We start from the raw sequence: 493,636 nt of genomic DNA, 5'->3' as shown, positions 1-493,636 counted from the left end.
ATTTGGTAATTACTGAAAAGCAGAGGAAAGTAATTTTTTGTTCCCTATTCTTGGGAAAAGAACAAATAGAAGAATGTCACTGCTTTCTCCCAGGGTCTCATAGTTTTGAGAGAGGTTTGACCACTGTTATAACAGAGCCACATATTTTTCATGTAAAGATGGGGCAGACTTCAACTAGAGTTTCTCTTGACAAGTTATCTTTTAATTAGGTTCTTGATTGCCAAGCCCCACTGGATGGTTATTGTGGCTGTGAGGGCCTTTCTCACTAAGGGACCCCTGTGCTGGCATGGATGCATGGCACCTGTTGGCATCTTCAGCAGAACTCTGGGTGCTGTGCAGGAGGCAAACTTGGGGGACAGTTTAAATCCCTCTCAATTGTACAGCTGTTCGGCCCGACTGAACTGCAGTGGTGGCTGATGGAAGCAAGGAGACTGGGCTAGAATGGAAGGAACCAAAGAGATCTCATTGGAACAGCTTTCAAATCTTCATCTTACATTCACTTTTGGGAACATTACCCCCCTTCTTGCCAAGGATTGACAACTCTTTCTCACTTAACCACACAACATCCTTCCTGGAATTATTGGGGTGCGTATGATGGCATGGCATAGTTTGGTTAGAGATGCTGTATCCAGTTAGCCTTATGATAGAATGACTACACTAGAACTTTTTTCAAGAAATAAAAACATAAAAATATTCATACATCATGGCCGGGCATGGTGGCTCACATCTGTAATCCCAGCACTTTGGGAGGCCAAGGTGGGCAGATCACCTGAGGTCAGGAGTTCGAGACCAGCCTGGCCAAAATGCTAAAATCCTATCTCTACTAAAAATACAAAAAAATTAGCTGGGTGTGGTGGCACGTGCTTGTAATCCCAGCTACTGGGGAGGCTGAGGCAGGAGAATCGCTTGAACCTGGGAGGCAGAGGTTGCAGTGAGCCAAGATTACACCACTGTTTTCCAGCCTGGGTGATAGGGCGAGACTCTGTCTCAAAAAAAAAAAAAAAAAAAAGTTAATATATCAAAAGATCAGGCAAAGAATCAGGTTGCCTAAGGAAACTTATTGGCTTAACTCAGCTAAGCAGAAGATGGATTCATTCTGTCACCTGGAGGAAGACCAAATCTTGAATCTGCACCACTCCAGAAAGATAGGATGCACGGCATATATTCTTCAGTTTAAAAAAATCTTCTATTAAATTACGTTTCCAAAATTGGAGAATTCACAGATGTTCTTTATCACTAGTAAAATAATATGAAGAAAGAAGTAAAAAAATTAAGCATTGTTCTCATCATTTCAGCAATTCTCAGCTCACTGCAAGCTCTGTGCCCCGGGTTCACGCCATTCTCCTGCCCCAGCCTCCCAAGTAGCTGGGACTACGGGTGCCTGCCATCACGCCCGGCTAATTTTTTGTAGTTTTAGTAGAGACGGGGTTTCAGTGTGTTAGCCAGGTTGGTCTCAATCTCCTGACCTCATGATCCACCCACCTCGGCCTCCCAAAGTGCTGGGATTACAGGCGTGAGCCACCGCGCCCGGCCTCATTTCAGCAATTCTACCCCTGGTTCCCTAAGGTAACCAATGACAATGACCTATTCTGCATCTTTTCATGACTTTTCCCAAGCTAATAAAAATATATAAATTTACTTCGAAAAATTAGGATCAAAGTGTATTTAGTTCTATGTGACTTGTTTTTCTCATATAACATTTTGCTATGGATCTCTCTCCAGATCAAAATAGCTAAATCATTCTTTTTAATAGCTTTAGAGTTATCTGAAGGGTATGGGTGTTCCCAAATTTATTTAATCTTCATTTAATGGATTTTAAGAAGTTTCTAGTTTTTACCTCTAGATGTAATGCTGCAGTAAATATTCTTGTAAATATATCATTCAAAATGAGTGCTTACTAGGCAATAAAACCAAAAAATAAATAAATAGGATTATATCAAACTGCTAAGCCTCTGCACAGCAACAGAAACAATCAACAGAGTGAAAAGACAGCCTACAGAATAGGACAAAATTTTTGCAAAGTACTCATCCAATGGGGGACTAATATCCAGAATATACAAGGAGCTCAAACTTCTCAACAGCAGAAGAGCACACAATTCAGTTGAAAAATGGGTAAATGGCCTAAACAGATATTTCTCAAAAGAAGACATACAAATGCCAACAAATATACGAAAAAATGCTCAACATCGCTAATCATCAGGGAAGTGCAAATCAAAACCACAATAAGGTATCGTCGCATCTCACTTAGGATGGCTACTATCAAAAAGACAAAAAAATAACATGCTGGTGAGGATGCAGAGAAAAGGGAACTCCTATCCACAGTTGGTAGGAATGTAAACTGGCATAGTTACTTTGGAAAACAGTATGGAGGTTCCTCAAAGAACTACAAATAGAACTGCCGTATGATCCAGCAATCCCACTGCTGGGCATTTATCCAAAGGAAGGGAAATCATTATATTGAAGAGACATCTGCAGCCCCATATTTATTGCAGCACTATTCACAATAGCCAATATATAGAATCAACCTAGATGAATGGATAAAGAAAATGTGGTATATATACATAATGGAATACTATTCAGCCATTGAAATGAATGAAATCCTGTCATTCATGGTAACATGGGTGGCACTGGAGGACATGATGTTAAGTGAAATATACCAGGAACAGAGTTAAACACTGCATTTCTCAGTCTTACATGAAAGCTAAAATAAATGGATCTTGTAGAAGTAAAAAGTAGAACAGAGAATGCTAGAGGCTGGGAAGGCTAAGGGGAAGGGGAGGATATGGAGAGATTTGTTACAAAATTACAGCTAAATAGAGGGATTAAGTTTTAGTGTTCTACACCACTGTAACATGACTGTAGTTAATATATAGTTTCAAATAGGAGGAGGATATTAATGTTCCCAGCCCAAAGAAGTGATAAATATTTGAGATGATGGATTTGCTAATTACCCTGATCTGATCACTATACATTATGTATATCAAGACATCACTACGAACCCCATGAATAGGTACAATTATTATTTGTCAATTAGATAAACACTAAACAAGGAAAGTCTGAGAAACTGTCACAGTGTAGAAGAGCCTTAGAACAGGGGCCCCTGGCTGGGCATGGTGACCCACACCTGTAATCCCAGGACTTTGTGTGGCCCAGGTGAGTGGATTGCTTGAGCCCAGGAAGCTGAGGCTGTAGTGAGCTGTGAATGCACCACTGCACTCCATCCAGCCTGGGTCACAGAGTGAGACCCTGTCTCAAAAAAAAAAAAAAAAAAGAAAGAAAAGAAAAAAAGGTCAGGGTTCCCCAACCCCCAAGCGGTGGACTGGTACTGGTCTGTGGCCTATTAGGAACCCGGCCGCACAGCAGGAGGTGTGAGGTGGGCCAGAGCATTAGCACCCGAGCTCTGCCTCCTGCCAGATCAGTGGCGGCACTAGATTCTCATAGGAGGCAAGCTCTAACGTGAACTATGGTTATGGATACGAGGGATCTAGGTTGTGGGCTCCTTATGAGAATCTAACTAATGCCTGATGATCTGAGGTGGAATGATTTCATCTGGAAACCATCTCATTCCTCTGCCTGCCCCTCATGTCTGTGGAAAAACTGTCTTCCAAGAAACTGGTTCCTGGTGCCAGAAACGTTGGGGACTGCTGCCTTAGAAGGCAGGATGATCAAATACTATGTGGTACCTTGGATGGGATCCTGAAATAGTAAAAGGATGTAGGTGAAAACTAAGGACATCTGTACAAAATATGGACTTTAGTTAATAATATATCAATATTGGTTCATTAGTTGTGACAAATATACCATACTAATGTAAGATGTTTGTAGGAAAAACTGGGTGTAGGGTGTATGCAAATTCCCTGTACTATTTTTATAAGTTGTCTGTAAATTTAAAACTATTCTAAAACTAAAAATTCACTTACAAATATATAGCACTTTCATTTCCATAGCATAGAGTCCTAGAGGTGGGGTTGCTGGGTTAAAGGCTATGTGTTTTTCAATTTTTAGTAGCTGTTACCATCCGGATTTCCAAAAAAGGATGTAGCGATTCCCATTCCATTAGCAGTGTGTGAGAGTGGTTGCTTCTTCTCATGCTTGCTAGCACAGAATGCTATAGGTTTTTAATTTAAACAATGTTTTCTTGCCAACCTGAGGAGTGAAAAAAAAATGGCATCTCTTTGTTGCTTTAATTCAGATGAGCAACTTTTCATACATTTATTGGCCCTGTGTATTCCTTCTTGAGTGAGTTGCCTGTTCTATTGTATTGAGTTGGATATTGGTTATTTTGTGTTGTATGTATTTATCCCAGCTATCATTTGTATTTTGATTTTGTTTACCCTTTTTTCAAATGATATTTTAAAACATTTTGCATTAGGCTTATTTCTTTTAAATGTTTAGAAATTACCCAAGTAATAATAGTTTTTATGGAAAATTATAAAATATAATAAACCAAGAGAAGAAAATAAAAATCACCCGTTATCCTACCACTCATAGATAACCACCCACAGGTAATATTTGTATTTTGGGGATATCCCTCCTGACTATCTTCTACACACACTTCATTCCTTATTTTAAAATATCACCTCTGATGCTAAGAGAGTAGATGTTAGGTGTTCTCACCACAAAAGTAATGACTATGTAAGGAATATGAGGAGATGCTTTTTTTTTTTTTTTCTTTAGGGAGGGGGGTCTCACTCTGTTGCCCAGGCTGGAGTATGCAGTGGTGCTATCATGGCTCACTGCAGCCTTGATCTCCTGGGCTCAAGCAATCCTCCCACCTCAGCCTCCTGAGTAGCTGGGACTACAGGTGCATGCCACCATGCTCAGCTAATTTTCAAAATTTTTTGTAGAGATGAGTTCTCACTATGTTGCCAAGGCTGGTCTCAAACTCCTGGCCTCAAGCAAATTCCTGTCTCAGCCTCTCAAAGTGCTGGGATTATAGGCATAAGCCACCATGCTTAGCTTGAAATACATGTACATCAGACTATCATGTACATGATAAATAACATACAACTTTATCTGTCAATTAAAAAAATCTAGTATCACCACTGAAGGAGAGAACTCTGAATAGACATAATGATGAGAAGAGAAAGGAAAATGCAAATGTGGGGTCCTTTCTATAGATACATAAGACATTTAGAAATACACAAGTAACAGAAGAGTCATAGATAGTACTGATCGGGAGGAAAATTTTTTGTTCATATTGTGATGATCCTAAAGTGCACATTTTGGGCTCATATTAACCTCTGAAATTGGGAAGTCTCTTACCAGCAGCGGTGTCTCACAAACATTGTGGGCCAGGCAGCAGTCAGACGTAGTCATTGTTTACTTATGTGTGAGCTTCTTCAAAGATTGGCACAATGTCTGCACTTCACTTGGGTTATGTTCATTGTCAGAAGTACAAATGTTGAATTTAAGTGGGATCAGAAATGTCTTCAGAAAGATTACATTATGACACTGCACTGTTGCATTTGAAACGCTGCAACCTAAGGCAGGAGAAATAAGCAAATCTCAGATTTCTAGGTAACGAGAGGACAGTGTGAGTCATTCATGTGTTGCACATTACTATCCTTAATACATTAGTTATATGTAGTGGTCCTAAAATAATGGTGCATCTTATAATTGATAGTGTCTTGAATATGATGAAATACGGCACAAAATTACTTGATTAAGTGATATGTATGGAAAATGCATTTTTTCCAGAGGTTTCAAGGTGTGTGCGGCACTCTCTTAGGTCTCTTGCTTTGCCTTCAGACTTCTGTCTAGTAGTCCCATGCACTAGTGAAGGCCTATGGAGAAGAGGTGGGTAGGTGCCGACTTGCTCTGAGGCTGGAGCTGCTTGGTGTTCTATTAATAGTAGGTCATGGTCTAAGATAGAAGCATTCTAGGAAAAAGTTTCTAATAAACTTGCTTTTTTTTGAGAGAAGTTCTGGCTCTGTGAACCAGGCTGGAGTGCAGTGGTGTAATCTTAGCTCACCGCAGCCTCAACCTCCCGGACTCAAGCAATCTTCCCACCTGAGCCTCCTGAGTAGCTGAGACTACAGGTGCCTGCCACCACGCCCGGGTAACTTTTGTATTTTTAGTAGAGATGGAGTTTCACCATGTTGCCCAGGCTGGTCTTGAATTCCTGAGCTCGAGCGATCTGCCCACCTTGGCCTCCCAAGTTGCTGGAATTACAAGTGTGAGCCACCGTGCCCAGCTTCACGCTTGCAATAATTAACTTTTATTAAAAGTTTGGCTGGTTTCTCCTTATCTCTGTCTCTGGCTGATTTCTCCTCTTTACTCTGTCAGGGATGAAAGCAGCCATAGGTCTCTCCTCTCCTAGAAAGTGCTTATCACTTTCTGGAATTTACTTTGTTTTCATTTCTTTGTGTCCTCAGCTCTTTGTGATGAGTTTTAGAACATGATTAGTAGCTTATTTAGCTTGTTCTTAATGTAAGGGGAGAACCATGGTCTCCTGTGACTTTCTACATTCTAAGCAGAAACATAATGCCTGGGAATATTTGAAAATACGGAGCTACTACAACCTGCCTCTTCTTAGTACTTTGACCATTTCTAAGTTTTTTGTAATAGAAGTTTGATTTTAACAAGAACTGGCAAATGACTGACATTAAATCAGGAAATGGCACATGGGAGCTGAAATTCCAGTCTTTGGGAAGCCTGTCACCCCTACCTGTGAAGGTGGAGTCTTCTAGACTTGCCTTTCCCCGGCCTCAGGCGTGCTCCGCCATTTGGTGTTCCTGCCACTCACCTCCATGTGAGCGTCTCTGCAGGTTCCCTAGGGTCCATGGATTGTCCTACTCTATCTGAGGGCTGTGCTTTTGACCCATTAAGCAATTTTGAAATTAGCCATTAAATCTCAAAAATGTAATGAAGGGAGAAGAAAAATAGTATATCCTCTTTTGCAAAATAATACCTATGCCTTCCTCTTGTATGGTGGCATCACCTCCCTTTTCTCTTCGTATTTTTTTCTTTTTTTTTTTTTTACTGGGAAGAGAGTCAGCTCTTGGAAGCTCTTTTCAGTTAGAGCTGCAGACACCCTCTCTGATGCCAGACCCTAAGCTTGCCACCCTCATCCTTGGCAGGGTAGGCGACACTGGGAAAGTTATCAGCTTGCAGGTTCGTGTTTAATTACACCATGTGCTGCTTCAGTTACAAAACTACTTGAATAAGGTTGAAGACATAGCAATAGACTATCAGGATTAGTTTTGGCTGTGACAACAGCAACAACAACAAAAACAACAACAAAAACCCAGGGTAACAATGGTTTGAACATGATAGCAGTTTATTTCTTTTTCAGACCAAAAAAAAAAGTATTGTAGACAGACACTCCTTGATTTGTGTGTGACTTTGGGCTCATAGTCTCAGATGCTGGCATTTGAGGGAAAAGAATGGAAGAAATATAGAGCAGCTGTGCCAAGAGTGCAGGTGTGCCATCTCTTAGGGAAGGTTCTCAAAGTCTGCTCATTCCATTCCTAACTCATTCCATTAACAAAAACTTTTTCACAGGGCCACACTAAGCTACAAGACAGGTTGGGAAACACTGCCTTTACTGTAGACAGCTACATGTCCAGCTAAAAATTAGGGGTTGTATTGCCATAGAGGAAGGGGAGAATGTATTTTAGCGGACAACTAGCAGTCTTGGTCACCAGTCACTCCTCTATCTGTTCCTTGTGTCTTTCTAAATGCCTTATGTAACTGTAGAAGGTGACTTGGTCACCAATCAGTTTGTGGCAAAGAGCATTACAGGGTTCTGGTTTAGTCCCAGACTTTGGAACCATTTTTGGGGGAGATCGCTTAATATGTCAATAACCTTCCATTCCAGAAACTGCTCCCCTTCCATGTTAGCCGTGTGGGTTTATAGAACCAGAGCAGTGATGTCTTCCGAGAAGGGCATCCAAGGTAATGAAGGAACTGAAAAATCACACCACATGTGGGACAGCTGAGGATATTTAGCCTAGAGGAGAAGCTGAAGAAACAGGATATTTAGCCTAGAGGAGAGAAGAGTGGAGGATGACATGTTTCATATATTTGAAGGGCTGTCTTGTGAAAGATCTAGATGGACAAGAAGGGCAGAATCCACTCAGTACATAGAAGTTATAGGGAAAGTAATATAAGTTCAATACACAGAGAGAAATTGTAATATTAAGAGCTATCTCAGAAGATATGAGCATAGATTTACTGCTCTGTTCCCATTGCTGGTAGACATTCAGGACAAAATAGTCAGCAGAGAAGGTTTGCTTCTTGCCCTGATGGCAGCTGCAGTCTAGTGAGGAAGACAGAAATGGCTCAGATCATCACACATTCATAAATGTATATGGTAAAGCATGACAATTAGGCCTTAGACCATTGACTGTGGAGAAGCAAGGGATAGTTGACCATTTGTAGACCTCGTATAGACAGGATTTGTGCTCATGTAGGGTCTAAATTAAATGACTTATGACCTCTCCCAGTTCATTTCTAGAAATGGACTTTAAGTAGTGCTACAGTGGGAAGAACAGAAAAGATTTACCTTGGAGGGCAAAGTGAATTTCAAATTTGTGGGACTTCTACAGTGGACTTTTGAAAGTTCCACAATAGGTCACCATTACTAAACCCGGTTGTGCTATTATCTTGATAAGTAGAGGACGCTGGTTGAACACATTAGAGTTCAATGACTTGAGAACCTGATGACTTAGTCATTTTGGGAAAAGTAAAAATCCTCTAAAATCTGTAAATTTTCTCAAAATTCTGAAAAGTTTTTCCACTGAGGACTTTTTTTTTTTAAAAACCTCCCTTTTGCCCGAGAAAATAACCAGGAAAGAAATCATAAAAATGCTTTTTTCAGATCTCCCAATGTCTAAATATATCAATATACAAAACATGGTAATTTTATGAGTGAAACAAGTTATACATAATGCATTTTTTTGTTCCTAAACGAACAGCATGACTTTATATCTGTAAAGGGCACTAAAAATAAGTTTTGCATGTATTTCAATCCCCTGCCCCTAAATTTTCTTTGAAGAATTTTTTTTTGTTCTTCCATGGCTTAAAATTTCTGAAAAATAAATGTATCTAGTCTGTTCCTTTGTTCTTGCTGCCTGGTAGCTTGTGTTCTATTCCTGTGAAGTTTAGGGGTATGAAATAAACTGTTCTTTTAGCTTAACTGATACAGAAGGCTTAACTCTCTCAAACGCCTCACATTTACCTGCGGTTGTCTAGAGAGCAAAAGATGGGGGATGAGTGTTCTGTCAATGGTTTTAACCAAGTTGAGCTCCTTCATTTCTTTCCAGCTTAGTTTCCATGAGGGCCTGCCAGGTACAATAACATACAGCAAGGACTAAAGAACCATACAGCTAGACAGTAATTTGTCTTCATGACATCACTGAGAGACATTCAGGCAAAAAGGCTGTTACTAGTGTGGGGGCATTGGCAAGAGGATCAGCTTTTGAAGTCTGGACAGTGTGGTTGGGGGCCAACAGTCTTGGGCTCTGCCACCAATTCTGTGGGGCCATGGGCAGGTTGCTCATCCTCTCTGAGGCCTCCATCTATTCACTGAAGGATAAAGATATTGACACAATCTCCATGGTCCTCCTAGGCTTTAACATGCCATGCATCTATTTATCTTGGGAAGATACATTATGAAGTCAGAAGGTCAGAGGATGGATAGAAGGTTATATGTATGGTAGAGTTGGAATTTCTTGTTTCTGAATGGCACTGTGGTCTTTTGGGTAAGCATGTTCTTTGCTGGGCGGTCTTGATTTTCTATGGGGAGGATTGAAAATCCAAGGGAAAGGAAAAGAGGGTTGACAGAAGAGAATGACTTCTTCCGGTGCCAAAAAAGCTCTGTTCCATAGCAGTAATAATTTCAACAACTGCTGTATCCTGTGTGACCTTGGTATCTCTTGGGGGGTAGAGTTGGAGAAGGAATGGTTCCTCAGTTTCTGATGCTGTTTTGTTGGCTTATTTCCTTCAAAAGCCTTCCCTTGAAAGCCTGGCTTAGTTTACAGTCAGCCAGCCTGACACTGGCTCTGAGCTAGTCCTGACCCATTCTGATAATGCCTAGGCCCCTCCCCACTGCCATGGTGATGGAGATGGGCTGAGGAGCTGGGTGGCATTTCTATCCTAGTGATACAAGAGTCCGTAGGGTTCTTTTGCCCTTCCAGAAATGACGCCAAGGGCAGGATTCCCAGGCGGCCACCAGGGAGCCAGATCTTGTTTTGTCTCCAGCTTGGTTGGCAGACTTAAGAGGCTGAGATGAGCATCTGAAGTTCGGAGTGCTTCAGGCTGATTCAAAACTTAAGCTGGGTTCTTTAAAATTTTGAGTGAATTGTCACCAACGTGCAAAATGTACATACGTGCTCTTTCAAAAATGACTAATCTCCACCCAACCACACTATTTCCTTTCTTGCTGCCCACATTTTAACACCACAAGGGTGGTTCTATTTATTGTCAATAAGGCACTGCTTAGATTTCTTAGATCTGAAAATGAAAATAAATGCCTCAGTTTGTATATGAAGTGACGTGAGTTATTATGCATGCAGAAAGTAATTGTGAAAAACTGGAAATAACCTAAACTTCCATCAATGGGGTGTTGGTTAAGTAATTTATGGTAATTTATAAATGAAATATAAGGCAGAATTTAAAATGATGATATAGACATATCTTTGTTGATGAGGAAAATTGTTCTAATGTGAAAAGTGGTATGTAATAGATGACCCCATTTTTGCAAAAATAAATAAATAAATAAATTGCATATACTGTAAATTTGAAAAAAATCTGTAAGCGAGAACTCACCTAGGCATTTGTAGTTGAGAGATGAGAACAAGAATTTCTGGTGTTCAAATGGCCTTAACATTTTCTCAGAGCCTTAAAATTTTCACGACACTGTTTAGGTAGCAGCACCTTGATTTCCAATGCCCAAAGTAGTCCATGTATAAAGGATTTGAATGGCAGCTAATTAGGGGTGATGGGGTTTTAGATGGTTGTGTTTTCTACTCACTAGATTGATTCCCCCCACACACAATAAGCATGTATTGCCTTTGAAATATAATAGTAAACATAAGATAATCAGGAGAACATCCTTTGCTTGTTATGTTTTGGTTGAAATTAATTTAAACCTCGTATAGTTCAAACTGCTACATCTCCTTCCTCCCCTCACTCCCCTTTTGTCTCTAAGTTCTTTATACTCAGTTATTTTGCATAATCGTGTCCCCTTCCAATTAATGGTGATGTCTTGACACATCGCAGGTTGGGAGGAACTTTCCAAAAAGAAAACTTGTTCTTTCTCTATTTAGCCTTATAATGCTGACTTCTTGGCATTCTGGCTCACCTGCAGGGGTTGTGCATGTGGTCTGGGAAGCCAAAGGAGAAAATCAGAAGTAGTCAGAAGAGGAACTGGTCAAGATTTAACCAGTGGAGATTTAACCATCACAGTGGATAATAGAATTGCTATTCTCAATTCATCACAGCACTTAAAGAGAATTATTCATCAACACCCTTGCTGTGACCTCATGGTGGGAGGAGTGTCCTTCTTGCCCCTTAACTTTGGGTTTGGCCAAAAAGAATACTTGTTAGATGTGATGGCAGAGGCTTGAAAAGAGCTTGCGCATTAAAGCTTGATCTTTTTGTATCTCAGTGACCATGATGGGAAGAACTTTCCCCAGGCAGCTGTTATCCACTCAGCTTAGGCCCAGAATGAACACGCTTGCCTACAGCTCAACCTATAGGCTGGAGCTAAGGACAGGTTGGCGTTAAGCACAGCCGAACTGTAGCCTTGCTCAGCCTAGAGCCGCTGAACCACAGTCAGTCTTGCAGACCTGTAGACGTGAGACTAAATTCTTGTGTTGTTGTTGTTGTTGTTTTTGAGACAGAGTTTCGCTCTTGTTGCCCAGGCTGGAGTGCAATGGCGTGATCTTGGCACACTGCAATGTCTGCCTCCCAGGTTCAAGTGATTCTCCTGCCTCAGCTCCCGAGTAGCTGGTACTACAGCCATGCACCACCATGCCCAGCTAATTTGTATTTTCAGTAGAGATGGAGTTTCTCCATGTTGGTCAGGCTGGTCTTGAACTACTGACCTCAGGTGATCTGCCCACCTTGACCTCCCAAAGTGCTGGGATTACAGGCATGAGCCACCATACCCAGCGAAATCCTTGTTGTTTTAAGCCATTGGATTTTTAGGTGGTTTCTTATACAGTATTAATGAGGATAGATTATTGGGATAAATCTGCTAAACAGAACCTTGTGGGTCCCTGCTGGCTAGAAAGGGATTTCTGGCCACTTGTGCATATGGGTATATAAAATTATACAGAGATGTTATGACAATAACCTGGGAAATAAAAGAATATGGTTAACCATATTCCCATCCTTGGTAACCAACTGACACTAATTTTTGATCCAGGGCAAGTGTTTCTTTACCTGATTAATGCCTCCCAGAATTATTTGAGCTCTTCAAATTAAAGATAACATTGCCAATATTGTAGCTCTAGGTCCACAGTCATTCAGCTTGTTGTCAATGCCTGACTATTGAGTGAGTCATTATGAATAGTTTACAAGCTGGGGAGTCTAGACTGTCCTATTGACTCTGGGTTTTCTGTCAATCTAATTTTTTTTTCATATGCCCTCTTTCCTCCCATTTTAGCTTTGCTCGTGTGAAATCCAGCAGGCTGCTAGACAGATCAGAGGTCATGGTGGAGAATGGTGGCAGAAAACTCACAGAGATGGTGGCAGAAATATTAGATATATTTTGCTTTCTGTCCAAGAATTTTGCAATCTGGGGGTTTCCTTGAAGCTGAAATTGTGTTTAGCTTCCCAAGTGCAAGCATTATCCAGGTTCACCTTCTCCCATGCTTGGCAGGAAATGTAGAATCCTTTCTTGGATGCTTGCCTCATGTGCATCAACTGTTAATGCACATTAGACGGCTGCAGCCCAGCCCTGGGATGGCACTCTTGAGGAACATGGGCTCAGGATCATTAGTGCATACAGGTAGCCTGCCATTTCCCTGTAACAATGAGGAATGAGGTCCAGTCAAGGCCTTGACACAAAGCACACCCAGAAGGCAGCATGGATGGAGCTAGAAGCCAGAGCTGCAAGACTCCGGATCCCCCACTGCCTGCCTTTCTTGCCTTCTTCCTTCCTTCCTTCCTTCCTTCCTCTCTCTCTCCCTCCCTCCCCCCCCCTCTGTCTCTCTTTCTTTCTTTCTTTCTTTCTTTCTTTCTTTCTTTCTTTCTTTCTTTCTTTCTTTCTTTCTTTTCTTTCTTTCTTTCTGATGGAGCCTTGCTCTGTCGCCCACTGGCTCACTGCAATCTTTGTTTCATGGGTTCAAGTGATTCTCCTGCCTCAACCTTCCAAGTAGCTGGGATTACAGGCACACACCATCACACCTGGCTAATTTTTGTATTTTTAGTATAGACGGGGTTTCGCCATGTTGGCCAGGCTGGTCTTGAACTCCTGACCCCAGGTGATCCGCCCACCTTGGCCTCCCAAAGTGCTTGGATTACAGGCTTGAGACACTGCGCCTGGCCCCCTGACCATGTTTCAATTGCACCTGTGGATTTCCACCTTCCACCTTTTCTATGCAGGATAGTCTCTGAAAGCAAATTTACTTATGGGCTAATTTATAAAATCAAAGATTTTTAAAAACTATGAAAGTAGTAAGTTGTCAGTATAGGCAGATTGGAATATAGAGAAAAGTGCAAATAAGTAAACAAAATCACTCATGATCCCACAACCCAGACTTAATCACTGCTGGTGTTTTTGTTTTTGTTTTTTTTTTTTTTTTTTGAGATGGAGTCTCACTCTGTCGCCCAGGCTGGAGTGCAGTGGCGCGATCTCGGCTCACTGCAAGCTCCACCTCCTGAGTTCATGCCATTCTCCTGCCTCAGCCTCCTGAGTAGCTGGGACTACAGGCGCCCGCCACCACGCCCGGCTAATTTTTTGTATTTTTAGTAGAGATGGGGTTTCACCGTGTTAGCCAGGATACTCTCGATGTCCTGACCTTGTGATCTGCCCGCCTCGGCCTCCCAAAGTGCTGGGATTACAGGAGTGAGCCACCGCGCTCGGCCTACACTGCTGGTGTGTTTTTATATTACCCGAGCTCACAAAGAATTTGGTGTTTGACATACAAGCCATTTCTTTTGAGAATTTGTGAATTTTTTTTTTTCTTTTCAGCTTGTGTCACCCAGGCTGGAGTGCTGCGGCTCGATTGTAGCTCACTGCAGCCTCGACCTCCCAAGCTCAAGCGATCCTCCCAGTAGCCTCCGAAGTAGCTGGGACTACAGGTGTGCACCATCACACCTGGACAATTTTTAATTTTTATTTTTAGTAGAGATGAGGTCTCACTACATTGCTTAGGCTGAAAATCTTTTTTTTCATATTCTTTGAAACCACTTATCTTTAATCACTGAAAAATAACTCACCAGGATCTATTTTACTTTTCCAATATTGATGGCTATTTATTTTTCCTTCAATTTTTGCTATCTTAAATCATGCTGCAGTGAGAATTCTTTCCTTAGGATTCCTTCTGGAAGGGGAACAGGAGTCCTCATGTTTGATAGTGAATGGGCGTATCACCTACTGCTGTTAATGTATAAGTTAGTATTAGGTTGGTGCAAAAGTAATTGCCATACTGGCAAAAACCGTAATAACTTTTGCACCAACTTAATAAAACATTTTTGATTAGCACTATGAAGACCACTAGTTTCACACCTTTTAGTATAAAATTATTTATATGTTAAGAAATAATTGAATCTGATAAGACAAATCTGTGCTCGAAAGTTTCTTTTTTCTTTTTTCTTTTTTTTCGAGACAGAATCTTGCTCTGTCACACAGGCTGGAGTGCAGTGGGATGATCTTGGCTCACTGTAACCTCTGCCTCCCAGGCTGAAGGGATCCTTTCACCTTAGCCTCCCAAGTAGCTGGGACCACAGGTGTGCACCACCACGCCCGACTATTTTTTTCTATTTTTAGTAGAGACAGGGTCTCGCTGTGTTGCCCAGGCTGGTCTCAAATGCATGAGCTCAAGCGATCTGCCAGCCTCCCAAAGTGCAGAGATTACAGGCATGTGTCACCATGCCTGGCCTCTATGCTCAAAATTTGCTTTGCAACATTTAAAAAAAAGTGAAAGATTGAAAAGATAAAAGCCCTGGCTTAGGAAAATTCTTAAATAAATTATGGTTTATTCTTCTGATTGAAAGTAATATTTATGAGAGTTTGAAATGATAATGAAAAATGTTGATTTTAAGTGTAAAATATAGATACAAAAGTGTATGTATTGCATGAGCTTGAATATATGGAACAATGTGCTGAGGAGGGACCTCTGACAAATATTAGTACTTATCTTTGCATGGCAAGATTAAATGATTCCTGCCCGCGCCATTCTCTGCATTTTTATACTATCTTAAATATGTTATTTTTATAATTGGGGGAAGAGTTGTGTTATTCACGTATCACAGATGGGGTCACTTCCAGGGAAGGAGATGTGGCTGGTCTGTGTGGGTTCCTTTTCCTTCCTATCAGGAAGCATTCTAAGCATGGTCAAAGTCATATGCTAGTGCTCTGTCCTCTTTAAACAAGATAGTGCCTTATTATTTTGTTCAGCTTAACACAATCTACACTCCAGCTTGGTTTTCCTGAGTATATTTTCCCTTAATTCCATTTTTCTAGCTTTCAGACACTTTGACGCTTTCTCCCAAGTGAATGAAAGCCCAAATGTTGGGTCTAACTCCCAACGTTTTCTCTTAATTTTGCTTCTGTTTCAAATCTCGGGGAATGTTATTTTTTCAGTTGTGCATATATGCATACACACATCTATCAACATTGATGAGTTGTAATTCACATACCATACAATTCACCCACTTAAAATGTACAACGCAATTGTTTTTAGTATTTTCCCAGAGCCATATAGCCGTCATGGCAATCATTTTTAGGACATTTTCATCACCCCCCGAAGACATCCTGCACCCATTAGCAGTGACTCCCTGTTTCTTCCCACCCCACCCTACGCAAGCCAACTCGCTAATCTACTTTCTTGTCTCTATAATTTGCCTACTCTGATATCATAGAAATTGAGTCATACAATATGCAGCTTTTGTGACTGGCGTCTTTGACTTAGCAAAGTGTTTTCTAGGTTCATCTTTGTTGTAGCTTGTATCAGTATTTCATTCCTTTTTATGGCCAAATCATATTCTACTGTATAGATTTACCATTTTGTCTGTTCATCAGTTGACAGACATTTGGATTGCTTTTGGTCTTTGGCTGTTATGAATAATGCTGCTATAAACATTGTATAGAAGTTTTTGTGTGGATATATGTTTTCATTTCTCCTGAGTATATACCCAGGAATAGAATTGCTGGTTCATATGATAACTTTAGGTTTAACCTTTTAAGAAATTGCCAGACTGTTTTCCAAAGTGGCTGTACTATTTCATATTCCGCCAGCGGCATATTGAAGATTTGAATTTCTCCACATTTTTACCAACATTTGTTATTATCTTTCTTTCTGATTATAGTTGTCTAGTGGGTATGAAGTGATATCTCATTGTGGTTTTGAGTTACATTTTTCTGATAGTTAATAATGATGAACACCTCTTCACGTGTTTACTGGCCATTTTTATATGTTTTTTGGAGAAAGGTCTATTCAGATTCTTTGCCTATGTTTTAATTCTTTGTCTCTATTATTGAGTTGTAGGAGTTCTTTGTATATTCCAGATACAAGTCCCTTATCGGGTATATGATTTGCAAATATTCTTTCTCATTGTACGAGGTGTCTTTTCACTTTCTTGATGGTGTCCATTAAAGCACAATAGTTTTTAATTAGAAGTCTGATTTATCTATCTTTTTTCCTTTTCTCATTTGTATTTTTGGTATCTTTTCTAAGAAGGCCTTTTCTAACCCAAGGTGGTGAAGATTTACTCCTATATTTTCTTCTGAAAAGTGTTACAGTTTTTGCTCTCACAGTTAGGTCTCTGATCTATTTTGACTTAGTTTTTGTGTGTAGTGTGAGGATGGGACTGCTATGGACTTAATTGTATCTCCCCCAAATTCACATGTTGAAGTCCTAACAACTCCCAGTGTGACTGTATCAGGAGATAGGGTCTTTAGGAGGTAATTATGGCTAGATGAGCTCCCAAGGGTGGAGCCTATTCAGATAGGACTGTGGCTTTGTATGAAGGGGAAGATCTTTCTCTCTCTGCCTCTCTCTCTCCCTCCCTCTCTGCCATGTGCGCACATAGTGAGAAGGCGGCCATCTGCAAGCCAGGAACCCTACAATGCTGGCCCCCTGATTTTGGACTTCCAGCCTCCAGAACTGTTAGACAATAAAGTCTATGCTTTAAGCCCCAGAGTCTATGGTATTTTGTGATGGCAGCCCAAGCTGACTGACACAGGGACCCAACTCCATTCTCTTGCATGTGGCTATCCAGTTGTTCCAGCATCATTTGCTGAAAAAAACAGTTCTTTCCTATTGAGCTGTTTTGGCTCCAGTTACAGTTAAACTAGTCCAGAACTGAGAACAGACTCTGTTGAAATCACCTGTGAGCAGAGGAGAAACAGGGAAAAAATAGTGCCACTCCTTTCCCCAATTTGTAAGTAGATTAGGACATTGTAGAATTTTGATCTGAAATTTTGTTCATGGTAAGCATGAACTTTTCAATCTCCCTTTCTTTGCCAGTATTTGAGATAGTACCTCAGGACCTTGCATCTGTTTTCCTGGCAAGATAATCAAGCAATGTCAGGCACAAATAGTTTAGCCCCTTATTAAAGTTGTCCTAGTGTTCTGGAGTGTAGCTGGCGCTACTGTGAGGAGGAAAGGAGCAGGGTGAAGGGGTGTTTGAAAGAGGACATGTGTATCAGTAGGTACATATTTAGTAACAATTTCACTTATAAACCTATGGATTTTTACAGAAATCTGAATCCCAACCAAAGAAAGAAAGAGTTGTCTATCCAGTTCTTTTCCCTCTTAGCCCATGGCCAAGTTTAATTTCTGCTCCAAACCAACATCGAAAGAGAGAAAAAAAGCAACAACAACAAAACACCCTTTTGCTCCCTGAAGCACACAATGGACTCGTTGATCTGAGAACAAGTTAGTTCAATTGCTTGCTTTACCTTGCTGCTGGGAAAAAAAGCAAAAAGCTCCTATGAAAACACGGCTTGTGGGAAAAGTTGCGATTACTCTAAAAAGCTTTTCTTTGTTTCTGCAGACACGCTACTCCACAGAGCTTGAGTTGTATAGTGAGCAGGACACAGAGCTAAAAGTCAGGCCTCACAGATTGTTCCTGGCTAAGCTACTGAGCCAACCTGTGGCCTGGGAATGCCCAGCAGTCTTCTCGAGGTACCCATAGGAAAAACGGAGGTGAACACAGTGATTCCTCTGTGTGGTCGTATTCTTGGATTTCTGCCCTTCAGCTTCGAAGGATACCACCGTGAACCCCCTGAAGACACAGAGAAGAGCATCTTCCTTCTCTACCTTTTGGATTGGGTGAAAGACTGAGAACTGCAACCAGCGAGGCTGATGTTTCTGTGCACACCTTAGTTAGCTGTGCAGCCAGGTTTTCCCATATAGAAGGGGCAATACTAGGATAGACTTCCTGTTCACATGTTCAAAGCTGAGCTAAAACTTGTACAGAGCTTTTTTTCCAGGGTATGAGTGCCATAAACCTGAATCAGACTTTCAGATGCCACATCCATTGGCATCTTGAAGAAGAAATTCAAGAAAATGGGCTGAGGCAGACCTGGTGGCATCTGTCCCCTCTTTATGGTGAGGGAAATTCTGGCTAAGGCTGCACTTGCTCAGCTACTTTCCTGCAGGGTCAACATTGCATTTCTGGAATCTGCTGTAGCTTTGGGTCATGCACTGAGACAGGAATCATCTTCTTTTCAGGATTTAGTAGACCAGGAGGGTTTTTTCCCCTTCTTCTTTATTAAATCATACATAATTAGATATTAAATTCAATTCACTCTTCCTGTTGTTTCGGAGATGGGCAGAATCCTTTTTTTTTTTTAATTATACTTTAAGTTTTAGGGTACATGTGCACAACGTGCAGGTTAGTTACATATGTATACATGTGCCATGTTGGTGTGCTGCACCCATTAACTCATCATTTACATTAGGTATATCTCCTAATGCTATCCCTCCCCCCTCCCCCCACCCCACAACAGGCCCCGGTATGTGATGTTCCCTTCCCGTGTCCATGTGTTCTCATTGTTCAATTCCCACCTATGAGGGAGAACATGCGGTGTTTTGTTTTTTGTCCTTGCGATAGTTTGCTGAGAATGATGGTTTCCAGCTTCATGTCCCTACAAAGGACATGAACTCATCATTTTTTATGGCTGCATAGTATTCCATGGTGTATATGTGCCACATTTTCTTAGTCCAGTCTATCATTGTTGGACATTTGGGTTGGTTCCAAGTCTTTGCTATTGTGAATAGTGCCGCTATAAACATACGTGTGTATGTGTCTTTATAGCAGCATGATTTATAATCCTTTGGGTATATACCCAGTAATGGGATGGCTGGGTCAAATGGTATTTCTAGTTCTAGATCCCTGAGGGATCGCCACACTGACTTCCACAATGGTTGAACTAGTTTACATTCCCACCAACAGTGTACAAGTGTTCCTATTTCTCCACATACTCTCCAGCACCTGTTGTTTCCTGACTTTTTATTGATCGCCATTCTAACTGGTGTGAGATGGTGTCTCATTGTGGTTTTGATTTGCATTTCTCTGACGGCCAGTGATGATGAGCATTTTTTCATGTGTCTTTTGGCTGCATAAATGTCTTCTTTGAGAAGTGTCTGTTCATATCCTTCACCCACTTGTTGATGGGGTTGTTTGTTTTTTTCTTGTAAATTTGTTTGAGTTCATTGTAGATTCTGGATATTAGCCCTTTGTCAGATGAGTAGATTGCAAAAATTTTCTCCCACTCTGTAGGTTGCCTGTTCACTCTGATGGTAGTTTCTTTTGCTGTGCAGAAGCTCTTTAGTTTAATGAGATCCCATTTGTCAATTTTGGCTTTTGTTGCCATTGCTTTTGGTGCTTTAGACATGAAGTCCTTGCCCAAGCCTATGTCCTGAATGGTATTGCCTAGGTTTTCTTCTAGGGTTTTTATGGTTTAAGTCTAACATTTAAGTCTTTAATCCATCGTGAACTAATTTTTGTATAAGGTGTAAGGAAGGGATCCAGTTTCAGCTTTCTACATATGGCTAGCCAATTTTCCCAGCACCATTTATTAAATGGGGAATCATTTCCCCATTTCTTGTTTTTGTCAGGTTTGTCAAAGATCAGATGGTTGTAGATATGCGGCATTATTTCTGAGGGCTCTGTTCTGTTCCATTGGTCTATATCTCTGTTTTGGTACCAGTACCATGCTGTTTTGGTTACTGTAGCCTTGTAGTATAGTTTGAAGTCAGGTAGCGTGATGCCTCCAGCTTTGTTCTTTCAGCTTAGGATTGACTTGGCAATGCAGCCTCTTTTTTGGTTCTGTGAAGAAAGTCATTGGTAGCTTGATGGGGATGGCACTGAATCTATAAATTACCTTGGGCAGTATGGCCATTTTCACGATACTGATTCTTCCTACCCAGGAGCAGGGAATGTTCTTCCATTTGTTTGTATCCTCTTTTATTTCGTTGAGCAGTGCTTTGTAGTTCTCCTTGAAGAGGTCCTTCACGTGATGGGCAGAATCCTTAAACTCAGAAAATATTACAATAGGTATTAACTGACACCACATTATAAAGAATATGAAGAGGAACTGTTATTCATGACATGCTAAGAAATGATAAAACCAGGCCTGCTAAGACTAATAGTCACCCACCTCCAACCTTTAAAGAGAGTTGAGACTGGGCGTGGCCACTCATGCCTGTAATCCCAGCAGTTTGGGAGGCTAAGGTGGGAGGATCACCTGCACCTAGGAGTTCAAGACTAGCCAGGGTAACACAGTGGGACACTTGTCTGCATAAATAAAAAATTAGTCCCAGCTATTTGGGAGGCTTTGGTGGGAGGATTGCTTGAGCCCAGGAGGTTGAGGCTGCAGTGAGCTATGATTGTGCCACTGCACTCTAGCCTGGGAAACAGAACAAGAGACACTGTCTCAAAAAAAACAAAAACAAAAACAAAAAACAGCCAAGAGTGCAGATTCCTTTGGAGGCACGTGTTAGAAGGCTCGTAGAGCAGAGGAGTGAGGGACACTTCCCCTCACTGTAAGCCAAGTGAGAGGGGCTTTAGGGGGCTTCCGTATACTACTGGGAGTGGGAGGAATATGAAGACTGAGAAGTGACAGTAAGATAGGCCTGAGAAGGAAGAACTGCAAAAAGAGAGGGAGGGAGAGTGAGTTGCAGTAGGTGTGAGCTGCAGTTTCCTAGACAATGGTGAGGAAAGGCATCCATTATCCATGGATATAGATTGAGCCATGCGGGAGGCAGACAGCCCGGAGCCTTCCTGAAGGGACTCTGTCCATAGACCCCCCTGGACAGATGCGGTGACCAGTGTGAGGAGATCTCTGGGGGGAAGCTGAACTTTGTGCCTCCAGAGAAGCCTCATCTGTTTTAAGTAGGATGCTCTATAACTTATCACCTAACTGGAGATACTTTTGAGAAAGAATCCTTTCTCAAATAGCTGCCTACTAACAGATAGCTGAGGCAACAGAATTCCACTGGAACTGTCCCTGCAAAGTGGACATACGGTCACGTTTGTGTTATGTTAACTGAGTTGGAGGTTCCCAGGACAACCTGCAGTGTCTTTCACAAAAGGGTCAGCTTTGCATATCTGCCAGGCTCAGCGGGCACCAGCACCAGGTTCTGAGCGTCCCCATCATGTAAGACTGCTGCTCTTTTCCTCTAATACCCACTGCCCTGAGTCTGATCCTGAATGGCTCAGAAGCGGCAGCTGGGGAGTGTGCGAGGAGGGTCAGTGGGGGAGATGGGGAGGACATTGGCCACACAGCCCTGCCTGGCTACTGGCAAACAATCACCATCTGCAGTCTTGCCCTACTGTAAGAGGGGAGACTCTCCAATATAAATAAAAGCTCAGGGTTTGTATTATTACCATAGCCTGGCTACTTAAAATACTCAAATGAGGTGGTGCCTGCGACTGAAAATGACCCTTGTGTCCGGGAATGACTCAGAAAGCCACCTGCCTTGTCTGAAATCTCAACTAGGGGCAGAGAAAGAACCTCTTAAAGAGAAGGTTTGAAGGGACAACAGAAGAAAGAAAGTTGTTTTATGATTGTAAACTATAGAATATATTTCATTTATTAAAATATGACTAAGAGGAAATATGAGCACCTCACCTGAATTGTGCACAACTACTACACAAATTGAGTTGAAGTTTTGAGAACTTCCCCAAGAGGCTGACTCTCAGCATTCCTCATGCCCTGAAACGAAGCAGGAGTGTAAAATCGATCTAATCTGGTTGAATTCAATTCAGGAGATTTATGTCTAGGGCCTAGCACATACTTAGCCCTTGATAAACATCAATGAATATGAGCTAGTGTAATGATTTACTGAGCATCTACTATGTGCCAGAGACGCATATTATCTCATTACTTATAATCACCTTATGAGGTTCAAGGTCCCAGCTCCCCTTCTTCAATCATAGAGTTAGGATTCCAACCCAGTTTTCTTTCTGCTATCCTCTTTTACCATCCCAAGAGTTGCCAAACTTCTTAAAGAACAGAGCGAAGAAGATACACTTGAGTTAGTCTGTTTTTGCATTGCTATAAAGGAATATCTGAGATTGGGGGATTTATAAAGAAAAGAGGTTTTATTTTGGCTCACAGTTCTGCAGTTCGTACGCGAAGCATAGTGCTGGGATCTGCTGCTGGTGAGGCCTCAGGAAGCTTTCGATTATGGAGGAAGGTGAAGAGGGAGCCAGTACCTCCTATGATGAGAGAGGGCTAGGAAGGTGCCACACTCTTTGAAACAACCAGATTGCCTGTGACCGCAGAGCAAGAACTCATTACCACGAGGAGGGCACCAGGCCATTCATGGGAGGTCTGTCCTTACCACCGGGCCCCACCTCCACCACCATGGGAGGTCACATTTCAGCATGAGATTTGGAGGAAACAAAGCATCCAAACCATATCACACTTCGTTAATTTTAGAGACTGCTTTGCAGTCAGGTATGGTGGTTAAGAGGAGTGACGTTAGTACCAGATGGCCTGCGTTCAAATCCTGCTTTTGAGCCTTACAAACTGTGTGACCTTGAACAAGGTGCTTAACCTTTCTGTGCTCCTATAAAGGGAAGTGATAATATTGGTTATGTATTTCATAGGGTTGTTGTGAGGTTTAAATTAGTTAATATGTGCAAAGGGCTCAAGAAGATTTTAATATGTGTTTAAAAATACTGACCGTTTTTTAAAAAAGTTGACTGGTATTATTTATATGCTTTGATTATCTCATTTCCCAGATGCTTAGAGCACAGAATTCTCCATGGCCCATGAGATTATAAACACTGCATCCTGATACTAAAGGACTCTAACCTGCCCTGGAAAGCCTTATTTCGTCCTGTTCTCTGGTCAGCCAGGGCCCTCGCTGCCCCTGTGGGAGGTCAGCCTCGTCTTGTCTGTTGTTTCTGCTCATGTCACCCCCCCACCGCCTGCCACTCTCACCTCCCAGGGTTCTAGGTTCTTCCAGTTTATATTATGGCAGAGATTAGATCTGCATCTGTGATGACCAATCTTTCATCTTGTTGCTTTTCTCCCCTTTCATGTTATTTGCTTTTCTCAACAAAGGAAACTTGCAACTTCAGGTCAAATTTCCTTTAGTAAAACTTTCCCCCAAGATAAAGTCCTTCCCAGAAGGCTGCTTGGAACAGGAATCTGAGAGCTTCCTTTTTCCTTTGCTGGCAGAGTTTCCTGTTTGCCTTTATGGTTGAGCCAGCCTGTGCCCCAATCACTGTGGATGGAAGGGACCCTCCAGGAGGCCGCTGCAAGACTCTTGTTGGAGATGCCTTACTATGAACTCACGAGCCAAGTCTGAGAAGCTGCCTTCGCTCTTCACCTTGCCTTCCCCACTTTTGCATTTTTCAGTTTATATCACCAGACTGAGTATTGGTTCCACCACCAGGCAATGAAATAGCCTCCTCCCTGATTCCGATCTATCTTCTCAGTACACGCTGATCTGTGGTAGACAGAGTCTATATTAAGGGCGCTAAATGTGAGGGCAGGCTTCAAGAAGGCTGGCTTCGAAGCGGGCCAAGAGCTCCTTGTTAGGCAGCCAAACCACAGGCGACAATGTTTGAAGTTGTACCAAGTGTCTGGTCAAAGCAGAGATGGTAAGATTAAAAAAAAAAAAAAACCTGCCTTAGAAATTGGGAATTGGAAAAAGATAGAATTTATTCCATGCTGAGCAGCACATAGAGGAGATGAAGCTGGTCTAAAGGAAGGAAAAGTGTCTGGGAGGTGAGAGCCCAGCTAGTAGGAAACAGCTCCAGAGGGAAATGGCCAGGTGCGGGGGGATGGAAGAAAGCTGGGCAGAGGTGTCCTAGAGGATTAACGAGAGGAAGACACTGGATTCACATGGCTGCAAAGAGGACTCTCAAGCTGGAACACAGAAAGTTGGCCTGGAGTGCACCAAGAGAGAAGACTTGTTTGACAAAGGCCCGTAACAGGCAATAGGGCATACTGGATAAGACCATGGGGTTCTTGAGACAAACTGAGTTTAAGTCTCATCTCAGTAATTTATTAGCTAGTGAAGTTAGGCAAATAATCTGTGCCTCAGTTTTCTTGTTTTTGAAATGGGCTAATAATCATGTCTACCTCTTGGGTTGTTGTAAGGATTAATTGAGATAACATGTCTCAAACGGCCTAGCAGAGGACCTGACACAGTACTTGATCAATAATTGTCGACTGGCGGCAGTAGTCAAGTGGTATCTCGAGGGCAGGTGTCTCAATGAGCTGCTGGTCTGGAAGAGGGTAGGGGTGTCCTGAACAAATAGCCAAGTTATGATTTCCCTCTTCATAGACGGTGTCCTGGAATTCCTTACAGGGTGGGAAAGGAGATTTCTACTCAAAACAGTTGGCTGATTGGTGTGATAATGAACCTGGGGTGGCCGCCTGAAAGGGGGTCAAATTTAGAGTCTGGAGTGAAGAGTCACCTTTAACTCCCTGGGAGCATCTGCAGGGAGAAGTGAAAATCAACTTTATTTCTGGATGATTCCCTCATGGTGAGTTTTGCCTTTGGAGAGCAGGAAGTTGGAGACGCAGCATGGCGTGGAGATGAAGGGAACGTGCTGGAACAGTGGTTCTTGGTTGGGAGTGTCCAGTAGAATCACCTTGAGGCTTGCCAGGACACAGATGGCTCCACCTGACCCCCCAAATTTCTGACTCATTAGGTCTCTGATGAGTTCCCAGGAGGTGCTGATACAGCTGGTCCAGGGACCAGACAGTGAGAACCATGGCTACAGAGTCAGACAGACTTGGTTTTAAATTTTCATCATTAAGTAGTTTTATGACCTTAGGCAAGTTATACAACCTCTCTGATCTTCAGTTTTTTCATCTGTAAATAGGACAATAATTAAAGACAAGTTAAAAAATATATACAAAGTATCTAGTACTCAAAAAACAGGAACTATGATGAGTAGAGGGTAGAGACTGAGCAGGAATGGGAGACTTCAGGATCTGGAAAAAACTGTAATTCAAAAAGTCACTGGCCTGGAGTGGTGGCTCACGCCTGTAATCCCAGCACTTTGAGAGGCCGAGGCGGGCGGATCACTTGAGGTGAGGAGTTCAAGACCAGCCTGGCCAACATGGTGAAACCCCGTCTCTCCTAAAAATACAAAAATTAGCCAGGCGTGGTGGTGCGTGCCTGTAATCCCAGCTACTTGGGAGGCTCAGGCATGAGAATCACTTGAACCCGGGAGGTAGAAGTTGCAGTGAGTTGAGATCACACCACTGTACTCCAGCCTGGGTGACGGAGTGAGGCTCTGTCTCAAAAACACAAAACAAAAGAGCACAGAGAGGCCAGGCAGAGAAGCCAAGCTGCTGCTTCCCATTCTGCTCCCCTCTGCCCACATCATCAGTCACCAAGGTGGGCGGTGCTGGGAGTTTGTGTGGGGCAGAGGCACCCAAGGCAGCTTCCGAGAACCTGGCATAAGGGAGGACTGGGCTATTTTGAGCAAAATAGGTATTTCTGGCTTGTTTTTTCAGCTTAGTAACTCAAGGCAAAAAATCACATCCCAGAACTATTTTAAAGGCAGAGGAAACCTCCACTGAGCCGTAGCCCCCTCCTACACAGGGCTCTCAGGGCTGGATTTGGACTCCCAGAAGAACACAGTGTATCTGGGCCTCTGTGCTGGGCTCAGAATATTCTCCTGCGGCCCCATCTGTGGAAATGGAATCATGCTTCGAGGTTCTTTGCCTCAGTGAAGCTAGTGGCCCCTCACCGGCTGGTTTAATTTTTAACTCATCATCCGTTTTTTTTTTCCCCCTAAGGTTGTAAGCACTGCAAAATCATGATCTAGAACATATCTTTATATGCATTCTGTGATCTTTGGCAAAGGGCTGACCGGCTCAATAAATGGTAAACAATAGAGGGAGAAAGTGAGGAAGGAAGGAATAAAAGATGGAAGAAAGGAAAAAAGAAAGGGAGGAAAGGAGGAAGGGTGGGAGAGAAGGAAAGATAGAAGAAGAATGGAAGGAAGAAAAGATAAAGAAAGAAGGGACGGAGGCTGGGTGTGGTGGCTCATGCCTGTAATCCCAGCACTTTGGGAGGCCGAGGCAGGAGGATCACTTGGGGCCAGGAATGCAAGACCAGCCTGGGCAACATGGCAAAACCCCATCTCTACTAAAAATACAAAGATTAGTCAGGCATGGTGGCGCACACTTGTAATCCCAGCTACTTGGGAGGCTAAGGTGGGAGGATCCCTTGCGCTCAGAAGTTCAAGACCAGCCTGGGTAACAAAGTGAGACCTTGTGTCTGTACAATATTTTATTTTAAAATTAGCTAGGTGTGGTGGCACATGCCTATAGTCCTAGCTACTTGCGAGGCTGAGGTTGGAGGATTCTTTGAGCCTGGGAGGTCAAGGCTGCAGTTAGCCATGATGGTGCCACTGTTTTCCAGCCCTGGTGACAGAGCAAGACCCTGTCTCAAAAAAAAAAAAAAAAAAAAAAAAAAAAAAGATGGAGGGAAGGAAGAGAGGGAGGAAGGATGGGAGGAAGGAAGGAAGAACACGTTTCCTCAGCTTTCCTTTGGTAAGGCTTTCATTTCTCACATTCGGAAGAGCTGACTAGAGGGCATTTCCTGCTTCTGCAGAGGTTACTCCCGGGGAACAAGCTCAAGGCCTGTGAGATTGCACAGGACACAGAGGAGCATCCTAGTCACCAAGCTCTGGAACAGGAGGATGAAGGAGAATCAGAGGGAGTTTGACAGAGGTGGTTTGAGCTTTCTTGTTGCGTAACCTGAGACCTGCCTGATCCCTTTCTCTACCCGACGCCTGCTCCCAGAAGGAAGTGATATCTTTCTCCTCTGAACCCAAAAACCACTCCCTTTCTATGGACATGGTGTAAGGGCGGGTTGTGGGTGCTCTTGGGTGGCCCATGTGGGCAGAGCAGCTGACCACCACTCTGAGCATCTTCTCCTTTTTCCCATCAGTAAAATCCACAGGTCAAATGAGATTCCCAAGTGCTTCCACCCAGTCTCCAAGCCTCAGCTCATTTTGGTTTATGTGGCGTCAAAGGCCTCAGCAGGTCCACAAGCGGCAGGAGGCCCGACTGAATACATTCACCCGTTACCCGTGTTCCGGGCCCTTCGGCTCTGTGGGTTTGGGCCCAGATGATCTCTCTGAAATTTCATCCCCCCTGTCAACACAGTGCTGATGGGTGCCCCTCTTTGTTTCTGGCCCCCAACCCCTGCTCAGGAGCACCCACCTGTTTTCCATTTTCAGCTGTGTGCTTAGAAACACCTTGACTCTTCTCACACCTGCCAGGTAAATGGGTTCTCTCCTGCTCCATCTTGCTGTTAGCCCCTTTGGTCTTCTGTTGAGCTCCCTAACCTTTGCAGGGCGGCTAGTGCCTCTGGAGATAAGGGATAGTCTCTAAATTCTCAGCGGGTATTATTAGTATTTGCATTCTAAAATAGAAGTTTCTAAAGGCACGATCAATATTACCTTTTATTTTATTAATAGCTTCCACACTTAGTTCAGCCCCCTGAATACGTCCAGTAAAGGACTTTACAAATGGCGTCCAGTAAATACTTTACAAATGTTCCTGCCTTCAATGAGGATTTACACATCTGAATTCATGTAAATAATTTAAAGAATACTGGTACTTAACAACTTCCAACTTCATTTACTTTTTCCATTTTCTTCCATGCAGATTTATTTCTTTACTGTTTCCTCTGTTCAAGGCTTTATTTCATTTCTTTCTTTTCCAAGAATAAGATAATATATTGAACTCATAGCTAGAGGTAAATAAGTAACTTCCTGTTTAAATTTAGTTTTAGCCTACATTCTTATCTGTTATAATTACAGCATTGAATTATTTTAAGAATCTACCTACAATGGGGAACTCTTCTCTCCCCATGTTCTGCTTCAACCCATAAAGGAAGAAACTTCCACTAACATTGCCACTTTTTTGAGGAACTGCTATGCTATGTGTTTGAGTTGGTTTGGGCTGTTGTAACAAAATAGCACACTGGGTGGCTTAAACAACAGAAATGCATTTTCTCACAGTTCTGGAGGCTGGAAGTCCAGGGTCACGGTGTGGGCAGGGCTGGTTTCTCCTGTGGCTTGCAGATGATCACCTTCTGACGGTTTCCTCGCTTGGTCCTTTCTTCTGCGGCAGGTGGGAAGCGAGCTCTGGTGTCTTTTCCTCTTCTTACAAGGGCTCAAGTGATCTGCCCTGGTTCTATCACATTAGGGTCCCATCATCATGGCTTCATTTAACCTTAAGTCCCTCCATAAAGTCCCTATCTTCGAACACAGTCACACTGGAATTTAGGACTTCAACATACTAACTTTTTTTTTTTGAGATGGAGTTTGGCTCCTGTTGCCCAGGCTGGAGTCAATGGCGTGATCTCGGCTCACTGCAACCTCTGCGTCCTGGGTTCAAGCGATTCTCCTACCTCAGCCTCCCGAGTAGCTGGGATTACAGACATGCGCCACCACGACCAGCTAATTTTGTATTTTTGGTAGAGATGGGGTTTCTCCATGTTGGTCAGGATGGTCTCGAACTCCCGACCTCAGGTGATCCACCCACCTTGGCCTCCCAAAGTGCTGGGATTACAGGCATGAGCCACAGTGCCTGGCCCAACATATGAACTTCTGAGGGACACAGTTCAGTTCCTAACACTTGGTTGCTGCTTTTTTTTTTTTTTTTTTTTTTTGAGACAAGGTCTCCCTCTGTCGCCCAGGCTGGAGTGCAGTGGCATGATCTTGGCTCACTGCAACCTCCGCCTCCTGGGTTCAAGTGATTCTCCTGCCTCAGCCTCCCAAGTACCTGGGGTTACAGATATGTGTCACCACGCCTGGCTAATTTTTGTATTTTTAGTAGAGACAGGGTTTCGCTATGTAGGTCAGGCTGATCTCAAACTCCTGGGCTCAAGTGATCTTCCTGCCTTAGCCTCCCAAAATGCTGGGATTACAGGCATGAGCCATCATGCCGGGCCTTGGTTGCTCTTCTCTATAAGAGAAGGAGGAATTAATTGGATGGATGAGAGCTTGATACATGCATTGGGCCATATTTTTAGGGGTTGGAGCATGATGTAAAGACAGGGTCTCCTGGTGCCCCACCTCCTGCTTCCTGGCCCTCTCTGTGGAGGCCACAGGATGATGCTGTGCTTCTGGCCACCCAGTGAGCAGACTTGGGCTGCCCTCGCCAAGCCCCTCCTCGGGTCTTCCTGCTTTTCAGCCTGGGTGGCCAGTGCTGCACGGCAGATCTGTCTGCCTGCAACTCTGAGAAGGAGTGGAGTGCCCCATTTTGGTCCAGGCCAGGGTCTCCAATCAAACTTCATAAGAAAGCCCAGTTCTTTGAATGTGAGCTACTCGACTCCTGTATTTTAAACTGCACCCGCCCCCTGCATTCTAGCCTTTTCCATCCCTTTCCTCTGCTCCCTTTGTTTTCTCCGTGGCACTTTTTGTCTTCTGACATTTCTCCAGTTCATTCCTAAGAATTTTTAACATGCTTTCAAACAGCTTTCTGAAAAACATACACTGAAAGGTTTCGAGGTTAATTCTATCAAGGAAGGTGGGGGCATATTTAACTTAGGAACAAAAGCTTTTTAGGTGCAGCCAGGGGAGAGTATATTAACTGTTTTCAAATATGTAAAGCATGGTGTTGCAGAAGCATTACAAACAGGCTCTAGAATTTTAGCTTATGGAAGCTGTGGAAGGGAATGGTGATGATAGGGAACATTTATTGAATCCTTCAACATGCCAGGCAGAATGCTAAGGGCTTTTTGTCCATTTTTTGTTCCTCGTGATATAGCTAACACCATTCACCCCATTTTACAGCATTTTCCTGCCTCAGCCTCCCGAGTAGCTGGGATTACAGGTGCCTGCCTCCAAGCCCGGTTAATTTTTGTATTTTTAGTAGAGACGGCGTTTCGCCATGTTGGCCAGGCTGGTCTCGAACTACCGACCTCAGATGATCCGCCTGCCTTGGCCTCCCAAAGTGCTGGGATTACAGGAAACTGAGCCCCGGTGAGGTGAAGCGGCTGGTTCAAGAGTCCACCTCAGGTCTGCCACATTCCAGGGCCCCTGTGCATGGCGCTAGGCTTAAGAAAAGAACATTCTAACAATCAGAGCTGGCCAGCGATGCAATGGCAATGATTACCATGTGGTCTCTTCTCCGCTCTGAGCCTGATCCAGCGGAGGCTGGGTGACCATCTGTTAGGATTGCTGCAGAAGGGAGATCGATTTAGACAACTTCTAAGTCTCTTTCCAACTGTAAGATCTTAGGAAAACTTGATGGGCAGCCCCATGGGAAAGGAATTACATTTGTTCTTTGTAGCTCTGTTCAACAGAGTAGCATTTCTCAGCCTTCTCCATCTAGAAATCCTCAGTGTCAGAGGCAAGTGAATAGATACTCACTCCTTGGAGGTCTGGATAGAGCTGGCAATGGTTGCCCGAAGCAAACTTTTTTGTGCCAAATCTGAAAAAGAAATGATTTGAATTTTATATTATATACTAAAATATGCTTGTTTGTTTTAATAAAAAATATCTTAAATTGAAATGTAATTTTTTTTTTTTTTGAGACAGAGTCTCGCTCTGTTGCCTGGGCTGGAGTGCAGTGGCGTGATCTTGGCTCACTGCAACCTCCACCTCCTGGGTTCAAGCGATTCACCTGCCTCAGCCTCCCCAGTAGCTGGGATTACTGGCGCCCACCACCAAGCCCGGCTCATTTTTGTATTTTTTAGTAGAGACGGGGTTTCGCCATGTTGGCCAGACTGGCCTCGAACTCCTGACCTCAGGTGATCTGCCCGCCTCGGCCTCCCAGTGCTGGGATTACAGGCGTGAGCCACCATGCCCAGCCTGAAACATATTTTAAAAAGCATAACCATTCAATGCAAAGCTTAAATTCTGTTTCCCTAAGAAATCTTCATTTTAATTTGATTCATAAGGAAAACATGCCTTATTTATTTTATGGGTTTACTGATCCCCAATACATCACCTAGAGTCTCTGGGGGAGCATTTCTCCAAGTATGGGAAGCAAAGCAGTAGTGTTAAGACCAGTGGGGAGAAATTATAGAGAGGGAGATCAGATTTTATCCCAATTCAAGAGGGATCTTTCTAAGAGCTGCCATTGTGCAACAGTGGAATGAGTTCTCCTTAAAAGTAGCCAGTACTACTACTAAAAAATTTCCAAGCAGAGATGGGTCATGGGTGGGGGGAAGCTGCCAGTAAATTCTACTTTGGGAACAATGGTGCCGGAGCAAATTCACAGCCATGATTAAAGGAACAGGCAAAACCCGTGCTAACCACCACTTGAAGAAGACTCTGCACTTATAGGGAAGCCATCATTGGAGTATTAAGAGCTGACGTGGTCCTCACGATGTGCCAACCCCTTTAACCAAAGCTTTGATGTGCCATTTAGTTGTTGGAGGGACGCATATTGTCATCAATCCCATTTTCCAGGTGAAGAAATAGAGGCTCAAGGACATTAAATGCACCAAAGTCTCACAGCTGCCAGGAGTGGAGCTGGGCTTTGACCCTAGGCTGTTGGAGTTGGGTTGGGATTGCCTCTCCCTCCCAGTGCCTTCCCTGACCCTTCTGTCCTCACCCCCTCCCCATGATGCCGCTGCCTTTATTCTCAGCGCTGGCCTAGAAGGGATCTTGTATGAGGGAGGAGGACAGGCGGTGGTGGGTGGTCAGGACACCTGGACTCTGGTTCACACCCTGCCACTACCCAGGTGACCTTGGGAGGGCCGCTTACCTTCCTGTTTGTTTAGGTGCTGATTCATTGTTTCTGAATCTGCCACATGGGCCGTTTCTTCCTAAAACTCAAGGAAACTGTGCCACATCATGAAGGAGTCCCACTCCGCCACCAGTAGGACAGAACTGTAGTAAAAACAAAGTAGAACAAAGTAAACAACCAAGAAAAGAAAACAACCAAAAAGCAAAGCACCTACTGGGAAATGCCTCTCTCTCCTGGGGATTTACTTTCCTGGAAGGTCTCCCAGGCGCGGGACTCAGTACAAAGTATGTCTTTCACTGGACCAGGGAATGTCTATTAAGGGGTGCTCTCTTTGTGGTGCCCACCACCAACATTATAATAGGTTTTATTGGACTCTTCCTACTCACTGTGTATTTACACCTTCACAAAAATACAGATAATCATGCCCAGATGGCTGTTTGGTTTCCAGTTGAAACAACCATGTGATGTGATGTGTCGATGTGGGCCAGAGGTTTCAGCTGTGAATCATTTCTGGGTTTCCTGCTGTTATGGTGAGGTGGTGAGGCATCCTCGGGTTTCCCAGGGAGTCTCTGTGCTAACACTTCCCCCTCCAGAAACAATGAGGATAAAAGAAGTCTCCCTACCAGGGAGCCACGTTTACCACCGAGAGCTTTACCTTATAGCTCAGGGTGGGCGAGGCGAGTGTCAAGGATTTCTTTCCAAGATGCTTCTAAATCACAAGAGGATCTTAGGGGAGTTGAACCACTGTAAGAGTCTCACCCTTCATCTCTGTTTCATTTTTAGAAGAGACTCCTCCACGTGAGAGGCAAATGCACTAAGGCTTGGTATTGTCACATATGCTGGAAAACTTGCCTGAGTGTCCTGAGGGTCTCACAGGCTTTTCAATTTGTAGATTGCAAGAGAAGGCATTCTTTCAATTGGCTTAGCCAGACTGCAAACAGCTCAGAAGAAATGATCTGTTCCCTTATTCATTCCACAAGCATGCCTTGAGCATCTGCTAGGTGGGGCTATACAGATAAAGACACAGTTCCTTCAAGGAGCTCACAAGATGGCTAGGAAGTGTCTTCCATAAACCTGTCAATATGCAGACACAAGTGCAATATCAGAGGCGAATTCAAGGAGCGATAGAGGGAGAAACTGATTGTCTTGGGTAGGATGACAAGAGAAGGACATTCCAGGAAAAGAGCACAAAGAAAGGAAGGATAGAGAGATCCAAAGAGCTGCCACCTGGGAGGAGTTCATTGTGGCCAATGCAGAAAGCGAATTTATAGGTCAGGAGAGTATTGGGGGCTGGAAAACTAGATTGGGCGGATTATGAAGGGGTTTGCCAACCTGACTCAAAGAAGTGCGAATGAAGGCAGTAAAGAGGCAGGAGGCTGAAGGCAGGTCCAGTGGATTGAGGGGCCCAGAAGGGTTAAGATGGGAGAAAATGAATATTAATAAATTTATGAAGGAAATATTAATATTAATAGCAGTAAACATTATTGAATACTTTCTATGTGCATAGTAATGTGGCTAGGTGCTGCATTCACATTTAATACAGTTACTCAAAGAGATGGGTCCTGTAATTTTTTTTTTTTTTTTTTTTTTTGAGACGGAGTCTCACTCTATCTCTAGGCTGGTGTGCAGTGGTGCGATCTTGGCTCACTGCAGTCTCCGCCTCCCAGGTTCAAGCAATCAAGCAATTCTCTGCCTCAGCCTGCTGAGTAGCTGGGATTATAGGCACACACCACCATGCCCAGCTAATTTTTGTATTTTTAGTAGAGACGGGGTTTCACCATGTTGGCCAGGATGGTCTCGATCTCTTGATCTTGTGAACCGCCTGCCTCAGCCTCCCAAAGTGCTGGGATTACAGGCATGAGCCACCATGCCCAGCCAATTATGTGTGTTTTTTTTTTTTTGTTTTTTTGTTTTTTTTTTTTTTTTTTGAGATGGAGTCTCACTGTCACCCAGGCTGGAGTGCAGTGGCGCAGTCTCGGCTCACTGCAAGCTCCGCCTTCCGGGTTCACGCCATTCTCCTGCCTCAGCCTCCAATTATCTTTTATTTAACAGATGAAGAGACTGAGGCTTATGGAGGTAACAGAAATAAACTTCTCAAAGTCCCATAGATAGGAAGAAGACAGCAGCTGGCTCAAACCTTGGTTGTCTTATGCAAGGGAGAAATAAGAAATGTAAAAAAAGGAAAAGAAAGTCAATTTACTTGCCTTCAGTTATTTCTCTGACCATTTAATTATACACCACTCATTTAAAAATATTTTATTTATCCTGGCCAACGCTTTTTCCTCCAAAATCTTTGGTAGAAAGTTTAGTCTTTGCTTTTATCCTTTATTATTTCCCTCTTTTTGCAATCTTTACTACATGTACACAGTTCATTGTGAAAATCTTTTTAGGATGCACTCGTATGAAAAGCATAATGCAAAATGAAAATTCATCTATAAACAAACAGGGCAAACAGCATCTATTTGCGGTTTTCTTTGCACAGGTAGTTTGTTTCTCAGTGCTGAGCTTTGGAGAGGATATTCAGAGTGTCTGTTTTTCCATATTTTCTGAGCAGTACACTGAAGTTTTTAGAATGTGTGCATATCCACTGATATTTTGGCATCAACTGAGATGCAAAGTAATTGAATAGGACAAAAAAATAAAAATAAAAGGAGAGAAATGGTTTACAAAACCACCGTAAGCCTGACTTGTGTATTCATGGGATTTATAAATAGAGTTAGCTATAGTTAGGCTTTTCGTATGAGTGGGGCAGGGAGCAAGGCTGGGATCAGCATATGGATGAACAATAAAGGTATCCTCTCGCAGGTGATGAGCTCTGAGAACCACGTATCCTTGATCCCTGAGCCCTGATCTCTTTCCCTAATGGGGATCTAAACATTCATTCACAGACCCTTACAGTAACTCCAACAGAGGTGTGTTTTTAGGGGCGGAGCGGATGGAGTGAAAAGCTCTTCTTGGCCACACTGTGGATCTCTGTCAGCCTAGCAGCTGGTGAGATGAGTGGATGCTGAGAGTGATCCACAGGTGGGGAGACCTGGATAGTGGCTCTTCCCCTTCTCCCACATGATGGTGTTCGCAAGGGAAGGAAAGGCTCAATGTGATGTTCATGCATGTCCTTAGGACTTGTCAGAAAGGACTTCTAGACGGGGCATCTGTGTATGTACAGTATTCTTCAGAGTCTCGTGGTGGCAGAGGCAGCAGAATTGCCAGCAGCTTCCAAGGTGGGCCAGTTCACCAGGTGCTTGGTCCCATGTGCTAACGTGGAGGACAGACAAACTGAGGAAGGTGCTGTCAAGCTACCAGGGCACACAGAAACCACCACCGGGAACTGAGACATGACGCTTCTCTTGGCCACTCATGAAGCAAAGTCCTAATTCTAGGCTGGAAGGATTTTTAGCTACGATACCCAAGTTTCTTGCTAGTGAAGTCTAACTGGAGTGAGTTGAGAGAGTTTGGGAGAAAACTAGGAGATCGGGAGTGTGGACAACACTTGCAGGGAGTTGTATTGCAAGAAAGGTGAAGAGTACAACAGAGAGGGGGGCAGTACATGGTTGGCAAAGTTCATGGAAGGTTTTTGTTTTTAAGATGGGAGAAATACTAGCCATTGGGATGTATGAGTTAGGCAGCATGGGTCATTATGGCTCTATCGAAAAGGAGGATGTCAAGTGAAAAGAGCAAGTGCAGATTAGAACATACAATATGATAGAATTTATGTAGAAAGAAAAATTCCATTTCTTTATGCGTACATATGTAGTGAGTATCTTTTAAAGATCTTCATGGCATGGTTACCATTAGCCTCAGGCCAGTGGCTGCCTGCTGGAGTGGAGGGAAGTGACTGGGATCAGGGAGGGATGCTCCAACAGAAGTACATGCATCTCAATGCTTTTTGTTTTTTGTTTGTTTGTTTGTTTTTTTACAAAAAAATTGGAACAAAATATGGTAAATTATTGTGTTAGCTAGATTGTGGCTACATAGATATTTATTATTGCCTACGCTTCTCTCTTTACGTTGAAATACTTATAATGTAAAACAAACAACACACAAAAATGTCACCATCATCATCATCAACATCAACCATAAAAAAATTCTCTACTGCTTTGGAGATTTCAAATATAGATCTACCAGAACGTATGAGGCATTGGCTATGATTTTTCAAGGTCTTTTTTTTCCAGCCCGATGCTGTGAAAACAAAATTGCTTCAAGGCAAGCGTGTTGAGTGAAAGGACGTGTTAATTAGTTAATGCCCTGCTTTTTGCCACCTCTCTTCCCACCACCAGGGAGTGTTCTGGCAGGTGGGGGTGACTGTGAGAGGAAGATAGGTAAGTTTTGGATGATGGTTCATGTCAGTAGTGTATACTTGCACCTTGTATTTGGAGCAATGTTGACACATTGGCTCAGATACTTTTGGAGAGAAGTTAAGGTTGTGGGCAATGCCTGGATGGAGACACATGACTGGAAATTAGCAAAATGTGAAGTTTATCATTGTAGGTTTTATTTTCCCTTAATAATCACTGAGAAGCAGGCATAACTGTCTTTTTCTTGATGTGCACAGCCACTTATGTTGGTCTTTGCCGGGTGTTCTCTGCTATCTGTTTATGTTGAAAACTGCAATGACTAGAAGGTCTTATGCTGTAAGGAAGGACAGAGGAGTGGGGCAGGAAAAGGGGCAACTGGAGAAAGCCATTTATAATTTGTCAAGATATGAGTCTAAATGTCTTACTTTAAAAAGTGTCACAAAACAAGCTAAAGGACCTCTCAGAGAGGAAGGTCTAGAAGAGATAGAGCAGACACCCGTTCCTTTTATTTTGGCTGCCCATATTTTTTGAAGATAGAATGCAAGTGCATTATAGCTGATGGATCAATGGAAGGAAGTGCTAAAGAAGCTGGTTTCATTTCAGTATAAGGCAGTTTTTTTTTTTTCCCAAATAATTGAGTGTGTGTCAGAGCCAGGGGCAGCCTCATGCAGCCAACTCTAAGGACGTTTGTACAGATCAAGCTGGGTGGCTTCCTGTCCATGAGGCCATGGGTGGTTTCAGGTTTGCATCAGGAAGGGAGGTTGCATGAGGTCTAATTTCAAGGGTAGACTGATTCTTTGAATGGCAGGGGCTCTTCCTACTGTTTTCATAGCATTATCTCCTCTCCCTGCCATTCTATAGGCACCAAGATAGGAGAGCCTTCTCCCTGAGGGTACAGACTACGAATATCCCAGTCTCCCCACCATGATACTTAGGGATATTGTGCAGATGCAGACGGATCGGCTACAAATGTACTTGAATTTTAGGATAACACTGCAGATTCAGGGAGATGTTACTGGGTGTTCGTTCCTGGATATTGTGGGAAAATTCCCTGCAGTTCTCCTCTAAACAACTTGAGAAAACTGAGAAAGAAGGAAAAAGTCTCGGTGAGGATAATGACACAGCATCTGAAATTGACCTTTCAGGGTTTGGCTTGATTCTTTCTGATAGGCACAAGAGTTTAGAGCTGGGCAAATAAATCCGATTGCTTACCTGTTACGTCTGATCTGGTTGTTTGAAGAACTGAGATAAAAGCCCAACTCTTCATGACCCGTGTCATCTGGAGCTCAGCAGCTGCCACCGACAGTCAAGCACATAGTCTTGGCCTGAGTTCACCACAGGAGGTTCGAGTGTTTGCTTGAGGACTGCTCAGGATGGAGACCTTTGGAAAGACACCAGCCAGATGTCCAGGCGTGCTCAGAGGGGTGGACAGCTGCTGCCTTGTTATCCTGTGATGTGAAGTGGCATTCCAGACCCTTGGAGCTCAGTAGTCAGGGCACAGTCATTCAGATATGGTGTTCAGCCAGCAGAGACGGGGCAGGGTCACAGAGAGGACCTGGGGTAGCAGCACCTGGGGTAGCTCCAGTGTAGCTAAACACTTGAGGATTTCTAGCAAAGGGTTTAGAAATTCTTCCTTTCCTCCCTGGCTCTTTGTTAATGTGCTATATAAATCCATGCCCAAGAAGGAATGGAAAGAAGGAGCTGGTATGGAAAGATGCCTGGCAGCCATTCTCCTCTGTGGCCCTTCACCTTCTGTAACTCCACTCAGCACTCAAGGCAGGAGCATGTGAGAGAATTACTCCTTCCTGCAAAGGAGTAGTTTGGAATATTCAAATACAGTATATAATGGAGCCTCTCACAGATTGCTGTAGAAAACTATCCTGGGTTTGATTAGCAGAAACATAGGGATAATAAAAGCTAACTGTTACTTAGCATCCTTTTCAAAGCATTTTTGGACAATCTCTCACCTGCACCTCTCTGCTCAACAGTATTCTTATTTACAAACGATGAAACTGACTGAGCAGGCGAGGGTCTTACAGAGGTCGTGGGCCTAGTGATGGTGAGACCAGGACTGGACCCAGGTTCCTGCCTTCAAGTCCCATCTGTCCATTTCCATGCCAGCCTGCCTGCTGTTCACTTGTTTTTGGACACTCCAGTCTGGGAGGGGCTGCTTGGGTGGTAGCAGCATCTCTGGACATCCCGAGAGGTCGTGATTGGCCCTGCAAGGCCTCCAGCGCTGGGCACCACACACGTGATGCTCACCTCATAGTCACTCCCAGGAACGCGGCTTCATCTCTCATTTACACCTGGTTTCTCCATACCTTGAACAAATGCACTCAACAAATACTTGCTGAATTAATTTGTTGTGCTATTATTTCTCCTAGTAGATTGTAAGGCAAATGGACTGCACTGTGGTCAATGCTGCACCTGCCATATGAACTATGGAGGGATTTTTGTTTTGTTTCGTTTTTTGAGACAGAGTCTCACTCTGTTGTTTAGGCTGGAGTGCAGTGGCATGATCTCGGCTCACTGCAACCTCTGCCTCCCAGGTTCAAGTGATTCTCCTGCCTCAGCCTCCCAAGTAGCTGGGATTACAGGTGCCCACCACCACACCCAGTTAATTTTGTATTTTTAGTAGAGGCAGGTTTTCACCATGTTAGCCAGGCTGGTCTCAAACTCCTGACCCCAGGTGATCCGTCCACCTTGGCCTCCCAAAGTGCTGGGATTACAGGCATGAGCCACCGCGTCTGGCCTGGAAGGAATTATTATAGTGAATTTGATTGTTCTTAAGAGATAAATAAGCTTCAGATCCTGGCTCTATGCATTAGAAGTCTTGGGACCTTGAGCTAGTTACTTAAATCCCTCTGAACCTCAGTTTCTCTTTTCTTTCTTTTTTTTTTTTTTTTTGAGACGGGGTTTTGCTCTGTCACTGAGGCTGGATTGCAGTGGCCTTGACCTCCTGGGCTCAATGATCCTCCTGCCTCAGTCTCCCGAGTAGCAGGGACTACAGGTGCACAACACCACGCCTGGCTAATTTTGAAATATTTTTAGAGATGGATTCATGCTATGTTACCCAGGCTAGCCTTGAACTCCTGGCCTTAAGTGATCCTCCCACCTAGGTCTTCCAAAAACACTGAGATTATAAATATGAGCCACCGTGCCTGGCCTGAACCTTATTTTTATTCTGTGTAAAATGAGGAACACAGGAGTGTTGTATGGATTAAAAAAGATTATGTACCTTGAGTGCTTAGCTCAAGGTACTTTAATATTATTAACTTTTAATAATAATATTAAAGGTTAAATTTAAATAACAACAATTTAAAGTGAATCACTATGAAATAGAAATATGGTATCAGTTGTTCAAAATAAAGGCAGTAAAAAGGAGGATGCTAACCCCAATCAATTACAAGGAAGGTAAGATGGAAAAAAGAGAAAAAGCAGGGTTAAGGACAGCAGGAAAAATGGATGGAAGTAACAAATAAAAAATGTTTTACATTGAAGATTTTTGGTTCCCATCATAAACTCGAATCACATGGACTGCATGGCCGATCACTACAGAGGAAGAGCAGGGGAAGAGCAAGCCACAGCCTCCTCCTTATATGTTTGGGGAGCCAGGGCATTCTTGCCATTTATCTCTCGGGTGTGTCCAGGTTCTCTTGCACATGACATGCTCTCAAAAGGTTGGGCATAATAGTCTTTCCTGTGCATGGTCACACCTCACAGTATAATTTCGTGGGTGTATGAATTCCATAGACACTCTCCCATCAAAATAATTATCATTTAGTGGTCCATTTTTTGAGTGGACTGTCTTATTAACACACCCGGGAAGTATCAAATGGTATTTGATAACTAAAGGAATTTGTTTACCTTGCACAATGTATTTAAGTTAGTGAAATTCCACTGTTGATTTCATTTGGTCCAACCCCAACACCACTGATTTTCTTCTCCACTGTTTCTGTATCCTCATTCACTCAACCCGTCCCAACTCTTAAGCTGTTTGAACCCAGTTACCTTTAATTCTGACTTCTGAGTTATAATTACTTGCATTTGCTGTCTGCCTTCATAATTATTAAATATTCTCAACATTATCTTGTTTAATCCTCAGAAGATGAGCCAATGATTAAACAGTATCATCCCCATTTTATAGAGGCAGAAAGGGAAGCTTGTGCAGGTTAAGTGAGTTTGCACAAGATTACAGCCAAAAAGGAGCCAAGCCATTTGACAAGGGTGTTCTCATTTCTGACTTTTTCCATTATGCTCCAGCTGTCCCCTCTTATCTCATCAAAGTCATCCTCATCAGCTACTATATAAGGGCATTTGCCTAGTAAGTCTTCATCTATTTCTCTTTATTTCTGTTCCTCCTGGTTTTCACTCCTAGCTTTCCCTGACTGTTCCAGCCATTTGCACTCCCAAGACCAGCTTTAGCCGATTTACCTTATTACATCCCAAAAAGGAAGAAGCCTTGGTGATTGGGTCTGGTTGTCCACCTATTTTCCCAGCTTTTAACCCAGACATCTTTGCCATGATCATGACTATTATTTCAGAACTTGGAGGACACTCTTCAATTACCTGCATTTCCTCTGGCAGAGCTGACAGACCATCCGTATGGGTAGAGTGCTCTTTGCCTCAATTGTAATAAAAATTTTAATTATTCATCAGTACAGTAGCTGTTAGACAAATGCCCAATTATTATTCATCCATAGCTAAGTAACCTTCTGCTCTTTTTTGGAACAGTGACAAGCGCAGCCCTGCCAGAACTGGCAGAGGGCACAGATCAAAGAGTGCTTTGTGCCTTGCTTTTACCAGGAAAGAGAAGGAGAGCCAGAGCTTCCTGCTGGTGCCCCGGCCTCCTCCCTCACCTGTCCCCCAATGCAGCTCCCTCCAAGCCCAACAGCCCCGAGTCAGGAAAGCTGGGAGCAGGGGAGACTTGGAGTCCCCGCCAGCAGGCTGCAGCTGTGGGGCACTGGGCACGGCCAGGTCACCTGGCAGAGGCTCTGGGTGGAACAGCTGCAGGGGGCTTGTTGCCAAAGAAGTGACAAAATTGCAAACGAGGGTTTGGAGAGTGGCTTTTGCTTAGACATACACTGTGGCTGATTTTCCTTCACAATAGGTGGCACCTCCCTGCCCTTCCCCTGCAGGCCCAGGTGACCAGGCCAGCAAAGTCGTGAAGGAGGACGTCTCCTCAGGTGGCAGCCCTTCCCTCCCTGCTTCTGGTTTCTCCTTCCAGTGACTCTTCCTTGTGAAGCTCCTCCTCCGGCTCACCAAAGCATCAGAACCTTTAGGCTGACCCAGATCTCAGGGATGGGGGCTTTTCCTGGCTGGACAGCTTTCCTAGTTTCCACTGTGCTACCTTTTCCTCTCAAAACGTAGCAGGAGGCAGCTCTTGGCCAGAGAGACTCATGCCCTCTGCCTACTCTCCAGAAAGCCTTTCTGCACATTCTAAGAGGCACCCAGGCTTTGCCATATCCCCTCTCATCTTCCATCCTGAGACCTTGTGGAACTTGCTGCCGGCGGCTTCCACATGGAACCTCAGCCCTTCCCCAGAATGGGTCTCCCACAGGGCAGCCCCTTCTGGCTGCTGCAGACCCCAGGGGTCTGTGCCTGTGGGACCCTCACACCACTACACTCAGCCTATCCAAACCACTCTGCTGCCACCTCCTTGTCCTTTCTGCAACACACCTTTCTCCCGAGGAGCACCCCCGTGTCACTTTCTCACCTCAGGGTTCCCATCCTCCCTTTCTCGGTCATGTCACCTCCCTCCCCTTTAACCTGCCATGGCTTTCCACCTTCAGCTGTAAAAGCTGAAGTCTTTACAATGCGCCTACGTGGTTGGCCCCCCAGTTACACTCCAACGAATACAAATTCTACTTTCCTCCTCCTCCCTCTCTCTTCGGCAGCTCCACAGGTAAAACCTGATCCTGCCTCAGGGTGTTTGCACTTGCTGCTCTCAGACTTGAAAACTCTTCACACAGATATTCACTGTCTTACTCCTTCATCTTCCATGTTCATTCTATACAGAGTAATGCCCAGCCGCTCCTCACCCCACCAACCTAATCTTTTTATGGCCTTGTTACCTCAATATATCATTTATTTATTTTTTGTTTATTGTCCACCTCCCTCTAGTAGAAGCTAAGTAAGCTTCATGAGAATAGAGACTTTGTTTTTGTTCACAGATAGTGGAGTGCTGTGGACTGAGTTGTGTCCCTCCCCTCCCCAATCATGCATTGAAGCCCACTGAGGAGCTCCTCAGCTGGCACCACCATTTCTGACAATTCCAGAGCTGACTGCCTGGGAAGAAACAGAGGCACCCAGGGCCTCTTGGCCTCTCGGTGTCTCTTCAAAGTCAAAGAATATTTGTGGTGGGAACGAGATGACGGGGAGTCAGAAGGATGGGAGCTGTGGTCACAGCATGAAGCACAGGGGTCCAAGAGTTCTGGGGGGAGGCTCAGGCTGGAGATAACAAGTTGGGTTGCCCAATGTGATGGTGTTTGGAGAGGGGGTCTTTAGGAGGTGATTAGGTTCAGATGAGGTCGTAAGAGTAGGACCCTCATGGTGGGATTAGTGTCCTTATAAGAAGAGACACCAGAGAGCTCATATGTGCTCTCTCTCTCTGCCCCGACCTCAGGCGAGGACACAGTGAGAAGGTGGCCATCACCAGACCCCAGCCATGCTGGCTGACACCCTGATCTCCGACTTCCAGACTCCAGAACTGATATGGTTTGGGTCTGTCTCCCCACCCAAATCTCATGTAGAATTGCAATTCCCAGTGTTGGAGGTGGGCCTGGTGGGAGGTGACTAGATCATAGGGGCGGGTTCTCATGAATGGTTTAACACCACCACCCCCCCCACTTGGTACTCTCTTTGGGATAGTGAGGGAGTTCTCGTCAGATCTGGTTGTTTAAAAGTGTGCAGCACCTCCTCCTCCCTCTCTCTCTTGCTCCTGCTCCCTCCATGTGGGACCTGTCGCTCCTGCTTTGCCTTCCAGCATGGTTGGAAGCTTCCTAAAGCCTCCCCAGAAGCAGAAGCCGCTATGCTTCCTGTACAGCCTGCAGAACTGTGAGCCAATTAAACCTCTTTCCTTTATAAATTACCCAGTCTCAGGTATTCCTTTAAAGCAGTGCGAGAATGGACTCTTACAAGAACTATGAAAAATAAATTCCTATTGTTTAAGCCATGGTATTTCGTTCTGGCAGCCTGAGCCAACTAAGACATGGAGGTTCATTATTGGTTTAAATAAATAAATATTTGCTTAAATGAACAAATTGATGTTCCAGGTAGCAAGGGGCCAGGAGAGGAAAGCTAGACTGTTGTGGTTGTCGCTTGTTTGCTCCCATGGCTACTCTGCCCCTGTGTGAAGTCGTCCGAGGCTATTACCACCTGGCTCTACCTCCTCTCATTGTCACCTACTGTTTCCTTGTGATTCTCTCACTGAGGCTTCATTCTTCATTTTCTTCCACTCAATTTTTAATACCCCTATAGATGATCTGCCTCTCAAACTGCTTCCTCAGTTTCAAGATCTTATCACCACTGCACTCCACCCTCCCACAGGACTTGCTATCCCACGCTGAGGATCCCCCCAGAAGTCTTACACCCCGTGCTTCATGCTGTGACCACAGCACCCATCCTTCTGACTCCCCGTCATCTTGTTCCCACCACACAAGCTGTTTGACTTTGAAGAGACTCCGAGAGGCCGAGAGGCCCTGGTTCCTTCTGTTTCCTCCCAGGCAGTCAGCTCTGGAGTTGTCACAAATGGTGGTGCCAGTTGAGGAGTCAGGGAGGGGCTGAAATCTAAGCTGCACTTTGCTCAGCAAGCTGTGCACTGGGGCAGGGTAATGTCCCCCAAAGAAGGAGCATGTTTCTCTTCGTATAAAGAACAGACCTTGCCAAGTCATGTGCCTGCAGGATTGCATATGCCTAGCAGGATATTTTAACAGAGAAGCAGCACGTACCCAAGCAGCAGCCTTGCTATCCCCCATAGTGCAGTGGGCCCCAACCAGGCACCAGAAACTGGTTTCCTGGAAGATAATTTTTCCATGAACCAATGGCAGGTGGAAGGGGCATGACTTCGGGATGAAACTGTTCCACCTCAGATCATCAGGCATTAGCTTCTCCTAAGGAGCTCACAGCCTAGATCCCTCACATGTGCAGTTCACAATAAGGTTCATGCTCCTATGAGAATCTGATGCCCCCCGCTGATCTGACAGGAGGCAGAGCTCAGGTGGTAATGCTTACTCACCTGCCACTCACCTCCTGCTGTGCAGCCTGGTTCCTAACAGGCCATGGTCTGGTACCAGTCCACAGCCCAGGGATTGGGGACCCGTGCTATAGTGACTGGCTGCCCAAAACCTCCTGAACTCTTTCCACACTTTGATGGTTTTTCATAGTGTAAATACCAACCTCTCAACAGGGGTGCAAGGGGGAAGGGAGATGAAACACACACACACACACACACACACGCAGGTCCCCCTTGCCCCCTTGCTGCCAGGGGCAGATGTGTGATTTAGGTGTCACCAACCATAATGCTTCTACGTCAGGCTTTGACTCAAAACCGAGTTCTCCAGGGAAGGCAGAGCAGAGGCCTCTGTTTTCCAGGAGGATGGTGGTGGCATTGGGGGTTTGGTTCTCTCGCGGGCAGCTGTGGTGGCCGGTCCCCAAGTGAAAGCTTCGTGATGATGGCGGAGGCTCAGCTCCTTTGATGGGCCGGCTCCACCGTGTGTGGTGGGGAGTCATTCCTGGAAGCTCAGCCAAGAGTCTGTTTCTTTGCACCTCTCAGGGATTTTTTTGAGCTATCTATATCACTTTCTGCTAAACTAGCTGGAGCGGATCCTGCTCCCTCTAACGAGAACGCTGGCTAACAGAAGCACCCTCCTCGCCTCCCTCCCTTCCCTTCCCAGTCCAAGTCCTGTGATCATCTGAGCTACTCTCCCCTCAACACCCTTGATATCTTTGCCTCCCCGCACCCATCCTTCCTCTGTACCCACTCAGCAAAACACCTCCCCCTACTCTCCTATCCTTTCACACCTGGTCAGCTGAGCAGTGTTTTGGGGGAAAGGCCATGCACACTGCCACCATTTGTGTCTCAGCCTCAACTGGGTCTTTCGATGCCCAGTACCAGCAACCTTTTATCTTCTTGCTACATCCCTTTCCTATTCTCTTCAACAACTTAGAAACCTTTGCCATTCCCCATACATGGCCTTCTGCACTCTGAGCAGACAGCCCTTTGACTCCCTGCTCTGCTCACCCCATGCCCCTGGAACCCCCTCACCCATTTCCCCTGCCAATCAATATGCATCCTTTGTGCACTTCCTCCAGGGTCAGAGCCCAGAGCGCCCCCTCTCCTACTTAAAGGCAACCTCATCATGCTGCCTCTGGTGCTGTCATCTCCCAACCTGTTTGGATCCTATGTCCGGCATTGCCATTTGCTCATGCATCTTCTGCGATTTTTTCTCTCGTCAAAAAATAACTGAAAAACATCTAGTTAGTTTGCATGTTGGTTAATTATTTTGTATGCAAATTGTTTCCTCATATGTGAGGGAATCAGCTCTGAAGCCTAGTTAAGGATTTATAAAAATAAGTGGAGGTTGAGGAAAAACTGCAGTGTATACACAATAAATCTTATCTATGCTCTCTGGGGGTGGGTAGGGGGTGGCAGGTAAACTGTTTAGTGGCAGCTAGCAAAGACGGCCAGTCTGGGCCTCCTGTCCTTGAGTAGGTTAAAAAAGGATATCAAAGAATGATTTCAGTGGTTTACAGATTTTCAAGAAAACTTTGGGAGTTTGATTGAGGGGCTCATATTCCAGGCTCTCCCTCTAATGTCTACCAATGTTCTTCCATCAGTGCCTTCACTTCCATTAGGATTTCTCAATGTTGAGCCTCTCATCATGCTCAAATAATTACCATCCTCAATAAATTATTCTCGGCCATGTGAGGTGTCATCTGACTGTAATCTCAGCACTTTGGGAGGCCGAGCTCGTTGGATCGCTTGAGCCCAGGAGTTCCAGACTAGCCTGGGAGACATGGCAAAACTCCAGCTCTGCAAAAAATACAAAAATTAGCCAGTCGTAGTAGTGCATACCTGTAGTCCCAGCTACTCGGGAGGCTGAGGTGGGAGGATCAATTGAGCCTGGGGAGATAGAGGCTACAGCGAGTCAGGATTGTGCCACTGCACTCCAGCCTGGGCAACAAAGTGAGACCCTATCTCAAAAAAAAAAAAAAAAAATTATCCCCTGACTCTTCCCTGCCAGCAACCCTCCAATTTCTTATTCAAACATCTCTGAAAACTCTTCTCCTTCCCCTCTGCTTCCTCACCTCCCTTTTGCTCCTTATTCCATGTGGGGCTGTCTTCTGAACCCCATCATTCTACCAAAGCTCTCATGAGAATGTCATTCATGACCTATGTACCAAACCCAGGGGATATTTTTTAGCTCTCTTCTTCCTGGATTTTTCTGCTGCCTTTGACACTTTGGGGCTCCTGAGATACCCCTCAGTCCTAGTTCTTCCTCTTCATGTACATCTGCGATCATTGAAAAGCTACCTCATCCGTGGGCTTCCTTTCTTCACACCACAGCCTTAGATGTTGGCATTCCCCAGGGTTTTTCTTGGCCAGTTCTCTTCTCTCTGGACTCCCAGAATCATCAACTGTCGTTTTTACAGCTAATGACTATGTGCTAGTGATTCCCAAACCTGCCAACTATTGCTAGAAAATTACACAGAAGAAAATTACAGTCAAGTGATGGGGAGAGGATTTGTTTTTTGCTGAGACAGAAATACAAACGCTTCACTGAACCCTTGCCATTTCTTATTCACCTTTTGCTGGGAGTTACCTGGATGTTTATGAGGAGGCGATAAGGTTTGCTAAGGTGACAGTGGAGCACGACTTCGCCCGGATCACTCCTCCTGCACAATGAAGACTGAGAAGTGGCTGTCTTTTGGTTCACTCCATCCATCTGTTCTCCCATGAGCTCCTCTGTCAATATTGACACTAGTTAGGCACATTGCAGGCGGGGGGTAATACACTCTGCCCCAGGAGCACCACCGTTACTCAGATAGGCTGACTGGGCTTGGGAATGAATGCTAGTGGCCTCTTATGTCCGTAATCTACCCCATCCAGCCACCTAGGAGCCATTTTTCTGCTATTTAAGTATAATTAGCATGCCCTGTTGCGTAGCATCAGGTAAAAAGACCTCCTGAGGGGCTGCTGTTGCAGTTTGCAATTTTTGTATCCAGAATTTGTCCTGGGAGCACTGGTAGAATTCCATGGAGGTAGCTAGAGGGATGTGATGCTTTCAGAATGGTGGCCTCTTCCTAAGGCACAACCCCTTCCTGAGAGACATCCCTGCAAACCACGTCCCCTGCAGCATGATTTGCCTCTACCATACATCTGGGCTTTCAATCACCCTTTGGCTTAACATTTTTTTTTTTTTTTGAGACGGAGTCTTGCTCTGTCATCCAGGCTAGAGTGCAGTGGCGCAATCTCGGCTCACTGCACGCTCCGCCTCCTGGGTTCACGCCATTCTTCCTGCCTCAGCCTCCCGAGTAGCTGGGACTACAGGCGCCTGCCACCATGCCCGGCTAATTTTATTTTTTTGTATTTTTAGTAGAGATGAGGTTTCACCGTGTTAGCCGGGATGATCTCGATCTCCTGACCTCGTGATCCACCCGCCTCGGCCTCCCAAAGTGCTGGGATTACAGGCGTGAGCCACCGCACCCAGCCTGGCTCAACATTTTCTTGTCCCCCACCACCGTCTTGCGTACATGACTTGCTCCTTGAAGGCAGAGGCCATGGGGGTTACACATGGCACATATGACGCATTTCTAGTGAGAAAGGAAACAAAGCAAAGAGCCCAGGCCTAGACATAGAAAGAACATCAACTCTGAGTCGGAAAAACCTGTTTATGAGTTGTGCTTAGTTATTTACAGATTGTGTGACTTGGGGTAATTACTTATCTGAAACCTCACTTTGTTAATTTAAAATATGAGATTAATAATTCATTTTATCACATGATGGTTGCAAAACTTCAATGAGAAATCACAGGTAAAGCACTCGGCATTCAGTAAATGCCTCCAAATGGTAGTTGTTAGTAGCATCATTAATAGATGCTTAATAACTATGTTCCTTGCTCCTACTGCTTTCTCATTTCTTTCTAGAGAATTCCGTCAGTCCTGTGATTTGCCTATTGCATTACATGGTGGATAATTTCTCTTCCAAACTCTCTCCTGTCTGTTCAGCACGCTCAGGCATTTATCATTGCAGGTGGGTATTGATGCAATAATTTTTGTGTCTATGGTTTGCGTCTTAAACCCAAGTTAAGGTTTCTGAAGTTGGGATTCTATTTTATAGCTTTTGAATCCCTACTGGCTTACACAGTGTTGCAATCACAGTAGATGCTCAGTAAATATGGAGTGGCACAGATGAATAACATTTCACCTTAGAATATAATCAGGCCTATGCTGGGATGAAAATAATACCCCCTTAATCGTCACTCTATATTCTACTCCCAATCACCACCACCCCTGCACTCCACATCCTTTTTTTTTTTTTTTTTTTTTTTTTAAAGACAGGGTCTGGTTCTGCTGCCCAGAGTGGAATGCAGTGGTGCAATCTCCACTCAGTGCCATCTCCTCCTCCTGGGCTCAAGCAATCCTCTCATCTCAGCCCCTCGAGCAGCTGGGACTACAGGCACATGCCGCCATGGCTGGCTAATTTTTGTATTTTTTGTAGAGACAGGGTTTTGCCATGTTGTCCAGGCTGGTCTTGAACTCCTGAACTCAAGTGATCCACCTGCCTCCACCTCCCAAAGTGCTGGGTTTACAGGCATGAGCTACCATGCCTGGCCTCTCCACATTCCTTTATACAGGGCTGACCCCACCCAAGCTGGGGCCTACTGTGGTAGCCCAAGCTGGAACAGATTGCTGTGCAAATACTTGGCAAAGTAATCATCTATTTGTGGATAAGCAGAAATTGGCTGTATCCCCAGTAGAGTTTTGAATTGTCACTATTAACACCCATGAGTCACTAACATGGTGGGCCGAGTGATTTTTCTGCTAAGCTTATAGGGCATATTATACTAAAAATGCCACTGGCTTAGTCTGTTTTCTGTTGCTATAACAGAATACCACAGAATGGGTAATTTATAAAGAAAAGAAACTTCTTTCTCACAGTTCTGGAAGCTGGGGTGTCCAAGAGCACAGCACTGGCATCTGGTGAGGGTTGTCCCATGGTGGAAGGGCAGAAGGCAGAAGCAATTGCAGGAGATGAAGAGAGGAAATCAGACCACACCTGTGGTTTTTATCAGGACTCAGCTCCTGTGATGACTAACTGCTCCTGGGATAAGGGCATTAATCCATTCATGAGGATGGAGCTCTCATGGCCTAATCACTTCTTAAAGGCCTCACCTCTTCATACTGTAATGATGGCAATTAATTTCAACACATGAACTTTGGGGGACATAGCAGTTTACAGTCTTGTCCATCTGTCAGATCAGTGTCTGCTCCACTGATGTCACAAATATTTAAATGGGCTTCTTTATTTTTGACCAAGCACATAAGGCCTTTAAGTAATTCCTGGATCCCACATGTGGGTTGGGTTGGGGTTTAAATAAGAGGTGTTATTTTTCTCTTCATGGCTTCCAGGACAAGTTATGGTATGATGAGGGAAGTTAAGGGGGGAAATAAGAAAACTAATCCTGTACTTCTATTCCCTAAGCCAGAACTTTGATCTCACTTCCTAGAAATGGAAGCAGTAGGAACTAGATGGAAGAGCAGATGACTGGAATGACCCTTAACTCAGTGGAATTTAAGCCCCAGAAAACGTTACTTCATTGACCATGCTGTTTCATGTCCACCTTCCAGATCGCTCACAAATGCCTAATTTGACCAGCTCTACTCTGGGACATGCAGGGGAGTGAATTTTGGGAGGCATGGTTCCTGCTTAGTTAGACTGACACAGTGTAAAGTTACCACAGATAGCAGCTTAGTTAGCAGCCTAGGAAAAGAAAAGCCTGGAAGAGAGAAAGGAAAATATCAATTATATCTCTCAATTGTAAAAGTAATTTCTCCCTTCGTAGTTAGTATGCAATCCTTGAGTAATAGTTTCAGGTTGTATGAAAATCCTGATGCCCAACAAAGTTACCCAGTGGCTTCAGCATTTTCTCATGATCCTCGCTGAATCAATGTTTATAAATTGCCCGGACTGACCCTTCAAGCCAGGGCCTGTGAACCTTTACCGTGACCCTTGGACTCTGTGTCCTTCTTTATTTTGGAGAGGGAGGGAAGAGATCCCAGGCTCAACTTGCACTCCAGTCCTAGACCTGGAGCCCTTGTTCTTTTTAGTGGAGAATGATGTTTAGAAACCAACATCTGGTTGTTGGATGTGCTCATTGCTATTGGTGTGTCATTACACCTAAGCCCTTTCAATGAAAGTGATAAAAAATATATTTTTACAAATCATGAATTCATACCGATAATTATAATTCAGATTTATTCTTGGCCTTTAAAAAATTTTAAATTTTTATTTTTTCTTTCACAGTGAAAATCTTGGCTCCAATAATATTAATTGTTTTACTTATTTGTTTTATGTTACAATATATATAAAATAGTTTCAGAATATAATACCATTATTACTACTACTAATACACTACTAAGTAAAATTTATATTTATTTGCAGTTTGTCCATAGAATATATGTCCTACTAGTGATATATAGAATATGGTCTTTGAAAATTACTTGGTTTTCCTATGTGGATATGCTATTGAATTCAGATAAAGTTAGGTTAGTTTAAAAAATTAATAAACTTGATTTTTTAGAGAAGTTTTAGATTCACAGCAAAAGTAAATGAAGGGCACAGAAGGTTTCTATATACTTTTTTTCACACACAGTGTACAATTTCCTTCACAATCACCAGCCAGCACCAGAGTGGTACGTTTGTTATAATCCATCAATCTACGTGGACACATCATTATCATCCAAGGTCTAGAGTTTACATAAGGGTTCACTGTTGGTGATGTACATTCTATGAGTTTTGACAAATGTATAATGATACATATTCACTATTATGGGATCATACAGAATAGTTTCACTGCCCTAGAAATCTGTGCTCTGCCTATTTAACCCTAACCCTTGACAACCACTGATGTTTTTATTGTCTCTATAGTTTTGACAACCACTGATCTTTTTATTGGCTCTATAGTTTTGCCTTTCCCAGAATGTCATATAGTTGAAATCATGTAATCTGTAGCTTTTTCCAATTGGTATTTCTTACTTAGTAAAATGCATTTAAGTTTCCTCCATGTCTTTTATTGGCTTGATAGTTCATTTCTTTTTAGGGCTGAATAATATTCTATTGTCTGGATGCATCAGTTTACTTATATATTCATCTAGTGAAGGACATCTTTGTTGCTTCCAAGTTTTGGCAATTATGAATAAAGCAATTTCAAATTTAATTTTAAACTTCATAAGTTTATAGCAATATATATCCATGCGCAGGTTTTTGTGTAGGCATAAGTTTTTAATCTATTTGGATAAATACCAAGGAGCACACTTGCTCGATCATATGGTGAGAGTATGTTTAGTTGTATGTGAAACCATCAAACTATCTTCCAAAGTGGCTATACCACTTTGCAATTTTAGCAGCAATGAATGAGAGTTCCTGTTGCTCTACATCTTTGCCAGCATTTGGTGTTTTCGGTGTTTTGAATTTTGACTCCTTTAATGGGGGTGTAGTGCTATCTTATTGTTGTTTTAATTTGCGATTCCCTAATGATAAATGATGTGGAATATCTCTTCATATTTTTATTTTCCATCTGCATATCTTCTTTGGTGAGGTATCATTTAAGTCTTTTGCCCAGTTTTTAGATATATACATATTTATTTACTTGTGAAGATTTTAATATATTACTCTACTAATACATTATTTATTATATAAAACATGCAGAAATAAAAAATTGAAAAGTTTGGGATGAAGATGAAATTATATTTTAAAACTACATTATTAAATGATAGCAAATACTTTTTGCTCTCACAAAAATGTTATTAATAATTTAGAGGGTACAATATGGTGAAAACTGTCTCATTAATTTTTTCTTCTATTGATAAATAATGTTTTTACATATCGATGGGGTACCTGTGAATGTTTTTTACATGCACAGAATGTGGAATGATCAAGTCAAGGTGTTTCGAGTATCCATCGTCTTGGGTGTTTATCATTTCTGTGTGTTGGGAACATTTCAAGTCCTCTCTTCTACATAGCAGCAATTTAACATATCTTTGCTAACTACAGTCGCCCCAGTGTGCTGTCAAACATTAGAACTTATTTTTTGTTTGTATCCTCTTTTATTTCCTTGAGCAGTGGTTTGTAGTTCTCCTTGAAGAGGTCCTTCACATCCCTTGTAAGTTGGATTCCTAGGTATTTTATTCTCTTTGAAGCAATTGTGAATGGGAATTCACTCATGATTTGGCTCTCTGTTTGTCTGTTATTGGTGTATAAGAATGCTTGTGATTTTTGTACATTGATTTTGTATCCTGAGACTTTGCTGAAGTTGCTTATCAGCTTAAGGAGATTTTGGGCTGAGACAATGGGGTTTTCTAGATATACAATCATGTCGTCTGCAAACAGGGACAATTTGACTTCCTCTTTTCCTAATTGAATACCCTTTATTTCCTTCTCCTGCCTAATTGCCCTGGCCAGAACTTCCAACACTATGTTGAATAGGAGTGGTGAGAGAGGGCATCCCTGTCTTGTGCCAGTTTTCAAAGGGAATGCTTCCAGTTTTTGCCCATTCAGTATGATATTGGCTGTGGGTTTGTCATAGATAGCGCTTATTATTTTGAAATACATCCCATCAATACCTAATTTATTGAGAGTTTTTAGCATGAAGGGTTGTTGAATTTTGTCAAAGGCTTTTTCTGCATCTATTGAGATAATCATGTGGTTTTTGTCTTTGGCTCTGTTTATATGCTGGATTACATTTATTGATTTGCGTATATTGAACCAGCCTTGCATCCCAGGGATGAAGCCCACTTGATCATGGTGGATAAGCTTTTTGATGTGCTGCTGGATTCGTTTTGCCAGTATTTTATTGAGGATTTTTGCATCAATGTTCATCAAGGATATTGGTCTAAAATTCTCTTTTTTGGTTGTGTCTCTGCCTGGCTTTGGTATCAGAATGATGCTGGCCTCATAAAATGAGTTAGGGAGGATTCCCTCTTTTTCTATTGATTGGAATAGTTTCAGAAGGAATGGTACCAGTTCCTCCTTGTACCTCTGGTAGAATTCGGCTGTGAATCCATCTGGTCCTGGACTCTTTTTTGTTGGTAAATTATTGATTATTGCCACAATTTCAGCTCCTGTTATTGGTCTATTCAGAGATTCAACTTCTTCCTGGTTTAGTCTTGGGAGAGTGTATGTGTCGAGGAATTTATCCATTTCTTCTAGATTTTCTAGTTTATTTGCGTAGAGGTGTTTGTAGTATTCTCTGATGGTAGTTTGTATTTCTGTGGGATCGGTGGTGATATCCTCTTTATCATTTTTTATTGTGTCTATTTGATTCTTCTCTCTTTTTTTCTTTATTAGTCTTGCTAGCGGTCTATCAATTTTGTTGATCCTTTCAAAAAAAAACATTCCATGCTCATGGGTAGGAAGAATCAATATCGTGAAAATGGCCATACTGCCCAAGGTAATTTACAGATTCAATGCCATCCCCATAAAGCTACCAATGACTTTCTTCACAGAATTGGAAAAAACTACTTTAAAGTTCATATGGAACCAAAAAAGAGCCCGCATCGCCAAGGCAATCCTAAGCCAAAAGAACAAAGCTGGAGGCATCATGCTACCTGACTTCTAACTATACTACAAGGCTACAGTAACCAAAACAGCATGGTACTGGTGCCAAAACAGAGATATAGATCAATGGAACAGAACAGAGCCCTCAGAAATAACGCCGCATATCTACAACTATCTGATCTTTGACAAACCTGAGAAAAACAAGCAATGGGGAAAGGATTCCCTATTTAATAAATGGTGCTGGGAAAACTGGCTAGCCATATGTAGAAAGCTGAAACTGGTTCCCTTCCTTACACCTTATACAAAAATCAATTCAAGATGGATTAAAGACTTAAACGTTAGACCTAAAACCATAAAAACCCTAGAAGAAAACCTAGGCAATACCATTCAGGACATAGGCATGGGCAAGGACTTCATGTCAAAAACACCAAAAGCAATGGCAACAAAAGCCAAAATTGACAAATGGGATCTAATTAAACTCAAGAGCTTCTGCACAGCAAAAGAAACTACCATCAGAGTGAACAGGCAACCTACAAAATGGGAGAAAATTTTTGCAACCTACTCATCTGACAAAGGGCTAATATCCAGAATCTACAATGAACTCAAACAAATTTACAAGAAAAAAACAACCCCATCAACAAGTGGACGAAGGACATGAACAGACACTTCTCAAAAGAAGACATTTATGCAGCCAAAAACACATGAAAAAATGCTCATCATCACTGGCCATCAGAGAAATGCAAATCAAAACCACAATGAGATACCATCTCACACCAGTTAGAATGGCAATCATTAAAAAGTCAGGAAACAACAGGTGCTGGAGAGGATGTGGAGAAATAGGAACACTTGTACACTGTTGGTGGGACTGTAAACTAGTTCAACCATTGTGGAAGTCAGTGTGGCGATTCCTCAGGGATCTAGAACTAGAAATACCATTTGACCTAGCAATCCCATTACTGGGTATATACCCAAAGGACTATAAATCATGTTGCTATAAAGACACATGCACACGTATGTTTATTGCGGCATTATTCACAATAGCAAAGACTTGGAACCAACCCAAATGTCCAACAATGATAGACTGGATTAAGAAAATGTGGCACATATACACCATGGAATACTATGCAGCCATAAAAAATGATGAGTTCATGTCCTTTGTAGGGACATGGATGAAATTGGAAATCATCATTCTCAGTAAACTATCGCAAGAACAAAAAACCAAACACGGCATATTCTCACTCATAGGTGGGAATTGAACAATGAGATCACATGGACACAGGAAGGGGAATATCACACTCTGGGGACTGTGGTGGGGTGGGGGGAGGAGGGAGGGATAGCATTGGGAGGTATACCTAATGCTAGATGACGAGGTAGTGGGTGCAGTGCACCAGCATGGCACATGTATACATATGTAACTAACCTGCACAATGTGCACATGTACCCTAAATCTTAAAGTATAATAAAAAAAAAGAACTTATTTTTTGATCTAACTGTAAATTTCTACCCAATCACCCACCTCTCTTCATTTCCCCCTTCCACTTTGCCCATTTTAAAAATCATGTTGTTGAATTTTAAGAGGTTTTTCGGTGTATTTAGATAACAGTCCTTTATCAGACGTCTCCTTTGCAAATATATTCTCTGAGTCTATAGCTTGTCTTCTGATTGTCTTGACATTGTCCTTCACAGAGCAGAAAAGTCCAGCTTATTGATGAATTCTCTCATGGATTGTGCATTGGGTGACGTGTATAAAAAGGTGTTGACATACTCAAGGTTATTTAGGTTTTCTCCTACGTTATCTTCCAAGAATTTTATAGTTTTGTGTTTTACATTTTGGTCCATGATCCATTTTGAGTTAATTTTTGCAAAGGGTACAGAGTCTGTGTCTAGATTTTTTTTTTTTTTTTGGCATGTGGATATTCAGTTGTCCCAGCACCATTTGTTGAAAAGACTATCTTTGCTGTATCATATTATCATTGCTCCTTTGTAAAAAATGTCTCTCTATATGTCTGTTTCTGGGGTCTCTATTCTGTTCTATTCATCCACTTGTGTATTCTTTCACAATACCACACTGTCTTGATTCCTGTAGCTTCAGAGTAAGTCTCAAAGTCAGACAGCGGCAGGCCTCTGGCTTTGTTTTCCTCCTTCAGTATTGTATTATTGATTATTCTGGGATTTTTGCCTCTCTATGTAAACTTTAGAATCAGTTTGTCAATCCCTACAAAATAACTTACTGGGATTTTGTTTGGGATAGCACTGACTTCGTAGGTCAAATTTGGAAGAACTGATACCTTTACAATATTGAGTGTTCCTGTTCATCAACATGAAATATCTATCCTTTTATTTAGTTCTTCTTTTATATTTTTCCTGCATTTTGTAGTTTTCCTCATATAGATCTTTACATATTTTGTTAGATTTATACCTGTTTCACATTTTTGGATGCTAATGTAAATGTAAATGGTAATGTGTTTTTAATTTCTAATTTCACTTGTTTATTGTTGGTGTGTAGGAAAGCTATTGACATTTGTATATTACCCTTGTTTTGTGCAAACGTGCTATAATTGCTTATTAGTTCCAGGAGTTTTTGTTGTTGTTATTATTGCTCTTTCAGATTTTCTGCATAGATGATCATGTCATCTGGGAACCAAGACAGTTTCATTTCTTCCCTCTCAATCTATACATTTTACTTACTTTTTTTGTCTTATTTCATTAGCTAGGACTTTCGGTACAATGTTGAAAGCAGTGATGAGAGAGGGGACATGCTTACCTTATCTCTAAGTTCAATTAACTTTTTATATTTGTGTTCAACATTAGGCTTTGCTTAAAAAACTATATCCCCATTGCTCTTATCCTTATCCCTTCTGTCTCATTTTCACCCATCCTTTCTTGGTAACAATTTTTCACTTATTTCTGAAATGTATTTCCTGTGTTTCTTTTCTTTTTTTAAAAAAATAAGCAAATATGTGTGGTCACATTTTTAATTTCCTTTTCATTCCTAAACAAAAGTTGGTATATTCTATATTATCTTCTGCATCTTGCTTTATTCATTCAATAGTATATCCTGGAAATCATTTAATATTAATTTATAGAGATTTTTCACATTCTTTTTCATAGCTGCATAATATTCTATTGTGTGACTCTACCATCATCTATTCAATCAGACTCCTTTGAATAGGCATTTGGCAGTATTTCCATTATTTTGTTAATACAAATAATGCTGCAGTTGGATAATCTTATACATACATTGTTTGGTATTTGTAGAAGTATCTTCAGGGTAAATTCCTAAAAATCTGATAGTTAGATCAAAGGGTATGGGCATACATTGTTTCACAGGAAATTGCCAAATTCTCCTCTGTATGAGTTCTACTATTTTTTTTTTTTTTTTTTTTTGAGACAGAGTCTCGCTTTGTTGCCCAGGCTGGAGTGGAGTGATGTGACCTCAGCTCACTGCAACTTCCACCTCCTGAGTTCAAGTGATTCTCGTGCCTCAGCCTCCCAAGTAGCTGGGATTACAGGGGCCTGCCACCACGCCCAGATAATTTTTGTATTTTTAGTAGAGACGGGGTTTCACCATGTTGGTCAGGCTGGTCTCAAACTCCTGACCTCAAACAATCCACCCACCTCAGCCTCCCAAAGTGCTGAGATTACAGGCGTGAGCCACTGCGCCCAGCCCATATGAGTTGTACTATTTTGTACTCCAACCAGCAATATATAAGAAAGCCTGTTATCTAAATCCTCACCAACTGCATGTGTTCTCAAGAATTTGAATTTTTACTATCTTGATAGGTGAGAAATTGTATCTCAGTGTGGATTTAGCTTGAATTTCTCTCATTATACTGAAGTTGAACATCTTTTTATATGCTAAGGCGCACCCTCATTTCTTGGCTGGATTATTAATAGTAGCCTCGTGACTGGTTTCCTTGACTTTATCCCTTCCTAATTTTCGGCAATTCTACTAGAGAATTCTTTTTTAACAAAAGAAATCTGATCATGAAGTACACTTAGTAAAAGTCATTCAATTATGTCCATTGTTTACAGGAAAAAAATCTAAGGTTTCAGCAAGGCGTACAGTACACTTTAAATCAGTTCCTTGTCTGCCTTGATACCAGGGCAGACAGGGAAACTCAGCCTTGGTCCTCTCACTCCAAATATGTCTTTAAGCCTTTATGTATGCCATTCCTTCTTCTTGCAATCCCTTCTCCTAAATTACCAGGAAACTCCTATCCATACTTCAAAGTTCAACTCAAATGTCATCTCTTTGATAAAGTTTTTCTTTATTCTCTCAGTAGAGCTACTTACCTTTCTGGATTCCTACAGAACTTTGCAGTACTGACTCTCACAACAGCATTCATGAGACTGTGCATAATTATTTATTTTGAAGGCCATCTCCACTACTCTTTGAGCCCAGGGCCTTATTTTACATATCTGCCTCCAGTTTCAAGCACTGTGCCAGTTACATAGTGAGTGCTAAAAGAATATTTGCTTAATGAGCAAATAATGAGTGTGATTTCATCCTCCTGGTGTTTGCTGATATAAAATTTTATATTTTCTCTTTCTCTCTTCTGGGCTTTTCTTTTTGTAGGATGCTCATGTATAGCTTTGACTGCTTAGCAGGTATGATGAGGCTTATGACATTTCCACAGTTTACTACCATCCAATCTCCTAGGCTAAGTTCCTTCAGGAAATGATGGATCATCCAGTTATTGAATCTTACAGCTGGAAAGGATGTTGAGGAATCATTTGGTTCCTCCTTCTCCTCAAGGAAGGACTTGGGTTTCTGTTCCATTATAAGTGGGAGGGAAGAGAGGACTGTATGATTTCCGATCTCAACATCATCTCAGTGGACACCTTTCCTTTCAAATGTGTGTCCAATAGTCCTTAAGATAAGTCATCATGATTTTGGACAAGATGGGTTATAGAAGTGACAGGGATGGCTGGGCATGGTGGCTTATGCCTGTAATCCCAGCACTTTGGGAGGCCGATGCGGGTGGATCATCTGAGGTCAGGAGTTTGAGACCAGCCTGACCTATATGATGAAATCCCGTCTCTACTAAAAATATAAAAATTAGCCGGGCCTGGTGGCATGCATCTGTGATCCCAGCTACTTGGGAGGCTGAGATAGGAGAATTGCTTGAACCCGGGAGGCAGAGGTTGCAGTGAGCCTAGATTGTGCCATTGCACTCCAGCCTGGGCAACAAGAGCGAAACTACGTCTCAAAAAAAAAAAAGAAAGAAAGAAGAAGTGACAGGGATTAAAGTTTAAGGTAACAAAATAGATAGTTCTTTTCAGGTCAAAGAAAGTGCAAATGCCCCATCACCAGCATTACTCTAACATCCTGCAGATCTTTTTAATGATTATGGTGTAGCTATGACTAAAATGTCTGAAGAACACAGTGAGGTATTTAGCTGCCTATCCCTTTTCATCGTCTGGTTCCCTGCTCTCTTGCATTATTACCATTTTAATAGTCATCATAATGATGAAATGCTAGGCTGTTACGGCACCCATACTGCTGTGATTCAAGTAGAAATTGGCATTTGACCCTATCTCCCCAAAGCCTGTCAAGATAGGGGTTCCTCCCTACTATCTAAGGAAGATGTATTGATCACTTTTTAAAAACAGCATTCTTCCCCACCCCCGAATCAATTTGTCTGTGTACTTTTCCTATTCTCTACTCCCTCCAATATAAATAGATAAACTGTTGCATGAGCCCCACAAGGGAGACGTCTTAGCAGTTTGGAGAGTGGCTGATGCTGTGTCACACACTAAGAAGCAACTGTTGTCAGACATCTTTAATCCTTAAGCAAGTTTGTTGTGCTTATTCCGAAGAATAGTACAACCTGGAAAACTGCCTGGAGAGATGCAAATGATATTTGCATTCACTGTAGAAAGTAATTTATTCAAACAGGTGCTGTGCCAGATACTAGAGATAGGGCATGGTCCTTGCCTTTATGGTGCTAATTTTCTGCTGGAGGAGCAGAAAAATAAAGCAAATGAATAGATAATACAATGAAAAATGATATGAAGGAAGCAAGTAAGATGAAATAGGCGATCACAGGAGTGACTTACTTTTGATAGGTTGGTGGAGACGGTCTCCCTGGGGAGGTGATGTTTCTGTTGAGACTCGGATGGGATGGGACCTGTTGGATGAGGAGAAAGGCAACCACATCTCCATGCATGTAGATGACATAGGTAAAGGCCCGAAGCAGCAAAGATCTTGGCTTTTTTTTTTTTTTTTGGAATTGGAGGAAAGCAAAATAATGAGGCTGGAGCTTAATGAGCAAGGAAGAGAGTGGAGCAAATCAAGCTGGGATTGAACAGGTAGGTGGGGGTCAGATCCAGCAGGACCTTAGGGGTAACTATTGGAGTTTATGTTGCAGTTTGAGGGTGATAGACATTTTAGGGTTTTACATGATCTCATTTACCTTTCTTCTTCTTCTGTTTTAGAGGTGGGGTCTCACTAGGTTGCCCAGGCTGCTCTCAAACTCCTGGGCTCAAGTGATCCTCCCACTTCAGCTTCCCCAAATGTTGGATTATGGGAATGAGCCACTGTGCCCAGCCTGATTTACCTTTTATGCTGATCAGTTTTATTGCCTTGAGAAGAATAAGTGTATTACCTTGAGAAGGGGTAAGGTTGGAAGGAAAGAGACCAATACGGGGCTGTGTATAACCAGGAAGAGGTGCTGGTGGCATATTTGAGGACGGTGGTGGCAAAGACGGAAAGAAGTGGATGAATCAAGAAATATTTTGGATGTTAAATGGGTGAATCTTAGTGATAGACTAGTTTTGTAGGATGGGAAAAAAAGGAAGAATCAGAGAGAATTTCCAGATTTCTCCATTCTTGAGCAGATAGGTTGTTGGCGGTACTCATATTTTCTTTTTTTAAAATTATATTTACCTGGCCAGGTCCAGTGGCTCTTGCTTGTAATCCCAGCATTTTGGGAGGCTGAGATAGGAAGATCTCTTAAAGCCAGGAGTTAGCAACATAGTGAGACTGAAACTCTACAAATTTTTTTAAAAAAATTAGCCAGGTATGGTGGTACGTGCCTGTAGTCTCAGCTACTTGAGAGGCTGAGGTGGGATAATCGCTTGAGCCCAGGAGTTTGAGGTTACAGTGAGCTACAATAGCACTATTGCACTCCAACTTGGGTGACAGAGCAAGACCCTGTCTCTTAAAAAATTATTTTTACCTATATATGTGTATATATATACACAAACATATTTAAAAATCAAACAGCACTAAAAAATGCACAATTGAACATATTAGTTCTTTCCCATTCAACAACTTTGCTGCCCAGAGGCAAATATCTTCAACTCCTTTAGCTCTGCTCTTGGTATTTATTTCTCAGTTTCTAAATAATCTGCTTACCTTGCTGTTTTCCTTAAATGCCTGTTGATCCTTGGCTGTTTATTTACAGGTAAGAGTGAGGCCCTACTGCATGACTCAAAGCTTTGTAGGCATGGCTCGGCCTTGCCACTGGTTACCAGGAGGCTTCTCAAGAGGAAAAGTGGCCACACAGCCATGTCTGAAGGTCACTTTTGCGGACACCCTCAGTTTCTCCAGTGACGAAACTGCCTGGGGGTTCTTGCCTGGGGACTGGTCCTATTTTTCTGGTAGCAGTGCTGGATATGCTTCCTACCATAGAGTGTACAGACTTTCTATGAATTACCCTCTTTTCAGCTCTGAGTCTCCCTCTCATCCTTCTCTATGTGTGGTGTCTGGAGCTGGAGCAGCAAGCTTTAATTTCCCTGAAGATCAAACCTCTAGTCTCCTGTCAGACTTACAGAAAGGTTCTGATGACATTTATTCTGCAAGTGGATGGGTGGGAAAAATCAAGATTTCTGGGTTTGACCATGTGATGAGATAGTCGTAAGTGGTGCAATGAAATACCTGGTTGGGTGTGAGGTTTGGGACTCTGAGAAGTTGTCTTTGGAGAGAGAAGCCTGGCATCACCAGCCCTGGAGGGTACCAAAGGCCATAGAAATAGATGCCATTAATCAGGAAGAGGGTGGACAAAGGTCGGGGGAGGGTGGCTGGCCCCAATTCTGAGGAGCTCCCGCAGTGGAGAGCGGACCTGCCTGTGGGCTGGGATGAAGGAGCAGGGGGAGGGAACCCCTTCTTTGAGGTGAGGGAAGGGAAAAAGCCCATGTCACCTTGTTTGAGAAAAAATGGTACCTGAGAACCCAAGTATCCATTGACAGAAGAGTAAATAAACAAAATGTGGTACATCCATACAATAGATAAATAATAAAGTTTAGCCCTAAAAAGGAAGAAAATTCTGACACATGTTAGCACATGGATGGGCTTGAAGGATATTATTTTAGTGAAAGAAGCCAGTCACAAAAGGACAAATATCATGAGATTCCACTTATACGAGGTACCTAATGTAGCCAAATTTATGGACACAGAAAGTAGAATGGTGGCTGCCATGGGGTGGGTGTGTGGAGAGTGAGGGGCTGGTTATGTATTGGGCACAGAGCTTCTGTTTTGGAAGATGAAGAGTTCTGGAGACGGGTGGTGGTGATGTACAATGTGAATGTACTTAGTGCCCTGAACTGTGCAAATGTTTTGAACTTCAAAATGGTTAAAATGATTTATTTCATGCTGTGTATATTTTATTACAAGAAAAAAGAAGGAAATGAGACAGATAAAATGAAACAGATTGAGATGGAAAAACCAACCAACCAAAACTGGTAGCTGAGAAAAGGCAACAGAGCCATGTAAACCTGCTTTGTTAATTTCATCCAGTCCTTCCCTCACCTGTTTTTGTATCGTGCTTAGGGAGGTGGTATGATTGTTGCAGGGAGTAAATGAAAGGAGAGAGTACAGAGAGCTAGAGAGAAAATTGGGGAAAGAGGAAAAATGTAGAGAGGGTAAAGGGGGTGAGCAGAGAGCAAAGAATAAAAGTAGAAGGAGGAGAAAAGAGACAGAGAAAGAGAAGCTTCCAGTAAAGGCAGGACAGCCAGGCTCAAGGACAAAGACAGGCCGGCCACTCGTTCTCTTGGGCTTGCACTACCCTCATGTGACAAGGACAAGGACGCAGGGTGTGGGTCCCACAGAGCTCTGTGCACCGCTGGAGAAGGCCCAAGTGAAGAAAATGGAAGCAGTGCTTCTGGGCCTGCAAGACCCTGATTCTGCAGATAAATGAGATGTCCTTTCACTCATGCAGTCACAGGTAATCTTGATGCCTCTTAGGTCATGCATCGCTGTGTAGAAAGAGTTTATGGAAAATATACAGTGTATTTCTGAACTCTGTCGCTGTATCGAACTCACAAGGAAAATGCATGAGAAACATAGATTTGCTGTGTTGCACGGAAGAGAATCTTAAGCAAGATCTATGATTTTTCCAAAACACTTATAACACAGTTTGTACTTGCTCGTTTAGAGAAATTAGGCAATAAATGTAGGCCAATGGGGAAAATGAAAATCTCCCCAGATTCCACTCTGTAGGGATAACAACTGTTAGCAAGTTGATGACCTTCAATTTCTATGTCCCTGCTTCCTGAATCTGGGCAGGCTGGTGACTGCTTCAACCAACGGAGCAGGCTGGAAGGGAGGCTCTGTGACTTCTGAGGCTAGCCATAAAAGGCAGATGCTGATCTGCCCTTCTCGTTGGAACCCTTGCTCTCAGAGCCCACCACGGAAGGGGTCTGACTGCTCTGAGGCTGCCATGCTGTGAGGATGCCCCTGCTCCGTGTCGAGGTCGCATGTAGGCACGTTGGTTAAAAACGCCAGCTGAGTTATCGCAGCCCGAGCCCAGACGTGCGAGTGAGGAAACCTTCAGATTTTTCCAGCCGCAAGCCATTGGAGTCACACACTGCCAATCACTTCCTCTCAGCTGGAGCTCCAGACATCAATGGGCAGAGATAAGCCATCCCTGCTGCGTCTTGTCCAAATTCCTGACCCACAGAATCTGTGAGCATGAGAAAATGTATGTGGTTTTATGCCACTAAGCTTCAGGGTGGTTCATTATAGTTACAGATAATGGGAACACCAGCACTTCAGTTCTCCTTCTCAGAGACAGCCACCCTTACCAGCTTCTTGTGTGTTCTATTAAGGAAGTTTATAAATGTACAATAACATATTTTCCCTTTACATATATATATATATATATATATATATATATATATATATATTTTTTTTTTTTTTTTTTTTTTTTTTTTTTTGAGACGGAGCCTTGCTCTGCCGCCCAGGCTGGAGTGCAGTGGCGCAATCTCCGCTCACTCCCTTTTAATATATTTTTAGAAGAATTGGCTGCATGACAAACACATTCTGGACTTTGACTTTTGTTTTATTTAACAATGTATCTTGAAGATTGTTCTTCATCTATACGTATAGAACCTCTTCATTTTTTATAGCTGCATAATTATTATTATAATTTAAGTAACAAGCCCTATATTCACAGAAACTTAGATTATTGTCAGCCCTTTAATTGTATACACAGGTTGTGATTGCTGGGGTGGCATCTGTAATTTTGGTGACATTGACAAGTTGCTCTCCATGGAAGTTATTTCGGTTTTCTCTTCTAACAAAAATGCCTGAGAGTATCCGTTTCTCCACAAATACAGTATTTTGTTTTAAATCTCTATCAGACAAATTTATAGGAATGCTATATTCCTATAGTTTTAATTATTTTGTTATTATTTTATTATTTATTTTGAGTGAGGTTGAAAATCTTTTCATGTGATGAACAGCCATCTGCATTTCTTTTTTGATGAACACATAAGTTTAAATAGTTAATCCATCTTGAGTTAATTTTTTGCATATGATGAAAGGTAAGGGTCCAGTTTCATTCTTCTGCATATGGCTAGCCAGCTATCCCAGCACCATTTATTGAACAGGGAGCCCTTTCCCCATTGCTTATTTTTTGTTGACTTTCTCAAAAATCAGATGGCTACAGGTGTGCAGCTTTATTTCTGGATCCTTTATTCTTTTTTATTGGCCTATATGTCTATTTTTGTACCAGTACTATGCTGTTTTGGTTACTGTAGCCTTATAGTATAGTTTGAAGTTTAGTAAAGTGATTGCCTCCAGCTTTGTTCTTTTTTCTTAGGATTGCTTTGTCTACTCAGGCTCTTTATTTGTTCCATATGAATTTTAGAATAGTTTTTCTAATTCTGTGAAAAATGACATTGGTATGCTCGCTTCGGCAGCACATATACAAAAAAATGACATGGTAGTTTGGGAATGACATTGAACCTGAAGACTGCTTTGGGAAGTATAACTATTTTAATGATACTGATTCTTCCAATCCATGAGCATGTATTGTTCCATTTGTTTGTGTCATCTATGATTTCTTTCAGCAGTGTTTTGTAGTTCTCATTGTAGAGATCTTTCACCTTCTTGGTTAAATGTATCCCTAGGTATTTTATTTTTTTGAGTGTGTGGCTATTGTAAATGGGATTGCATTCTTGATTTGGCTCTCAGCGAAAATGTTTTTAGTGTATAAAAATGCTACTGATTTTCATGCATTGATTTTGTATCCTGAAACTTTACGGAAGTCGTTTATCAGTTCCAGGAGTCTTTTGGCAGAGTCTTTAGAATTTTCTAGGTATAGAGTTATATCATCAGCAAAGAGAGATAAATTGACTTCTTCTTTTCCTATTTGGATGCCTTTTATATCTTTCTGTTACCTGATTGCTCTGTTAGGACTTCCTGATGAACACTGTTTCTATCCCTTGCCCATTTTCCTGCTGGACTGTGGTCTTTTACTTTATATTTGGTGAGCTCTTTATATAGTAAAAATATTAGCTCTGGACTATAATGTAAATGAAAAAGATCTTATATTAGTTTTTTTTTTCTTTTTGGAATCCTTTTTATTTTCAAAGAATTAAAAAATTTTTCATGTTGTCAAATTGCTCAATCTTTTCCTTTAGGGTTTCTGAATTTTATGGCATTCATGGTGTGTCAGGTAGGATTCCAAGAATCACACAACTGCAAGAAACTAAAACTCTAAACACAGTGGCTTAAGTAAATAGGATTTTATTTTTAAAATTTCATAGTGAGAATTCCAGGAATAGGTGGTTGATAGCACTGGTTCAGCTGTTCAACAATGTCAGGGCTAATATCTTTTATTCTACTCTCTTGGCCTCTCTTATCTGATCCCTAGGTGATTTCTACAGAACTAACCTTTCAAAGGAGATGGGACACCAGCATGTCTATCCATCTTTATTGAGAAAGCAAGGATTTTCCCATCAGATTTCCAGTTATGTCTTATTGACCCAAACCAAGCCACACAGACACTGTAGCTGCAAGGGAGTGTGGGAAAGTGGAGAACATGACAGCCAGTATGACCCATCCTTTGGGGTTAGGCTTATTCTCACCCTGAACAGAATTGGGGTTCTGTTTCTCTGGAAAGAAGAGGAAAGTGGACAACTGGTATAATGAACAGACCACTCACAGTGTCTGGGACACTAGAAAGGGTTTTCCCCACTACAAGATTCATAAAAACAATTTTCCATGTTTTCTTCTAATATTTTTATGGTTAATTTTTCACATTTAAATCTTTGATGCACTTGGATTTTATTTTATTATTTAAGAATACAAATCCAACTTTTTCCTGAGATGAAGACCCAGTTGTCTAACACTGTTTATTGAGTGATCCATCTTGTCTGCACTGATTTAAAATTCCACCTTTATCTTAAAAAAACTCCTGTATGAATTAAGAAATTTTCTTGATTTTCTAGTCTATTCTGTTGACATCTTTATGAATGAGTGCCACACTGTTTTAATTAGCTAAATTTTAGTAGAATAGACTTCTTTCACTATCTTCCCCCCAGAATTCTCCTGGCAATTCTTGCATATTTATTTTTCAAATGAATTTTAGGATAATTTTGTGTAGTTCCAAATAATATTTAATATTTTATGAGGATGACATACATTTTAGATTAATTTAGGAACTATTAATGTCTTTATGATGTTGATCCTTCCTATCTGGGAACACATACTATTTTTCATATGCTAAAGATATTTTTTTTTTTTGGAGGGGTGGACCTTTAGTAGCATTTTACAATTCTCTTGTATGTATTTTTTCAGTTACTGTTAGGTGCTTTATCTTTTGTTACTATTGTAATTGGGATCTTTCCTTTCATTATAAATTCTAAGCAGATGTTATTTGTATACACAAATACTTGATTTTTGAATATTAATTTTGTACCTAGGCACCTTCAATTTCTTATTATTTATACATTTTCTAATGAATTTTTAGTATCACCAAGGGTTATACTTCTAATTTTTTCTTCCTATCTACTTGATTAGAATAATGCTTCCAAAATCATATTAAACAGAGTTAGAAATAGTGATAGTTGATGGCCTTGTTTTATTTAAGAATTTAACAGAGAAAATATATATGTTTTTGTTTTATATACAGGCAATATTGTTTCTACGTATATTCATATGTAACATTGTCAAGAAAGTATTCATCTATTCCTATGATGTTAAGAGGTTTTGACCTTTTTGAGCTTTTGAGCTTTTTTTTTTTTTTTTTTGAGGCGGAGTCCTGCTCTGTTGCCCAGGCTGGAGTGCAGTGGCGCAATCTCGGCTTACTGCAATCTCCGCCTCTCAGGTTCAAGCGATTGTCCTGCCCCAGCCTCCCAAGTAGCTGGGATTACAGGCCTGCGCCACCACGCCTGGCTAGTTTTTGTGTTTTTAGTAGAGATGGGGTTTCACCATGATGGTCAGGCTGGTTTTGAACTCCTGACCTCAAGTAATCCGCCCACCTCGGCCTCCCAAAGTGCTGGCATTACAGGCATGAGCGAAGTCTTATTTTGAAAAATGAAATTAAGATATAAGTCCCTGCATTTTAGACTCATTGGCCAGATGGGAGAGAATCCAAGCAGTACAGAGGAGAGGTGAGTGAGAAAAAGAAATCTTATGTAGAGAATGGTATGATTATTAAGTTGGTAAAAGGGGGAACGTTTTCAGAATGGAGCATATTGCAGTGAAACACATTTTTGTTTGCTTGTAAATGGGATCCATTTCCGTATTGCCCAGGTAATTATCAAACAGAATTGCTGCTCATAATTGGGAGTGAAGCTCAACATGATATATTTTGAAATGACCTCCTATTCTGCCACATGCCTGTACTGCTCAGCTCTTCCTGGAAGGAAATACATTTTTAAAAAGTAGTGTTTCCATTCATGTTTGCTTTCTTGTCAGCATCTTTCAAATCTGCAGATCCTTTTGTAAACCCTCCTTTCTGATTTGAAAAATAATGAAACTCTCGATTTGGAGTTAATGAAGAAGAATGTAGAAAACAGAGAGGAAAAAGTAGTGTTTTTGCTTGTGGGGAAGGTTAATGTGGGCACAATAATGCTGACTGAAGACCAAGGCATCTTTTGATGGTTTTAATTACAGAATCCGTTTGTACTATGATTACTTTAGTATTTGGAAAGAGGTTGACTTCATGCTAACTAACCACCCCCCATCCCTGGGTCAGGTGTGCTTTGGAGCTCAGGAGGCTGACACTGGTTTCTATGTTAGTTTCTGCTTCCTGGAATGAGCTTCTAATGGACTTGAAACAAACAGCAGCAGCAAAGAATGAATGACTGAACAAGGTTGAATGACTCTGCACAGGTGAAATTGATGGCAGAGGAAGACCCCAGAGAATTAGAGTTGATAAGGATCCCACATGCTTTACTGTAGCACAAGCTCTCCAGGGAGTTCAAAGGATGTTACAGTATGATCTGATTACCTCTCCCAGTGACTCTGGACTCTGGGTAATAAGTAGAAAGGAAGCTCTCATCTTTGGTAGTTAAGTGCTGGAAGTGAAACAATAAGAGCCCTGTTCTTCTAGCATTCCCCAGACACTGCACAATGGAAACCCCAGTCTTCTCTGGATCCTCTCTCCAGGTGAGGTGACACTGGCCAGGACTCCTTTTGCCCTCCTTTTAGTTGAGTCAGCTTCGGTTTCCCCCTTGTGTAGGAGAAAGTGAATCCCACACTCTTTTTAATCACAGTCAACAATACTGGCTTTGTGGATTCCGTTGTCCCTCCAGTGCCTGCTCTTGATGAAAGGTGAAAAGTGATAACATAGAAACTGGACTCATTGAAGTGGGCTTGGCTACAAATCAATGACCCAGGCAAATAAGTCTTATCAACTTTCATTAGATCAATTCTAAGCCCTCAACTGTGTAATTTTTCCCAAGCTACAGTCCTTCCCAGATTTCGAGATGCAAAGATGCATTGAAAAGTAACCTGCAGGTGTCTGGGTGGGGGATTTGAGGGGGAATGTGTCACTGATAGATGCAGGTTTGGGTGATGGTTAAGAGTGACATGTATTAAATAGTTTTAGAAGTTCAGAGGGAGCTCAAGTTGCTTATTTTTTTAAAAGTGAACTGGGGGGAAAACTGAAAGGAAGGGGAAAATTTCCCAGAAGCTGAATTTTTGAAGAGTGATGCATTTAATATTTAGCTGCTAATTACTGTTGACATTATTATAGTTGTATCAGAATAGTGCCTCACAACTTGACGTAAGGCTCTTGGGTATCATGGCTGCCTGGATTATGCCTCTGAATCTAGAACTTTTGAGGATAATTCATTCCACAGAAGAGACAAAAAATTCTCCTCAGGAACTCTTAGATCAGCTATCTTAAACTTAACTGTAAAATAAGGTTCCCCTGGAAACCTAGACTGATTCCCACTTAATTACATGGTATGAAGGAGAGAGGCTTGGAGGAACTGAAGGGGTGAGAACAAAAGGAATAGGTTATAGAAATAGTAAAACCACTAAAAGATAATACAATCTGGGGTCATTTTATGTGATGGCAAAGAATAATACACATTTCTCAGTCATTAAAAATTAAGATACATAAATATATGTTTCATAAGCCAAGGAATTATACCAGTGGCAAAGTTTCTATCCAAAAATGTTTTAATTAATTTTAAAAAGTCATTCAGCCAAGACAATATTGAAGGAAAAGAACAAAGTTAGAGGTCTGACACTGTCCAACCTCAAGACTTAATATAAAGCTATAGTAATCAAGACAGTGTGGTATCAGTGAAAGAACAGACAAATAGATCAGTGGAATAGACTAGAGAGCCCCAAAATAGACCTACACAGAAATACACAACTGATCTTTGACAAAACAACACAGGCAATACAGTAGAAAAAGAATAGTCTTTTCAGCAATTGACACCAGAACAACTGGAATCCACATGCAAAAAGTTGAACTTTGACATAGACCTTATACCCTCATCAAAAACTAATCAAAATGGATCACAGACCTCAGTGTAAAATTCAAAGATATAAAACTCTCAGAATATAACATAGGAGAATGTCTAGATGACTTTGGGTTAGTTGATGACATTATTATTTAAAAAATTTTAAAAGATTCTTTTTTGAGGGACCCGGGCACTAGCACGCAGCAGCACTGTCTGGAAGCACAACACCCCTCAGTGATGACTTTTTAGATAAAACGCTAAAGGCACTATTCATGAAAAAAATGGATAAGCTAAACTTCATTAAAATTAAAACCTTCTGCTTGGTAAAAGATAATGTTAAGAGAATCTGACAAGCCACAGACTGGGAGAAATGTGTGTAAAATACACATCTGATAAAGAACAGTTACCCAAAACATGCGAAGAACTCTTAAAACTCAACAATAAGAAAACAAACACCACAATTTAAAAATGGGCAAAAACTTGGACACCTCACCAAAGAAGATGCATAGTTGGCATAAAAGCATACAAAAAGATAGTCCACATCATATGTCACGAGGGAAATGCAAATCAAAGCAACGAGATACCACTACATACTTATTAGAATGACCAAAATCCAGAACACTGACAACACCAAATACTGGTGAGGATGTGGAGCATCAGGAATTCTCGTTCACTGCCGGTGGGAATGCAAAATGGTTCAGCCACTTTGGAAGATAGTTTGGTGGTTTCACACAAAAGTAAACATACTCTTACCATAAGATCCAGCAATTGCACTCCTTGGAATGTACTCAAAAGAGCTGAAAACTTATGTCTACACAAAAACCTGTGCACAGATGTTTATAGCAACTTTATTCAGAATTGCAAAAACTTGAAAGCAGCCAAGATGACCTCCAGTTAGTGAATGGATAAACTGGTACATCCAGGCAAGGGAATATTATGAAATGAGCTATCAAACCATGAAAAGACATGAAGGAAACTGAAATGCTTATTACTAACTGAAAGAAGCCAATATTAAAAGGCTACTTGTTGTATGATTCCAGCTGTATGCCATTCTGGAAAAGGTAAACTATAGAGGCAGTAAAAAGATCAGTGGTTGCCAGGGATTAGGGGGAAGGAGGCATGAATAGGTGGAGCGCAAGATTGTTAGGCCAGTGAAACTATTCTATATGATACTACATTGGCTGATGCATGCCATTATACATTTGTCAGAACTCACAGAGTGTACAATACCAAGAGTGAACCCTAATGTAAATGATAGACTTTAGGTGATAATGATGTATCAATATAGGTTCATTAATTGTAACAAGCACCACTCTGGTAGGGAGAGCTGACAGTAGGGGAGGCTGTGCGTGTGTGGGGTCAGGGGAGTATGTTGGAAGTCTCTGTACCTTCTTCCCAATTATTCTGTGAATCTAAATTGCTGTAAAAATAATTCTATTAACCTCCCTGTTAACTGATAATTTCAGTTTTCTGAATTTTATGTACATTTCATGTCATCAATGTACATGACAAATGAATTATTTCTTTATAAAACACAATTTTACATTCTAAAAATATTGAGTTCTGAAAATATTGAAAATAGGATACATTTGGGGATTTTGCTAAACATTCTAGTTTGGGTTTCACTAAGGCTACAGAAGTCCACTAAGAGAACCTTATGAATATAAGTTAGGAAAGAGCAAGTATTTTCTCCTGGATTTATTTTTTTAATTTGATCTGGGGAATATGTGTCTTCCTTTTTAGAAGAAAGAAGCACATTTTCGGACCCTCTGCTTCCTGGATTCTCACCCTGGTACAGATTTATATTAGGTAAAGGTGAGAATGGGCTGGCTGCCCAGAGAGCTAAGCATTTTTTTTTTTTTGAGACAGAGTCTCACTCTGTCGCCCAGGCTGGAGTGCAGTGTCACAGTCTCGGCTCACTGCAACCTCTGATTCGTGAGTTCAAGCAATTCTCCTACCTCAGCCACCCGAGTAGCTGGGATTACAGGCATGTGCCACCACGCCTGGCTAATTTTCTTTTTTTTTTTTTTTTTTTTTTTTTTTTGAGATAGAGTCTCGCTCTGTCGCCCAGGCTGGAGTGCAGTGGCACGATCTCGGCTCAGTGCAAGCTCTGCCTCCCGGGTTCACGCCATTCTCCTGCCTCAGCCTCCCGAGTAGCTGGGACTGCAGGTGCCCGCCACCACGCCTGGCTAATTTTTTGTATTTTTAGTAGAGACGGGATTTCACCATGTTGTCCAGCTTGTCTTTAACTCCTGACCTCATGATCCGCCCGCCTCGGCCTCCCAAAGTGCTAGGATTACAGGTGTGAGCCACCGCGCCCAGCTGAGAGCTTTTTATTAGCGATTGGTGTGAAGGATCAAAGCCCTCTCATGAGTATTGCAACATGAAGATGTTACTGAAATGAACGTCCTAGGGGCTGCATTTAGGTACAGTGCATTCTACCTTTTATATTTCCTGGGGAATGTCACGCTTAAGGACTTGGGTAGAATCTGAGCTGAGTCTACGTGTAGTTGGGGCTAAGAACGTTGGCTCATTGGCAAGAGTTGAGCTTGGCAGAGGCTGGAGGTCACCTCAGAGGAAGACTGTGGTCATAAGGACTCATACTCTGGAAGCCAGTAGAGGAGCAAGGTAGAATCTGAAGGAAGATTCCAGTAGGTGACATAATTAAAGCTGTAGGTGGGTTTCAGAACTAGAGACTGGTCCTAGTATGCACAGGTGTTGCCTTTACAAAACTGGACAGATCACTACCACTTGAGCTGGATTTCATCATAACATTTGCATCTGGTACTCTATCTCTGTTTCTAAGGGGAGGAAAAGGAGATATTTTATAACAGGGAGGAGTAAGGATGGCTGTGAGGATATAGGGTCTACTTAGGTAGCAGGGCTGATGAACAATTTTAGTCATTGCTGAACTAGTTTATCTAATGAGTGGCTGGACAACTGGACTGGATGGGGTACAACCAAGAAGAGGTCAAAATTATTTAGAATGCATTGTCAACTCTTTCTTTTTCTCAGTGAATCTTGCCAGTGGAAAGATCGACTTACATGGATCAAGGAAGGACAAAAGTGCCCTTTAAAAGCAATATGTTTACATTTGATCTATTCAGCCTGTTGAATATGAATTAAATCATTAACAGAAAGTCTTGGGTCTAACAGGATCTCTTTATCTGGGGGGTCTGATTTTGGTTTTTCATGTCCTCAAGTTATTGGCTGTTCTCTTCCTCCAACCAGACAGACCTGCCTTAGAAATAGGACCACAGAAGTCATCTGCGGTGATGTGGAAGAGCCCAAATCGTTAAGAACTCTACCCCCTACTTAATTAAGTCCCCCAGGCCACCAGGTGTGACTCTTGGCTGTTGATTTATGCATAGCTCAGATCCCAGGTTGCCATTCCCCGTCTAGACTTGGTGATTCAGATGATCAGATTAGCCTTACATCCTGGGTTCATTTCTCCAGAGCTCCCACAGGGACAGTTAAGTCTTGATCCTCTTCCCTGAGGGTCTTTCCCAGTGGCAAGGACAGTAAAGCATGGATGTCCTGAGTCAATCACAGTCCTGCCTTCCTGGAGCTTAAGATATTTGTTTTGGGATAGGAAGCAGGCAAGGAGTACGTTAATAATTAGGCATCATATCAGAATCCAAATAACTGTCATGGAGAACCAGTATCCATAGAAATAAGCAGTCAGTCATCCAGTCAAGCACTTGTTATCAGAGCTAATTTTGGGCTAGTTGTGGTTTGAAATTTAGTATCTAGGAATGTTAAAAAAAAAAAAAAAAAAAGGGATGGGTGCAGTGGCTCACACCTGTAATCCTAGCATTTTGGGAGACAAGGGTGGGAGGAGCACTTGAGCCCAGGAGTTTGAGACCAGTCTGCACAACATAGGGAGATCTTGTCTCTACAAATAATAGAAAAAAATAGCCAGGCATGGTGGCATGTGACTGTAGTCCCAGCTGCTCAGGAGGCTGAGGTGGGATCATTGCCTGAGCATGGGAGATTGAGACTGCAGTGAACCGTGATTGTGATCATTCCACTGCACTCCAGCCTGGGTGACAGAGTGACACCCTGTCTTAAAAAAAAAGAAGAAGATAGTCTTCCCTCTTTATGGCTGGAGTGCCCCACAGTGGAAAGAGCTATAGGAAAAAAACTGAGCAAAAGCTTCCTGTGATGTGATATACATCCTACCCAGTGATGGATCTATGATGAATGTCTTAGCCATGTCATATACTCCAAATCACTCTGTTACTTCCCCCTCTACTACAGAATTGAAAGTGGGAAACTAGGCATTGGGAGTTCACAAAGGCATCAATATGCTTTATTTAGTTGTGAAATAGACAAACAGAACTCTTTTTTTTTGAGATGGAGTCTCACTCTGTTGCCCAGGCTGGAGTGCAGTGGCGTGATCTCCACTCACTGCAAGCTCCACCTTCTGGGTTCATGCCATTCTCCTGCCTCAGCCTCCCGAGTGGCTGGGACTACAGGCACCCACCACCACGCCTGGCTAATTTTTTTGTATTTTTTTGGTAGAGATGGGGTTTCACTGTGTTAGCCAGGATGGTCTCGATCTCCTGACCTCGTGATCCGCCCTCCTCGGCCTCCCAAAATGCTGGGATTACAGGCGTGAGCCACCACACCGGGCCAGAACTCCTCTTTTTGAGTATGGAAATCTGGTTCTGCTTTTGCAGGCCACCTTTCTGACTGAATTATGCACTCCTATGATATCAAGTGTTAGATGGCTTGGGTATGGATTTAATGATACTCACTTGGATGGACCAAGGAATGACCTTGAAGATATGTTTTTTAAAAGTAATATGTTTACATTTAATAGGTTCAATGAATGAATATTTGTTGAGTCATCAAAGAGGGCTGAGGTTTAATGAGATGCTTTTATTTTGTTGGATATAAGCAGCTGAGACTTGTAAAAGAAAGAGATGGTTTTTATGATAGAAAAAGGACTGTCAAAGGCAATTCGAACTATCTGGGAACAAATAAAATTAAGCCTTTAACAGATACTTGCCCCTCAAAGTATGTTTTGGAATCTGGTTGATGGATTACTCTGTATGTAAGTCATTAAAATTTTATATTGAAGGCATTATTTTCTATCATACCTCTCTGCTCCTGAAAGGCCAGCAATCCCAGAACATAGAGCAACATCTTTCATTCTACAAACAGAAAAAAAATGACTTAGATCCTGCTACTTCCCAAGTGCTGTACTACACATCTACCATGTATTATTTTATTTTGTCATTATATAACAGCTGAAGGAATTATATATTGCCACTGTTTTAAGAGAGATTACACAGCTAGTAAATGGCCAACCCTGACCCCAAAGCCTTTCCCCAGAGGGAAAGGTAATAGGACCATTTAAGGTGAAGTTGTGGGCAGAGGGTAGGGAGAGGAGCAGACTAGGTTCTAAAGGCAAAATTTACCTATCCACGAATTTGCATAGGGCCAGTTCTCTTCTGCAATATACAATCTGAAATCTAGTGTTTCCAGGACCTAAGTGCAATCTATTAAAAGCTTGTTTGCATCTCAGTCAGGTACACATTTTCCAGTGAAAAACATTATGAAAGCATATTCCAGTATGAAAAGCGACAATGAATTGTTACACCAGTTTTCCAAGGTGCTTTGGGCTATTTCATAATAATTCCCAGGGCCTATGTAAATATTACTATTTGTTGGATTTGGAATTTTTATATCTATTTGATGAGCGAGATTGTCTCATAATTTTCCATTTCTTTTTGTATTATCCTCATGTGGTTTTGGCAACAAGGTTAGCCTTGTAAATGAGTAAGGAAAGTGTTACTTCTTTTTCTACTATATGGACATTTTTTAAAATTTTATTATTATTATACTTTAAGTTTTAGGGTACATGTGCACAACGTGCAGGTTTGTTACATATGTATACATGTGCCATGTTGGTGTGCTGCACCCATTAACTCGTCATTTACATTAAGTATATCTCCTAATGCTATCCCTCCCCTCTCCCCCTACCCCACAACAGTCCCCAGTGTGTGATGTTCCCCTTCCTGTGTCCATGTGTTCTCACTGTTCAATTCCCACCTATGAGTGAGAACATGCGGTGTTTGCTGTTTTGTCCTTGCAATAGTTTGCTGAGAATGATGGTTTCCAGTTTCATCCATGTCCCTATAGAGGACATGAATTCATCATTTTTTATGGCTTCATAGTATTCCATGGTGTATATGTGCCACATTTTCTTAATCCAGTCTATCGTTGTTGGACATTTGGGTTGGTTCCAAGTCTTTGCTGTTGTGAATAGTGCTGCTATAAACATACGTGTGTATGTGTCTTTATAGCAGCATGATTTATAATCCTTTGGGTATATACCCAGTGATGGGATGGCTGGGTCAAATGGTATTTCTAGTTCTAGATCCCTGAGGAATCTCCACACTGACTTCCACAGTGGTTGAACTAGTTTACAGTCCCACCAACAGTGTAAAAGTATTCCTATTTCTCCACATCCTCTCCAGCACCTGTTGTTTCCTGACTTTTTAATGATCACCATTCTAACTGGTGTGAGATGGTATCTCATTGTGGTTTTGATTTTTCATTTCTCTGATGGCCAGTGATGATGAGCATTTTTTCATGTGTTTTTTGGCTGCATAAATGTTTTCTTTTGAGAAGTGTCTGTTCATATCCTTCGCCCACTTGTTGATGGGGTTGTTTGTTTTTTTCTTGTAAATTTGTTTGAGTTCATTGTAGATTCTGGATATTAGCCCTTTGTCAGATGAGTAGATTGCAAAAATTTTCTCCCACTCTGTAGGTTGCCTGTTCACTCTGATGGTAGTTTCTTTTGCTGTGCAGAAGCTCTTGAGTTTAATTAGATCCCATTTGTCAATTTTGGCTTTTGTTGCCATTGCTTTTGGTGTTTTAGACATGAAGTCCTTGCCCATGCCTATGTCCTGAATGGTAATGCCTAGGTTTTCTTCTAGGGTTTTTATGGTTTTAGGTCTAACATTTAAGTCTTTAATGCATCTTGAATTAATTTTTGTATAAGGTGTAAGGAAGGGATCCAGTTTCAGCCTTCTACATATGGCTAGCCAGTTTTCCCAGCACCATTTATTAAATAGGGAATCCTTTCCCCATTGCTTGTTTTTCTCAGGTTTTTCAAAGATCAGATAGTTGTAGATAAGCGGCATTATTTCTGAAGGCTCTGTTCTGTTCCATTGGTCTATATCTCTGTTTTGGTACCAGTACCATGCTGTTTTGGTTACTGTAGCCTTGTAGTATAGTTTGAAGTCAGGTAGCGTGATGCCTCCAGCTTTGTTCTTTTGGCTTAGGATTGACTTGGCAATGTGGGCTCTTTTTTGGTTCCATATGAACTTTAAAGTAGTATTTTCCAATTCTGTGAAGAAAGTCATTGGTAGCTTGATAGGGATGGCATTGAATCTATAAATTACCTTGGGCAGTATGGCCATTTTCATGATATTGATTCTTCCTACTCATGAGCATGGAATGTTCTTCCATTTGTTTGTATCCTCTTCTATTTCATTGAGCAGTGGTTTGTAGTTCTCTTTGAAGAGGTCCTTCACATCCCTTGTAAGTTGGATTCCTAGGTATTTTATTCTCTTTGAAGCAATTGTGAATGGGAGTTCACTCATGATTTGGCTCTCTGTTTGTCTGTTATTGGTGTATAAGAATGCTTGTGATTTTTGTACATTGATTTTGTATCCTGAGACTTTGCTGAAGTTGTTTATCAGCTTGAGGAGATTTTGGGCTGAGATGATGGGGTTTTCTAGATATACAATCATGTCATCTGCAAACAGGGACAATTTGACTTCCTCTTTTCCTAATTGAATACCCTTTATTTCCTTCTCCTGCCTGATTACCCTGGCCAGAACTTCCAACACTATGTTGAATAGGAGTGGTGAGAGAGGGCATCCCTGTCTTGTGCCAGTTGTCAAAGGGAATGCTTCCAGTTTTTGCCCATTCAGTATGATATTGGCTGTGGGTTTGTCATAGATAGCTCCTATGATTTTGAGATACGTCCCATCAATACCTAATTTATTGAGAGTTTTTAGCATGAAGGTTGTTGAATTTTGTCAAAGGCCTTTTCTGCATCTATTGAGATAATCATGTGGTTTTTGTCTTTGGTTCTGTTTATATGTTGGATTACATTTATTGATTTGTATATGTTGAACCAGCCTTGCATCCCAGGGATGAAGCCCACTTGATTGTGGTGGATAGGCTTTTCAATGTGCTGCTGGATTCGGTTTGCCAGTATTTTATTGAGGATTTTTGCATCGATGTTCATCAAGAATATAGGTCTAAAATTCTCTTTTTTGGTTGTGTCTCTGCCTGGCTCTGGTATCAGGATGATGCTGGCCTCATAAAATGAGTTAGGGAGGATTCCCTCTTTTTCTATTGATTGGAATAGTTTCAGAAGGAATGGTACCAGCTCCTCTTTGTACCTCTGGTAGAATTCGGCTGTGAATCCATCTGGTGCTGGACTTTTTTTGGTTGGTAAGCTATTGATTATTGCCTCAATTTTGGAGCCTGTTCTTGGTCTATTCAGAGATTCAACTTCTTCCTGGTTTAGTCTTGGAAGGATGTATGTGTTGAGGAATTTATCCATTTCTTCTAGATTTTCTAGTTTATTTGCATAGAGGTGTTTATAGTATTCTCTGATGGTAGTTTGTATTTCTGTGGGATCGGTGGTGATATCCCCTTTATCATTTTTTATTGCATCTATTTGATTCTTCTCTCTTTTCTTCTTTATTAGTCTTGGTAGCGCTCTATCAATTTTGTTGATCTTTTCGAAAAAACCAGCTCCCGGATTGATTAATTCTTTGAAGGGTTTTTTATGTCTCTATGTCCTTCAGTTCTGCTCTGATCTTAGTTATTTCTTGCCTTCTGCTAGCTTTTGAATGTGTTTGCTCTTGCTTTTCTAGTTCTTTTAATTGTGATGTTAGGGTGTCAATTTTAGATCTTTCCTGCTTTCTCTTGTGGGCATTTAGTGCTATAAATTTCCCTCTACACACTGCTTTGAATGTGTCCTAGAGATTCTGGTATGTTGTGTCTTTGTTCTCATTGTTTCAAAGAACAGCTTTATTTCTGCCTTCATTTCATTATTTACCCAGTAGTCATTTAGGAGCAGGTTGTTCAGTTTCCATGTAGTTGAGTGGTTTTGAGTGAGTTTCTTAATCCTGAGTTCTAGTTTGATTGCACTGTGGTCTGAGAGATAGTTTGTTATAATTTCTATTCTTTTACATTTGCTGAGGAGTGCTTTACTTCCAACTGTGTGGTCAGTTTTGGAGTAGGTGTGGTGTGGTGCTGAAAGCAATGTATATTCTGTTGATTTGGGGTGGAGAGTTCTGTAGATGTCTGTTAGGTCCACTTGGTGCAGAGCTGAGTTCAATTCCTGGGTATCCTTTTTAACTTTGTGTCTCGTTGATCTGTCTAATGTTGACAGTGGGGTGTTAAAGTCTCCCATTATTATTGTGTGGGAGTCTAAGTCTCTTTGTAGGTCACTAAGGACTTTCTTTATGAATCTGGGTGCTCCTGTATTGGGTGCATATATATTTAGGATAGTTAGCTCTTCTTGTTGAATTGATCCCTTTACCATTATGTAATGGCCTTCTTTGTCTCTTTTGATCTTTGTTGGTTTAAAGTCTGTTTTATCAGAGACTAGGATTGCAAACCCTGCCTTTTTTTGTTTTCCATTTGCTTGGTAGATCTTCCTCCATCCCTTTATTTTGAGCCTATGTGTGTCTCTGCATGTGAGATGGGTTTCCTGAATACAGCACACTGATGGGTCTTGACTCTTTATCCAATTCGCCAGTCTGTATCTTTTAATTGGAGCATTTAGCCCATTTACATTTAAAGTTAATATTGTTATGTGTGAATTTGATCCTGTCATTATGATGTTAGCTGGTTATTTTGCTCGTTAGTTGATGCAGTTTCTTCTTAGCCTTGACGGTCTTTACAATTTGGCATGTTTTTGCAGTGGCTGGTACTGGTTGTTCCTTTCCATGTTTAGTGCTTCCTTCAGGAGCTCTTTTAGGGCAGGCCTGGTGTGACAAAATCTCTCAGCATTTGCTTGTCTGTAAAGGATTTTATTTCTCCTTCACTTATGAAGCTTAGTTTGGCTGGATATGAGATTCTGGGTTGAAAATTCTTTTCTTTAAGGATGTTGAATATTGGTCCCCACTCTCTTCTGGCTTGTAGAGTTTCTGCCGAGAGATCAGCTGTTAGTCTGATCGGCTTCCCTTTGTGGGTAACCCGACCTTTCTCTCTGGCTGCCCTTAACATTTTTTCCTTCATTTCAACTTTGGTGAATCTGACAATTATGTGTCTTGGAGTTGCTCTTCTCGAGGAGTATCTTTGTGGCGTTCTCTGTATTTCCTGAATATGAATGTTGGCCTGCCTTGCTATATTGGGGAAGTTCTCCTGGATAAAATCCTGCAGACTGTCCCTTCCAACTTGGTTCCATTCTCCCCGTCACTTTCAGGTACACCAATCAGATGTAGATTTGGTCTTTTCACATAGTCCCATATTTCTTGGAGGCTTTGTTCATTTCTTTTTATTCTTTTTTTCTCTAAACTTCTTTTCTCTCTTCATTTCATTCATTTCATCTTCCATCACTGATACCCTTTCTTCCAGTTGATTGCATTGGCTACTGAGGCTTCTGCAGTCGTCACGTAGCTCTCGTGCCTTGGTTTTCAGCTCCATCAGGTCCTTTAAGGACTTCTCTGCATTGATCATTCTAGTTATCCATTCGTCTAATTTTTTTTTCAAAGCTTTTAACTTCTTTTCCATTGGTTCGAATTTCCTCCTGTAGCTCGGAGTAGTTTGATCGTCTGAAGCCTTCTTCTCTCAACTCGTCAAAGTCATTCTCCGTCCAGCTTTGTTCCGTTGCTGGTGAGGAGCTGCGTTCCTTTGGAGGAGGAGAGGTGCTCTGATTTTAAGAGTTTCCAGTTTTTCTGCTCTGTTTTTTTCCCATCTTTGTGGTTTTATCTACCTTTGGTCTTTGATGCTGGTGACATACAGATAGGTTTTTGGTGTGGATGTCCTTTCTGTTTGTTAGTTTTCCTTCTAACAGACAGGAGCCTCAGCTGCAGGTCTGTTGGAGTTTGCTAGAGGTCCACTCCAGACCCTGTTTGCCTGTGTATCAGCCTGTGTTTGCCTGTGTATGCAGAGCAGCGGATATTGGTGAACTGCAGATGCTGCTGCCTGATCGTTCCTCTGAAAGTTTTGTCTCAGAGGAGTACCTGGCTGTGTGAGGTGTCAGTCCGCCCCTACTCGGGGGTGCCTCCCAGTTAGGCTACTCGGGAGACAGGGACCCACTTGAGGAGGCAGTCTGCCCGTTCTCAGATCTCAAGCTGCGTGCTGGGAGAACCACTACTCTCTTCAAAGCTGTCAGAGATGGACATTTAAGTCTGCAGAGGTTACTGCTGTCTTTTTGTTTGTCCATGCCCTGCCCCCAGAGGTGGAGCCTACAGAGGCAGGCAGGCCTCCTTGAGCTGTGGTGGGCTCCACCCAGTTTGAGCTTCCCGGCCGCTTTGTTTACCTAATCAAACAACTAACTCGGAAATGACGGGCACCCCTCCCTGAGCCTCGCTGCCACATTGAAGTTTGATCTTGGACTGCTGTGCTAGCAATGAGGGAGACTCCGTGGGCGTAGGACCCTCCGAGCCATGTGCGGGATATAATCTCCTGGTGTGTTCTATTTTTTAAGCCTGTTGGAAAAGTGCAGTATTAGGGTGGGAGTGACCTGATTTTCCAGGTGCCATCTGTCAGCTTTCTTTGACTAGGAAAGGGAATTCCCTGACCCCTTTCGCTTCCCAGGTGAGGCGATGCCTCGCCCTGCTTCGGCTCGCACATGGTGTGCTGCACCCACTGTCCTGCACCTACTGTCTGGCACTCCCCAGTGAGATGAACCTGGTACTTCAGTTGGAAATGCAGAAATCACCCGTCTTCTGCATTGCTCATGCTGGGAACTGTAGACCGGAGCTATTTCTATTCAGCCATCTTGTCTCCTCCCCTGGACAATTTTATATAAGGTTGGATTTTATGTCCCTTGGAGGTTTGGTAGAGCTCACCCACAAGATTTGGTCCTTGTTTGCCTTACTCTGAGCTCCAGCTATTCTGGCCATATGTCAGTTCCTTAGAAACTCCTTAGCTCTTTCCTCCCTGAATGCCTTTGTACACACTGTTCCCCTGACCTCACCCCTGTCTCTGTTTGCAGCCTCTTCCTAAATGTTACCTCCTCTGATCCCCTTCTCTGATCATGCTATCCTAGGCAGGTTTCCTTTTTCATTTGGTATTCTCTATCTCAGCATCATGAGTATTTTCTTGATAATATTTATCACCATTTGCAGCTGTAAAAAAGAAGGAAATCATGCCCTTTGCAGCATCATGGATGGAGCTGAAGGTCATTATGCTAAGTGAATTAACTCAGAAACAGAAAAGCAAATACTGCATGTTCTCACTTCTAAATGGGAGCTAAACAGTGGGTACACGTGTACATAAAGATGGAAATAATAGACACTGAGGACTCCAAAAGAGGGGAGGTTGGGAGGGGGTTGAGGGTTAAAAAATTACCCATCAGGTACAGTGTTCACTATTTAGGTAACAGGTACCCTAGGAGCCCAGTTCCCACTAGTATGGAATACACCCATGTAGCAAACCTGCACATGTACCCTTAGAATCAAAGGAAAACAAAATTTTAAGAAAAAGTAATTATCACTGTTTATAGCTGGTATAGTGACTTGTTGGCTTTTTTGTTTTATCAATATGAGGGAAGGGGCTAGGTGTGAATTGTTCACCAAATGCTTAACCCAGTGCCTAGCACATGATGAGAACTTAATAAATAATTGTTAAACAAATAGTTGGTCATCCCCGTTCATGTCAATTATACATAAAGCTGGAGAGTCCACACAGCTCAGTGTTTCCAGGTTTCCCTTCTTGTTGAAGAGCCTATTCTTCAAAAATTTTCCTTTTATCTTTCCTAGTGAGAACTCAGGAAGTTAAGTATGATTGAACCAAGTTGTCTTAAATTATTTTCAAAATAAACTACAGGGAATTTGGGAAAATTGCTGTACGTACTACATTTCCCCCCAGCCGCACTTTGGCTTTCTTTGATTATTTAGGTTCTGTAGTTAGAAAACTAATGCTTAATTCCAGAGGCTCCCATTTTGTTTATCTCCACTAATACTTTTTTTTTTGCCCTGAAGTCTACTTTATCCAACATTAATATAGCCACTTCAGTCTTCTTATGCTTACTGTTTGTATGGTATATTTTTTTTCTATTCCTATTTTTAACCTATCTGTGTCCCTATATTAAAACTGTGTCTTTTATAGGCAGCATATACTTGGGTCTTACTTCTTTACCCATTCTGACAATCTCTGTCTTTTATTTGGAATGTTTAGTCCTTTTACATTTAATGTAATTATTGATTTGATTGCATTTAGGTCTATATTTTTTCTTTGTTTTCTATTTGTCTCATCTGTTATTGTTCTCTGTACTGCTTTCCTGGCTCTTTTTGGGTTAATTTAATATTTTAAAAAATTTATCTGTTAGTCTTTTTGCATTTTAAGTGATTGCTTAGACATTATAATATATATTCCTAACTTTTTAGAGTCATAGAGTTAATATTTTATCACTTCATGTAAAATGTAGGAACCTGATAGTCTTACAGTTCAGTTTATCACCTACCCCTCTGTCATTTATATCTATTTGATATAGATGTCAAATTAGTTAGTTGTCATGTGCATTACATCTCTGTGTATTACAACGTTACAACTTTTGCTTTAATCTCATTTTGTTTAAAGTTTTGCAATTTTAGGTATTAGCACATGATGAGAACTTAATAAATACTTGTTAAACACGTATTTCATTTCTAACCATTTCTGGGGCAAGAGTGAAAACCAAGGACTAGTTTATAGCTCTAGTAGATACTTTGTTTCTGAAACTGTCCACGTGTATTTATAAATCACTGAGAAACCTACTGAAAGCTTCTTTTTTGGAGCACCCAACTGCAGGCTTTCACCTAACAAACTAGGCTTATTCATCTTCTTTTTTGATTTAAATTTCAGTGACCACCCAAACCTCCTTCCTCTCACACAAACCAGTTCCCTGTATTTCTTCACACAAAATCAAATATTTATGGCATGCACTTTATTATCACACTCTGGCATCAAGCTGTCCATAAAATTAATCTTTTTTGTTTTTTGCATTTCTTTCTGAGACAGTATTTTATGCCTTTTCTGCTTTGAGTGTCTGTTTTTCCTAAGACTAAATTGTCTTTTTGTGTGGTACTTTTCGTAACTGAACTTGTGCGTTCTGGAACATTTTCCTCTCTTCTTTCTGTCTTCTTGTTTGTGCTGTTGGTTGGTGGCTTTTGAAGAGTGTTTTTAATTCTTTTCCTCTGATTCCTTGCTGAAGTATTTTTCTGACTCTGTGTGCCAAAGACGATGAACTGTACAGAGGCATGCTAGCAATGCCACTGAGTAGCTGTGTGACTTTAGGCCAGTCACTCAATTCCTGAGAGTTCTAATTTATGTGAAATTATCTAAGGTTCCTTCTAGTTCTAACATTCTATGTTCCCATCACTTGAATGGTACCTTTAGTGACATACAAACACTCTTCAACAGGAAGTGGGGTTGAAGCTGCTGTGGTAATATTGTCATCTGTTCACACACACAAGTACACGTACACAAGTATACACAAACAGCCTCCTCCTCTCTTGTTATCCTCTGACACTTCTGATTTTGATTGTCCTCACTCTTAAATGCTGTTTCTGTTAATCTTTCGATTCTCACCCTGTATTTAGCTGCACACTCCTTCCTCTTCAAATACCCTCAGGGTTTATGTTCTTGAAATCTGGGGGCTGTACCCACTTCAGCTACCTGGTAGCCCTCTGCTCCTCCCCTAGCATTGTGCTAACCTGTGCCTACTCGGTCACCAGAGAGTTTTTTTCCTCCTTAATCCCTTCACCAGACTCTCTCTTTCCAGACGGCCTCACCTGGAACCATGGGCTTCCATTCTGCTGTGTCCCCAGCCATTTCCAGTCTATGAACAAAGTGGGCTACATTCTTGTGGGTGACAGGATTCCTGAGAAAAGGACATGAAAAGGTTGGAAAGGTTTAAGAAGTCAATATAGTAGAGAGATGGGACTGGCCTAAGGTGAAATTATAACTTTGGGAAAGTGTATTTTCCATACTCTTCCATATCTCTTTCAGATATGTTTCCTTTCTTTGGTACACCACATTTCATGACATGAGTGCTCTCATACTACCTCTTCCCTTCTTAGGAAACACCACTGGCACCCCTACCTACTTCTCAGGACTCCAAATTCCAGATCACTGCCATGTCTGACTCTTTCCTCCAATCAGACTTACTTGTCCTATGAACACTCTTTAAGAGCTCTGTTCTCTGCTAACCAATTCAAGAAACATCTGTATCAAAGGCTGACAATGGTTCAAAGAGTTTCCTTTCCTGAATAATATAACAGAACATGTAAAAAGGAATCAGAGGATCTTGATTTGAAACCAAGCTTTCCTGCTTTCTATCTATGTGAATTTGACCAAGTAATTTACCCTGTCCTGAGTATCAGTTTCTTTTTTCTTAAAATGAGAGAGAAAACATTTTTAATGGGGTTGTTATGAGGTTATAGATACAGTGTAAGCAAGCACTCTTTGTAAGTACTGTGCAAGGATAAAGGATTTTGAGGCCAGTTCATTTGGAAAAAGAGACATCTAGAATGATCACTGTGCTAAAGTTGCTTCTTTTTAAACTTTTTTTTCTGGTTTTTTTTTTTTTTTTTTTTTTTTTTTTAGGAGACAGGGTCTCACTCTGTCGCCCAGGCTGGAGTGCAGTGGTGTGATCATAGCTCACTGCAGCCTCCACCTCCTGGGCTCAAGCAATCCTCCTGCCTCAGCCTCCTGAGTAGCAGGGACCACAGGCATGGGCCATCACATCCAGCTATTTTATTTTTTATTTTTGTAGATACAGGGTTTCACTATATTGCCCCGGCTGGCCTCAGACTCCTAGGATCAAGCAACCCTCTTGCTTTGGTCTCCCAAAGTGCTGGGATTACAGGTGTGAGCCACTGTGCCCCGCCAATTTTTTTTCCTTGAATGATGAAGGGGAAAGAGAAGAAAATGTGAAGAGAGTAACTGGTAAGATTTGATGAGTGGGAAATAAGATTTTTGGATACAAGTTCCCCTATCCGGCTATCCATCCACTTTCCGGAGAAAGAACCCACCCAGATGAATATAATGAGTCCTGTTTATTGAATGTGTATTGTGTGCCAGGCAACTTACATACAGTGTCTCTGCTTTTCAAAGAAACCCTTCCAAATCCTAGAGAAGGAAATGGCTACTCAAGAATCATGGGCACTTTTTCCAAGATGGCATTGCTGTAGGTGGTAGAGCCAGGTTCCAAACTCAGCTTTGTCTGATTCCAAAGCTGGTGCTCTTTTTCCCATACCACCCTGATCTTACTTCCCTGAGAAAGCTTAATGATGTACCTTAGGAGCCTCACTCCACCCCGGGCATCTGGATCTCCTTCAAAATGTGCTCAAAAAACAAAGAGCAAGCATGTTCCAAAGTAATCTGAAGTTGACTAGCCTGAAGGCCTTTGGGCTAGACCTGTTAGAACTGCAATGAGGGCTGAGTGGTCTCCCAGTAACTGGGTCCTCTGTGGGGCACACAGAGGGAAAGGGAATGTGCCTTGGCAAGCTTGAGCTCATCCAATGGTTGGCACCGAAAATTATAAAGTGGGGGAGACTAAAGGAGCAGCTACATCATGACACTGCATGATTATTTTATATTGGCATAATTCCTGCTTGACTGTTGCGTAAGCCACATCACATGTCTGAAGTGGAAGAAGCCCTTATAGCTACGTGTAGAGGTGAACTAGGTATTCCTCATGGCAAATTTCTCAGCCAGGTGGCCTGGCCCAGAAGTCCCTAAGTGGCCACCTCTTCCCCTACTCATGTTGTATTTGAGTCCAAGTTTATACCCTTCACAGGGAAGGTCCTTAAGGTGACTTTCCTTCACACCTGGCCAGGTGCCATGTCGTCATCGGCACCGAGGTGATGTTTGAAGATAACTATGGTGATGAATCCTGGGAGCAGGGGCAGAGAATGAAGTATCTACTAGCAAGGGAGATTTATTTGATTGTTTAAAACCCTGATGACACTGAAACAGACCAAACCAGACCCCACATTTCCTTTAAATGGAAAATCTTTGGTCTGGGAATACAGCCATCTCCATGCCCTCCTAGGTTTTCCTCAGGTAGGGAACAAGTATTGGGGGCTGTTAAGGAAAGGAAACGAAAGAGATCCAAACTGAATTGCTCAAAGCAGATTTCAAATTTCTTGGAGAATTTGCGTTCATCTCCTGATTTGACTAACCAGCTACAAGCCGATGCAAACGGCACACACAGACTTTTACTAGGAGGAAGAGGTGGAGTGGGAAAAGAGCGTGTGGATTTCTAGTCTTGGGGGAGGCTCCTCTTTGCGGAGACTGGCGGAGGAAGGATGCTCTGACTTCCCAGGTTGTGTCAAAAGGTAATTACCTTATTTTGGCCAAGGTCTTGACTAAGGGCTATACATCGCTTGAAGAGGTGAAGTGGCAATTCAGTTGATTAGAAACAAAAGGTCTAAGATACCTCGGCAATTGTCATTGGGTGATTTTCCCATTCATAATTTTACAGAATTAGAAGACAGAAAATTAGTGCTGGAAGGGCAGTATGGATGTGTGTTGCAGGGAGGATTTAGCAGGCAGGAAAGAGGGAAGGGAACTATCATGTATGGGTTAGGATTGTTACCCATTTTCATCATTGAATTATTTCCATGGTGCTTTGAGGAAAATAATTCTACAAGAAACCGAGGCTCCAACCTTAGGTGATTTGCCTGAGATAGTGGTTAGATGGGACACAGTGTGGCTGCTGTTCTTCCTGTTGCAAAAGAGGATATTCTCAACCTGGTCATGTGCACCTTTTCCTTTTCTAGCAAAAGGCTGGGCGCAGTGGCTCATATCTGTAATTCTAGAACTTTGGGAGGCTGAGGTGGGCTGATCTCCTGAGTTCAGGAGTTTGAGACCAGCCAGGTTAACATGATGAAACCCCGTCTGTACTAAAAATATAAAAATTAGCCGGACGTGGTGGCGGGTGCCTGTAATCCCAGCTACTTGGGCGGCTGAGGCAGGAGAATCGCTTGAAACTGGGAGGCGGAGGTTGCAGTGAGCCAAGACTGTGCCATTGCACTCCAGCCTGGGCAACAAGAGTGAAACTCCGTCTCAAAAAAAAAAAAAAAAAGCAAGAGTCCAGCAGGGAGCAAGATGGTTGGGAGATTCTCACAGCTTGATCCCCTGGTTCCTCAAACGGCAAGACTTCTAGGGCCTAGTGATGTGGCTTCTCCACATTCAGGGCTCCTTTTTGAAGTGGTGTTCAAATTTCCTAGCCCCAAAACTGAACCCAAATAATATAGTTTTGTGCATAGGGTAGCTGAGTCAGGACTTTCTTAAAAAGAAAGAGAAAACAAAATCAAAGAGTTTGGCGTACTGATTTTAAATAGAACGAAACCTACACATTTCCTAAAGCTATTGAACTGGAACAAAACCAGATCAAAATATTCTCCGTAAACCTGAGTCAAGCCAATATTTCCCTTGGGTTGAGTCCATTGGCACAAATAAATATCACTGGGCACTCAGGTGCTCTTCGAGACTGAGAATGTGGCCCCATGAAGGGAGGTGAAGTGAGAATGCCAGGCGGGGGCCCAGGCTCAGACAACCCCAGGGTGTGGGAGGACTCGGGGTAGCCCCTCATCCCGCTGGGCCTCTGACCCTTCATTTGTAAAGTGAGGGGGTTGTAATCCTTCCATGATGTTCAAACTGAAACAAAACAAAACAAAAACCATGGAAACTTTTTTATGAGAAGGTGTCTTTTGGTGGAATCCCAATGTGTAGAAATGATAAAAGCAGAGCTGCTCTGAGTGAAGCAGTGGTTGGTGGCTCAGTAGATCCAGACTTAATTATAGAAGTCATAGCAGTTAATATGGAATGTGCTGTGCACTTTCCTAAGCACTTTCTCTGTAATACCTCCTTTAATCCCCACAACCTTCCTTCTGAGGTGGGCACTATCATTATCATCATCCCGATTTTGCATTTGAGGAAACTGAGGCACAGCGTGGTTAAGTTCATGGCCTGAGGTCACATAGCTAGTGACAGCAGGTGTGGGACTTGGATCCGGGCACTCTGACTGCAGACTGCACCTGTGTAAGTGTCCTGTGCTGTTGCTCTCAGGCCAGCCAGCCAGCTGTGTTGGGCACCAGCCTATGTCAGGCACACTAAATCAGAAGGGCATAAAGCAGAAACTTGGTACCAATGAACTTCTAGTCTCTGTCTAGAATTCCTGATGTGACTGGCAAAATGAAATTTGGACATTGACGTTCAGACATTGTCCATCAGACAGAATTCTCGGGTGGACAAAACCAACATCCTTTCTAGTACTGCCCTATCTCTGATGACAGCTTTGCTCCCCACATAGCAAAGCACGTGCTGAGATTGCAGGCTGTTCCCCTGGTCCTGAGACCATGGCCTCAAAAAGTTTTCCCTACAGTAGCAATAGGCTAAAGTTCTGAGACAAAATGATTGACTGTGTAATGCTATTTATCAGGAATGAGTGATTTATTTTATTATCTAATTTTAGAAGTCTTTCATACACTTCCCAAGAGGCTGCCTAGTTCAGATATTCATAAAAGGAAAGAGAAGAGGGAATATGAACTACAGAACAGTGAAAAACGTTTTACCAACATGACAGACAGAGGAAATCATTTTAAAACACATTTTGAAGATGTTTTGCATTATAGTAGACATGGAATATATCTCCATCTTTTATACATGACTGTTATGAATGGAAAGATACTATCTTTTGAGATAGTTTTAGATAAAGTAAAAATGTAATGATATTTTCAGTGCATATAATGCATTTCTTATTTTGTACATAAAAGTCTCATCATTTTTTGTTGTTGTGGTTGAGACAAGGTCTTGCTCTGTCACCCAGGCTGAAGTGCAGTGATGCAATCTCGGCTCACTGCAACCTCCGCCTCCCAGGTTCAAGCCATTCTCGTGCCTCAGCCTCCCAAATAGCTGGGACTACAGGCACGCACCACCATGTCCAGCTAATTTTTGTATTTTTAGGACAGATGGGGTTTCTCCATGTTGGCCAGGCTGGTCTCAAACTCCTAACTTGTGATCCACCTGCCTTGGCCTTCCAATGGGCTGGGATTACAGGCATGAGCCACCACACCTGGCTAAAAGTCTCATCATTTTTGTGAGTAAAAAATAATTTGCTCTTCACCCCAACTAAATAGATGTTAATTTCATAGTTGAAGAATAATAGCCCACAGGTGTGTTAAACCATCTCCCTGCTTGGTGTTCCCATCGTCTGATTTCAGTTGGGTCCTTCTCAGGCTCCCAGATTCATTCCTGAGGCATTTCTCCCCCATTGCTCCTTATCCCCTTTGGGAAGCCCTGGGGCCACACATAACACAAACAAACACCTACTGATTCAGATGGCCTTTATGTTGCTGTGTAGCTTTAAGAATCTATGACTTGGAGTCTCAGCATCAAATGGTCTTCCAATATCCTAGGCTACCAGTTCAAATTAGGGCCGCTGTCTATACAACTGCCTGGAGCCACCTGATGCTGGCAGGGGGTGGCCATCAAGGGCTGTGTGTTTCTGGGGTTCCTTCTGGGGTGTCCATAGTTTAAAGTATTTCTGAGAGAGCCGTGGTTTACTCAGACTTCCTGGACTGTTGAGAGGCCTAGCCCTGGGGAGGTTGGTTGATGAACAGAATGTAATTGATTTCTTGCTGTCATAATTTCTCTTAATGTTTCATTTTTATTAGTATATTACATTATTAGTATATTTTTCTATAATTCCTTTATTTGAGTCCTATGTGCAGCTCCTGAAGACAGTCCCACTTACCATACAACCAGCGTGAATTGATTTATGTAGATTGTTTTCTTTTCCTTTTTTTTTGTATTAACAGCTTTTTTGAAGTAAAATTATGTACCTTAAAACACATTCTTTATAAGGGTACAGTTCAATAAGTTCTAGTAAATGTATAGATTTATGCAACCATCATGACTATCCAATTTTAGAACATTTCCATTATCTCCAAAAGTTCCCTCTTGCTTGTTTCCATTCAATCCCCACTCCCACCTCCATCCCCAGGTAAACACTCATCTCCTCCTGTCTTTATAGATTTGCCTTTACTGGAAATTTTATATAACTGAATATGTTTTTGAGTTTCATTCATGTTATTGCATGTATCAATGGTTTGTTTCCTTTTTGTTGCTAAATAGTATTCCATTGCCTGGATCTACTACATTTTATTTATCTATTCACCAGTCAATGGATGTGTGGATTGTTTCTGGTTTTTGTCTTTTTTTTTTTTGAGACAGAGTCTTGCTCTGTGGCCCAGGCTGGAGTGCAGTGGCGTGATCTCGGCTCACTGCAACTTCCATTTCCCTGTTCAAGCGATTCTCCTGCCTCAGCCTCCCGAGTTGCTGGGATTACAGGTGTGAGCCACTGCGCCCAGCCTTTTTTTTTTTTTTTTTCCTGAGACAGGGTCTTCCTCTGTCACCCGGGCTGGAGTGTAGTGGTGTGACCACTTCTCACTGGAGCCTCAATCTCCTGGGCTCAAGAGATCCTCCCACCTCAGCTTCCCAAGTAGCTGGGACCACAGGTGTTTGCCAACACACCCTGCTAATTTTTAAATTTTTTTGTAGAGATGGGGTTTCACCATTTTGCCCACACTGAACTCCTAAGCTTAAATGATCATCCCACCTCAGCCTCTCGAAGTGATAGGATTACAGAAGCGATCTATTATGAATAATGCTGCTGGGCCGGGTGCAGTGGCGCATACCTGTAATCCCAGCACTTTGGGAAGCTGAGGCAGGTGGATCGCTTGAGCCCAGGAGTTCAAGACCAGCCTAGGCAACATAGCGAGACCCTGTTTCTACAAAAAATAAAAAAAAGTTGGCCAGCGCATGGCACACACCTGTAGTCCCAGCTACTCAGGGGGCTGAGATGGGAGGATCACTTGAGCCCAGAAGTTTCAGGCTGCAGTGAGGTGTGATTGCATCAGTGCATTCCAGCCTGGGCAACAGAGTGAGACCCCATCTCAAAATAAAGTAAAATAATGCTGCTCTAAATATTTGTGTATACGTCTTTGTGTGGACGTGTTTTCATTTCTTTGAGAAGATACTTCAGAGTGAAATTTTTTGGATATGACAAATTTATGCTTAACTTTTTAAGAAGCTGCCAAACTGTTGTCCAAAGTGGCTGTGCCATTTTACATCCCCACCAGCAATGTATGAGGGTTCCAGTTTTTCCACCTCCTAGCCAACACTTGGTATTGACAGTCTTTATTATAGCCTTTTGTGGATGAGTTGTTATCTCACTGTGGTTTTAATTTACCTTTCCTTAGTGACTAATAATGTTGAGCATCTTTTTGTGTGCTTAACAACCATTTCTATAAATTCTTTGGTGAAATGTCTGTTTAAATCTTTTGACCATTTTAAAATCGGGTTATTCATCTTATTGAGTTGTGGAAGTTTATCCTGGATACAAGTTCTTTATCAAATGACTTGCAAATATTTTCTCCCAGTCTGTAACTTATCTTTTCATTTTCTGAATATGGTGTGTTTTGAGGAGCAAGTTTTAATTTTGATGAAGTCCAATTTATCCATTTTTTTCTTTTATGGATTTTTTGGTGTCATATTCAAGAAATCTTTGCCTAAATTAAGGTCACAAAGAGTTTCTCTGACTTCACTCCCATTTAAAACACTTATTAACATATACCTTGTGCCAGCCCCATGCAAGGGGCTGGTAGTAAAAATGTGCATAAAATACTCTACCTTTAGAGAGCTTTAGTAGGGGACAGAGGCACATGAGCAATTCACTGCATGGAGGCATTTAGTTGCTTTTATAGAAGTGCTTGCAGCTGGGGCACCGAGATAGCACTTAGCTCTCCCAGAGGCACTGGAGGAAGCAAAGGTCAACTCAGGTGGATGGTCTGATATGGGATCTCATGACCAAAATTCTGGTTGAGGGAAAAGGCATGAACATCTCAGAGGACTCCAGAAGGCCACTGCTGAGAGGGTTTGGAGAGAGGAAATAGTCTTCTATTGTCTCAGAAGAGATTAAGCAGACGTTCCTCAGTGGTTTTTACTAACAGAAATCTATCATCTTAATCTGGCAGAGACTGAAGGCCTTAATTAAAAAAAATAAGAAAACAGTGAATCTGTTAAGTACTAACAAACAGGATTATCTGATTTTAATGTCAGCATCTTGGACTGTTTGCATGGAAGATCTGCTCATCCATCCTATCTATGCCATTTAGAACATCAAGAATGGCATTGTTAGTGTTCTGTCTGCTTTCAGTGACCAAGACTGGTCTTTCTAGAGGCTGAGAGGCAGTGATGCTTGGAATTCTCATTGCTTCCCATAAGAATGATGACCATGAGGCATCTGGTTATGAATGTCTGTATGAAGGTCCAGTACATGAATAGCTGTTCCTTCACTTGGTGAAGAGGCTTTTGATCATGTTGTTTACTCTTGATGCTGCCCTGAAAGGGAACAAGCAAACTTCTCACAGAGCAGGACTGGGCCCAGGGACCATTCTAGGGAGGAATTAGCAGAGGAAAACAACAAAGGGAGGGGTTCGGTCAGTTTTGCATCACAGTTAGCATTTCAGGGTCTGAAGGGAGACTGTCTTCTCACTACTCAGTGTGGTCCCTGGACCAGCACCATCAGCACTACCTGGAGCTTTTTAGACGTGCAGAACCTCAGCCAGGTGCGGTGGCTCACGCCTGTAATCTCAACACTTTGGGAGGCTGAGGCGGGCAGATCACGAGGCCAGGAGATCGAGACCATCCTGGCTAATACGGTGAAACCCCGTCTCTACTAAAAATAGAAAAAATTAGCCAGGCGTAGTGGCAGGCATCTGTAATCCCAGCTTCTTGGGAGGCTGAGGCAGAGAATTGCTTGAACCCGGGAGGCGGAGCTTGCAGTGAGCCGAGATCGTGCCACTGCACTCCAGCCTGCGCGATAGAGTGAGACTCTGTCTCAAAAAAAAAAAAAAAAAAAAAAAAAAAAAAAAAGTGCAGCACCTCAAGCCCCACCCAGAGAGTAGGGTAGAAGAACAGATCTTCTGTCCAGACTTCCCAAGATACTACTGAAGCAAAATCTGCTTTTTTCCCTGAGATCTGATGATTCATAAGCACTTTCAGGTTTGAGAAGCACTGGTCTAGTCCAGTGGTTCTAGAGTCCTCTGCAAATGCCCTGGCTAAATGCTCATCCAGGCTCTGTTTAATAATTCCGGGGACAGACAGCCAAGGTCAGTTAGCAGATGAGAATAATCCTTTTATTTTTCTTTTTAGATCAGGCTGGTTAGGCAGATAAGTGGGCATAAGTGGATAAATTGCTGTGCTCTAATTTGCAAGGGCAGGTCAGCTGTTAAGAGTTACCCTTTAAAACAGCTCATCTTTACAGCAAACTGATTGCTTAAAAGGTTTGGAGAAAACAAGACGATGACTTTGGTATGTGATTCTGTGTCCACTTAGCCTCATTCCACAGTATATCTACCATTAGGAAAATGCAGCGTTATTGTGTGTGAGTACTATTGATGCAAATTAGTTGTCATCAATTATTTTGAGTTTATTGTTTAAATTGCTACAAGCTCTCTTTCATACTAAGATGAAGAAATTGGTAGCAGTGACTCTCAGACTTTTGTGTGCATCAGAATCACCCAGAGTGCTTGTTAAAACATACTGCTGGGTCCCAGCTCCAAAGTTTCTGATTCAGTTTATGGGGTGGGAACTGATAATTTGCATTTCTAGCAAGTTCTCTAATGCTGCATTATAGAAATAGTAGCTTCGAATGCATTTTTAGCACCACAAAAAAAATATCTAGACCCTTATTTGATACTGTGCTCTGATCATACAGAATATAGGGCCAAATTTCAGCAATCATTCTCAGGGGATACAGAGTAACTGGGTTAACCTAAAGACAAAAGTAAACTAAGAACATTTTCTGAGACTGCTGATTTCTTAGACATTTTGAACCTCCGCCCAATTTGCTCAACAGCAATGCATTTGCTTCCTCTTCCATTCTTCCCCTTGTTTCCACCCACTTCTGATGGCAGATAGTTCTGGTCAAGTGCAGAATGTTTGATCTTGAACTCCCAAGTGCCCACTGGTTGGTGGGTGGCTCTGTTGGTCAGGTTGGCTGGGACATTCTGAGCATGTGGGCTGGCTCTGAGCTGTGTGATGACCTTCTAGGTCATTACAGTCCTGTATTTAGTCATAGGATCTATCCCAGCCCTTACGCCTTCATCACCTGGTAGGCTTAGACCTCTGATCTCAGCAGATTTAAGGGGCAATTCTATTGTGTGAGGACCTGGCATTGCTAAGTTCTCAGTGAGCTAATAAACCTTCACCACAGCATGGGACCCAAGCATCTCTGATCACGGTTCCTCTTGGTAATTCTTCCACCTGTGGCAGCTGCTCAGCTTGGAATGGTTCACTCTGACCTTTCCGGTACCACTTGTCTAAAGATCGCCTGCAGACTGCCCTGCAGCGGAGACTTGCTGCCAGAGAAAAACCATGATTGCCCTTTATACCATAATTGAGTGGAGACAGGATTTACCTCATCGGAGCACCTTGTCTGACTCCATTTCATATTATTAAAAACAGAGACTCTGGACTTCATGGTTTTTTTTTTTTTATAAAAAATTTATTGAGATGATGTAATTATAGGCTTTTCTTTAAAAATTATTTGCAACTCACTGGCCCTGAGAAAAGGCATTTTTTTTTGTTTTTTTTTTCTTTTTTGTTACATTCATTTGATTCAGTCCCTTATAAACCCCACACCTCATAAACAAGAGATTAGAAACTAAACAAAAAGGGGGGCGGGGAAGGAAATTCTAGAGTCGTTCTGGTTTGCAGGTGGTTGCGGTCACAAAGAGAAATCATCAAGAATGTTCACTTGGCATGTGTGAAAGATTCAGGGGGTCTGCAGCTGTTTAGTGTTGATGCAGTTGGGTCAAAAGAGTATCAGGTTAGTCTTCTGTGGGTTTTAGGGAGGGATTATGGTGCCTCCCTCCCACCCCACTGGCTTCCTTGTGTCACAGCCTTTATTTCTACTCCGAAGAGGAGCAGGAGAGAGTGAACAGCCTCTAACTAGCACCAAATGCTTGGGCAAAGAAAACTGCCCCTTTTTCTTGGTGTGTTTTCCCAAATCTTTTATCTTCAGTTTCCTGGGTGGGAATGAGCCACACAGGGTGAGCCCAGGCTGGATCCTGAGCCTAATTCCATTCTTGGCATGCTGTCTGCTCCTAGGGCAAGTCACTTCACCTCCCTGACACCCAGGTTTCTTTTTTGCAAAAGGGAGTTCCTATTTCAAAAATGTATTCAGACTTGGAGCCTAGGCAGTGAAAGGTGGGAATGGTGGTTACTTCATCATTTCGGTAAATTGTCACAGCCATTTGAATTTCAGCTAAAGCGACATTCTCATTTGGACAAGAGATCAGTATCAAAAGACATTGGATCAGAGGGTTCCAAACATACTGGTGAAAGGAGAAAATCCATTGGTCTATTATTCCTCTTTTTCTGTGGGGATACCCTCATCTCCCTAAAGGATTTGGAACATTGGTGATGCCACCTTAAGCAAAACCAAGTCGCCCTGGGTCAAGATCTTAGAGTTCATGTTACCTTCAACATAGCCAGTCTAGCCAATTACCAGTGCTTTCTTCTGATAGAGAGGAGACTGCCTGGCTAGCTTGAGATGTAGGAATGAGAACTTCAAGACCCAAGTGAGAATGCACATCCATCACACGGCAGGGCTCCTTTGCATTTTCCTCTCCTGACTTCAGATTTGTCTCCTGACAACACCCCTAGTACTTAGTGTTGAAATGAGTCACGCCGGGTGGATTAGGCAGGTACAATATAAACTCTGAAAGCAGGGATTATGGCTGATTGAGCTTTGGGTCCCTCAGTGTCCAGCAGGTGCTTCATCAAGGTTTGCTAACTGAATCTGAAATCTTTAGGGTCTGCAGGGTGTAAATACTGTATCCAGGTGCTGGCACTACCCGGGTTTTCTCATAAAGAACAAATGAAGAGGACATTTGCAGTTAGGGGAATTACGAAATCCTTATTGGTAGTACAGATTGATATCCCTTATCTGAAATGCTTGGGACCAGAAGTGTTCTGGGTCTCGGATTTTTAAATGTTTTTTTTTGTATCCTGGAATATTTGTGTATGTGTGTGTGTGTGTATATATATATATATATATATATATATATATATATATATATATATATAAAATGAGAGATCTTGGGGATGGACACAAAGTCTAAACACAAAATTCATTTATGGCTCATATATACTTTATACACATAGCCTGAAGGTAATTTTATGATATTTGAAATCATTTTCTATATAAAACAGTTTGTGTACATTGAACCATAAGAAAGCAAATGTGTTTGTTAGGTGTGGAATTTTCCACTCATGGTGTCATAGCGTTCAGGAAGGTTTGGATTTTGGGGCATTTGGGGGTTTTAACTGTTCAGATTAGGGATGCTCAACCTGTATCTGAATGGGAAATAAAGACTATATTGGAATGAGCGCCTTCTATTTCTTCTTCAAGTGGCTGAAGGTATCATCCTAAGTCTAACATATTCTCCTGGGATATTGCTTTAAATATAGAAATGCTTGGGGCAAAAGGGAATTTCCCTCCATAATTCAACTGTTAAGATTCTTTGAACAGTAAGAGACTGAGTTCTTGCACTTGGGTGAAGAGGCCAGACTGAGAGGCTCTAATCCTAGCAACATCATGCCCTGGTCTCTGATTTCATATTCATACAGAGGGATGCAGTAAAAAATCCCTTTCTCTCCATTCTTAAAATCAGTGGCTTTCACAATACATCAGGTATTTGGCTTAATCTCTGCATTTCAGATAGAATACCAGTCATCTTAGAGGCTGAAATAGGGATCACCATGTCCTACTGAATGCTCTCAAAAGACACCTGCAGCGTGCTGAGATCCAGCAGAATCTCATCACCATTCAAGCAGACTGAGACCCACTCGCCTCATATAGAAGGTCCCTGACCTCCCGGAAGGTTGAATGGTGGGGCGCCTGTGACAGTAGGAGTGGGCTGGCTATGCCCGTGTGTCTACCTGTGCTCTGATAAGAGGCAGGGACAGAGCAAGGCTGAAGAGAGCCTTGATCAGCTCCTCAATTCCAGTGTCCTTGAACCATAGTCCATCTGTTTGCACCCTAGGTTGGTGTCCTTGTCAGTAAGGCCGAGGGAAAATTCCTCTTGCCTGTGTGACCCAAACTCTACATGTCTGACTCAACTCAGAAAAAGCTGGGGAGAAGCCCAGGGGTCTGGTAACTTCACCTGGGAGCTGCTGCTGAGGGCACATATGTATCCCGGAGGAGCTGTGAGTTTCTCCCCCAACTGAGTAGAGGAAACAGAGGGGAACAAGGAGGGGGTGCTTTGTAAGGCAGGTGTAATCTGGATTAAAAGAAATTGTACTCCAAATATTGGATTTCTGAGACCTATATTGGAAGAGTCAATTTAGATGGCTAGAAAAGGAAAAAAAAAAAAAATCTAAAACAGCTTTCAAAAATACTAAGAAGTGGCACTACCCTCATTTTACAAGATACCATCGATCTTATTTTGAGGTGAAAAAGAGCCACAAATGGGTCCTTTCTGAGACACAGCTATGAAAGAAAGAAAAAATAATGTATCCGAGGAATTTCCTGTCTGCCCAGGCTGGGCACACACTGATTGCAACTGAGACTGCCCTCTGGGATCCTCCGTCTCCAAAGCTCTGTGTCCAGTGGAGACCAGGAAACTTTAAAAAAGGTTAGGAATTGAAAAAAAAAAAAAAAAAAAAAAATCAGGTGAGGGCATGAAACTGACCACAAGATGGCCTTTGGAATGGAGCAGAGAGGAGCTTTTCTTTCTCACTAGCCTCTGTTACCTGCTTTGGAAAAATAAATCCCCACTGCAGAATATTTTTGCCCAGTTTCTGGACTGCTGGGCCTGTGTGGTCTTTTCATATTTTCCACTTTGCAGCGCTGCGCTCCCAAGCTAATCCCAAGCTGCCGAGGCCTTCCAAATAACTTGGACAGCCTTCCATCCTTATCTTACGCCTTAGACACATGGTTCTCACAGCCATCTCAGGGGCGGCTCTCTGGACTAGCATGTATCTGTCTGCAGCACAGCAGCATCTGTGATGATTTTGGCCTCCCTCAGATGGGTGGCCCAATGCTGGGATGCGGGTTTGATTCTGTGCTGCTGGCCACAAAGCACCCGGGTCACTGATTCTGTTTAGGTGCCAACAATCCCCAAGACTCTCCAAGAGGCTGAACTCTGTCAGAAGGCATCTGAATCTCAACTGCAGGCAGGGCGGGAGGACAGAGGGGACCAAGGGAAGAACAGAGCAAGAGAGAGAAAAAGAGAGCTCTCCTTTTCATTTTATCTTTTTTAAAAGCATTTTTTTTTTTCAGCCAAGACCCAACAGTAACAGGAACAGACCTGATCCACGTGGCAGGAAAAAGAGGAACCTGAACCCCTCTGCAAGTATTCTCTTTCCTGACCAGCTGGGCTTGCCGCACTTTGTGAGATTTGCAAAAAATATATATATAATAGATATATATTTCCATAGGAAAACAACATCAGATGTCTTCCCCTAGATGAACGATGAAGAGTCAAACTGCAGGTTCTTAAAACAAAAACAAAAACAAAAACACCATGATACTAACAACGGTGGAAGGGTGAGGGTGAGGAATTACAGATGGAGAGATTCCAAATCAGAAGGAAACGTGACATGGAGTCCCAGGCTCATGCCCTCCGCCAGAATTCCAGCCCCGCCTGTGCTGGGTAGTTTGTCTAAGGTGCTCCAGGGTCCCTCTTGGTCTGCAAGAGAAGTGTCCCTGCCATTTCTGGGTCGCTTCCTTTTCCACTCTCCTCAGCCCGCCTGCTCCGTCACACTTCCAGCAATCCTGGTGGGCAGGGGTTCCCTGGGCTGCTGGCCCGCTGAGGTGGACTGTTGGTTCCTTCAGCATTCATCTTCTTGGTATATTTGTTCATCCAGCTCCTGGGACTCTAGGTGCTCCAGACGGTCTGTTCGGCCACTCATGATTTCATCTGGGGTTTTCATAAACCTTTGGAAGAAGAAGTGGAGGAGGTAAGAGATTCCATTTTCCTAAAGCTGTCTTCACTCTGAACTCTAGCCTGTATATAAAGAAAGACTCCATCATCTTATACAGCTGGAGAGCTACTGAACCCCGAGATTAATGTTAACTTAGTGCAAATTAGGAAAAGGTACTCCTTTCTCTGACTGTCTAAAAAGTGGTAAAATGCTTATTTAAAAAGACTAGGGCCAGGCATGGTAGCTCATGCATATAATCCTAGTGCTTTGGGAGGCCAAGTTGGGAAGATAACTTGAACCTAGGAGTTTGAGACCAGCTTGGGCAACATAGCGAGACCCCACCTCTACCAAAAAAAAAAAAATCTGGGTACGGTGGTGTGCACCTGTAGTCCTAGCTACTTGGGAGGCTGAGGTGGGAGAATCCCTTAAGCTCAGGAGGTTAAGGCTGCAGTCAGCTATGATCATGCTACTGCACTCTAACTTGGGTGACAAAGTGAAATCCTAATTATTGGAAAAAAAAAAAAAAGTCTAGGCTGTCTGTGACGTAGTGAGCACCCTTTGGGATCACGTGGTGCATTAATGCATGACCACACGAGAAAGCCTTGGTCCAGACCATGTATATATGTTCTTTCTTTTACAGAATTAGATTTTACAGACTCATGAGAGCTGTATATCCACTTCCATTCCAGACTGTGAGCCCAGGAAATGGTATTCAAAACTTACTTAAATTTCAAAGGATATAGTTAAATGTTAAGTGAAAAATGCTGACAATAGGACAACTTAGTGGAGCTTCTGGAAAATTGGAAGGGCAAAAAAAAAAAAAAAAAAATCTTTTACAATGTTATCACTGATTCACCCAAAATGCCAGCAATGAACCCTCTTTAGTCTGTCTACCTTTGCAACTGGGGTGTACAGCAAGCCTCATCTTCCTGTTCAATGGGTTAAACTGGAAGTGACATCAGTGACATGTTTTGACCATAATTTACATGGCTCAGGAAGGCAGCCTGGTTGCAGATGTTCCACCTACACTGTAGGAGCACCCGTTCCAGTCCCCTTCTGTGCCTGCACACCTTTCTCTCCCCATATACTCTGCCCTGCGCCACTATCTTAGAGCTTACATTTTCTCTCATTCCTCCACATGCAAAAGCCTAAAATGACCACTCATCAAGTCAAAGGTGCATCCTTTGCTCTGCTCATCGGGTCTTTCTGCCATCTTTACCTAGGAAGCTCTTATTTTCCACTGTTCATCAGTATGAACCCAATGCAGTCTAGCGGTCTTGGCTCTTGTATAAATCATGGCGCATGCTCTCCCATGTATCTTTAGCTTTTCCCTTATCTGGAGCCCTCCTGACTCTTCTCACGAGTTGAGTCCTACTCATTCTTTGTGTTCTGTCTCCTCATCAAAGAGCTGCTTAATGGCACTAGTCCATGATTTCAACACTTAAACCTCCATCTTCTTCAACACTCAAACATCTTGTAAAGAGTATCTACAATTCAACACCTCACTTGATTACATACTAGGTCTTATACCAAGAAACCTTCATTTTGTGGCAAGTCTGGCTTCTAACATTCATTTCCTCAAAATGGACTAATCTCTCCCTCACTAATAGCACTATTCCTTTCTCTTACTGAAAATCTTTTATTGGAAGCCTATCAATCTTCTGGCTACTACTGCTTTTCCTGCTCATTACTGGCAAACTTCTCCAGCAGTATGATCTGTAGCATCTGCAGTTTTTCTCCTCTTTTATCCCCTAACTAAAATTTCTCCCTCCACATCCGAAGTCAATAAAGAGCCCCTCTAAGCCAACTCCACAGATGTCCTATGCTTGGCCCCCCAAACCACCCCTTTCTTCTTTTGACGACTTTCCCATATTAAGCTTCTGATATTCCACACCAGGCTGTCAATAAGCATTAACTGAAAGGTTTAATATAGAATGATAAAAAATAGAATCCTCTACCTTCTAGGAGCTTATAATCTAGTTGTCGGGGAGAAGGACTTGACACATAAAACTACAGGCTGAGCATCCCTAATCCAAACACTGGAAACACTTCTGGTCCCAAGCATTCCAGATGAGGGATACTCAACCTGTATTCAAAATATAAATCCTGTAGTCGCTCTAGCTACTCCGGAGGCTGAGGCAGGAGGATGGCTTGAGCCCAGAGTTTGAGGCTTCAGTGAGCTATGACCACACCACTGCACTCTAGCCTGGGCAACAGAGTGAGACCCTGTCTCTAGAAAAACAAACAAGTTGGCCAGGCACAGTGGCTCACATCTGTAATTCAAGCACTTTGGGAGGCCAAGGTGGGCAGATCACTTGAAGCCAGGAGTTTGAGACAAGAGTGGCCAACATGGCGAAACCCTGTCTCCACTAAAAATACAAAAATTAGTCAGGTGTGGTGGCAGGCACCTGTAATTCCAGCTACTATTAGCTACGGCATGATAATTATGAGAATTGCTTAAATTCAGGAGGTGGAGGTTCCAGTGAGTCGAGATTGTGCCACTGCACTGTAGCCTGGGTGACAGAACAAGGCTCTGTCTAAAAAAAAAAAAAAAAGAAAAGAAAAGAAAAGAAAAAGCAAATTGTAGTGTAGTTAAGGGCTCCAGGAAACCCAGGTGATGATGGAAGACGACAGCTATGTGTGTTGGAGCAGCTGAAGAAGGCCTCATTCAGGGCAACAGACTTGAGGTTGAGCCTTGAGGGTGTAGGTATTAAAAAGGCAAAAGTTAGTCATATACATTTCTGGCATAGGGAACTGTATTAGTGTTGTAGGGCAGCTGGCAGTTTGTATTATGGTTTCAGGAGGCAGCAGAGTGGACTAGAGACAGAAAGACGTTGTTGAGTGAATCCCGATGTGAATCATGAAGTCCAGACATCAGCTTCCACTGCCAGGGAAGCCTTTACTTTTTTCTAGTCTCCCAGATCTCATGAAACTGCTTGTCACTGAAAGACTCCAACCTGGGAACTTCTGGCAACAGTCCCTTCTGGGAAATGTAGTTCCCAGGCTTCTAGCCCCTGCAACACAGAATAGAGTGGGAATGGTGCTGAAGAGCCAATGGTCCATCTAGCACAATGACTGGGATACAGGAGGAGTCAAAGGGAACTGTAGTTTCAAAGTTGGCTGCTTCAAACAGCAGTGATGCCCCTGATGAGTAAAGAATTCAATAATTCTGGGTGGAATTTCTTTTCTTTTTTTTTTTTTTTTCTTGAGATGGAGTCTCGCTCTGTCACCAGGCTGGAGTGCAGTGGCGCGATCTCAGCTCACTGCAACCTCTGCCTCCCGGGTTCAAGTGATTCTCCTGCCTCAGCCTCCCGAGTAGCTGGGACTACAGGTGCATGCCACTACGCTCAGCTAATTTTTGTACTTTTAGTAGAGATGGGGTTTCACCATGTTGGCCAGGATGGTCTCGATCTCTTGACCTCGTGATCTGCCCACCTCAGCCTCCCAAAGTGCTGGGATTACAGGTGTGAGCCATCATGCCCGGCCTCTGGGTGGAATTTCTAATCCGAGACAAGTGTCTGTTTTGAAGATGTCATGTCTGAAATACTTAAATGTGATATTTAAGGGGACACAGCCTACAGGAAACTCTTGGACATTCAAATTTGGAATTTCAGGGAGATTTTAGAGCTGGATATAGAGATTTAAGAGCCTAACCACTGAGGTGATAAATGAAGTTGTGTGTCGGGATCAGTTCATCCACGAAAAAGGTATAGAGTGGGAAGAAAGGGAGCCAAGGACTGCGTTTAGGTTGAAGGATGAAGAAAAGCCATACGGTAGAGCCAGAGAATGGAGGGTTCTTTTTTTATTCCTTCTATTCTGTTTCCCTTTCCTGAAGAGCCTTTCCCGTTTCTTTTGAAGATCTTAATTGCTTTTACTATTCCTAAGTTACCATTCCTTCCCAATGCTAAAGACCAGATTCTCTGCTCTTTCCAATAAATTAATCATATCAGTGAGCTCATCTGTTCATACATGGTATCACTTCCTACCTGTATATAGATAATTCACAATCTACATCTCTAGCCCCATCTGCCACTCTCTTCTGGCCCACCTGCCAAAACTCATCACCCAAGGTTGTGTTTGTTGATCTCACTTCTACCAACCTGCAGTTGGCCCCGCTAATGACTACCACCAGCACCAGAGGTCTACTTCTACATCTCCTGATTGGTCCTTCAGATCCCTCCTTCTTCTTCCAGTTCTTTCTCCTCTCTTGCATAGTACTTGGAATTACAATCTATGTGGTGGCAGGCTAACTTGGTTGGAACTCATTATCTATGAGGAATTCTGGAAAGAAAAATTCTAGTGCAGCAGCTTGTAGACTTATTCTGACTACGATGCATTATAAGAAATACATTTTACATCATGACTCATCACGTACATACACACCTGGAACAACATTTTCATGAATCAACTGTCATTCTTGCTACATGTCATGCAGTCTGGCATTTTCAACTCTATCCTATCCTATCCTTATTTCATTAAAAAAAAAAAGCTCTGATGGACCCATTCAATCTATTTCATGACTCACTGTGGGTCATTACCTGCATTTTGACAAATACTGGTTCAGAAAGTTGCCTTACAGCGATGGTAACCTGGAAGTCTAGGTTTAATTCCTTGTTTTGCCATTGACTTTGTGCTTTTAACTACACCGGACTTTAATGCCACATAATATTATTTGGTCACTGCGTTATTTTAAAGGTGAGTCAGATTCTGTTCATTTAGTTTTGGCTTTATTACAGGACAGACATAAGTTAAAAAAATATTTTCCTTAAATCCTAACAAACCAGTACCTGGTATCCAGTTTGTAGCAATGATTGGCTTTGGGTATCCGATAGGCAGGTAGAGATCTTAACAGTCTCCCCCCACTCCCCGTTATTTAAAGAAAACAGCATCCTCCCAAAAGAAGGAAAGGAGAAAAAGGAAGTGCTACCTGAACAAAAGCCTTTGTCCTGGCTCCTTCCTGATAATGTTTAGTTTGTAGTAGTGGCGCAGGGCTCTGGACATTTTCTCATAGGTCATGTTTGTTCTGTTCTGTTTGTTCAAAGGAGGAAGGGAGAAAAAAAGCACAAAGACACAATGAAATGAACCTCAGAAAAGGCACTGCGGGAGCTATTAAAATAAAAGCTCTTCAGCTGCTGCCTGTGGCCCTGCCAGTTTGGGAAGCTACCTGCTAATCGGCTGCCTTCCAGGCACATCTGTCCCCACCCTTTAGCTTTTTATATTCACTGTCACCAAGGTTTACTCCTAAGGTGAATCACCCTTTGTCCGAAGTCCTGGAGCCCTAGCTAATAAAGCAGATCCCATAGCAGCCTCGCTTATTTCCTTTTCCCAAGACCGCTCTCTGCTCCGCCTGAGGAATTTCCTGCAGGTTCCCCCTATCTCTGGGTCACCCTTCACCTTCTGACCCACACAGCATTTCTTTTTTTTTGTTGCAATGACCTTTTCTCAAACTTGTGTTTCTGGTCTGTCATTTTAAGGAAGACAATTCTTTTGTTTAAATTCCTGTTGTGGAAGCAAGAATACAGTGGTTCTGGGCCCGAGGCAATGGTACAGTGGGAGTAGCAGAGGGATTTTTCTCAGTGACTCACACATGGAAGTGTCTGTCAGTGGGGCCTTGCCATATTTGGTCATGGTCTGCATTACCCACTGCCTTCTTAGAAGGCTGCAGGTCTGGGCACACCTGGCTGGGCCTCCCTGCCTTTTCACTCACTCAGCGGATTGGGGTTGTGCCACCATGCCAACATCAGGCTTTGCTTCAGGTCCACCTATCGACTGGCCTGGATCACGGTTACCCGCTTTTTACAACTGCGCACTTGAGCAGTCTTCCTTACTGCAAAAGACTTTATTCAATTCCATTCCCTCCTCCCAGTTTGGGAAATTGTGGGGCAAACTTCTTGCATCGCTTGCTTATAAAGGGGATGTTTTACAGTCAGAATCTAAGTATTTTCTATAAAGAAATGGGCTTTGGGGAACATGGGAGTTTCTAACTGAGCAGAAAAGTAGTGGCACTTCCCAAAGGTCCCCTGTGAGTCAGAGAGTCTTGCTGTACTTCCCTTTTACCCAGTTCCTAACAACAGTGGAGGTGGCGGGATCAGGTCAAGGGGAGTGGAAACAAGAGTCACTCATGATGCAGCCCAGCAAACCAGGATATGTGAGTTAATGGGCACCTGGTCTCAGGAACAAATGGCAAGATGCATCTTTAATTATTTCCTTCCCTTTGCAACTGCCTAATTGCTTGCCCAGCAAGGAATAAACTAAATAAGTATGGGCAGACGTAAAAAGCAGAAGACAGACGATTATCCTCCAATCCAGGGATAAGGACTTCATTTTGGCACTAGTTTATGGAGCAGATATCTGCTGCCCTTTTACCTTATGGTTTCCCCACAGTCGAGCCAGTCCGTTGGGATCCACTATCCGGAATATTTTGGATTCTTTGTCCTCCCATCGGATGAAGTTTTCGTACCGGCTGTCAGAAAGCAACTGATAGACGTAATCCCAAAGCAGTCTACAGTCTACAGAGGAAAAGGGCAAGAAAACACTGTTGAAAATGTTTCTTGTTGAGGCACTAACCAGAAGAATCAAAAAAGAATCCAGCAACTGCTTCTGCCTAGCTTGGGTTGACTGATTGTCTAACTAACTTCCTTGTTTTACCGGGAAGAAACGGAGGCCCAGAAAGATGGAGGGAGGTCCTGTTGTGTGACCTTTGACCCACCGGAGGCCTCAGAGATGATCCAGGCGACAGCCTCCCTCCACAGATGATGATACAGTGACCCAGAAGTCCACGGTCGTGACCCAAACTTAAACCTGGGCAGAACCCATGTGAAAGACGGGAGGCAAGTTCTAACTGAATCAATGGGCTCTGAATGTGTGTTAAATGCAGGCTGGAAGGAAAAAAGGGTGGAAAGAGGGTCCTGATGGTTACAGAGAGAGCTGTGTGGTAAAAAATAGTGGAGTGAAAAGGTTATCCTGGTGTTGGTGGGAGATGGATGGATAAAGATGAGAAGGCTGGGGTAGGCTAAAACACAGCAAAAAGGAGTGAGGAGTGAAAAATGGTGGGAAAAGAAAAACTATGTGGCTTGGTGACTCTGACTGTGGGAACTGTGGCTAGCATGGTTTCAAAAAGAGATACAGATATTCTCATTCTATCACATTTTGGAGGTCTTTAAAAAATGTTTTGATATAGTGGATCATGGCAGAAAGGAACCCAGTGCAAAAGTCACTTTCTCCACTTGCAGAACTGATGTTTGAACATTTAGTCAGGCAATGGATATTTTATTAAGTGTTAGGTGATTTAATATGGACTAGGCATGGTGTTGGGCCTTGGTTTTTGGCTGTGGGCTAGTAAATTAAAAGAGAAGACATGGCCGGGCGTGGTGGCTCACGCCTGTAATCCCAGCACTTTGGGAAGCTGAGGCAGGTGGATCACTTGAGGCCAGGAGTTTGAGACCAGCCTGACCAACGTGGCGAAACCCCGTCTCTACTAAAAATACAAAAACTTAGCCAGGCATGGTGGCGTGTGCCTGTAATCCCAGCTACTCAGGACACTGAGGCAGGAGAATCGCCTGAACCCAGGAGGTGGAAGTTGCAGTAAGTCGAGATCGCACCACTGCCCTCCAGCCTCGGTGACAAAGTGAGACTCAGTCTCAAAAAAAAAAAAAAAAAAAAAAAAAAAAAAAAAAAGAAGAAGACATGATGTACACCTTCCCCTTGTTCTATGACTTTCTGGATGTGTGCTGTGAAGGTGTGTGGTTGCCCTCCAGCAGAACCTGGAGAGGCAGCTGGGGACAGATGTGTGCCTTCTAGGTTGAGTTAAAGGTTAACTGGCCTCCAGATGAGGAGCAGCACCAATTTCCAGGTGTTCACTGCATGGTTCTGGAAATGCCCACTTTTTATAGGCACTTGTCAGAATGGCTGGTGATGGAAGATCAACTACTGAATTACAAGTATGAACTCGGCACTTTACCTGTATTATTTCTGATCCTCAGAGAGGTTGAAATAACTTGCCTGAGGTCACAAGGATTTGCACTCTGGACTCCTGCACTACAATGTTCTTTCTTTTTTACTTTGGGCAAGGCCTAGGCCTGGCACATTTGAAAGGGGAGTGTCCAGTTGAGACTTGGAATATATTACAGCCAACACATCCGCATTGCAGAGAAACATACACCCTTCTCTGGGGGTATATTTACAAGGGGAATTCAGTTGGGCCACCCTGGACACGCTTCTTAATCTTCCTGAGGTTCTGTTGCCTCACTTATGAAGTGGGAATAACAGCACTTACTTTACAGGATTATTATATTAGTGATAATGGGAGGGAAGAGAAAGTAATAAAAATAACAACGGTATTTAGTGGGTGCTATTTGTAGGTACTGTGCTGTGGCTTCGACAAGCCTGGTTACATCTGACCCTTACGCCGCCTTATGAGGCAGGTGCTGTTGCTATTCCTATTTTATAGATCAGGAAGCTGGGGCTGAGAGGGTTTGATGATTTACTCAGGAGGACACAGCTTATGAATGACACACAGGATTCTTGGCTGTGCATGACCCCAAAACCCATGCTATGACACACTTCCCAATGCAATTTCTAGTCTCAGAGAAACTCGTTAATGGGTGTATGTTTATAAAATCTTAGGACTTTCCAGAACAAAGTACACCTGCTCAGTGTATCTTTTCTGAACTCCAGCGTTCTCTTTGAATAGCAGAAGACACTGGCAGAAAACTGTGGCATTTTCCAGAAGCTTAATCTTTCAAGGAACTACCATTAAATGTACAGCAGCCCTAAATCTTTAGTATCCCTTATGGAATCCTTTCTTCTGTATTATCTGTGTTTAAACATTAATGTGGTGTGTCACTCATTGTGTTTTGGAAAAGGACAAGTGGCCTCCTTCTTAAAACAACAACACCATAGTCCTGGACTTTGAACCCCATTCTAACAACAGAAGCTGTCCAGCCACTTCTATTGCCCACCCCGTCTTGCCATGGCTGCATTCTGTATTGCCAGGGGATGGGCTGAGGTGGGGGTGTGGAGAAGATGAGCAACCCAAGCATCTTAAGTACCTTGAGAAATCAGTGTCCTACTGCAGACTGAGAATAATCTAGCTCGTTTTACAGGCATTTGAAGGAGGATGATTCTAGTTTCTAAGCAAAGCAGTAAAAAGTGGCAAAGTGTCTTTTTCCCTTGTAAGCATCTCCTTGTCTTGAATTACTTTCTCTATAAAGGGAAAATAGAGATCTGCTGTGGTCTGAATCTTCATGTCCTCCCCAAATTCATCTGTTGAAATCCTAACTAACTACCAAGGTACCTTTGGGAGGTGATTAGGTCTTGGGGGCCCCACCCCTGTGAGTGGGATTAGTGCCCTTTTAAAAGAGGCCTGAGAGAGACCCCTCACCCTTCCACCAAGTGAAGACACAGCAAGAAGGTGCTGTCTATGAACCAGAAAGTGGGCCCTCACCAGATGCCTCATCTGCCAGGGCCTTGATCTCCCCAGCCCCCAGAACTGTGGAGCAATCCGTATCTATTGCGTACCAACTACCCAGTCTACGGCAGTTTGTCAGAGCAGCCCCAAAAGGACTAAGGCCAGAACTCAGCTGTGGCTTAATATTTCAGTATTTGTCCTACTATCAAATGGCAGACACATTTTAATTTTCCATAATCTCTTCCAACTGGAAAACATCTGACAAAATCACATATTATCACATACAGTGCCTGTAAATTAGGGTTGGGTGTGGTGGCTTATAATTATAATCCCAATGTTTGTTTTGGGAGGCAGGGGCAGTAGACTTGCTTGAAAGTCCGGGAGTTCAAGACCAGCCCAGGCAACATAACGAGACCTCATCTCTACAAAAAATTTAAAAATTATCCAGGCGTGGTGGTGCATGCCTGTAATCCCAGCTAGTTGGGAGGCTGAGGTGGGAGAATTGCTTGAGCCCAGGGGTTTGGGGCTGCAGTGAGCCATGATCAACCCACTGCACTCAGCCTGGGCGATAGAGTGACAGAGTGAGACTGTATCTCTAGGGGGAAAAGAAGCCAGTAAATCAGGACGAACGAAAGTAGTTTGTGTGCAGCCCCTCCTATGTCTCCCTATAGGTTTACAATCATTTCCATTGCAAATAGGCTGACGACGCCATTGGATTCCTCTGGATTGGGAATGTGATTTTCTAGTGTGTTCATTTTAATAAATTTCAGCAATTAAGAAACGACCTGGTTGTCTTTTACAGTTTCATATAAAGACATTTTGCCCATATGAAGGTGGGTGACATCATGGCAGCCCTCTTGACTCTAGGCGGAAGGCACTCCACTCAGAAGCCTACTGTAGAGCAAAAAGAAAGCGGACAGTTCTCTAACCACAAGCATGGGCGTTTTCACTGCATGTTTCTGTTGCTTCTCTTTTACTGTAATGGTACATTCTACTTCTCATAAAACAGTGAAACGTGAACCAGACCATTTCTCCAATGTAAGGGCTTAACCTGCACTGGGCTGCCATGTTGGTTTTTCGGAGGCATCAAACTAGGACCTAGAATGTTATCTACTTATCAGATGGCAAAAGGAAGGGCAGGGCTTACCAGAGAACACCGTTTCCCTATCAGCTTCAAGAACATTTGTATCCGGCAAACTTTTCCTTTCATAAATGTGAAAACAACCCCAAACAAGCTGCCAATTGATCATTTTAAATGACATTTAATCCAGCAAAGCCAACTTTAGCTGAGTAATAAAAATACGTTGACATTCAGGACATATTGAATTAGTCACTAACGGAGACAGCAATAGGAATTTTGTGGCATAAAGCAGTTGTTTCAAGCTCAGAGTATAAGTGGCTTTTATAACATTATTGATTGTTTTGTTTCTTTGGTAAAAATTATGCCTAGATGATAAAAATAACTGCCTGACCACACAATAGATTTTTTTTCCTTTTTTTTTTTTTTTTTTTAAACAATTGACATTCAAGCCATGTCAGTTATTTTTGTTTCTAAGATTTCTATTAAATAAAAGGCAGATCCTCTTTAGGTTCCTAGATCCTTTAGAGGTTGTTGCCACGGCTCACCTGGAATTTTTCAGCCTTTTCGGAACCCATGCCTGCACAGATACAATGTTCTTTGATCATCAATGTAAATGCATAATACTATATAATAAAGCGCAACACACTCTATAAATAGAAGTTCACTCCACTTCAAAACACCTGAACGTATATGTATAAAATGTTTTTGGATCACAAGGTATTCATTAATTTTAAGTGCATTTTTCTTAAACGAAAGGGCTTTCTTCTATCTCAAGGCACATGGATATTTTAAAGAAATTTCCACTATTTGGATTTTCTTTTCCATGAGAAGTAGTTTATGAAAGTGTTTAGCCCAAGTATAGTTCCCTCTCCTTCCTGCTGGGTGAGGTACCCTCGGTATCCGCAGCTAAAGGCATTGTAAAAAATCCCTTCCTGTGGTTAAGGAGAAATATTTTCACTCCCACGTCTGTCTCTTACCAGAGACTCATTGTATAAACTTATTGAGCAGAGATTGTAAAAAGATGGGCAATTCACACATAACCAACATGGTTTCTAAAGAAAAAAACCACGCTAGACAAAACTGATGCCTTAAAAAACTTTGAGTAGGAAAGTCAAATTATTGACATAGGGAATGTTTAATGATTGTGGTTAATTTAAATTTCAGGAAAGCTTCTAAGAAAGTCATTTTATGTTCTTTTAACTGCCCAAGTGGAATTTTAAAGAAGGCCTGCAAATGACAGTGTCATGGGCATAATTACCAGAAGAGAGGCTGAGTGTCCCTGTTACATTTTTTGAAATTTATTACCTAAAAATTAACGTTTATTTCCAGTTCAGCAACAAAACACGCAAAGTAGCATATGAAAAAAAAAGTTGCTACTAAGCTTTACAAATATGGTTCTGAACTGGGGGCATGTGGCAATATCTGGAGGCATTTCTGGTTGTCACACTGGGGTGCAGGGTGCTCCTAGCATCTAGTGGGTAGAGGCCAGGGATGCTGCTGAATCTCTTACAATATAGTAAGCAACCCCACAAATTATTATTTGGCCCAAATATCGAGAGTGTTGAGAAACCCTGCTTAGAGAAACACGGTTTACAACATTCAGGGGGCCATCTGCTGCTTGTTTTTTTTTTTTTTCCCCTCCTCCTCCTCTATTCTAGATCAGCCATTACCTAGAAGCAGAAAGTTGGTCAATCCAGTGCAGCCAGGTGTGTGTTGATACGCAGAGGTGTGTTTACAATGGGCAATTGCTTGTGCTTTGCCGTGGCTTAGGAAAACAGAAAACATATGTGCACGGTGGCACGCTGGGGGAGGGAGAAGTGGAGGCAAATAATACAAAAATCTACGCTTCCTGGCTTCCTGGGGCAGAAGAACCACAGCTGCAAATGAGGCTGGACCTTTTCACCTGTGATTACATAAGGTGTGGAGAAGGCTTGGAAACACCGGTATCCGAAACTCACAGCCTGCAGCTGAGATCCAGCCCGCAGTCAGAACCTAATAAGGCCCAGCCTCCGCTTTGCTCAGGTGTGGGTGCAGCCTGGGAATTCACATCCAGGGACTGCAGGGAGGTAGGACTCTGTATTACAGCACTGTGCGCCCTTACACAAACTGGAATTTCCAGTCTCCTCAAGCCCCTTCTATTATTTTCCACTCAGACACCATGCTGTTGATGTTTTTTTATCTTTTAAAAACATTGTCCTGAAACTTCCTCCTCTTTTAGGGCTCTTTGATTTCTCAGTTGTTCACACTGAAAATCAAATGCAGTGACTCAGCCGCTGGGAATATTCCTGCTGGAGTGATGGCTCCTCCCCTCCCCAGTGCTCATCTTATTCATCCCCTCCAAATATGGACAGCAGGCAAAGCTTCAGGGAGGGGAAGCAGGAGCACAAAAGTAAATCTCCAAGGAAATAAGAAAACGGAGGTGGCCTTGAAGGGCACCCCACACAGGCCTTCCCTGTCAGTGCCCTGCGTGGCTCTGCAGGCAGTTGTGCTGGCTGTACCCACAGCTCCCACACAGTCCCTCTCAGATGGGCAGGATGGCAGCTCAGCAGTGAGGCAGGGGGGGACAGTGACACGTAGCAATTAACTTTCTTGTGCCATGCATTCACATGTTGTCTCATTAACAGTCAAAAGGGCCCAGAAATGGGTATTACTATTCTCAATATTACAGATAAGGAAAGAAGGGCTCAGGGACATTATGCACCTGCTTGGGAGTCAAGAACCGGATTCCAATCATGCTGACTTCGCAGTCCAAGCTTTTGCCACAGGCCCACACTGCTTCCCTAGGACTGTTCGGGGCCATCTGTCTCCAGGAGCTCTTGAGGGTACTGGGCTACAGAGGTCTACAGAAGGGCATCTCCCTGAGATAGTGTGGGAGGAAGCGGCTCTTTCACCTGGTACTAAAACACTGGAATCCCTGTGGCTTCTGGGGACATCCCACAACCCTATCTTTTCTTTCCTGCAAACACAGATATTTATGCACAGATGCATGTGTGCGAAGGTGCACATGTGTCTGCACACCCCACACCTTCCAACAAAGGCCGAGGGCTGAGACTTGCCCCCAGCACTTTCATGCAATCCCTTCACACTTCTCTTTTACGAGGTCTTTTAGCTGTCAAGGCTGCTCCTGAGGCTCATGTACAAAATTAAAAAAAAAAAAAAAAGTCTATAGGCTTCCTTTGAAACAAATTCACAGCAGCATTAAACACTGTGGGAGGAAGTGGAGACAGAAGCAAGATGCCAGAATACAGTGACTTCTCCCAGTCCTTGAAGCCCCTGAGGATAAGCCTCAAACTGCTTTCTCTGGAGTTTCATACTTTTTTCTTCATCTTACTTCAGAGGCTTCCCTAATTGAATCTTTGTATATATATAATTCATCCAGTCAATAAAACCAAATCAAGAAAGTACATTGTTTTAGTTGGGTGACAAATAAGCAATGCAAGAGACTTGATGTCTCGCTGATTAGAATCTTTTTGTTTCTGTTAAGGATGTAACCTTGAGAGATAGTAAAAGTATTTTTTAAAGTCACAAAAGGCTACCTTTAAAGATTCCAAGGATTGCTGCGAAGTGTGTTCTAAGAGGGTTGGGAGTGAAGAGATCTTGAGCTGAGAGGAAATTCTGTGTCTTGCCTGCTGTAGGATTAATGACCCAACTGACCAGCGATAGCCTCACAAATCGAGAAGTTCATGTTCACAAAGATGGAGAGACTTCAGCAAAAGTTGTGAGAGAAACACAAGAAAGGAGATATTCTCTATTTGGGTAGGCCATGGCCTTTGAACACGTAAATCTGTACAGATTTAGGTCCCCACTTTTGGGTAGCAAATGAGGGGTTATGAAATGAATGGATTATAAAACAATTGTCAGTGTACCAACGAATCTTCTTCCTCAGCAGAGTTTTGGATTAAGGCCAAGGAAGAGACAGGCAGACAGGAAATCTGGTGGCTCAGGTTTTAACGGAATTAAAGTACTTTAAGAGAAAACTAAACTGACTGAAAAGTGTTCGTTTAAGATTTAGCTGTCTATAGTTAAAGCAGGAGCTTAGTTTGTGTCATGGCATAAAGCAAGAGGACATTGCCTTCCACCAGCAAGGATACGAAATTTGGCATTTAGAGATGCAGTGCCCTATCATCTAGAACAATGCCTGGCACATGAGCAGACTGGCAATAATTTTTGAATCAATGAATGAAGAACTGTATAATCCAAAGTGCAAATAAATCGTTTCTTTTACGTAGCTAAATACTTAGTATTTTATTTATGTTAATGATATTATCGTAACTATTCTGGTTGGTCTGAAAATATAGCCTGCAGTCCAGAACCTGTCTCCTCTCTTACATAACTTGTTATTGTTCCTTTCACATGTCTCAAACATGCCTTGTCATCTAAAGTGCAAATAATTCCTTGGGAGCAAGGGCACTGTTTTCTAAGTCTGCATCCTACATTGCACCTATGATTCCAAGCACACTGACCACCACGTACACAATGTTGCAAGGCAGAGAGCATCAAACGTTTTCTGTAAAGGGCCAACTAATAAATGTTTTAGGTGTTGCTGGCCATGCAATCTCTGTTGTAACTACTCAACTCTGCCACTGCAGCATGGAAGCAGACATAGGCAATACCAAATAAATGGGTTTGGCTGTTTTCCAGGAAAACTTGATTTAAAAAAAACGCATGGTGGCTGGATTTGGCTCACACTTTGGGCCACAGTTTTCAATCTTTGCTCTAGAGTCCCAGACCAGAAGGAAACAATAATTTTGGGAAAAACACTGAACAGAAGCTCGAGGCTAGACTCTTGATGTGTCTCAATCTCAGTTCCTTCACCTGTAAAAGGCCCTTCTACCTTTGAAATCAAGTCCAAATAAGGAATTTCAATACATACTGAAAACATGACTCACGGATGACTACAGTCACACCTCAGCCACCTACAGGTGCTTGTGGCCAATATACTTTCTGGCTTTGAAACACACTGGTGGGACACAAGCCAGTAAAACTTTTGTAGGTAAAGTTTTAGAAGATTGACAGATGCTTTCTGCTAGGCTCCTTGCTCCTAAATAGCCCATTCTTAAAGATACCAAGTAGAAAACAAGCACAGAAAGAGGCAACTTTTTCACTATTCCATACAGCGTTGGCTGCTGGATTCAAAATAAGACCCCAGCAATCTTGTCTCACTCCGTCTTGTGCTAAACTCTCTCCCATAAACACTAGCCATTCCAACCTGGTAAATTCTTAATAACAGTTCTCCTTATCCTTTGCAAAGTAAGTGACACCTTTAAAAATAAGCTACTTGTTATATTTAAAAAGATGTCATTTGTGATTTGTATTTAAACTGTCAACCACCTACTGAATTTCCTTTCTTGATTATTTTAGTTTTTCCATATGGTAAATACCTAACAGACATAAATTTGCATGTATCTTTTTTTTTTAATTATACTTTAAGTTTTAGGGTACATGTGCACAATGTGCAGGTTTGTTACATATGTATACATGTGCCATGTTGGTGTGCTGCACCCATTAACTCGTCATTTACATTAGGTATATCTCCTAATGCTATCCCTCCCCCCTCCCCCGACCCCATAACAGGACCCGGTGTGTGATGTTCCCCTTCCTGTGTCCATGTGTTCTCATTGTTCAATTCCCACCTATGAGTGAGAACAATTCTGCATGTATCTTAATGGTATGATGGAATTTCAGTGATAATAGATAATGAAAAGAATTTATGAAAAATTTCATATATATATACACATATATATACACATATACATATATACATATATACACACATATACATATATACACACATATATACATATACACACATATGTGTATATACACACACACATACACATATGTGTGTACACACGCACATACACATATATGTGTATACACACATATATGTGTACACACGCACATACACATATATGTGTGTACACACGCACATACACATATATGTGTGTACACACGCACATACACATATGTGTGTACACACGCACATACACGTGTGTGTGTATATATACATACGCATATATATATACATATATGTGTGTGTATATATATACACACATATATATATACACACACATTTTTTTTTTTTTTGAGACAGAGTATCACTCTGTTGCCCAGGCTGGAGTGCAGTGGCATAATCTTGGCTCATTACAACCTCCACCTTCCAGGTTCAAGCGATTCTCCCACCTCAGCCTCCTCGGTAGCTGGGACTACAGGTGTGCACCACCATGCCCGACGAATTTTTGTATTTTTTGATAGAGATGGGGTTTCACCATGTTGGCCAGGCTGGTCTCGAAATCCTGACCTCAGGTGATCTGCCAGCCTTGGCCTTCCAAAGTACTGGGATTACAGGCGTGAGCCACAGTACCCAGCCTGAAAAATGATAGATTTTTAAATGACCTCAATAGATCTCAACTTGTAGATTTACATTTCTACCTGAAATAGAAAAAATACACCGAGCCTTATCTTGCTTTGCTCCTGGTAAGTTTTCTCCATCTGGAATGACCTGTTTTTCTCTAATCTCCACTTGTCCACATTCTAAGCATTCATCCAAGCCCAGCTAAAAGCCAGCCCTCCATGTAGCTTGCCCTGACATCCCTACTCTGACCTCCTGTGGTACTTAACAGGAGCCCTTCTAAGATACATGTCATGTGCTTCGCTTTTATAGTTAACTGTGCTCAGCTCTTTCATGATAAAGACTGTGTCTTATACCTCTCTGAGGCTGTCCCCACCCCATCAAGAATGCAGAACAGTGCCTTATACACAGAAGGTGTCCAAATGCATAAATTCTAGGGCACCTGAACAAATCATATCTGAATAGTAAGAATTTAGCTTCATTTTGTGATCCACATTCATGAGTACTATTTCCATCTATACCCTCCAGCTATAGTACTCATCAGTTTGACATTCAGCAGCACCTTCATTTCTTTTTGTGCTGTGCTCATTTGAAAAGCTTTAAGGAACTAAGTTTTCTCATCTAACAGCTGCTTTACGGAGATTTAAAGGCTTTTTATGGCTATTCAGTTAATGACAGAACTTTTACGTTGTACACAGGAATCACCCAATGAATTTCACCTCCAATAAACAGAATCAATTTTACAAGGATCGAGGAGTCCAGAAAGACATCAGAAGAGTGGAGTACACACAGGGGTATCCTCAAAGAAACAAAGGTGCTTAAAACTCTTGTGTTTTCTTGGGAGGGTTACAGAATCAAGACTGTCAGACTACAGACTGGCAGAGCTGGAAGGAACTTTAGGGATGATTCAGTCCTACCTTCTTCGGAGAAAAACAATGCCTTTCAGTGGAATGAGTTAAATTTGGATTTGGTTGCATTAGTTAAAATATATATTGGGAGATTTAAAAACTTTTGAATATGCCATTATAGCACTGGTAATTAGTTTTAGGACATTGTGTTATACTGAAGGAGTTAACGCATTCCCCCAAAAGATCTAGGCCCCAGGGTTATTTTACATGAATATTCTTGACTTCCTAGAGCCATCAAGAAAAGCACATATTGCCTATTTCTGTGTGCCCTTGAGAGAGCGGGCACCCATAGACACCCAGGCTCATCATTTGGTGGGTGCAGTATTCCACCAAGCTTCCTAACCGATGAGGCCGCATCCATCATCAAACACTGATATTGGGGAATGAGATGAAAAAAATAGTAGTATAGGCTGGGTGCAGTGGTTCATGCCTGTAATCCCAGCAATTTAGGAGGCCAAGGCAGGCAGATCACTTGAGGTCAGGAGTTCAAGACCAGCCTGGCCAACACGGTGAAACCCCGTCTTTACTAAAAATACAAAAAAATTCGCCAGGCATGGTGGCGTGTGCCTGTAATCCCTGCTACTCAGGAGGCTGAGGCACGAGAATCACTTGAACCTAGGACGCAGAGGTTGCAATGAGCCGAGATTGCATCACTGAACTCCAGCCTGGGTGACAGAGACTCTGTCTCAAAAAAAAAAAAAAAAAAAAAGTAATATAATTTTAAGAGACTAATATTTTGAAATTTACAAACCTACTAAATAAGGGAAAAATAACTCCTCAAGTCTAAACCATGTGTCTTTCTTGATTCATGGGCTTATGGTAGATTCCCAAGAAGTGGTGAAGGCAGTGTCACCTGGGAGGTAGACAGGAGAGATCTTGGGAAGCAAGCCAGGCCCACGAGGGCAGCACTATGGACAGCAGCCACGGGCAGCAAGGGTTGTCCTGCACACCTCGGTCATGGGGCCCCTATCTGACCTTGGCAAAGGCCTTTGCCTCTCTGGGGCTCAGTTTCCTCTGTGGTTTCCCCTGTACAAATGACCCTTCCACATAAGATGAATACTGCAGTCATGAGCTACCTTAAAGAGCGGTCCTGAGAATTATAAACAAGCAAAAGGTATCTGCAAAATGTCAAGTACTGCTGCACACACCATGCAAGAAACAAGACGAGAGGGTATACAGACAAGAAGGGTATTGCCTGGAAAGCACGAGATGGGTCATTTATAGAATTCACAGCAATACACTGACCTCATCCTCCTTCTCCAATTATTTGGGGAAATTCACATGTTTTGCCCAAGCTCTTTGCTTCTTTATCTACTATTCTTTTTTTCCCCAGTTTTATTTTTTCATTTTCTGATTAAAACAATCTAATGTACAGGTAAAAGCAGAGAGATCAATAATATTAACCCCCATGCATCTATCACCCAGACATATAGCCACTAGCTGGTGATGGCTAGCCTTGTTTTATGTAGGCCCCACCCACATCTCACCCCCTAACTCTGCAGGATCGTTTTGAATGGAATCCCAAACATATATCATTTCCTTTTTCATAGTTTTTAAAACATATAAGTCATTTTTGTTTGCCATTTTATTTTCTGGATTCAACATCCCTGATGTAAATGATTTATAACAGTGAAACTGAGACAACACTGGTGGTGCACTTGGGGCCAGAGAAAAATCTAGAAATACATGATTTAAATAAAAAAGGGACAGTACCGGCCAGGCGCGGTGGCTCACGCCTGTAATCCTAGCACTTTAGGAGGCCGACGCAGGCGGATCGCGAGGTCAGGAGATCAAGACCATCCTGGCTAACATGGTGAAACCCCGTCTCTACTAAAAATATGAAAAAAATTAGCCGGGCATGGTGGCGGGCGCCTGTAGTCGCAGCTACTCAGGAGGCTGAGGCAGGAGAATGACGTGAACCCGGGAGGCGGAGCTTGCAGTGAGCCGAGATTCCGTCACTGCACTCCAGCCTGGGCAACAGAGTGTGGAAAAAAAAAAAAAAAAAAGGGACAGTACCTCAAGGCAGAAGTAAAGTAGGCTTGTAGGAGCCTGTTCTTCCACTGCCATCAGCATGGCAGCACCTTGATGGTCAGCTAGAGCTCTCACCGGGTCATGGGCTCAGGGAGGAGGGGGCATTTCTCACCCTTCCCTGAACAGGTCCGTTCTCTCCTGCCTCCAGGCCTCCTTCCCACTATCGAAAGCACAGTCACTTCAGTATCAGGCTCTCTCCCCTGCAAAGCCTTGCTTGGTCCCTCCAGTCAAAACACACCTTCCTTCTGCTTTGCTTCTACAGCGCTTTATTACTCTGGCAGACAGTAGGTGCTCAATGAATGCTGGTACATAAAATGAATGGGAAATGGGGCTGACTTCATTCTGCCTTATATCTTAGTGGTTTTCACCTTTGTCTCTCCCACTATATTCTAAATTCCTTGGGGAAAAAGATATTGCATGTTAAACTAGCTCTGTATCCCTACTCCTAATGCATTTATTTGTACACAGCAGGTGCTCAACAAATATCTAATGGAGAAATGCTCTACGAAAAGAGCTAACCTTGTCACATGGTTAGAGGATTAAGCTTCTGAAGAATGAGTTCATGTAAATTATGAGCATCCTAGGAAACAGACAATGTGTAGATATTTTTCCCACTGGTTTCCACTGGTTTCTTCCCTTAAGTAAGCAAATTTGGGCTTCTTATAATAAATGAAAGAGAATCTGGGAGTGGTTTCCTCTGTCCAAATGGCCCAGCAACACCTGCCTCCAATACCATAATCCTGTTTTCCTCTCCTACCCGCTCCTAAGGTGAAGGCTGCATGGCGTTACCGCTCACAGGATGGAATTACAGGCCTGAATCTGAGACAAAGCTTCTTTATGCTGTGTCTGGTCATTAATTAGCTGCTGGAAACTTCAGGACAGGGCCATTAGCATGCTCATAAACCTTTTATTTTAAATGTTTTCGCTTAGCCTTGATTCTGATGTGACTCTCCTTGTAAGCTGGACGTAGGACATTTGTTTCTTAACATTTCTGAGGCTCATTAACTACTCCATCCCAGCGGCTCATTAACCAAGCCATTAGGGATTTAGCCTCATCCAAGCAGAAGCCTCCAATTGCCCTCAGAGAGCCTTGGAGGGCGCCTAATTGGGAATGGTGCGAGGCTGGCTGCAAAGATCACAGGGGAGAGTGGGACTTTGTCAGGTCCCCATGATGCTGGAGCGGCGAGAGGGGAACTCACTCACCTGCTATTCTCCCAATGGGCATGGCGTGCTCTTCAGGCGGGGAGACAGAGACCATGATGTGGTTCATGTAAGCCAGGTCTTCCCGATGAGAGAGGTTGATGGGCTTCCCTTCCCTATGCAGCCCGTCCTCGGAGAGCCTGGACTGTTTGAAATCCACGGAGTGCCGGGGGTTCAGGATCAGAGGGTGCATGATGGGGCTGGGCATCAGCTGGATCACGCGTGTGCTCTCCTGCCGGGGGCTGGATGGCTTCGGGTGGGACTCGGAGGACGCTGGGCAGTGATTATTCTCCATGGGAGACACTGACAGAGGGTAGGACTCCTGGTGGTTGTTCTCCTGGTGCGGCCTGGGTCCCTGAGCTCTCTCAGCCGGGGAGAGGCGGCGGATCATGTTGTCCAGGGGGGACCGGAGGGGCCGCTGCTCGGGGTCAGGAGAAGGCCGGTGATTTGTCGTGATAGGTGACCTGGAGCGGTGCAACAGTTCAATGGTGGGAGGGTTATGGTGCACATTATCCACGGATGGCCTGGGGGTCCTCTGGACACAGTTATCTGTGGAGCAGAGGGAAAGACAATCACAGACCCCAGTGAGTTGGCAGGACAGGAAACTCCCTGCGGCTCTACAGGCGGTAAATGGAGGAGCGTGTAGGTATGTGTAAAGGACCTTTCTCCCCAGAATGCAGTGTCTTTTTCACTGCTTAACAATTTGAAGGGTGCATATTTTTTTTTTTTTTCTGTTTGAGATGGAGTCTCACTCTGTTGCCCAGGCTGGAGTGCAGTGGCACGATCTCGGCTCACTGCAAGCTCTGCCTCCCGGGTTCATGCCATTCTCCGGCCTCAGCCTCCCGAGTAGCTGGGACTACAGGCGCCCACCACCATGCTCGGCTAATTTTTTTTATTTTTAGTAGAGATGGGGTTTCACCGTGTTAGCCAGGATGGTCTGGGTCTCCTGACCTCGTGCTCTGCCTGCCTCAGCCTCCCAAAGTGCTGGGATTACAGGCGTGAGCCACCGCGCCTGGCCTTAAGGTGTGCATATTGAAACTATTTTTCTATTGCCAGACAACCTAAGGATGTCTACAAGCATTCCGTTAATGACCTACCTGTGGCCTGTAGGCACAAGGAAGCCAAACTTCCATGCCCCATCTTTTGGCCATCATTTAACTCTTCTACGTCGCTTTCAGAGGTGGAAGGGTTCTTACAGGTTTCTCTCTAGATGCTTTCATTGACTTACATTTTCACAACTAAAATTTTCATATTCTCTAACTCTAGGAGTTATTAGTATTAGTGATAATGTTAATAATATTAGTAATAATTATTAGTAATAACTATATCTTAGATGCTGGATTTCACTGTTTAAAACTTATAGCACTCCTGGCTGGGTGCGGTGGCTCCCGCCTGTAATCCCAGTTACTCGGGAGGCTGAGACATGAGAATCGCTTGAACCCAGGAGGTGGAGGTTGCAGCGAGCCAAGATCACACCATTGCACTCCAGCCTGGGTGACAGAGCAAAACTTTGTCTCAAAAAAAAAAAAAAAAAGAAGAAAAAAGAAAAAAACCCCCAACCTTATGACACTCATGACACTCCTAACCAAGAGATACCACTAGTACCCCTATTTTACAGATGATAAAACTGAGGCGTAAAGAAGTTAAATAACTTACCCAAGGTCACACAGCCAGTTAGGAGATTATAGAACCAGACTCCAGTCAGATTCTAGAACCTGTGTACTCATGACAACATCTGTCACTGCAATATAGAAACTATGACACAAAGTCACACCAAAACCTGCTCTAAGCATGCACAGTGGCCCCAATTTACAGAATGACAATCTTACTGAACTTGAAAGAACTTTTGGGAGCACTTTGCTCCTGAGTGCTCAGAGACAGGCAGAAGTAAGGAAGAAGCAGGATGGATGGACACCTCTAACTCATCCCACTCAAAGTTGCAAGCTGGTGACATGTGAGCGAGGATAACATCAGAAGTGTACACAGCTCAGCAAGAGAAGTAGCTCTGAGGGCTGGGTCGGGGAATGGACCGGCACACACCTGGCTCCAGAAGTCCCTGCTAAGGTGCAGAAGGACAGAAATCTGCCCATAAAAATGGGGATTTCTACACGGCTCCACACCCAACTCAATGAACTCTCTCTGGCCACATCTGTTCCCAGGGCAGTCTCACCAAAAGGATGTGCATGCTTGCTGTCCTTGTTCTGGTCAAAGAATTGTCCACAGTTCTAAGTAAAGCAAGTCAAACATATCACCTTTGTCCATTAAGATAATATACATATATGAAGAACACATAAAGTGAATTCCGTAATTTGATAGGGTCAGTAAACAGAGACAGACATAGTGGTTTTAAGTTTTACACAGGGTTAAGAAGAAAATGCGGACTTTTTTCTTTTTTGAAAGTTCTACTAGATCTCATCTATCATATGATCACTGAACAAAAATATTGTTCACAATATTAAAAGATCATCTCCTTGAAGGCAAAGGGCTTATTTTGTGACTACTGTATAACCCACTGCCATAAATTCAAGTGCCTCATCATTGGAATAGCTATCAATAGAAGACTGATTTAATAAATTATAGTATATATCTCTAAAAAATGGAGTACTACGTAAAAGTAAAAAGGAATGAGGAGTATCTTGATATTTTGCTAAGGACTAGCATCAGAATCTATGGTTAGATACGAAAAGCAAGATGAAGTATTTATGATCTGCCACCACTTATCTAAACAAGGAAAGGGGCAATTTCAGTTCAACAATAGCAGAGTGGCGTGTACCAAACTAACCTTCTTACGGGTAGAAATGAAAGAAACCATATTAAATACATTGAAAAAACTATTTGAAGGTATCAAGGGCAGACAAAAACCGGAGAGGATTTCACTCTTGAAAGAAGGGAACTGCACAGAGTGAGGTCCATATTTAAACAGCTTTCCCCCTGATTCTGTTGATCTCCTAACTGCCCTATGCTGCATGTTCCTCCCCAGTCCGTGCAGCACAGGGGCAGTTAGAAGATAAACAGAAAGTTGCTTGAGATAGAGTAGGTAGCTGCCAGAATGGCAGAAAATTGAAGAAACAAATCCCATACAGTGGGAGCCACAGAGGGGAGAGTGATTAAATTGGCATGTAAAAGCTTCCTCAAATTCTTGTCTGATTACCGAATAGCCCAAGTGCCAGGGAGACCCTTTGGAGTTCAGTGAAAAGCAACAGTTGTATAATCAAAAGATCTAAGCGGAAACCTCAGCTACTGGCTACTGCAGTGGAGACAGAGTTCAGAGTTTGAGTCTCATCAAGTTCAAAGGCTCTGTAAACACTTCAGGCTGTTTGTTACCCCAGAATGGCCACAATGTAGGAGTAAAAACCCTAGGACAAGGGGATCTGCTAAGGGCAAAAGGCAAAATAGAAACAGATTGGACCTAATGAAACGTAAGACCATGCCTCTACAGATTCAAAGTAACTGGCCAGTAATTTGATTGCCTCCTAGAACAAAAGTCAATACTCTTCAGTGGAATAGAACACAATCCAGTGTCTCAATGTGCTCAGCATCCAGTCACAATTTTCTAGATATGAGAAGAAATACAAACATGTGACTCATAATAAGGAGGAAAGGCCATCAAAAGAAACAGAACCTGAGATAATGCAGATGTTGGAGTTAACACAAACAAACAGAAAAACTTTACAGCAGCTATTATAAATAAGTTCAAGCCCTAAAAGAAAATCATGGTTGTAATAAATGATGACACATACAGGCTGCCAAAAGGGAAATGGAATTAAAAAAAAAGGCAAAATAAAGATTCTATAACTGAAAAGTATAATATCTGAAATGAAAGACCGGACTAGATGGACTTAATAGCAGAACGGAGATGAGAGAAGAAAGGGTTAGAAAATTTGAAGACAGATCAGTAAAAATGAAATCCAAACAAAACAAATCCTCAGTGACCTGTGGAACAATATCACGTGGTCTAACACACATGTAATTGGTGTCCAAGAAGGAGAATATAGAAAAAAACAGAGTAGAATAAATTAAAAAATAATGGCTAGATTGTCCTCAAATTTGGTAACAACATTATCAACAACAGTAAATTCGAAGGTCCAAGAATCTCAAGTAAGATATGTAAAATAAAAACCACACCCAGGTACACCATAGTCAAACTGCTGAAAACCAAAAATAAAGAGAAAATCTTGAAAGCAACCAGAGGAAAAAAAGAAACTATGTACAGGGGGAGATTATACTAATATACTATATATGCATAGTATGATATATAGTATATATATACACACACACCATATATACTATATATGATTATAGTATATATGATATATAGTATATACTAATACTATATAAGTATATACTTACATAGTATATATAAGCCTACGCTAATATATATAATATATTATATATACGAATATACTAATTATGGCTGACTTCTTTAAAAAAACCTGAAGAGAGGGACTGCTCAAACACACACACAAGAAGGTTGCAGATGGGAACCTATAGGTTGAAAAAAACTTAAGAGATACGTTAACCATCTGCAATGTATAGATGTTGTTTGGATTCTGATCCAAACTGTAAAAAACATTTATGAGATGGTTGGCAAAAAGTGAACACTAGCAGATTATTTGATGATACCGAGGAACTACTAGTTTTCAAGTGATATGATGGTTCTATTATGATTTTATAGTCTTTTTTTGAGACCTATGTTGACACTATTTTTTTTTTTTTTTTTTTGAGACGGAGTCTCGCTCTTTCACCCAGGCTGGAGTGCAGTGGCGTGATCTCTGCTCACTGCAAGCTCCACCTCCCGGGTTCACGCCATTCTCCTGCCTCAGCCTCCTGAGTAGCTGGGACTACAGGTGCCCGCCACCATGCCTGGCTAATTTTTTGTAGTTTTAGTAAAGACAGGGTTTCACCATGTTAGCCAGGATGGTCTCGATCTCCTGACCTCATGATCCGCCCACCTCAGCCTCCCAAAGTGCTGGGATTACAGGCATGAGCCACCGCGCCCAGCCTGTTGATACTATTTACAAGGGAAATTATATATCTGAGATTTGCTGTAAAATAATCTGGGATGGTGAAGGAGAGAGGAGGTAGACCACAGAGGAAGACATGATTGGCCTTGAGTTGATCATCAAAACTGGTGATGGGTACATGGTGATTCATTACACAATTCTCTTTACTTTTGTATAGGTTTGATATTTCCTGTTATAAAAAGCTTTTTTTTTTTTAAAGTGCTTAATTAACCTTGCAAGGATATAGGTTGGAAAGACAAGCACTAACTTCCTCACTTTAACCCAAATGCATAGAAATGCTTACTGGGCACCAACTAAAATGATCTGTAATCTTTTGTAGACAAGGCAAACTTTCCTTTTATAGATAATATGGATGTCAATTCTGCTGCCCATAGAAATGTATTTATCTTTTGTCCCTGGTCCACTTTTCATTTGTCACAGAATATGATCACTGTAAACAACTATTGAAGACAGTTCCAGTTTGAACTTTCCTATATTTTCTTCTAAATGCCATTTACAGAATGTCTCTCTTTACTTAAAAGCTTATTAAGGCTTAAAAATACTTAAGGATGATGAAGACCATGTATTGAAAAATCCCATTTCCTGAATCCATTTCCCATCTTATAAATTTCAAAACGGTCACAGGCGTTGGTCAGTAATCTGGTTACCTGCAGGCTTTCTTTGATGTCCTGGGCTTCAAGGCTTAGTGTGTGGGTGTGCACTCAGGGCAGGCCTTAGGAAGTCTGGGAGGACCAGGAGAGGAAGAACTTTCATGCCAAGGGTAAAGGAGGAACTGATGTAATGTCCTGGAGAGATTTCACTCTCCGTTCCTGCCCAGACCTTGGGAACAATGCAGGAGGGTGATAGTGCTTTGGATAATCCAACTCAGATTTTACTTTGGACTCAGGATCCAGGCAGGAACAGGACTTGGAGGAGCTTGATTTATTTATTTCTCCACAGATATCACTCAAAGAGGAAGTACTTGATGAAGCTGATAACATTAACAGTAGAGAACTGGATCCGAGGGTATTTAATTCCAGGCTCCTGGTGGTCTGGGCACAACCACTGTCAAGGCTGAGAGGCCTGCAATGAGACCCTGCAAGCTTTGTTTCAGTCTGCAAAGCAGTGCCCATGTATGGAGTAGGCTATGACATTCTCAGCCTGCTGCCTGCCGCCTCTGTTATTATAAGTTGGCAGCAGGGCATGGAAACTTACGAGACCAGAGCCGGCAGGCAGAGAAGCTCCGGACACAGGAAATGCACTGAGCGGACAGTGGGTGCATTAAATCCCCCAGATGTAGGAGTCTTCTGTCTAAAACAAGAAGATTTTTTTGGTCTGGCCTTGATGTCTGGGTTTGTTCTTGGTGAGCTGCCCAGCTGGAAAACTGGGAAATTATCCACATTGCCCTCATTCTGAAGGTCTTGATATGGAAGGGAAATATACAAGGAAGAGGGAGGGAAAGCCAGACATAATTAGTCCATGTGGGCACAGAAGGAAGGGAGGAAGAAAGACCAAGGACTGGCAGGGAACCGTCATTCTGGTTGGAAGTGTTTTCTGATCCCAAACCTTTTTCCTTGTAGACCTCTGTCAGACACAAATAATCCCTTCTTCTCACTGCCAAACGGCCTAAAATAAACCAGGACTTTAAGTGGGGTAATTTTCTTTACAAAAAGGTCTGATTTCTTATCCTTTCCTCTTATTAGAAAAGTTTCTCTACTTACAATTCATAAAAATTTGACCCAATTTAACCATGCTATAAATAATAAATAACCAGTAAACCTAAACAAACAGACAAAAAACTGCCTTTAGTGAAAGTTTTGACCGATAAGTTTCCAGGGAGAGCAAAGGCTAAGATCAAGTTTGCATCTCACACACCAGGATCACATTTCCACCACCGTGCTTTCCCTAAGCCCACGGATGCTGGTCAGAGAAGAAGGTCACCAGGGAGACGCAAATCAACAGGCCCAGGAGGTAATGCTCACTCAAGCCTCAGTCCACTGGGTTTCACTTTCTCCCTCTCCCAGTCATTTTGTTAAAAATTAGTGGGAAGTATGAATGATACACAGAGCTAGACAGAAGTCATAAGCTCAAGGTCTTGAGGTGGAATTCAAACTATATTTCATATACCACTCCCGGTCTCTTATGCCCATTATGGGTTGACTATCTCTCCCCCAAAATTCATAAGTTGAAGTCCTAACCCCTAGTACCCTCAGGATGTGATCTTATTTGGAAAGACGGTCCTTGCAGATGTAATTAGTTAGGATGAGGTCATTTTAAACATCCAATATGACTGGTGTCTTTATAAAAAGTATACTCTGGACTTCCAGACATACACAGGGGAAGAATGCAGGTGAAGATGAAGGCAGAGACCTCCAAGGCAAGGAATGCCAAAGCTTGCCAGCAAACCACCAGAAACGAGAAGAGAGTCATGGAACAGATCCTACCTCACAGCTCTCTCAGAAGGAACCAACTCTGGCACACGTTGACCTTGGACTTCTAGCCCCCAGAAAAGTGAGATAATAAATATCTGTTGTTTAAGCCACCCCGTTTGGGGTACTTTGTTACAGCGGCCCTAGCTAACTAATACACCCCCTACTCCAGTTACCTGACGTTCAACCTTTGCTTGGTTTGGAGTCTTTCCACTAACTGTGTACCTGGCATTTCAGCCTATTCATCCCCACAATGTGCCAATGTCACCGAACTCCCTTGGAGGGCCTGAGAAGAAAACTGCCCTAGTTTGGAGTGGATGATTCACATATGTTTGAGGTTATCAACAATAAACCCTAGGTAAGCTCCTAGAATTTTATAAGCATTTGATGAAAGGGGCTAAACAAAACAAAATGGGTAACCTGTAGTACTCTGAGGCTTAATCTTCATTACTGCAGGCCTGGGCAGGACTGCTTTCAAACAGGCCACCTTTCCAGGGGATCAGTACAGAGAGTACATGCACATCTGCTGACACAGGAGGCCTCACAGTCCTCACAGTCGGGGCTGCAGACTGTCTTGCTCTTCACAGGCAGTATAGGGGAGTCTCCTTTGTCTCCATAAAGCAGCACAAAAGAAGTGAATTAAAAAATCAAAGGATTGGATTTCCAATAAGTCAATTAGGTCTGTTTGGGTAATCCTCTCAATCATGTATAAGGCCTGGGGTCACAGGTGGCACAGAGATAAGGCAGAGAGGCCCTGGAGTGGGGAAAAGAGCAAGATGACCCCTTAACTGAGGGCTTCCTTCTCTGGAGATGAAATCAAACTGCTCCCAGCCCCTTATCTCAAAGATCAGATGGCATTTCCCTAGGGGTAAAGGAAGTCTCTTGGAGACTTCCTGCCTGTCTTGTGAGAGTCATTCATGCATATTAGGGATCTCTTGCCCCTAAAACTTCTGGCTTAAGAGAGCACGCTAGCCCTAGGGCTAAAAGCAGCCTCCAGTTGGAGGACCCTGGTGCAGGCAGGAAGGGTGAGGGGTCCCTCCTGTAATAGGCCGAGGGCCCAGACAGATGCAAAGAGGGTCTCTGCACAATCCAGTCCCTACACTCCGTCACAAAACACATGCTGCAGCAGGGGCAAGGGTCAGAAGGTAAAAGGTCATGCTGCCCTAGGCCCTGAAATATAGGAAGCAAAGCAGGAACAAAGGTCCTGGAGAGGAAAGCAGGACTTGCAGAAGGCTGGAATGAGGCTGGGTCAGGGGAAAAAGGTGTTAAGTGGTGCTCGTGGGCCCTGCTCCCAGGGAGGGCAGGAAGTCAAGATCTTGACCTGTTTCTGATGGGACCTGTCGTTACCTGCTGCCAGATTCAAGAATCCCAGAACAGAAAGGGCTGCAAAAAGGTTAATCTTGTAGTTCTTAAAGGAGACAGCCAGAAGATTAATACAAAGGTTCCAAAGGGGTCATGGAGGACCCAGCGCTCGCCAGATACTGCAAGGGGACATAAAATGCAAGCAGTGCTTACTTCCAAACAGGCCGTGTTCTGAGAGTAATGAAGACTGGCACTTTAAATGTATTTTCCCACAGAAATCATAGTGCAGATGAATCCTCAAAGGTGTTCTTGGATAACAGTGAGGGAGGCAATGGCCCTTCCCTACGTATAAGGTGCACAAACCTGATGTTTGCACAAAGTGGATGTAGTTGCGATATTGAGAATGGTTAAGAAAAGTGGAAGGAAAAACCAACTGCACAACATTGTGAATAGACTTACCACTACTGAAGTACACCTAAAAATGGTTAAAATTGTAAATGTTGTGTATTTTATCCCAATTAAAAATTTACACAAACAGAGGGGGGGAAACAACCAAATAACAGCCAGAAATATTGAATCATGATAATGAATAACATTTACCGAATGCTTGGCTATTCTAAGGGCATTTTCCGTATTAACTCATTTCTTTCTTCTTTTGTTTTGTTTTTTTTTTTGAGACAGAGTCTCACTCTGTCGCCCAGGCTGGAGACTCATTTCTTTCTTATGTCAACCCTTTGAGATAGGTCCTGTCATTTTCCTTCTTTTACAGGTAGAGACCTGAGACCCAAGGCAGTTGCCTGAAGTCACACAGCCGGTAAACTGGGGAGCTGGGATTAGAACCCAGGTAGTCGGGGGATGTAGAGTGCACGCATATACGTGCCGGCATGCTCTCTGGCTCTGTCATGTATTCCGTGGTTAATATGTGTAACAAAGATGTCAAACCCCAGCCCACAGCCTCCTTGACCCTGCAGTCATCAACACGATTCCAGCAAGACTAGAGAATCGAGTGGGTTTACAACCAGTGACAGGATGTGACTTGAGCAGCTAAAGAATGCGTCTACCTGTTACCTACTAAGCCGCTGTAGAGAGGGGCCAGCTTTCAAGGCGTGACCTGCACTGAGGGGCTGGCTCCTCAGGGGGTAGGTGACAGCCAGTGTGTCTGCTCTCAGAAGCCGGTGCCTGGCTCAGAACCCACAGTTCTCACAGGCTGGGAGATTTTCGTGATGCTAAGACGGCCCATCCCAAGGGAGTTAATGATCTAGAAGGGTGAATTCGGTCCAACTCAGCATGAGTTTTTAATATTATGAACTAGACATACTTTGGAGTCCCAGAAGTCATCTTTGACATTGTTTAGTACAAATTTGGCAGTAATGTAAGCAGGACCTGCCACACACTGTAGCCCCAGTCAGCTGACCTGAAAACTGCTTTGGCGTTCTCATCTCCACTACTGCTACTCGTCTTTCAATCATGTGCTCTATTTTCAGGGCGCCTACACTACAAATATTTATGAAAATGTATTTTGGTCTCCTCATTCTGCGCAGTGGAATGAATGCAGGCACTGGCATCAACCCCACCTGGGTTTAAATCTCAGCGTTGCTACTTGATTTTGGGGCATGTTACTTTATTGCTCTTAATCTTTATTTCTTCATCTATAAAGTGGAGGTAATAATATCACCTTCTTTATAGGGTTGTGGTGAGGATTAAATGATTCAAAGATATAAGAGCTTAGAACAGGGCCGGCACACAACAAGGACCCAATAAATGTTAGCTATTATTTTGTTATTAAGAAGCAGATTCAGGCCGGGTGTGGTGGCTCATGCTTGTAATCCCAGCACTTTGGGAGGCCGAGGCGGGCGGATCACGAGGTCAGGAGATCGAGACCATCCTGGCTAACACGGCGAAACCCTGTCTCTACTAAAAATACAAAAAATTAGCCGGGCATGGTGGCGGATGCCTGTAGTCCCTGCTACTTGGGAGGCTGAGGCAGGAGAATGGAGTGAACCCAGGAGGTGGAGCTTGCAGTGAACCGAGATCGCACCACTGCACTCCAGCCTGGGCGACAGAGCAAGACTCCTTCTCAAAAAAAAAAAAAAAAAAAAAAAAAAAAAAAAAAAAAAAACCAGATTCATATACCTCATCTTCTTTAATTATCTCATTAAAATTGTATACAACTTCCTTCTGCCAAAGCAGTCTTTGGGCACTTGGGTTTGGTGGTGGGGCAGGAGGGGTACGATTCCCCTCAATAAAGCAATCATATAAATAAAACTTCTGTGGGCCATCGCAGAACACATGCCACCCTCTCCATCTTTCACAAAGAAATGACTTCTCTCAATTATTGAGCCATTCCCATGTGCTAGTTGTAAGAAAAATTGAGATCAATTGCACTTCGATGCTTGAAAGTTCTCCTCATCACTTGCGATTTCCATGTTTACCTTGTGATAAAGAGCTGTCCCAGAGCAGAACTGCCACCTTAAAACTGCATCCAGTGCTACAGAAACAATCTCAGCCCTGCATGTGTGAATATCTGCAAATTAAAGTGATTAAGAATCACTGCCCCATAATCTCTTTGATGGGGCAGAGGACAGGATGCAACTAAAGAGCTGAAATTATCAAGCTCCAAGGGGGTGATGGGATGAGAACGTTTGAGAAATCCGGATCTTGCTCCTTCTCCCTACAGACTGCATATCCAGTCCCATGGGGTGATTCTGTGGAGCTGGTCTCATTCAGAGACTTTAGCCCAGAAGGGAGGCTTATTTTATGTTTCCGTTGAGTTTTTGGGGGGCCAATATTCCAGTAGTTCTAACACTAGAGGACAAATGACAATTAAAAAAAAATATATATATATATTTAAGGGGATAAAACCCAAAATAAAAGAACCTAAGGTGTGAAAAGAAGTTATCATCACAACTGCACGTGACAAAATAAATTTATTTTATAGTCATTTACTGCTTTGATATTTCTAAAGATGCTTTGCCTCCTGGTTTTTGTGAAGGAAGTAATATCATTGTTTATTTTACCTCCTTTCTACATAACTACCTACCTGCATTCTAATTCATATTACAAAGATAAAATGAGTCACAACAGTCAAGGAAAAAGAATGTCCTTAAACTGAGCTTTTTATGATGAAATAAGTGAATGACGCTACTCTTGCTGCCACTCTCAGAGGGGCAACATTATCTGAAGTTCTGAATAAGGTGAGACAAATGAGGAAAGAAGAGATTTTCTCCCGCTTCTGAGCAACACCAGGCAGGACACTGCTATGATTTTCTAGATTTTAGATGCTCAAGACCCTGAGGGAAGGGAATATGTCTTATCTTCATATCACCCAGGAAGACTCAGGTTCCTTGGACGTAATGTGGGGATTTGAGAGCTGTAAGAGACTGCAGAAACCATTTAGCCTAACCCCCTTCTTATAACTGGGGAGACAGAGCCAGAGGAATGAGAAACTTAGCCCTTATGATCTGTTCTGGCAGAATGAAGGGTTAGGACCTGGTTTCCCGGTTTCCAGATCTCATCCTTTAAAATATACATACATACTCACACACACTCACCCCAGTTTGTTTGTCGAGGATGGTTCTGGTTCTGGTTTTGCCTGAATATTTGATATGTAGTCCTGGCTTACTTATTGCTGGAGCCCTGTGTCACTGTCATAAGTGTGTTGGTATGGGTGAAAAATTATAAGGTTAACCTAATTATATAAAATCACCCTCCCTTCCCATAACTAATAAGTAAGGAAAAAGAGTGAAAATGCTGGTTTTTCTAGAGGTAAGTGTAATCTGAGGACTGCTTTGCTCAAGCCATGATGTGATTTCAGAATGGAGTACATTATAGAGGTAACAAATGTTCACATATAGAGAGTTTGAATTAGCATGATGATCATCCTCGTCTACTGTCAGGGCATGGAGGTGAACCTCTGAGCTAACACCAACTTCCTAGCTTCTAGCACTGCCACGTGGCTACTAACGAAGGCATGATTTCAATGTAAGTTTCAATGTAAGAAAGTCATAGAGGATACATGTGGGGAACTGGTGCTAGATTGAGCAAGACACATTTGTACTGTGATATAAATGCCCATTGTGAAATTATGAATGTCTGAACTGGTTAAGTTTGTGGCCACGACGAGGTGAAATCACAAGGCGGTTGAATGATGCCTTCTGTTTGCACTTGACCGTGCATGCTTCATTGTGCCAGGCTGCTTAACAGCTGAGTTGGGCCTTGTTCTCTTTCCATTCTGTCATTCCTATCCACCTATCCACCTACTTACCTACCCACCTACCTACTTACCTATGCCAAGTTGGCAGCAACATGTGTCATCTTGGGTTAACATACTTTTATATGGAACTGTATTCCCAGTTATGTAAAATAAATCACTGGGGAAGTAATATTTGATATGTATAATTTCACTTGACAGATTTTTTTTTCAGAACCAGATCTTTCTGTATGTTAACATATGCCCACATCAATCATCTGTTATCCTTCATAATTAAATGGAACAGTATTGATTCTGGAAACAATTTATGTTGAGCTGGATTTTTTTCTTTTCAGTGGAGAAGAAGGGAGAGAGAGAGGAAGTAGCTGGAGGCAGGAAACTTGTACTGATCCATGCACCTCTCTACTTGTTCTCTTTGTCATCAAGGGCACCATATAGCTGAAAGGCAGGAGGATAGGGAGAGGGCCACCTCTTCATATCACTTCTGTGCCTTGGAAAGCTCTTCTCCCTGGATACCACCGGATAAAGACCTACACTTCTCTCCTTGTTGTGTGCACCTGTTCACTGGAGCACATGCGCCCGGACATGCTCTCAGACCTTGCTTCCTGGCCATGAGCTTTAAGGAATGGTCTCTGAAAATGCACTACTTTTAAGAGCTGGGTCTGAAGCAGAGCTAACTGGTCTGCAGGGCAATGACACCCTTGACCTCGGCCTCATTAGCTCCATCCTCTTACCTACTGAGCTCACAACCACCAACATCATAATACTTGAGAGAAAGCTCATTACAGCGTATGCGGTGGCACATCTGTATTTACTTGGTTTGCGAGCAGCTCTCAGAGTAAGCCAGCTTTCTCTATTGCTGAGCTCCTGCAAATGAGAACAACAAACACACCTACTGCTGAGTCAAATCAGGCCAAAGGGAAAAGAGGAAGGATCTGTGAGGAGGAGAGACCATAAGCCTCCAATCACACTCAGGAATAAAATGGGGCTAAATTCCAAATGAGATTAACAAAAAAAATAATGAGAGAAAGACTAAGAGACAGAAAGAAAACCCATCACATACCCTTTGTATCTGAAAGGCAGGCTAGGTAATATATTCCTTGCCTTAATGTCAAGCTTCAGTAAACCCACCTCCTCTTCTCTGGAGTGGCTGGTGGCTATTATGCAAGCCGGAAATGCACATGGCAGGAAGAGCAAAAGAATGAATAACTGAATTGGGGGAGGAGGGCAGCTGCTAAATTTAGCAAGGGTAGAGTGAGGGGAGGAAAGGATGAGAGGAAGGCAGGGAGCGTGCACGAAATGCTGTTCGTTCTCCATCACGGAAGCGAGGGGCCCTGCTGTGAAATGCTTGGCACAAGGAGGTGGTGTCATCGCCTGGAGTCAGGCTCTCTTTTGTGAAGTGTTAATTAGGAAAAACAAGAAACTTCTCATTTTTTGGTTTGCCAACAACAAAACAAAATTGTTAGCCCTGCTCTTGGGGATGAGCAATCATTTTAAGGAAATGCCCCAAGGGACCAGGGTTTGAGGTCCCTAGTAATCTGCACCTAAGGAAAAGTACACATGAAGAAACTGATGCACGTTTGGACGTCTGTGGTCTGACCAATCCGAGCAGGAGGATCATGACCCTCAGAGGCACGATCCATCACTGAGTGCTCAAGCTGTTCAACTGTTTAATGCAATGGTGCTCAAGTAAGGTTTCCTTTCGCTTTGGTTTGGTGTTTTTGAGACAGAGTCTCGCTCTGTCGCCCAGGCTGGAGTGCAGTGGCGCAATCTCAGCTCACTGCAATCTCCACCTCCCGGGTTCACTCCATTATCTTGCCTCAGCCTCCCAAGTAGCTGGGACTACAGGCGCCTGCCACCATGCCCGGCTAATTTTTTTTTTTTTTTTTGTATTTTTAGTAGAGACGGGGTTTCACCATGTTAGCCAGGACGGTCTTGATCTCCTGACCTCGTGATCCGCCCGCCTCGGCCTCTCAAAGTGCTGGGATTACAGGCGTGAGCCACCGCGCCTGGCCTCAAGTAAGGTTTTTATACTCTATTTCTGTGCCCCAACACCTATTCTGGAACTAGGTCCAGGGCCTAAATTAAATTCTGGTCTTTTGCTTTCTACCAATGATTAAGAGGAACAACTGGGACACTTGAAATAAACACCGCCACTGAGTGAACTCTAACCAGCCTCCTTTGGTGCCCTATGCAGAAAGCCCTGGCCCAACACTGAGTTCATAGATTTGGGTTTTTTTTTCTTTCCTTCTTCCAACTTTTATTACCCCTTGCTAAAAAACTCTCCAATGACTTCCCATTTCTTTCCTCCATATTCCAGAAATCAAAGTTCTCCACACTCTGGTTCCAAGCTAAGCTCCTTGGACTAGCTCTGCAATGACAAAATGCTGATCATTGTGAAGGCAAGGGTGATGGCTCAGAAGGGTTTATTTATTTTATTCTATTTGGAGTATGTTTGAAATTTTCTGTAATAAAAGAGTGGGAGAAGATAAGCTTTATAATCCAAGTCATCTAATTGCTCTCTATTTCAAAGCCTTACCCCACCCTTACGTCATTTTCTTTGCCTGGAATGTTCTTCACTTCATCCTTGCTTATCAGAATCCTGCTGGATTTCTAAGGCGGGGTCCCCAACCTCCAGGTCACTGACTGGTACCAGTCCATGGCCTGTTAGGAACTGGGCTGCACAGCAGGAGGTGAGCGGTGGGGGCAAGTGAGTGAAGCTTCATCTGTATCTAGAGCTGCTCCCCACTGCTCGTATTACCGCCTGAGTCCCACGTCCTGTCAGATCAGCAGCGGCATTAGATTCTCATAGAAGCACAAACGCTATCATGAACTGTGCATGCGCGGGATCTAGTTGCACACTCCTTACGGGAATCTAATGGCTGATGATCTGTCACTGTCTCCCATCACCCCCAGATGGGAACGTCTAGTTGCAGGAAAACAAGCTCAGGGCTCCCACTGATTCGACATTATGGTGGATTGTATAATTATTTCATTATGTATGATAATGTAATAATAGAAATGAAGTGCAGAATAAATGTAATGCACTTGAATCATCCCAAACCATCCCTCACCTCCACTGTTGGTGGAAAAACTGTCTTCCACAAAACTGGTCCCTGGTGCCAAAAAGGGTGGGGAGCACTGCTCTAAGGCATACTCCAGAGTTGCTTCCTTTATGAGAAGACCCTGCTTCCTGCACCTGGCTGTCATGGACCCTTCCACCACACCTTTACGGTGCCTACTATATGGTTACGCTTCTGTGCTTCTGTGTACATCCATCTCACTGCTTCGCTTTGATCGTGAGCTTCAGGGAACCAAGAGTGTATTTTGTACATAGTAAGCACTCAATAATTGTCTACTGAATGAAAAGTGAACTTACACGAAGAAGACCAGCTTATCAAGTTAACAATTAAACTTCCTGGATTTGTCTAAACCTCAGGCAAGAAAAGAGAAACCTCTTCCAGTACCTTCTTCATGGTTCTGATGCAGTATGACCTCCGGCTGTGTGTGTATAGAGTTTCCAGGGTGGAAGAATGGTGAAAAAAGAATCCGAGGTTTCCTCTGCTTCAGAATATGCTGAAGGAGTTCATAGAGCACATCACCTGGAAAGAAAAAGGAAAGGGAAATCGAGAAATGGAAAGATGTTTTTCCAACAACGATCTACGGAGCAGCAGCTAAGTGCCTGGCACGGTGCCAAAGATACAATTGGAGCGCACCTGCCACCTCCTACCCTCACCAAGCTCATGGGGCACAGAATGCAGCACTTGAAACTCAAAAGGTCAGAGCGATGTGAAGTTGTAAATCAAACTTTTTTGATTATGAAAATCGTATACTTTTTTTCTGAGACAGGGTTGCGCTCCGTTGCCAGTGCTGAAGTGCAGAGGCACGATCTCGGCTCACTACAACCTCCACCTCCCAGGCTCAAGTGATCCTCCCACCTCAGCCCTCCAAGTAGCTGGGACTACAGGTGCGAACCAACACACCCAGCTGATTTTTGTATTTTCAGTAGAGACAGGGTTTCACCATGCTGTTCAGGTTGGTCTCAAACTCCTGAGCTCAAGTGATCCACTCGCCTAGGCCTCCCAAAGTGCTGGGATTACAGGTGTAAGCTACCGTGCACGGCCCCAAAAATGTTTTAAAAAGGCAGAAAATCAGAAAGAAAACAAAACATGACCTAGAATCCCATCATCACTAAGATACAGAAGCCCTGTTAATACTATCTATAGTTCTATAGTTAGAAGCGGGCTTTTAATAGTTGAGTATCCTCTTTTCCCTCCACATTAGGTTTTGAACATTTTCCCACATTACTGAACTGCTTCAGTAGCTGCCGAACAATGGCAGGGAATTTAAACTATCCCAATTTATTGCTCTTATTTTTTGTGAGGATGTTCTTTTTACATCTATCTTAGCTTGCACTTCAGATTACTCGAAGAATTATGAAGTCATTAAGAACATTTGTAATGCTCCAATGACAACTCATAGATTCTTCACAGAAATTTTCCCTACAGAGAAAAATATGCCTTTTTAACCAATCTCAATCCTAGACGGGAAAAGAATAAACATGAAAAAAATTCACAAGTCCGGTTAGAGGTGGTAACTATTCAAGATACTCTATAAGGAACTGGCATGTTCTGGGATGCTTCCCTCCTTTAAAAATGCACACAGGCATTGCTCCAAGGTTCCACAATCTCTAGAAAATCATCTAGAGATGTCAGGCCATTGCCAGAGGATGGCAGGGGCTGGGTTGAGCAGGTGCCTTTCTGTTCTGATATATTTGGTATTTGAAGTGTCCACGAGTAATTAGCAAAAAATAAACAAACCCCAAAACCTGTCATGGTCTTGTCCCACCCCTTGACTTAGATCCAAGCTGAAAATGCAGGTGGGTGCCTCAAAACCCTTTGGGGGTGGGTGATAAATCTTTACAATATCACAGGCCTGTGACTGTCTCCTCACACCCTTCTCCACACACAGATATGCAGTCAGCAGTAATAACAAACAATGGGTCTTTGTCTCTAATTTTAGCGACTTTTTTTAAACAAACATTTTAATTACCAACTTAAATTCAAGGCATATTTTGGATTGAAGATATTGCTGTATTATTTTTTCTTTCAAGCTCAGCATGGACCTGAGAAACGTTCCATATTAATTTCTTTTTTTCTACAAACTCCTGCTCCTCTATCACTGACACTAAATAAAACTCCACGGATACCCTATTCTAAGGGATTCCTGAGGGAACCTTGTGTTTTTGCCTTGACTTTGTTCCTACCTCTACCTTTGAAATTTGGTTGCTGTTAGTATAACTTTCTGCCACTACTTAGTATCATGACTAAATAAAGCAAAATACCTCAAAGAGCTGCAGACACCATGTCACTTGGGCATTTTATTAAAAGGAGATGGGCAGGAAGATGCAGAGGTGTCCTGGACCAGACTTTTGAAACTGCTATGTATAAGGCAGAACCATGGCACACATGACTGCATTTGAGAGCTGAGAACGGCTTCGGAATTCATTGAATCCAAACCTAGTAGTCATGGTGATGTCTCTGATGAGGCGGGGATAAGAAGCCTGAAATACAGTCCTATTTTAATGATTCATATTTTAATCTCATACAAAAATAAGCCCCTAATCAACACTTTGTTTCTTTTGGTTTCGTGTAATGACTTCCTGAACTTTTGCTAATTTACAGGGCCTCACACTTGCTGGGTTTTATCTGGTTTTTTTGGTAGTATGCGGAATAGAAAAATGAAAACATTGAAAAATGTGTTCCTGATGATTACTATTACTAAAAAAAAAAAGGTCCAGTAATTAGTGTATCCATTTTGGAAGGGGAGGCCAGGAAATATAAATTTAGTGTCTGTGAGGGTGTTCAGCTTGGTTCACTTAACCAGGCGGGCTGGTGTGGTGGTGGGAGGTGCTGACTGCAGAGGTGGGCACGGCTGCCTCGGTGGGAGTCCCAACTCCTGTGCACCAGGTGACCTTGAACAAGTCCCTGAACTTCTCTGTAAAATGCAAATAATAACACCGACCTCCAGCATTTGCTATGAGGGTTAAAGGAGGGAAAGGTCAAGAAGCACCCAGAGTAGGGTTTGGTGCACACACTGCTCCCTGGACCCCTCTTGGTGGCTGCTTCTGGGCTTGGAGAAGCCCCCGGTGGGGTGGCTCAAACAAGGGCTGGAGAGCAGGCAGGTGACTTTTCCTTCTGTGTTTTCATGAGAGAGAAACTGAGGAAAGACAGCAGCATGGTGAAGAGGCCATGCTCTGGAGTCAGACTGGTGCCTCCTCGGGCATGCCCTTTAATGTCACTTGGCCTCAGTTTCCTCATCTATAAAATGGCAGTGTTGATGGCATCTACCTTGTGAGATCGTTGTAACGATTCAATAAGATGGTCTATGTAACAAGCTCATCATGGCGTGAGGCAAACAGGAAAAGCTCAGTAAACACTAGTCATTGATTTTACTACCACCACCACTACCACCACCACCACAAACACTCCCATCATTACTATTCCTGATATTATTATAGTGGCTTGGGACAGGTGTGTAGATCTCTAAGGAGGTCTCACATGGAGAATAGAGGAATATCTGGGTCACGGCCAGCTTTACGTTCCCCTTCCAGAAAGGGTAAAGAAGGTTAACTGAGGCCACTCTCCTAGTCTTGGGTTCTCTGGACGTCTCATCCTGACCTGGTGGGCTAAGCCTCTGGGGGTCTGACACGTGGTCTGCCGCACACCTCCCAGGCTTCTGCATGGGCTTGCTTCAGCCTCCCATACTGACGCTGGCCAAGGGAGCAGGGTCAGAGGGGTTCTTCCCGAGTGTGCAGGAGGAAGCAGGGGGAGGGGCGGGTCAAGTGGACTCGGCCAGTTTCCTACCTAGACCAGAAGCCTATTAGGAGACTAATAAGGTATTGGGAGTTATCTTAAATGCTATCCATGAGGCGGCTACGGGTGGGAACATGGACCCGAGGTCCTGGGTACTGGGTCACGAAAAAACTTAGTTCTAAGACCCAGGAGTGTGGCCTTAGCTGAGTCAGTCCATGCACAGACATGTTTCCTCAGCAACTAGGGGCTCCGTCAGGGAATGCGGCTGGCTCAGCAAAAACACATCACCACCATGCGGACGGGGACCACTTGCTGTGCGTGCACTGTGAGCATATGATTGGCAGCGATAGTGTGTCCCAGTAATAACTTGGAATATTAGATCTAGACAGGATTCTAGAGGTTTCCTAGATTGACTCAAACTTTGCTCACTAAGAGTCTCCCACCTCCCCTTCTCCCAGAAAGAAGTGGCTTTGGCTGGGTACTTCCAGTGATGGGTAGCCAGTCACGGCGCAAGCAAACCATTTTTGGACAGCTCTAGTTGATAGAAAGTTTCTCTGCTGAGGTGGAATCTGGCTTCCCCTGCAATCCCTGTACTTTGGTTCTTAGTTTTGGCTTGTGAAGTAACACAGAATATGTGTCTTGTCTATAGCAGGTTGCTAAGTAAATGAAGACAGCCCTCCATCTTCTTTCATTTCCAGTGTCCCTTCATTCCTCGACACCCAGCCTGCTCTCTTGATGTATTCTTCCAATTTTCATATATGGAGGAGATCACATCTAAAAGGTGTTACTAACAAAAGAATCTGGCTAGGTGCTGTGCGTCACACCTATAATCCCAGCACTTTGGGAGGCAGAGGCAGGAGGATCACTTGAGCCCAGGAGTTTGAGACCAGCCTGGGTAATATAGTGAGATCCCCATCTCTACAAAAAAAACAAAAATTAGTTGGGCGTGGTGATGCGTGCCCATTGTCCCGGCTACTCGGGAGGCTGAGCTGGGAGGATTGCTTGAGCCCAGGAGGTCGAGGCTGCAGTGAGCTGTGATCACATCACTGCACTCCAGCCTGCATGAGAGTGAGACCTTGTTTCAAACAAACAAACAAACAAACAACGCCAAAACAGTCTCTGGGATAAAGAATATATTTAAAAATGTTATATTTATTTGCCTACTGAAAATAAAGAGCATGCGCCACAGCACTGTATATCTAACTTAGCTAATGGCTGAAATTCAAAGGGCATTTTTCAGAAAATTCTTAACCCATTTGATTTTTAATAAATCTTCTCTCTCTTCCCAGAAAAGAAACACAGTGACTGGTACTAACTAGTATTTCTATTGTACTATTCAATGGAACTGAGCCCTACTGGTCAAAGAACCATGGTTTTCGTTGGTTCCTCCATCTATCTTCACGCATACATACACAGTTCATGTAAACACACGCATGTGCAGAGGCTGATGTACCATGAAGCTAGTGAGCTTCGGGGCCCTTCACTTGCGCAGGTCCCTGGGAAGAGTTCTAGAAAGATTCATATTGCCCAAACCGTAAGCCTCAGGCCCATAAAATCTAGATATACTCCTGGGTGCATGCACACGCGCGTGCGCACACACACGCACACACAGAAACAAAACACAGTTTTGCATTGGTGATCTTTACATGAAAAGCCAGGCACGTTCTTTGAGAATCCTAAATTCCATTATTGTATTGTAATGTGTTCCAAATGGACAGGAGAGAGCGAGTGAACAATACTGCTGTGACTTGGCTGATCAATCTTACTAATGTCTGAGGACCAAGAACATGCAAGATGCTGTTGAGGGGGGTTAAATTTATTTAAGTTACTTAATTTTAGAGGAAAGAATTTGGGCTCTGGAGCAAGGGAGTCCCAAGTTTGAATCTTGTTCCTCTCTTTGTCAGCTGTATGCCCTTAGGGAAGCTATTTTTCTTCTCCGAGCCATAGTTCAGGGCTTAGTTCAATATTTTTGTGTGTAAAATGAGAACTATGCCACAGACTTGGCAGGGCTGTTATAAGGATTAAATGAGATGATACGTGCAGAGCACCAGCCCCACGTCTGCCATCATAAACGCTCAATGGATGGTGTCTCTTGCAATTGTCATAAGCGTGAACAGACATGTCTCACAAAATCTGGCAAAAAATGTTCTTTGTTTCAGTACTTTTGTATTTAAAGCACATGCGTAAGTTTTACAAAGTCACATTCATATGGATGGAATTTTTTTCCCCAGTTGACATCATTTCATACAGACATTTCCAGTTTACAGTTAGCTCTTACTGTCCCCATTTGCAGTCGTATTGCCAACTTCTTCTATTGGGTTTCTTCCCTTTAGCTTTTAAGCAGTTTCAAGTTTTTTTCCTGTCCACATGTACATGCCCCTTGTCCCCATCCTCCCTGTTAGGAACTGCTCCTGTTTCTCTCCTCCCTTTATAGCCAAACTTCCCAGGGGAGCTGTCCAACACCATTCTCACCACTTCCTCACCTTCCATTCTGGTTCCCACTCCCACCCTTCTCCAATCTGCTTTTGCTCAGGTCACCTCCCTGTTGTCAAATCCAAAGGGCAATGGTTGGTACTCAGGGAACTGCCTGACTTCTCAACAACATTCTCACCAGCAATCTCTACTTCCCTTCTCTTAGAATACTCCATGGCTTCAGAGATTTCCACTTATCCTGGTTTTCCGCCTACTTCTCTGCTCTTCCTCCTTCTCCAGCCCTTCAGTAGTAAGGTTCCCCAGGTCTCTCACCTGCCCTTCTTCTTGGGCAACCTCATCTACTCCCATGGCTTCAATCGGCTCGTCTATGCTAAATCTACTCCAGCCTGGCACTTCTTCTGAACTCCAGAACCACATTCCGTGATCTCCTAAGTAATTCCTCCTGGAGGTCATATAGGCACCACACATTTGATGTGCCTAACACAAACATCTCTACAGATGAGATGGTGTTTCTTAGGTCAGCAAATGCTCAGATGATCAGACCAGAAACCTGGGAGTAATCGTTAAGGCCTCTCTTCCTTCTCATCTCACATGAAAGTGGTCACCAAGACCTGCAGACTCTGCCTTTTATCTGTTTCTGGAACCACCTCGTCTCTCAGTGGGCCTCACCTTAGTTAATGTCACAACTATTGCTCGTAGACTGCAGCCCAACAGATGCCCCGCCTCCACTTTTCACCGCCGCACCTTGCCATGCCGATCCTCTGCCTGTAGTCCCAGCTACTCGGGAGGCTGAGGCAGGAGAATGGCGTGAACCCGGAAGGTGGACCTTGCAGTGAGCCAAGATCGTGCCACTGCACTCCAGCCTGGGCGACAGAGCGAGACTCCATCTCAAAACAAAACAAAACAAACAAAAACAAACAAACAACAAAAAACAAATGGCTTCTACTTGTCTTCAAACAAACATGTAAAATCCTGAACATGACCTGCAGAGCCCTGCAAAATCTACTGAAAAAATAATCAGTGAGTGAGTGAATGAATGGCTGTGAGGCTACCGTGTATCCCATGATATTTACTCTCCCCAAGTTTGTTTAGCTAGTCCCACAGTGGGGGTGGTTGGGGAATTTCCAGTTTTTAACTACTATAAATAGAATTGTTAAGGGCATCTTTTTTTTTTTGCCCACTCTTGGATGGTTTCCTTCGGCTATTTGCTTAGGAATAGAATTATCAGTGAAAGTGTATGATTAGTTTAAACGTTCTTATTATACGCTACTTGTTCTCAGAAGGCTGGAATCAATGTTTCGCATCATCTGCAATGCTACCTAGAGCCTCTCCCAGGGGGTTTTGCAACTTTTAACTTCTCAAGTTTAGCAGGTTTAAAGTAGAACCCTAACATTGTTAAAATCTGCATTTTTCAGGTGATGATTTGCTATGTACATATCCTTACACGTAGATTATCTAAGTAACACATTCTTTAATTTGCAAACAGCTCTCTCTTCTCTTTGATTTTTATTCAGAGGCTTCAGATTCCCTCTGGCCATTTTTTTTTTTTTAAAGTAAGAGTATGCCTGGTGTGGGAGAGGTACTTTTTAGATATGTCAGAATGTTCTCTCTGTTGGGCCCTTTCTGCCTTTGATGGGTTCAGGATGAAGCCCTAAGCTTCGGTCCCTTAAGTTACATAATAAATTCAACAGTGAAAACACCAGTGCATAACATGCCCATTCCTGTAATGGGACTGCTTGGTTTTCTAACTCTGCTTGGTCCTAGTTTCTTTTTTCTTTTTTTTTTTTTTGAGACGGAGTCTCACTCTGTTGCCCAGGCTGGAGAGCAATGGCGTGATCTCGGCTCACTGCAACCTCCGCCTCCTGGGTTCAAGCGATTCTCCTGCCTCAGCCTCCTGAGTAGCTGGGAATACAGGTGCGTGCCACCACGCCCGGCTGATTTTTTGCATTTTTGGTAGAGATGAGGTTTCACCATATTAGCCAGGATGGTCTTGATCTCCTGACCCCGTGATCTGCCCGCCTTGGCCTCCTTAAGTGCTGGGATTACAGGTGTGAGCCACTGCACCCAGCCTGGTCCTAGTTTCTAAGCATTCCATTCAGTGCATTTTTGCAGGCCAATTGAATTAACCTTTTAATTTAATCTGGAGTGCCTTCTGTGACCACAAAAATAAATTAGTCTTTTACTTAGCAACAAATATTTGAAATTTGGTTTAATATTTATGTCTTATACACAGAGACCCTGAGAAAAAAGGAACAGGTTGTGGGAAAATTTAAGTATCATATTTAAGACAAGAATAAATCTGTTAGAAAACAGATACAGTAAGACAATTACAGCTGGATATGGACTATAAGGTGAGATAAACAAAATAAGCTCTCGAGAAAACAGAACTTTATGAAATAAGTATGTGTTTAAAGGAAGCACTGTGCAGTTGGTTTTCCCTACGTTACCATCACATCAACTTGTATAACCAATGTTTAGCGTCATCTGCAAGGCTACCTAGGTCTCTCCAACTTTTAACTTCTTAAGTTTAGTAAGTTTAAAGTAGAACCTTAACATTGCTAAAACTTGCATTTTTCAAGTATATGACAACAGGGTGGGTGCCCACCTCCATTTCACAAATGGGACAGGCAAAGAGCTAAGAAATAAAATGATGGCCGGGTGCAGTAGCTCACGCCTGTAATCCTAGCACTTTGGGAGGCCAAAGTGGGTAGATCATGAGGTCAAGAGATTGAGATCATCCTGGCCAACACGGTGAAACCTCATCTCTACTAAAATACAAAAATTAGCTGGGTGTTGTGGCGCACGCCTGTAGTCCCAGCTACTCAGGAGGCTGAGGCAGGAGAATTGCTTGAACCCTGGAGGCGGAGGTTGCAGTGAGCCGAGATCACGGCACTGCACTCCAGCCTGGCGACAGAGCGAGAATCCATCTAAAAAAAAAAAAGAAAAGAAATAAAATGACTTTCACGTAAGTGACCTATCGAAGCATTTCTCTGATGTGTGATACACTTTTTTTTTTTTTTTGGCTTGCTCAAAGACACAGTAAAGAAAGAGCCAACTCTGGTGTCTTCAGACAAGGGTCATGCCTGCTACAACTCCCACATTTCATGGCTACAATTTCCCTTCTGTGACCTATATCCTTGGATGCTCTGACTTAATTCTAAAATAGCCAGTTGACACAGCCCTTCAATCTGGCAAACCTACCATTGCTTAATAGAAATTAATAGGCCAATTTTGATTCAAGAAATACTATGTAAAGACCAGTATTTTCAGTTTAACTTTGAAAGAAAATTTTACTATATTTGAAAAATATAAGCAAAGCATATTTCCAAAGACAAAGGTTCTGGTGGGTTGGAAAGGGAAGAAACAATTTGCAAAATCACACTCTAGTATATGAAAAGACTGCAGATTTTAGTCTACTAAAATCCTCAATATATTTAGCAAATCCCCAATACAGTTTTGCTGAATTGAAGGAACTCTGAACATATGTTTCTTTCCCTTTTTTAGCATTGATAGCAAGTGAGTGTAACATGAATTAAATTGATAATAACTTGTGGGTTTCCTTGTTCGGAGAAAATAATGGGTACCTAAATCCATTCCACCTGAATGTCATGCAATGGATAACCCTAAGTAAGGGTTAATATAAATGCCAACCTGTCTGTTCCCTCCTGTCAATGTGTTTTCTCAGAGTCTCAAAGTAGTCAAGTACTCAAATACCTCTCTGAATTTAAATCACTTCAGAACCAGTTAATGTGATAACTATCTAGTAGCCCAAGGTCTTTGTAAAATTATTCTGTCCAGGTGACGTTTTATAAAATTGGGATCCCTTCCATTTATTCTTTAACTTTACAAATGTTATAAACTTGTCATCTGTTATATCCTCCAACTGGGAGACTATTCCAAAGAAAATATTCCATTTGTCTCCAACCTTGAAATCTTCTGGTTAGAGACCATATAATTATTTAAAGCACACTGCAAATGTTCCCTGCTTTATCCTAGGGGTTGAAAATGGAGGATTCTTGTCCTGGAAGTAGATGCGATAAATTTGTTAAGCTGGTCAAAGAATATGGCATTCAGGGAGTCTACTGTATTTGACTTAAGGTATAATCGTATTCCAGGTAATTATAACTCATTGAGTCCAGTGCTCTCCTCTCTACATTGGAGAGGAGTTGTGTTAAAGAATGTTGTTTCCATATATAGAGAGCATAGAAAGCTACATTGTTTGCTAGCAACTTAACACTGTTTCAGTGTTGAAGTTGGGCTGAACTGTTAAGAATGGAAGGGAGCTTAGGATCCATGTGGTGAGAACTGCATTTTGTGGATGAGGAAAATAAGGCCAAGTGAAGTGACGTGATTTGTGAAGGGCCAGGTGTAGAAAGAAGCCAGGCCTGAGGACTTTCACTACACCAAACTGCTAAAGGAGAAAGCCCATGTCAGAAGAAACAGTGGCAAATGTTACATCTGGAAAATAAAAAGGATTTTCAATCTAGATCTTGCCCCTGCCTAAGGAGGATGCCTGTGGCCTTCCCCCTCTTGCTGAGTGACCCCTTCATCAGATGGGTCTTCTCAACTCCAACTTAGTTGTCTTATAAACCCATTCGCAATACTCCTGTGTTCTGTGGTAAGTTTTCCTACAGGCCCTGCTGGCAGGCATCGCCTTGAAATTCTGTCCATGGCTTTCTAGTGGGTGCCTTAATTAAATTACCTTCCGTATAAATTTATCTTTATCCCCAGCTCATAAAATTCTACATAATGGAGACGATGTATGATGCTCACATCTATTATTCCCAGCCCTGGCCTGCCTCTTGTTTTAGATGTCCAACTGCAGATCAGGACAAGTTTTCTTGAATGTCCTGGCATTGCTTGCTTTAAAAATGAACTCTAACCACTACTTCCAAGTCAGCTCCCCATCTTAGCTAGCCACTTTGTGCCTGAGTATTATTTTGATCTCACTGATCCAGTCTGGGCTTCACTGCCTCCCATTAGGATCACAGCAAGGACACTCTAACTAGCTTTCCTGCTTTAAGTAAGCCAATGAATCTACCCTACGCACTGGTGGAAAATGTCTGTTGCAAAAAGAGAGCTCCAATCATATTTCCCTGATCAAAACTTTCCAGTGGTTCCAATTACCTGTAAAATAAAACCCAAACTTCTTAACCTGGGTACTCTCAAACCGGGTCATCATTCAACCTACATTTGTTGAGTGCCACCTGGAAGCCATGCCCTGGTGTTAGGTACTGGAGACTTGGCGACTTAATAGAACACAATCACTGCCCACATTGAACTTTCCACTCTAGGGGAGGGATCCGGAGTAGCAAACAATCAGCAAACAATGTATAACACTGTGTGTGTGTGTGTGTGTGTGTGTGTGTGTGTATCTGTGTCAAGGGCCATGACAGAGGGAAAGAATGCTCTAAGATAAAGGAGAAACAGCACCTAGCCTAGATGGAGGTAGAACAAGATGGGAGAAAGGAAAGTGGAATGGAATTAGGGAAGTAGGGATGGGAGTCAAGAGAAGCCTTCCAGGAGACAGTCCACCAGTTTGAAATGTGAGGAGGCAATCAGACAAGCCGGAGAGGCATGGTGAGTGATGTTCGACCATGTTTCAAAGGGAGTGTCTAGCACGTGCAGTCTTGTCTCTGAATTCCTCTTCCATGTACACCAGCCTACATCTCCTTCTTCTTCTTTTTTTTTTTTTTTTTGAGACGGAGTCTCGCTCTGTCGCCCAGGCTGGAGTGCAGTGGCGGGATCTCGGCTCACTGCAAGCTCCGCCTCCCGGGTTCACGCCATTCTCCTGCCTCAGCCTCCCAAGTAGCTGGGACTACAGGCGCCCGCCACTACGCCCGGCTAATTTTTTGTATTTTTAGGAGAGACGGGGTTTCACCGTTTTAGCCGGGATGGTCTCGATCTCCTGACCTCGTGATCCGCCCGCCTCGGCCTCCCAAAGTGCTGGGATTACAGGCGTGAGCCACCGCGCCCGGCCTACATCTCCTTCTTAACATGCTTCCTCATCTCCTTCTTGTTTGCCTTTCAAAGTTTTCAAAGTCAGGCTCCATTACCTTGTCTATGAGGTTTGTTCGACAAGCCAGCTAGAAATGGCCCCTCTAATCTCTGAACTCCCTTAGCCTGTACCTGTGTACCTCTGGCATAGAGTTGCTTGGTGAATACTCATGGAATGAATTTCTATTGCCACCTCCTAACTGATCTATATAGCACCTCACATCCATTCTAGTGCATCAGGCTTATCAGGGCTTCCTGCCTTTTCTGCCTCTTCTACTCATCAGGTGGGCATTCTCACCATCACCCAAATATACTTGGTGATGCTGTTCCAATTACCCTCTGCCTACTCAATCCCACCCATTCTTCATGGTCCAAACCAACTCCATTCCTTCTCTCCCGACACCAGTGCTACTCTGCTCTCTCCCTCCTCCAGCCTTCTTTGGCCTTTTAGATCAACGCAATCCTGCCTCTAACTGGACAGTAACTTCCTTGAGAGCAGCACCATCTTCCACATGGCCCACCTGACAAAGACTCGACAAAGTGGCAAGGAACTGCGGACAGATTTTCACGTATCTTTGTTCATAGCTCTGAGCAGAGAGAACCCAGTTTCACAAATAATGCTAAGAGGTCACTGTGGAGGAAAATAAACCAGCTATAAAAAAGTGCACCTGAGATAGGATGAAGGGGAAATTTATAGAGACTTGGGAGGAAAGCTTGCCCAAGGTCCAAGTCAAATCAAGTCAAAACCCACCACTGTATTTTCCTTTGCTTGCTTTACATGAATGGTTTCATTGGAACACAAAGAGGTAGGGATTTTTCCTCCAGATATATAACGTTGCCTCTTTGAGTATAATATCTCTGAGTTTCCACTGGAATAGAAAAGGGAAGTATTTTGTAATAAATTCAAAAGAACTATTTAGGATAGTCTGATTTATTTACATGGTTGTTTTATAGTTTTCTTATTGTGAGATTACATACAGAATTGATGATATGAGACAAAATGTTTCAGGTATGTTTGTGTCCCTTCCAAATTACTCAATTTTGAAGATATAAACTTTCAAGTTTCAATAACATCTCTACTTCTGGGGAACTTCTTTAGCATTTCTTCATATAAACGGTCTGTGGCAACTGGGAAGAACAGTGGAGATACGGGTGCTGGGGCTTTATCTCATCTCCTGTAATGAGGGACGTTTCCTCATGACGGTTAGTTTATTAACTTCTGGCAGGTCTCCAGGAGTAAATAAAGGTTGAACGTAGTTAGGGACTATGCCAAGACCTTCTGCAGGATCCTCGCCCTTTGTCAAGTTACATCAGAGTCGAGGTCTGCAGTGGGATTCAGTAAAAGGAGGGCCTTGAGTACTTCAGTAATTAATCCCGCAAGAGGCATAAACCTGAGACCACAGTTCCCCTTTGACATATGTAGTTCCCAGACAGGTACCTTCTAAATATCCACAGGGTTTAGGAAATGAAACTGAGACAAATCTTTGAAGCCTTATCCACATGAGCAATACACTCTGCAGGTAGAGATGCTTGTTACTGAATGGAAATCTTCTAATGCATTATCAGGAGCCCTTAATTAGACAAGCTTTCTGAGTCAGATGAGCCCGAGGAGACCTCTGCTTGTATTTTTTAGGATTTCTACAGGCTACAAGATGCATTACCTCAAACGAGTCCTACTTCTAAGGGAAACCACTTGAAGCCTTTCTAAACTGGCCTTGGCTACTAGGATCTCCCATTTCCCAGTCTTTATCTGCAGTTCCCCCAGTTCTATTTTCTTTTCTAGCCCTTCTACGTCCTTCTCCTTCCTCTCTTTGTTTTCGGTTGAGCAGTTCACAGCCTGCATTCACTCTCAGCTATCTCTTTTAGAGAGTCAAAAGGCCAAAATGGCATTTTTTTCTTTTTCTGAGACAGGTTCTCGCTCTGTCACCTGGGCTGGAGTGCAGTGGTGCAATCTCAGCTCACTGCAGCCTCCACCTCTTTGGCTCAAGCAATCCTCCCACCTCAGCCTCTTGAGTAGCTGGGACTACAGGTGTACACCACCACACTCAGCTAATTTTTAAAATTTCTGTAGAGTTGAGGTTTTGCCACATTGCCCAGGCTGGTCTCAAACTCCTGGGCTCAAGCAATTCACCCTCCTTGGCCTCCCAAAGTGCTGGGATTATAGGAGTGAGCCACCACGGCCAGCCTTCTTTTTCTTCTTAGTGGCACAGTTAGAGCCCTTAAGTTCCAGTGTACGTAGGACTAAACTGGGTTCCTCTCCTAAACTTAAAATTCTCCCCCTTGGTCTGTAAACACTTCCTCTTCTTCCCTCAAACTGGCTCATGCTAGCATAATCTTCCTTCAACTTCCTTCCATCGTCATCCCTTCCTTGTGATGACTCACTGTTGGGATTTCTTGGGCCGGGTGAGGGGTGTTAAAGACCAACCACTAACTAAGAGACTTTCCAAGTTGGGCATATGCCAAGAGTCCAGACTCTCACCTGAATGAGGAGATCGATAGCGAAAGTCCTCTTTGGTCAGCAGCAGGAGAGCTTTGCCATTCATTTCAAACGTGTTGCTGTCAATTGGCCTTAAAGAAAACTCATTTTCAGCCCACTTGAGCCACTGGGCTACGTCATCCCTGCTCCAGTAAATTGGCTGCAAGCCTGTTGGAGAGAGCATGAGGCAGAAAGAAAGAGAGAAAGGTCTTGTCAGTTAGACAGCTGGAATAAAGGGAGAAGGTCTCTGAATAGTTAACAAAATGAGTCTCCACATCTCAAGAGCCCTTATGTTCAACTCTGAGTCCCCTCTCCAGCCCTTGTTTGAGCCGCCCCACTGGGGGCTTCTCGAAGCCCAGAAGCAGCCTCCAAGAGGAGTCCAGGGAGCAGTTTGTACACCAAACCCTACTCTGGGGTGTGCTGTCAGATTAACTTTTTATTTAGAGGCAAAATGAGAAAAAGATCTTTTATGTGTTTAAGGGATGGTAGGTCTTAGAGACCTGCCCTTCCTTGCCCAGTTCCAGGGGCTGTTCCAGGGTGCCCACAGCACCCACAGGGGCTCAGAACTATGACACGTGTCAGTGTGGTTGGAGGGTCCTCAGATTCAGAGCTGATCTGATTGCAGCCCAGCGTCCTTCTGAAGAAAGAATGTTCCAGAGCTGAGCTTGACCTTCCAGAGCTGCCAAATAATGAAATGTTCCCTGAAACTTCTTCCAGGAAGAGCAATTCACTCAGCCTCTGGGAAACCATCAGGCTGGCCTCTGGCAATAAGAGGGCAAAGTAAGGATAAAAGGTCTTCTGCCTTTTTATTCTACTCACTGACATTAGAGCTTCCTGGTGGGGTGGTACTTGAACTCTGAGTAGGAACCAAGTGGGCAGGAGGGGGGTACAGAGCAGGGGCTGAGAGGTTGGCTCAGGTTGGCTCTCTGGGAGCCTGACTGTAAGTCTATAGTTTTATTTTATTTTGCTGTTGTGAGAAATCTTTGATAAGTTAGAACAGTGGTTCTCAAAATGTGATCTTGGGACCCATCAGGGTTCCCGAGACCTTTGTAGGGTGCCTATGAAGTAAAACATCTTGTCATAACAATATTAATTATTTGCCTTTTTCGCTCTCATTCTTTCTTAGGTGGAATGTTCTAGAAGGCATATGATGTGATCTTGCAACAGATTGAATGCAGAAACAGAGATGAGCGTCCAGCCATCTTCCATTAAGCCAGATTTTAAGAGACTTTCAAAAATGTGTAACAATGCTACTCTTCTCACAAATTATTTTTGGTTTGGGAAAATATATTTTAAAATATGTTTGCATTAATATAGAGTTGGCTATTTTACTTGCTAAATTCATAAATATTTTGTAAATACCCAGGTTTAATTTATGTAATAATATGGTAACTACAGATAACTATAACCCATATAAGCAAAAGCTCTTTGGGGTCTCCATTAATTTTTAAGAATCAAAAGGAGACATGAGACCAAATTTAAGAACTGCTGGGTCAGAAGAAGCTGGATGTTCAATGGATCTTCATTCTCTAAAATCACATGGTGTGAATCAATAGCTCAAACAGAGCAATGGCATCAGTGTTGCTAAGAGGAGCTTCCGTCTCTCACTATAAGTTACTTAAACTTGCTACGAAGACTTCACAAGTGTGTTATAAAAGTGTCCCTCAGTTTGATCCTGGAAAAAATTACCTTTCATCCTAAACCAGGCATGCCAAAGAACAATCTGGTTTGCTATATGGGGCTGCTCTTCCTACCTGCTGAAGTGGGGAACAAACGGCTCAAATGCCCTGGAAAATGTCCAGGGCCTCTGGGCATGATTGTCTTCCAAGTGGCTCCTTTGCAAAGTGTAGTTTTGAGGAATGGTAGTTGGCTTCCTCTAAACCTGTGGAAGTCCCCTCAAAACCAAAATTCCTTTTTTGTAGTGCACCAAAAAAAGAACTACTGGGCACTGGAAATCATTAGAGATGAGCATTTAAGAGCTTTTTTCTTGGTGTTTTTAGGATAATTTTTTTTTCACATGGAAACAAATTAGAATTTCAAATAATAATTTATGGTGCATTACTGCTTTATGATCTTTAGAATAAAATACAGCCACTAAAAGTTTTTGTTTTTGACTCCTGACTGGCCAGAAAGTGATGCCTATTAAAAACAGTCCATGGATATGGGAAGTACCAGCTCTCTCCAATGACCTTGAAAACACGTATCTAGAATCACAGGGAGGTGGGAGTGGCAGTGAGGGTTACTCAGCAAAATCTCAGTTTTTGAACTGGTAAAAACCTTAAACCTAACTCCTTACTGTCAATGGTGTCACCTTTGAACAAGAATGGCGCTGCGATTTGTTATTATGGACCTTCCTCTCCTTCACACAGGGAGTTCCCATTAGGGGACACATGTGAAGGTCTGGTTCCTCAGGCCTAGGAAGGTGCCTGGAGGTGAGAGGTCCAGTGAGCAGAAGATGCTCAGGCAGAAACAGGAAAAAGTACAGGGTGGCTTATTGGAAACATGGGCCCCAAAGCAAATACAGAACTGAATCCTGCTTGGGAGGGGAATTGAGAGTAAAATGCTGAAGTTTCTGCAGAGGACACGCTGCAACGGAGGGAGGTGGGTGAGAAGGGGGTGGGGGATGCAAGTAGTAATTTGAGGTTCTTTATATTCTATGGAAGAAAATACTCATGAGTAATCTTTTCCCTAAATACAAGAAGAGTCACACTCCAAACAGCTCTGCCGGTTAAGCACAACAGTTTCTCTTTTCACTTCCCATTAATGTCTCCCACAGCCCAGCCCCTGAAGCAACCAGGGCCACCGTGTGGAAACCCCCTCACCAGGAACCGATGCAAATGCCCTCGGCTTATGTACAAGAGGAACCCAGCAAGTTACAGGGGAGACTGTGGTGATCCCAGCAGTCATACAAAAGTGATCTTGACAGAGCAAGCCACCTGCTCGAGGCCACTCAATACATTTATCAGCGTCGCTGCTCTTCCTTTAGCATAAAGAGTGAAGTAGGTGGACACGTTCACCGAGCTGGAAAGAGGCTGGATAAACTTTGGTGTTCAAAGTCAAGTCCCACTGTTATTTCCTTTGTAATTCAATAGAATAAAAAGGTTGTGGTGTAGAATTGAGGGGGGAAAAAGCCCCTTTTCCTTAAACCTAAAGCCCTTAAGACCTTGTGTGTTAGCGTGTCTAAATGGGATAGAGCCTTGCACCTGGAGGCAATTCTAATCAGGCTGATTTAATTTACTTAATAGTCATTTACTAAGCACTACTATGCACCTAGTACTGCTCTAAGCACTTTATATGAATAGATATTAGCTCATTCAACTGCATGCTCACACAACCCTATGATAGGGATTCAGATTAGGAAACTGAGGCCCAACGCATTTAAGGGACTTGCCCAAGGTCACATAACCCTAGTAATGACAGAAGCGGAGATCTGAACCCAGGCAATCTGGTTCCAGAATCTGTGCTCTTATCCATCACACTGTACTTCGACATGCATGTCCCATCCAGATCCAGAATTGAGACTGGTTTTGAACATCCATTAGGGATTCAAAAAAGACTGAGTGAATTGACTCCTACCCATCCAAGACTTAGATCCTTGGAGACTTTCTCAAATTATCAACAGACTAAAAATATAGCCAAAAAATCTGTAGATCCCTGGAGAAGTAGATTTATAAATGGGAAGAGGAGGGAGGTGTAGGTGGGACTCTGCTTTTAATGCATCCAGGAATAAAGTCCTCCCTTCACAGGCTACTTGCTCCCAGGCACTCATGGGTGCTTGGTCTTGAGAGTCTTACACGGCTCACAGCTGCAAATGGAACAGAAGCTGCATGGGCAGAATGAGGGAGGCACATACATAACTTGCTTTATTTACGGCCATCTCTTGCAACTTTAATTCAACAAAGTCAAAGAATATAGATGTTAATGATCATTAGGAAAAGGAAAAAAAGGAGAGAAGGAGAGAGACCATTACTCTGCACCTATATTATACTATTCCCTGTGCGCATAGCGTGCCTCTTGAGGGCCATTTACTAAGATCAGCATTTTTAATGCCAATTAGTTTCAGAGAATATTTGAAAAGAATTTTGTACAGAGAAAGTGAACTGCTGTGATTAAGAAAGTTACTAAAAATTCTACTGTACTTCTCCCCTCTCCCGAGTAGGTCCAGTATATTGTGTCATATCCTTCAGTGACACACCCAGGCCCTTAAACTTACTTCTAATATTTCTTCAATTCCATGCTTTAATGGGCAGCCACATTCATCAGTACATTTTGACCCTGTTTCAGACTTTCTGAGATGTTCTTAAACTAATGATGACAAACATGTTGGGAGACAGGAGCCTGGATTTTATTCCCAGATCTGCCATGAATTAACATTTGATTCTGGGCAGGCCACTCAGCTTCTCTGTGGCTCAGTGACTTCATCTGTACAATGACGGGCTTAGAGTATGTGATCTCTATTCCCTTCAGGGTTTCATGTAGTCAATATGCTCCTATTTAATTTGAATCCAAAAAACCAAAGAATACCTTACAGCCAGGATCTTTTTCTACAGAATTACTCCATGCCCATGGCCATGACCCTGAGATTTTGTAACTTCCTGAAGGATCTTCTGAATCACAGAAGACAGATTAATGCTTAAGTGTGTTTCATTATATTCTAATTCTTGGAAAAGTTATAATCTAGCTATGGCAATAATCAACATAACTGCTTGCATCGGGGTAGTACTTCAGAGTTGATAAGGTGCTTTCATACATATTACCTCATGTAATTCTCACAAAAGCCCAGTGAAGTCTGTTGCATTCTCTTTTCAGTTTAATAGAAAACAGGGCTTAGTCATCAGGTGATTTTATTGATTTGAGCAACACTCAGTTCAAGCTTTTCTGCTACAGTAGCCATTCAGCAAAACCACTCCTTATCCAAACTTTCTGTATAAACAGGAATTTGCTCTAGGTTCTACGTGCTGGAGACAGAATCATAAAATGTGAAAGATGGAAGCTGAAGCCTGGAAGTTAAGAGACTGACTCAGGATCAACCTGCCCCTGATCCCCTGACTTTTCCCAACATCCCATGTTGTCTCATAACTTGATTCAATGACCCACACCAATTTTGTAACCCTCAACACAGTGAGGACAGTTATCACGTCCTTGCTTAGTCATTTTGCCTCCAGATGAAACGTCCTTAATTGGTCCAAAGATAACTCCTCCACTGCAGTTTGTAGACCCTTACCAACCTGCCTGCCTCCTCCAGAGATCTATGTGGCTTCAATTCCTAAACGCAGCAGTAGGAACAGGACTAGCATTTTTCTTTCTCTGGACAATATACTTCTATTGATAGTAACAGCTAGCAATTACTGAACATTTACACTGAATCTTATCACTGCAATGATTATTATTCTTTTTTTACAGATGAGAAAACTGTAGCACACAGAGATGGAAGTGGTGGTGCCATGACAGAGATCCAGGTGGTCTAGCTCTACAGTGTCAACTCTTAACACCCCACCATAGTGCTTTTTGTGTAGCCTAATAACAGCAATGCACTTACTTGTAAGCAAGTGATTGCTATGTGCCAGGAGTCATTCTAAATGCTTTGCATATGTAACTCATTTAATCCCTGCAGCAATCCTGTAAGACAGGAATGATCCCCATTTATGGAGGAGAAAACTAGAACACAGGGAAGTTAAACGACTTGCCCAAAGTCACTCAGCCAGGAAATGGAAGAGCTGACATTTGAATCCAGGTGACCTGGCTCCGAGCCCACGTTAAAAACTACCTAACTCTCTAAGCTTATTTGGTGTTTTGGCAGGATATCAAATTAAATTTATGACTAAATTTTAAAAAGAAAAAGTTTCACGGTAGTTCAGCATGCAGGCACTGAGCACAAGCATGGAACCTCTATTTCCCAGCTGTGTGACCTTGTACAAGTTACTTAACCTCTCTGTGTCTTGCTGGTGTCAACTGAAAAATGAGGACAACTTTCATCCTGTGAATTAAATATCATTGAATCATAGATAATGTACTTATACAATTTTCAGATGACATAAAACTAGTGTAGAGTAAAATTATACACATGATGATGATATGAAACACACAGGCCAATATCTGGCATAGAGCAATCACTTAAAAAACATTAGCTATTGCTTTTGTACTGTTATTGTTATAATCACCTTTATAATCTCACCCTACCTGAACATATATAGCTAGCACTTGGAACCCAACTGTAAGAATGTATATTAATTGATATTACATTTTATCTTATTATTTTTAACCATCATCCCAGCCTGCTGCAGTCTTCTCCAGATTTCCATCGATTTCTAGCATCTATACTCTGTAATTTCACGTCATCTGTGGCTTTGCTAAGCATCTGTCACCTCCACAGGTTACTGACAAAGTGCAGATCGTATAGGGCTGAGATGGGAGTACCCTGGTGACACACCAGTCACCTCCTTTTGGACGGATACTGATCAAGTTATTGACTCCTTTTGGGAAGAGTTGTTCAATGATCAATCCATCTAAATACTCTGGTTTTTGGACATTTTCCAAGCTCATCCATGAAAGCAACATCAGAAATTCAACGAAACGCCTTCCTGATATCCTGAAATACAGCAACTACAACACTTAGAGCAACCTTATTAAAGAAGATGAGGAGAGAGGATGAGGAGCAGATGGCTGGCTCCAAAGTGATAATGTCTTCCACTCGTAACATGTATGTTTGAAAATCTGTCCTGAATTTTATCTGGAAGTTCCATCAGGTTAGCTGTTTTATTTCGTACCCACATTTTCCCCAGCTTCTCTTCCTAAAATCAGGTTACCAACAGTTCCTATTCTTTTAGTACAGCTTCCATTTCCCACAACCCTGAAGGATCACTGCCAGTGGCTTATCTTTCACCCCTCTGAGTTCTCGACCCTGGGATGTCATTTGTCCGGGCCAAGAGCCTTGCATTTATTCAGAACTTAGTTTGCTTTTACAATCAATTCACCCATCTCAGGCTTCAATTCCCTTCTGTCAATGTTTGCACTACCTGTTTCAGTCTGACAATCATTCTCCTTCATGGGAGAGAGAAAGAAGTTGAACAGTTTTGGTTTCTTTGCCATTTGCTGATGTTACCCCATCCAACCCCATCAGCAGGCTGACATCATGCTTATTCTTATCCTGCTGCCCACATTTATTGTTTTCTTAAGCGTATTCCATGGTTTTCAGCTCACTTACGTTTTAAAATTCTAGAGCTCAGAAACTCTCCTTTATATGTTTCTTTTCATTAAGTTGCTTTTTCATCCATTATATACATCTTTTTAAAAATCGGAGCTCATTAGACTGGTACTCACAAAACAGTGAGAAGATAAATTGGCATCATCTCTCTGGCAAACAACTTAGTGATATTTTAAGAACCCTGTAAATGTTAACTTCTCAGAATCTACCTTAAAGAAATAACTTAGTATGTGGAAGAATCTTTCATGCACAAAGATGTCTATTGCAGTGTTATTTTTAATAATGAAAAACTAGGAACAGCAATAAGGAAATAAGTAATAGTTACTGACAATATCTATGATAGAAAATTAATGCAGCCAGTAACATGATGAAGAGTATGTATTCATATTGAAAAATAGTATGTGTACATATGTAATAATCTCAATGCATAGAAAAATACAATGAAACGTAAAAATATTCAAAGAATTGACACTCAGTAAAATTGTAGGTGATATTCCCTGTCTCCTTTTCCTTTTTTCTTTCTTATTTCTCATTCTCTATTAAGCATGTTTTACTTTTATATTTAAAAAACTATTTAAGGGCTGGGTGTGGTGGCTCACACCTGTAATCCCAGCACTTTGGGAGGCCAAGGCCGGTGGATTGCTTGAGGTCAGGAGTTTGAGACCAGCCTGGCCAACACGGTGAAACACTGTCTCTACTGAAATACAAAAATTAGCTGGGCATGGTGGCAGGCGCCTGTAATCCCAGCTACTTGGGAAGCTGAGGCAAGAGAATTGCTTGAACCCAAGAGGTGGAGTTTGCAGTGAGCCGAGATTGCACCACTGCACTCCAGCCTGGGCAACAGAGTGAGACTCTATTTCAAAACAAACAAACACACACACAGACACACACAGACACAGACACACACACACACAAACTATTTAAAAATTGAGCTAATCAGAGAATATCCCCAATATCGCCTCATCAGTTTCTTTAGTTGTCTCCCTTCCTTCTTATTCCAATAAGGGTCATATGCAGTTGATAAGTCAGGATTTCATTTTCAAGAGCAGCCCAAATGACTCTGAGTTGTGTCTCAGCATTCAGATCATGAGATCATAAATACTTTTCCCTACATTTTAAAAATTTGTCTTAAGTCAAGAAAACACATCTGTTCTTGTCTCTCATTTCCCTTCCCCAATCCTAAAATCATGTTTTTATTCTCACCCTCTGCTATCATTTCTACTTTTCCAGACAATTCCTCATTTGTCAGATTTGAGTGCAAATTAGCAATGCTCCTCAATGCATCTTCCACCTTCTGGGAGATGAAATTGTGAATTGTTAGGTACATGTGTTAAGAGTTAACATGTCCATGCATGTAGCTGAAGGGGATTTTGCAGTGATTTGCACACGGTGCCTGGCACATAACAGTCCCCAGGTTTAATGCCAGACTGTACAGCCAAAGATTTCCATTCCTAGGCAGTCCACATCTGAGCCAGCTCTGCAGTCTGTGATTGGCACCCCTCTCCTCCCCGACACATCTGATCACTTACTCCAGCTCTGGCTTTGATGGTCAGGACACTCAGCTCTGTGCAGTTCAAAACATTACCAGATGCTTCCGCATCCATGTCATGCCATCATCTATTCTGCGAGGGAGCTAAAGCTGGCACAACTGTATTTTCAGAAGAAACTGAAGTTCAGAAATCGAGGGACTTTCCCAAGGTCACAATGAACCTAAGACCAAAACTCCAGCTCCAGGCTTTCTGTATTACCCAGTGAACTTCCCCTGGGTTAAAGGAAATAATGGATGTAAAAGCCCCTTGCACTCTAAAATGCACTGTAAAAATGTTAAGGGAATGAGGAATAATAAACCATAAACTCAACTTCTCATGGCAGGCCTGGTCTAGCTGCAGATCCCGAATACTGCTCGGTGCCCACAGAGCACCTTCTGACCTCTGCTTGCCGAGGGCAGGGTTTACTTAGAGTTCTTCCCTGTGTACTCTGCCCTTCAAAAGAAAACCAAGTGTCCTCAGAGCCCTTCAAGCTGCTTCCCAGAGGCACTTTTCCGGAGACTTTTCTGCCTCCTTTCCCTTCCCCACCGGCCTGCTCTCTGCAAATCTGCTCAAAACCCCCAGGCCAGCCTTGGATGCATTCTGACAAGCTCCACATCTCACTCCTCTGGGTCTGCCTGTAATCTTGAATGTGCTATCTGACCAAAGCTGCTTTCTGCAAACAAATCCTGTCACTAGGGAATTGGAAGTTCCAAAACATTTCCTATTTCTGTCCTCAAGGTTAGCCTGTATCTCAGCACTAAGTTTCCAAGTGGAGGTCGGAAGGTTATACTCATGTCTTTCAGCCCAAAGTCCAAGAACAAGAACACTCTATGTTCATGTTCAGATCCAAAGTCACAGTCAATTCCCTCGAATGATGTTTTTTCTTATAAACTTCATTTTGTGGATTTTTCTGACTTTTATCTAGTTTTAGCTACAAACGGGTTTTTAGCAGAAAACCTGTTGACAGCAAAACTGACCCAGAGCTTGCCGCTCAGCCTCACAAACGTGACTTAGAAGAGTTCTTCTCATTTTTGCTTCTGGGTAGCAAGCCCAATGTGGTGAGAGCCATGTAGCATTTTAGATCAGACCTTGGGTTTCGCAGTCAAATTGTCCTGGGTTAAAACACCGGCTGCACCACTTACTAGCGCTGGGTTAGTTACGCGTCTGAATCTGTTTCTCCAGCGGTAAGATGGAGTCCAGAATAGTACTTACCTCTTAGGGCAAATGTGAGCATGAAATGAGGTGATCCCTATAGAGATGTTGCACAGTGCCTGGTACAGAGCAAGTGCTCAATGCATTTTGGGGGGTTGGGTAGGACAAGGACTGGATAGTAGATGAGTTGTACTTTGTCCCGTGTCTCCAGAAGACCAAAATACTTTCAGCAGCTCCCTGGAGCTGCAGAAGCTGGAGCAAGCATTCTTGGAAGGTGCATGACGGCTCTGGCAGGAGCTATGAGGCCCAGTACAGTGCTTTGAGGAGGGGACTGAATTGTCATCTTGCAGGCTGGGAAAATGGCTCAGGTGGGGTTGCGGAAAACAGCCTGGATCAGGGAGAGGTTGGAGGAAAGAAGGCTGAAGGAGGTGCCCGCTCAGGCCCCAGGCTAGGCTGAGGCAAGTAAGACATTTGCCCCAGGAGCAAAATTTAAGGGGTACCTTTAAAAAGTTTCAGTAATCAAGATTAAGTCATGTAACGCAATATTTTAAAAATCAAAATTAATGCAGAAAATGTATGGTGACGTAAGCATCAACATTTTAATTAAAGTCCATATCAAAAAGAAAAAAGATAATGGGGAGGGGACAGCAAAAAGGGAGTGGGGAAGAGATTAGAGCAAGTACTTCTCAGCGTTAGGAAGAAGGTACAGGATTCTTTGAGAATTCAGCCAGAGTTCATAAACAAACCCCCCTTCAAAATGCACAGGCACATGGACACAAATATTTGCTTGTGATTTCAAAGCTTATAGACTACCTCAAGTTTATCCATGGATCCCTGGAGAATCCGTTTAGTATTTTTTTTAGTCTCGTGTATGCAAATAGTTCTGACAATATGTACCTGTGAGGTAATGCGAAAACCAAATCAGGTTTAAGAGAGATATATGTCTCTCCTGATATTTCAGGGAGAAAAACAGAAAAGAGAGACACGAAGGGTGCCCTCTTCTCACTTAGAAGTGGGGGTACAATGAAATGTTTGAGCTGTCATTTCTTTATTTGAAACGCACAGTCCTGACCTTAAATAGGGAATGTCCCTTCTTCAGTTATTATAGACATCATTGCTAACATATTGAAAGTTTTTCTTCATAGTAGTTAGGGTCAATCACTGCAAATAACCTTAATTTACGTACAATGAGGCAACTTGGCTATGCAAGGAGAGATACTATACAAGGATGAGTTTCTAAAGCAAAGAGGCATTAAGGCAGCATTTCCTATACTGCAGGGCAGAAAGGTCATTTTTATTATCAAACTTACTGATATGTATGCTTACAAAGAAGCCTGAGTTTAAGAAGAAAAAAAAAGTAGGAAAATAGATATTAAGAGTTGAAATGTTCCTCAAACAGATTTATTGAGAAATCGAAACTGCTGGAGGAAAGTTGGTGCAAGAATGTTTGTAATCCTCAGCAGAAATGGATGGGGTACAGAGAACATAAAGATCCTGCAGGATTTGCATGATTCACAGAACATGGATACTCTCCTGAGGGTGCCTGAATAAAGAGGGATGAAAATTCTTTCCCCTCCTGCTCTTTTAAACCGCACACGGACCATCTCTGGTGCCCGGCACAGTCTGCAGAACATTCCTGTGCAAAGTGTAACCAGAGTAAAACTCATTCTCATTCTGAACTGGGACCTGATCTGTCCGTCACTTGCATGGAGGAGGCTTGGCTTTGTGTGGCTCAGCTGTGCCTGTTCCCAGCCCTCTCGGGTGTCTCTATTCTCCTGCGAAATTTTAAAAAGCCTCTTCTCAGGATGGAGACAGTCCTGATAATCACTGAATTCCAGGAGGAGGAGGTGGAGGTGGACAGGAGGTGTGGGGGCAGGGCGCGGGGGCTGGGAGAAGGGAGTGCGAAAGAGGTGTTGAACTTTTACATGAACAGACCTCAGAAAATACACATAGGGACCCAAAGGCAAATCTGACCTACAGCACCTCCAAAGCATGGCTTTTCTAGAACATGCTGTTTTTTAAGGAGAATTCCACTGCACCCCCTTCTTCCTTGTCCTCTTCCCTGGCTCTTTGGAGAGTGCTTCCAAGTGCTTTCAAAGGCCCGGTTGGTTGCCTTTGGGTGTCGAATCTACCCTCCACCGAAAGGCTGTCTGGGCTGCTGCTGATTCAGCATTTCGCGGGGCAGACTGCTGTGACACACAGGCAGGATGAAATCATTTTAACAGCGTTGCTGACGCCTCATGAAACAAACAAACAAAAAAAAACAAACTTGGAGAAGCAACTTCTATTTAAAGATAATTGTGTTGCATTTGTGTGTGTGTGTGTGTGTGTGTGTGTGTGTGTGTGTGTGTGAGACAGACTTCTCTCTATTCTATTCTATCTCATCCCCTTATTCCTCCTTTCTGAGGACATTCATACGGAAATGGCTTTTATAGACCTATCAATAAAAAAGCTGTAATCTTTTTTCTCACCAGTTATTAATATATTCCCTAGTATTAGAGTTGTAAAGGTTACTAATCCCCTGGCTTAAGATGGTCACTTGGAGTCAGGAAAGCTAAACACCACCACAAAGCGAACCCCGTCTCCCCTTCCAGGGCCACAGATATGTAACTGGATGTCTCATGCTTTGTCCCTGGGCTTATCTGAGACTCCAAGGCTCATACTGGGAGGCCCTCCCTTGCTGCAGAACACTTTTCTCCTTGGCTCTGTCACCCCACCTGGGATTTTACATTATTCATTCGTTTGGATGAAAGCATGAAGATCTCTGTACCAGAGGAAGCAGGCAAAAGGAAAATGATAAATCAATACAGGCTGTTCACACTTAGCTTTGGTGGGTAGTCAGATGAATGAGTGGGGAGGAATGAGTCAGGTGACCCTTGAGTTTTAAGGGCAGACTCCCAAGTAGGTGGCAGGGGTCCTGGAGGCAGGATGGTAGGAGTGACAAGAGGTAGGAGCCCTCACTCCCTTCGGCCCGTCATCATTCATGGCTTACGATTCTTCAAAGGTGCTTTTCATTCTGTGCTGGAAAAGGTATGAGTGTTAACAATATAGATGTGAATATTCTGAGTTCTGGAAAGAGGCCGATGTCTGTTTTTTAACTTTGACATGGGAGTCTGGAAAATCTGTGAAGAGCATGAGTGGCTCATCATGGATGGAGCAAGTAATGCTAATCCACCAAGTGCAAAAATGCTCCCCTGAGGTTGGGCAGAGCGTAAGATGGGGTGAGGTCTCTGGGCGGTCTGCAGGCTGGCCTCCTGCTACCCTACTATTTGTAAAAGCATGCTGTTGGCCAGGTCCTGTGGCTCACACTTGTAATCTCAGCACTTTGGGAAGCCAATGTGAGAGGACTGCTTGAGGCCAGGAGTTCGAGACCAGCCTGGGCAACATAGCAAGAGCCCCATCTCCTTGAAAAACAAAATAAATTAGCCAGGTGTGGTAGTGCATGCCTGAAGTCCCAGCTACTCAGAAGGTTGAGGTGGGAGAATTGCTTCAGCCTAGGAGTGGCTGCAGTGAGCTATGATTATACCACTGCACTCCAGCCTGGGTGACAGAATGAGGCTCTGACTTTAAAAAAAAAAAAAAAAAAAAAGGCATGCTTTCTACTGTTGTTGGCAAGAATTGCTAACTTAATGGAAATATTTAAAATCTCTCTTAACCACGTTATAATAAAATGAAACAACGAAATTCAAATCCTGTTTTTGTCACTTACTAGCTCAGTGACTGGAGATGGCTGAATGTTGGCTGCCAAATAGAAATGTCCGTGTCCTAATCCCCAGAACCTGTGAATAAGACCTAATTTGAGAATGGCTCTTTGCAGACGTCATTAAGTTAAGGATCTCAAGATTATGCAGGTGGGCCCCAAATTCAATGACAGGTGTCCTTATATGGAAACAGAGGAGAGACGCAGAGGAGAGGAGATGGCCATGTGAAGACAGGGGCAGAGACAGGAGCGATGCAGGCGAAAGCTTGCTTTGTGGTTTTTTCCCCAGAGACTCCTATTATCCACGTGGTGAAATTTCTTTGCCGTTCTTCAATATTTGTCACTTTTTCTTGAGTTGTTTTTAAAACCTTTCTTGTTTCTTCTTTAAAAAATTTCCTGCTTCCCCCTTGTGTTTCTCTTTTAAAAAATCACCTTTTGTAAAGATTCATCTTGTATTCTCACTAGTTAACTCTTCATTTCTGAAATGATTTTTCTTTTACTTTTAATTCTTTCCAGAGTCTGTCATTTCATTTGGAAGTTTTTCTAATTCTGATTGATGTTGTGTTTGCCCCACGCTTCGTATCTTTTTCTTCTTACCTTTTAGCTCATTTGGAGGTAAGTAGGGTTTTGAATTGTTCTAAAGGCATGTTGTTTTGGCACGCTTTCTTGAGGGATGCTATTCTGCTCCTTCTGTTCCTTTATCTTATAAAAACTTTGTGTGGGATTTGACCTCACTACTTTTCTGTTGCTCATTTTCATCTGAAGACAATGTTCCGAAATTTTTATGAAATGGCATGGTTCCAGCCTTAGCAAACCCTCTCTTCTATTGTTTTCATGTAGCATTCAAATAAATGGCAGCTGGCTTTCTGAAATCTCCTGGTTCTGTTTCCTTTGGGAGACCTTGCATCTAAGTCTCTGCTGCCCCATCCTTTTCTTTTTCTTTTTCTTTTTGAGATGGAGTCTTGCTCTGTCGCTCAGGCTGGAGTGCATTAGCGCGATCTAGGCTCACAGCAACTTCCGCCTCCAGGGTTCAATCCTGCCTCAGTCTCCTGAATAGCTGGGATTACAGGCATGCATCACCACGCCCGGCTAATTTTTGTCTTTTTAGTAGAGACGGGGTTTCACCATGTTGGCCAGGCTGGTCTCGAACTCCTGACCTCAGGTGATCCACCTGCCTCGGCCTCCCAAAGTACTGGGATTATAGGCGTGAGCCACCATGCCTGGCCATCCCTAACCTTTTCAATGTGCCTCTACTCCCAGCAGCTTCTCCACAGCTATCCTGAAAGCTGGCCATCAGCGTGGCTGGTTAGTGGCAGAGTTCACAGGGCCCAGAGAACTCTACACCTTTCAGACCTCCTCGACGCCACTTGCCCTCACTACTATAGGAACGAGCAAAACCACTCCCACTTTCAGGCTTTCTGGTGAATACCTCTTGGCTATTTTTGGGTTTTCCCTGTTCCAAAGGCTACCAAAAGTCCCATTAAGGTGGGACTTGGGGATGTCTCGTCGCTGGGTTTTGGTTTTGCTATTGAGCTGCTCTGCTCTTCCGTGGGGATTCTGAGAGTTACACTGCTGCTGCCTGTGCTGTCCTCCCAGACTCTGTCACTGAAGACTTCATGCTGGGAAACACAGAGCCCCTTTGGTGTCTCATAAAGAAGAGCACCAATCTTCGGGTTCTCCTAGTGAATCGCTGCTGGGTTTTGTGGCAGTAAGTGAAAGAAATGTGATAATTAATCTAAGGGGTCTCTGGCCCCACCAAAGGGGGTTACAGCCCAAAGTGCAGGAACCACTGCACTCTAGAAACAGAGACAACAACCACAGGGGATACACAGGAAGAATCAAATGGCTGAGAGCCTCAAAGGGCACTGGCAGTCAAGGGGGGCTGAATGGCTTCTCCCACCGAAAGAACTAAGGAACGATTCTAGTGAAGATGAAACATCGAAATAGAAGGAATTACTGGCCGGGTGCGGTGGCTCACACCTGTAATCCCGCATTTTGGGAGGCCGAGGCAGGCGGATCACAAGGTCAGGGGTCTGAGACCAGCCTGGCCAACATAGTGAAACCCCGTCTCTACTGAAAATACAAAAAATTAGCCTGGCCTAGTGATGGGAGCCTGTCATCCCAGTTACTTGGAAGGCTGAGGCAAGAGAATCATTTCCACCTGGGAGGCAGAGGTTGCAGTGAGCAGAGATCGTACCACCGCACTCCAGCCTGGGAGACGGTGCCAGACTCCAACTCAAAAAAAAAAAAAAAGAAAAAAAGGACTCTCTAGTGGGGATTAAAACAACAGTAAAGACACAGCCTTTTACTGTCTTTCCATATCTCCTATCACCGAAAGTCAAGATGTCCAGATGTCAGAACTATGAAATTTTTAATAGTTCACAAAAGTATGAGTGACTCAGCCTGTCAGACATCTTAGCAATCCTAGATCGTGGTGGAGACCTCCCCAAGTTAGTCTTTCCCAAGTTCAGTGATGAATTGCATCTTCAAAGAAATACGGAGTTATAGTCACAGATTCCCCCATGCAAGCCCTTAGGAGGAGCGATCCAGCTGCTCATCTCAGAAAGAGCCCCCACAAAACCAATGAGGTGTGTGAACGCCAGAGGCCCTACAGGTGCGGTTGGTCTTGCTGTCAGCTCTAACTTCGCTTTTCCTGCTTGTGGCAGCCTCCTTTCTCACTGGAGTCTTGTCTATTTGGAAGACTCGACTCATCCCTGACATGCCAGTCTCGTCGGAGGATGCTGTCATGTACTGATAATTTTTAAAAATGGCTGTTTTAATGCAGCCCTTGGAAACTTTGCAAGAAATGTATTGATTTGAAATACTCAAGCTGAATTATTGAGCTTTGGCAAAGGGAAATAAATCTTTCCCATTCCTCCATGCCTGTTGCCAAGCCCAGCTTCCAGGAAGCAATGGCTGTCCTTTCTGGAAATGAAGCAAAGCTCAAACATTCTATCACTTTCCCTTTACTTCCCCCACTCCCTCTTCTCTTCACTTGCAATTCACTGACAAAAGCACTTTACATTCATTGCTCATTTGCCTGAATAGGCATCTGAATTAGTAATGCCCAAATTAGTAATGCCTGGCTGAGGCAGCTTCCTAAATAATGAGGCCTGATCATTTTAACAGACCCGGAGGCCCGTGGAAAGCAAGCCCGCAGCAGGACATTAGGTTAAACACTCTTCCGGTTTTATAACCAAAATTTCCCCTACAGACCTGGATGTGAACAGTAAAGGGTATATGTTTACTGATGCTACAGATGAATAAGACCAGGAGCTAGAAATGGGGGAGAAAGGTAGAGAGAGTGTGCGGGAAAGGGGACGTATGCGGGAGAGTTCTAACGCACAAGGCAGGATTAACAAAAACTTCCTGACATCTGCTGTTTCTTTCATTTCAGGCTGAATGATCATCTCACCTGGCCATGTGCCAGGGGAATTCCCATCACTACCATCAAAACACAGTTGGGTCTAACTGCTGAGCACTCATTTTGTCCACCTCTCCGTTCACTCACCCACTCACCCATCCGTCTAACCTAGGAGATGCCCACTATGCCTCGCGTCCCGGATCAGGCGCAGGGCATGTCAAGGTGAATGAGACTGGATTTTGCGGTCTGGAAGGGAAGAAAGGAATGTAAAGAGACATTTACAAGTTAGTGCATTCGTGCACGGCCAGGGAAGACTTTCTCAACTGGATGGGCCAACAGCTTTCCAGTCAGAGGAACAGCGGATGCAAGGCCTGCACACATGAAAAGAGCACAACCGGTTTGGGGAAATGTTGAGTAGTTCAGTAGGATTAGGACGTGAGATATATGTGAGTGTGTGTTCAAATGGGGGTGAGGGTGGGAGGTGACAATGCATCTCCATGTTTGTTTTTAAGAGACAGAATCTCCCTCTGTTGCCCAGACAACAGAGTTGTTGTATGGTGGTGGGATCATGGTTCACTGCAGCCTCGAACTCCTGGCTTCAAGTGATCCCCTTGCCTCAGCCTTCCAAGTGGTTAGGACTACAAGTGAGCCACCATACCCGGCTAATCTAAAACACATTTTTTTTTTAAGAGATGGGGTCTTGCTATGTTGCCCAGGCTGGTCTCAAACTCTAGCCTCAAGCAATCCTCCTGCCTCAGACTCCCAAAGTGCTGGGATTACAGGCATGAGCCACTGTGCCCGGTCAACATCTCCATTTTGATGCTTAATAGGCACGTTAGGCTTAATGAGGCCAACCAACCTCCAGATGTCACTCATCTAAATCTGCTGTTCCCAATCTTTCCCATCACAGAGAAGGCAAACTCCATTCTTTCTGTGGCCAAGGCCCCACACCTTCCAGTCGCCCTTGTTTCTTCTTTCTTTCTTTATTTTTTTGAGACTGAGTCTCACTCTGTTGCCCAGGCTGGAGTGCAGTGGCGCCATCTCGGCTCACTGTAAGCTCCACCTCCCGGGTTCACACCATTTTCCCACCTCAGCCTCCCGAGAAGCTGGGACTACAGGTGCCCACCACCACACCCAGCTAATTTTTTTTTTGTATTTTTAGTAGAGATGGGGTTTTGCCGTGTTAGCCAGGATGGTCTGGATCTCCTGACTTTGTGATCCGCCCACCTCAGCCTCCCAAAGTGCTGGGATTACAGGCGTGAGCCACCGTGCCCAGCCCCTTGTTTCTTCTTTTACACCCCCTTCTGGTCCATTGGTAAGTGTTATTGGCTCTGCCTTCCAAATGTATCCAGCTCTGCCCACTTCCGCCACCTCTGCTGCTACTACATTAGTCCCAGCCACCATCCTCTCTTGCCTGGATCATTGTTACTGGTCCCTGACTGGTCTGCCAGCTTCCACTGTTCCTTCCCTGCATCTATCCTCAACAGACCTGCCAGAGATTGATTCAAATCACATCACTCCTCTGTTTGTAAGTTTCATCATGTCACTCTGCCCAGAATCCCCCAGTGGCTTCCTATCTCTCACTCACAGTTCATGCCAAGGTCTTTACAATGATCTTCTGGGCCCTATATGACCTGACCTGTCTGTACCCAGCTCCCACCATCCTTTCCTGCCATCATCCTTTCCCTCCTTCATTCTGCTCCAGCCACGCTGACCTCTCTGCTGTTCCTCAGACCTACCAGGAACTATTCCCACCTCAGGGCCTTTGGACTTGCTGTTCCTTCAGCTGATATTCTTCTCCTAGACATCCTCACTTCCTTCAAGTCCTCCCTGGACACTCCTTCTAACATCGCATATCTGTTCTCAGACTCCCCCGGTCTTCTTTCTTGCTTATTTTTGTTTTCTCTTAGCATTCATCCCTAATCTACCTAATAATTTTACTAATCATGCTGTTTCTTACTCATTTTCTTCACTAGCATGTGAACGGACCTTTGTTTGGATTCCTGCTATATCCCCAGTGTCTCAAGCAGCTTCTAGCCCATTTTCAGTACTCAATATAATATTTCTGAATGGATGAGAAGCTACGGCACATGATGGAGACAGTGCAGCATGGTGCTAAGGAGTGTGGGCCTGGAGTCAGGTTTCCTGGGTTTGAATCTTGGTTCTCCCACTTCCTAGCTGTGTGACCTTGTGCAAGGTGCCTTACCTTTCTGTGCCTCGATTTCCTCCACTGTAAAACTCGGATAGTAACAGGACCTACGTCAGGAATTATGAGCATTAAGTATGTTGACATATGTGTAAGGACCTTAGAACAGTGTGGGGTATGGATTGCGAACTTCATAAGTGTTAGCTATTATTAGGAAGGCCTTGGAAGGCCTTGTCTGCTGTACTAAGGAGTTCAGGCTTTATCCTAAGGCTACAAGGAGTCACTGAAGAATTTTAAACAAGGGCGTAACATAATCGGATATTGTTTTCAAAGGATCACTCCAGCTGCAGAGTAGAGAATGAATTAGAACAGGGCAAGACTGGTACAAGGCGGCCAGTCAGAGGCTGTTGCAGAAATGGAGATGACAGATATTGTTAGCCTGAACTAAAGCAGAAGGGATGGAGAAAGGATGGGCTGAAGATACCATGGGGTAGAATTGATGGAACTTAAGAGATTAATTCAATGTGGAGGAAGCAGTCAATGACAAAATCCAAGCTCCTGATTCCTGAAACTAGATGAATAGAGGGGCCCGCCCATCTCATCCCACAGAGGATGGATTGGCGGGGGATATATTCAGCTTTGTTGAATGTGAGGTAACTGTACAACATCTAGGTAAAGAGGCCCAGTAGGCAGTTGTACACATGCATCTGTTATTTAAGAGAAAGGCCCAGGCTAGAGATAAAAAATATTTGGAAGTCCCCATCGCACTGATGATCGTTGAAGCCGCTGGAGTAGGTGAGTTTTCCAGAGGAAAACATTTAGGCAGCAGGCAATTTAGAAAAGGTGTATTCTTAAAGGAGGGAACAGCAGGGGACAAGACCGGGGACAAGTCAGAGGACAGTGGTATCTTGCAAGCCAGGAGAGTTTCGGGCAGCAGATGGCAGATGGATTCGGCATCTGGGGACTGCAGCCAGGGCAGAGGGGCAGCAGGCGTAGAAACCAGATCACGGAGGGTTGAGGCGCTAATGGGAGGTGAGGAGGAGGACACCATGTGGAGAACTCTTTCCAGAACTTGGCTGTGAGGAACCAGATTTGTGGTAGTGAAGAGAGATGTGCAATCCAAGTGGGCTTCTTTGAAGATGGAATGGAACTAGGTGCAAATGAGAAAGAGGCTGACTGTGAAGGAGGGGAGAAGCCCACTGGGGAGGCTGAGGCAGAAGAGCTCAGGGGAAGGGACCTCTGTATACAGGAGAGGGACGCCTGTTCCACTGGTAAGATGGTGAATGCATGTGGGTAGGGTAGGCTGAGGGCCAGGAGGGAGGAGCAGGGTGACAGCTGATCCCTCTGCAGGAGGAGGTGAGGCTGCCTGGGAGCCTGCAGAGGAGGGGTGAGACTATAGCTTAGAAAAGGGCTGCAGGGGTAGGAGGGACTCCAGAACCAGGGACACCCCAAGGCTTGAGAAGCAGCATGAGTGCCAAGTGGAGGGAAGAGTACTGAGCAAAGTGAACACTAGCATTTCTACTGTCCTTGGAAAGCACAGATTTTAGGCTCAGAGATACCAAGCCCCATATCGTAACTGGTATAAAACCCAAACCACACCAAATATTCAGTGAGAACATACAGTGTGCCCAGAGAAATCTTCCTTAAGAACCATTCCCATTGCTTTTTTTTTTTTTTTTTTGAGACAGAGTCTCTCTCGCTCTGTCGCCCAGGCTGGGGTGCAGTGGCACAATCCCAGGCCATTGCAACCTCCGCCTCCCAGGTTCAAGCGATTGTTGTGCCTCAACTTCCTGCATAGCTGGGATTACACGCATGCATCACCACGCTCAGCTAATTTTTGTTACTTATGTATTTTTTAGTAGAGATGGGGTTTCGCCATGTTGGCCAGGCTGGTCTCAAACTCCTGGCCTCACGTGATCTGCTCACCTTGGCCTCCCAAAGTGCTGGGATTACAGGTGTGAGTCACTGTGCCCAGCCCCACTGCTCTTTTGAATAAAAACCTTCACAACTCCCCACCAAAGGCACATAAAATAAAACCCCACTCTTCAAAGAGGCATTCAACTTCCTTATCACCTGGCCCCCAAGGCCCTTTCCCAGACCTTTTTTCCCAGCACTTTCCATACCTGCCTTCATCCAGATACACACCTCCCAACACCCCTCCCTGTCACCCCGCAGGCCTTTGCTCACACACTTGCTTCGTCTGTCTGCAACATGCTTTTCCTCCCTCCTTGCATGTGGAAACTCACATCTCCTTTAAGGCCTGAAACTGAAGTCACTCCTTCCAGGAAGCCTCCTTCTAAAAATGTCTTTCCTCCTGTCTTTTTGCTTCCAGAGAACTTTGAAGATGGATATGGAATTTCTAGGACGCCGTGTTAAATTAGAGTTATGAGTGCATATGTCTTTTTTCCCGCTAGGCAGTGAGCTCTGAATGCAAGCCTACTTATGTTTGACTTTGTACTCCCCACAGAACCCATTCCGGTAAGAGTTCATGCTCTTGAGCTGGCATGGGGGCTGGCCAGGCCTCGGGGTGCTGTGTGTGGCCAGGGAAAAAAAGATGACTTTTTGAAAAGCAACAATGATTTGTGCATTAAAATGGAACGTACCCTACAAGTACTGTCTTTCTGGCTAGAAAAGTACATGATTAGTTAAGTAGACACTGAGATCATTAGTGGAAATTACTCCATAGAGTTATAAGTTCAGAGCATAAGACATTTTTTACCCTGATCAACTGATTTATTTTTTGGTTCTTATTTCTTCCTAAATTTTCCCTGTTTGGCATCTTAGAGACATTTTTCTTCCTGCTGTGCCTCATCATTAACTCCTATTTCTTGAGCTTTCATAATACAGTACAGCAGAGGCTGTAGGAACATCACACAAACAGGATCTCTTTTGCTTCTACGAGAATAAGTATTGAAAGAATATTAACTTCTGGCATCTAAGGGCAAAAGCATAAATTGAGATTATACTATATACCTGGTGCGTTGGAGACACTTTCAATTTCATCTTCATAACAGCTCTGGAGGGTGGATATTACTGTTCCCATTTTCCAGATGAGAAAATGCAGACATGGTCAGAGGAGTTAACTAACTTGGGAAGATCCTGAGTCCAGTGAGTGCTGGAACCGGGGTTTGCAGACCAGCCTGTTTGACTCTAAAGTTCGGGTTCCCTCACCATGTTCACAGCACATCACCAGAGGCTTCTAAGGGCTGGAAAGCATTGCTTCCTGCCCCCTATCCAGCCCACTATGGTAATGGCATGTGCTATCCCTGGCTTGGGACTGTGAACATCCTAACTGGGCTGTGAGTCTAATGGAAGGATGGAAAGAAGCTGGTATCTGGTCAAAGTTTCCATTTGCTATAGGAAAATATTGAAGGAAAGTGGGAGTTTATTTCAAATTGTCAACTGCAGTGGGGACCCTTCAGCCACCTCCCTCCCACCCTTTCTAACTCAGCTCTCTGTTGTGTGGTGCCCCCACCATCCTTTGGCTTAGCTGGAGAAAGATGGCTGACTGCAGGCACGTTGAGGGAAAGGGAGCCAGGCAGATTTCCAATTCCAAGTTCCTTAGTCTCTGTATACATTAAGGTCTCTCCTCTATCCAATAAAAACTAAAAGGATCAGAGAGCTGAGAACCAAGAACGAGGCAATGATCTTTTAAAAACATAAAGCTGGCCGGGCGCAGTGGCTCACACCTGTAATCCCAGCACTTTGGGAGGCCGAGGCGGGTGGATCACGAGGTCAGGAGATCGAGACCATCCTGGCTAACATGGTGAAACCCCCGTCTCTACCAAAAATACAAAAAATTTAGCCAGGCATGGTGGCGAGCACCTGTAGTCCCAGCTACTTGGGAGGCTGAGGGAGGAGAATGGTGTGAACCTGGGAGACAGAGGTTGCAGTGAGCCGAGACGGCGCCATTGCACTCCAGCCTGGGTGACAGCGAGACTCCGTCTCAAACAACAACAACAACAAAAACATAAAGCTAACTGTTTTTGCTTAAATATTTTCAGAGGCTTCCCAGGGCCTCCTAAACTCCTGGTTAACTTCCAACCTCACCCTCTAGCAGACCTGGCTCCAGCCACACTGACATCTGACAGTTCTCAGAGGCACTGCATTCTCTGGCCTTCGCATGTGCCACCCCTTCTGCCTGGGATGAGAGACTTGGCAGACTGTTTTCTGCCTGGTGAACCACATACACTTCAAAATATACGGATATTCCTTACGGGTCACTTTCAGCATGAAGTCATCTATAACCTGCCATCCCAGGAAGGATTAAACGCACCATCTTCAGAGGTGTTGAACAGCAAAAAAGCAGAAACTGTAATAGAACTGCCTTCTGTATCATTTTTGAGTTTTAAACCCTTCAATAACTGCAGGTTCCAAGAGTTTCTACTATACCCAGCATACTGTCCCTCTGCCCGTCAAACGAATTTATTTGTTGTGTCCTGTTCACAAATATCCCCAAGCCTAAGTCATCACACACATCAAGCTCTTCACCTGGATGTCTTTCTGCCCTGAGCCAAATTAGGAGAAATGGCTGGCAATACTCCACAGTTTGCAAAGTGCTCTCAAACACATCATCTCATTTGGCCTTCACAGTCACCAGGTGAGTCAGCTGCATGGGCATTATCATTCTTACTTCCAGCTGAGCCACCTGAAGGGAACGGGGCTAAATGGCTTGATCAAAGTGGCCCAAGTAGACGGAGGGCCAGGATCAGAATAGAGATCTTCTGGCTGTCATTCCAGGGCTTGTCTAATGCACCAACTTGCAAATCAGAGGTGGCACCACGGGTCGGTGTCCTCCAAGAGGACTCTCCATGTGGACCAGTTGCCTTGCAGGGTGATCCTATTCTATTAGGGTATGATGGGCATCAGGAAATCATGGAGAAGGAATTAGAACCTTGTGTTTTAGTCCTGGCTTTGCCCCCTGCCTTGCTTGGATAGGACTCAGCTAAGGCACTCACTGTCTTTGAATTTGTTTTCTCATCTGGAAAGTGGGAGTAACTTCTTTTTTTTAATCATGCCCATCTTGCTGTGAGATCAAATGAGGCCATGGATGTGAAGGTTCTTCGACATGACTATAAAACATCACTAAGTCCTAAGTAGGTATCCTATTCTGGGGCGTGATTTGACTTCTCCTGGGAAGTATGTGAACTGATGAACCACAGGAAAGTGGGGTGCATCATTTTCTGTTGTGTTAGGGCCTCTGTTTCCTTCTCCTTTAGGCTTTTGCTGGGACTGAGCTCTGGGTTTTCTGCGCTGAAGCTGCAGAAGCAGCCCCCAGACCCTGCCCCTGTACCACAGCCACCTTGGATGGCAGTTCACATCACACTCCCCGGGAAGGGCTGGATGCAAGGCAGAAGCAGGCGAAAAGAGGGGCATTCTGCTCACATTTCTTTCCCTGCAGTACATTTTTGTCTTAACCCCTGCATTCCTAGACATCTGTACCCTTTTAATTTCTTGGTGAAAGCCTCCTCGTTGTATACTGCATTTATGTTTCTGCATAACATTTCCTTAAAGGAAAATGATGCAAACCACATCTCACAAAGCCTGAGAGAGGGCTGCAGAGCTTGACAAGGAGAGCCATCGATCTGAGCCCTTTATGATGTGGATGCTAAGCTATGCCAGCCTCTGAATGCTGGTGTCAGACCCAGGCATGACTCACAACACACACAGCTGGGCTAAGATCATAGAGAAATAGTGGAGAGTGTTTGGGGTGATCTGTCTCACACTCACTTTGGTGAACACATTTATGATCTTTCATGTCTGCAATACTTACTCTGAAAAAAAAATTTGTTTACCTGTCAGGTTTGAGATCGAATGATCTGTAGTTTGAACCCAAAGTATTGAAAAAAAAAATTTTTTTTTACAAGGTTTTGTTTACAAAGCCAAGAAAAGATAAAACATTTTAAGTTGGTACTGCCCTCGAAAATTATGGTGGATGTACACTTGGACTTTCTAAAACAAGATCTGAATAAAATAAGACACTTAACATGAAAAACTCTATTTAACACAATTTAATCTTTCTTTGATTCCTGAGTGGGTAATTCGGCATTTTACAGAACTTTGGGGTCACCATTATAAATATCAGCTGTCACTGTACTGGTAAAATATAAAATGTACCAGTTAATAATAGCTTTGCAATTCACAGAAAATCAGATAATGGAGGTTTTACCGTAACTGGAATTATGATGTTAAAAGAATCAATGCACTTTTCCAAAAGAGCCTAAATCATTTCTAGGAAATAATTCATGCCTTGTAAGAATTTACAAGGAAGTGCTTGATACTCCCTGGAAAAAATCAGTAGTTCTTCATTATTAAGTTTTCATTTTGCATGTGTACTTCATTGTATTATTATTGTGGTTAATCCTATGTCCACGGCCCTGGCCTCGAACCACACAGGCTCTTCTTAAATAAAGTGGAAGATTTCTTTGGCCTGTCCTAAATCCAAGGAACAATATGCAACTCTGCAAGTGCATATCACAAGAAGTCTTTTCAAGGTCGTGCTCTTGGTGACCCTTTGTTTAAAGGAATTTGGGCTGGATTTATAGTTGTCAGTTCTGAAGAATCAGGAAAGGGCAGGCCGTGAAGGGGTGGGGGAGGAAAAGAGAAGGAAAGAGGGAGGGAGGGAGGGAGGCAGAGGCTCATACCACACAGTACTGAGCCACCAAGGACAGAGTTTCTACACTGTTTCATTAGAACATGAAATCTACTCTGTTGTCTATGCGTCTGCTGTGAGCTGAAAAGAAGTCAGTTTACTTCCTCAGCATCTGGGGTCCCATAATTCTGAGTCGTGGCCACATTACCTCTGCTACTGAAAAGGCAAGAGCTGGGTTGCTCAGACAGCCCCGCAGTTCACACTGCCTGTGCTGCAGGCAGGAAGGTTTCCACCCAAAGGCCGGCAGAGGGAGGGTGTGCCCCTGGCGGGTGGGCTGGGGCTGGGGTGAGGAGGGGCAGGGAAGAAAGGGAAGGAGACTTCCTTTTTAATGCTGGTTCTCTTCTCAGTCCAATCCAAGTCTCTCCATGGAAGGATGGAAAATTCTGATTTCCTGTATCTCTTTGAAAACAATGAAATCCACTCTCCCCGGAGGGCAGGTTTGCTGAAGCTGTTGGCTCCGGCTGGCATGCACAGCCTTGGCTAAGTAGCCACACAGCACAGCATAGACATCCCGGCGAACTGAAGGCTCACAACCAGGAGCCTACCCCATGCACTCCCTCCCCAGCACCGGGTCACCGCAGCCAGGGTTCCTGGGGCCTCCGGAATGTCAGGGAGCCCCTCACTGCCTCTTGGGTGGCAGGAAATCACTAAGCTATGAGGATAAAGACCAGCCGGGGTCTCCATGCAGCTTTAGGGCTGATTTCTATTTCCCCTTGTGGTGGTGAAGCAGATTTCAAACTGCACTCAATACAGTCCCCAGCACAGGAGAAATGAAACCCTTTAAATCTTAGGCCTTCACGCAGGAGCCTCCCCTGCAGCTTTCAAACTCACAGAAGCCTTTTGTTACAGTCCTAGGAATGTGTACTTAGCAGAGAAAGCGTGGCTTTGTGGTGGCTGTGAAAGAATACTGAGGGCGGTGGCGGGGGAAGAAGAGACCCGCCTCTGGTAAGATCCTCTCCCGAAGTCTGATGGCAGCCAGTCTCAGAAAACAAGAAAATCCACCCAAGGACAAGGTACTCAACCACCCCCAGGGCTCTCCCAAAAGTGTCGGAGTGAGAGGAAGGAAAGCACTAAATATATTTGAGTATGTGAGTGAGCACAGGGGGAGGAGTGAGCTAAAGGGGTTTTACTGCATTGGTTGCTATAATTTGTGGGGGGTTCCTAAGAATTATTCCCATATCCTTCCCCAAGGGAACCTGTGAGGAAACTGGCAGCTGCTTATTGTGATCTAGTGTAACAGCACATAGTACAGCCAAAATACTGCAAGGAATTAGAGGCGGAAGGGGCCTCAGGACTGATCTTCACCAGTTTTCTGGTAAGATTTGTGCAAAACTCCAGTGAAGAGTGTGCACGCGGTCAATTTCTCCAAAATGGGAGAATATCTACAATAATGAGCAGAAACATAATAAAAAGCATTCTGAACAAGTGCAAGAAGACTCCTAATAAATATCTTATTACATGTAGCATATTTTACAGTGTTCTATAAATTTTAGGTAGACTAAAACCAAGGCTTAAAATGAGTTAGCATTGGGACATTTTTACTGCCACATGTGTCTGATTGCAAAGCGATGCTTTTAGACAGGGTTAGCCTTCTGCAAAATTCTTAAGTAGGTGATTCCATCTCAGCTTTCCAGTTCTCTGCCCTTTTCCCTTCTAGGTGTCATAAAATAGCAGGACCAGCACAGGTTTTGGACCAGGCAGCTCTGGTTTAAATCCCAGCTCTGTTCCTGACTGGCCTAGGACCTGGTCAGGTCATCTAGTCTCCTGTCTTCATTTCCTCATCTGTAGAAACTGGATCCCAACTCACAGGGATTGTTGTGAAAATTTTACGTGTGAAAAGTGCTGGACCTTAGCAGGCACTCAGAAATGTTATTTTGCTTCGTTCCAACCAAATCATCCCCTTTCCCATCCCTTCATGATCTACACATCCCTGCTTCATCTCACCACCACCATCATCACTAAAACAAGCATCCAGGAAGGGATTTAAAAATGCTAAATGCTCTGGTGAAATGACCACCAAGAGCTTAATGAGCCATCTCCCTGGTCTACATGTCTTTCTGCAAAAATCCATGCTCAAGGAGTAAACTGCTAATGGTAGAAATCCAGGCACCCAAGGAAGGGCTGGGAAGTGTTTCGAAGGCAGCGAGTCCTTTCTGGAAATCTGAAACCAGACAGATAAGCAGATAGCTGCAGTGGCCAGGTCACCATAGCATATTCCAAAAGACACTGCTTCTTGGAATTATCACTGGCCTTTGCTAAACAGCCTTTCCTTTTCCTATTGATTGCCAAGCTTTATATAAACAGAGCATTTCTCATTTTTAGTTAGATTCGAAATGAGTCCGGTAATCTAGATTCCACTAGAGCATGTGGTAAAAGCAGAAAGACTGGTTGAGGCTGAGCTCCTGTTATAAGCAATATCCGGGCAATGATTTGAGTTAGAGAAGACAAAAAACACAGGGGGGAAAAACCCTGAAAAGAATCAATTATTTGCTGTACCACCACTCTGAAAGTGGTTTGAGGCTTTGTTTTAATAAATGTCATGTATTTAAGAGTTTAAAGAACTTTCTGGACATTGGAGGTGTTTAAAAATTGGAATTGGAGGTGTTTAAAAAAAAAAGAGCTGCCTGTGAAACAGTGAGATTCCCATTGTTAGAGGTATCCAAGGGAAGGTGGGTGGCCATCGCTCAGTGATGTCATATTTGGAATAGAGGCAGAGTGTGAGGCTGGAATAGGTGACCTGGATCATCCATCTAACCCCAAGTCCTACCATAAATCTATGAAAGCAGCAGCAAACAAAGAGATAATAATAGTTTCAAATCTTTCAGAAGGTGTAGTTATTATTAAAGATGGACCCAATCCACCTTTCCAGGTTAATCCTAATCAGGAACAGAGAGGAAAATCTGACCTGTGGACTTCACTAATTGTGATAGTCAGACATCTTTTAGATTGGATTTTGCCAACTTGAATCTCAAGAGACCACAGGTATTTTTTATTTCAGTGTGGTTTCTCTTGCATTAATTCACATTTATACTTTTTGCCCTCCATGATATTTAGGAACCATGGATCATGGCACACAGATGCTTGGTTCTGAGCTGAGGGGCCATTTGTACTCACACATGCACCCTCCATACCTAAGCCACTCCCAGCTCTTTCAAGGTCTTCGAAATGCCTTTGGATTGCTGGTCTTTTGTGCTCTTTCTGAAATAAGGAAGTGCTTTTCTTCACGGGTTTACATTCAAGGGCTTTCTACACGAGCTCTCAAGTTGGACTTCTACTTGGACTTGAAAGTCCATCTAGAAAGCCCATGAACATAAACCCACTTCCAACCCCTCTGTATATTCTCACTCTAGGACACGACAGGGATTAGGAGAAAAGTGGGTTGGAATTCACTACTCATACTCAGGACCAGCTCACAGAGGTCTCAAGTAAAATGCTCCATTCCAGCCAGGTGCGGTGGCTCACGCCTGTAATCCCAGCACTTTGGGAGGTTGAAGTGGGCGGATCACGAGGTCAGGAGACTGAGACCATCCTAGCTAACATGGTGAAACCCTGTCTCTCCTAAAAATACAAAAAATTAGCTGGGCGTTGTGGTGCGTGCCTGTAGTCCCAGCTACTCAGGAGGCTGAGGCAGGAGAATTGCTTGAATCTGGGAGGCGGAAGTTGCAGTGAGCTGAGATCACGCCACTGCACTCCAGCCTGGGTGACACAGCAAGACTCTCTCCAAAAAAAAAAAAAAAAAAAAAAAAAAGCAGAAGCTCTATTCCCTCCCCATTTTCCAAGCAATAGCCAAGATGAAGGTTTTATGGTGGGCAGGGAAACTGGGAGGGTAGATGTGCATATGGTTTAATTATGGATTAAGGGACACCTGCAGACATTGATCCCTCTCAGCCGAAAAAAGGATGCAGCAGGAAGTAAACTACGAATAAAAAGCTGGTTTTACTGAATCAAGTATGTATCTCCTGGCTTCCCCATTTTGGTAAAATAATTTAAAACCACACATGGAAGAAGACAAATATACAGTTCGAGGTAATTATAAACATGTACCTTAAGTCAAGACACATTAATGTTTTGCAAATGATCCATTATTCTGGACTATCCATATCATTCTCCTCTTTATTAGAAGAGGAAATCAATAGCTGATAATACGTTCCTTTAGCTATGGCTAAATAGATCTTGAACTTCATTCCTATTTTACTTACTTTCATTCCTCCCTTCTACCATCTCCTTTTTTCCTCTTGTCTTCAGTTCTCTTGTTTTTCCTATATTCATTTTGCATCCTTCCTTCTCGTTTTATTGTACATTTTTTCTTCCTCCTTCTTATCCTTTTTTTCCTCTGTTTCATCATGCCATTATCTATGACCTCTCTTTTGCTCACTTCCTATCTTTTTTTTTTTTGACACAGGGTCTCCCTGTGTCACCCAGGCTGGAGTGCAGTGGCACGATCACGGCTCACCACAGCCTTAACCTCCTGAGCGCAGGTCATTCTCCCACCTCATGCCTCCCAAGAAGCTGGGACTACAGGCGCGTGCCATCACACCCAGCTAATTTTTGTATTTTTTTGTAGAGATAGGGTTTTGCCGTGTTGGCCAGGCTCGTCTCCAACTCCTGACCTCAAGTGATCTGCCCACCTTGGCCTCCCAAAGTGCTGGGATTACAGGTGTGAGCCACCACACATGGCCCTTGTCATTTTTAAGTAGGTCATCCTGTCATCAATGAATTCCCTGAAATCCCATTTTTCTATTCATCCTTTCTCTTCCAAGCACTCCTTTGTCAGAGGTACCTCACTTTCTTCTCTTAGTTTCTCTCAGTACTTTATAGCCTGCTATTACCCTCTTTGGTGTAGCTTTACTTTGCTTTCCAGTACAGTCATTCCTCTGCATACACAAGGGATTGGCTCCAGGACCCCCCGCCCAGATACCAAAATCCAAGGATGCTCAAATCCCTTATATAAAATGGTGTATATTTGCATATAACCTATGTGCATCCTCCTGTATATTTTAAATCATCTCTAGATTACTTGTAACGAATACAATGTAAATGCTATCTAAATAGTTGTTATATGCTATTCTGAAAGTCTGTATTTTTTTATTGTTGCATTTGTGGGTTTTTTTTTTTTGTTTTTTGTTTTTCTGAATATTTTCTATCTGTGGCTGGATGGAATCACGGATGTGCAACTCACGGATATGAAGGGCAGACTGTATACCTTGTCAGGTACTTTTTTCTTTTTATTGTATCCCATGGGGGAAATGGATGGTAGATTGGTGGAGGTGGCTAGAATTGTAAAGAAAAATATGAAATTCACATGAAGGCTGGAGTTACTCACATGACAACAACAGCTTATGGGGCTCAATTCTACTGCCCTTGCGTCTGTCACACAGTTGAGGTTTTGGAATGAACTACGTATGCCATCCTTGTTATCAAATATTTGAGAACAATTAGCTTTGCTGGCAAAAAATGACTTACATTGAGAATTCTAGGAATGCCTTGTAGGTATTCTTTTTCAAGTGAATTTTATGTTTCTTTTTTATGATTTCATTGATTTATGGGTGGATGTATTGCTGATGATCATTGGGGAAGGGGTCTGCAGGGAATTAAAGACAAAAACGTATGCTCCTACTACTTTAGAAGACTATGCTAAATGCAAAAAACATAGGTCAAGCAACTACTGGTTTCTCAAGTTCAAGAAGTAATTCCTATTGTTACCAGGAGAAAGGGTGATTTGATACCACCTACATTCTTTTTTCCAAAAAGGAAATAAAATTTGTCAGTCCAATCAAACATCCATTGCTCTAGTAACAGACACCTCTAGACAGGTGCATCCTGTTTCATTGAAAAGGTGGTTCATTTACATATAACCACTTAGGTAAAGCCTCCCTCTGTAAATAGGACATGTTGCTGCCTGCCAGTAAGTAAAGACTAAAGTGGGTTATTTGGTTAGCCTTTACATATTATTTTATTATGAGACTGCCCTTTCCCTTCTTACCCACTTTTCAACAGGCTCAGAAATGAAAAAAACTTTCATTTTTGAGTTTTCACAGCACAGTTGCAAACTCAGCCTTGAGCCTCACCTGCTCACTGTCTAATGAGCCCTGAAAACTTAAAGATTCCTGCCCAGGGTTACCGTTTTCTGACCGTGCATGTATTCATTTAAAGTCAATGTGGATCTGTCTGTACTTTAATTCACTCTACCAATTTTCTCTACCAGTACACATTTCTGCATGTGTTAAATAAAAAGTGATGTTGGCGTATACTACCAAAATCCACCACTATTTAGTGTGCATTTATTCTCTTTGAAATTCTTTAAGATCAAAATTAAGTAGACGCCTGCTTCTGCTACAATTTGCAATTGAAAGTGGTTTCTACTGAGCTGTAAAAAGCAATGTAGTTACATCCGATCACAATCAATCTCATGCAAACCACACGGTCTTTTCATGGATAACTTTACAGCCTAAACATACTTGGCAAACTGACGTTTGTGACCCTCAGAATCTGTCTGCATCTTTAAAACCTAGAATGAATTCTAGAAACCCAAGATAATCTTCAATGTGACAATTCTGTTTGACTGATTTAATCGGTGGAACACCATCAGTGAGACCTATTAAAAGTCACTGCTTTCTTTTAAGAAATGCTTAGCTTGTTCGGGATTGTCAGATCATGAGTTCATGCTGATTTCCAGGCTCAAAGGGTGAGGTCACAGAGTTGAGCTCCGCAGGATTTTTGGTGCTGTCCGGCAAAGGTGTGAGGACTACCATGTACGTAAGTGCCAATAAATGCAGGGGCCTGAAACTTGCTATTTATCCCTACACAGAACATGCAACTCTCTGGCCAGTTCTTTAAAATAATAAATATGTTACAATCAAACAGAAATGTATGAATGCTTGAAAGTTCCTTGAGGACGAGCCGCCTCTTTAATATTTTATTGTATATTATCTACAGTGTCTAGCACATTGCTAGACACATTGTCAGGAAACTTTTTAAACATGAAAACCTAAAAATGGCAGATTCATCATCAATGCATTTACCTCCATGTGTAACTAACAAAGGTGTGTAGAACTTTCCATCTTTCCTTGGTGCCTGCTTCCTCTTTAGTTCCCAACTACCAACTGATAAGCTTCTCAGTTAGCCTTCATGCAGCATTCATTTTGCAGTATAGCTAGAACACTATCAAATGCTTATCCTTTAACCTCTAATTGCCTGTTACTAGACTTTTGGGCCCAGAGCAATGCCTCTCAATTGTTTCTTACTTTGTACCTTTCACTCAGTTGATCACAAAGATTATTCCTCAACCTGACATCTTGATTATACTGTTCTTCTCCTAGGGGGCTACAGTGACTTGTCACTGTCCAACAAGGATGGCATACGTAGTTCATTCCAAAACCTCAACTGTGTGACAGACGCAAGAGCAATAGAATTGGGCCCCATAAGCTGTTGTTGTCATATGAGTAACTCCAGCCTTCATGTGAATTTCATATTTTTCTTTACAATTCTAGCCACCTCCACCAATCTACCATCCATTTCCCCCATGGGATACAATAAAAAGAAAAAAGTACCTGACAAGGTATACAGTCTGCCCTTCATATCCATGAGTTGAGCAAACAAATATGACAGTCTTAAGTCAATATAGTGTGTATATGATGTCATGCAATGCACACAGCTCTGTGAGGTAGATATTACTGTGCCTGGTTTATAAAAGAACCCAGAGTTTACGAGGTCCAAGGTTACTGAGGTAACACAGACACGGATGCTTGTTGCTCTTAGGATAAAGATCAAAATCCTTAACGTGACTGTCTTGTTCTACCTCACCATCTGCAATCCTCACCAAAGCAATGTGTCACTCTGCTTTTCCACAGCAAATTCAATGAATGCCAGTTGGGCTGGGCTTTCCATTCCCTGTAGAACAAATCCTCTTCCAGTCTCAGGGCCTTCACAGGCTCTGTTCCCCTCCCCAGAAATAATCCTACCTTCTTCTTTGCCCAATTAACTCCTACTTAGCTTTCAAGTCTCCTCTTAAATGTATGCGACACACCAGACCAGATTTCTGTATTTTATGCTTTCAAAGCATCCTGTACTGCTACATCAATGCTTTTACCTCCACATGTAACTACATTGATGAGACATATCTTGTCTATCCCTGCTCCTGTCTGACGTCCCACTAAACCAGATAGAGGAATAAAAAAGGTACAAACCCACAAGACAACAGAATGGGAGAGGAAACAATGGCAGTTGAGGGAGGTGCACAAAATTTTGGAAGCTGGAACAGACGGACAATTGGTATCTGACTCAGCTGAGCAGAAAATCTTAACTCAATCTGCCTGCAGGGGGAGATACCAATAAACAAACTCGTTTTCCTACCAGAACTTCATAAAACCTCAGAAACTGGGGGTTCCAAGTGCCTCTGAAGGCAGGCAGGGAACAGAGAAGACTAATAAAGCATCTGTGGCATGGCTGTATTCCACCCTCCCCCAGCCCAGCAACCTGCACCTCCTTGCAGATGAAAGGACATTTCCCTTGCTGGAATCAGGATGAATCTGAGAACGCCAAGTTCAGGAGGGAGCAAGGGTGAGCAGCTCTGGAATATAGGGGAACTCAGTGGAAATCTTCATGGTAAAAGCTCAAGTGCCATCATATATTGACTCTTTCTAAGGAGGAGCCCACAGGATTTCTTTTTGGACAAACTTGCCTTCCCAAAAGAAAAGACTCTGGAGTCTCCCATGAGACAGCCAGGCCCATCCAATTACCCTACAGGTGGACCCACTGGCATCATACCCCAGCTGTGCACAAGAATGGCCATTTTGAATAGATACCTAAGGGTCACCATCCAGTGTTTTAAAAAATTACATGTCAGGTGGTGAAAATTGCCAAGAAGAAAAATAGTGCAGGATAAAGGTGATGGAGAGTGAAGGAAGGTGTCGTTTGGATAATGCTGTTGGGGAAGCTTCTCTAAGGAGGTGATATTTAAGCAGAGGCCTGGATAAGGTGAGGGACTCTAACATGAGAGTATCTGGAGAAACAGCTTCATAGGCAGAAGGGCAGCAAGTGCAAATGCCCTGAGGTAGAACATAAACTTGTGTGTTCCAAGAATAGCAAAAAGATCAGGGTGGCTGAAGAGGAACTAGCAGAACACAAGGTGATGGAGGATGAGGGTGGAGAGGTTGACGAGATTTACAAATTTCAGATCACACAGGGCCTGGCAGTTCATACTGAGAACTCAGAAGGTTTCCAAATGAAACTGGAAGCCAGTGGAGGTTTTGGCACAGGGAAGTAACAGTCTGATTTATCTTACAACAGATTACTCTGGATGCTGTGTGGGCAATGTGCTCTCTGGCTAGTGTGAATTCCTTGGTAGACACTTATCTCCCCTATTAAACTGTAAGCAACATGAAGGCAGGGGTCATATCTGTTTTGGTCACTGATATATCCCAGCACTTCAGAGTATGCAGTAAACACCTGATAAAAATCTTTTGAAAGAATTTACAGAATAGCAAAAAAATAGAAAAAACTAGAAATCTGTCAAAGAGTCCAAAGTTCCTGATCCTTCTATTACCCTAAGTAGGCTTTCAAAAAAGATAATGATATTTAGAATACCAAAATATTTTAATACAACTTTGATGAAGATCAGAAGATGATGATGATGATGATGATACTAATAATATTTTTGCTCAGTCTACATATTATGACATCAATATGGTCTATTTTAGAGCAAGTATGCATTGAAAATAGCAATTATTCTTATGAAGACAAAAGGTGCTGACTAGTGTTTATAATGACAGACTTTCTGTATTTATAACATATTCCAGTTAATCTCATTCTATAATACAAAATCAAATGTAAAACCAGGAGTAATCATGTTGCAAAAAATTTAAACAGGCCCTATTCTTATTCTTCCTCTGAGTGCCCCAAACTAAATCACCATTTTGGATTTTTATATTTAAAGCTTATCCCAAGGCATTTTTACAAAATATTTTTCCTATCCTTTATAAGTACATTACATGCAGCATCACTCACCACTGATAATTCTCCATTTTGAAGATCAATACTCAATCACGAGGACAGCTTATTCTTACAAATACATTGAGAAAATTCACATAATTTTTAACATGTTCTAGAAGCAACTCAAATCCAATAAGCAGCTCCCTTTTGACTTTTAGGATTCATTCAACAAATATGTATGGAAACTGTGACAAAAAATTATAAAATATTATGGTCTCTATTTTCTAGGAGTCTAACAAGGGAGACTTCTCAGCGGACAAATTTCTTCCTAGTTAATTATAATTTCTTTCATTCTTCCCTAATTTGCAATGTGGACCAGGAATATAATCTCAAAAGTCCACCTAAAGACATGTCCAGTTCACTGATTTATTCTGATGCTGAAATGATTATTTACTATAAACAAAGCAAAGAGCACCAAGCTGGGGCAGAAATTTGGAGAGTTGGGACTGACAGAGGCCTCCATTAAATCCAGTCATTTTAGAAAGTAAGGCTAAAATAACCCCCAATCCAGGAAAACAACTATGAAGAAACTTGTGGAGAAATGGACTTTGGTAAATCAAGCACTTACAAGACGTTCTTGATGTGGCAGCTGTCTACCTATATGAAATAGATTGAAGACAAGGAGTCAATTATTTTTATGACACAATAAGGACAGGGCTTACAATAATGGGCTTATAGGTCACTAGAGAAAATTCAGGCTAATTAGGAGACCAAACTTTCAAACTAAGAGCTGGGCCAGGAGAGCTGCTATGGGAACCTACGGAATTCCCAACATTGGAGACATTCAAAGCTCAGTTCAATCCAAGGCATGATTTAGGAGTAATTATCTTTGCTGGAGTGCTGACAAAGAACAAAATAATCCACCAGAAGTCCAAACTAGGTGAAATGATTGTAAAGTCTATTTAAGAATTTTGTGCTATGGCTTAAGATTGGTCGTCCTGCAAGACATACCCCAGATGATTTACACTTGGTGCTAAGTGACCCACACAGCATACAGTGTCAACCATGTCTGACAATGACAAGGATTAATTAGAATTCCAAGTTCATAAGTGAGAGCTGAAAATAAATGTTTGCAGTGCTCATAAACCCTTAACACTGGAGAGTAATATAACAGGAATATGTTTTAAAATGATGTATGAAGAACCAGACCCAGAACTTTGAGATGGTTTCCAAAGCCCTATTAATGCATCCAGCTAGTATGTCGCTGCAGGTACCATTCTCGTTATAAATCTAAGCAGTCCATTTAACCATGAGGGCTGGTCTTCTAGAATAAGATCAGCTGATGAGAGCCATAGCTTTTAGCTCCTGGAAAATACCATCCCAGGGAGATTCCTGAGGCTTCTGTACGCTTGGACTTTCTTGCCCTCCCAGACTTGGAGAAGCAGGGAAGGGCCATCCCATCCTCTCAGCAGCAGAGCCCTGAAGGTTTTAAGTGGTTCAGGTTATCAGCCCCCGGCAGTGGCCTAACCAACAGGAAGTTTCCCCAGAGTTTCCATCACAGGAAATTTCCTGTAAGGAAGTCCTTACTGCACAAACAAAGAGTTCCTCGCTCTGCTCCCCTCCACCAAAACTTCAGTGCCCCACCGAAGGAATGTGGGCAGGAGGGCGTGAGTATCAACAGGGCTTGAAGGTAGCAGGGGTTGAGGGCTGGATGGCATAGGAAGAAATGGAGGGGAACAAAGATGTTATCTTACTTCTGCTGGCCTTGGGTTTGTCAGATAATTGCTTATTCACTGGCTCATGCTGGCTTTCATCTCCTGGCCTGCCTGAACTTGCAGTGAGAAGAATGCATGCGGGTGCAGGTTCTCCTGGTCTACCTCCACCCTTAGCCTATCTGAGTTTGATTCGTCATATCTGAGTTTGATTCCTCATCTGTACACCAAGGAACACTGTAATGATTAAATGAGATAGGTTAATATATTACATGAAAACTGGTAAACCGTAAGGTATCATTGAAATACAAGATACCACTAGCTTAACCATAACAGTATTTTCACTATAGCAAATGCCTGCGTGACTGTGTTATCCGCAGAATAGTCAGGTATGCCCTTGGAGGGCCATTCTATTTCTCAGTCTTTGTCAAGACAACCTGAATTGAACAGAGCACAACCTATACTTCAGCTCAATAGAATGTGATAGAAATAGTGCATTCCAATTACTTAAATTTTGGGGTTACATCAATATTAAATAAGCTTTTACATTCCAGCCATAGGAAACACGTCCAAAATGTAGAAAATAGGCCTAATTACCCTAAGTCATAGCCAGAGAGTTACCTCTTGCATTAAATTAGATAACTTTCTTTAAAAAAGTTTGCCTCGTTCTTTTAAAGGCCAATGTCAAAGCTACAAAGAATTGGTCAGCTGAGAGGTCTATTTTGTTCCCTTCCAGTTAATTTATGTTTCTCTGTTCACGTATTTGCCATCCGGATGCTGGGAGTCTCCTTAGAATTACACTTTAAAAAGTCACATGGGATGAGTGAGGACAAATTTTCGATGAATAAAGCTCACTTTTGCTTCACCTATATTTTTGCTTTTAATTTTAAAACCATGATGTAATTATACTACTTTGGAGGGCGGACTAAACCTAGTATTATCTAGAAAAGTCTCAGAAAATGTTTGCTGCAAACTATTCTTGCTTTTTAATTCTTGTTTTAAAAATATGAGACAGGGTCTGGCTATGTTGCTGAGACTGTGAGACTGGTCTCAAACTCCTGGGCTCAAGTGATCCCCCCAACTAAGCCTCCCTATTAGCTGGATTACAGGTGTGTGCCACCATGCCCGGCTACTTTTTAATTCTTTCTGGGGAGTAACTGGTCCCCCTTTCTGGGGGGGTAACTTCATTCTCATGAAGAATATTTTACATTTTGAAGTCCATCTGCAGCAACATGGGTGAATCTGGTGCACATTATGCTAAGTGAAATAAGCCAGTAATGAAAAGATATATATTACACGATCTCGCTTACATGTGGAATCTAAAAGTTGAACTCAAGCAGAGTAAAAGAAGGGATGCGGGTGGGGAGGTGTTGGTCAAAGGATACAAAACGTCAGTTAGATGGGAGGAATAAGCTCAGGAGATCTGTTGTATAACACGGTGATTATGGTTAATAACACTGTGTATGTTTGAAAATTATGAAGATGGTAGATTTTAAATGTTCTCACCACAAAAAACAGGTATGTGAGTTAATGGCTATGTTAATTAGCTTGATCTAGCCAGTCCACATGTATACATACATTAAAATATCATGTTTTATGTATGTATACCATAAACATATGACTTTTATCTGCCAATGAAAAATTAATTAAAATTTAAAATGTGATGGGGATGGGAGGTGAGATGGATGATGAATAGGAGGTGGGATAAGAAGGTCAGGTTACTTTTCCATGACCCAGAAAATGGCCTGGGATATTTTTCAGTCCTTAGATGTCCACTCCCCTTTCCTATGTCTGCCAGAGACTTCCAAGGTCATATATATTATCAGATGTAAATTGCCACCAGCTGAGACTTTAGATTTTTGAAACTCAAATATAAGCCCTGCTCTTCAGAGATGGACTCCATAAAAGCACTGAGTGAAGGCTGTAAAGAAACATCAAGAGCCTGGGCAACATAGCAACACTTTGTCTCTACAAGTAATTGTTAAAAATTAGCAGGGCATGGTGGTATGCCTGTCTGTCCCAGGGACCCAGAGGCTAAGGCAGGAGGATCACTTGAGCCCAGGCCATCGAGGCTGCAGTGAGCAGTGATCATGCCACTGTACTCCAACCTAGGCAATAGGTTGTCTCAAAAAAATAAAAAATAAAAAATAAAACACACACACGCACACACATCAGGCACTTGAATGCAAAGTAGACGTGCCCAGTTTGGGGACCAAGAAGGGGAGTATGAGGTATTAACGAGGACTTCATTTCGTAATGGCATTGCAGCACAAGAATGCATGGTTCTCCTGTTGGTTTTGATTGTGCTTATCAATTGGATTTATTAACCTCTTTTTTCGTAACAGTTCCATAACGTTTCCCTAATGCTTTTAGGGTCACATGAAGGTATGTCAAAGAGCCACGGGTTCTCCTCTCCTCTCTTTCATACTTAAGTTGGGATGGAGAAAGACCACCAACTCCAATGCCTGGATTCTAGAAGCTAATCAAGAGATTCCAAACAGTTGGTGGGGCTACAGAGGGCATGGACACTTCATGTGTGCTTATGAGGGACTGGGGAATGCACATGGATAATGTGACAGTGACTGTTTTTAGGAGCCCTAGGAAAGCACCGGGAAGGCTGTGAAAGATGGATGGCAGTAAAGGAGGTTGGGCACAGTGATCTTGTTCTGCACTAGACATCTAGTTCACTTGCAAAGTTGTGAACCTGTATGAGCCCATTCTCTCCTCGGGCTACATGGATAAGAATGTCTGTGGGTAGCTGTCTCCTCTTCTTCCTCTCCCCTCCCCCTCTGCCTTTAGTTAATTGCAGCTGTGGTCAAGGGACTGCAGCCAAAAGTCCCACAATGCACTCCTCCACAGGAAGTTCCCAAGATCTCTTCCTGAACAGGAAATTTCCTGTGGTCCAACAGACATTCCTCTCAGCGTTTATCACTCACATACATTTGTTTTGGCAGATACTGGGTCTTGGGTAAGAACAACAAGCAACGGTTGGAGGGAAAGCTACCTTAGAGAAAAAAATGCAGTTATTGTCAGGGGAAGAAAGTGTGACTGAATTAACTCCTATCTCCAAGGAAAACAAATACTAGCAAAATGGACTCAAGAGATCTGAAATGTGTGAGAATGTAAATACCACTCACACAGCTATGCAACACTAGGGATTTTATTTGTAACTCAAAGTGAAGGTAGGCAGGCTTTTTGGGGGCCAACTTCAAAGCATTTAGAAATACTCTTGTAAAATTTTCATTTTTATAAATGTCATGGCTACAGAGTGATTGAGATTTTACATTTTTTCTGCTGTTTCTTTATATATGTGCCCTAACGTAACTTATTTCCTCATTACAGAATCATTTCAATCTCTCCCACTTCTAGACACTAGCATTCCCCTTTCCTGAAGAGGAAAGAGCTACCCACGTGGCTCGCAAGCTAGTATTTCACATTTGTGTTGCTTCTCCATAGTGGAGTCTACACTTTCAGGGGCTCTAAGAGGTGGTATGAGAAAAATGTAAGTACTGGGGCATGACCAGCATGATTTTCCCTTGTAACTGGTCTTTCTGCCCCCGATCTTATAATCCATCCCTCAGCACATCACTTTCCTAAAATCCTTCAATGGCTGCCCACCAATTTGGAGGTCTTTACTTTTAATTTCCTTCATGGCCCAAATTAAACTTTCTCCTCTCCTAAGTCAACTGCTTCTCTTCTGTGGCGCAGTGACATGAAACACACTCCAATCACCCTACGTTCTAATTTGTTGGTTACTTATCTGTCTTCCCCAACGAATTACAAGTTCCTTGAGGTCAAGAACTATCTTATTTGTCTTTGGAATCCCAGTACAAAGGATTGTGCCTGATACATAATAGATAGTTGATAAGTTTTCCTTGGAAAGATAATCTCAAAATCTTATCCTTGTATGGTAATAAAAAACAAAGGAATTTCCTTTTGTTTCTATCATCACATTCCCAAATAAACCCATCACACAAAACTATCTTATATTATAAGCATTCTAGCAATCTAGTAACAACCTACAAGAACCACGGAACTAAAATCTTTTCCTTCAAATCACACAAACTTGGAATGTCCACTTTCTCTGGTATGAGAGATTTGTGCATACCATAAGTCCTATTTATTTTACTTGGGTTTTAGCTGCAGTGAGATGCTTGGCTGTCTGCCCCTACGGCCCAGAACCTTTCCAGTTAGGCTTACTTAACCCTCCTTTACTTTGAAGTTCAGCTCCACCCAGACTCCGGGACCAGGCCTACCCTTTATCAAGAGGAAGCTTGGGACCAGTGGTTCAGGGAACCAGTATTGAGTCACTCCTGCTGGCTTTTCTGTGCCCTTGTCTGCCACCTAAAAACAAGCCTTTGCTGTAATGGGATGCCTATCTTGGTTCCTACCCAGCTCTGTCTTCCAGTCCTTCTCAATAACAGAAGTCCTATGACCGAATCCCAGTCTCTGTGGCTGGATTTCTGCTCCTTGAGCTCTTTGTTTCTAAGGTTAATGCTGGATGCCAGCTCTCAACTGCCAACAGCCTGCCACCTTACCACATTCACCAACGACTGGCAGCCCTGGCCCTCCTCCCACTATCTGGTACTGAAACTTCCCTATGACCCTGACTCTGTGGGTACAGCCGAGGTTTTGGAACTGTGAATTTCTTAAAGAGAGTAACTTTTCATTTCTGTGTTCCCAGTGCCGGGACTATTGCTAGGTACACTGTCTGAATAAAAATAATGGTGTTTGAAAGAATGAATGGTCTCAAAATGGAGAGGCATGATTAGATCTGTTAGGGACATCATAGTAAAGGACCAACAAATTATTTCTGGGTTCTTTAGAGGAGAAAAAGAATCTTTCATTGAAGAAAGGACATCTAAATGCCTCTCGACAAGGAGATAAAGCTCTACTTTAAGAAATTACCCTAGGCCAGGCATGGTAGCTCATAGTGAGACCTTGTGTCTACAAAAATTTTAAAAATTAGCTGAGCATGGTGCGGCATGCTTGTGGTCCCACATACATGGGAAGCTCAGGTAGGAGGATTGCTTGAGCCCAGGAGGTGGAGGCTGCAGTGAGCCATGTTCATGCCACTGCACTCCAGCCTGGGTGACAGAGAGAGAACCTGTGTCAAAAATCAAAACACACACACACACAAAAAAAAAAAAAAGAAAAGGAAGAAATTATCCCTTAGTGCTATTCAATGTCTTAAAAGAAAGAGACAAGGAAAGTTTATAGAGAAGAAACCTGTCATTGCACAGCCTTGGTGTCCTTGATCGGCCCCACGCATGGACAGTGCACAGCGGAAGCTCTGGTTTCAGTGGTAGATGATGTATAAGAGTAAGAGGCGCCTTTAGGATGGCCAGTGTCTTTAATGCCCCTAAACACTTGGGAGGGCTGGCTGGTGGTTTCCACTATTTTATTTGTATCTCATTGGGTTGAGAGTCAGAAGGTCTGAGCTCCAACATTCACTCTGCCATTGACAAGCTTGATGACCCTGGACAAGTCATCTGTGTCTCCTCATCTGTTATGGGCTGTTGGAATGATAAATGGCACGAGGCTGCCACATTACAGGGTGAGTATGAATATGGCACATAACAGGTAAATACGAATCTTGGCCGAGGACCAGATGATGATTAATGCAATGTTGTTTTTTTCCTTTCCGGCAAGAAAAGGAAAAGCCTAAAGCTCGATCTACTTTCTTGTCTCAAATGCATCATAACTAGTCCTTTTCACTTAAGACTCACTCACAATGTACTTTCCTGCTTGACTGGACAGTGGCTGAACTGGAGGCTGAGGTGTCTGTATTTTATCTACGTCAAGTGAATGCTTCATTCAGAGGCAAAGGGAAAAATCTAAAGAATGTGGCCAAGGTAATTTGAGCTTCATCAGTGAGGGAATGGATTTGCTGTGACCACTCAGATCAAATTCATGATGTTATTTTGCTAGGCTTTTTGAAGCTGAGCTAACAGATAAGGGTGGCAGCCTCCTTCCTCCCCTCTTGGCTAACATTTACTGAGTCCTTGCTGTGTGACAGACACTGTACTAAGTGTTTTACATTTATATTTTCACTTATTTCTTCGAACCACCCTATGAAGTGGACACTATTCTTAACCCCATTTTATCTAGGTCTTTGGAGAGGTTAGGCAACCTTCCAAGTTGCTCAGAAGTAGGAAGTAGCAGAGCCGGAACTGGAATGTTATTGCCCACTGTACAATATTACCTTTCTGTATACCATGGAAACTGCACCTTGTTCTCTGGAATATGAATGGGTTTGGCCCATGCCTTCCATGGGTGGAGATGTAGTGGTGAAATCGATGTGGACAGAAGCCCTGGAGGGCACGCCAGTAAGTGACAAGCTGAACTTCCAAAGACTGCATGAATGGTTTTTAGGAAATCAATCATTAAAGTGCTACATAATCTATCATGGTTCCCAATGATGACTGAAATTGTTCACTTTGGCTCTATTGGCCTGGTTTCCTTGGAGGGTGCCCCTCCTCCATGCATCGTCCCCAAGGCCAGAACAGCTGGTGCTCTTTGCTAACTGGGCACCAGTTCCAAGGATAGGGAATCAGAGGCAGAATGTTTTGTGAGGAAGGCCCGGTGCTGGGGCACTCCGGCCACCAGCGGACTGACAGAGCCCCAAGCTCTTCAACTTCAGGGCTTTCTCTAAGTTATCCCAAGTTTAATATTTTAAGTATATTCTGCTTTAACCAAATAACAGTTCCTGCTTTATTTTTATAAATATTATATGCTGAGGTCCAATTTGAAGGAAGCAATCTTAGAAGTTAAAAGTAAGGCACAGATCCAGCTTACATTGAATGAAACAACTAAAAGCAAATATGCACATATGCCTTGTACTCTTAGACTATCCCTGAACAGACTTTAAAAATGGATTAGGCGAGTATCACAGTATTTGTGACTCTTACTAATGGCATGCCATGGACATCAGAGAAAGGCTGTTACGGTCAGTTCAACGGTCACAAAACAAGACATGTAAGATGAATTATTAAGTTTTGTGGGCAGTTACAACGGAAGTAGAGGACATGGTTCTTTACTTTGAAGTATTTACCACCAAATGAGAAAGAGAAAACAAATAAATGTATGCCTCAATGGCAAATCTCATTGATGTCTGCATGGAATGATAACTAGAGACTTTATTTCTGGGAACCACCAAGTAAAATAATGGTTTTCTCCTGCCAAAATGCAGACTTCTACTAATCCCCACAAATCTGAAATGACTGGTTTATCTTGCATAGCCATAAAAAATGGGCACTGATAGAGTATAAAAGGAAAATACCTCAAGAGATAAAAAACTCAGGTGCAAGGAAACCCACAGGTATGACAGTCAGGTGTCTTGCGTCAAGCTGACCTCTCTGCTCACTGAGTATCTCTCCCTTGATTCCACAGCTAGCACCAGGAGGCTATTTTTAATCACCAGGCTTCAGACAGCTGAGTCTAGTTAGAATAAGATCTCTGAGTACGGAGGCAGCAGAGAGGCGCCAAACGCCTGGAGCGTGCACTAGAAAACCTGCTTGTGCCCAAGCAGCTGAACTGAGAAAGAACACAGCCCTAAGATCACGGACCAGAATGGTCAAAATAGCCCCAGGTAAGGGTCAGGCAGAGGTCGGTTTCATAGGAAGCATCTTCCTTGTCTTTGAGCTTAGCCAATGTCCAGTTCCAAGAGCTATTTTAAGTGCACTCTTAAAGCTGCTTCTATCCTCACGCCCACACTAAGGTCCAGGATGGAGAGAGAGAAAGAGAGAGGCTGATTGATCGACTGGGCTTTACTGCTCCTTCTCTGACTTCCGTGGGTTCCCATTGTGCCTCTAAGAAAGCAGGATTCAGCGGGCGTCAGTGCTGTGGGCTATATTTATACCCATCCAGCTGCCCGGTTGCTGAGCTTTTCACATTTACAAACAGCAGGAGTACAAGACGCCTTCCAGAGGGACTATTTTCTCATGGTATTTATTCTAGATTTCTCTGGGATGATCTCAGCATTCATATCTTTTTGATGAAGAAAAAAAGAAAAAGGGGGAGGAAAATAAACAGTAGGTGGACACAGTTCTCTGCTGCTGAGGCAAGAGTATTTTCTTCTACACAAAAAAGGAGAACGCTGCCTTCCTGGCTTTCTTTGCCATGCAGCCAGGTTTATGCCTGGGAAATACAAGTAAGAGTCACATAGCGCTACGCAAGGTAACTAGGAGTACAGGCACCTACTCATCCTTGATCTTTCTTTCCTGCCTCCTGAGCGGCAAAACAGAGCACATATACTAAGAGAAGGGAGGCATCCCACCAGCTGTAGAGTCCGACCTGGGTTGAATCCTAGCTGATAGTGGTAGCCACTGTTCATCTGTGTGACCTTGTGACCTTAATTTACTGGAGTTCTCTGAACCTCATCTCTCCTAGTGGCCCCCAAACAGAGTGACCATTGGTTTTGAATGAGATGGTGTGTGGAAGGAACAGCATGGCTTTCTTTGTCTAATAACTAAAACATCTTCTATAACCTTGCCCAGTCCAGGACATAAAGTCCTATGGGCCAGGCACCTGTGGTAAGCAGCACCAGGCAATACAGCAACATGGTTAAATGAACAGGGGAGCTCCACCACTCATGAGCAAGCTTGCCGTTGGTGCCTCAGTTTCCTCATCTTAAATTGGAGGTAATAACAGAAACTTCTCAAAGGGCTCTTGGGAGGATAAAATGAGCTAGCAGATGTAAAGTGCTTAGGACAATATCTGCCACAGTTAGTGCTGGGTGAGCTTTAGCTATTATTACTGTACCAACTGAAAGCTCCGATATCAGTCACCATTGTTCCAACACTAGAGTATACAGAGAATATGTTAAGGTTTTTTTTTTTTTAAATTAAAGAACTATTCCTTAAAAACAGACATTAAAGCTTTAAAAATGTAAACATTAGTGGATGTGAATTTCGTCATTCTTCAGTTTTTCATCTCCCACCCCTCCCGTAGCCCCCTAACTAAAATTTCTGTTAAATTATTTTTCCAACACTGCTCTAGTTAAACAAGAAGTTGCTATTAATAAAGTAAGTTGCTCAAATAAAGTAACCATTTAGAACCTTCTGGGTTGCATACATGGAAATAAAACTTAATGCTTTTTATTTCCTCCTTTTTCTGCCCCTTAGCTCAGCTGCAAATAAGAATTGTTTGGTTTTACAGTAGATGAATGAAAATTGAACCCCATTAGCAAATGGGACCTGACACTGAAAGAGGATTAATTTTTTTTTTTTTTGAGATGGAATCTTGTTCTGTTGCCCAGGCTGAAGTGCAGTGGCACAATCTCAGCTCACTACAACCTCCACCTTCCGGGTTCAAGCAATTCTCCCACCTCAGCCTCCCGAGTACCTGGGATTACAGGCGTGCGCCACCACGCCTGGCTAATTTTTGTATTTTTAGTAGAGACAGGGTTTCACCATGTTGGCCAGACTGGTCTCGAACTCCTGACCTCATGATCCACCCACCTCGGCCTCCCAAAGTGCTGAGATTACAGGCGTGAGCCACCTCGCCTGGCCGAGGATTAATTTTTAAATGTAATCCGTCTCAGAGTTGTGTGGGTCCTATTCAGGATTTTGTCTAAAGTAAATTCTTAGCTAGCTCCGGCCAACACTTCAATGTCTGTCACTGGGAGAGCAGGAACAAAATGCACATCCACACCAGCCTCTTCTGCTCATCCTCCTATCCAGGTAAAATCTGACTGAAACAAAGGGGCAAAACATCATAAAGAAAGGGGGCAACATACTGCCTAAGTGTTCTGTACAGAAGGAGGGCCCAGCATAGTGCCTTGGTTTCCAGGTGTTCTATACATTTATACTACACGTGTATATTGATTTATCTATTTGCTGTGGATACAGGCTTTGCTTTTAGCCGCAGCTCTCAGAGCTGGCTCCTTGCTTCATCTTGCTGTCTTTCTAAATGACCATCAGTGATGTGTACGACCCTCCCAACGGGGTTCTCAAAATGTCTCACTTCTTCTCCAGAAAATGGAAGCTCTGTTTTGCTACTGCACCCACCCTGAAGATTAGTAGGCCCAAGGTGGGAAATGAAATCTTTTTTTTTAAACGACCACCAGGTGAATCTGTTGTGCAGCTGGGTTTGAGAAACATTAGATAAAACTCTTGGAAAATTTACAAGTATTATTAAAAAAAAACAGCATATAACAATATCAATGAACACTTATATAGTAGTATGTGTCAGTTATTATGTATTCACATATTGATGTCTTTATTGAATTAAAGGGGTCAGTGTAAAAACAAAAATATAACTATCTGGGTTCTATCCAGATTCTTCCATAGATTTCTTGTAACAAAGGAGATATAGCAATTTGTTTTCATCAACTGGACACGAATACAAAGCTACAACTACTTGTCCCTTATGCACGACCTTACAGGAATCTTTATGGGCCACACGTGTGACTCAAGTTGTACTGGTCTAAGGGTAAAAAGACTATCAATAGTGACAACAATTTCAATGGACAAAGAGCTTTCCTCCTGAGAAGCTCTAGTTTGACATACACATGAACACGTATTTTGGACAACATCCCTATGGCAGGAAGACTGTCAACATTCATCAGAGGAGGAAGTTAATTTTAGCTCTGTTCTCGTTCCCCCAAATCCTCTAAAGTAACAGTGAAGAGATTTTTAAGAAGGCACAAATCTACAAGGACAAAGACACCAGAAGAGATAAGGGGGTGGAGGGAGGGGAGAAAAAGAAAGAAAAACAAACCAGAAACTTGAAAGCAGAAGAACCGGTGGTAATTTACTTAGCAAACCCAAGAAAGCGGAATTCTAAACTCATAGTAAGGAAAGATGTGATATAACCAAATTCACATGGCAGAATCCGTGAAAGGATTGGGGACTGGTGTCACTAGTTACATGTGAAAATCTGGACAGTCGAGTCACGGCTCCTCCCCTACCATGGCAGATTAGAAGCTTAAGCTCTGGCCGGGCGCAATGGCTCACAGCTGCAATCCCAGCACTTTGGGAGGCCAAGGTGGGCAGATCACTTGAGGTCAGGGGTTCCAGACCCACATGCTGGCCAACATGGTGAAAGCCCGTCTCTACTAAAAATACAAAAATTAGCCGGGTGTGGTGGCGCGCGCCTGTGATCCCAGCTACTAGGGAGGCTGAGGCAGGAGAATCGCTTGAATCCAGGAGGTGAAGGTTGCAGTGAGCCAAGATTATGTTACTGCCCTCCAGCATGGGCAACAGATACTCTGTCTCAAAAAAAAAAAAAAAAAAAAGTTTATCCTCTGGTACCAAAATGACTAGGTGGAATTAACGGAAATTATATGAAAGATTAAAAGAACATGCATATGTTGACCACTGTGCTCACTGTGCCCCCTACCCCTTCTTCTCCCACTGTGCTCCTAGGAGGTTGGCAGCTAGAATCTACCCTCCAGGATGGCTACTAGAAGAGTCAACCATCTCTTGGGAATCTAAGCAGCCAAAGACAAAAGACCTGGAGATATTTACCCAATGGCATCCCAAGGAAATGTGTGGGCAGGCCACCCTAGAGAGCACGTTCACCCAGGCACGGAGAACTTGCCTTCAGTGCTTGAGGGGTCCATCAACTCTCAGAAATGGGCAGACATGCAGGGATCACCAGACGTTTGAGTATAGAAGGCAGACAGCAAAACAAAGACCAAAACCAGACAAAGGCAACGTGGGGAAAACAGACAACTCAGGGAAAGAAAAATATCATCCAGAGAGAAATAAGATATTGCAACTATGAAACAAAAACAAGATGCTATAATGAAGAACAAGTCGAACAAAAAAAGTACTTGAATATTAAAAGTATGATATCAGAAACAAAAAAAAAAGAAGTGCTGACAAAAAAGGTTGAGGAATCTCTCCAAGAGGAACTTAAAATATTAAGAGGTGAAAAATAAAGATAATTATTGGACCTACATCCTAATAATGGGAGTTCTGGAGAAAGAATGAAGAAAACAGGAGGACAGTTCCCAGAATGAAAGGAAATGAATATCCAGATTGAAAGAGCATCAGGATTAGCACAGACCCAGACTAAGGCACATTACTGTAAAACTGCAGAATCTGGGGAATAAAAAAATGCTTCCAGGGAACAATAAGTCAACAAACAAAGGTTTATGCAAAAGATTAAAGATCGGAATGGCATGGTCTTCTCAACAATGGCACTGAAAAAAAATGCAATGGAGTGCTACCTTCAAAATTCTGGGGGAAAATTACCCCATGTCTAAAATCATACAGTAAGACAAATAATCTATCAAGTATGAGGAAATAATCTATCAAGTATGAGGAAAGAAGAAAGACATTCTTCAGACACGCAAGGTCTCAATAAAGTTGCCTCCCCCCTACCCTTTCTCAGGAAGCTATTGGAAATTGTCCTCCATTAAGGCCAGAATTCAGGAAAGGGACTCACACCCGAAGGAGAGAAAAAGTGAACAAAGGTCATAGCTGGGCACCAAGCTGAAGCCCAGACCGAAGCAGGTAGAAGCTCTTGCTTCAAGGCTCATCACACCTATGGCATCTGAACTACTGAGAGGAGAGTGAGGCAGGGCGGATGAATTAGTGAAGGAGATAAAAAACCAAGTAAGAAGGACATTAAAACAAGAAATACGATCGTGGCTCACCCCTGTAATCCCAGCACTTTGGGAGGCTGAGGCGGGCGAATCGTGAGGTCAGGAGTTTGAGACTAGCCTGGCCAACATGGTGAAAACCCGTCTCTACTAAAAATACAAGAAATTAGCTGGGCATGGTGGCTGGCGCCTGTAATCCCAGCTACTCGGGAGGCTGAGGCAGGACAATCGCTTGAACCTGAGAGGCAGAGGTTGCAGTGAGCAGAGATCACACAACTGCACTCCAGTCCGGGCGACAATGTGAGCCTCTGTCTCAAAACAGCAACAACAACAACAAAAACAATAAATATACTATAAAAGCATCATTATCAACTCCAGGGAAAAAGAAAAGTGACTGGAAAAGAAGAACCATAAAAGAGTAGGTGACTCAGCTTCAAATGGCACTTATATAATCTTAATATGTAAACACTAAATTGTTCTGTCCAAAATTATGATTACGAGGATGCATCTATGGGAGGGGTTGGGGTAGGGGGAAGAAAGGACAAACTGTCATTTCCTACAGTGAAATAATGCTAGATAATATTTAGAAATGAAAAAAAAAAAAAAAAACCAATACAAGCACGTGATTTAAGAATTGGAGGAGGTGAATGACAAAAGAATCAGTTAAAAGATTTGAATGTGGTTGCCCTGGTGAGCAGGAAATCAAAAAGAAATCAAGAGTGAAGGGAGGGGAGTGGGGACATTGAAGGTGTTTGTAACAAGCCTTATACAACTGTTGGGTACTTTAAACTCCACACATCATAGTATCAGTAATTATAAGAACCAAATACAGTTATCAGAAGAGAAATGATGGCTCAGAGGAAAAGGGACTAAGAACTGAGTGCGCCAGATGCTAGGTTTCCTTTCTATTCAATTATACACATCCTCAAGAGCTCCATGACATTGCTATACTTCCTAGACCACTTTTTAACAGGTGGTGGTTCGTTTTTTTTAAAGGCAGAATTGCTGCGTTTGGTTACACACTGTGGAGGGGGAAAAAGGCCCAATTTGTGGGTGAAATATTAGTATAATTACCAGCCACATAAAAGTCTTATTAGTTCGAGATCTAAAAAAATATTTTGGAATGGTTTAGACCAATACTATGCAGTGTGACTATAGCCCTGTGCTAAACACATATTGCTGGAGTCCCTAATCCTATGGAAATGATGTCAAATGAACTGCCTGGGGACTAAGAAACAATTTATTCTTAGGCTTAATCTTTTAATGGGTATTTGTTAAAGAGATTCTTGCTTTGTTGGAGGGAAAGGCATGATGGATGAGGGCTGGACTCCTTGTAAATGTTTTCTTATTGTGCTTTACTCCCGTAATTAATGTACTTTTTTCCAGTAATACCAGGGCACTGGTGTGAAAGAAATCTGTTCAAGAATGAAAACAGATTGCTTACTGGGTCTTCTATAGGGAGGTTTCTCCTCTTTCCTTTTCTTCCTTGTATTCTTTTTAATATATTTTTGATTGGATTTGATACTGGGTGATACAACTTGGGCTTAGGGCTTTAGAAAACTGCTAATATTCTACACAATATTTTTGGCTTTGACCCAAAGCAGCAATGTCATAGACTCCATGTAAAAAAATCACTATGATCCCTTTGGCCATTTTTGGTAAAGGAAAGTATGCTGGCCTACTCCTAACTTGGCTACCTACTTGCTGTGTGATCTTGAACAAATGGCCTAACCTCTCTGACCCACCTTACTCACCTGCAAAACAAGGAGTGAGTCTCAGCCTTTTCACACCCAGAAATCTCTTACTCTAGAGCAGTACTCCCAATAGAAATGTTACCCATATAATGGAATTTAAAATATTTTAGTCCCCACAGTAAAGAGAAGTAAAAACACACAATCGACATCACTTTTAATAAAATATTTTATATAACCCAATGTATTGAAAATATCATTTAAACAGATAATCAATATAAATTAATGAAATATTCACTTTTTTATACTAAGTTTTTGAAATCTGATGTGTGGTTTACACTCACAGCGTAACTCAGTAAGGATCAGTCACATTCAAGTGCTTGAAAGCCGTATGTGGTGAGTGGCCATTATGTATTAGACAACAAAGCTATGACATTTTGAAAGATTCTGCTTACTCAAGAGCAGTTACTAGGAATAACTGATCCATTTTCACATTTATAACTCCAGCCATAAGCAGAGCAACCTCATGCTTCCACAGCTTGCTTAACCTTACAATATTGTCTCCAAATATAGAATTACCACGAGACATTTGAAATACTAAACTTGGCTCATGGGCCCCATTACTCTTTCAGACTCTTTGGGGTTTAGGGGGCATAATTGGACTAGATAACACCTTAGGGTCTTTTTCAGCTCTATCATTTAGTCATTTCAGCGTTTGATCACTGGCAACAGTATCAATTATGCAGGCACTTATCAGAGAAGAAAAAAAGCCAAGGATTTAAATAGGGAGTGGGTCATCTGCCCAGGGAGAGTACTAGAAGGGATTGGCATCTGCTCTCTTGATATGAGCCATTTCCCTCTAAGGTCATACTGCTCCTGACAGCTCTCATTAACCCTGAAAGCTGCAAAAGCAGCAAAAGGCATGGATGTATGCAAAGAATTAATGTATTTTAATGCTGGAAGAGTCTTTAGAAATCACCTGGCCCAATACTCTCCATGGCATCCTTCTCCAAGTGACTCGTTCAACATCACACATCTGTTTTGGGGTAGAACTACTATCCTGCCTCTTGACGCAGTCCTCTTCACTTACAACTTAAATCCCGCACATTAAAAATAAAAGACTCTCCTCTAGACATAAACTGAGGGTTCTCAAAATGCATCATATTTGATCAGAAATCCTATATTGATCCAGTGAGACTATGAGGACTAAATCTACAAATTATTTGTTTTTATTTTGGGATTATGTCAATTATATGTCCTATTTCCAGTTATTATATTTCATACTTATTCTGAATTAGCGTATATATATCTTTAATTAGGGAAAAGTGAAAAAAAAAACAAATTAAGTTGTACTTAATTGATAACAGATTTTGTGGTAGAGAAAATATTGCAAAACCTGAGATTCAGGCATGAAAAATATAATAAAAATGGAGACTTCATATGAAAAGACCAGAAATGATGGCGTCATACCATACTCCCCAAAGGAAGTAATATTGAGTGATGGTCAATGCATAAGGCCTGGAATAATCCCAAGAGTATTGAAAATGAAGGAATATTTTAAAAAAAACAAGAACCGTAGCCCGTCCTCAAATCCCTAGGACAGATTCCATCTTATACCTCCAAATCTTCCCTTCCTCCCAGGATATGTGGCCATTTTTTTTTGTAGCCAATGGCTAAATTATGCAATCAAACCTGCTAAAACAAGTGCCAAAATTAGATGCCAAGCACATAAGGCATGTTATTGGCAGTATCATTCCTCTGGTTCTCAAGTTTCCAGCTAACGCCAGTGTCCAGAGTTACTCAAGAGTTTAAGCTAGAGGATTGTGAAGGGTGTAGGCAACGTGACTAAAAAAAGATGCAAAGACTGACACGAACCAAATGCAAGGCTATTTGCTATACAAGGAGCCAAGAAATCAACTCCATGGCTTAGTGACATACTTCTACTCTGCAGAGGAAGATATGTGAAGCTTGTTGCAGCAAGTCTTTCCAAAAAGGCACACATGGAAATGAAAAAATAACATTAGCACTGCCATAATTCTCACTAATTATAACTGTAGAGGTGGTATTGGTGATAATGGAGATGGAAGAGCTTCATTCCCTAATTGATTCAACAAATACTTATTGAGTACCTCCTCACTGCAGGCATTGTTCTAGGCATCAGGGACACAGCAATGAACGAAACAGAAAAATCCCTGTTCTTGAGCTTACATCCTAGTCAGGAAATCAGGCACTAAGTAAATAAACAAGTAAAATATACACTGTGTCAAATGGTGATAAATGTTATAGAGGAAAAAATGTCATGGAAAGGGTATACAAGTGAAGGGGTGAGGTTTACTATGAAGACCTCACATTTCAGCAGATATCTCTGAAGGAGGGACGCAGTGGTTCAAGTATATATTTGGTAGAAGAGCATCCCAGCGAGCGAGGTCAGCAAGTGCAAAGGCCTGAGGTAGGAACATGCTTGGTACGGCCTGCCATCATGTCTTGCCAGACTTATTAAGAGATCCCTAACAGGCCTCTCTACTTTCACACTTCCCCCTCCTTTCTCCCACTCTCCCTCTTCCTATCCTCTACACAATAGCTAGAATGATTCCTTAAAATTCAAAGAGCATGTCAATCCATTGCTTACAATTCTCATTGGCAAATTATTAATACAAGCCAAAGTCCCGGCCAGGCGCAGTGGTTCATGCCTGTAATCCTAGCATTTTGGGAGGCTGCGGTAGGAGGATTGCTTGAGGCTGGGAGTTTGAGACCAGCCTGGGTAACATAGTGAGACCTCATTTCTACCAAAAAAAAAAAAAAAAAAAAAAAATTAGCAAGGCACGGGGTGCACACTTGTAGTTCCAGCTACTCTGGAGGCTGCGGCGGAAGGATCATGAGCCCAAGAGTTTGCGGCTGCAGTGAGCTATGATTACACCACTGCACTCCAGCCGAGGCAAGAGCCTGTCTCAGAAAATGACAAAAAACACAGTATCTTTACAGTGGCCTACAGCCTCCTCCCAAGTCCTCTTGCCCCACTCCTGTTTCCGAACTCCGCTCTTCCTCACTTGCCAATCACTTTAGACACATTTGCTTCCTCGCGTTCCTTTTAATACATCAAACACTTTCCCTCCTCAAGGTCTTTATTGTTGTTTGTGCTTGGAATACTTTGAACTCACATAGTCACATGGCTTGCTCCTCCTGTGTTAAATTCTGTATCTTTTTTTTTTTTTTTTTGAGATGGAGTCTCGCTGTGTCACCCAGGCGCGAGTGCAGTGGCGTGATCTCGGCTCACTGCAACCTCCGCCTCCAGGGTTCAAGCAATCTTCCCACCTCAGCCTCCCAGGTTCAAGTGATTCTCCTGCCTTAGCCTCCTGAGTAGTGGATTACAGGCGGGTGCCACCACGCCCAGCTAATTTTGTATTTTTAGTGAAGACGGGGTTTCAACATGTTGGCCAGGCTGGTCTCGAACTCCTGATCTCAAGTGATCCGCCCACCTTGGCCTCCCAAAGTGCTGGGATTACAGGCATGAGCCACTGTGCCTGGCCTGTATCTTGATAGTTTAGAACACACTTGGCACATAGCAGGTGCTCAGTTAATATTTCCTGAAAGAATGGGTCTCACCATCTCCTTTCACCCCTCCTACACTACGGTGTTGAGCAGCACAGGGGGAAACCACACAGACAGACAAATTAGTATCAATACAAACTCCAGGCCTCCCACTGGGAGGCGATGCCACGCGGTGGGGGGACCCCAGCTTGGCTCAATCAGGCACTCTCCCATTTCCTTCACTGCCACCTCCTGTATCTTTGGCTTCTCAGGCAAAACAAACAAACAAACAAACAAAAAAACAACCAACCACAAACAAAAAGGCTGTGAAGTGGGAGTTTCCACAAGTTATGAAGCCTGCCCCCATACAAACAACTGTCTTATGTTCACACACACCTTTCCTCTGATTTCAGTGTAACAAGTGTCCATCTTTCCATTGAAAATGAAATAATACCTCCATTTTTACTTTGCCTCTTATTTTTTCTCACTTCTACAAGGACTCTGTTCCATAAATCACCCCATATTTCTCCTTTATTTTCAACTCTCTGATTCTTACCAACAATTCTACATGGCTAAATACCGTCCATTAAATAAACAAAACAAAAGCAAAAACCTCCCTTCACCCGCTGTTGCCTTCCAGATCCTATCTTTTCTCTCGATTCCAATCCAGTAAGAGAGTCATCTATAATCACTTTCTTCCACATTTCAACCCACAGCAATCAGGTTTCCACCTGCCTCTCCCCGCCACAGAAATTGTGCTTACTGGGTCACTGATGACTTCCCTACTTGGAAAAGCCAAAGACACCTTCAGTCCTCATCTTACCTGAATTCTATGCAGCATCTGATTGGGCAGGATCATTCTTTCCTTCCTGAAATTCTCCTTCCTTGATCTCTGTGATTTCCCTCCTGTCTCTCTGGGGAGCCCTCTTATAGGCTCTTCCTTCTCGTCTTGCCACTCTAGATAATGGGCTCCACGGAGACTTGTCTTTTCTGCTTCCCATCCCTTGCTCCTCATCTGATCTGCCACTCACCTTGCCCAATCAATCTGCTTAATCACTTGAATGTTTCTCTTTCACTCCATCTCTCTGACACTGCTTTGGCTTGTACTTATTTTTTTCTCACCTAGATCATTGCTACAGCTGCTACCTACAAAAGCCTTCTGAACACACATCCCTTCTCTCCCCTATTTAAACTTCCAGCACAAAATCTAAACTCCTTAGCATGGCATACCCTAGTCATCTTTTCTTCTTTAGCCAGTCAATAGATGTATACTTATAATACATATACCTCCCATATTTTTCTTAAACATGGAAACAATTTAATTGCATTTCTTCTGTCAACACACCTGAGGTTATCTTATAAATCATTTTACACTCATACAAACCAAGGTGTTATAGTTCTAAATTACTTTTTGAGAATTAAAAAATTCAGAGAGAAATAGGACATAACCAAGCAAGAGTGTCTCACTCTGTAGTCAATACCTTGCACATCTACATAACAGACTGACTCCAAGCATTTCCCAGTGATTCCCCAATCCCTCTGTCTTTCCACATTAGTGAACATCCTACAAAGCCAATTTTAAAATGAAAAACAAAATATGAGCCTATTATTACAAATGTGCAGTCGCAGAAAACACAAATGCACACATACTGTGTGAGTAAAATAAAAAACACACTGTCTCTTAATAATAAAATGTTTAACATTTCACATTTCAGATAACGTTTCAGCTGTCTTTCCAGGTTAAAAACTCCTCTCAGACAAAAACAAAAAGTCTTCTTTTCTCTCTTAAAATCACCGAGAGTAGATACATTGATTAACAACAGTTTAACAAACTGTTAAACTACCACTGACCCACGAAGATTGTTCACATCTACCACTGACCCAAGAAGATGTCTTGCCTAAGCTGAAGTAGAAGGTTTTAGATTTGCCATGAGTAGACGAGTAAAGTGAAAGAGGGTACTTGGTAAAGATTTTACAGAGAGCCAAGCAGTGCATCTGATTTCAGCAAATAACTTGACAGTCTATCCTGACTTTTTCTTATGGGTTAGGCTGACAGTCAATTGATATGTAGTACCATTGTGCATATTTGCAAAAATGATAATGTGTCATTTATGGCATATGGCAGCAAAGAGATTTATTTGCCAGAAAACATAATCACAATATACTTGTTAACTATAAAGTTAACTTTATAGTTTTAAAACTATGCCTACCTGGAAGGCAGTCTCTAGCGGTATGCCACAGGGATCTTTCACAGGTCCCGTCCCATTCAATCTTTTTCCCTTCCAAATAATTAACATAAAGGTACAGAGAAAGTACTCATCTAATATAGAAGCCATAAAGTAGGAAAGAGGAGTTTATAGAAGGGATGATAGGCATTACCTCAGCCAACTTAAATAAAACGTAATAGGGTTAAATGTAAAGGCATATATTTTAAGTTTAAAAAATCCACAAAAGAAGAGTTCTGACTTTGGCTATAGTCCAAGTAAAAACGATCAATGTGAATACAACACAAATATTAAAATGCTAACATAACCTTTTGTTGCATTAATAAAATAACTGCCTATCCATTCAGCAATTAGTTTGCACATATTAGACGAAAAATACTGTTAAAGTAACTGTTTCATTTTGGGTAAATGGCAAAGCTGAGCATCAAATCCATATCTGATTCCAAAGTTCTGTCTCTAGACTTAATGTAGAAAGAATACACCCTATCTGGTTTCACATGGCAAAACTAGAACCAAGAGCAAAGTGACAGTGAGGTGAGTTTCAACTCTATTTTTCACATCTAGCACCATCCAAGAACGGGACGAAAAGGGGGCAGGGAAGTACTTCCCACTGAATACACACAAGCAGGGGAGGACTGTCCTGCTATCTCTGGGATGCTAAAGAGACAGTCGTGACGTGGATGACAAGTTGAAATATATCATCTCTGAGGTCCTTCACAATTCTTAGACTCATCGATCTTTATGAGAAATTATTAAAGGCAATTGAAAAATAAACACTTCCTAAGAGTTGGACATTGTACATATTAAACCAGCCTCATGTTTTTCTTAAAGCAGGGGTTTACTGTTGTATCATGAGGCAAGTTTCCTAGCATGCAAACAGAATTAGGAAACAAAACTCATTGAGATTTGCATAGTTTGCTAACATCTTGTACCTGTAACTGAAAGTAGGGGGAAACCCAAGCTGTTCACCTTTGGTGTGCTGATCTGGGGGAATGCAGATGTGGAACTGCTTAACTTCGCCATGAAGAAAGCTTCCACAGGACGTAAGAACAAGATGAAACACACTGCTATACAGTAACTTACAATCATCTACTAGACTTCTATATTTTTGTCTGCTCAGCATCCACATACCGCATGTGGGGGAATCCCAAGATTGGCAGAGCTTTCTCCCCTGTTCCCTGGAACATAACCTGGACTCAGCCAATTAGATGCACTTGCCACAGTGTTTGAGTCTTAAGGGAGTGACCAATTCCCCAGGGATGGTGAGATGTTATTTATGGCAGAGGTGCTAGTCTCACGAATTCATGTGTCCACTGGCAGCCGAGCTGTGGTGGCATCCTAATAAAACTGTCCTTATGGCTCCATCTCAGCTAAGCTCCGGGCTGCCAAGTATCCTTTTGCTTCTGCTACCTTATCAGCCAATGAGCTGCCCAATATACCTCCAATAAAAGCTTTTTTTTTCTCTGTGATTAAGTTGTTCAGAGCTTTTTGTTGTTATTTGCAAGGAAGAACTGGTATACTTCTAAAGTGTTACACCACAGAATGAATTTAGGTGAATATTTGCTGTTGTCCCAGGGCAGTAAAAAAGGATACAGGCTACTGAACCTAAAACCTATTCTAATATAAACCCCAAATTTTCTTCTAAAAGGCTGGCAACCCAAGTGACAGATATTAATATAATCTCAACTTAAAAAAACAAAAACAGCTACATCTATCAAACTAGAGGTTGTAACAGTTACAGTTCTATGAATATACTGTGTAATAAATTAAAACTTTCAGACTGGGTCATTTATTCAGCACATACTTAGTGGAAGCCTTCTCTGTACCAGAAAGAGAGAAAAGGAATGGTTTCTAATTAACTCTTTTGTTTTTCAGCATCTGTGTGAAAGCAGAGAAGGCTAAAGGTAGAGCGTGTGTGAAAAATATGGGCAAAACCTTTTAAAAAGTCATGTCATCTATTTGTAATTGCATAAAGCTTTATTTCTTGTAAATTTTATCAGCTCATTTAATTACACAGCACACTAGGCAAATGCAGAAGGGAATGAATGGTTACTTCTCAGCAATTCTCTTCACACTTTTTATCTCTGTAAAGAAGGATTCTCATCATGCACTGAACAGTCACAGTGAGCACCGTCTATACCAACCAATTTTCTAATAAAAACTTGGCTATCTGGAAAAGCTCTGAAATGAACCATTCTAGAGATCCAAGTTTTCCAGGGTACCATACTAAGCACCAAAGGTTATTTCAGTGATTATTTTAACAACTCTAGGGGAATTTTTCTACATTATATATTTTCCTTCTGGCAGAAAAGAGAAAAATAGCAGGCAGCCAAATGGTTGCGTCACTTGAACTATGTCATTTCAATCCTGGAAATATTTCTGTCTTGATTCCCTAGGTAGAAAAGTGGGCCTCGGTATGGAGGCTATTTTTAGAGTCTGACTTCTTTTTTGAGCAATCCATTCCTTTCTTGACGTGAATGATTACCAAGTCTAGCTTTGAACTACAGTTTCAGATCAGAAATAAGCACATCACAGGAAAAGTCAAAGGAGTTTCAAGTTTTTAAGATGGGAACTGAACAAATTCAGTACTGAGTTCTGGGGAAGGGCTTGTGTGCTCAATTTCTGCCAAATATATTTGCTGCAGTGATCCTCTAAGAACCATAAAAAGTACAAGCTGTAAAAGAGCAAATCATTTCTAAAATGATGAAAGGCTGAGTTTTAAAAGAGGACTTATTCGGGAAAGCATGCACAAATATACGCAGAGACGCACGTGTGCATCCACAAAGAGAGAAGTCAACAGGCTCAACTTGTATGTTTGGTCGAAGCCCAAATCTATGAAAAAATAGAGCAAAGCATTTAATCTGGCTCTGAAGTATTCAGGGCCTAGATATAGGAAGGACAAAAGCCACGCTAGTATCTACTTACAATGTAAATCTGGTTTTGGTTGTTTGCGAGATAAAATAACCACCAACCCAAGTCTGACAGTTTGACAGTGTTCAAGAAGCTACAATAAGGGGGCAGCCCTAGGGCTGTATCACTTGAGCAATCAGTTTTACAAACGAATAATGTGTCTAATCCTCTAAGGCCTTTTATCCTGAAATCACTCACACGGAGGGCTCCAATCTTAAAGAAAGAACTTAGCTTTTATATAAACCATGCAATACAAGCCCAGTGTACATAACTGGACTAATTTAATGGTGTTTGAAAGAAGAGTGATTTTTTTTTTAAGAAAGAAAAACTAAGAGCTCTATGGCTCAACAAGGGAGTTACCTTTCTCTTCCTCCAATAAGGCATCAAAGTTTCAGGCAGAGTTGGGAATGATCTACCCTCCACAAGGAAAAGGCAGCAGGACATCCACATAGGTTTTCACTCAGTGCCTCAGCCTGCTTCTTCTGGTTTGATTCAACACGCATATATTGAGAGCATCAGGCACTATACCCAGCCCCAGGAATCTCAGATGGTTACAAGAAAACACTGCCTTCCAGGAACTCAGGATGAGCACCAGCCAGGCCTCATTTTCTGGGAAAAAAGTTTCTTCTAGGGACACCTCTCCTCAAGTGGCTCACAACAGACAGGGCTATATTAAACACAGGAGTGTGTGTGTGTGCACACGCGTGTGCGCTCGCCAGGCTGCCCAGGAAGGCGCTGTCATTCACGGAGGACCTGCCACGTGCCAGATGCTGGACAGGGCCCTTCATAAGCAGTAACTCTTGTAACCTCACAATAACTGCATGAGATAAGCATCGTGATTCCCCTTTTTAGGGATGAGGAAACTGCGACCCTGAGACATCTAGTCCTGCAGTAGGCTCCAAAGCCGGTGCATTTTCTGCTATTTGACATGGCTTGCTCTGAGAACAGAGAAGTTCCAGGTCACGTAGGTGAGATCCACCCATTCATAAATGCTTAAGAACCATCCAGGGTGAGCCGAGTCCTGCTGTGTGCTGGGGGAATGCACTGGTGATCAATCTGGCACAGTCCCAGCTCTTGGGCTTCAGTGGTGAGGATAAACTGGGAACCTGTGTTAAGGGAAGTTGAGAGCACCTTGGAAGCCCATTGGAGGTGCTGGTGAGTCTTCTGTAAAGCCTGGCATGAATAAATGGCTTAAACTGGGGCCAAAAGGATGAACTAGAATTACAGGGAATTAATCTTGCTAGGGTGGGGGGTGGAGGTGGGTCAGGGGGAAGGGTTTGGAATGAAGAAGTGTGTTGTAGCCAGAAGAAAGAGGCGAGAGAATGTGATCAGCATGGGAAATGGGAAAGGCCCAGTACAGCTGGTGCATTTATCCTACTTACAGCAGGAAGACAAGGAGGGGTTTTAAGCGCAGGTGGGGAGGGGACAATGGAAAATGCACGCCCAGATTTGCATTTTGACACAATAAATCTAGGTGCAAGCTGCTGGGTACAGAAGTGACCCACTACGCCCTGATGGACAGAAATAATCCTGGGCAATGCCAGAAGAAAAAAAAAACAAAAAAACTCCACAGTAAAGAGAAAGAAATTCTACCCACAATCCTTCTACCTAGAGATAACCACAATAACTATTTTCCTCCATAGCCTTTTGGTTTATTTTTATGGATTAAAAACAATTGAGATGACTCTGAAGAGAGAGATTTGTACCCTGCCTTTTCAATTATATTATATGAGCATTTAAAAAACGTGATTTTTTTTTTTTTTTTTTTTTTTGACACGGAGTCTCACTCTGTCACCCAGGCTGGAGTGCAGTGGCGCTATCTCGGCTCACTGCAAGCTCCGCCTCCCAGGTTCACGCCATTCTCCTGCCTCAGCCTCCCGAGTAGCTGGGACTACAGGCACCTGCCACCACGCCTGGCTAATTTTTTAAATATTTTTAGCAGAGACGGGGTTTCACTGTGTTAGCCAGGATGGTCGCAGTCTCCTGACCTTGTGATCCACCCGCCTTGGCCTCCCAAAGTGCTGGGATTACAGGCGTGAGCCACTGCGCCCGGCCTAAAAAATGTGATTTTTAATTAGTGCATAATAGTCCCACATAATGACCTGCCTTAATTTATTGAACCTTGCTGGTGGTGGCCTCTGCTGCTCTGCAGAACCATGTGTAAGAAGGTTTGTCAGCATCGGAGAGTGTTCCCTAGGGATGGGTTATTAGAAAAGGAATTAGTGAGCCAAAGAGCAAAAGTGTTTTCAGGTCCTTTACCCATATTGCTGAAGTGCTTCCATAAAAGTTATGCTCACTGGATTATATTTTTGTTCTGCGGCTGCTGGTGATTTTTCATTTCACTTCCATATGTAGCCTCCCATGTGAAGTGCTGAACGTTTGGAGTGACCAGGTGTGTCAGATAGAAAGAATGTGTCCATCTCCTCATAGCTACATGTGTATTGAAAATTAACATTTAAAAAATTCTGGCTGGGTGTGGTGGCTCATGCCTTTTATCCCAGCACTTTGGGCGGCCACAGCAGGAGGATAGCTTGAGGCCAGGACTTGGAGACCAGCCTGGGAAACATAGCATGATACTGTCTCTACAAAAAGAAAAAAAAAAAAATTCCCTGCCAGTTCAAAAAACAAAAACTGATATTTTATTATTCTAAAAATCAACATTTCTAGTATTTGTTGGTATTTATTCTTTGGTGAGTTATTTAATTTAATGATTGAGCCAAGGTGTAAGTCAGGTCTCCATACTGGGACATTTTTAATGCTGCTGTGACGGGCTTTAGCATAGCACAATGTCCCGCATCCTCATCAAAACATCACTGAGGATTCACGTTCAGTGTAAAGAATCAATTCTATCACCCCAAAACCTCCCTGGGCTTAGTCTTGAGCCCCTCTTTCCACATAACCGTGAGCTCCCAGGCTAAATCTTGAAATGCCACTGCTGGTGACTCTTACAAATCCGGGGCTGGTAATAATCACCATCAAGCACAATTAGCAGGCTTGATGCCTGGCACTGTGGTAGACATGGTGTAAGGTGGATGAAATGGGTCTCTAGAACTTTAGAAATGCTGGTGAGACTGAAAATACCAGGTTAGACAGACCCAAAGAGCCACATGAAACAAAAACAGATCAGCACAGTGAAGCAATCAATAACATATTGACGTGTATGGAAAATAGTAATAACTTGGTGCTCAGTGCAGGGAACCCTCGCTGTCTCAGTGACTGCTCAGAAACCACTTCTTGGATGCGCTGCTTGTATGGTTTATCACGTTCCCTGGCCCTTCGGCAGCTCACCCGACAGGAAAACTTATAAATGTGGACTCAGTGTGAGCAATGACCTGAGCAAAGACCTGAAACTAAAGCAGTGATGGCGCCTTCTGCACACATCTGGTGGGGTAGGTGGAGTCTCCCCTCTAGATTGTAAATTCCACGGATTAACAAGAAAAGCGTCTGTTCTTGTCTACCACGGTATTCACAGTGCCTAGCAGCTATGTGGTTGATCACAGGTGCTCAGTTAATATTTGCTGAAGATGTAAATACAAAATTACCCTAAAGACATTTTAATGAATAATAAAGACAGCAGTGTCTGTATTTGACTTATGGTTTAACCCCAGCACTCATCACAAGGCCTGCCACTAAATAAGACTGGTAAACGTTTGTTGTGAATAGTTAAGTTTTTTTCCACAGTCCACTTTCTAGGATTAGAATCTGTGTGAGGGAGGCTGCAATACAACATCAGCTTCCCTGGTTTCTGCCATCAGTTCTGCTGCCGCCATCCAGTCATCTTCCTGAGGCCACAGTCCTAGGGACATCGGCTTTACCCTTCAATAGCCCAGCTTTTTCCTTTACTCCCAATTATTAACAGTGAAATTCTCAAACCACAGTTTTGACTGCGGAAAGCAAACTCATCACTGGTTCAAAGCTTCTTCCAAGGCTGAAACCATACAGAGACAGAGAATTACAAATACAGCACACAGAGGGCGTCTAGCCACACACAAGTCTGCAGAGATCGTGTTTTTATGCCCAGAGTTCCTGATTAGAGACATTCAGCTGAATAATGATCCACACATAGCAAGAGGAAGGTCTGATCCCCTTGTCCTGCCTGACCCCGGGGCTACGGTCCCTCTGCTGCATAAACTCAGAATTCCTGGGGGACATCTAAAGCAGTACCCTCTGTCATTCAGAGACCAGCTAACAAGTTGCTGGTTGTTCATTTTCTCCAAGTTCCTTCAAGGAGCAGTTTTGATGTGGTCCTCAGTACCGTGGCTGGCGTGCAGGCATGTATTTTACCAGCTTGATTGTGCTAGAAAAGGTGGTTAGCTGAAACAGGTTTACAGGTAACATACTTCAGACAGACTATGAGTTTTATATAATCTTTTGTGAGCCAAATGAAAACCTGGGCACCATTTATTTACATTTGTTTATTCCTCTTGGGAGGAGGGAAAGGTGCTTCGGGAGCCAACAAAGTTCTGGAACACAGACACTAAGGTATAGCTCATGCTTGTTATATCACATCCCTACAGGACCTAGGACAGGCAGGTGTGCAGGGCACTTTAACTGATGACATGAAGGCAGAGTCCATAGTCTCTTCACCTACATCCAGCCTTTGACTTTCTGAATTCTTCTCTCTGCACAAGCCCCAGTATTCTAACTGCAGACTCTCTTGCGTGGTTAACACACAGGATCTCTGTGCAGTTCCCTAGGTGGTGGGGCTGTTGTCAGGCCAAAATGAAATCCAGGCAGTTTGTTGACCAGGAAGAACATTGCTCAACCGTGGACCTGAAACTGCTCAGAACCTTCTCAACTCGCCCTCCTTTCTCATTTAACTCTCCTCCTTTCCTTAAAAGCAAAAACAAGATGAACAAATAAGCACCTCTCCTTTTCCTCCCCTTTCTGAGATCTGCCAACTTCCTCTTCCATGGGCCTTGTGGTTGGGTCTTGCTCCCAACGGTCTCTCAAACCCTCAGCCGGCTGAGCTCCAGGTCCGCCCTCAGTTGTGTGATGGCAACAGCCAGTCTCTGCCCGCTTCACTCTCTCTCTCTTCTCTGTGGCAGCACCCAGGAGACGGAGGAGGGCAGATGCCAGCCAGCGCAGCAGCAGGCAGCACTGCATTTCCCCAATGTTCAGGTCCACCACATCGGGTGATGCCTCCACAATGGCATTTGCAACGCAGCCCTGTGGAAGGGAGTTCCAGGAGAACCTCAGCTTCAGAGGACCGCCTTCCCAGACTTGGGGTAGACAGTCTAGGGTCTGTTTATGTTTTCCAAGATACCAAGTATAGTCCTCTTACAAATATGTGCACTGTTTTCCTCAACTGCCTTCATTTTCCTACCAGAACCCTGCTTATTTCTGAAAGTCTTTCCAGCCAGGCCATGAGAAAAGTGCTTCAAACACCTTGGACTGAGCCATGGATAAAGTCTCCTTCAAAGGGGTTCACAGCTATCATGGATCTCTTCCTTATAAGCAGAATAAACAATTTAAACTAGCGGATTACAATAAAATAATGTGTATTTATATTTGAACCAGACAGTGCCAATGTTCTGAAACTGGAATTTCACAATAAGGAAACCATGTTCTCAAATTCAACCTCTCCATCTTGTTCATTCCGACATCATGTCAAGAGCTTTTGCATTTTCCATTCAGTCTCACTGTAGTTGAGACTTGAGCAGAAAGATTTTTAATTAAAAAAAAATTTATATATATATATATGGCTCTTTGAGCTCTTGCTGAATTAAAAAAAATTCTTTATACCAACAAAGTAAACTTAAGACAAAAAGGTGACAAGGCAATAAGATCAAGATTTCATTTTTTTTTTTTTTTTTTTTGAGATGGAGTCTCACTCTGTCACTAAGCTGGAATGTAGTGGTGCAATCTCGGCTCACGGCAAGCTCTGCCTCCCGGGTTCACGCCATTCTCCTGCCTCAGCCTCCCGAGTAGCTGGGACTACAGGTGTCCGCCACCACACCCAGCTAATTTTTTGTATTTTTAGTAGAGACGGGCTTTCACCATGTTAGCCAGGATGGTCTGGATCTCCTGACCTTGTGACCCACCTGCCTCGGCCTCCCAAAGTGCTGGGATTACAGGCATGAGCCACTGCACCTGGCCAAGATTTTTCATACTTCAATCCTGATCTTGGACCTTCCCGAGACCAATCTTAGAAACAGCTTTATGGTATGAGCAATCTAAAGATCTTCCAACATCATGATTCTAAAATAAAAATTTTAGGCTTTTGTTGATTGAAGGTAGACCAGAGAGAATCACAAGGAAAGTTTAAATGGAGCATTACCATTCTTAGTTGTTCTTTTAATCATGCAGAATGGTGAACAGACGCTCTGACTTGGTGGTGGAAGAGAACTGCTAGTTTGTTTTAGTCAATATCAAGTCCATAGCTGACTTTTAGAGGAAATATGCAATCAATTACTTCCTTGACTCAGTGTAGTTTAACTCCCCTATACCCCAAAGATTAAACTCCTTAGAAATTTTGGGTGGGGAAACTGGTTTCCTTCAAATGTACACAACAGAAACCATCACCCCATCAATCAAACAAAGAATCTCATTTCAGAGTCTATCCAAGGCCAGGCATGGGCACAGACCTGATCACTGAAAACCATCTTTACTATTCGGACACCTTTGACTGTTGAGTCATAAGGTTTCCCAGGGAAGAGGTTCATGAAATTACCGAACTATATCACTGTTCTTCTGAATTCAAAAACATTCTCTTGTGGTTTAAGATAAACAGTGATCTCTGAGTCTTTCTGCAAACTAATAACCTTTTGCAACCAAGGTTCCAGAAAAATTAACCCCTCTGTTGGCTGCCTAGCTTCCAGATGTTGGTTGTTATGCTCAGAGATTAAGCTTTAACAGAGATGAATCACACCTTCTACTTTTTAGGTGTCTGAAAGTTTTTATACACATGATCACAACATTATCATACCTTTGATGGTGTAGGAAAAGGCACACTGTATTATATTTAGTCATCTACCTTTCCTACTGCTGATGTATCATACTAAGGGCTTTCAATATAATTGGATGATTGACCATCAGCACTGGTGGGAATTTGAGAATCTGGAAAATAAGAACCTGCGAGGTGATTTCCTCATATCACAGTGTCAGAGCTGGGTCTGGAGGCCAGGCTTCCTGACTCCAAGTTACATTCTTGCTCCACTGCAATATAGTTCTTTGCTATGCAAGTCTGATTAAACTTTGTATGAATTTAGTTGAAATCTGAGAGAACACTGCATTCTCAGAAGAGTCTTGGTTTACTCAGAGGGACCCAAGTGGTTAAATAGGACATGGTGTTGGTTATATGAACTGAAACTTCACGGCCAGAATTCTACAGGGAAGGGGAGTGTGGATCCATATTTCTTGATTTCTTCCTATTTGCTGTGAGGATCCACTTTCTCATGGGAACCTGAAGCTCTTAGTGTAGAGTTGTCATTGGCGCCATGTTGATCCGTTACCATGGAGATCACTCTGGTAACATACAAACCTGCCACCAGTCCAGACACACAAGTATCTCATTCTGACTCCCAGAAGGGTTTCTCTACCCCCACTCCCACCAGTTTGAAGTTTATCTCTGCTGAGATTTAGCTCCAAAGTATTTAGAGTTTGACTTTTAAATATCATTAAAAGTATGACTACTCAGACAAAGTGGGAGATACTGAAAAGGTGTCTCAAGATTTTAAAGCAACAAAGTTGACACACAGCAATGGCTCCCTAGGTTAGAGTTACAGACTCAGTTCTTACATTAGTTGACCAAAGAAACAAAATTACAGTGTGGAGTGGGACACCACTGAAATCACTGCCTACCCTACCTCTTATTGATATCTGCAATGCACTATTTTTGACACAATATCTTGCTCATCACGGTAAGCTGTAAAATGTGAAAGCACTGCTCAATGTTAATACCTACAAAGTCCTGCTATGTTTTCAGACACTGGAGTTCCTATATATGGCAGGTCAATGGCAATGCTGTCACAACCAGTCTCTAATGGGAGACAAATAGACTAGATGTTGGTCACAAGTTAAAGCATGTCAAAATCACTAGGCAAGGCCATTGGATCAACCATGAGGGTGCCTCAGAGCCATTGCATAGGCATTTTTCCTTTTTTTTTTTAAGAGATGGGGTCTTGCTCTGTTGTTCAGGCTGGAGTGCAGTGGCACAATCATGGCTCACTGCAGCCTTGAACTCATGGGATCAAGCAATCCTCCTGCCTCAGTCTCCTGAATAACTGGGACCACAGGCACGTGCTGTTACTTACTCATTAGCCGTGACTTATTCTTTATTCACGGAAGTCAAAAAGGCATTCTTTCTCAAGCATCAAAAAGGCTACATTTGTGCATGGGTCCCTGACACCTTTCTAGAAGAAGGTTTATTTTAATTTCCTCCAAATCCTAAGGTTATTGGAAGATAAGTAGAGGAAGGGAAGGAGGAAGGGCCTAACAAAACAAGTCTAGCATCCGGTTGACAGTGGCTAGATATGACCCTCTCTGTCAGGAATTCCAGAAGTCACAGAAGGAAGGCTGCAACCGCCATACTTATGTTCAGAACCCCCAGGCTTCAGGATGGGCCTGGATCACATGGGGACAGAAAGTTATCTGGCTTCCTTTAACATGGGCATAGGCAACCCAGCATCTAGTAAGCGTGAGGTAAGTGAAGGAGGGGGAACTTCCTTCCTCTGAATGCCCATCCTGAAACCCGGGCCACGGCCTCAGTCACACAGAGTCTTGGTGGTGCAGGGAAACTGTCAGGCACGTGAGAAGGCACTGTCACCTCCCAATATCCAAAGCAAGGCCTGATGGTCTACTGGGGCTCTCAAGGCCAACGAGGCTTGTTCCTTTTCCCCAGAGCTGTTTCCTTGCATTTTCCTGATTACCAGCACCTGTGTCTGAAGAGCAACGGCTATGAAGAAGATGATATAACTCAAACTTACTTATGAGCAACTTTCTACCTTTTTTTTGATTGAAAGGAAAGGATGGTGAATTCCATCCACCTGTCAGTCATCTTGCCCCGGTGACAGCCTGTTCAGCCTGTGACTCCTCTGTCTGTACCATCCTCCTCTTATCGTATTCTTCTCCCGTGCCACCTGCCCAAGGGCACAGGTAAGAGACACACCCAGGGAGTCACAGCTCTGGGCTTCAGGAGAGCACACACCTGTTCTGAAGACAGCTCTTATTCCAAATAAGAGCTACCTCCCTTCTTACTTCCAAACGAAGTAAATAATCAACCCCTCAATGTCTTCCACCTTCCCGCACTTCCTCACCAGAGGAGTGAAGGGGCATGTTACAGTCTAGATCTGGTCACAGCATTTCAAGAGTATTTTCTTTTTTTGTACCTTAAGCTCAAACGGGGAATATGAAGGAAAAGAATTTTTTAAAAGACCCCACTGGCTGCTATAGGCCAATGAAAGATTAAAGTGAAAGATTAAATTTCTCTGCAGGAAAAATGACACCATTTCTCCCCTTACTATGAACTCGAAATGACACCTACATAGTATTTTGCTACACGTGCCAAAGAATAACTTAGTACTGTGAGTCTTTTATAATCAGGTACCATCAAAATCGTTTTTTTTTTTCTTCTCAGATTTTCTCCTGGATGTTATCTGTGTTTTAAATAGAAGTGAATTTTAAGAAATATTTTGGCCTTGATTGAAAAATAGTTTTGAAAGTCCATATTCTCCAGGGAAGAAAAATGAGATTAACAATGAGAATGAGGAAGACAAGTAAATTCTGGAACTATCTATGCCCAAATAAGTGAAAAATAATAAAACTCTGGACTTCAATAATAGGACATACACTAAAAGCTTATGTGTACAGAGGAAAGCTAATAAAATCAAACACAGAAGCAAGAACAGATGTATGTTCTGTGAAGAGCTATGTAAGTTTTAGATATTTACCTCCTGTAATTACTACTCTACTGGGCACAGTAGGTGCTCAATAAATACTGGTTTTGATAATTATTATCCAAGTTTTTTCTCTCTTATTCTGAGTTCCTTCCTTGCTTATCTTTGTACTAGCACTGAGCCTACGGGTTCTTCAATCAATCCTTGTTAAACAGAACAAGATTTGAATTTTCTTCAGAACAAGCCCAAGCAGTCACAAATGGTATTTCCAAGGAATTTCACAAGGAGAAAGAGGCAGTCAGGTGCTGGCCACCTTCTTTATGTAGCTGGAATGTGGTAGGCAGATTTCTGTCCTAATATGCAAGGTGTGGACAGAGCTGGCCAGTGGGGTTCCAGGCCAAGCTGGCCCCAGGATGAACTAGAACAGGCTCTCTTTCAGAGGCAAGGGCAAGGGTGATGTTTGCTCAGTTTATCACCCAGGTATATTATTTTCCACAACGGAAAGTTGCAGGCTTTTTTGCCATTTCGAGAGTATGCAGACTATGAGGTTAATTTTGTTTCTTTTTGCAGCCCTGGTACGGGTTTGACTTCGGTTCTAAGCATAAGGTCAATTTAACAGCAGTCAAAACAGTAGGGGTGCACTGAGGGGATAAAGAACACAGGCTTTGGAGCAGGCAGACATGAGTTCAAATTCTGGCTCTGCTACCAGCCAGTTCTGTGGCCTTGACCCAATTACTTACCATCTCTAAGCCCTAGTTTCTGTATGTGTAAAGCAAAGATACTATCAGCTACCTGCCAGGCTTGCTGGGAGAATAAAATTAATGAGGAAATTTATTAAAGCACTAGTAACACATAGTACACACCCAGTAAACTGTGACTTTCCACATGGTATCTAAGTTTTCTGGTACCTTGGTTTTCTCCAATCAAAAAGCGTGCTTAGAAGACTGAGGCAAAATTGCTAATAGTTCTTTACTAATACAAACGGAAAGATAGAGGAACAATAATGCAGCAGTCCTAAAACTACATATCAGCACATTAAAAAAAAAAAGAATCAAATTAGCAGAACCAGTCAACACTGGGACTGTACCATGGAAGCCAATTTGGACAAGGAGAACCATAACGGGAATGGCTTAAATGAGCAGCCATTTGGAAATATCCTGAGTGTTCCCTGGAGCAGCTGGGAGGAAGTAAACCAAAGCCCCAAGAGAACCTTCTCTTGAGCAAACTCACGTTCAACCCATGATCCTAGTCATTTTCATGTCAGCATTCAGAGACCCCCTCAAAACAAGTTGCTATAGATGACATATCTGGCAAGCACCCATTTTTCCTGTTTACATCAGATATACTTATTAAAAAAGTGTAGCTTTTTCATGCAATCTTCTTCATCAGACAAGCTCTTATACAATGAATATTTCTTCCCTACTCTTTAGAATAAATCCTATAAACAGCTGCTAAAGGCAAAAACCTCTTAAAACTGATTATACAATGTTAGAGTTGGACAGAGTTTATTAAGGTCATAGAGTTTGATTTCTCCCAGTTTTACAGATGAGCAACTGAGGCTCATCAAGGTTAAACAGTTCATACCAAGTCACAGGCAACTGAGTGACAGCCAGGATTGAACCCTGGCCTCCTGGCCCCAAGTCCAATATTCTTTCTGCTATACCATGCGGCCACCTGAAACTTTCCACTTGTTTATTTTCCCCCACAGAGTCGAGCCATGCTGCACACATAGAAGACTTCTACTAAATATTTGCCAAATTGATCTACAAATTCTACAATTCTGCTGTCTTAGCCTAATACTATATTTCAGTCTCCAGAGATCCCAATAGTGGTTTAATAAGAAGTATGAAGGCTTATAGGAATTCACAAAGTGCCTCTGAAATCATAATCTAATTTCCTCACAACAATGTGAAAAAGGTATGACTGTACCCATTTTAGAGATAAGGAAACTGAGGCTGGGAGGTTCAGTGACTTGTTCAAGGTTACATTGCTGGTTGTATATTGTTAGAGCTGGCCCTTAAATTTAGACAACTGATTTCAAAGCCTGTGCCTTTTTTATTTCATTAACTTAAGCCTAATTAATAATGACTGTTCTCACGCCCCAAATGATACCGCCATCCTTCTTTCTCCTAGCCTGTTCCATTAAAGAAAAAAATTTAGTTCCTAAGGCATCATCATGTCAATTTCAGAAACAAAACAAAGCACCACATGCAGGCTGATGGAACTGAAGAAAATGACATGTTCAGGTACAAGAATATCGTCCACCCAGCACAGAGCCCTATTTCCTTCAACAAAGCAAAGAATTCAGACCCAGCTCCCAAGACCGGAATAGCACTTACATTTACTGCCTTCAAGATTTTAAAGGCCGGCCTGAGGAAATGGCTGCATTCTCCCCTGACTGCCCGCCCCCACCCCATTGCTGAAGACGTCTTCAATCATTGCTTTATGTCAAAAGGGGAAGGAAAGAGGTCATTTCTGTGTCTTGGCAGCATAGGGCTGTCACATAACCTATAAGGCCTCCACGCAGGTCAGGGATGGGCAAAGCCACAAAGCAAGGGAGCAAGAAACAGGCTCCCGGCCTGGCTGCCGGCTGCTCTCGAGAGCTGTTCAAGATGGAGCTGGTGGCAGCTAATGGCGGGGGTGGGAGGAAGGGAAGCATGAAGAAGGCTGTGAAGAAAGGTGTGGGGGGACGGATATAATCCGGCATACAGAAACCTGTCAGGATGGGATTTATTTTTGTTCTGTGAGGGAGTATAATAGGGCTTTGCCTGCACTCTCAATAGCTGTTTTGAAGTGAACCCGGCTGGTATGTCTTTAATTTGTCATTTCATTATGAAACTGTTTCCCTTCCAAGAAGCCTTCAAGTCAGGAAGCTCTGTCTGCCCACACAGGAAATTCCTTTGCTTCAACTTCCCCAAAAAGGAAATTTCCCTCAGAAGTGAGCCCAGCATATGCCTTTGAGCAGAGCTGCTTCAAGAAACTTTGGCAGCTGAGTCCTGAAAACACCCCTTGGCTTTCTGCTGCTGCTGGGATGTGTGGATAAACAGTTCAGCTTTCACCCAGCAAGTGGGGACCCCACCGAAACCGACCCTGGCCCACACCTTCCTCCTGCTTCTTCATTCTCCCGTGCCCTTGCTCTTCATCACCTCCTGTGAGCCGCCAAGAGTTTTAACCCTGCGAGAGGCAACCAGTACCTGCGGCTTTCATGAAGAAATAAGCATACCTGCATCACACAGACGCTCACACCCACCACGGGACTGTCCCAGGACAGTCTCAGCACAAGGTACCTACTCTCGTTTCCCCCTCAGTCTCATACACAAACTTGAGACTTCTGGCAGAAAGGCTGCAGCATTTCAAATGAAGAGGGCACAAGAAAATAAAATGACAAATTATAGTTCCTAAAGCACGTATGTTACCAAAGTACCTTTTATCCAGGGTGGTGGTGGTTTTTTTTTTCCCCATGCACGCTTTCCCACTGAGGATTTTAAGTAAAACAAGGAAGGGGGAGATATCTCAAACCACAGCCTTACAAAAATTAATCTCTCAGACATATTGTGAATGGTTAAGTGGTGAGAGCCCACAGCAGCTGTGCTGAAGTGAATAAGATACAGTATTTTATGAAGCTTCTTAGCAAAGAGGCATTAGCAGGAAACTGCCAGATTCACAGTTAAGTTTTTAATTTTCCATTTAAAATCACTTCATTAAAAAAAAAAAAGTGGTGAAAAGGAAACAATACAGAGACCTAAAGCACAAAAAGAGAGAATGGTATTGAACCTGAGACTGCGTATCAAGCAGTGGGGACCAAGAGAGACGTAGACAGATGAGGATCTAAGACGGCCCTGGATTTTCACTTTGCAATTAGATTGCATTGGAATGGTAGGGGGATGGGGTCTGATCTTATTACACTATGTATGTGCCAGGGCTCTGAAAGGGACAGTATTTACCAGGAGACAGAGCAAGGGACTAGGGAGAGTCATATAGTTCACTAAAATCTGGATATATAAACCCTGAAGTTTTGGGTTGTGGTAGATGTTTTCTGTGGGGTAGCTTTAAATTTTTATTTTAGTGAGTTATTCTGTTTTTCTGAAATTTGTGAAGCTTTAACCACAGTCAGATCTCAAAGGGGAACTCAACACTATTCTTCATGTTCTTAAAGTGAAGAGATTAGGCAATAGGGCTTTGGCTTCTATTGGAAGGCAAGGTGTATATTGGATGGACCTGTCTCCCACCTACCACCTCTGTGACTCTGGTCAAGTTCCTTTTCCTCTTTAAGTTTGACTCTTCATCAGTAAGATGAGGATAATAAAACCCAGTTCACAGGACTGCCTAGAGGGTTAAATGATACAATACATGTGAAAAGCGCCTACCATAAGCACTCAATAAATGGAAGTTATTATTCCACATGGAGAACTACAAAGGATCTTTCCCCCAAATTCTGCACACCTCCTCCCTGTCACACACACATAGGCCACCCAGCTCTGGTAGCTCCTTCCCCAAGGGTCAAGATTTTCCTGACCACTTACTTCAACTCAAGACTTGGATTACCATGCCCTTTATACATCTGCAAGATCTTGGCATTACGATCAAACGTGATCATCCCTGAAGTAAAGACATTTAGTGAGAATGGTTGAAAGGCTTAAGGATTCAGATTTATACTCCCAAATTCACTACTCCTGTCAAAGAAATGCAGATGACTTGCACATTCTCAAATCGCCAGTGTACTAGAGGAGACCTGACCTTCTTTGGCCAAGACTGATGATGGCAATGTCTTGAGAGCAATGGCCACGCACAGTAAGTAGCAGACTGCTCATCCTGGCCTCAGAGCTCCAGGCTCACAATGTTTTGTCTAAATCAGGAGGCCTGGATTTTCCATCTAGTTTTCCATCTGTCTTATCCACAGAGAAGGCCAGCCCTAAGCAAATTATAGTGCTTATTTCCAACTCTACCCACTCCGTGCTGGCCACGGTCCTTCCACTTCAAAAAATTCAGGAGATCTGATAAGCTAATTTTCATTAAGATATTAGGGACTTGAGGTATTAATTATCTCTCTCCATAACTATCTCCTGCCATAATGATTTACTTTTAAAAGTGGAGCTATGTGGAAATAATGCCTGATCCAAAAGGAATGTCTCAACAATGGAATTTCAGGCACCCTGGTCATTCATCGTGGGAGATATTTATGTTCAAAGCACTCTAAATCATTGCAACTGGGTGACCACATTCCCTGCTTAAGTATAACATTCACCCCGTTCACAGTCAACTATAAGCCCTCTGTCCTGGGTCCAAAGTAATGCTATCTGAACAATAAAGGTTTAGAAGGCAGCCACTTTCTGAATCTCAATACTCCTTTAGCAAACAAAGAAGTACCAGACATGAGAGAGCTACACAGCGTCTGCACAGTGCCAATGCTACAATACCCAGTTGTATTTCAAGTTCTTTTCCCCGATCACTGGGGTGGCAGGAATCGTCACAGTAGTAGGAATAATCACAGAAGCTTTGTGAAGCAGGTATCTGGAATAACAGCTATAAGACGATCCCAACGAAAGCACGTGCGTGCACACACACTTGGATTCATCTGAAGCAAAAATTTTTCTCTAAGAATCAAAAGAAAAGCTTATTTTCTTTCATAAGGTCCAAAATCTATTTGATCAGAGACAAATTTCACATCTTTTTAGGTTTTTGTGGGTCTCTGAAGCTCCTCTCAGCACTTGGTCAGGGCATTCCAGTAGTTTCATTTATAACCCATGAGTCTCAAGTGAAGAAAACCTCTCTCAGGGAATTCCTACTTTTGTGTTCCTAAAAGACCTTTAATAAAACCCCAGATACCTGGATGAATATTTGAATCACGGCCAAATTTTAAGGTCAGCAAGAGCCCCCACGAAAAATGCTTGACAGAGTTGTAAATAGGGGAACGAGAACTGCGTCTGTTCAGAGAGGGGACTTTGTGAGGTGGCTTCACTACCACCTCATAGGAGAAGTGAAAGGAGTCAGTGTGGGAGCTGAGGAGTTCAAGAACAATGGCGTGAAGGAATCAGAATGAAAAAGGAAAGCATTTTCTCCCCGACTTTGTTCATATCTAGTGGGAAACCATGCCTAACAGAGATGAACCTTCCAACCCATCCGAATAACAGGTTTGGGAACCTGCACCACCTTAGGGTTCCTTCCTGAAGCAAGGCATGCGAGGAGGAGGAGGAAGGAGAAAGAGTCATTTTATGTCCTCAAGAGGGCTGGCACCAAATCACTTACTCATATTTGTTTCTCTACAAAGAGTTCCTGATGTTGGTGACTTAAGAGCTACTTAAGGAGAAAAAATAAAACCCCTCATCAGCTTTGGTCACGAATCACTGCTGCTTTGGGCGAGTCTTTTCTCCCTAATCTTACACCCCCTTTTCACAGCCCATGGCAATGAGTAGATGATTCCAGCAACTAGTTGAGGGCCTCTATTTAGAAATACTTTCCTTGGGTGTGAGTTTTCATGCCCAGGGGATGGTATAAGTGTCACAGATTCTCTCTGCTGGCTGAGGCGGATGGAAATGTACTTTCAAGCTCAGCATCAAAGCCTTCACTTTAGAAGCTGAAAGCCTTCATTCCCTTGCCAACTGTGCTTTTTTTCTCCCATAATTAATTAATGCAGTATTAATTGTGCATGTGCTACGGAGCCGGCTAAGGGAGGATAGTGTGGCCCATCCACGCAGATCAGCTGGCTCTGTAAAGCCTAAAACCCAGTGGATACCATCTCCAGAGGGAGAAAAACGCAGACTGAAATTTTTTACAGGTTACAGGAAAGGCAAACACGCCTTGAGTTGCAGAGGGGATTGCCGCTAATCACACAGTTGGGGTCAAGTAGATAGTTAGCAGAAGCCACACCTGTGCATGTTGCATGGGGCAAAGGGCCAAGCCACAGACAATTCTCAGGCCAGAAAGGGGGCTATGAGAACAGGGGAGCAGGCCTGTGATCTGGCTGTAAGGTCCTGGGAACCAGCATAAGGCAAGAGTGGCAGGGACAGTCTTTAGAAGCCCTGCAAGGCCTAGGAGCTGGCACCAGTTCTCATCCCACAAAAGCATTAACCCGATTTCAATCACAGGAACCATAGGGAAATGCTCAACAGAGCTGGGTGTTGGATTTCCCTATTTCCTTGCAGGAGGGCTTCCTCCCAAAACAATCACAGGTAAAACGAAGGACAATTTCCTGTGTCATGAAAGTACCACCATCTGCACTAAAATTTGATGTTGAGTCCTAAAAATCAAGTGAATGATCATGAAATCTGGCATTTACAGATAATGTTCCACTGCTGATACCCCTTGTGTTTCTCTTCTGGAATAAGAGAACAATGCGACGATTGAGTTGGGGAGAACTTAGGAATCATATACTCAGGCCATTTCACTTTGCAGATGTGGAAACCACAGTCCTGAGAGATGGAATGAACTGCTGGGATGACCCAAGTAATCAGCCACGTAGAACCAGAGCTCAAGGAACTGACCCCTACAAGAGCATGTTCTCTGCCCTCTTACCCTGTTGTAGCGTGTTCTGGCACACATGCCATGTGGGTAAACTAAGGCACCAAACGTCAGGCAATTTTTCTGAAGCGTGTTGGCTTAACACAAATTATCAGGAAGTTCAGTGTTTTAAGGTGTAAACTCAGTAACACAATCTTCATTCAATCACAGCATCTTTCTTACTGTTTAATAACCATCTGTGAGGTAGATCATCTCTTTAAAAAAGATGGAAAATAATAGACAAGGAACCTCTTTTTACTTCATTTAGTTTTGTTTCTAACACTCCAGAATTTACACACATACCTGAGACTATCTGGCAGATAACAGTGTGCATACAGGATTGGATATGGAAATTTATCTTCCTTCAAGTTCAAAAGATAATTTGGTTTATAGCTCTGATTTTATCCATCTGGGCCCTCTTGTCAGTAATTTATATTATGCTTAAAAATTGGAAAAAAAAATCAGCCTGTTAGCTTGGATATTCTCCTTCTAACCAATAGATAGAATGAAACAACTTTCATTTGCTCCTCAGACTTTTAAAGAGTAATAGGGTGAAGTGGAAAATAAAAGTCTGGGTTTTGGAATTAGATACGGATTCAAATTGGGGCTCCTCCACTTTCTCTGGGTGACCTCGGGCAAGTGGTTTACCTGAGCCTCAGGTATAATATCTACTGTGCAGAGTTTGTTATTATTCAGGATAATATATATGAAGCATATACATATACACACATATATACATATATACACACACACACATATACTTTTATATACACACACACACACACACACACACACACACATATATATAATAATAGTAGTGATCATTATTTCTTCTTCCACACAACAATGCCACAGAGATTCTCTAGAGTGGCTTTATGATCTTAAACACGGTTGACCTCAGAGTGGCTCCTAAGGAGAAACACAGGCTCCTGTGAGCTGGCAGGTAGGGTACAATGACCAAAAAACTAAAGCTCATTTGCAAAGATGAGCTACTTCTGGAAAACAAATGGGTAATAAAATCCTAACAATGATACTTCTCAATCAGAGCTCCATAAATTGCTGGATACCCCTATAATTTTTAAATGGTGCTATTCAACACCCTAAAACTTGTCCTAGGTGCTTTTAAAAAAGTATTGTTACATCTTCCCTTACAAACCTTCACCCTCCTCAGTGAACCATTTCAGTTAGTACCCCCACCCCAGAAGTAGAGAATTTAGCCTCAGCTGACCTGGTAAAATAGGGTATTCACTGCGTAGCCCTGTGCAGTCAACTTTCCCTTCTAGGTATCCAATCGTCATCCACCCCACATCTACAGTTCTTTATCCATTATCCGTACCCATCATCTGCATTTCTATTACTGGAATCTTACAGCCCCATTTGAGAGCTACTGGTATCCATGATCTGCTGGAAGCAGAAATGGAGACCAATGTTGAAAGAATGGGGTTTTGTCCACACACCCAAGATGGAGGCAGTAAATATTGGGGCAGTGTGACTAATTATACTTGGGAATTTACAGTCAGCATGTGGCCAGAGCCAGGGCCAGTTTAAATCTCTCAAGTCCTGCTCTACCCCTCCTTCAGAAGAGATCAGAAAAATGAACCACAAAACACTCACACATGGTACAGGCAACTGAGAATCAGAATCCACCCATGGCAACAGCAAAAGCAGCAACATCTAAACGTCGCTGCTAACGTTTACCTCTGATGAAGTTGTCAAGGTCATCCTGCCAGAAACCCCAAAAGTTTGAATTACTAATGTGGTGTAACTCACACATGAAGCAAAATGGGAGAAAATATCAGTTATTTGAGCATGGAAACTGCTGTATTTGTATATACTCAGCTCAACCAATGCTTTCTGATAATCAGAGGAGGTGAGAAGTAACTTAGAGAAGCACATTCAAGCCAACACACTGAACCTTTATCACACCTGCCAGAAAGCATTAGGTAGATACATGTAAGGGTGACTGTGGAGCTCATGGACAGGAACTCCTCAATCTGCGGAAACCCATCAAGACGAGAGAAAGACCACAGACGTATTGAGGGTTGGGAAAATCCAAGAGGAAGCAACGGACAGAAGAAAAGAAGAAATGGAAATAAAGTTTCTGATTTCCTGTTGCTGTTCAAGTTTCATAAAATGGACTGGTTCTCATCGTCTTTTATTTTTTAAAGGGTTCTCTTAGTCTGCTATAACCTTTCAGTGTTGAGTCTAGAATAAAGCTGGGCACCTCTGGGCTCACATAAATAACACAGAGCACCAGGTAGGGACAACCCATTGTCAACAGTTTCCAAATGTCTACTTCAGAACTCTGAGGAAAGGGAGAGCCCGTGACACTAATGAGGGGCCGTGCCATCTTCATCCTCCCCTCCCCATCCCCCACAGCGAAACCAGGGCCACTTTGTCAGAGCTGACGCTGGAGGAACTGCCTTAAATGTACACAGAGCTCACTGCATGAAATGTGAAGTGAAAGAAAAGGTCAGTAAACCTCTGGTTATATATTTTTTTTCTTAAAAAAAAAAAGACATCTATAAATAGCTGCATTTATTGAAGCTGCTTCCTTATCAGGAAGCATGGAGCTAGGAATTAACGTCTGCCTGCATCGGAAATTCTTTCAGACAGCAAACCCAAAAAGGAAATTTCCCTTCCAAAGCATCCTGGCTGTTCTGCTGTGGGCTGTTTTTGCTCTTCAAGCTGTTTGAAGCAGCTAACCAGGGCCCTCGTACAGCCACATGTGCCGCGGGGAAAGTAGAAAGCTTCAAGCATTTGGATGTAAAAAGTGAAGGCACCCAAAAGAAGGCTTAAGGGGGAACAAAGTAGAAAATGCTAGTGGCTGGTCGGCTTTGTTAGAAGTCATTACTGCTTTGTAAGACACTGACAGAGAATTAAATCTCTTCTCCTTGTCCTTGTCTCAACTCTGCTGGTGATATCACTGCACGTCACAGGCAGCTGTGAGGAGAGGCCATTTTTGGAACACTGATGTGATAGCAAAGGACAGGGGAGGACTTGATAGGTATTAGAAGAGTGGGGAAGGCTGAAGGAGATTCACAGATTCAGGCGAGAACGGGAAGAAAGTTCCAGACTGAGGGAGAGACATGTGGGTAGGAAAAGGTCCTGGGATGGAGTGCCCTAGAGCAAAACTGAGCCCCTGGAAATCACAGGGGATCGTTTGAAAGCAAAGCTTATTTCCATTGTGACTTAGGAAGATTAGTCTCAATAATACACAGACAGAACCCTAGGTCCTTTCTTTAATGAAACACACAGACAACGACATGTCTGCTTCCCTTGGCTCCTGCATGGGGAAGCCACCTCCTCAACAGGCTATTCACCATAACCGGAAACAGAAATGGAGCTTTGGTGAGCTACCTGGCCACTGCAGGCCAGGCACTATGCCAGGTGCTATACATAAATGAGCTCTGATACTTCTAAGAAGCCCTCATTAGTAGGTGTCGTTAGAAACTTGAGTCTTAGAGAGGTTAAATCATCTCTCTAATAGAGCCAACCCTGAAATTCAAGTCCATTCACGTCTATCCAGACCCAAGCCCTTTCTATTACCATGGTTTTTTATTTGGAGACTTCCAAAAGCAGTGAGACCCTGCTCCTAGAAGGGCACCCCTAGCAAAATGCTGGGGAATTGGGTACTGGATTGAGCCCACTCTCAGAGCTGGCCCATCAGGGCCTACAGGACCAGCCCTGGCATTCTGGTTGTAGGGAGAAATTCAACTCTAACCTGAGCTCGCAAGAGAACAAACGGGGAGGCAGCAGGACTGGTGAACAAAACCAGAATAAACCATCCACAGGGACAGGCTGTTATCCTGATTCCTCTCCCTCATCCTACTACGAGGGAGAAGCCAGTCTGCTGAGGATTCAGCACAACTTCATGATCAGGTGGCATCACTAGAACCACACCGGTCCCAGTCCCTGCACCTGTGGCTGCCCAGACTTCAGCGGTCAGCAGTGCCTCTACTTTCAAGTCCATGAAACTCTTTATGTCATTATGTTTTCTCCTAAAAAAGCTGAAAGGTGGTTTCAAGAAGTAGAAATCACATTCGGCCTTTCACATGCTGTGTGAACCTGGACAATCCAGTTGACCTATCGGAGACACGGTCAGCTCATCAAACAGAATCAATAGCACCTGCTTCAAGGACTGCTGTACAATTAAGTGAGACAATAAGTATGAGCGCATCTTGTTATGTATAAAAATATAAAATAATAATGATGATCACGTTCAGCTCCCAATTTTGCCTCTTTTTTTTTGGGAACAAACATAATGTGAAAGCATATAAAATTGTTGCTCTACCCAATTAGAAAAGAGAGGCACTGCATCCCTTCTCACTATGCTGGTTCTAATATAGCTGTGCCTGTCACGTGGCTGTCTTAAACTCAGTTACTCTGCTGAGAAGGCAAAACAGCCGAGTGGGTGAGCAGCGAGGTAATGTTTCCAAAGGAAGGCATTAAATTAAATTATTAAACACACACAAGCAGGAGTAGTAATGTAAGAATTTTGAAAGATTCACAAGGAAAGGAAAGAGAGCCAAGGGACTATTTCTGGTGTTCTGACTCCAGAAAACGCCGAGCGGCTATTATGGCTATTTATTAACCTGCAACATCATAAACCCTAACCCTATTAAATATGATGAATGAGTCCTACGTTCCGATTTTTAAATATAATTCACAGGGATTTTAGAAGGCCAAATGGACACTGCAAAATGCACAGTCTGCGGGCAAATGGCGCAATGTCAACTAAATGTGAAATGATCATGTTTAAAAGAAATTTAAAATAACGACATTTAATTATTTAAATTCTGCCCCATCAATCTGAACTATACTTATATTGTTATCCTAAGGCGGGGCCTGAGCATCACTGTCTGAGGCCCAGTGTTTCATAAGGTAAGCCTCTGCCAATGAGCAGGCTGGCAGCACCTCGTGAGGTGCTGTAACTGCCCCCTTCAGCAGCCACTCCCCCATGAGTTTAGAAAAAGGGCGGCCTTTGGGTAGACAAATCAGAAAACATCCCTCCCTTGCGAGACTACAAGTCCCCTGGTGAGAACTGGGCAAAGGTATCCTTTGCTCCCAGCAACAGCCCTTCTCTGCGTAGAGTCAAGAGTGACCTTGCCTGGGCACCCTTGGGGGTCCTTGGTCTTTCAAGTGTTTTCAAGCTACAATGAAAAGCTTATGTTCCTTTAAAGAATGCAACTTTTTTTTTCCCACCTGTCTACTGTAATTGTACTTCGGCTCTTCTACCCTCAAGCTTCAAAAAAAATTCAGTACCCTTTATGGAAGAAGAGGAAGAAGAAGAAAAAATGATGCCCTTTCTATCCTCTCAACAAACATACTTGTGTTTGCTCTCCCGGTAAGCAGAGGGGTTCTGCTGTAGGACTGTTGAAGGGCACTGTCCTGGTAATCTGGGCAGTGAGTCAGAGCAGGATGGCACGGTCTGGCCTTTCTTCCCTGGGCTCTCCTCTTGCACTCTGCCCAGGCTTCTTTGCCAGTCCTTTTCAAGTCCTCTCTAATCAGCACTTAACACTTTACTCCATTTATCACTTTGCTTTTATCACTGGCAAATAAAAGGAAAAGGCATCACTCTCTACTTCTCAATAACTTGCTAATTTGTCATGCTGTGTCTTCAGTTTGGGTATAGCTCTGTGTTTGCAGAATAAAATGGTGAGAAACTCTCTGTATGAGAACCTTAAATAATATGATCTCTGCTCCTCTTTACCCCCATCCACAAGAATATAAGTTGATTTAAGAATGAAAGAAGAGAAAGGAAGAATTAAGGGAGAGGATTTATCTGGTAATCAATGGAAAATGGTGAAAAGAACCCACTTTGAGGCATACCAATCTGATGAGTATCTCTTTAAAATAAGCAGCTACAAGTGCCTTGGACTTAGCAATACCATAAATGTCCCGCTGTTGTCTTGGCTTTGAGATTCTTCCCCGTACTTTCCATGAGCATTCCACTGGGAATTGTCTGGAATCCCAGATTAAAACAGCAATAACCCAATTCCCTGGTTAGAATATTTATTTTCTTTTAGGTTTGGAAACTCAGCTGGGATGCATCTTTAAGTGTGTGGCACAGCTTCAGTCATCGTAGGGGCTATATGCTCCTCTCAAACAGGATGACAAGCAGCAGAACCCTGAAACGGGAGCGGGAGGACAGAAGCTCAGCCTCATTTGGAAAGTCCCAGCTGAGGGCAAACAGCAAGAGCCTGGGAACCTCCACTTCCAGAGGATTCAATACAGATGTCAGAACCAATGGTGTCACAATAGGTCTCATGCAGACTACCAAGGAGAGGTATATAAAGTTAGACTGCCATAGAGTAGGCATTCAGGCAAAATCATTACCATAATCTGAATCCATAGTCTAACTACTGATGAAATGGAAAGGTTTCCGGGAATGTGCTGCAGTTCTATATTTTATAGCTGTCTACGTGGGGACCCATCCATCCTTCGAAGGGTGATATGCAAGCCATTCAACAACAGATAGAACAGACAGAACAGCAATTAGAATAGATTCCAGCCATAAACCAATGCTACGGCCACACCAGTGAACACTGGCTAAGTGTCAACCCTGAATTCATCCATCCATCCATCCATCCAATAAATATTTACTAAACACACACTTTTTGGTGGTATAGTGGATATAAGATCCTAGGCTCTGGAGTCAGCCAGAACTGAGTTTGAGCCTTGACTCTATCTCTTACTGGTTCTGTGATCGACCTTGAAAAATTACTTAAATTGTCTAAGCCCTTATGTGTGACATGGAGATAGAAAGAAGACCTACCTGACAGGTATTGTGAGAATGAATTAAAAGAATTCCTGTAAAGGACTTCACACAGTGCCTGCTACAGGGTAATCCCGTGATAAATATTAGCTATTATGGTTGTGTGCTAGGCACACAGAAGGCACTACCAAAATGCTGGTAAGCAGCACAGACACGGCTCAATAAGGAAACTGTCTACTCAAGAAAAAATTCAAGTGTTAGTATGGAAGAAACAATTCAAAGCAAGGAGAATGATGCCTCAGATGAGAATCATAGTACTTTAAAGTTAGGAAGGCTGTTAAACATTTTCTTGTCAACACACAGTATTGTATGCTAGGAGAACTGAGTTAAATTACCCACAGTCGAACAGCAGAACTAGCTAAAAGTTAAGATCTCCTGACCTCCAGTTCAGTGTGTTTGTTTGCTTTCTTATTTGTTTTGTCAGGATAACATCTCGTGGAAGATAGTTAAGGAGCTTCCATATGTCAAGGCATCCAGAAGTGAACCAGGAGCGAGGGCCTCCTTGGGGGATGTTGCAATCTATAGGAATAAAACGTTATGAAAGAAATCTCAGCCTGTTTGTGATGAGTGTTTGATACTTTTTTTTTCTCTGTGCTAGAATTTAAGTTCCACAAGAGCAGGGGAGTTTTTTCTGCTTTGTTCATTTCTGCACCCCCAGGACACAGAAGAGTGCCGGGCACAGCAGAGGCAATCAATAACTATTTGTGAGATGAATAAATGAATGAATTAGGTAGCAGAAGTGTTCTGCCTGTGTGGCATGAGTATGTTCCATCCTGAGGCGAATATTTCTGAAGTGAATATATCGGTCACAGGATGACTTCTGGAGGAAAATTTCCTATCACTTGGCTGCTGTTTCTTTTCCAGTTGTGTCTGCTCCCATGGTGCCACAACATTCCAGTTTCCTAAGAACACTGATGTTCCCAGCCATGACCCTGGCACCTTTACAGTTCGAACCTCCTTAAAAGTAGAGGAAAAGATGGTAGAGTAGGGCTGTGTCCTTTACTTCCCTGCCCAAATGAAGCAGAAATGTCTTGACCATAGTAGGCAGCAACTTCGTAAATACTGATGGACGCAGCAAGCTGCAGGAGGGAAAGGATTCTCATGCCTCCAACTCCTCACAAACATCCCAGCAACCGTCTGCCCTCTGGGGCAGAAGGCATAAGCCGGCGGCAGTGTTCCCCCAGGAGCCCCCATATCACAGTCATCTGATTCCCTGAATTACCAGAGAGAGAAAGGAAGAACCTGCATCCTCTGTCTCCTGTTCTCTGCATTCAGAAAGCAACCTTCTGAGGAGGGTGGAACAGGAGGAGAAGAACTGGAGAGCATCACCCTGCTGGAGAGAGATGGTGAGCAAGACTGTGCCACCATTTAAGTCACTGGAAGGGCCAAGGTGACCTCAAGTGTCCTCTATAAGCTAGTCTTGTGCCCTCAGGATAACATTCAAGGCAGAGAAGCTGGCATTTTCTTGGACACTGTGAAGAGGGTGGGAATCAGGTGATTCAGTCTCTCCAGCTGCCCCAATCCTGTTTTATCACCTGAGCTGGGTGGCAGTATGAGAAAGGCAGACAAAAAGGACACAGCAGGTGTCAACGGCTTTGGAGGCCAGTATCAGCAGCACAGGTGTGTGGGCCCCAAACCTCTGCCAAGTTGCAGCTGAGGACTGAGACGGGGAAGTGGTAGGCCAAGGGGTAGAGATGATTTGGGAGAGAAAGGTGGAACCACTACAGACTGCAGCTGCTGAGGCAAAGCAAGCACAAGAGAAGCAAGAGAGAGTGGAGGTGAAGGAAAGAGGAGGCAAGAGAGAGGACCTATGCAGGCCTAGAAAACGAAGGGAAGAAAAGTAGCCAGCACAGACAGGGAGGGGAGGGAGGGCCCTGGAAAGAAAGGACGAGCGCACAGCTTAAAAACAAAGCAGAAGTGAGTCTGACTCACAAACTGAGCAAAATTTAGGACCAAAGAAAATATTAAAGTTGAGTAAGCGTGAATTTGAGAATACAGATAAACTTTGCACACACACAGAAATCATCTTGTCTACTAGGAGATTTAGTTGGCTCTGCCATATACTGCATGTTTCCAGGTTTCTTTTTTTTTTAACATGTCATAGTCAGGGAAGAAATGAATACACTGAGAAACAAGGAACAGGAACCTCAAATTTTTCAAAGGTATCTGGGGGTAGGGGGGTGTGAAAGATTCCAAAGCAGCGTGGCGAAGTCCTGTGAAAACCACCTCAGAGCTTGCCCCTCTCTGGCCTGGAGCCCACTGCCTGCCACCCCCGCCCCACGCCATCAATCCTCTGTCCCTCTCGGGTCACGAACACTCACGCAGGTGCGCAGGCAGGCGGATCGAGTCTTCCTCCATCCTGAGCGCTCGAGGCACTGGAACATGAAGTGGCGTCGAGGAAGCGTAACTCGGCACTGGGCTCTCTGGAGGTGTATATGAAATTCGTTCCTGCTGTTAAAAATAAGGGCAGGAAGAGGGGAGGGGGAGAGAGACAATGAAAGCTTGGAATGGAGGTATGAGACCATCTCGGGGTGGGGAGCAAAAGGGAGGCGGGGCATGGGCAGTACCAGCTTCCCAAGCAATCCGGCTTACTCTCTCCGTAGAGACACTGTATACAGTTGTCTTTCAGATGCCTAGCCTTGGGGCTATATAACAAAACTCTGCCATCGTTGAAAACAGCCTTTACTTTGGACTCATGTCAATAGGTGTACACCCTGTGGTTTGTACAAGTAAAAAGGAGGGACAAAAGGGAACAAAAAAAATACGTCCGCGAGAATGGCTTAAAGACAACTTTTTAAAAAATGACTTGCCCAAGTCACATAATTAATGCCATCACTATATTAAAGCCATGTTTTCTCTTCTGTAGCAATATCCCCAGCTTCTAATCAAAGTATGATTCTAGATTCACTTCCATAGTGAGCTGATCAAGTAAAGTGACAGCTTCAAAGATAAGTTCTAGATTTAGAACTTCAATCCACAAGGAAGATTTTTCTATTGTCCACCTATCTCACTATACAACCACCACAACCAAAAATATCCAACGTCTAATTTTTTCCTTCATTGCTAGGAATTATCTGCAACAATAATGAATATCTCCTTGTTCTTTTACTCTCCATCTCAGAATCGATATTTCCTTTCCCTCTGAAGTATTTCATAGTTCATTCAAAGAATTATCTGAATTTAAAAGAAGTACTGTTTGACCCCTTATCAAGTATCAAAGGGTGGGGTGGGAGAGCTTCCATGGATCCTCCATTTGAATTCAAACAAGCAGTGTTTGTTAGATCAATTAAAACAAACTAGATGGGGTGAGAAGGATTACCGTGAGTTTTAAGTTAAAATACCGCAAATAATGGCAAGAAACCGACTGTTGGGTTCGGCAAAACAGCAGTGCAATTTGTAGCTTAGATCAACATGCCAACTAGGTTGACTTGCAGTCCACATGTAAACATGACTTCAGGAGTGTCTGTGGTTTAACTGGGCAATGTAAAATGGAACACACAACATCCAAAAATATGGTGGAAAGGAAAGACCAGTAAGATGCCACTATGAAAATAAAACTCAAGAGCAAAAGAAAATCGTACATTTAAGTAAAGGGAAGGCAGTGTTTACGTTTTGGAAAGATAGTTCTTTAACATTTTACATCTCATCAAATGTGCAAAGGGAAGCGGCGGAGTCCTCGGCCTATAACCAAATTAAAGCTTCTCCTCTGCTCATAGCCTAGAAAGTCTGGCAGTTGTGGTAGGAAGTTTTGATTTTAAATGAATATATACATATTGTTATAATTTCCGAATGGAATTGCTATACCTTCCCTAAGGCACCCACCAGAAGCAAGTAGGGCAGTTGGAATATTTCTGTTTAAACATACATCCTGAGGTTTCTTGGTGAATTTCTTAATGAAGGGCAGGCACATATATCCCAGGTTTCATTTCTGGGTCAATTAAGATGTCCTGTAAAAAGTCACCCAGAGGCAAAACTTTCAACTGCACTTTTCTTGAACTTTAGCAGGCATCACATGTATTTTGAGAAACTTTAACTTGAAGGATGGGTTATACTTTTTGGTGTTTGGTTTGGGATGAAAAAAGCAAAAAAAAAAAAAAAAAAAAAAAAAGCCCACACATATAGGAAACATAAAATCTGTTCAGAGGTTTTTAAAGGTGAGGTGGGCTTCTGAGCATTTCAAACAGTCTGTTTTTAGAATTTAACAAATTCTCCATACTCTTCAACTCTTGTCTGACACCCCCCAAATCCCACTATATGTCTAGATATCTACCGTTAACTTTATTCTCGGAAATAGCTTTCTGTTTTGTTAGGGTTTTTGCAGAAGTGAAACTTGGTGAAGAAAACATCGGGCAGCCAAAGGGTCTTCAAATGGTGCTTCATGAGTGCAAGAAAAAAACAAGACAGCATTTCGAAATTCAATGACTCTTCTTTCCCTTGAAGCAAAGAGAAACTCACAAGACACTCTGGCTAGTCCATGAGAGTGAGGCCGCCTCATCCCCGCCTGCCCCAACTCCACCAAGGCAAGCTGGGAGAAACCCGGCCCTCCATGCTGACTGGACTTCATTTCTTAGGAACTCCATCCCCAGCCAGCTGACAAAAGAGTCTGGCTAGCTATTACCCTGAAAGTGTATATACTGTAATTTACTAAATTATCATTGCTTTGGACCTTCCTTTCAACTGTGCTCTCTTTAAAAGTAACCCCTTGGTGTGCTTTCACTTCTACATGGTTCCCTGACCTTACGGTGAAACACCACACTTCTGCACCTGCTCTGGGATCTGACGCCATCCCCCGCAAACCCCGTCCAAACAATTTTAGATGGAGACAACTGCTATTTCATGATGAAAACTTATAAAAGGAAGGCCAGAGATGAAGAGACTGTGGCCCACTGATCTCCTCACATTCCTGATGATGGTTTCTACTCAGCTGGAGGACAGTTTTCCACACCATAAGCTCTTTTTCAAAGGCTCAATGAAGAGACTTGTCAGCAACAAGAGAGGTTACCTTGACCAAGACGGACAAATGCACAATGTGCTTCTAGGGCCCCGAGCACTCTTCTAGTAGCCATGGCACACCTAAGGTAACTCTGGGCTTGGTGGCTGCAGAGCACTTGGGGACCCCAAAAGGATGCTGTACAGTGAGTGGGCTCTGTTCCAAGGAGAACAAAACACACTCTTGGGAATCCCACACTACAGAGACTCCTTTTGTCTCTCTTTTTGTGAATCTCTAGGTTGACTCTCACAGTGCTCATTTTTCACTCTATTGCAATAACCTCGCACTTAACATCTACCCTGGCACATCAGCAGACTATCAGCAATTGGAAAAATTAACCAAATACCACTATCTCAGATGGAGACATCTAGACAGAGAAGTTTAAGGACACTAACGTCTAATTTCCCAAATAAAGGGAACCTCTTTACTCTCACAACTGCTTCTCTGGTGCGACCCCAACAAAGGAGGGGGTGGTGGTGAGAGTCCCACCTCTAAAGCAAATTGTCAGACAGATGAAAACCAGAGCTGCTTTCTTTCTTTTAACATTATGGGGAGTAGGGGTGTGTGTGTGTGTGTGTGTGTGTGTGTGTGTGTGTGTGTGTGTGTGTGTGTGTGTGTGTGTATGGGGGGGATAACGATTTTCCCAAGAGGATTATAACCGCTGCTCTAATTAAATTAAAATGCTACAGACAGTGATATTAATGTATTCAAGTGTTGTAGGGGGATAAACTGCTGGTGGAGGTCAATGATGTGACTCAGAATGCCGTGATGTGGTTACATTATTGTTTAGATGCTGTAAAAAATAAAACACGCTGCTCTCAAATTTGCAGATACAACCTATCAAGCCAACCAGCTGAACAAAAGGGAAGCACTGCAATTTCTGAGGCCAATTGTAATACCTATGAGCAGGTTGTCAAGGAGGCGGCACAAAGCGCTGGGAAGAGAAAATAAGGCAGAAAACTGTTGTAGGCAAGAGTTGAAATGTAAATTTCACCAACCATTATAGAAAGCTTTAAAAAAAATAATGAAGTATGGAGTAGGGTTGTCTCTTGAAAGCGTAAGGACTGAAGCCAAAATGAGCTGCGTTCCCTCTCCCATTTCTCCCCTAGCCATGAAGGGCCAATGAAGGGTACCCATCTAATTCTGCTCATTTTTAAACTGAATGCTTAGGAGCCCGTGACTTCCCTGTAAAATAGGTGTATACAGTCTGTGCTCAGTAGGAGAATGGCATTTCTCCACGTTCCCCCACACCCACCCTCAGGTTGCATATTACAGAAGAGTCAAAAAATGAATATTATTACCAAAAGGTCTTTCCTCTTCAAAATTATTCAATATAAAGCTTCCATAAATCACGGGGATCCCCTAGCACATTTACACATTTATTATTATACCCTCTGAAAAGGCTGAGGGGTTGGGAAACTTAGAGCCTACTGCTAACTAAATATTAACATTCTGGAAATAAAGCATTTTTGGAATTAATTAAAACAGAAATAAAGTTGGTTGTGCTTGCAAAAAGATGGTTTGCAGGTAATTTCAAAGATTTCTCTGCTGCAGAACTGAGATGTCCTTGATATAGAAACTTTTCCTGGAAATTGTCCCTATCCCCATTATAAATGCCAGGACTGCCCCCAGTGATGGCTTCTGAAGCCTAGTTTGAAAGTCCTGAGGAGGAAGAGTGTCATGGACACAGGATAGTGGTCATTTCCCCACAGCTAGGGTAAAAATGCCACAGGCATGCTTTCATCCCATTGCACTTCGGTGTCCCATCACTGTGAAGAAACCTGCAACCCAGATAAGATGGAAAACAGCAGGCACCAGTGACAAGAGTGGTCATGCCAGCAATATTCAGTATTTTGAGAGAAGGATCTCTTTTCCACCCTGCAGGTGTTTAGAAAAGCTGCCTGAGAAAGCTGATGCTTGTACCGTCGTCAACTTCTACAGATTCAACAGAAGAAACCTCTCCTATGGGAAGCTATTTATTGAAATTTATTAAAGTGAAGTCTGAATACACAAGTATTTAAGTACACTCTTCTGGCTGCAAAAATTTCAAGTGGTGGTGATGTTGGCTTTCATTAAGTAAGCTTTTATTAACAAGCTATAGACACATTAACAAAAAATTGAATACGCTGAAATTTGAGCTCTAGAGTTTTCTAGGTTTCTGCCACCAGGAAAGCACAGATATACACAAGAACCTAAAGTAATACACTCTTGAAAGTCGACATTTTTTTCACTTGAAAAAAGCTATTGAATATTTTGTCCACTCCAAAATTCAGTGAGACAAACGTAAAGAATTTGAGAGAAGATGCAAATGCCAGTCTTCTTTTCTAAATAGACATTGTACACACAGCCACAGAGAGTAACATTTTTGGAATCTCCCCAGAAAGAAAGAGCATACCCTAGCATCTCGGCTAGAAAGAACACCACAGAGACTCAAATGCAAATTTTGATGTAGCAAAATCCACATCCACCAAATCACAGAAGTGAAGTTCATGATTTCTTTTCATCCAGAGAGTTACCAGAAGATGGTTTAGACATCCAAGATGGTATAGGGGCCCAAGCTGGCTTTCTTCTTGGTGTCCAGTGTCCCCCCTGCCCTGAAAGCAACATCCCTCTGGATGCTAAGCCATTAATTTTTACAAGCCAAATGGTGTTTGGGTCTCAACATTCATCTTGCAGAATACATATCAGTACTTCCAAGGGGAAAAAAATGAGTGTACCCTGTGAAAATGAGGATGGGTAGGAACTATACTCCTAGCATCTGAAGTCTCCTCTCTAGGTTACCCAGATGGCCCACTCAGCCCTTGGGGAGAGGGTACGCCAGACAAACCAAACTCAATGTTGCTGTGGGGATCTTCCAAGGAGCCCGCTTCACCAGTCTTAAGGAGTGCCCTTTCTCTAGTTTATGTAGATGGTTCAGGACGTGAGATATTCGGATTCCTGTTTAGAACTGAAATTGTCCCTTTCTTCTGCCTTTCTGGATGGTTACATCCTAAAATCAGAAGGCAGTATATTGCTTCTGTCAAGCAGATACAATTAAGTCAAAGCATCTTAAGTCTTCCTCTTACCCAGACCTGTATTATCTTTGCATAGTGAGATTAAAAAAAAAAAAAAAAAAAAAAAGAGAGAGAGAGAGCATTAGCAATAAGCCCTGCAATCAAACATCTCTGTAAAAGGTCATTGAGTTTTTTTTCTCCCTATGATTAAGAAATATTTCAGCATCCATCAAGGGTCAACTATGAGGCTAGGCCTATAGCAGGCATTACAAATTATGCAATCATACATCCTAGAATTTCCAGGATGGTCTCAATATTTAAAGTTCCGTGTCCTTTTACCCATAAATACATATGGGTAGTTGTATATAAATACTTAACACCTCTCAGAACACGTGTCACAATTGTAGCTGGAAAATACAGTCACTGCCACAATCAGGAAAGAGAGCTAGCATTAAGTGAGCATGTGGTATGTGTTCCCATGAAGCCTTTATTTTATTTCAGCCTCACAATGACCCTGCAAGGAAGGCATCGTTATCTCCATTCCGCAATGAGGAAACTGACTTGAAAACCGCAGTTCCAGTCACTAGCTTGGGAGATGGTGTGGCTGGTATTTGCGTGCAGACTGATCTAACTTTACTTCTCTGAACTGCTTTATAATGCCAACCAGTCAACAATGACTTCACAATGGGGAATTCCAAGAGACAGGTTCAAGCTTGTAAAAATCATAGCAGCCTTCGAATATTTCGTTGCTCTGCATCCTCACTCCTCACAGAATTCCAGCAGGATTCTTGAGGGTGACTCAACAGAGCTGCCTAAGCCAAGGCACCTACCTTCTTATGCATGTTGCTTATCCTATGGGTAGCACAGACTGAGGGGTAAATGCATTCAGCTGACGGAAGGGGACTCTATCTGATGTATGAGAAAAGTTCTCATGGCATGACCCCTGAGCAGGAGTAGCCATTCGAATTTATCCAGGGATCTACATTAACCATGGGACACAATCAGTAGGACCAAGAGGGCATTTCCAGGTTGCTTATGCAAATGATAACTTGGCCGTGGCTAGAAATCTCACTGGGCATTTTTGAGTACAAACATATTACTTTCTATCCTAACATTGTCTTTAACAACAACGGAAGACATTTCCCTTGTTCTTATCTGCTTACCCAAGAGCAGCAAATCTAAAAGTACAGGTGAGATAAATAGAAGCAGTAAGGAGGAAAGAAGCCTGCCAACATCTATTTGGTGCCTATAGTGGGCAGATCTCTACACCAAGAAGGAGCTGAGTCTGCCCCCAGAAATCACAGTGGCCGCAGTCCAAGCAAGACCTCTCCAATGGCCCAAAGATGCACATTCCCAAGAGGGGAATGGATGAAGGCATTAAGGATATATGTGGCCTGTGGGGGAAAAAAGATTTAAAATCTTCTCGGAGATGTCTTCAAATATAGGAAGGACAAGTCTAAGAGAGACTCAAGGCTTGCTTGTAGTAGCAGAGGACAGAGCCAGCAACAGATACCGATGCACTAGAAGGAAGGCCTTTCAAACAGCTGAAGTCTCCAGATAAATGGGCGATTTACTGTTCTCCTAAAGCTGACTTAATGCTGAGGCTGAACAGTTACTCTAAAACACGTGCTTGCACTGGGAAGGAGCTGGAGTAGGAGAACTTAAAGGTTCCGTATAACTGCAAGATGCTGGTTCTATACAATCTTATCTCCCCTGGTAAGTTAGAGCTTATAAATTACAGTGTGGGTAGAACAGCTCCAAATAAAACACGGACACCACAGTCCCCTTCTTTATCAATTACTCCCCTATGCCTCCTCACAGGATCCTAGGGTTCTACTGAATATAATTAGAAAAAGCACTAGTTTCTAGAATTAGGAGCAATTTCTTTAAAGACAAGCACCAAAGCAAAAAACTTAAATCGACTTCTTTATTGTTCCCATTTTAAAACATTTTAATTAAGATACTTTCCATTCTTGACATGCCATGAAATTCTCTCTTTTTTTTTTTTCCTGAATTTCCTTAGATATTTCTAACATGGATAGTAAGCGGAAAGTAAAACTGTGATTCCTTGTCACGTCAGGCTGTGGTTACCAGGGAGGTCTATGAAGGTGGCCCAGTTCATGTGGCTGGAACCCAGTGTGGATGTACACGCAGGCAAAGTTACAAGCTTTGAACCTGCATGGGAAAATTTAAATCACACCATTCTGCAGCCCCAGGCTATACCTCTAATCCCTGCCATGATATAGAGGATTGCCTTTGCTCAAAGCAGAGATTAGATGAGCTCAGCAACACACATCACCACTCCTGGAAACGCCATAAAAGTGCATGTCCTACTAACAGCAGGTCAGCAGCATCAATTCAGCATAAGAAAGGTGGTGTGACTTTATTTATACAGAACCATCAGACGTCACCTCTGGGGAAGAAATAAAGTCTTGCTGTTGAATTTATCCAGCAATGCCTCTAAGCTTGTGATCCACCTTTTGAAAGAGGGTCACTAAATCCTTTCTTCCTAGTTCTAACAGCAGAAGAAACAGGTACTGAAATTAACAGCAGCTTGTATCCTGGGCACAACAAAGTGGCCAAGTTCAGCTCTTTATTAGCTGCTTTCTCCTCCATTAATGCTATTCCCTTTAATGGTCTGGCTATTATAATTAGCCAATCTGCGTTGTCCCTGCCTGGGGCTAACAAGTAATGAACTGAGACAGTTGCTATTTAGTTGTATCAAGGGCACCATTAGACAGCGCTTCTCAATCTCCCCCCAAATGAGAGATACCTTCCAGGCATGTACTATTGCCACGTGACTGTTCTTGTACGTTCCCTCACAGTGGACCTGGGGTGGGAGCTTCCCCAGGTTTTAACTCATGAGACTTAAAACCTGGGCAGAAGGAAAGGATGAAAGCAAGGCTCCTGCAGACACTGGCAGCCCAAAGGGCTTGGAACCTGAGCCTTAACTATTAACTCCTCCCTCCCTTCACCTGCATTCTTTGCCTCTTCGTAAACCCTTCGCCTCCTCCTCAAGTAGCTTTCTTCTTTGTGCCACAGCATCACTGAGGGCTTTGCTCTTTTTTGTGTCCTTCTTTAACGGCTATATCCTGGAAGTCTTGTAAAAGGAAGAGAAAGAAAAGCGACGGCTCAGACTCACAACCCCAGCGAGCTGCAACTCAGACCTCCTTCAAAACTAGAAAGATGTTTTGCCCTGTGATTTATCTTTTCGAAATGTCTAGAGCTTAAATGGACCACACATGCCTAATAAGAAACTTGAGGTTTTAAAGATGTGACATGAGAGCCAGGGGAGAAGATTTATATTCTCATTCAAATGAGGAGAGTGTGGAGAACCGCTGAATAATGCCCTGTACTTGATACTACCCCACTGCTGGCCCAGGCTCTAGGCAGCCCCAGCAAAGCTGTTTGTATGAAGACACACCAGGCTCTAAGGGATACCCCAACCCTCACCCCCATCTGTAAGGAAGAAGGCTGGGTTACAACCAGGACCACAGTCAAACTGAAGAAATTCCCTCGCTCTACATATATCACATAATTCCTGGGTCACTTCAGGCTCCGAAATAAACAGAAATAGGAAAAGCCTCATGAATTCTACCTACAGTAACAAGCGCAAATGAGTCTGGAAAAGATTTATATCTCTGGAAAATGTTTACTACCAAAATAATTTTCAACAAAACCAAACAATACTGTACTTAAAAAGCAACGTAAAAGAAATGAGTCAATGTCTCCTCAGTGTTGCTGTGTGAGAGATTCGGATAACAATACCCAGCCTTTGTCGTCACACGGTATTATCTCAAAGATAAAAGAGGTCTGGCGCAGTGGCTCACACCTGTAATCCCAATACTTTGGGAGGCCAGGGCAAGAGGATCCCTCGAGCTCAGTAGTTCGAGACCAGCCTGGGCAACATGGCGAAACCCCGTCTCTACAAAAAATATGAAAAATTAGCCAGGCATGGTGGCATGTGCCTGTGGTTCCAGCTACTTGGGAGGCTGAGGTGGAAGGATCACTTGAGCCCAGGAGGTTGAGGCTACAGTGAGCTGTGATTGTGCTACTGCACTCCAGCCAGGGCGACAGAGCAAGATGCTGTCTCCAAAAAAAAAAAAAAAAAAGAAAGAAAGAAAAGAAAAATGAGATGAAGCTTATAAAATATTTTGATCTTCTTGCAACAAAGGTTCTCTACTAATGCAAGGTGTTATTATGATGAAGAATTTGAGAAATCCCAAATTAAACATTACTTTTTTATGTAAGCCTTAAGAATTAAACTTGTCTTTATGTTGTAAAATGGGAAACTAACTTAATTCAAAAGAAGACTGAAGATTGACAGTAACTGGGGAAGGAGGCAGAATTTATCCTCTTCCTTTTATAACTCGAAAAAGTAACATACAAACAATCTTATATACTGATTAGGAGTGTTACACACCTGTGTTTCCTTTAAAAAAATTTTTTCCAGAAGTCATAATCACCTTGGCAAGTAATTTCTACCTATACTTGTCAAATATCATAGAAATTTCCTGATTCTTAGGAATAGGGACTCAGAAAAGGCATCATTCCCTTCATTGTGGTCATGGGTAGAAAGTCTGGGGAGTTTTGTTTCTGACAACTAATTACTAAAGCAAGTTCTACTGACAAGGTGACTACTACCCTGCAAATGCCACCAGCATTAATACCATTCTAAAAAGTAAATGAATGAGAATGGAATACAGAAGTGTGTGTGCATGACAACAGTGATTAACGGAATATTAAGCAGCTTGAAATAAGAAGGAAACTCTTGTAGCCCTGTAGTTAAGACCAATTAACAGTTTATTTTACATAAGATTCTGTGCCTTCATTAAAACTATTAGTGTGCAACAGTACATAGAAAATATGCACTCAAGATCAGCTAACAATTCAGGAAACATTTTAAATCAGGCATTCTGGCTATTATCTGTGTATTAGAATCACCTGGAGAAACTTTAAAACACAATCCCAATAGCCAAGTAAATCTCCAGGGATGGGAGCCAGGCATGAACGCTGTTAAAGCTCCCAGGTGATTGCAATATGCAGAGCTAAAGTTGCGAATCACTGTCTTAAATCAAGACATAAATAAGCAGAATAAATCAAGACATATGTTAAAGGATTCTCTTTCACAATAGGTTTTAGAAACCTTATTAATCAATTTGCTAATTGTCCTTCCCTCCTGAGTAAATTATCACTGTCCTACCTTTAACCATAAAATAGAGATTATTTGTGTAATACAGGAAGTTCCTGAATGATGACTACCTGACCTACATATGAACAACTGCTCCAAGCAGTGCCTGAGCCATGGTTGTTATTTTCTCCCTATTGCCTCTGCAGCTCCCCCCATGTCCACCCCAAGGAAGGCTTCTCAGCTTCACTTTCCGGAGCTCCACACGGAGCAGTGTCCTGAGCACTGGCTGCACTTGTGTGTGGCAGGAGCAAGACAAGGTTAATAAAAAACAAGGAAGAGGAAAGGAAAACCCACCCCACTTTTGGCCTGCATTCCCTTCCCTCTCTCGCATCCAAAAGGCTGTGTCTGTCCATCTTCATGTGATCAAGCTCCAGACCACTTTCTCATGCTGGAGAATGGAGAGATTGGAGATTGGGGAACCACTGTTCCCTGGGTGAGGGGAATGATCCCACATGATGGCTGTCAAGGTTGCTACAGAGATGCACCTGTGCCATTTTAAAGGGGCCAGTGGGACACATTTTTTTCCTTACAGTAACCTTGCTACTTACCATGGTTCGGTCTTTATTTTTGCACACTGCACTATCAACTCATTATAATCTGAAGAAATGCCTTGAACTCCAAGCAGCTGACTAGTTAGTAAAATCTTAGAACCCTAAACAACTAGAAACCTTGAGCCTACTAAGGCTTTTCCAAGATAAAAGCCCTTCAATTACATGCTGCTATATCCTCCTAATACACCCACGAGTCATGTCACTAGAACTAGCACAAAACCTACCTCACAGATGTAGAAATTGAGGTTGAAGGGCTAAGAAGATCCCTGAATGAACCACATAACTGCTCTGGATGGGGCTAGCAGTCCTAAACCCAATGTTGTCTTCTTTCTCTAGAGTATACCCTCTGCCTATAGTATTTTAAAAACTCTTGGCCATCATGATAAAGTCTACGTACAAAGTGGTTCTGAAGGGTAAAAGTAGTTTACTCAAGAACCCGGCGTATTTATTTACTCCTTCCTTAATAAATTTTTTTTTAAAAGCCTCTGGAAATTTAAGTTCTTCCTGTAAAAAAAATTCTCAACAGTTTCTGAGCATCTTGATATTATTAGTAGTATTCTATCTATCCTTCCTTTAGACAAAATGCAATTCTAAACAGTGATAGAATTAGGAGAACAGTGGCATGAATATGGCTTTAATATCTGAAATTCACTGGGTTGTTCAAACTACTAGAGTGGGTAGTAATTCTCTTTGCATCTTTAGAAAGCAACTTGCAAACCAAGCTGTGAAAGCGTGCTACAGCATCAAGTCTTACTAGGGGCTTCAACAACGGTTCCAACATGTAGCTGCCAACAACTGAAATCTATAAATAGGAAAATCTGGAAAGTTTAACAAAAAAGTTGAAGGAGGGACTCTGAAAATCACTTGGAGCTTATAGGGTTGAAACAAGAGCTAGACGAGCACTAATATTTCCTTTCATGCAGTGGAATTCCCCTTTGGTTGTATTACTTTATATTCCTTGCCACAAGGAAATGAAATCTACACTGACGATTACGGAGATTTCTGCCTGGCGTAAAGGTACAAGGACCCAGCAGGCACAAATTCGTACTACGCACGAATGTAGTTTTTTGTTCCCATGAGAATCAGTGGTTTCTGAGTGGGTGAAAATGCATTTTAAAATCATTCTGATTAACAGAGGTAAAGCTGTCCTCTCAATTAACTTACTCTTATTAAAACCTATTTTCCAACCCTCAATTGTCATAAACCCATCCACATAAAGCAACTTGTTAACACAACGGGAAAAATTATGACTCTAACTTTTGAAGTCCAGCAACTTTCCCTAGAAAGTCCAATAATGCTTCTGATGGATCCCGTAAGGCACTGTCTAGACTCGCACTGTCCCACAGAAATATAAGGGGAGCCCCATAGGTAATTTAACATTTTCTGGTAGCTACATGAAAAACAAGAGATGGGTAAAATGCATCTAAATAACATAGGACACCTAACTCAATGTGGCCAAAATATTCTTTCAATGTATAGTCAATACAGATAATTACTGAGGTATTTTATGTTTTTTTCATACTAAGTCTTCGAAATCTGGTGTCTAGTTTCCATTAGAGCACATTTCAAATCCGACACTAAATTTTTGCTGGAAATACTTGATCTGTATTTAGAGTTCATAAAATTCACAGTTGAAAAGGTAAATTCACATATCCAAGCTATTCCAAACACACTTAAATAGGTTTTTAACAACTGAACTGTGTTTTTTAATTAAAATTGAATAAATTAAGAATCCCATCTCTCTGCTGCACTCACCATCCCCAGTGCCAGTGGCGAGCATGTGCACTGCAGGTTGGATACCTGGGCAGCACCTCACAGGGATGAGTGGGGGCCACGCACTATTCCCCATCCTTTCAGAAACATCATAAACTCTGGAGAGATGATGACAGAAGTTGACCCCTGTTCCTTTTCCTTCTTTTCCCCAACAGCAATAGTCATCAGAGTCCCTCATACTAGAGGCCCCTTACAGAGGACACAGGGCATGAAGGTGTTTTCCTGCCCTCTGTCCTCAGAGACCATGAGCCCCTTAGCACTCAGCAGAAAGAAGACAGTGGAGTTTAGGCTCCATCAAATTAAGTCTTCTCTGTCTCTCTCTCTCTTTTTTTAAAAATTACCTAACAAATTTCCCTAGAAGCTGAAAAACAAGTTGGTTCAGGACGCCACTTTGCAAAGTTTCAGCTCTCCTCCCCAACACAAATCATCACTATGCAGTGCAACCTCTCCTCATCTGGGTCAATCCTGAACTTGGCCATAACACTTCGGAGACACCTAAAAAACGTTGCGCAGCCACAACTCTTAGAGCTCGGGGCACTCTTTTGGATATGACTTGTTTCTACCATCTTGAGTTTGAACCGTAAAACAGGTTTAAACTTCTCCAAAGAATCATTTGCACCCCTCAGAAGAAAGATGAGTCTCTAACTAGGAGAAAATAGAATTAAAATGGAAGTTCTTTACAAAGTGAAATACCTGACTCGAAGTTCCTAGAGAGCATGTCTGTGCCTGGGGTGTCGTCATTTGCTGGCCTGACTCCCAGGCTGTAGGTAAAGCAGCTGTGGAAAAGTGGCACAGGGCAGAGGCGCAGTGGGTCACACTTGTAATCTCAGCACTTTGGGAGGCAGAGGCAGGAGGATCACTTGAGCCCAGGAGTTTGAGATGAGTCTGGGCAACAGGGCAAAACCGTCTCCATTAAAAAAAATTAAAAATTAGTCGGGCATGGTGGTACATTCCAGCTACTTGGGAGGCTGAGGTGGGAGGATCACTTGAGCCCAAGAAGTGCAAGGCTGGTGAGCCATGACTGCGCCACTGCACTCCAGCCTGGCTGACTGAGCAAGACCCTGTCTCAAATTTAAAAAAAAAAAAAAAAAAAAAGCAAAAACAAACAAAAAACAGAGAGAGAGAGAAAGAGAAAGAGAGAGGAAGGAAGGAGGGAAGGAGGGAAGGAGGGAGGGAGGGAAGGAAGGAAGGAAGGAAGGAGAAAGCAAGCAAGCAAGCAAGCAAGCAAGCAAACTAGCAGAGCAGCATAGGCTTTCTATGCTGTGACTGATGTTGCACCGGAAGGAATCCTTCTTAAAACGAAGAATGCTACATGGTAAGATACACCCAAGACACCACCATATAAACAACCTCTTACCGAGACTAACCTTACAGTTTAATGCAACTTGCATTCATTCTATCTCCAATTCTAGCCATCGTTATTGGCTTTCCTCCCCTTCCCTGCAAGGCTAAAAAATAACAAAAGTCTAAGCCTGAACAAACACACTCATTTACTTCCTCCACATTTATGCTTCCCCCTAAAACTACAAAAAAAGTGGGCAGGGGCAGATCTGAGTCTCAGTCTCCTTGGCTATGAGATGGAGAAAACTGCGTTGACTGACTGATGAGGCCCTGAGAAAATCAGTTGAGTTAAAATACATGAAAAAGGCCATACAAACCATGATGCATTATTCTCACACCATGGCTTCCATTTCTTTCTGACCTAGGTTCAAAGACCGATGCTGCTTCCCTCATCCACTTCTTCCATCAAGTGCCTAAAAAATTAATATGCATTGTCTCACCATAAGACAACATTTTACATATATTAGAGCACCAGGAGATAGAAGACAAGTAGTTATTTTCCTCGGTTCAGACTAGAAAAATAAATCAATCTAATTTTCAGAGGCTTGCCTCTAACGTGTCTCATCTACATGACAGGGCAAATACTGATAGAATAAAAATCTCCATATGACCCTGAATTATCCTACAACCTCAACAAAAATCCCACTTGTTTCAAAACACTGTTAATAAACACTTTTTAGTTGCATAAACGTGTTGAGAACACCTCTTAGAACTGCGTGCAGAGTCTAAATTCAGTGCCTTACACAGGTCCCTCCCCATCCATGGACTCAGCTGCAGGTGCCCCTATTCAGGACTCCCTGTCCTGACTGTTGTAGAGTTCCAGGCCAAGTCACCCCAGCCCATGCTGGCCTGAACTCCTCAGCAAATCCTTCCCTTCAGTCTGGATCTAGGTCTTGTTCTTCACAATCCCTTGTTTCTTAATTGATGGTTCACTGGAGCTTGGACTTTGATTTCCACGACTGTGGGCCTACTGTACCTTCATCCACCTCTCAGACCCCCAAACCACACAGGAGCCCCAGGCCCTCCCACACACCCAGGGGGGAAGGTTATCATCAAAACTCTGCAGGCACAGGGACCTTGTCTGCCTTGTTCACTGCCATATCCCTTACAACTAGAACAGAGCTTGCACTGGACACTCGTGAAGTATTTACCAAATGAATGAATGAGCCTCATTAGATGAGCTCAAAGTATTTCTAGTGCCAACACAAATTCATCTTTTGTCCTGTGTTTCCACCTAGGGCCATCTACTGACTTACTGATGAAGTTTGAAGTCTAACTGTCTACATAAAAATCTTGCTACAAGCTGCCAGCCCTGCCCCATCTCCTCTCCAGTAGATGCGCTCACCGCCCTATCACCCAGTTCTGTGACTTGTGTTTAAGCCTTATTCCAGTATGTTCCAAGTTCCTGGAACACCTTACCTACTATGATCCCATCCCATCAAGTCTGTTCCCTCTCGAAATAGATACTTTACAATGTATTTATACTTATTCCAAAAAAGCAGCACCATTCCTCAAAAATACTTTAGAAACACCTCTTTCAGATCTTTCAGAACCAGTTATAGATAACAGTATATTGCCGTTTCTTGTACCTGATCAAAAACAATATCAAGTATACCTGGACAGACTTGACACCAAATGTCACCTATCTCTTAAAATTTAAATCCCATCTCAAGGATCAAAGTTGTTCATTGCTCTAATTATCTATGTAATGTTTCTCTCCCAGTTAGACTAAAAAAGGGGACACAGACTATGTTTGTGTGTGTTTTTTAAGACTGCCCTGCTCCAAGAACAGTGCCTGATACACTGTAGATACTCAACAATTGTCTGGTGAATGAATGATCTGAAGACCTTTGTAAAAGATTTTTCTTTCATTCAGCAAATATGTGCCTGGCACTGCTAAGGGCTGAGAATATGGAAATGAGTGAGAAAAGAAAATCTCTATCTTCTTTAAGGAGCTTATAGGCTAGAGGGAAAAAAAACTTACTTAAGGGAAAAGGAAAAGAAACTATCATTTATTGTCAACTACTATGTGACAGGCACATACACTGTTTCATTTAAACTTCCCAGCAATCAAAATAAGGGCGACATTTAAATTCTCATTTTAAAGACTAAAAACTTGGGATTCAGCAATGTTATACAACTTGCATAATAAGCGACGAGCTGGCCGGGCGCGATGGTTCACGCCTGTAATCCCCGCACTTTGGGAGGCCAAGGCGGGTGGATCACCTGAGGTCAGGAGTTCGAGACCAGTCTGGGCAACATGGTGAAACCCCGTTTCTACTAAAAATACCAAAAATTAGCCAGGCGTACTGGCGGGCGCCTGTAATCCCAGCTACTCAAGAGGCTGAGACGAGAATCGCTTGAACCCGGGAGGCGGAGGTTGTGGCGAGCCGAGATTGTGCCATTGCACTCCAGCCTGGGCAACAAGAGTGAAACTCCATCTCAAAAAAATAAAAAATCATCATCATCATCATCATCGTAAGTGACAAGCCAGGCCTGGAACCCAGAGCCTACTGATAGCAAAGTCTAGGTCTTTTCTTTGATCACGCCAAGCAAGGGCTGTTCAATTAAGTAGTTTGTTTATTAGGGTGACAACTTTTCAAACTCCAAAACAGACAACACTTACGTGGATGTTTGCTCTTCAGCCTCACCCCATACTATTCAATAAATCACCCTAGGTGCCACCCACTGATCTCACCACTAATCTCACCAAAGACCAACTCCCATAACCGTAACTCGCAGAGACATCAAGAAGCCAAAGGCTTATACAATTGGGGGTCTGTGACCCTATTCTATCCTGGGAGGTACTTTCAGCAGAAGTGGCCATGTGAATGTTGGTGGGTCTACTACAGACACGTATAGTGGGGTGGGTGGGTTAAGCAGCAGGTAAACCCTGGTACACAGGGAAGTGAAGAAATAGGAGGCTTGGAAGCAGGACCTAGTATTAGTAAAAAAAAAAAAAAAAAAAAAAAAAAGGCCACCTTGCCACCTTTGCACCTTTGGGACACATGCCATAAATTACGAAGACATTTTGCCCATTAATAAGTAGAAGATGAAGAACAGAGCCTTTCAAGTTTCACTTCCATGACACTTTAGAGACGAAAGGTTTCATATTGTTATCACAAAAGACCATTAGGGACCACGTTTTCCTTTTCCTTAGATGTCTTCATTCAGTTCTAAAAATATTTTTGAGCAGTATAGCATAGTGGTTAAGAGCTACGGCTTGGAAGCATCCAGGCTTACTTTGCCTCTTGGCTCTAGCACTTACTGTGTGACTTCATAGAAGTTACTTAAACACCCCAAGCCTAAGTTTCCTCATCTATAAAATGGAGTAATAGCAACACCGGCCCTACTGCATAAGATTCTGAGGATTAGAGGAGATAATGCCCTACAATTTTGCATAGTGCCTGGAGCATAAAAAGCTTAATAAACATCAATGACAAAAGTACTTGTACCAGCACTGTGATAAATCCACATACCTATGTATAGACATACAGATATGGTAATTTCTTCTTCTTCTTTTTTTTTTTTTCTTTTTTTTTTTTGCTCATCTCAGCCCCCCAGGTAGCTGGGACCACAGGTGAGCACCACCACACACAGCTAATTTTTATATTTTTTGTAGAGACGAGGTTTCGTCATGTTGCCCAGGCTGGTCTCGAACTCCTGAGCTCAAGCAATCCACCCATCTTGGCCTCCCGAAGTGTGGGGATTACAGGCATGAACCACTGCGCCCAGTTCAGATGTGGTCATTTCCGAGATGGCTCAGCAGCGCCACCTGTGCTAGGCTCAAGCTATCACCTAATTACATAGGGGACTATATGATAAAAGATACGATGTTCATGTACAACTATTATCTACTATGGAGTTTATATCACTTTCAAGTGCCTCTGCAAACTGTTTTTTAGCAGGGAGAAAATAAGAATAAAAATGGGAAAATGGAAATCCAAAGATCTGATTCCTTTAAAGATGCTGCAATAGAAGTAGCCACTGCCAGGTCTGCATCTCCTGGTGCAATCAGATAATCCATCTATCTAGATTGGATAGATACTTGAGGAGGAATAATTCAAGGTAATTTCCGTTACACCACTATCCATGTTTTCTCAAGGGAAAAACATGTATTTGCTTCTTTTGATTAACATGTTAGTGGCTGCAACTAAAACATCAAGTGGTCGGCCGAGCAGAGGTTTTCCTGCTGGTTTTACAAAATCAGTACAGCGGGCCACCTCTCAGCATCAGCTTCGCCTGGATTTACAAGTAAACTCTTCAGTATGGCTGAACAGGGTATGTGGGTGTGTGTATATTGGTAGCTGTATGGAAACTGGATTGCTCTAATAATAAACACATTTCATTCCCTGCATTGAGGGTGCTGGATCCTTGCTAAAGATCCTTTTTTCCACTTAGTTCCATAAATATTCCGGGGAAGCATGGCCTAGTGTGAGTTGTCAGAATGAGAACCTGTTGTGATATTTCATCAGCACCCACTCACAGTGCACTTACTCTCCTTTACCTGTAACTTACACCTTCTCTGTACCCTCTGGAATTAAACCGAAGAGAAAGGATGAAAACAAGATGATATGTCAGAAAACACGGTGCGGGGGCTTGAAGGGCTAAGAAGAATGAAGTGGTTAATTTTTTTTTTTTTTTTTTTTTTTTTGAGATGGAGTCTCGCTCTGTCTCCCAGGCTGCACTGCAGTGGTGCGATCTCGGCTCACTGCAAGCTCTGCCTCCCGGATTCACGCCATTCTCCTGCCTCAGCCTCCCGAGCAGCTGGGACTACAGGCACCTGCCACCATGCCTGGCTAAATTTTTGTATTTTTAGTAGAGACAGGGTTTCACTGTGTTAACCAGGATAGTCTCAATCTCCTGACCTCATGATCCGCCTGCTTTGGCCTCCCAAAGTGCTGCAATTACAGGCGTGAGCCACTGCGCCCAGCCCAAAGTGGTTAATATTAATATGCTGAGTACCTTCCATGTGCCAGACACATAAGATACTGTATGTTTCTATTTCATCAATGGAGAAACAGAGTCTGAGTGGGGTTAAAGAACGGGCTTCCCAATGTCACACAGTGGTGCTAGAATTTGAAGCAAAGTACGTCAGATTCTAAAGCCACAATCTTTCTACACTTTCACCCCAAAATGAGGAGTAAGAATGAAAGTGACACTGTGGATTTAAGGAAGATAATAGAAAGTCTATTAGAAATATATATTTTTTGAAACTTGTATCATTTAACATAATGATTACAGAGCTGGAATTGGGCAATTGAAATGGAGAAGAGCATCTTCTGACATCCAGGGTCATGTGTTCAGGCTCAGGGACAGGGTGCTTTCAGAACAAGGGTTGTTCTTGGTCCTCTAGAGGCAGAAGGAGGACGGGGTGGTCTGTGTGTCGGATGTGGCCAAGCTGGAGCACCAAGGAAGCCCCCAGCCCTGACAAAGCAGCACATTCAAACGACACAGTGCACGATGGCAGAAAAAGATGGGGTGGGATACAATGGGGGGAAACTCCCCAAGTCGGTGAAAAGGTTTGTACTTGAAGGACAACGTCCTTCTCCAGAGTAGAGCTTACTAAAGGAGATGCATCCCATTTTCTTTTTGAACCTCTCCTGCTTTCTACTTCCAGCTTCTTTCCTCCTGGTAAGTTTGGGCAGGAAGGGGCCTTAGAAATTGAGACCAGCATCCTCATTTTTCAGATGAAAAACCTGAGATCAACAGAAATATTTGAGATCACACTTCTTGTTTCGGAAATCAGGTAGTTAGCAGTTCTTGTTTTCGTTTTTCACCATATAGTGCAGTAAAGGGGAAAAGGGTAGACAAAAAAACAAGAAACCAGAAATATTACTTTGCAGAGACATTTCCACGTACCTCGAACTGCACTAGTTCTGCGACTGTGTGCTCAGTGTTGTCTTCTACCAGGTGATGCTAAAGATTTGCACTGAGCCATGCACACACTGCTGTCTAGGTCAATTCTTAAGGTAGCTGCCTAGATTTAAGGTAAGGACTGCAGGGTGGAACATCTTCTCTTTATGCAGAGCTACCTGAACTGGTCGCCTTCTTGGGTGACCCAACCATGCTGGTTTGTCTGGGACTGAAGGGGTTCCGGGGATGTGGGGTTTTCAGTACTAAAACTGAAATCCCAGGGAAACTGGGACAAGCCGGTTACCCTACTGCCTTCAGTAGGATCACATTTTCAACTGAGCTAATACATACAGACAGACAAAATGCATTTAGCTGGAAGTTTTAGCTGGTAGAATACCAGCTAAATGGTAGTTAACATTTTAATTTTTTAAGAAAATTAGCAAGATGCAAATTAATGACTATGAAGGGCTTTGAGCCCTTGGGGAGGAAGGTATTCTCAAAGTAGGAAGTGTTAAGTTCATAAAAGAAACAATATGAGAAGGCAGTGGGGCTTTTTCATACCTAACAAGTATGACTAAACCTGTAAACACTTCCTGTTCCGTCCCATGTTTTTCTGAAATTCGCTTTTCCTTAAAGGCCAATAAGACAGAAGAAAAAAAATTATTCTTTCTCTTCTCTTCTTAAGAATAACAGTGGGAAATTTCAAACCTCCAAAGACGTCTAAAAGTTTAATAAGCTCTTGCTTTTATATATAAATATTAAGGAGAAACAAACAACACTCACTTTTCTCCATAAGCATCCTGCATTCTTACTACATGAAATTTTGAGTACGTAGAAAACCATCTGATCAGGGAAGACAAATACTCACACTTAAGTAGCACTGACTTACTCCTCCACCTAGTTATATTTTCAATACAAAAATTTTTGCTTTAATTAAACACTGTGTTAGGTGCTGACAATGCAACACCGAATAAGAAGGACATACCTTTATTTCATACATCACAGTATCCTAAAGATCAAAACCTGCCTTTCTAGACTTAGTCATGACTCTTCTTATTGCAGTGGAGAAAGAGGGCTGCCCCTAACAGCAAAGCTCACACTTAAAATCATTTCTCCCCAGCAGCACTTCCCATTCACAAAGAGCAGTGCTACAAAAGGCAGCCTCACTTTCACCTGTTCTGGGTCACCAACTACACTGGAGGGGCTTGGCCTAGAATCGGGTAGAGGGGATGTGAAACCAAGGAGGGGGTTACACTGGGGAACATGTCACTGGGCCTCTACTCACAGAAACAGCTTAAAGCCACCTGTACCCACATTTGGGAAACGTGTGTCTCTGGTCTCCTGGAGGCATAAATTGAACATTATAATATTCTAGGGAAGAGCAAACAGCAACCCACTGAGGGGTCTTGGGCCATGGGAAAGTCTTCCATTCCTCTACTTCTGCTCTAAAGGGTTGATTGTTGTACACTCCAAAGCAAAAGAGGAAAATCAAACCCAGCTCAGAAGTCCGCCCACATTCTGCGGTGGAGAGAGTTGCCAAAACCATTCTCTGCACCTGTAGGATGAAGTCGCAGGTTCACAGAGCAGGGACAACTGTCAGATGTCCACCCCGCAACATGGCTCCCTCACAGGAGAGTCCACAGTTATGGACCTAGGTTCTCTGCTGGGCTGCGCTGGACAACCCGTCCTTAGAACTCTAAATCCTGCCTTTGCACAGGCTTCCTTGGAGCTCTCTGAGGCCTTGGTGACTTGCACCTTTGTGCACACTACAATTGGCTTCCTTGAGCTTGGCAACCCCAGAGCAGCAGCCTCATTGGACTTCTGTTTGTACAGGACTTGTCAAGCAGGTTATGCTGCTTTTCTGCCACCTTTCTTTCCAGACACCTCTAAAATGTAAAGTTATCAGGAAATAAGAGAGGGATAAGGTTTTCTCACCACAATCCCAGAGGCCTACAAAGGCTGCCTAGACCGTGGGCTTTGCTGAAGGCCTGCTGCTGGTCTCTTAAATGGTGAGGCATGTTTTTTAAGGATTGTAGAGGAAGAGTTGTCAAATATAAGGTCAGAGTCAAATGCACTGTGTTTCTATCATTACTGCTGGCCTCTTTACAGAGGGAGTAAAATGCACCCCTCGACGCTGGCAGCAAGTCCTCTGGTTGCATCAATAATTTTCGCTTGCACAGAAAAATCCCCCAGTAACGCATAGATGGTCATGAACTCCCCTTTCTATTTTGCAGACCTAGAAAGCGTGGTAGAGAGAAATTAAATGCCTTTGTGAATCAGCAAAAAACACATAGGGATAAAACCCAGGACAGCTGGTCTACCTGCTTTAACCCATGCATTCAGCACACCATGGGGAAAATAGTTATTTTTTCACTACAAAAGAGGTGACCTTCTACTTCAGACATGTAAGATAAAAAAATTTTTTAAAGATACGGTTGTTTTGTTGAGAGAACAATCAATAAAATAGTAATGCCCAGTACAGTTTTATCCAGAGGTCAAGGTAGTATCTAACCAAGGTCAAGACTGTATTGAGTCAAGAGTTCAAAGGCCACTATCTTCCCCATAGTATGAGTCAGTCAAACTGAGATTGCTTCAAGGTTAAGGAAGGAATCATCAAATTGCCAACAGTCATACCAAACAGGACAGGGAAATTGGCTATTCCTGTCACATCTCCTTTCCATTAATTATTAAGTAGTTGACTTAGGGAGCAACCCTCTCAGATTCGGGGAGAGTCCATTTATGAGACATGAACTCAAATCTACCACACAGCAGCCCAGTCCCCCCCACCTGATCCCACATGGCTGCCTGGCAGTTCTAAGGGGCTTCCAAAAAATTCTCCAGTTAAAGGCACAAAACCTTTGAACAGGCCTTCAATTCTAGTGCTCCCACCCAGATGAGACTACTCAGGAGTTGAGATAAAATCCTGAAAACATGGGCAAAGTTCAACTGACAGCTGCCCCTTCTAGGCCACGAACTGGCACACCTGGCCAGTTGGCAACGGTTCCTTCCTTCAGCAGATCTTACCTGCCTGAGCAGGAAACGGTGATAAGGCTAAAGCTAGTTCATGTTGACTGTCACGCTTTCTCACACTTGAGCAGAGCCCAATTTAGAAATAGCCTTAAACTGTTGCTTCAGTTCAGTATGTCACAGAGCCATCAAAAATAATAGAGAATGTATGTCAAAGTGTTTTGTAAGCTGTAAAGCCCAACCTACCGTAGTACATATTATCATTTTGATATTAAATAATGCTAAAGAAGAATATTAAATTGTAAATAAACATTGATAACTATGGAACCATGTAGGTATACGGCTAAAGACTTGAAGTCAGATACGGGTAACTGGTAACTATGCAAAAAGGCTCAATTAGAAAAAAATCTTTTCAGGTGGTTTAAACATTTAATGAACAATAAAGTGTAAATGGTTTCCTTTAATTATAGATGTCTATGATCCAATTCAATAGTGAAGCTAATGTCATAAATCTTAACCTGAAGGGGATTTCTAGGTAGATTTCCTCAAGTCCAGCCCTGCGTCCTCTATGACTGCAAAGTAAATGGACCTTTTTTTTTTAAGGCATAGACAAGCAGTCCTCAACCTTTTTGGCACCAGGGACTGGTTTGGTGGAAGAACATTTTTCCACGGACTGGGGGCAGAGGGATGCTTTCAGGATGATTCAAGCACATGACATTTATCATTAGATTCTCATAAGAAGCACACAACCTAGATCCCTCACATGTGTCATTCACAACAGGGTTCGTGCTCTTACGAGAATCTAATGCTGCCACTGATCTGACAGGAGGCGGAGCTCAGGTGGTAATGCTCACTTGCCCGCCACTCACCTCCTGCTGTGCGGCCCAGTTCCTAAAAGGCCACGGACAGTACTAGTCTGCGGTCTGGGGGTTGGGGACCCCTGGTATAAACTGTTCTTACAGGAGGTATAAAAGTGCTTGTCACTGCATAATCCACCTGTAATTTACTCCTCTGTGCCGAATAAACAGCCAGCTTGAAGAAGGAGTAGACAGGTGACAGAAGCCTTTACATAAGGCCCATGAACTGAAGCACAGGCCTCAAGTGTTATAAGAAGGGGAGGCCGGGGAGCGGTGGCTCATGCCTATAATCCCAGCACTTTGGAAGACCGAGGCGGGCAGATCACTTGAGGTCAGGAGTTCGAGAACCGCCTGGCCAACATGGTGAAACCCCGTCTCTACTAAAATTTTAAAAATTAGCCAGGCGTGGTGGCGCGTGTCTGTAATCCCAGCTACTCGGGAGGCTGAGGCAGGAGAACTGCTTGAGCCCGGGAGGTAGAGGGTGGAGTGAGCTGAGATCGCACCACTGCACTCCAGCCTGGGCAACAAAGAGAGACTCCGTCTCAAAGTAAAAAATAAAAATAAAAAAAAATTTAAAAAAGGAAGAGGAGCTACTTTCTCCGCGGGGTCTCCTGTCATGGAGCCACCAGAGGGGCTCACACCTGCGGGCCACCAGGCCCTTAGGCCTCTTCCCTGCCTGTGATGCAACCTATACAGACGTGTGCTGTAACGCTGGCTGCACTTTTCATGACCATGTACGTCACAGATCCATTCCCCCCACGCTTTTAATCAAGCCTCTTAACTAGAAAACCAGCTCCAAGGAGGCTAAAGGGTCTGTTTTCTTAGGTCTTACTTCTTCTTCTCTGAGTCTTTCTTTAGGATGATTATGGCTCTCCAGTGACTTCACAGGTGACACCAAAGAGGGAGATGAGGAACAAAGCAATGCACAATGATCAAAGGGAACAGATACCACAAATAGAACAGAAAGCTCCCAGGCACGCTGCCACCACGAGGGAGAGGGCCCTAAAGGATGGTTTTTACACCACAGCGCCTACACAACAAAAGCTGGGTCTGTGAGGTGTGCGGTTGGCTTGCGCCCGCCTGCGGGATGCCGGGCATGTCTGCGTTATATAAGGTTTCTCCTGTACTGTGCTCTCTTCTGGGAGTCAGACAAACTCCCCATTCAACAGCTCTCAATCCAGGGTGGTTGTTTATAGATATGCAAGGGCAGGCGACCTCCTCAGAGCTAAAAGGCAAGTCCTCTGCATGCTGGTGTTCCAGCCGTAGTTCACCTACCCCCACAATACAGACAATGTCTCTTCCCTGACACAAAAGCCACTGTGCGTGCCCTTTCTCTGAATTGCTGCAGACTCAGATTCAAATCCTGGCAATGATATTTCCCAGCTGTGTGATTTGCACAAGTAACTTGGTCCCAAAGCTCGGTTTCCTCACCTGTAAACTGGAGATAAAAACACCTATCTTGAAAGGCTGTGCAGATGAAGTGAAGTGTATGTGTGTGTCGATGGCTTACACTGCAGTGTGACAGTGGCTGGAAAACAGGAGTCATTTCTCTGCCTCTCTCTAGCCTAAGTACTCATATGCTTAATCCTGAAATAATCTGTACTTTTCTTTTAAGACAGGGTCTGGCTCTGTCACCCAGGCTGGAGTGCAGTGGTGTGATCACGGCTCACTGCAGCCTTGAACTCCTGGGCTCAAGCAATCCTCCCACCTCAGCCTCCCAAGTAGCTGGGACTCTAGGCATGCCCCACAGCTGGCTAATTGTTTTTTCTAGGGATGAAGTTTCACTATGTTGTCCAGGCTGGTCTTGAACTCCTGGGGGCAAGCGATCCTCCTGCCTTGCCCTCCCGAAGTGCTGGGATTACAGGTGTGAGCTACGGTGCTCAGCCCTGTACTTTTAAATTATTTGTGTATTTATAGTGTCTCCCCACCTAGATTATGAAGGAATCATGCCATTTTCATTTTTACGACCTACTGTATGAGCTAAGTGCATAGTGGGTACACAAAATTACCTGTGGCCTAGGCTACTGCAAGAGTGGATCATTTCCCCACATCCAAGGATATCTGGTACTGTTTCCTGAGGAAATGACTGTGGGTTCTGAACACAGCTGGTCTCCCCTCTTTTCCTTCAGCTCCTCACACTCCTTCTTCCAAACATACCCCTTGCCATTTCAAATGCCCTTAAGAATTCTCATGAGCCAAGTTATCCATTCATTTGGTCATTTCTTGAGTACATTTCTAGAGTACATAAACATTTCTTTAGTATGTACTATAGGCCAAATATAAGAGGCACTGTGGATACACAGCTGGATGTAGAAATAGCTAATATACAATTCTTGCCTACCCTTGAAGCAACTGGAGGGAGTCAGATGGGAAGTTAACTGTCTTAGTCATGTTGTACTGCTAGGAAGGAATATCTGAGGCTGGGGAATTCATAAAGAAAAGAGGTTCATTTGGCTTACAGTTCTACAGGCGCTACAGGAAGCATGGCCCTAGCATCTGCTTCTGGTGAGGACCTCAGGCTGCTTCCACTCGTGGCGGAAAGTGAGGCGAGCCGGCGTGTGCAGAGATCACGTGGCAAGAGAGGAAGCAAGAGAGAGGCAGGGGGAGGTACCAGGCTCTTTTTAGCAATCTGCTTCTGTGAGAACTAACAGAGCGAGAACTCACTCACCCCACCACAGGGAGGGCAGCAATCTACTCAAGAGGGATCCACTTCCATGACCCACACACCTTGCATTAGGCCCCACCTCCAACACTGGAGATCAGGTCTCAACATGAGGTTTGGGGAGAGAAACATCCAAACTACAGCAGCAACATCTGAAGTAATACAGATGAGTGTACATGTAAATCCTATGGGAAAAGAAAAAGCCATAATTCAGCCTCAGAATAGGATTCTGAAATTTTTAAAATATATATTGCCTTTGAGATAGACCTTCAATGCACTTAACTTTGTTGAAACAGCAGGTTAAAAAGGGAACTCCAACCTGGTCTGTTACAAAATAGGTCAAAATTTATTAAAGCAAATAACATCCCAAGGAAAAGCTCGGGGCTGCCAAGTCCTCGTCAGTGTCTTTTCTCTCATTTTGAGCCATGCACGCTGCACAAAAGAATTTTCTTACAACTAAAATTTGGAATTCTGACCAATCCATTCACACACATATTCACAGCATGACATATAAGTACTCAGCACTAGCCTAGAAGTTGAGTGGAAAAAAAAAAAAAACAGCTAAAAAGAAAGATAAGTCTTAAGAGCTCCCTGCAGATTCCTGGCAGGGAACATGTTCTGGAGAACAGATGTGCCGCGACCCAAGGTGAAGCTGATGGGGAAGTGGGCAGGGAAGTGGGGTGGCCGTAAGTTCACGATAAAAGAAACAGTCATAAAACTATACACTTCCCAAATGCAAATTTGGAGAACCTCAGGGCAGGAGGATAAGACCTATGTGTCTGGAGCAACCACTCCAAGACACTGGAGCAGCCACAACCGAAACTCTGTTGCGATTTATTCAGTGTCTGCCTACGATTTCATGTTAATACAGGACACCCAGTCCAAATAGATTTGGGAAACCTGCAAGGGTCTCGTGCAAGGACCTCACAGCCAGACAAGCCTCTTATCTAGAGACATATCTACTACAAATATCTTAAGGAACTGTTTCAACAATTTTCCCAAGTTAACACTTTATTCCTAGTTCTCTAAGGCTTATTATTTTTCAGCCCCTCACTCCCCTCAACTCTTTATTCTTGTCACCAACTCAACCCTCTTCTGATACACAGAGCACAAATAAAGGCTTCCTGAAGACTAGGCCTTACTTGTCTTTGTATCCTACCCTCCATCTCTGCTAGTATCTAGCAGAGTAACCGGCATATAGTAGACTTTCAATGTTCATTTAATACTCAGCCATAGGGCAAGCAAAGAGAAACAATGAGGAAATAGACCCTTGAAAATCACACCGCATACAGATTCTCCCCTAAGTATAAAGTCTCCTGGTACTGATGGGCACAGGCCCACTCCACGTGATCGGCTCAAAATACTAAGGATCCACGAACAGGCCTTGCAGCTTTCTCCCAAACCATACTCCTTTCTCTGGGAGCTGCCTGCCAAGAAGGCTGCGCATGGAAACCTTAAACCTTGCTGTAAGCCCTGGCCACATCAATGGTGCAAAAGTAGCCCCTATCAGGACCTGTCAAGGGGAAACCTGAGCTGCAAGAGTAACTGGAGACTCAGGCAGCTGACCTGCTTACGATCCCTTAGTTGAGAGTTTAAACCAACTGTAACTGGGCAGTACTTGACAACCAGCTTCCCTAATGAGACCAAGAGTTAGGAGAGCTGACACACAGCACCCTCAGGTCAGGGGTGGGGGAGGGAGTATGCCACCACTGCACGGGTCAGAGAACATAGGGTGACTTTAAAGGCCCTGTTCTTCCTCTGGGCACCCCCGAGAGTGTAGGTCCGGCCCTCCCAGACCAGGACTCCTATGCTCTTCCTGGGGACTCTCAATGACACCTGGCCTTGTCCCAAGGAATACTCGTTTTAAAGATTTTTGATGGGTGGTCCAGGTAGAAGCTAGTGAAATAAAAGCTTTCTCAATGGTTGGTGATGCCACCTTGTCTTGACATGTGGGCCCCTGCAGTTGGGGAAAAGAAAGAGCAGAGGCCAAATTTACCAATGTGTTGGTCAAGGAGAGGCCAGGATAGGACAAAGGAAGAGAAGGGAACCCTGATAGATAAACCCTGTTTGATTTTTAAGGATAACGAGATTCAAGTAATTAATGTTCACCAAACTCCTACTATGTGCCGGGTACCACGCTGGAATAAAAGGCAAAGAACAGGTGAACAGTCCTGAAAAAACTCACAAAGGTCATACTTTATAACTAAGGTACATTTTCTTTTTCATTTAGAATGGATTAATTTTGTCACAATATGGCTTTTGAAGAGCAAGAAAGAATGGAAGGGAAAAAGGAATAACTGAAAGTGGAAGAAAGAAGGCAAGCAGGACATGGGAAAGGAGGGAGAGTGCGTTGTGGGTATTAAATGTGATAATCCTTGCAAAGTACTGAGTCAATCTCTGGCCTATAGTAAGTGCTCAAAAAATATCAGTCACTATATTCATTGTTACAGAGAGCCTATAACCGTGTCATACTAACCTACAATGCACACTTGCCATAGAGCAGGGAATGTTCTAAGGGCTTATCACATATTAATTCATTTAATACTCACAATCCTATGAGATATTAGGATTCCCATTTTACAAATGAGAAAACGAGGGTACAAAGAGATTCTGTAAACTATCAACTACCCAGTCACACAACTACCAAGTGAGAGATCTGAGATTCAAGCCCAGGTAGTCTGACTTCGGAGCTCAGCTTCTCATTGGTTTCACCTGTGGTTATTAAAGTGCGGTCCCTGGAACCGGGAACTTCTCAGATTTGCAAATTCTTTGTCCCACCCCAGTCCTACCAAATCAGAAACTCTGAGAGAACGGCCCAGCAACTGTTTCTAAAAGCCCCTGAGGTGATTCTGAGGAACACCAGAATTTGAGCACCTCTGCATTAATTACATTACAGTGCTTCTCCACGTAGTGGCTAAGTTAAGGCAGATAAGAAAACATCACTTCCTCCCCGGATCTGGCCTCACCTGGCAATGGGCAAAGGTCAAAATATTTGGGTTGTCCATTTCTCTCAGTTTAGGGCCTGGCCTACAACTGGGGTTTGGGAGAGTAACTTCAATTCTCTTCATTTTAGGAGAAATCAGTTTGGCTTTTCTGACTTTACTCTTTGACGTAGAAAGCCTAGGAGAGAACAACAGGCCTTGAATATTCTTAGAATAGTTTAACTCCTTCATAACGTCTGAACATCAGTTAGCAGATTTAATAGGCTGCAGTGCCCCAAAATGTCCACCATTAGATTAAAAATGAAACTTAAAAGAAAGCTTTGCTTCCAGTGTGTTAATTTAGCTTCCAACAATGCCTAGCAGGTGAATGTATCTCTACATTTTACTGGAGTTAACTCAATTATTCAAAGCGATTACAGTTTGTGGATTATCTGAGCCTCCTTCTTCTCCTCCCTGGAGCTGCTCACCTTTTGGCCATTTCACTGTTCATTAGCACCTCTACTGAAGATACCCAGGGGAGAATAAAAGGTGAGGAAACTCAAACCAGTCGACTTTTCTCCTTGTTAGCAGTTCTGATAAAGACTTGGTGGGAGAAGAATTATTATTGGCTAAAACAAGACACTGGGATTATCTATGGCTTCAATTTTCCATGCTCTCCCAGCCCCTAATTATCAGATACAGTCAAGTCAGCCTAACTTTATAGTGACAGCCCAGTCTACAAGTGAGCAGGGGCATAATATTCAAATTCTAGAATTTCCACAGAGGTAACCTATGATACCTTCTTCCTTAAATTACAGCTCTCAAAAATGCCAGGGTGATGGACAACTTTGATCACAGGTGAAAAGGCTCAAAAAGAGATCCCACAGCATTTTAACAGCTGACTTTTCCCACCATTCAAACTTTCTATGACCTAACAGAATATGTACATCTTAATATTTTACTCTCGTAAGAAAAATAAGGAAACTAATGTTCATTAGGCATCTATTATATGCCAGGGTGCCAGACCCTCTGCTGGATGTCTTATAAATATTACCTTGCTTAATTCTAGAACAATTTAGGAAATATTTTTTCTTTTCCAACTTTTACTTTAGACATAGGGTTTACGTGTGCAGGTTTGTTACATGGGTATCTTGCATCCAGGTAGTGAGCACAGTACCCAAGAGGTAGTTTCTGACTCATTAACCCCCTCCCGCTCCTCCCTCTAGTAGTCCACAGTGTTTATTGTTCCCATGTTTATGTTCATGAGTGCTCGATGTATAGCTCCTACTTATAAGTGAGAACATGCAGCATTTGGTTTTCTGTTCCTGCATTCATTCACTTAGAATTATGGTTTCCAGCTCTTCCAACATGGTTACCCATGTTGCTATAAAGGACATGATTTCATTCCTTTTTATGGCTGCAAAGTATTCCATGGTGTATATGTACCACATTAAAACAAAATCAAATCCACTGTTGATGTGCACCTAGGTTGATTCCATGTCTTTGATACTGTGAATAGCGTGGCAGTAAACATACAAGTGTATATGTCTTTTTGGTATAATGATCTAGTTTCCTTTGGATATACACCCAGTAATGAGATTTATGGGCTGAATGGTAGCTCTGTTTTAAGTTGAGAAATCTCCAAACTGCTTTCTACAATGACTGAACTAAGTTACATTTCCCCCACCGGTGTATAAGCATTCCCTTTTCTCCATAGCCTCACCAGCATCTGTTATTTTTTGACTTTTGATAATAGCATTCTGACTGGTGTGAGACAGTATCTCGTCGTGGCTTTGATTTGCATTTCTCTGATGATTAGTGATAATAAGCATTTTTTCTTGTTTGTTGGCTGCTTGTATGTCTTCTTTTAAGAGGTGTCTGTTCATGCCCTTTGCCCATTTTTTAATGGAGTTATTGTTTTTTTGCCTCTTGATTTAAGTTCCTTATAGATTCTGGATATTAGACCTTTGTTGGATGCACAGTTTGCAAATATTTTCTCCCATTCGGTAGGTTGCTGTTTACTCTGTTGATTCTTTTGCCGTGCAGAAGCTCTTTAGTTTAATTAGTTCCCACTTGTCAATTTTTTGTTTTTGTTGCAATTGCTTTTGGGGACTTAGCCAAAAATCCTTTGCCAAGGCTAGTGTCAAGAGGGGTTTTTCCTGTGTTTTCTTCTAGGATTTTTACAGTTTGAGGTCTTAGATTTCGATTTAATCCATCTTGAGTTAATTTTTGTATATGGTGAAAGGTAAGGGTTCAGTTTCATTCTTCTGCATATGGCTAGCCAGCTATCCCAGCACCATTTATGAATAAGGAGTCCTTTACCCCATTGCTTGTTTTTGTTGGCCTTGAGCAAGAAATTTTTATCCTGATTTTACAGACAGGGAAACTGAGGCTCAGGGAATTTAAATCTGAGTTCATAAGTGTCAGAACTAAGAGCTGAACACAGAGTTGCCTTTGCCTCTCCCTAAAAACTGTGCTGTTTAACCATACAACTCAGTCTCAATGGTTTCTTACTTATATCCAGAAGTGTCTTTGACAACACTCTCAAGGCTTATTAGGGAGATGACTGTGCTGATGGCTCTTCGTGACTCTTAAAGATTAATGCTGTGCCTGAACATGCTAACACCATCCTCAGAAGCCCCTTTTCCTATCTTCAGATATCAACTCTTTCCCCTTCTATAATCACTGATACCAATAACCCACAGCTTCTCGTCCTTTGCCAAATCTGTATGAACTGCCACCAGTCCTGTTTATAGCTTCTGATTCGTGGGAGACCAGGCATTTCCTGCATGGTGGGAGCCTGAGGCCACGGTGGGAGAGGGGGCGGTAAAAGATGCCTTTCCTTCCCGGATGACTCAGAGCCAATGACTGTGCCGGAGCCCAGACAGCAGAAGCCTGTGCCCTTGGCGTCACCACAGGACCGCTTCCTATCTCAGTGAGGGAAGTGGCTGAAAGAGCCAGTGTGAGGGAAGAGGAAGGAAGGAGGCAGAGGGTCTGTTACCAGTCCTCATCCCTGCCTTCCATTCCCGCTTCTCTCTTGTCCCTTGCCCCAGACCCACCCCCGTGCTGGATTTTAATGCACAGACTTGCCTTTCTCAGATTCAAGCCTGACTCTGCCCTAGCACCCCCAAAAGACGCCACAGCCCATCAAGTTCCTCCCTGTGAGAGACATCGAGGCCTCTTGGTGTTGGCCAGAGATAAATGCATCTTTATTCAGAGCCCTGTAAAATTACAAACTGGTTTGCTTTATTACTTGTCAGCTGGTCCTTCCTTGCCATCCCTGGTGAGTGAAAGACAGGCTAGCATGACTGCATCTCAGTGCAGGAAAATGCTACAAGAGCTTGTCCTTCAGGGAAGAAAATCTCCTGATGTCTATACAGAGCACTTACTGTCTCTATCACATGACAGACCTAAAAGATCAGGATCTTTCGTGGGTCTATGTTTGTCGGTATTTTTAATATGCATGAGATTGCCCAAAGGGACTGTGAGATAACTTGGGGCAAGGACCACATTTCCTTCACCAAAGAGTATCAACATGATGCTAGATTTCCAGGCAGTGCCTCCTGACTTGAGATGCAGGCCTCCTGCGTGGAGCAAATGGATTCCAGACTCCAGTATACGGCTCCCCGTGGTGCAGGCTTCAGTTTCCCTCTCCCCAGCGGCCTCACTAACAGGGTGGCAGCTTAGCCAGTCCCTGGGCAGCTTCAACAGCTTTGATTAAATCTGGTCTGCTTCCAGTCCTGGAGATGCCAGAGAAATCACACTGATTACCCTAACAGACTGGATGAAACACTAAACACATACATTCTGCACAGCCTCAACAACTTCAGGAGAGAGAGAACCCAGACTCTGGGCAATGCCTGTCTGAATGACTCTTTCTGAATCACAGATCAGGGATCTGCCATCAGCCCTCACAGTGATTGTTCTGCAAGTCTGGCAGCCCTAAACTGATTCCTGCTTATTCTAAAATACAGTATTGAGCACTGGGCTGGCTTCGTGAGTGTGCGACCTGTGACCTGTGCAGTCATACAGAGGTCCTGTGCTTGTCTGAGAATTTTTTTGAGACACAGTCTCACTCTGTTGCCCAGGCTGCCTCCCAGGCTTAAAAGCAAGCCTCCCACCTCAGCCTCCCAAGTAGCTGGGACTACAGGCACACACCACCATGCCCAACTAATTTTTTTTTTTTTTTTTTTTTAGTAGCGATGGGGTTTCGTCATGTTGCCCAGGCTGGTCTCAAACTCCTGAGCTCAAGCGATCCGCCTGCCTCGTCCTCCCAAAGTGCTAGGATTTCAGGAGTGTGCCACCACACCTAGCCAACCTGGGTTTGTTTTAATGCTCTGCTGTGGCTATCTTGAAATTCTTCCTAATTTTTGAACAAGGAGCCCTACATCTACATTCTGCACCAAGTCCCAGTAGTTACCTAGCCAGTCCTGCCGAACACTAACTCCATTCAGTCACTTCAAGACATCTTGTAAGTCTGGGAAGCTGTGCCAAAAGAAATGGGGTGTGGTCAGGCAAGGGGTGAGGCTTTGGGCTGAGGTGTGGGGGCTGCTCAGCACAGGGGAGCCCAGGGTTCCTGGAACGGGGCAAGACACCAGCATGGACCAAGGAAACAGGAAGGGCCTCTCAATGCACACAAAAAATATTGCCCACTTTGGACCACTAGTTTTTGGAAGTTTCGGAAACTTCCCAAATCTATTTCAAGTTTTTTATTATGGGCCTTATTTCTATCTCTCTGATTTATATAAAACCTGACTTTCCCCCCATGTTTCGAAGAAGGTTGTTTTAAAAGGTGGCATTCTGTTTGTTCTTTTCAGCTCAAAAGAAATTTGCATGAGGTAAGGGGCTGTTGAGATTGAGAACTCCACTTCCAGGCTGTTAATTCTGTTCAAAGTCCAGGCCCACTCAGCTAGAGAACGGGTTGTTGCAGCGAGTAGTTGGAGGTCAGATACCACTGATCAGGCTGAGTGGGAGGGAATATCAGGGGACACTCACAGTGTAGAGTGTCTCTGGGTACAAAGTTCTCGATGATCATCAACAACAATAAACTATAGGAAAAATGTCCCACGGTGTATTTTGTAAGAAATTGCCTTGGGAAAGCATTCTCATGCGTTTTCAAAATGAGTCAGATGACAAAGACATTGCTTCTTTGAATGCTTCAGTAACTGTCTTGTGATCACTTGCAGGCGCATGAGGTCGAGCCTTTTATTAATGTTCTCAGACATGACAGCTAGAGATGGACGGATGTTCCTTATGCACACACATGTATACATGCCCCATAGCGTTACTGTATTACACTATAGGGAAAAGCAGTTGCCAAAAAGATATTTATTTAGGATAAATGAATATTCCATAGCACCCCTGCTTGTTACTACACTCTGTCTGAATCCCTGTGCACAGCCTGTCCTCCAGAACCATGAAATCAGCAGGAAGCAGATATGTTTTATGGGCTATGTGTCACTTAGCGCCGCCTGCGCATCCTAATAGGTGATGAAATAAGGGAGCTGCAGCAATTGCTATTGAAGCTGAAAATGTGGCCCCCTTGGCTCCAGGTTTGTCTGCTCTCAGGAAGGCATAGCTGGTTGCCTGCTCTTTGCAAAAGGAAGAAAATGGAACTGAGCAGACACTGCTGTATTTGGAGTGGCAGAGCAACATTAACATATACGATGCAGGAAGGAATACAACGTGGGCAAAATAAAGCTTTCCCTGAGGCTCAGGGGAAGCATCTATCTGTGTGCACTGAAGGCCTAAAGCACCTCAGCATCGCCTGCCTGCTGAAATACGGGCTTGGATGAGAGCTTGCTGCCTACCATGCTGTGCTTTGACCCTTGGAATCAAAATCTACCTAATGATTTTAGATCTAAGAGATAAGGAGTCTTTGCCTGCTTAGAAGACTGGGAGAAGTGGCTGAGCAGTTTACAGACTGTGTACAACTGTTTGAAGGCCACAGAGGTGCTCTTGGAACTGGGCAGCATGAACATGGAGTTGAACCACTCAGATCTGGGATACAATAAGCTCAACCTACTACAGCAGCTCAGATGACTATTTCACTTACCATGTGAAAGAAAAATCACATAATTTTAGAGCTGGAAAGGAAAAGAGTGATGCTCTTGTTTGAGTCCCTTATTTCAGAGATAGAGAAATGCAGATGTCTAAGGCAGTCCAGCTGCAGCTCTGAATAATGAGTCTTCCAAAGCATCCTTGGAGCATTGCTAGAAGAGAGGGCAGAAGAAAGGAACTAATCCTGCTCTGCCCACATCCACCAACTTCAGCCAAAAGTGAACCACCTTCCACCAAATACTAACACAAATGCCAGTGCAGAAACAGAAGCAGGATGATGGACCCCAGCGGTTCAGGTCAACTCGCTTGGGTGGCATAAATCACTCCCAATTCACCAGATCACAGCCCTGATCTTCACATATTCGGTTCCGAATGATCTTTTTTTTTTTTTTTTTTTTTTTTTTTTTTGAGAAGGAGTCTTGCTCTGTCGCCCAGGCTGGAGTGCAGTGGCATGATCTCCGCTCACTGCAAGCTCAGCCTCCCAGATTCACGCTATTCTCCTGCCTCAGCCTCCCGAGTAGCTGGGACTACAGGCGCCCACCACCATGCCCGGCTAATTTTCATGTTAGCCAGGATGGTCTTGATCTCCCGACCTCGTGATCCACCCGCCTCGGCCTCCCAAAGTGTTGGGATTACAGGCGTCAGCCACCGCGCCCGGCCCCAAATGGTCTTAAACACAAGGGTAATAAGCAAGATGTTGCTTTCTTCAACTTTTCAGTATCAGATCCAGAGTGTTCCGCAAATTCCTTTTTACCCAGATTGCAGGCTTAACACCATCAGGTCAAAGACGCTGTTCTTCTCTTGGCTCTTCTATTTATGTGAAAAAAGAATTGCTAAATACTTGTTGATTATTATAAGAAACCTACAGAAACCTGATGCAAATTCTCTGATTTGAGTCAGTTTTCCTTTATCCTCTCAATTTAGCTATTTTAAGGAACTCAAAGCCCTTACTTCCAAAGGTCACATTGTGAAATTGTGACCAAAATAACAGAGAGAAATCGGCTGTCATAAATCCTCAATTTATGATTATCAAAGAAAACAAAACTGCATCCAAAAACAAGGAAAACAATGTGTGACCTCTATAAGTTCGACTCTTCCTCAGCAGCATCAGGGAGTACTGATTAGGAAAGCAGCAGGGCAGAGGAGTAGATGGCACAGCGTAGCTGGGACACACCTGGGTTTGGATCCCAGCTGTACCACTTACTAGCTGCAAAACCTTGGGTGAGTTACCTCCTTGAGTTTTGGGTTTTCTCATCCCTAAAATAAACATAGCATCCCTGTTTCATACAATGGTTGTGAGGATTGAAGGTGATAATGAGTATTTAAACCACCTGGCACTCACTATGTATCTAGTAATGGTGACCTCAAGTTGCATTCCTGGTTCTGATAATCATTTCATACCTTGGCCTCCTTCTCTTCATCTTCAAAATAAAGCAGTCAAAATAAATAATCACTAGGGTCCATCTCCACTCAAGGCTCTAAGAAAAGACGAATGCTCAACTCTCCACTAATCCAGTCTATCTAAAGGCCAGTGAAAAGAGAAATAGCCTATATTTCCGTAATATCGTGGTTTTCAGTGTATATGCTCATAGAACTATCGAATTTGATGTCACCCCAAGAATTCCTGCTCATTTCGGTTAAACAAAAAAGACATGGTCTTCCCCATTTGAAAAATCTCAAAACGATCTCCACATTTTACATCCTATTGCCCCTGCCACGGCTCTGTCATGTAACGTGGGTATCATCTTTAATCATCTCCAAACTGGGTGTGATGGGCCCATGGTCTTCCTTCTCCAATCCACCTTCCACGACTGTCAGTCATCTCTTCAAAACACAGAACTGACCATACTCCAACCCTTTAACTGCCTTCTAACCGTCTTTGTGATTGCCAAAGCACACAAGCATGCCTCCCCACCTTGTGTTCCAGCCACTCACATACGCAACTCACATGCCCCTGCCCTCCTCACCAGGAGTCTACTCCCTCCCCTCAGTCTGAAACAGTCACTTACTGTAGACCTTCCACACCACCCTGTCTACATGTCTGTAAGTGTCTTCCATCACAGATCTTTTTTTTTTTTTTTTTTTTTTTCACCTCAAGGTATGATTACTTACCTAAAAGTCTGTCTCTATAGCTGGACTATAAGTTGTGCTTTTTCCGTCTTTGGTTCTCAGCCTCTTGAGGCTGCCTGTGTTAAGCCATGCATGTAGTAGGTAGTTCATAAAGTCATACTGAATTATTTACTTAATTGGTTTCAGCAGGCCCCTAATCAAATACATGCTAGAAGAGAAGAAGGCAGGCTGCGTAGTTAGGCAATTCATTATCACAATATCTTTGATTAGTCAGCTATCACTTTGGAAAGTGCAGAGAACTGGAGGCAAGCCCATGAGATGTTGGACATGAGGCTGGCTGAGTTTTGATTGGGAGCAAAGAGCAAGAGAGAGCCGTTATATCTGTGCCCAGAAAATGTGGGGAGGCCAAATCTGTTTTCTTTCTGTCTTCCCTTGCCTCTCTTTCTTTGTCCTCTTTCCATTATTACCTCCTCCTTCCTCTCATCTCCAACGTTAATTCATTTGATAAATATTTAGTGAGTGCTTATGATGTGCTAAGTACTGTTCTGACACTAAGGATACAGCAGCAAGCAAAATGACGCCCCTGCATTCTAGTGCAGTGCATCTCAAGCTTTAATGTCATATGCATCATCTGTGGGTCCTGCCAAAGAGAAGAATTGGACTCAGCTTTCAAATAAAGGTGATGCTGATGCCACCAGTCCACATCCTCTGGGAAGTAAGGTTCTAGACTAGAACACTGGTTCTCAAGCTTGGTTGCACATAGGAATCTCCTGGGAGTTTTACAAAATACTAATGCTGAGTCTCTTCCTTATAACATTACTGAATTTAATTGTTCTAGAACACAGGAGAGGATTTTTTTAAACTCCCAGGGTGATTCTAATGAACATCCAAGGTTAAGAACCACTGTCCTAGTGGGAGGATGTAGACAGAAATAAATATATATTCCAGATAAAGACTATGAAGAAAAACAAAGCAAGGCAAGTGCAACAGAACGTGAGAGCAGATATTATATCATTTTATTTATTTTCTATAAGGTGCTCAGGGAAAGCCCCCCTGAGTGGAAGACATTTGAACAGACACCTCAAAGAAGTTTAGGAAAAAGACATGCAGTCATCTGAGCTCCATGTAGAGGAAACAGCACACGCAAAGGCCCTGAGGGAGAAGTGCGCTTGATATGTTTGAGAAATAACAAGAGACTAGTAACAAAAGAGGAAAGCAAAAGAACATTTGCTATGAGACTTCATGGAAACAATGGTTTACAATCATAGTAAAACAAGTAATCTAATCTTAACGGAAAGTCTAGACACACAAAGGCTGAAGGAGAGTTCAATTTGAGTAATGATTTAAATCTAAAAAGGTGATTACCAAACATTTGAAAGCAAAGGCAATGCACACGTATGTGTTAGGGCAGAAGAACTGTATCAGATAAATATCATTATCCTCATTTTAGAGGATAAATATAATTATCCTCATACAGAAACTGATCAGAGGCTCACTGAGGCATGTTCACTTGCCCATGATCACATAAGAGCTAGACCACCTCTATCCTGACTGGCATCAGGATCTGTTCTCTTTCCAGTTTAAATTCATCACCCACCTGGTCATTCTCCCTTCTTCTCACTTCACGTGTGGCTCCCATCTCAGGTAGCAGGTGGGAGGTGAAGGGCAGGTGTCAGAGGTAGGAGGAAAAGGGTAACAGTGAGGAGAGAGAAGGAAAGTAAACGAGGCAGAAACAGAAAAGGCTCAAGCATGAAGAACAGTGGCCTCCTCCGTGCACGCCTGCAGCTCCTGACCATTCACACCTGATGCTCACAAACTCCTGCGAGGGGGATGGTTGATTTCAGGTGTCAACTTGACTAGGACGTGGCACCGATATTTGCCTGAACACCGTGAAGATACCGTTTAGATGAGATGGACATTTAAGTCAGTAGACTCTGAGTGAAGCAGATTGCCCTCCATAATATGGGTGGGCCTCAACCAATCAGTTGAAGGCCTTAAGAGAAAAAAACTTGGGTCTCCCAAGGAAGAGGAAGTTCAGCCTCCTGACTGCAACATCAACTCTTCCCAGGGTCTCCAGCCTGCCATCCCTACATACACACCTATCTATCTATTGACATCAACAGCGATGTGGATCTCCTATTGGTTCTGTTTCTCTGGAGAACCCTGATTAACACAGATGAGCACGACCTGTAATACCATCCCCATCTACGACGAGATGATGGGTCTCTGAGAGGTTTTCCAAAGTCACACGTCTAAGAAGGGACTGGACTGAGACTGGCACCTAGGTCCTTTCTTCCACACAGGACCTCTGTTAGAACTGTCATTTCATCTTAAGTCTCAGACCAGATTAAAATACTAAAAATCTGACCACACATGAAATGTTTGTAATTGCAATTTTATCCCTTAAAACGGATTAGATGGATGAAATAGGGACTACAGCAAAGGCAAATGAAAGGAATGTACTTCACTTTGTCTACACTGGATGAGATGACTGTCTTTTTGATCTCTGAGATTGCTAAAAAGTAAGATGGGGGGGTGAAGGGAGCATGTTTACGAGGGTTCAAACGTCCACCTGAGGATTAAACAGAACGCTTTGTTTTCACGAGGCTTCCTTGTTAGGCTAGAAAATAATGATGGGAAACTAACACAATCGCAGATGCCAGGCTAGAATTTTAGGACTAAAAAACACAGAAAAAAGGCTGGAGTTTGCTGGAGCCTTGACAAAACAGGAGACAGAAAGTGGAAAAAAATAGAGAAAAGTGATTCAGTGATGCAATTCCACCCACGGGGGGAAGGTTGGGAAATACCATACAATTCTTCCTCCAAAATGTTGATCAAAATACTTTCTGGTTCAGAAATAATGATGTTGAAGAAAGCAAGGAAATGACGTACAAATCATGACTTCAGACGAATATTCCTCTATACCTTATTCATTTTACAGTCATTAAGAGTATGTCCCTAACAGGACCCAGGGGCCATTGCTCCCTTGTTTAACTGACATCTGAAAATGCTTTAAGGATAAATGTTTGGAAAACAGAAGCGCAGCATAGATCTCCCGCAGAAAACAATGGCACACAATGTTCTCTTTTCTTCAAAAAAGGAATTTCAGGATTAGAAACAGTATCTCTATATACTGGTATCTATGTGAGAGTGCAGGAGAGAAGGAACCACGATGTATGAAGAAAAAGGAAGGAAAATGTTCCAAAAAGAAAGTTTCCACACTTAAATGGGATCACTTCTGTTCCCTCCACAAATGAAATATAGAAAACTAACCTCACAGGCAAAGAAACTCCTAGAACTCTTGCTGTGTGATGGTCTTCTCGATGTACTGCCATTACTAAACAACTGAGTGAGACTCCATCTCAACAGGCAGGGAAAGAGTTAAAGACACTGAAGAAACAAAAATAACGGGTTGAGTTTGTGCTGAAAACCTGGAGAAATATGGCTGGGAAAAGAAAACGAGAAAGGAGAGGCAAAACTTAATGCCAGACTCAATTCTCTGGGGACACCCAGAGCTCCCAAAGAATAGGCAAAGACCTTCCATGCTATTTGCCCAACTCAATCGATTAGTGGTGGTCAAACTAAAGAGTGCTGTGATTATTTAACATTTGCTGTGGTCCTGTGAGGGAGAGGAAGTGCCAAATATTTACCAAGTCTAGCTGAGGCCTCTGACCCTCCAAGCTAAGGCTTCCTCACCTGATGCCTGGTCTCCACTTAGTCTCAATGGGCTATCCTGCAGCCTCCAGGATCTGCTTAAACACAAAGTAGGGGGCAGCTTTCTTGACATGACCAGAGAGCAGACTCATGACCCTACACTAACCATCATGTCCTAGAGGTACCCTACAGGATTTCTTCTTAGGGCTCAGGAACTGTGGCCACCAGAAGGCTTCTGTCAAAGAACCAGAGCTTTCTAGGAAAAGCAATACTTTCCTATCAACGACCCTCATTAGCCTGCATCAGCTCCAAAAATGCCCTAGCTATCAACTAGCAGAGCGCAGGGCCCCAAGGCAATAGGCGCACTATAATACTAGCATTGTGATACTAACAGTAGTGTATATTTGTAGAGCAATTTCCAGTTCATAATGTGTTTCAGAAGCGTCAGAAGCAAGCGCTCTAAAGTCGGACTACCAGGACTCAAATCCCATTTCTATGACTTTCTTGCCATTTTCTCACTGCAAAATGAACAAGATGATAGTAGTTACCACCTGGGATTGTTGTGAAAATACCATGGAATAAACAGGCAAAGCACTTAAATCAGTATCTAGTACATGGTGACACATAATAAATACAGACTGACATCTGAGGAGACAGGAGGTCAGAGAAACTAAATGCCTTTCCTTGTAACAGGCAGAACCAGGGCTCCACAGAGAAGGTACGGGAAACCATAGACATGAGTGTGCATGTATGCTGGGGAGGGAATAACGGTCTCTGAATGACCAGAGAAAGCCACGGAGCTTTGGGAGGGGACAGAATACTAAAAGGGAGAAAAGAGTTCTCCAAAAAAAGCTGGCCTTGCTTTTACAGAAAATCAAGGTTTCTCTTCCATGGTGTAGGCCAGAATCATCCAAATGCCTTTCTGATATGCGCCTAATATACTGCTGACCTCCCGATGTGAGAATACTCTGCAAATTAATTCTGCAGTGCTACCTACGTGGCATACAGAGAGGTGTGATATGCTGTATTAGTCAGGGTTCTCCAGAGAAAGTGAACCAATAGGGTGGTGTGTGTATATATAAATGCATACACACACACAGATATTTATTTTAAGGAACTGGCTTATGTGCTTATAGAGGCAGACAAGCCCAAAATCTGCAAGATGTGCCAGCAGGCTGGAGACCCAGAGAAGAGCCGGTGGTGCAGTGTAAGTCTGAAGGCCATCTGCTGTGGCATTCCCTCTTCGGTTCTATTCAGGCCTTCAACTGATTGGGTGAGGCCTACCCGCATTACGGAGGGCCATGTGCTTTACTCAAAGTCCACCAATTTAAATATTAGTCTCATCCATAAATACCTTCACAGAAACATCCAGAAGAATATCTGATCATACATATGAGCACTGTGGCCCATCTAAGTTGACACATAAAATTAAGCATCACTTGTGCCCTAGGTGTTCTGCATTCAGAGATCCTATATCACAATTACTAGATTTCCAAAGAAAACATGAGATCTAGCCAGGTGCAGTGGTACAGGCCTATATTCTCAGCTATTGGGAGGTTAAGGTGGGAGGATCATTTGAGCTCAGGAGTTCCAGACCAGCCTGCACAACATAGCGAGACCTCATCTCGAAAAGAAAGAAAAGAAGAAGAGAGGAGAGGAGAGGAGAGGAGGAGAGAAGAAAAGATCAAACGCTTTCAAAAAAGAAAAAAAGGAACGGAATAAAATCTGTAAAATTTAAGACAGTGGCTAACTGGGATAAGAGGGCAGGGGTAGAATGAGGAAGAAGGTAGAGGTATATAGGTAGGGTATCAATATCAGTCATTTTGGTTCTTATGTTGGGTGGTGAGTTCATAGGTGTTCACTGTATCATCATGCTTTGTAACTCACATAGCTTCTTGGTTATATATCAAATATTACATATAGAATACAATGGGGGGTGGGGAACGAATCAAGCTTTCAGGCCACACGTGTGCATCACCTCAATGCAGCCTCCCCTGACCACTCCTGAACAGACATTTCTCTTTCTCTGATCAACTGTCTCTCCATTCATGAGCTGATATTGCTAGGTAACTTTTCATGTGCTTAGACCTTGCCTTTTCGAATGGATTTTAAGTCCCTCAAAATTCTGGGACAGTTTCTTACACATCTTTCTACTCTCCCACAGGGTCTGAGTGAGTGTCTGAGTAACTCAATAAATTCTCATTGATGGCTGAAAAGCAAGATGAGTCGGGGTAGGAATAACAAAAATAAACCAGCAGAAAAGCAGGGTTGGTTGAGTGGCACTGGGTGTCAGCTTTCTGGAAGTCACTAACAGCTCCAAAAGTTGACTTGAGAGGTCAGAAGCGAGGCAGGGTACATATACGATTCCTGAATGTGCCTAGAATGAAACAATGTCCATCCCCCATGATACTGGCCTACAAGTGGTACCTGTGATAACACAGCAAGGCTTGTAGAAGGGAATGTACACAAGACAGGGGGGAGTCTGGGCCGTCTGTGATGTCCAGACTGCAAGAAACCAGTGGAAAAGTCCCTCCCAGGGAGGTGGCACCTCAGCTCCAAGTTTCCTTAAGAAAACGCAGTTACAGCACCATTATACTTCTTGCTAAGTCCCCAAATTTCCAGTCTTTCAGCAGCTTCCCACCCAGTCTGTTCAATACCTTAGAAGACAACAGCACTCCCTTGCAGAGCACAAGTGAGGACTGCTTTATCTGTTCTCAAATTCCAAGTCTACATTCTTGTTCTTTTTTTTTTTTTTTTCACTGAGACTCCCCAACCCTAAACTTGAGATGCTCCCATCTGTCCCATGAACCCCAGCTCTGTCTGGCTTATTCCAATTTAGGTTAAAGAGATCAAGGCTGGATGTGGTAGTGAGAACTCTCTCCTGTTGGAAACAAAGGTTACCCTGAAGGAAATGTACAGCTTTCGACGTATGCTCACCACAGAGGGAAGCATAACAGAACATTCAAAATTATAACAGAATAACTTAAAATCAGGCTGAGAAAATCACAAATACAACTGCTAAGGGAAGAAAAGATAGACTTCAAACGGCTTATAAATTGATCCTGCTAAAAGGTCACTTTACTGCCATAAGATAGGAGGAGACAAAGTTGAGATTAAAATTATCATAACCATGTTCTAGTTCAGTTTCTCAGTTAACAGGTAAATATGGCCCTGTGAGGTGACATGCCAGGTCACTGGACGGAGAAGAACCAGAGCCAGGGATCACCACTCCATGGCCAATGCCTGTGTGCCATGACGTTCTCCAGGACCGATCCCCTTGGCCACTTGCCACATACGACTCGGGGCCTGTGTACCTGGCACTGAATCAAAGAAAGGTCCCGATTAGAATCCATAAATCTACATGCAGGAGGTTAGAGGGGAGAAATTGAGAAGAAAATCATTCTTTCCATACACTAAAAGGAAAATCATCAGTGGCTAAAGCAATCTGAGAACACCCATGCTTCCGACATTTCTCACATTTAGAAAAAAACGCCCCATGATGACAGAATTCTCAACACCAGCCTGCTATTTGGAACTAAAGGAACAAGTGGGAGCATGAAAGGGATCGATGGAAACGCAGTGCACAACTAGGATTTTCAAACAATCTACATCCAGCTCAGGTAGAGAAGCGCTGCGATTCCCACAGGTGTGCTCCCATTCTAAGCCAGGAGACCACCTCTAGCAGGTGAGCCTGCCTGCCACAGCAAGCCTGCTCATGGGAAATGAGCCCGCTGCTCAGGATTCTTTATTATTTTTAAGACTTCCCATTTGAGAAGCAGGGAATGTGATTTTTTTTCCTCTCCAACACGTTTTTTTCACGTCTAGCCTCCTTTACACAGCTGCTCTTCTTCAAGACTCTGCAATTGAGCGCTCTTGTTTACTTTCTTCTGAGTTCCCTGAGGTTTGATTGTTGAGGCCTGTGCAAGTCAGTGATTAGCATTCTGACTTCAATTCCTTCTTCAGAGTCAGCCAAAGGAGTCCAAGAAGTTGGCCACAACCACCCCCTGGGAACAATAGACCCTTTCTACAAAATACAGGTTTGTCTTCCTTTTCAAATACACAGGAGTTGGTCCCCTGGCAGAGAGGTCTACCTGACAGTACAAACTGTTCGCTGTGAAGTAGAGGGCTTTCCAAACAAGCAGCATCAACCTGCAGGTCATATGTGCACCAGAGTAAAGATTTCACCTCGATTCCATTTACAGAACTCAAAAGGTAAATTGTACGCCCCATCTGAAAGAAAACAGATATGGCTAGGAATGCAATCGTCCTAGAAATACCTGGCTTGTAACAGTCGGGCCCTGCAAGGGCAGCTGGGGTGTATGATGCAAGCCAGTGCTCTCCCACCCTCTCCACTTGCCTCTTATCTGTCCTGCTCACAAAACAGTGCAGGTGGCCCTACTATCTCCTAGCACCTAAAACTGAAGTCATTAGAAAACTCAGTAACCTGCCAGGTAAGGAGGGCTGCCCCTCATGGAAGCTCGGAGCACACTGATTCACTATTTAACCTATGAAAAACAGACAGCAGCCTCTAAAAGCTGAAATTCACATCATGCTCTCTACTCTTTTTTATTTTTATGCAGGACTGTTTTACAAGAAACAATCTTGCAATGTGATAGTGCTGGGCTCTTCCAGCGAAGAGAAATGGAGTCTAGTCCCTGCTCTGCCCTTTACTAAACTGGGCAACTTAACCTCTGTGCATCTATTTCTCCATGTGTACAAGGACAGTAAGACTGCCATCCTGCTTTTCTCACACGGTTATTATCAGGATAAAATGAGATAGCAAAAGCAAATATTTTTAAAGCTGCACTGCAAATGAAAGGCGTTGTTATTTTCATTCCTTTAACCAACTGGGAAGCCAGGCCTGAGGACATCAAGAACTCAGATGCAAGGCTGATGCACCTCAACAGAAGGAACGTTCGCTTCCTATCATCCCCATCCTAAAGAAGTCCTGGCAGGGGACCTCTGAGCCACTAAGACCAAGGCCCTCCAAAGATTTGAAAACCATCAAAGTTCAGGGGGTGACCCCCCCAAAATGGAGCTCCTGCCGCTACAATAAGTCTCTCAAAAGGATTCTGGAAAAATCTAGATTCAAGGCTCCTGCTTTCATTTCTCTGTGCCTCCATGGATATTAAAAGCACTTAAACACAGGCAGCTGAACTGACTCCTGGCCTGCTTTCTCATGGTGGAGAGAGTACAGTGGTGGCCAGAGGGTTTGAGTGGGCAGACAGGGGCTTAGGGTTGTCTCAATTGCCTTCTCATCTTTCCCTTGGAATATTCTTTTCATTATGAGGGCACCCTGTGGTTCAAGTCAAATGCCCGAAAAATAATGTGCTGTTTTTATTATGTTTTCTTCTAGTATTTTGTTTTACCCTTTTGTTAATATGTTAATGTATTAAGTCAAGTGTCTAAGGTCTGGGATATTATATCCTTAAGTCAGACTACAGCAGGCTAGACCAGACTAAATCAAGTTATTATTATTTTTTGGCTACTCAGGCCGAGAAGAGTCGAACAGTCCAAAGCAGTTTGCTGCAAAATTGCTCCATTATCCCAATGCAGATAATCTAATCGAAAGCCGCTCGAAAATCATCTGAAGGCCAGGGCAGAGAATATAAATAAAGGAGTCAGATGCCTGAAACACACACACCCCTCCAGAGATTATTTATAAACCAGGAAACCTTGATTTTTTGAGAGCCTTTGGCTATTGTAGAAAAAATTAACAAACCTGACTCAGTGGCAAATCATCCTGAATTGTTTCCCGGAGCTAGCATGTTTGAGCACCGGCCCACTTCATCTCCTGTTTTTTAGATGACGTTATGTGTCTCCTGTTCTTAGCACACTATTACGTAATGCAACAACAGCAACAGAACCAAAAGGCCTTGTTAACTTTAGTCTTTGCGTTGTACATTAAGTCTCTAGACACGCTCATCCTGTGCACTTGCCATTTTGTGTCCTTTGACCCACATCTCCCCATTTCCACCGGCATTAACCACTGTTTCATTCTCTGTCTCTGTATTTGAGCTTTTAAAATAAATATTTCAGATAAAAGTGAGATCATACAATATGTTTCTTTCTGTATCTGGCTTATGTCACTTATCATAATGTCCTCTAGGTCTATCCATGTTGTGGCAAATGGCAAGATCTCCTTTTTTAAGGCTTAATAAAACTATATTCTATTAGGAATTTTTGTTAAATATGTAGATTTTAGTTGTTCTTGTCCCACACACACACACACACACACAAACCCCTGTGAGAATGGTTGCCTACCTCACTATAGCAACCCATTCTATTAGCTATATGTATCCCATAATATCATGTTGTAAATCTCAAATATAAACAATAAAATTTATTTTTTAAAAGAAAGGGCTTGGAGGCTGGGCATGGTGGCTCACACCTGTAATCCCAGCAAGGGAGAGGCCAAGGTGGGCGGAACACTTGAGGTTAGGAGTTTGAGACTAGCCTGGCCAACATGGTGAAATCCCATCTCTACTAAAAATACAAAAATTAGCCGGTTGTGGTGGCGTGCACCTGTAATCCCAGCTGCTCGGGAGGCTGGGACAGGAGAATCGCTTAAACCTGGGAGGCAGAGGTTGCAGTGAGCTGAGATCACGCCACTGTATTCCAGCCTGGGCAACAGAGTGAGACTCTGTCAAAAAAAGAAAAAAAGGCCTTGTAAACTCACTCCTCTTCCCCTTCTTCCGCTATCCCCTCCACTTCCTTCTTCTCCTTCTCTCTGGTATTTGCAGCACTCTTCTCCCCATGATCCACCTTCACTACTCACTGATTCATTCAGCCAGCATGTCTTGAGTACCTACCATGTGTCAACACTGGGCTTGATGGCAGAAACACAGTAAAGAACTAAAAAGACACAGTCCGTTTTCACGGTGCTTACCTTGGAACGGTGAGACAGACGAAATAATGAGTAAACAGACAAAATACATGCAAGTTGTAATAATTTCAACTAAAGACACAAGTCTAAAATAAAAACTAGAAGGATGACCTGAAAATTCATCGTCTCCACTAGATAACTTGTCTTTCCTCCTTTCTTCCTTTTTCTTCTATTTTCAAAATATTAGAAATATACATTTATTTTAGGTGTTGACTCTTACACTCCAAGGGTGGTCAATTACTGATCTCTTTATAAAGTTGGTCAGTCAATTACTTATCTCTTTCTAAAGTTGCCCTCAAATCTTAAAATTGAAAGGAATTACATAATTAAGATTATTTGGTTCAAACTCCCATCCAGGAAGCTCCCCGACTCAGTCCCCTCCATCCCCAAGAAGGAAACTCCACATCTGCTAATGGGTAGTTAGTTATAAGGGACTCTGGTGGGCTCTATTGATCATTCAGAATAGCCCCCACGACTTAACATGCATTTGCTTTCACTTAGTGCTCTTGGGAAATAAAAAATAACTGAGTAGTTAACTGCACAATGGAAACATGGCCGCTAGGTGAAAGCCCCATAAGGGCAGAGTATGTGTTATAAACTTCTTGGTATCATTTCATTGGCTTGCTCGTAAATATCCTTCTGTTTTTTTTTTTAATATTGAAGATGATAAAGTCTGTCCATTTTAATCCCCAAATTTCTCTAACCTTTCCTTTGAAAACCCATGTTCCAAATCTTAAATTATTTTTATCACACTTCTCTTCATCTTCTATATTTATACACATTGTTGTAAAGGAGTGACTAAAACGAAAAAATAAGGACTGACTAATGCAAAGGTTAACAAAAGATGATTTTCTTTGAAACTCATTATTTTTAGTATATTTCAGCACCTTTGCCTCAATCTGCTTTCAGTTGAATAATGACTCCTGAGTATTTTCTTTCAGTACCTGTAGCAAGTAGTATTTTCACTTTCCATATTTGTATGTTTGGGACCCTCCTATAAATGTCACTTGTTTGTTTTCTTCCAGAGGAGGTCTCACTCTGTCACCCAGGCTGGGGTGCAGTGGCACGATCTTGACTCACTGCAGCCTCAACCTCTCCGGACTCAGGTCATCCTCCCACCTCAGCCTTTCAGGTAGCCGGGACTACAGGCATGTGCCACCACGCCCAGCTAATTTTTGTATTTTTTGTATCAACAGGGTTTTGCCATGTTGCCCAGGCTGGTCTTAAACTCCTGGGCTCAAGCGATCTACCCGGCTCAGCCTCCAAAATTGTTGGGATTACAGGCATGACAAATGTAACCTTTTAAGGATCCTGAGTAAATTCATTTTTTCTTCTAATTTTCCAAAGTAATCGCTCACATTTTACAGTTCAGAATAGAAACTGCATATGAACAACGACTATGTCTTCCTGGTAAGCCCTTCATGAAGAGCCAAGGTTCTATGGACCACTAGGTAGGTTCTGATGACTCAAAGTATGTTTATACCCTTGCATGAAATTTTTGTTTGACTTCTTTTGTTACCAAGAGATTACAGGCAGTGGGGAAGGGCCATGGGGGTGGGGATGGGGGGGATACTTCTCCTGTAGCTTGGCTAACCTGTTTTAATTACAGTTAGACTCCAGCTATTGTATATTACATGCAATCACTTAGCCCATGAAGACTATGAAAAACTATCCTTCCAAGTGCCCAGTTGGGTAGAAAGCCTGAAGGTAGGAACCTGTCCAGCTATCTTGTACAAATCAATTCATTCTTGCCACTATGGGTATAATAAGATCGGAGAAATGTTCTAAAAACAGACCTCTAAACTGGAATTGAAATTATAAAAACTTCAGAAGACAAAAAGCAATAGGTGGGAGCAGTCCAACAAACTCTGCTGTCAACAGGCCCGATGCACCTGACCATGAGCAAATTCTTCTCTCTCACTGCCTTGCTTCAGGCCCTCACCATCTCTGGCCTAAAATGCTGCAACCACGCTCCCTTCCCATTTGCCCCACACAGTGGTCTCTCCCATTCCAATCCATTCACACCCCCCTGTCAACCCACAGATCGAACGGGGTCAGTCTAACTGCATGAGGCCTCCAAGTTACCTGTACCCCAATCCTTAGCATGGCATTCATATACGCCCTAATGTCATTCCCCACACTCTCTCCACTTTCTATAAACATCAGGCTGTCCTTGCGATTCTTCCAACAAACCTCGTGTTTCCACTTGCCTTAGCTCAGGCCATTCGTGGAACACCATCCTTTTCTTCTCTGCCTTGAACAGCTTCAAGGTCTGTTTGAAATATGACCTCTCCTTTGAACTCTTCTTACCTCTCCCTCACGGTCCTGAGCAGATCACGCAGGGCCCTCTGTTCCTCCTTTGGCACCTAGCACATGGTACCACAGTTAGCTGAGTACCCGGTTTTCTCTTCTACAAGACCGTGTACTCCCTGGTCACAGGCAGAGCCCCTGATACACAGTAGCTGCTCAGTTGCTAAGCGAACATTAATAGCCTCAGTTTTGCTACTCAGCTGCCTCAAAGAATACCACTCAGGAAGACAGGATGTGCCTTTGGAAGTTTCGCTTTGGGAAATGCCCAAGCACAGAGCTGGAAGAAAAATCTACCTCTGGCTACAGAGACTAAAAACACTTAAACTCTTGAGTCTTAAGACAATGGCTGCCAAAAAGGAATGAAATTCTGACACATGCTACAACATGGATAAACCTTTTAACATCATGCTAAGTGAAATAAGCCAGTCACAAAAGGTCAAATGAGATTCCACTTACGGAGAGACCTGGAGTAGTCATAATTCACAAACAGGAAGAAGACCCCTGATTACCAGGGGCTGGGGGAGGGGAGAAGGGCATGCCAGCGTTTGCTGGGGACAGAGTTTCAGCTGGGGACGATGTAAAAGTTCTGGAGAGCGCTGATGGTTGCACAACAATGTGAATGTACCTAATGCTACTGAATTGTATACTTAAAATGGTTAAAAGGGCAAATTTTATATTATGTATATATTACCACGATTTTTAAAGTGCAAAAGAAAAAAGAAATGGCAAAAAAAAGTAAAAAAAAAAAACATAGGGACATAAAGGACAGTGATACAGTGGCTTTGAATTTGTTTACCAACTCTCAGATTACTGGAATGAGAGGATCCTCCTCAAGGCCTTACAATGGAAGTTTTAGAACTAAAGCCTGGAAGCCCTGTCTTCCACAGTAGGAAACAAACAGATGAAATACAGTGGACCCTCGAACAGCATGTTTGAGCTGCGTGTGTCCACTTATATGTGAATTTTTTTCAGTAAATTTACACTGAGTGGCCTGCCTTTCCTCCCGCCTCCTCCGCATCTTCCACCTCTGCCACCCTGAGACAGCAAGACCAAGCCCTCTTCAGCCTACTCAACATGAAGATGATGAAGATGAAGACCTTTATGATGCTCCACTTCCACTTAATGAACGGTAAATATATTTTCTCCTATGATTTTCTTAATAGCATTTTCTTTTCTTTAGCTTACTGTACTATAAGAATATAGTATATAATACATATAACAAACAAAATATGTGTTAATTAACCATTTACGTTATCGGTAAAGCTTCTAGTCAGCAGTAGGCTATTAGTAGTTATGTTTTTGGGGACTCAGAAGTTATATACATAACTCAGAAACAGAAAGTAAGATATTGCATGTTCTCACTTATAAGCAGGAGCTAAAGAATGGGTATACAGGAACATACAGAGGGAAATAACATATATTGGAGACTCCAAAGATAGGAGGCAGGTTAAGGTTGAAAACCTACCTATTGGGTACAATGTTCACTACTAGGGTGAAGGCTATATTAAAAGCCCAGACTTCACCACTACACAATATATCCATGTAACAAAACTGCACTTGTACCCCCAAATTTATTTTTTAAAAAGTTATACACAGATATTTTTCCTGCGTGAGGGGTCAGCAACCTAACCCCCATGTAGCTCAAGAGTCAACTGTATATTCAAATACCTTTCACTCGATTCAGTCAATACACAGTGTGTACCTCCAATGTTCCAGGCCTCATGCAAGGCACTGAAAGGGGATCAAAGTTGATTAAAAATGGCCCAGGGCATCCTAGGGAGAATGACACAGATACACAAATAACTACAGCACTGGGCTGACTTGGACTAAGGTTTATAAAAAGAAATACAAACGCAGTAGGAGAAACAACAACAGTAAGTTCAAGACATTTTTCCAACAGGAGCTCAGGGAAGGCAAATTCATAACAGTTTAATGAAGGAAGTCCAATGCATGACCTTGGCCCATTTGCACCTTTGCATCCTCCCTAGTGAATGAGGAGGGGGAACGCAGTATACTCGAAGGTCCTCCAGCTGGGAGGACCTTCCTACATTTTACATAACACAGAGGGTGGCCACAACATTTTGGGATGTGGGGCTGGGTCTGACCCAGAAGAGCATTTTCCTATCCTCTTTACCTCCATCCTACAGCTGCTCCATTCTATCACCCATGAAAAAGCTCAATAATCAACAAACCTTCTCCGCACTTTATTTCTCCTCTGTATTTATATATATTTTCAAGTATCCTGCAGGATAGCTCTTTGGGTTTCCACAAATATAGAAGAAACACACACACCCCTGCATTTTTTTACTCTAAAATTTCAGTTTCTAATTAAATCTTGTACATCCCTCATCAAGATCCATCTACATATAGTTTTATAGGCTGGAAAAATAGACCTATGCTGCCTTTTCCAGATGATTCGTGTTTTATGGAATAATAAAATGGGTAATGCTTAATTAAAATGAACATTTTTAAATGAATTAAAATGAGCAAGCTGTATTCTACCAATTTTGAAGAGTTTGCATGTTTTAGCTCTTGGATGTGTATTCAGCAAAACTGTTATCAATACATGCAAACCCCACTAAATTCTGGTTTCCTTCCATTTATCCTAGATGTCTTCAGAAAAATGAGAAAGCCTGGCTCAAGCAGAAAAGAAAGAATGTTGTCCTTTCATTTTATTAAAGCACTTTGAAAGGGGCAACCTATTACAATTATCCCTTTGCAATATTGCAGGAACTTAAGTATTTAACAAAAGATAGGAAGAATCCTGAACATGGCAGCATCGTGCTCTAATGGAGAGATCTTCAGAGTGCGATGATAGTGGGTTCTGGAATCTGCCTGTGTTCAAATCTGGGCTGTGCACTTTCTGTCTGTGAACTTTAGGCAGGTTACATAACCTCTCTAATCCCCAACTTCCCTACCTGTTAAATAGTTTAGTAGTAGTAATACCTAACTCAGAGGGTTGTGCTAAGAACTAAACAAGAATGTACTGACATGAAGCTCTTAGCACAGTGCCTGGCACAATTAATAAATTGTTATTCATCAATTTATATTGTTCAATGCAACCACCAGCTCAATCTCAGGCATTTCATTCAGCCTTTTTGGATCTATCTTGGTTCTCCCTACTTCTATCTTACAAAGGTATTAGGGGAAAAATTGAGGTCACACCTATAAAGAAATATGAGCTACAGGAAAACATTAAACTCCCTTGCTAGTTGTTGAAGGAGCAGGCTGCCATGTTGTGGGTGTCTAGGTTGGGAGGCCCACATAGTATGGAACAGAGGGAAGCCTCCAACCAACAGCTAGTAAGAAACTAAAATCCTCTGTCCTACAACCACAAGGTACTAAATTCTGCTAACAAAGTGGGTTCTTCCTCAGTCAAGCCTCAGATCAGAACACAGCCCTGGCTAACACATTAATTACAGCCTTCTGAGACCCTTTGCAGATGACCCAGGTAAACTGTGTCCAGATTCTTGACCCAAAGAAACTGAGATAAGAAATGAATGTTGTTTTAAACCACTAAATTTGTGGCAGTTTGTTATGCAGCAATAGAAAACTAATACTAATGCAGATGTTAGGAATGCAAGCAGACCCACATGGTACAAAATACACACGTATTTCTATGATTTAATACCATGCTGTAGTGATTCAGCCTTCCTGGAACCTGTGGCAGGGAAGGACAGGAAACTAAGGACAGATACTTAGAAGAGTCAGTGGTAAAAACATATTCTCCATAGTAATGGGGTATGGAAAAAGAGTAATAGTTTTCTATGGTATTTCATCAAACAAGGAACAACCAGAGGTTTTTTTAAATTTTTTTTGTTTTCAATTTATTTTCAAATTAGGCAAGTCAGCCTTTTCTGGATGCCAAATAGAACAAGAGATTTCGTCAAGTCCAAATCCTCTTGCCAAATTGCATTACCTTATGGGCATGATTGGAAATCTCTCGGGGCTTAGTTATGGGAAGGATTCACAAGTCAGATGCCCAGATTAGACAGCCCACATGCAACTTAGTTCACATTAAATACACTCATCCAAACCAGGAGATAGGAAACTTTTGTGAAGATGTGGATTCTGCCTTCATTTTTTAATTAATTACTCCTCTCACAAATGGATATGCTACACTACTCAGACACTTTTCCATTGCTCTTACAGTAACATCCCCTGCCCTTTTATCAGTATCCCCACTTAAACTTACACCCCTAAATTCTTAATCAGTCTGAGGCCTTCTTAAGCATTTTTCACAGAATTAGGAAACTTAAAAAGTAAGACAGGTCCTTGGAGATAATCTTGGTCATATTCTCTAATTTTACCAGAGAAATTGCAAGGCCCACAGAAGTCAAATGAGTGACTCAAGCTTAAAAGCAGAATCCTTTTACAACCTTTAAGCCGTTTCTTGAGAACGGAGATGAGGAGTATGTTTCTCCCTTAACCTTCCCTTTCAACTTTTCCTGCACCTGTCTGTTCAGATGCCTGCAGCCTCTGCTAAGTACCTCCTCTGACTGGGAAGCATTTCTGTGAAGTTACAACCACGAATGGAGGAGTTCTCGGGTGGCTCCTGTGTAGCTTACAGGCTATGGTGACATTCAGGACCCATCAAGTTTCTGCCATTGCTGTCAGTCCCCAAGAAATTTCAGCCAAGTCATGGCAACAAAATAAATGATCGACTCCACTGCCTAAGTGATGAGTTAAGGCACAGTGTAGTCACAATCTATGTAATCCATGTAGATTCACTGATTGCAGCTTAGGGAAAAAGACAGGAAGGAAATCTATTCATTTAAATTTAACAATTATTTACAGAAGTATTACCTACAATTTTTCTATAACTTATCTATCTGTTCAACAAACACTGAATATCAATCATGTGTCAGCCAAATTGCTACTAGAAATAAAAAGATGATGTAAGAAATAGTCTCTGCCCTCAAGGAGTTTGCATTCTAGTGAGGAAATACAATATTTAGTAATTATAATAAGGAACTTATTTATTTTTATTATTATTTTTTTGAGACAGAGTCTTATACTCTGTTGCCCAGGCTAAAGTGCAGTGGCATGATCTCAGCTCACTGCAACCTCCATCTCCCGGGTTCAGGCAATTCTTCTGCCTCAGCCTCCTGAATAGCTGGGTTTACAGGCCCCTGCTACCATACCCAGCTAATTTTTGTATCTTTAGTTGAGATGGGGTTTCACCACTTGCCCAGGCTGGTATCGAACTCCTGACTCAAGTGATCCTCTTGCCTCGGCTTCTCAAATGCTGGGATTACAGGTGTGAGCCACTGCGCCTGGCTGGGAACCTATTTATTGAGCATTTACTATGGGCCAGGTGGGTTATTGGTACTTTAGATGGATTAACTCCCTTAGTTTTTATTGCAACTCCATGAAGTAGGCACTATTTTAATCCCTATTTTACTCACAAGAAAACTGAAGTACAGAATGGTTAAGTAACTTGCCCGAAGTTCATGTATTCATTGTTTTAACAATGATCTGCCTACCACTCTAGGCACAGCTCTATGTGCTGGGAATAAAGCAGTGACAAACAGATGAAAATCACTGTTCCCATGGAGTGTACGTACTAGTGGAAGGAGAACAAACATTAAGAAACAAGTAAAAATCAATATCAGAGACTGACAAGTGCTATACAGAAAAAAGAAATAAAAACTCTTGAAACTTTGAGTTACTCATCACTGAGGTTTCTCCTGTGTGATGTGTGCTGCACGTGTTAATAAACTCTCTATTTTTCTCCTGTTAATTTATCGTTTTGCTAATCTTATTTAGAGGAAAAAGTTTCTTTTTTTTTTCCCTACACCTATCATCTCCCCTCCCCAGGCCTTAGGGGTCCTCATCTCTAAAATGAAGGAATTAGACCACAGGAACTGCAAGAGGCTTGGTAATTCTAATATTCCATGAGTCGATGATTAGGAAGAAGAAAGATGTCACTGGTGATATGGAAAAAGCCAACTGAACATGCTAAGCGCTGCTGACCGCATGAGACTCCAAAGCTCCCTGAGCCCACCGCCTGGTCAGAGGACGAGGGGAGCAGCTGAGGTTCCTCACAATCCTCCAGGATGCACACCCCTAGGTCTCCAGCACTGGAGAAAGAGTGGAGAAGGAGGCGCCTGGAGAACACAAACACAAACACAAGGACAGCCATGAAGGCGAGAGCTGGAAACTCCTCAAAATCTGACTCTGCATGTTGCAGAACTAACAGATGAAACCCGGTTGAGAAAAAGACAGCCTTGCCAGGTGTTGAGTCACATTAAAGAAACTAGTCCTTCTCCCTCCAGCCTGTGCCATTAGGATTTGCTCCATTTCACTTCCCTGAAGTGCAAAACTGGAAGGGATTGTAATACAACTCACTTCAGCTGGAGGACCCAGGATCCAGTAAAAGCAGACAGAAGCTAGGGCAAACTCCAGTGCCTGGCAGGAGAATTCCAGTGTCTGATGAAAGAATTCCCTTCCTAACAGCAATGGTCCTTGCTGCTGTCACTCCCTTCTTTTCCTCAGTGTTCTTGGCTCCAACTTTCTCCATGCCATTCTATCCCTGTCCCTATCCCTGACTTTCTTATTTAACTCTCAAATCCTAATTACGTGAGGTGGAGAAATCTCTATTTCAATTCATTAGAATCTGTTCCTATCACAGTAATTTTCTAAGGGGTCATATGAATTTGGGCCAGATTTGGTATCATTAAAAGGAAGGATAACATACCTTCAGTTCACATCAGATGAGTCTCACATGCACGAAAATGCCAGAAATTAAATGTTTCGCATGGGCCTGTCTTCGGTATCCTTTGACAGGTCACAGCAAAATTCAGTATACAAAGGGTACAGAGATGACCTATACTAAGTGACATACACCATCTTTACATGACCGGTTCCAAATTTTGTTTTTTTAAATCACACGTCAATCTAAGGGAAGAAAAGCACAGTGCTAAACTGATACATAAGACATGTTGAACCAAATTCTCTCCTAGCTCCTTAAAGAGAGGAAAAATAGCATCTCCACGGGGAGGGAAAAGAACGTCTTATTCCAAGCACCAGCAGGAACATGTCTTCTAAAGAGAGAGATGGGACAAACACACACAAAAGTACATGTGGATAAATGATTACGACTTTGCAGAGTTGAATATCTGAAAGCAGAGAGAAGGCTGTAACAAACACAGAGACAATAACCAGGTGGAAAAAGAGTCTTCACTGGAAAAGTTTAATAGGGAGGAGATATTTTAAAGTACTGTTTTGAAAGCGAGAGCCATGTTTAGGCAGAGTGGTGCCCATTCTGTCTGTATATGATCATCTTCCCACCTAGTCTCTGCACTCAATGACATGAAAAATATATTGAGCATTACAGAAGACAGTACATTTGGTTTAAACATGGCCATTGGACTGACTTGTCTTAAGGGGTGAACTTTTTATAAAAGCAACAGATGGGTCCCCAATTCAGATAATTCCATAAGAAGCTATTATAAAACATGTCATGTGCATTACATCTTACATAGCCCTTATACTAAATTAGTGGCCCATTTTTCAACCGAGGACACTGAGCCTCAGGGGTTAAATAATATGCAGACTCACAGAGGTCAGAAGCAGCAGGGGTAGAGTTCAAACCAAGGTTTACCAAATGTTGGTCTGTGTTCTTACCACTGTGCTAGGTAGCTACAAGAATACAAATAAATTAGATCTCTAATAAGGTTGGCCTAAAATGATTTCCAAAAAGCCATCCAACATATAATACCCTGTTATGCCACGGCATGATACAGTGTTTCTCTACCACCATCCCTTTCAATAAACTTTTTATTTGGTACAACTCCATCCTATCTTCGCAAGCATGTGTGTTTGTGTATGCAGTGGCCATATAATCTCCCTAGTTTGAGGGAGAATTGGTCACAGAGGACCAGCTGTTTTCTCCAAGAAGTGAGACTCCTGCTACCCACTGGCCCTCTCTGGTACTCTTCCCTGAAATCATCACTCCCTCTGCTAGCCATAGAGTCTCTGAGAACAGATGGGCAGGGATGGATGTGGGTGCAGCAGCCATCCCTGCAGCTTCCCCCAGTGCTTCATCACTAGAAAGCAAATGGATGGAAGCAGCTGGGGACAGAGATAGTGCAGGGAAAGCACTGAAGGACACCAGAAGTGGGTAGCAGAATTGCCCCAGCACATACTGTTGCTACCCCTGTGATGGAGTTATCTTGGTCCAGACCCTGGACAGAAAAAAACTACTCCATGACCACAGGCCGTTCCTGAGTCCGAACTTGGGTGAACTCTACCATCCAAGCAAACAGCCTGACAAGGACCAGAGGTGATCGGGATCTTCTCCCTACTCTGGGCACAAGGTCAGGCCTGTCCTCTTAGCCAACTGGATATGCCACCAAGGGAAAGAGTGAGAGGATGACACTAAGTAGCACAGACCCAGATGACTATTGTGGGAGACAGGTTAGGAGTAAGTGAACATGACCTGTCTACAAACCCCAAAACTGAAGAGACTCACAGAAACACAAGTACTGCATGACTTCCCTCATCTGCCTCCAGGAACTGCATACGCTGCATGTTACAGTCAAAGCCAACCACTTGCCACGGCCTGCGTGGCAAATGTTCTCCCATGCCTTTAACTTCTCTGAAATCGTCCGCCCCATGTGCCTTCCCTAATTTATCTGACAGATGCAACACTGTCTCCCACCACCGTAAGTCTTCTCTCCCAAGGAGAGGTAGGCACTCTCTAAGACCTAAGTTCTAAGGTACATATAATAATGCATTCTATTTTATTTTTAAATTTATTATTATTACTATTCTTGAAACAGGGTCTCATCCTGTCGCCCAGGCTAGAGTGCAGTGGTGCAATCACAGCTCACTGCAGCCTCAACCTCCTGGGCTCAGGTGATTCTCCCACCTTAGCCTCCCGGGTAGCTAGGACCACAGGCATGTGCCACCATGCCTGGCTAATTTTTTGTAGAGATGGCTTCGTCATGTTGCCCAGGCTGGTCTTGAACTCCTGGGCTCAGGCAATCCATCCGCCTCAGCCTCCCAGTGCTGCGATTACAGGCGTGAACCACCACGCCTGGCCTCATAACGCATTCTAAATCTTAGTTTGCATACTGCCTCTCCCAGCTAGATAGCAAGTTCTCCAACTGCAAGAACCAGGCTTTATTAAGACAATGCCTGCCTAGTTCCTGGTAGATGATGCTAAATAAAATAATGCAAAGAATTGACCTGATTAGACACATAGAGGAACAAAAAAAGACTGATCTTATAAGGAACATGGCTTTACCTGCAAAGAATTTAACATAAGATGAAGTCAACAGGCATTAACTGTACTGAAGTCATGACTGCAGAAACAGTTGCTCCAAGCACTGTGGGGCTGGGAAGTTAGTGGGAGGAACAAAATTAAAATAAGATATGTAGTCCGTCTTCTGTTGCTTATAACCAAATCCCTAAAACTAGGTAATTTACAAAGAAATGAAATTTATTTCTTACAGTTATGGAGGCTAGGGAGTCCAAGGTCAAGGGGCCCCATCTGGAGAGGGCTTTCACGCTAGGAGGGACTCAGCAGAGTTCCAGGACAGTGCAGGGTAACACAAGGTAAGGGGCAGAGCATGCTAGCTCAGGTCTCTCTTCCTCTTCTTATAAAGCCACCAGTCCCATTCCCATAATAACCCATTAATCCATTAATCCATTAACCCATGAATGGGGTAATCTATTCATGAGGGCAGAACCCTCATGACCCAACCACCTCTTAAAGGCCCCATGTGTCAATACTGCCATACCGGGGATTAAGGCATTAAGTTTCAACATGAATTTTGGAGGAGACAAATACTCAAACCATAGAAGTGTCTTGTCTCCTATGAAGTCTACATGCTACTTCTTCACACCAAACTGAAATACAAAGTACTGAGGACTTACCTTTATTGTGCTTCCCACAAACATTCTCCCAGTGTGCAGTACTACTGCTGGTTTCAAAATAATGGAGTCACGAACACAAAGGACTCTCTTTTGCACGTGGACAACTGATTATACATACATGAATATATTTATGGCAAACCTGTTTGCAATTGCCAAGATCCTAGCACCAACTTCAACGCCCATCAATGAGAGAGTGAATGAATAAACTGTGTATAATCGGCTCATGATGGAACATCATACAGCAGACAAGGCAAATTAACTACCGTGATGCATAGCAATACACATGAATGCTGGCAGTCGAGACGTTAAGTAAAAAAGTAAGTCCCAAAAGATTATATATGGTCTGATATCCTTTTTATAAAGTTGAAAGGTGATAACAATTAAATACATATCTATATAGCTACATACTTTTTATGTGTGTATGTCTTATGTTTTTATGTGTTCCATTTTAGAACGATATGTAAGCGAAATAAAGTATGCAGAAAAGGAAACATAGATGTATACAGGGTTCAGATAATAGTTACCTTGGGTAGAGAAAAGAAGGGAGAGGAGGTGTGGGAAGGATGGCAATCTGCTCAGACGCAGGTTATGCTCCAGGTCCTAGATTTGTCTGGGGGGATGGGTTTATGGTCACTGCTACAGACAAGGTTTGTGTTACCCCAGAATTCGTATGTTGAAATCCTAACTCTCAATGTGATGGTATTTAGAGATGGGGCCTCTAGAAGGTGTTTTAAGTCATGAGGGTAGAGCCCTCATGGATGGGATTTAGGTTCGTATAAAAGAGGCCTTAGAGAGCTCCCCGCCCTTCTGCCATGTGAGGACACAGTGAGAAGTCAGCAGCCTGAAACCCAGGAGAGGGCCCTTACCAGAATTTGACCATTTGGGCACCCTGACCTCAGACTACCAGCCTCCAGACGGAAAGAATCAAATTCTGTTGTTTATAAGCCACTCAGTTTATGTGTTTTGTTATAGCAGCCTGAAGTGACTACATAGTTGGTTATTACACTATTTATTTTATATAATTTTATTTATTTATTTATTTATTTAGAGACAGAGTCTCACTCTGTCGCCCAGGCTGGAGTGCAGTGGCACAATCTTGGCTTCCTGCAACTTCTGCCTCCCAGGTTCAAGCGATTCTCCTGGCTCAGCCTCCCGAGTAGCTGGGACTACCGGCGCCCGCCACCACACCCGGCTAATTTTCATATTTTTAGTAGAGATGGGGTTTCACCATGTTGGCCAGGCTGGTCTTGAACTGCACCTCAAGTGGTCTGCCTGCCTCAGCCTCCCAAAGAGCTAGGATTACACGCATGAGCCACCGTGCCCAGCCCATTCTATCTTTTTTAGAGACAGAGTCTTGCTCCGTTGTCCTGGCTAGGGTGCGGTGGTACAATCATAGCTCACTGCAGACTCGAACTCCTGAGCTCAAGTGATTCTCCCACCTCAGTCTCCAGAGTAGCTCAGACTACAGGTGTGTGCCATCACAACCAGCATAAAAATATGAAGATAATGTGTTTTGAAGTAAAGATTATGACTAATCCCATTCTTTGCATATAAAGTCCAATATCAAAAGAGAAACAACAAAAAAATGAAACTACAAGAATATCATAACACAGTGCCGGAATCGATACAAAGCAGACAGGTGTCTTGTAAGGACGTGAGGAAGGGGGAGAAAGGACAGCTCACACTGCATCTACCACAAACTGATTTACACCTGCCATCCTCTATCTAAATTATCAAGCAGAAGGAGACAAGAAGGGTGCATCCCTACGCCCCTTCTCAGTCTGCGAGCCACCTCTTTCTTCCTGGCGTCTGCAGTGGGGACTTGAGCTCTGGACACCACCAGATGCACTTCAGTTACCTCAGCACCACAAAGCACTCATGGGCTGGCATTAATCTCATCTCTGAATATTCTGACCCTTTTCAAACTGCATCATAAATCCATGCTTGTGACACCGAACACCCTTGTGAATCTGTATTTGCGCACGAAAATCCATCAGTTCTATCTTCTGCTAGAAGTTATACTAAGCAGATGAAGCTCTCCCAGGAGGGTCTGGACCGTATGCCCTGGAGAGAGTGTGCGGCAGATGTCAGAGAAAAAGACAAAGGGGGGTGGGGGGGGGGGGGAGGGAAAAAGACTCCCAGTGGGAGACAAATGATTCTGAAGAATCTGCCCCAGGGGGAAATGTGGCCAACCAGAATGCGGAAATACATCCAATGTCCACAAAAGACATGGCAGAAAGCTCCCGCTTCCCCAAACATCCTCAAACCAAGCCCCTAACCTGAAATTTCAGTTGATGCCAGCTTATTTTTTCTTTTAAAAAAAGCTAGGGAGTTAAATGTTGGAACCAGAATAGCAAATTTGATCTGCTCACGGAAGCTTGCCTGTTAGCCTAACTGTGGACATTTTTGTGCCAGGATGACAATCAAGTTTTTTCTCCTGGAGAAGACTGGAGAAGAGTTAGCCATGGTTTAAAATGAAATGAAATAAAATGAAATAAAATAAAATAAAATAGCAAATGTACTGTGCTTTGTCTTTAAATATTCAAACGACGCCTAGAGAAGCAGTGGTCAGGTCTGAGCCCCACTCCTCCCCACCTCCATCTGGACCCTGACCCTACTATTCCTAATTTCAAACAGACTCCTTCCTCTACTTACTCTAGGTTTTGCAGAGATCCCCTAACAGCATAAAATTGTATTATGGTACTCCCTGTCCCCAGCCCCAGCACAGGGGTTCAATCTACTTCCATACTTTAAAATGCTCTTCCATACTCCCAGTAAACACTCCCGCCCCCCCGCCCCATTTTCCCTGCCAGGCTGAGTCCTGGGCCTCCTTTGCAGTAAATAATCTTGGTGAGATCTTGCCAAAACATTTCCTAATCACATATTTTCTTTGTCTAAAGAGAGTTATAGATGCAGTAAGTAGCCTGTGTTCCTAGTCCTTCCCACATTTTCAGAAGCCCATGTCATTTAATGTGAAGCTTGCTTTGCTTCTTTGAGCTACCACCACTTACACTTTATTTTGGAGCCTGTATTTAAATCCTAGATTAATCAGCATGTAGAAGAAAACTGTGGTAACTCCTCTAACCTTGCTCTCTAAACATATGATGTCCTGACCAGGGGATCACTAAGGATCCTTCTAAGCAGCCCCTGGGACCCAGAGCCAGACCTCAAGGAGCAGCTAAGGCTATGGTTATCTTAGTAGGGTCTCCACACGCTACCACACTCCTCCTGGGGTTTCTACGGTTGCCCTAAACTGTGGATTCTTTGGCACCAAATCCAGAGAAGCATAAAGAGGGCCCTGAGGGGGAAGGACACCTAACTCTGCCTTCTGCAGTCTTGAGGCAGGTTACACAGCAGGATGCAGGCCTCGTATGAACTGCTGGGAAGCCCAGCTTATCACCAGTGGGACAGTGAGGTTTTGCCTGATAGCTAAGATTTTGTAGATATCCATCCCTTAAGGCCAAGGGAGAAAGGGCTAATGGAAAATCAAACCACTAGACAGCCACGAGACTGAAGCAGAAAGCATCAGAAAGCCCCAACTTGAGCCATAGTGGCTGCCCTGCAATGCACCCAACATTCCTCTTGCTAAGTTCATTCGCTGGTTCTCCCACTACTTTCTGGATCAGGTCAAAGTGCCTTTAACGGGGGCTAAAGGCCCTTTAATCATGCCCCAACATTGTACCTTTCACTCTTTTCCTGTATACACCAGACTCTTCCATGAGGTGGTCGGCTTCCTTTGCCCGTAAGGTATCTACTTCGATCCAGTTCTCCTAGACCACCCTGACGTGGCTAAGACTGGGGCTCTGGAGTCAGGCAGCCAAGACTCTAACAGGCAGCCCAGACTCCACATTTCCCTGGTGTGGGACCCTGGGCCTGTTAGCTAACCTCACTCAGTTTTCTGAGCTGTAAAGCAGGAAAACTAATAGAAACATCTTTCTTATATGGCTGACATAAAGAATAAATGAGCGAATACCTGTAAGAGACTTGATCAGTACTTAGCACACGGGAAGCACTCAGTAAATGCTGGCTGCTGTTGCTACCATTGTTATCATTATTCCAGTTCACAGCAAACTTTCTCTGTGCTTTAAACTCCTTTAGTACATATTTGCATTTGGCACTGATCACACACTGCTTTGTGCTATTACTCGTCATCTTACACATATGGCTTCTCTCAACTAGGCTACAAGTCCGTTAAAGCTAAAGACTACAGCTTATGTGCTTTTCTTTCCCTACAATGCTTGAAAGTATCTTAAATGGAGGAACACAATAAATGTATGCTATTTAGCAATAATTGCACAATACTGTACTTATTAAGCATTACTTTGGCTAGAACTGTGTTTTAAGTTCTTCATATTAATTTACTGATTTCTCATACTCAGCAATCTTGATACATGAGTGATTGGCACCCAGGGATGTGTCTACTCATTTTCTTATTAAGAAAAAAAGGGGGTGTGGCGCTGGGTGCGGGTCACGCCTGTAATGTCGGCACTTTGGGAGGCCGACGCGGGTGGATCATCTGAATTCAGGAGTTTTGAGACCAGCCTGGCCAACATGGTGAAACCTCGTTTTTACTAAAAATACAAAAATTAGCCGGGCATGGTGACATGTGCCTATAATCCCAGCTACTTGGGAGGCTGAAGCAGGAGAATCGTTTGAACCTGGTGGGGGGCGTGGGGAGCGGGGAGCCGGAGGTTGCAGTGAGCTGAAAAAAAAAAAAAAAAGAACAGAAAAAAGGTGGGGCGGTGGGGTGGGGGGCAGTGGCTCATGCCTTTAAATCCCACCACTTTGGAAAGCCAAGGCTAGCAGATCATTTGAGGTCAGGAGTTTTGAGACCAGCCTCACCAACATGGTGAAACCCCGTCTCTACTAAAAATACAAAAATCAGCTGGGTGCAGTGGTGTGCGCCTGTAGTCCCAGATACTCAGGAGGCAGAGGCAGGAGAATCACTTGAACCTGGAAGGCGGAGATTGCAGTAAGCTGAGATTTTGCCACTGCATTCCAGCCTGGGTGAGAGTTACACTCTGTCTAAAATAGAAAAGAAAGAAAAAAAAAGGTATTGCCAAGCAAACTTAAATTTTAAGAAAAAACTACAACAGAGCATTGAAAGTCATAGCAGGGCCAGGTGCGGTGGCTCACGCCTGTTAATACCAGCACTGTGGGAGGCCAATCACTTGAGGTCAGGGGTTCGAGACCAGCCTGGCCAAATGGTGAAACCCCATCTCTACTAAAAATACAAAAATCAGCCAGGTGTGGCGGCACATGCCTGTAGTCCCATATATTCGGGAGGCTGAGGCAGGAGAATGACTTGAACCTGGGAGGCAGAGGTTGCAGTGAGCCAAGATCACGCCACTGCACTCCAGCCTAGGCAACAGAGCGAGACTGCATCTCAAAAAAAAAGTCATGACAGTGTAAGTTGCTGTATGCATCTCTGTACCACTCCAAAAACATCCCAGACCCTTTTCTGACAATCAAGGTGTGCAAAATGGTCTCTAAAGGGCATGAAAGCTCATGAAAGACAGAACAGTGAATTCCCGACAGATGTAAACAGTAATTTCCTACTTCACCTTTGACAGCTCCAGGCCCTGGAAGAGTGCTTGAGTAAATAAAGACAAACTGAATCTACCATAAACTCTCTATCCCACCTACTGGTATCCTATCCCACCCACTGGGAAGAAAAATACAATCATTAGTCCCTGGTGAACACAAGAGCATTGATGTCGGGCAAATCAAGAAGACAAATGAGGAAGAGTAATTATTTCATAAATTGCAAAACTATCCACAGCTTTTAATGTAGCTGACTGGTAAAGCCTAAAATACCAGCACCTTTTTCAGGAGTAAGAGTGATAGAATTTTCTGGATTAAATCAAAGATATTTTAAGCTGTCTTATAACACAATGGAATTTTACTTTGTGTCCAATTCAGGGGTGAATACTAACCCTGAAGATTTTCTTGTAAAAAGAAAATATGTGAATCAACAAATACTTCCACTGTGGACTAAATGTAACGTCTTCGAATGTTTAGTCTGACTGTGGCTGGCTGTGTCTGAAGAAAGGCTGACAAACTCTCTGTATATGTATGCAAAGACTGTTTCTTTCAAATTCTTCTTTTAATGGCTGAGAAGAAAAAGGTTGAAATCATCCACTTTTGTTCAATCATATGAACATAATGCCCCATTTTATCTTTATTACAGAAAAGATTAAGACAAGAATGTACTCTAATTTGCTATTACATTTACATCAAACTTGATCGAGATCATCTTCTCTATGCATCCTCTCTTCTTCCTATCACCCACATACACATTCATATGTACATGAAAATACACACACACGTGTGTGTGTATTGCTGGTTTTTGTACATTTGCTTCCCACTTCCTGGTTTTTACTCAGATAAGAAGAAGTATTAAAAAGTCATTAGAAAAAAAAGTTGTCACTTTTATTTTACCCAGAAAAAATTAGGAAGTGTCCCAAATCTCAATAGGGAACTTCCCAGCAGAAAATAGAGCTCTGTTATTACACAAGAAGGGTCTGTGCCCCTAAGGGTTTCTAGGTTTCAAAGGCGTGATTTAAGTAGCCTGAATTTTCCATTTCTTTTTTTCCTTTTTTTTTTTTTTTCTGAAATGTTCATGGACAATGAAGCATAACTGATCAACAAATCGACCAAAAGGTATCACAAAGCTCAATATTGGTGTACTCCGGATGGTCCTATTTACCCTGTTGAAAAGTTAAGACACTGAAAATCTACACATTACAAATGACTATAACTAAAGCCAGCATTAACAGGGAAAAAGGTGCCTAGCTAGATGACACTCCGCAGGCCCATCAAGCTCTTCACGCAGTGGCAAATCCCTCCACTTAGGACACTGTCCCCTGGGCCAGCTCCTGCCCTTCACCTGGTCCTCACACTCATGCCACCTCCTAGGCCTTCCCTGACCACCGACCTGGAATAGGATCCCCCTGGCCCTGCGTCACTCTCTCTGTCATCTACTGTGTTTCTTTCCGAGCACTGATTGTTAGCAGAAATTATCTTGTTCGTATTTTACTTACATTTTGTCTGTTTCCTCACGTTAGAATATTGGCTCTTGGGTATTATAACACCAAGGCTTTACTTTTATGGGTTGTATCTTCAGCCCCAAAAATACTAGGCATTTTATTTGAACTCTAGGTATTAATTAGATAATATGAAAACATGACCGTTAGCTTTATTAGGTGTAATAATGACATTTTGCTTGCTTGGTTTTTAAGTCTGTTAAAGACACAACCTGAAGTATTTATAGCTGAAATTCTGAGTGACTAGTACTTCAAAATAATAGGGAAGGGGAAGGGTGAGAAGGATGTAAGCATACAGATAAAACAAGATTAGTCACGTAGTGATCACTGTTGAAGCCGAGTGATGAGTACATATAATTCATTATACTGTTCTCATCACTTCTGAATATGTGTGGAAGTTTCTCTAATAAAATCTTAAGGCCTGAATGTAAAAATGAAACAGGTAATATTCCATCTATTTAACTGAACATTTATTTGACCTTAGAGTAGAGAAAGACTTTCTAAGCAAAATATTAAAGGAAAAAAACACAAATAATATGTTTTAAAAGCTAAATAATACTGGATGCTCATTTAGTCTGTCAAATTAGTAACATTTCAAAAAATGCCACAGGGCAGAAGCGGATTGTTAGAGGCACTGGTTTATCTGCCACTAAGATTTATCTGCCACTTTATCATTTACAATTATTTTGTATTTATTGAAAGAACTGCATGTACACATGATGTTTACATTCATCTTAAGTAAAATTAATTGACCACATTGTTCCTGAAATTCCTTACATGCAGGGCCAACTCCCTTGAATCACTTTTTTCTCAGTTGTCGAAGTCAGTGACAAATGACTACCTTTACCCTCTATCCATGTGGCAATACACATCTGTTGAATTAATTGTCAATTAATTTTATAACACAGTGTTTAGAAAAGTCAGGCTTTCATCTTTATGCACATTTCCATAGTGTACTTAAAGAAATTCCTCTTGGAGAGAAAAAAAAAAGCTAAACAGAAAAGTTTGGGAGGCAACTATATGAGGTTCATATTATGAGACAGAATGCCACAGGAAAAAAAGGTAACACAAGAAAAAAGTAAAGAGCCCTTTAGGGAATTTTTTGGGGGCAATCTGTTTCTGAGTTTACAGCCTGGTGACATTTCCAGGAAAACAAACTTTACACTCAGGCTCAAAGTTTGCTCTCAGTTCCTTGAGGTATGGGAATCAAAGAAAGAAATAGACTTACAAAGCAGTCTTGAGAAGTTCATGCCCCCTTTCCTCCTTCCATTCCTAGTACCATGAAGCTATGTTAAATGAGAAAATAATACAGTCTAGTGGCAGATAACATCATGGCTAAAAACTGATCATTGTTAGGGTCCATCAAAAAAGGATGAGCAAATTTATTTATTAAAGTTATTCTGACATTTAAAAAATTTGATCTTAGTTGCATTATAGTTTCAATGTCTTATCTACCATGGAGGCACCAATATGAAAAATGTGGCTAAGTCTATGTGTTACCTATGAAATGTGAAATTAAATTAGTCTTGTAAAAATTCAAACATGGCCTGGCTCAGTAGCTCATGCCTGTAATCCCAGCACTTTGAAAGGCCAAGGCTGGCGGATCACTTGAGGTCAGGGGATCAAGACCAGCCTGGCCAACATGGCAAAACCCCGTCTCTACTAAAAATACAAAAATCAGCCAGGCATGGTGGAGCGCGCCTGTAATCCCCACTATTTGGGAGGCTGAGGCAAGAGAATTGCTTGAACCTGGGTGTAGTGAGCAGAGATCAATCCACTGCATTCAAGCCTGGGCGAGAGAGCGATTCCATCTCAAAAAGTCACATGTTCATGTCCAGTTTGAATTATTGAATCTACTCAAGGAGGAATCTTTAAGTAAAAACAATTAGCATTCACAATGAAAGTGCAAACAAAAATATGCTGTATAAGCATGGTACTGGTACCAAAACTGATATATAGAACAATGAACAGAACAGAGGCCTCAGAAATAACACCACACGACTAGAACCATCTGATCTTTGACAAACCTGACAAAAACAAGCAATGGGGAAAGGATTCCCTATTTAATAAGTTGTGTTGGGAAAACTGGCTAGCCATATGCAGAAAACTGAAACCCCTTCCTTACACCTTATACAAAAATTAACTCAAGATGGATTAAAGACTTTTTATGGTTTTAGGTCCATAAAAACCTATAAAACCATAAAAACCCTTGAAGAAAACCTAGGCAATACCATTCAGGTCATAGGCATGGGCAAAGACTTTATGACTAAAACTCCAAAAGCATGGCAACAAAAGCCAAAATTGACAAATGGGATCTAATTAAACTAAAGAGCTTCTGCTCAGCAAAAGAAACTATCATTAGAGTGAGCAGACAACCTACAGAGCAGGAGAAAATTTTTGCAATCTATCCATCTGACAAAGGGCTAATATCCAGAATCTAGAAGGAACTTAAAACAAATTTACAAGGAAAAAACAACCCCATCTAAAAGTAGGCAAAGGATATGAACAGACACTTCTCAAAAGAAGACATTTATGCGGTCAACAAACATACGAAAAAAAGCTCATCATCACTGGTCATTACAGAAATGCAAATCAAAACCACAATGAGATACCATCTCACACCAGTTAGAATGGCGATCATTAAAAAGTCAGGAAACAAAAGATGCTGGAGAGGATGTGGAGAAATAGGAATGCTTTTACACTGTTGGTGGGAGTGTAAATTAGTTCAACCATTGTGGACAGTGCGGCGATTCCTCAAGGATCTAGAACCAGAAATACCATTTGACCCAGCAATCCCATTACTAGGTATATACCCAAAGGGTAATAAATCATTCTACTATAAAGACACATGCACACGTATGTTTATTGTGACACTGTTCACAATAGCAAAGACTTGGAACCAACCCAAATGTTCATCAATGATAGACTGGATAAAGAAAATATGGCACATATATACCACGGAATACTATGCAGCCATAAAAAAGGATGAGCTCATGTCCTTTGCAGGAACATGGTTGAAGCTGGAAACCATCATTCTCAGCAAACTAACACAGGAACAGAAAGCCTAACACTGCATGTTCTCACTCATAAATGGGAGTTGAACATGAGAACACATGGACACGGAGGGGAACATCACACACTGGGGCCTGTCAGTGGGTGGGGGCTAGGAGAGAAATAGCATAAGGAGAAATACCTAATGTAGATGACGGGCTGATGGGTGCAGCAAACTACCATGGCACGTGTATACCTATGTAACAAACCTGCACATTCTGCACATGTATCCCAGAACTTAAAGTATAATAATAAATGATAATAATAATAATAAATAAAACGTGAGAATTTAAAAAATTTGCTATATAGATTTATTCACTAAATTGTGGTCTGAAAGACCTTAAACGGTGAAAATGAGCATGACACATATAGTCAGAAATTTTCATTCTTAATTTCAGTCTTACTTCCTGATTTTCCACATCATTCCATGGAAGTCACTGAACTTCTGTGGTTTATGATACATAGAAACCAAAAATACCAACAACACAGCAGAAAGGGGCATGAAATTTGTTTAAAATCATAAATAGCTAACTTTATGTAAATGTTCACTTAAGACCACAGACCCCAAATCTGTAGTACACTGTAAGGGAAAGAAAATTACCCTGAAAAACAAAGAAACCCAATGGATTTGCTACTGTTCCAATTGCAATGGAACCCGGATGCAGACGGCTTACAGCTGCCTCAGCATGATAAATGACCATGCTTATTCCTCCATCCATATTAGAAAGAAATTAGGTCTATACTCAGTGGGATGCAGGACAGAGTCTTGCCTAGGAGGCTTCCATAGAAAATGGCTTCATCTGTGCCACCAGAAAATGTCGACCAGGCTTTGAGCACCTTAAAGTCTCCTACCTACCTATATATGATGGTGCAACATTTTCCTTGTCTACCCTGGGATCCAAAAGCAAAGAAGATTTTAAAGAACAGAAAGTAAGGAGCATCACAGAGAAGTAAATGCCCTTAAATGAATCTGAAATAAAAGGTCTGAGATTCATCTGAAGGAATGAGCCACTCTCAGCCTTCTTCTATTAGAGGGAGACAGGCTAGGGAGAGGGCTGCTTTATGGCCAGTTCCTGAACATGGTACAACTACTGTCTAAGAGATCATAGGCATGTAGAAGTAGATCACCAACGCCTGGGGAAAATGCTCTAATTAGTTTCTAAGCAGATGATTTTGCTGCCTGAAGGTGAAATAGGGACAGTTCATCATTTTAGCAAACACTTTGCTATCTGTTCTTCCCCTCACATGAGTCTTTAATGGAGAGAGTTAATCCTTGGCTGTAAGAAAATCAGTGTATTAGGGCTGAGTCAAATTATATGAGATGCCTGCCCTGATGTGGTCCCTGTCCTAGCTGAACATGTAGTATGGACCTTTTGGGCTGACGACAGCTACAGCACCATCACTAAGGGGAGAAGAGGTTCTCAAACAAAACCAAAGGAAGCAAAATATTCCACTATTCAACATAGTTTAGAAATGAGAAAAATGTGAACAATGAAAATACTAAATAACATACATGGGTACACTTTGCAATTTGGTTCTAGCATATTATCAGCAGATGTAAAATATACTGCCTGCCCCCCAACAAGTGTAAGCTTTTTATTTCTAACAGTTTCTATCTGAAGGGGCCAGAGTAGTTCCATTTGGTTCTCATGGGAATGCCTCAGATAGCTGACCAAATTACTCTTGCAAAGTACAGAGCATGAAAGATTGCAACCCCTACCTGCATCCTTTCAGTATTCGGAGGTCAAAATGCCCTTATAGCCAGAGAACTATCAAGCTGGATGTCTCAACTTTTACAGAGAAAAACTACAAGCCCAGAATGGTAAGAGTCTTATCCAAGGACACAGTTAGTCCCAATTCCCAGCCAAGTGTTAGTCTCACTAGACCATGATGCCAAACTAAAATGAAATCAATGAGAAGAGATTTGTAAACTTGAGAAGAGTAATATAATGAGAAAGCGTGTGAACACAGAGGATGAATACTGATGGATGCCTACAGAAATGGGGTAACTCTCCTAGATGGCTCATGGAGTCAAGAACAAGCAAGTCTGAAAGTTAAGAAGCTGTTTCTCCACCTCTGATACATGGTCTATGAAAGACACAAATCATCAAATGTTACAAATAATGGAAACTCTTCCTAAATGTGCCATTTCCCTGTGGGAGGAGAGAAGAGAGTGACAAGAATAAATAGAGTCAGATCCCATGATGGCTCCATTTAAAAAAGTATTTATTTATAGACCGGAGAAACATCAAGACCATTCAACATGCTTTGTGGCAAACCCAGCAAGAAGGAAAGAAAAGATCACTCTGTTCCTACCCTTCACCAGTGTGCAGAACCTATGGAACGGATGAAAAGAGAATCTGTGAGAAGAACTAGCAAGCTTTACCGAAGAAGAAATGGTCTTTCTAAAAAGTGCAACCATTGATTCATTTATCGAGCACTAAGAACTTACTCTACCTATGCTGTGCATAACTGCTAAGAGTGGCTGTTTCTTTCCAAACAACCATCTGGTCTTACTTTTTTCTTTCTTTCTTCTACTATATAGCTGCTCAGGGCCTTACTTTGATTTCAATGCTGAGAGTCAAAGGGGTGGGTAAAGAAAAAAAAATGATCCTTTGAGACATGATCTTTTCCCCTAAAGTGCTTATTCCTTATTTCCTGCACACTCAGATTGTGTTAGAAATTGTATTTACACAAACACACACTAAGGACAAGAACACTCTCCTTTCAACCTCAATGACATTAATATCTGTGATGGTTAATTTTATATGTCAATTTGACTCGGATTATGGGGTGCCCAGATTACACATTATTTCTGGGTGTGTCTAGGAGGGTGTTTCCGGAGAGATTAGCTCCTGAACAGTAAAGCAGTCTCCCTCCCCAATGTGGGTGGGCACTATCTAATCCATTATGGGCCTGAACAGAACAAGAACAAGACGCAGAGGAAGGAAGAATTCACCAGTCACTCCCTTTTTTTCCCCTGCCTCACAGCTTACATTGGGACATCTCATCTCATCTTCTCCAATCCCCAAACTGGGATATATTTATACCATCAATTCCCCTGGTTCTCAGGCCTTTGGACTCTGATTGAATGACACCAGTGGCTTTCCTGGGTCTCCAACTTGCAGATGGCAGATCATGGGACTTCTCAGTCTCCATAATCACGTGAGCCAATTTCTCATAATAAATAAATACATTATCTCCTTGTGGTTCTGTTTCTCTGGAGAACCCTCATAACTCATATTAATTCTTGAAATTGTATGAACAGCAGAAAAAAGGGATATAATCGGAGCAGAAAATAAGGAGATTCCAAGAAAAGGAGAAACACATTTCTTCCTGCAAAGGGAAAGGAAATCAGGAGGAAAAAAGTGCTGCCATGTGAGTTGTAGAGTATATGGCATAAAACAATCAAAATGCGCCTCTAATTGCCAACCACCTAGGTCTGTTAGTTTTGTTAGCTAACCAAAATGTAGACTGACCTCCAGACTAAACATACAGACCTCCTTCCTGACCTCAAGAGGTTCCTTTACCTCGGGCAGTTGATCAGCATCCATGCTAAAAAGCAGCACACACTTACAGCCTTCAAATTGGAGCGTGATATTGCCGAGATTTGCTCTGATCTCCAGGGCCTCAAAGCACTCTCCCTTTTTGTTCTGTTTTCTGGCCCAAAGTTCTTATAATAAGGATGTTATATGCATGGTACCTGGCCATCCATAATCCTTGTTCTTTAATTTATTCAGCAACAGCCATGTGTCAAGTGCTGGACCCCATGCTTGGCACTAGGAATCCAGAGATGGGCACAACGAGGCTCTTCATCCAAAGGGTTTGGCACAAGTGCAGGAACAGAAGCAAAGGGTGCTGACAGCACGGAGTGAAGTGTCCAAGCAGAGAACTGCACGAGGGGAAGCACCTACCTGTGCCAGAGGACGCTGGGAGGCGCTCCGGTGACTGCACTGGGAGATGTCAAGGATGAGCAGGTGTATGTCAAGTGAATTTTACAAACATTATCATGGTAGATGCTCTTGGAAACACTATAAAGTAGGTGCTACTATCCTCATTTTACGGTTAAGCAATGGGAAGTTTAAAGAGGTCCAGTAATTTGTCCGCCAAAGTTATAGAGTAAGTGGCACTAGTGTAACCACATTACACAGCAAGCCACTTCAATCAGAGGCCTCATCTTCTTCACCCGGATAATTCTGATAATGTCCAGCATGTAACAGGTGCTCAATACGCATACATCCAATCAATCCAACTCACTGGACTTCACATCCCATGTTCTTTTAGCTCTGTCCTAGTAAAAGTAATCATGAAAGATTCATATAAAGAAAAATCTAGCCATCCATCTGCTTAAGAAACAAACAACAGGTCTTAGTGCAGTGCCGTCATTTCAGGCCAAAGACAGAGTGTATGTGTGTGCATGTATATATGTCCGTATACAGCCAAAGAATCTAGATGCATATGCTATCTATGTTCTCTTAGTCAGAGCCAGGAAAGAACTTGGATTCTCAGTAGCAGTTCAGTTCAGCTTTGTAATTATTGGCAGAGAGAGAGGCAGGAGGAGGGAGGAGAGAGAGAAAGGTTCCTCACAAAGCCAGACCCATCTATCTTGTTCTTCTTTCTCAGAGGCAGCAACTAGAATTGATCTGTGATCGTTTTTCCTGTCTTACAGGAATATCCAGAGAGCCACAGTGTCCTTGTAGAGAGAATAGACCTCCCTTTAGTTGATTCGGATTGGGTTTAACAACAAGCAGAAACTCAATTTAAAAACCAAACCACTGCAGGTTATGTGTAACTTAATATTCTGAATTTCCAACTAAAAATTAAAAACTCCATATTGTTTTCCCTGCATAAGCAAACGTCTAACAACAGGCGATGTCTGACAATATTGCAGATATGCATTACCCTCTGCTAATAGTCCTGCAAAATCCTGTGGACTGATAAGAATGCTCGGGAGAGCATCAGACACTGAGCCAAACACAGAAAAAAATCAAAGACCAAATTCTGTTTTCCACGCACTCCTTCAATCAACAGATATTTATGGAGCACCAAACCTACTCCCAACACTATGTTCATAAGCTCAAAACCAAGATGGGCTCTGATCTCGTGGGCTTATTGACAAATGATGCATACAAACAAGGTGATGTGATAGAAGTTTCAAAACGGATGTCATGAGGGCACATATGAGGGACATCTCATCCAGATTTGAGGAGTTCAAGAAAAGACCCCAGGGAGATAAGACCTAGGAAAGAGCCATCAGCTGGGATAAGAGAGATAGAAGGAGTGTTTCAGGGAGTGGCATGGGCAAAGGCCAGGAGAGAAGAGGATGGCACCTCTGTAGAATGCTAAGGAGTTGGTGTGGGCAAGGGCAGTCCAAGACAAAGAGCAAGGGACAGGGCCAGATCACGCAGGGCCTTGCAGCCTGGTCAGGGTTAGTTGGGCTTTAACCTGAGAGTAATAGAAATTTGTCAGGGCAAGGAATGGTCTAGGAAAACAGGATGATCTGGGACTGGGGGAGGGAGAGGCAGAGTGGATGATCCAGGATCGGGGGAGGAAGAGGCTGACTGAGCTGTGTCACTATAACTCCTACATTTCCAAGCTGAGAGTAGACTAAGAAAAAGGCATAAAGCTGTGTGCTCTGTCACGTTGCCTCGCTTGGCAGCTTCTAGTCTCTAATGACTGTCTGCTGTCCTCTCCAAAGCCATCAGCCAGGCAGGGCCCATTCCAAACTGACAAAGAAAGTGACATGAACAAGCAAGAAGTGGCCATAGGTGATGGCAAGAAATAAAAGGCAAGGAATGAGATGGGAACCTTAGATGACTTTACAGGATTATTTCATTCAACCACTTCTAGGTACCCAGTTCCTCCTTCATCAGTTTCTTTCCCTTTCTTTTATTTTCTTTCTTTCTTCTTCCTGCATCAATTTCTCTCCCTTTTTCTTTTCCCTCCTTCTCCCTCTCCCTTCCTTTCCTTCTCTCTCTCTTCCCTTCCTTTCTTCCCTCTTTCCTTCCTTCCTTTTTGTTTAGAGACAGAGGTCTCACTCTGTTGCCCAGCGTGAAGTACAGTGGCATGATCATAGCTCACTGCAGCCTCAAACTCCTAGACTCAGGGGATCCTACTGCCCCAGCCTCCTGGGTAACTGGGACTACAGGCACACATTACCACATCCAGCTAATTTATTTTATTTTTTTATAGAGACAGGGTCTCACTTTGTTGCTCAGGATAGTCTAGAACTCCTGGCTTCAAGTGATCCTCCTGCCTTGGCCTCCTAAAATGTTGAGAATATAAGCATGAGCCACCATACCTGGTCAAATTTCTTTTAGAGGAAAAAAAACCTATGCCTTGCTGTAAATGAACATTTCTTCTGAATGTACAATATGTGCTAACTAACTTTAGAGGGATACAACATGAAGTTTGAGAAAGTATATTTTCCAAAAGGATTGAAATGTATAGATGCACTTGCTCAGTGATAGGTAATACTTTAAAATATGTATTAGGATAACTATAGGATTTCCAGGGGCTTTTTGTTTATTTGCTTTATTTTTGCTCTTTGTAGCAGAAGTACAAATGGCAGACTCTACAAGGTCTTCAAAGAATGTTTTCTGGGTAATTCTGAGATCAATGTAAAAACACCTGGGAGCTACAGGTGCTTGGGGGTTACAGAAGAACATCTAAAAAAACACATCCTGGTGTTCTCACTCCTTGTGGTAATAAACTCTCAGGGGCTGGAGGACTAGGCTTACCCCCATGGCTACAGCTAGGTCTACAACTATTAACAGACATATGCGTGCAAAAAGACAAGGCCTGTCTCAGGGAGCTGACGGAGGGCCTGGCTGTACCTTCACAGCCCATGATGCATTAAATCCCTTCCATAAATGTTGACTGAGGGGCTCCAGCTTTCCTCCAACATTAGGAGGGCAGCGGGTCTCACCAGATTTACCCGTCATCCTTAGGGAAGCGGGGAATTGGTGGATCCGGACACAGCCAAAGAACTCCTGAGCACCAGGGGCCTCCGCTCCTGGGGCAGTGAGAGAGTGGCAGCCAGAGAGGTCTCTCCCTGCCCCTTCTCACATCATCATCTCTCTAGGTGGTGGACACTCATGCTTTCCTGGAAAACAGCGGAAGCAGCTGGCTCACCCAGGGTCGCACAATCAGGGCTTCATGGGGAAAACACCAAACACACACACACACACACACACACACACACACACACACACACACACAAATAACCCCTACATTAACCCCTATGGGCCTTGAGCTACAGCACACATTTTAGCAGCGCCACAGAAGGTGCCAAAGTGTTTCTATTGTCTCCGGCTGTTTTCTGCATATATTCATTATATTAAAACCACTGTCTCCTCTTTGGATATTAAATCTCGAGGGCAGGGACTCTATGACCACTTTCAGAATCCTCCAACTTGGAGTCTCGGTACTCCTTAATGAAAACTGCACATAAAAGAAACATTGCCATTGTTTAAAAGCCTGAGCTTCCCTTCCTAGGTCACTGGCTGGCCATCTGCTCTTTGGCCCAGAATTCCTGCTTTCCCTCTTCCTCCACACGCCCATTTGAACATCCTCTGGCATTTTATATTGCTATGTCTCATGGCCTATGGAACTAACGAGGCAAGGACTTCCCAAAAATGAAGGCGAAAAAGGAAGGAAGCGAACGATCTGGCCACGCGAGCACACTGCTCTTTATTGTTTGCTAGATTCCGTGCATTGTATCTGCGGGGTGGTCTGCTGGTCCCCAAGGTAAAAGCCAACTAATGTGTCAAATATGCATTACGATTTGTACCTTTTAGAGAAAGGTGGGATGGAGGTCATTCTTTCTGAATAAAGAGAAATTCCCTGAGATAGATTTGCATTGGTAGAAGAATAAAAACTTTACTTGCTTCAACCAAATTCCAAAATATGGCCATTCCATTCCTGAGTTTTGTTAGTCAACTCCACTCACAAGAGCCATGGAATCACTGCCAAATCTCAGTCTAGAGACCACGCACACAGTTTGACTAACTCGGGGGAAAGGAAAAGGATCACTCTAACAACAGTCACAGATAATATCTGGCCAAGATCAAATACAGGATCATTACCCAAGAAGACACTTGAAAATGGAATACAGCAATAAAAATGAGACAAGCTCTCTTACATAAGAGAGAAACTGATGTATTTGGGCAACTACAAAGATGACATTCGGAGGGCCTAGTAGGAAAAAATATTGATTTCTGAAGGAATGATTCACTCATCCAACATACTTTCCCTCTAATCACTACTTCCCAGACACTTCCTATGTAAACTTGGTATTACTAAAAACTCCAGGTCTAGACCTGACTTTACTGCTTTTTCATTTGTTCCATATAGAACTCTTCCATGGTCTCTCCTCAGATACCTGGGCAGCAGAAGGTTTAGTATCTTAACAGTGCTTTCCTCTTGATACTAAGATATCCTTTATTTTATTCTGATTTGTAGTATGAGCCCTTCTCTCCAACATCAGCCCTCCCTCAATAGTCATCCAGATTTTCTTCTTCATGGACATCTCCAAATTCTTTCCCAGCAGAGTAAACTCATCTCACATCCTGCCCCGCCAAATCCCCTCCTCATTCACCACTCCCACCTGCTCAGAAAGCTGCCCCTTCTGCAGCCAGGATCAACACCCTCATTCACACACCCTCAGAACACTGCAGCTTGGCACCCTCAGAGCCACAAATGGCCCGCTGCGAGAGCCCTGCACAGTTACCCAGCTCCAGCAGCTGAAACCCTCTCCCTTTCCCTTCTGTCACTGAATGTTCAAGTTCAAGGTTACTGAGAAGTGCCAGATTTCGTCTGGAAAGTCCTCCAGTCAGTGAAAAGGCTAAGGGAACACAGAGGTTTTCTCCAACAGGCAGCCTTCCCAGAGCAGTAGGATGGCGATAACTTTTGCTCTTGGCTAATTCAGGGTTTCCCACAGAGCATCTGCTCCGGACTCTTCCACGGTTCTGATCAACCCTGTTCACCGCCTTCCTACCCTCACCCCAAGGGGATCTTACTTCCACTTTGAAGTTCAATACTGCCAAGTGGTCCCTTTCTTAAGACTTGGCCACTCGGTAATAGCTAATATTTCAGAGCAGTGGCCCTGCTGTTAACACGTGTGGTGGGGGTCAGTGAGATTTCAGTAAGGTGGCCGTCTGTTATGAGCAGCATGATTTACAGGCTATGTTGCTGATTATCTCTTAAAATCTCTTTTAGCTCTGCATTTTGGTGAAGAGCACTGTATATTATACGCAAGCTTTGTCTCACCCCATTAACGGAGGACAACTGTATCAGCCATCTGAGCCCGAGTTCCCATGCTACTTAATTGCTACGTCGTTGTGTTAACGAAGTTAGGAGGGGGGCTGGCAAGAGCGTAAATCACCTTCACGTGCAGATATTTGTGGTTTTATTTTTCCTTTTGCCAGCTTGTCTCTCTGTTTCAATTGCCTACCATCTGCCTTTGAACAATCTAAGTGTGAGCAGATAGATTTTATTTGGAGGATGAAATGCTTTGAGCTCATCCTAGCAAAGCATTTTCATATACTGGTGTTCAGGGCATTTTCTGTTTAATAGGATCTCAGAGGCGATTCGATTTGGGTTGGGAGTTGGTTCCTTACAATACTCAGAGTACATTGTCAAATAGAAACCTCCTGATTATATTTTGCGACAGAAGGAACAGGGTAGTCAAGGGTCCAGAAGTCACCTCTCACCTTACAATGAGCCCTGGAAACACCCCACTGGAGTGCAGGTGACAAGGCAGACAGGCAAGTGTTTTATGCGTACATCCTAGTTCCTACTCTACCATCCTTCATTCATTTTCAGCTTAAAAAAAAAAAAAAGGATCAGATCCAAACATGAAGCACAAAGGACCTTCTGATTTGTGTTTTTTTTTTTCACATGACCTAAAAACACCCAATTAAAAAGTAGGTTCATTCACTCAGTTCACCTGGTTGAGTTTTTCACACGAATAAGATTATTTTGACTTGAACCAATCTGTTATTTCGAAAATACAGCCTAAAATAAAACTAACTGCTGGGTCAAAAGTCAATATACACTGGTGGGAGTCAGGAGATCTGACTTCTAGTTCTAATATGGCAATAATAGCCTTGGGACCTTCAGTAGGTCACTTAACCGAGCTTTGGGCCTTGGTCTGAAATTCCTTAAAACTATAGCTCTAAATGTCTAAATTCTGTTATTCTAATGAATTTATTTATTTTTATTGATACATATTAGATGTACATATTTTCAGGGTACATGTAATGATTTGATACATTTATAATCAAATCAAGTTAACTGGTATATCCATCGCCTTAAATATTTCTCTTTCCTTTATACTAGAAACATTCAAATTATTCTCCTTAAGCAATTTTAAAATGTACAATCGATTAACATGAACTATAGTCACCCTACTGATCTACTGAACATCACATCTCATTTCTTTCTATCCAAATCTAATGACTATCTTCTGAATTACAAGTGCCTCTCAGTCAGAACTGATTGGATAGTTGTCAGGATGATACTTGCCACAGCCCTTTATTTTTGGGACAGGAGACCCAAAGCATTGTACAGCAAACCCCAGGTTTAATGAAAGAGGCAAAAGAGACAAGGCTGCCACCTTGGGCCTCTCTCAAAAAGCTCCCAGAACTAGCCACTCTAGCAGCAGTTTTAAGCTAGAACCCTAATTTCCTTCTCTCTTCCCCGCCCTGCCAACCTTACCCTTTTTCAGGAACAAGTGGGATGAGAGCAGGGGAGAGGAGGAGGTCCCTGTCTAGGGAAAAAGAAAGCCCCAGGAACCTTTAAGGTTTGGGTTATTCCCATCACTTTTTTGGGGCAGGACAGTTAAGGAAAAGCAAGAACAACCCACAATCCCTGCTCACTTAATATCCCTCTCCAAAAAATATGGGTTTTAATAAAATGCTAGTGACTCTTCGTTATAAATGATTAGAACCCAGAAAAGAATATTTTTAAAACCCTGCAAGGCAAGTTTCAAAGTGTAGTACTTACTGAAATGTCATGCTTTAGGTAGAATAATATTTCATCTACCCATCTATCCATATGAAAGCTATTAAAGGCCACTTCTCATTTACAAAGAAAGAATTTGTACGTATGTCTGACCTGGTCTTAAAACTGATCCTACAAGCCACCTCCCTAAATCTTCTCCCCAGTTATACTCAGAAGAGTGTGAGCTTCTCTGCTTTTGTTCCTAAAATGCTGCTGCCCTATGGTGGGGTTAGACTCCAGCAGAATTTCCTCAATCCCTTCCATTTAGTCCCAGGACAGGGTGTGTTACAAACAGGATGTCACTACCCTTACAGTGAAAAATGTTACAAATGAGTAACTATAGTTAAAGAATATAACTACTTGAGTAAAGGTTTGAATAGGAATGCCTATTTAGTTATTGAAATTACAGCAATAATTAGTTTCTAAGACCACTATTTGAAAAATTGGTAGCCTCAAACTGAGTTTCTTACCCAAACGAAGTAAGACTCATATCACTTACAAAGAAAAGGGTAATTTTTAAGCTTTTACTCTACAAGAATCACATGAAGTACTTCTTAGTTATTAGAAATTTGAAATTATTGTAATCAAAAGCTGCCCAAAATCTACTGTTTTTCCCTTCTTCCTGAAAGGCGTGCTTGATACCAAATACTATTATGTCCACGTGGCAAATTTTGGCCATGAAAACTGATATAATCTCTAATTACAAGAATACAGTGTATCCCCGAAGAACAAGAAAATTTTAAAGATAAAAAGGAAACGATGAACTACAACATGAACAAGCCCAGGTGAACAATTAAGTACTAACACAGTCATTTTGGGAAGGAATGTGATTGGGGTAGAATCATCGAAAAGCAGAGAGAAGGGCAAGAAGATGGTGTGAAGATGAGTGAATGGCCGCCGGGGAAGAAGGGCCTGCAGGTCAGGGGATGAGGCACACCTGCTTGTGAAGATCTCATTTCGGCACATCCTACTTTAAAGGTTTACAGGCCAGACATTACGTGCTGGTGGCGACGGTTTCTATTTTGGGAATACGAATGAATATATGATAAAATGAGGCAGGACCAAGATTATTTTATATTAATAAAGAAAAAGAGGGTTCCTGTATGAACAGAACATGAATGGTAGCTCCCCAAAATACCTTTACAGAGGTGAAGGGAAAGAAAGGCTGGAAGAAGATGGGGAGGGACCCGGGGAGGAGGTGGAGAACTGAATGGTAAAGCTAAGTAAGCTAATAATAGAGGCAGAAGGAAGTACTGCGCCACAGGAGATAGAGATGTAAAGGCAGAAAAGCAGGCGAGCCTGGGAATCGCTGGTAATTATCCTATTGCACAAGAGGCAGCACAGCCGAGGCCTCAAAAAGAAGAAAGGAAAGAAAGAAAAGAGAGAAAAGAAAGGGAAGAAAGGAAGAAAGGAAGGAGGAAGGGAGGAAAGGAGGAAAGGAGGGAGGGAGGGAGGGAGGAAGGGAGGAAGGGAGGACAGGAGGACGGGAGGAAAGGAGGGAGGGAGGGAGGAAGGAAAGAAGTCCATCCATGTTCCTTCCCCCTCCTCCCACAGTCTTTTGGATCAGACTTCGAAGTCGCTTACAATCCAAGCTTGAGATTGGCAACTGCGCACCTTATGGTTAAAGAGTTCTACTATGATTTGTGAACAGTCATTTTGATGTTTTGGGAATGCATATAGGTTTGATGTGGTGTAAAGCCCGGGAAGGGGGAAGCAAAGCCCAGGAAAGGGGAAGCAAGTTTAAGGAAAACTTTTAAAAAGATATGTGTGCATGTGCATGCGGGTGTGTACAGAATTAGACCTAATTTTAATTGTCCCACAAAGTAAGAGTTGCAAAGAGTTGTAGGGATCTGAAGACGTGGCCCTGAGCTCAGTACAGCACACCCAGAGGACAGCCAAGTACAGGAGCAGACGGGCAGCTGCCTCCCATCTTTGAGCACAGGGATGTGCCAAAGGAACCAGTCTGCTGGCCCACAACGTCCAACATCCTGCTCTGAAGATAGCCAGTAAGGAGGTGTGCACTTGTGTGTGTCTTTGTTTAACAGAGGTAGCACACCTGGCCGGGCAATTGTGCAATAGGAAGCCACAGGGGGAAAATTTCTTCCTGATCTCAACTTGTGATCAGATTCCGCCCTGAAGCATAAGGCTTAAGTGTCCTTGCAACTTTCATCCAGAAGAAAGAAAAACATACTAACTAGCCCTTCTCCGACCCAGCCAGGGATCATAAAAATCGAAGAAGTTCAGAAAAGACCCTTGGCGTCTGTGCTGTCTTTGGAAACTGGGTGCCACCTTTACCACATAGAAGACTAGTTGAAAGGCTGTTCCTCTACAGCCCTAATCTCACATGATACTCTTTTCGATAGAAATAATTTGTTAGAATATAACGGCATATCCTTTTGTAAGGCTTGCCACATCAATTTAAAAAAAAAAAACAAAACAGTGCGAAGTCCTTTACCAAGTCACACATCACAATTTAGAATTTGGAAAGTACGTTAGCTTTTGCTGGGTGGAGGAAGGGGAGGGTGTCCCTCCCACACATCTACACAGGGCACTTGTTATTGCATTCTTATTGGCATTTCAATCACTCTTTAAGAAAAGGCTCATGAAATTTTCTCCAAGGCAGGTCAATTTTTAAGCAATTTCAACTGAAAACAATGTCCAACAGACCTATAGTTGTGGTAGTTCAAAAGTCTGTTCTCAGCTGGGTGTGGCGGTTCACACCTGTGATCCCAGCAATTTGGGAGGCTGAGGCTGGAGGATCACTTGAGTCCAGGAGTTCAAGACCAGCCAGGCAACATAGTGAGACCTTGTCTCCACAAAAAATTTAAAAATTGGCTGGGCGTGGTGGCTCACGGCTGTAATCCCAGCACTTTGGGAGGCCGAAGCGGGTGGATCGCGAGGTCAGGAGTTCAAGACCAGCCTGGCCAAGATGGTGAAACTCTGTCTCTGCTAAAAATACAAAATTTAGCTGGGCGTGGCAGCGTGCACCTGTAATCCCAGCTACACGGGAGGCCGAGGCAAGGAACTGCTTGAGCCTGGGAGGCGGAGGCTGCAGTAAGCCGAGACCATGCCACTACACTCCAGCCTGGGCGGCCGAGTGAGACTCCATCTCAAAAAAAAAAAAAAAAAAAAAAAATTAGCCAGGTATCGTGGCACACACCTGTAGCCTCAGCTACTTGGGAAGCTGAGGTGGGAGGATCGCTGGAGCCCAGGAGGTCGAGGCAGTGAGCTATGATCATGCCACCGTACTCAAGCCTGGGAGACAAGGCAAGTCCCCATTTAAAAAAAAAAAAAAGAAAATAAACCACCAGGTTTGTTCTTCAGCAGGTTGCTAGAACCAAGACCATAATCCGCCATGGAACTAAATGGCGGATAGTCTCCAGATTAGATTGTGACATGCTAATTCTTAGGAACCCTAGGTTCATGAGCATCGAGTCCTCTGAACACTGGGCCTGGTAAGGCTGTAAAGGGAGGGGAAGTAGAAGGGGAAGGAAATGGCTTCTCACTCAACAGCCTCAACAGTGAAGACATTGAGCAAGGGTTCTGGTAGCATTCATGGAGGAAACTTGAAGTCCATAATAGAAGCTTAATAAAGACCTGATGATTAAAAAAATTCTGTTCAACTACTATCCATCGGCCTTCCTCTGTGCCAGGCACCGTGCTGGACACTGGAAATGTAAGCAGCACATTGTCTGAGGATGAGGTGTGTACGCTGAGTGTTTAAGAGGGAGCACAACTTCCGTGGCTGCCCCTACCTGAGCAGCTTCTTAAATGTGTATTTTCACATTCATATACAGACCTATGCTTTCTGCTCCCTAAGTGGTCCAGATCAGCACCCGTAACAACTCTCAACCTACTGCACAAGCCCTCGAGGAGCCCATGTGAGCAAAGCAAGAGGACCCTTAAATGCCCTGAGTGGACAGACAGGCCAAGAGAAGCCTCGTGGAGACTGACCCACCGGCAGCCAAGATGAAGTCAAATCTGGCAGGGCTGGCAGGCAGCTGCCGCGTAGGTCTGCAACAGAAAGCCCCCAGCAGGCGGTCAGGAAAACTTGTGACGGTTTCGGGGAAACTGTAAAAGGACTCTTGCTGGGGTCTGGTTGGGTTCAGGAAGCTAAAAGTTTTCACATATCCTAATGCCCTGAATCCCAGCTGTACCTCAATGGCAACAGAAATAGGGAGAAAACGAGCTATTCAGGCTTGTGTGGAAGGCCCAGTTTGGTCTGCTTATATCTGAAAGTAACCTGATTTCTCCCAAGTGGTCCATTTCCCACTTATCAGATCACACTTAATCAGATTCATAACCCTAACACACTCTCTTAAGACTGCCCTCTTTAAATAAATGTCACTGGGCTATCCACTGTAAACAGCAATATTGAGGCTGTCCTACCATCCGTAAGACATAACTTTGAGTTGTTTTTCTAGTCCCATAGTATGCCCAGTCATTCTCACTGGTTTAGTCCCTCCAGGCAACCCATTAGGAGTAAAATGAGAGCTCCAGAGAGATCTTCATCTCAGATAGGGTAGGAGAGAACATGGGCTGTACAAGAGAAGACTGGAAAGAGCTGACTCAAGTAAGAGAGGGATTCTTCCCTTGACATGGAAAGGCCAATCACAGACCTCAGAGAAGTTTCAGCAAGCCGTGCTGCTCTTCCGGGTTCTCTCTCCCTACTAGCTCTTAGAGGAATGGGGTGGGGGAGCAACTGGCAGCCCCATACGGTGGTGACCTGCCACTGGGTCCCAGATACCACAGCCAGCTATGGCCAAGACCGCACACAGCTACAACAAACAGCCACTGGTTCTCTCTCCCTGACCCAAGAGGCATCCTGAGCCACATCAAAAAAAAGGATGATCAGTTAATACATTCATTTATCTTGGGCTGTCTCTGCTGTTTCTGGCACATCCAGCCTGAAGGTTCTCAAGCTTCTTCTCCAGCTATCTATATTCCCCTCTAGAAAGTAGGCAACTGAGAAGGAGAGCATTTGTGAGTGCCCTGTGTGTACATGTCAGTACTTATGCCTCACAGGAGCCCCTTAGGTATGGGAGGTGGCAGTATGTTCGCCCTGACATGGAGTCCTGATATGTTTCAAAACACAGGTCTCTACCTTTCTTCTTTCCTCAACCCTCACAGAGTATTTGCTCAGGATGTCAACTGTGTGAGGTCTTTATCTTACATATCAAAGAGCCTGGCACCAATTAAGTCCGTAACAGAAGCTTAATAAATACCTACTGATTAAGAAATTCTATTCAATTAATAGCCATTGGCTGTCCTCTGTGCCAGACCTTGAGCTGGACACTGGAAATATAAAAATGAACCCATCAGACTCCTGTCCTCAGCAGGCTTTCAGTCTAGTGTGGATGATAATTCAAGGATAACTGGATTGTTGCCAATAACAGAAGCAAGTTCAATAAGCTGGGGGAACACTGTGCCCAGCAGCAACAGGGAGGCTTGAGAAATGGACTTCCAATGACAAATTGGCTGCCAGGCAGAAAGAAGATCGAGGGAAGATTCCAGGCATAAATGTTTGTTACATGGGATGGGCATAGTGGCTCATGCCTATAATCCCAGCACTTTGGGAGGCCGAGTTGGGCGGATCACTTGAGCCCAGGAGTTTGAGACCAGCCTGGTGAAACCCTGTCTCTACTAAAAATACAAAAATTAGCCTAGTGTGGTGGTACGTGCCTGTGGTGTCAGCTACTCGGGAGGCTGAGATGGGAGAATCACCTGAGCCCAGAAGGCAGTGGTTGCAGTGAGCTGAGATTACTCTAGCCTTGGCCACAGAGCGAGACCATGTCCTCCTGAGAAAAAAGTTCATTATGTGGTTGGAACATAATGTGGAGATGATACTAGAAAGGTAGGCAGTAAAGGGCCTTGCAGGTGACAAGAAGCTGTGGTTCATGCTACACTGTGGTACTGTGGTGTGAGACAGAGAGTAACAAGATCACATTTTTATCTGCAAAGAATCATTCCAAGTTGTGTTGGGGGTGGGGACAAAATGGAGGAAGGAAGATCAGAGAGGAGACAACTGAAAGGTCTGGGGCCAGAAGGAAGGCAGTGACAGCCGGTATGGAGGAGAAAGACGAGTATGCACCAGACTGCCTGGCAGGCTGGAAAAGATGGCACACCTGCCCTCCCAAAGCTTCCATTCCAGTAGCAGTAAGAAGCAACAAGGGGAAGAGTCTGTTAGTGCATCGTGGACCAAACAAGGGTCACCGTTCGCTAACCTTAGTCCTGGATGGCTTTTGTGGCAGTGCTGGCTTTAAGTTGGCCTTTGAAGAATGACAGAGAGGTGACTTGACAGAACCATTCATTTACTACCCTTCTTTTGGCGGTTCTCCCCTGTGGTTCGTATCCTGGTTTTATTTAGCCCTATCTTCATAAGACTCTTAGATTCTTGTAACAGAAACCTCCACCAAGAAAAGCTGCCATCTCCTCTCATACTAATCCCACTCATCAACATCTCTTGGCAGTTTCTGACTTATGTGGGACAAAAATAAATAAATAAAAACAATAACAATAAGACTCTGCCAGGCTAGCAAACTGATCCAGTCAGAGGATTATAAGAGACACCTGTTTTTCAATACAGCAGCTGCTAACACAGCAGAAGCATGGCATCGTAGTAACAAGAAAGAGTTCTCTTCCATTAAAAACCCAATAGTAGCAGAAACTGGCACGGACTGATGTTCAACTATGTCACCTGAATGTGAAAAGAAGTTCAAATATGACCAGACACATAACAGGAACCCTGCTTTGCCAACGTGGGAACCCAAACGCTAGTTTGCTGATGGGGAGGTGATTTACCTATTCATCCAAGTACACTAAGGCACAAATCCTTAAAGCAGCTATTAAATACTTAAGAGTGTTATCAAAAACACACTGAAGCTTTTTGAAGTTTGGTTGATTCATACCCTGTGGCTGACCAAACACCTCTTCACTTAAGCCAGCTTAAAGAAAACTATTGCCCAGTTTGGAATGTAGACACTAACATAGAAGCACGTAAACAACACTTTATTTTTTCAGTTCACCACTGAAGACAGACAAGACACACACACACACACATACACACACACACACAACCTACCAACATATAAACACCACAGGCAAACTATCTCAAATGTACAATATGTACACATCACCTTTTCAGACCAGACCAGGGAGATGCTCTTAGAAACAGCTTGCTAACAGCCCCTCACATTGCTGTTTAACAATCCGTTCATAGCCCATCACAAAGCCAGGCCTCCAAGGAGATATATTTTACATCTATATGTTAGGTTTCTTCGCCACAACAAGGCTGGATTTTGTGTAATCTTTTCCTCTATATGCTAGAAAACAGATTATGCCATAATTTCTGCAATTTATCATCCCATGAGCATGCGATACATGTGGCATATATGCAAACAGAGTCACAAGCACAAACCCTGGAATAAATGCAGGACGGTGCCCAAGAAAGCACAAGCCACTCCAGATAGGCCTGACTAAAGCTAAAAATAGCCCATAAAGGCATTGTGTCAGCTGCCCTCTCGCTGTCCTCCCTAGAGCGTGCTAATTCTAACCTCCAGTGTTGGTGCTTAAGCTTGAGCCTTTGGTAGCTGTACCTAGGAACCGTTCCCTAATCCAGGAAGCTACTTTCTAGGTGTTGGAATATGCAGAAATCGTTCAACGCACTGCAATTATTAGTCCATTCATGCACACAAATGCAGATAGAGACTGAACCTGAAATTGTGCATTTTCTCCTAAAGCCTGCCATTTGTGCCCTGGGGCACTAGGACCAGCGGAGAGATGTCCCTTTTGGCAAATGGTATAACAGAAACCTCTCAAGTGCTAAGCATGCTCAACTGCCCAAGAACCACCCAGCCAACAGGACTAACTCTTGCCTTACCCTGGCTGGTGTGCAGCAAGAAGTTTCTCAAAGAAGCACAATCTTGTCCACACAGACCCCACTTGAGGTCCCAAAAGATTAAAGGGAGTGCACTCTCATAATATGAGACCCTAGGAAGAATCACAGACACCAATTTGGGGACCAGGGCTGCGAAGAAAATTCTTTCCAATTATCTATTTGGCATTTAGTCTGGCAGAAATATGTGCATAAAGGAAGAGTAACTGGGTTTTCCCAAACTCAGCCCTGCAAGTCATCCAAAAGTGCACCCAAATAAGAAATAGGCTGGGGGTTGTGAACTCACATTCACCTATAACCTACATATAAGCCAACCAAGAGGCAGAAGACTCTATTCTCATCCACCCACACCTCCTCCATGGTGAACCTTCAAAGACCACAGCTGAAATGAAAATGTACACAGACCAACTTTCCCTTAAATCAGACTGTTCAACATGATGGCTAACAACGAACGCACACACAGGCATTCCCCCTAGTTCGGAGAAGCTCCATTTGGCCATTTTACCAAGTTTTTCAAGACAGAGAAATTCTCAGAAGAACTGGCTAGTGACTGTCAGAAGAATGTTAGTGATTTGTGCCACTGGGCCCACCTCTTCCCTCTTTGCTGCAATAACAAGGCCTTTCAGTGGGACCTGCTGGCTCACCTACCTTTCTTCCTTCTTGCATTTTTAAGGTTTTTTGTTTTTTTCCACTCTGGGGCCTTATCCCACATCTCTCCCAGCAGGGCAAACTGCCTTGCACCCAAAAGATAAGTAAATATACTTGCTGTCTATGTCAGTGGCTCCTTGTTCATTTTCTAAGGGTAGATGGCTTCAAAAAGATAAAGTGTTGGGAAGGGTGGGAACATGCAAGACAGGTGTACTACCAGGTGCCCTACTTGAGATGTTACCTAACACCGAGGTCCTTTTGCTCATTGCCCTGCCTGTCTCGGCGAAAGTTAAAGATACTCTTACAGCACGCTGCAAAAGATTAGAGGATCATCACCCCAGCCTTGCTGTGCTCGCCAACATTCCCCCTGGATTCCATTGTGTTCCAAAGCCACATCTGACCTACAGCTGACTTCTGCCTGCAGAGGAGCACACCCTCATCTCCTCACTCACAGCCCTGCCAGACACAAGGAGCCTCAGAAATGCAAAGAGGCAGAACACAAAATTCAGAAAGGGAGCCTTTGTTTCTTTGGTTCTCTGAAGGAAAACACTCTTACCTCACCAACAGGTATGCTCTCTCCTTCCACCTCACCCGAAAGTATCAGCGTCAGCAGATGAAGGGAAGGACTAAATGGCACAAAATCAAAGGAGCTGGCTGTTGTCCAGGGGACTGGAGGTGTAGTCAGCCAAATCAGGTCATTCAGGTCTCAAAGTCGGGGAGAACAGGAGACTTACCCAGCCTGAAGAATCTGTCACCCAGACTTTATCCCCAAAACAACAACTCTCCTACTGGGTTCACCCCACTTTGAATAAAGACCAGATCAAAAGGTACAAAGTGAGAGTGTCCTGCTGTTCCCAGCCATTGCTGGCCATTAGTGGCCGTCAAGACCTATTAGTCAGGAGAGTGACGGGTCTCAAAAGTGCAAAGCACCAGTCAAGTGAACTCATGACACGGATCTTTAAAATCTCCCAGATCTCAAGTCAAAATGAGGACAAAATGGCTGGGCACAGTGGTTCATGCCTATAATCCTAGCAGTTTGGGAGGCCGAGGTGGGAGGATCACTTGAGCCCAGGAGTTCTGAGAGCAACCTGGGCAACAAAGCAAGACCTCGTCTCCACAAAAAGTTTTTTAAAAAAGTAGCCAGGCAAGGTGGTGCACCTGTAGTCCTAGCTACTCCAGAGGCTGAGGCAGGAGGATCACTTGAGCCCAGGACTTTGAGGTTACGGTGAGCTATGATCACGCCACTGTAGTTCAGCATGGGTGACACAGCAAGACCTTAAAGAAAAGAGGATACAGCAATTACAAAATGCACCACGGATCCAATCCTTCAGATGTGCCATTTTTCCAAAACCTGTCACAGGGACTTGGGTTATGAGTATCCAAAGAGGCCCAAAGAAAAAGAACTCACCTCTGTCCCTTTGGGTGCCTGGTCTGTGATCCCAGGTCAATACATGAAAATAATTAGCAAAACCACAGAGGTGAGCCAAGAGACACTACCATGAGGCTTACTCTAGCAGGAGTCTGATTTGATGGCCAAGGGCAGTTTGGGAAAGACAAATGGTCTGGAAATAACAACCAGCAATAAACTTGAGAGAAGTTTCCTTCCCTAGTCTGAGTTCTTTAAAGCAGTTAACAAAAGAGCTTAGCAAATTCCCACCATGTCCCCCATCTCCCTTTTTTTTTTTTTTTTTTGAGACAGAGTCTCACTCTGTCGCCCAGGCTGGAGTGTAGTGGCACAACCTCAGCTGACTGCAACCTCCACCTTCCAGGTTCAAGAGATTCTCCTGCCTCAGCCTCCCGAGTAGCTGGGATTACAGGCACCTACCACCACACCCGGCTAATTTTTGTAGTAGAGACAGGGTTTCACCATGTTGGCCAGGCTGGTCTTGAACTCCTGACCTCAGGTGATTCACCCGCCTCGGCCTCCCAAAGTGCTGGGATTACAGGCGTGAGCCACCACGCCCCGCCCCATCTCCCTTTTTATGAAGTCTCCATAATACTTCCTCCTGTATACCCTAGTGCAGATCTACTTGTCCACATATTAGTCACTAGGCTTGAGACCATACTTATTCTAAATTGTCTCTTTGATTTTTTTTGTTGATATATAATAGTTGTACATATTTTGGGGGTACATGTGACATTTTGATATCTGTGCAGATGTGTAATGATCAGATCAGGGTAGCTGGCATATCTATTGCCTCAAACATTTTTCTTTTGTGTTAGGAACAGTACAATTCTTCTAGTTATTTTGAAATACACAATAAATTGTTAACTCTAATTTCCCTATTATACTAATGAATACTATAACACATTCCTTCTATCTAGCTGTATTTTTGTGCCCCTTCGCCAACTCCTCTTCATCCCTTGAACTTGATTCTTCATTAGAGACCCCGGCACTCTTCCAGGCCACACCTGCAAGTGAGGTGGGCAGCTCTGGGCCCTCCCTCTTCCTTCCTCACCTCTTAGCAGTGCCAGAACTTCCCCTGCCACAACCCAGATTCACACTTTCACCAGGGAAACAAGAGAAAGTACTGGGGGAATGGTTAACTTCAGAGACAGGCTGTTCTCTGGGGTTCGATTTTTTAAATTACGAGCCTTACTTCTATCTGTAGCTCATTTTTTCCAGGAAATGCTTTAGAGTCTGCATGTCATCTTTGGTTATGGCAATCTTACGTATAGGGGACGTAAGTGAAGCAGGATTACTGACCTCATCAAAGAGATAAGTCCTAAGAAAGATAAAGTTACACGGCCTGTCATAACCCAAGGGAGAGGGGACAGGGCAGCTGAGAAGAAAATCACAAACTTCCACTTGTGGTTTCCAGGAGAAGATCAGAGGAGCAGTTTCTCTCCAAACCTAAACTCTTGCTTCAAGAGTATTAAGTAGCCCACACTTATTGCATGGTGGTAGGAGGGACAGGTGGGTAACATTTTCTCCACAATTCCTCAAAAAAGGGTTATTTTCCAGTCTATAGTTCATCTTCTCATCTGCCATGTACATACAAAGAATGACTTAGGATCGAATTTAGGTCCACAGCAAGAAGAATACAACTGCTGAAAAGAGACACTTCGGTCCCCTCACATCTGCTAGAGAGGAAGGTTTCCCCATGCCCCAAAGTAACAAACTTGGCCTTTTCAAACTCTTCTGTATAATTAAACTTCCACGAAGGGCCATCTACTCCCTGCTCTTGAAAGTGAACATTCACCAGCCCACAGCAAACAGTGTCTGTTCTGTGGTCAGACAGACATGGAACTGCCTGTTAAACAAAAGCAGACTGGAGAATTGATGCTCTCTTTCAAGTCTCACCCCAGTCACAAATAATAAGCAACTGTATGAAGGAGCAGATCCCTGAATAGGTTCAAATACTTGAGCGCTGAGTAATAATGCTAGTTAGACTCACTGTACAGTACTTCCAGACTTAGGTTTTTTCCTTTTCTTTCATCTCTGGAAACTTATTCAGAACCACATTAGCTATTCCTTCAAAATTCTGCTGTAAGATGCAAAAGGCATTTGCTATTATCATATAATTGCACTTGGCTCATCTCTCCTATTGTTGAGGCTTGTATTCAATTAAAGTTAAAATAAGAGCTTTTTTGAGCACTGACTGAGTGACCCCAGCCCTGTGAACAACTCAATGGGACAGTGACAAGAGCACTGTGCAGGGAGTCAGCTGACTCGGGAGGCCTAGATTTTAGTTCAGATGGCACCACCAACTAGCCACACGAGCTTGAGCAAGGCCATTAACATCCCTGGCCGGGGGCCGGGGACAGTGGCTCACGCCTGTAATCCCAGCACTTTCAGAGGCCGAGGCAGGAGGATCAATTGAAGTCGGGAGTTTGAGTCCACCCTGGCCACCATGGTGAAACCCTGTCTCTACCAAAAATACAAAAATTGGCCAGGTGAGTGGTGCACAGCTGTAATCCCAGCTACTCAGGAGGCTGAGGCAGCAGAATTGCTTGAACCTGGGAGGCAGAGGTTGCAGTGAGCTGAGATCTCGGCATTGCACTCCAGCCTGGGTGACAGAGCGAGACTCTGTCTCAAAAACAAAAACAAAAACAAACCATCCCCTGGCCTCTGTATTCTCAACTGTATAATGTGGGCACAGAACCAGAAAATCTCTAGCCTCTTCCAGATCCATGTGTTATGGAGGATGTATAAAGGAGGAGGAGAACTAACTTTTTAACAGTATAAAGCACTACATTGGGCAATGTACATATCCCAACAACCCTAAGAGACACATTTTTATTACCACTTCAGATGAGTTAACAGGTTCATGATTAAGTAGCTTGAACAAGTTCAAGTTCAGGAACCAGGATTCATGGGTCTGTCTACTCCATTGTCTGTACTCTTCCCCTAGGAGAATTCACAGCATGGCAGTGAGGTAAAGCCCTTTTCTGAGCACCTTACAATCTCCTGAAGGGAAGTCAGCTTTACAGGTAAGAACCAAAGAACAACATAAGACAGAAGAAAATGTAAGTCAAAATCGAAAGACGTGGTGACTGGAACTACACTGTGGCAACACTAACACCATTGAGCACACTCACCAACTGGCACTCAGCAGGGCAATGCGTCCTTTTTGGGTCATTCAGGAAATGAAGTCGTTTTCCGTATATCTGACTCCCACATACAAAGGGAAAATACCCCCAGGGAGGCCATCAGGCCTCAAGAACTTGCAGATGCATTGGCTACCTCTTTTGTGTCTTCATGGGGGAGTACTTTTCATAAATCATTCATCCACGTAACTGAAGCTTAGCCTTTTAAAACTTAACATTATTCTTATGCCAACCATTTTTGTTAGATATCTTTCCAAAATACATTGCATTCTTTCTTCACTTCTTAAATCTCATAACATGAACTCTGTCTTTCACTTGGAAGTCACAATGATGAACACTAATATGTCATGTGAATCTTCAAAAGGAAGCTATGCTTTCTGAATTCTTGCCTGTTTTTTCTCATTTTTCCTCTGCTATGGTGTTAGAGGAACATGGACCTAGGATGGAACACTGATTCTGACTCTGGCTTGATCAGTTAGGAATGTGATCTCAGGCAAGCTCTTTAAACGCCACAAGACTCAGTTTCCTCATTTGCTTCATGACAAATTTGGATAATGCTCTCTGAATCCCCTCATATTATCTCCACAACACATCTCTCTCTTTCTCTGTTTCTTTCCCTACATTTGCTCTGAAGACTCTCTTCACTAGAGTCGTTCAAAATCAGAAATGTATAAAGTCAGATGGCCGAAATGCTCTCTTCATTCCAGGAAATTAGAACAGGCGAGTTGGGTCAAGCCATCGAGACAGGAGTCAAAAAAAGATGATTCCTTTTGTTATAGGGGAAAATGAGGGAATATCTGAAATAGATTCCTGGAAATCACATAATATTAAAGATGTACATGAGAGATGGTTTAAGAAAAACAAAAATTTGTGTTTATGGATTGTGTGAAAAGCTTTAAAAGGAAAAAAAAAAAAGTTGTATAAGGAGAAGCAACTGACCAGGAAGTAAAAAGCAGGCAAAGAAGGTGTCTAGCCCGAGGCCGGGCAGGATGACACAATCTCTCAGATTTCCAACCGCTTCATGAAGAAGCCATTAAGCACCGGAGGAAGCAAGAAAAACACAAGGAAAAGAAAGGCATCTGAGAAAAACAACAAGGGCCCAAAATGAAACCCATCAAAGACAAAATTTCACCAGAGGACATTAGAGACTGGGGTAAATATGGAAAACTTAGACATTCATTCCACAGTGGGTGGTGGCTTTGTGTGACCATCTGGTTGTCCCCGCTACTTGTGTAATGGCTAGGAAGACCCATCTTCAGAAGAGACCAGGAAGCAGAGGAAATTCAGAACCTCTGCAAGCACTTCTGCCAGCTCTATTCCTGCCTCTCATCTCGGCTTATGTAACAATCCACCAGCCACCCGTCACTTCAAGTTTCCTAATTTTCTTCGCAAAAATGGCTGCACTTTGGAATGCCCTCATAGAAAATACTTTGGAATTAGAGTCCCACAGTAGAGATTCTGGCCTTAGCTTTGCCACTTACAGCCTGCGAGGTCTTAGGCCAATACATCACTTAACCTCTCTGGGCTTCAGTTTCCTCATTTGTAGAATGGAGAGAAAAACTGCATCCATAGAGAGCTGTGAAGAGTAAATGAGATAATGTATATAATGTATATAAAACAGCACAAGGACCAGCATGCAGTAGCATTCAATAAATGATGCCGGTGATGATGATGGAGGAGGAAGAAGAAGAGGAGGAGGAAGAGGAAGAAGGAAAAGGAGAAGAAGAAAGTGTTTTGTAATAAATCACTATATAGCTGTAAGCTACAACTGGTTGTTGTAGAACAACGGCCACTAAAACAGCAGACGAACACCTTTAATTACAGAGAATTTACAAAGTTTCAGAAATGCAAGCATTCTACCGTTTCCTGTAAGCGAAATCCATAGGGCTGAGTGAGCAGTTATGCTCATCTGAGAGTCCACACTTAACACGGGGCAATACCTTTTCTAATCAAGCCCCTCGTCCACACTCTGGGAATTCCAGATCATTTAGACAACGACCAGGCTGAACTCTGTATTTTTACTAAGAAGAAAAGGTTATCAAACAAATTAACAGAGCAAATAAAATGTGTGGTAATATTTTGACACTAAAGGAACAGTTCCAAGCACATCGTAGCACTAGTTTCTACCCAATGGATAATGTGGAACACATTCTTGCCTATTCATTGGAACGTTCCCTGAGATGCCCCAGTAAGCAACACTTTATTAGTTTGGTTCCTGTATGTTTGGAAAATCAATAAAAATGTGTTTGTTTTTTAATAGGCTATAATTCTAACTTTTTACTAATTTAGTCTAGTCTTTCTGTCCCCAAATACTAGGTTTGGCAGTGAACAGTCTTTAAGCTGGGTCCCTTTTGGCGTGGGAACCCTGAGTAAATGCACACTCATTCTATTCAACAAATACACACGGAGATTGGTTCCCAACACACATCTAACAACAAATATGGAAGTGGTGGACCCTTACCTGAAAACAAGCTCCAGGATTGTCTCTAAAGTAGTATTCACATAGAACAAACATGTCATTTCTATATGGCACACCTTACGGGGCTTCATCTGACACTGAATCACTTGGCTGGGAGATCCACACCAAAGGGCAAGTTTTAAAAATTGGTGAAAAAAATGAAACTGCTGTGTGAGTTACTCTCAGCAACCCTGTGCCCCCACCTTGCCCCCAGCTCTTTCCTGGTGTGCACAAATACAGCTGCACTCAGAGGAGCAGAATGTGACTTAGCTCTACCTGCCTCTGGTGCTCACATCTGGGGTATTTTTTGCCCTTGACTTACTTATCCTGAGCAGGATAGCTACTTCTCTAGGGCCAGCTGCCACATTTTTAGCTTTGACTGTTTGAAACAGGGAGCTTACTACACAGAAATTAAAGTATAAATAGGATTGTCTGACCCTTGATAAAAGAGCCTACGGCCCACCCAAGGATTCCTCAAAGGAGTCCTAACAGCAGATAGGGGGCCTTCAGCCCAAAACAGAACTTGCAGGCCTTTGTGCACTGTAAAAAATATATATATATACATATATTGATGCAAATAGTGGTGCCAATACAAGTCCGTCAGGCCCTTCTTCTCTCATCTCCTCCCTCCTACTACTTCCTCTTCTCACACCTGACCAGACCCCAGTGGCCCATTTCTACCCCCACATACCATCTTCCTTGGCACATACCCCCGTGCCCTCAGACCAGCTGGCTTGTGATTAAAATGGACCAAGCTAGGAAGTGCCAGAGAGAGCGAAGCCTATTATATCGAGTTTCCTTGGCCTTTTATAGGGACACACCATGAACCCAGAGAATGCAGTGGCCTAAGAACCTGTAGGCCTGTGTCCTCCAAACCTGGCTCACTCACCCATGGGTTGAAGCAAACCCCTTAGCTCTCTGGATCCCCTCCCTGTAAAAAATAGAGGAGGTTGGCCCAGGGGATCTCTAAGGTCTCTCAACTCTGAATGTTTGAAAGTTCCCTGATTCTATTGTCAGAAAAACTGGGGGGCACTTAGAAGCCTGCTAATCTGAACCTGTTAAAGCAATTCCTTAAGCCCCTTTGTTGTACCTTTTCCTCAATTTCCTTCTTTGTTATTTTTGACACAAAAGCAGTTTTTGAGAATTTTATCAAAATAATAAAACATTACGCTGGACGCAGTGGCTCACACCTGTAATCTCAGCACTCTGGGAGGCTGAGGCGGGCAGATCACTTGAGGTCAGGAGTTCAAGACCAGCCTTGCCAACATGGTGAAACCCCCATCTCTACCAAAAGCACAAAAATTAGCCGGGCATGGTGGCGGGCACCTGTAATCCCAACTACTTGGGAGGCTGAGGCAGGAGAATTGCTTGAACCTAGGAGGTAGAGGTTGCAGTGAGCCAAGATCGCACCACTGAACTCCAGTCTGGCGACAGAGCGAGACTCTGTCTCCAAAAAAAAATTATAAAACATTATTGTATCAAAATTCTATTAATAAGCATTTGAGGACAGACCCCCCAGGAGTGCTCTAGCCCTCTCTAAGGCTGTAGTGGGCCCTATTGAGTGCTTTCTGCAAGCAAGCCAGTGGATGAAAGTGTTACGTCACCCTGAGGTTACACGCAGACAGAAAGAGGAAAGGGGGCTGGCCTCCTCCCACCTCTCACTTCATTCACATCAGCAAACATTACTGAGAAATATTTCTATGCCAGCTGCCAAGCTAACTACTAGGACACCAAGATAATCATCACTAAACCCAAGGAGCCCAGAGTCCAGAAGGGGAGCTCGAAAGAGTCTCCCAGTTAGTAGCAAAATTTTAAAAACCAGATTTCCTTCTGCTATGAAAGCTGACTGATACGGACAGCAGGGAAGGAGGGGACTAGAGACACTGTGTGACTCGTTTTTGGATTCTGGTTAGTCCTGGCCCACTAACAAGCTGTGCCAAGCCTGACAAGGGACCGTGTCTGCTAGGCCACAACCACCTTCCGCTGCAACTTGGTCAAACTTAGAACTGAAGAGGTGACTTGAAGGTGAAGGCTGATGATGGAAAAGACAGCCTCTTCCTTCTTCCTGTGACCAGCACAGTCAGCCAGGCAATCCTCTTTAAAACAATTTGACTTTTTATAGAGAGTTGATCCTTTCCTTCCATTTAAACGACCCCAAATGGTCAGGAATTGAAGCATTTGAACTTCCATGACAACAGTGCCACAACCTTCAAGGGTTGTAGGACAGACCCCCCCAGGAGTGCTCGAGCACTCCTGCTTTCTGCAAGTCGCGTGTAGAGAAACAATAAGGCTCAGTGAGAGTTTCAGTGCCCTTGGAGTAGTCAACCTCTCTTCTACCGTAAAAAGTGTGTGTCTGATATTAACTTCCCCAGGCGATGGGAGCAAACTTACACAGTGCAAAAGAAACAGAAAAGCCCTTATCAGGCATTCATTGCGAGCGACCACCACATGAGCCATCTTTACAAAGGCGTCACTGATTGACCAATTCAGAAACTTTCACCTTGGAAACTCCACCCAAATCGGACACTACTCTTTTCTAGCAGAGCAGGCACTGCTCAGAAATAAACAAAGTACTTCCCTCTGTGGCTGCATCTCACCAGCCGCTGAGGAACTGTCTGCCTGCTGACCCGCTACTTGTAAGGAATGAAAGCAAGTGAGGACGGTTTCAGGAGTGGAGAGGAGGACTGGGAAAAACCTCTCCACAGTGAGAGCCTTTTGTGTCACAGGAGTTCGGTATATCAGGTTCATCAGCTCATCCTTGAAAACCTCTGACATTCGTTCTTCACTACACAGAAAAGCATATTGTTTACTGGACTCTAGAAGCAAGCAACTTGCTTGTGGGTTACCAGCAAACATTTTTTATTATGCAGTCACCGTACCACATCCCAAGGACTAAATGAAACGCAGCACACATCACCAGAACATTTCAGATGACCTGGAATAATCCCAGTCCTTGATCTCTAGTGCTTATTATTGGAACACTGAATTAAACAAACTCCATGGAAAGATACTCTTCACATACGTTCACCTAGACACATGCAGTCTAAGCAAATACATACTCGTTCCATAAAGAACGATCCAAAATAAAAGTGATTCTTTCCTTTCTGGTAAAGAACATTAAATCTATTTTAATTACATAGAAGTACACAGTAATGAAAAGAGGCACCCTGAAAGAACTGAGTTGTAAGCAATAAGGAAAAAAATGATATGCAAATTACAGACAATTTTCATGTTGCATTTAAGAACGCGTTTTGCTTGGGATTGGTTCTGTATGTGAGTAAGGCAAGGGACTGTTGTACTCTTTTTCCGACTGGAGCACAATGAAACAAACCACTCAGTAGCAGTCTGCAGCCAGCACACCACCATAAGCCCATCAAAACGGTGGGGATGCAGTATAGAAGAGGATCAAGAAACGTCACAGAAAGCATTGTTTTTTGTTGTTTTTGCCCTAAAGTTACTGATCTGTAGTTGGCAGATTTTCCTGATGTCGGGTTTATTGCCACTGAGCCAAATACAATTTATTTATTGAATATCCTACTATTTAGTTACCTCTATGTTATGAAGCGTCAAATAAATTAGATTATCTATACCGCAGGATTTTCCTGAACTCTGTGTAGAATCTAATTTATACCGCAAAAGAAACTGGTTTTGAAGTATTAATATCAAAGTACCCTAAGTTCTTTAGTGTGGCACGCCCCATGCCCACAGACATACATACTGCTACCTCCAGTTATGTACAAACACAAAAGCCTAAAAGTTCCATTAGGCATTTTTGTGAGGCAAAAACAAAGAAGCCCAAACCACCTTTTGATTTCACATTAGCCTATCCTCAAACCCATGAATATCTTTTCTGATAAGAAACACCAAAATGTGATTCTAATTATAAAAAACCTAGTAAGCACGTATGATGAACTACTGCGTTTCCCCTACACAGACTCTAATTGAAAGGCAGTGTTAAACCAGGAAGGGTTTTTCTAACTCCCCACAGACGAAGAAAACAGGTTATTTGTTCATTGTTGCTGTAGTGTCCATTCAGTGAACACACATTAAATAGGCCAAACCAAAAACAAACTTCAGCAGCTTCAGCCTCTCACAAGAGCGGAAGGCTTTCTACCTGGGTACTGGTGGAACAGCGAAATGAATAAAGTGTACAATAAATGCAGCGATGGGAAAAATAACACGGGTAGATGGATAAATCATCCTGCCTCCCAATGGTGGCAAACTTTACAACAACTTTTTAGAAGCAACAAACCGCAGCACCACAGTCTTTACAGATATATAGACATGCATACACACAACTACTGGGTAGCCCAGCAGTGTGTTTACAAACATCTACCGCCCTGCATTTACAGAGTGCTGCTTAGATAGCCTCTCTGCACTGTCAAACACAGAAGGTCATTTTGCCTGGTTGCTTAGTTCTTCCTCTCCCTCCATCACAGGAGTTTTCTACTTTGGGATTGCTCAACTTTCATATGGATCGGAGTAAAATAACTATTCAGCAACTTTATTCACCTTGGTTTTAAAAAAAAATTCATTGTGCAATGCCTAGGAAAAGCTGACACCAGGACTGTCTCTCCGACAGCGCTTGCAATTACAATCAGACGAGGGGGAAAAAAATCCTGTCTGATCAGACCCAGAGAGTCCTTTAAAAAAATAAAAAGATTCTATCGCAGTGGAAACTGAACAACTTTTTTTCTAAGACGACCACCCCTCGGGAACAAAAGTTATATTTCAGTCACATGTTGGGTGTAGGAATAGGGAGCAGGTTTTTTTTTTTTGTTTTTTGTTTTTTTTTTTTTTAAGCGCACTAATTACGGGGGTGTTTTACGGTTCTGGAGACAATCCGGGTTGCTCTGACCAATTGTGACCGGCATTTCATTGTCAAAAAGCAAGGGGGTGGGGGCCGAGGAGCCGGCAGGGGCTCGGCGGTGGGGGGGAGTAGCAAGGTTACGCTAAAGGGTACAGCAGCCACCGCGAGCTGCATCTCTTTCCCTCTCGCCCCAAATAATTTCCTGCGAACAGAGCAACTGCAACAGCCTGCTCTGAGGAGCCCAGCACGACTGCCCTGGCCGGTGCAGCTCAGGGTTTCCACCACGTAGAAGGAGGGGAGAAGATTTTTACCTTAATGCTACACTGAGCAGGAGTCTCAGACATGTCTCACAGCGAGAGAGATCAGGAAGTTCTCAGGTTTTTTCCACTTTCCTTTCCTCTCCCCAACCCAGAAAGGCTCCACGGCCAGCCAGACGCGGTCATTTAAGAAGTTTCTTCCAGCATCTCTCCCGGCAGCCGCCCCGGGGGTCTGGAGCGCGCGGGGCGGGGCGGGGCGGCCGGCGGAGTTGGGCGCGCGGGGCGGCGGGGGCGTGGGAGACGGGCCCGAGCGCGGCGGCGGGGTCTGCAGGTCGCGGCGCGGCGCGGGGACCCGGGACGCAGCCCGGCCGGCCTCCCGGTCTCTCCTCCCACCCGCAGCCGGCGCCCCCGCCCCCCGCCCTCCCGCGGCTCTCCCTCGCTCTCTCGAATGTTTTCCTTCCTGGAAGAGAGAAACTGAAAGGCAGAACTGAGAAAGCTCTTTGCTCATTGATCTTGAGAGTTTCAGTGCAGAAACTGACGTGAATTCCCAGCACTGAGCTCTGCCTCTTAAAGGAGCCACCAGGAAATAAAAGCTCGGGTTACAGCCCGGCATCGGGGAAATAAAAGCTGCGCGGGGGAGGGGCGGCCGCGGGGGCGCGGGCGGAGGAAACCCGGGTAGCGGGGCCGCGTGGGGCCGCGGCTGCGAGCGGGGCGAGCGGCGCAGCCCCCCAGGCCGGCCCCCGGTGCGGGCGCCCGCCCTCCACGCCGCGAGACCTCCCGCTGGCCGAGCCAATTTCCGGGCTTAAGGAAGACACCTTTAAAAAACGTTACATTGTGGCCCCAGACACCACAAAACAGGTTTTATTAAACTCCTCCCACCTCCCCTGGCTCCGTCTCTTGGATACATCGATGTGCACAAGGGTTTTGAAACGTTTCACTAAGCGCAGATGCAACGAAAGTAATTATCTATGAAGGGCCATTCCGGTTAGGACGCGGAATCCGAAGGAGGAAATAAAACAATAGCCTTTGTTCTGCTTCTCGACCGCTGCCTCTTTAAGAGAATCCACCAGGAAATGGGAGATCGGGTTACAGCCTGCACACGGGGAAATGTGGGGAGAGCGGGCGCCCGAGCGCGACGCCGGAGACAAAGCCGGGGCGGCCGCGCCGCAGACGCTGGGGGACCGTCGGGCGGGGGGATTCCCGGGGAAGGTGGGCGCCCCGGAAAGAGGTGGCGCCACGCGCCCGCTCGGGGATGCGGCGGCCGCGGGCGCTTCCCGAGCCGAGCACGCGCTCCGGGAAGGGAAGGCTGCAGGGCAGTTATCAAAGGCAGCTGAGTTCCTTTTCCTGACCTCCCCCTCCTGTTTCGAAATCCACTGCCCTTTTAAAGAAATAGCGGCCGCTACCAACCGAAATAGGTGACTCGACTACAAAGTTGGCAGGACGTGTTCCTGCAGATAATACCCCTCCCCAGGACCGCTTCTCTGAAACCGTCATTGGCCGGTTGATTGGATGGCCCTGGGATCCTGCAGGGGGAGGAATATTTGGTTGGAAAAGCAGTTGAGGGGGGTTAAGGCCGTTGGGGCTGAAGGGTCTAGCCCTGAGCACAAGTGATCTGATCACTCTATTATTTTTATTATTATTTACACTCTCTTAAAGTGTCCACCACAAAAAACTGAGAACATTATCATTATACTTAAATTCTAACCTTGTTAGCACATATTGGGGGTTTAATATGTGGATGTGTAATGTAAAAGGAAATTTGTTATAATTTCTTAATAGAGTAATATATTAAATATGGTATAAATATGTATATACGCATATATACCCATATATGTTACCTGCACTGGACCAGGACACATTTCCCCGAGTCTCCCCACCCTACAGATTTTTCCTACCCACTTTCCTTCACCTCTTCACATTATCAAATGTGTTGAGACTTGTACACACAATATTTTTGTTCACACATTGATCAGATCATTACGAACGAGGCTAGGGTGGGAAAGAGTGCTGTTGCTGGGATGATGGGAACTGGTGGTTGTGAGCCTCCAGGAACCTGAACAGGTTTTGTCAACTGGTAGTCCTGCCCTCTCTCCAAGAGATCTCTGTCTTGTCCACACCGACTCCTCTGCCTTTGACCACCCCCTTCTCCCCTTTAACAATTTTCTGTATTCTTTTGCTTTTTTTTTTTTTTTTTTAAGACGGAGTCTGCTATGTCGCCCAGGCTGGAGTGCAGTGGTACGATATCGGCTCACTGGAAGCTCCGCCTCCCGGGTTCACGTCATTCTCCTGCTTCAGCCTCCCGAGTAGCTGGGACTACAGGTGCCCGCCACCGCGCCCGGCTAATCTTTTTTGTATTTTTAGTAGAGACGGGGTTTCACCGTGGTCTCAATCTCCTGACCTCGTGATCCACCCACTTCGGCCTCCCAAATTGCTGGGATTACAGGCGTGAGCCACCGCGCCCGGCCTCTTTTGCTTTTCTTAATTGATGTTGCAGACATTGGTTTAGATGTCCCATTGCTAGGTTATGTCTTCCACATCACTTAGCAATGTGATCCCTGACAACACAGTCACTAAGCTTCTGTAAAATGGGGAGAAATAGTACCTAGCTCATAAGATTATCTTATTAAATAAGAAAATATATACAAATGCCTCCTTAGCAGAGAGCTGCACAATATATGTGCTCAATTCAAGTTGGCTACAATTATTATTTAACCCCAGGACTAAATTAGTTCTCGACTTTTCTTCCTAACTCCTCCTCAACGTCTACAAGTGATTCATAGAAGTAGTAGTTTGAAGTAGAATGTTTGTGGTTCCAAAGCAAAAAACATAGTTGACAACTGTAGCAAAAACTACATTTAGACCAGGGGTTGCCAATCTCTGTAAAGGGCCCAGCTGTAAATGCCTTAGTCTTTGTGGGCCAAGAGACAAAATTGAGAATGTCAGGTAGATACTTATATAACACGAAGAAAAAAAAGTCCACAGTTTTTTATTTTGTCAATTCAAAGTGTAATAATAGCAATTTTAATACAGGTATAATAATGAAAGGCATGGAATTCTTTTGGGGGGAAAGTAACATTTCACTTGGTGTTCAAAGTGTTCTTTCATAAAAATTGACTGCAGATGTTCATCTATTAATGCTGATTTTTTATGAGATTTTATGTACTTCATTTTTGAAATGTCTTTCTACCCAGACAGATACCGCCAAATACTGATACCAACCCATGAGCACATGATTTTACTTGAGTGTATTCATTGCTTAGAAGGCATTTCTAAAATTCTATTAGAATTCTATAAATTCTCTTGATATTTCCCCTTTAGCATGCCATTACATTGCAGATTAATCACTTCCAGTTGAAGGTTAAATGGAAGCTTCTCAGTTGCACAGTTAAGTAAATTTTAAATATGAAAATTTCCTTTGCACTTGCATTGAAATTCAGAAAACACTGTTGGTACTGTAGTTTGAGTTCAGAAAAACATAACTGCTGCAAATTTGTGTTGGAATGGAGATCTTGCTTCTTGTTTTAACTTTTGACAGCATGAGAAGTGTGTAAAACAGCTTGACATTATTTGTGATTCAAACAATGTTAGTTGTGTCAAAATGATTTTACTGCAGTTTAAGTTTTGCATATAAGCTCTATTTTGCCTTGTAGTTTTAGGTTAAATTCATAAAGAAACATTATTGAGTCTGTAGTAAAAGCTTATTTGCAGAGCCATTCAGTGTTCAATAACAGTGGTTGAGGGAAGTTTTTCTCATTCATTCATTTCCATTTGTCGCTTGTTTCTCTGTTCCTTGTTTTCTGAGAACTTATGGGTAAATTGGATTTTTTTCTTTCATATTCCATTTAAATTACTAGATTGTCTTTTTAGATTTTCTTCTTTATGTTAAATATGGTGGTTGCTTTAGAAATTACAATTTGCGTATGTTATTATCACAGGCTACCTTTAAATAATATTATTCTATTTTATGAATCTGTAAAAAAGTTACAATGTAATTCCATTTATCCCTCTCCCATCCTCTGTATTGTTGTGTTATATTTTACTTCTATATGTTATAAAATTCATTTTACATTGTATTTTTATGGTATTTAGAAATTTGTAAATATATGCATATAATGAATGTATTAAAGTATGTCTCTTTTTAATTTGCCCAGATATTTATCCTTTCTAGTACTTTTTTATTCCTTTTTGCAGATCTGGTTTTCCATCTGGTATCTTCCCTTTGGCCTCAAGAACTTCACTCAGCATAGCCTGTGTGCTGTTTGTTGGAGAAGTCTCTCAGCTTTTGTCTGCCTCTAAATGTCTTTAGTTCATGTTCACTTTTGAAGGGTATTTTTACTGTACGTAAAATTTTATGTTGACATTTTCTTTTCTTTCAGCACTTTAAACATGTCATTCCTCTTCTGACTTCATATTTTGCTAAAAAATCACTTGTAGTACATATTTTGGTGCCCCTGTGTACAGTGTACACTTTTTTCTGTAGCTGCTTTTAAGATCTGCTCTTTAAATTAGGTTTTCAGAATTTTGACTATGATGTACACAGGAGTGGTTTTCTTTGCATTTATCATTTATTCACCTTGATGTCAGCTGCAGTTATTGGATCTGTGGGTTGGTATCTTTCATTAGTTTTAGAAAATTGTCATTTATTATCTGTTTGAATATTTTTACACCCATTCTGTTTCCTTTTTTTATTCTTAATACAAGTATTAGACCATATATTATTGTTCCATGTATCTCAAATACTCTGTTTTATTTCCTTGTATTTCCTTTTTTTTTTTTTTGAGATCAGCTCAGGCTGGTCTCGAACTCCTGTTCTCAAGCAATCCTCCTGTCTTAGCTTTCAAAGTGAGATTACAGTGCTAGCCACCACACCTGCCTTGTTTCAATTTGAACGCTTTCTACTTATTTCTTTCTAAGTTTTCTTCCTCTGATTTTTTCCAATTTACCGTTAAGCCTATGTAATTCATTATTTACTTTCTTGCTCTGTCTCCCAGGCTGGAGTGCAATGGCAGTCTCAGCTCACTGCAAGCTCCACCTCCTGGGTTCACGCCATTCTCCTGCCTCAGCCTCCGGAGTAGCTGGGACTGCCACCATGCCCAACTAATTTTTTAATATTTTTTAGTAGAGACGGGGTTTCACCCTGTTAGCCAGGACCATCTTGATCTCCTGACCTCGTGATCCACCCGCCTTGGCCTCCCAAAGTGCTGGGATTACAGGAGTGTTCCACTGTGCCCGGCCTGATGGTTTCCTTTTTTGACTACAGATCATATTTTCTTTTTTTGTTTTTTGAAATGGAGTCTTGCTCTGTCGCCCAGGCTGGAGTGCAGTGTCGCGATCTCGGCTCACTGCAAGCTCCACCTCCCGGGTTCACACCATTTTCCTGCCTCAGCCTCCCTAGTAGCTGGGACTATAGGTGCCTACAACCACGCCCAGCTAATTTTTTTTTTTTTTTTTTGTATTTTTAGTGGAGATGGGGTTTCACTGCGTTAGCCAGGATGGTCTCGATCTCCTGACCTCATGATCCGCCTGCCTTGGCCTCCCAAAGTGCTGGGATTACAGGCGTGAGCCACCGCACCTGGCCCATATTTTCTTTTTTTATATGTATCTGTGTGTTTCCATATTTTTTTACTGTGTGCTGGACATTTTTATGTAAAAATACAGTAGACAATGAATTAAATTTAAAAATTAAAAATTAAATTTAAAAAATTTCTTCCAAGAAGGAAGTTGGGGCTCAGTTGATATGATCTGGAGTTGGGCTGGGTTTGGGCTTTGATTCAACTTTAGTTTGATTCAATTTACTATAGGCTTCAAATATTTTGAAGGCAGGATTAGAACTTTTCCTATAAGCAAATATTGTCTTAGAGTTGTTATTCTCACCTTTTCTGCCCTGGTTAGTGTCCTCCCTAGCTTCAGGTCTTACGGGAAGATCTTTCTGCTCCTGCTCTCCCCTCCCTGCACCAGTCTTTCTTAGCTGACAGCCTGGAGTGCTGGGGATTTTCTTTCAGCTCTCTTGTCCCTCTACAAGTCTTTCTTAGCTGAAACCCCAATGTGTCTCTGAAAGTTTTAATAACTCTGTATTGCCCTTGTTTTTGTGGTCCTACCCCAGGAGTTAGTGAATATCAATGAGAAATAATTGCGAGGTAGTATGGTTTTGCTCTGTGCCTGTGGCTCCTGTGTATTCTAACCTGTCGCATCAGCCACACACTTTAAAATATGTTGAAAGTTAGGCTGCTTTCTCCTTACCATTAATTATGGTGATTCCTCCTCTTTCCACTTCAGTCAGGGATGAGAACTGTGGCTCTTTCCTCTCAATTGAATGATTGTCCCTTTCTGAAGTTTAGTTCACCTATGTTTCTTTGTGCTTTCATATCTCCGATTTTTTTAAACTATAATTATTTAGATTATCTGGTTTGTTTTGGGTGTTAGAGAGTGAATTACGATCTCTTAAGACTTTCTACACACAAACCTGTATGATTAGACAAACCTGTATGTCTAATCTTCATTCTCCAAAAAGAGTCATGTGGAGGGGCAAAGAGTGGGGAAGGATGAACATTTAAGAACATGTGGAAGTGCCAGACACGGTGGCTCACGCCTGTAATCCCAGCACTTTGAGAGGCCGAGGTGGGTGGATCATGAGGTCAAGAGTTCAGGACCAGCCTGGCCAAAATGGTGAAACCCTGTCTCTATTAAAAATACAAAAATTAGCCAGGTCTGCTGGTAGATGCCTGTAATCTCAACTACTTGGGAGGCTGAGGCAGAGAATTGCTTGAACCTGGGAGGCGGAGGTTTCAGTGAGCCGAAATCATGCCACTGCACTTCAGACTGGGCGACAGAGCAAGACTGTGTCGCAAAAAAACCAAAACCAAAAACAAAAAACAAACAAAAAAGTGGAAGTGGATGCATTTAATTTGAAAATTTATAGTCGTTATCATATAATGTTATATTTGAAAAAATGAAAGTAATTGCATGTTAAACAATACAAACTACAAAAGCAGATGCTATCGCTATATCTATGCCAGACCAGAAATTCCTCATCCTAATGGGCATGTTTCCTTAAGAAGGGTCTGTCATAACTGGTGAAAAGGGAAAGGAGAGGAGAAGTGTGTATGCTTATCCAAATAAGACATGGAGTTTTAAATATTGAGAATTAGTGCCCTAAGCTGTATGTTTAGGGCATACTGTATAATAAAGACTTTATTATACAGTCATCATACAATCAGAGAAGCAGAAGTGTGTGTGTGTGTGTGTGTGTGTATTCTGCTTCTTTGATTGCATGCTGACTGACATCATAAAAGAAATATATTTAAGGCAGCCATTTGGGAAGAGAAGATGGATGTAAAGTGGGTGAAACAAATTATAAGCTAGAACTCAAAAGCATGAAGTGGATCTCGTGAGAGTGAACCAAAACCCATATTAATTCTCATTGCCTCTGACCTTGATGGCCTGGGTGTTCCACACGAGCTGGAGTCCTTTGCCACAGAACTAAACACCCACATACCCGGCCCAGGAGTTGCAGAAGCTGAAGAAGGATCATGTTAAAGGTGGAGTAGTTGCAGCCCCAGTCACTGGCTCATCCCCATGAGGTGAGCCAACAGTTAAATGACCATGTGCATGAGCTAAAAAAATGTTTGCTGCTTTATATCTACCCTCCAAATCACTCCAGACTCTCCCTCTGTGGCCCACCATAACTAGAATCATAAAGGGAATTCTGGGAATGTAGTTCAACCTAGCCAAGTTGTCACATTATAAAGTCACTGCATATACTAATCAACTTTCCATCAGCCCACTCTTTGGCAGCTATATTTTTAGAATATTTCACAATTTTTGTCACATCTTTTTCTACCTGACCTTCAAACTACTGTCTTCCATATGTTTTCTCTTTATGGCTTCGCCACCTTTCTTACCAATGCCACCATATTGTTAACCTTTGAATTAATGAACCTCAGAATAAGTTTTGACATATTGATCTCTTCTATGCTTCATATATTGCCTGTTGCCAACTTTTTCTGTTTTATTCACAGATTCTCCTCTATATTTCCAGTTATCTTTCTAGAAGTAACAATTTTCTGGTTTGGATTCTTGCCATGTCCCTTTTTCCACCACCAAATTGTGTAGTTCATTTTCACTATTGAATCTTTCGTCTCTGCTAAAACACTATATTAGGTTTCTCTAGAGAAACAGAATCAATAGGATATAGATGGATGGATAAATAGATAGATACATAAGAGGAGATTTATTATGGGAATTGGTTTGTGCAATTATGGAGATTAAAAAGTCCCAAGATGTGCCATCTGCAAGCTGGGGAACCAGGAAACTGGTGGTATAATTGAGTCTGAGTCTGAGTCCAAGGGCCTGAGAAGGAGAGGAGCCAATGGTGTAACTCCCAGTTCAAGGCTGAAGGTCTGAGCACTAAAAGCTTCAATGTCTGAGGTCAGAAAAAGACAGATGTCCCAGCTCAAGAAGAGGAAGACAGAATTTGCCCTTCCTCCACCCTTTTGTTCTATTAGGGCTCTCAATGGGTTGGATGACACTTACCCACACCGGTGAAGGCAGTATTTTTACTCGGCCTATTGATTCCAATGCTAATCTCTTCCAGAAACACCCTCACAAACACACTTAAAGTAGTATTTTACCAGCTACTTGGCCATCTTGGCCCAGTCAATTTGACACATAAAATTAACCATCACAATCCTTACTTCATTATTCCAATTTCTATTTTTAGTCCTTGTTCATATTCAAAATTCACACAAACACACACACACACACACACACACTACGAAACCATTTGTTTTCTGTTAAGTAGTACCTGAAAACTACATCTTTCATGAATTCTTCTCCCATTGCTATAAACAGAAGGTATCCAAAAGATAAGCAGACAGTATGCTGGAGTGGATTTATTGTGTAAGATCCCTTCGTTAGGACCTGGGAGGGTCTCCTTTAATCAAAGCTTTAAGAAATGCATTGTTGCTGGGCAGGTTGGTGCACATATGTAGTCCCAGTTACTCAGGACACTGAGGTGGAAGGATCGCTTAAACCCATGATTTCAAGGCTGCAGTGAGCTATGATTTTGGCACTGAACTCCGACCTGTGCAACAGAGTTAGGGGCTCATCACTAGAAAGAAAAGAGAGAGAGAGCCAGAGACAGAAAAGAAAGAAAGCAAGAAGAGGGAAAGGAAAGGAGAGAGGAGGGGAGGGGGAGGGAGGGGAGAGGGGAAAAGAGGGAAAGAAAGAAAGGAAGAAAGAGAAAGAGAGAAAGAAAGCATTGCTGAAGCAAACACCAGAACCCTTTTGGAGTTCTATAGTAGCCATTCTCTGTAAGCCATTAATGTTGCCACCATCCCACAATTCACTGGGGATAGTGGGATACTGGAACAGAGGCACCAAGTGACATCACGTAACTATCTTTACTGCTAGGGACAAGAGAAACATGGTTGTAATAATGGACAGCAGAACTAAAGTGATAATCAGAATGGTTTGATCTTTGGTGTTGGCTAATTTATTTTGATATCCCTAGAATTAAGGTCGAAGTGGGGAGATCACTTGAGGTCAGGAGTCTGAGACCAGCCTGGCCAACATGGTGAAACTCTGTCTCTACTAAAAAAAACCAAAAAATTAGCCAGGCATGGTGGCGCGGGCCTGTAATCCCAGCTACTTGGGAAGTTGAGGTGGGAGAATCACTGGAACCTGAGAGTTGGAGGTTGCAGTGAGCCAAGAATGGGCGACTGCACTCCAGTCTGAGAGACAGACCGAGACTCTGTCTCAAAAATAAAATAAAATAAAATGATGGGTTACTAAAGCCTTACTTGATTTATATACACACAAAAAAAGTTCTAGGTGTGGAGTAGAAAAGTCTTGAGTTAAATTCCAGAGCAGTCCCGGATCCTCAGCTGATTGATTGCCACACCTGATCTAGTCCATAGACACAGAGCCCCTTGAATCAAGGGGAAGCAAGGCCTTTTGTGGAAGAATGCTGCTAGACTGCAAAAAATGTATTGTAAATCTTACTATCCTTTCCCAAAGGGATCTGTGGCCACTTATCAGTGTGATTGTACCTTGTGGGAGGGGAAATAAGTAGACTTTGGGAGGACTGCTGCACACTAGCACTGTTCCTAGAAACCCAAAATGTCACTGTGGTGCACCAGTCACAGTAGGGCCTTAAGAGGTCAGGAAATAAGTGGAGGTTTTGGCCTGAGTGCAACTCATAGTGGGTCTGGTGGATACCTGAACCCTAGGATTATTTTCCCAATTCTAAAATGCAGAGGTGGAATTCACATATTCAGCAAATGGCAGATTCCCAAATTGATTCCCCAAATTATGGGCCGTATTAGTCTATTTTCACACTGCTGATAAAGACATACCTGAGATTCGGTAATTTATAAAGAAAAGGAGATTTAATGGACTCACAGTTCCGCAGGGTGGCTGGGGAGGCCTCACAATCATGGAAGAAGGTGAAAAGCTTATCTTACATGGTGGCAGACAACAGAGAAAATCAGAACCGAGCAAAAGGGCTTTCCCCTTATAAAACCATCAGGTCTCGTGAGACTTATTCACTACCATGAGAATAGTATGGGGGAAACCACCCCTATGATTCAGTTGTCTCCCACTGGGTCCCTCCCACGACATGTGAATTATTGGAGCTACAGTTCAAGATGAGATTTGGGTGGGGACACAGTTAAACCATATTATGGGCAGTAAGGAATTTTATGATAGAAAAGTCCAGGAAGGAGTCCCTAGAACTGTGCCTACCTGCTAAAATAGTAAATCAAAGGCAGCATAGAATTCTTGGAGGGATTGCAGAGAATGTGCTACGATAAAAGGCTTAGAGGATGGATGGTAAAGATTATAACTGCTTTTAATTGTTACGGCCAGCACTACCCCTCCACTGTCCTATTTTGAGCCTTTATCAACCCTGAAGCCCTCTGTTATAATCTAGTCTGAAAAGACATTGATTGCCTCTCAATTCCACAAGTTATTATTCTACTCAATTATGGTGATGCTACGCTGTTGACTGGACTGGATAAGCGAGAAGTAGCAAATAGCCAGAGGACGAGAAATCAACTTCACCAAAGTTTAGGAGCCCTCCACTTCAGTGACTGCCCCCTCTGATCTGGGACATGGTCAAGATACCTCTTCAAAAGTGAAGAACAAGTTGCTGCATCTAGCCCTACCCCAAAGAAAAAAGCACAACTGCTAGTGGACTTCCAGTTTGCAGTGGGGCCTAACACAAGGGAAGGCTCTTCAACAGGTCCACGCTGCATGCCAGCTCCTCTGCCCTCGGAGCCCTTTGATACAGAAGATCCACTGATACTTGAAATGTCTCTGACAGATTGGGAGACTGTGTGGGCCCTTGGCTGGACCCTATCTGTGAGTTATAGACCTTCAGGACTGGGAAGCAAAGCTATGTGCCATCTTCTAAAGATTAACTTTCTCTTTTTAATAAATAGCTTCTGATTTGCTACTGAACCCTAGAAAAGACTGAATGCTTGACTTTGGACTATCAAGTTGTTATGCAATATGAACTCCCCATTATGAACTTGATGTTGTTTGACTCACTAAGCCATAGGTTGGGCGTCCACAGCAGCACTCCAATATAAGTAGAAATAATATATCCAAGATTGGGCTTATGTAGGTCCCAAAGTCATAAGTAAGCTGCATGTGTAACTGGCTCAGATTCCTATGGCTCTTATTCATATTAAATTGGCTTCTCTCTCTCAGTCCACACCCATGGCCTCATGGGAAGTTCTCTCTGTCCACTTTACTAAGGAAGAGAAAATTCAGGCCTGATTACAGATGGTTTTTCAAGGCATGCGGGCACCACCTAAAAGTGGACAGCTGCAGCACTGCAGGCCCTCAAGGGGCGCCCTAAGGTACAGTGCTTAAGGGAAATCCTTCCAATGGGCAAAACTGAATATGGATTTGTTTTTTCTGCCTGCAATGCTCCTGGAAAAACAATCCTTTCCGAACTTGCAAAATGCCGTATTCACCCTCATAATATTCCACACCACATTGCTTCTGACCAGGAAACTAATTTTATGCCAAGTAAATTACAGCAATGGGCTAGAACTCATAAAGTCCACTGGGCTTGTCATGTTCCTCATCATTTTTAGGTAGTTGGTTGATAGGATAGTAGATGGCCCTTTGGAGACTCAGCTGTGGTATCAGCTGGAGGGCAACACGTTGCAGGGCTACAGTAGTGTCTTCCAGGATGCATTTTTTTTTTTTTTTTTGGTAGGGAGTTTCGCTCTTGTTGTCCAGGCTGAAGTGCAATGGGGTGATCTCAGCTCACTGCAACCTCCACCTCCTGGATTCAAGAGATTCTCCTGACTCAGCCTCCCAAGTAGCCGGGATTACAGGTACGCACCACCACACCCATCTAGTTTTGTATTTTTAGTAGAGATGGGGTTTCACCATGTTGGTCAGGCTGGTCTCAAACTCCTGACCTCAGGTGATCCACCCGCCTCGGCCTCCCAAAGTGCTGGGATTACAGGCATGAGCCACTGCACCTGTCCCAGGATGCAATTTGTTGCACTGAGCACGCAATAACTGTGTGGTGCTTATTTTCCCCCTCAGGTCAGAGAATTAAAGGGAGAAAATGCGATTGGCTCCTCTTATTACTAACTTTAATGGCCTGCTAGCAAAAATTGGGTTTTCCATCCTCCCAACTTTGTTATCTGCTGTTTTAGAGGTTTTAGTTCCCAAAGGAAGAGTGCCTCTACTGGGAACACAACAGCAGTTCTATCAAACCAGAATCTGAGACTCTAATGGGGCCATTTTTAGCTCCTTATGCCACTGAACCTACTGGCAAAAAAAAAAAAAAAAAAAAAAAAACGGGCCGGGCACGTGGCTCACGCCTGTAATCCCAGCACTTTGGGAGGCCGAGGCGGGCGGATCACAAAGTCAGGAGATCGAGATCATCCTGTCTAACACGGGGAAACCCCGTCTCTACTAAAAATGCAAAAACAAAAAACAAAACAAACAAAAAAAAAACATTAGCCAGGCATGGTGGCGGGCGCCTGTAGTCCCAGCTACTCGGGAGGCTGAGGCAGGAGAATGGCGTGAACCCGGGAGGCGGAGCTTGCAGTGAGCCAAGATTGTGCCACTGCACTCCAGCCTGTGCAACACAGCGAGATTCTGTCTCAAAAAAAAAAAAAAAAAAAAAAGCAAGGGGAAGGTGCGGCTTACTCTCCTAGCTAGCATAATTTATTCTGATCCTTAAGGGAAAATTGGGTTGCTACTACATGATGGAAGCAGAGAGGAGTATCATTAGAATTGAACAGGTCCTTTGGGGGCACCTCTTTATACTACTTTGATGAAAAGTTGATAGAAAACTGCAACACCCAATACAGCAGGACTGTAAATGTTACAGACCCTTCAGGAATGAAGGTTTGGGTCATCCTCCAGGAAATCTGGGGTGCCTGTTGAGAGCAGAGAATGCTGAGTGGATAGTGGGAAAAGGAAACTCTAAATACCAGCTATGACCATGTGACCAATTTGCAGAAATGAGTTTGGTAGTAGTTATGAGTGTATTTTTTCTTTGATATGAATTTATTTAAATACGTATGTTTAAACACACACCACCTTTGTTCGTCTTTTCTTTTTTCTCTCATTCTGCTATCTAACATAACGTATTAACTTTATCCATTAGTATTTAAGTTACAGCGTACCAAAGGGGGAATGAGAGTGGGCTAAAAGATAAATCGACATCATCCAAAGATGGATCTCATTTGTGTATCCTTTAGGGCAGCGGTTCCAACCTTTTTGGCACCAGGGACCAGTTTTGCAGAAGACAATTTTTCTACAGACCAGGAGGTGGGGGTGATAGTTTTAGGATGATTCAAGGGCATTACATTTATTGTGCACTTAATTTCTATCATTATTACATTGTAGTATATAATGAAATAATTATACAACTCACCATAATGTAGAATCAATGGGAGCCCTGAGCTTGTTTTCTTGCAACTAGACAGTCCCATCTGGAGGTGATGGGAGACAGTGACAGATCATCAGGCATTAGATTTTCATAATGAACATGCAACCTAGAGCCCTTGCATATGCAGTTCACAATAGGGTTCATGTTCCTGTGAGAGTCTAATGCCATGGCTGATCTGACAGTAGGCAGAGCTCAAGCAATAATGCTAGCTTGCCCACTGCTCACCTCCTGCTGTGCAGCCCGGTCCCTAACAGGCCATGGTCCAGTACTGGTCCATGGCATGGGGGTTAGGGGTCCCTGCTGTAGGAGACTGGATCAATATCTTTTTAGGTATATGAAGGCCTGTTCCATCTTAAGTGGAAACATACTTTTGCTATTATCTTTATCTGGAAGTGGTTAAAAGAGGATATATAGTTACCAAATTGAAAAAGAGGGACTACACTGAATTGCTATGACATTTTCCAAAATTCCCTTTCTCTTGTGATTCTGAATGAGAGTTGGCCAAAAGAGGAGCCTGCATGAAATCTGGAAGGCAGACGTAGAGGTGTAGCTTTCGGAAGTTTCTGGCAGTTGGATGTAGTGATGGATGCAGAGGTCCCCATTGGAACCAAGCTTGTCCTCACTCTCCTTAAATTTCATGTTCTGCCGTCAGAGGCAATAGTTTTCCATAGATCTCTCTAAAAGCTGCCTTTCTGTAGTCCCATTTGGGCAGCTGGAAATGACTGGCCTCTTGGGTTTCCTTGCATGTTTCAACTTGTCCCCTTGTGCCAATATTTTCAGGTGATTCATTACTGACTGCTCAGTGGTATGGTTCATGTAGGAAAGGCATGATAAATCCTTGATTTTTCTCTCTTTATTTAAATAGTTCCCTATCATCTTCCCAAGGTGATCAACTAGCTTTTCCCCCAAATATCTAAACTCATGAATTGAAACATATTTGATCTGTTTTCAATGTGTTGCAATTAATGCCCTTATTAGTGTTCTAATTGGCCATCCTTAGCCACCTCTCAAGTTTTAATATATAATAGTTTTGTTATTTGGTATATAGTATTCTTAAATTTCCATCATTATTTCTCCTTTCACCCATGCATTATTTAAAAATATAGTTTCCTTTTAAATTTTCAAGAGTGTGGGATTATTTATTTTTTATTGGCTCCATATTTTGTTGCATTATGTTTCAAAGATTGTTGTTGTTTGATGCCAATATTTTGAACATTGCTAAAGTACCTTACGGTCATGTACAGAGGTCAACAAATTCTTCTGTAAAGGGCCAGATAGTAAGTATTTTAAGCTTTGTAAGTTTCATTCATTTTTTTCACTGTACTAATTTTTTACTTTACATAATTTGATACCATTAATACTATCTTATTAGATGCATGTTTAGAATTTTTATATCTTCTTGGTGAACTGAGCATTTAAAAATTGTTATGAGTGTCCCTTTTTATACCTAATAATTTTTTAGTCTGAATTTTATATGTTTCTGATAAAAATACAGCCACATTGGCTTTCTTTTAGTTATATCTGCTTATTACATCCTTTTCTTGTCTTCTAAACTTCAAGCTTTATTTTTTCTAACATTTAGGTGGGTCTCTTCTGAACATATAAGTAGATGTTAAAGATCTATTATGACATTACTTGCTTTTTGAGTGTTGTGATTATAGATTTATTTGGATTTGTTTATACTGCATCACTTTAAAATTTCTATTTTTCTCACTTTTGCTGTTTCTCTTTTATCCTTTTATGGAAGAGACAGTAATGATCAGCAAATATTTCTTGTCTGCCCTACATGACACCTGCATTTAGAGGAGGCAACATGAATGATGCTGGGCAATAGGAATGAAAGTGACATGTGTCACTTCTGGTCCAAGGCTGAGTTTGAATTTGGGGGTCTCCATGTGTTCTTTTATCCTGTTGCAACAACTTACAACATGCTGAATGGAAAAGCGTCTATCAATCAAGCCCTTCAATGACTATGTGCAGCAGAGTCTCCTACCAGCCTGCACTGGTATGCGGCAAGAGTGAGAAATAAATTTTCTGTGATGTTGGTGAGTACTGAAGTTAATTTATCACCACGGCATAATGTAGCCTATTGTGACTAATATGTTATCTTGAAATCTTCGGAATGACTGGTTTTTAAAGTCTTCTTTCCCCTTTTTTTCCTTGATTTGGAATGTATTTGGTCTATTTCTATTTACTCTGTGGTTAGTGTGGGCAGAAGGAGGGGTAGGTGGGAGATTTCCATTACTGCTTGTAAGCCCAACATGGAATTTTTTTTTTTTTTTTTTTTTGAGACGAGGTCTCGCTCTGTCACCCAGGCTGGAGTGCAGTGGCGCGATCTCGGCTCACTGCAAGCTCTGCCTCCCGGGTTCACGCCATTCTCCTGCCTCAGCCTCCCGAGTAGCTGGGACCACAGACACCCGCCACCACGCCTGGCTAATTTTTTTTGTATTTTTAGTAGAGACGGGCTTTCACCGTGTTAGCCAGGATGGTCTCGATCTCCTGACCTCGTGATTCGCCTGCCTCGGCCTCCCAAAGTGCTGGGATTACAGGCATGAGCCACCGCGCCCGGCCCCCAACATGGAATTAAAAGTAGGTTTTATTCAGTATCTAATTGTTTTTATTTGTATTATTGTGCCCTTCAGAGTGCTACACCATGCTATTCAAAGTGGAATCCCTTTTCCTTTTTCTTGCGGATAACACAGATACCACCCACCATCAGTCTCCTTTCACGTATGAGACAGGTTCCTAGTGCCCAAGCCAAAATTGTATGGCCAGATGTGCTCCTGATTTCGGATATTTGGATTTAGAAAGGCCATATAGTACACTTCCAAGTCAAACACTCAAATAGTTCAGCAGCCAAATGTGTGAAGAGGATAAATACAAATAATTAAGTATCCTCCAGTAGTTTACATCAGGTTCTGCCACTCAATTGGTTATGAAAAAAACTTGTTTTTAATATTTTTTTGGGATTGCAGATATGGGATTCTTGACCTATATTTCTTTAAATAAGCTACAAAATAATTTATTCACTTATTGATTTGTAAATTGCATTCCAGTCCTAAGGATGAATTCTCATCACTTTAGTGGAAATCTGTGTTTTCCAAGGCTCTTTAGCAGCAGTTAATTTCATATTAGTTTTTACTAACACTATCAGGGTCCCCACAGAGAGGTTATTTCCTCATGACCTCATTCCTGCATCATGTTTATTGATTATAAAATTTAATTTTGGGGACTGGCATGGTGGCTCACACCTCTAATTTCAGCATTCTGGGAGGTGGAGGTGGGAGGGTTGCTTGAGGCCAGGAGTTGGAGACCAACCTGGGCAACGTAGCGAGACCCCATTTCTACAAAAAATTTAAAAAATTAGCTGGGGTTGGTGATGCACACCTGTAGTCCCACCTACTTGGGGGGCTGAAGTGGGAGGATCACTTGAGGCGAGGAGTTCAAGGTTGCAGTAAGCTACGATTGCACCACTGCACTTCAGCTCGGGCAACAGAGTGAGACCCTGTCTCTTAAAAAAATTAATTTTGAATATAAAATTTAAAGGATATTTATTACGTTAATATGTTTTCATAACAGATTGACTAGAAAAGTAAAAAGATCTGGAAGCTATAGCATACGAAGAAAATTTGGAGAAACCAAATATGCTATAGAGTAGAATGTCATGGTGAATGCCAAGTATAGTATAGACTTTTCAAATTATGTAACTTGAGAGGCTTCTTATTCTAATCTTCTATCCAGTAAGAATCTCACCCTAAAGACCTCTCAGTAAATAATCACTGCTCTCTCCTGGAACACCTCAGCTCACTACTTTTTAAGGCAAACCTCCACAATGTTTCCATTGCAAAATTAATAGCTAGGTAGTTTTTCCTTATGTACCCTTCACACCAATCCCTCTAGGACACATGCATACATCTTTTCTCCAGGTTAAATATACTCAGTTCTCTGAAAATATACAAGGGTGGAAATGTTCAAATCTGCAAATTTCAGAACTAATACCCCAAAGTGGACATGATAAAGTGACAGACTAGCACTCACTCTAAGAAAGAATTTTTCTGGTTTTTTTTTATTTGTTGTTGTTGTTGTTTTGTTTTTTGAGACGGAGTTTCGCTCTTGTTGCCCAGGCTGGAGTGCAGTGGCGCAATATTGGCCCACAGCAACTTCCACCTCCCAAGTTCAAGTGATTCACCTGTTCAGCCTCCCGAGTAGCTGGGATTACAAGCATGCGCCACCACGCCCAGATAAATTTTTTTTTTAATTTTTTTAGTAGAGATGGGGTTTCTCCATGTTGGTCATGCTGGTCTCAAACTCCCAACCTCAGGTGATCCGCCCGCCTTGGCCTAACAAAGTGCTGGAATTACAGGGATGAGCCACTGTGCCCGGCCAAGAAAGGATTTTTCTAAGTTGAGCTTTTCAATAAAGCATGTGCCTTTCTAGACCTGGGAACATCTCACTATTGGTAACAAAACAGAGTGGGGAACCATTTGATCTGAAGAAGACATTTCTGCTATAGGATAAAGGTACAGCTTTCTGACTTGTAAGTTCCTCCGCACTTCCCAAGTTGTACAATTATTTGATTCCAAATGGTTGGGAAATGATGAAACAAAACTTCTTTTCTAGTCTTCTTCCTTCCTCCCTTAATGAATAATTAACCTCATATTAAATTATCCTTCCTATGAAAGGATCTGAGTTTGTTATACCGAGGTTTCTTTCTTTCTTTTTTTTAGAAGTGAATACATTACTAGCTTCCTAGTCAGTTTGAACTTAAAAGGCAATTTTTACAAAATTCCCAGCAGAGGTGCCAAATATTGATTCAGTGGTTGCCAGACCAAATGTGTGTCTTGTGGTAATCTGTAGTAAAGTATATTTTAGAAGTCAAACTAGACTTAAAAAAGCTTTTAAAAAATATTTTGGATTGGCCTAGGTGTGATTGTATGATTGTTACTGAGAATTCTTGTGAGACAATATTGCTTTGTTGTCAGAAATACTGTTACCAAAGGCACATATAATATAGCATATTTGAAATTACATAGAAAGGCATCACAAAGGGCAACAGTCTACCACCACACACAAATCTCATTAGGCACAAAATAAAATACTGTAGAAGTCTTATATGACATGATCTGAACTGGGTATAGTCAACAATCGATTAATAGAAAAATTCACTAAAATAATACACACACATATCTTGAACATTGTGTTTTACCTTAAAACATCTAAATATATGTTTTTTAATGTAGGGCCAAAGCTTTTTGAAAAGATATATTTTATTATTTTTAGCATGGGTCTGCTGATTATAGTGACACATCTTTTTTTTCATAAACTACATCCATAATTCATGGTCTATGACTTCTAAGCTTGAGTTTCTTTAAAGTGAATCAAGGACTTCAAAACGCACGTAAAGCAATTAGAGCACAGAATCTTAGGCATTGCATTTTTCTTTTGCCAATCTTTTATAGCTGCCTCCCCACAACTAAATCAACAGCTATTTCTACTACTTACCCTTTTTCAATCTTTGCAACGTGTTGAAATTAGTTTTCAAAGAAACCATGACACTGTTTTTTTTACACAATTTTGTCAGTTCATTCATTAATTTGGATAATTAAAATAACAAGCACAATGAGCAGACACCATTCTGGGAACACATAAGGATGCTTGGTGTATACACCATTCTGGGAACACGTAAGGATGCTTGGTGTATACATAAAGCGTAACTGGAGGGAGTGGAGGTGCCCGGGGCATACTAGGAGCAGCCTACCAACAGCTGGCTTGGGTGTGCCACAGACACATGTCACTGTGTTTTACAGAGGACATGAAAAGCATGGCTCGGTCTAGAGAGTATGTTAAGAGGAGTTGTTTTTTGTTTTTGTTTCTTAAGAGCACTACTATAGTGTCCCAAAACACAACACAGGGGTTATGCCATGGTTGCAGCTAGCCCATAGAGTACCTCTGTGTGAGTTAGAAATAAGTAACCCACAAGCTCAGGGTTTGGTGAGGGAAGCATGGGCTAGATTTCAGCCTTCATTAGTCCACTTGGCAGGGCGCCACTTAAGCCAGTTCTTTTGTGTAGGGCACCACTCAAAGAACTGACACAGCAGCCCTGGCTCCTGGGACAGCAGATGGATTATGATTAGGGGAAGGAGAGAGAAGCTGATCTGTATTCATGCATGAAAAGATGGGGCACAGAAGCAGGAAGGAGGCAGGAGAGCTGAACTGTAGGGCAGGAAGGCTTCACTCCTGGAAGAAACTCCACACAGGTTTCATGACAACAAATACAGACCATCTTGCCTAGCCACCTGGCAGATTGTCCTTGCTGGGGGAGAAAGTTCCTTAGCAAAGCAGCCAGTGTATTCTGTATTAATTTTTACCACAATTTCCTGGACTGCGTCCTTTACCATCTCCTCTACAACTGCTATTCCCAACCCTACGCCAAGAAGGTCACTCAGTCTACTTTAAGAACTCTTACTGTCTTGGAGGCTTTTCTGCTCCTTCCAACAATTTCCCTACCTATTAAGAGATATCTGGAGCTCCTTTAATAGATAGACAGGATCTTTCCTTTTAGAATTCATTATTAAAAACAAAATGAAAATGCTTGATTGAAAGAGCATTGTGAAGTTTATTCATATACAAGTGTAAGCAGTCAATGAATTAACCAACACACATGACTGACAAGGAAAATAAATTAAAGAGCAGGTATCTGAAGGTGAAGGGAGAAGGCCAGAAACAGGATGGTATAGAAGTCAAACTAGGCCTGGTGCGGTGGCTCACACCTGTAATCCCAGCACTTTGGGAGGCCGAGGCGGGCAGATCACGAGGTCAGGAGATCAAGACCATCCTGGCTAACACAGTGAAACCCCGTCTCTGCTAAAAATACAAAAAATTAGCCGGGCGTGGTGGCGGGGGCCCGTGGTCCCAGCTACTCGGGAGGCTGAGGCAGGAGAATGGCGTGAACCCAGGAGGCAGAGCTTGCAGTGAGCAGAGATCGCACCACTGCACTCCAGCCTGGGCGACAGAGCGAGACTCTGTCTCAAAAAAAAAAAAAAGAAGTCATACTAGATGTGGCTGGGTGCAGTGGCTCATGCCTGTAATCTCAGCATTTTGAAAGTCCAAAGCTGGTGGATCGCTTGAGCTCAGGAGTTCAAGAACAGCCTGGATAACATGGCAAGACCCCATCTCTACAAAGAATAAAAAAATAGCCAGGCATGGTGGCACGCATCTATAGTCCCAGCTACTTGAGAGGCTGAGATGGGAGGATTGCTTGAGCCTAGGAGGTGGAGGCTTCAGTGAGCTGTGATTGCACCACTGCACTCCAGCCTGGGCAACAGAATGAGACCCTGTCTCAAAAACAAAGAAAGAAATAAATCAAACTAAAACCTCTCAGTTTCAGATCCTATTATCTTCAACTAAGCCTGGACAGAGAGAAGTTGATTTCTTTTGTTTTATAGTTTTAGGCCCTATGATACCACTAAAACTTCAATGAGCCTAGAAGATTTTTTTTTTAAACATTTGCAATGTTAATACAAAGCAGCTAATTATAAAGTAGTTCATTAACTAATCTATACGTGTATTTTAAAAAAACTGTAGAACTTTGAACACTGAAAGTTCCACTTCCCTTGGCTGTCCGCACACTGAGCCAGTCTTGGTATGTACATTCCTCGTATGGAAATTACTCCCACTGCGTATGTGACCATCCTTGTCTTAGCACTTGTAGTCTTTAGCTTTATTTCAACTCAGGTCATTTCATGGTTGGAATACTCCTTGTATGTGTACACGCCATTCTCACATCTCGTAAAATTCAATGGCAAACATTCGTACCATTCCAAAAATAATTATGTCATTCTTTTGAATATCTTTTAAAAATTTACTATACCAAATACTAGGACCACTCAGCTTATAATTTTCCTCCTTAGCTTACAATTAAATTTGTGTGTTTATAGCTATTAGGGACCTAGAGATCATCTGTCCAGTGGCTTGCTCAGTGGTTCTCAAGCTTTACTGGATGCCACCAAGAGAGCTTGTTAAGACATAGGTTGAAGGACACCATCCTGAGTTTCTTTTTCTTTCTTTTTTTTGAGATGGAGTCTGGCTCTGTTGCCCAGGCTGAAGTGCAGTGGTGCCATCTCGGCTCACTGCAACTTCTGCCTCCCGAGTTCAAGCAATTCTCCTGCCTCAGCCTCCAGAGTAGCTAGGATTACAGGCGCACACCACCACACCCAGCGAATTTTTGTATTTTTAGTAGAGACGGGGTTTCGCCATGTAGGCCAGGCTGGTCTTAAACTCCTGACCTCAGGTGATCTGCTCATCTCAGCCTCCCAAAGTGCTGGGATTACAGGCATGAGTCACCACACTCGCCCTGAGTTTCTGACTCTGTAAGTCCAGGAAGGCAGCTAAAATGTGCATTTCTAATATGTTCCCTGGTGATGCTGATGATTTTGGTCTGGGGATAACCCTTTGAGAATCAGCCCAATTCCTCACCTCATGGCTGAAACTGAGCCTTAGAGAATTGAATTGTTTGTCCCGGAGTGACCCAACCCATCAGTGACACAGAAAAGACATACACCCTACTCTGCTCACTTTTGTATGTGAATTACACACATATCCAATTGTTTCTTCTGAGGTTTGTTAACAGTCCACATTACTGCCTCCCTGTTGTTTTGGCACTGGTCAGGATCTTAAATAAAACTCTGCGACTTCCGTCTATTAATATTTATAGTAAACTTACACAATAATTTTTGGTATAAATCCTGCTGTCTTGCAGCAGTACCGGGCCTGGATCCTTCCTCTCCTGAAGCAAAAGAGTCTTGTGCCGTCTGTTCATTTTTCTTTCTAGAAAACCTTTTGCTGAACCCTTAAATAACAAATTCTTTGTAAAATTCTCCAGTTTGCATTTTGGGTTAAAAGTTTTTTTATTGATGCATAATAATTGTACATACTTATGGAATACATGTGATATTTTCATACATGGATACGATGTGTAATGATCAAGGTATTTAGGAAATCTACCTTGAACATTTATCATTTCTTTGTGTTGGGAACATTTCAAATCTTCTCTACTAGCTGCTTTGAAATATACAATATATTGTTAACTATAGTTGCCTTACTGTGCTGCCCAACACTAGAACTTTTTCCTTCTGTCCAACTCTATGTTTGTACATGTTAACCAGCCTCTCTTCATCCTTGCATTCTCCACCTTCCAAGTTTCTGGTAACAGTCATTCTTCTATTCTGTCTCCATGAAATCAACTTTTTAGCTCCCACATATGAGTGAGAACATGTGTTATTTGTCTTTTTTTCTCTTTTTTTTTTTTTTTGAGACGGAGTCTGGCTCTGTCGCCCAGGATGGAGTGCAATGGCGCGATCTTGGCTCACTGCAAGTTCCGCCTCCTGGGTTGATGCCATTCTCCTGACTCAGCCTCCGGAGTAGCTGGGACTACAGGAGCCCGCCACCACGCCTGGCTAATTTTTTTATGTTTTTAGTAGAGACGGGGTTTCACCGTGTTAGCCAGGATGGTCTCGATCTCCTGACCTGGTGATCCACCCGCCTCAGCCCCCAAAAGTGCTGGGATTACAGGCGTGAGCCACCGTGCCCTGCCTCTTTCTTTCTTTCTCAAGACAAGATCTCACTCTGTTGCCCAGGCTGGAGTGCAGTAGTGCAATCAAAGCTCACTGCAGCCTCAACCTTCTGGGCTCAAGTGATCATCCCACCTCAACCTCCCAAGGAGCTGGGACTACAGGTGTGTGGCACCATGCCTAGATAATTTTTTGATTTTTTTGTAGAGATGGGGTTTCACTATGTTGCCCAAGCTAGTCTCGAACTCCTGGACTCAAGCAATTCTTCCACCTTGGCCTCCTAAAGTGTTGTGATTATAGGAGTGAACCACCACACCCATGAATATTTGTTTTTCTCTTCCTGACCTATTTCACTTAACATAATGACCTTCAGTTTCATCTGTGCTGCTGCAAATGACAGGATTGCATTCTTTTTAAAGGCTGAATAGCTAGGCATGGTGCCACACACCTGTAGTCCCAGCTACTTGGGAGGTTGGGGTGGGATGATCACTTGAGCCCAGGAGGTTGAGTCTGCAGTGAGCTTTGATTGCACTACTGCACTCCAGCCTGGGCAACAGAGTGAGATCTTGTCTTGAAAAAGAAAGAAAGAAAGACAAATAACACATGTTCTCACTCATATGTGGAAGCTAAAAAGTTGATTTCATGGAGACAGAGAATAGAAGAATGACTGTGTATATATACCACATTTTCTTTATCCATTCATCCACTGATGAAGGCAGTTTGATTCCATATCTTAGCTATTGTGAATAGTGCTGCAATAAGCATGGAGGTGCAGGTAACCCATGGATATACTGATTTATTTTCCTTTGGATAAATATTCAGTAGTGGGATTACTAAACCATATGGTAGTTCTATTTTTAATTTTTTGAGGTAACCCCAAACTGTTTTCCATAATGGTTATACTAGCTTACATTCCTACCAACATTGTATAAGAGTTCCCTTTTTTCTGCACGTTCATTAACATCTGTTGTTTTTTGTCTTTTTGATAATAGCCATTCTAACTGGAGTGGATGATTTCTTATTGCAATTTTGATTTGTGTTTTCCTGATGACTAGTGATATTGAACATTTTTCGTATAACTTTTAGCCATTTATATGTCTGCTTTTGAGAAATGTCTATCCAGATCTTTTGCCCACTTTTTAGTTGGATTATTTATATTTTTGCTGTTAAATTGTGTGAATTCCTTGTAAATTTTGGAAATTAGACCCTTGTTGGATGAATAGTTTGCAAATAGTTTTTTCTATTCTACAGGTTGTCTCTTCAATCTATTGATTGTTTCCTTTGCAGTGAAGAAGTTTTTAGCTTAATATAGTCCCATTTGTCTATTTTTGTTGTTGTTGCCTGTGTTTTGGAGGTTTTAGCCATAAAATCTTTGCCTAGACTGATGTCCTGGAGTGTTTCCCTATGTTTTCTTCTAGTAGTTTTATAGTTTCTGCTCTTAGGTTTAACTTTTTAACCCATTTTGAGTTAATTTTTGTATAGGGTGAGAGACAGGGGTCCAGCTTTATTTTTCTGCATATGGTTACCGAGTTCCCAGCACCATTTACTGAAGATGGTGTCCTTTTCCCAATGTGTTTAGTGTCTTTGTAAAAACCAGTTGGCTATAAATACGTGGATTTACTTCTTGGCTCTCTCTATTCTGTTCCAGTGGTCTATGTGTCTGTTTTTATATCAATTCCATGCTGTTTTGGCTACTGTAGTTTTGTAGTGTATTTTAAAGTTAGGTAGTGTAATGCCTCCAGCTTTGTGCTTTTTGCTTAAGTCCTGACTGCTTTGGCTATTCAGGGTCTTTTGTGGTTCCATATGATTTTTAGGATTTAAAAAAAATATCTGTGAAGAATGTCATTGATATTTTGGTAGGAATTGCATTAAATCTGTAGGTTGCTTTGGATAGTATGTTCATTTTAGCAATATTAATTCTTTCAATCCATGAGTGTGGGATGTCTTTTCATTTGTTTGTTTCCTCTTCAGTTTCTTTCATTAGTGTTTTATAGTTTTCCCTGTAGAGGTCTTTCACCTCCTTGATTAAATCTATTCCTAGATATTTTATTATTTTTGTAGCTACTGTAAATGTGATTATTTTCTTGATTTTCTTTTCAGCTACTTTGTTATTGGTGTATAGAACACTACTGATTTTTGTATGTTGATTTTGTATCCTGCAACCTTACTGAATTTATCAGTTCTTAGAGGTTTTTTTTTTTTAAATTGGAGTCTTTAGGTATATATATACATATATATATGTATATATATGTATATATATGTATATATATATGTATATATATGTATATATATATGTATATATATACATATATATATACATATATATAAAATCATGTCATCTGCAAAGAGAGACAACTTGACTTCCTCTTTTCCAATGTGGATGCCTTTTTTTTTTTTCTTTCTCTTGCTTGATTGCTATGGCTAGGACTGCATTTTGGCTTCTAGGGGAGACAAATAACTTTTTCTCCTTCTACCCAATAGATTCTATGGCTGAGGCCCTGGAAATTAAACTAACAAAACATAGATTAACAAGAGGAAAAAAACAGATTAATTATGTGCATACATACACGTGGGAGTATCACAAAGAAAAGACTCAAGGAGACCCAGATGATTGAAGCTTATATAGCATCTCAGACTAAACAAAGGGAAAGGGGTTTGGGGCTTCTGAGTAGAGAAGACAAGTCCTGAGAAAGTAAGGCAGGAAATGTATACGTGTATGTAAATAAGGGTTATGCAGGTAAGAGTGTCTCAGGTGATGGGTTATCCCCAGGCCTAGCTCTCTTTCTGGTACAGAGGAATCTTCACCAAGAGAAATTTACTTTATAAATATAAATTTCCTTTACAAAAGGGGAAATTTATATTCTGCTTTTAGGCAGTTAGGGGACAGAAAGAGCCTTTCCTGTGTCTGTTGGTTCTCAGTTGCTTTTAGCTCAAAATAATCCATATATTGGGTGGCATATTCTGGAACCCTTTATCCCACCCTTTGAAACTTTCTTTTTCTCAGGACGTTTCATACATCAAAAGCCAAGTTTGTAGCTGTTGAGAGAGATTCGGATTAGGTGTTGCAAGATAAGAGATCTGCAAAGGGAAGGAAAACAGATTGGAACGAGAGTGAGTAAGCAGAAAAGGACAAATTTAAACACATTGCCCCATCTCACTGAACCAGTCTCTCAGTCCTGGGAATAGCTTACATTCCTACCAACAGTGTATAAGAGTTCAGTTTACTCAGAAAGTTGTATCTCAAGAGATTGTGTTGCCAGAGGGAATAGGGTGCCCACCGGTTAGGTCTCTATATGGTGCTGTAAGACATTTAATGAGGACCTTTCTATGGAAACAAAAGAAAACCAAGGTTAATAGATAGAACTGTTTATAAACCCAGTTTCTGAGGCCAGAGGGCAATCAGTTGAGAAGATTTCTGAATGTTGGGCTCAACGCATCTCTAGGTGATAGAAGGAGGACGGGCCGTGGCAGTCTGAAGTGTTTCTGGGTTTGTGGTTTGAATGTCTCTGGGAATGGCATATACAATGTGACAGTTATGGTTATTTCTCAGAGCAGAGCACGGAAGGGCCCAGTTTCAGCTTGCAGGGCTTTTTCTGGGTAGTGTCAATACGGATCTAGGCAGTCAGGTTTTAGTTCTCAGTGGTGCCAAATCAGGTGAGATTAAAATCAGAAATGTTAATTACTGACAAAATGCAAAACACAGCAGGAGTCAGTTTACAGAGAGGTTAAAAAAGCTGAAAGGCAGTGAACACGGCTAGAATTTGACAATCCACAAGGGTGTGCTATAGTTTTCAATTGAAACAGCATAGTTCTCTCTACAATCACCCCTATTTCTATGAAAGATAATCAAAGTAACACTATTTTTGTTGCAAAATAAGTCAATCTCATTGACCTTGGCCTGATTATTACATAAAAATAGCAAGAATAATGATTGACAATGTAAGCTCTTTTTGAGTCTGCTTTGTTGCAACTTTTAATAAGGAATTTCAGGTTAGACTGTTAAAGCCTATCAAAGCTGGAAACCAATCCATCAGCCTTCACCAGCAATACCTACAGATTTGGGTGAATTCCTTTTTTCTTGAGGTCCCCAAAATATTTTCAGCTTCCTGGGCCTACCAAGAAGTGACCTTTTTTACTCACCTGTTAGGTTGGGAACCCTGTTAATCAGGTACCAGGCCAATATTTCAAGGGGCTTTTTAAGCACTGGCTTCATAAAGTCAGCATTAGTTTTGTTACCAGAAAGGGGTCCTGATCTAGACCCCCAGAATGGGTTCATAGATCTCAAGCAAGAAAGAATTTGGGGCGAGTTCATAGATTACAGTGAAAGTAAGTTTATTAAGAAAGTAAAGGAATGAAAGAATGGCTACTCCATAGACAGATCAGCGCCAGCACTGCTGGTTATTTCTTGATGATATGCTCAACAAGGGATGGGTTATTCATGCCTCCCCTTTACAGACCATACAGTGTAACTTCCTGACGTTGCCATGGCATCTGTAAACTGTCATGGTGCTGGTGGGAGTGTAGCAGTGAGGACACCCAGAGGCCACTCTCATCACCATCTTGGTTTTGGTGAGTTTTGGCCGGCTTCTTTACTGCAACTTGTTTTTATCAGGAAGGTCTTTATGACCTGTGTCTTGTGCCGACCTCCTATCTCATTCTGTGACTTAGAATGCCTAACCATCTGAGAATGCAGCCCAGTAGGTCTCAGCCTCATTTTACTCAGCCCCTATTCAAGATGGAGTTGCTCTTGTTCAAGTGCTTCTGACAGTTCCTTAAAACTGTCTGATGTTATCTGATTTTATGTGCATCATCCTAAAATATGATATTCCAGTGAAAGCCTTGCTAATATAAGTAATATTTCAAATTGCATTCTGTTATAAGGACAAGAGATTCTTACTGAACATATGTAAATACATCACCATGAAAATAAGAATATTCAATAAAGATTTCCGAATTCTGGAAGGATCGGGTGGGGAGAAAAAGTGAATGTTTCTGGCGGGGCATGGTGGCTCACATCTGTAATCCCAGCACTTTGGGAGGCTGAAACTGGAGGATCACTTCACTGGAGGATCACTTCAGCCTGGGCAACACAGTGAAACTCTCATCTCTTAAAAAAAAAAAAAATAGCTGGGCATGGTGATGCACATTTATAGTCCCAGCTACTTGGGAAGCTGAGGTTGGGGGATTGCTTGAGCCCAGGAGTTCAAGGAAGCAGTGAGCTGTGATCGCACCACTGCACTCCAGCCCAGATGATAGAGTGAGACCCTGTCTCAAAAAAAGTAAATGTTTTATCTTTTCATCTTTGTTCACAAAGGTATACTTTACCAAGTTACTGTAAGTTATAGATAGCTTAAGAAAACAGAGAAAAAGGGTTTCTTAAATATGGAAAAACATTAAGGAACCAGTAATGTTTCAAACAAAAGGGCCATACACATTAGAATTATTCTTATCAGTTCATTCAGTCCCATGGAATTAATTCTTGTTTTGCTTGATGCTGTATTTGCAGCTTTATGAATTCATGTTTCTTCTTTAGTGTTTTGGAAATCTTTACCCAATCCAGTGGTATAATCTTAAATACTTGAGAATACCTCTCTGAGTCTTTTCCATGGTCTCTGGGAAGATGAAGCATTTTCACTTGTTGATTGCAAAAGCATTCAGAGAAGAATTATCATAAAACAATAATTGGCTGTGAATGGCAAAAGACTTACAAATAACCATGATTAAAGATCTGATGAGAGTTCATTATAGTGCAATTAACAAGGAAATTTGGTTATTTCTGTGGCTTACAGCATTTTATAATAGTAACTGTCCAGATAACACTGTATCAGGACATATGAACAGCAAAGATTGATAAATATCTAGGAACTTTATACAGTTTTGAAACACATATTAATTACGTACCTATACAAATATAACATAAAGAAGGTTAAGCATCATATTTTAGTTGACGATGATTCTCATGTAATTTAGCGTATCAAATAAATCTAATTAGTGTAACATCTCTTTTTTTCAATGTGAAAGAGCAAATCCTTTGAGATTTTCAAGGAGAGTTCTGTGGAATGTCAAAGTTAGTTCAAAGTGAAAAAGACTAGGGCCAGCGCAGTGGCTCATGCCGGTAACCCCAACACTTTGGGAGGCCGAGGCAGGTAGATCACTTTAGCTCAGGAGTTTGAGACCAGCCTGGGTAACACGGTGAAACCCCATCTCTACCAAAAATACAAAAATTAGCCAGACGTGGTGGTGCATGTCTGTAGTTCCAGCTAGTTGGGAGCCTGCGCTGGGAGGATCACTTGCATCTGGGAGGTTATGGCTGCACTGAGCCAAGACTGCGCCACTGCACTCTAGCCTGAGTGACAGAGTGAGACCTTGTCTCAAAAAACAAACAGACAACAACAACAAAAGTAAAAAAAAAACAAAACTACAGAATCAGGCTGGGCACAGTGGCTCATGCGCCTGTGATCCCAGCTCTTTGCTCCAGGGTGGGAGGATCACTCAAGGCCAGGAGTTCAAGACCAACCTGAGCAACACAGAGAGACCCCATCTCTACCAAAAACAAACAAACAAACAAAAAAACGAGGAAGGGCCAGGTGCGGTTGCTCATGCCTGTAAGCCCAGCACTTTGGGAGGCCGAGGTGGGTGGATCACCTGAGGTCAGTTCAAGACCAGCCTGGCCAAACATGGTGAAACCCCATCTCTACTAAAAATACAAAAAAATTAGCTGGGCGGGGTGGGTGCCTGTAATCCCGGTTACTCGGGAGACTGAGGCAGGAGAATCGCTTGAACCCAGGAGACGGAGGTCGCAGTGAGCCGAGATTGTGCCAGTGCACTCCAGCCTGGGCAAAAAGAGTGACACTCTGTCTCAAATAAATAAATAAATAAATAAATAAAAATTTTAAAAAATAAAATTTAACAAAAAAAATTTTAAAAGACTTTAGAATTTGATTTGGGGAAGACTATCAAAAATTGCAAAAGGTTTGAACCCTTGATAAAACAGGATAACAGGTAACTATGAAACAATACTTAGTTATCTATTTAATCAAAGGGAAAATATTACTGTAAAGGTAAATACAGAAGGTCACATAATTGTAAAAAACCAAAACCAAAACAAAACCTTAGCTTTTTCCATAGTGAGAAGACTCTTTTTTAAAAAAGTAATCAAAGATATGGTAAAGACAACATTAAGCATAAGAAATTATTAAATTTTTAAAAAGATTTGGGGTCTTGCTCTGTCACCCATGCTAGTGTGCAGTGCTGTGATCATAGCTCGCTGCAGCCTTAAACTCCTGGGTTCCTCCTGCCTCAACCTCCCAAGTAGCTGGGACTACATGTGGGAAATTATTTCTGGTAAGTCACAGAATCTTTGTTTCCTATGCAAAGTACTCAACAGATAAAGAAACCCTTTTATGATCTCTTATTAGGAACAAATCAACAATCCAAATTCCAGTTCTGCATCAGCACACTATTGATATTAGAGTTTATTTTTAAACATTTTAATAAATCCATTTAATTTTATTATTTATAATAATTTTATTATTTTTTATTATTTTTTTTTTTAGAGACAAGTTCTCACTCTGTTGCCCAGGCTGGAGTGCAGTGGCACGATCATAGCTCACTGCAGCCTCAAACTCCTGGGCTCAAGTGATCCTCCTACCTCCAGAGTAGCTGGGACTAGAGGGACATGCCAGCACGTCTGGCTAATTTACAGGGTCTCAGGTCTCTCTGTGTTGTGTAGGCTGGTCTCAAACTCCCAGTCTAAAGTGATCGTCCTGTCTTGGCCTCCTAAAGTGCTGGGATCACAGGCCTGAGCCACTGTGCCCAGCCCATTTTAGATATTTGACTACACAAAATTCTCTCTCTCTCCTTTGACAATTTCCTATACCTGCCTAGTTTTTGTCCTTTATTTTCCTCTTTCTCACTCTGAAATAATCTTTAAATAACATTAAACTACTGTAGGACAAAATTACTCTCCCTTTTCCTTAACAAAAATGCATCCTTCATACTTCATATATTTCCTTGTCAAAACACATCTTACTTTTTTTAAATTTATTTTACTTTAAGTTCTGGGATACATGTGCAGAACGTGCAGGTTTGTTATCTAGGTATACATGTGCCATGGTGGTTTGCTGCACCTATCAACCTGTCATCTGGGTTTTAAACCTTGCATGAACTAGGTATTTGTCCTAACGCTTTCCCTCCCCTTGCCCGCGACCCCCTCACAGGCCCTGGTGTGTGATGTTCCCCTCCCTGTGCCCAACACATCTTAGTTTCTTTGTATACTTTGCATGTAGACTTTTCTCCTTCACCCTTATTATTCCTAATAGTTCATTTATGTATATTGATTAGAGTTTTCAATGATTAATACCTTAATTTCCAGTGAAAACAAGGAAGTAGGAAATTGTGAACTGTTATATATAGGGGCATTCTGTAGATTAGCATATTTATGAATACACCCTTTCACAATTTCTAGAGGCATGTGTTTCCTCATAGTACACTTTTTCAGTGTGGCAAGAAGAATATGTTGACTAACAGACTTAAATATTATTTAGTCTCTCTGTAATAAGAAGCCAAATATAGATAAACTTAATTAAATTTTCAGTATTATATCATATATAGAAATGATCAAATATTTGATGACTATCTCTCATTTAACTAAACTTTCTATATCTTTGAGGTTTTAGGTTACCAGAAAGATTTTAGATACTATATTTAAGCAGACATATTATAAAACATAACTATTGTTGAAAGTTCAGCTATAGAGTTTTATCCCACTTACATCTATTTAATTAACTTGTTCCTAACAATTATGTTTGGATTATTGATGAAAATTTCATGCAAGATTAAATAAAGCTAATCATCATCTAAAGTTTATTTTCTTGTTAACAAATTTGTGACAGGCATGTGAGGTAGCTATCAAAAATCACAGAAGTAAAGAACCTAAAAGTTAATTATATTGCTCTCGCTCTCTGTCTTTCTTCTTAACTGCCATCTTTGACATACATCAAGCAATTCATTTTTATTGTACATTTGATTCTTTGGTTGAATTATAATTTTATAATCCAAAACATCAAATAGAGATAACATCAGCTTATTTGGCTAGTAAACTCAAGTAGAATAAAATTGCATGTCTACATTATATTGAATGCTGACAAATCTAGAGAAATACCTATTTGTATTTAACTAACAATACTGAACTAGTGTTATTTACCAAAGATTAGCCCAGAGCATGTGAATTTGAAAACAAATTTTGGGTTAATTTCTATTTTTTCTGAGGATTTTAATAATACTTAATGTATATGAGCAGTTATTGTTTTCTAAGCCAATTAATGCAGAGCTCTTTGATAAATTTTGGCAATACCATCCGGAGGTAGAAAACGATCAATATGCAAAATACACACATAAGCATATGTAAGCACACAGATGCCAATAGAAATCTCATAGCTTTCATTTTAAACTTTTAACCATGAGTCAGGCATCATATTACAAAACTCACTAGTTTATGTAAAATATTTGGATCCACTTTGTGTTCTTGGCAGATGGAACAAGTTAAGGTAAACTTCTAAATAATGGCTATAATCTTTCACCAGTATTTGTAGAGAAGATGATATGGTTGGACCTGTGTCCCCACCAAATCTCATGTTCAGCTATTAACCCAAGTGTCAGCAGTAGGGCCTGGTGGGAAGTGATGGGATCATGGGCGGATTCCTCATAAATGGTTTAGTACCATCCCCTCCATGCTGTTCTTATGATAGTGAGTAAGTGAGTTATGAGATCTGGCTTTTCTAAAAGTGTATAGCACACATCTCCCCACCATCTTCCTCCTGTTCTGACCATGTAAGACCTGCCTGCTTCCCCTTCACCTTCTGCCATGACTGTAAGCTCCCTGAGGCCTCCCTAGAAGCAGAAACAGCTACGCTTCCTGTACAGCCTACAGAACCATGAGCCAATTAAGCCTTCTTTCTTTCTAAATTATCCAGTCTTGGATATTTCTTTTTTTTCTTTTTTTTTTTTGAGATGGAGTCTCGCTCTGTCACCCATGCCAGAGTGCAGTGGCATGATCTCGGCTCACTGTGAGCCTCACCTCCCGGGTTCACGCCATTGTCCTGTCTCAGCCTCCCGAGTAGCTGGGACCACAGGTGCCCACCACCACGCCTGGCTAATTTTTTGTATTTTTAGTAGAGATGGGGTTTCACCGAGTTAGACCAGGATGGTCTCGATCTCCTGACCTTGTGATCCGCCCGCCTCGGCCTCCCAAAGTGCTGGGATTACAGGTGTGAGCTAGGGTGCCTGGCCATTTTTTTTGTATTTTTAGTAGAGACGGGGTTTCACCATGGTCTCGATTTCCTGACCTCGTGATCTGCCCGCCTCAGCCTCCCAAAGTGCTGGGATTACAGGCATGAGCCACCGCGCCCGGCCCAGTCTTGGATATTTCTTTATACCAATGTGAGAATGAAATAATACACAAGACTTTTAAGATTTTTGTCTAGTTTGTTTCCAAATAGTTATTAAAATTTTTTTTGTCTTTCTTGCAATCTGATTTTCCTATCAGTACCAGTAGGACATTTGTTTTAGGGTGCAAGCTCTCTTAAAAAAATCCCTTTGGATATAAAGTCCAAATTTTCAAAGGTATACCTAGTCCAATGTGACTCTAAACCAATCAGCTTTTTTACAGCTTAACCATAGACATAAGAGACCTTCCCAAAGAGGGTTCAAAGGAGGCAGTACCCACTCCTCCTCCCCAAGATTCAGAGTTACTCCCAAAGATAGCCTGAAAAGCAAAGAAATTCATTGTCGCAGTCAATAAGGAAACTACAGTCTCCCATAAAAGTGAGATGCCTTCAATCACAGACTCACTAATCTGTGATATCAGGTAGGTAATACTGGGATGGTACTTTTCCCAGCACAAACAAGGCAACAAAGAATGACAATAAAGGCCCCAATGGACTGGGGTGCCTTATTAAGGCAAACTCTCCTGACAGCTGCAAGATTTGGTCAAAGAAAATGCTGCTTGTGCATTTTGTGCTTTGGGTTCCTAGCTGGTTGGCTAGCTGCCCAATTCAAGTGTGACAACCTTGCCATCTCAGCTGGCAGAAACCAGACTGATTACCAGAGACCATAGTAGTCACAAAGCTAAACTCTCAGAACACAAAATGAGATAAAAGAAGAATCTCATCCAGTTTTTTCCCATTGGTTGTCCGCAGCAAAGTTTGTCTAAATGGATGCTGCTCTAGCATAAACTGTAAACTCAAGGGTCTGTGAAGCTGGCTTAAACAGCAGGCTTATAGGGCCTATGCCTATAACTATGACAATTCTCCAAAACTATGACTATTCTCCTCATTATAATAAATCACACAAAGGACAGAAACAAAGGAAAACAATGACTATTCTTAGGAAGCTAGAGATCAGTAACCAATGAGTACTCAAAACTGTCAGGCCTCTGAGCCCAAGCCAAGCCATCGCATCCCCTGTCACTTGCATGTATACATCCAGATGGCCTGAAGTAACTGAAGATCCACAAAAGTACAAATAGCCTTAAATGATGACATTCCACCATTGTGATTTGTTTCTTCCCCACTCTAACTGATCAATGTACTTTGTAATCTCCCCCACCCTTAAGAAGGTACTTTGTAATCTCCCTGACCCTTAAGAAGGTACTTTGTAATTCTCCCCACCCTTGAGAATGTACTTTGTGAGATCCACCCTCTGCCCGCAAAACACTGCTCTTAACTTCACCGCCTATCCCAAAACCTATAAGAACTAATGATAATCCACCACACTTTGCTGACTCTTTTGGGACTCAGCCCGCCTGCACCCAGGTGAAATAAACAGCCATGTTGCTCACACAAAGCCTGTTTGGTGGTCTCTTCACACGGACGCACATGAAATTTGGTGCCGTAACTCAGATCGGGGGACCTCCCTTGGGAGATCAATCCCCTGTCCTCCTGTTCTTTGCTCCATGAGAAAGATCCACCTATGACCTCAGGTCCTCAGACCAACCAGCCCAAGGAACATCTCACCAATTTTAAATCGGGTAAGCGGCCTCTTCTTACTCTCTTCTCCAACCTCTCTCACTAAACCCTCAACCACTTTCTCCTTTCCACTCTTCAATCTCTCCCTTCTCTTAATTTCAATTCCTTTTGTTTTCTGGTAGAGACAAAGGAGACACGTTTTATCCGTGGACCCAAAACTCCGGCACCAGTCACGGAATAGGGAAGGCAGCCTTCCCTTGGTGTTTAATCATTGCTGGGATGCCTTTCTGATTATTCAGGTGTCAGACCACGCAGGGACGCCTGCCTTGGTCCTTCACCCTTAGCGGCAAGTCCCGCTTTTCTGGGGAAGGGGCAAGTACCCCAACCCCTTATATCTCTGTGCCCCGATCCCTTATTTCCGCACCCCAACCTCATATCTCTGCGCCCCAATCCCTTATGTCCGCACCCCGACCTCGTATCTCTGTGCCCTGACCCCTTTCCCGCTTTTCTGGAGGGTAAGAACCCCCGAACCCCTTCCCTCCATGTCTCTACTCTCTCTTTTCTCTGGGCTTCACTATGGGCAACCTTCCACCCTCAATTTCTCCTTATTCTCCCTTAGCCTGTGTTCTTAAGAACTTAAAACCTCTTCAACTCTCACCTGACCTAAAATCTAAGTGTCTTATTTTCTTCTGCAATGCCGCTTGACCCCAATACAAAGTCGACAGTAGTTCCAAATAGCCAGAAAACGACACTTTCAATTTTTCCATCCTGCAAGATCTAAATAATTCTTGTCGTAAAATAGGCAAATGGTCTGAGATGCCTGACGTCCAGGCACTCTTTTACACATCGGTCCCTTTCCAGTCTCTGTTCCCAATGCAACTCATCACAAATCTTCCTTCTTTCCCTCCCACCTGTCCCCTCAGTCCCAACCCCAAGCGTCGCTGAGTCTTTCTAATTTTCCTTTTCTACAGACCCATCTGACCTCTTCCCTTCTCCCCAGGCTGCTCCTCACCAGGCTGAGCTAGGTCCCAATTCTTGCTCAGCCTCTGCTCCTCCACCCTATAATCCTTTTATCACCTCCCCTCCTCACACCCGGTCCGGCTTACAGTTTCGTTCCATGACTAGCCCTCCCCCTCCTGCCCAGCAATTTACTCTTAAAAAGGTGGCTGGAGCTAAAGGCATAGTCAAGGTTAATGCTCCTTTTTCTTTATCCCAAATCAGATAGCGTTTAGGCTCTTTTTCATCAAATATAAAAATCCAGCCCAGTTCATGGCTCGTTCGGCAGCAACCCTGAGACACTTTACAGCCCTAGACCCTAAAAGGTCAAAAGGCCGTCTTATTCTCAATATACATTTTATTACCCAATCTGCTCCCGACATTAAATAAAACTCCAAAAATTAAATTCCGGCCCTCAAACCCCACAACAGGATTTAATTAACCTCGCCTTCAAGGTGTACAATAATAGAAAAAAGTTGCAATTCCTTGCCTCCACTGTGAGACAAACCCCAGCCACATCTCCAGCACATAAGAACTTCCAAACGCCTGAACCGCAGCAGCCCGGCATTCCACCAGAACCTCCTCCCCCAGGAGCTTGCTACAAGTGCCAGAAATCTGACCACCAGGCCAAGGAATGCCTGCAGCCCAGGATTCCTCCTAAGCCATGTCCCATCTGTGCGGGACCCCACTGGAAATCAGACTGTTCAACTCACCTGGCAGCCACTCCCAGAGCCCCTGGAACTCTGGCCGAAGGCTCTCTGACTGACTCCTTCTCGGCTTAGCGGCTGAAGACTGACGCTGCCTGATAGCCTTGGAAGCCCCGTAGACCATCACGGACGCCGAGCCTTAGGTAACTCTCACAGTGGAGGGTAAGTCCGTCCCCTTCTTAATCAATACGGAGGCTACCCACTCCACATTACCTTCTTTTCAAGGGCCTGTTGCCCTTGCCTCCATAAGTGTTGTGCGTATTGACAGCCAGGCTTCTAAACTAAAACTCCCCAACTCTGGTGCCAACTTAGACAATACTCTTTTAAGCACTCCTTTTAGTTATCCCCACCTGCCCAGTTCCCTTATTAGGCCGAGACACTTTAACTAAATTATCTGTTTCCCTGACTATTCCTGGATTACAGCTACATCTCATTGCCGCCCTTCTTCCCAATCCAAAGCCTCCTTTGCGTCCTCCTCTTGTATCTCCCCACCTTAACCCACAAGTATAAGATACCTCTACTCCCTCCTTGGCGACCGATCATGCACCCCTTACCATCTCATTAAAACCTAATCACCCTTACTCCGCTCAATGCCAAGATCCCGTCCCACAGCACGCTTTAAAAGGATTAAAGCCTGTTGTCACTCGCCTGCTACAGCGTGGCCTTTTAAATCCTATAAACTCTTCTTACAATTCCCCCATTTTACCTGTCCTAAAACCAGACAAGCCTTACAAGTTAGTTCAGGATCTGCATCTTATCAACCAAATTGTTTTGCCTATCCACCCCATGGTGCCAAACCCATATACTCTCCTATCCTCAATACCTCCCTCCACAATCCCTTATTCTGTTCTGGATCTCAAACATGCTTTCTTTACTATTCCTTTGCACCCTTAATCCCAGCCTCTCTTCGATGTCACCTGGACTGACCCTGACACCCATTAGGCTCAGCAAATTACCTGGGCTGTACTGCCGCAAGGCTTCACAGACAGCCCCCATTACTTCAGTCAAGCCCAAATTTCTTCCTCATCTGTTACCTATCTCAGCATAATGCTCATAAAAACACACGTGCTCTCCCAGCTGATCATGTTCGATTAATCTCCCAAACCTCAATCCCTTACAAAACAACAACTCCTTTCCTTCCTAGGCATAGTTAGTGCGGTCAGAATTCTTACACAAGAGCCAGGACCGCACCCTGTAGCCTTTCTGTCCAAACAACTTGACCTTACTGTTTTAGCCTAGCCGTCATGTCTCCGTGCAGTGGCTGCTGCCGCCCTAATACTTTTAGAGGCCCTCAAAATCACAAACGATGCTCAACTTACTCTCCACATTTCTCGTAACTTCCAAAATCTATTTTCTTCCTCATACCTGATGCATATACTTTCTGCTCCCTGGCTCCTTCAGCTGTACTCACTCTTTGTTAAGTCCCACAATTACCATTCTTCCTGGCCCGGACTTCAATCTGGCCTCCCACATTATTCCTGATACCACACCTGACCCCCATGACTGTATCTCTCTGATCCACCTGACATTCACCGCATTTCCCCATATTTCCTTCTTTCCTGTTCCTCACCCTGATCACGCTTGATTTATTGATGGCAGTTCCACCAGGCCTAATCGCCACACACCAGCAAAGGCAGGCTATGCTATAGTACAAGCCACTAGCCCGCCTCTTAGAACCTCTCATTTCCTTTCCATTGTGGAAATCTATCCTCAAGGAAATAACTTCTCAGTGTTCCATCTGCTATTCTACTACTCCTCAGGGATTATTCAGGCCCCCTCCCTTCCCTACACATCAAGCTTGAAGATTTGCCCCCACCCAGGACTGGCAAATTAGCTTTACTCAACATGCCCCAAGTCAGATAACTAAAATGCCTCTTAGTCTAAGTAGACACTTTCACTAGATAAGTAGAGGCCTTTCCTACAGGGTCTGAGAAGGCCACCGCAGTCATTTCTTCCCTTCTGTCAGACATAATTCCTCAGTTTAGCCTTCCCACCTCTATACAGTCTGATAACAGACCAGCCTTTATTAGTCAAATCAGCCAAGCAGTTTTTCAGGCTCTTAGTATTCAGGAAACCTTTATATCCCTTATGGTCCTCCATCTTTAAGAAAAGTAGAACGGACTAAAGGTCTTTTAAAAACACACCTCACCAAGCTCAGCCACCAAATTAAAAAGGACAATACTTTTACCACTTTTGCTTCTCAGAATTCAGGCCTGTCCTCGGAATGCTACAAGGTACAGCCCATTTGAGCTCCTTTTTGTTAGGCCCCAGTCTCATTCCAGACACTGGACCAACTTAGACTGTGCCCCAAAAAACTTGTCATCCCTACTATTTTCTGTCTAGTCATACTCCTATTCTCCGTTCTCAACTACTCATACATGCCCTGCTCTTGTTTACACTGCCGGTTTACACTGTTTCTCCGAGCCATCACAGCTGATATCTCCTGGTGCTATCCCCAAACTGCCACTCTTAACTCTTGAAGTAAATAAATAATCTTTACTGGCAGGACTATGCTGAATCTCCTTAGGCACTCTCTAATCAGATGTCCTAGGTCCTCCCAATTCTTAGACTTTTCCATTTAGTTTTTCAATTCATACAAAACCGTATCCAGTCCATCACCAATAATTCTACATGACAAATGTTTCTTCTAACAACCCCACAATATCACCCCTTACCACAAAATCTTCCTTCAGCTTAATCTCTCCCACTCTAGGTTCCCACGCCACCCCAATCCCACTCGAAGCAGCCCTGAGAAACATCGCCCATTATCTCTCCATACCACCCCCCAAAAATTTTCGCCACCCCAAGACTTCAACAGTATTTTATTTTTCTTATTAATATAAGAAAGCAGGAATGTCAGGCCTCTGAGCCCAAGCCAAGCCATCGCATCCCCTGTCACTTGCATGTATACATCCAGATGGCCTGAAGTAACTGAAGATCCACAAAAGAAGTAAAAATAGCCTTAACTGATGACATTCCACCATTGTGATTTGTTTCTTCCCCACCCTAACTGATCAATGTACTTTGTAATCTCCCCGACCCTTAAGAAGGTACTTTGTAATTCTCCATACCCTTGAGAATGTACTTTGTGAGATCCACCCTCTGCCCGCAAAACATTGCTCTTAACTTCACCGCCTATCCCAAAACCTATAAGAACTAATGATAATCCACCACCTTTGCTGACTCTCTTTTCGGACGCAGCCCGCCTGCACCCAGATGAAATAAACAGCCATGTTGCTCACACAAAGCCTGTTTGGTGGTCTCTTCACATGGACGCACATGAAAAAAACCAAATTTACAAGAGTCACCATCCAAAGAACTAAATTTTACAAATATTTTTCTCTTGCTAATGCAAATTTGGAAAGGAAAAGACAAAGAGACTTCTACTATCCTCCTTCAGTCAGACTCTACAGACAGAAATACAGGAGGGTGACTTTAGTAAGAACTTTTGCCTTTTGCCGACTTTGTCAGAGATCCTGGATCTCAACTTTAGCCTCCTGAGCAAGTGAGATGTCCTTGCTGTCCCTTAATGGTTGCCAAAACTCTTGGTGAGGAGGACTACTTCCCTCTTCTTTCCTAGGTTCGCTGACTGGGGCCTTGGAGATTAAACTGACAAAAGACAAACTAACAAGAGAAGGACGGCTAAATTACATACCTATGCAGGGAAGTTTCCACAAAGAACTAAGACTCAAAGTGGCAGCCAGATGATTTAAGCTTCTGTACCATCTTAGGCTGAGCAGAGGAAAAGGGGTTTTGGGCTGCTGAAGGGAGGAGGAAAGTTCTAGGAAGGTGAGGGGAAGAAATGTATAGTAAATAACGGTTGTATTGTTATGCAGATAAGAGTCTCTCGGGTGATAACTACTGTCTCCAGGAGCAGCTCTCTTCCCTTACAAATGGAAATTTCCTTTATAAATGTAAATTTTCTGTACAAAAGGGGGACGTTATAGTTCATGTTAGGTGATTAGGGGGAAGTAAAGAGCTTTTACTTGGTCTGCTGGTTCTCTAGTGCCTTTAGCTCCAAATAACCTGTGTGCCAAAGTGACATATTTTGGGGTTGCATATTCTAGTATGCTTCAGTTTCAGGAAGAATTTTATTTTTTTTCTTGTGGAGATTTTTTTGAGATAATTATTTTTTATCCCCATTTTTAAAATTATTATTCTCTTTTTTTGGTGAGGCTCTCCTTTGAAATTGTTTTTTGTTTACATTTTTTGTTGTTGTTGTTGTTAATAACATCTCAGGCAATCTTGAGAAGCTGCCTCTCCTTTTCTTCATGTCTTTTTTCCCCAAATAAATAGATCTGAACAAGACATCTTTTATACTTTTTTTTTTGAGATGGAGTCTCACATTGTTGCCCGGGCTGGAGTGCAGTGGCGCAATCTTGGCTCACTGCAACCTCCGCCTCCCGGGTTCAAGCAATTCTCCTGCCTCAGCCTCCCGAGTGGCTGGGATTACAGGTGCCCACCACCACGCCCAGCTAATTTTTTGTATTTTTAGTAGAGACGGGGTTTCACCATGTTGGCCAGGATGGTCTCAAACTCCTGACCTCGTGATTTGCCCGCCTTGGCCTCCCAAAGTGCTGGGATTACAGATGTGAACCACCATGCCCGGCCTATAATTGCTAATTTTTTTCTGATCAGTTTTTATTTTGAAATTTATTTTGTCAGTTTCCTTTCTGTCAACTGCTGCTTTTGTTCTGTATGGGAGCAGATCAAGTAAAACAGTGCCTGTTTTACTCTCTCTCATCATCTTACCTTAGCTCACGCTTCTCTCATTTGTTCTTATTATGCCTGTAACCTCTCTCTTCCTTCCACTTCCTCTCATTAACAATTTCCTATTGGAAGTCTCTTGAGTTCCAGTTAGCGAGCCTCTAAATTATCCTCTTTTTAACATCACCTTTGTGTTTTCCGGCTTTCAACATAGTTTCTTCAGACTTTAACCTCACCATTTATGTTTGCTTTCCAAATCTCTTTTCAAAATTTTGCTAAATAAACCTCACCGTGTAAGTGAGAAAGCATGGGATGGAAAAAGGAATGTATGGAAACGACACCAACATAGGCGTATGGTTGGGTGAGTCACTTGGCTTCTCAGGGCCTCGCTTTCTTATCTATAAAAATGAACAGGTTGGCTTAGCAAGGGCTTTAAACTCAAAAGCTGCCAATAGAGTCCAGACAGATTATGTAAATGAATTAAAGGAGGCCAGCCAGGGACTGTGGGAAACTGCAGACTCGAGCAACGTCCAAAGGGCACGATCACTGCTCGGCTTTTCGTACTGCCACCGGGAAATGCTGGCAATGTAGGATCCACAGATTTTCTGGTTTCCCAGCAGTAATCAGGAATCTGGACTTTTAAAAAATGTGAACTGTTCTTTTTTAAATGCTGACAACTAATTCAAACTATGCACCAAACAAAACACATCACATCTGTGGGCCAGATTTGGCTCCAAGGCTGCTGTTTGTGACCTTTAGATGAGATGGGGTCTTTAAGTTTCTTACAAGTCAAAAATTGCATAACTCTTTAGCAATACATTTTAAACCTAGCTAGTTCTCCCTTATTACATTCCTGAAATTGCTTCCTTGTCACTTGTATTTGTTGGGCTGTCAGTCTCCCAAGTGAGCACTCTGGAGTTTGTTATGAGAAGAAAGTGCAATTTCTTTTCCCTTTGCCTCTGACATAAAGTAACCTAGTGTGTTGCTCCCAGACCCTTATCACCAGTGTCTGCAGAGTGTGTGTGATCTCCTTGGATGGCTGACTCTGGGGTGCAGGCAGGTCCTGGAATAAGCAGCCTCCTTGCAGAGTGACACACACTCCTCTGTTCCTTTGTCTGGATGCACATTTGTAGTCCTTTCATATATTTTGTATAATGTTAATTTATAAACTAGTCTAAGTAGGCTGGGCGTGGTGACTCACGCCTGTAATCCCAGCACTTTGGGAGGCTGAGGCAGAAGGATCACTTGAGGCCAGGAGTTCGAGACCAGCCTTGCCAATATGGTGAAACCCTGTCTCCACTAATAATACAAAAATTAGCTGAGTGTGGTGGTGCATGCCTGTAATCCCAGCTACTCGGAAGGCTGAGGCAGGAGAATTGCTTGAACTTGGAAGGCGGAGGTTGCAGTGAGCTGAGATTGAGCCACTGCACTCCAGCCTGGGTGACAGAGCTAGACTCCATCTCAAACAAACAAATAATAAATAAGCTGGTCCAAGTAGGAGGAAATGCAACAGTGAAAAAACACTTGAGGCTCAGAAGCCCAGGGAAAGGAATGAATGATAAACAGTAAAAAAATAGAGGAAGTACCTGACAATAACACGAAAGCCGAAGGATAGTTATTAACTTCTGTCATATCCCATTTAGTGACACCTTCCTTAGAAATTTCCCCCAAAGGAGTTCCTTTGGTCATTTCCTACAATGTAGTCTTCCTTGGGCCTGGACCCTGCTGTCTGAGTTCCTCTCCATCTGGGGACTTGATCCTCTCTTTCTCTCCCTTTTTTTTTTTTTTTTTGCGATGAAGTCTCACTCTTGTACCCGGGCTGGAGTGCAATGGCGTGATGTTGGCTCACTGCAACCTCCGCCTCCTGGGTTCAAGCGATTCTCTTGCCTCAGCCTCCCGAGTAGCTGGGATTACAGGCACCTGCCACCATGCCCAGCTAATTTATGTATTTTTAGTAGAGGCAGGGTTTCACCATGTTGGCCAGGCTGGTCTCGAACTCCTGACCTCAGGTGATCCGCCCGCCTCAGCCTCCCAAAGTGCTGGGATTACAGGCGTGAGCCACCGTGCCCGGCCTCCATCTTCTCTCTTCTAAGAGCTGTCAAATTTTTTCTAGTTAAACTGACCGGCTTATGTTCTCTCTTTTATCACCCTTGGTCACTCATGAATAGGGCCCATCATTTCCTCCCTATACATGGACCTTGAGAATCTTTACCTTTCAGTGTTTCAGTGGAATTGACTATAAGTTTCTAAATGACCCTGAAGATTAGAAAGAGAGGCCAGGTGCAGTGGCTCATGCCTGTAATCCCAGCACTTTGGGAGGCCAAAGTGGGAGGATTGCTTGAGCCCAGGAGTTTGAGACCAGCCTGGGCAACAAAGCAAGACCCTGTCTCTACAAAAATTTAAAAATTAGCCAGGTGTAGTGGTGTATACCTGTAGTCCCAGCTACTCGGGATGCTGAGGCAGGAGGACCACTTAAGTCCAGGAGTTTGAGCTATGTTTACATCACTGCCCTCCAGCCTGGGTGACAGAGTGAGATCCTGTTAAAAAAAAAAAAAAAAAAAAAAAATTAGAAAGAGCATAAGGTTTGAAAGTCAAGGATCAATAATATTAAGGAGAGAAAAACTCTCCCAACAAGTTAGCATTTCTCTGAGGTAGCAGGAAGTATTACTGATAAAATTAGGGATTCACACATTTATAGAATTGGGAGACATCTCTCAAACTATAAGTTCTCTACAAGAATCTTCGATTTCTTAATTTTCATGATTATATAGAAATATATGATTTTTTTTTTTTTTTTTTGAGATGGGGTCTCACTCTGTCACCCAGGCTGGAGTGCAGTGGCACGATCTCGACTCACTGCAACCTCCGCCTCCTGGGTTCAAGTGATTCTCCTGCCTCAGCCTCCTGAGTAGGTGGGACTGCAGGCATGCGCCACCATGCCTGGTGAATTTTTGTATTTTTTTAGTAGAGACGGGGTTTCACTATGTTGGCCAGGCTGGTCTCGAGCTCCTGACCTTGTGATCCGCCCACCTTGGCCTCCCAAAGTGCTGGGATTACAGGCATGAGCCACTACACCTGGCCAGAAATATATGATTTTTTTAAAAGCAAGGTCTGAGTCATTTTATAATCTCTTAACCAAGGACTAATGTGCAGTTTCAGGTAATTCATTTGAATTTCTGTTTATGACTAAAGTGTTGCCAACTATTCACCTACACTATCATCGTTAACTCCTAGTTCAGTACTTCTCAAGTATTTTCTTCAAGAAATCCCAGGGATTGCTGAATATTAAGTTGAAGAAATGATTGGGGTATGATGCAGGGTATATGAATATGCCACCTCAAAATATGCCTCTTTGTCATATAGATTATTTTGAGTTAAAGCCAATTGAAAACTATCCGATGCAGGAAAAGCTCCTGTCTCCCTGTGACTGCCTGAAAGTAGAGTATACATTTCCCCTTTTGTAAAGGAAATTTTCATTTGAAAAGGGAGAGGGCTGCTCTTGGAGACAGCACTCAGCACTTGAGAGACTCTTACCTGCTTAACAACACAACTCTAATTATTTCCTCCCCTCACCTTCCTAATACTTGCCTCCCTCACCCCAAAGCCCCAAATCCTTTTTTCCTTTGCTTAGCCTGTGATGATACATAAGCCTCAATCATCTGGCTGCCTCCTTGAGTCTCATTTATCTGTGAACGTACCATGCATAGGTATGTATGAAACTGTTTTTCTCTTGTTAGTCCACCTTTTGTTGGTTTAACTTCCAGGGCCCCAGTTAGAAAACCTAAGAAGGTAGAAGAAAAACTATTTTCCTCCTCTACAATGGTTAGGAACCAGGCCCTGAAATGAGATATTTTTAGACGTTATTTAACCCAGCAGGTTATTTTACCTCTAAATTTCCTCATCTCATGGGGATGCTAATAAGGTTTAAATAAAATCATGCTTAAAACGTACTCAATACAGTGCCTGGTATATAGAAATCACTAAAAATAATGCCAGCTACTTCTACTATATGATTACTACTACCAATGCTGGCTACTTTTAAAACATTGTCACCTATTCTTGTTTTTTGTTCTATTTTTTGTCATATATATTTAATCTAATATTTCAAAATAGTACACAGGCACAGACTTAGGAGACAGAGTTGGTGGTTACTGATATGTTATGATCTGAGGTACCCTATGAGGAACTACTTAATGCTATTAAAAAAAATTTTCCCCCACCACTAAATTTCTGTAATTCAAGATTCAATCCTTATCCTTTTAAATCAGAAACAGCTAGCTGTCTGCCAGAATTTGTGCTTCCCCTTTAGAGAATGGACTTGTCACTGGAAACTGCTCAGACAAGGAGTTTGTCTCCTCATGGACCTGATGTGGCCTTCCTTCCTTCCTTCTAATCTGTGGAATATGAGCAGAAGTGAGGTGTGGCATGTTCAGGTCAAGATTTAAGAAGAAGGTATATTTTCTCCATTATCTTTCTCCTTCCACCAGCTAGATTCATTTGCAGATGTTGCTCTAGGGGAAGACTGAGCCACAAGATGGAAGAAGACTAGATACTTGAATCACACTATGGAGGAAAGATGACCACCAATGGGACATATGCTTTGGGTGGTTAAAATAATGAGAAATAAACATCTATTAAGTTTGAGCCATAAATTTTGGGGTCTATTATCTACTGCCTCTAACATTACCCTAATTAATAAAAAAATTGATACCTTGAAAAAAGTACTGCTATAATAAATACCTAAAGTAACTATTACTCTCTGAACACTTGGGTAGCAGGTAGCAACCCCTCCACCCCCCAAAACAAACAAACAAACAAACAACAACAACAACAACAACAAAAAACTGGTGTTGGGTGCTGGAAAGATGGAGACCCAGGACTGGAGTGCAGTGGCACAATCTCGGCTCACTGCAACCTCTGCCTCCCGGGTTCAAGCAATTCTCCTGCCTCAGCCTCCCAAGTAGCTGAGATTACAGGTGCCTGCTACCACGCCCAGCTAATTTTTGTATTTTTAGTAGAGACAGGGTTTTGTCATGTTGGCCAGGCTGGTCTTGAACTCCTGACCTCGTGATCTGCCCACCTCGGCCTCCCAAAGTGCTGGGATTACAGGCATGAGCCACCGCACCTGGCCTTGGCAAAACATTTTAAAAACCATATTTATGATAACCTAAAAGACAGTATCCATTTCTACAATGGACCAATGACTGCTATGTATCCACAATTCTTCCCTTTCTTAATAGGAGCTTCTATTGTGGTTATCTTGTCCCTGTCTTATCATTACATATTAGAGGGGCAGGGAATTTTTTTTATATGTTTGTGTATCACCAAAGTGAAAAGAGCTTTAGATGAGAAGACTTCATATCACCCAGAGATGCTGGTCTTTGAGCTGTATGCATGAACTGGATAAGAATTTAGCATGTTCTCCATCTTGCAGTGTCCTTAGAATGAGGAAAGAAGGGTGTATATACAGATACTTGGTGAAAAGAACAGCTAAATGAGGAAGAGGCAAAATTTCTCCTCCCTCTTCCGTATTATAAACCAAATTTCATCTAGCCTAAGATTCCATTGATTGTAAAGCACACGCTGTGTATGTACTACCAAAAAGGAAAAATGCTGCCAACCAAATCTGAGTTTACCTTGAATAATAAACTTGCCATTGATTGAACAATACATTCCTATTGAAGAGATGTTAAAATGTGAAAAGAATGTGCAAATCCAGATTGATAAAAAACTAATTTTTCTGAGAACTGGCTGCCCATCAGAGAGTACATTTCTCACTCCCTTGCATCCAGCTGGTGCCCGGAGACTAGTTCTCACTAACAGAGTGGACTTGAAGTGTGTTACTTCTAGGCCAGGCTCTTTAAGATGTGGGTAACTTCTCCACACTTTCGTTTTCCTTCCCTGGCTGACATCAGGTGAAAGTGAGGTTTAGGAGATGGCAGAGTCACAGGAAAAACAAAAAAAACTTCGATTCCTGAATCTCCAAATGGAGGAAAGCCACCCACGGACCCAGATGGAGGAACACCCATCCTGGCCTGTGATGTAAGCAAGAAGTAAACTTTGATTTTGTTTAAGGTATATATTTTCAGTATTTATTTGTTACCACAGTTTATATTATCCTAATTAACACACTCTGTTGCTTGGGTTGTTGTAAGAATTAAAGAAATTATTATGTGTTAAGTTCTTAGAAGAGTGTCTGACATATAATAAACACTGAATTAATGTTAACTATCATTATTATTTAGAATTCGCTTTAAAAATGCAAATAGCCCTGGAGAGGTGATCTTCAACCTTTGGTTTTGGCGGTTACAAAGTTATAGTAGAAAACATTTTCTATACTAGAAGGTAGTACTAAATAACAATCAAAATTCTGTCTTTTTAGAGAAAATTAAATGTAGTCAATCCCTGAGAAGATGAATTATTTGCTCTAAAGTCACTTGGTTGTTCATAAGTACTTTAGTATGAGTTAGCTGCTTTCTGTTTCAGCCAGGAAGGGGCAGGCTGCTGTAGGAATGAGACTGTGCACAGGGAGGAGGAGTGCAGATTCATCCAAAGATGCTTATTCAAAGGTAATAAATATATTTTGGATACTTGGCACAAAGTCCCCTTCTCTGGAACTTAGCCCCAGTAAACCTTTGTTGAAGGGCTGAGCCAAAGTGGTCATTGATAAAATGTATCCTAGTCTCTCTGCCATGGCAGATCTACACAGGGATGTACACCTCACCCACGCTGAGACAATCAACATCTTTTCTTTTCAATGTGGAACTGGCTCTCTGAAAGTTTGTGCTAGCTGCCAGAAGCCTATCTGTCATGTAGCATCATGCCTGGGGGCAGTTTTATGGCCTAGTAAAAGCCACGTGCAGGGCAAAATCACAAGAGAGCAGAAATTTTGAATAAGTGAAGGGATCTGGTCTGCTGAGATGAGAATGGGGCAGATATTAAGAAAAGAGCAAAGGAAAGAGGCCATGAATCTGCCAGGACTTATGAAGCGTGGACCCCAACCCAACAGCTCACCAGTTCCCATCTGCAGCTCCCACAGGCTGGACTGAATCATGTTTTCATGGTTCTGGTGTCCTTAAAAATAAACTTGCTTTCAAAAACTCTGAGCCAGCTGATTTAGTTTCTGTTTTTTTGATCAAGAACTTGGTGATGACTAAGTCACTAAAATAAAAATCTCCTAACCATGCTTGCTTACTTACTGTCAAATAATAGCAACACTACCACAAAGTTCACCTCTGCCCAGGCGGAAGGGGTTATGAAAGCCCCTGCTATCCCTGGAACTATGTCCTCCGATTTCCACTTTTAAGAGCCTGGATTTGATGCTCTTCCGAATAGCCTAATTTCTCAGAGATCATCTTGGTAGTCATTTGAATGACAGGATCACATTTTTCAAATTTCTGCCACAAAAGATCAAATAAACCAAAGTTTTAGATGTTGTCCTATCAGAATTTTTCTTTTTGGTAGAAGAGGAGAGGAAGGGGATTTTTTTTATTCCAATAGTAATACATGTTCATTGTAGAAACTTTTGATGATACAAACATAAGCATAAAACTTGTAAAAATCACTTACAGTTTCTCCACCAATATATAACCATCAATAATTTTTAGGACAAAATCCCGGCAATGAAGAAAATGTAATCCCATCATTATCTTGAATTGCTCTCAAGAATTCATGTTATTTTACTGGTTGCATTTCTTCATGTGCTCATAGACATTTTCTTCAAAGAGTTTACCAAGGACCGGAATCGGATTCACTGGGAAATGCATTTGGAAGCAGGCTTCTTTATTCTTTCCGATAACCAACAAATACATTTACTTTATTCAGCCCCTTTGTTCTTCAGGAAATGAAAAGAAATCATTATCTAATTGAGATATCCTGTATGTCATAGAGACAAGGAGATTTAAACCATGTCCCTAGTTCTTTATATTCTGTCATCTGCTTTTTATCAACAGTTTAATAGAAGCATATTCTTTACTTCCTAGCTGTCCACTTGTATTTCCTGTTAAGACAGCAGATCTAAAATGACTTCAATTCCCAAAGGCTCTGGAATCATGTTTTGTTTTTTCTCCTTATTTTGGGGTTCCATTGCGCTCACCTCTGTTCATTTCTTTTTTTTGATGGAGTCTCACTTTGTCTCCCAGGCTGGAATGCAGTAGTGCCATCTCGGCTCACTGAAACCTCTGCTTCCCGGGTTCAAGTAGATAATCTCTAGTCTTCTCAAGTGATTCTCCCACCTCAGCCTCCTGAGCAGCTGGGCCTACAGGTGTGCACACCACGCCTGGGTAATTTTTGTATTTTTTTGATAGAGACGGGGTTTCACCATGTTGGCCAAGATGGTCTCAAACTGCGGACCTCAGGTGATCCACCTGCCTCAGCCTCCCAAAATGTTGGGATTACAGGTGTGAACCACCGCACCCAGCCTGTGTTCATTTTCTAAAATGCAATATTTCATTTTTTCCTTTCTTTGGGATAACATTCATTATCTTTCGTCCTCTTATCATTATCCCTTGTTAGATTTAATTAACCGTTTCTTGTTTTATTTCTAATATTAAAAAAATGAACTATATGAGCCCATGTGACTTGCTCCTCACACCAGTGATTTATTGTTTGAGTGAAATTGTACTCTTTTACTAATCAAGGTAGGAATGTATCTTTGAGTTTTAGAGGTGCTTTGCCTTCCTTCACACAGATGATTTTTACAATTAGCCACATTTACCTCTGTTTTCCACTAATAAAAGGGATATAGTCCAAAGATGAAATTTCTTAAAATCTGTTCACCCTTCACTGTGGTTTTCTGTTTTCTGAGTTTTTTTTTTTTTCACTTTTAATTTCAAGTTGTTTTGGAAGGGCCATTTAGGAAGATAACATTCTCTTGATTGGCTGCCAATGTTCCCATTCCGCTTAATCATTATCATTTTTTTTTAATGGGTAAAGAATCATACTTTACTTTTTATGTGAAGTTTTTGCTAAAGTTTTGTCAGAAGACTAGAGATTATCTGCTTAATCTGATCACACTTGACTGCCAACCGTCATAGCTGAGGTTCAGAGCTTCCAGGCATAGGTAGCTAGGACAGCAGCTAGGACAGGTAGAATATAGGAGAGTCCTTCAATACTCAGCTAACAAATACTTATGGGATTCCATGGCATTCCTACAGTGTGTTGGACACGGCTCACCTTGAACAGGATGGACACCATCCTGTGTCCAACTCAGGGTCAAGTGGGGAAGATGAGCAGATGCGATGTGTTGCAATACTTGGCATCAACATCTGTGATTTGGGTGAGCACAGCGTTGGAAGACCATGGACCAGGTGGGAATGAAAGAAAAGGGATACATGTGCTGCGAATTGAAGGACTAGAAGAGGGAGGCAGAGCGGAGGGTATTCTTGAACCTGGGAGGCAGAGGTTGCAGTGAGGCAGAGGTTGCAGTGAGCCGAGATCGCACCACTGCACTCCAGCCTGGGAGACAGAGCGAGACTCCGTCTAAAAAAAAAAGAAAAGAAAAGAAAAGAAAATGAATAGAGGAGAGCCCAATGAAACCCCAAAATAAGCAGAAAAAACAAAACATGATTCCAGAGCTTTTGGGAACTGAAGTCATTTTAGATGTGCTGTCTTAACAGGAAGTACAAGTACATCGCTAGGAAGTAAAGAATATGCTTCTATTAAGCTGTTGAGAGAAGAGTGGAAACAAAATCAAAGCAGCATGGGAAGGGGTGTTTGGAGAACTTTAAGGACTCTATGCAACTAGTGACAGTGTGTGTACCATTGTGGTTGTGGATGGTTTTGGGGAAAAGGGAAAAATGCCACCAGATCACGAATGGTTGGTGTGCCGTGCTGAAGAGTTTGCACTTTACCCTATAGAGGCTGAGAAGGCACTGAAGAATCTTTAGTAGACATATAACAGTCAGGTTTTGATTTATAGGAAGTGTTCTGGCAGTGCAGGGTGCTGACACGGCCCAGAAGGTCCTGTCTCACATGTGTAGAGGGGGTTTTTGCATGGACTGAGGCTTGCGCTAGTGTAGGGGGTCAACACTACCCACCAACACTTGAACATTCACCTGTTTTTCCTCCTTTCCTTTTCTCCCCCTTCCCTCTCCTTCTTTCCATCCCCACCTTCTCTCAAACATTTTCTTGGGAAACTCTCAAAACTCGAACAGTTCATAGGCAGGTTAAAAAAAAAAAGTCAGTGAAAACTTTCCAACTCTGGATGTCCTGTGTTTCCAGTTGTGGATGTCCTGTCATTCTCTCTGGTTAATGTTAAATTACTTACTGGCAGAATTTCCTTTGATGGATGCTCAAAGCACTTATTTACCCTTTCTCTACTTGTAATTCTTTGTCACCGCCCATTATCACCTCTGGCATAGGAAGGGAGAAAATAGAAATTCAGGTAAATTGTACTATTGACTTGTGGTTCTTGCAGAGAGTTTATTGGTAGAATATGAAAACTACAAGTGATATTCATGTTTTTTAACCTGTAGATTGTGACCCATGCATAGGTTATTAAATCAATGTGATGAGTAATAACCTACATTTTTTAAAAAACAGGACATAATCTCATAGAATAGAAAATATGAGAGTGCACTGAATATACTGAGCATCAATACTGTCTTGCGAAACTTTTATTTCAGTTATGGGCATATATGTTTATGGATGCAGATAACAGGAAATATATGTCTTACTGTGTGGGTGGTAACAACAACAACAAAAAATCGAATTTAAAAAAAACAGAAAAGACAAAACAAGTTTGAAAACCCTTGTCCAAGATTAACCTTTTTCCACTGTGAAGATGGAGGAAACTGAGAACTAGAGAAAGTGACTTGTCCAAGCCCAGAAATTAGTGGTGGTTGCAAGAAATTTAACTCAGGTATCCTAACAGTCTGATGTTCTCTGAACAAAAGTTGACTAATTGCCTAAGTTAAGGACTATAGATTGTGCAATTAATTTACTTAATTTGTCCTTAAACTCACATTGGGAGAGATAATCAAATGTTCACCATACTTTGTTATCTCGGCAGTTATTAAAAAACATACCATGTTTCTGTTTTCATTTTGCATCATAATTGAGCATTGGATTTTGATAGGTTGTCAGTTTATGCCTTTATTTTTAAATTCTTTCTTGTGAGCAACTTTGATATATACAGTCGGCCCTCCATATGAGTGGGTTCTGCTTCTGTGGATTCAGCCAACCAAGAAATTGAAAATATTTGGAAAAATATATTCCACAAAGTTTCAAAAAGCAAACTTGAATTTGCTGTATGCCAAGTACTACATTGAATCCATGCAAATGAAGTGATGTGTAGACTTTGTATTAGGCATTATAAAGAATCTAGAGATGATTTAAAGTAAACAAGAGGATGTGTGGAGGTTGTATGCAGGTACTATGCCATTTTATTTTATTTAAGGGACTTGAGCATGTGTGGATTTTGGTATCAGTGGGTGCCCTGGAACCAATCCCCCACAGATACCAAGAGACAACTATATTCATGCTTATGTTTATGAATAAAGATAATCTAGTATTTTGTTTCTAAGTTAAGTGCTGAATAATTATTTTGACTCTTTCTTTCATATTCCTTAACCATCTTGAAAAATAATCATTCCAGGATGTTTACAGGATTTTTGCCTGAAGTCAGGGAACTGTTCAGTGGGCCTTTTGAGGCTCCTTTAGCCTTGAGATTCTATTGCATTTACCTATGTTATCAGTTTAGATTTTCTCTTCTATTTTCCAAGATATTAAACATTTCTTTTTTTCTTCACACAGTATTTTATAACTGAATTTCAGGAAGGTATTGTGGCACAGCAAAGAACACTAGAAGGGGAATTGAGAGACCTGAGTCTTGTGCCCTCTTGTCACCTAATTGATTGTGTTTGCAATTTAGCAGGTTCCATAACATCTTTGGGCCTTGATGTCTTCATTTGAAAACTGAGGAAGTAAGTCTAGATTATCTGTAGACTCATCTGTTTCTGCAATCAGTGTTTCCTAACTATGTAAAAGTTATAAGTTCCTTTTCAAATACGATAGAAACTATTGCCTAGAAAATTGCACATGCAGATATGGAGACATGTTTTGTATACAATTTTATGAGTGCTCTTGGATTTTTGTAAGCCATTTAGAGGTTCACAGTTTCAAAACCCTGCTTTAAATAACTTCCTGTTTGTCATACAATGGGCCAGATTCTCCAGCTTTCCTCTTCTGAACTTCCTAAGGAATTCCTACTTTTGCTTCCTTCCTGTTTCCTTTGCACTTCCTTAAAGATATCCTCCATAGTTCAAGGACTTGTAGAGCTGGAAGAAAACTTGAGAGAGCCAGGCCATTCATCTAATTTCTTTCCAGTCTGTTATCTTCCTTCACCCGTTAGCATCATTCATTTGTCCATTCAGCAACTCCACAGTGTTTCTACCTCAAACACTGATATGGACAATACCACTTTAAAATTTGCGCGGTGGTTCACCCCTGTAATCCCAGCACTTTGGGAGACCGAGGCGGGTGGATCACCTGAGGTCAGGAGTTTAAGACCAGCCTGGCCAACATGGTGAAACCCCGTCCCTACTAAAAATACAAAACTTGGCCGGACGTGATGGCCAGTGCCTGTAGTTCCAGCTACTCAGGAGGCTGAGGCAGGAGAATTGTTTGAACCAGGAAGGTGGAGGTTGCAGTGAGCCGAGATTGCACCATTGCACTCCAGCCTGGGCAACAGAGCGAGACTCCGTCTCAAAAAAAAAAAAATCTATTTCTCATATAAGAACACTTCATTCATTCATCTTACAACTATTCATTGAGCATCTCCTTGGGTCAGGCACTGAGCTCCATGCTGAGGCTATAATGGTGAGGAAGATAGACATTGTCCTTGCCTCCATAGGCTTCCATTCTCTTGGAGACAGAAACAAAAAAGAAGTTATCAAAGAAATTAATAAAATTACTTCAAGCTGTGATCAGTATTGTGAAAGAAACACACATGGAGTGGAAGAGAAGAATTACAAGTGGGGAAGTCCTCTTTTACAGAGTGGTCAGGAAGTTCTCTCTGAGAAGGCAACACTTAAACTGTGACTAAAAGATAAGAAAGTGTTTGCCATGCAAAAGAGGAAGAAAAAGCATCCACACAGAGGACTCATGCATTAAGGTCCTGTGGCAGGAAAGGATGGAGCGGAGTTTAGGAACTGAACGAACAAGTTCCTGAAGCTTTGTGAGTGAGAAAAAGAAGGTTCAAGATGGAGTTGGACAGATGGTAGGGGCCCGATCATGCAGGACATTGTAGGGCATGGTAAATGGTTCAGGCCTTATTCTGCAAGGCAGCATATCAGAGAAATTTTAAATGTGTGGGCTTTGAGGCCCGGCTGCCAGAGTTTTTACCCCAGCTTGATTCTTCACTGCCTATATGCGTCAGCCACTTGTTGTGCACTACTTCAGGTTCTCTGGCCTCATGAGTCCTGAGGGTCTTTAGCTACTTGCTCTGCTCCAGTGGTCAGTGTGACAGGCAGCTCTACCTGGGTTCCAGTGGGCTTTGTGTGGACCAACCTGGTAATCCCTTGCCTTGTGTCCTGTCACACTTGTCATCTTTTGCCTAGGTGCATTCCTGTTGGGGCAAAGATCTGCCTTTGGGCACAAGTGCAAGGGAGCTAATGCCCCACGGGGTAAACCTCTGACCAAAGAGTGAGAGATGCCGATGAATAAATTCTTCTCCTCTACCTAGTTGGAGTGACCAGGATAGCAATGGTGTTGCAAGACCAAGCAATCAGTTGTGCTTCATGCCATGCTGTGGCCTTTTCTTGTAAACGGTGGTCCTTCTTTGCCTGACTCACTCCTCTTTTCTGAGATTGCAATCTCCAAGAGGGGAGCAGCACATATGTATTTAGTGGGGTTCTGTTTTCTGGGAAATCCAAGTTAAGGTAGACCTCCTGAATGAATCAGCTCCCAGTGCCTCAGTTTCCTCATTTGATAGATATAAATTATGATAACAGCACCTGCTTCATAGAATTAAATATTACTTACATCAATCTGTGTAATGCTGTTACTATAGTGCCTGACACACAGTATGTGCCACAAGTGTGCTGTTATCATTATAATTTATTCTAAGTGAAATGGGGAATCATTGAACTTTAAAAAGAATATCCCAGATATCTGAAAATGTTTGATAGACATTTTAATATATTCTTTCTTATACCTATATGGGAAATAAATTAGAAGAAGACAAGAGCAGAAGTGGAGGGACATTTAGGAAGCAGTTGCAATAGTAAAGAGAAGAGATCTTAGTAACCTAGAACAGATTATTAGCAGTGGAAACCAATAGAAGTGGGCAGATCCAAGAAATATTTGGAGGTGGAACTCACAGAAGTTAATAGATTGGACGGAGAGTAAGTCAAATGGAAGGCCACCTAAAAATATATTTTACTCTTCCTGCCATGAGAATGATATATTCTTTTTCTTTTTCTTTTCTTTTTTAGACGGATTCTCACCCTGTTCCCCAGGCTGGAGTGCAATGGCATGATCTCAGCTCACTGCAACCTCCGCCTCCTGGGTTCTAGTGAGTCTCCTGCCTCCTGAGTAGCTGAGAATACAGGCACCCGCCACCATGTCTGGCTACTTTTTGTATTTTTAGTAGAGATGGGGTTTCACCATGTTGGTCAGGCTGGACTCGAGCTCCTGACCTCAGGTGATCCACCTGCCTTGGCCTCCCAAAGTGCTGGGATTACAGGCATGAGTCTCCACGCCCTGCCTGAGGATGATATATTCTAAATCCAGCCTTTTTTTCTTAAGATTTCTCCCCATCTATATGCCATAGACTGATATTTTCTTTTTACCTTTGTTGTCTTTGTTGAAATTCTTACCTTGCTCTTCACTCACACATCTCAAGACTACAACCAACAGGATATCGTCTACCACCTGTTTTTTACCTCCTGCCTGCTCCTGTGGCCTCAGTGATGGAATCTTAAAACAACAAGATACAAGTCTTCATCTTGTGCTCCCTCAACTTCCTGCCTTCTCCTCCCTACTCCTCAACTCAACCATCTGCTCTAAGCCGTTCCAGCAAACTCACTAGGTGGGCCCATCATTCACCCTCATATTTTGCATCTATGTTCTCACCTACTCTTGGAATGCCATTTTCATTCCAATTGGCTAAATTCTTTCTCCTTCTTTGCTCATTAAATCCTGACTCCCTCACTTACCACAATAGAAGGAAGTGGAAAAATGATCCTTGACTTCTCAAGCTAATCCCACTCAAGCCAATTCCTGCTCACCTTTGTTTCAGTCAATGCCAATTGACCCTTCCAGCTGTTCAGGCTGAAAAGCTTGGAATCTATCTATATACCTCCCTCTCTCTTACACCTCACATCCAATTTGTCAGCAAATCCTGTTGGTTTTACCTGCAAACAACATACCAAATCCAACCACTTCCCATGAACACCACTCCCATCCTGGTCCAGGTCCCCACCTCTACCCTGGATTATTTCTATGGCTTTTCACTGGGCTTTCTGCTCTGTGCTTGCTCCTTGCAGTCTGTTCTCAACACAGTGGCCTGAGTTATCCTGGAGAGCATTCAGATCATGCTACTCTTCTGCTCAACGTCTTTCGACAGCTCCCCATCTCACCCAGAGTAAGAGAGACAGCCAGGTGGGAAGGGCTCCCTGCAGAACCTCCGACCTGTCTGCGCACTGGGAGGAATGCGCACTGGGGTGGAGCCTGGGGAGGTTCCCGCCATTTGCAGGTGGGAGGAGCCTGGCCCCACCTGGTCCGGGGTGGTACCTGGGATTCAATCTGTGAGGCAGAAAAAGCCGCTAACAAGACTCTCGCTCAGCTGAGAGTTCCTGTTTCCGCCCCCTTCCTTTTTTTTTTCTTTTTTGCCCAATATATTCCATTTTTCTCGCCATTCAAATTGTATGCGAACCGAATCTCTCATGGCCTTGTGACAAGAACCTGGCTTTCAGCTGAACCAAGAAGAAGGTCCTACAACATGACGTTCAGTGTCTTTCGTGGCTCTCCCCACCCCATCTGGCCCAGTTACCTCTGATCTTCTTTTTTATTAACCTTTTCCTGCCACCACCACCCCGCCCTTTATTCCTCCGTGGCCTCCTTGACCCCCTTGCTCTCTCCCGTGCACACTAGATGTGCTCTCAGCTCAGGGCCATCTGCTCTTTGTTCCTCTTGGTGGGCATGGGATTCCCCCAGATCTCCATGTGGATGGCTCCCTCACCTTCAGGCTTAGATGCCACCTTCCCACCGTCTTCTATGCCCACCACCCAGGACTGTCTCTATTTCCCTTCCCGAGGCTACTTTTCTCCAAGACACATTCTGTCATATCATGGACATTAACCCCAGATATAAAGCACGGGGTTCCCATCTTCTGTCCAGCCTCGATCCAGTTCTTAACCAGTCAAAATTCTTGTGGGAGTGGGTTGGGCAGGGGAGTAGTGATTGGAGGTGGGGAGGACTTTAGAAGTGACTCCCTCCTGATAATCTGAGATTTTTAAAAATCAGTTTAGTGTCTATTAGTTGTGTATATATAGTTTGTTTCACTTTTTTTTGTGACATCAGCAACTGAAAAATATCATTCTACGTGAACTTCACAGTGATATAATCCCAAATTTGACCTAAGTGACTTTTTGCAGCCCTCTTTGTTGTGTTTTTGTTTTTCTGAGATGGAATTTCGCTCTTGTTGCCCAGGCTGGAGTGCAATGGTGCAATCTCAGCTCACTGCAACCTCTGCCTCCCGGGTTCAAGTGATTCTCGTGCCTCAGCCTCCTGAGTAGCTGGGATTACAGGCATGCACCACCACGTCCAGCTAATTTTTGTATTATTAGTAGAGACTGGGTTTCTCCATGTTGGTCAGGCTGGTCTTGAACTCCCGACCTCAGGTGATCTGCCCGCCTCGGCGTCCCAAAGTGCTGGGATTACAGGCATGAACCACTGTGCCCAGCCAGCCCTCTTTGTTTTTACTAGTTCATTGTTTATCTGTATGCTGTCCCTGAGGACAGGTATTATAATCTTTTTGTTTTATCTGCTGTATCTCCAACACTGAAAACACTCCTGGCACATAGTATGCTATGCTGCCAATAAACATTTGAATTAGTATTGAATTAGTGGATGGCTCATCCTGTCTCTATATATATTGTACATAATTCTCCTGCTCTCAAATCTAATAATGGAAACCCTTTGCTTAAGCATAATGTTAACACATCACTTTGTTAACAAGTCCATAACCAAAAATTCATAATACCTTACATTTACATAACACTTTGCAGACTCTAAGTTACCTTCTTATACATTGTCTTATTTAATCCTCACAACTTTATATTCCAATTTTTCACAGGAAGCTGAATCTGAGAGAAATGGAGTTTTTCATTCACAGCCACAGGAAACTGAACCAGAGAAATTGAGTGATATGCTCAAAGTCTACACAAGGGAGCCAAGATTCAAACTCAGGTTGTTCTGAGCAGAAATCTGATGCAATTTTCACTACCATATCCCAACTCTCTGGTTCCATATCAGATCAGTTGCCTATATATTATTTGACTCTGTATCAGTAACATCTGTCTAGTGCCCTTGGCCAACCAGGTTGAGGACTCGGAATCCAGTTGATCAGGTTTGTTTCAGATCCTAGTAACTGTGTGAACCTAGCAATATTAGGCTGGCTGAATGGCTCTACTTGGTGCAAAAACCAGGATAAAGTTGTCTAAAAACAACTGTTTTCAATGCAACTTATCTGCAAAAATTTTGATATAGTTTCAGGCTATAAATGCCTGGAACCAAAGACTCTCTAAAACTCAGTTTATATAGAATTGTATGTGGATAGGAGCTTAAATAAGTTCTGGTCAAACCATTTATATAAGTCATCCCATAGCCTTAAAATAACCATGGTTCTCTCAAAGAATAGTTTTTCTTATTGATTCTCAATTCTAAGAATGCAAGTCTTATCTTTTAAGGACTGTCCAAATTCTTACATAAATGGCTATTGAGTATCTACTACAAGAAAGGCAGAAAGCTATTTCTTCCCTTCCTGTTTATTCATAAGCAAATATTTCGCCTTCTTGGGTTTCTTTGTAAGCTTTCATTGCTCTTAGTCATCCATCCTCATTCTTCTCTCCCATCTTCCATAGCTCATTCCTGCACACAGAAAAGTCCTTATTATTAAGGGTTCACTCTGTGTTTCCTTCTCTTGTGGCTTCCTTACTTTAACTGGACTGCTTAGAGTTCAAAATCCATTTCTTTTTACTATCACAGATTGTAAATCTTCAAAAGCTGGTGACTAAGGGAAGGGAGAGGAACGCTATTCGTGATTTGGATAAGAGAAAGGGAGCAGATGTTATCAGATGCCCCATTTTTATGTCATACAAATAACATGACTCAAACTAGTTCAGGTGCAGTCTTCATAGATCAGAGAGAAGATGAACTGCTGACTTGACAAAATGGCAAAAGAGTCACAAATAAAAGTTGACTTTAGTTTGGCACCTACAATTATACCTAAGCCATAACTTGCATTTTTTTTTTTTTTTTTTTTTTTTTTTTGAGATGGAGTCTGGCCCTGTCGCTCAGGCTGGAGTGCTGTGGTGCGATCTCGGCTCACTGCAAGCTCTGCTTCCCGGGTTCATGCCATTCTCCTGCCTCAGCCTCCCAAGTAGCTGGGACTACAGGCGCCTGCCACCATGCCCGGCTGATTTTTTTGTATTTTTAGTAGAGACGGGGTTTCACCACGTTAGCCAGGATGGTCTCGATCTCCTGACCTTGTGATCCGCCCACCTAGGCCTCCCAAAGTGCTGGGATTACAGGCATGAGCCACCGCATCTGGCCCATAGCTTGCATTCTGATTATCTCTTAGAAGAAAGAAAGAAAAAAGAAAAAAAGAAGACAGGAAAGAAGGAAGGAAGAAGGAAAGAAGAAAGGGAGTGAGGCTGGAAGATGTTTTTTCTTAATGGGACAGAATCAGGCATTCGATTTTCTCCCAGAAATTATTTTGAACTGGGACTCCTCTTACAGAGGAAATGAATGAGAATGGTAGGATAGAAAATGATGCAGTTACCTAGATTTTCGTAATAAATGTCTCACAGTTTCCACTGGAAGCATTAATTCCAACACTGAATTAAAGTTTGAAGAAATAAGAGGAGAAACAAACCCTCTTTCCAAATATACATGTCTAATCAATTTGGTGAAAACTTATTAATGTTTGGTACTAATGGTTAACATAGAAGTTTCTGTCCTCAAGAAATTTTATAGCCTAAAAGGAAAATAAGACATATTAAAATAACTGTAGTATAAAGCAAAGTAAAGGTATCAAGTGCTCTAGAAGCAAAGAAAATGTAGTTTGCTGATGTTTGGGAGGTTTTATGTTTCATAAAGAAGGCAGCATATGGCCAGGCATGGTGGCTCATGCCTTTAACCCCAGCACTTTGGGAGGCTGAGGAGGGTTAATCACTTGAGGCCAGGAGTTCCAGACCAGCCTGGGCAACATGGCAAAACCCTGTCTCTACTAAAAATACAAAAATTAGCTGGGTGTGGTGGTGCACGCCTGTGACCCCAGCTACTCGGGAGGCTGAGGTGAGAGGATTCCCTGGACCTGGGAGGAGAAGGTTGCAGTGAGCTGAGATCGTGCCACTGCACTCCAGCCTGGGCGACAGAATGAGACTCTGTCTCAAAAACAACAAACAAAGGTTTAAAAAAAAGAAGTGGCATTTTAAGAATGGGTAGGATTTGTATTCTGGTAGATGGAGAGAAAATTGCAAGCATAGAGACAGGAAAATTCAGGAAATATTTAGTGATAAGTGAGTGGTCATGTTTGCCTGAAGGATATACTGAGAGACAAAGTGGAAAAAAAAAGCAAGTGCCAAAATCATAGGATGTTTGAGGCCATTTGAGTTTAATTTTTGTTCTGTGGGTTCGAGGGAGCCACTGAAGACTACTGAAGAGAAGGCTGACACATTCAGTATTTTTTTTTTCTTTTTTTCTTTTTTTTTTTTAAAACAGAGTCTCACTCTGTCACCCAGGCTAGAGTGCAGTGGCGCGATTTCAACTCACTGCAACCTCCTCCTCCCGGGTTCAAGCGAATCCCCTGCCTTAGCCTCCCGGGTCCCATGTAGCTGGGATTACAGGCACCTGCCACCGTGCTTGACTAATTTTTGTATTTTTAGTAGAGACGGGATTTCACCGTGTTGGCCAGGTTGGTTTTAAACTCTTGACCTCAAGTGGTCCTTCCACCTTGGCCTCCCAAAATGCTGGGATTACAGGTGTGAGCCACTGTGCCCAGCCACATTTAGTCTTTTAGAAGCTTTTTTTTTGGAGACAGAGTCTTGCTCTGTTGCCCAGGCTGGAGTGCTGTGGAGCTATCTTGGCTTACTGCAGTCTCTGCCCCCTGGGTTCAAGCGATCCTCCCAGGTTCAAGCGATCCTCCCACATCAGCCTCCTGAGATGCTGGGTCTATAGGCGCACACCACCATACCTTTTTTAGAAGCTTTTTGACGGCAATTGGAGGATGTTTAGAGAATGCAAGATTAGAGTTTGGGAATGTGGTAAGGAAGCCATTACTGTAACCCAGGGCCTGGGCTAGATGGAGTGGATGGGACACATATGGAGGATGTCTATGAGGAAGAAGCCACAGAATTTGGCAACTGATTAAATCTTTTCCTATCTGGTCAGGGCAAGGGGAAGCATGGGTGAAAAAAGAAAAGTTTTAAGTTTGGACTTTGTAAATGATGAAAACCCAACATGGCTCATTATAAAGAAAAAAAAGGAAAATGTATTTGCAAAGTCAGATGATGAACCTAACTTTGGGAAAGACAGAGATACAGCCAGGTAGGGACAACGAATCAGGGCCTCAGGTGTCATTCTTCCTCCATATCCCCTTTCTGAATGTGGCTTTTTTCTTCTCTGCGGTAGAGACTCTCTCCAAGCTTGAGGGTCATGGCCATAGTTGGTTCAGGAGGTGTGTTCTTCTAGCTGAGGAACTCAAGAAGAATGGGATCTTCTCCTGGGCCAGTCTGAAGGTTTCCAGAGAGGAATTGATGGGCTGGGGCCAAATATCCACCAATTGCACTAGTCACTGGACCTGGCAATGAGGTACTGTTTTCGGCAGACCCCATAAAAATCATGATTTATGAGTAAAGGAAGGCATTATATTCACGGCCACACGGGAACTTCTTGTGAGTTGAGGAGCCACCTGAGCTATCCCAATGTAGGGGGGGAGGACAGTACAGAGGAGTTGAAATTATGACTGGAGTTCTAGGCCATTATGTTTGGAAAGATAGTGATATCTTTAACAGTGAGAGAAATAGATTCGAGTAAAATGCTAAAATTTATTTTAGACATCTTATTTTTAAGGTGGCATCAGACTATCCATGTGGGGTTGTGTAGGAGGCCCTAAGAAATTGGGGTCTTCAGCTCTTAGGAGAGGTTGGTTTTAGAACTGTAGATTTGGGAGTCATTAGCATATTACTTATGATGATGCTAAATGGATAAAACTGCCCAGAGAGAAAATATTCAAATAGAAAAGAGTAGAGGGCAGAATCAAGGAAATTTATATCATTTGCATGGTGGTTCTAAAAAGGACAAAGTAACATCTGTCTATTGCCTTTGGTCAACCAGGGTTAGGATTCACAATCCAATTAATCAGTTTTGCTTCTGTTCTTATTAACTGAGCTAACCTAGCAAAACTGGGGCTGGCTGAATGGCTCTACCTGGTTGAAAAACCAGGATTAGGTAGTCTAAAAATGGGTGTTCTCAATGCAACTCATCTGCATAAATTCTGATATAGATTCAGGCTATAAGTAGATTGAGAAGGAGCTATCAAATAACAATATCTAAGACAGAAATGGGTAAGAAAGTGTAAAAAGTCACTGAGTGTTCTGCAGTTCTTGTTTTCTTTATCAAGTCAACAAGTTATCTCTTGAGTATCTATTATAATTATAGATAGGGCACCGAGTGAAATAAAAAAGAAACAGAAGACACAGATCTTGCAAACTGTCAAGAATAGGCAAGACAATGGTGGGCTATGTGAGACTGTGCTGAGGCAGGGAAGAAAATGGCTTTGGCTGGCCAGAATGCTGATAATATTTGGCTCACTTGCCACCATTGGTGTATGCACCAGAAATTGCAATAAGCCAATACAAGGAAGCCAGGTGTGGTGGCATGCACCTACAGCCCGAGCTACTCGAGAAGCTTTGAACTGGAGACAAGCCTGGGCAACATAGTGAAACCCCATCTCCCTCTAAAAACAAGGAAAGAGAGAGAGAGAAAGAGAATGAATACAGGGAAGAACTGACTGTGGCAGCCTATGGGAGCATTTGCTTGTTAGTTTGTTTTAATAGGAAATTATGTATGGGACATAGTTCCAAATGAATAAATGGTTCTATACTCTCAGAGGATGATTACCCTCCTGGCTTGAAACAACACTAAGGTTAAAAATATCAGGTAACAATGGTCATTATTTTATTTTAATTAATTATTTTGGAGACAGGGACTCACACCGTCACCCAGGCTGGAGTGATTCTCATCCCTCAGCCTCGCAGCTGGGACTGCAGGTACCCACCACCACACCTGGCTAAGTGTTTGTATTTTAGCAGAGACGGGGTTTCACCGTGTTGCCCAGGGTGGTCTCCAACTTCTGAGCTCAGGCTGGGATTATAGGTATGCACCACCATGCCTGGCTAATTTTTTATTTATTTATTTTATTTAATTAATTAATTTATTTTTTGAGATGGAGTCTTGCTCTGTCGCCCAGGCTGGAGTGCAGCAGCGCAATCTCGGCTCACTGCAAGCTCCGCCTCCCAGGTTCACGCCATTCTCCTGCCTCAGCCTCCCGAGTAGCTGGGACTACAGGTGCCCGCCACCACGCCCAGCTAATTTTTTGTATTTTTAGTAGAGATGGGGTTTCACCATGTTAATCAGGATTGTCTCGATCTCCAGACCTCGTGATCCGCCCGCCTCGGCCTCCCAAAGTGCTGGGATTACAGGCGTGAGCCACCGCGCCCGGCCTCGCCTGGCTAATTTTTGTATTTTTTGGTAGAGACGAGGTTTCACCATGTTGGTCAGGCTGGTCTCAGACTACTGACCTCAACTGATCTGCCTACCTCGGCCTCCCAAAGTGCTAGGATTACAGGCGTGAGCCACGGCATCTGGCCTGTCATTATTTTAAAGAAAGTAATTTCCTTGTCAGTTTGGGCAATGTATATATTTTTGTTGCTTATCTTTCCTTTTCTTTTTTCAAGGTGGATTTCTTCAGTAAATGGCAATTGATTGGTAAGAGGTGTGTTCACGAGGTGGAAGGAGCACTGTGTAAGAAGGAAATTGGGATGTTAGTTCTGATCACCCTCTCTCCCCTCCCTGCCTCTGTCCCCATTGCCCACGTAAGCCTGTGCACTTCACTTTGCAACCTTAAATAAATTGCTTCATCTGCATGTTTCAGTTGCCTCAATTAATAAATAAGAATGATAATATTTCATTGGCTCAAGGATAGGAACTATACAGATAATTTCTTGAGCTTCCTTCTATCTTAAAAAATAGAATTCTGTGATTATAACCACTCCTTTATGCCGCATATGTGCAAGGGATACCAAGCTCAGAGGATTGGTTCCTGCCCTCAAAGAGGCTACAGTCGGGTCTGGGGAAACAGGAACTTACAATTCAACACAAAAGTGCTGTAGAGAAGGCACATGAGATATTCCCAGGGCATATAAAGTATGAATACCCATGTCAGTCCAGGGGAAATTAGGGAACTTCCTCAGGGGAAGTAACATTTCAGCTGAGCCTTGAAGGAGTTTCTATGCCAACAACGAGAATGCGGGTTTCGGGCTGGGAGAACAGCACATGTTTTAAAAAGGAGACATGTTTTGAGAAAGAACTAAAAGTAAGTCCATATTTCTGGGATTTAAAGAAGAAAGTATGGAGCAGTAAAAATTGCAGGCTGGACAGATGGTCAGGTATTACTCAATCCAAATGACAATTAGACACTCACTGGTTGAAGGGCAGTATGCCAGATGCTGGGTTGACTGAAACTGGGGATTATGATCCTGGAGAAAGGTTTGGGAAGGCTTCAAACTAGAGATAGAGCAGGGATAAATGTTATTGCTAGAATTTAGGAAAGACGTAAGAAAGGTCTATTAAACGCAGTGGCTGTGGGGAAGAGAGGTGAGGGGAAAATACAAAGGATATTTAGGAGGTAGAATCAACCCTTAGTTTATTGAATGAGGCATAAAGAGAAGGGAAGAATAAAGGGATCACTTTCAACTCTCTGGCTTGGGAAACTGGGTGCATGATGGAAGCATTCATTCACTGAGACAGGAGGCGCAGGAACAGACACAGGTTGTGGAGAAGCATGACGTTTGGCATTCATGTCTTTTATCTTGCTCTTGTTTTATGGATGCAATGTCATTCTTAATTTCTCTGAAGATGCTAATGTGCTTTTGCTGGTTGTCTGTTTCTTACTCTTGCCTTCTGTAGAACTGTAGTCTCCAAGTTGAGACAAATTTCTGAGTTAATTCTAGACAGATCGGCTCCCTTTTTGGCTGTAGTCTCATCCCTCAGGGGTACTAGGCTGCAGCTTCCTCATCAGCTCTGATCATCATCAGTCATCCCTCTTCATCCATCTCCTGACTTCTAGAACTTTGCTGTAACCTCTATTCCTCCATTAGCTTCCCTTCCATTCTCTTTGTTTGGTTGGGTTGGGTGGGGGGAGTGTTCATACCTTTTCCTTTCTTTACCTTTCCTTTTTTTTTTTTTTTTTTTTGTGAGGTCTATGTTGCTCAGGCTGAACTTGAACTCCTGGGCTCAGGCAATCCTCCTGCCTTGGCCTTCTGAGTAGCTAGGACTACAGGTGCACGCCACTGTGCCTGACATGCTTTTTATTCTTTTACTATGATTTCAATATGGTTTTTGGGAAAAAGATAAACAAATGTGCTTAATCTGCCATCTTAAATCAGAGCCTGTGGATTTGATCTTTGATATGATATATTTAAGGTAGCTATTAATATATGGTATGCCCAGGTAGAGTTTTCTTATGGGAAATTAGCTATATGTATGGATTTGAAATTCAAGAAACAATGGCAATCACAAGTAAAGATCTGCAGTTCCTGGTTTAGAAATTATGGGTGGGGATGCACTTGCCTGGGGAGAGCATGCAGAATGAAAATAGAATAGGAATTAAGCTTGATGCAGGGAACATCAACATGTAAGATGCTTGTTTTTAGATACACTATTCCTCCAGAATTAGGGAGACACATGATAACTCAGAACATTCCCCTTATTGATAAGAAGAACTCAGAGGCTCTTCAAGTTCAGGAAAGTTGCATTTAATACACAATAAAGGTGTAAAAGCAGCAGCAAGATGGCTATGTGTAACAAAGCTGAACAGGGTGAGGATAGGAGTTCCTAAGATGAAAGAGATAATCTAGGGTGTCACCAATTCCAGATGATGCTAATTATTTTGGCTCTGGGCCCATTCTTATAAGTCTGCTGAATTGTGACTCCCATGATCTGCCATTCTATTCTTTTCTTCTGCTGAGAACGTGGCTCTGATTCAAGTACCACTGTTCAGTGACATATGTCTTGATAGTCTCCACACATTCAGTAAATATTGATTGAGGTTTTAAAATATACCAGACACAAGGTGAGATGCTAGGGATATATGAAAGTACATAAAACAACATACCCGCCCTCAAAAAACTCAACTACATGCTCCAACTGAGTGTCATCAACTGCCATTATTCTTACTAGCAAAAATTTTACCATTAGCATTTTTTTTTTTTTTGAGACAGGATCTGGCTGCTGCCCAGGCTGGAGTGCAGTGATGGAATCATAGCTCACCACAACCTTGAACTCCTATGCTCACGTGAGCCTCTCACTGCAGCCTCCCGAGTAGCTAGCTAAGACTACAGGCGCTCATCACCATGCCTGGCTAATTTTAAACATTTTCTTTTAGAGAGGGGGTTTTGCTGTGTTGCCCAGGCTGGTCATGAATCCTGGCCTCCAGCTATTCTCCTGCCTCGACCTCCCAAAGTGCTGGGATTGCAGGCATGAGCCATCGTGCTCAGCTAACATTAGCTTTCAGGGAAAGTTTGGCTACCCTTCGTTCTAATAGGTAGATTTGGAAGCTCTTATTCGGGTGTCCAATGTAGCCATTTTCTGTATCTGGTGAAGCAAAGGGTGAGGATTTTCTTCCTCTATCTCGAAAGTGATAGAAAGTCATCACTCTGACCCAATATAGCACAGTGCATGGGCAGAGTGATTTCTTATCATCTATTAGTTTATTTAGTCTTTCTTCTAACTTTTATTACCTTAAATTATTATTAAGTAGGATTCTAAAAAAGCGCAAGCCACTGCACAATAGCATATTTCAGAGATGGTCAATAAAAGAAAACAAATTTTTTTTAAATAATAATAAAACTTAAGCACAGTCTGCAAACAAGTCATTGGTTAAAAAAAATACAACTAATCAAAGAACGATAGTCTACTCATAAATGCCTTCCTTATAAACACCAACATTCAAAGACAAATAATTTCTTTTAAAACTGGAATTCTAGCTGTGGTGTTTCTAATCTTGAGTTTTTTTTTTTTAACCCTGAGATTTAATAAAAGTCTCCAAAAGCGATGAGAAAAATTTAATTCAGTAGAGAATAAGGATGTAGGTTGTCAAAAGGGTGAGTAGAGAAAATTAATCTAGTAGGATGCTTTATTAATATTACTAAAACTAATTAAAATGACAATAGTAATGATGGGATAAGAAGAGAATATGGCCATTTCAAATGATGACATTTTTCTAGTTTAGGTGAGTTGTCAAAATTCCTTCCTTCCTTCCTTCCTGCCTGCCAGCCTGCCTGCATTCAGTCAACACATATACCCAGCATGTGTCAGGCACTGTGGTAGGTGCTGGGATACAAATTCCTTCTTATGAGATATTCACTGATAGCTAAATAAAATCCCACCAAGGAAAGTTACAGCGCAAAGTCTCCAAGATGAACTTTCGTGTTGCCTTGCAGCCTTGTTTTACTTCAGTTGTCTAGTGCTGCCACCTGCTGGGCATTTTCTTTTTCTTTTCTTTTATAAAATTTTATATCCATAGTTTTTAGGGGTCTATATGGTTTTTGATTACAGGGGTAAGTTCTTTAGTGGTGATTTCTTAGACTTTGGTGCAATGCTTGGTATTTTCCTTCTCAGTGAGTTTAACTACAGGTGTGGACAGAGAACCCAGAATTTATTTTATTTTATTTTATTTTATTTTATTTTATTTTATTTTAGAGACGGTATCACTCTGCTGCCCAGGCTGGAGTGCAATAGCACGATCATAGCTCACTGCAGCCTCAAACTCCTGGGCTCAAGTCATCTTCCCACCTCAGTCTTCCTAGCAGCTGGGACTACAGGTGTGCACTACCTCGCCTGGCTAATTTTTTAATTTTTTTGTAGAGATGGGGTCTTGCCATGTTGCCCAGCCTGGTCTTGAACTCCTGACCTCAAGTGTCCCACATGCCTTGGCCTCAGAGTGCTGAGATTGCAGGTGTGAGCCACTGCACCTGGCCTAGAACCCAGAATTTCTTAGGAAAGGAAGGACGGTGAAGAGGGCATTTCCATGTCTGCATGCTGGACTATCCATTTTTCTTGATGAGTACACATTCTCTCTTCCTCTCCACCTAATTCCATGGTGGTACCAGCCCTAACTTCTCCAGAATTACAGGCTCCTCTCTTGCTGGGTGCTGACTCATCTGCCCAATATGCCTAGGGCAATTGCCTTACTTCTCTCTCTCCCACAGAGTTTTGCTACTGAGCTTGTTTGGAGAAAGTTTTGGCCTTCTTTGGCCTTCTTTGGCTTTCTTCCCATTCTTGTGGGAGTTGGAGATTCTTGCCAAGACACTGGAGGTGTGTGCCCAAGTTGCTTAACATGGGCAGGCAGAGGCCAAAAGCCCTCGCAGCAAGCACTTCCACACAATTTTGAATCTGTTCTCACTTCTGCATGTGGGGGCAGTGTTGTGGGTGTTGGGGGTTTACTACTTCCTCATGGGTGGTCTAGGATCAGGTCCTCTGGGCTTCTTCAAAATGCTGCACAAAGTTGCAGCATTGGGGATTAAGTATGAAGTAGGTCATTTGCTTTGCAGCATTACTTCCTGAAGTGAGTCAAATGCATTCTGAGATGGTTTAATCCCTAAAAAGGAGCTCAATGACACCAAGTTCACCACTTACTCAGTGTCACGCCTCATTCTGCTCTGCTTCAAGCTTTGGTTTCCCAAGAATTGCTAATGTTTTATCCAGAAAAGATTAATCAAGTGTACAATACTTGCTCGGACACAAAATCATAGACATCACCATGTCCCATTGCTTGTCATCACATGAAAAATTATTCTGGATTTAAGTTGATAAGAATAACTCTTGGAATATTGAATACACATTTTAAAAATGAAATGCTTAATTTTATGCTTTTTACCCTCACTCAAATCATGTAATGGAAAATGTACTAAAGTAGGCACACATATTTCTTTATATCTAGTAGGCCCCCGCCCCCAAAACTCTCCTCTTCAGAAACCCCAGCTTATCCTTCCTGACTTTGAAACTTCAAGGGCATATCCTGAGCTCAGGGATTGTGCACTGAACTGGGAGAAGAAGGGTGGAATGGCACAGTATTAAACAAATTAATTGCTGAATTTCTTCTGTGACCTTCTGTTTCTTGACTCATTTTCTTTCTTCCTTTAGCTTGACAAATCATGCCATCAACTCCTTCAGCTCTCTCTCCATTCTCAGGCTCTAATTCGTGTTCTCCTTTCCTCTCTTTCCTAGCTACAATTAGTAGCAGTTATGAACCGTCTTTCACACAGCCTGGAACCCTCCATATCTCTGCACTGTTCTTGGATGTAGCCCAGGGTGGTTAGCCTTATTTCTTTCCTTTATCCCATTTTTTAAGGATGAAGTGATTTCCCTGAAAAAGGTTACTATGGAAATTGGTATAGACCCCAGATACTCCCCACATGTGCTCCATCCAGTAGATTAATGCCTCTCACAATGAAGTTATGATGTCTCATGTGGTCTTGAGGATAAAAGAAGATCTTGAGAAAGGGGAATGGGGAAGCCTAGAGGTAGGGGATAATAAGAAATTAGGGGAAAGGCTGGGCGCGGTGGCTCATACCTGTAATGCCAGCACTTTTGGAGCCCGAGGTGAGCAGATCACTTGAGGTCAGGAGTTTGAGACCAGCTTGGCCAACATGGTGAAACTCAGTTTCTACTAAAAATACAAAAAGTAGCCGGGCGTGGTAGCACACGCCTGTAGTCCCAGCTACTCTGGAGGCTGAGGTGGGAGAATCGCTTGAACCTAGGAGGTGGAGGTTGCAGTGAGCTGAGATCAGCCACTGCATACTCCAGCCTGGGCTACAGAGTGAGACTCTTTCTCGAAAAAAAAAGAAAGAAAGAAAAAGAAATTAGGGTAAAGACAAGAAGATAAGAAGTTCTGGGCATGTGAATGTGCATGGTATGGGGAATAGAAAGAGATGTGGGGTGTGGTTTCGGGGTGGGGACAGAAGAGAATGAAGGAATAGAGAAATTTCCAGGTTAACGGGCATTAGTTGAGAAAAGGGGATCAACTCCCACAACCACAACTGAAAGTGGTCCTTGAAAATTAAGACTCAAAACCTAGCAAGATCAGATCTTAATTCTTGAGTTTATTCCACAATGTGGCTTATTTTAAGAAGCTCCCTTTTTCTTCTCATTTTACTCAATTTCATCACTTTAATCAGAGGTGCAGAGTTAAGAGATGAAAAGAGAGAAGTGAAAGTCTGATTATTCAAAATGAGATTCATTTTTATTTATTTTTTAGAGACAGGTTCTCGCTCTGTCACCCAGTCTGGAGTGCAGTGGTTCAATCATGGCTCACTGCAACCTCAACCTCCTGGGCTCAAGTCATCCTAGTCAGCCTCCTGAGTAGCTGGGACTACAGATGTGCACTCCCATGCTTATCTAATTTTTAATTTTTTGTAGTGACAAGGGTCTTGCTATGTTGCCCAGGCTGGTCCCAAACTCCTGGTCTCAAGCAATCCTCTTACCTCAGCCTCCCAAAGTGTTGGAATTACAGGTGTGAGCCACTGCATCTAACCAATATTAATTTTTAAATAAAAATTTTAGAGAGTTTCTTTTGAAACTTACTGCTAAGCTTACGAGATTTTTTTTCCCTTCTCACATCCACTTTTTTTTTCTTTTCACATTTTTATTTTATTGTTTAAAAAATATTGCATGACTAGATCATACCCTTTTTTTCAAGCCAAACAGTCTTGGAGCATACAAACAAAAAATTACTCATTGCTCCACCTCCTTCCAATACCACATACCAAAGAACTGATGTTAACAGTCCCAGCCCTCATCATCACTGTTCTACTGCCCAGGTGGATTCAGGGGTCCTCTGTGAGGGTTACAGTTGCTTGGGTTGTCTGGAAAGGCAGGTAATAGTTCTTTTTGCTACGGAATGCCACACATGCATGCATCTGAGCTTATTATGCCTCTCTGCAAAGGGTTGCCCTTGGGGGAGGAAGTGATAACACTGGGTCCCACTAGCGGTGGAACCCTTAGCACATCCTTCATTAATCCCCACCTTCCTGCCTGCTGGTCAAGCTTTGATCTTCTTCTGAGCAGGACATGGTTCTTAGGACATCACATATTTCTTTCCGTGGTTTTAGTATAAATATTATGTACTTGGCCCTCTGGGGGACTGGCTTTGGATATTTAAAGTCTGACTTTGGGGATTTAAATAACATGTTTCTCTAAGTCTCTGGCTCTAATAATGGAAAGCAATGACTTTTAAGACCTTTTTCTCTGCTATGGACTTTACAGAATTATTCTCAAGAGCTTCAGGTTAAAGATTTAATTGTTCTCTCTGTATCATCTTTGTATCTGTATTTCTAAAACCCTAACACTCCTTGAATGGTGGGGAAAGAAAAGATAAGTAAGAGGAATTAAGAAAAATCACATAGTTGAATATCAAAATATTAACCCACTATAGGAACAAAAATATTCATTGAACAATGAATTATGTGAGGTGATAAAGAAACTTTTATTAACAAGAATTTCATTGGTAGGAGGGACTTGACTAGATGAAAATCTTTTAATCACCTTGAAGTAAAAACTGAAATACTAGGGGCGTGTTACAACAAATTTGGTCTGCAAACAACTGCACCAAAGACAAAGGGAGGAATCTGTCCGGCAAAGGAGGATGGAGGTTAATGAGTAGAGGAGACTGAGGGAGAGAGAAAGCAAGAAAGATGGTGAGATGATGTGCACTGTGAAATGGAAATGTAGTCTATGACAAAGAAAAGTAAATTTCACTGTGAAAGAAAGGTAGGATTTGGAGTTTAGTAGGCAATCTAAGAAGGTAGGAACTGATATAGTTTGGATATTTGTCCCCACCCAAATCTCATATCAAATTGTAATCCCCAATGTTGGAGGTGGGACTGGTGGGAAGTGATAGGATTGTGGAGGTGGATTTCTCACGAATGGTGTAGCACCATCCCTCTTAGTACTGTCCTCACAATAGTGAGTGAGTGAGTTCTCATGAGATCAGATCATTTAAGTGTAAAACCTCCCATCTTACTCTCTCTTGCTCCTGCTCCTGCCATGTGAGACTCCTACTCCCTTTTGCCTTCCACTATGATTGGAAGCTTCCTGAGGCCTCCCCAGAACCAGAAGCTGCTATGCTTCCTGTACAGTCTGCAAACCCATGAGCCAATTAAACCTCTTTTCTTTATAAGTTGCCCTGTCTCAGGTATTTCTTTACAGTAATGTGGGAACAGACTAACACAGGGACATATAGGAGAAAATAGAACTAAGCAACATGGCATTAGTTTGGACATAATTACCTATCAGGCTATTACATTAGCTTGAATGATCCTCACAACAACACTAAGATTTAAGTACTATCATTATTATCCCCATTTTAAAATGTGGAAACAAAGACAAAGGGAAGTGAAGTAACTTAACCCAGTATCAGGGGAAACTCCTCCCTCATAGAGAATGGTGAAGAGTAACAAGAAGGCCAAGGAGATGACTAAGCCAGTAACCAGGTTGGCTTGCTGCCACTTTGGAGGTGTGAAAATAGACAAAGAGACTCAAGCAAGACAGCACAGCACACAGTGGGAACATCAGCATGGTAATTCTGGTTCTCCTGTCCCAAAGTCCCATGGGGTGGTAATGGGCAGCTACTCACACAGTGGGTTGTGCCACATGCGGGGAACCTAGGGTTAAAGGCTCAGCACCTCTTATAGCAAGCAGCAAAGGGGCTAGTCCCCTGCCCAAGGAATAAGCTGTAAGGTAATCATGATGTGGGTACCATGGCCAACTTAACTGTTACATGACTAGCTACAGAAACCTCTTTTAAGGCATCCTTAGAGATTGTCTGCCTTTTCTCATAAGGCAACTTCCATACAGACAGTAAACTGGAATACACTCTAAGGACCACCTTTCACTCTTTGCCTATATTTCATCTCATATTCTTCTACAACACATTGACAAAAAACATTAAAAATATAATAATTCCTAAACTGCATAGTTTGTGAGTCCCCTTTATATACATTATAACATTTAAGTTTTCTTTACAACAGTGGTTTTTATTTGGGGTTTGAGGGTAATTTTACCCCTCACTCCCTGGGGACATTTGGCAATGTCTGGAGACATTTTTGGTTGTCACACTAGAAGTTGGGGGAGTGGTACTGGCATCTAGTGGGCAGAGATCAGAGATGCTATGATGCACAGGGCAGCCCTACATAACAAAGAATTTTACAGCCCCAGATGTCAAGAGTGCTGATAATGAGATTGAGAAATCATGCTTCACAGTTTCCTCATATTATATAAGGAAAACTTAATGAAAACAGGCCCAGAATGGAGGGGAATCAACTAATGATGGAACAAAAGGTCTATCTAGCTATTGTAGTAGCAGTAGAGCATCACTAAGTATTTCAATACTTTGTCAATTATAAGAGAATGTAAGAATGAAGAGGATTTCATCTTTATGGCTGGAACAGTTGTTAGTTGATCTACTATTTGCATAGTTGAAGAGAACCAAGCACATAAAATCTTGTGAGTGGTATAGTTGATCAAAAGCAGACCTGCTCCCAGAAGTTATGACTCCAGACCATTGATGCTCACACCCAGGTAGAAAGGGTAGCATGTGAAGAAGACAGGGGCCTTATAGGTGGAGAGAAGCTTGCAGGTACATGATGTTTGCCACAGTTCACATTTGGCTGAGATAATGGGGATAAAAGTATGATTTTTCAAAGTGCTCTGTGGCCTTTTCCATCATTGCAAAGTAGTGGAGGCTTAGGGTTTTGTCCATAAGAGCAATTTAAAATTACTTCAAATTTCTGCAACTCTATAGTATTAACACATTTAAAGTAGATACAGAAATAAAAATGTGCATGACCCTTCATCAAGGATTCTTTTTATTATAATTTATAATTTCATCCAGATGGCCAATAATAGAATATAGGATTGCAATATAATTCATGAAAAGAGTGGTAAGGAAGAACTAATAGAGCAGCATAGTTTAATGTACAAAATTAATCAAATTCTCTAAATTGCTTGGTGCTGTGTTTTCAGTTTTAGTGTTGATATTTAGTATCTTTTTTTTTCTTGGCTAGAATGAGAACAAACTCTCTCACTGTTCTCACAAAGACATTCTGAAGTTTCTTGAAAACTATAGAATCTGACATTATGCTTGTGAAAGAGAGAGAAATCTCTAATTCAGGACCAAGTTACACAATGTGAAAAAGAGATTATGGCAAAAGAATTGGTGTCACCAGGTACCTCTGTGCATGTATAATTTTGATTAAAATAACAGATGGATCATATAGGCACAGAGATGGAAATTCTAAGAAAGAATTTAAAAAATGCCAGAGCTCAAAAACACTGTAACTGAAATGAAAAATGCCTTCAGTGGGCTCATCAGGAGACTGGACATGGCTGAAGAAAGAATCTTGGAACTTGAAGATATGTCAACAGAAACTTCCAAGACTGAAAAGCAAAAAGAAAAAAGCTTCAAAAAAACCCAGAATAGAATATCTAAGAACTGTGGGATAACTACAAAATGTGTAACATATCAGGATAAGAGAGAAAATAACAGAAGAAATATTTGAAGCAATAATGACTGAGAATTTTCCCAAACACTTGTCAGACACCAAACTGCAGACCCAGGAAGCTCAGAGAACATAAAGCTGGAAAAATGCCAAAAGAAAAAAAAAAAAGACACCTAGGCATATCATTTTCAAGCTTCAGAAAGATAAAGAAAAAATCCTGAAAGAAAACAGAGGAAAGAAACACCTTACCTATAGAGGAGCAAAGTTTAGAATTACAGCTGACTTCTCCATGGAAACCATGTAAATAAGAAGAGAGTGGAATCAAATACTAAACACGGTGAGAGGAAAAAATCCTACCGACTTAAAATTCTATGCCCTGTAAAATTATCCTTCAAAAATGAGGGAGAAATAAAGGCTTTCTCATACAAACAAAAAAATGAGGGAAACTGTTGCTGGTAGGCCTGCCTTCAAAGAAAGTTGTTGTTTTTTTTTTTTTTTTGAGACAGAGTTTCACTCTTATTGCCCAGGCTGGAGTGCAGTGGCGTGATCTCGGCTCACTGCAAACTCCGCCTCCAGGTTCAAGCAATCTCCTGCCTCAGCCTCCCGAGTAGCTGGGATTACAGGCATGCGCCACCACGCCCGGCTAATTTTGTATTTTTAGTAGAGATGAGGTTTCTCCATGTTGGTCAGGTTGGTCTTGAACTCCTGACCTCAGGTGATCCTCCCACCTTGGCCTCCCAAAGTGCTGGGATTACAGGCGTGAGCCACCGTGCCCAGCCAGAAAAATTAAAAGAAGTTCTTTAGTGACAAGGAGAATAATCAAGGTCAGAAACCTGGATCTACACAAAGAAAGGAAATGTACCAGAGAATGAGTAAATTAAAGCAAAATAAAATCTTTGATTTTTCTTAGCCTTACTTGATCTAGCAGATAATCATTTGTTCAAAATAATAGTAGTAATGATGTTTTTGATTATATGTGCTTATGTATATAACTTTGGTAAAAACAAATAATAGGCCAGGCACAGTGGCTCATGCCTGTAATCCCAGCACTTTGGGAAGCCAAAGCAGGAGGGTCACCTGAGCCCAGGAGTTTGAGACCAGCTTGCGAAACACAGCAAAACCTCATCTCTAAAAAAAAAAAAAAAAAAAAAAAAAAAATTAGCCTGGCATGGCTGTGTGTCCCTGTAGTCCCAGCTACTCTGGAGGCTGAGGCAGGAGAATAGCTTGAGCTCAGGAGATCAAGGCTGCAGTAAGCTGTGATTGCACTCCAGCCTGGGTGACAGAATGGGACCCTATCTCAATTAAATAAATAAAAAAAAAGGATGCCTTTCTGTTTTTTAAAAAATGAGTTATAGCCAGATGCCAAAAGTGTCTTTTTTCAATTTCTTGAAATATATACCCTAATAAAGAGGAAACATAAAAACTTGCATCAATATTAAAATTAAGAATGATACTCAAGATATTGCCAGAATCTGAAATAAATGTTCACTCTTTACAATTACTGTGGAGTTTGCAGTAGATTATTCTTGGGACAGGTGCTGGTCTTCAGATTCTTTCTTTTCTGGGCCCTTACCCCTTTCATACAGGCAATCTGGTCGCCATAGTACGATATTATATTATGTGACTCTGTTTCCCTGGCCATGATTTATATTGATCCAGGGTGACCATTTGTCTCTTATCATTATTCATGGCCTTTTTAGCCACACATATATTTTTACTTTAATAGTATACAATTGTATAATAGACAAATATTTCCATATTTTTCTTAGTTGCCATATTAGAAAACCCTTCTCCAGAAAGGATATATGGTTTTATATACATATTCATCTATAGTTCTTCCAGTATTTATTTATAAATGTGTTATTTATTATTTAATCCTTAACCCATCTCTATAATGTTGGTTTATTGGTTTGAGACAGCATTTGCTGAATCAGATGAAGAAAATAAGCCGTTATTTTTTGTTGAAAGTGCTTATCAGGAAACACTAAAAACAAAACAAAACAAAAAAACCCATTATAAAACTCAAACCTTCACTGAACCCTTAGTTGGGTAAATAAAAAAGTAATTACACCTATAAAAGCAACTTTGGGGAAATTTGAATATGAAGTAGTTATCCCACTTTTGTGGGATTATTGTCAATGTTTCTTAGGTGTGGTAATAGTACTGTGGTTTTGATGGAGAAGTCCTTGTTCTTAGCATGTACTTAGCATGCTAAAGTACTTGGAGGTAAAATGTCACTATGTTTGAAACTTAATTCCAAATGATTCAGCAAACAGAAAATGCAGATATCCAACTCACAGCAGATATCCAAAGTATATGAAGCAAAAACAGACAAATTGAGAAAAGATACAGAAAATTCAATAATGATAGTCAGAGACTTTAATGTGCCAATTTCAACAATGGGTAGCACGACCAGACAGAAGATTAACAAGGGAATAGAAGAATTGAATAATACTATTTGTGTAGTGTTGTATAGTTTGTGAAAACTGGACCTAACAGACAGCTGTAGAACACCTTACTCAACAACACAATACCCATCCTTCTCAAGCACATCTGTATCATTCTCTAGCACAAAACATGTACGAGGCCATAAAACAAGCCAAAATACATTTAAAAGGCTTAACATCCTTTGAAGTATAGTCTCTGGCCACAATTAAAAAATTAGAAATCAGTAACAGAAGGAAATTTGGAAAATTCACAGATATGTGGAAATTAAACAACATACTCCTAAATCATGAGTGAGTCAAATAAATCTCAAGGAAAACTAGCAAATAATTTGATATGAATGAACACAAAAATGCAACATATTAAAATTTATGGAATTTAGCAAAGCAATGCTTAGAGGGAAATTTATAGCTGTAAAGTACCTATATTAAAAAAGAAGAATCTCAAAAGAATAACATAACCTCCTACTTTAAGATACTACAAAGAGAAGAGAAAACTAAACTCAAATCCAGCAGCAAGAAAGAGACAATAAATGTTACAGGATAAATAAATGAAATAGAAAATAGAAAAACAGCAAATCGCAAGGCTAAAAATTGGTTATTTGAATAAAATGAGCAAAATTGACAAACTTTAGCTAGACTGATCAAGAAAAAAAGAAAAAAATCCTCAAATTATTAACACCAGGAATGAAAGAGGAGACATTGCTACTGACCTGTAGAAATAAAACGAATTATAAGGGAATACCATGAATAATTTTATGCCAACACATTAGATAACCTAGATAAAATAGACGCATTCCTAGAAAAACACAATCTCCCAAAAGTCACTTGAGAAAACATAGATTATCTAAATGGACCTAAGATAAGTAAAGAGATTGAATTAATAATAATAAAAAATATTCCACAAAGAAAGGCCCAGGCCTAGATGGCTTTACTGGAGAAACCTACCAAATGTTAAAAGAATGACAAAATTTATTTACAAACTCTTCCAAAAAGTAGAAGAGAAAGAAGTGCTTCTTAATTATTCTGTGAAGCCAGCATTACCTTCATATCAAAACCAGACAAAAACTTAAGAAAAAAACACTACAGACCAATATTCCTTATGTATACAGATGTAAATATTTTCAACAAAATGACAACAAACTGAATCTAGCAACATATAAAAAGGATTATACTTTATGACCAAGTGATATTTGTCTGAGCTATGCAAGGTTGGTTCAACATATGAACATCAATAGATACAATATACCACACTGATACAATAAGGACCAAAAAACATATGATCCTCTTAACAGATGTCAAAAAAGCATTTGACCAAATTCAGCACCCTCTCATGATTAAAAATACTCCATAGACTAAGAAAAGATGGTGACATCTATAATTTAGTAAAGGGCATCTACAAAAAACTCACAGCTAGCAACATATGTAATGGTGAAACATTGAAATAGTTCTCCTTAGGATCAGGAAAAAGGCAAGGATGTCTGCTCTTGCCACTTTTATTCTATATTGTACTGGAGGTTCTAGTTAGGGAAATTAAGCAAGAAAAAGGAAAAAAGGCAACCAGATTGGAAAGAAAGAAGTGAAAATATCTCTATTCACAGTGACATCATCTTATATATAGAAAATCCTAAGGTATCCTCTCCCCCTGCCACATACGCAAACTATTAAACTAGTAAATGAATTCAGCAAGGATGTAGATATAAGATCAATATATAAAAAAGTTTATTCTATACCCTACCAATATCTAAAAATAAAAATAAGAAAATAATTTCACTGGTAATAACACCAAGTAGAAAACCTATTTAGGAAGAAATTTAACAAAGGTAGTATACATTTTGTACATTGAAAAACTAAAAAACATTATTGAAAGAAATTAAAGATCCAAATAAATGAAGACATCTTGTGCTCATGGACTGGAAGGCTTAGTATTGTTAAGATGGCAACATTCCACAGATACACAGTTTCAAAATAGTCTCTATAAAAATTCCAGCAGCCTTTTTTGCAGAAATTGGCAAGCTGATCTTAAAATTCATATGGAAATTCAAGAGACCCAGAATAGCTAAAACAATCTTAAAGAGGGGGAATAAATTTGGAGGACTCATACACACTAATTTCAAAACTTACTACAGGGCAACAGTAATCAAGATAGTATGTTACTAGTATAAGGATAGGCATATAGACCAGAAGTGAGAATCTAGAAATAGACTCTCACATATTTGATCAATTGACTTTTCACAAGAGTGTCCAAATAATTCAATAGGGAAAGAATAGCATTTTCAATAAATGGTGCTGGGACAACTGGATATTCACCTGCAAAAGTGCAAAGTTGGACTCTTCACAATGTATACAAAAATTAACTCAAAAAACACATTGGCTTATGCAAAGAATTCATGACTAGTACATCAAAAGTGCAGGCAACAAAACCAAAAATAGACAAATGGGACTTAATTGAACTAAAAAGCTTCTGCATAGCAAAAGAAATAATCAACCAGGGGCAGTGGCTCACGCCTATAATCCCAGCACTTTGGGAGGCCGAGGCAGGCAGATCACTTGAGGTCAGGAGTTCAAGACCAGCCTGGACAACATGGCAGAACCCCATCTCTACTAAAAATGCAACAATTAGCTCGGCTTGGTGGTGGGAGCCTGTAATTCCAGCTACTTCGGAGGCTGAGGCATGAGAATCACTTGAGCCTGGGAGGTGGAGGTTGCAGTGAGCCGAGATCGTGCCACTGCACTCCGCCCTGGGTGACAGAGAGACTCTGTCTCAGGGAAAAAAAAAAAAAAAAAAAAAAACCAACAGAATGAACAGACAATCTGCAGAATGTGAAAAAATATTTGCAAACCACATATGTGACAAGGGACTAATATCCAGAATCTACTAGGAACTGAAACAACTCAATAACAACAACAACGAAACCTCCCACAAATAACCTCATTACAAAGTGGACCAAGGGGGCAAGCATAACCATGGCAACCCTGACCCAGTTGTGAGAAGCTCCAGGCCCCTTGCTGGTGTGTGAAATATCAAATTTCAAGCACAACAAGTCACAAATCCAGGATCTGACTGAGATATAATACCACAATTACAGAAGGAAAAAAGCTGGCAACAATGTCTCCAGATGCTGCTGAGCTTGTAGCACTTAACAGGACTGTTCACCAGGCCACCCAGAGGCCCAACAGCAAACCCTATCCCTGTCCTGAGGGAGAGGTCCTGCAGCGGACCCTGGGCCAGCACTGGGAGGAATATGTCTCCTCAGACCCCACTTCCCAGCAGCAGAACGCCACCTCTGCTGACTCTGAACCAGGTCCTGAATTTAAAAGACAATTTGAACTTGGATTCGTATTACATTTGAGAGACAGGGAAATATCACAGTTGCATATACTCATGATTCCTTTCCTTCTCCAAGCCCAATGTTATGAAAACAGAATGTGAAATTTTAAAAAAAGTGGGCAAAGGGCATGAACAGACATTTTTCAAAAGAAGACATACAAATAGCCAACAAGCATATGAAAAGAAAATGCTCATCACTAATCATCAGAGAAATGCAAATTGAAACCACAATGAGATATCTTACACCAGTCAGAATGGCTATGATTAAAAAGTAAAAAAATAACAGATGTTGGCAAGGATGCAGAGTTTATAAAGGGAACCCTTATGCACTGTTGGTGGGAATGTAAATTAGTTCAACCTCTATGGAAAATAGTATGGATATTTCTCAAAGAATTAAAATTAGAACTACCATTTGTTCCGGCAATCACACTACTGGGTATCTATCCAAAGGAAAAGAAATCATTTTATCAAAAAGACACCTTTCATTTGTATGTTTATCACAGCACTATTCACAACAGCAGACATAGAACCCACCTAAGTGTCCATCAATGGATGGTTGGATGAAGAAATGCTACCCCGTAGTATACTAAATGTGGTATACTATTCAGTGGTATACTAAATAGTAGAATACTATTCAGCCTTAAAAAACAATGAACTCGGCCAGGCACGGTGGTTCACACCTGTAATCCCAGGATTTTGGGAGGCTGAGGCGAGCGGATCACAAGGTCAGGAAATCGAGACCATCCTGGCTAACACGGGGAAACCCCGTCTCTACTAAAAAAAAATACAAAAAAATTAGCCAGGTGTGGTGGCGGTAGCCTGTAGTCCCAGCTACTTGGGAGGCTGAGGCAGGAGAATGGCGTGAACCCGGAAGGTGGAGCTTGCAGTGAGCCGAAATTGCGCCACTGCACTCTAGCCTGGGCAACAGAGTGAGACACCGTCTCAAAAAAAAAATAAAATAAAAAAAATAAAAAGAACTCATGTCTTTTGCAGCAACATGGATGGAACAGGAGGTCTATCTTAGGTGAAGTAACTCAGAAACAGAAAGTCAAGTACTGCATGTTTTCACTTATAAGTAGGAGCTAAAAAATGTGTATATATGGACATAGAGTGTGGAATAATAGATATTGGAGACTCAGAAGGGTGAGGAGGAAGGGAGGTTAAGAGATAAGAAATGGGCTGGGCATGGTGGCTTATGCCTGTAACCCCAGCACTTTGGGAGGCCGAGGCGGGTGGATCACGAGGTCAGGAGATCGAGACCATCCTGGCTAACATGGTGAAACCTCGTCTCTACTAAAAATACAAAAAATTAGCCAGGCGTGGTGGCGGGCACCTGTAGTCCCAGCTGCTGGGGAGGCTGAGGCAGGAGAATGGCGTGAACCCGGGAGGCGGAGCTTGCAGTGAGCAGAGATCGAGCCACTTCACTCCAGCCTGGGTGACAGAAAGAGACTCTGTCTCAAAAAAAAAAAAAAAAAAAAAGATGAGAAATGACTTCATGGATATAATGTACATCATTTGGGCAATGGTTACAGTAAAAGCCCAGACTTCGCCACCATGCAGTATGTCCATATAACACAACTGCACTTGTACCTCCTAGGTTTAGATTTTAAAAGTCAACTCACAATGGAATGTAAACATAAATATAAAAATCAAAACTAGGCCAGGTGTGGTGGCTCACACCTGTAATCCCAGCACTTTGGGAGGCCAAGGTGGGCGGATCACGAGGTCAGGAGTTCGAGACCAGCCTGGCCAATATCGTGAAACTCCGTCTCTAGTAAAAATACAAAAATTAGCTGGGCATGGTGGCACGTGCCTGTAGTCCCAGCTACTCGGGAGGCTGAGCAGAAAAATCGCTTGAACCCGGGAGGTGGAGGTTGCAGTGAGCTGAGATTGCGCCACTGCACTCCAGCAGCCTGGATGACAGAGCAAGACTCCGTCAAAAAAAAAAAAAAATCAAAACTATAAACCTCTTAGGAGAAAGTGCTGTAGTAAATATGCATGAACAGCGGTTAGACAAAGCCTTCCAAGCTATAACACCATAGAAAAAAGTGGCCCCCAAAAGTAATAATAATAAATTAGACTTCCTTAAAAAGAAAACTTTTTCTGCTTCAGAAGACACTATCAAGAAAGTGAAAAGACAACCTACAGTAAGAGAGAAAGTATTTGCAAATCATATAACCAATAAGGGACTTTTATCCAGGATATAAAATAACCTCAAAACTTAACAGTATAAGACCACCCAAGTAAAAATGGGCCAACTATTTGAATAGACATTTCTTCAGAGAAGATAACTAAATGATCAATAAGTACATAAAAAAGCTCAACATCATTAGTCATTAAGGAAATTAAAATAAAAAATAAAAAACATGTGATACTGCTTCACACCCACTATGATGGCTATATAATAAAAAAGATGGCCAATAAAAATTGTGGGGGAGAATGCAGAGAAATTGGAACCCTTATACATTGCTGGTTGAAATGGAAAATGCAGCAACTTTGGAAAACTCTTTGACTATTTCTCAAAATATTACAAATAGAGTTACATAGGACCTAGCAATTTCAATGTTGGATGTATATCCAACTGAACTGAAAACACGTGTTCACACAAAAACTTGTACACGAATGTTCATTGCAGCATTATTCATAATAGCCCCAAGGTGGAAACAACCTAAATTTCCATCCACTAGTGAATGAATAAACAAAATGTGGTATAAGCATACAGTGGATTTCCCCTTTCACTCAAAAGATATTTCAAGATATTATTAAACTTAAATTTTAAAATTAGTTTCCTTTGCTTTATGCTAAGAGAATAATAAGTCCTGTGGAATTTGTGATTTCTTAAACTTACTTTTAGACAAACCATTAAATTATAGTAAATATTTCAGGCACATTATAAAAGATGGCATGTGGTTTTGACGCATACATAATTTTATAAGTATTTATTAAATAAAATATGTTACTTACATCAACCATCCCCAACCTTTTCGGCACCAGGGACAGGTTTCGTAAAAGACAATTTTCCCACGGATGGGGGTTGGGTGGAGGGTTTCAGGATGAAACTGTTCCACCTCAGATCATCAGGCACTAGATTCTCATAAGGAGCTCACAGCCTAGATCCCTTGCATGCACAGTTCACATGGTTTGCTCCTATGAGAATCGAATGCTGCTGCTGATCTGACAGGAGGCAGAGATCAGGCGGTAATGCTCACTCACCACCCCCTGCCACCTTCTGCTGTGTGGCCCAGTTCCTAACAGGCCATCAACAGGTACTGGTCCATGGCCTGGGTACTGGGGACCCCGGAATTATATTACTCAGCTGTCTCTACATTTAGGTATTACTTATTTTGCCTGCCAAAGAGTAAAATGTGTTAAAACTTCCCAATACAATTAGTTTCTGTAATTTTCTTCTTGTCTTTCTGTTGTGTTTTGTTCTCTATATATTTATCTAGTGTTTATGAATAAAATTACACAACTCATACTACAGCACAGCTTTATCAATAAAGTGGAGATTTTTACCCTACTTTTCATTTTCTACCTTAAGTTATACTTTGTCAGATGTTAATTCCTGCTTTCTTTTTATTTTAATTTCTTGGTATATCTTTGCTTATCATTTTGCTTTCAATGTTTATGCTTATTTTGGTTTGAGTATGTTTTATAACCTACATAGACTGTGTGTGTATATGCTTGTAAGTGCAAGGGTGTGTATTTAACCAGCTTGAGAACCACTGTCTTTTAATAGCGAAGTTTAAGAAGTTCAACCCATTTTCATTATTATTATTGTTACATATTTTACTATAATACATTATATGTAATATATATTTTTATATTTCACTGTGTCTGGGTATGGTGGCTCATACCTGAAGCCCTAGCAGTTTGGGAGGCTGAGGCGGGAGGACTACTTGAGCCCAGGAATTTAAGATCAGCTTTGGCAACATGAGATCTCCATTTCTACAAAAAGTTTAAAAATTAGCCAGGTGTCATGGCTCACGCCTGTAGGCCTGGCTACACGGGAGGCCGAAGCGGGAGGATAGCTTGATCCCAGGAGGTCAAGGTTGCAGTGAGCTGTGTTCACGCCACTGATCTCCAGCCTGGGCAACAGAGCAAGACCCTGTCTCAAAAAACCAAACCAAACCAAACAAAACTTCATTGCTGTTTTTCTGTTTTGTAATTGCTAGACTATGTTTTGTTTTATTGATGTCTTCTTCGATAATGTTCAAAATTATCAATTACGTTTCTCAATTTTTCAATTGAATAAATCAGAAAAAATGGATATATATAACAGCATAAACATAAAAACCTTACAAGCATTGAATAATATCTTAAATTAAAGGACAAAAAGACTGAGAAAATATTTGCAACAAATAAGATACATATTCACAATACAATCCACAATATAAAAGAAGTCATGAACATCCATAAGAAAAAAATGGGTATAGCAGTCAAAACTGTATTTGGCTACGAGAACCAGCAAAACATACCATAGTGGCTTAACAGATGAAAGGAAGGACTGTTTCACTTGGGTAATAAGAAGTCCCATGGGAATCAGTCCAAGGCTGATACATTGACTCCAAGTATCCCCAGTGTCCCAGGCTCTGTAAATCTTTAGGTTCATGCATTCTTAGTATGCAGTTTTTATCTTTTTGGTTTCAAAACGACTGTTGCATCTCCTGGCAGCTCAAGTGGAAAGAAGACAGAAATTGGAGAGGAATGCACCAGAAGACTTATTTCTCATATCAATAAGGGGGTGGGGGTGGAACATCAAAATTTAGCTTTTACTCTCTCTATAGTGGAGTCAAGTAAGGGAGAAACATGTTGCAAATGGAGATTGGCTTGGCCAAAGTACAGCGCCTGCTACATAGAGAACTGAAATAGAAAATTCACAAAATAAGAAATTAAAAAATAAAAAATCATACCAAAATAACAATCCACTAAATAGTAATCAAAGCAATTTATGAAAAACTCTTTGGCAGGATTAGAAAAGTTCTTATCTCTTTGGTCTGTCCATTTTAAGTCCAGTACCCAATCCTTAGAAAATAATTTAAAACACAGACAAAATGTACCTTCTAGACTATTTATCAGTGTTTTGTTGTTGTTAGTTTTGATTTTATTATATAACCTATACATTTGTTTATGCCAGGCAGCTTCTTTTAGGTTGCAAGGAACAGATACATCTTGAAGTTGCCTCAGTTTATGGTTAATGTTGTAAGAACATATGAAAGCAGGAACAGAATAAAATAATGTCATCAGCCACAAGCTGAGGAACGGGACACACAGGTCTCCCTGAGCCCAGCTATTCTGATAAGAAGCAGCTCTATCAGTCCATTATCTTGCTCTTTAAGAGTGGACATTTGTGGCTCTCGACACAGTGCTCTGCCATTATGACTCAGCTTCTCTCTTTTTTTTTTTTTCTTTTTGACAGGGTCTCATTTTGTCACCCAGGCAAGAGTTCAGTGGCATGATCATAGCTCACTGCAGCCTCAAACTCCTGGGCTCCAACTGCACTGGAGGATACTCTCACCTCAGTCTCCCAAGTAGTTGGGAGTACAAGTGTACAACACTATGCCTGGCTAATTTTGTACAATTTTGTAGAGATGGGGTTTTGCTATGTTGCCCAGGCTGGTCTCAAGCTCCTGGCCTCAAGCAATCCTCCCACCTCATCCTCCCAAAGTGCTGGCTGGGATTACAGGCATGAGCCACCATGCCCTCGCTACTCCTTAAGTACTATGCTCTTAAAATTAACATTTTAGGCTAAATCTACTAGAATGATGCATTCAAGTATTTTATAATTTTATTTCAAGTTTTCTTAAAGAAGCAAGGTGTGCTAACTATAGAGCACTTGGGAAATACAAAAATTATACAAAACAGTAAAATCGCCCATAGTCTCACAGTTCGAGGTAACCATTATTAATATTTTGGTGTTTTTCCTGGGGCCCTTTTATCTTTGATAATTTTTTCCTTTTTCTCTCTAATTTGAAGAAGAAAAAGCTTTGTTATTTGTATCATCAAAAGTTAGAGTGAGTATATATGACCAGAAATAAAAATGAACAAATTACACAACACATTTTGGTTGATGTACAGCATGCGAGACCGAATATGAACAAAGATGGGATACCAAATGCTATTAATATCTTTCTATTTAAAATAAAATTTCAGGCCAGGTGCAGTGGGTCATGCCTGTAACTATGTAATCCCATAACTTTGAGAGGCCGAGGCAGGCGGATCACTTGAGGTCAGGAGTTTGAGACCAGCCTGGCCAACGTGGTGAAACTCCGTCTCTACTAAAAGCACAAAAATTAGCCGGGTGTGGTGGCACGCACCTGTAATCCCAGCTACTCGGGAGGTTGAGGCAGGAGAATCGCTTGAACCCAGGAGGCAGAGCTTGCAGTAAGCCGAGCCTGGGCAACAGAGCGAGAGTCTGTCTCAAAAAGTAAAACAAAATAAAACCTCAGAAATTCAGTTCCATTCATTTGCAATTGTTTCTACATAAGCTGATCTGAAACTTACCTCTGAATTACGTATGAAACAATTTGCCAGGTGAATTCATAGCATAAACAAAATGACTAGGGGCATGTTTGACTTATGTGAGGGCTTTTAAGGATTTTTAAACACCTTAACAGCACCCCTGTTTCTCTACTCATTAATTATTAGTTTTCAGACAAGATCCAGCACATTCAGAGTGGTATGGCCATAGACAATAACTAGTTTCCAATGAGTCTCATCTGTTCATTAAAGTTTGTCATCCCACAGAGCAATGAAAAGTGAAGAAAATAGGTTTACATTCTGAGACATGCTTCACCATCCAAAACCAAAACATGCAATCTAGTGTTTACTTTTTTTAATGGCCCAAATAGTGTCTATAGTTACTAAGTAACTATTTTCTTAGTGAAAACAAACCAATGAATCTTGGAAGTCACATTGAAGATGAAGAATATAACTCAAAATTGAAGGCTTTTTCCCTTTATTTTAAGAAGCATTCCTTGACTCCCAACCATGTTTTACATTCCTTGACCATATTTCTTATATTAGACATCAGTCTCTTATTTTGTTTTCTTGGTAAGCCTTTCTTAGTAGACTTTTAAGGTCTATTATTAGGATATTTTCAATTTCTAGCATAACAGTTAGTCCCTAATATTTTCTCAATAAATATGTCTGGCTGAGGGAATGCACCAACACATATTTTAATGAATACATTAAATGTGTTAGGTTTTTAAATGTTGAGACCATGTTCTTTCATTTTCCACTTCTTCAGGGCTTGCTGGTCACCTTAGATGAGATGATGATTAACCTAATGATTACATAAAGTCACTAAATTAGGTGAAGCAAGACATGAGAAAGATTTCAATGGGAAGATAAAATCATCCTCAAGAAAACCACAGAGGTAGGCTGGGCACTGTGACTCACACAGTGCTGTAATCCCAGCACTTTGGGAGGCCAAGGCGAGAGGATTGCTTGAGGCCAGCAGTTTGAGACCAGGCTGGGCAACATAGCTGGACTCTGTCTCTACGAAACATTTAAAAACCTAGCTGAGTGTATAGTGATGCACACCTGTAGTCACAGCTACTCAGGAGGCTGAGGTGGGAGGATCACTTGAGCCCAGGAGTTTGAGGTTACAGTGGGTAATGATTGAGCCACTGCATTCCAGCTTGGGTGACAAAGGAGGATACTCTCCCCCCACCAAAAAAAGAAAGAAAACCATAGAGGTAGATCTATAGGATATAAATAGACTATACAACGTAAAAGCTGTGTACAGACATTAAACAAAAACCACAGTATCAATATTAAAGGGTAGAAATAAATACATTTGGCCATAATTAAGCTAATCTATTTTAAAATCTTCTGTAAGACAGACGTATCTTTAATTAGAATCCTTTTCAATGATTTTCATCATTTCCAACTAGTAAAGTCCTTTTAAAGTCAAGAATATAGATTTTTAACAAGGATCTAATGCCTGCAAAATATTCTTAAATTCTCTTTTCCTTAAATTCTCAATCCCTTTTATACTTCTTATTTAGCACTTTTCATGATTATCAGTCAGTAGGAACCGGGTGTTTGTGTCTTCCCACAAAAGAATGAACAGATGGAGGAAAAGCACCAATTTTTTTTTTACTCATGTGGTACCAATTTATCTCCTTTCTTAATATATTTCTCATAAAAGGAGCATAGTAATTTTAATTGAACCAAAATAATCCCAACTCTTTGCAAGGAATCATTGTCAGAGAGGAAATTGATCTTCTATCTGCTTTATGTTCTAAAACCTTCTGGGCTTCTACAGATGCTCACTTCATCTCTTTTTAAATAAAGGGCAGACTATTTGAGATGTTTTTACAGTGAGAAATGAGAAAAGTTAAGCGCTACGAGTGAGAAACCAGGAGTCTAAGTTCTCTCTCTGACATTGACTATCTGTGTGACCCTGGATAAGGCATGTAACCTCTCTGGTCTTGTTTCTTCATCTGTTAAAACTATTTGAATTGGTTGACATTTACCATTCTTTCCAGGACTCTCTATGATATTCAATCAATTATCCATCTTCTCCAACTAGTCTTTGCTCTTCTTGCTTATCTCATGGAAACACGTTATTTCCACCTTCTCCCACACTCAACTACTATTTTCCTTAGGAGAGACCTTGAGTACTGTTAAATTTCCTCAGAGAAATGTTAAGCAAGTCACTCAAACTCTCTAGGCTGCAGTTTCCTCATCTGTAAAAGAACAGATCACAAGCTCACCAGCCACAGATCTCAGCATCAGATCCTTACAGAGGACTGGTGACCAAGTGAGCAAGGCTCATCACTCTAGAGAGAAGCTGATGCCAACCAGCATAGGTCAAGGACCATCATAAGACTAGAGGCTTCTCACCCCTTTGCCCAAGGCTACATTATGACTGGGAAATTTCTAAAATATTATTTAAATTATTAGAGCAAACTAAACTCTGAATCAGATTCCTGCTCTGCCACCTCCACTAATCAGGTGCCTAGAAAGGGAAGCAGAATAGGCAATGTTGGCAATGTTATGTTAAATTGCTATGTTTCCTCCAGAGTGGTAACTGTGATTCAAGACATGTGACTTTGTTTATGTATTATCTTTAGCAAGGTGACCCTCACCTGGAAGATTAACTTTGTGACTCTTAAACCAGAAGGTTGCTTATTGCCCCTTCCTGTTTAATGGGGTTCATGGAGGTCCATACCTGCCAGCCATGCCAGTCCTGCTCTCTCCTGTGCCTGAGTAGTGATTTAGGTATCATTCTTGCCCGTGCAGACTGTCCTGACACTTCTGCCACTGTAGGAAAGACAAAAACACAAAACTTCCCAACAATCATATTCCTAGATCTTTACCTAAGTAAACTGAAAGCTCACGTTCACACAAAAACCTGTATGCAAATGTTTATAGCAACTTTATTCATAATCTCCAAAATCTAGAAGCAACCAAAATGTCTTTCCACAGGTGAGTGGATAAAAAAATTGTGGTAATTTTTGTTTTGCTTTGTTTTGAGATAGGGTCTCACTTTCTTGCCCAGGCTGGAGGGTAGTGGCATGTTCATAGCTCACTGCAGCTTCAAACTCCTGGGCTCAAGCGATCCTTCCATCTCAGCCTTCAGAGTAGCTGGGACTACAGGTATGCACCACCATGCTTGGCTAATGTTTTTTTTAATTTTTTTTTTTTTTTTCATGGAGACGGGGTCTCCTATGTTGCCCAGGCTGGTCTCAAGCTCCTGGGCTCAAGCGATCCTCCCACCTTGGCCTCCCAAACAGTTGGAATTACAGGCATGAGCCACAATTCCTGGCCATGGTACATTCATATAATGGAGTACTATTCTGCTGTGAAAAAAAGAATAAACTCTTGATTCACACAATGATGTGGGTCAGTCTTACGTGAATTTTGCTAATTGAAGGAAGCCAGACTCCAAAGGGTGCACACATTGTATAAATCCATTCATATGACATTTTAGAAGCAGCTACACTATGGGGATGGAAAACAGATGCCAGGGGTTGGTGGCAGTAGGAAGAGGGTAGATTAACTGTACATTAACTGCAGAGATAATTCATGGGGGGAATTTTTAGGGTGACAGAACTGTTCTGGGCTGGGTGTGGTGGCACACACCTATAATCCCAGCACTTTGGGAGGCCGAGGTGGGAGGATCGCTTGAGCCAGGAGTTCAAGACCAGCCTGGGAAAAATAGCAAGATCCCATGTTTACAAAAAGTAAAAAAATTAGCTGGGCATGTGTGCACATACCTGTAGTCCCAGTTACTCAGGAGGTTGAGGTAAAAGTATTGCTTGAGCCCAGGAGTTTGAGACTGCAGTGAGCTATGATCGCACCACTGCATTCCGACCTGGGTGGCAGAGAAAGATTCTGTCTCCAAAAGGCAGAGGTGGGGAGGGGGTGGGGGGTAGGAACAATTCTGTATGATACTGAGTTGTGGATAAATGGCTCTGCATTTGTCAAAATCCATAGAACTGTACATCACAAAGAGGGAACGCTAATGTATACAATCAAAAAAATATCAACCAGGATGGTGGGGACTGCAGACTTTCATGAATGAATGTAACTGTACACATAACATCCCTGAAGGGGTTGGGAAAAGGTGCAAACCAAAATAATCTTGCAGGTGCTGCTTTGACTTATAATTGTAAGGCTAAAGGCCAAAGGAACTGGACATAAGCACTGTGTTCCAACTGGCAAGTCTCTTTCTCATCGGGTTGGGGTGGGGCGGTATTACCTATGCTGAAACAGCTTTACATGCACCGTTAAGTAATAATGGGCAAATAAGGAAATAAAAGTGGATAGTGGGGGTCAGGTTTTTCACTGTTGGAGAGAGAAGTTATAGATAAGCAAAGGCAGAAGGCTAGAAGGAACCCTGTGATACTGGATTAGAGTCAGAAATATGAGTATGAACTCATATTTAACCATATATATAAATCATAATAGATATGTGTATATATATGGGTTAATATATGTAGCTCCTATCTGTGCCCTCTGAGAGGGCTTAGTACAGGGTTACAGCTAGTATAGGGTTGCCAGATCAAACATAGGATACATAAGTAAATTTGAATTTCAGATAATAAATACACACACACACACACACACACACACACCACACAGAGAGACACACACACACAGACACTTAAGCCTATAAAGGAGTAAAATATATTTGCAAGGGTATACAAGAAAATTGTAACTGGGTGGCCAGGGCAATGAGATGGAAGGAAGACTGACTTTTCACTATATACCCTTGGACCATAAGTTTCTTATTCACAAAATAAACAACTTTACAAAAATTAAGCAAGTAAAACCTTGTAGCTAACTCAACAAATAAAAGTATTTTCTATGAATTAGAATAAAAAAGGGCTACCTGGTTAACTTTTAAAAATTTCACTGCTTTGTAGTGAAATCACTTATTCGTTATGTAATTCATAGAAGCTCCAGACAGAGGCCGTCTTTTTCCTCCATAAGCAGGTCTTCTCTGCCTTTCTGCAGACCAGGTGGGGGTCACAGGCAAGTGTGACATTTTCTTCCTGGACCCCTTCTTCCATGGTGTTGGGGGAAGGACACCCGCACATCTTGGGGAGGAGACAGGAGAAAGACGCGCTTCCCGGAATCTTGGCTGCTTCTCACTTTAATCAAAGTCTCCTGCTGCTGACACACGGAAATTCTTTAATTAAACTCAGCCTGGCTCCTGTGCTAACCCTCTCCAGGCCGGTGCCAAGGCAACATACTCTAAATGATGAAGAGGAACCTTTTAAAAACTTTTTAATAGAGGGGATAATTAGCCTGTGCAATTCATTGTTACAGAATCTCCCAGAGACAAGGTAACTTATTACAGTCTTTCTTTCTTTCCTTTCTTTCTTTTTCTCTTTCTTTCTTTCTTTCTTTTCTTCTTCTTCTTTTTTTTTTTTTTTTGAAAGCTTTCAGTTTTATTCTGGATAGGAATTGTCTCCCTGTGCCAGACAGGGCGAAGCTTCCCAGGTCTCTTGAGGCATATGGTAATTGTCAGAAAGGATTGCTGAGGTCAAGAAGAAATTTCTTCCCACTATTGAATAAGGGCAAAAGGTAGACGAGAAACACTGTGGGAAGAGAGAGGGAACAGTCTGTCTTCTGCAGCATCGGACTGCACTGATTGTGCTGAGCCAGAGAGAGTATAACAAAAAGAAAGTAAATAGTGCAATGAGACTGCTCTTTGGTTCAGCCTTTGCCAGAATACAAGGACCTGCCCAGGCTCTGTCACAGGCTGTGCTAACAAACCCAGCCTTGGTTTTGCTCACAGAACTGAAAGAGGCTGGGACATCATTAGGGAAACGGAGTCGAACAGCCCTGCTCTCTCTGCTTCCTGCAGATCAGCAGACATGGAGCAGGGACAAAGCTTTCTTCCCACCTGGAAGGAATCTGCGCTTTCCTCATGAGTCTTCTGTTCAAAGGACAGTACCCCCAGTTTGATGTGAAAGTGATAGGGCGAGTGAGTAGAGTTCATAATTGTTTACTGCTACCTGGTTTCCTGAACTGTAGAAGTCATGACGAAAGATGTCAACTTTATGAAGCCTTAGGGGACATTTTAGATATCCTTTTCCAATTCACGTGTCTTCTCTTTGCTCCCTTAAGTAAACGAAGAGCTTCTTAACCAAGCCCTCAGAACTAGCTGCCTTGATAAGGATCAGCTGGAGCCAGTCACAGCCTACGCTAGTTTGTGGGCAAGAAGAAAAGCACTTAAAGCAAACTCCCACCCTATGTGGCTCAGTGGATTCACTATCTGCACTACCTCTTTTCAAGAAAACAGGTTTTTGGCACTGTGGTGAGTTTCAGCCTAAGTTCCTAGGCAAGCTTACTTTCCCTGGTTTGAGTTGGGGAGGATGGCGTTACTCTTTAGTAATTTTGTTGCCCTTTCTTGTGTTGCTATTTGTCAGTGCCTGTATATGATTTTTCCTTCATTTGCTAGGGATTAGGGAAGTTAGGTAGGGTTACACTGTTGATAGCAAGTGATCATGCTTCTGTGCAGTCTCCTACCAGATTTTTTGCTGAATGAAAAAGCAATAATAATCGTGATGAGGAGGAAGACAAGGAAAACAACTCTAAAAAAGATGGAGAAAATTGTCGCATAGTTTCATGATAGCTCACCAGTAAGGGGTGCTACCTTCTGTGCTAAGGCTTAGGTAATCATACCCTTTACCACTGTGTGTTGGCAAGAACTGTACTTGAAATCAGGAGACCTGGGAAGGCTGAGGAGGGAGGGTTGCTTGAGCTCAGGAGTTCGAGGCTGCAGTAAGCTATGATCACGCTACTGCACTCTAGCCGTTGACAGGCGACAAAGCGAGATCTGTCTCTAAAAAATAAAATAAAGTAAAATAAATCAAGAGCTCCAGATTTTGAATTCTGTCTTTGCCATCTGTATTATTAGTACCAGTTACTTAACATCTCTAAGATTGTTCCATCATCTATAACATAACATTAAAAATGACTATTGACAAAGATGTTTGAGAAATAAAGGAATTAAAATTGCTGCAAAACACCATTTTCTCAGTGTTTGTTGGATCTGGATAATGTTGTGATATATGAATTGCATCAGAGTGTTGTCATCATTCATCATCATCATCATCATCCATCATTTCTAAAGTATCTAGATTTGTTCTAGAAAATGTAGCATGCTTCCCAAAGACAGAGTTTCTGACAACTAAGGGTTGGCAGTGGAAGGGAATATCCCACAGAGGTGCTGAAGTCAGTTTGCAAAGAGTTTCGAAATATTCAGCAGGAAACTTAACTGGTAAAAGAAAAGGATTATTCAGGGAGCACCCAGCATGCCACTCATTCTATGTGTGACTTGTATACACTTATTGAAGAATCAGTTATACTGCAGGGTTTGATGTGTTCAATAAATGTTAACATAATTTGTTAACATATAAAAATGGCACAAAGCGATCGTTTTTCTACCTACTTACCGCTTGAGAGGTTTTTTCCTTCTCATCCATTTTGACCAATTTCATAGAAATTTTATTTTCAAATTCTAAAAAGCTATTTCTCTCCATATCCTTGAATGCCTCTGACAGAAGCGACTGGAATCCCCTTTCTCTCAGAACAACGTTCATTAAACATATTTGGTTAAAAATACGTGGAACTCTAATAAGTTTTACTTTAGATAACACAGAAAATCACACAGGGTCTGCATACTTCATGCTAAAGAGCCTTGGGGTTTAGTGAAGAGGAGAACAGAAAATGTCTCTGACTTTGGCTTTGGTCTGATTTCCTCTGATCACTAATTTCCTAGCCCACATGTCTAGGCTAGGACACCATTGTCTGAGAGAGACAACTTCTCTTGTTGTTGTTCCTACAGACTATCCTTGTTGCACGAAGCACAGGATAATCTGTCACCCTGGCTTTTTGGCTTCCTGCTTCAGCACCACCTCTCCTTGAAATGCTCATGTATGGATATGGGTTCACGGGTTCCATCTAGCGGCCACTACTCAAATAATTTGAAAGTCAAGAACATTTCATAGATGACATTGACCTCACCTTTGCTTTGACGTACGGGGAAATTTAGATCTCAAGAGGTGAAATGAAGCATCGTAGGCACATGGCTAGTTAGTGGTAGAACTGGGGCCATCACCAGCCTCCTGACTCCAGCCCAGTTTCTCAGCCACAACAAGGTTTTTTTTTTTTTTTTTCCACAACCTTGATATTCTTCCTCCTACAAAATACTTAACTCTCCAGAGACTTAAACATCTTGATTCAACTCTGATACAAAAATAAGCAGAAAACATAACAACTGAAATGATAACTATAGCAATAAAAATATTATAGATTTCCATCGTATGTACTGTAACAATAAGATTCAAATGAATGAAAGATATAGCAGATTTCAGTATGGGGGAGTTAATGGAGGAAGATGGAACTCCATTACCTTCTTGAATGTGAAAGAGTAGATAAATTGGAGGAAGCTCCTAGGGGAGGGCATTTCAGGAACATGGAAAAGCATGAAAAAAATGTCTTCATGTGATGAAGAGGTTGGTTGTATTCCCTAGGCAAATATTAGGAATTAAAAAACAATTATTTCATGTTATTTAACCTATTAATAGATTTTTAAAGTGTACAACATAGTAAATTTCGACCTATTTTACACCAAAGAGGCAACTGACACAATCAAGATAATGAACATGGCTGGGCAAGGTGGCTCACGCCTGTAATCCCAGTGCTTTGGGAGTCATAAGTGGGAGGATTTCCTTGAGACCAGGAGTTCAAGACCAGCCCCAGGCAACATAGTGAGACCTCATCTCCACCAAAAGAAAAAAAACAGCCAGGCATGGTGGGCTGAGCCTGTAGTCCCAGTTGCTTGGCAGGAAGATCCCGTGGGCCCTGGAGTTTGAGGATGCAGTGAGCTATGAGCTGGGTGACAGAGCATGACCCTGTCTCTAAAAAAGCAAAAAAAAAAAAAGGATATTCATATCCTCCCCACCAAGTTTCCTTGTTGTGCCCCCTTCGTAATCCTGACTCCTCTCTCCTCTGGCCCATCCCACTCAGACAACCAGTGACCTGCTTTCCGTCACTTTGGATGAGTTTGCATTTTCTAGGATACTTGTACATTTTTTTCATTTTGAAACAATTTCAAACTTATGGAAAAGTTGCAGGTGTAGTAGCACAAGAGCTTCCGTACACCTTTCATCCGGATTCCCCAGTTGTTAACATTTTACCATGTTTGTCTTCTTATTCTATCTACACATTTATACGTATTATTGCTCTTAAATTTTTCTGAACCAGGTGAGAACAGTTGCAAATATGATGCCCCATGAGCCTTTACTACTTTGGCATGTATTTCCTTAAAATGAGGACATTTCTATAACCAGAGTGCATCCATCAAGATCGGGACATTACATGGGGTGCGGTGGCACATGCCTGTAATTCCAGGTACTTGAGAGGCTGAGACAGGAGAATCGCTTGAACCCAGGAGGTGGAGGTTGCAGTGAGCCGGGATTGTACCACTGCACTCCAGTCTGGATGACAGGGACTCTGTTTCAAAAAAAAAAAAAAAAAAAAAAAAAAAGAGAAAGGAAAAAGAAATGAAAAAGATCAGGAATTTAACATTGATGTAATAAAGCCACAATCCGTAGACTCCATTCAGATTTCACCAATTTTACAATAACGTTCTTTATAATTCCAGAATCCAACCCAGGATCATGTGTTGTGTTTAGTCATTATATCTCTGTTAGTCTCCCTTAATCAGGAACATTTTCTCATTCTTTCCTTGTTTTTCATAACCTGGGTGTTTTTAAAGAGAACAGGCTAATTACTTCGTAGAATGTCCCTCAGTTTGGGTTTGTCTGATGTTACCTTATTGTCAGATTTGGGTGGTGCGTTTTTGGCAGGACGTTCACAGAAATGATGCTGTGTTTTCTCAGTTTGTTAGAGTAACTTAATATAGATTTATCCTGTTTATAGACAACATTATATGTTAGCACTCGATTAAGATGATATTGGCTAGGTTTCTATGCTATAGAGCTAACTAGTAAGTAATTTGTATTTCTAAACTACTAATAAGCACTAAATATTTTGGGGGAGATACTTTGAGATTGTATCCATTTCCTCATCAAATTTTCACCTACTAGCTTTTCCATCCAATGATGATTCTATCTAAATTAGTTATAACTATAATGGTTGCAAAATAATAATTTTCTGGCTGGGTGTGGTGGCTCATGCCTATTATCCCAGCACTTTGGGAGGCTGAGGTGGATTGTTTGAGCCCAGGAGTTGAGACCAGCCTGGGCAACATGATGAAACCTCATTTCTACAAAAAATACAAAAATAGCCGTGTGGTGGCACACGCCTGAAGTCCCAGCTACTTGGGAGGCTGAGGTGGGAGAATTGCTTGAGCCCAGCAGGTTGAGGCTGCAGTGAACTGTGACTGCACCACTGCACTCCAACCTGGGTGACAGAGCAAGACCCTGTCTCAAAATAATAACAATTTTCTAATTCCATAATTATATTTACATTGATTAGTTGGCATTTACTATAAGTTAGAGCTCTCTCTTCTCTCTCATATTTATTCATTCATGTATTATATAAGTATGGATTCATGAGATTTGATTTTTCAATGAATTATAATCAGTTACTATCATTTTTTATTTTGATCCACAAAATGACCTAGATGTGGACAACTGGAGCCCCATGAAGTTGGCTCCTGTGTTTATTTATTTATTTATTTATTTTGAGAGGAAGTCTCACTCTATTGCCCAGGCTGGAGCACAATGGTGTGATCTCGGCTCACTGCAAGCTCCACCTCCTGGGTTCACGCTATTGTCCTGTCTCAGCCTCCCGAGTAGCTGGGACTACAGGCGCCCGCCACCACACCTGGCTAATTTTTTTGTATTGTCAGTAGAGATGGGACTTCACCGTGTTACCCAGGATGGTCTGGATCTCCTGACCTTGTGATCCACCCGCCTTGGCCTCCCAAAGTGCTGGGATTACAGGCGTGAGCCACTCCTGTGTCCTTTAGACATGTCCTCATAATTATCTGAGGGCTTCCTTACTTTCAGTACAATAGAGTTCCAGGGTCATCTTGTTCTTTCCCTGCCCCAGCCCTGGTTCCTTTTAGTGGAAAAAGGTATTTAGAAACTGAGATCTAAATGCTAGGATGCTCATTGCAACTGGGGTGTCATTGCTCCTGGACTAGGAAATATAACACATTCATACATTTCTACTTCTCAATTTACCTGTCTATCCCTACCTATCTATCATCTGTCACATTCCTATCTTTAAAATCCATAACTTCGGACTAATGCCTTCAATTCCAATCCAGTATCACATTTTCCCCTTTGCATATTTGTAACTCCTTTCTTCAACAGTGAGAAATTGCATTCCCAGTCTCCTTGATACGTTGACTCATTCACTTGATCCTCCTGCATGTAAGCAATCTCCCAGCTGGGCCAGCCTTGTCCCCTTAGCCCCAGTGCCACCCATCACACCATTTGAGTGTTCCAACTCCAAAAGAAGGGAAGGCGAAATAGGAAATTATTTTTGCTCTTCTCTTCCCTATTCCTTATGTGTATATTATTATTTTCCCTTTTGGATATTGCTCACATCCATTTTCTCCTCTTCAGCTTTACTTCTGTGACTAGAATTCAGGCTTGAACAGGTGCTTCTGGTTTTGTTCCTGGTAATCTGTCCTGCACATAGCAGCCCAGATGATCTTTCACAACAAGAATATGACTATGTTATTTCTCTTTAAAGTCTCCAATGGCTCGTCATTTTCTACAAGGTTAAGTAAGCTCTCTAACTTACCCTGACCTGGCCTCTGTCCATACCTCCATTCTCATATTCATGCCTTCCTCCCTTGGACTATCAGTAGAAGTGAATTTTTGTAGTTGTCTGCATATACCATGTTCCATCACTACCATTTCAGTATGATGCTCCCTTGATTTATGAACCTCTTTCCCCAGTGCACCCTTAGAAATCCTGCTCAGGTGTCACTGTATCTAAGAAGCTTTTTTTGACACTTCTTTCCAACCATTAGTTGTTAATTATCCATACTAATTGGATTTCTTATACATAGTTTTATTATTGCCTATGTCACTCTCCACTATATTTGTTTACATGTCTGTCTTCTCTACTAGGTAACCAATTCAGAGGACAGGAATTGATTTTTGCCATTATAGTTTCAGTATCTAGCACAGTTTCTGCCATGTGTTATACACTTAATAAATACTTATTGAGGCTGGGCGCGGTGGCTCACGCCTGTAATCCCAGCACTTTGGGAGGCCGAGGTGGGTGGATCATGAGGTCAGGAGTTCGAGACCAGCCTGACGAACAATGGTGAAACCCTGTCTCTACTAAGAAAAATACAAAAATTAGCTGGGCATGGTGGCACTCACCTGTAATCCCAGCTGCTCAGGAGGCTGAAGCAGGAGAATCGCTTGAACCCGGGAGGCGGAGGTGCAGTGAGCCCAGGTGGAGTGATGATCGCGCCTCATCACTCCAGCCTGGGCGACAGAGCAAGACTCTGTCTGAAACAAAACAAAACAAAACACAACAAAAACTTATTGAACTGAAACATATATGTATGTGTCTGTGTGTATTTCTTTTTCTTTTCTTTTTGCCTTGGAAGAATGTGGAGAAACATCTGAAAAAGGAGCTGTTTTAAGATACCCAGTTTGTGATCATTTATTATGGCAGCCAAAGCAAATAAATACAGCATCAAGCTTATCAGAATCCACTTGCATCATGCTTGCTAATATCCCCATTGTCAAAGCTAGTCACAAGGCTAAGCCTGCTGTCACCATGAGAGGGGACTATACAAGGGCGTGCATTCTGAGAGGTGTGGTTCATTGGAGAAATCAAAGTAACAGTGTGCAGTGAGATTTATTAGATCATTTCATGTATCATAATAAAAGACATTGAATTTCTGATGAAGGATTTCGAATGTGGTAAAATAATTCAGTGGGAACCCAACGCAGTACCTTGAAAGAGAGTTACCTTGGGTCAAGTACAATAATTGGCACTCAGACCTGACACTTCCTTTTCAATAGACTAAATTCACCATGCAGCAATTATTGGAGCTAACAAAGTGTAATCTGTATTGGAAGAGAGTTATTGAAACCAGTATTTAAAAACATTATAGCAGAACTCTTCAAATAAATTCTTATATTAACACAGAAACAAGTATGGCAGAATACTCACGGTTATTTTATTTAAAGTTGGGTTTTTCGAGTACCCTCTATTTTCATGTATTTTGGGAAATTTTAGTAATGAAAGCAAATAGTGAAACAGAATTAAATATCCATTTTATAAAATACGACAAACAAGAGGAGAGCGGCTCTGAATTCCACCCCTGTGGAATTCAGGACTGCCATAGAGCGTATTTTCAAAACTGTTGATTTTGACAAGGCTGACTAGGAGATGCCCTAGAAGCCCCAGGTATGTGTTTCAGTATGATTCTGGCAACGCTGACTTAAAGCACTAAGTAGAATCAGTAGCCTACAGTGGATACTGCCCCATAAGGAGTGACGGGGGAAACGTTGCTGATTAAATAAATGGTCTTTTGAATTGGGCTGATGGTAGATGCTATAACTGAAGTTGCAAACCACACTGGGTTCGTTTGCTAGGGCTGCTGTAATAAATGACCACAAGCTGGGTATCTTAAAACAGCAGAAAGTTACTCTCTCACAGTTCCGGAGGCCAGAGGTCTGAGATCCGGGTGCTGGTGTGTCCGGAATCGGTGGGTTCTTGGTCTCACCGACTTCAAGAATGAAGCCGCGGACCCTCGCGTGAGTGTTACAGTTCTTAAAGGCGGCGTGTCCGGAGTTTGTTCCTTCTGATGTTCAGATGTGTTTGGAGTTTCTTCCTTCTGGTGGGTTCGTGGTCTCGCTGGCTTCAGGAGTGAAGCTGCAGACCTTCGCGGTGAGTGTTACAGCTCATAAAGGCAGTGTGAACCCAAAGAGTGAGCAGTAGCAAGAGTTATTGCAAAGAGCGAAAGGACAAAGCCTCCACAGTGTGGAAGGGGACCCGAGCGCGTTGCCACTGCTGGCTCGGGCAGCCTGCTTATATTCTCTTATCTGGCCCAACCCACATCCTGCTGATTGGTAGAGCCAATGGTCTGTTTTGACAGGGCGCTGATTGGTGCGTTTACAATCCCTGAGCTAGACACAAAGGTTCTCCACGTCCCCACCAAACTAGCTAGATACCGAGTGTCCACACAAAGGTTCTCCAAGTCCCCACCAGAGTAGCAAGATACAGAGTGTCCATTGGTGCATTCACAAACCCTGAGCTAGACACAGGGTGCTGATTGGTGTGTTTACAAACCTTGAGCTAGATACAGAGTGCCCATTGGTGTATTTACAATCCCTGAGCTACACATAAAGGTTCTCCACGTCCCCACCAGACTCAGGAGCCCAGCTGGCTTCACCCAGTGGATCCCCCACCGGGGCTGCAGGTGGAGCTGCCTGCCAGTGCGGTGCCGTGTGCCTGCACTCCTCAGCCCTTGGGTGGTCGATGGGACTGGGCTCCGCGGAGCAGGGGGTGGCGCTTGTCGGGGAGACTCCGGCTGCACAGGAGCCCACGGAGGTGGGGGAGGCTCAGGCATGGCGGGCTGCAGGTCCCGAGCCCTGCCCCGCGGGAAGGCAGCTAAAGCCTGGCGAGAAATTGAGCACAGCAGCTGCTGGCCCAGGTGATAAGCCCTTCACTGCTCGGGCTGGTGGGGCCGGCCTGCCGCTCCGAGTGCTGGGTCCGCCGAGCCCACGCCCACCCGGAACTCGCGCTGGCCCGGAAGCACCGCGCGCAGCCCCTGTTCCCGCCCGCGCCTCTCCCTCCACACCTCCCTGCAAGCTGAGGGAGCCGGCTCCGGCCTTGGCCAGCCCAGCAAGGGGCTCCCACAGTGCAGCGGTGGGCTAAAGGGCTCCTCAAGTGCCGCCAAAGTGGGAGCCCAGGCAGAGGAGGCGCCGAGAGCGAGCAGGGCTGTGAGGACTGCCAGCACGCTGTCACCTCTCACTGGCAGGGTTAGGTTTTTCTGGGGGCTGTGAGAGAGAAACCAGTCTGTGCGTCTCTTTGGCATTCCTGGGCATCCCTCCAGGCTCCGCCTGTGCTGTCACACTGAGTTCCCCCTGTGTGTCTGCTTTCTCCTCTTATAAGTGATATAGGAGTTAAGAAGAAATTATTTAGGCAGATAGTGAGGGTAAGGAAGTCCTCAGTAAGGTTTTCCTTTTAATGAAAAGCAGCCCTCAAATCGTTTTCTTTTCTTACAATGAGCAGCCTGTAAAATCAAGCTGCAGACATAGACAAGCAAGCTAGAAGCTTGCACGGGTGAATGCCAGCAGCTGTGCCAATAGGAAAAGGCCACCTGGGACTAGGCATGTCCAACTTCGTATACTTGGTCATCATTTCCTACATTCTCACACAGAAGAGAGCACTCAAAAAATAGTTTTGAGAATCATTTGCTAATGATTTAATACTATTATAAGGGAATAAAAGACTTTTCTTTTAAATGAGTGCTTAAAGGCGATTGGAAGCCCTGCTAAAGTTCAGGGGTGAATGCCTTATTATTTTTTTATATTTGGGGGCAAGGGCTTTCCAGTGAAGACTGGAAAACCTGCTAGACAGATTCTAAAAGAGCTGTAACACTGGGTGAATGCTGTAGAAGCACATAGTGTTAGTAAGGTGTGGGTCAGATACGGCTTTAGAGAATGTAGCAACTGAAAGCCCAGATGGGAAGCTCCGTAGGCAGCTGGATAAGCTAATATTTCTAAATAATATGTTCAGAGATTCGGACTGAATGCAATTGCAACCTTCTCCACCAGTCAGCAGTGAGTTCTGAAGTTACAGAAGTGTGATGAATTGCGGTCAATATGGGTTCTACCTTCACTTTGGAGTCAGTCAGTGACCTTAAAATACCTGCCCAGCTGAATTTTCTTAGAGTGCTTCATTTCCTGTGGGCCCTTTTACTCCAAATTCCAGATGATGGCTTTTAGTCTGTGGGGCCGCTTTAAGAGGCAGAAATCTGATCAGAACTACTAGAAGGCTGTGAAGGTGCTGCTGTGTGGACAGGCAGGGCAGAGTGCTCAAGGCTTTCCAATGCTCCTGCAATGGATCCTCCCTACCCAGCCCACAACCTGGCAGCTCAGGGGCCAACTGTTCTCTGTTGCTTTCTACTATCATGAACACAGGAAATGGGGGTGGGTAGCTTCTGGTTTCTGATTGAGGGAGTAGAAAGTGATGCTGCAGGGATCAAAAGCAGAGAAGCTTTTAAGCCATTTGAGAAACTGTGTCCGAAGGCAAGCGGATTTTAGCAGTAGCAGCAGCAGACCCCAGAAAAATTTGAAGAAGCATTAGTTTGTGCACTGTTAATGCCACTCTCTCATGAATGAAGAGAAGAAGGCAGGCCTAATGAAGGCTTTCCTAATGAAGGCTGAAGGCAGGCCGCTATTTGCCAAAGGTGCTGAGTGGCAGGGGGAGGAAGGGAAGGAAGCTGTGCAGTGTGTACTGCTTGCTTATCAGGAATCACGTCATTTCCTGTGTAAAGGGGCTGTGTGGTCTCCAGGGGCACTGGGAAGCCTTGGATGGCATGATTTCACCTTCTTCTTGCTCATCATTGAGGAGCTCTCATTAGTTAATGCTAGCCCTATTCATTTCATCATACATCTATTGTGTTCATACTGTGTTCTGAGCTCCGTGTTTAATCTTCGCAGGCTCATGAAGAGGAGTTAAGGATACTTTTGTCTTGAAAATGCTAACAGTCCCTCATGTGCTTGGGACCAGGGCTGCTGGAAAACCCACTAAGCAGCACACGGGAAACTAGAAAAGCAGAGGAACAAAGTTTTGGGGTTTTTGGGAGAGGGGGTGAAGAATGACATATTTTATTCCAAAAGCATAAAATATTTAATAGTGGAAACTATGAATGATACTGTTTAATTTTTAGGAGGCCAAAATATTTTAAGATTTATAAGTTTTAAGCTGGCCTTGGAGTGAGGGCAGAAAATATGTACACAAACAACTCTAATACAAGACTGAATGTGATGTATACCATAACAGAGCACCAAAGTAATAATGAATTGGGAGACAGAAGAACCACAATGTCTTTATAAAGTGGTATTTGAAGTGGACTTTGATGAACAGATAGGCAGGGTTGGAGTGCATGATCACTAAATCCATTCAAACCTTCTAACATTGACTTTTTATGGTGTGGGGGTGGGTGGGATGGGCACGGATTCTCCATGCAAAGGGACTATCTCGGGAACAGACAGTCACGGGGGCGGGGGGACTAAGCTTTCCAGTGTGCCTGGAGAAAAAGGCACATGTGAGGTCATGGATCTCAGGGCCCAGGCTAGTCTAGTTTGGCTGTAGCAGGAAGTGTTCCTCACTCTGCTCAGACCCAGGTACTGCTTCAAACCAGAAAGTCTGGAGAGTGGGCTCCTTCCTCCCCTAATGGGGCAATTTGCCCAAGGACAAAGTCCAGGCTTGCTCCTCCGTATCAGACCCTGCTCTGGGTAGAGGGAAACCACCACATGCTTTCTTGTTTGATGTGCTGAGTGCTCAACTGAGCTGTCTGTGCCCCTACACTGCTTCTGTATACTTAGAGTCAACCTTTAGAGGATGATATTTCAACATTCTGCATGGAGTTTTCTCTGTAAAGTACAATGAGTTTGTGACTGACCAGAACTACAGACATTCCCTTTTGTTTGTGAGCTGCATGACCAATGTGTTTGGCCTCATTAAAAATGAACTGGGCAAGCTGGGCATGGTAGCAACTCAGGAGGCTGAGGTGGGAGTCTCACTGAGCTCAGGAGTTCGAGTCCAGCCTGGGCAACATAGCGAGACCCTGTCTCTAAAAAATATAATAATATAAAATTTTGAAATAAGAATGAACTGGTCAAATAGGAAAGTTTTCAAGGACATCAACTGGTCTTTTCTTGCACAGAGGAGATTCGCAGGATGAAAATACTCTGAGGCTTCTTCCCACTGCAGGGCACAGACCCGAGTTAAGTGTGGCCTGGCCCTCAGCACTTCCCAGGTGCCCTTGGTGCATCCTGGTGCTGACCTGTGCCCCTCCACACTCCTGCTGTGCAGCTCCTGCTACCCTACAGGAACCTGCTCCTGAATAATCCCTGTGTCTCCTCTCTGTGCTCTTATGAGTCACCGAAACTCGCTTGTGAATTTTATTCACAGGGTTTTGACGGCTTCTTTCTATCCAAATTTATTTCCTCCTTGACCTCATTCCTTCTGTCTTGTTGCCATCACCAGTGAAAGCTAATATTATTTACATAGGGAAATGCATAGTGGATGGAAGGATACAGTTCTAGGAGTCACATGACCAGCCAAAAAAAGTTCTGCGTAGACACACACACACACACACACACACACACGTATAAACATATCATAACAAACTTAGCAGCTTGAAGATGAAGATTAATAGTGTTACTGTTTAAGGATCTCAAAGATAAAACATTTGCAAATTTAAAGCACACTTACACATGTATTCCTCTTGAGGACTTGGAAACACAGTTTTGCAGAATAACTCTGGCTGCCAGCTAGCACGGGAAGAGAAGTGTTAAGTGTTGAAAACTGTTAACTGTTCATGGACCAGTATAAATTGAGTCATAGGGGTGAGGTGTTTTTATGTTTGCTATATTTCCTATTTCCACTACTTTCCTGAATAAGTACATTTACTCTGGGTTAATTTTTGAAATAATTTTGAAATTATTCAAAACATTGTTGTGTGTATATGCAAAGACTAGGGAAAAGAAGCTTGGATTGGTAGCAAAAAGCCAACTGTGACTTTGAGCAAATTATTTGACCTCTCTCAATATATCTTTTCTTATTTTAAAATAAGGAGGTTGAACTATATCATTTCTATGCTTTCTTTCATTGTTAGCAATCCACGAATAATGGAACACTGCACAGAATAGTAAACACTGGGTTAAGATCCAGTATTGGCTCGAATCCTTATAACTGTGTGATCTGAATACAGTAATTTCTTCTCCCTGGGCCTTACTTTCTTCATCTGAAAAATTACAGGATTGGCCTCTATCTTCCTTATTGTCTCTTCAGACTCTCATGTTTTGTAGTTTTCCTCAGTTATGGTAGAAATCTCATCCTTCTCTTCTTAACATTTAGTCCTGTGCTCCAGGGAAAGAGGAGGGAGTTGGGAGAGGCCTGATATAATCATTAATTTTCTCCGTCTTTCTCTTTGTTTTGTTTTAACTCTCTTTCTCCTTCCCCCTCCCCACCTTCTCCTCCATTTTTTTTTTTCTAGAACACTGAGAAAGTTTCCTCATAGTCTACTTGGCAGTTGCAGCTGTCCCTAGAATGAGTCCTGAAACCTAGATCTGAGTTGCGGTAGAAAGCCTATTACTTCCTTGCTTGTTTGAAGACAGCCTACTGTAAGCCCTATGGCTTGGAGGTGACCAGGCTCTCCAGGAGATCAACACTTCGAGCCCTGTATGTTTAAGGAATAGTTTTGACTTAGAGTGATAGAGAACACCTAAAGAGACCATGGCTTTTAAAAATAGAAGTTTCTGAGTGTGGTGGTTAATGCCTGTAATCTGGGTACTTTAGGAAGCTGAGACAGGCAGATTGCTCGAGCCCAGGAGTTCAAGACCAGCCTCAACAACATAGTGAGACCCCATCTCTACAAAAAATACACAAATTAGCTGGGCATGGTAGTGCACACCTGCAATCCCAGCTACTCAGGAGGCTAAGGTGGGAGGATCACATGATCCTGGGAGGTTGAGGCCACAGTGAGCTGAGATTGTGCCACTACACTCCAACCTCAGTGAGAGAGTGAGAGCTTATCTGAAAGAAAGAAAGAAAGAAAGAAAGAAAGAAAGAAAGAAAGAAAGAAAGAAAGAAAGAAAGAAAAGAAGGAAGGGAGGGAGGGAGAGAGGGAGGGAAGGGGCTAAAAACAGTTAAGTATTATAAAGCGAGCATCAGTCCAGAAATCCAGCAATAGTCCCTCCTGGAATCCACTGACTTTTCTCAACAGTTTTTGGCCCTTCTCTTTTAGGGTTGCCAGATAAAAATACAGGATGCCCAGTTAATGTGACTTGCAGAAAATAATAATAATTTATTATTATATAATACATAATTTTTTAGCATAAACATGTCCTTTGCCATGCTTAGTTTGGGACATACTTACACTAAAAAATTATTTGTTCTTTATCTGAAATTCAGAATTAGGCATTTTATATTTTAAATTCAGAACTAGGCATTTTATATTTTTATTTGCTAAATCTGGCTACCCTATTCTCTTCTTAATATTCTTCATCTCTCCCAGCTTTGCCCTCCTTCCCTGCCCCCTCTTCTAGGGGAGTCAGATCGAGTTGTAAGGAGAACATGCCCACTGTCTCGATGGCTGCAGCGTGCAATCCATACAGACGGTGAGGAAGAAATGGGTTTCCACCCATGCTGTAGACGAATGTTTGTGTCCTCCCCAAATTCCTTTGTCGAAGCTTAACAACCAATGTGTTTGGTATTTGGAGATGGGCCTTTGGTAGGTAATTAGGGTTACATGAAGTCATGGGGTGGGGCCCTCATGATGGATCTGGTAAGAAAAGAGAACACTGTCTCTCTCTTCCACCAGGTGAGGATGCAAAGAGAAAGTGGCTGCCTGCAAACCAGGAGGAGAGCCCTCACCAGGAACCAATCTAGCTGACACTTTGAACTTGGACTTCAAACCTCCAGTATTGTAAGAAATAAATATGTTTTCAAAGTCATTTAGTCTATATTATTTTGTTTTGAATAATACAACCTGAAAATACATTTTCCCCTCACCCTACCTGAGCAATATCTAAGTTGCTTAAGGCACCCAGGGCACATCAAAGGAGAAATGTCCCATGCACAAGGCACAGCCATGCCCAGGAGAAGCAGCCCGGCACAGAAGGGAGCACACAGGCTCGGGGCTCTGCCACTCATTCTTCCTGTGACCCTGGGCAAGACACTGAGGGGGGCTTCAGCTGATTTGTTTGTAGTGGGCTTAATAGTGCTTGCCTTGCCTCCTCTGGAAGGCTGCAGAGACCGGATGTTAAAGCGCTTTGTTATCTGTAGGGTTTATTTGAACGAGAAAGGAAATGTGCATATGCTCCAGGATGTCTGTGTATCCAAAGACACACGCACACACTCTCTCTCTCACACACACTCTCACACTCACTCACTCACACACACTCACACACACATTCAACACATGCACACACTCACACACTCACACACACTCACACATGCTCACACGCTCACACTCACACTCACACTCACACACTCATTCAACACTCACACATGCACACACACTCCCACACACACTCATACACATCACACACTCACACATGACACATGCAATCTCTCACATACACTCTCTCTCACACACACACTCTCACACACACACACTCACACACTCACGTGCGTGCACACACACACACTCCATGACATACCAAACCTGGCTGCATGTTCTCAAAAATGTGCTGCTAGGCACCATTCCCAGTTCTAGACCCAGCCCAGCCAGTTTACCCTTAACTTCATAAAAGTTCTCTACCTAATGTACTACCGACAGGCTCATCCCAGACCTAAATTTTAAAGATTTCCTAGGAGCTGGATTGTAGACTTTTATCCTCACCCCTCAAGCTGCAGTGGGAATCCTTGACCCCAGCCTAGACAAAGAACAGCTGCAGGTCATTCTCATGTGTGGACATGGAGGCCATGACTGCCTTTGCTGGCCAGCTGGGCTGAGTGGGCCTGGGGAATGAAGGCTGCAGGGTTGGCCCCGGGCAGTCTTGCCTAGGCTTGCCAGCATCCCCTGGCCTTCTTGATTTCCCAGGATCCATGAGTATGGACTTTAGGAATTCTGGTGAAGGGATGAAGAGCATGCAGCAGGGTGTCCTCAGCCCTGATCTACAGGAAGAACACTGGAAACAAGGCCGAGAACTTAGTTTGAGAAGTTCCCTACCCCACCCAACCTCTAGCTCTTGTGTACCAGTTCCTGGAACAGACTCCCCTCTCCTGAACACCACTTTCCTCTCCAGCATTACATTTCTCCAAAGTGCATTGCTTTTTGGGAAGGCTTTCAAGGATGCTCGGAGAAAGGAGGATGGAAATGTCCCACTCTCTAAACCATTAGACAGATGCAGACAGACAGAAGGAACAGCCAGCTTCTTTTGCTGTTTGTAACGTATTTGAAAGAAGCTTGGGTCCAGAACTCTGCCGAAAGAGCTGTATGCTGTGCAGGGAAAGACAAGCACTTTCCCTTGTGGGATCCTTGAGCTGAAGTCATCGCTGGTTCTAGAGCCAGTTTTACTGAACACCCATGAATGGCTGTGTTCTGAGTGAGTTGGTCACTCACATCACCCTGACCTGCCCCAAGTTAGATTTTACATGATCCTGCTTCTCCAGGAAGCTTCCGTGACAGCCCAGGGACCTCCCCATTCTCTGAAACACACAGCATTTGAAGCTCCACTAGACAGCTTAGCCCCCATGTTGTGCTATTTGGGGTTGTTCTCTGTGAGATAGTAGAGAGTAGTGGTTACCAGGAAGACCTTTGGTACTGGGCTATCTGGGCTGGAGTCCTTATTCTGCTTAATAGCTATGTGATCTTAGGCATGTGACTTGTGCCTCAGTTTCTACTTTATAAATTTATGGAAAATACTGCATCTGTCTCTGTGGAGAGAATTCAATGAGTTAATATATTTCAAGTGTCCTTGAAATGTATTGTGTCCATAGATGGATAAATGGATAAACAAATTGTGGTATGTACAAACAATGGAGTATTACGCAGCCAGAAAAAGGAATGCAGAACTGATGCATGGCACCATGTGGTTAAACCGCAAAAGCATTATGTGAAGTGAAAGAAGCCAGACACAGGTCACATATTATGTAATTCAATTTATATGAAATATCCAGAATAGGTAAATCTATGGAAACAGAAAGCAGATTGGTGGTTTCCAGGGGCCGAGTGGAGGGGAGAATGGGAAGTGGCTGCTTCATGGGTGCAAGGTTTCATTTTGGGTTGATGAAAATGTTTGGGAACTATGTAAAGGGAGTGGTTGCACAACACTGTGAATGTACAAAATGCCACTGATTGTTCACTTTAAAATGGTCAATTGTATGTGCATTTCACCTGGCGCATAAGAAGTGCCTTGCAAGTACTAGTTGTCGTCCTGCATGCATTCCTTGACTTCCTCGATGGAAGGACCAGGGCTATGTCTTGTACTTTCATATCCTCCTTGGTGTGGACATTTACTGGCTGCGAGGTGGAATCAGAGGAAGCGAGAGCCTGAAAGACTTCAGTGATCGCAGAGCTGATGCTCCACCGATAGAGGAGATGGGAGGGGACATCACTGGGCTCTTCAGTGTGCTCCAGGGAAAGCTTTCCTGTCCTCAGGTCCAGGATGAGGAGACACAACAATGTCCCTGTCACCACAGTTATTGAGTGCTTGCCCCGTGCCCTCAACAAGCCAGGGAAACAGACACATAACCAGATGATATGAGTGCAATGGGTGTTTTGACAGGCACTGCAGAGGGGAGCCGGGTGCCTGGGAGCACTCACAGAGGAGCTCGTCTAGCTCCTGGCGACTCCTCCCTTCCCTCTTTAGCAGGGGAGCTCTTTTTGGCCTTCTGCTAAAGGGCCAAGCCTGACCATGGAGTGATGGAGCAGGTCCCCTCCCGTCCCTGCCTCACCCTGATGGGAGGGGCTGATCTGTGAACAGTCCTCAAGTGCTGCTTTAGTAAGGCTCAGGGGAGCGAGAGCAAGTGATTCTCCTTTACCCCAGCTCTGTGGGGTCTCCCCACACCGACCCACATGGGGGTCAGCTCTGTGGGGAGGAGAACAGTGTACATCTGAAATGGGAGAAACTATTGATCCACCGGGACCCCATACATTTTCCAAAAATTTTTGTTTTGAATTACAATAATACTACGTGTTAATGCTTAAAAAAAAAAAACTAAACTAAAAAAAAAATAGATTGGCAAAGAGATAGATAAATCCCCCCCATTCTACTATTTGGATGTAAGCAGTGCTAATATTCTGGAGTCTCTTCCTAAAAAAAATGATACACACGCACACATGGACAAACACTTTTAAACACCGCAGGTTTTGTATACTGATTTTTCTCCATGCTGTATCACGAACACATACCATTATATATTCTCCAGCATTAATTTTAATGACTATAAAATATGAACTCTTGAGGTGGGAAGCCCTCAACATACAGGGACGTTGTCCACCAAAGCTCAAGGTGAGCTCTGGGCATGTGACAGGGGCACCACCAGCGTGTGATGCATGCTGTGTTTTATAAAGTCCCACAAGGAGCATCTGGGGCTCTGCCAAGTGAATGTATCTGAGAATGGCTGCCTCGTGGTACCTCTTCACTGATGTCACAGACCAGAGGCCAGGAGAACACCTTCCTATGAAGACCTCCAGGTATGTGACCAACAGCAGGGTCCCAAAACTGGAATAGCAACTTCTTTAGTTGTAGAAAGATTACCAAAAAATATTTTGTTTCTCTAATATTTGTTTAAAATATTAGAATTTTAAACGTAAAATGTTTTCCAATTAAATACTTTAAATTGTATCATTGTAGACATTTCTGAAAATATTACTAAGAAAAATGTAGGAAAATACTTTTTGGCCGGCACTTTATGAGTTCAAAGCAACTCATGTCAGCTCCTAGTGCAATAAATCTTACTTTAGAATGATTCTAGTTAATAAACTGGCAAGTTCAGAATCAAATACCAAGAAAGTCCTAAATAAAAGGTTACCAACATTTGAAATGCTAACAGACTATAGTACTTTTTAATTGCTGAAAACTTTTTTTTGGAGGTTATGTGCTTCTTTTTAAAAAATTTTTATTTTACTTTAAGTTCTAGGATACATGTGCAGAATGTGCAGGTTTGTTACATAGGTATACATGTGCCATGATGGTTTGCTGCACCTATCAACCCTTCATCTAGGCTTTAAGTTCTGCATGCATTAGGTATTTGTCCTAATGCTCTCTCTCCCCTTTCCCCCGATCCCCTGACAGGCCCCGGTGTGTGAAGTTCCCCTCCCCGTGTCCATGTGTTCTCATTGTTCAGCTCCCACTTATAAGTGAGAATATGCACTGTTTGGTTTTCTGTTCCTGTGTTAGTTTGCTGAGAATGATGGTTTCCAGCTTCATCCATGTCCCTGCGAAGGACATGCAATAATTCTTTTTTATGGCTGCATAGTATTCCATGGTGTATATGTGCCACATTTTCTTTATCCAGTCTATCATTGATGGGCATTTGGGTTGGTTCCAAGTCTTTGCTATTGTGAATAGTGCTGCAATAAACATACGTGAGCATGTCTCTTGATAGTAGAATGATTTATAATCCTTTGGGTGTATACCCAGTAATGGGATTGTTGGGTCAAATGGTATTACTGGTTCTAGATCCTTGAGGAATTGCCACACTGTCTTCCACAATGGTTGAACTAATTTACACTCCCACCAACAGTGTAAAAGCGTTCCTATTTCTCTGCATCCAAGATGCTCTGCATCTTGCAGCATCTGTTGTTTCCAGACTTTTTAATGATCGCCATTCTAACTGGCATAAGATGGTATCTCATTGTGGTTTTGATTTGCATTTCTCTAATGACCAGTGATAATGAGCTTTTTTTCATATGTTTGTTGGCTGCATAAATGTCTTCTTTTAAGAAGTGTCTGTTCATATTCTTCACCTACTTCTTGATGGGGTCGTTTGTTTTCTTCCTGTAAATTTGTTTAAGTTCCTCGTAGATTCTGGATATTAGACCTTTGTCAGATGGATAGATTGCAAAAATTTTAAATAGTTGGAAGGGTTTCAGAAACAAGGAGGACAAAAGCACAAAAATTAATGTATTCACATGTGCATATTTGTCATATATTTAAACTTTTAAATTGAAAAATTATGTTTAAAAAATGCCACATCATAAACCATTTTCACAAAGTCAGTTTTTGTAGTGCTCTGAAAATAGTGGTCTTTGATAAGGGAAAGCATCAATTTAGCCTTTGCCCTGTAGTTTATCTTTTCTCTTTTTAAGTAAAAAGCACTGATACTTCTGTTTTCAGAAGCCTAATAAGCACAAGGCACATTCAAATGCCTGGAAAATATTCTGCACTTGATGTATCTTGTTCCCATAATGAAAAGATCCATCAATTCATAACAAATCTGTCAGAGCTGAGCCTTTGGAAAGATACCCCTATTGCCAAAATACACCACCATCCCCTCCGCTGAAATTACATAAACGGGTTTAGTATAAGATAGAATTTTCTAAAAGAAACAAGTCAACCAAGCTGTTCTTTAGTCCTGAAGAACTTGGATATTGGCAAAACATTCAAGACATTTTCTAAAGCTCTGGACTCTAGACACATACACGCATGACGGGTCACACTAAGGGTCTTTCCAGACAGTGGTTCTATATTGGGTTTAATCTTCACTGTATTTGGAAGAAATCTTATGCTGCTATAAACCCTCATTGCAAGTGGGATAACTTCAGGTCTTAAACTGACCCGTTCTGTTTTTCTGTGCTCTTATGAATGAAACATGTTGAAATACAAAGAAAGAAACTCATCAAAATGCATTTGCTAAATAGAAAATGACACTTTACGAGTAACACTTCTCTTGTTTTTCTTGGAAGAAGAGTCATTTTTATCTTCAAGTGCAAAGACTCATGGTCTCAAATTCAACTTTTAAAGTCATTGGGAAAATTAAGGCCAACAGCAAAGTCAGGGGAACAGACCACAAGACTGCCTTCACTTCTGACACAAGCTGCATATTTGGGGGGTTCCCAAAACCACCTTAGGTTCAATAATTTGCTAGAAAGACACAGAACTCACTGAAAGCTGTTGTAGTTGTGGCTATGGTTTACTACAGTGAATGGCTAGATTAAAAAATCAGCCAAGGGAAGAAGAGCACAGGGCAGGGGCCGGGAACAGTACTAATTGCAGTTCCCACTGTCCCCTCCCCACGGAACGAGAATGACATTACTTTCCCAGCATCAATGTGTGACAGTACACGTGGGGTAGTGCCAACCTGGGAAGCCACTGTAGCGTTAAGTCCAGAGCGTGTACTGGGCCTCCATCACACAGGTATGACTGATGGTCAGCCTGGCTGATCTCAGCCTACAGACTCCTGCCCTCCCAAAGTTGACCAACACCACATGGCCCAAAGCCCAAAGCCCCCACCCCACGTCACATCGTTGCCACCTGGGGAGACCAGGTCTCACTCTAAGACTATCCAGTGTGGCAGCCCCATCCTAAACCACATTTAGACCAGCGGTGTGAGCCCAGGACCCCAGGCAAATGAAGACAATCCTAACAGGTGTGATGGGAGATCATCTCCCAGAAGCAGAGACAAGTCAGAGCTGCTTAGGACAAAGTTCAATTCTTTACTACACAGTCATAGAATTGTATGATTATTACAGTTGTGTATTTTATATTTCAAGGACTGTGTTTGGCTATTGTGAAATATGGTTAAGGCCTTTCAAGCCTTTAAAACTAACAACTATATGTTTTGCGTATTTTGAAATGAAAGTTGTGACTTATTTCTTACTTCAGTGATAGCAAACAAAAATAAAGCTAATTTTAAGTTTTGCTTGGAAAATAAAATGAGTAAAAAGACAAGAAGGAAGAGAACGAGGCAGATCATTTCTGGGTCCCTAGAGTTATCTTGCATTTTAACATCATCAGTTCTAATAGATTGTATCTTCTTCTTTAAAATGGGGAAAGGCCACATATTTGAAGAGATTAAAGAGACACAATAACTGTAATGTGGGATCCTGAATTGGATCCTGGAACAGAAAATGAACACTGGGGACAAAGTTAGTGAAATGCAAATAAGATCAGTAGTTTACTATGAAGTGTAACTATTGTGCAATATGCTAATGTTATCCTCCTGATTTTGATGATTATGTTATAATTCTCTGTGTTGATCATATTAGGAAAAGTTGAGTGAAAGATATGTGTGAACCCAACCTTCTGCATTGCTATTGCAACTTTTCTGTAAGTTTGAAATCATTTTAAAATAAAAAGTTTTTAAAATGTAAATTTATCTATCTCTGCCTATTCAAGGATTCTCTAAGACACTTGTTTTAACCTTTTTGGAGATTAACTAACTCTTTGATGAAAAGTTCGTACCATCTGTCCCAAAGAGCCTTAAGTCCACTGCTATAGTTTGAATGTCCCCCAAAGCTCATGTTGGAATTTGATCCCCAATGTCACAAGTGGGGCCTAGTGAGAGGTGTTTGGGTAATGGGGGTGGGTCCCTTGTGAATAGATGAATGCCCTCCCTGTGAAGGAGGGGAGTGAATGAGTTCTCACTCTGTAAGTTTCCCCAAGAGCTGGTTGTTAAGAAGAACCTGGCACTCATTACTTTTCTCTTGCTTCCTCTCTCATCATGTTATCTGCACACACCAGCCCCCCTCTCACCTTCTGCCATGAGTGGAAGCAGCCTGAGTCCTCACCAGAAGCAGATGCGGGTTCCATGCTTTTTGTGCAGCCTGCAGAAACATGAGCCCAAACCTCCTTTCTTTATAAATCACCCAGCCTCGGGTGCTCCTTTATAGCAGCACAGATAAGACAGCCCTCAAAAGTCTTCAGGAGTGTTTCCCACATTTCCTCACCAGGTTGTTTTTCTTTTCCTGTTGACTTTTTGTTGGAGCCATCATACTAGGGGCAGGAGAGCCAACTTCATGAGAACCAACCACAACCACCTGTTCCCAAGTTCCTACTTGGTGGCCTCATGTTGGTTACTTGAAATTGGCCACATGAAAGTACTTATATCTTGGAAATAAGCAAATGCTAAAAATTAGGACTTTTTTGGGTTTTGAGAGCCATTATTAAACATTTTCCAGCCCACCACTATTTACAGAATTTCCTTATGTATCCTAGTTCTAGTCACTCATTGATTACATGTGCTGCAAACATTTTATCCCATATTGTGGCTTTTAAAAATGTTCATTTGAGGTAACTTTTGATTAACAGAAATTCTACATTTTGATATGGTTATATTTTTAAATTGCTTTTCTATATGGGTAGTATGTTTTGTGTCTTCTTAAAGGCTTTTTTCTACCCTAAGGATATTAAGATATCCTAGTATATTTAATTCTGAAAGCTTTGGAATTTTGTCTTTTATATTTAGGTCTCTAATACACCTGAAATTGATTTTTGTGGACTGTGGTATAGTGGTCCAATTTCTTTTCTTTTCATCTTGAAAGCTTAGATCTCCTACATATCTTCAGAGACACAGAAGAATGCATTTTATCCCATATGTTGATAGCCATGCCAAATTGGGTGAGATAAGGCAAATAATCCAAAAACTGGTTAAAAAATCAACAGTATTGAGGAGACATCCAGAAATTTAATTATCTTACATCTGTCATTTGGTTGAATTGTCCCAAGATACTTATCTGCATGGTTGCCAATTATGGCAGATCAATTGCAGAAATAAGCCCAATTTTTAATGCATCCTTGTCAACAGTCACTTAGGTAGGGCCCTCCCAAAATGATGCTGTGCTAGGTGCCATGACTTGCTTTGGCCAATGGGACAGGAGCAGAGGTTGGGAAAAGCCTAAGTTCATTTTCACTTGTTTCCTGGACCTCCATCACTACTATGAAGAACAGGCCCAACTTAGCCCACTGGAGGGATGTGAGGGACATGTGGAGGAGAGCTGAAACCATCCAAGATGAGCCAGGCTCAGCCAACCCATCAGCTGATCACCCATGAGCCAGCCATGATTGGTCACATCCAGCCCAGAGCAGCAGAACTGCCCCACCGCCCTGCAGACTCCTGAGAAATAATAAAAGGTTACTGTTTTAAGCCCCTAAGTTCCAAAGTGGTTTGCTACAGAGCAATATCTAACTAATACACCAGTTATCTGAGAGTACTCCAGACCCTTGATGTCCTCAGTGGCACTGTTTTATTTATTCAGGCTATAATATTGATTGAGTATCTTCTGTGTGTGATTCGTTAAGAGTACTCCTTGAGATATTCAGGAATTGAACTCAGCTCTGCACCAAGCTGACCTAACAGATATCTACAGAACTCTCCACCCCAAATCAACAGAATATACATTCTTCTCAGCACCACATCCACTTATTTCAAAATTGACCACATAGTTGGAAGTAAAGCACTCCTCAGCAAATGTAAAATAACAGAAATTATAACAAACTGTCTCTCAGACCACAGTGCAATCAAACTAGAGCTCAGGATTAAGAAACTCACTCAAAACCACTCAACTACATGGAAACTGAACAACTCGCTCCTAAATGACTACTGGGTACATAATGAAATGAAGGCAGAAATAAAGATGTTCTTTGAAACCAATGATAACAAAGACTCAACATACCAGAATCTCTGGGATACATTTAAAGCAGTGTGTAGAGGGAAATTTATAGCACTAAATGCCCACAAGAGAAAGCAGGAAAGATCTAAAATTGACACCCTAACATCACAATTAAAAGAACTAGAGAAGCAAGAGCAAACACATACAAAAGCTAGCAGAAGGCAAGAAATAGCTAAGATCAGAGCAGAACTGAAGGAGACAGAAACACAAAAAAACCCTTCAAAAAATCAATGAATCCAGGAGCTGGTTGTTTGAAAAGATCAACAGAACTGATAGACTGCTAGCAAGACTAATAAAGAAGAAAAGAGAGAAGAATCAAATAGACACAATAAAAAATGATAAAGGGGATATCACTACTGATCCCACAGAAATACAAACTACCATCAGAGAATACTATAAACACCTCTATGCAAATAAACTAGAAAATCTAGAAGAAATGGATAAATTCCTGGACACATACACCCTCCCAAGACTAAACCAGGAAGAAGTTGAATCCCTGACTAGACTAATAACAGGCTCTGAAATTGAGGCAATAATTAATAGCTTACCAACAGAAAAAAGTCCAGGACCAGATGGATTCACAGCCAAATTCTACCAGAGTTACAAGGAGGAGCTGGTACCATTCCTTCTGAAACTATTCCAATCAACAGAAAAAGAGGGAATCCTCCCTAACTCATGTTATGAGGCCAGCATCATCCTGATACCAAAGCCTGGCAGAGACACAACAAAGAAAGAGAATTTTAGACCAATATCCCTGATGAACATCGATGCAAAAATCCTCAATAAAATACTGGCAAACTGAATCCAGCAGCACATCAAAAAGCTTATCCACCATGATCAAGTGGGCTTCATCCCTGGGATGCAAGGCTGGTTCAATATACGCAAATCAATAAATGTAATCCAACATATAAAAAGAACCAAAGACAAAAACCACATGATTATCTCAATAGATGCAGAAAAGGCCTTTGACAAAATTCAACAGCTCTTCATGCTAAAAACTCTCAACAAATTAGGTATTGATGCGAAGTATCTCAAAATAATAAGAGCTACTTATGACAAACCCACAGCCAATATCATACTGAAGGGGCAAAAACTGGAAGCATTCCCTTTGAAAACTGGCACAAGACAGGGATGCCCTCTCTCACCGCTCCTATTCAACATAGTGTTGGAAGTTCTGGCCAGGGCAATCATACAGGAGAAAGAAGTAAAGGGTATTCAGTTAGGAAAAGAGGAAGTCAAATTGTCCCTGTTTGCAGATGACATGATTGTATATCTAGAAAACCCCATCTTCTCAGCCCAAAATCTCCTTAAGCTGATAAGCAACTTCAGCAAAGTCTCAGGATACAAAATCAATGTGCAAAAATCACAAGCATTCTTATACACCAATAACAGACAAACAGAAAGCCAAATCATGAGTGAACTCCCATTCACAATTGCTTCAAAGAGAATAAAATACCTAGGAATCCAACTTACAAGGGATGTGAAGGACCTCTTCAAGGAGAACTACAAACCACTGCTCAACGAAATAAGAGAGGACACAAGCAAATGGAAGAACATTCCATGCTCATGGATAAGAAGAATCAATATCGTGAAAATGGCCATACTTCCCAAGGCAATTTATAGATTCAATGCTATCCCCATCAAGCTACCAATGACTTTCTTCACAGAATTGGAAAAAACTACTTTAAGGAAAGAAAGAAAAGAAAGAGAGAGAGAGAAAGAAAGAGAAAGAGAAAGAAAGAAAGAAATAAAGAACAGCATAGAAAGCAGATATATGGGTACAAAGGGTAGGGCATCCTTTTTCTCATGAGGTTTATAAAAATATTTGAAGGTCAAAGCCAAAATTATAACATTATCTGATGCTCAAGACAGTAATATAAAAAATCATGGAAGGTAAAGGTTTCTTTTTTTTTTAATGTGCTTATTTATTTATTTACAGACATTCAATCAATTGGTATTTGCTATTTACTTGTCTTTTTATTATTATTATTATACTTTAAGTTTTAGGGTACATGTGCAAAACAGGCAGGTTTGTTACATATGTATACATGTGCCATGTTGGTGTGCTGCACCCATTAACTCGTCATTTAGCATTAGCTATATCTCCTAATGCTATCCCTCCCCCTTCTCCCCACCCCACAACAGTCCCCGGTGTGTGATGTTCCCCTCATGGAAGGTAAAGATTCCTACATTTCACTTAAAATAGCAAAACACTGATACCAGCAGACTGCAATAAGTCACATATGTATGCTTGAAATATCCAGTGCAATCAAAATAAAAATGGTACAAAGAAACACACTCAAAAAGATTATCAATAAACCAAAATGAAATGCTGAAGTTTACTCAAGTAACTCAAAGGAAGACAAGAAAAGAGAAACCAGAATGAAAACCCAAGGAAACAAGCAGAAAACAAATGACAAAATGGGAGGCTTAAGCTCGAACATATCGATGATTACCTTAAATGTAAATGCTCTAAATACACAAACACGAAGACAGAGATGGGAGGAGTAGGTTAAAGCACACACAGAGACACACACACACTCACACTTCAACTATATATTGAGTACAAGGAGCTCATTTCAGATTCAATAACCTAGGTAGGTTGAAAGTGAAAGGATGAAAAAAATTACCATGAAAAATTAATTTAAAGAAAGTAGTTAGGAGTGGCTATATTTTCCAATAAAATAGACTTCAGAGCAAAGAGACTTAGTACAGACAAAACCCAACATTTCATAGTGATGAAAAACTCAATCCAGCAGAAAGTCATAACAATTCTAAATGTGTATGCATCAAAAACAGTGCTTCAAAAATACAAAGCAAAAACTGATAGGGGTGAAAGAAGAAACAGCTACATCCACAATTATGGTTGGTGACTCCAACACCTCCCTCTCAGCAACTGTTAGAAATACTAGACAGAATATTAACAAGGATACAGTAGACCTCAACAGTGCTGGCAATCAACAAGACCTGGCTGATCTCTGCAGAATGCTCCACCCAACAGCAGCATACACATTGTTTACAAGTGTCCATGAAACAGTCACAAAATATACAATGTCCAGGATCATAAAACAAACCATAACTAAATGAAGTAATAGATATCGTATAGATTGTCTTCTCTAACCAGAAGGTAATCAAACCTGACATCAATAACATAAAGACAACAGGAAAATCTCTAAATATGTGCAAATCAACCAACCCAATTATAAATAACCCATGGGTCAAAGAAGTCTCAAAGTAAAATTAGAACATACATAGAACTTAATGAAAGTGGAAATACAACTTACCAAAATATGTGAGATAAAGCTAAAGCAATGCTGAAAAGGAAACTTATGACACTAAATGCTTACATTCAAAATGAGGAGAAGTCTCAAATCAGTAATATAAGAAACTAGAGAAAAAAAAAGAATGAAATAAACCCAAATCAAAGAGAAGGAAAGAAATAAGAAAGATAAGAGCAGCAATCAATGAAATTGAAAACATGAAAGCAACGGAGGACACTAATAAATTTCAAATCTGGTTCTTCAAAAAATATCAGTAAAATTGATAATCTTCCAGCAAGACTTCTATGGATAAAAAGACAAAGACACATCACCAATAAAAGGAACGAAACAGTAAAATTACAAAAAATCATGCAGTTATTAAAAAGATACTAAAAGAGTGCTATGTCCAACTTTCTGCTCATAAACTCAACAATTCAGAATAAACGAACCAAGGACAGTTTCTAAATAAAGTTTAAGAATACGTAGAACAGAAAGAAAGTGAGCATACAACTTATCAAAATATGTGGGATGCGCCGGAAGCAGTGCTGAAAGGGACACGCACAGCACCGAATGCACGGCTCAGAAATGGGGGAAGTCGCCGGGCGCGGTAGCTCACGCCTGTAATCCCAGCGCTTTGGGAGGCCGAGACGGGCGGATCACAAGGTCAGGAGATCGAGACCATCCTGGCTAACACGGTGAAACCCCGCCTCTACTAAAAATACAAAAAATTAGTCGGGCATGGTGGCGGGTGCCTGTAGTCCCAGCTACTCGGGAGGCTGAGGCAGGAGAATGGCGTGAACCCGGGAGGCAGAGGTTGCAGCCAGCCGAGGTCGCGCCACTGCGCTCCAGCCTCGGTGACAGAGCGAGACTCCGTCTCAAAAAAAAAAAAAGAAATGGGGGACGTCTCATTTGACAAATGAGGACAGATCCCATGGAAAGCAAATACGACCAGTTTGACAAGGATTTGGATTTTGTCAAACGCTTTTCCTGCATAAATCGATGTGATCACGTGAGTATTCTTCTTTAGATGTTGGTATACTACAACTATTAACAAAATCCTACAACTCTTAACAAAACCGAAATTGAAATTCCTAATGTAAAATCTCCTGAACAAGAATCCTCATGCCCAGTTAGTCTCACTGGGAAATTCTTCTAAGCAGTTAAAGAAGGAATAACTCCAATTTTAAACAATCTCTTCCAGAAAATAGAAGAGGAAACACTTCCCAACTCATTTTATGAAGGACAGTATTAGTTTATCAAGCCAAACATCGCCACTATACTAAAAGAAAACCACAGATGAATATCTCTTATAAACTTGGACACGAATAACCTCTACTGATTATTAGCAAATCAATTCCAACAACTTTACCCAGTGGGATTTATTCCAGATACGTAATATAACCAAGCATAACAACAATTTAAAGAAGAAAACTCACGTGATCACATCAACTGATGCAGGAAAAATATTTGACAAAATCCAATACTATTCTCAATAATAATTTTTTAACTCTAAGAATGTTAGAAATAGAAGGGAACTGCATGAACTTCGTAAAGAGCATCTTAAAGGCATACAGCCAAGATCATACTTCAGAGTGAAAGACCATTTCCCCCCTAATATTAGGAACAAGGTAGAGATGTCCACTCTTAGTACTTATTCCACCTTATTCACATAGTACTGGAAGTTCTAGCCACTGTGATAAGGAAAGAAAAAAAATCCAGTTGAAAAGGAAGAAGTAACCAATCCCTGCCTGAATATAATATGATTATCTACATAGAAAATTCTAAAGAATCTACAAAAAAAAAAAAAAAAAAACCAGAACCAAGAAGTGAGTTCAGCAATGTCTCAGGATATAGATCAATACACAGCAAAAATCAGTCACATAATTTATATACTAACAATGAACAAGTGGAAACCAAAAGTTAAAATTCTGTATCATTTACAATCTCTCCAAAGAAAATGAAATACTTAATATAGACTTAAAACATGTACAAGACCTGTATGCTGAAAATTACAAAATGCTTATAAAGAAATCAAAGGCAAAAATAAACGTACTGTGTTCATGAATGGGAAAACTTGCCGTAGTGAAGATGTCCATTCTCCCCAAATTGATTTATAGATTTTTTATAGACAAAAGCAAGCTTACTATAAAATTTATATGAAAGTCACAGGCCCTAGAATAACTAAAATAATTTAACAAACAAAAATAAAGTAAGAAGCAGCATTCTATCGAATATGATGGCTTAATAAATAACTACAGTAATCAAAGCTGTGTAGTATTGATGGAGAGGCAGATGTGTAGATCAATGGAACAGGATAGAGAACCCAGAAATAGACTGATATAAATATGCTCAATTTATTTTTTGACAAAGGTACAAATGCAATTTGATGGAAGCCATTTCAATAATGGTGAGAGCAATTTGACATCCATAGGAAAAAATAAATCTCCACCTAAATCTTGTGCCTTATATAAAATTAACTCGAGATGGGTCATAGACTCAAATGTAAAATGTAAAACTGTAAAAAATTTTAGAAAAAAAAACCAGAAAAGAATATCTGGAGTCTAGGGCGGGGTAACGAGTTTTTAGTTAGACCTAACAGAAAAGTACAATCCATAAAGGGAAAAATTGAGAAGTCGAACTTCATTAAAATTAAAAACCTCTTGCTCTATGATACAAGTGGAAATAAAATATTACATGAGAATAACAGTAATAAGGCATGCGGGGGAGTGATCTGAGGTCCTTGTATTAATTGAGAGAAAACTTTCTAATGTTCATTAATTCAGTCTTTTTAACCAGCAAGTTAAAATACAAAGAACTAAAACTGTCATTATTTGTAGATGCTGATAGTATACATAGAAAACCCAAAGGATAAGTTTTTAGAATTAATAAATCATTTTAGCAAAGTTACTTATATAAGGCCAATATAGAAATAACAATTGCATTGTTGTACAGTTGGAACAAACATACATTTAAAAATTTAAAATGATACCATAGGCAAAACCATCAAAAACAGAAATCAAATACCAAGGAATAAATCTAACAAAATGTGTGATGGAGGTCTTCACAAAAACCACAACACCTAAATGAATAAGATGTATCATGTTCTTAGATTAGAAAATTTAGTATAGTAAAGATGTTAACTATCCCTACATTGATCTTAGATTCGATATAACCAATCATAGCCAAAATGTCGACAGGATTGTTAGAGGGATTGAACTACCATGCCAAGCCATGAACATTATTAATTGAAAGGAATATGTTTTCTAAACTTATTAAAAAAGGTGTTTTGCTCTACCAGCCCAAGGCAAAAGTAGGGAATGGCAGATTCGGATTTACTTGATTACCCTGCATGACTTAAAGATATTCGAGGCTTTTCTACAGGTGGTGAAAGTTTTTCTTGGGAGTTCAGGTTGATCTTATGATGGCCAAACTTTAAAAGTGACACACAAATTAGAAACAAAAGTCCAAGAGCCATATATAAAAGAATGGCATCAAACCTAGATGACATTAGAAACTAAGATAATATTTACACATGTTTAAATAACATTTTTATAAATTACACATTAGCCTGTTGTTCCATGACTAATATTTATCTAAGCATACATTTAGTTTTTTTTTTTTTTGAGAGTTTAGAATTAATCTGTCTCCAAGACCTTTAATTAGTCAGGGATCAAAACACCACATTTTCTGTTCATTCACAGGACAAACAAATAACAATAATAGCTCTATGAATAAGGCAGTGAGAAGTTTATTTTTCCTTTCCATTGTGAAACCCCGTCCTATAGGAAATTGCTATTGGTGCAATTATGCCAAAAAGGCTGATTTAGATGAAATAAATTGACCACATTGCTGTGCTGTCTCCTACATTTTGACTTGCAAAGTATTTTATTCTGAGAATGTAACCAGCAAGAATGACTCAATGTGGGTAATTATACAATCATCAGATATTTCAATTTCATCACTATTGCTACAATGTAGCAAGTATGTCAGGTTAAATCTCTCCAAAATTTGCCACTTTTGTGTTTTTCTGGCATCTAATACTTTTTTTGTGAATGCAATAACTAACTAAGTATGTAATAAGTATCTATATATGGATTAAAACGTATTATTTGAAAAAGAAAAACTACCTGGGGGCAAAAACACAGTTTACCGACTCATCTCTCCAACAGCAGTTACCTCTTTAATCTTTCCATTACTGATTTATTAAACTTAATTAACTGTTCTCAATAGATTTATAAATTATAAATCAATAGATTTATAAATAATGAGAACAAATTAGTTCATTTAGCTGGCATAGTATGGGTTACAATTAAAGCCTATAGAAACCATTTGAAAATGAAAAAAGGGTGGGAGAAAAGGATTTATATTTGTGGAAAATCAAAAGGGTGGTTACATGTACTTACCCCGGAAATTGAAATAGTGAAATTCCTTTTAATCATTTGGGCAATTAAGTTTTGGCAATTTTCTCTTTCAATTTAATAAGTCAGAAAAGATGTTTGGCAGTGTTTGGTATAAGATGATTCCCAGTTATTCAAGACCAATTATTTAGTGCCCTCTATTGCTGTCCTATTGATCAGCTATTTTAATTTAAACACTAATTATTAAAGGTTTAAATATAATTTTATTTATAATTATAGCTACCATAATATTATTCCACTTAAAATTTATTTTAAAGTGGGTGTCATGTGTGGTTACCCTTTTCCATGTGTGTCCAAGAATATTCTGGACTGTCACACACACACACATATGTGCACACACATACAGTGACTAGATGGAACTTCTATATTTTGGATAGAAAAACATCATCAGATATGTAGAAATATCAATCAACTGATGAAAATTTGCAGAAAGATATTCCGTGGATATTTCACATTCTGTTTGACAGGCCAGAAGACTCTCTCAGGAGGTAAAATAAAAGAATCACATGTAGGGGTGGGGGGAGGGGGAGGGACAGCATTAGAAGATATACCTAATGCTAAATGACGAGTTAATGGGTGCAGCACACCAGCATGGCACAGGTATACATATGTAACTAACCTGCACATCGTGCACATGTACCCTAAAACTTAAAGTATAATGATAAAAAAAAAGAAAAAAAAATCACACGTAATTATTAGACTGACTCTTGGACACAAATCACATCAATCTCTTCATTCCTTGCACTACTACTGTTGTCTATTTTTCTTTACCAGTTGTCTTAGCCTGTTCAAGTAGTTATAACAGAATATCATAGACTAGGTGGCTTTTAAACAACAAACATTTGTTTCTCACAGTTCTGGAGGCTGGGGGTGCTGCAGATTTGGTGTCTGGTGAGGGCCCACTCTGGTGCATACACAGATGTGAGGTGTGTTCTTGCTATGTTCTCACATGGTAGAAGAGGGTGAGGGCATTCTCTGGGGTCTCTTTTATAAAGGCATTGGTCCCCGTGTAAAGGCAGAACCCTCTTGACTTAATCGACTTTTAAAGGCTCCACCTTCAAATACCATTACCTTGGGGGTTGAATTTCAACATACAAATTTTTAGGGGATATAAACGTTCAGTCTCTAGCACCAGTTAACCATTAACCTTAGATAATTCGCCTTTTGAAAATAATTTTCTTTTTTTGTCCTTTTTAGAGACAGCATCTAGATCTGCTGCCCAGGCTGGAGTGCACAGGCATGATCCTAGGTCACTAAAGCCCCAAATTCCCAGGCTCAAGTAATCCTTCCACCTCAGTCTTCCAAGTACCTAGGAGTACAGGCATGTGTCACCATGCCCAGCTAATTAAAAAAATTTTCTGTAGAGATGGGGTCTTGCTATGTTGCCCAGGCTGGTCTCAAACTCCTGACCTCAAGCAACCATCCTGCCTCAGCTTCCCAAACTGATGGCTGGGATTGCAGGCATGAGCCACTGCACTTGGCCAAAATTATTTTTTTTCAATTAACTTCTTTTAAAAGTTTTCTTCTTTTATAAAAGACAACTCTTCCATGAGTAGGAAAATCCTTTATTGATTAACTAACACCTTTCATGTATAAATTTAATTCTGTTTTTCTCAAAGAGGGAAAATAAACTTTCCTTATTTTTGTATTTAATACTGAAATAATATTGATTTACTGCCAGACAACCATATTAACAAAGTAGCTACCTAAGTTATTAACATGAATCGTGAGGATAAAATTATATTAGAAATAAATGTGCATTGATGTCTTCAACTTAACTATATGTATAATAGAACATTAATCATCATTACGGGCCGGGTGCAGTGGCTCACGCCTGTAATCCCAGCACTTTGGGAGGCCAAGGCAGGTGGATCACGAGGTCAGGAGATCGAGACCATCCTGGACAACACGGTGAAACCCGGTCTCTGCTAAAAATACAAAAATTAGCCAGGCGTGGTGGCGTGCGCCTGTAGTCCCAGCTACTCAGGAGACAGGCAGGAGAATCGCTTGAACCTGGGAGGCGGAGTTAGCAGTGAGCCGAGATGGCGCCACTGTACTCCAGCCTGGGTGACAGAGTGAGACTCCATCTCAAAAAAAAAAAAAAAAAAGAAAAATCATCATCATGATAAGTATTTTATTTTCTGATGTATCTTCTAAATACTTCTAAAATGATTTAAAGCAAAGTTTCTAATGTATAGATAATTACAAAAGCATTTGAACTCATTATTTGGAAATTTTATTATACATAAATTTGAAAGGATACTAGAAATTAGCCACACTCATTAATAAAAAGCTGTTCTGCCTCTGACTGTGTTGGACGTTATGGTTCATCACAATTCTGTACAAACATTTCACCATATTGTAAGTCATCCAGCTTCACCTTTCCACCACCATCTCCACTTTCTATTTTATTCCTGGGGCTGCTCCTATGTAGGTCGGTGGGGAAAGGGATGTCAGGCAGCCTCTGTTGGCAAGAACTGTGATAATTTGGAAATGTTGCTCAGGCACTGGGCCGTAAGATAGGCATTTGGCATGAACACACATGACCAGATCGAGATAGCCATGTAACAGGCATAAGAGAAAACACCTGACCAGGTGACAGGTATAGGATGTGTTGGGATTAAGGCTGACTGGATCTTTTTGAATTGCATTTACATGGCTTATTATTTAACTTCTTACATTGTTTACAAAAAAAATGTAAACATATTTTTGATATGGTAGAATCAACATATGGTAGAATATAGTAGAATATGTAAACATATTTTTGATATGGTAGAATCAACACTTTGCTGAATTAAAAATTACTCATGATGATTTTATACTTTAATTTTTTTCCTAGAGGCTGAATGATTTCATGCACATTTTAGGCTTGCTTTCTTTTTAAAGATTAAGCTGTTTTATTTCTAAACTTCTGCGCTTTCCAAGATTGGGGCTACTAAACCATAAAGTAATATTATTAAATGTTCCTTTTTACTTAAGCATTTTTGTACTTAGTTCTATAATTTATGTTATCAAGATTAAGACAGGGCCCAGGGTTTGCCATGAAACATGCCACTACTATAGAAATCTATGTTATACCCCATACAGTTTCTGGAAAATATTCCAGTGAAATTAGTTATTTCTGGGATAGCCTGGAATTTTTTTTTTGAGATTGTCCTCTTAAAATTGACTACTATAAAGATAATTTATTAAGAATGTTATCAGTAATTGAAATGTAATTTTAATTAAAATCTAATTTTCTCTGATAGTTGATGTTTGATAATACCCTCTTTGTAAAGATTTTCATTCGATTAACTTTTATACTCATAAACATCTGTATATTTCAATTGCCAAAAAATCTCGTTGGTTGGAATTTTCTTGTAAGGTATTTTAAGCATGTATTTTAAGCATAAGCAAAGTAAAAATGTGTTTTTATTCTTATTAATGGCCAGTTTTACAAACATTGAGTTCCTTGGCTTCTTCTGTAATCAACAACACTGATCTCTGTACTTGCTCATCACTTATTTAGTGCCAATTATTAATTGAGGTGATATTAGGTGTTGAAGATACTATCATAAAAACACATAGCTTAGTGTGGTATGTATGCATGTATACAAATGACTGCAAGTGAGCGAAAAAAGTGGCAATGTTTATGTGATGAGAATACCATAGGGCCCAAGCAAGGCATGATAAAATGTGCCTTGGTGAGTCAAGGGAAATGTTACAAAGGAACTGAAGTTTAGAAGTAAAGGAGAAATGCTGGACAGAAGAGTGGTGAAATTTCTAGGCTACAAAAACTTCGTGAGCAAAGCTACAAGTACAGAAAATGGTATCATTTTTTGTCAGTCCATGGTGGCTGTGGGTAAGTTACAAGTAGGACATTAGTTGGTACCTGGAGAGATTAGATCACAGAAAGCTTTGTCTAAGTATGGGAAATTGAGATTTTATTCTCTAGCTACTGAGAAATAATAGAAGGATTATAAGCAAAGAAAGTTCAGATTGTAAAACGAGAGAACTCATTTTTGCAGTCAGCTGTAGGAATCATTAGCTAGTGGTGGCGGGGGGTGGGGTGTGCCTGGGATGTGCCTGAAGTCAAAGTAACCTATAAGAAGCCTAACTAAGTAGTTAGGAGAGGTAACTAGCTTCTCAGTTAGGGTAGTACAGGTCAAGGGGAAGAAGAGGGCAAAGTCTCTCACAAATGTTTAAGAGGAACATCACATGGGAGGAGAAATCTTCCAAAATTTTATTTTAGGAAACAAGATGAACATTGATACCATAACAGTAGACATTTGATATATTGAAATGTTGATAAAACGGCATGTTCTGAGGAAGAGAAAGATAAATAATGGTTTCATTAAGCACATCCTTGAGTTTGAGAAGGCTTTGTATGATCCTCCTTCTGTAGACAAAAAAAAAAAGTGAGTCTGGACTTTAGGATGTATCTAAAGATAAGTATTTGGTGTAGTTTTGACCATCTAGGGGAAAACTGGAGAGAGAAGGAAAAAAGTCCAGAAAATGGATAAAAACAATATTTAAGCAACATTTGATAGAGTATCCCCCAAAAGACCGAGAAGGTGTTGTGAGGTAAGAGAAAAATCAGTGGAATCATTTCGTTTCAAGAAATCATATCAAGAATGGTGAGGTAAGCTGTAGAATTAGATATCAAAAATAAGTGAAGAAAATTTATACACCTCTATGGAGAAGACTCCAATGCCTGAGCCAACTGTCAAGGTTCATTTTATATTTTATATCATTAGGAGGGAAATAAAGAGAAATAATTCTCAAAATTAATTCAACTACCATGTAAATGAGAAGAAGCTTGCTGTTAACCACAGTTCTTTAGTTTCCTCTATTTGCTAAACATTTTATTATGTGGACAAAAAAAATTAAAAAGGATGTAACTTTCAAAAATGGTTCTTACTCTTAAAAAGATAATTCTGGTTCAACATAAATATGTACCCAAAACAAGGAAAAAGTATATAAATCGTATAAATAAAAATATAATCCTAAAACAGTGCTAAGTAAATTATGGCTCTTAATATTCTTTGACTGAACGTTCAGGCCAATGGAGAAAACAATTTATTGGGTGAGGTTTCCTGAGTAATTGGAAGTACTATAGCAGAGCAATTCCAGTGTGAAAGTGTTCAGGTTGGAGATGAACCTTCAACAAGAGTGTGACTTGCCCTCACTAAGAAACAAGATCAAGTGTTATTCAAGGGTGATGCCTAATAAGCACAAACTTTAGCTTTATGTTTATATGCAAAATAAGTGATTATGATAGGAACCCTATCAGTGTTAAGATTGGATTACTTTAATCCACATTAGAATATGCTTTCAAGAGTTTGCCATTTTTAAATGGGTAAATATGGTTTCCCTTGGTGCTATGCATCTCTGTTTCTCTTTGCTTCTTTCATGAAATGTCTAATTTTCTTTTATTTGGACTACGTGTGGCCATGTTCTTTTTAACTAACAAAAAAATAGCGTGTCGTGTACGTGTTCTCAGTTATATGCAATGGAATCTATTGCTGTTGCTTAATGTTTTAGTTTCACAAATTTTTATGGAGTATTTTGCTTTAGTTAGAGAGTCTATTCTTATATTATGCTGTAAATTGAAATCTTATGGGTTACCACCTGTGTAATGAGGTCTGTACCTTTTTGAAAATCTGTCCTTACAATTGGATATGCTATCTTGTACTTAAAATTCCTTATAGGACAGGAGCTTTACCAGTTGCCTCTATGAGGGGTTGAAGAGAAGGCAGGGTCTTTCTGAAAAGCAGTTATGACATAGACAGACACAGAAATGGTGGACCACATATTTTACCATAAGGTCTGGTTAGTTAATTTAAAATTATTTATTATGTGAATTCATTCAAAGCGGGGCTAAAACACTTTAGTTTGTAACTCCTGATTGATTTCTCCTCCTTAATGCTCAAATGAATATACCAGATTTCCTTTATCACATGTAAGCAGAGACGTTATAACCTGTGGCATCTCTCAGTTTCTTTATTGTTTTTTTTTTTATATATTATTAAAATATGGCACTTGGAATAAAAACCTACATAGATGAGTGGCATAGTAGTTCCATTTTGAGCTCCAAACATAAAATTGGAATTCCAATAGCACATCTTTGTATTTTGATGTTTCAAAGCTTTTTAAAGTAACACAAATCTTATGACTTGCACTATCTTTGGCTGTTTAAATTGTAAAAATGAGTCACTGACACTTAAACTCTATGTGAAGAAAATCTTTGTTTCTGAAACCATTGATGTAGACCTACATATTTAAGTCTGTGTTCTTTTCAAATTTCAAGAAAGAATACTATAATGTAGATACAAACAGATAGTTGGAAAAATCTATTAAAAATGAAGATGTGGCCGGGTGCGGTGGCTCACGCCTGTAATCCCAGCACTTTGGGAGGCCAAAGCGGGCAGATCACGAGGTCAGGAGATCGAGACCATCCTGGCTAACACGGTGAAACCCCGTCTCTACTAAAAATACAAACAAACAAACAAACAACAAACAAAAACAAAAAATAGCCGGGTGTGGTGGCAGGCGCCTGTAGTCCCAGCTACTCAGGAAGCTGAGGCAGGAGACTGGCCTGAACCCAGCAGACGGAGCTTGCAGTGAGCCGAGATCGCACCACTGCACTCCAGGCTGGGCGACAGAGCGAGACTCCGTCTCAAAAAAAACAAAAAACAAAACAACAACAACAAAAAAGATGTTCAGAAGTTAAAAAAAAGTTCTGAAGTATGTTCTTGATCTCAAAGTAGAAGCTCTTTTTCATCAAGGAGAACCTTGTTTCATTTTTAAATGAAAGTAGAGATGCAACCCCGTCTCTAAAAACAAAACAAAACAAAACAAAACAAAAAAACAAAAATTAGCTGGGCCTGGTGACACTGGCTTGTAATCCCAGTTACGTAGAAGGCTGAGGTGGAAGGATCCCTTGAGCCCTGGAGGTTGGGGGACTGCAGTGAACCAAGATCATTCCACCGCACTTCAGCCTGGGTGACAGAGAGAGATCTTGTCTTAAAAAAAAAAAAAAAAAAGAAAGTAGAGAATTTGCTGCTGTTGTTTAATCTTGAGTGATGAAGTCACATAGCCAAAGCCTGTAGAGTTGTGTTTATACTAATATTGTTTTTATATCTTTTCATATTGTTTATAGAAAGGATTTAAACCAAGCAGGAAGATAATTTTTGTGAGACCTGGCAAATCTAGTCATAAAAGTGGGAAATTCATTAGATGAAAACATAACTTTTTATAATCATTTATACAGTACCAAAAAGCAGTAAAATTTTAAAGAAATAAATATTATTGTGAGGTAGTAAAAGAGTATACATATAAAAAAAGCTCAAATTATGCTTTTGGTAGCCTACTTTCTTGAATAAATTAATGGATTGGTCCTATTCAATATTGCATTTCAATGTGATAACAGAGTTAAGACATATGCTTTTTGCATGTGCCTGGGTGTTAAGTTTGTAAATACAACCAGCAAGAAAATCATTCATTTCATAACAGATACAGGTGTAGAAAGGACTTTTCTGTTCTCTTTTCTGTCAGTGAAAAGGCTTCTAAGATTCTGTTTATCCCTGGTTCTTAGGTGAAGAGTACAATTTTATGAAGAGGGATCCTGGAGAAGTAAACTCACTTGAAGAAAGATATGATTTTGACAGTATCATGCGCTATGCCAGGATCACCTTCTCAAGGTTGGAGTCTCGTGTTATACCTTTTGACTATTAATTCCTTTCCTCCATGTGGCTCTTCACAAAGCTATGTTTGAGATTAGAAGTATAACCACTTTCAAAAATTGTTGCCTCACTGCAGAAATAAAGTTGAAAAATAGTTGATTAAAATTTATTGCCTTTGGAAGTTCAAAGCAGGTGGATCACCTGAGGTCAGGAGTTCGAGACCAGCCTGACCAACATGGTGAAACCCCTTCTGTACTAAAAATACAAAAATTAGCCAGGTGTGGTGGCACGTGCCTGTAATCCCAGCTACTTGGGAGGCTGAGGCAGGAGAATTGCTTGAACCCTGGAGGCAGAGGTTGCAGTGAGCCGAGATCATGCCATTGCACTCCAGCCTGGGTGACAGAGTGAGACTCCAAAAAAAAAAAAAAAAAAATTACTGCCAACAACAAGCATTTAAAAGGCATTTTAAAAACATATTTTTACATTTTCTACCAATTACATAAATTTAAAATGACAACTAAGATGGCATGAATTATTTAAACAATTTTATATTCCTAAATCATTAAAAAGTCCAATTAAAAGGATTACCAAACCAATCATTATGTTAAGTTGGTGAAGCATTATTTAATGAAAATTAGACATTTTTAAGTTAAATTAAATAGGTTATTCAGTTGTTCAGTTGGAATGTCACACTCTATGTGACCTGTCCTTTATACTGTGTATTTTTTATTGCTCAAATACCACTTATGCTCAAAAATTGATATTACTAAAGGAATTGTTGAACATGTTAGAAAGACATTTTACCTCATATAATTTAGAATTATATTTCACCACTCATCAACCTTAAAATTCTTTCATTAATGACTGAATGCTATTTTTAAAGAATGCAACAATTTGGGTTTTTATCTACTTCATTCTAAAGATGAAGCCATCAGGCCAATAGTTCCCAGGTATTGAATTTGGAACTGAAACCATTAGACTCTTCCCTTTTTCCATTTATGCCCAGTTTACACTCACATGTCCATTTCAACTCATTTTTTTACCCACTTGTGTCCATTTCACAGTTCATTAACATCTATTTCTAAAGGCAAAGTCACGAAGAAGAGAAAATACTTCAAATTTGTTCCTCTGTTTTTATAAAAAATTCTTGGTAAAAAGTAGAGAAAGATGAGTAAATGAGCCCTTAATACTTGGACACATTTTTAAATTATTCATTTTTACCAAACCAAACTGTATTATTAAAAAAATCAGTGTTCACTGTATTTTAAAAATATTCTCTTCAAAAGTATATTATAAATATATATGCACATATGTATTTATTTGTTCAATTATATTAACTATCCAAATGCTTATCATTTCTGTTTTTTAGAAGGACACAGTTTATTCAACAGAAGGCATAAAAATTAGAATTATCTTTCCCAAAATACGACTTAATTTCTCTGTTTTTCAGCTGTTCACCAATAAAACAATACTGGGGCTATTCTTTTTGTTCGTTTGTTTGAGATGGAGTCTCTCTCTGTCACCGGGCTGGAGTGCAGTGGCACGATCTCGGCTCACTGCAACATCCACCTCCCGGGTTCAAGCAATTCTCCTGCCTCAGCCTCCCGAGTAGCTGGGACTACAGGCTCGTGCCACCACGCCCGGCTAATTTTTGTATTTTTAGTAGAGATGGGGTTTCACCACGTTGGCCAGGATAATCTCGATCTATTGACCTCGTGATTCGCCCGACTCGGCCTCCCAAACGCTGGGATTACAGGCGTGAGTCACCGCGCCCGGCCAGGACTATTCTTAACATAGAAAAACTTCAGCACATTAGCCACCTCTGCAGGGCATTGAAGGATAACTGAAGTCCAGGGCCAAGAACACTCAGGGACGTCAGGTGCCTAAAAGTACTTAGGGGCCTTTAAAAATTTAAAACCAAGTATACTTCAGTATCTTAATGTTTGCAAATAACTATAAAATAGCCTTGGAAAAAATGAGCTCACACACACACACACACACACACACACACACACACACACATATATGACCCATCATAATAAATAAATATGGAAATCTATTATTTACACTCAAATAATTTTACATTTTCTTCTGTTCAACTACTTCAAGACTGGAATGTTTTTAGTCAAATATTCATGAGTGTGAAATCCCTCATTTCTCCCTAGTCTGAAAGGAGAGCTTTCAGAGATGTAATTCTTCTCAGATGTCTCCTGAAGTTTTGATTTGCGGTAAAAGCAAATAGGAATCATCCACCAAGTTAGGAAACAGCTATGCCCTTATGGGTTTATCTGTGGCCCTGGTATTAGCAGTCATCTTCCAAATCTGAGACATTAAATTGGCTGTCTTGATTGTTCTTTTGCCACTTGTCAATAAGTCCTTCTCAAATTCTTCAGTAATTTTGCCTTTAAAAATTTTTTTCAAGAGCTCTGAATCATTGAGAAGTTCTTCCATGTCCTCATCTTTGTATCAGAACATGCTTCCCTTTTCCTTATCTCATTCATGTTTTTCTTCTTCTCTTTTTTGGCCTTCTGCTTCGACCAATCTTTATTTTTTATGAATTTTCTTCTCCCTTCATTTTCTGTTTTTCTCTTTCCTTTGTTGCTCCAGTAATTTCTGCCTCTGCTTTTCTCTAATTTTATCTTTAAATGAAATAGTGTCTGTATTAATGTCCACAGGCACAAAATCTGGAAACTGCTTTCCTCTCAATTCTGGCATCTTGGGCATTCTCAGCAGGGAAAAACCTCGAGCAAGACTTGCAAAATCAAGATTATTTAATCTGAAAATCAGGTTGCATTCTTACTTTGCATAAGCCTGGACATAGGACACAAAAGCTTTCATGCCCTTTTCAAACACAGATTTTTCTGCCAGGGTCATGGACTTGAGTTTTGGCAGAAGGTCAGCTGTGTTTTTCTAGAGTTTCATCTCCGCCAGGGGGCATTTTTGGTTAATTGCAAGGAAATTGATGTATGACTCTTCCACGGGCAGGAGGAACACCAGAGCTCTGCCTCTGTGGCCAATGAGGGCTGTGCGGCTACAGTGCTGCACAAAGGCACTTGCATTGTAGGGGCGATTGTACTGCAAAACCCAGTTTACTTCAGGAACATTGATTCCTGGGCCACCACATCAGTGCACACTAAAATTCCACTTTGCAATTTGCAGAACAATTGCAATTTTCAATTTGCATGAAGATCGTATTTCATCTTTCCATGGATGCACACAATCTTCACACTCTTCATCAGCACCTCCAGAGCCTTCCTGTAGTATTCCACACAGGTGCAAGTGCTAAAGAAGACCAGGTGTTGCTCTTGCTTATGACTGCGAAGAAAATGTAGCAGCTGATTAAATTTCTCATCTGCCTTGCATACCATGTAGTAGTTTTCCAGGGGAGAGTGGTGTTCTGGGCACTGCTGGCTGCCACACCCTTCTTCACTGAGACTGGACAGGGTTCCGGCATCCCACTCTCCCCAAGTTCTCCACTTCCTGCTTCTGAGTGGCAGAGAAAAGGCCTGTTCTCCTCTGCTTTGGCAAAAACTCCAGGATGGTATTTATGCTTGCCTCAAATCCCATGTCCAGAAGTCTGTCTGCCTCATCCAACACCAGGATATGCAGGGATCACACACAGCTGGCCAGATACAAGCCTTCTGCCTTCCTTCAGAACCTGTCTTCAAGTGGCCTGGAATGGCCACAGTGATGTTCCCACCTTGTTGCTTAAACTCTTAAACTTGGAACAGAGGAGATCCTGAGAGCAGAGGAGAATCGTTTATTATTATTTTTTTTTTGAGATGGAGTTTCAGTCTTGTTACTCAGGCTGGGAGCAATGGCATGATCTCAGCTCACTGCAACCTCCACCTCCCAGGTTCAAGCGATTCTCCTGTTTCAGCCTCCTGAGCAGCTGGGATTACGGGCGCCCACCATCACGCCCAGCTAATTTTTGTATTTTCAGTAGAGACAGGGTTTCACCATGTTGGCCAGGCTGGTCTTGAACTCCTGACCTCAGGTGATCTGCCCGCCTTGGCCTCCCAAAGTGCTGGGATTACAGGCATGAGCCACTGCATCTGGCCTAGAATCATTTATTCTTTCTGACCTTCATAGATGATAAACCAAAGTTTTAAATAGATGTTTCCACTTATCCTGCCCTCTTTTCCATGTTCAATTGCTCATTTCCTGGTAAGCATGTCTGCCCTGGCTGCCTGCAGTCCACTTCCCTACACCTGCCATTGCCCTGCCTGCCAGTCAGCCTTGACCTATCCTCTCCTAAGGTTTCAAAATGATATGATTCATTTTTCATAAATAAACTTAACATTTCCACATCATATCTACCAGTTAGAAGGATAGTAGTCTGATTGCTTCAGTTCACATTTTTTTGGGTATTTAAAGAAGCTGTTTACTAACTTATATTTAAATGGCTTCTTTCAGGAAAAGAAAAATTTGACACACTACTCTCTCTGCTCCTCACCCCGAAGTATTTGAAGTTTCTTTTTTTTTTTAATTGTGGAAAGAATGCAAAACATAAAATTTACCATCTTAGTCATTTTCAGCATACAGTCTGGTGGCACTGGGCACAGTCACATTGTCGGGCAACTGTCACCACCATCCATCCACAGAACATTGTCATCTTCCCAACCTGAAATTCTGTACCCATTAAACACAAACTCTCCATTCCCTTCTCCTCCAGCCCTGGCAAACATTTCTCCATTCTCTGTCCCTACGAAATGGATGACTCTAGGTAATTCTTAGAAGTGGAATCATGCAATATGTTGCCTTTTGTGTCTGGCTTATTTCACTTTGCATGATGTCCTCAAGGTTCATTCATGTAGCAGGGTGTGTCAGAATGTCATTCCCTTTTAAGCCTGGATAATATCCCATCGTATGGATAGACCACATTGCGTATCCATTCATTCCTCTGCGAACGCTTGGGTTGTTCCCACCTTTGGGCTATTGTGAATAAGTCTTCTGTGAACATATGTGCAGAAATATTAAAAATGATTCATAAAAGATAATTGATTCAACCAGTCCTCCCTTAGCTTTGCTATGGGGTAGACACAGTGCCAGTGGCCACAATAAACAAGACTGCAGACACAGCCAGCTGCCTCCTGGACCTCAGAGCCTAAAAGGAACAGAGACTCAGTGTGGTGAGGTAACTGTCAGGACTGGAGAAACAGGGTCCCCATGAGCACATGGGCTGTAGCCTGCCCACCTCCCCCAAAAAAAGGCCCCAGAAAAAGTTGTGTGACTTAGTATCTGGGCTCTGAAAAGTGAATTTGGGACAAGGTTGTGGGAGCAGGCAGGAGAGGGCAGAGCAGATGGCAGAGACCAGAGGCATCTGAGTCAGTGGAAGAAATGTGGGGGTGCAGCCACCCAGGGTGAGGCACATGCAGGAGCCAGAGCAGATGATGCCAGCCCTGTGAACCTGTTAACATCTTGGGTTTATCCTAAAATAGTAGGAAGTCACTGAAACATTTCAGGTAGGGAAGTGACAGGATCTGGTCTGCACTGTACATGAACAGCCTGTCTGTGATGTGAATGCATTGGACTGGATGAAGGCAAAGTTCAGACAGGAAGTGACTGCTCATAGCCAAGCCATCAAGGATGGAGGCCTGAGCTCACTGGATAGCAGGGAAGGAGATAAGGCACAGCTGGGGGTGACTGAGCCCAGGAAGTGAGAGAAAAGGTGGCATCGAGGAAAGAAAGCCACAGGTTTTTTATAACAACCAGTTAATTATATTTATATAGCCAATGAATATATATAAATATAATTTAAATATACATATGTATTTATAATTTATAAATATAATTTAAATATAGTTATATTTATACAACCAGTGCATTTATATATATATAAATTATATTTATATAACCAGTGAATATAGGATAAGTAGAGGAGTAGCAAAATATTGATGCTGTTGAGTGGGGTCTGGTGCTCATGTTCAGTTCTTCTCCAAGGATCTGGGGATATCTTGGTCTTGGTCTGGTCAGATCTTTCTTCATCAGCCTGATTTGTTGCAACCTGCTAGACCTTCTGGATGACCCACATCCAAAGAGCTACCATTTTCAGAGTACAATCTACGCCCTGTGAGCCTCAAAAAAGTGTGTTATGAGTTGAATTGTGTCCCCCCAAAATTCATGTATGGAAGCCCTAAACCCTAATATGACTATTTGAAGATAGGGCCTATAAGGAGGTATAAAGGTTAAATGAGGTTGTAAGTGTGGGACCTTAATCTGATAGGACTGGAGTCCTTATAAGTAGGGGAAGAGACACAAGAGATCTCTTTCTCTGCATGTGCACAGAGAAGAGGCCACATGAGGCAAGAAGGCAGCCATCAGCAAGCCAGGAAGAGAGCCCTCCCCAGAAACCAACCCTGACGGCACTTCAATCTCAGACTTCCAGGCTCCAGAACTGTGAGAAAATGCATTTCTGTTGTTTAAGCCACCCAGTCTGTGGTAGCTGGTATGGAAGCCCCGGCAAGCTGATGCACGGTCTTAAGAGGTAGGTATTATCATTCCCATTTATAGATGAGGAAACTGAGGCTCAGAGAGATTGACTTGACTAAGATCCACAGGTGGTAAGCCACTCATCCGCTGCCTTGCATTGGAGGCTTCCTTTTAGCAAGCCTTTTGTATTGGCAGAGAATTTTCTGCACATATCCTTGAAGAACCACCTCTTTACCCACGCTATTTCTAAAGCTCTAGCTGTGACTCTGCCTTCCAGCCTGCTGTGCAGATCCACACAACAATGTAACCACAGGGCCTGCTCTGCAAGATCACCCAGAGCAGGCTTCCCAGTCTCGGAGGTGCAGAAATGTGCTGTACTTTCTCTGTCCTCCTGCAGTAGTGAGAGGGAGTTTTATGATAAGTCGGCTATACACTTTTCAGCTGGAGAAGAGTGACTTTGTGGCTAGACAGGATTCCACATGAGTCCCCTGCTTCCTAAGTGAAGCATGTGCTTCCTGCTGTGACTGCGACGCTGCAAGGTGCACAGAGAAGCCTTGCTGCAAGGCTTCCAGTCACCTTCCTGTAAGTGCCTTGAGTTCCCAACTGCCTGGCTGCAAGTCCAGTTCAACATGAACCCTACTGAAGCAAGTTTTGAAGTTTTAGTTTGAACCAGATGAACTTATGATTTTTGTAAGTAAAAAATGACCAAATATCAGCAATTTCATGCGAATCAACCTAATGTAGTTGGCCCTTTAACCCTGCCCCCTCCGTCTCATCATGTCCTCTCAGGCTGTCCTCAGATCACCCCAGATCCCTGGCTTCCTCCTCCCACCCTCCCTGGCAGGGTCCCCATGATGGACGGGGATGGACGCCTGGGAGAGAACTCCACAAAGAAACAGAGAGGAAATGGTCAGAGAGGTAGGAGGATAGTGTCAGGGTCCAGAACACATTACCCCAACATGTGGCCCCTTGGTCTGCTGAATATTTTACATGGAAGGAAATGCAGAAAACAGCAGGAGCAGGAAGGTAACTCTCTGACCCTTTCTCCCGTGAAGCGTGGCCAGAAAGGAATTCTCTGACTTGCCTTGCCTGAAAGTAGGTCGGGAGACTCTCATTCCAGAGAGGTGCTGACTCAGTCCCCACACCGCCTTCTTCCCTGCTGGCCCCATCCAAGCCTCTGCTTAAGGAGGGCTCCATGTCCAACTTTAGCAGCTCAGGGTGGATTTATTCCCCAGCTTCTAAGGGCATTTTCTTGTGAAGCTTTGTTCTCTATGATGTAAGAGGAGAGGGATGTTTAGAGGAGCTGGGGGAGGAGACCCCAGGGATTTCCTTGTCCCCACAGATGCATCTCTTTGTGAAGCAAAACACACGCAAAGCACCTAGCAGTGCCCAGCCCACAGTCAGTGCTCATGAAGTGTTGGTTCCCTCTCTGCCCACTGCAGTTGGGACAAACAACACACAGGGTGCCAAGATTCAGCTTGATGAAGAAAAGTGTAGCCCACATTCCTGCTCCTGGGCCTTGTCCTCCGTGTTGCAGCTCAAAGTTAAGGACAGCTCAGGTACCAGCATTGCTTGTGTTGAGGATAGGCCAGCACATCCTGTGCCCGGTGGTCCCCAGAAATGCTATTGCCTGCTGACACTCTGCATCTCCAGTTCATCCCCCCGTTCCTCTCCAAAGCCCACTCTATCTCCCTCGCCTCCTAATCTACCTGGAGCTCTCACCTCTCATCTTTCCTTCCCACTGCGGGGCAGGTGGCGATCTGCAGGCCTCCACGAGAGAGAACTGCCCTTACCCTGCCTGAGATACTCAAAGCCAGGGGCACTGATTCAGCTCTCAGCACTGAGAGGATGGACTGGGATCTTTCTCTGATGCCCTCAGTGGTCTGAGGATAAAGCGTGCCGGGCATGCAGGGTCTACAGGAAGTAAGACAGAGGGAGGCACTGAGCTGAGCACAGATAAGAAAAGGAAGAGCTCATGGCCCAGAGCTAAAGAAGACATGACCCAGTGACCAGAAGACCGTGTCCCAGTGGGAAAGGCACATCTTAGTGTGGAAGGGTGTGGACATCAGGAGGGATTTAGACTCAGCAAGGACTCAGGCTCACTGCCCTCTGCTCAGGAGAGCAAAACCCTCTAGGTGAGGTTTCCTCTCTGTGTCTTTAATCCAGGGAGCAGGTGTCAGAATCAAGGGCACCATCAAAATAGGATGACAGGGACATCTGAGATGTGCCAAATTTTCAAAGGCCTAGCTGTCACAGCTGGGGGCGGATGGGGAACAGTCTTCTCATGGGTCCACCCTGCCCTATATGGCACAGCCTAGGACCCTTCAGTCAAACCCGGCTCTTTCCACCCCCAGAGCAATGTCTCATCTGTTGCCTCTGAGTTAGGCAGGGCATATGTAATATAAATTTCATAGAAAGGGAAACTGAGGAATGGGGTGGGCTAAGTGACTTGGGCCAGAGGATAAGTGACTTGGGGTCAGGACTCAGATCTCCTCGGATCCAACACCAGATGTCCTTCTCCCACATGAAACCTTCTCCCTAATCTTAACACTTCTGTGGCTCCATGGTTTCATCGGCCATCACAGGAGAATGAAGCCACAGAAATTGCACGCATGTTCACATGTGTGTATGTGCACATATTTGTGCATGCATGTACATGTGTGTGTGTGCATGAGTAATGTGTGCACGTGTGCTGAGCAAAGTGGGGGAGGGTGGCAGTTCCTGATGATTTTCTCCATCTTGAACACTGTAGGTGCTTTTCCTGGGAGAGCCAGACAACCATGGTGTGTCAGCAGGAGGGGTCTCAGGACAAGACCTATGAAGTGAAGATGAACAACGACACAGAGGCCTGCATTGAGCCCAGCCTCCTCTCCACAGAGATATGAGCTCTGTTGCCCTCTTCCCAGGCTGGCCTCGGTGTGGGAATGGGTTTGGGGAGGCAGGGCCAGGTCTCTGAGATCCCACCTCGGGCTAATTTGCAGGAGGAGAGGAGATCACAGAGAAAAATCCGTACAGCCTATCTCTCTCTCTCTGCCTCTCTCTTTCTCTCTCTCTCTCTGCCTCTCTCTCTCTCTCTCTCTCTCTCACACACACACACACACACACACACACACACACACGTCCTTTTTAGCTTGGCCTTTTCACCAGGAGTATTTCTAAACATTGCTTCTTAAATCTTTTAAGCTGTAACCAACAGACATAAATCTATTTTCTGGTGAGACTCAGTTCACACATACAGATGTTGACAATTAAACAATGTTTCAAGGCAGTACTTATAATAAAACTGCCCAGAAGAGGGCACTGGTGGCAAATCTAGGCCTGCGTTTTTGTCCTTGCTGGAATTTTTGAAGTATTTTAGCTGCAGATCTAGATTCATTAAAAGTTATGACATCCACTTGGTCAGTTATAATGGGCCCTTAAAAGAATAGCATAGCATAGCATAGCATATCAAAATAGAAACCATCAGAGTGCATCAAATTTCACAAAGTTAAATACTGTGTTGTGCAACACTGGCTGAATTGCCAATATCTGTATATATCTAGGTGATCTCTGTGTGAAACATCTTTATGACTGTGGGTGGCATTCATAGCAGTTGGAGACACACTGTTTCAGAAGGTTTTCTGAAAGGACTTTAGAGTGAGGAAGGACTAGCCTCATCGGCTTTTGAAGACAGGAGAGGTGTGGCTGGAGGTGGTGGGAGGGGGCACCAGGCCCCTCTCCCCGGGGAGTGTCGGGGAGCAGCAGCCAGGCCAGCACAGCATGTGGCTTTCAGGGGACCTGGTGCTTTCTTCTTGGGAAGTGGGGGGAGGATTAGCAGAGATGCCTCCTTTTCCTCTGGCATAGAAAGAAGAATCTAGTGAGTAAGGAAAAACATGGAAATAGTCCCAACCAGTGACTCTTGACAGATCACTCAACCATCCTGTGCCTTTGTGTCCCTGCCAGAAAATGGGGCAGCGGGGGTGACAGAACTACTTTTCTGACTCGGTGAAACATAGCCACTGTAAAACCAAGATAAATAGATAAATAATCTGATGTTCCTTATGAGATACTATTCTCTACATTGATTCTTAGAGAATACAAATTAATACATGACCACCACCTACCTTAGAAATCAGAAAAAACCTGTATTTTAACATATTTTAGTCCTTCTAGAGTTCTTGGTACACTCAGGCACTCTGCTATGTCATGAAGAACCTGGTCTCAATCCTCAGGGAGATTCCACAAACTAGGAAACTAGGAGGGTCTCAGAAGAGAAAGATAATACAGACAGTTTCTCACTAATCTCCCTCAGAGTGGTACAACACTGAGGGGTATAGGCTTCAGAGAAGGTTGAGAGCAGGGTGACCTTAATGGGTACCATGCACAAGATCAAACAAACAGAAGTGTGCTCTGCAAGAGTGAGGGTGATATGCAAAAGAAAAAAATATAAAGAGGCCTTACCTGGCTGAGAATGAGAATAAGGCTTGCAGGCATATACACATGTGGTCTTTGCACAACCAGCATTCGTGCACATCTATAAGTACTTCAAGTCTCTGTACTGTGCCAGGAACAGGTGTGAAGTCATCCTCAGAGGTGTGGGGTGGAACCATGGATCAGTGAGTCCATGGTCTTGTCTGGAAAATGGGGTTGGAATGCAACAGTGCTTCTTGGATGGCAGGCTGAACCAGTAGGGATTGTGAATTGATTTTTTAATAAAATAGAACAGACTAAAGTAGAGTAGGACTCACCAGGGTGCAATACACGCACCTAAGGTAAATAAAGGGCATGAAGTTTCATTCCATTAGGTGCATCTGTACATGATGGGAATCTGTCAAATCTATGTCTCATTGAATCAAGGCTTGGATGCCCACTGGGGTCCCTATTAGCCCTGCTGTTCATCTACTGAGTGATTATAGGATGCTTGTAGGCAGCTACTTATGTGCGCTTGCTGATGAGGCAGGTGTCAGGGAACAGAAATCAGGGGCCTGAGAAGACCTCTTTAAAACCCCAGGGGAGTCAAACACTTGCTGACAGAGGCTGGAGTAATTTTGGTTTTTAAAGAAGACCTGGCTCTGGGGCAAATACCAGCACAGAGAGGACTGGGGAGGGTGAAGGCAGGCAAACAAGGGGCGTATTTTGACTCCCTCTGTGTCTTTTCCCATTTCATGGAAGGAGGTGTTCAGCTCCCCACCCACAGTGACCAGCGTGTGGAGCAGCTGATGTCTCAAGGATTTACTTTGGGAAGATGAGAAAAGGGTGCTTTTCATCTGTTGGTGTTTTTCCAGCCATATCAGCCTACCTGGTGAGGTGTGAGGGTGTGTGCCACCCTGTTCCCCCTCTATTGATGTTCCTCTCCTTGTGCTGCCCAGGTGCCATGTGACACAGGCTCCTGTGTGAAGGCAGATGGGAAAGCCCTAACCTCACTCACAGGGCAGCCCTCAGTCACCAGAGTCCAGGTTCTCCAGCAGCTACAATTTTAGGAAGTTGTAGGGAAATATATGGGGAAAGAAGTGTCCTACAATTGTCAGGGATGGGGCACCTTTGCCTGTCCCTAAGCACACCTTCCTCTTCCTGCTGCCCTTCCCAGCCCCAGCTCCCTGTCCTCCCCACAGCCTGGTGAGAGGGATGGTGCATTGAAGGAAGTCCAATGGGCAGATGCTTACACGGCTTCTTTGTGGAGCCACTTTTTGTTTTAACTTAATTCATTAATTTATTTTTATGACAAAGCAATGAAACATTTCTTTGTGGAGCCAAATACCAATGTAACAGGTAAATGGGTTTCTGCCACATCTCCACATTGTTGGCGGGATGCTTGAACACCCCCCACCACACACTCTTAAGGCCCAAGGTTGAGCTCTAGATGAGGGACTTTCCTACTCCTGGAAGGGCAGGCACTGTGTAGACAAACATGGAGAGAGAGCCAGAGTGACTTCCTTGTGTAGAAAAGTGACTTCCTTGGGGGGAAGAAAACCCAGAAATAATACAAGGTCAACATATAAAACTAAATTCAATATTTATATGCTAGTAATAACTGGACATTTAAAATTTTGCAAAAATTCCATTTATAATACCTCTGAAAAATGAAATTCTTAGGTATATAAGAATCTGTATTCTGAAAACCAAAAATGCTATAAACAAAATCAAAGAAAGCCCAAACAAATGAAGAGATATATTCATGGATGGGAAAACTCAACACACTAAAAATTTTAATTCTTCCAAAATTGATGTATTCCTTTAAAGCAAATCCACCAAAATCTCAGCACAGGATATTTTGTCTGTATAGACAAACTGATTCCTAAATTTATATGAAAAGGTAAAGATAAAAAGATGAATTCAGTAGGAGGAATTGTGCTACACAGTTTGAAGTCCTACTCTGATGTTAGAGGAGTCACGACAGTGTGTGTTTTGGGGAAGGGCTGGATATACAGACCAGTGGAACAGAACACAAAGTCCAGAAGTGGATCTACACAAACATGGCCAAGTGATTTCCAACAAAGCTGCAAAGGCAACTCAATAGAGAAACGAGAATCCTTCACCAAATGCTATGGGAACAATGGCATTTTCATGTGCAAAATTTGAACCTCAACCTAAAATTCCTATCTTATATCAAAATTAATTTCAATGGATCACAGATTTAAATTTAACATGGAAAGCTATTAAACTTTTAGAAGAAAACAGGAGAAATTTCAACACCTAGTTCTGAGACATGACACAAAAACAATTCATAGAAGGAAAAACTGGTAAGGTGAACTTCAAAATAATTTAGGGCTCTTGCTCTGTGAAGGATCCTATTACAGGGACAAAAAGAAATGCTACAGACTGAGTGAAAACATCTTCAAACCATATAACAAAGGACTTATATATAGAATCTATGAAAAACTCTCAAAACTCAATACATTTTAAAACACTATCCCATGAGAAAATGGTCAAAAGACACGAAGAGACATTTCACCAAAGAAAATGTGATCAGCAAATATGCACATATAAATATGGTCAGCAACATTAGCCATTAAGAAATGCAAATTAAAACCACAATGGGCTACCACTATGCCTGTTAGAATGGATAAGATAAAAAATGACACAAAATGTTAGCAAGGATGCAAAGAAACTGGATCTTTCATACATCGTGGGCATGACTAGAACACGGTATAGTGACTCTGCAAAGTATTTTGGCAGTTTCTTCAAAAACCAAACGTGCACTTCTCATGTGACCGAGCAATTATACTCTTTGGCATTTACCCCAAAGAAGGAAAAGTTCTCTCTCCTTAGGAGAAAAGACCACTTAGTATCGTGGAAGAATGTCCCTTTTTGCTGAGCCTTGAGGAATGAGGGAAAACTGATTTTCTGCTTTTTATGCTAGACAAAGAAATGAAACAAAACAACCAAAAAAAAAAAAGAAAAAAACAGAAAAAAAAACAGGTGAAACTGAGGGAAGTGCAAATGGGTCTTTGAAGGAAATGGGATAGAAAACTGCATGTTTTTGGGACTTGAATGAAATGTTGTAGGTCTGCCAAGCCAGATCATCTTCGATGTTTCCTCTTAGATTCTATGGTTCTGGTCAGCTTACACTGTGAGCTAACATGCCCTAACTTAGCTTCTCTAAGTCCACAACAGACGAGAGAAAAAAAATGAGTTTTAAGGAATACAGCAAATCTTCACAGTTATCCCCAAGATTTGAAGCACACATGAGACTGAATGAAGATGAGATCCTCAGCTCTACTTTACCTCTCTCCATCCCCTTGAGCATCACCATTGTCAAGGCCAGGTGCTGACCAGATACAATTTCCCTCTCACTGGTCTTCCATGCAGTTTCCCATCACCTGTCTAATCAGAGAAGGAAAGCTGACATGGGCACAGACTTTTCAGTACAGAGAAGAGAATATTCCAGCCCGTTTAAGGTTTCTTCCCATATTCCTAGTTTATGGACCTCCTGAGTGAAGAAAGAGCTTGAGGTCCTAGGTCCTGGGAGGATAGCATTTCTCTCATGACCCACGATGAGATTTTAGTGATCAGCAAATAGCCAAAAGGAAATAAGGTTTGCAGTTGCTGGCCCTAACAAGAAGATTAAAACAGGCATGACAACCGAATATCAACTCCATCTGCCAACCATCCCCCATGTCATTGTTCCCTTTCCACGATGGCCAACGCTATTGCATGAAAATCCTCCTTGAGTCGGAGGAAAACGCTATTACCAGACGGAGTCCTCAAGGTATATGTGAGTTCTTCATTGGTTTGATGGGTGTTTCCTTGCAACACTTCCACCCCTTCGGCTCACTTTGAAGTGAGCACCCCACTTTGGGGGGTGCTCAGAAGAAAGGTGCTCACTTGGGTCAGAGTAGAGAAAACTTCCCCAAATGAGCCCCTCTTGGCTGTGACTCCCGCCGCACCAGGTAAAGAGCCACATTTTCTCTTCCTCTGCCTCCAGCTCCCCTGGTTTCCCACATCACTCCTGCTTTTCAGCGTTGTTCTCCACCTTCTGAATTCCCCTCTACCCCAGTCCTACTCTTCCTTGGCCCCAGCCCTTGTAAAGCTCTTCGCATGCCTCCATGTCTCTGACTTTTTCGTATCTCACTCTCCATTCAAATACTTCTACTACTGAAACTCCCTTCCATTTTTTTTCTAACTTAAAAAAATATTTCAATGGTTCTATTTTCTTCAGTTTGATCTTCACTCCAACTTCCTTCTAGTCTAGTCCCTTTAAATGCTGCCAGTTCCCAATATCCCCAATCGCTTAAATATCCTCTTTCTTTCGTCTTTTGCCCCTACTGATGATCTGGTTACTCCTTTTTGCGCCAACATTCCCCAAAACCTTCTCAAACACTAATATTTTCCCCTCTTTTCCCCGAAATCTCCCTGTCAGGCTTCTGCCCCCAAGCATCTTCTCACCCCTTCGCGCCACATCACCCAGGTCCTTTAGACTCCCACGCACCCAATTTCTGCATCTCCCCCTCACACCCGCTTGCTTCCCTTGCTTCCACCACAGCAGTGCTCATCTGCTCTTCCCCGCTCACTCAGGTCTCCTGCTCAGGACTCCCTTGCCGAGGGCGCGGGAGATTCTTGCTGAAGGGGGGTTCCGGGGGCAGCGCAGCAACCCGGGGGACCTTTCTTCTCCTTGTTGGCCTTGACCCCAAGTGTTCCCGGGTGCTGATGGGGCGACTGGGTTGTGTGAGCCCTGCCTCCAGGGTCTGGCTCGGGTTGCGCCAGGAGCTGTTCGTGGTTCTGAAACGATGCCAGCTCGGGCGCGGGCAGTGGCCGGGCGGATGAGCGCTGTCCGTGGTCCTGAAGATGTTCCTGGGCCCCGGCGGTGGCGGCGGCAGCGGTGCCTAGGAGGGCCGGCAGCGGGGACGGCTACGAGGTAAGGAATCCGGGCGGAGGCTGCGCTTGCGGCAGCTGCGGATGCTCCCACAGGCTGCGATTCTAGGCGCTCAGCTCGTTCAGCCGCCGCTCCAGCTCGTCGATGCTCTGGCGCTGGGTGCGGACGAGCCTCTGTTGGTTCAGCACGATGGCCCTGAGCTCCTTGAGGTAGAGCCCGGCGCACCGGATTCTCCAGAAGTCTCTCCAAGCCGCCCGCCAGCCTCTTGAGCCCTTCCTGCGCCTGGGCGGCGGTGGGGAGCGCGAGGGCGCGGGATCCCAGCAGCCCAGCGGTCGGCTTTCTTCCTTCTCCCCCTGGCCTAGTCTTCCTCTCGCCGCAGGCGCCGCGTCACTGCCACCCTGACTTTCACACACCCACCGCGGGGCAGGGTCATGGCCCAGGGCAGCCCTTCCTGTCTCTTGGCGTCCAGAGGAGGCTTTGCTACTCGCAGGGCATTGAGAAGAGGGAGGAGGCGAGCAAGAGGTTCGGGCGTGGGAGGGAAGCAGGATAAACGCAGGTGACCGCAGAAGGACAGGGGGCGGCCCTCTGATCAGGTGGGGGATGGGTGGCAGCACCCACCTGCTGAAGATGTCTCCAGGGACCTTCTGCAGGCACTGCCGGGCATCTGCCACCTGCCGGACGGCCTCCTCTCACTGCAGGTCTGGTGGGATGTGGGACAAGGCATAGGTCTGATCTGCCAGGGGATGCTGGGTCCTCGCAGGAGTCATGGTGCCTGTGGGTGGGAGCCAGAGCATCAGAGCCACCCACGCCCACCGGCACCCACTTACCTCAGGTAGCGTGGTGTTGAGACACCACAGCCCTTATCCTAATCGTGTGCACAGCTTCAGTCTATAAAGGTGGGGATGGGAGACAGAGCATTTGGTGGGAGGCCAGGAGCTCATAGGAGATGGGATTCTGCTGATAGCTGCTGAGTGAATGAGGGAGGGAATGGGCAGGACCAGGGGCTGGGTAATTGGTAGGGAAAATGGAGGAACTTGGAGAAGGAGCAACATTTCCTCACCCCTTATAAGGTGCTTGGTACCTGCCAAGAACCCTGTCCATACATGATCTCAGTTCAGCTCCCCACCTTGGGTATACAAGAAAGGAGCCCTGGCTGCAGAGGAAAACAGAGGCTGGAAACAGGGATACATGGGCAGTGTGGTGGTGGTGAGAGAATTGCCCGAATCAGCTGCCAAATGGTGCCCAGGTTGGAAAAGCAAATGTGCACACATGGGTTCTTCCCACTCTAACCCTGAGGAATTCGAGGCCTGCTTCTTACACAGACTGGGCAGTGGCTAGTGACTCTAGGTATAGCAGTGTCCAGGCCCTGCTCACCCAGACTAGAGCTTAGGGAGCCAGAAGGAAGGAGGTGCATGACAGGTGGGAAAAATAATCCTCAAATTGCAAGGTGAGAGCACAATCTATTTATACTGGGTTGAATTAACTCCTCCCCCAATGCCACTAAAGCAGGAATCACACTGCACATGGCACTGATTTGATTGGCAAGAGACATGCCACGCAGAATATTAAGAGACCAGGCCCCTATAATTAGGCCTAATCACAGCCTGTTGCTTGAACATGGCCAGAAAGACATTCATCAGGCCTGGCATTGTGCCCTAGGCCAGCTCTACTGGGCACTGTAGTGAGGCCCTCCATTGCAACAGAGGTGTGGGTGGGCCTGGGTGAGTGTGGCAGGAAATGCCTAGGAGGCTTCATTTGGTCTTAAAGGGCCATGTGCCTTCTCTGAATCTCTGATCCTTTCCATTTCCCATTCTTCAGGCTGAGAACTGCACTCTGATACACGGTTATTCCCAATAATAATAATGTGTGTATCATACACAATGCACTGCACCTCTTCACCATGCTGGTACCTACTCCTCTGCTCCCCCTGCCGGCTTCCTCAGCCCCTACTTCTACCCTGATGGTTCTGTCCTCGCCTCCTCAGGCCAGCACTTCCCATGATCTGAGATGTCTGTCTTCCTTCCTCTTCAACTTTTTCTCCAGCAGTGAGTTCCTCCTCCTAACTCAGGCTTCCAGGAAGGATATCCTTGGCTTCTCAGACCTGAACCTGCCTCAAATACTCATGAGGACCCAGGAACTACTCCTCACCTCCCACTTCTCTTCCCTCCTGTCAGATAACCAAGGCACGGCCAACTGATCCTCCACCATCCGAGGAACCCAACCATCTGAGACCACCACACCCCTTTCAAGAATGTTCCTCCCCTCCCTTTGTTTGTATTTATACCAGTGCAAATTTGCTGGCCATCTTAACTTAGTCTTCTGCCTCAGTTCTCCCATCTGTAAGATCAGGAGGCGGATAAAGATGTAAGATACTTTCTTTGCATATCTTAAGATGAATTCCGTGTTAGTTACCACATCTGAGGGAGTCCGTGTGTGTTTACTGTACTATCCATGTGAGGGGATTGTACAGACACAAATCGAAACAAGGAAGTAGCAAGTCCATTCAAGCATTAAGAGACTGATTAGTGGTTTATTCATTCTGTCTGCAAACATCTACTGATCCTGTCTTCAGTGCAGACCATGATCACTACAGAAATGAATGAGACCCTGCACTGGCCAGGAAAATAGCCTCAAAAACAATGGAACTCTAATCCA

The 493,636-nt window shown here is 42.4% G+C and overlaps 1 protein-coding gene, 3 long non-coding RNA genes and 3 pseudogenes across 16 annotated transcripts, besides 68 other annotated features; 1 reads left to right on the top strand and 6 right to left on the bottom strand.

Moving 5' to 3' along the window:
- Positions 31,927 to 33,126: an enhancer, noted in NCBI's record as "CDK7 strongly-dependent group 2 enhancer chr12:12111509-12112708 (GRCh37/hg19 assembly coordinates)". NCBI's record gives its function as "activates an origin of replication core promoter dependent on BRD2, BRD4, P300/CBP, MED14 and CDK7 cofactors, with strong dependence on CDK7, by STARR-seq in HCT116 cells {active_cell/tissue: HCT116}" and the evidence as "EXISTENCE:reporter gene assay evidence [ECO:0000049][PMID:35650434]".
- Positions 31,927 to 33,386: a biological region, named in NCBI's record as "CDK7 strongly-dependent group 2 enhancer GRCh37_chr12:12111509-12112708".
- Positions 33,092 to 33,386: a silencer, noted in NCBI's record as "tiled region #8951; HepG2 Repressive non-DNase unmatched - State 21:Repr". NCBI's record gives its function as "represses a minimal TATA promoter and a strong SV40 promoter by Sharpr-MPRA in HepG2 cells {active_cell/tissue: HepG2}" and the evidence as "EXISTENCE:reporter gene assay evidence [ECO:0000049][PMID:27701403]".
- Positions 37,074 to 37,283: an enhancer, noted in NCBI's record as "active region_5999". NCBI's record gives its function as "activates an Ori minimal core promoter by ATAC-STARR-seq in GM12878 lymphoblastoid cells {active_cell/tissue: GM12878}" and the evidence as "EXISTENCE:reporter gene assay evidence [ECO:0000049][PMID:35858748]".
- Positions 41,093 to 41,877: an enhancer, noted in NCBI's record as "H3K27ac-H3K4me1 hESC enhancer chr12:12102758-12103542 (GRCh37/hg19 assembly coordinates)". NCBI's record gives its function as "activates a minimal SCP1, AML or CMV promoter by ChIP-STARR-seq in primed H9 embryonic stem cells {active_cell/tissue: H9 hESC(primed)}" and the evidence as "EXISTENCE:reporter gene assay evidence [ECO:0000049][PMID:30033119]".
- Positions 63,945 to 64,100: a silencer, noted in NCBI's record as "fragment chr12:12080535-12080690 (GRCh37/hg19 assembly coordinates)". NCBI's record gives its function as "represses an EF-1alpha promoter that drives an FKBP-Casp9 reporter gene in an ReSE screen in K562 erythroleukemia cells {active_cell/tissue: K562}" and the evidence as "EXISTENCE:reporter gene assay evidence [ECO:0000049][PMID:32094911]".
- Positions 89,396 to 89,475: an enhancer, noted in NCBI's record as "active region_5998". NCBI's record gives its function as "activates an Ori minimal core promoter by ATAC-STARR-seq in GM12878 lymphoblastoid cells {active_cell/tissue: GM12878}" and the evidence as "EXISTENCE:reporter gene assay evidence [ECO:0000049][PMID:35858748]".
- Positions 96,324 to 342,027, bottom strand: ETV6 (ETS variant transcription factor 6). 13 transcript variants are annotated; one of them, XM_017018991.2, is made up of 11 exons: positions 239,122 to 239,246; positions 165,988 to 166,057; positions 164,253 to 165,299; positions 163,092 to 163,175; positions 162,472 to 162,666; positions 152,397 to 152,561; positions 138,140 to 138,274; positions 121,732 to 122,277; positions 107,114 to 107,256; positions 105,675 to 105,775; positions 96,324 to 100,760 (listed from the first exon to the last, which is right to left on the bottom strand). In XM_017018991.2, exons 6-11 carry the CDS (start codon positions 152,458 to 152,460, stop codon positions 100,655 to 100,657), a joined length of 1,095 nt encoding a protein of 364 aa, XP_016874480.1. In that variant the 5' UTR covers positions 152,461 to 152,561; positions 162,472 to 162,666; positions 163,092 to 163,175; positions 164,253 to 165,299; positions 165,988 to 166,057; positions 239,122 to 239,246; the 3' UTR covers positions 96,324 to 100,654. The 13 variants fall into 13 exon arrangements, with proteins under 13 accessions (XP_016874480.1, XP_047284459.1, XP_047284460.1 ...); XM_047428503.1 differs by lacking the exon at positions 165,988 to 166,057; XM_047428504.1 differs by lacking the exon at positions 165,988 to 166,057 and having other exon boundaries at positions 164,253 to 165,294.
- Positions 105,504 to 106,214: an enhancer, noted in NCBI's record as "H3K27ac-H3K4me1 hESC enhancer chr12:12038421-12039131 (GRCh37/hg19 assembly coordinates)". NCBI's record gives its function as "activates a minimal SCP1, AML or CMV promoter by ChIP-STARR-seq in primed H9 embryonic stem cells {active_cell/tissue: H9 hESC(primed)}" and the evidence as "EXISTENCE:reporter gene assay evidence [ECO:0000049][PMID:30033119]".
- Positions 106,241 to 107,440: an enhancer, noted in NCBI's record as "CDK7 strongly-dependent group 2 enhancer chr12:12037195-12038394 (GRCh37/hg19 assembly coordinates)". NCBI's record gives its function as "activates an origin of replication core promoter dependent on BRD2, BRD4, P300/CBP, MED14 and CDK7 cofactors, with strong dependence on CDK7, by STARR-seq in HCT116 cells {active_cell/tissue: HCT116}" and the evidence as "EXISTENCE:reporter gene assay evidence [ECO:0000049][PMID:35650434]".
- Positions 112,667 to 113,464: an enhancer, noted in NCBI's record as "H3K27ac-H3K4me1 hESC enhancer chr12:12031171-12031968 (GRCh37/hg19 assembly coordinates)". NCBI's record gives its function as "activates a minimal SCP1, AML or CMV promoter by ChIP-STARR-seq in primed H9 embryonic stem cells {active_cell/tissue: H9 hESC(primed)}" and the evidence as "EXISTENCE:reporter gene assay evidence [ECO:0000049][PMID:30033119]".
- Positions 116,205 to 116,254: a silencer, noted in NCBI's record as "silent region_4248". NCBI's record gives its function as "represses an Ori minimal core promoter by ATAC-STARR-seq in GM12878 lymphoblastoid cells {active_cell/tissue: GM12878}" and the evidence as "EXISTENCE:reporter gene assay evidence [ECO:0000049][PMID:35858748]".
- Positions 121,494 to 121,994: an enhancer, noted in NCBI's record as "H3K4me1 hESC enhancer chr12:12022641-12023141 (GRCh37/hg19 assembly coordinates)". NCBI's record gives its function as "activates a minimal SCP1, AML or CMV promoter by ChIP-STARR-seq in primed H9 embryonic stem cells {active_cell/tissue: H9 hESC(primed)}" and the evidence as "EXISTENCE:reporter gene assay evidence [ECO:0000049][PMID:30033119]".
- Positions 135,964 to 136,540: an enhancer, noted in NCBI's record as "NANOG-H3K27ac-H3K4me1 hESC enhancer chr12:12008095-12008671 (GRCh37/hg19 assembly coordinates)". NCBI's record gives its function as "activates a minimal SCP1, AML or CMV promoter by ChIP-STARR-seq in primed H9 embryonic stem cells {active_cell/tissue: H9 hESC(primed)}" and the evidence as "EXISTENCE:reporter gene assay evidence [ECO:0000049][PMID:30033119]".
- Positions 152,086 to 153,285: an enhancer, noted in NCBI's record as "BRD4-independent group 4 enhancer chr12:11991350-11992549 (GRCh37/hg19 assembly coordinates)". NCBI's record gives its function as "activates an origin of replication core promoter dependent on BRD2, P300/CBP, MED14 and CDK7 cofactors, and independent of BRD4, by STARR-seq in HCT116 cells {active_cell/tissue: HCT116}" and the evidence as "EXISTENCE:reporter gene assay evidence [ECO:0000049][PMID:35650434]".
- Positions 155,057 to 155,286: an enhancer, noted in NCBI's record as "active region_5997". NCBI's record gives its function as "activates an Ori minimal core promoter by ATAC-STARR-seq in GM12878 lymphoblastoid cells {active_cell/tissue: GM12878}" and the evidence as "EXISTENCE:reporter gene assay evidence [ECO:0000049][PMID:35858748]".
- Positions 159,322 to 159,391: a silencer, noted in NCBI's record as "silent region_4247". NCBI's record gives its function as "represses an Ori minimal core promoter by ATAC-STARR-seq in GM12878 lymphoblastoid cells {active_cell/tissue: GM12878}" and the evidence as "EXISTENCE:reporter gene assay evidence [ECO:0000049][PMID:35858748]".
- Positions 161,219 to 161,418: an enhancer, noted in NCBI's record as "active region_5996". NCBI's record gives its function as "activates an Ori minimal core promoter by ATAC-STARR-seq in GM12878 lymphoblastoid cells {active_cell/tissue: GM12878}" and the evidence as "EXISTENCE:reporter gene assay evidence [ECO:0000049][PMID:35858748]".
- Positions 168,339 to 168,478: an enhancer, noted in NCBI's record as "active region_5995". NCBI's record gives its function as "activates an Ori minimal core promoter by ATAC-STARR-seq in GM12878 lymphoblastoid cells {active_cell/tissue: GM12878}" and the evidence as "EXISTENCE:reporter gene assay evidence [ECO:0000049][PMID:35858748]".
- Positions 168,903 to 168,952: an enhancer, noted in NCBI's record as "active region_5994". NCBI's record gives its function as "activates an Ori minimal core promoter by ATAC-STARR-seq in GM12878 lymphoblastoid cells {active_cell/tissue: GM12878}" and the evidence as "EXISTENCE:reporter gene assay evidence [ECO:0000049][PMID:35858748]".
- Positions 177,012 to 177,306: a silencer, noted in NCBI's record as "tiled region #6497; K562 Repressive non-DNase unmatched - State 23:Low". NCBI's record gives its function as "represses a minimal TATA promoter and a strong SV40 promoter by Sharpr-MPRA in K562 cells {active_cell/tissue: K562}" and the evidence as "EXISTENCE:reporter gene assay evidence [ECO:0000049][PMID:27701403]".
- Positions 178,532 to 178,826: a silencer, noted in NCBI's record as "tiled region #8395; K562 Repressive non-DNase unmatched - State 23:Low". NCBI's record gives its function as "represses a minimal TATA promoter and a strong SV40 promoter by Sharpr-MPRA in K562 cells {active_cell/tissue: K562}" and the evidence as "EXISTENCE:reporter gene assay evidence [ECO:0000049][PMID:27701403]".
- Positions 178,532 to 179,355: a biological region, named in NCBI's record as "Sharpr-MPRA regulatory region 735".
- Positions 178,693 to 179,355: an enhancer, noted in NCBI's record as "H3K27ac-H3K4me1 hESC enhancer chr12:11965280-11965942 (GRCh37/hg19 assembly coordinates)". NCBI's record gives its function as "activates a minimal SCP1, AML or CMV promoter by ChIP-STARR-seq in naive H9 embryonic stem cells {active_cell/tissue: H9 hESC(naive)}" and the evidence as "EXISTENCE:reporter gene assay evidence [ECO:0000049][PMID:30033119]".
- Positions 195,432 to 196,120: an enhancer, noted in NCBI's record as "H3K4me1 hESC enhancer chr12:11948515-11949203 (GRCh37/hg19 assembly coordinates)". NCBI's record gives its function as "activates a minimal SCP1, AML or CMV promoter by ChIP-STARR-seq in naive H9 embryonic stem cells {active_cell/tissue: H9 hESC(naive)}" and the evidence as "EXISTENCE:reporter gene assay evidence [ECO:0000049][PMID:30033119]".
- Positions 196,121 to 196,809: an enhancer, noted in NCBI's record as "H3K4me1 hESC enhancer chr12:11947826-11948514 (GRCh37/hg19 assembly coordinates)". NCBI's record gives its function as "activates a minimal SCP1, AML or CMV promoter by ChIP-STARR-seq in naive H9 embryonic stem cells {active_cell/tissue: H9 hESC(naive)}" and the evidence as "EXISTENCE:reporter gene assay evidence [ECO:0000049][PMID:30033119]".
- Positions 210,919 to 210,988: an enhancer, noted in NCBI's record as "active region_5993". NCBI's record gives its function as "activates an Ori minimal core promoter by ATAC-STARR-seq in GM12878 lymphoblastoid cells {active_cell/tissue: GM12878}" and the evidence as "EXISTENCE:reporter gene assay evidence [ECO:0000049][PMID:35858748]".
- Positions 225,530 to 225,609: an enhancer, noted in NCBI's record as "active region_5992". NCBI's record gives its function as "activates an Ori minimal core promoter by ATAC-STARR-seq in GM12878 lymphoblastoid cells {active_cell/tissue: GM12878}" and the evidence as "EXISTENCE:reporter gene assay evidence [ECO:0000049][PMID:35858748]".
- Positions 225,620 to 225,699: an enhancer, noted in NCBI's record as "active region_5991". NCBI's record gives its function as "activates an Ori minimal core promoter by ATAC-STARR-seq in GM12878 lymphoblastoid cells {active_cell/tissue: GM12878}" and the evidence as "EXISTENCE:reporter gene assay evidence [ECO:0000049][PMID:35858748]".
- Positions 228,205 to 228,414: an enhancer, noted in NCBI's record as "active region_5990". NCBI's record gives its function as "activates an Ori minimal core promoter by ATAC-STARR-seq in GM12878 lymphoblastoid cells {active_cell/tissue: GM12878}" and the evidence as "EXISTENCE:reporter gene assay evidence [ECO:0000049][PMID:35858748]".
- Positions 228,745 to 228,794: an enhancer, noted in NCBI's record as "active region_5989". NCBI's record gives its function as "activates an Ori minimal core promoter by ATAC-STARR-seq in GM12878 lymphoblastoid cells {active_cell/tissue: GM12878}" and the evidence as "EXISTENCE:reporter gene assay evidence [ECO:0000049][PMID:35858748]".
- Positions 229,295 to 229,414: an enhancer, noted in NCBI's record as "active region_5988". NCBI's record gives its function as "activates an Ori minimal core promoter by ATAC-STARR-seq in GM12878 lymphoblastoid cells {active_cell/tissue: GM12878}" and the evidence as "EXISTENCE:reporter gene assay evidence [ECO:0000049][PMID:35858748]".
- Positions 229,425 to 229,594: an enhancer, noted in NCBI's record as "active region_5987". NCBI's record gives its function as "activates an Ori minimal core promoter by ATAC-STARR-seq in GM12878 lymphoblastoid cells {active_cell/tissue: GM12878}" and the evidence as "EXISTENCE:reporter gene assay evidence [ECO:0000049][PMID:35858748]".
- Positions 233,026 to 233,075: an enhancer, noted in NCBI's record as "active region_5986". NCBI's record gives its function as "activates an Ori minimal core promoter by ATAC-STARR-seq in GM12878 lymphoblastoid cells {active_cell/tissue: GM12878}" and the evidence as "EXISTENCE:reporter gene assay evidence [ECO:0000049][PMID:35858748]".
- Positions 238,073 to 238,122: an enhancer, noted in NCBI's record as "active region_5985". NCBI's record gives its function as "activates an Ori minimal core promoter by ATAC-STARR-seq in GM12878 lymphoblastoid cells {active_cell/tissue: GM12878}" and the evidence as "EXISTENCE:reporter gene assay evidence [ECO:0000049][PMID:35858748]".
- Positions 238,433 to 238,522: an enhancer, noted in NCBI's record as "active region_5984". NCBI's record gives its function as "activates an Ori minimal core promoter by ATAC-STARR-seq in GM12878 lymphoblastoid cells {active_cell/tissue: GM12878}" and the evidence as "EXISTENCE:reporter gene assay evidence [ECO:0000049][PMID:35858748]".
- Positions 241,371 to 241,420: an enhancer, noted in NCBI's record as "active region_5983". NCBI's record gives its function as "activates an Ori minimal core promoter by ATAC-STARR-seq in GM12878 lymphoblastoid cells {active_cell/tissue: GM12878}" and the evidence as "EXISTENCE:reporter gene assay evidence [ECO:0000049][PMID:35858748]".
- Positions 245,470 to 245,689: an enhancer, noted in NCBI's record as "active region_5982". NCBI's record gives its function as "activates an Ori minimal core promoter by ATAC-STARR-seq in GM12878 lymphoblastoid cells {active_cell/tissue: GM12878}" and the evidence as "EXISTENCE:reporter gene assay evidence [ECO:0000049][PMID:35858748]".
- Positions 248,194 to 248,243: an enhancer, noted in NCBI's record as "active region_5981". NCBI's record gives its function as "activates an Ori minimal core promoter by ATAC-STARR-seq in GM12878 lymphoblastoid cells {active_cell/tissue: GM12878}" and the evidence as "EXISTENCE:reporter gene assay evidence [ECO:0000049][PMID:35858748]".
- Positions 257,460 to 257,509: an enhancer, noted in NCBI's record as "active region_5980". NCBI's record gives its function as "activates an Ori minimal core promoter by ATAC-STARR-seq in GM12878 lymphoblastoid cells {active_cell/tissue: GM12878}" and the evidence as "EXISTENCE:reporter gene assay evidence [ECO:0000049][PMID:35858748]".
- Positions 260,836 to 260,935: an enhancer, noted in NCBI's record as "active region_5979". NCBI's record gives its function as "activates an Ori minimal core promoter by ATAC-STARR-seq in GM12878 lymphoblastoid cells {active_cell/tissue: GM12878}" and the evidence as "EXISTENCE:reporter gene assay evidence [ECO:0000049][PMID:35858748]".
- Positions 261,176 to 261,285: an enhancer, noted in NCBI's record as "active region_5978". NCBI's record gives its function as "activates an Ori minimal core promoter by ATAC-STARR-seq in GM12878 lymphoblastoid cells {active_cell/tissue: GM12878}" and the evidence as "EXISTENCE:reporter gene assay evidence [ECO:0000049][PMID:35858748]".
- Positions 262,536 to 262,685: a silencer, noted in NCBI's record as "silent region_4246". NCBI's record gives its function as "represses an Ori minimal core promoter by ATAC-STARR-seq in GM12878 lymphoblastoid cells {active_cell/tissue: GM12878}" and the evidence as "EXISTENCE:reporter gene assay evidence [ECO:0000049][PMID:35858748]".
- Positions 264,316 to 264,365: an enhancer, noted in NCBI's record as "active region_5977". NCBI's record gives its function as "activates an Ori minimal core promoter by ATAC-STARR-seq in GM12878 lymphoblastoid cells {active_cell/tissue: GM12878}" and the evidence as "EXISTENCE:reporter gene assay evidence [ECO:0000049][PMID:35858748]".
- Positions 265,696 to 265,755: an enhancer, noted in NCBI's record as "active region_5976". NCBI's record gives its function as "activates an Ori minimal core promoter by ATAC-STARR-seq in GM12878 lymphoblastoid cells {active_cell/tissue: GM12878}" and the evidence as "EXISTENCE:reporter gene assay evidence [ECO:0000049][PMID:35858748]".
- Positions 265,956 to 266,155: an enhancer, noted in NCBI's record as "active region_5975". NCBI's record gives its function as "activates an Ori minimal core promoter by ATAC-STARR-seq in GM12878 lymphoblastoid cells {active_cell/tissue: GM12878}" and the evidence as "EXISTENCE:reporter gene assay evidence [ECO:0000049][PMID:35858748]".
- Positions 267,227 to 267,446: an enhancer, noted in NCBI's record as "active region_5974". NCBI's record gives its function as "activates an Ori minimal core promoter by ATAC-STARR-seq in GM12878 lymphoblastoid cells {active_cell/tissue: GM12878}" and the evidence as "EXISTENCE:reporter gene assay evidence [ECO:0000049][PMID:35858748]".
- LOC124902879 (uncharacterized) lies at positions 269,268 to 279,761 on the bottom strand. Its single transcript, XR_007063212.1, has 2 exons — positions 273,323 to 279,761; positions 269,268 to 272,642 (listed from the first exon to the last, which is right to left on the bottom strand). It is a non-coding gene; the product is annotated as an uncharacterized LOC124902879 (long non-coding RNA).
- Positions 271,342 to 271,491: an enhancer, noted in NCBI's record as "active region_5973". NCBI's record gives its function as "activates an Ori minimal core promoter by ATAC-STARR-seq in GM12878 lymphoblastoid cells {active_cell/tissue: GM12878}" and the evidence as "EXISTENCE:reporter gene assay evidence [ECO:0000049][PMID:35858748]".
- Positions 271,582 to 271,641: an enhancer, noted in NCBI's record as "active region_5972". NCBI's record gives its function as "activates an Ori minimal core promoter by ATAC-STARR-seq in GM12878 lymphoblastoid cells {active_cell/tissue: GM12878}" and the evidence as "EXISTENCE:reporter gene assay evidence [ECO:0000049][PMID:35858748]".
- Positions 324,106 to 324,740: an enhancer, noted in NCBI's record as "H3K4me1 hESC enhancer chr12:11819895-11820529 (GRCh37/hg19 assembly coordinates)". NCBI's record gives its function as "activates a minimal SCP1, AML or CMV promoter by ChIP-STARR-seq in naive H9 embryonic stem cells {active_cell/tissue: H9 hESC(naive)}" and the evidence as "EXISTENCE:reporter gene assay evidence [ECO:0000049][PMID:30033119]".
- Positions 324,741 to 325,374: an enhancer, noted in NCBI's record as "H3K4me1 hESC enhancer chr12:11819261-11819894 (GRCh37/hg19 assembly coordinates)". NCBI's record gives its function as "activates a minimal SCP1, AML or CMV promoter by ChIP-STARR-seq in primed H9 embryonic stem cells {active_cell/tissue: H9 hESC(primed)}" and the evidence as "EXISTENCE:reporter gene assay evidence [ECO:0000049][PMID:30033119]".
- Positions 336,907 to 337,066: an enhancer, noted in NCBI's record as "active region_5971". NCBI's record gives its function as "activates an Ori minimal core promoter by ATAC-STARR-seq in GM12878 lymphoblastoid cells {active_cell/tissue: GM12878}" and the evidence as "EXISTENCE:reporter gene assay evidence [ECO:0000049][PMID:35858748]".
- Positions 338,498 to 338,547: an enhancer, noted in NCBI's record as "active region_5970". NCBI's record gives its function as "activates an Ori minimal core promoter by ATAC-STARR-seq in GM12878 lymphoblastoid cells {active_cell/tissue: GM12878}" and the evidence as "EXISTENCE:reporter gene assay evidence [ECO:0000049][PMID:35858748]".
- Positions 338,878 to 338,987: an enhancer, noted in NCBI's record as "active region_5969". NCBI's record gives its function as "activates an Ori minimal core promoter by ATAC-STARR-seq in GM12878 lymphoblastoid cells {active_cell/tissue: GM12878}" and the evidence as "EXISTENCE:reporter gene assay evidence [ECO:0000049][PMID:35858748]".
- Positions 341,675 to 341,834: a silencer, noted in NCBI's record as "silent region_4245". NCBI's record gives its function as "represses an Ori minimal core promoter by ATAC-STARR-seq in GM12878 lymphoblastoid cells {active_cell/tissue: GM12878}" and the evidence as "EXISTENCE:reporter gene assay evidence [ECO:0000049][PMID:35858748]".
- Positions 341,845 to 341,894: a silencer, noted in NCBI's record as "silent region_4244". NCBI's record gives its function as "represses an Ori minimal core promoter by ATAC-STARR-seq in GM12878 lymphoblastoid cells {active_cell/tissue: GM12878}" and the evidence as "EXISTENCE:reporter gene assay evidence [ECO:0000049][PMID:35858748]".
- Positions 342,105 to 342,314: a silencer, noted in NCBI's record as "silent region_4243". NCBI's record gives its function as "represses an Ori minimal core promoter by ATAC-STARR-seq in GM12878 lymphoblastoid cells {active_cell/tissue: GM12878}" and the evidence as "EXISTENCE:reporter gene assay evidence [ECO:0000049][PMID:35858748]".
- Positions 342,605 to 342,844: a silencer, noted in NCBI's record as "silent region_4242". NCBI's record gives its function as "represses an Ori minimal core promoter by ATAC-STARR-seq in GM12878 lymphoblastoid cells {active_cell/tissue: GM12878}" and the evidence as "EXISTENCE:reporter gene assay evidence [ECO:0000049][PMID:35858748]".
- Positions 343,025 to 343,124: an enhancer, noted in NCBI's record as "active region_5968". NCBI's record gives its function as "activates an Ori minimal core promoter by ATAC-STARR-seq in GM12878 lymphoblastoid cells {active_cell/tissue: GM12878}" and the evidence as "EXISTENCE:reporter gene assay evidence [ECO:0000049][PMID:35858748]".
- Positions 381,193 to 381,754: an enhancer, noted in NCBI's record as "NANOG-H3K27ac hESC enhancer chr12:11762881-11763442 (GRCh37/hg19 assembly coordinates)". NCBI's record gives its function as "activates a minimal SCP1, AML or CMV promoter by ChIP-STARR-seq in naive H9 embryonic stem cells {active_cell/tissue: H9 hESC(naive)}" and the evidence as "EXISTENCE:reporter gene assay evidence [ECO:0000049][PMID:30033119]".
- Positions 381,755 to 382,316: an enhancer, noted in NCBI's record as "OCT4-NANOG-H3K27ac hESC enhancer chr12:11762319-11762880 (GRCh37/hg19 assembly coordinates)". NCBI's record gives its function as "activates a minimal SCP1, AML or CMV promoter by ChIP-STARR-seq in naive H9 embryonic stem cells {active_cell/tissue: H9 hESC(naive)}" and the evidence as "EXISTENCE:reporter gene assay evidence [ECO:0000049][PMID:30033119]".
- Positions 382,317 to 382,878: an enhancer, noted in NCBI's record as "OCT4-NANOG-H3K27ac hESC enhancer chr12:11761757-11762318 (GRCh37/hg19 assembly coordinates)". NCBI's record gives its function as "activates a minimal SCP1, AML or CMV promoter by ChIP-STARR-seq in naive and primed H9 embryonic stem cells {active_cell/tissue: H9 hESC(naive and primed)}" and the evidence as "EXISTENCE:reporter gene assay evidence [ECO:0000049][PMID:30033119]".
- Positions 386,792 to 387,086: a silencer, noted in NCBI's record as "tiled region #654; HepG2 Repressive non-DNase unmatched - State 23:Low". NCBI's record gives its function as "represses a minimal TATA promoter and a strong SV40 promoter by Sharpr-MPRA in HepG2 cells {active_cell/tissue: HepG2}" and the evidence as "EXISTENCE:reporter gene assay evidence [ECO:0000049][PMID:27701403]".
- Positions 398,963 to 399,700: an enhancer, noted in NCBI's record as "H3K27ac-H3K4me1 hESC enhancer chr12:11744935-11745672 (GRCh37/hg19 assembly coordinates)". NCBI's record gives its function as "activates a minimal SCP1, AML or CMV promoter by ChIP-STARR-seq in primed H9 embryonic stem cells {active_cell/tissue: H9 hESC(primed)}" and the evidence as "EXISTENCE:reporter gene assay evidence [ECO:0000049][PMID:30033119]".
- Positions 412,633 to 412,832: an enhancer, noted in NCBI's record as "active region_5967". NCBI's record gives its function as "activates an Ori minimal core promoter by ATAC-STARR-seq in GM12878 lymphoblastoid cells {active_cell/tissue: GM12878}" and the evidence as "EXISTENCE:reporter gene assay evidence [ECO:0000049][PMID:35858748]".
- Positions 422,762 to 422,861: an enhancer, noted in NCBI's record as "active region_5966". NCBI's record gives its function as "activates an Ori minimal core promoter by ATAC-STARR-seq in GM12878 lymphoblastoid cells {active_cell/tissue: GM12878}" and the evidence as "EXISTENCE:reporter gene assay evidence [ECO:0000049][PMID:35858748]".
- Positions 422,882 to 422,931: an enhancer, noted in NCBI's record as "active region_5965". NCBI's record gives its function as "activates an Ori minimal core promoter by ATAC-STARR-seq in GM12878 lymphoblastoid cells {active_cell/tissue: GM12878}" and the evidence as "EXISTENCE:reporter gene assay evidence [ECO:0000049][PMID:35858748]".
- Positions 427,298 to 443,671, bottom strand: LINC01252 (long intergenic non-protein coding RNA 1252). The gene is made up of 8 exons (NR_033890.1): positions 443,341 to 443,671; positions 441,980 to 442,111; positions 439,008 to 439,121; positions 438,019 to 438,135; positions 437,631 to 437,852; positions 434,485 to 436,446; positions 432,319 to 432,410; positions 427,298 to 428,000 (listed from the first exon to the last, which is right to left on the bottom strand). It is a non-coding gene; the product is annotated as a long intergenic non-protein coding RNA 1252 (long non-coding RNA).
- On the top strand, positions 435,498 to 450,307 carry LOC124902877 (uncharacterized). The gene is made up of 3 exons (XR_007063210.1): positions 435,498 to 435,585; positions 435,729 to 435,918; positions 450,175 to 450,307. It is a non-coding gene; the product is annotated as an uncharacterized LOC124902877 (long non-coding RNA).
- On the bottom strand, positions 445,164 to 445,223 carry RNU7-60P (RNA, U7 small nuclear 60 pseudogene; annotated as a pseudogene).
- Positions 447,136 to 447,195: an enhancer, noted in NCBI's record as "active region_5964". NCBI's record gives its function as "activates an Ori minimal core promoter by ATAC-STARR-seq in GM12878 lymphoblastoid cells {active_cell/tissue: GM12878}" and the evidence as "EXISTENCE:reporter gene assay evidence [ECO:0000049][PMID:35858748]".
- A 27,055-nt stretch (positions 450,308 to 477,362) lies between the features above and the next one.
- DDX55P1 (DEAD-box helicase 55 pseudogene 1) lies at positions 477,363 to 478,977 on the bottom strand (annotated as a pseudogene).
- Positions 490,679 to 491,230, bottom strand: IQSEC3P2 (IQ motif and Sec7 domain 3 pseudogene 2; annotated as a pseudogene).
- Positions 491,102 to 491,992: an enhancer, noted in NCBI's record as "H3K4me1 hESC enhancer chr12:11652643-11653533 (GRCh37/hg19 assembly coordinates)". NCBI's record gives its function as "activates a minimal SCP1, AML or CMV promoter by ChIP-STARR-seq in primed H9 embryonic stem cells {active_cell/tissue: H9 hESC(primed)}" and the evidence as "EXISTENCE:reporter gene assay evidence [ECO:0000049][PMID:30033119]".

This window comes from Homo sapiens, chromosome 12 (assembly GCF_000001405.40).
Source record: "Homo sapiens chromosome 12, GRCh38.p14 Primary Assembly".
NCBI classification, from domain to species: Eukaryota; Metazoa; Chordata; class Mammalia; order Primates; family Hominidae; genus Homo; species Homo sapiens.
This window is presented reverse-complemented; position numbering and strand designations above follow the sequence as displayed.

Coding starts and splice junctions, on each gene's coding strand:
- ETV6 (NM_001987.5), bottom strand. CDS start 341,573: ATGTCTGAGACTCCTGCTCAGTGTAGCATTAAG. Junction 152,562..239,121: donor CCGCCTGCCTGCGCACCTGC/GTGAGTGTTCGT, acceptor TCTCTCCAACAG/GCTTGCAGCCAATTTACTGG. Junction 105,776..107,113: donor GACTGTGGGGAAACCATAAG/GTAAAAGGGCAG, acceptor TTGAACAAACAG/AACAGAACAAACATGACCTA.